The sequence below is a fragment of the Canis aureus genome, chromosome 1 (genome assembly GCF_053574225.1).
Source record: "Canis aureus isolate CA01 chromosome 1, VMU_Caureus_v.1.0, whole genome shotgun sequence".
In the NCBI taxonomy this organism is placed as follows: Eukaryota; Metazoa; Chordata; class Mammalia; order Carnivora; family Canidae; genus Canis; species Canis aureus.
The window spans coordinates 49,930,640-50,406,024 of NC_135611.1; the positions used below are offsets into that span (position 1 = coordinate 49,930,640).

Genomic DNA, 475,385 nt, shown 5'->3' on the forward strand with positions numbered 1-475,385 from the left:
AACAAGCTGAGGGTACAAAGCCTTTTTTGAGGATGGGGTGGGGTTCTGGGGAGAAGAGCTAGAGAAATTCTCAGAAGACACATGGCAAGATAAGAGACTAGGCCAGGGCAGGGAGACGGCTGACCGCAGAGCGGAGCGGCCCCGCCGCCAAAGGCTGCAGCCTGGGGGGTGGCCCGCAAGCTGGGGAAGCCCTAGCACGCAGCGGACACAGCAGCCCAAAGGAACCGGAGCAGAAGCCGGAACGCCAGAAGCCAGTGTGGACACAGCAATTCGGATCTCTGGGAGCGAATAAAGAAGTTAAAAACAACGTTCAAACAACTAAGCACCCTTTCCGGGTGATTTCAGGCCGAGAGAATAGGTCGGAGGGGCCTGGCTAAGGAAACGTGTGTCCGGCCTGAGGTCTAGTTCCACTTTAAACTTGAGGAATCTGAACAAGACGCTTCGACTCTGTAGATTGCCCAGACGCCTTTTTAAAAAAAGTTGGGCAATCCCTGAGATGTGACCAAAATCGAATCCTGCCTGGGTCCAGCCGGGCCATGGGGTAGCCAAGTGGCCTCCACGCACCGAGGGCAGGAGGGCTCGGGGGTCTCCCGGGGTCGAGGCGCGGGGCCCGGAGCGCAGGTCCCCCGCCCCCCCAGGGGACCCCTCCGCGGCCGCGGAGCCCAGAGCGCAGCGGGTGCCCCTGGCACTTCCCCCCCCCCCCCCCGCGGGGCGCGCCCCGGCCGAGCGCAGAGCAGGCTGCTGGCAGGGACCGAATGGAGCTGCGCGCCAGGCCGGAGGCTGTGCCCGTCACTCGCAGTCCGGGCCGGGTGGCCGGCGCTTGGTGGCGCTGAGCCAGGCCGCGCCGCCCACCCCGACCCCGCCGCCGGGTCCCCGGGGAGCGCGTCGCGGGGGGCGCGGGGGGCGCGGGGGGCGCGGGGGGCGCGCGGGGCGCGCGGGGCGCGGGGGCCCCGGGGCGGGGGGGCGGGAGGGCGGGCGGCGGCTGGCGCGGCGCCCAGGGGCGCGAGGCGGGAGCGCGGGGCCGGGGTGGCGGGGGCGGGGGCGGGGAGCGGCGGGGGAGGGGAGGGGAGGCGGCGGCCGGCGGGGCCCGCGCTCACTCGGAGTCGGGCCCGGCGGCGGCCGGCCGCGCGCACCATGCCCTCCTTCGACGAGGCGCTGCAGAGGGCCGGCGAGTTCGGGCGCTTCCAGCGGCGCGTGTTCCTGCTGCTGTGCCTGACGGGCGTCACCTTCGCCTTCCTCTTCGTCGGCGTGGTCTTCCTGGGCAGCCAGCCCGAGCGCTTCTGGTGCCGCGGGCCGAGCGCCGCCGCGCTGGCCGAGCGCTGCGGCTGGAGCCCCGAGGAGGAGTGGAACCGCACGGCGCCCCCCGAGCCCCGCGGCGCCCGCAGCTGCCGGCGCTACCTCCTGGAGGCGGCCAACGCCAGCGCCGCGGCGGGCGCGCTCAGCTGCGCGGACCCGCTCGCCGCCTTCCCCAACCGCTCGGCGCCGCTCGTGCCGTGCCGGGGCGGCTGGCGCTACGCCCAGGCCCGCTCCACCATCGTCAGCGAGGTGAGGGCGCCGCGGGCCGCGCGCGGGGGGCCCGGGGGCGGGGGCGGGGGCGGGGCGCGCCCGGGCGGGACGGGACGGGACGGGACGGGACGGGACGGGACGCGACGGGGCCCCGCTGCCCCCCGCGCTCCGACGGGCCCGTCGCGGATTCCCCTCCGCCGGCCCGCGAGGTGGCGGGACAGATGCTTCGGTGTCGGGGTGCACGAGAGCTGGGCGCCGACGCGGAGGTCGGGGATGCGGCGCGAGCATCCGCGGGACCCGAGCGCCCCGCCCCGCCCCGCCCCGTCCCGTCCCGCGCAGGTTGTCGCCGGGCCCGGTTCGTGCACAAAGTGGGAAATTATGGGCGGACTCGCGGAGGGGGGGCGGGGGGGAGGCGACCCGCAGCCTCTGGGGCCCGCCACTCGCTTGGGCCCGGCCGGACTGGCTTGTGGTGGTCAAGGGGATCAAGGAAGGGCGAACGGTCTGTCCTCTGGTTGCCCAAATGATGATCGGAAATGCACGGGGGACAGAGGTCGAGGCTGTCCGTGGGCACGATTTTGGTAAAAAAAACTGCGTTGGGGCAAAGAGCAACGCCTGAGAGACGTTGGGAACGCTGAGGTTTTCAATTAAGAGTTTTAATCTCCTCCCCCCCCCCCCCCGCCCCAGTAAACTATAGGAAGGTAGCAGAAGTGGCTAGGAGCCTTACAGGCAGACCCCCGCCCCCTTCCTGGGGGTGGCCGCCCCGCATCTCCTTGGGTGTGTTGGGGCAGGCAGTGGGCATTGGCGGTTAGGTGCCCCCATGCTGGGCTGCGATGACAGTTTGCATCTTCATCTTTGTAGCTCAACTGTGGGGACTGCCTCCCCACCGAGGCTGGGTGGCGGCAGGAATGAGCACTCTCCTTGAACTTGGTGGGCGACCATAGATCAGAGTAATTTCTAAAAACTGTCACTGTTAAAGGTGACCTCATGTCTCTGGTGCTGGGATTCTAGATCTTTGAGGTCTTGGAGGTTCTATGGTGCCCTGTGGGTATGGTCCAATGCTAAGTACTGTTGAGATATAACAACCCATGGCAGCCCATCCAGGCAACGTGTGTGTGGTGTTCTGGGTACTTTAATTTCTACTTAATCTGTGAGTAATGATGAGGACTGCCTCATGAACTAGGGCGATCGTGTCCTTAGGGATTTCATAGATGAAATGGCCCGAGGGTGGACTTCCATAGGACAGAGCATTATCACTGGTACTTCCCAAGAGCAACAACTGTTTGATGGCAGCCTGTATTCCATCTAGCGTAGCTGCTTAGCACTTACTTCCCAGGTAAACTGGAAGATAGGACTCTGGAGAGAAGGCACCTGGTTTTTGAGGGCATTTAAACCTCAAATGAAGAATAAAATGAGCCTTCAAAGCAAAATGCACACTCAAGTGGGGTTTCTGTGAGCAAACGTGATCCCTGCACATCGGAGAAGACAGACATAGAAATCTGTGGAGTTAATGCCCAAATACTTGAGAAACATTCTGGGGTTCTGGAGGTTATTTCAAGGAGGGCCAGGGGGTCTTATGAAGGTCATTGGCTCCCAAGAGGCAATGTGGAAAGTGGAAGGTCAGGAGACCTGCTGTGGCACCGTCTGCAGCTAGCTGTGTGCCTTGGGTACATCACTTAACTTCTCTGAGCTTAGCTTTCTCATCTGTAAAATTAGAGGTTGGATTAAGCCCTTTACAGTCCTGCAGTGTCATCAGTGTTATAGCTGGATGGCTGCTCAGGGGGCTCAGAGCAACGACAAAAATTTTCAAGGAAAAGTAGAATGATATTCAGCATGCACTCTCTAAGACAACCAGCAAATTGTTGCAGTATATTGGAGAGGGTTTTTTTTTTTTTTTTTTGGTCCCAAATTATTTGCTTCTTTTGGTTTGTTTTTAATGTTTTGATTCCTAAAAGGACCCATCCCCATCCCATTCAGGAAGTTCAGCCATTCAGAGCAACTCCTTTTCTCTCAGAGTTCTGCTTGGCTAATATTTTACCGTCTTTGGTTTTAAATATGATCCATTTAGTTTTGTTTTTCCACATTCTGTCAGGATTAAAGGGACTTTACTTCTGTCTTTGGTTAACACTGTTCCCAATGCACTTTTACAGACACAAAGTTTAACACACTAATCGTGGAAGGGGGGTGAATCGTGAGAGTTTTGAAGGTGGAAGGGCAGACCAGATTCCAGAATGTCTCCGTATGACTACTATGCTTCATCTTTGCACCACTGTGGGGAGATATCATGGTCCTGGTTTTGTAGAAGAGATACCTGAGTCAGGAGATGTGGAAGGATCTACCAGAGTCCCAGACCTTTTAAGTGGCCCAGTTGGGTAGAGATCTAAGGATCACAAGTGTAAATAATTCTCCTCTCCTCCATGCAGTGATCGAAGTCTTCCGGACAAGTCCACGCAACATAACCACTCACGCTTTAGAAGCTGCAGGGAATCCCATGGAACCTTCATATTTACTTCATTCCTCTGGCCAGCCTGCCATTATATTTCATTTTGTGGCAAATCAGGAACACAATCAGCCATAATCAGCCAGACCAGCGGATAGGAATGACTCCTCTTGATGTGAACATTGTAGGATAGGCACTTGAGCCTCACCCACTATCTTTCCATCTTACAAAGTGAAACAGCTCCAAGGAGTGAAATCAGAAATCAGTGCCAAGTGCAGGGCTGTTTCAATCCAGCCCCCTCACTTATTTCTCTTGCTCAAGGCAAGGCAGTAGAGTTTTCATCTATATGCAACTCCCTCAGGGCAGACTTTCTAACTTCTGAATCAGCCTTGTCTGCTTGTCAGATACTGGTCGCAATAAAGCATGATAGAATGAAGAAAAGTCTGAGCCCCCACCACTCGAATATTCCAGTTCATTGCCTAGGGAGTAAATTTCTGAAATTGATGCTAGGACTTTTCAATGTTTGCTTGTATGCTGTAAATGGAGGGAAAAAAGGAAAGAAAAAGAGATTCTCTTTAGTGTCTCACTGAACTGGGCTTCAGAGCACCTTTTAAAAATAGTTCAAATAACTCTTGTTTTTCCTTTTCCCCCACAATAAAAGGACAGTCCAGTTGAGGGAAGTAGGTGCCACGCTGGAGAGAGTGGTGGTTGCTTTGTGGGGCTTCACATGTCTCTGCTTTGCTTCTCACGCCTCTGTCCCACGACATAAGGCCAACCCCGTAGGTCATCCCACAGACATCAGTGCCACCAGCATCCTGTCCTCTGACTTTGTCAAGCATGGAATTGCACTGCTGTGGGTACTGGAGAAAGTCTCTCCAGGCCCAACTTTTAATCTGGGCTCAGTCTCTGATTTGCTCTGGTTGCTTTAGAAAGATCTTGTTTCTGCACAGTGGTGTTTCTATTATTTGGGCCTCCCTTGGTTCTTGCTGAATCAACATCACCCATAGGACATCTGTTTTATTATTATTTTGAAGACCCACATATGTCACTGTTCGTTTTTATTTCATTAATTTCTCCTCTTTATGATTTGTTCTTGTTTTCTGGATTGACTTTTGGTATGCTTCTCTCCACAGAAGTTCGAGGCATGCTTAGTTATTTTCAGCCTTTCTTCTTTCTTCGTATAAATATGTAAAGCTATAGATTTCCTTCTATGTTCTTTTTTGACCATATCCGACAAGTTTTGAAATGCAGGTTTTACTTTTTATTCCATTCTCAGCATTTGTAATTTTCATTATTATTTCATCTTGGCCCATGATGTTTTTATCTTTTTAATCGTTAACTTCCAATTTAAATTTGGTATGGTCAGAGAACATGGTCTGTGTGACACTGCTTCTTGGGACTTTACTGAAGTTTGCTTTTTGGCTTTTAAGAGGTCAATTTTTAATAGACGTTCCTTACATGCTCTGGAAGAATGTACAGTCTTTAGCGATCAGGGACAGGGTTTACAGATATCCCATATTTGAAGCTTGTCACATGTGCTGTTAAAATAGCTTAGATTCTAATTAACTTTCCATTTGCTTGGTCTGTCAAGATTAATTAACAAGTATTGAGATTTGCCATTATGTTGGTGGATTTGTCAGTTCCTCCCTGTATTTCCAGCAGACTTAAAAAGTTACATACATGGAGCAATTTTATTGGATGCGTGTATTTACAAATTTAGATTTTGCTTGTAACCTGCATAGTGAATTGAACCTTTTTCTAGTGTGTAGGGACTCTATCTAAAATCCATGATGTATATTGTCTTACTGTCTATTTTGTCTCAGCTTTCTTTTAGTTAATATTTGCCTGTTGTATCTTTTGTTATCTGTTACTTTCAAATTTCCCATGTTCTAAGAGTTTAGATGTATCTTATAAAATGCATATAGCTTGATTTTAACTGGTTTTTGGTTTTTAACTGGTATGCACAGTCTCTTTACATTTATTGTATTAATTGGTATGTTTGAGCTTGTTGTATCATATTATTTTTCTTTGTCTTGTTCTTTCTATGCTTCTTTTCCTCCCTTTAAAAAATGATTTTTCAATTTGTTTTTCTTACTCTATTTTGTTCCTTCCTTTATTTGTTTGGAATGTAATCCTTTATTGCAGTTCTTTTAGTGGCTACCCTTGACATTTTACTATGTTTACTTAACAGAGCCTGAATTTAATACTGCAACCTTCTCAACAATTTAGGAGCTTTCAACACTTTGACTCAGCCACTCACCCCTTGTATTACAGGCATTCTTAGGCAATATTCTAGGTCTTTCCTTTTTTATTCTTAATTTGTGGTCTTTGTGTAGAGCATATAAGCTTGGGTTTATATTGACACTTTATCTGCTTATCATTTCATACAGTATCTCCTTTCCCCCTTCCTTTGACACAAATCTTTAAAATTTTGGTGCGTATCTCTAGGTGGTACATGTTCTCGGTTTTTGTTTATATGGAAATGTCTTTGTTTCCTTGTTATTCTTTTTTTAAAAAAAAGATTTTATTTTTAAGAAATAACTCTACACTCTACATGGAACTCAAACCCACAACCCTGAGATCAAGATTCACATGCTCCACCGACCAAGTCAGCTGTTATTCCCCATTATTCTTGAAAGATGGTTTTGCTAGGAAAATAGTTCTATGTTGCCAATTATTTTCCCTGAGCCGCCTGAAGATGTTAGTTCTATCTTACAGCTTTCATTTTGCTTTGGAGAAATATGCTGTCAGTCTCAGCATCCTTTTTGTTCAGGTTGTATCTAAGTGGCTACTTCTTATATTGGCCCAGATTGATTGCACATTGCCTCTAAAAGGCATCTGGCATAAAAAAATAAAAAAAATAAAAAAATAAAAAATAAAAAAAAAGGCATCTGGCATATAAAGGGCACCTGAAAAATAGTCATTGAAAGAACCAATTATTGTATTTCTTTTAACTGAATTTTGGGGAATTCTCAGCCATTATCTCTTCCGTGTTTCATTTCCCTGTTCCGTTCTTTCCTTAATTCAACATAAGTTGGACCTTCTTTTGCTATCCTTCATGACCCTTAACATCTCCCTCATATTTTCCACTTCCATATCTATATGTATAGTTGAGATGTTTTTTCAGACCTACCTTCCAGAATATTGCCTCCGTACTCAGCATTATCAGCTCAGCTCTTTAATCCACCCATTGAACTTCGTATTTCAACAATTATCATTCTCATTTATCAAAGTTATATTTGTTATATATCAAATATGCCTGGCCATTTATTGGTAGTCTCTCATTATTGCTCATTTTTTAATCTCTTTAAGTATTTCACATATGATTACTCTTTATTTTGTTTCTTGGCCCTTACACTATCTGAAACCTTTGGTGTTATAAATCTCTCATTTGTTGCGTGTTTAGTGTTTGTGGATTGTAAGCTCCCCGGTGGTTGATCTCTTTGGGAAACGAGAGAGGATTTTCCTTTGCTTCCTCTGAGCTGGGGGACAGTACTGATTTGGACTCACTTTCTCCTTTCCAAACTTCCTGGGTGAATCAACAACAGCTGAATCTGTCATTGTTGTCTTTTTATTTTTATCAGAGGTATGTGGTTTTCCCTCACTTCCTGAAGCAGTAGTAATTCACCACAAATTATATTTTATGCTGAATCTTATTTTTCATCATATCTGAGGTGAGGTGTGATAGGTGTGGTGAAGTGGTGCCTTCTTCTGATTGAGGATAAATCAAAGCAGAATGGGTACTGACCTTGACCTCAGCCTTGGAAGACACGGAGGAATGGAAGACAAATATATGAGGAACAGGATGTTTCATTTTCTTACTCTCTCATCTTTGTTACCATTTTCTCTATAGCCATTTATTAAATGCCCTCTGGAGTACTTGTTGGTGTGCATTCCTGGGACCCACCCACAGAGAGTTGGAATCAAAAGATTGAGGTGGGGTTTGGGCATCTTTATTTTTCACAAGCATGTAAAGCCCATGCAGGCGGTCCGTGAGCAATACATGGGGACATGCTGGGTGTTTCTTTATGAGGAGCATGATGAGAATATCATGAGTGAAACTGTTTTATGTGTGGTTGAAGCAAGTGTCAGTTCCTCCAAACACATTCCTTGCAGACCTTGGATCAGAAGCATCACCCCTTTACCTGAAGGCAGGAGTCCCAGATTTTATCTGGTGAAATGCTGCTGTTTACCTACAGAAAGCTTGAAGCCATCCAGAGATGGGCAGCTGACCGTGAAATCCTGCAGTTGATTGGAGTTTGGTGCCCACAGCTAAACCACACTCCCTGTGAATTTTGGCAAACCGAGAGTGTAGCTCGGGGCAGAGGCAGGGTCACAACCGAGTGGGATATCCAACAGATATGACAGTGATATCTATACTTTTTGGTGTATCTTTGGGATTTGATGGATCTGGGCCTAAATGTCAACTCCTCTGTATTCCAACTTCACAGAACCTGCCTCAGCCTTGGTGTCCTCAGCTCTAGAACAGGAGTAATAACACCGACCACACTGATTGGTCAGACAGCTGCATCCAAGTGCCTGTCATTGTGCCTGGCCATAAGCGATGTGCAAAAATATTGGTTTCTGTTAACTTGTAAAGACTCCTGAGCTGGGTAGGGTTAGGGAAGGAGAGAGGGAATAAGTGGTGTACCAGATCTGACCTTGCTAGACTGAGCTCTAGTCTAGCAAAATACATCACTAATAAATTTGCCTTAAATATTAAAATCAAGCAAACACGTATCTTGGGCACTAATTTGCCCTTAGGGCAGAGAATGCCCTGCATTTTTCCTCCCTGAGCCAGAGCTAGGTCTATTTCCCAGCTTTCCTTGCAGCTGATAGGTCATCAGACAGAGTTCTGGTCCGTGAAGATGGGAGAAGTAATATATGACACTGCCAGGCCTGCAAGCCAGAATAACCTTCCTTCTGGCAATCCCACTCTCTTCCTTGCTTCCCTCACCTGCCAGCAGAGAAAGCTGAAGCCCTAAAATGTGGTGAAGTCTTTTATGGAGGAGGTCCATTCCTGAAAGCCTGTGGGGGGTTTGGGGGGGTGGTCGAGGAGTGCCCACCATCCTCCCCTCCAGCTCATCTGCATGAGAATGTGGAATTAAGGAGAAATAAACTTTCTTGTATGAAACCACTAAGATTCGGGGATTGTTTGTTGCAATTCAGAGTGAGTCTATCCTGACTAATAAAACATTTGAGTATATTTCCTATAAGTTGCCAGTACCTGGTTACGTGGTAAAGAAGCTTGTTCTTTCAAGATAATCCGCCACTTGATCTGCTCATAAGGCCACCCTGTCCCTGTTCATGGGTGTCTACAGCCCTACAGGCCCCTGGCCTCTACAGCACCCAGTGCACCAACCCCTCCAGGGCATGTCCAGCTGCCTTCCCCAGGCTCTGGAACATGCTGTTTCCTTTTCCCAAAATAACTTTCCTCTTTCTCCATATGGCCATCCCATCTTTAAAAAAAAACTGAACAAACATTTATTTATTTATTTATTTTTAGAGAGTGTGAGAATGCAAGCAGAGGGAGGGTTGGAGGGGGTGGAAGAGAATGGGTAAAGAATCTCAAACAGACTCTGCACTGAGTGCAGAGCCTGATGCAAGGCTTGATCTTATGATCCTGAGAGATCATGACGTGAACTGAAATCAAGAGTCAAATGCTTAACCAACTGAGCCACCCACGTGCCCATGGCCAGTCCATTTTTTATGCAGCTAGGAGTTACCTATTCGAGAAGTACCTTCCATAATTTCCACTCGCCCCCTACCCGCCAGCACACACCCTCTGATTGTGTTCATCACTGCCTCTCTTGTCAGACTGCAGGTTTCTTGAGGGCAGAGACCATGTTCAGTAAATATTTGTGATGAAATTACATGCTATGTAACAATTTTTGTGGATCAATTTAGTGAATCAGTAAGAAAAGAATTGAGTGACAAATTTGACCCCTTTTATGGTTTTGGTTAAGCCAACCCTGAAATTGACCTTCATAGATTAAAATAAGTTCTTCTTCCCAACAGGGCTCCTGCTCGTTCTTTCTCTTTTACATTCATTTTATGTTTCAATTTGGAGAAAATGGACATTTTAACAATTTTGGTATATTGAATGTGCTATATTGATATAATTTGAATTGATAATTATTATTATTATATATTATTAACTTTATATATTAGTGTATTTTATAAGTATATTATAATAATTATAATTTGAATTGATATACAGTGGGTTGATATATTGCTACATTTTTCTAGGCATAATTCAGCTTCTCTAAGCAGTGTTTTATTGTTTTCAGTAATGATTTTACATAAATTTCACTAGTTTTATTCCCTGGTGTTTGCTGTTTCATAGGTAGCATTGTATGGGGCTCCCCTTCACACCCATGAGGTCTGACAAATCCTCCGGTGGCCACAGCCCTGCAGAAACTGCCCTCTTCCCTGCAACCCCCACCGGAGCAGAGGAGTAACAGACTGCACCTCTGTCTCCTATTTGCACATGGGATCTGTAGTCCCCAGAATCCTAATCTGGCGGATATGACCAGGAACATGAAAAGAACCAGGGAATAGAACTGCTGGCTCGTTTAGGCCATAATTGTTATGTGCTGACGTTTACTGTGCAGAAAGGGCTATGTGTTCAGCTGTCCCGGCACTTTCTGGCACATCTGTGTCTTCAACCTAGCCACACTCCAGGAGCAGCTGGGCACGTGTGCGGGGCCTGGGTCAGCGAGGGGCACACGGGGGCCTGGCTCTCAACAGTTCAAAGACAAAGTGCTGAGCTCTCCAAAGCCACGGAGGGAGCAGACACTGCCTACCTTTCGGAACAAAGTAAAGCCATTCTAACACTCTTCCTTATTTTTTCCTTTCTTGAACCACAGCCAAGGAAGGAAGTTTGTTTCTTGTCTATGAGGAAGAGCAAAGTTTCTTAAGATTCCTGATACAACTTTTTAGAATGACAGATGATGGAAATGCCATGGTCTCTGGGTGAGAGATCCATCCTGGCTTTCCCAGGACTGCTGCATTCTAACTGTTCTGTGCTTTTACTCTTTAGGAGTAAAACAAAACAACGTTGAGGCTGGCACTTGCATAGTAACAGAGAAAAAAACAGGCGTGAACTTTAGGAGCCAAGAAGAAGGTGAATAATAAATGTAATTTTAACAAATTCTCGTATTTAAATTCTGTAGATAGTGTGGGCTCTGTGCAGCACATCATGCAAAGTGTAAGATTGATTCAGTAATTTAACTTCAAAAACAGTGTTTGGGGAAATTAAAAATGAAAGTCAGGGAATGAGCATCGTGATTATTGTTGAATATTTTCTAAAAGCTGGGACCGTAGTCTCTGATTCATCAGTGAAGCAGATGCTGCAGTGGACAGAGTGCTGATCCAAGACTCAGAGCCCGTTGTAGATCACTATGAGGGACTGGGGACAGTGGGTAACATCTGTGAATTTCTGTTTCTCTTTCAGAGTAAAGCAGTCAATTGTCAATGGATTTCCAAGATTCTTCTGTCATTCTACCACCAAATTCATTATCAGGTCCCTGATGTATTTAATTCCTGACCCTGAGATCAGGGTTGTCACATCCACACAAGAGTGGGAACATATCTTGGAATGAAGCTAATTTAAAGCCTAGAGGTGTTAGTTTCTGGGAATTAGGATGGATTCCTTCCCAGAGCAACTTTCTTCCTGGTGGGAATGCTGTGCTCTGAGTGTTGTACACAGGAGGAGAGGGGTGGGGAAGGGGATGGATGAGTGTCCCTGCACTCTGGAGCAATGACGCATCCTGCCTTCTTTAACATTGACTTTAGACCCTAGGGCCTCATGGAGCCTCTGAGGTGGGCCATGCCATAGGCCACCCGTGCAATGAAAACGCCCAGGGGGAGGCAGGGTGGATGCAAGCCTGGACTTCAGAAACAAAGGTGATTATTATGCTGTCAAATCCTGTCTTGGGAGGCAGGTGACTCTCTGTAGCATTGCTGTAGGGCAGGAGCAGGGGAGATGGCCAAGTGGCAGGTGGTGGGTCTCTGGATTTCCATTTTAACAATGATCACTGGGGCCAAAAGTAGAAACAGTGATATGGAAAAATGAGCCAGAGCTTCATCAGCCTGTCCATACTCACACCTTTTGGCCTCAATTATCTGATCATCAACACTCAATCATTGAACTTGACATTGAGCTTACACGTTTAAAACACTTAAGTATTTTAAAGTAATTCTGACAAGGTTGCATCTCTTTAGGGGTATATAACATTTCTTTTATGGGTTTTGTTAACTTGTGTTTATTTGTAACAAAACCTTAGAAAAGGTGTAGGAGACTTTGTTTTATAGAAAATAGTTCAGAGACAAACTTTGGAAGCTTCAAATAATGTGAGTAGTTAGATGCACTTCTTCCTGGGTGCAGATAACAGCAAACTAGCACTCTTGCTCTCCTCACACAAATGATTAGAGAGTTTTTTCTTGTTGGGATGCTGGCAGCTATTTTAGCAGTTGTATTTTGAGACAGAATTAAGTTTTCTTGACTTCATAATGCAGAAAAAAGAGTTTCACCTGTAAGACTTAAGTTAGTATCTCATCATATGGGATGCCATTTTATTTTATATGGAATGAAAGTTTATTTCATTACTGCATGCTTTATGAGGCACAGAGGCAGGCTTTGAAAATGGTGGTTTTCTAAGAAATGGTACACAATGGTGCCTGGAAGACTCAAGGAAGGTCTTTATAGAAATCAGATGAAGCTAGGGCCTTGGCAGGTAAGGAAACGAAACAGATTACCAGCCCTGATTCTCAGGCAGTGGGACCCGTGAGGCTCTTTGGTCTCAATGAAATCCGATGGCTTTGAAAGTTTTTGCTGGTAGTGTTGCTGAGTTTCTGGAAGGACGGCCCACCTGCTCATGAGCTAAGGAGGGAGGCTGAGGGTACTGCAGCCGTCCTGAGAGAAGTCAGAGTATCCATGACCTGGAGAGCGTATCCGGACAGTGCTTACCTAAAGCAGCCTGGGCCCCCTCCAAGAGTACAGCTCCTGTCTTAGATGCTCTCCTCATCCTCTCGGCTTGACAGTGTCTCATGTCTCAGGCGCCTTTTTCAGTTGTTGCTTATGTCCCATGTACGCACAGGGTGGCTCTGATTTCACGGGGCTCCTGCCAACTGGAAGCGTTGTGCGGCCCACGGCACAAGATGAAAGACAGCATGTGTGTCTCCAGCCCCTGGGGAGGGATGCCATAAGCTGATGCCCCGGAGACATAAACAGAAGGGGTAAGTGCCAGGACCTCCCCTTCTGAAGATTGATCGTAGCGCATTTATCGTAGCGCATTTATGGGAATTAAAAGAGTGTGGAGCAAAGAAGATGATTTTCTAAAAGCATTGTTTTGCAGACATCTACTGAGAAACTGGTTCCTTTTCATTGTTCTCCAGTGAATGTTTCAAAGCAAACACTCATATGGAAGTCACAGGGATAATTAAAAATACTAAATATCCAAGATAGGGGAGAAAATTAAGTTGAAGCTAATTAAAAGTAATGTGGCACCAATTTTTAAAAAGTCAAATAAAGGAAGAAATCTCAGAGTTCCTGTAGTGTAAAGGACATTGTTCCAAGATCTTTCCCCACAGAAGTTCTTGATCTCTGTGTGTCTCGGCAACTTGATAGTGATGTGATAGATTTATCTGAGGCCATCTTTTGTCAGCCACGCAGCATCCCTATGAGATTACTGTGATCCCATATCTGGGATGTATGTGTATAAGGCACATACAGAAGAATTTTGATTTTAAACGAAACCAAGTCAAATGTGTTACCAAACCACATAAGATTGCCTTTGTAGGTAAATAGACAATGACCATTTATGGTTGCAAAATTCTGTGAAGAAATGATCAAACTTCAGATCTGAACTGGCATAGTGAGGCCTATCTCCTAAGGCAAATAAGTGGATGAGAACATAGCAACATAATTAGTGGTGTGAAGATGGGCAAATTGCTTAGAGTTGTTTTCCAGCTCGGATTCTTAGAAATGGGAATACTAGCTGTTGTGTAGAGCTGATGGGAGGCTTATACACATGATGCATGCAGAGCACTTGTCACGTTGTCTGGCCCCTCACAAGCGCCGAGTGCCTGGTGCTGGTGGTATTGTTGATTATAGATATTTAGGACACTGGCACAGAGAACAGCTTGGGTTTGGAAATTAGAGGGGATGGCAAACACCGAGGTCCAAGGGAGGCTTTTGTTGGGCAGGCCACCAAGACTCGGCACTAAGGGATGTGGCAGGGATCCACTGTCTGCAGCTGGTATAGCTAGGGCTTAGTAATAAAGATCCAGGATACAAGGTCAGAGCCATAAGCTTTAGCAAAACTTCCCAAGGCACCTTGTTCTAGTGATGACCTGGAATTAACAGTCCCTAGCCCTGTCTAGGTGGCTCAGAGATCTACTCAAGACAGCATGCTTAGAGAGGTCGTAAGCCCACACTCATTCCCTCCTCTTGCTCTTTGTTACTAAATGTCGCCTCCAAGTCCTGAGTGTGCCTGGTCTGGTCTAGGGTTGCAGGACCCAGACTGACTCAGACTCCATGCGCTGCCACAGAGCAGAGGTAAGAACCACTGGGCTAGGTAGGGCTTTGAACTTCCCTAAGACAGGACATGGGCAGAAAACCTGACAGCATCTAGAAATGTGGGCAGCCCGGGGGGCTCAGCGGTTTAGTGCCACGTTTGGCCCAGGGCCTGATCCTGGAGACCTGGGATCGAGTCCCGCGTTGGGCTCTCTGCTGGAGCCTGCTTCTCCCTCTCCCTCTGCCTGTATCTCTGCAGAGATATCTCTGATATCTCTCCCCCCGTCTCTCTTTCTCTCTCTATCTCTCTCTCTGTGTCTCATGAATAAATAAATAAAATTTTAAAAAAATAAAAAAAATGCTTTTACTCGCATTTATGTAAAGGAGAGCTTTCCTGATTGAAGTTGTGACTGTTTTATTTGCTGTTATTTGGGAGTAGGAAGCACTGTTGGAGGTGACAGTTTGAGCGGTTGTCGTTGGAACTGGTGCGTTGCGTTCTGTGTCCCCAGAGAGCAGGCTGCTGCCCGGGAGAGTCATTGGTGAGTGAAGGACAGCCAGAGGTACACCCTGCAGCCCTCTAGCCCCAGTGTAGAATGTGCTTCTTCTCTGGCCAGTTGGGATGGCAGCCTGGCACCCATTCACAGCCACCACTTCCCTAGGTCCCATGTGGCTCTGCAGGGAGAGTGGTCACTATCCACGGTCGCTCAGAGCCATGCACATGGCTCTGCCCACTACTACCTCCCTGGCCCCCTTTTGAGTGAGGGATTTTGAGAAGAACTAAAGCATCATGGTAACATGAAGCCCTCTCTACCACGTGTTGCCTTTCACAAGCACCAGAAATCCTCCAATAAATCTGGACAGCAAAGCTTCTCTAAAGGTGCTGTGTTAGAATGCACTGGTGTGGCTTATGCCTACTTTCTGGTAGGGTCAATAAGACAAATTTGCCTCATATTTTTGGGCAGTTTTCAATGGCTATATCATGTCATAGTTTGATTGTCTTGTCATGAGAAAATGGCCTCAGAGAGAAAAGACCAAGAGTACCTCTCCAGCTATGAAATGAGCACACGACAGTGATGGAGGGGCCAGTAATCATGAGTATTGGGATTCAAGCTGGAGTGGAGGTGAATTTGGGCTAAATTGCTCTATGTGTTAAGCAACTCAGTCTCTTGACATTGAGTAGACACTAAAATTTAATCCATGAAAATAGCTTAATACCCAATAGGGACACAAAGCCATTCAGTAATATACTACATATAACCTTATAGTTACTAATGCACCTTCCTGCTTGGAATTATTTTTCTTATTTAATTACCAGAGAACATTAAAACATAGTAAATAGTCAACTCATTTAATCCTTATGCATCCTGTGAGGCATGTGCTGTTTTGTAGGAAAGAGAAGTAAGGTACAGAGATATTAAGTAACTTGTCTCATGTCTGGAGCAGTAGGAAGGAGAATTGGAAAAGATGTTTTTGATGTCTGAACCAACAAGAGATTAACTGATGTTTCTGGAATATAAAAGGGACTTCTGTAGATCAACAAGAAAAAGGTAACAAGTCTTGTAGAAGAACTGACAAAGGTATGGACAGTTTTCATGAAAGTAGATTCAAAAGGCCATTAAGCATAAGAGGCAATGCAGATTCATTCGTAATCAGAGAAACAAAAATGCAAACAAGAGAGCGTTTTACATGCATTAGGCTGGTTAGAAACTATAAAATCCAGCGATGCCAAGTGTTGGTAACTTGCCAGGTAACTACTGGAGGGGATTTGCAGCTATTCTCCAGAACAGTCTGGAACTATTGATGTCAATCAGGTGTCCACATACATGTACTATGACCCCTATGACCCAGCAATTCCACTCCTATGCATAAGTCCCATAGGAAATTCTCAAACCCATCCATCCATCAGGAGGCAGGTATTAGGGTGCCTCAACTCCAGAGAGTTGGAGGCAATCTGAAATGTAGTGGATATATCCCCATGCAGTAATCAGAAATGATGGATTAGATGTTCACATAGCATCATGGATGGCCCATAAAGCATAGGGCAGAATAAAAAATGAGAAACAGAGAGAGGTCTAGGGTACAAGACCATTTACATAAAATTAAAAGTATGTGCACACAAAACAATACCGACTCCACGTGTAGACGAACAAAAAGATACACCTTAACACATCCGGATGATTTCTTTGTGGGGATGGGATGAAATAGGAATAGCAATAAATTAAAATCAATCAGTAAAATAAGACAGGGATCCTGTGTAGCCAGTGACTAGAATCAACCGTCTTCCCTTAAGGCTCAAAACAGATGAAAACCCATTTATATCTCTTTGCCAAAGAAAGCCAGGGGTCTTATAAAATAGATGCCTTGGAAACCACCCCAGCCATTAGCCTGTTGAATGGATTGGCCTGGAACCTAGAAATCTAGATGGGCAATCTCCTGGGTTGTCACAAACTGTGTTTTGCTAGTCTTTGACTTTGCCATACCCACTCCTTTCAGCAGGGTAGTTCTACTTTTATCAGTTTTATTTTGGTGTTAAGATTGCTTTGTTTTCTAAGAGGGGATCTAGAGTTCTTCTAAAATAATGTTTGGAAAAACACAGGATAAATATTCCCCAGGATCCCTTTCAGATCTAAAATTTTACTTTTTAATCAAAACAACCAACCTAACTAAAAATGTCTTAAAACTCACTCAGAGTTTGAAATGTCAGCCCTGCATGTGATCGTATAGAAGACATTTTCTTGGGAAGGTGTTGGGCACTTGCTGTTCCTAATGCTTGTTCAGCTTCTCTCCATTAAATTTCAGTACACCACGGAGCATCATTTAAAGTAAATCTATGAGTACATTTGCACCTTAGAGATTAAATATGTCTCAAGTGTCCTGATACTGCAGGTGTCTTTATCTCCTATGACAGCTGGCCTGACATGTCCTCCAAAGCTGTCTACCTGTGGGGGTCAGAGGCAGCACTGCTGAAAGACAGAGATGATTCAGTGGTCACCTAGGGATGCTGTGTTCCCAGATGCAGACCACTGGGGCACAGATGGAAGGCCTTTCCTGGACACGTCACATAGAAGGTGTCTCTCAGTTTCCATCTCAAAAGTCTAATGTAATAGTTCAATACAACTAAAATGTAATAGATCGATCAAGTCCAGTAGTGCATTCCCAATGTTGCTTTTTAGTTAATCCACAGCTTTTATTATGCTTTTATGTGCTCTCAGATATAGAATTCCAGGTGTTGCTTTTGTCTTCCAACATCATATAATCTTCCTACTTAGGAAGACAGAAGGAACAGTTATTATTCAAGATCTTTGGGAGAACTAGGTTCTTGAAGTCCTATGAATGGGCAGATCTGCAGCTCTTCCAGAAACCAAATGCTTGGCCCGTCATTACTTTCCTGTTCAGTTTGTCCTCTTTCATTGTCTTTTGGTTCTTCATTGAGGTACTGTCTTCATCTGAGTTTCCCAGCAAGGGTTTGTATAAGTGCTACCTAATGCCTTAGGACAGCCAAGGAACATAAGTGGGGGATGTGGGGGGGGGGCGGAAGGAAGGGAGTATGCCACCTTACCATTGGGCCTTACCATTACATCCTTTAAGCCATGTGCCACATGCCCCCAAGAACCAGGCCAAGGAGGGAAAGACAGAGAGTAGGGAGGGAGAAAAGGGAAAGACGATCCAGTGGTTCCTGCCTCCAAGTATGCTGTTTCCCTCCCCAGGCATTAACTTGCTCACGCTTTAGGTTACCCAACAGAGGGAGCATGGTAGCTCTGTGGTGGAAGGCCAGGGGCGCAGGTCAAGGGCAGGAGGCCAAGAGCTGGGAGAGGAAGCCTCCATCAGGCAGTTGGAACTCCCACCGGGCTGGATTAGGAGGCAAGTGAGCCTTAGAGATTCAGAGGGGTTCAGAGAGAGTCCAATCCCGGGACCCATAGATCCTTAGGTCCTGAACAGACTCTGTCCTGAAGTCTTAGATGGGTCCTGCTCACTGGATTTTTGCCTGTCTGTTCCCAAACACCTGCATAAGGTGGGTGCCCTGCTGCCATATATTGCCCCGCTTCACGTTAGACTCCTTTGCCCCCTACTTCCTTGCAGAGAACTGCCTTCAATCCCCCACTTTTCCTGTGGAGTTTACCCTCATAATCTTGTGCTCTGCATTCCAGCCCTCACTTTCTTCTACTGCTTGCAGCTGGGCTTTCCTAGGGGGACCGGCTGTCCAGTTTTCCTGTCATTGAGGGGGTTTCCTGTGACCTAGGACTGTCAGTGTTGCATCTGGCAGAGTCCCTGGCAAGCTGGGACAGTTGGTCACCTGGACTACAAGCAGGAAAAGAAATTCACGAGATGTATAAAAAATGAAAAGTTGTGAACAACTTGGTCATGTAATAGAGGGGAATATGGTTAAATAAACACAGTGGATCCATTTGATACAGGATGACAGAGATGATAAAACTATGTTTACAAAGCAATAATGTGGAAATGCTTTAGATACAATATAGAGTTAAAAGGAGAGGCTAGGATATGAGTGTGTGCATATTGTGTGATTTCAATCATATATTTGTAAACCTTGCCTGGAGAGTCAGTTGTTGAAAAGCAGAGACTGCCTTATGCAGAGGCCTTGAAAGGAGAGACCTTCTAGGTCCTGCTGCTTACCTTTTTTCTTGACTAATTGAGATATTCTTTTGCCAAAGGCAGCACTAAAATAGAGGTAAAGCCAAGTTAACATTGTGATCACACTACATTTAAAATTGGTGAGCAGAATGCACATCGATCGTTCAAATTCACTGCTGTTGTTTTGTTCAACTTGATGGGATCACTGAGAAACAAGTCAAATCTGCCAACCTTAAAGCATACAAATGAGACTAGGTTTTCAGCAAAGGAAAAAGCACTAGATTCTTTCTCAGTAAGGCCCACTTATTAGAGGTTGTGAAATCCTATAGCTAGAGAAAGAACACTATTCATAATTTCTTAACCAAAACAATTACTTGGTTGCTTACATGAAAGCCTCCAGAAAAGAGGGGGTTGTTCAGAGAAAATAGCCTGGGGAGAATGAGCCTCTGGCATCAAGAAAACTCAGTCTGGAAACTGTCATAATGTGAGAAGAGGACTTTTCTTCACCCAACACAAAATCAGAAAACAAAGCTGGACCTTGCCTTGTTTGCTCTGAATAATCAAAAAGGTGATTGCTCCACTTAGCAGGAATTAAGGTTTGATTCTAACCTGATTTAATAGCTAATCTGTTTATATGTGTTAGAGACCATATTATAGTTTGCTTTGTCCTGTTTATATTGTTTCATAATAGAGTTTTTTTTTTTTCTTAACCATGTGATAGCCTCCCTTACTTGACTCATGAACCACCTAGGTGTTTGAGATTATGTACTATTTTGGGTTATTTTGATTACCAAATTTTAGTTTAGTCATAAAAACAGTAGCTAGCTATGTTCTGGGTGCTTTAAATATATTGTGTTAGCATCAAAATAGCCTTATGATGGAAGTAGTTATTTTTCTGTTCTCCAAAGCTTATGAAGATAGGCCAGTATGAGCTGGGTTCCTTCTGAGGTCAGCCTCACCCAAGCCAGTGACATGTCCTTACCCACCTATCTCCAGAACAGTGGTTCTCAAAGTCTAGAACCACCTGGAAGGTATGTGAGAACTGAGATTGCTGGGCCCCACCCCAGAGTTTCTGAGTCAGTCGGCCTGGGTTGGGCCTGAGAATTTGCATTTCCAATTCCCCATGTGTTGCTGATGCTGTGGGTCCCAAGACCACACTTTGAGAACTACTTGATCTAGAAAGAGGTTGGCTTTAGCTCATGTTTTTTTCATTAGTATTATGACTGGCTCACCTTACACTCGAAAGCATGACTCTTTTCAAGTTAAAGCTTCATATGAGGTTTAGTTCTTAAAAATGCAGCTTACAGGATGCCTGGGTGGCTCAGTGGTTGAGCTTCTGCCTTTGGCCCAGGGCGTGACCCCGGGATCCGGGATCAAGTCCCACTTCGGGCTCCTTGCAGGGATCCTCCTTCTCCCTCAGCCTGTGACTTTGCTTCTCTCTCTCTATGTCTCTCATGAATAAATAAATAAATCTTTATAAAAAATGCAGCGTACTGCTCCTTGATGTAGGTTCTTTCTCAATTGTTCTTTCTGCTTGGCCTCCCTCACTCTTGAGGCTCCTTCTCCACAATTGAGAAAGAGCTAGCCCAACGTGTATGACACCAGGTGGGTCTTATGCACACAGCATATTGGTCATGGCACAAATCTATTCACAGAGCAATTGGGGCTCTCTTTTGTCCATGAAATGAAGTTCAGGTACCTCAGTCTGACATTGACCTCACCTGCCTGTGAGCAGATTGTCGAATGTAATGGAACCTTCCTCTGCTCTACACAAGGACCCTGTCCAGGCCAGCTGCTTCACCCCCAAAGTTATGCTGGAAGCCCTGTCATCCTCTGCGATGCTGTTTTGGAGGAGGTATCTATGAAGTGGCCAGTGCGGACCAGACACGTCCTAGGCACTGGGGTGCCCTGTGAGCAGGATATGCGGACCTCTTCCCTGTGCCACTGTAGCCACAGGCTCCAACTTTCACCGGTTCTGAGGTCTCTGGTGCTGCCTGGCTTTCTCACTCTGGAGACCCCTTCTCCATGGTCTGTCTTCTCTACAAACTTCCAGCTGCCCTCCCCACACCCACTCTTGCCTTTCACTCCTAGCAAATCCCCTCACTCTCCACTTCCTGGACATAGAAGACTTGAAACAAGAAGCTTCTTGAGTGTCCTGCCAGTATAAGAATTTACCTGTATCCGCTCCCATCCTTTTGTCCTGACACCCCTCCCCCAGGAAGGCTGTCTCCCCCTGTGCTCTGGTCTCGCCCACTTCTCAGGCACTGGCTTCCTCCACCACCACCACCCTGTCTCCTTGTGTCCTTCACTGGCATTTTTTTGCCCACCACTTTTAAGGTTTCTCAAGTGTCTCTCATCTCTAGAACACCTTCCCATGTGTCTGAATCTCTCCACAGCTGAGTACCCATATTTCCCCGCTGGAAGCACATTTCCCGAAAGGACTGTTGCTCTAATTGCTCCCACGTCCTCACTCTCCTCTCAAACCAGTATACTGTCTCCATCCCTACAGTTCACAGCATCAGCTCTTACCAAGGTCTCCAGAGACCGTGGAGCTCAACCCTCATTCCTGGTCCTGTGTATCACACAAAGCATCATCTGTGTTTAGAGGAGGGACATGATTCATATTCTAGTGACCCTGCTATCATGATCGCCAGTTCATATTTCACTGTTCTGCTCATCCTGTCCCTTCCCAGTACCTCTGTCTCACCTCAGCCTGCTCAGCATACTGTCTACTGAGGCCAAGGACATCCAAACAGATGGGCACAGTGGGGCAGCCTATGTTCTGCTGGTTCCTGCATACTTCCAGGAACCACGATCCAAAATCTGGAGACAACTCTGCAGAAAATATTCAATCTACTTGATGTAATTAAGGTTAACTCTCATGGATCTCATTATCTCCACCATTGCTGATATTTCTAAGTGCCTGCTTAGAATGTGGATGCTCTTAGGAGACTTTCTTATTGATAATTTCATTTTCTCCATTGTTCTTTACTTTTTCATTAACACTCAGTTTGTAAACAGCCTGAACCTCAATGGCTGACTTAGTGAATTGGCGAATGATCCTCAAATGCTTGTGTTTACTTGTTTAACCTTCTCGACGAGGCCAAAATCCATTAGCATTTCAAAAAATCTTGTAAAAATGTTGCTGCAGCATGTTAACATTTTCCAGGCTATTATGGAATTCTTCCACTCAAGTATAAGGGGAACCATTATGGAAATACTACTGCTTGGAGCCATTATCCAAGCAATTCCAGCAACAGGTGCTCATGACTCTTATGGGCCACTTTACAGAAATCTTCATCTCCATCTTTGAATCCTTAAGAGCACAGAATAAGGTGGACCTGGGTGGCTCAGTGGTTGAGCATCTGCCTTCGGCTCAGGTCGTGATCCCAGGGTCCTGGGATCAAGTCACACATCGGGCTCCCTGCAGGAAGCCTGCTTCTCCCTCTGCCTATGTCTCTGCCTCTCTCTATGTGTCTCTTGTGAATAAATAAATAAAATATTTTTTAAAAAATCTTTAAAAAGAGCACAAAATAAAATACAAATAGGCTTATATATGAGTCTTTTGGAATTTCTTTGTTTTTTAACATCAGCACTTAGAAATTTACTGGAAATTTCAGCAATTTGTATTTTATGTTACAAATACAAACATATTTCATTAAAACTTTTCAGCTAAAAAATATAAAAGTTTTTGAAGAACAGCTTATTCATATACCACTGTCCTAAGTGAACAAATGTTAGCATTTTGTCATACTTACTTTGGATTTTTTAAAAGAAATAAACCACTATCGATGAACTTGAGATCCCACATAATATTGCCGTGTAACCAAATTATGCTAAAACATAGTGATGACAGCCACTGCCTCTTAATCACAGAATCTATGGGTCAGGGATTCAGAAGAGACCCAACAGGCAGTGCTTCTTTCTGTTCCGTGTTGTGTCACCTCAGGTAGGAAGGTTCACAGGCTGAGATGACCTGATGGCTGGCAGCAGGAACCACCTACCAGATGGTTCCTGCTGTCGGCTGGGACATCACCTGGGCCTGTCTGCACCTGACCACCTCATGTAGCTTGGGCTTCCTGCAGGCATGGCAGCCTCAGACTTTTCATGTAGCAGCACAAGGCTCCTTGCATGTTCCAGCTGTATCCCTACTGATGGCCTAGCTTGGGGGTCACATGGCATCACTTGTGCTGCATTCCGTTTGTTCCAGGAGAGTCCCAAGCCCTGCCTGGATTCCAGGAAGGGGGAGTTAGATCCTGCCTCCTAATGGCAGCATGGCAAGTTTGTGGGGTGAGAACTCTGGTTCAGCAATCCTTAGGTAGGCTGCAAGTTCTGCAGGGGCAGCCACTGTTGGGGTGGGCTTCTGGTCCATTTATAGTAGTTGTCCTACATAGGTGGGCATCCACATGAACTTCTTGTTATATCTCTGTCTTTCTAAAAACTAATCACTGAGAGCCCTGGATAGCCAATGTTAGAACCAGGAGTTGTTAGTGCTCTCATATTGTTATTTATCAAGCTCGGGCAGGGGGAACATGGCATTGATCAAGTAGTATATACACCTGATTGAATTATACTATACTCCCTACTTTTCACTTTCTAATCATTAGTAAAAGCATTCATATCTTACTTATTGTAGTATTGTATAGTGTTTAAACTTATTTCTTCAGTTGAGACCTCATGAAAACAAACGTAATTGGAATCTTAAGACTTAAGTCCATATTTTGTTTGAAACAAAATAATGGAGGATAAAATGCTTTGGGAAGTATATAGAGCTATGAAGATGCCCCTTGTTGTTCAGTCTCATGGCCACGCTTTCTGGTGAGCTAGTTCTATACTGCAGTCCTGCCCTACACTTCTCCTCCTGTGTCTCCTTGCTGGCCCTACTCGCTTCGCTCCCACGTCATCTCTGTGTGTACAGATGCAGCCAGCTCTTCAGAGGGTGCCTCAAATGCTGTCTCCTCCAAAATGCCTTTCCTGACATGTGTGTCCCAGCTGGAACTCGTCTCTGCTCTGTGCTTACATAGCATTCTGTGGGTCTTTTATGGCATTTAAACACATTCCACTTTGTATTCTCTTTCACATACAACTACATCACTAATGCTCAACTGGAAGCTTCTGGCAAACCAGAGCCCAGCCTTGATTCCCTCTCAGTGCCTGGCAACATACCTCACAGCCAGGAGCAGTCTGTAGACGTCTTTTGAATGAATGAGTGAAAGAATGAATGAATGAACTCTCTTTATACCATGCTGGGCTACCAGGTACCTCTCTCAGGCTTGGACAATACAAGGTCTGGGAGTATTCTAAATGTGGCAATATCTGGTGGGACAGAGGAATCTTCCCCGGCTTACCCCAGATCACCTAGCTTTAGTGAGAAGATGCTGGGTTTTCTGATGCAGGCCTTTCCCACGACTCATGCCTTCCTGGCACCAGGGTGCTCATCTCTGGGGGCTCTGCTTTCCAGCTTGGAGCAGATGTGGATTGGGAAAGGCTACCACAAAAAAAAAAAAAAAAAAAAAAAAAGACTTGGCAGCAGGGAGGTCACTTAGGCTTCCTCTAGGATGGGTGCCAATCTTGGATTTAAGCACTAAGTTATTAAAATAAATGAATCACAATAAATAAATAAATAAATAAATAAATAAATAAATAAATAAATAAATGTGTGTCTTGTCTCCTCATATGTATCAGCCACACAATGCAACAGGTGGAGCAGCTCTGCATCCCAGGTATAGCCAGAGTATAGACAGAAGGTGGGTGCTGAGTGGCTAGCTTTGGAAGTTCCACACCTAACACTTTCCCGAGCGGGTAGGTGGACAGCACCACAGGAAAGACCACATGGTCACCTTAAACCCTGGTGGCATTGTCTCTTTCCAGGAATTTCTCAGACCAGATCAGAGCCAGATCTGGCTTGCAAACCTCCAGATCCACCTCAGTGTACAAAACTAGCATGACTCCCTTTCTGAAATGCCTCGGTAAGTTTCAACATAATAAAGACAACCTTAGCAATGCTCTATTTTCTTGTTTTCTGAGCCAAGTAAAAGATATAAAGGGCCAAGGTAACACTCTACTCTAGAACCTTCTCTCCTTTTCAAAAGAAACATAATTTTAAGATGAAGATGCATGCATAACTCTTGTAGTCAAGAGCTTGCACCTTCCCCCCACCACCAAGCAATTGGTTCTAAGAGCAAGATGAAGCAGCAAGAGCATTTTTTCAAGACCATGAAAAACCAGACTGGTATGATACTGACTTTTTTTTTTTTTTTGGTATGATACCAGTTGCAGAAAACTTTTTTTTTTTTTAAAGATTTTATTTATTTATTCATGAGAGACACACACAGAGAGAGAGAGAGAGAGAGAGAGGCAGAGACACAGGCAGAGGGAGAAGCAGGCTCCATGCAGGGAGCCTGACGTGGGACTCAGTCCCAAGTCTCCAGGATCACACCCTGGGCTGAAGGCAGCGCCAAACCACTGAGCCATCCGGGCTGCCCATGCAGAAAATTTTAGAGCAAATATGAGGTAATCAATTGGTAAAAATATGATGGCAGTTGCTCACTTACTAAAAAGAGATAGTTTATTGAAGCCTATGTAATTATTAACATTTATTTAAAGGAAAATGACAAGAGTTTAAAAAATCTCCCAAACAAGAGAATTTTGGATATTTGCTGCACTATATATTGATCCAAGTAAAAGCAGCTTAAGAATGATCTGTGGCACCTGCTAAAATGAAGAATGGATAGTTCAGCAATTTTTAAAAACGGCATTTCTTTGTCCAAGCCTGCAAGGGTAGGCGGGTGGCTACAGATTGGGATGTACTAGGGCATGAAGGGATGGATATGATAATCGGCCTACTGATTCGTATGTCACTGCTAACTCCCTTCCGATCTATAATCTCAGTTTCCTTGTCCGTAAAATGATGATGATAATCACGTCCAGCTCACAGGGTTGCTGGAGGGCTTCGATGTGACAGTGTGTACAAAACAATCTAAGGTCTGGTGTGCAGTGAATGTTAGGTGGGGATGGCCTTCCAGATGTGAAGCCTGCCACAGGGTTAACAGTCGTCTGTGTCCTTTTTCACCGGCCACTTGGATGTGTAGAATCACATGGCCAGGTTGCTGATGCTACACTGTTGGGCATGGAGCGCATGTGTGTGCTAGAACACCATTCGGTTATATAGATTAGATAACAAAGTTGGGTCTGCGACTTTGTCAAATAATTATAAACTTTACAGTCACAACAAGGAAACGTTTGCAGAGCTGTGCTCTCCAGCAGGGGTTTAGTCAATGATCCATTGTCCCAGGGCTTCCCTGGAGCTCTCCTTGGCCAGAACTCTCCCAAGATTAAGCGTTTCTCAAATCTCTTTCCTGATTCTAAGCAATTGGAAATGTTATAAAAATAAATCTGTTGTCACGTCCCATTTATTCCTGCTTTCAAATACAAACCACCAAGAGAACAAAAAACAAAGTAGAAGTGAATACAAGACACAAAAGGAGGAGAGGCCATCTGCATAAGCTGCTAAGAAGCTCAGGTTTGGCTTAGAGATTTCTTTTTGTTTGTTTGAATCAATTTTAACCTCGTAGGACTTCATCGACTCACACTCACAATAGCTTCTGCTTTTCTTGCGGGTTTATTTAATGTGATGTTTCTCTTCTAAAACTTTTCATTGTCTGTTTGTTTGTCTCCTAATCAAATGGTTATTTTAAGGATGTGAGTAACCTGGTATTTCTATCCTGACACTCCACGTTCTCAGAATCAGAAAATATCAGAAGAGGAAAGCACAGAGCTTCAGGACTGTCTGTTCAGTGTCTCCAATTGTGAACAAAACTAAGGCCTAGATGATTCTAGAATGTTGTGATAGAGTCAGAGAGGTGGTGATAGGATATTCACACCAAAATCCAGTGATTTTTAGAAGCTGAAGAAACCCACATATTAAACTGGGAAAATGCCAGAGATTTCAAATCTGTGAGCTACTTTTCATATTCTGGGGAAGTCAATTTTTATGTGGCACTGTTGCTGCGTTTCATCAGCTTGGCTGACTGTGTCGTAAGACTGTGTTCTTAGAAAACATAGGCTTTGGCAGACTTTAAAATGTGTACATGTTACTCCATGTTCAGACTGGATTACGGAAATCTTTGGCAACTGTGGTTTCCAAGTGGGAAAAACGTGTTGACAATGATTTTGAAAGACAGAAACTAAAATCTAGTAAAATGTGATGGGTCTCCTTCTCCACCCTGGAATTCCTCTGCAAGGAACGTCTGATGGCCTGGGAGAGGCCCCATGTGTTAGCAGAACCCACACTACACCCTCATATGGGAGGTGGGGAAGGGGAGTCTATCTTTCTTTCCAAAGAACAGATAGAAAATGTGATGTTGTTTATATTTCTCGAAAGGGATGGTTAAGCTCATGGTGGCTTATTATTATTATTATTATTATTATTTAGTTTTCCTCTATCCATTTCACCCAGCCTACAATCAAATGGCTTTCTTCCTGTATATTCCATTGGCTCTTAAAGCCCAGAAAACTGCCTGAATATCACTTTGTCTGTATTTGAGAAAATTTCCAGTAACAAAATATTCCTTGGTTCTGTTTTTAAAATACCAAGTAGATGTGATAGAACTACTTTATATACCAGGTTAATTTGGTAACTTATTTTTCTCAAACCAAAGAATCATAAAAGGCAGTGAAACTTATATTTTTATGATTAGTTTTAAACCTTTTAATGTTTCTAAATATAAATCCTGTGTGTTTTTCCCCTTTATTATTCACACTTATTAAAGAATTGGCCTATTTCTGTGCTAATTGTTGTGAGATTTCAAATGCAAGTCAGCCCTCATGTATAACTGCAGTTAGTCTAGACAACAAGAAGCTGTGACTCATGCTCTGCACTTGCCATCGTTTCTGAGTTGATCTTATTTGTAACCTGTGCTCACAAATCATATGCAGATAAATGCATCAAAAATATATGTGCTGACCATGTCATCTGTTTTTATTTTTCCCATCATCTAGCCTTGTATAGCCTTGCTTCCAAAATCTGGAGTCATTTGATATATAGTGATCATGTCCTTTACATGTCTTCATATCTCTTAATTATTTTAGATAATTATTCTCAAGTAAGGGTTACAAAATCAGTTCCAGGAAGAACCTGTGATCACTTTCACTAACACTGAGGTTAATCTAGACAGAATTTAAATTTTTTGAAAAAAAAAAAAAACTGAGATTGAAAAACTTTTTGGGGAAAAATGGACTTCTGTAGAAGATCATGCATATTTTGTTTTAAGGAGACAGTGTAAGAGTTTTACTGAAGAATCTGTAATCTATACAAATTAGCAAGTTGCTTTGCATAATTTTTTTAAACTTGTAATAAGTTGGAATATGGGAACATTTTCTTTTCTCTAGCTTACTTTATTTTAAGAACATAGTATACATATATAATATATGTAACATACAAAATAGATGTGTTAACACTGAGTTATCAGTAGGGCTTCTAGTCAACAGTAGGCTGTTAGTTTTGTGGGAGTCAAAAGTTACACATGAATTTTCAACTGCACATGGGGGTGGTGGCCCTAACCCCTGCATTGTTTAGGGTTCAATTGTATATTCAGACTTTAGGGTTCATACTTTTCGTGGTTCTCCTGCTTCTGGGGAAGCTCACTTAATTTCTCGCTGCTTTACCAGTTGGAGACTCTGGTATCTTACATGTTTAGCCAATAGGGCTTTTGCTTTCTCTTACCCAAGCTGTACATAGGTTGAAGAATGCATTCAGTTAATAAACGAAAAAGTGAATCGGATTTTTATTTTCTTTTTCTAAGGCAAATTAAGTTGGATAAAATTGGGATTTAGCATACTTCAGCCTTGATAATGTAATACCTATGTGATAATATTGAATTTTCCATGTTTAAAGACCACATGAAATGAACTTTCAGACTATAAAATAATTGTAAAATGAATGTTTTATTTCATTAAGAAAGCTAGAGAGCTCCTACTGATATGAATATGTCCTTAAAATTTTTTGATTTTAAAAATAGTCTCCATTCTACTGGACTCATGGAAAATATAGTTGAATGAAGTGCTGCTGTCATTATATGCAACCTTGAAATCACAGAGTAAGAGATTTCTGACCACCAGAGGACCAGGCTGAAAGAGGCAGCTGCCAGCTATAAAATTGAGCTGTTATCAGGGGCTATATATCACAGGGGTGTCAGAGTTTGCAGTGTGAGCTCAGATAAGTTAACTACCTACCAGAATAAACTTCTACAATCCTTAGGAGAGTACAACAGAATTCAGAGAGACTGAAGCGACTATGATCTGCTAGGTTTAGGCCCTTGTCCTTTGACATCTCAAGCCAGTACGACATGCAAAAAAATAGGAAATGTGATCGTGCTGAGGATGGTAGTGGGTGCAGAAGAGCAGCCAATAAAGACTGACTCTGAGTAGTCCTGGGTGTTGGATTTAGTAGACAAGGACTGCAAAGTGGCTATTATCAATAAATACAATCAGCCAATTATAAGATGTTCAAAGAAATAAAGGAAATATGGTCTTAATGAATGAGTAGATAATCTCAACAGAGAAATGGAAATTATTAAATAAAGGGAATCCTAGAGCTGAAAAGTGCAATAACTGAGATGATAAATTCACTAAATGGGCTCAGTAGCAGATTGGAGATGGTAGAAGGAAGAATCGGGGATTTTGAAGGTAGATCAATGGAGATGACCTAGTCCTGAGAAGAGAAGGAAAAAAGACTGAAGAAAAACAGTACCCCAGATACTGGAAGGATAGTACCGAAGGATCCAAGACACAAAATCTCAGTTCTGCATGAGGCTTCAGATCAGGTAGGGATGGCAATGAGTGCAAGCTGCATTCTGCCGTAAGAACTCACAAGAAGTGGATTTGCCATGAGTAAGAATGGACTTGCTTTAGGCATATGGCTTAAGATGTACCTTGAGAGAGTTTCCAGATTTGTTGTTTTTGCATTTTTAATGGTTTTTTTTTTATATTTCATGTGAAAGTAAATATTATTAAGATACTTGTTTTTCCTAAGTGGGCTCCATGCCCAACATGAGGCTTGAACTCATGATCCCATGAACAAGAGTCACATACTCTATCACATGCTCTATCGCCAGCCAAGTGCCCCTATTGAGAGACTTTTAAGAAAATGATCTCCCCACCTGACCCCCCACTCATCTCTAATTCTATACTAGAAATTATCTCAAACATAATTGCCAGGAGAGCTCCTCACTTCACCCCATACCAGCCTTTGATAGCTGCATCTGACTCTGGAGGCCCCTTCTTTCTCCTTCCCCTTGTCATGCTTACATTATTTCCCTCAACCAATCCCTTCCTCACCCTTCTAATATATAACTTTGCATTCAGTATAGAATTTTTCCAAAGTGGACATAGTTTTATGCTTTTCTAACAAAACCTATAAAAATAGTACATACTGAATGCAAAAACAATTAAGAAAACGCACACAAAAGTATGAAAACAAAATTAGCTATCATCCAGCCACTCAAAAATTTTGATTAGTTTAATGAGTGCCCTGGCCTCTGACATTTTCTGTATATTTCCATAACTACAGATTATTTTGTGCACATTTTATATATCTTATTAGACAAGGAGGTTCAGAGAGACTTGTCGAAGCATGAGAAGGGCTTGATACACCATCGCTGGCTTCGAAGGTGGAGGAAGACACATGGAAAGGGCTTGATAGTAGCCACTGGTTGCTGAAAACAACCCTCGGCCTGCAACGAGCAAGAAAACAGGACCTCAATCCCACAACCACAAAGAATGAGATTTTCCCAACAGCCTGGGTGAACATGGAAGCAGATTCTTCCCTGAGCTTGTATATGGGAGCCCAGCCTGGCTGACACCGTATGTGTGAGGAGACTGAGCGGAGAGCACATGCACGCCTGCCCAGACTTCTGACCTACAGAGCTGTGAGATAATAAATGGGTGTTGACCTAAGCTGCTAGGTTTGTGGTAATGAGTCACACAGCAACTGAAGACCAGCACGCTAAGCAAAACGAATAAAAGGCCGGTGCATTCTTTCAAGAAGCCTGTAGCAATATTCCTTGGATTCCCTAAAGGTGGCCAACAGTACACGTCAGAGAGTCCCATTTAAAAAGTTACTAATGCAAACAGTGTGTTAGATTCTGTATTTCTCAGACTGGGATGTACAGCAGAATCCTCTGAAGGACTGAGGCAAACACAGATTTTTGGGCCCCTCTCCAGAGTTTCTGATTCAGTGGGTCCACAGTAGACCCTAAGAATTTGCATTTCTCACAAGTTTCCAGATGATGCAGTTGCTGTTGCTCCAAACACTTTGAGAGTCGCTGTGTTAGGCCACTAACACATTATGAAAAGAATGATTTACCAAGATATTGTATATTTATAAAGCTCTACTTTAATGGCTTATTTTCTAGTAAAAAAGAAATATTTCTAGTAAACTGTTCATAGGGATGTATTTCACTGTGAGCTTAATCCCCATTTGGCTGTTGCTCTCTATGTTATTATTCTGAACTTAGTCATCTTTCTTTTTGAGGACTATAATCCCTCTTATTCATTATTTTTATTTTCTTAGAAATCACCTTTATCAGAAAGTATAGGTATGTTATTTTGGAACATAGCTTGAGAAGTCAACAGCAATTATCTGCAATAGAATAAACATTATTAAAATATTTATCTGATTATAGTTATTTACTAAAGACCAAAGGTAAAAAGAAAGAATAAGTGCAAAGCCTCACTGTGTCTGAACAGTAAAGGTGTGAGACCTACATTAGAAAATATAAGAATCAAAAAAAAAAAAAAAGAAAAAGAAAATATAAGAATCCAACAAAGGGACACCTGCATGGCTCAATGGTTGAGTGTGTGCCTTTGACTCACACTGTGATCCCCAAGTCCTGGGATCAAGTCCCACCTTGGGCTCCCTGCAGGGAGTTTGTTTCTCCCTCTGTCTGTCCCTGCCTCTCTCTCTGTGTCTCTCCTAAATAAATAAATAAAATCTTAAGAAAGGAAGGAAGGAAGGAAGGAAGGAAGGAAGGAAGGAAGGAAGGAAGGAAGGAAGGAAGGAAGGAAGAAAAGAAAGAAAAGAAAGAAAAAAAAGAATCAATCCAGCAAAATGGAGCTATGGGCCACTGGCTGTCAGTCATCTCAAGTCAAGAAGCAACAGTCCCTAGCCCTTAGACTCCCACAAAAGTTAATATATTGGATATTCACTAACTAGTGCATTGTTATGTTCATCTTCCCAGAACATTCATTGTCAGGGGACATAATGAAGTATCTGCGATCTTAGGTAGACACTCACTTGATTAAGAAGTCACGTGACTTGGCTCTGTATGATTGATCTTCAGTCATGAGGCTTTTTAAGTCTTATACTAATATTGATCGCCTATACCATTTTCTTGGAATAACTGACTGAATCAGTCATTGAACAGATAGATATCCATTGAGTGTCTGTGAGTGTCAAGCAAGTAACTATCAGTGCTGCCATTTAATCCTGAGTTCAACACAACTGAGGCCAGGTGGTAGCTTTGGCGAGGGAGGGCAGAGCAGCTTGACTGACAGTCTCCACTGCTGTTTACAGTTTACTGGGGGGTAGTTCCCCAGAAGTCAGTCTGGCAGTGCTGCTATGGAGGCAACAGTGGATGCTGGGCAACCGAACTGCTAATGTGTCCTGCATGTGGGGTTCCAGGCACTTCTCAGAATTCCCAGGTGATTCTGCTAAGGGTCTCTAATATCCCATGGGTCTAGCAGGTCAGGTACATGTTCCTTTTTGACCAACTCTTGCTACCACTGTTGAAGGTGCTTGTACCCAGATGGTCAGAGTCAGGCTGGAGGCTCAGTTCCTAAATCAAGTTCTGGGGTAGCACAGGAACCCCTTTCTACAAAAGGGTGCAGCAGGTAATACTAGGTATGTGGCTGCAGGACCTGCTGGCGAGCCTAGAGTCTGAAGATATACTCCTAAATCTCCAGAATTGGCTCCAACATGGGAGGGGCAAGAGTCCAGAGAATGAGGTCTAAAATAGCTGCTCCTGGATGAGAGTTGGCATGAGTCTTTCCTTCTAGATGGACCTGCATTAAATCAAAGTTGCAATTAAAGACGGTTAATTCATGGAAAACAGGAGCTGTGATTGGCACTATTTGTGCCCTCAATAATTCAAAACTGATGACTCACCTATTAAAACGTATCATTTTGAATAGACTCCTCCACACACAGAATCATGAATTTAAAATAGAGTAGTGCTTGTTGAAAGGATCACGAGCTGCTTGTTAAGCATTCCTTTACCTGAGTTCCCTGAATAACAGAGCCTGGGACAAGAGCTTTGCATACTAATTCTTTATCAGAAGCTGCAACCCCAGGGAAGGGAGAATGAAGGAGGAAAGAGAAGAAGCAGGGATAGAGGTTGGACAAATTGAGGGAGTGGAGTCCCACGTGGCCACAGGTGCACAGCAAACACTGCCAGGTGCTCAGCCTTCAGGCGTCTCCCCTGGGCTGCTGTGGACCATTGGCATCTAGAGCAGCCACAGCAGGGTAGGACTCCCTCTTTTCTCCCATCTCCCACCTCCTGTTGGTCAGTCTGAACCACAAGGCTTCAGTTCCTTCCCACGTCTGGGTTGTCAGGCCCTCTCTGCCTGGGAAACCAGCACAATTGAGGGCCCAGGCTGGCTACTGGGCAAGTGTGCACGCTGTACACAAAAGGCCCTCACTCTGAATTGCTCAGCCCAGGCAACATGGTGGCTGGCTTTCCAGTAAGAGAAAGATCCACATTTTCTCCAGGATGCTGCACCAGGGAAGCCAGATGGACCACTGAGGGGAACAAACTGTGCAGATCTGAATCCAGTATGGAGCTCAATTCTGAGGGGCTAGACCAGGAAGAGAGAACTGTATTTTCTTCTTTTAAATAATGCATCATTTTATACAGAAACTTTGAAAATATCCTGATTGATATCCATTTTAGTTTCCTAGGGCTGGCAAAACAGATTATTATAAACCAGGATTGTGTTAACAGCAGAAATTCATTCTTTCATGATTCTGGAGGCCGTAAGTCTGAAGTTTGATTTCAGAGGCCTGCTCCCTCTGAAAATTCTGGGGAAGAATCTGCTCCTTGCCTCTCTATTACCTTCTGGTCCTGGCAGCTATTATGGGCTGCCATATATTCATCCCTTGACCCTCAATTCAGACTGTGACCTTATTTGGAGATAGACTTTTTAAGGAGAAAGTAAACTGAAATGAAGTCGTCAGGGTGGGCTCTAATCCAAATGGCCAGCGACCTTATTAGAAGAGGCCAGAACACAGACACATACATAGAAAGAGTCCATGCAAACACACGGGGAGAAGGTGGCTATCTACAAGCCAAGGTGAGAGGCCTCACCAACCCTCTGGACTCCTTGATCTCAGACTCTCAGCCTCCAGAATGTTGAACAAAATAAATTTCTGCTGTTTCAGCCGCAGCCTGACGTACTTTGTCATGGCAGCCCTGCTGATGAATACACATGAGACCCTTGGCATTCCTTAGTAGTCTCTGCCTACACCTTCCCATGCGGTTTTCCTTGTGTGTGTGTGTGTGTGTGTGTGTGTGTGTGTCTTTGTTTTCTCTCCCTTTCATGGGATTAGGGACCATCCTGATCCAGTATGACCCCATCCTAACTAATTACATCTGCAAAGACCCTATTTTCAGTTGAGGTCATTTGAAGATCCAGATAGACAAAAATTAGGATGGGACACTATTCAATCCAGTATAAAATGCAGAAATCAGCTATCCCCTGGTAGGTATTTATATAGCTGAGAACCTTTCACACCAGTGGGTTTCAACCTCAGCTCCTCATTAGACTAGATTCTGATTGAATTTTTTCAAGTATCCCCAGTAATTCTAATGAGTAGCCAGTATGGAAAACCACATTTTAAAACTATTAGTGATGTCATTTATTACTATCATTATCATTATACACTAATTCTAATGCAATTGGGAACATGTAGCAGACATTTAATATGCCTCAGGCATTGGGTGAAATACTCTACATATTTTATTTCAATGATATCATTAGTTCAGTCCTTCTCCTCATTTTATAGGTGGGGACAAAGAGGTTAAGGGTTAAAGGTTAAAGAGGTTAAAGAGGTTAAGGACACAGAGCACTGTGGCTTCTCTGCCCTTAGCTGTGAACAAATTCAGAGCCTCTCATCATCCTCTAGTCTGTAGATATACCCAGTTATGTAGAGAAATCATAAACATTTTTAAGAAGAGTAACTGCATGCCTTCTCTACAAAGAGATAAAATGGTTTGAGCTTCTAAGATTAGAGGGTGAGTTATGGAGCATAAGTTACTACAGGAATCATTACTATTGTAATAAATTCAGTTTTGTGTTTTTCCTAATTTCACAAGCCCAGACAAAAAGGCATGCACTTAAAGAACATCTTTCTGTTATATTTTCCACTTTATCTATTTAACCATACCTGAAGGCATGACTATCATCAACTTTGGAGGACAACTTAGTTGACAGCTTATATGAGCCTTTCCTCACATAGGGCGCCTCTTCATGCCGGGCGACATGTCACAACAGGTGTTCTAGGTGATGGTGGCAGATGGTAGGCTTCCTCTCCATCTCCTGGTCTTGCTCTCATCTCCCTGGAATCTTGTTCTATCTGGGGTCAGGACATCTGTTCTGGACCTTTCCATTCATGACCTTGTAGATTCTCCCTCTGTCCTCTAGAACTTCCTCCTCCCTCTGTTCTGAACTCTCTTGATGTCTCTGGTTTCCTGAGAAAGAAACTCACTGTCCCACCCCCTAGATGCATACTGCATTCCCTGTTGGGTGGAATAAAGACAAGCAGTTCTTCAGCTCCAAATGGGAGCTTGGCACCCCCATGTGCTGCAGACAGACCCGAACCTCACTGGCATTCATGCTTCTGTTTCTTGGGCTGTCCATCACTTTGCTCAAATACCTTTCTTTTCCTTGCTTTTTCCTTCTAAATCCAGCTCATTGTTGAAGGATCTGATCATGTCCCACCTTATTCATGTATCTGATTGCTTTGGACCCACCAGTCATTTCTTTCACTGAGGCATTCCCACATTTTACAGTCAATGCCTTTCAGTTCTGATCTCAATTGCTTCACATTTGCTTCACATATGCTTGCTAACCTTGGCTCAATAAACTATGTAATAAGCTCCTCACAGAGCAGAAACAAAGCATGCATGTCAGTGGTACTTCTCCCAGCCTCATCTGTATAATGCCGAGCACACCACTGGAATTTTCTGTAAATACTTAATGGTTAGTGCTTACAGCTGCAGTTTATTGTGATGATTTGTACACGTCAGAAAAGCATTAACTGTTTGATAAGGGCACCTCAGTGGCTCAGTTGACTAAGAATCTGATTCATGATTTCAGCTCAGGTCAAGATATCAGGGTTGTGAGATTGAGCCCCACGTCAGGCTACATACTCAGCATAGAGTCTGCTTAAGATTCTCTTTCTTTCCCCCTCCCCCTCCCTGTCCTGCTCACATACTCTCTCAATCTCTCAAAAAAAAAAAAAAAAAAAGAAAGAATGAAAAGAAAAGAGAAAAAAAGATGTCCGTACAAGTGATCAGATCATGTTAAAGAAATTTTCATTATGAATAGAATTACAAATGATATCCTTTCCTCTCATGGAAGCCCTGCCCACCTTACATTTTTATGATGACAATAATTTTTTTAAAGGTTTTATTTATTTATTCATGAGAGACACAGAGAGAAAGAGAGGCAGAGATACAGGAAGAGGGAGAAGCAGGCTCCATACAGGGAGCCCAACATGGGACTTGATTCCTGGTCTCCAGGATCATGCCCTGGGCTGCAGGCAGGTGCCAAACTGCTGAGCCACCTGGGCTGCCCGATGACAATAATTTTTAATCAATATTAGGCTCTGTTATGGTGGCTTGGTGTTGATTAGAAATGGAACCTGCCCATGGAATTCAATGCATGATTGGCCAATGCTAAAAATAGCCAGGGGCACCCCACACCCGATGTCAAACCAAAGGCATATATGCTGCTTTGAACACCAATGAAGAGTTTAATGGCCACTGATTTGGAGCAGAAAGCTGATTAAGAATGGTTTGAGGGGGATCCCTGGGTGGCGCAGCGGTTTGGCGCCTGCCTTTGGCCCAGGGCGCGATCCTGGAGACCCGGGATCGAATCCCACGTCGGGCTCCCTGCATGGAGCCTGCTTCTCCCTCTGCCTGTGTCTCTGCGCCTCTCTCTCTCTCTCTCTCTGTGACTATCATAAATAAATAAAAATTAAAAAATATTTAAAAAGAATGGTTTGAGGGATCCCTGGGTGGCGCAGTGGTTTGGCGCCTGCCTTTGGCCCAGGGCACGATCCTGGAGACTCAGGATCGAATCCCACGTCGGGCTCCCTGCGTGGAGCCTGCTTCTCCCTCTGCCTGTGTCTCTGCCTCTCTCTCCCTCTCTCTGTGTGACTATCATAAAAATAAATAAAAATTAAAAAAAAAAAGAATGGTTTGACTTATAAACCCATCCTTAGAAGATGGACACAAAGGCATAAATGTCTGGTTATTTCATGTCAAAGACTTCCCTTCTTCCCACAGCAGTCCAAACTAATCAGTACTATTCATCACCGACGTGACTGAGGTCAGATGACATGATGTGCTCTAACTTTAGACCCTCTTACCTGCCAGTTTATTTGAGAGACATCTGTGGAAAAGCCAGCTTCCGATCAGCTGGGTCCACTCTCTGTGGTAAGGAGCAGGCAAGTCTCCTCCTGAGTTTCTGTCTTTTGCATACATGCATTATTTTTACTATACTTTTTCACCTTTGACTTTTGTATACTGGAGATATTCTGTTGCTCTAGTCTTAAGGGTGATTTAGAAATCAAAACTTTTACATGGATCTAACAGTAAGTTGTCCCAGCATCTTATCATTGTAGCTCAAATTAACATCATGTCTCTTTGGAATAACAACTAGGAAAAGCTGAGATATGATATACGCCTGGTTAGAAGCCCTTCAAAAGTATCTAATTAGGCTGGAGTTGTGCTTTCTACACAATGAAGCAATGTAATCTTCCCAGCATTACATGAAGAGTTATTTGACTGTTTCATCAGATCAGCTTTCTACTCATGCCAAGGGGAGTAATTCTCTTTGTGTAAAAGTGATTTTGAAGATTAGTAATGAACAGAACGGGTACACATAGATTTATGAGTATTTAAAAATAATGTTTAAATGTCTGCATGTGTACACTTAAAAAATAAAAAGGAGATGTCTCACTTCTTCATAAATTGCCTTGGGAGAAAGATAGAAATGCTTGTGTCTTTGATTCAGACTTGGTAAGTTTGACAAGAGGTGGGTTTTAGGTCTCCCTGGGAACTACAACAGACTTTTAGTACTTTATTTCAGGAAAAAGTCCTTAGCCTATGAAGCTCTTGGGCTTCATTGCCTGCTAACCTCTCTTTAAACATGACCCAGAGCTGTTGCCGTAGCCGGCAGCGAGCCCAGAGCTGATTAGGAAGGGCCAGGTGCAGAAGGCAGGGGTGTGCCTCCCGGGTGTATGAGTAAGACTCAGAACCAAGCCCCAGAATCCTTGCATTTGCTTTGTTGTCCCTATACCAGAAACCCACGTGTGTGTGTGTGTGTGTGTGTGTGTGTGTTTGCATGCAGGCATGTGTGTGTGGGGGGTAGTTGTGTGCATTTCCTTAGGGGTACATAATTTAAGTTCATTTATTTTGTACTTTTGAAAGATAGCAAGCTCCCAGTCATAAAAGCAGAAACCAGGCGAGGTATTTCAAGCAGGAAGGGATTTGGATTTGAATTGTTTTGGATTTGAATTGCTTGAAAAGCACAGAGAGGGGGGGGGATCAGGGAGCAGGGTCCTTGTCTTGCTCCAAGACAGTATCCCTTTGCCCCCATGTGGACAGAGAGTGATTGGAAACGCTGAATGGCTTCTGCAACCACCAACCACTGTTGTCACTGCCGTCCTTAGAGCTGGAACTGCTGCCACATCCAGAAGCCGAATCCCCACTACCTCCTTCCTGTTTTCTTTTTCTTTTTTTAATATGACACTATGATTTATTTAAGATGTATTATGATTTTTTACAGTAAATATATTTTTCCAGAACTATGGGTCAAATTCAAGTAAAAAAATAAAGTTAGTTCATTCAAGGGGTTATTTACACAGGGCATGATTCATTATGTAGTGCACATAACTTATGAAACGGTCTGTGGAAGGATTGGGAATCTCAGTACCAGTACTTCTGCAAAGTAATAGAAATGTTTGAGCAGATGAGCTTTTTGATCATACTTGTTTTCTGATCGTGCCCTTACTCTCTCCTCCCCCACGGGCAGAGCCTAAACAGAACCTTGCTGCAAGGAATTCTGGGAAATGTAGTTTCCGCGCCTCCTGCTCCCGGGATGCAGGACAAAGCGCAAAGAGTTGATGATACGGAGCCCAGATAGCAGCATAATACTTGAGAAAATGTTATCACCGAATTTTAGCTACTTAGGGACGACTGGGTGGCTCCGCGGTCGGGCGTCTGCCTTTGGCTCAGGGTGTGATCCTGGGGTCCTGGGATCGAGTCCCACGTCGGGCTTCCAGCACGGAGCCTGCTTCTCCCTCTGCCTGAGTCTCTGCCTCTCTCTCTCTCTCTCTCTGTGTGTGTGTCTCTCTCATGAATAAATAAATAAATAAAATCTTAAAAAAAACTTTAACTACTTAGATGTTTATTTTCAGTTAAAAATATTTATTTTAATATGAAATATGAAAAAAATCCTTTATGACACTTTCTCTTATGGGAGTGTGAAAAAGACAATTATATTTATATTAAAGAATATTTTGTGGCTTTAAAGACTATGGGGGAGCATTTTATTCAAACAATTCAAAAGCAGCTGAACAAATTCATTGAAAGGATAGCTCTTACTGCGCTTTGCTATGTCATCTTTGAAAAGCTTGCCAGTATCCCCAGCTAATCCACTTACCTGAGGAACAGTTGGAGGATGCAAATTCTACTTTTTGGGAATTCCTATTTGACAGTGGCTGCTACCTTTCTGTAGCAAAATGTTTTCCCTAGCAGTTGAGTTGCCTGTTTGATTTCTGAGATTTGATACACTCTTATTCTTGTTGCATTTTTTAAAAAATTGTATTTATTTATTTGAGAGAGAGAGCATGAGCAGGCAGGAGAGGCAGAGGCAGAGGGAGAAGAAGACTCCCCACTGAGCAGGGAGCCCCACCCAGGTCTCACTCCCAGGACTGCGGGATCATGACCTGAGCTGAAGGCAGATATGCTTAACCAACTGAGCCACCCAGGCACCCCTATTCTTGTTGCAGTCTTTTGGGGTTTTTTGTTTTCATTAAGTTTTTATTTTAATTCTAGTGTAGTTAACATACAGTGTTATGTTAGTTTCAGGTGTACAGTATAGTGATTCACCAGTTCCATACATCACCCGGGGCTCATCACAAGTGCCCTCCTTCATCCCCATCACTTATTTCCCCCATCCCTCCTCCACCCACCTCCCCTCTGATAACTACCAGTCTATTCTCTATAGGTAAGAATTTGTTTTTTGGTTTTTCTCTCTTTTTTAAAAAAAAATCTGTTTCTTAAATTCCACATATGAGTAAAATCATATGGTATTTTACTGCTGACTCTGCTGACTTATTTTGCTTAGCATAATACTCTCTAGCTCCATCCATGTTGTTGCAAATGGCAAGATTTCATATTTTTTATAGCTGAATAATATTCCCTTCTGTATATATACTACATATTTATCCATTCATCTATCGATAGGTATTTGGGCAGCTTCTATAGTTTGGCTATTGCAAATAATGCTGCAATAACTTTTTTTGAATTTTTTTTTTGTATTTTTTAGGTAGATAGTGTGATAGTGTGATTACTGGATCACAAGGTAGTTCTATTTTTAACTTTTTGAGTAACCTCGATACTGTTTTCCACATCTGCATTCCTACCAACAGTGCAAGGTGGTTCGTTTTTTCCCATATCCTTGCCAACACTTGTTTCTTGTGTTTTTGATTTTAGCCATTCTGACAGGTGTGAGGTGATATCTCATTGTAGTTTTGATTTGCATTTCCCCAGTGATGAGTGATATTGAGCATCTTTTCCTATGTCTTTTGGCCATCCTGTATCTCTTCTTTAGGGAAATGTCTGTTCGGGATCCCTGGGTGGCTCAGTGGTTTAGCACCTGCCTTCAGCCCAGGGTATGATCCTGGAGTTCTGGGATTGGGTCCCATGTCCGGCTCCCTGCGCGGAGCCTGCTTCTCCTTCTGCCTGTGTCTCTGCCTCCCTATCTCTCTCTCTCTCTGTGTGTGTCTATCATGAATAAATAAATAAAATCTTTAAAAAAAAAAAAGAAATGTCTATTCATGTCTTCTGTTTATTTTTTAAAAAATTTATTTATTCGTGAAAGACACAAAAAGAGAGGCAGAAACATAGACAGAGGGAGAAGCAGGATCCCCCCAGGGAAGCCCAACCTGGGATTTGATCCTAGGACCCCAGGGCCATGACCTAAGCCAAAGGCAGACACTCAACCACTGAGCCACCGAGGTGCACCCCCTGCTCATTTTCTAAGTTGGATTATTTGGTTTTGGGTTTTGAGTTCTGTAAATTCTCTGTATATCTTGGATACTAACTCTTCATTGGATATGTCATTTGCAAATATCTTCTTGCATTCTGTAGGTTGCCTTTTAGTTTTGTTGATTGTTTCTTTTGCTGTGCAGAAGCTTTTTATTTTGATGTATACCAATAGTTTATTTTTGCATTTATTTCCCTTGCCTCAGGAAACATATCTAGAAAATTGTTGCTATAGCCAATGTCAGAGAAATTACTGCCTGTGTTTTCTTCTAAGATTTTTATGGTTTCATGTCTCACATTTAGGTCCTTAATTCATTTTGAGTTTATTTTTGTGCATGGTGTAAGAAAGCGGTCTAGTTTCATTCTTCTGTATGTGGCTATCCTCTAGTTGCATTCTCTACATGTTTAATTCCAATGGGAAATTATTTCAGATAGTTAGTCATCTGCAAGTTTACTTAAAACTGTTGTGCCTTGAAAAACCAGTATCTAAGTGGCTGTAAAACTCCTTTAACTCATCACAGTTACTACTACCATGTATATATGTCAATCTTTTTACTTTTTTAACCTCCATAAGTCTTCCCAGCAACTATATGAGGTGGACCAGCTACTCGTGCTCCTGTTTTTTTTTCCAGCTATATTAAGTGACAGATCACTAGCTGTAGAACCAAGCCAAATAAGTGCCACAGTTTGCTTATGAATGTGTATTTATGAATAATTTTCAAGCTGGGGTTGCTGTTTGGAAGTGTGCAAAGCCAATTACAGGGTAGAGGGCCTGGGTACTTTGAAGGGAATCCATTGTCAGGGCCTCAGTTCATGTGGTCTAAAATCCATCTTCTTGAGAATATGTGTGCAGGTCCTTTTTCCTAATGTCCTTCTCCCACTTTGCTAAAGGAATGCTACCTCTCTCCTGTCCCACTATGGTGGACTAACCTGAGGTTCAAAAACCTGTGGGGAACCAAACAATGGGACAGTTTGGACTATTGGTTTGGGTATTAAGAACATAATGAAGAAAGCAAGTAAATAGCCCTAATGATTTGATTAAACAACTTTTTATTAAGTGTGGCGGTCTCCTTTTCCATCCTGGCAGCAAGAGTGTAGGAGAACTTAAATGGCCTGTTGGTTAAAGGAAAGTAAAAGTAATTTTGATGATAGATCGCTGTGCAAGTCTCAGCACATAACTGAGAAGGAGCCAGAGGAATTGAGTAACGTTGCTCTAATGAAACTTTCTCCATTCTTATTAATTAACTTATACAAACAAGTTTTCCTGGCGCATAAATTTATAAAAATAAAAAAAATTGATGTTTACCCTTCACTGGTTCTAGTAATAAACAATCTTTCTCTGCAGATTACATGAACTAGCTGGAAAACCCCAGGCTTTCTTAACATTCTTCTAGAAATACAGAGGTGCATTTCCCACAAAATGTTACTCCCATGCAGTAAATCTTTTTCAAAATTCATCATATTTCCTGTTTTCATCCGTTGTGGTCTAGTGACTATAATTATAACCCAATGAGAAAAGATGCAAATATTTAGAGACATTGTCACGGGGAAAATTTTTTTAAATTAAATGTCCATTTATAAACTTAATTTTTATGCAGAGAAGTATTTATTAACCTCACCATTAATGCAATACACATTAACACAAAACACAAAACATTCTCTACTTAGAATATTAAGATGTAAGTATGTGGGAATGAAAAGAAAAATTCAAAAAGGAAAAAAGATTGACTTCGGATTGAGACTATTGAACAGTTTGTTTTTCCAGTGTGATGATAGGTTGTCAATGGCTCTGATAGACTGTTGGATACAGTGAATTACATCTTCGGCAGTCATTGAAACTGATGCAACGTTTATATATCTATATAAAAATATGTGATACATTTAAAAAATTTAAGGAATGTCTGGGCAAAAATGTTTAGTTATCACTGATCTGGACAGAAGATCAGGTGTCTTGAGGATAAGCACAGTCATGTGTCTCCCATGTATTTGCCTTGTTTTCCCAGTTTGACCTTGTGTGCGTCAATGCTTGGATGCTGGACCTCACGCAAGCCGTCCTAAATCTGGGCTTCTTGGCTGGAGCCTTCACCTTGGGCTATGCAGCAGACAGGTAGGCACGGATAGGACAGCCATTGAGAGCACGAGAACATGATGCAAACGTGTAGAGATGAAAATGTTTTATGTTAACCATTAGAAAACTATTTTTGCTAAACTTGAAAAAAATTTTTAATTTCTCTACTTGTGACATTCATGCTTATTTGGTTAGGCGAATTCTTGTTCAACTCTATCTCCTTACTCCTTGAACTGTATCAGTGGATGGAGCTGCTCCCAGTTGACCTGAAGGCATCTGAGTGGAAACACACACCAGCAAGGCAGTCACTTCATTGTGCAAATGGCTGGCTGGCTGAACGCTGCAGAGTCAATTGCATGTGCTCCCATAGCTCACTGGTTGTGTCTGATTTAGTCAGAGTCAGCCCTTTCCAAATATGTTTCATTTAAATGTTTAAATTTTTTAAAAAATAAATCATTGTATTTTATGTTACAAGTTAAAAACTCTGCAAAAAAAGTTTTTCCAAAGATCATTAAAAATTTTTTACCTACTATTTAACATCCATAAATATACCAGCTAATGGGAGACACAGTGAATATATATATTGAGGACAATCAGGCTTTCTATTCAAATATTCCTGTTTTAAACATTCTTGATGTTTGTTATTGTATTCATATTTAACTCTTCCTTTATACCAATTCTAACTATGAAAACACATGCCATAATTTAATTATTGCTTCTAGACCCCTTAGGACAGGGGTAGGCAAGCCTTGGCCACTGACCGTGTCTGGCTGACGATCAGACGATCACTCTGGTCACTCTAGCCCAGCCTAGGTGCGTCCTTGTGCCTGTGCTTGTGGTGCGCAGTGCAGAGGGTCCCACTTGGAGAATGGGCCACTGCAATTAATTAGCTCATTGGAGGCAATTAAATGCCCCAAATGCTTTAGCCAATAGACAGTCGGAGTGTGACCAGACTAGGATTTCAAAGTGAAATCCTTTGGTTTCTTTTTCTGCTCCTTCACCTATCTTAGTTTTCTCTTGCAGCCCCCTGCCACCCTCCTCTGCATGGGCCTTTCTCCTTAATCCTTGTGTCCGATGCTCTTTCCCTGTCTATTATCCATGTCTTTTTCTGTGGCTTCTTCTTATACCCTTTCCCATTTGTCTTTCTTTTCTTAATCTCCGCACACATCACTTTCTCTCCTAGCCGGCTACGACCCGCAAGGGAGCCATGTATTTTCAACATGTATTTCTGATTTAAACATCCTAGGTTTAGCTGCTTCTGCATGTTTCTCACAATCAGTAAACACATCTCCAAACAAAAGTAACTCAACTAAAGAAGGGAGGCTCTTCCTACCTGTGTCTAGCAGGGGACCGAGTGGCTGTCCTCCGAGATGACTCAATGCTCTAGAGAGGAAGACAGACCTATGAATGATCCTGCCTCACTGCCAGGCCAGCCACTGTCGGCTCCTTCTCTCCTTTAAGTCGTTGAAGGAAAAGACAAGAAATGAATTAATAGGCCATATATCTAGGAGAGGACAGTGTAGGAAGTATAGACAGTGAATTTTAAACCTAGATAAACTAGGACTACTTCTGTCTCCACTCCGCTGACCAGAGCAAGATGCTGCATGTGCGAATTTGGCAGGAATTTCTCTGAGAAAATGTTTTTGAATCACGACTCTTAAGGGTCATGGATGACAAACTTCCACCAGCCGATAATTTGGCACAGCTATTGTGAACCATTTAACACCAGAATCCCAGAATATCACACACAATAATGTGTGTCCTTTGCCTATGCTTTTAATAATAATCCTGTAAACAGTGAGGATAAAATGCAGAACTTAAGAACAGTTCACATTGATTGTGAACTTCATAGTTCGTAAGGAGCTTTCACATCAGCATCTCATTTGAGCCTCTACAACCTCATTGTAGAAAGAGGCGGGGGGAATAACCCACAACCGAACAAACAAAATATGAGTCTTAGATTAACGAAGAGAGGGACCTGAGATCGTAGGGCTGGCTCATGGTTCAGCCAAGATTGAAGCCTGGGTCTGGGGCTTTCTCCTTTTCTCCTTCCCACTCCACTTGCAAAGATGCTATCAGCTGTCAGAGCTGTGCCACCAAGGAAACTGTTTGTGATAGCATCATCTTTTTGAAAATCACATTTCCATTCTGTGCTTTACATTTTGACATGTCGTTTCAGAGGCATATGCTCTTATTTTCCCTGGTTTTGCTATAAAACAAAATGTAGAATTTCCAACAAACCTGTACCTGGTAGTAATGCAATCTTAAAAACAAAATTCGTATACTTAACCTCTCTTAACAATGCTTCTAATGATAGTCTTTCTCATTGTGTCAATGGAAGCGTTGAAGGTGACTTCTTCCTCTCTCTTTCTCAAAAAGGTATGGCCGACTAGTCATTTACCTAATATCCTGTTTCGGTGTTGGCGTCACCGGTGTTGTGGTGGCATTTGCACCAAATTTCCCTGTGTTTGTGGTCTTCCGCTTCCTACAAGGTGTGTTTGGAAAGGGGACATGGATGACCTGTTACGTGATTGGTAAGACATTGCTATGCCTTGTGTCTCTGTGATGCCAGGGGCAGGTGGTTGGGAGGGGCCAGCCAATCAGCCCTCCTCAGGCTCATATGTGGAGGCTTGGCGGCTGCCACAGTAAGGACCTCTGCAAATAGGAAGATGCAGGGGTGAAATTCTGACTCAGGAAATTAAAATGCCACTTTGTCAAATATGGAATATCACAAAGTACTTGGGTGAACCACTTTCTAGTACTGCTATACTGCTAGCACGTTATTGCTTTGCTTTATCAGAGATTTTTTTAAAGATTTTATTTATTTATTCAAGAGGGAGACACAGAGAGAGGCAGAGACATAAGTAGAGGGAGAAGCAGGCTCCCTGCGGGGAGCCTGATGCAGGACTCAATCCCAGGATGCTGGGATCAGGACCTGAGCCGAAGACAGATGCTCAACCACTGAGCCACCCAGGCATCCCTATCAGAGATTAATTTCTATAAAAATTTTAGCAGTTCCTTGTAACATTTTTAAAGTATTTTCTGTGTATTTCTGTGAAAAGGTTGAGATTACATTCCTGTGTTCTCAAATATTATTTCTTAATTCTCCTTTTGTTCAAATGGAGAACTTTTTACCATGAAGATCTGACCTACAAATGAGAAGTTCATTTGTGAACTTCTGCTCTCTTCCATAACTAGAAAGTTTGACCTTCTAGGTATAAAAGAAAGAAAATCTTGAGGTTGCGCTTTGCTAATTTTATTGGGAAAAGTCCTGGCTGCTACTTTGGTTCTGTTTCTAGTGATGTCCAGCTACCTATTCTAAGGGCCATGGTGGATTTGTGATCAGGGAGACACAAAAGCACCTTTTTGATTATTGCTCCAGATTGTTAGGCTTCTGGTCCCTTCCATTACTCCTAGACAATCCCTCTCCAAGCAGTGCCCACTTTGGGGACTCTTTGAAAAACCCTTTTATGGACAAGGAAGGAAAGAGTGCTGGAAGGTTGCCTGTCGCTGGCTGGCGCAGAAGGGATAACTTTAGAATATGAAGGAGATTTGAGTCTAGGTGAGTTTTCAAAGTTGTAATCTTAGGACACAACTAAGATAGCATATCCCAGGATGATCGGAATAGAATAGATGACAAATAGAAATGGATGAATTTGGGGGGGGGCGGTGGGAGAAGGGGAGGGATGCCAGCAGTAAAATTCCCCATGTGATTTTTAAAGAAATATCACATAAATGGAAAGCCCAGCACTGTGGAAAAAAGAATCATCATTTGATGAAAACTGTGTTGTGATCTTTAAAAAATTATTTGTAGAATTATAATGTTCATAAATGCTCATAAATAATCTCTTTTATAATATGCAAATCTTTAGAGATACCATGATAGAAAACTAGCCAGCTTATTTTATTTCTGTGTTGATAAAATAGTCATCATTTAAGCTTTCTTAAAACCAACACATATGTTCTTTGTATACTTAGGAGGGTATTGGGCTGGGTGTGTGGGATGAATGTGGCATGTGCTTGCCGATAACTGGCAGAGAAGAGAGTGAGCAGAAAGCACGGCTCCAGCACGTATGGAAGCCTTCGTACCTTTAAGAGTTCTGTAGCATCCTAGCAATGCTGATGGATATGACAGATGTAACATCTCTCTGTTTGTTTATTTTGGAGCTGATCTTGAGCTTCCCTAACTTCTGTTTGTTTTCCTTCAGTAACAGAAATAGTAGGTTCAAAGCAAAGGAGAATTGTGGGAATAGTGGTCCAAATGTTCTTCACTCTTGGAATCATCATTCTCCCTGGAATTGCCTACTTTATCCCAAATTGGCAAGGGATTCAGCTAGCCATAACGCTGCCCAGCTTTCTCTTCCTCCTTTATTACTGGTAAAGTGGTTTTGGTCATTATTGAATTTATTCTTATTCCACAGAAGTGTAGAATCTACGCTTTTAAACCACCATGAAAGTGAAAGCAACTACAGAGATTTCCTGACATCTCCAGAGTGACTATGGGCTTTGGGAATTTCTAGAGAATTTGAGAATTTATAGAGATTATTATTTGACTAATTGTCATAATTAAAATAATTTAATAAAGTACCCAAACATAAAATTCTAAATAGAGTATTAATTATGCTTTGTTATTTTATAATATCTTCATGAACCCTTTAAGGCAACAAACCATATCTGCCAATATTTCAGCTTGCAAATTAAATGCAATGAGATCTGTTTGCTTTTCTGTGTTTTCTATTAAGCAAGTTAATATTATTCAGGAGTCTTCTGAGGAATAAGAAAATGTTAAGAGCATGAGAAAATTAAGTTATCAGAAAGCTACAGGTTATATGCATTTGACTCATACTGAAGTCAATGTATTTTGATCATTTCTCTAATTTAATTTTAATATATGGGGAAATCAGCTTACATGAATTGAGTCTTCACTTCTTCCTAAATGCTCATTAAATCCCAGTTCTTTTCATATGTGTAATCAAGGACGCTATTCTCTAGGACAGCCTGGTCTTACAAGAGCAATGTACTATTGGTTATTTTTATTAGGACCAGTGACCTAGTTATCAAGTGAACATTTTTTCCTTCCATTATAAATTTTCTGAGATAATCTGTGTTTCAGAGAGCACATTCTAAACTCTCAGAATCCCCTAAACTTGTACCTACTCACAAGATCTATTTTGATAGAGAAACTCAAGTCATTAATTTTTAGCTTTTGAAATTACCAAACATAACTCAAAAAAGTCTTCTTCTTGCCAGGGTGGTTCCTGAGTCTCCCCGTTGGCTGATTACTCGGAAGAAAGGGGATAAAGCCTTAAAAATTCTGAGGAGCATTGCCAAATGCAATGGGAAATATCTGTCACCAAATTACTCGGAGGTAATCTTATTTATTACTAGTAACAAACATTGTTAAAGTGGATGAATTAATTTGTCTCTTATGCACATATTATTGAGCAGCTGACTTAATCATTTTAGTTTGGCTTTTAAAAAGGAAAAAAAGAAAAACCCTTGGGAAGAATCACAAGGTGTACTAAAGAAGACATGGTTGTGGAGCTGTGATAACAAGAGTTGAGGTCAACTGGTAGCTTGGTCCATGTGTCAATAGTTGTATCATGTTACTTGAATTATTATACTTACTATAATTCCATACTATAAAGTCATTCATTCATCTTAAGTTACACAAACTATAAATCTTCTCTTGACATTCAGTTTAGTCTGAAAATTTGTCTTTAAATGTAGTCTTGGAATACAAGACTTATTTAATTGAGAGTGAATGAGAGTGTGAGCAACAATGTAATATTCAGCCTTTAGACTTACAGGTCCTACCTTCCCCCTGTCCCTTATTTTCTTCCTCCATTTTTTTTTTTCTTTTTTCCAGCAAAGGCTTTTTGGGTGTTTCTGTATCATTACACTAAGATAAATGGTGGAGACTCATTCTTTGCTCTTTGGAGGATTTGCTATGCCTTTGAAAACATACAGATATATTTGAGGTAACAACCAAATAATTAGAAAAAAATATATAAAGGTATATGGCAATGCTTTACTGCAAAGACTAAGTGAAGGTGGAATGACAGAAGGCTTATTATAGAAGGAATATTAGAGAAGAATTTTCAGAAGATATGAATCTTTGATATAAACCTTGAGAATATTAGGTTGCTAACATCGATTTTTTTGTAGCCCTTAGTTGGTTTTGATAGAACGTTCTGATAAAAAAAAAAAAAGCTTTGTTAGTTTTAATGTCATGTCCCCAACCTCAGAGATACTTGGATTTCTACCTTTTCCTTCACGCTTACATTCAGCAGCAAGCAGTAGCCTCTGTGATCATAGAGGTTTCAACTGACCAATCAACATTGGATTATGATGATGTACCTAGGGGTGTACAGATCATACACTATGTGATAAAGATAAAACATGATCTATTTTAACCATGAAGATGAGTCAATCCTTGTTTTCCTTTGAGCACATTTGGGCTATGGATTCTTTTTAAGGAAAAAATACCCTGCTGCCCTCTCCCCTTGCTTTCATTACATTAACCTTTGTCTTTGCAAACTGGATCGAATGTATGATAATCTTCCCTCAGTTTTAATAGTCCAATAAATATATTTGTTCTTCGTTCAGCAGTATCCTGAAGATGTTGTATGTGTAGCTAAGCATATGGCAGATCTACATCAAAGTTTTAAAAATAGAGAAAAAAACAGTGTGTGCCAATGGCTTGTGAAGAAAAATGCCACTTAACTAGGCATGCGGTGTGTTATCGTGAGTACTGCTGAAAGGCCATGGGATGATTCCCAGAAGCAGCTGCTCTTACATGTCCTGTGGTGTCCAGTTCAGCGCTGCTCCTGTAGACCCACTGAGCCACTTCCAATTCATGAGCACTCTAGAGACATTTCAAAGGGGAAGTAGTTTAATGCTCTACATGGTAGTGCTTGTAAAGGATCATGGATGGTGGATCCAGTGGCTTCCAAGACATGTTAGCTCTGGTTTTAAGCAGTTAGATGATCCCCATTTGAAACTCAAGTTTGAAGTCAGACGTGAGTTTCTCTCAGGAGTTTAGCGCCCTCGCCACCACTGTCCAGTGATGATTGCACATTGTGATTGGCTGATGAGCTTTCTTCAGTCTTTAGTCTGTAAGTTCCTGTTCTTTTCTTTTTCTTGCAACCTTGGTAGTAAAGAATACTAAGGTTTCTTTCTGTCTTTTGTTTCTGTAGACTTTTCTGCAGTCTAACTTTGGTTGATTACATCCTTAGGATCCTTTTATTTTTATTTTTATTTATTTATTTTTTTTATTGGTGTTCAATTTACCAACATACAGAATAACCCCCAGTGCCCGTCACCCAATCACTCCCACCCCCCGCCCTCCTCCCCTCTACCACCCCTAGTTCGTTTCCCAGAGTTAGCAGTCTTTACGTTATGTCTCCCTTTCTGATATTTCCCACACATTTCTTCTCCCTTCCCTTATATTCCCTTTCACTATTATTTATATTCCCCACATGAATGAGAACATATAATGTTTGTCCTTCTCCGACTGACTTACTTCACTCAGCATAATACCCTCCAGTTCCATCCACGTTGAAGCAAATGGTGGGTATTTGTCATTTCTAATAGCTGAGTAATATTCCATTGTATACATAAACCACATCTTCTTTATCCATTCATCTTTCGTTGGACACCGAGGCTCCTTCCACAGTTTGGCTATCGTGGCCATTGCTGCTATAAACATCGGGGTGCAGGTGTCCCAGCGTTTCATTGCATCTGTATCTTTGGGGTAAATCCCCAACAGTGCAATTGCTGGGTCGTAGGGCAGGTCTATTTTTAACTCTTTGAGGAACCTCCACACAGTTTTCCAGAGTGACTGCACCAGTTCACATTCCCACCAACAGTGTAAGAGGGTTCCCTTTTCTCCACATCCTCTCCAACATTTGTTGTTTCCTGCCTTGTTAATTTTCCCCATTCTCACTGGTGTGAGGTGGTATCTCATTGTGGTTTTGATTTGTATTTCCCTGATGGCAAATGATGCAGAGCATTTTCTCATATGCATGTTGGCCATGTCTATGTGTTCCTCTGTGAGATTTCTGTTCATGTCTTTTGCCCATTTCATGATTGGATTGTTTGTTTCTTTGGTGTTGAGTTTAATAAGTTCTTTATAGATCTTGGAAACTAGTCCTTTATCTGATATGTCATTTGCAAATATCTTCTCCCATTCTGTAGGTTGTCTTTTAGTTTTGTTGACTGTATCCTTTGCTGTGCAAAAGCTTCTTATCTTGATGAAGTCCCCATAGTTCATTTTTGCTTTTGTTTTTCTTGCCTTCGTGGATGTATCTTGCAAGAAGTTACTGTGGCCGAGTTCAAAAAGGGTGTTGCCTGTGTTCTCCTCTAGGATTTTGATGGAATCTTGTCTCACATTTAGATCTTTCATCCATTTTGAGTTTATCTTTGTGTATGGTGCAAGAGAGTGGTCTAGTTTCATTCTTCTGCATGTGGATGTCCAATTTTCCCAGCACCATTTATTGAAGAGACTGTCTTTCTTCCAGTGGATAGTCTTTCCTCCTTTATCGAATATTAGTTGACCATAAAGTTCAGGGTCCACTTCTGGGTTCTCTATTCTGTTCCATTGATCTATGTGTCTGTTTTTGTGCCAGCAAGACACAAGACTCCAGGGCCAGATGGCTTCCGGGAATTTTATCAAATGTTTAAAGAAGAAACCATACCTATTCTCCTAAAGCTGTTTGGAAAGATAGAAAGAGATGGAGTACTTCCAAATTCATTCTATGAGGCCAGCATCACCTTAATTCCAAAACCAGACAAAGACCCCACCAAAAAGGAGAATTACAGACCAATATCCCTGATGAACATGGATGCAAAAATTCTCAACAAGATACTGGCCAATAGGATCCAACAGTACATTAAGAAAATTATTCACCATGACCAAGTAGGATTTATCCCCGGAACACAAGGCTGGTTCAACATCCGTAAAACAATCAATGTGATTCATCATATCAGTAAGAGAAAAACCAAGAACCATATGATCCTCTCATTAGATGCAGAGAAAGCATTTGACAAAATACAGCATCCATTTCTGATCAAAACTCTTCAGAGTGTAGGGATAGAGGGAACATTCCTCAACATCTTAAAAGCCATCTACGAAAAGCCCACAGCAAATATCATTCTCAATGGGGAAGCACTGGGAGCCTTCCCCCTAATATCAGGAACAAGACAGGGATGTCCACTCTCACCACTGCTATTCAACATAGTACTGGAAGTCCTAGCCTCAGCAATCAGATAACAAAAAGACATTAAAGGCATTCAGATTGGCAAAGAAGAAGTCAAACTCTCCCTCTTCGCTGATGACATGATACTCTACATAGAAAACCCAAAAGTCTCCACCCCAAGATTGCTGGAACTCATACAGCAATTCGGTAGCATGGCAGGATACAAAATCAATGCCCAGAAATCAGTGGCATTTCTATACACTAACAATGAGACTGAAGAAAGAGAAATTAAGGAGTCAATCCCATTTACAATTGCACCCAAAAGCGTAAGATACCTAGGAATAAACCTAACCAAAGATGTAAAGGATCTATACCCTCAAAACTATAGAACACTTCTGAAAGAAATTGAGGAAGACACAAAGAGATGGAAAAATATTCCATGCTCATGGATTGGCAGAATTAATATGGTGAAAATGTCAATGTTACCCAGGGCAATATACACGTTTAATGCAATCCCTATCAAAATACCATGGACTTTCTTCAGAGAGTTAGAACAAATTATTTTAAGATTTGTGTGGAATCAGAAAAGACCCCGAATAGCCAGGGGAATTTTAAAAAAGAAAACCATATCTGGGGGCATCACAATGCCAGATTTCAGGTTGTACTACAAAGCTTAGGATCCTTTAATATGAATGACCCTCTGTCTCTTCTATTATTCCCTATCAATTGGGAGGTAGATCTAGAGCTAAATCAGGCTTAGGATTGATACTTCTGGTGATTCTACTCCATAATTGACTTAGTACATTTCCATTGAGAGACACCTTGTGTCTGCCCGTCTCTTCCTTTGTAGTGTTAGCTGCCACAGATCACCGTTGCCTGTGTTTATTAATTCATCAGAGGCTGCAAATGACAATATTCCCATTTTATCATGATTTCTTCATTTATTAGTGGAATACTTCATAAAGACTTCTCCCATCAGTTGTTTGCTGACTCTGAGATACAGTTCTTATAGGCAAGGCAAGATACCTGTGTAATTCTTTCTTTCTTTCCAAAGTGATGAGTTGATTCCCTGCATTCTCCAAAAGCAATCAATGAATTCTATGCTGTGGGGGTTTTGAAGCCTCATTATGAACTCGTGGATTTAAACCTACCTCCTATGACTCAGTCCTTCACAGTTTTTGTAATTTCTTTGTTGGTATTCAAATTGCCCCATCTTTGGACCAACAAGGCTCATCTTTGCTGATTCCAGGGTCCCTCTGCCACATCCCAAGGAGTTCCAGAATGCTTCTTTGCTTATTAGCATGAGGAGATTTTCCAGGCTCATCTCACAGGATCCCACTCTTAGAATCATCTACTTCTCAAAGGGTGCTTTAAGTTTTTAAACACATGTCTTCAGACTGAACCTATCCATCTCCAACCTTTTAAAATGGTATGATGTAAGTAGAAAAGCAAACCTTATGTTTACATAGTCACTTTAAATCTTCTGAGTTCTTTTGCTGGCTTAGCTGGCACCCCCTCTTTCTGGGTATAACCCCAAGGACCCCCATGCCCAAGGCTGATTGCCCAGTGCTCTGCTTTCACTTTTCATAGAAGCCCTTTGCAGTAAATCCTGACTTTTGGAAGAAGTTATTATCATGTAAATTACTCCATCCTCCACGACTTGTCCAATTCCCACCTCACCCTAAGGGTTCACATCATAGATTGCAGTGAAGCTAGAATGAATTGGGAAGGATCTGCCTAACGCACAGCAGCCCTAAGAGGCCTGGCAGTGATGCTGTCTTCCTGTCTTCCTTAGCCACCTTCCAACCCCATCCTATTCCATCACTGTCATGAGAGATCCTGGTCTATTTTAGGAGGGTCAAAAGACCTAGCTTAAAATAATACTCTATATTATGGGAGATAGCCTAAATTCACCACAAACTAGGTTTATACCAATCCCCTGAACTTTGTGAATAGAAGGAGGATATGGGAAGAAATAGTTATGGTGGATTTAATTTGCAACATTCAACGAGGTAGATTATTCTGAGGATTGGTTGTCCAGTAAATAATCTCAGTTTTATTTCACATGGATGTTACTCGTTTCATGGGCAAATAAACTGTGGCTCTCTGTATTACTGGTCCCTAGGCTTCCCAGCTAGCTTCTGACTTTGTTGAAGCCACAGCTAGAAGCTAGAAATACAAGTGATGAGAATGTAAGGCTCTCTGAATATACCAATAGTCTATTATTCACTGTTAAGAAAAGTCCAAAAATATAAAACCAATACAAACGAGGCAAGTGAGTGGAACTTACAGGAAGTTGAAAAAATTTAGAAAATGGAAAGAATCTAAGTATATAGAAACTGGAGAGAATCAAGGATGGGCTGAGTGCGAAACACAAGGCAGTGACCCAATGCAGAAGGACAATTAGCTCAGACATATACACAGGTGCCTTCGCAAAGTTTAACGCACACTTGAAAAAATAAAATCAAACTATTGGCAAGTCTACAGTCATTACAGCCCAGGCACAACATAGCACAGTAATGTGTCCTGTTGTCTACAGAGCATCCACAGTTGTCCTCTGACCTGGAGAGTGTGTCAGTGATAGAACTGTTTCCTGCCCTGGCCATCCCCTTAGTTTTGTTCATAAGGCAAGGTTCTCAAATGTTGCAGTTAAATTTTTCTTTGGCATCAGCTTGACATTACTTCCTACCTGTTACTTGTAGTGTGCTATTTCTTGCCTTACACCTAATAAGTTACCAATCAATCCAACTCTCCATGCTCATCCAGTAGGTACATACTAGTACTGTGTGTATGATTACATGATGCACTGGGTGGCAATGCTGGTCCAAAGAGATGGCCATTGCCCTAAAAACTAAGTGTGTGTTTGTCAAAATAGATGAGAAAGTGGGCAAGTGTTTAAGAGTGCTTAGGCTTTTGATAGTAGTAGACTAGGTCTACTGGTAACTAGTGGAGAGCTGGGATTGTTGTTCAGTGACCATTTCTTATCACAAAGTGGTACCATCTGCGATAGATACCACTGCAATAAATAGATTTCCAGCTCCTCGCCCCTCTCTGTAAAAGGATTCCACATTCCCACGCGTGGCTGTAGGACTTGCAGCAGCGCGCCTCTGCAGGCAGATATATTTCCCCACTGAGTCAGGTTCGGCTATCTGATTTGATGGCTCAAGGTACCTGTTCAGAGCAGAAGTTGTAAAGGCATCATGCATTCCTGACAGCTCTCTTGCCTTTTCCATCTGCCACAAGAACAGCATATCCTAAATTGGTGTTGTTCCTTCAGCGTGGGTCTCAGAATGAGAAGAGCCACAACTTGGAACAGAGCTGCAGAAAGCTGTCCTGTAGCTGCCACATGGAATGTGGCCAAGAAATAACTATTTCCTTGGGAAACTATGGTCTGGTCTGCTAAGTGCGTCTCAGTGTGCTGCAGAGATTTGAGGGTGTTTGTTTTTGTGGCCAAAGTTAACCACTATAGCTGATCATAGTGGCATTGTTTCAATTGCCAGGGTAAGGTTTAGTGATTCAACATATATTTGGTTATTGAGGCGACAGAAGAATGTGGTAGTTTAGGTCATTGTTTGAAATATTCATGTCCTCCTCCTCTTTCCATTGGATGAAAATCCTTCCTGGGTCCATTGATATTAGACATACCAATGTAACTTGCTTTGGTCTCATGGTAGGTGGAATGTATATCCTGCCCTTTGACTTTGAACTTGACCATGTGAGTTGCTTTGGCCAATGGTAGGTAACCATCTGAGGTGATGCAGTAGAATCTTGAAATGTGTTTCTATGGTTGGGCTTGCTCTTTGCGCTTCAGCCATCACCATGAGAAGAATATTCCCTGGCTTGCCTCCTGGCCCCAGAGGAGGCTGAGAGGCATTTGGAGTAGAGCTTATTTAACAAAACTTCCCCAAACCTAAATCAGCAGCCTCTCAGCAAACCCATAAGCACATGAGTCAAATGAATACTTATTACTTTATGTCACTAAGATTGATAGTTGTTACACAGCATTATTTAACCAATATACTGGTTAAATAGCTTTTGTCACTTATTGACCAGGTTATAAACTACATAGGTAGTACCTTTAGCTGTGGTTTTGCTTTTATTTTTTTTCTAAAGGATTTTAAAAGCTCTCATCCTAAAGATCTCTCTCCTCTTCTATTCCTCTACTTTTGTCTTTGTGTGGGATATGTTCATGGAAAAGAGCATGTTGCAACCTTAGTTGACAGCCTCTAGCAGCATAGAACTGAGTATGTCTATATTTGTTATTGATTTTGTTGTTCTCTGTTGGCCCAACAAACCTTTAAGTCTTGACCATAATTTCCCTATTTTGATGATATGCCTATATAGTTCATTGTTGATAGCTAATCTACAACTTGTTAAAATGTAAGTACCAGGTGTTATACTGGTACCCATTAAGCATACACACGTTCGTGGGCAGTTTCCCTGGTGGCATGTTTATGTAACATCGAGAACCAACATTTGAGCTTTCTGATCCTGAAGCATCATCATCGATGATCCCACTTTTAGATGAATATATAAGAAATAGAAAATATTAAGAATATTAATATTCTTGATATTATTAAGAATTATTAATAATATTAAGAATATTAATATCATTATGTAGTGTTAGGCTAAGTTTTAGATTACCTCACTGTGCATCTCTTTATAGCTGCCATCTTTCTGTATTTTAACGAACTGTCACACAGATACCAATATTGCTACAGAGAGGGACTTTCCAGATTTGAGAATGTTTACAACATTCCCTTTCAAGGGACAATTTTTATAAACATGATTTTTGTAAACATAATTTTTGTTCTTCCAAAGAAGGAACCACACCATGATTTTGGCCATCCCCTTCTGGGGTGTGGTTTTCAATCCAATTAATTACACTCTTTGTTAATGCTATGTTTAATTACCATCTCAGGCTTGGGACTCAAACACTGTCTTCATCAAATTCATTTCAAAAGATTAAGAGAAAGTAACTCAGAACCAGGCACTGCCCAAGGGTTGCTCCAGTCCAGTTACTGTGTCAAGTGCCAGAAAGATGTGAGTCTAGAAACTAGTGAAGGATATTGGACAGAAAGTCACTGGAGACTCATACAGTGCTTTCCCTTTAATAGGATTAAATCTTCATTCTTTGACCTCACACAGAATTAATGGTGCCAATCCTACTGGTAAAACCATCGTCGTCAAAAATGACATATAGAAATTAGTACTGTCTCATTCATGCTACCACATTAGCTTTCATTTAGCTTTTCATTTTTATTCTTGAATGGATAAGAAATGGCAGGACATGGGGTACCTGGGTGGCTCAGTTGGGTAAGTGCCTGACTCTTGATTTTAGCTCAGGTCATGCATGAGCTTAGGGTTGTGAGATCAAGCCCCATGTCAGGCTCTGTACTCAGCATGGAGTGCTTGGGATTCTCTCTCTCCTTCTCTTCTCCTTCTGCCCCTCCCCCGACTCATGCCCTTGCTCACTTGCTTTCTTTCCTTCTTTTCTTTTTTTTAAAGATTCATTTATTAATTCATGAGAGAGAGAGAGAGAGGCAGAGACACAGGCAGAGAAAGAAGCAGACTCCATGCAGGGAGCCCAATGTGGGACTCGATCCCAGGATTCCAGGATCACATCCAGGGCCGAAGGCAGGCACCCAACCACTGAGCCACCCAGGTGTCCCTCTCCTTTTTTTCATAAATAAATAAACAAGTAGATAAATAAATAAAATCTTTAAGAAAAATGACAGGACACCTCATACAGCTAAAACAGACCTTTGGAGCTCAGAGTTAATTTAATAGTACTCTACCTAAATATATTTTCACAGATTGCCTGAGTTCTACAAGTAGCCTATGTTTAAATGGATTATCTATTTAGTTCCTATATCTTTTTTTTAATGATATAATATTGCATGGAAAGGAAAGATAGTGCTTGAAGAAAAATATTGCATGAAAAGGGAAATAATGCTACAACTAAAAAGCCATAAGAACAGTACTGATGGACCTTTGAATGCAGGGTGAGCTCCTTCCCCAAGCTGGTGATAAATAGTAAGTTCCTTCCACTAAAGGAAATTCCGCCTGAAATCTTCCAGGTCAGTGGACTCTCATTTAACCCATACAAATATTGAGGGGAGGATGTTCTGGAGCGTCATATGGCTTTAATTGAACTCAGAATCCAAGTGACCTATCTCTTGTGGAATGAGCTTACAGCCTTGGAGCGGGTGAGGCAGATTTTCAGGACACCTCTCCAAAGAGCAGCATCTTGAGTGAGGAACCCTGGAGAGACAGAGCCTTCCTCTTCTCCCAGACCCTCACAACCCACCTTCCAGAGCCCTTCTTAAAATAACTTGGCCATATACCTTTCATTGAAATACAAGTTAAAGCTTGAAAAACATCCATCAGAAGTGTGAGAGGAAAGCACGCAGCGTTACTATTACATGCACTCCAAGTGTTCCATCCCACCCGTCAGTCCTGGTGTCTGATGACCTGTCACTCACGGGTAATGAGATCTACAGAACCCAGGACATTGGACTCAGGCAGTGACCTACAGGGTGATCAGCTTCCCTCATTTGCCCAGAACTGGGGGGATTCTGAGGATGTAGGAGTTGCAGAGCTGAATTTCAGAAAGTCTCAGGCAAACTGGGACAAGCAGGTCAGTCTTCACTTTCCTGACCATGCTCAGAGGAAGACACAGAGGTTTACATTTGTGAACTCCACATTTGTCTGCCTGCCCGTGGATCCTGATACCTCTGAGGGATTCCTGGCCCCACTAGAAGTTGGGCTCTGTTTGCTTGCTGGATTGGTCCCAAAGTCTGAGGCAGGCTGCTGCACCCTGGGGCCTCTCTCTTCCTAGCCCCTTCTTCAGTCTTAACTTTTACAGCCTTTATTTGAAGTTCCAACATGAAATGGCATTCCTTTTTTTTTTTTAAAATAAGATTGACATTTGATAAGTATACAAAAAGCACACATTTGATTTATTCAACTGGCTCACTCCCCAGCTTTATTCCAGTTCTTAATCTGGTCTTGAATCCTAGCCTGTTTGACTGAGGCCCTGACCCCTGCTTCATTTCTGTCCTTCTTTCTCCTGAAAATAGGATCCCACTGCTTATACCTTCACTCATCTGCTGGCTGAAAGCTAGATGCTACGTTCTCTTGATGATTGGTACCTGCTCTTTCTACAGACTGCTGCTCCTAAGAACCCCTTCTCCAGATGCATCCCAGACCACAGACAGCGGTGCTGGCCTGTGGACAACCCACGAGCACCCTCCCCTGCACTGGCCTCTCCACCTGCAGGTCCTGGTCCCATTCGTGGCCAGGTGCAGAGCACCGGCCCCTTCCATTCACACTTGACCTGCTCTCCCTACTGCTGAGATTCCAGCAAACCTTCCAGACAAGGCTTTATGGATGATGACACTGAGGGAGAGCTCCAAGCTTTACCTAGTGACATTCAGAGTCATTTCAACTACTCATTCGTTAGTTACATAACCTAGGAATCATGGACTCCTTCCTTTTTCCTTCTCAAAGGCTGATCCTTGCCCTAAAGAGCAGTGGTCCTCCCCTTCCAGCCCCAGCACCCTGTGGGATGCAGGGCAGCATTTGCCTCTTTCTGCTTAGCCCAAGCCCTGGTGGCATTACAAACAAAATTAATTAAAATATAAAACAAAATGAATAACCCACACAGACTTGTCCTGTTCTGTTAATATTGGTAGCTCTCTTTTGTGGGCATTGTGAAAATGCCTAATTCAATTATTTTAATTCTAGGTCTCCCTCTAATAGAATAGGGGAGTGGGATTGCGTTTTCTTTTTCTTTTTCGAGCATTTGCCAAGGAAATGGCCCTCTAATACCGCCTTTGAAATGTTCATGCTCTATCTGTGTGAGAGAGAAAGATGGTTGGCTTTTCCAAGTGTTTTGTTCCTGTGCCATTTGGCCCATTCTTGTGTTTTTGGCAAAATCAGTTTCTGCAATCCAAATTGCTGTGCTTCCCTGCTGTGAATAAATGAGAAAATACTAGCTCTTTGTGAAAGCGTTCCCCGCTGCGGAGGCAATGATGGGTACAATGTCCAGAACCCTGCGTATCCAGCTCCCTGGCAGGAATTCCAGGGCGTTATTCCTAATCCAGAGCTGTTGTTACCATGACAATACTGCTTGGTAGATCTTCGTTTCGTCCCACTAGGAAAATTGCCCTGTTTATGAAATAATCCTAAGAAAAAGAGATGCAGTCTGGGGAGCAGGTGAAATCATTTAAATTTTATGGGGCCAACTTGATTGCTGGTGTACACAGATGTGCTTCTTTGCAGACACACAGCAGGAAATTGTGCTGAATAGTAAAGGAGAAAACACACTAAGATGCATTTGTTTGTGTCCTTCGAGGTCCCCATCCAGGAAGACAAAGATATCAGGTGCTAGATTTTTCAGGAATAAATCCTCCCTTTCCCGAGATGGCACCCAGATGGCCGGATGAAGAAGGCTGGTTGTGTTGCCATAGCAATACTTTTTCATGTGGGTGCAGATGCAAAGGGGCCTAGGTTCACACACAATCCAGAGATAGCTAGATTTCTTGTTTTGGAACAAATAACATAGACCTGTGCTGTTTTTTTTATTTTCTTTGAATTTGGTGCTGTTGACAGAGGACCTGAGGGAGAAGCAGCGGTCCTTCTCCACGTGGTGAATGCATCCTTCTTAAGGAGGCTGGATAAAGGAGGACTTAGAGAGTAGAGAAGCCTTTACGTCCTTCCCAGGAGAGGGATATGGGAATGCTGGGAGAAATGGCCAGAACCATTTTTCTGCTAGAGGAAACTTTTCTCTTAAAAGCAAAACTTTGTCACTTCCCTTGTAATGGGCAGAGAGGGTGACCAGATAGAAAACCTTGATGAGCAGCATTGCTAACCCACTCCTGTCATCCAGTAGCTGTAACTTCAGCCATACAGTTGATAGGATAATCCATATGACAGCCTGTCCCAATGGGCCACAGATCCTTACGAAAGTCCTCAAACCATTTGCAACCAAACCTTGTCTGTAGAGTGAATTAATACATCTTGGGTAAATAGGTACTATTTTTTTCAGAATGAAGGTAGATGCGATTGTTGTTAATAATAACTAATGAGTTGGGATGCCTGGGTGGTTCAGCAGTTGAGTGTCTGCCTTCAACTCAGGGCATGATCCTAGGTCCTGGGATCAAGTCCCACATGAGGCTCCCTGTGGGCAGTCTGCTCCTCCCTCTGCCTCTGTCTCTGCCTCTCTTTCTGTGTCTCTCATGAATAAATAGGAATCTTTTAAAAAAATAACTAATGAGTTGAAAGGTTTTACTAAGTTCATAGTAAATTTATATCATTACGTGGTCCCAATGAACAGAAATTAAAAGCTCAATTCCTATCATGTGAGCAACTGTTATATTCTTTGACATTAACCAGAAGCCCTCATACTTGAGAAGGATAAGAGTCACTGATCTGTCAGCACTTGTAGGGTTAGTCTCCATCTGTTGAACAACTATTGCCTGAGTTACCACAGCTACAGTTGTATGATGTTCTCAGGAAAAGCTGAAGGACCTCTTCACAAACAAACAATTCTTGACAACTTCCAAGATTCATTCATTTTTTTGATTCAATAAGGTGAACTCCCTTTCATTATATTTTGCTCTTTCACTGACATTATGGACAAGTTCTACATGTCAAGTAGGAAGAGTCAAGTGACTTAGTGTACAGTGGCCTTACTACTTCTTGAAGGTGAATTCTTGTTTTCTTTCCTGCTTACATTTCAGAACCAACATGCCACTAAGTTTAGATCTTGAGGAAGACTGGGGAAGGCTTATTGAGTGAATGCTTGCATGATTATTTTTATGGCACAGAGTGCAATAGAGTTTAAGTGCTTACCCTCATGTTTTGATCATTATGTGCATTCTTCAGGCTTAAGTAGTTGTCTTTGAGTCCTTAGACAAGTTTTACTAAAAATAATTGAAGTATTTACTCTGCCATTTATGACAGTTCACGTGCTGTATTTATTATGCAGGCTGCTCTAAAATTAGCAGGGGACGGACTTTGATGGTAGTTGAGTGAACTAGAGGATCTACTTCAGGTAGTTTGTTTGTTTGTTTGTTTGTTTGTTTGTTTGTTTGTTTTTTACCATATTCTTTCTTTCCGAGTTCTGTAAACTATTTTGTAGGCTTTGTTGACTAAAAATAACCAGCTTCTTAAATCACTGATCATTTCAGTGAAAATATTTTTCACATTACAAAATGAGTCACAGAATATTGTATTTGGTGGTCATATGTTTAGAAAAATCATTTAAGGTTAATTGAAAGGTGTTACTAAGCTGGCCCAGAAACAAAAGGGCATTGACTCACCTGTGTAGCAGGGGCTCATTTTCATTTGTAGATGCATTAGTTAGCAAATAGTTACTGAGTGCTGTGTTCAAAACATCTGCTTTTTAAACAACCTCTGTATTACATTCACTTTCAAAAATGTCTCTTGAAAGGAAGACAAACTATGAGAGACTCCTGACTCAGAAACAAAGGGTTTCTGAAGGGGAGGTGGTAGGGGGTTGAGGTAACTGGGTGACAGGCATTAAGGAGGGCACACGATGAGACGAGCACTGGGTGTTATACTATATGTTGGAAAATTGAATTTAAATAAAATTTTTTAAAAATTAAAAACTTTTAAAAATGTCTCTTGACATACATTTAAGATGCTTTGTATTTTTCTTTTGCTTTTTTGAGCTGTTTTCAGTTTTTTCTACTTGTTCCCTGACTGTTCAACTGTACTCACTTTCATCATATAGAAAATAACTAAATCTGGGTTCTTACCATTTAAAGTTGAAGAACAGCATAGATCTCATGTACATTGTTTGAAAACCATTTCAGTGTGTTTTTGTTTTCATTGCATTTGTTTATAAGTAGAAAGTTATTCTAATTGGGCCTCAATCAGTTCATATGTTAATGATGAAAACCTATATATTTGTTGGAATATAATAAAGCAGCCCATAGTTCAAAATTAGGGTAAATAGTGAACAAAATCTAACATTAATGCACATTATCATGGTCCAGAGTCAAGCCATGAGACTGAACATGCTTCACTATAAAACCTCCAGAAACAGAATTCCAGAGATGGTGTGTCCCCTGCTCATGGCTCGTACATAGAAACATCTCACCTCTCTCTAAGATTGTTCTGTATTGAACAATAAAGGACATACCAATGATCAATAAGTAACTGTTTGCAAAAATATTTTGCAGATCAAGAAGAGGGAGCAGCTTGCAAATTCTAGAATGCACCAAGGATTGTGATATTTATTGAGGTGCATTTCAACTAGTCTTTTAACTGTTGAGTTATACTTTCATCAGAGAAGTTCCTCAGCATTCCCCAATGCAAGCAGATAAACAGGAAACTAAGGGTTTTCTGAGATATAGAAGGAAGGCAAAATTTGGATATTTGGCAAATGTGGAAGCTCTGAAAATGGACAAAATTCTAAGATGGCCTCCACGTGACTCTGCTGGAGGTTGTTTTGGTTATTGTCATTTCTCTGAGTGCAGAGCTGACTTAACCACCACTCTGTGTCCATTGCACAGCCACAACTGGGTGGTGCAAGGCCCCTCTGGTGCTTCATTTTTCTCCCCCTTCCTCCTCTCTCCCCACATCCCCTCTCAACAGGTTCCCAACAGAGTGTGGTGGATTTATGCCCTTTGATATTTATGTGCCCTTATAAAATAAAGTTGTATGTGTGTGTTTGCGTAACATAAATGGAATTGTGCCGCTCTAGATTTTGCTTTATTACATTTTCATGCAGCAATATGTTTTAAAACATATGGATCCAATTAGATCCAATCAGAATACCTTTCTACCATCTTGCTCCCATGTGATTGCTGTGTGGTTTTCATCAGTGCCATCTGCTGTGTTTCATGTCTCCATCCTTCTAGTGACAAGCACCTGGATTATTTCCAATCATTGTCATATATGTCCCCTTGGAACCTTTGTGAGGTTCCTCATGGAGTCAAATACCTAGAAGTGAAACTTCTGGGTCCTGGGATGCATGCAGGCTAGTGCCCTGAATAATGGCAGGTTGCTTTCTGTGTACACCCACTGAGTATCCTGTTTGTCCACATACACATTTGGTATTTTCCAATCTTCTAATTGGGCCAGCCTCCTGAATGTTTTAAGTTGCATGCCTCTGATTACTAATGAGATTCAGCATATCTTCATGCATCTTACTTTGTTGTTTGGATACCTTCTCTGTGGATTGCCTTGCCATATCCGTGCCTGTGTGTATTTGATTTTCTGGTATTTGTTTCCTTCAATTTATAGAATCTCCTTTTATGTTTTGAATACCACCTCCTTATTGGTTGTAGACATTGCAAGTACATTCTCCTCAGCGTTTTAACTCCTCTTTGACTCTGCCTATTTTTTTCTTTATTGAACAAGAATTCTTAAAGCCTTAAACTTATTTGATACAGGCAAATCAGTGTATATTTTTGCCTATTGATCGTAATGTGGGTTTTGTTTAAGAAACATTTTCTACCTCCAAGGGCCACAAAGATATTTCCCTATTAGCTTAGGGCTTAGCTATCACAGTCATGACCAAATTCATTGGGAACCCACCACCATTCCAACTGGAAAGCAGGGATCCAACCTGATTTGTTTTAATGCTGAGTCAGTTATTTTTTTAAAGATTTTATTTATCTATTCATGAGAGACACATACACAGAGAGAGGCAGAGACACAGGCAGAAGGAGAGCAGACTCCATGCAGGGAGCCTGACATGCGACTTGATCCCAGGACTCCAGGATCACGCCCTGGGCTGCAGGCGGCGCTAAAACGCTGAGCCACCGGGGCTGCCCGCTGAGTCAGTTTTGTTTTGTTTTGTTTTGTTTTTGAGCTCCGGCTAATACGCAGATTCATCAATTATCAAGTTCTTGTTTCAGAGTCTGAATTAGTTTACAACATAAAAGCTGCCTACTGCTTTTAAGGAACCCAATAACTAGTAACTTAAATACAGGCTTCTGTGCTGCAGACCTGAGCTATGTAACCGGCAGGTTGCAAGTGTTATTAGTGACAGTAGCACTCTTGCAAAGCTCTGTATGGATGAAGAGATAAATGGGTAATAACAGCATTTAGATCCCAGATTCATATACGGCTACCAGTCATCTTCATATTCTTGTCACTTTGTGAGTAAATGTCTCAAAGATTTATCCTTCTCTAAAGCACATTTTATGATTCCATCCATCCCTGGCATGAGGTAGAAGTACTCTTCAAAACCCGAACACTAGTAATGCAGAGGCAGAAGTGTTGATTGTTCCTCCAAATACTTCTTATTTCTTTAAATAATGAGGTTTGCTCTCTGTGACAATAATGCCTGCCCTCTGTACCTCTTAAAAGGAGTGAAATGTATGAACACAGCTCATAAAAATGTAAAGACATCATGATTTTTAGACCCACCAACACCTCCATGAGCTCCACCTGGGGCTGAAATTTGATTTGTTAACTTTTTTCTTTACCTGGCTGGCTACATCAGCTCTTAGCCTTCCACAGGATGGTAAGTTCTACCCAGGGCTTGCTCTGCTTCAGTGTTGTTACACCTTTATGGTTTATTTCTGTGATAAATTGGTTAGCGCCTAGGAATTGAAAATGCAGAAGAAACAGTCCTCATTTCTTTTTAGGAGTTTTAGTGGTGTGATTTTGTCCAAAAGGAGTTATTGGTTATATGTAACAAAATCATAAAAAATGCAATTTTTCCAAATTTAAATTGAACGGTCTAAGTTTAATCACTTCAAAATAGAAATTTGGTTCTTAGAATAATAAATTCTGATCAAGAGGAGATGTGGACCAGAAGTTTTTTGGGTAAATTGGAGAAATCCACAGACTCTTTGTCACTCAGGATAAGCCAGGTGTGTGTGTGTGTGTGTGTGTAACAAATACTACCAAAATCTACTTGAAAGACACCTGTCGGGAGATGCCTGGGTGGCTCAGTGGTTGAGCATCTGCCTTTGGCTCAGGGTATGTTCCCAGAGTCCCGGGATCAAGTCCTGCATGGGGCTCCCTGCATGGAGCCTGCTTCTCCCTCTGCCTGTGTCTCTGCTCTCGCTCTGTGTGTCTCTCATGAATAAATAAAATCTTAAAGAAAAGAAAAGAAAAAAAAGAAAGACACCTGCCATAGGTCCACTGGGGGCTCCTCTCCTTGGAGCAGGGTCCTCGCCCTATAATCCAGGGTGTCCTAGCAGCCACTGCTAGGACCATCAGAGAAAAGAGAGAATTCTAGGGGGTCTTGCTCCAAAAATGAAATGCTCACAAGTCCTCAGCACATTTGGATAGTGGCCCCACCCAATCACAAGGGGCCAAGGAGTGCAGTCTTATCATGTCCCCAGAATGGGGTAGGGAGAGAGTTAGGGAAGTAAAAATATTTGGCAAACAATGCCAGTGAGTGCCACCCCATAGACCTCTTTTAAAAGAGGACAAAGGATTAAGAATACAGAATTCAATCTGAGAAACACCCAGTCAAGAAGGTAAATGCTTTTCAATTCAAATTAATTGTTATACAAAGTAGGTTTCACCTTTATCACTGGTAAAGAAAAAATAATTCGGTCAAAGCGTAAACACAATTTTGAAAGTTGTTGCGGAAAGTGGAAATTATGAAGACCCATTTCCTATCAGAGACAGCCCAGCTGTAGGGGAGCAAAAGGCCATGGAGGCAGTGGTAGGGTGGCCAGGCCCCTCCTCGGGCACAGCCAGTAGGCCGGGGGCCAGTTCAGGGCAGGGATTCAGACAAATGTCAGGTGGATGGGGAGCATCTGGGGGGCTAGGCAGGGACCCCACCCCAGCTTGGGGAGAGGCTGGGAAGGGTGGAAGGAGAGAGAAGAGGTGAAGGACAGAGTCCCCTGGCACAGATACAGGAGGCCACTGCCACCAACTTGCAGGCTGTCTGAGAACACTGCCCTGGACTTGCCCCATCACCATGGCTCTAGGTACTTGTGTGACGGAGCCTGATGTCACCTGGCTGTCCTTGGCCTGCACAGGAAGGACTGCCAACCCAGCAGAGGGGTGGGAGCGTGCCTTATGCTCACAAGCCCAGGCAGAAAGACACCTGGCAGCAATCCAACTGGGCAAAGTTGCCTTTTTACTGGAATCCTGCAAATACCTGAATGCCTGGGAAAGACAGCTGACATGGGCAACAGCTAACAGAACCTAGTGGCCAACATCCCCGAGCTGGTGAGGAGAAAGCCCATCTTGTGAGTTTATATCCTGATACTATCATGCTAAAGACTGTGTTATTAAAACCAGTTTTGAAGCATCCAGAAGACTAAAAAGCAATGATGATAAGAATACTAATGAGTGGAAGAAGCATGTGGTTTGGGCTTTTATTTGTGACATATCAGATGATTTGCTTTAATCCACTCATTATTTTGTCCCCCCCCCCCTTTTAAAAAAAATCCTTGGCTACCTACTGACTTACAGATAATTTGCATATTCACAGCATGAAAAATGTTGCGTATCTGAGCATGCTGCTGTAATGTAAGACTTCGGACGTCCTTTAAGATGAGATATTTGGAACTTTTCTTTTTCAGTAATGGTCGCTGACATTTATCAGTGCTGTTGGAGGGTTCTCTGACATGTGTTATTCAGTCCCCTCATGGCACATTTTGGTGTCCCCACTCCCGCCGCTGCCAAGTTCTGAGACTTTAGGGTTAGAGCTTTAGATCTGGAAGTGCTTTTTCTTCTTTCTGTCTCTTCCTCTTGCTTTAATGCCCCCCCCCAAAAAAACCACCTCTCTCAGTTTGTTTTTAAGAAATGAAGAAATGTTCCAACACGTGACCCACAGCTGCAACCCGTTAACCTTTGCTAATATTAAGTCTGCACTTTGGATCCCTCCTGGGACCTCGAGATAGATGCACTTTTGCTGTTCTAGGCAGCGTGCCCGCCTGGGGAGGGGCCGGGAGGGATGCTCTCCAGCCAGACTTGAACAAATGGAACAAATGTCTTCTCTGCAGAGCATCCTAACAGAATACCTGGCTGGGGCGAGGTGCTCTGGACCCACTCTGTCCAATGCAGTAGCCACTAGCCATGTGTGGCCATGGAGCCTTGAAATGTGCCTAGTCTGAACTGAAATGAGCTGTAAGAGCAGACTGCATATTGGATTCCAGAGAGCATGTAAAAGATCTCATGAACAGTTACATGTTAATTATTGTTGAAATAGTAATATTTTGGAGATTGGATTCAATGGAACATTTTATTAAAATTCATTTTGCCTGTTTATTTTTACCCTCTTCAATGTGGCTTCTGGAAAATTTAAACTGAACTGTGTAACTTACACTGTATTTTTATTGGACAGCACTGGTCTAGGTGACTGAGATTTGTTTTTAACTACTTTACTAAGCAGCAAATACCATAATTTTAATACGGACTTTTTTTTTTTAATATGAACTCCATATGGTAGATATTTAATCTACTCTTATTTCAAAGTATAATGAGGTTTTGAACAATTTCCAAAGCACTATGGGTTATTTGACAAATTCTCTTTTATGGATACCGAGTAGCGCTATTGCCACCGAGAAGCTGGCCTAGGCTTTATAATGTGAAACACTTACCCTTGGACCATCTGGTGCTGTTCCATATGGGGCATCTAGGATGTGGTGGGGTGGGGTCATGGGTACTGAGCAGCCACCAGGAGACTTCCTCCCTCCTATCCATGTCCTTCAGCCCCTAATGCTTGTATGAAAGACCTGCAGTTAATCAAACTTTGAGGATGGGCCTTGATCTTCCAAATCCATGAGCCCCAAGTCCGCAGGGAATATTTTATTCTCACTGGTTTCTGGAAGGTTAAAAACTTCTAGAGAACAGAGCTGTAGGGACCTGATGAAACTGACTACATCACAAGGTTGGACTCAAGAACAGCAATGTCCCTTTCCATCAATGGCTTTGCTTTTCCTTGTGAAATATATTAACAGATGAAAACTCCACCTCTTGAGAACAACCAGATGAAACTGCAAGGCTATAGATGCAGCCCCTTGCCTTCATCCCCCCTCTCCCCACTGCCCTGGCAGGCCCCATGGAATATAGTCTCTCTGAGGCCTGAGGGACTCATATTATGTCTCAGCTTGGGAAGAGCAAACACTAGGAGTCCACTTGAGGCAGGACAATTCATTGACCATCACTGCCCCTCACACTAGTCCCCTTGGATGTTGTAAAAAAAGGAAGGTTCTGATTCCCTAATCTGGGCTAGGGGCTATTTAACAAGTTCTTGGGTGATGGCCACACTGCTAATTCACGGACTTTGAGGAGCACGTTCACTAAGTGTCATTAGCTTGCATGTACATTCACAAAAAATCCAGCCCATGGCCCAGGAGATCAACAGTGCCAACTTGATGTTAAATATACCTGGTATACTTTAAAAAACCCAGTATAAAAAGAAATCCATGCCTTAAAACAAAACAAAACAAAAGGTACAATGAACATTCTTCTCTTTACAAAGGGGTTCATGTCAGGGTACCTTTAAAAGCATCTCCCCTTAGGCATGAGAACTTCAGCTACAGTTTACTAACTGGAAAGAAAAAAATGCCAAGTGAATCAGCATCTGGAAATAAAATATCTCTGAAATGATATAAAAAAGCAATAGTAATGCTGACTGCTTCCCTTACTGAACTTCTGTGTGTGTCAGGTGTGTGTGTGGACGCATAGGGGTTAGCCAGTGGAATCTTCGGAGTATGAGTGTCGCTATCCTCATGCTCCTGATGAGAGAAGTAGGGTTCACAGAGTTAGATCACATGCCAGTAAGAAAACATTCTGAGCAAAACCCAGTGACTCTGGCCTGATCCTGGCCACTTGTCCTTCTTGACCAAGAAACCAATCCCACATCAGGGGAGCCTTGGAACATCATATTTAGAACAGATTGTAATTTATAATGTCTTTCTCTTCCTTGGCAATTTAAGTTAAAATGTCAACTTGAAAAAAAAAGGGTTTCAGAAAGCCCCAGGACGAATGGCACATGTGGCTAGATTAATCACAGGAAGATGAACAAAGTATGCTTTCAACATAGGCTACATCACTGTTAGTGGAACATAAAAATCTTGGAAAAGCTATAAGACCATTAAGAGATAGTTAAAACAAATAGCAATCAGCTCAGTAGATAAACAAACACCAATGTGTGCAGCTTACCTGTGAGCAACACCTCTTCCTGCGAGTGACGTTACTAGGCAACAAAACTCCAAACACGCAGATGTTGCCATGAGCCTTTCTCAACTTCCTTTGCTCCAAATTGGAGCAGTCAGACACCATTTGGATGACATAAACATATGACAAAATATCATACCAGAGTAGATACAAAAGACTACATTCCATATGGTTCCATTTATATGATATTCTAGAAAAGGCAAAATTCTAATGAGAAAAAGCAGATGAGGGATTTCCAGGGGCTAATAGCAGGGGAGGGGATGATGGTAGAGTCAGGAGGAAACTTCATGAGGGTAGTGAAGACGATCCGTAACATGATGGTGGTGGTGGTGATTCAAAGACTCGAGACATCAGAAAAAGAAACAGAACATGAGAGACTCCTAACTCTGGGAAACGAACTAGGGGTGGTGGAAGGGGAGGTGGGCGGGGGGTGGGGGTGACTGGGTCGGGCACTGAGGGGGCACTTGACGGGATGAGCACTGGGTGTTATTCTGTATGTTGGCAAATTGAACACCAATAAAAAATAAATTTATTATTAAAAAAACAAAGACTCTAGACATTAGTCAGAATTCACTGAAGCATATATTTGAAATTGCTGAATTCTACTGTATGAAAGTTATATCACAGTAAAGCAAATTGAAGTATGTATATATAAGAACCTGCACAGCCTCTCTGCTTTTCTGTATCTGACTCAGAGTAAGCGAAATTTGGTAACCCTCTGGCAACAGAAAATAAACACAGCTTAATTTCAAAATACAGAGCTAGAAGTTGTTGTAAAAGAATAATAGCTTCAGCAGCCACTGCACGAGTTGCCAAGACTTTACTGGATGCATTCCATCTCAAGATATGGCGTTTAGTCTCTCAAGGTCTTTGGACACCCAGAAAGTGGGTCGTCTTTCAGAATATCTGCGTCACTGTGGAGAACATGTCACTAAATCAAGAAACCAGCTGGATTTATTCTTAAATTGGCAAAAATACATACTTACTGGGAAGTACTATTAATCCTTTCACTCACTGGACAGGGAAGATTGGTTTTAGGTGTTGATTACCTTTGGTTCTGTTGGTACTTTATATTCTTTTGGAGGAGGGGATGTATTCGGCATTAAACTTGTGCTTTGGGAAAGCAGAGATTATGTGACTGCTTGATTCTGAAGCTTAAAAGTATGAAAATAAGACTAATAGCAAATATTTTTACTGAGTAAGTTGGAACACTCAAGCAATTATTTTAATTAAAACAAAATTTTTTTGCCTAAAATATTCAATTATTAGTGCCAAAGCATTGTTCTGGATTGAATTCTCCAGATAATTCTGCTTTTGGCAACAAGTTATAGAAAACCAACTTAAAATGGGCTTATACAATAAGCCCATTTCCTGGCTCATGTATCTGGAATTCTAGAGTTCTAGCAGCAGTTGGGGTTGGCTAGACCTGAGTTTCAAGAATCCCATGGAGCCATGGTTTCCTCCATCTCTACTCTGCTGACAGGGTGGCTTCTGTTTCATATTGGTTCCCTCCTGGGTATAGGATAGCTGCTAAGTTCTACTTGAGCCCACCTTTTTTTCATTAATTCCCTGAGGGGAGAGAGAGATTCCTTCAGGAACCTCTGACTTAAGGTCAGTGAAGGACTTTTTCAAGACCATTTCTCATTGGCTCAAATTGGATCACATGCCCAGTCACTGGCAGGAGGTCTCCCCTACAACTGGAAGCAGAATCAGCGCCCATGAGAATGGGAATTGATGATGTGGGGGGAAGGGTGCGTCTCCGAAGGAGGGGGAGCAGTGGGGCCTCTATTAAGAATGAGAAAATGTGAATGACATGGAGCCAACACAAAAAAGGTACTGTAGGGTTGAATTTAAATCCATTACTTTAAAGGTAACCTGTATTTCTTCTTACTAAGAAAAATTCTCTAGGCTTAAATTTTAATTTTAAGAGAATACTTATAGCAAAAAGGAAGAAAGTAAAACCACTGTAATCCCACTACCCTATGAGAACTATTGATACAAGAATATTTTTAAACATTAAAATAAATATTATACTCTGCATACTGCAGGCACAGTAGAGCATAATGGTTAGCAATATACAGACTTAGGTGTTAGCCCCTCCATTCATCTACTTACTGTCTGTGTGTCCTCGATGGGTAAGCTACTTATCTTTCCTGTGCTTCAACTTCTCTTTGTGATGGATATAAGAATAATATTTATAAGGTCCAACAGCACTAACCCTCTAGTTCAGAGGTCAGCAATCTATAGCCTGCCGGCCAGACCTGCCTTACTGCCCTTTTTTATAGACAAAGTTTTATTGGAATCCAGCCATAGTCATCCATTTATGTATCCATCTATGGATGCTTTCAGACTATAATGGCAAAGTTAAATATCTCTAACAGAGACGATATTACCCACAAGACTAAATTACTTATAATCTGGCCTTTTGCAGAGAAAGTTTGCCAACCTCTGGTCAGACCAACAGACCTCTCTTGTCTTGTCAAAATCTAGCATGTCAAAAAATTAAAAAAAAAAAACTAACATGTCATATTTCTGTGGTTATGTGGTAACTTAACCAGTCTGGAGATATGATCAAGAAAAAATGACATCTGTAGAGCTAACATGAAAGCAAGAGATGCTCAGTTATTTTATCAGTTAGAGATAGTTAAGGACTGTGAGTAATTTAAAAATCTATACAGGTATTTAAATGTCAAATTTTCCTGAATTGACCAGAGATCTTGAAATATATGATACATGATCTCCCTTGAACTCTGAGGTGTTGACATTGGGACATGAATGAAAGCACCTTTGTACAGAGTCTTATCTAGCCGATAGAAGTCATAGCTATGGAGAGAAGATAAGACTGAAGAGGGAATGAAAGAGAAGCTATAACAAATTATTGCAAATATTGCTTTAGAAAAGAAAAGATTGTCACCATCTGTGTGCTCTGAGGGAGCAGTGGTACAGATGTGTGGATGGGAAGAGCAAACAGGGACTCCCCAGAGAAAAGGGAGTAGTCTGAATGAGCACAGCCAAGCTGATGCAAGTCTGAGCTGTGGAAGACCGCTAAGTATAAAGAAAAGAGTCATTGGAAAAAGTGATACATCCATGGAGGGCAACTGCCCTCATAGTATGGGGTAGTTTTGGTCTTGAGTATAAAGATATTCAAGCTCTAAATTATTTTAGTCAAACTAACTTTTCCATAAAATAGTATTTTAACTAAAGGTTAGATTTTTGGCCAAGTGTGTAATGTCCTTCCTTAAAAATGGAGCGACCATCAACTACAAAGTTTTCTAAAATAAAAATCCTTTGATACATTCAGTGGTGCAATGTGAGCATTAAAATAAAGGATCTCCATCAACTACCTGATTTCAAATCCTGGCTCAACCACTTTCCCTCTAATCCTTGAGGTCCAAAGCCTTGTTTTTCTTATTTATAAAACAGTATTGATAAAAGTAGTAACTTTAGAGTTTTGATGAGAATCAAATGAAATAGTAATATGTGTTTTGGTATAGAAGAAATACAGTATTAGAATGACATAGAAAGAGAAAGTCATCCAAAAACATTGATTTTGCAGTCTTCTTTTGCTTGTGTGTGACCTTCCTAGGAGCTGGCATAGACAGGAGACATCAAGCTTTGTTTGACTCATCAAGTGTAACGCTTAGCCTCTGTGACTGACAAAGTGCCTGCTGCTCGGTTTCCTTTGCAGTGCCTTATACATTGCAGGCAAACAGCAATATTTATTTCATATAATTAAAGAAAAGACCATCTTCTTGGATGGCCAAATGGAGATGAGCTGAATTTTCCTGGGTCAGAAAGATGCTAGACTCCAGTAAATGGAAGCAAACTGATACCTTGGGTGCTGTGCTTGTTCTTGAATTTAAGATACTCTCATTTGCTAACATAAGGTTGATAATTTAATTTTTAAAAATGTTCATTTGGATCCCACCTGCTTTTGCCCCTTTTACATTTATTTTCTCCAATTCAATAAATGCACAAATGTATTTGACTGTAAAACACACCTTTTTCTTGGTTCGTCAGAGCGAACTAGCACCAGGGCCAGGGGTACTCACCAGACAACAGCCTCTCAGAGCAGCAACCGCAGCTTTGTGAATTTGACCATTTATAACGGCTAGAGAATCAAACTCTTCATTCTCAGGTTTTGAGACATAGTCGTGAAAGACCCTGTCAGCTCAGTCAGATCGTTTGACTCGGTGGCTTTGAATCTGGTCAATGAAAATCTATAATATGCAGGTGTGTCTTGCTGTATTTGCTACTGAAATCTGCTTCTCTTGTATAGATCACTGTTACAGATGAGGAAGTTAGTAATCCATCCTTTTTAGATCTGGTGAGGACTCCCCAAATGAGGAAATGCACACTTATTCTTATGTTTGCTTGGTAAGTCTGACTTGTGATGGGCTCAAAAGCTTGTATCGAATTTACCACGCGTCCCTTCCTTCATATCAGGCTGAAGTTATGTCTCACTTGGTCTCCGTTGTCTTTCCGTGTTGCTCCAGGTTCACAAGTGCGGTGGTTTATCAGGGCCTCGTCATGCGCCTGGGAATTATCGGAGGCAACCTCTATATCGACTTTTTCATCTCGGGAGTTGTGGAGCTGCCCGCAGCCCTCTTGATCTTACTGACCATTGAGCGTTTTGGACGGCGCCTTCCGTTTGCGGGAAGCAACGTAGTGGCAGGAGTGGCCTGTCTTGTCACTGCGTTCTTACCCGAAGGTAATAAAACAGTCTTAAATCAAAATAATCAAGAATGGGGACCCTCTTGTCCTTAGAAAATTTACCTCCGCCTCAGAATCTGGGGACCAGACAAGCTGTAGTGATGTCACTCAATTTTCTACTTAAGCAGCGTAACGACTCTGATCGGTTCTACAGGTTTTCTGTTTCCTCCATTTTAGGTTCATTTATGGATGAAATAGATGTTGTGCAAAATCTGGCTTGTAGTCATATAGTTTATTCTTGATCACCTTTATTTAACTTACTTTCATGCCATCATTGATCATGCTTACCATATTTCCTGCTTACCGGCCCTGTCGCTGGCCCTGGGTGAAACACCAGGGGTACAAAAGGAAGAAAGGAAGATGCTTGTTGACTTCAAAAGGTTCACCTAGTAAGGGATATGGATACTTTTTTAAATTTGTTTTTCTTTCAAGTTTTTATTTAAAGTCTAGCTAGTTAACATATAGTATTAGTTGCAGGTATAGGATTTTGTGATTTATCACTTTCTTAAGACACCCAGTGCTCATTACAAGTACCCTCCTTAATGCCCATCAGCCATGTAGCCAATCCCCCCTCCACCCACCTCCCCTTCCAGCAACTCTCAGTTTGTTCTCTAGAAATAAGAGTTTGTTTTTCCTTCTTTCCCCGCCCTATGTTCATCTGTTACATTACTTAAATTCTACATATGAGTGAAATCATATGGTATTTGTCTTTCTCTGACTGACTTGATGTAGCATAATACTCTCTAGTCCTGCCCATGTTATTGCAAATGGCAAGACTTCATTCTTTTTTTTGTGGCTGAGTAGTATTCCATTATTTCCAACATCTTTATCCATTTATCAGTCAATGGACATTTGGACTTTTTCCATAATTTGGCTATTATTGATAATGTTGCTATAAACATTGAGGGGGATAGACATAGACACTTTAATGCTTTCACAACTCACTGTGATAAATGAAATAATTGAATTAGTTACAGTTGACCCTTGATGCAGGGGTGGGGATGCTGACTTCCTGCATGGTCAAAAACCTGCATATAACTTGTGACTCCCCAGAAACTTAACTAATAGCCTACTGGTGACCAGAAGCCTTGCCCATAACAAAAGAGTTGATGAACAGATATTTTGTATGTAATCTGTATTATATATGTGTTCTTATAATAAGGTAAGCTACAGAAAAGAAATTGTTATTAATAAAATTGTAAGGAAAATACATTTATAGTACTGTGTAAAAAATGTATGCATGTAAATGGACCTATGTAGTTTAAACATGTTGTTCAAGAGCCAATTGTACCAGATTTAGAAAAATAAAGCTCTTTGAAGGCTCTACATGATTAAAAAAATGTAGGTACAAGGAGTGAAATGCAAGGTGTAATTAGGAAAAGCTACACAGAGGTAAGAGCTAGGCACATATGAAGAAGGAAAAGAGATGTGCTGGACATGGGTGCCTGGCCGGCTCAGTCAGAAGAGCATGTGACTCTTGATCTCAGGATCATGAGTTCGAGCCCCATGTTGGGTGTAGACATTACCAAAAAATAATATTAATTAACTTCTTTAAAAAAGAAATGTAAAAAAAATAAAAATAAAAAAAAATAAAAAAAATAAAAAAGAAATGTACTAGACAGAAGGGAAGAAGGGAAGGAGAGATTTTTTCCACAGTAGAACCGGGTTCCTAGAAGTAGGAACCATCTTTGAGGGTTCCAGGAGTACATGTTCTCTGTTATCACTGGAATATCCACAAAAAGGGGGCTGAGGATCACTTGCCACCAGCGGTGACTGGCCTCACAGGCCATGCCAGGAGCTTGGGCACAGTCCTGAAAACTTCTTTCATAGCCGCATCACGTTGGATGGTGGCAGTGAGGAAGGAGAGATGCGGACAGCAGGAATTAAGGTCATGACAGTTGGCCTGGGTAGGAGAGAGAGAGGGTGATTTCGGGGAAGTGTCAGAGGTTGTGAGGGGGCTGGAGCTTGATGACCACCAGGGCATGTGGCAGAGTGGCAGATGACCCCAGATGCATGGTTAACACAACCTGCCTTATCTCTGCCACAGGACGGGGTCCTAGGGAATGTGCGAATTAGAACAAGTTCATTATTTCCGTGTTACAGGGTACGTGGGGTGGGGGGTCACTGAGAGAGCAGATTCTCTGGTAGTCCTTGTGTGAGCCCCAGAGAGGCTGTCTTTTCTTCTGAGAATCATCTGAAGATCAAGAAAGAAGGGATAATATTGTGGAAAAGTGTAAAAAATGATTGCCACCACCAAACTAGGTGTGGGAACAGGGCCTGAATGAGATAGATGTAACTCCGGTCCTTGCAAATAACGCACAATCTAAGTAGAAGGGTGACGAATCAGGAACATTGGAGAGTTCACTGTTGTTTCCATTTTACTCTGACATCGTATCATTTGGGGTTTAATTCCCTACAGCAAGGTCTTCTCTTCTCATGGCACGTGGAATTAAGTATCTGTTGCATAGGAAGTTAGGGAAGGGTGGAGAAATGAGTTACAGGTGACCCATCATTTCATGATGTAACATTCCCCTGGAAGATTCTCTGGACCCCAGACTGACTGGGGTGATTTTGATGTGTGCTGCATTCTGCGTGATGCCAGAGAGCATTCTAGGCCATACATCCACATCGGCGTTGGAGTAACTAGGTGTGTGGGAATCGAGCTGTTTTGTAGAGAGCACTTTCATATAGGGGAAAATATAAGGCAAAGAAAATTTGCCTTTCTGTTTGGTCCTATCAGTTTTATTTTGAGGACATAATTTCCCTATTACAGCCTTCGAATCGTTCTCAGCAATACTGAAAAATTATTGCTCTTATTCTGGACACCTCTTATTTGTATCTTCACAGACTCAGCTGCTGGTATAGTCATAGGTCGGGCATGATTGGCACGAATAAACCCACATCCCTAATGCTCCTCGGGAGTACCACATTTTAACAGCAGTTCCTCACTTGGGTTGGCAGCCCTTCTACTGAAGGGAGCTCTTGGACTTGGTTACTTGGGCTGTTGAATTAACATTAGAAAGATTTCTCTCAGTCACTCTTGGGGTCAGGAAGAGGAGGGCAGCCCCTGCAGAGAATGCTGATTAGCCTTTTAGTGGAATCAGCTCTAAAATTATCGAGAACAATTTAACAGGCTTTCCCTCCACTAAGCACAACTGTTTATGGTCTGAAGAATGGGATTCTGGAAAGAAGAAAGCTTTTCTGGGTGTATCTTCACTTAAGCCTCCCTGCTTTTGACCCAAATTTTTGAACTCTGATTAAAGTCTGAAAACGAGAAGGGTTTCTTTGTCCATAGCCATCTGCATCTTTCATTTAGGTTTGTTTAGGATGGCTACAAACCTAGCCGTTTGGGTAAGTATTCTTCATTTTGAAACAGGAAGGCTGCCTTTTACTTGTATTTCCCTTTAAGTGAAAAGTCAAAAAAAAAAAAAAAAAGAAAGAAAGAAAGAAGAAAGAAAGAAAGAAAGAAAGAAAGAAAGAAAGAAAGAAAGAAAGAAAAGAAAAGTCAGACAATGTACCTTAATTTACATAGCTCTATTACAAATTTTCTCTACGTTTTATTTCAGAAATCAAAGCAGGTGGTGTATCAGAGGAGATGTAAAATAGTGCTTCTTTAAAATCCTGTATCCTTTTTTCAAAAATTGAGGTATTATTCCCAGTAAACTCCGGCCCCTTGACCAAATCCCTATTCCGAGGCACCGTTGGTTCCGAGGCACCGTCTTTGTGCATAGTTCCAGCCTCAGTACTCATTTGTAAATTGTCTTGTGTTCTTTTGTCATTGCTACTGAAAGGTGTCTCCTGCCACTCCAAGAGGAACGCAGTATATTACTGGGATGGTCAGAAGTTTCTGCCTGCGGACGTCATACTCACACATCATTCACATCATTCACGCTGCCTAACAAATTGCTTTCATTTCACTCTCTAGTTAACGAACAGCGCGGTGCCTTTGGGACTTGTGTTTTATCACACGTTTCACCAAAACCTCTAGCTCAGTGTGGTTAGACAGTGGCCTCTGCTGCTCAGAATGAGTTGAGAGTCTTTCAGAGCAAAGTCAGCATGTAGGATAAACCACGTCTCCTCCAGGATGGCCACTTGACAGCATTTTCTGAACATTTTATTCACTTGACTGGTTATTTATCTGTATTCACTGAGTGAACCACATATTTTTTGGGTGTGAGTGTGTGTGTTCATTTGGTGTCTTAGTTTTTGTTTGATTCTTTCCAGCAAACAGTTCTGGCCTCAGTTGTAAACTAAAACTGTCATTGAAGTTACCAGCAGGACTCACAGAGTAGTCTTGATTCAGTAGAAAAAACCTATAACTTAAGAACTTAGGCTGGGGGGCACTTGGGGGGCTCAGATGGTTAAGCGTCTGCCTTTGGTTCAGGTCATGATCCTGGAGTCCTGGGATCGAGCCCCACATTGGCATTGGCATCGGTGGCATCGGCTTTCTGTTCAGCAGGGAGTCTGCTTCTCCCTCTACCTCTGCCCCTGCCCTCTGGTCCTGTGCTCTCTCTCGCTCACGCTCTCTCTCTCAAATGAATAAATAAAATATTTTTTTAAAAAAAGAACTTAACCTGGATAATCAAGTTATTTCCACAGTAGCAGGCGATATTCTTTGCAGCCCAAGAGCAGCGAAAGGTTGCCCAGTCGGGCTGGGACCCAGGGAATCTGGGCAAGAGCTCCCACTTTCTGTTCCCTGGCACCTGGCACTGTACCACCTGCTCATTGAAGGCTGGGGTGGAATGCATTTCCTGGTCCCCCTCCCTGGCCTTAATGAAAAGGCAAAGCCTAAATAAAACACAGTTTACAACTGTTCTGTGCCAGAGCAGATGGCAGCCCAGCACATCAGCGCAACTCTGACATCCCTCACCGTCTGATGTAACTGTGAATGTGAGAGCTACAGGTGTTCTCATCTGGGAAAAACGTCAAGTACACCAGGACGTCCTCGGCCAGTTTGCAATCAGAACGTAATTTTGTAGCCTCCCAGCTATGATCCAGACTCTCAAACTATCTTTTTTGTGTGTGTGTGTGCCTGCCCTCCTAGGCACTTGTATTATTTAGTGAGTATTAGCTCTTTTTTATTTGTTGACTAGTCTGTAGAGAATACACATAAACCTACTGAGCTTGATTCTCTTCTGTCCTCCTCCGCATTCATGTCTACTTTTCTATGAAAAAAAAATCATTTTGGGGGAATGGGCAGTAATTTTTCTAGGAAATAAGAGGACCATTTAGTGTGGGGTGAGCATGAATAAATAGGAGTGTAAAAGAGAAAGGTTTCATCTTCAAAGGTGGAAGTCAGAGCGTCCTTAGCTTTGCTTTGGAGGGCAGATAGGAGCTTACTCATGCATGCACCTGTGTCCACTGAGGGAGGATAGCATAAATTGCACGACTCAAGAAATTTAGAGCACTGGCTTTTTTTAAAAGATTTTATTTTATTATTTATTCATGAGAGACAGAGAGAGACAGAGACAGAGACACAGGCAGAGGGAGAAGCAGGCTCCACGCAGGGAGCCCGACATGGGACTCGATCCAGGGTCTCCAGGATCAGGCCCTGGGCTGAAGGCGGTGCTAAACCACTGAGCCACCTGGGCTGCCCGAGCACTGGCTTTTTAGGGCAAAAATGGTTTACTCCTTGCTTTAAAGTGTGAAAGAAAATATTTAATGAAGAATTTCGGCTTTTTCCACTAGTTGCTGTGGAGGAAAGGAGAATTTCCTCAGATAGCCAGTGCATCCCTAAAACAGTTCATTTTTAAATGAATTAACCAACTAATATTAAGAGTCTGGCTCCTGCTGGATGACTTTCTGGGGAAGTAGCAATATTGGGGACATATACCCTAGTGATAACACAAGGCATGGATGTCCCTTTCCAGAGGTCACAGTCCTCAAAGCCTGCCCTCCAGAAACCAAGATCAGCTTCATGTCCAGATTTTTCCTGGTCTGCTAGGAACAGCTATTCTGTGTGCTATCACAAGGAGTGGGAACAAAGAGGGGAGAAACAGGTACCAGGCTGCAGTAAATGGTTCTCAAGGGTCCAAGTGAAGACCACCTTCCAGACAAACAGCCGGCGTACTCAGGCCGTCTAGGAAAGCAGTGCCTGCACACTATTTTCACTGTAGTGACTGCTCAACAGATGGCTCCTGCGTCATATTCCCATCATCTAACCCTGCTCAGAAAAGCAACTAGCACACTAAATATTAGCTATTATCCTAGTGGTTGTTGTTGCTGTTAAAATTTGGCTACAATGTTTGGAGGTATCCATCATTCGTGCTTAAAATTAGCAAAGACTTGGGCCCAGGAGAACACGTAGCAAATGCCTTTTGTTGTTTTGGGATGGGGATGTATTATTGAAAGCAAACCCTTAACTCTTCCTTTCTAAATCTTCTATGTTCGCAGGAATACCCTGGTTGAGAACCACGGTTGCTACCCTGGGAAGACTAGGGATAACCATGGCCTTTGAAATTGTGTATTTGGTAAATTCAGAATTGTACCCAACAACATTACGGTAATTCCAACCTATATGTCATGGTTTGTCCTAAGTAATTCTGCAGCCAGACGTTTTGACTTAAAAACTACGAAATAGTTTCCTTAACTTGATTTATTAGCCTGGGCTGAATTCAGCCAATAAAGAAGATATGCTTTGAATTATGGGTGCTTTCCACATTTTTTTGATAGAAGTATTTCTCATAGCAGTATCTTGATACCCAGCTGTGGTTTTGTGGGATCAGAAAATCTTAGTTAGGGTACTTGCTTAGTGTGGGTTAAAGCCGTCTTCATCAGTATCACTCTGTTTAAAGGCTATCGCCTCTGTTCTGGCCACATTCCACCTCTTGCAGCTGTGAGCAGCTGATGAATGAAGGCCAAAGTTAAACAGTGTGCATGGGCTGCAAATTGGCCTCCTTTCCTGGGGGAATATTCGTGTGCACACCTTACTGTCAAGTGAGTGTGCCAAGGTGCCACATTAGCATCACAGCGTGGGCTGGGGGGTGAGCGGCAGGTGGAATGTTCCCCACCTCGCTGTCCTCACTGTGAGTCAGCATTTGCCCAGATGCAAAATGAGGCAGAATGGAAATGATTTGCTTAGAATAAGAGAGTAGTAGTTTTCAAAGTTAAAAACTATAGAAATGGTAAATACTACTAAAATGTCTTTGTTACTTATACATCTGAATATTCTACTTATCTTGAAGGTACTTTAATATTTTTTAAACAATTTTGTACTCTACAGAAACTTTGGAGTTTCTCTCTGCTCAGGTTTATGTGATTTTGGGGGAATCATAGCTCCGTTTCTTCTCTTCCGGCTAGCAGCCATTTGGCTAGAACTACCTCTTATCATCTTTGGTAAGAACTCATTTTATACACTATTCCTAAATGCCTTCATCTATATTCTTTGTATTAATAGAACTCTATAGCAATTATGCGGTGTGCTATTAATGAGATGATTTAATTTCTTTAATGACAACTGCTTGGGTTTTGAGTAGTCCGTCTGATGATAACGAAATGTGAAACCCTAAGTGATTTCTATTTATTTTATAATAAAGGGTTGTGACGAGTTGTATTCAATTTAGCTTTCTTTGTTTAGGTTCTGAGTTAAATTCCAATGCTGGGAAACTTATGATATTGGGGAACAGAGCCAGTAATTTTCAAGGGACCAATTTGGATCCTCAGTTTATTTCAAAATAAGCCTAAAAACCAATTCTGTTTTTAAATATTCTGTATCTGTTGAGATCATGTCTTCATTTGCTTTGATGTGGAGCATGCTGTGCAGAAAGAACGGAGGACACAGAACCCGTGTGCCCAGTAACCTCTGTGCTGTCCAAGTTCATGCCTTTAATCTCCTCAGGCTGTGGGAGGGGATAGGACCATGGCTTAGGGGCAAGGGGCTTAGGATAATTCAGCCCAGTGCCCCTCAAGTGCTCTTCCAACCTTTCTGCCTGGGTCTCATACCTGCCTCTGCCCTCCTCAGCAAGGAAGGACGCAAGTGGGCCCCTTTCTCCTGGACCTTCCCCCCACCTCTGTGTCCTTATTCCTGGTAGAGGATGTTTTTCTCATGTTGCCCAGCTATTTAAATTAGAATGAAAGTATCGAGTCCATGAGGACATAAACCCTGAGCAATGCAAAATTCCTCACAGTGCTAGCTAGCTAGGGACAGTAAGGCTTCTAAACACTTGACACCACCGAATTCAAGAAAAGATTATTTCAAATTATTTCATGGGATCTGATAAGCAAGCTTAGCGTTGAATCTGTGCCCAGCACGAAAAAGCAAAGAGAGCGCCGTTGTTCACCCAAGAGCAGGTGGTCAGGAAGCCCCGTGGTTCAAGGTCTCGGCCTGAACTGCGGGGAGTGCTGGGGAAGCCAGCCCTTCCTGCAGAGTCTGGCTGGGGAGAGAGCCACACTTCCAAACCATCAGCCACATCACAGTGTGGTAAATACTGAAAGCAGAAGGTGCCGGGGGAGCGCAGTACAGAGACACCTGACCTGCCTGAGTCAAGGAGGAAGGAAGAATGTCTAGTTGAGATCTGAGACGGTAGAAATTACCCACGTGGGAAGTGCCAGCTGGGGCTCCAAGCAGTGGGAAGGCCTAGCGTCCGAGGACAAAGCTGTTCTCCAGGAGCCAGGGTGTTAGAGGAAGGAGACAGTGTGTGCACTGGGCCAGGGAGGGAGGTGAACGTGGGAGGCAGACATAGGCCAGTTTGGGAAGGGTCTTCCCATCCTGCAAAGTTTTGCTCTTTACCCAAATAGCAGTGGGAGCCAAGAGCTCGAAGCTGGGATTGACAGGGTTAGGTTTGCACTTTAGAAGCCCGACTCTGATGGCACATATGCAGATGGGTCAGAAGGGACAGTGCTGATGGTGGACCAGTTTCATCAGGTAAGGGCTCATGACAGCCGGGGTTAAGGTGATGACATAGGGAGTGTTGGGCGTGGAGAGATTCCAGAAATGCTTAAAGCAAAGCTGGCAAGAGGGATGACTGAGTGGGCTTACTGCAAGCAGAGCAAGGTGGGAAAGCCGGGTTCCTGGCTGGGGAGAGGAGAGATCGCCAAGGCTTTGTTAAGGGCACGCCAGAGGAGCAGGTCTACAGAATGTGGGGGAGCCTGTTGGGGCATTGGTCCCATGAAGTGCCCGCAAGGAAGCCAGTAGGCTTTGGGGCCTAAGCTCCAGAGATAAGCGTGGAGCAGGGACAAGGATTTGGAAGCCATCTGTGTGTAGATAACCATGGGAAGAGACTGCGTGAGCGCAAAGAAGGTCCAGGCAGGACAGAGCATTGAGGAGTGACAAAGTATCAGGCATGACAATAGAACAGGAGCCCATCAAGGAGAGGAAGAGGGACAAGAGAGGGATGGTGGTGAGGGGAGGGGGGCAGAAAGAAGCAGGCAGGGAGGCCAGGGCACGGCAGCGTGTTCACCAGCAGCCGGTGCTGCTGTGGGGCCAGACAGCAGGGCCCGGAAGCACAGCCAGCGGGTCTGGAGCTGGCAGGAGTGGGGCCTGGAGCCCAGGAGGCGGAGCCAAGAGAGAGCAGGTGAAGGTGAGGCCTGACCGTGGTGGTGAGTGCTGGTGCTGGCGCCCACCTGCCGAGGCCAACAGTGACATTTTCAGGAATGTTTGAGCCCGGTTGTTAACATAGCCATTCTTAAAACACATATATCAAATATATTAAAAACAAAGGTAATAAATAATGGTGTGATATGACCCCTAAGGAAAGGGAGGGAGAGGTTGCAGTCAAGCTCTTGGTCAGTAAAAGGAGGCTGAGGGGATTCCTGTCTGGTGACTGCCATCTTCCCTGAGGAGCAGGAGGTGAGGTCTTCTCTGACTGGTCGGCACCTAGGCACCCATTAAATAATTGTTAAGGGAGTGATGGAGGAGTGGTGGCTGCGTGCAAGAGTACTGGGATGGTAGGGCTGCATAGCATCTGAGAAAGGCAGAGAACATTTCAAATATGGCAGAGGAAAACTGGAGAGCTGGTGAGGGTAAGCAGAGGGTTGCTGCTGGTAGGGGCTGGTTGAGGTGAGTGAGCACAGCTACTCCAGGGGGAGCAGGGAGCATGACCGGGGTGGGCTGGCTGTGCCTTCCTGGTGTGCTATTACCTTTCCCTATCCCCTAGGTATCCTGGCATCTGTCTGCGGTGGGCTCGTGATGCTTTTGCCCGAAACCAAGGGTATTGCCTTGCCAGAAACAGTGGATGATGTAGAAAAACTTGGCAGGTATTGTATGAAATTCAGCACATCTTTAATAAAAGCAGCATATCAAACAACAGAGGAAAAAGTACTGTGGAGAAAATTGAACACTCACAGGGGAAAATAATATTAATTCCCATATCACATCCTCGGGAGAAAATTTGAAGTTGATTTAGAAGGTTGATATAAAAAAAAGCAAAAGTATAAAAGAATGTATATTGTTTTTTAAACGTGGTTATGAAGAGGGAGACATTTCTAAGTAAGGTGTTAAAACTCAGAAACAATCTAAAGGAAAGGACAGGATGATTTAACAAAGTAGAAATACCTTAAATGTGCATCAGTAGGAAACTGATTATGAAAATGCTAATGTATTCTGGGTGTGGATTACCATAGGAGATCAAAAGAATTGACATTTATCTGTGTGGAACGACATGGTAAGATCCTCAAGATTGATCACAAAGGGAAAACTTGCTGAACAATGTGTTATAGTATTTATTAAAAAATAAAAGCATTAGTAACTCCTCTCTGTAGCTAGATGGGAAGATAGAGGACAGAGAGATATGGGTGGATAGATGGATAGATGGATGGATGGGTGGGTGGATGGGTAAGTGGGTAGGTGGATGGATGGATGGATAAAAGTAGAGAGATAGAAGGAGAGAGAGATTATGAGAGAAAGAGAAGAGCATCTAACCAGTATGCAAGGAAAGTTAATATCCAACCAATATATAAACATGGAGAGTTATAGCAACAAAAATCCACACTACCACGAATTCTTTCTAATTTCCTCTGCTTGAAATATTTCACAATAAAAAGAGAGAAAAAGGATATGAACAGAGAATGTGTAGCAAGAGGTCTACACATAGGGAAATGAATTGGGCAGAAGACATCACTTTTACATTCTGTAGACTTTTGTATTATTTTATTTTCTAATTACAACACATGGCCTTGTATTATCTGCATAATTAAAAAAAGTTTGTAACAGCAAGTTTTTAAAATAAAAGTAGTCTTCTAAATAAAGACCAGAAGTTAAGGATATGGAATCTCTAAACTTTAAAAAAAAATACATCAAACAATATTTATAAGAAGACTGAAATGTTATTAGCCTCATGGCTCTCTTCACTCGTAGATTGGGAAGAGAGTAGAAGTCGACATTTTTTAAGTGCCTATATGATCAGTGGTTTCACATATGTAATTTCATTTAATTCTCCAAGTGATTTTGGGCAATTGCAGTTCATAGCCTCACTCTTTTAGGTACTGGGAAATTTGCGTTTAGATAGATTCACAACTTTTCCATGCCAGGAATGGCATTGATGCTGTCCAGTGGGCACACGTGCCTTGGTTGTGTGTATGCTTTTCTTATTTTACGCTGCATACTACTTGATGTTTTCTCTTCAGATTCTCTTTTAATGAGATGTCATCCCTCCTCCCCAGCGGTAGGCAACAATTGCTAAAAGTCTCACGAATCTTGTTCCAAACCTTTAAAACTTACAAACTGATTTCATTGTCCTGTTTCTTGATGCTATTTCAAAAAGTATGATCGACTAATCATCCCAGAACTTTCCTAAGAAAAACTTATCAGTGTATTTAAAATAAAACCATCAGCTCATATCTCAGTAGCTGGCCTGGCCAGTCAGAGGACAGGGGAACATTTGCCCATGAAGTAATCCGAACAGATTTGTACGCTTGTTTGGAAATCAAGTGGTAAGTAATGGCTTATTTCTTACCCAGAGCTCTACCTATTTTTCACCCTAGAACAATGCTACCTGAAATTCGGAGTGAGATGGAAGATTCCCTTTAAGGTTTTGCCATTTTGTCAATCAAAATTATGAAATTTACGAAAGGGGTTAAAACCGTGTGAAATCCTCTTGAGCGTTAAACCATTGTAAAGTCCTGCCTCATCCAGAAAAGAGAAACATTTTGCTATCTGTGTCTTCCTAGGCAATTGCTTGGTTTGTATCCGAGCTTGGGGGCCACGCTAGGGTGGGTGGCGTCCAGTCCTGTCACATGAAGAACTTACATGCTGCAATGCTACTTAACCCATGCCTGGGGGCCGAAAATAGGCTTTAAAAAAATTTTTTTAAAAGCCTGGAGACCGTCATTTTCATTACCTTGGAATTGGGTTTTTATGAAAAGTTATGCATGAGTGTGTTTTTTTCAAAACCAACTGTAACGTTGAGTAGTAGCAAGAAGACTTTGTTGGGATTAGTTGTATAATATTTCCTAAGGACTTTCTCTTTTCTCCTTGTTTTGTTAGTCCATATTCGTATAAATGTGGCAGGAAAAAGAAAACTCAAGTTTCCAGCTCTCACCTTTGAGACTCCCTGCCAAAGAACAAAGGAAGGAACCGATGTGCCTTGCAGACACGTGTGTGTGTCCATTTCAGCTACCTTATGCTGTGTGCCTCCACGTGGGTGTCGTACTGTACAAAGACATTCAGACTATCCAGAGTATTTTTCTATAATGTGGGCTGAGTTAGGATTTATAATGCTATTGAAGTTTCTGGGAACACATAGTATGTGGCTGGTTTAGCAAAGGATCTGTTGTGTGGATAGCTCCCCCTGAGTGATTTCCTGAAGTTGGAGCAGTGTCTCTGACCCTTTGGGTTACTGAAGGACGAGAGAAGCCCTCCGCAGAGTCCCATGACCGCTCACTCCATCACAGATGCAGGATGTGCCACCTGGGGGTCTGGGAACAGGGTATAGAAATTCCTTCATCAAACCTGATCAAGGAACTCAAGCTTTGACCTGAGTGCTCCGAAGCAACCAGGGAAGATCAGGATCTGGAGACACTGAACCTAAGGACCTTGGGCCACGTGGTACTGAGCCTTCCCTTTCTCTCCTTGCTCTGACTCTGTACGCTCTGTAGCATCTGGGCTTGTTGGCACATTCAGGCCTCATTCCATGATTCAGAACAAATCCGCTGTCCAATTTGAGGATTTGGCTCTGTTATTTCATCAGTCAGTTTTGGGCCTGAGATGATTTGGAATAGCTTGGTCCCGGTTTAGTGGACATCTAGAGCCACACACTCTGTTCCTAATTGAACAAAACCCATGGATTATGATGTCATAGGTCTTCATTTTCATCGTAAAGGGATATTTATCTTATACCTGGGAGTTCAGTTCTGTGATGCTGCCTGTGGTCAAGAGTGAAAAACGCGGATTGGTCTTGTTCAATCTTGACACTTGTAACTTGTCTTGGGAGGAAGCTTACATTTTAATTTAAAAGAAAGGTCAGTTATATCCATGCTTAAAAGAATTAGCAAAAGCTTTATAACTGATGTCATAGACACTAATAAGGAATACGGTCCCTTTTTTGTTACGGAGACTTTTGAAATGTGGAGCTTACATGCAAACATGTTATCTTTTTCTGTTGTTTTGCTTTATGTGTTGTATTTGTTGTATTTTCAGATTCAGAGTAAATCTGATGTAGAGTTTTTTTTAATGAATTATTTTGCGTGGACAGACGAAATGGGCACCAAGGGAAATCTTGCCAATGAAGAAGAAAATTCTATGTGAGCACGTGACAATATGTACAGCGTATGTGTAAACAAGCTTTTTAATCCTTAAAGCACAACAGAGTTGAATATGAGTGTTTTCTTTTTCAACGAGGCAAACACTGCTCTTTGAGGACTTAATGCTGCAGTCACCCATTCACGCACACTTGGGTTTTCGCTCTCTCTGCATTTCTCCTTGCTGTAAGATGACTGTTCCTCCTTGAAACTCTCACCTTGCAATTGTATTTTGAGTTGATATTTTGGTTCTGGTAACAATAAAAAATTTTCCATTGTCAAGTAAAATTAGTGTTCATTTCCTTTCTTCCTTTTGACCATGTGTCACTGTCAAACACTATTCCCATGAGACCATGTGTACTTCCTATCTGCGCAGCCAATGAGCAATGGAAATTAAGTGGTCCACCTTCAGTGTATGTTCGTTGTTCCTTCACAGGCCCTTGGTACCATTCCTGGATTCAGATGTGACCCAGAATAGCATTCAGACTCTCTACTGGTCTTGTATTACACTTGCATTGCCCAGTCCCCTGCACAGTGTACAACTCTCTGCCCAGTATCTCCTGTGCTGGGGTAACGTCAAGTTGTCAGTAACACATTTCATTCCCAAGAATAGAATTTGTTCTCATGACTCCCCATATATCCTGAAGCTCTGAAAACATTCATCTCAGTGCCAGAAATAAAGACTTTAGAGATGTATGTCAAGCTGTCTCTTGCAGACAAGATAGATATCTGAGTGACTTACTGGGACCTCTCTGCTCCTTTCTCTATGATCTTACAGTCTTCTTAGTCCTTTTTGCAACTATACCTTATAAGGAAGCGAGAAATCACCTAAGTCTATTAGAGTTACACTACTTAAAATTGGTAGGATAAACAAAGAACACGAAACCAATGAAGTTCAAAAAAAACTTAAAGGAAGTACAGAGTTTATTTTCAATAAATGTTATAGATGTGTCACTTATTATTACAGAATCCAACAGTCCACGCACGGGAAACATTTATCCACAATAATACTAAAAAACGTTGAGGTTTGGCAGTAGATGGTATAAGTACAGTGTCTTGATTTGATTACTGTCAATTATTTCTGAGCATGCTAAATTCCCTACCCGTGTTCTGGCTTCTAGGTATGTTGATGAATCACTCTGTCTCCCATCCAACTAATTATTTCTCATTATTCCTTCAATCCAAGTAACAAACCTTGACACACGAACATAGACACCAGGCTTATTGGGACGGGCACAGCCAAGACCCCAAGAAGTGACTCCTTGTAAAATGTACTTGTCCTTCTCGAAGCAAACCAGAGGTCCTCCACTGTCACCCTATACAGAGAGAGAGAAAAAAAGTCCATGTGAGGATTAAACCACCATCCTTTTATTATGGGATGTCATCCTTCTATTATCCAAGTATAAGTTTCCCCAGCATTTGAACATTCTTTTCCAATTAGAAAGGAACTTACTAATATATTATTTGAATATCTGCTGTGCTTCAGCACCTAACAAAGCATATTTAACACAACCGCACCAGTTTGTGTTCCTGGGGAACAGCTCCCTTGTGAATATGGTACTCACCCCTTCCTGCCTTGGGGCTTCCCTTATGCAGAGTAAATCCAAGAGCAATTTCAAAGGGGGTGTAGTTGGTCTTTGTCTCACACTCTCCCTCACTTCTCTACCAGAAAGGCCATCCACCAGCATACTCTCCAGAAGATGTGGGGGCTGTGGCAGTGATGGTACTCACCTACTCCCTTACAACTGATCTAGAACTCACCAAGAAATCCCCTTAGGTGAGCTCAATCAGAATTCAGAGACAGACCTCAAATGTTTCTGGGTAGCATTTGGACTACGGCCTTCAGTTGACAAAGCCTTCCTGAATTTGCCATTTTGGGGGCTGAAAGATCTAAGAGGCCAAGACAGGACAGCAGAAGATTGACTTTGTTCTTACCTGACAACTGTCTGTGCCTCCAGCCAAATTCCCCGCGCAAAGCTCTGTCGATTTGACTCTTCCATTCAGATACTCATAGCGATTACACACTTTGTTCTCAATCACAGGCAGCTGGGCTTCCTTGAGGAGCCCCGCACCATACGTGCCTGTGTTTAAAAAGATTAAAGAAATGGTTACTGGATCCAAAACATGCCCACAAGGAAAATTCTAGAACAACAGAGCAGCAAGGACAGATCTCTTGGTTGTCCACGAGGTTGTATAAAGCAAGAAGTCAGTTCCTGATACTACCAGAATGTTTTTCATGTTAACCCTTGGAGGTATAGATATATAAAATTTCATGTTCCCAAGATCTGGATTTAATAACCTGAGTTTCTTTACAGTGTTTTGGGGTATCTGTTATTATTTTTCTTTTTTTTTTAACTATAAAGATACATTTTTCAATAGGAAAGAGACATTGAGAAATACAAGTGTTACCATAACATCTATTCACTTTCAGATGCTTTTTTTTCTTTACTACTTATATCATATAGCACAATTTTATATCCTGTTTTCACACAACAGTATATAATAAGGGCTTTTTTAGAACACTACAATCTTCATAATTAGTATTTTAATGGGCCGGGATCCCTGGGTGGCGCAGTGGTTTGGCGCCTGCCTTTGGCCCAGGGCGTGATCCTGGAGACCCGGGATCGAATCCCACGTCGGGCTCCCGGTGCATGGAGCCTGCTTCTCCCTCTGCCTGTGTCTCTGCCTCTCTCTCTCTCTCTCTCTCTCTCTCTGTGACTATCATAAATAAATAAAAAATTTTTAAAAAAAATGGGCAGTAACTGCTTCAGGGGTGTGGGGTTTCCTTTTGAAGGTCAGGGGAGTGTTCTGCAAACAGTGGTGGTGATTGCACAACATGGCGACTACTATAGGCCACTGACTTATACTCTTCAAACAATTAAAATAGCTAATTTTACATTATATACATACTTGACCACAACATAAAGAATGGCGATCATGTACTAGAATTAACCTTTTCAGGCACAAGTGTGTTAGGTGATGTATCTCATTTAACCCTTGCACAAAATGGACATTTCTGTCGTTCCTGTCGCACAGAGAAGGTCACCGAGACCGGGAGGGGCCGTGCACTTTGCCCAAGATCACCCAGCAACTAGTTGGAGGAGCTGGGATTTGAAACTAGGTCTGTGACGTCATTGTCCAAGTCTTCACTCCCCTGCTCCTGGGCTCCTACAGCAGCTTCCAACTTTCCACATCTTTGTTCATGCATTTTATTTATATTCCTTAGTATTTTCTTAACACTGTTTTCCCAGGAATTATATAGACATGTTTATGGCTCCCAGTCAACATTGCCTAATTTTTCCTAAAAGGGTATGACAATGTAAAATTTCACTAGAAAAAAAAAAAGGCCACTTTGCTCCATGCTTCTTGAGTATTTAACATTTTTTAAGTACCTGCTAATAAAATAGGTGGAAATTGTCCTAGTTCATGTCCTAATTTGCACTTCTTTTTCCAATCAGGAGGAGTAAACACTGTCTCGTGTGCTTGTTTTACTCGTTGTATTTCTTCTTTTGTGAAAAACTACTTTTTTTTTTTTCACGTTGGCAAATCAAAATGGAACACTTGCAAACCTGCCAGAGGAAATGCTGCTTTTCCAGATAGACACACCCGGGCACGTCTCCGTGTTTTCACAAATAAATCAGTTTTCCAATTCTGCAAGGCCAGTTTTAATGCATTTTGCAAAAAAAAAAAAAAAAAAATCTTTGCCAGCATGGAACAGCCAAGAGATGAGGTGCTATTTCTCTCCAAAGACTTTAAATACATTTGGATAACTGTCTTGAGTTTGGAAAACTCACACTGGATTCAGAGTTGACAGGAGCACATAAGAGGGAAGGAGAGGCTTGTCCCAGGCCTGGCTGGGTAGAGGCCTGGTGGAGGAAGTGACCAAGGAAACATTGGCTGGGGTGGGGGGGTGCACTACTCGAATTGAGTCTGTATGGAGGGACCAGCCTTCTCAGAATGTTTTGCTGAAAATTAATTTATCCAAACGTCTTGCTCTTGCATCTGCTTTCTGAGCCAGCTACATCCTGATGCTGGTGACAAAATCTACCCCCAGTTGACAGGAAATCGATGTGGTCTGTGTAGAAGTGCTGCCATCTGGTGGCCACAGAGGAGATGGCACTTCTGAGGGCGGGGAGGCTGAAGGTGACCCAAGGAGGAAGCCCTGATTTCAGGGAGAAGTAGGAGCCCTGAAAGCTGATGCGAGGTGAACCCGAATGAGCCCCTGGGCCTGAATGCTTTCCTTGCCTTGAAATATCAAAGTCAGGGAAAGCCTGGAGACCAAAGGGGAGAACAGGAGTGCTCCCACTGAGAAGCTTATTATTGACATCCAAGAAAATCCATTAACAGGCAGGACATCTGCTTGCTGACTCCTCCTGGTCCAGTGCATATACTGAGAAAGGTCTCCCAGGGCCGTGAGGGTGAGGCCAGCATAGATGGGGGAGCCTGGCACAGGGTGGTGGTGAGGAAAGCGTGGGTGGTGGGTGGAACAGATGGGCGGCAGGTGGGCTTCGAGGGGTCCAGCTCTCCACCAGCTGTGTGCAAGCGCTTCCCAGGGTGCACGGCCCTGCACCTCTTGGAGCCTCGGATCCCTCATTTGCAAAACGGGGGAGGAAATACCAAAGTGATAGAGGTTTGTGGTGTTTCATTTTTTTTTTTTAAGTGCAAAACACTGGAACAGCCAGTCACATCCATGGTGTCCACGGTGACCGCTTCGCTTCTGAAGTTTCCCTTCACATCTCAATGCTCACAGACCCCAAAATACAAAAAGGAGGCGAGCGTGCAAAATTCAGGAGATGGGGTTTTACAAATGCAGGAAAAATGCAGTAAGAAGGAAGACAAATTTGAAGTGATTTAGATCGATCGTTTTCACCTTTTTTTTTTTTTTTAAACCATAAAACCTTTCTGGAAGTGAAAGCGAGTGCAGAAGAATAACCTGTAAGGCACAACTTGAAAGCCAGGGTTTTACAGCTGAGGGCTTCCAGGCCACATGGCACAAAGAGATCAGGTGACTTGTCCCATTTGCCCAGCCAGTGGCAGAGCCAGATCTACTCTGTGGGGCTCCTGACTCCCATTCTGTGCCCTCTCCAACACATAGCAGAAAGTGAGGCAGAGATGGAAGACATCCTTACAATGTTTCGAGGCCCAAGTCTGATGGGTGTGGTTACTATCAGGGCATACTGCAAAGAGAAGACGGGGTCCCCAAAATGCAGTACGGGTGCTGATACAGGATCCAGCATAAGCGTTTCCCCTCTCGCGCACACCCCAGATGCCATCCTAGGACCAGGACCTTCTTTCTGTCCCCTAGCTGCCAGGCTGTCCCACCCCCAACAGTCCCTGCACACATACAACAGGAATGTGGGTATTTGGGGAGATGAGCCTCACTGTAATTTTTGGTGTTGTTGCATACCATGTTTGGGAGCTCAGTATAGCTAACTTCACATGGTAAATAATCAAACACCCTTAACTTGTAGGCTTGTTTCAAAACCCTACTTACCCAGGGATTTGATATTAACATTGAATTTGTGGGCCAAGAGACTCAGAGAAACACTACCCCATCCATTACCCATGTCCCTTAATGACTGAATATGGAGACTTAGGCAGGAACTCAGTCAAAGTCAAGAGAGGTGGACTTCATTCACCAGTAGAAATTTGCACAAATGGACATTCTCCCATGTAGGCTAGAGGTCTAAACCAATTCCTGTGTGAGTCATGGGACTTAGCTCACCTTGGGTTTCTCCCCAGCCAGTGATGTAACATAATGTCCGGTCAGCAACCACATAATTTGGGGGTGGCAGACAAGCTGGGATTACCTTTGAGGTGATGACAGCAGGGCTGAAAGAAAACCATCCAAAGTTACATGTACCCACCCCACTAGGCTACTTGTGCCATTCATCCACTGGACGTTCACAACTAGATGCCACGTGCCCAGAGCCCCAGAATCCTCCAAGCTGGTACTTCTTGTTTCACTGACACAGTGCGATGCAGAAAACAAGCCTCCCCCTGTGCTGGCCTGGCCCATCCTACCACTATCGACATCGTCCCACTGCCATCTGGAATCCACCAGATATGGCGCCTGTGTTCCTTGTGCTTTGTGGACTCGCCCAAATGTGCCTGTTCTCAAAATAGCTGTTCATTTAGTTTCCTTTGTTGGGACCTGTTTCCAAATATCACGAACTTTAAATAACATAAGCAAATTTGTCATCTTCTCAGACTTAATAAAATTCTATCTCAACATCTCAACAAGGAAAATAAAACCAAGGATAGGAAGAATTTGCATTTATAAATTGTGTGTGTATGGGTCTGTGTGTGTTTATATTGTAGCTTTTTTAAGTGCTTTGAAATACAAAATTTCATTGGATTTTCCCCCAACATATTATCTTGAAAGAACAGTCAACAAAGAAGAACTGAATAATTCTGTGAGTATGTTAGCTGACCGGCAAACATTGAGAGTTTCAGGAGGAACCATGTACTTCAAGTTTCAGCTTACTCTTTTTCCACATGAGCATGCTGAATCTTGATGTCTTTTTTCAAGGGCATAGCCTGTGTGTGGTAGAATGGGGCCAAGCTCAGATTTTCTCTGTCCCCCAAAGTCCTCACGCCTTTCGTGTCCTGGACGGTGCCCCTCCCTGCCTATCCCCCACAACCCTGTTACACCCATGAAACCCGGACATAAACTAATGTTTTCACTGCTCTTGGAGTAAAAACCGTGGGTGAGCTAGTACCTGCTCAGCTTCAACAAGGCGATGTCTGCACGTGTGGGCTCCAAGAACAGCTTGTACACCTCTATCTCCTGAACATCTGATTCAAGATTGAATTCTTTATGTGCACCCAGGATGACCTTATATGATGCAGGCCTCGAGGATCTAGGAAAGATGGTGACATCAGGAGCAAAACAATGTGCCAGCCCCTTTATCAGGTGCCCTTCTGAGTCATAAACATGGCTTCTTCTCCCTACTTGGCTACCTATAATCAGCAACCTCTGAGTGGCAAGAAACGAAGTTCACTATTTGCCTAAGTCTGGCCACTAAGGAATGCTCTTGGGGCTGCTTTTTGGTCTGACCACAGAGGAAGAATGAAATCAATAGTGAAATCAGCCCAAGAGCAGACACCCACGTCAGGACAACCGGGAGGACGAATGCCTGCCACAGTGAGCAGGTCTGCCATTGACCCAGGCCTGCAAACTTACCTTCCCTGGGTCTTCCTTCTTTGTTTCTCTCTAGAAATGCTCCCCTCCTCTCTCATCCAATGGCCCTAGAAATTCTGCTTCAGCCTTCACATCTGCTCCCTGGTCCCTAAGTGTCACTGCCATGGTCTTAGTGACACTGCCTAGTTTCACTGCCAAGGAAGGAAGGAAGGACAGAGACACTGAAAGAAAGGAGGGAGGAGAGCAAAAAAAGAGAGGGGCGAGGAAGAAGGCAAGGAGTCTTTAGGATAAGTCCTCATATCCATTGTCCCCTAGACATACCTCTCCAGGCAATGGGCTGCCGTCAGCACCCACTCTGGGGATATTAAAGTCCCTCCACAGAAGTGCTTTCCATATCTAGAAGGAAAACATGCCAAAATTATAGTTCAAATCTGATGATATGTTCTATAGGAAACTAGAAAGAAGAGTTCACTCAATTTTTATAATGTTGATGTTCTCAAAGAAAAAGACTACGAGCCCATCATCAGGATGGCAAGGTGTGCTTCAGTAGTGGGTTTTCTAGAAGGTCTCATCCTCACTACACTTGAAATGGGTGGGGCAGGCTGAAGCACAGCTTGTCCACAGGACAGCAAAGCTGCAAGGCTGCAATAGGAAGCCCGTGTGCATGGTTTAGACTTGTTGGCTCTGGACTCCAACAGAAGTGACCAGCCAATGATCATCCTGTTGAGGCCTCTTTTATTTCTTTATGACAAGATTTATGCAAGGCTTGATGAGTCATTCTTCAGAGAGCCAGACATGACTCTAAATAGCCATCATGACTCATGGGAATCTGCTCATTTTACCCTCTTGGTGTGAGCCACTCCGCGTGATGCCCATCATAAGTAAAGGGACAGAAATTCTAAGTTTCCAAGAGCAGGCATGATAATAATCAGTCAGGAGACAGACCACAGCACAGTTTGGGAAAGAAAGAATTTGAAGATGTAAAAGGTGAAGGTCTGTATAGCAAGGACTTAATAAATGAGAAGGCAAAGAGAAGAAAAGTCAACTCAACAAAAAAATGAAATGTACTGAAATCAAGTTTATCGATGGACTCTCACACGGTTAGGGGAGGAAGGCAATTGAGAATGGCAACTGAGCACATATGTGCGCCTTGGTGCAGAAATGAGATGACGAAGCAACATGAAAAGCACATTTCACACACGTGCTTTTTTTTTTTTTTGAGACATCCAGGAAAACCAAACTTATTAGAAGCTCATGCCACTGAAACAATCACCCAAACTTTCTGGGTTCCATAGAATTGGAACTGATCACTCTTAAATTATGGTGATCCTAAACTATCCTACACTGAAGGGGGTGTGCTTGTGAGTGAGTGGGCATCCTCTGATTAAATTCAATAATTCACAAAAGTATAAAAAAAAGAGAGAATCTTTTCAGTGAAAGATAATAGATAATTTTGTCCGTGCCTCTCCCAACATACCACATTTCTAAAAATATCCCATTCCCTTTGTCTTACATAGAGACAATGGACATTTCTAAAACCCTCCAGGCATCTTCAATACTTTTCCAGTAAGATTGGAGCTTGGTGTAAATTGCTACATCTGTAGATTTCAACAGTAGGAACAGTTATCTTTCAAGGAAATATTCCAATTTGGGTTATTTTCAAAGGAAAGAACCTAGAAAAATGTAACTTTTTTGAATTCATAGTTTTTCCTTCCTCCTGAGAAGAATATATAAGTATCAAGGCAAGTGCCGATACCTGAGCTGTGTGCACTGAGTGTGGATGTAGAAAGGTTTTGCAGGGCTTACACAGAAGAATGGAACTCAGTGTTTCTGGAAATGCTGTTACCTTGTTCTAAGACTGATTTGCCAGGGCCAGGAATGTGGGTTGGCCACGCACCCACCTACGACCCTTCCAGGACATTTCTTTGGCTCCACCTGGGGCTTTCCGCAATCGAATGAAGTGGACACTGTGTCGCAAAGTGAAGAAGAGAATCACATTTAAAGAAGCAAAAGCAATTCTGCATAAACAACTCAAGGTCATGGCCAAAGCACTGAGGTTGTGACATCTCAAAGCCCAAACTAAACAGCAAGGTCATAAGCACCTTTGGGGATATTTTTTCCTAGGTTTCAGAAGTGACAGTAGACAACACAGAACCTTCTCCTTTCAGGAAAATATAAGTACCTCTGTGTTATTTTGGGGCAAAGGGATTAAATAAATTGGTAGAGTTAGGTGTTAGAGTGAGAGCTTTGCCGAGAGGACCCTGACGGACACCAATTGTTATTCTGACTTGACGTGATATATCAAGGTTCCCATCTTCATCACCATCATCATCGTCTTTTCTTCGTCATCATCATTGTCATCTGAACTACATAGAGTTTACTGAAAACCATAGTTGTCATCCCCGTTGAAAGACACTATGGGTATTTCTTTCATGTGAAGCTCTACGTGCGCATATATGTGCACGTGTGTGTGTGTGTGTGTGTGTGTGTGTGTGTGTGATTGTATGGAACAAAGATAACTGTCCTGAACGTCTCTCAGCCAGATTCTAGATGGGACTTCCAGAAGCTTCCCAAGACTATGCCAGTGCACTGGGGATGACTTACATCCACTTGCCCGTATGCTCTATCTACCTCCTACCTTTCCACCTAGACAAACGGGGTCATGCCCCATCTTTGGTACCACTCACTAATGCCCAAACAGCTCCAGCCTCTAGAAGGCAAGAGCATCTGCTGGTGGCCAAGCTTTCTTTAAGTGATGTGGCCAAAGTACAGGTAATGAACTGTAATTTTAGAATAAAGGAGATTTGGGGCTTAGTAAAAATTGATATTACTTCTCATTGAATTCTCAGAATGACAATGTATAGGTTTACAATGTACATTAAATGTTTGTATAATTTTTTTACTTCTCAGCCACTGAAAGGGAGAGTTTCCTATCTGGGGACTGGACTTATATTTGTTTTTCAGGCATTCCAAGCGGGACATGGAGAGTTCAGTGAGAGCATCCTGAGGCTGATTAGATCACCTATTTGCTCTTTTTGAAGGACTGTGTATTTATTTAAGGTGTCAGGGAAGGGCGACTCCCTAACAAATGGGATCATAGGAGGACAGATTCAAGCAGCCTAGGATGAAGAGAGGGCAGCTCGCCTGAAGTGCTCAGCAAAAAGTCCTCCTTTTGCAAATCCATATCAGGGATGTGATGCTGCATTTATCTGAGAAGTCATTTCCTTACAAGAAGGACAGCAACCTACCACACTGAGGCACATCACAGTAGTCAAAAAGTTTTCTTTGATTCATTGTGTAGCACCAAGGACCATTGACATCACCATCAGGATTACGGCAGTACTAAAAAAAAAAAAAAAATAAGACAGGTGTATAGGGGACTAGGCCCAGGGGAACAGAGAAGGTGTTCTGACAGACATTTCCCTGAAAGTCCTTAGAAGATGAAAGGTAGTGCTCCTAGTTTTTTGTGGTGGGAGACAAAGTTATTCTTTAGGATGTTATAAGCTTCTGACTCAGCATATGCCATTGGTCACATCTCCCTTCTTCAAAGAAGCTCCTTCTGTGAGTGACTCTCCTGGAAGGAAGGTGGAGATCCTGAGGGGTCCTGAGGTAGAGATAACATCAAGGGGCCTCCCCTCCAGCAGCCTGTCTCAGCAGACCTCTGAGAGAGCAAGCAGTAGAGGACCATGAGACATGACGGACCCGTCTTGTCCCTGCTTCACATCAGCAGTTGACTACCCAATGACACCTGTTTGCTCTTGGCTCAGAAATTACTCCCAAGAACTGTGCACATTCTGTGGTTCAAGCCACAGGAAGACAATGTCTCCCTCTCCTCTACCTACCCGCAAGGTAAACCGGTCCCACAGAGTGTGTGACTAGAGGAAATCCTACTGTGTGGAGTCCTAGTGGCCCATCCACATTTTCTTCTAGGAGCTTGGCGCTCCTTCTCCAAGCCCATCCCTTGTCTTGACTAAAAGGTCATGAAAGCCATCCTTGACCACCAGAACATGGAAGACAAACACTAGAAACTAGACACAGCACATAATAAGAGCCACAAGCAGGGGATGTCACAAATGCAAACAAAAGGAGGAACCTGTGGACAGTGGTCACAAGCATAGAAGTCTGCTTGCCTGTGCAAACCATAGTGGCCGTGCTGGTGCCAGTCACATGGAGGTTTAGTTCCTGAGACTTCTCATAATCCTCCTGCCACCACCAAGGACCGGCCCAGGCTGACTTGCCGTAACATGGGACCAGTGCTGTTAGCAAAGATTGGTCAGCAAAAGGCAAAACCAAGTCCAAATCAAAGTGGCTTACGTTTTTTTCCAGACCAGCCTGTGGATTTGTCTCTGGAGTGAAAATACTGTGTCTGTGGGGCTCCTGGGCAGCCCACTCCTGGCATGGGATGCCCATCACAGTGGTTGCCTTCTTGCCCCGGTATCCTTTGCCGTTCCCAAACATGCAGTCTGTAAGGAAGAGGAAATGGGCGGTTATGTGTTACTGCCCAGACCCAGGATGGTAGGGAAGATAGGCCATCGTGCCAGGACTCTCTAATGACAGATTCTGTGGTCACATCACTAAGGCGCTGGAATGCTGACAATTACAGCGAACACTGCCTATTTTACCAGGTTACTAAAAACGCCTGGGAAATAATCAGAAGCCAAAATGTTAGCGTGGGAATTTTGGCCAGGACACTAAGAGAGTCAATTTTATAATAAGCTGAGTGGTGAGACAGCACCTGGAAGATTCGCATAAAGCAGATGCTGCGGTGAACTGTCAGATGACCCTCAAACACCTGGTTCTCAAGGCTGGGTTAAAAAAAAAAAAAAAAAAGAGTGCAAATTGGAAAGGATTTTTATCCAAGATACTATTTTGGCTAGAGCTGGGCTGTGAGTTCCCATCCTTTGGCATGAAGGGCTTTATCCGCAGACGGCTTGGGGCTCCTCCTCCAAGCCCATCCCTTGTCTCGAGCCTAGGGAAAAGAGGCTTCCACAAAAACCCTCGGAGATCATGATGCATGTCCCATAAGGGGACCCAGGGCACCAGTGTTCTGATGGCCACTTGAAAAACCCAAAATGCAGAATCTGGGCCAGCTAGCTTCTCTGCCCGTGGTCCGCAAGCCCGATGTTTGCCAGGACCGGGGTAAGGGAGTTACCCAAGCACCCGATGGGGGGAAGTCACCTGGGGGAACCATGGTAGACCATCTCAAGACTCACCCAAGAGGGACACCCAGGTGGGCATGGAGCCCGAAGCATCACCAAGAGAGAGGGAAGAGAGAGGTACCAGCCTGTTCAAGGAAGACTGGGCCAGGTTCTCCTCTGCAGAGCAGCCAAGCCCACTCAGGACAGAGAGGGGTGCCAACTTCAAACCAAAGTTCTCGTTTTAACCCCCACCGTCTGCAGGCTTTTGAATTATCTGAAAGCGACCAGGCAAGTCACGGAGCTGGAGTTTTCATGCTGGGGCCGGGGGTAAGACAAGCACGGAAGCAGGTGCTAAGCGCTCAGAGCGGCTCCCCGAGGGCCAGGGAAGCACAGAAGGCTGTGATTATGTCCTGCCTCCATCTCTGTGCTCAGTGACCCTGCAAGCCACGTATCCGCTTTGCCAGGTTCGTGCTGGAGAGCCGGGCTTGACTGTCCTGCGAGCACTCCCAGTTCAGTCTGTTCAAAACCAAGTTAATCGGGATCCCTGGGTGGCGCAGTGGTTTAGCCCCTGCCTTTGGCCCAGGGCCTGATCCTGGAGACCAGGGATCGAGCCCCACGTCAGGTTCCCTGCATGGAGCCTGCTTCTCCCTCTGCCTGTGTCTCTGCCTCTCTCTCTCTCTCTCTCTGTGTGTGTGTGTGTGTGTCTCTCTCTCTCTCTCTCTCTCTCTGTGTCTATCATGAATAAATAAGTAAAATCTTTAAAAAAATTTAATCATTTCCATGTCTCCATGGGGGAGGCAAGGATTTGGAGTTCTAGCAGGTACCATTGCAGCCGGCGCTGCCATCCTCCACCTCTCAATCCACGCAGGCTCGAATTTTATCCATCCCTCCAAACCACTTGGTTTTCAAGTCCTAAAAACACAGCCCGCCCACGTTACACCAGCAATAGCGGCTCTGGCCGCCCCGATCCCGGATGCCACGCCAGGCTGGCCTCCACTTAGCAGACCCTGGGCTGCGCTCGGTTCCCTGGAGCAATGAAGCGCTCTGCCTCCGTTAGACGGGCCTCCTCTTATCATCCCCGTGCCCAGGTGGCCAGGGGCCTGGGCACAGACATCCCACCTGATGCAGAAGGCTCCTGTCCACTGGGAACTTGGGGCACAGCGGGGGAGTTGGTGGCGCTCGCCTCTGGGTCTAAGCATTTTCTCAAGTTACAGAACTCCCAGCGCACAGAGGGGTCGGTGGTGTAACACCAAGGGCTTTTGTCAGCGTCGGGGTTCCTGCAGTAGTTCATTGTCAGGCCACTGTAAATTCCACAACACAGGTCAGGAGGGTGGAGAATCTTCCAGGACACCCCGCACCCTCAGCCTTTTGTCATAATAGAGTGCTAATCAGTGACTTTGAAACATTTCCATTAAAGATACTGCACGTACCAGTTATTATTATAATGCGACAAACAGTTGGCTCTCAACTTCCAAACAACTGGGCGCACTGAAAACATCGATTACAATTTTTATCTCAAAAATCAAATGTAATATGTGCTCCATATAAAAATTGAAATAGGGCAGCCTGGTGGCTCAGCAGTTTAGCGCCGCCTTTGGCCCAGGGCCTGATCCTGGAGACCCAGGATCGAGTCCCACGTCGGGCTCCCTGCACGGAGCCTGCTTCTCCCTCTGCCTGTGTCTCTGCCTCTCTCTCTCTCTCTCTGTGCTTCAGATTAATAAATAAATAAAATATTTTTTAAAAACTGAAATAATATATGTGTATAAATGAAAGTACTCAATCTTCCTTTCCACGGGCAGGGGTCGTACGTCTCCCAGAGATAACCAATACCGGATTTAAAGCTCACGTTATTAGGATGTTTTCCAACTGTGTCTGTATCCCTCTGTAGGAACACATAGAGCTGTATAAGTTGAAACTAAAACTTATTTCCCCGAGGGGTGACATGATGAGGACACTCTTTGGCCAGTCCCCTCTGTCCACTGACTCACAGTGTTGCTAAAACGCTGTGCACTGGGACACCTGGGTGGCTCAGGGCGTGATCCCGGGATCCGGGATCGAGTCCCACATTGGGCTCCCTGCTGGGAGGCTGCTTCTCCCTCTGCCTGTGTCTCTGCCTCTCTCTCTGGGTCTCTTATGAATGAATAAAATATTTTTTTAAAAAATAATTGTACATTTCATACTCCACACAGCACAGAGGAGGGGGGTGGTTGTTCTATGATCTTGGCATCACTTATCGTCTGTCGTTCTAATGGCAGGCACTGCCAATGGGCTATTGTGGTTATAACTTATCTCCTTGATGGCTAAGATATTGAGAATTTTTTTAGGTACTTAATGGCCACTTGTATATCTTCCCTGTGGAATGCCAGAGGAAGTTCTGTCCATTTTTATTAGGTAGGAAAAATATTTATATAATCTGGATGTAAGCCATGTCAAATATATGCATTGAGTATATTTTTCTCCCAGTCTGTGACATATCCATTTTTTTTAATAGTGACTTTTGGTGAGCAGGAGTATTCATTTTGTTAAATTCCAGATTAGACATGTTTTTCCTTTTATTCCATCTTTTAGGTCTTGTCTAAAAATTTTTGCCTTCCTGAAGGCTATGAAAATATTCTTTTATGTTTTTTGCCTGGAAGCTTCATATTTCAGCTTTGGTTTTAGCTTGTACCTTCAGGTTGAAGGACTTTATCTAATGTGAGATAAGAAGAGTCAAGGATTTGGTTGTTTTGTTTTGTTTTTCTGTATGGCTATCCATTTGTTCCAGAATCATTTTGGAAAAGATTTCCTATTCCTACTGCTTTGCTTTGCCATTCATATTGAAAATCAATTAACCGTATTTAAATACGGTAAATATATACAGGTCTGTTTCTGGAATGTTCGTTTCTCTATTTGTGTATATTTCCACCAGTACCATTGTGTCTTGATAATACACTTTTATCATAAGTCTTTAAATCAGGGTGGGTAAGTCCTCCAACTTTGGTCTTCTTCTATAGATTGTTTTGGTGATTCTAGGTCCATTGCATATAGATTTTGTCTTTTTCTCCCCCAAAAAGAAAAAAAAAGCCACAGGAATTTTGCTTGAATGTATGTTGAATCCAAAATCCAACTTGGTAAGAATTAATATTGATTCTTTGAATCCACAAACATAGTATATATTTATTTAGATCTTTTAAATTTTTCTCAATATTTTACAGTATGTAGCATATAGCTCTTATAAACATTTTCTTAAATTTATCATTAAATACTTCATTTTTTATACCATTGCCAGTGATTTGTTCTAAAATTTTTCTTTTCCAAGTGGTTATTTCTGGTATAGATATACAATAGATTGTTGTGTATTGAAATTGTATTACTTTTGTATCTTTTGATTTTGCAAAATTCACTTATTTTTGTCCTTAGGATTCTGAATCTATTAATCTAGTTTTCTGTGAATAAAGACAGATGTACTAATTCCTTTCTAAACTTTAGGCTCTTTATTTTTTTTTCTTCTTCTCAATTTTTCAGAGAAAGTATTAATCTTTCCTCATTAACATATTAGCTGGAAGATTTTTGTAGATTGTCTTGATCAAGTTGAGGAGTTTCCCTTCTATTCCTAGTTTGCTAAGACTTTTTACAATCATGGATAAGTGTTAAATATTGTCTAATGTTTTCCTATATCTATTTATACAATCATATGATTTATCACTTTTATTCTGTTAACATATTGGATTATGTTGATTGTTTGTAAATGTTAAACCAAACCTGCATTCATTTTACTAATTTTAGTTAAGTCTTTTTGTCTACGTTCACAACAGAAAATGTTCTGTAGTTTCTTGCAATATTCTTGTCTACTTTTTGTATCTCAGTTTTTTGGGCTTCACAAATTGAGTTGAGAAGTATTCCCTCCTTCTCTATTTTCTGTAAGCAATTATAAGGGATAAGTATTAACTCTCCTTGAATATTTAATAAAATTTGATAAATTTTAAAATTCTATTTACGGTTCATTGAGCTTCTTGAACCTATAAGTTTATAATTTTCTTCATATTTGGAAAATTTTTCAGCCATCTTTGCTTGAAGTATTTTTTTCTGTTTCAATATCTGTTTCCTCTCCTTCTGGGACTTGATTTAAATATATATTAGACTTTTTGAAGAGATCTTTGAAGTTCTGTTTATTTTCTTTCAGTTTTTGTTTTGAATTTGTACTGCAGGTTGTATAGCTTATACTGCATTATTTTCAAGTTAACTTTTTCTTCTGTAATGTCTAACCTGATGGTAAGGCCATCTAATGAATTTTTTATTTAAGATATATTTTTTAAGTCCTGTCTTTTCCATTTGGCTCTTTTATAGTTCTCTTTTCTCTTTAGAATGTCCACTTTTCTCTTTTATATTCCTATTTTCCTTCAAATCCTTGAACACAATCATAATATCTTTTTAAATTTCTGTCTGCTTATTCCATCATTTCTATCATTTCTGGGTCTGCTTGTTTTGACTGATTTTTCTCCTGGCACTGAATCACATTTAATGTTATCTTCGTATGTCTGGTATTTTTAAATTTGTGTCAGGCATTGTATATGCCACATGACTGACTGGATTTTGTTGTTTTCCTCTAAAGACAGTTGAATTTACATGTGGCAAACAGCTAATTTACTAATAGATTATTCTGATTCTCTTAGGGTTGCTTTTAAGCTTTGGTGGGGTGTTTCTAGAATAATCTTTATTTTAGGAATACTCTAATTCTACTCCTAACGTGTGACTCTTCTAGAGTCTCTACTGGATGCTTACAGTGTTCCATGAAGTCTCTCCTCTCTGGATAGTCAGAATTTCAAGCCTCTGAACATAGAATCTCCCAATGTTGTGTGGGTTCTATAATCCCCATTCATCTCACCACTCCCTGGTAGTTGTTTCTTCCTCATGGTTGTTCTTTGTCCCATGAACTTTGTGGAATCTCTCCCTGTGTGTGTGCACCTCTATATTCAGCCAAGATTTAAGGAGAGCTGTGCGTATTAGTTGAGCTCCTTCTCTACACTGATCTTTTCTTATTATTACCCAGCCTACAAAATCATAGCTGCCTCAGTAAGCCCAATTACTAATTTACTACTAATAATTTATTTCACTTTCTAAAGGTTCTCAGTCCTGTGATAACTGTTGTCCATCAGGTGCAAACAGTTTTTCCCTACATTTTGTAAATGTTTATGGTGGGAAAGCTGCTCTTTGCCCATCTACCTGTCCATTTTGCCTATCAGCATCTGTATACTTCCTAACACTCATCTGCCCTCCTGCTTTTGCTCTTTATGTCCTGGCAGCTCATACCACTGCAGACCACTTGTGCTCAGGACCCATATATTACTACAACTTAAGTGATATATACTGGATGATATATATATTCAAGTATATAGATATTTGTGATCCAATGACAAACACAAACTTCATTTCAGAGGTTGCAGGTTGGAATAATAAGATTCCATAGTTGAAAGATTGCATGGGTCTTTAGTAGGTCTGTGGAAGTGGAATAGTACTGTTTCTAAGTTTTTGGTCTTTTGGTCTCCTGAGCTTTCCACTAGCATGAACTCAACACCTCAATACATCTCCTCTTCCTTTCACAGAAGTACTCAGGAAAGATAACCAGTCTGTAACTTCTCCTTTTTCAGAGCTTTTGCTCAAAAGCAAGGTGCCCAAGACATTTGCCTCGTATTCTTGGAGCCAAGATAAATTTGATTCTAAGATGTTAGTTTAAAGCATGGATCTTCAAACAGAAATTTTCATTGGCTATTGTTCCCCTCATGGTAAAAATCAAAGACATACGCCTCCGGGAAGTGTTCTGGGGTCTTCTCATGTCGGTGTGGTGTCATAGATGACCAAGACTGACATTTTCTTCCTGTGATAGTAGTGGATGATGTGCCTCGATAACTCTGCCCATTGCCGTGGTAGCACTCCTGGACCACAGGAGTTTGTTCAGGTGGCACTGAAGCTGAAACAGAAGATAATCAACTAAGTAATCACTAGAACAGATATGTGAAGCAATTGATGGCACAAACAGAACTATAGTCTCTGGGAATTAATTTTGCTTTCTTTTCCATATTGGGAGGCAAATGGACTTGCAAAGAAAACAATATCTCCATCACACTGTAGAACTTTAATGACCTAATTTTTCTTGCAAATATTTAATTAAAGCTCAGGAAAAAAACACATGGGTCAGAGTGCTTTTAATTGGAAATTGCACTCATGTGCAATTCTTGTTTATGGATGTCTACTGAGTGTTCATGAGAACAATTGGGTATGAGCTCAGAGGTACATTCAGTAGTGCAGGCTGCATGTGGCAAGTGGTTTCCAGTGGGGGCAGAAATGATATCCTTGTATGGGTTTCCCCAGACCTTTTCTTTATACAAAGCCAAAGCCTTAAGCTGCTAGGAGATGGGGCAGAAAATAGTTCCGCATCCAAGCATGCAAGCAAAATATCCCTTGCCTCTCAGGGAGGGGCAGAGGCAAAAATATATTCTCCTCTAGGGGAGGCCTGGGAATTCTTTTGTGCCAAGGATCTTTCACTGATGTGGAGCAGAAGTCTGCTACTTTTCTACTTAAGAACCACCACAGATACAAGTTAGAATTTAGTTCCATGGAAAGAAGGGAGAAGAACATTAAGAAAACACTACCTTCAAAGCCTATGTGCATAGAGCCCATCTAAGACTGAGGGTAGATGAGGAAGGTAGAGAATGCCCACCCCCATCAAGAGCATAGCATTGAGAAACAAGTAATTTTATAGCAGTTTGTCACAAAAGTCTGGTTTGGAGCAAGACCCCTTCGTGGTGTAAACATGCAGTGACTGCTAAAAATTGAGACTGAATTAGGAATCCTAAGAAAACTCTTGAGCCCCACCCCCAAACTGTATTCTAAGGAATGTGAAGGAGTGAGAAGGGGATATGAGGAATGGGATGCTTGCTTAAAGTAAAAACAGCAATGGCTCAGACGCAGTTCATCTGACTAGTTCATCACTAGTTCATCACTGAGACTAGTTGACTCAGTCACCCACACAACATGCTTACGAAAGGAGGGGGTCCATTTCAAAGTGGAAGGAATATTTACTGCAATCTCTACTAGTCTGCTGCACAGCATGCCTAGCATTTGATAAAAGAATCACAAGATATACCAAAAAAGAAAGAGCAATCAAAAGAACCAGACTCAGAGATGACTAGAGCAGACTATGAGAGACTGTGAGGATTAACATGCTGAAGCATCTGAGTGTAGAGGTGAATGATACACACAAATTTAGGAGAATTTCAGCTGAGACGGAAACTATAAAAAAAGAATAAAATGCAAATGCTAGAAATAAAACCATGGTATTAGAGATGAAGAATTCCTTTGAGGGGCTGAGCAGCCAACTAGACACAACCGAAAAGGCAATCAGTGAACTTGAATGTAGGTTAAAAGAAATTATCTAACGTGACATGTAAAAAGACAAAAAAAAAAAAGTGGAGGGAAAAGTAGAACAAACATACAAGAGGTATGAGATAATATGAAAGGCTAATGGAGTCTAGAAAAGGAAAATAGAAAAAGAGAATGAGAGCAGGGAAAAAATATTTGCATAATAATGGTTGAGAATTTTACAAAAGTAATGAAAATCAACAATCCACAAATTCAAGAAGCTCAGAGAACCTCAAGCAGGATAAACATGAAAAAGTAAAGAAATAAACAACACATGAGGACACATCACAATCAGACTGCAGACAACCAAAGATAAGAGAAAGTCTTAAAGGCAGCCAGAGAGGAAAGAAGTATGAAATACATAGGAACAGAGACCAGATTTCTCGGCAGAAGCTGTTCAGAACAGAATATATGGAGTGACATGTTTAAAGTGGTAAAAGGAAAATATTTTCAGCCCAGAATTCTACAACCAACAAAATTATTTTTTTAAACTGAAGGCAAAATAAAGACTTTCAGACATACAAAAGCTGAAAGATGTCAGTAGCAGCAGATCAGTATTACAAAAAATGTTAAAGGCTGCGTTTTTTTTGCAGAAGGAATGTGATACCAGATAGAAATTTGAATCTCCAAAAGTAAATGAAGAGCGTCAGAAATGGGATAGATAGATAGATAGATAGATAGATAGATAGATAGATAGATGATAGATAGATATTTTAAGTTTATTATCACTTTGAAATGTGACTATTCAGGCAAAAATAATATCAACATATTGTGAGATTTATACCATAGTTGAAATAAGTTCTTTGAGAACAGTAGCACACCACTTTGGAAGGAAGAAATAGAAATACAATGTTTTCAGGTTCTTGCATTATACATCAAGTAAAGTAATATCATTCGAAGGTAGGATGCGGGTAAGCTAAAGATGTATATTCTAAATGTTAGAAAAAATACTAAAAACATCAAAATGGTTTAACTAATAAGCAAATAGTGGTGATAAAAGAGAATCAAAAAATATTGAGTGAACACAAACAAAGGCAGAAAAAGATTTTAAAAGGAATAAAGCTCAAACAGGACAAGTAGAAATAACTTAAATCCAACCATATTAACAATTACATTAAATGCAAATGCCAAGCATCTCATTAAAAAAGGCTGAGAAAAAAAGAGGTATCATGCAAACACCAGTGCAAATAGAGCTTCAAGGGCTGTATTCCTATCAGTGAAAGTAGACTAGAGCAGGCAATATTTCCAAAGATAAGGGAAGACATTACCTAATGATAAAGGGGTCATTTCTTCAGAAGACATAACAACCCTAAATGTATATATGCCTAACAGAGGGTTCCAGAATAGATAAAGCAAAGACCAAAAAGACGGATGAATCTGCAGCTGAAGTTGCAGATGTCACTGTTCATCTCTCAGTAATCAGTGGAACGGAGACTTTAAAAAAATTAGTATGGATTCAGAAGAGCGGAACCATACTAACCCACTTGTCCTAATTGGCCTTTACAGGACACTCTACCCAACAACAGCAAAGCTAACGCTCCTTTCAAGGACACAGGGCACATTCAGCAAGATGACCATATTCTGAGCCTTAAAACAAGCCTCAACAAATTAATAGAATTGAAATCACAGAGCATATCCTCTGACCAGATCAGAATTAAACTATAAGCAAAGCTAATGTGTATTGTGATCCCATTGGAGTGGAAAAAGAGGGCACACTGGGGCCCTCGATAAGCTTTCGTCCCCTTTTCTTACCTGGGGCATCCAAATATTCTGTGGTTATTGGAGAGGACTCACAGGACGGAATCTGGCAGTGTTCCCACCTCACCTCACTGTTGGTTGTGTAGCACCATGGAGCTGTTTCTCCATCAGGGTTGCGACAGTAGTTTTCATCCAAATTTCTGAAAAAAGAAGTGATTATGAGTTCGGCTTTCCAAAAAGGCTAAATAAATAATGATGCACCCATGCTTATTAATGGTGATATTGGGGATGTATCCAGCTAATTCTCCAGAATTACACAGACCAAATAATAGGTGGAAACTGAAGCAGAACTGGGATTCCACAGGGTCTGTAGAGTTATGGCACTGATGCTTCTCGCTGGTAAATGAAGGGAATATATGTCTCAACTGTGGATAGTCGAACAAAATTGATCTTTTGCTGGGTGCCAGGCCCTATGCACAATGCTGAAAATACAGTATTTTCTGCACTGTTCCTGCCTCAAGGATACCTCAGAGCCAGGGAATTCAAGTGTTACAGCAGCAGAATTTAACCGTTCTCAAATCTCACTATGCGTTTTAGTGGAGGGCTTGTCAGAGCATGTTGCTGGGACCCACTCCCAAGTTTCTGATTTAGTAGGTCTGGATAGGACCCAGGAATCTGCATTCCTAACAAATTCGCTGATGCCCATGCTGCTGGGCTGGTGAGCCGTACTTTGAGAAGGAGTCTTAGAACAAAATCAAGCGCAAAATTTCACTTCCTTTGCAGATGATTTGGCCAGTTTTCATTCCAGAATACTGTTAAAGTAGGTTCCTCCAGGAACAAAACCAAGGCCAAGTCAGTGGGGTTTCACATTCCAGAGGGGATTGAGACCAGAGGATTGAGACCAGAGGCGCACTTACTTGCAAGGGAAGTTTTCTGGGGTCCTGTTGTGCTTGTGAGGGGTCTGTTCACTCCAGTGCTGACATGTATGTCCAGAGACAGTGACGGACACCTTCCCTCGGTAGCTCTCCCCTCTGCCCTTCAGACACTGGTACGTTGGGCCCGAAGGGGGTGGTGGTGTTGCTTGAATGAGGTAATATGTTGCAATGAATATTTTTAAAATAAAGAATTCATGGATGTTGTAGAGGAATGGATGCAAAGAGTATCAGCCTGCCTTCTGCTCATCCTCTCTTAGAATCTGGCCCTTGAAAATTGCCTACCATTTTCAAAAGAAGTTGAGTTGCTAGAATCAGTGTTTATGAGATCATCTCACAAGGAACTCCTCCCAGGACAAGACCCTTGGTGTAGATGCTTCTTTCTATGTTTCCTCTGTTCAGTTCATCATACGTGATAAGTGTCACCTATACCAATGATACAACTTCCTTTATGATGAATAAATTATTCATTGAGTAAACATAACTGGGTGCCACCCAGCATTCCATAAAGTCAAACAACAGAGAGTCGATTGAAAGAAGGCAAAATTATCTCCACGGAAAATGTATAATACAGAAATCAAGAAATTCTTGAGAGAAAAAAAAAAGGTGACAAAAAGAGAAATTGATATTCATAAAGGAGAGCACCTGATAACCCTCAGAGTTCTAAAGGATGATTATCAGATCAAAGAACAGGAAGCCACCATCAGGATTTTCTGCATCTTTCTTTTAACTTCTGATGTCTGTCCTTATCTAAATATTTAGTCCTTTGCTACAAATTCTCCCAGAAGGAAAATATTATAAAATGATTCTTTCCAAGTCATTCCTTCCAAGTGTCTCCCTGAATGCTTTTCTGCTGGTCTTTCACAAGTCTGGCTCACTGAAAAACTGTACATCCGGAGAAATCTGCTTATAAAGCAACAGTTACAAGGAACTCTAACTGATAAGGAAATCCATGTACCAGAAAGCACAGGTCTATTGCCCTTTAGCACTAGAGAAAACTAGGATAATAGAGGTACTTCTCCAAAACCTACATTCAGCTGTACTCAGAAGAGGCAGGAAAAACAACAAAAACATAATCGGTGGAGGCTCTGATCAATTTTCTACAGTAACTAATAAATTGTTTTAGAAGATCAGTGACATCCTATTGGACCTGGAGGGCACTTCGTAGGCACAGCACTCAAGCACTGATACAAAGTTTTCATTTATTTGGTTTTTGGGGGTTTTTTGGTTGTTGTTTGTTTTTATTCCAAGGGCAGAACGGGGGAGGATCCCTGAGCACTGGGTATGAGCTATACTTACTACAGCGGGGAATGTCACAGAATTCCCAGCGTTTGTTGGGATCCATGGTGAAACACCATGGGCGGGGCTCCCCATCAGGGTTACGGCAGTAATTCATCTTCAAGTTCTTGCTTGGAAATCTGAATTGACAAGAAGGATTTTATTTTATTTTATTAAAGAATTTTTTATTTATTTATATTATTTATCATTTATATTATTATAAATAATATATTATATATTATATATTACATATTATTTATATTATTTATTATATTTATTTATAAAATAAAATAATTTATTTTATTTTATTAAATAGTTTATTGATTTATTCATCAGAGACCCAGAGAGAGAGGCAGAGACACAGGCAGAAGGAGAAGCAGACTCCGCACAGGGAGCCTGACGCAGGTTGATCCCAGGACCCCAGGATCACGCCCTGAGCTGAAGGCAGACGCTCAACCACTGAGCCACCCAAGTGCCTCAAGAAGGATTTGAATAGCACTGAACATTTTACAGTTATGGCCGAGAATGATTTCAAATGAGCAAATATTGAGCACCTGCTGTGTGCAAGGCACAGTCAGGTATCCAAAGAAATGACCGGATGCAGGCTTTTCTCAAAGACATAACAACTTCATTAGAAAGATCAGCTCAATATTCTAAGGGATCTTTTTCTAACAGTTTACATGGGCAAAAATCAGAGAACTTAATCATTTTGGCCACCCGGAAAGTTAATGTAAGCCAACTCCAGTTATTCAGCTGCTAATGATAGCTAATTTGCAACACAAAGTACTCCCTGATCATTAGATAGTCCTCTAATACACGGTATGGGCAAAAAATCAGCGTCCTCATAACTCAAAGGAATGGATGGCCCTTCCTGTCTGCCAGGTTCTGGCTCTGCTGGCCTTCAAGCTTAGAGAAACTGGAAGGGATAATTATGCTCCTGTAAGCACCTGGCCAAATAGAGCGGTAGGGACCTCAGCAGAGACCCAGTGACTAAGACTGTGACATACTCAGTGGGCCTCTCTGACGCTGTAAATATTCAGTCGGGACGCAGAGAGCAGCCAGCAGTGGCTTGAGCAAGCCTCTTGTCTGTGGGAAGTGAATGTACCCAGCCTGGGCCTTGAGGCTTTTGCCATATTTCTTTTTGGAAGGAGAATGGCAAAGCTGGGTTTTAAGCTAGCAATATGGAATGGGAGGTACCGAAATTCAGTGGGACTGTGTTCCACAGGGAAATCTGTGGCTGAGTCCCATTTCTTAGGAGTTTTAAAAGCCCCATTATGGTTCTACCGTTGTCATAGAATGAAGAGACAGAAGAAAAGCAGCTACAGAGAAGGAGGCATTTTCCAGTGCAAGTAACGTACAGCAGAAGACCCACAAGATCTTACTCTAGAAATCATCATTACTTTCTAGATCATGGATTCTTATTCCTCCTCTGAATTCAAGATCCTCTTTGAAACTTCGGAGGAAGTTAAGAATCCCACCCCAGAAAAATACACTGATATAAATACACATAAAATGTTGGATTTACCAAACCCCTAAAGCCCACCCATAGATCATACACCAGGAAGCCTTGAACCTCATCAGTGTAAAGGAAGAGGATAAAGAGAAGGAATAAAGAGAAAAGGGAAATATTTGGAAAATCAGAATGACACGTATCCGAATTTCTCAAAATCTAGTGTGCATACTAATCAGCCAGGAATCTGGTAATAATGGGAATTCAGATTCAGAGGTTCAGAGATTCTGCATTTCTAACAAACTCTCGGGTGATATCACTCCTCCATGGACCACATTGTGAGTAGCAAGAATGTATACCTCACTTGCAGTCAGGTGGGAAGGTACCAACTTTGAAATTCAAGACTTCAGATGCCTTTGCTTCCTGAGAAATGCTAAAATGTCCAAATAACCTTAAATGCCCCATAGAGCTGCGAAGTTGTAAACATGTAATTTGTTTCCCCATAAGACTTACTTGGAAGGAATATATCCATGAGCATGTGGGGTTTGAGAGTTCCAGGCTTGGCACTCGAGTCCAGACTTTGTCTTGGAAATTTTGCCCTCATAATTTTCCCCACTGCAATGCATACATTCCTCTGCACAGAATGGAGAAGGAAGAGAAGAAGGAAGAAAAACAGAAATGGGTGAATTGCAAAAGAGTCAACCTAGCAATGTCTCAAATACCACCTGCTAGCTATTCATTTGTCTTTTCCAACAATAGCCTGGCAACAAAATTGACTGTAAGGACTCTTCTAATACAATCTAAAATGTCCTCCTCTCTTCAAATGGTAAAATTAGTGTATCTTGTTCAACATCCCCTCAACTATTCTAGTCATGACCACATCCAGAAATTCCATAATGCCCTGTCCTCAAAGGTGCTGGCCCTTGGTGGGTAGGAGGGGGATGGGGAGAAGGTGCATGTAGTCTCAGAAATCCTTAAGTTCTCTGCTAGGATTTTTAAATACTTTTGTTTTCATTTCAACAATGATCTTTAAAAATGTCTATGAAATTATTCTGATCACGTGGATGACTGCCAAATCAGCTGGCACCTTCTCAAGATTTTAATGCTTGAGTTTTGGTTTATGCCCATGACCTCCCTGGGGACTGATATTCACCTACAGGGACAGTGTTTCTCTTTTTATATGACAATGGTCTCCGCTTATCCACAGGTTTGCTTTCTGGTTTTGAGCTACCTGAGATGAACCTCGGTCCGAAAGCAGGTGGCCTGACATATCGTCAGTAGGTTCACAGGGCCTACTGTCACATCCCAGTGCCTACGACATTCCCCTCCCTTCATCTCAACATGTAGGCATTTTATCATCTCATGTCATCACAAGAGGAAGAAGGGAGAACATAGTACAATAAGCCGTGGAGGTGGGGAGACCACATTCACATAAGCTCCATTATACTATATCGTCATAACCATTCTACTTGATTATCAGTTATTGCTGTTAATCCCTTTCTATGCCTAATTTGTAAATTAAACTTTATCGTATGCACATACGGGGAAAAGAAACCATAGTATCTAAAAAGTTGTGTGCTGTCTGCAGATTTTGGCATCAACTAGGGGTCTTGGAACGTGTCCTTTGAGTATAATAAGGGACTTCTGTACTGAGAAGACTGGCTGTTTTTTGCTTTCCTACATTATTTAAAAACTGAAACTTTGGTTTGGAATTATTGAAATACCATGGTGCAGCAGAGAAACACAATTTTAATTTTTTATGTACTGATACAGAAGACAGAGGCAGACTTGATACAAAACTGATGCTTTCGTGTGGATTAAGGGCCAGATGGCCTCATAACATTGCGCCAATAAAGCATCTCTATGGTTGAAACAAAGATGGGAGATCTGAGCTGTTGCACAGAGCAAACACTAGCCACACTGTAGCACAGATTCCACCCTCATCTGTTACCCTTTTCCATCAATAAATGTAGCAGAAAATATGAAATGAAGAGAATTTTTTTCAATAGGACGTTTTAAACTTTTTTGGCATTTACTCTCAAAGTACACTGTTACGGTCCATAAAGACAATGGTTTAAAAACTGCCGGTTTAAAAACTGGTTTGTTGCTTATCTTTGATGAAACAACAAAGTCTATCACATTAAATTAATACTTTTATTTGGATTTTATTGGTTTTGTCATTTCATTTTTAAAAAGAAGGATTTATTTATTTGAGAGAAAGAGAGAAAGTAAGCAAGGGAGGGGAGGGAAGGAGGGAGCGAAATTTGCAAGCAGACTCTCCACCGAACCAGGAGCCCATCGTGGGACTTGATCTCATGACCCTGAGATCATGACCTGAGCTGAAACCAAGAGTCACTCAACTGACTGGCGCCACCCAGGTGCCCTAATTTTGTAGTTTCATTTTTAACTATTTAATTACAAGTCTATTTTTGGCTCTATACTGTGTAAGAGCTTTAAGCATAAGAAATTACATCTAGAATATAAATTTAATTTTTAATTTAACAATTTATAATTTGACAGAAATATAAAATCAAAATCTAGTTTGATTATTTGTATGCATCAATGTAACATTTTAATAAAATAATTAAGTTCAATAAGGAGGGGTGTCTGAGCAAATTTTTGGTCTTTTCCAAGAGGTACATGCCTTACTCAATTTTGTCAAACATGCCACTAATTGGTTACCAATAACATCCCCGTAGGGAATCGCTTACACACATTACACATAAATCACATTACAGATAAATGGTAGACGTAAAAACACTTTCTAGAGCCGCTCCTGACCTTCACATTCTGGAATGTTGCAGTAGTCGAACCTCACGTCTGGGTTTGTGGTGTAGCACCAGGGCCCGTTCTCGTCGTTGTCAGGGTTCCTGCAATAGTTCTCCTCTAGCCCCTCCAAGGGGTGCTTCTCAGGCGTATAGCTGTGGAGGGTAGGAAAGACTCCCTGACTTTACAGTGAACCCTTGAACAGCATGGGTTGAAGCTGTGTGGCTCCACTTACACGTGGATTTTTTTCAATAAATACAGTACAGTGCTGTAACGTTTTTTCTCTTCCCTACAATTTTCTTAGGAACATTCTCTTTTCTTTAGCTTACTTTATTGGAATACATAATACGTGAAACACACAAAATATGTGTTCATTGACTGGTTATGCTCTCAGGAAGGCTTCCTGTCAACAGCAGGCTGTTGGTGGCTAAGCTTTTGGGGGAGGGTCAAAAATTATACATAGATTTTCAACTGCACAGGAGGTCAGTGGCCCTAATCCCATGTTATTCAAGGGTCAAATATATTTGAAAAATCAGTATGTTATTGGAAGGCAGAATGAGGTTCTATTCTTATGGGGTTCATGCATTCGAGCTCCGTGCTGCAGCATTTGTGCTGTCTGATTTCCAGTTCTTTACCCATAGGCTGCTTCAGTACAGTAGCTAATATTACCACTATTACCATATTGACAGCTAAGTCATAGAAGTAGAGTCAGTGTTTTTATGCACAGTCACTAGAAATACAAAGGCCTCAAACGCCTGCCAAATTCTTGATTCTTTCTAAACACCTGCTTTCATCAGTTGCCCTTCTCTCTGTAAAAATAGCAGCAGTTAATGCGATTCTGTCTGTGTAAACTATGCGGTAGACAATACTGAAATCCTTCTACACGTTCTCTCATTTAGCTTTAGTAAAACCACTATGGGGAAAGTGTTATTATCTCTATTTTATGGATGAGAACATTGAGGCACAATATCAGAATATATCTTGCCTCAGTGAGAACACCTAATAGGTAGCATCTCAAGTTAAAATCTGTCTGATTTCATATGTGGGGTGGGGTGGGGTGGGGGAGTAGAGTTATGCTCATTTCCAGTTCTAGAAATGAGTTGTGTAGAGATAAAAATTAGATTGAAAGCCCAAGACTTGAAGGGTCTAAGTGGCAGATATCCTTTCTGTGCCTCGATGCATGTGTTTTTGGCAAAGTGCGCCTCTCAGGGCCTCAGTGTCCTCATCTGCTGGGTTCAGAAGGCCTAAACTATCTCTAAAAAGCCCCTGACCCTTCATAATTTGGCCATTTGGTTTAATCATTTTTCCTCTATAAGTTGTATACCTTGGGAATATTATATCTGCCCATCTCATAGAGATATAATAAAGGCAATTTGTTGGAGAAGGGGATAGTAGACACTAAATTCCTAGTTGATACACATTGTCACTGAGAATAGATAAGAATTGTTACTGTTAAAGCCACCTAATACCATCCTGGGGAAAGCACAAAAAGAACGACACTAAAATAATTCATGGGCAAGTTGTGAGATCATTTGCTTTTCATTTACATTCTATTTGCTCCTTTGCTCTGCAATGTTGAGGTGAACAAGTGGTAAGGGTTCTGACTTGGAAGGCTTAATTGAGGCTAATGCAACCCTGAACATAATCGCCTTTGTTCTTTTCTCAGACTCCACCTGGAATCTGGGATTCCTGGTTTTATTGTTCTTTTTTATTAAGCATCCGTCCATGCTCTTGGTCTTCCCAAACAGTACACCCCCAAAAGCAAATGGAAAGCAACCACTTTCTGCTTTTGTGTTATAAATAGCTGAATCATCCTACCTCAACATCCATAAAGCTCTTTCCATACCTGCTTCTTAATCTAGTCCGGTTTGATTTGGAGCAAATGGCATCTGGTTTGATTTGGGGGTAATGGGATCATTCTAAGTATCAGAGATGAACATAGAGACAAAAGTCTTACTTAGGTTTGTGCGGAGAATTGTCACTCCATTTTTGACAGGCAACGTCATTCTTCGTTTTGGCCATGGTCCCCCTGTAGGTTTTCCCATTTCCAGTCTTGCACTCTGAAAGATATACTGAAGGGGGATCCACAAAAGGGTCAGACCCTCCATGAGAAATCCCATGAGGGAGCCCTTCACTGCCTAGTCTTGTTGGAAGGACTCACAGAGGAGACACCATTTTCCTACTCCCTGGAAAGAGAGTCTTTTACATCTTACATTTGTGTAAGAGTTGGAGTTCACTAAGCACTTTGGTGCTTTGATTTAGTCATTCAAAGCTACAGCCCCTCTGTGCACCAGGAACCATGCTGGGTGAGGGAGACATAGGGAAAGCAGAAGGAGGCCCTACCCTCATGGAGCTTATATGCTAGTGGTGTCAGAGAGGATAGGTACAGAAAGTAATCAAGGCCACACATTGTGAAATGAGCTAGTGGCAACATATGTAACAGAGAAAACAAATAGCACGAGGACAGAGTGAAGGGGAATGGGGACAGGTGCTTTTCAGGCATGGCAGGGGGATGCAGACTTTTCAGAGGTGGAAAAAGATCCAAGCCACTTCTATTCTTTGAGGCTCCCAGTATTTTAAATATGAAAAACTGCCAAACAGAGAGGTATGTGGACAGTAGACACTTCCCACTGGCCTCAACTCACTGGTTAGCCAACAGGTGCCAACTTGTTTTGAACACACACTGTCAGATGCCCACCTGTCTCCCACACGTGGGGAGGTGGGCCCCTATGGCTGGCAGGTCACTTTCCAGTGTGCCCATCCACTTCTCTTCCCACCAGTCAGGTTTTATGCTTCGCAAAAGTCAACTCTTGCATTGTCAGAAGTTTTTATACAGCTTTATTTGACTAAAGATTATGTAAACTGAGAAATGAATGTGAAAAAAATTTCTTAAAAAAAAACAAGATGAATGTTTTTAAGGACTTGAAAGACTTTGAATGATTTTTCTAAAGGCAATCAAACCCACTGAGGGTAATCTACTCATATGGTTGGCTATATCATTTTGGGTGGGAAATCCTAAAAATACAAAGATATTTTACAGTCGGATTGACTAATAAATGTCTCTAGACCTTGCACTACTTGAAAGAGTAGGAAACCAATTATCCTAAACAACGCACTTAGGGCATAGTTTATGCAAGGAAGGACCAGATAACTGCTGATGGTAGCCCCATATTTAGAGAAAAAAAGCTTCTACTCTACATCCAAAGGTACTAATGTAAATTGTGTTTTTCCATGATGATATAAAACACTTAAGATACATTTTATTTTTATACTAGAAAACATTTTATGATTTCCCACCTTAGTCAAGTTTTTAAATTAATTGATCAATTAGGAAAGTTCTTCTAACACACCTATAGCAAACAAATGCTTTTAACCTAAGACTATGTATAACGACAGCAAATGTATCCTCATTGAGAGTGATTATTACAGTAGACATATTACACCAATCAGAAGTGTAAACTCAAGATACTCTGGAGGCCCAGGGGCCAGAGGAGGCTTTGCAAAGCAGGTGATGCTTGAGTTGAGAGGTAGGAGGTGAAAACAGAAGAGGGGCCTCGGCCACGGGTTGTGTTTCTGCTTTGTGGGAGGAACAGACACAAGCCCAGTGTAGAAAAGCCTAGTGACTCAAGCAAATGTGGTAGCCTTCAAGAACACAGGCCCCAATAGTATCCAGTTAAGTATTTGGATTTTATTCTAAGGACACGAGGAGTTTCAGGCAGGGAAGTTATGGCCCATCCGCTGCCGTGGCCTGGCCAGTGATGGGACCACTTAGACCCATGTGGCGGAGGCAGTGGCCATGCTGGAAAGGGCAGATGAAAGTGTGATCTGACATTGAGTGTTCCCAGAATAACCCAGGCAGATAATTTAGCAGTGGGTCGATGTGCTACAGTAAAGAAACAAGCACCGCAAAATGACTGACTTTTGACTTTTTACCTCTCTTTTGTTTGTATGTACCCACCAGAGTTGATATAACCTTTTGCTCCTTTCCATCAGCTTGAAAACAAGCAACTATTCAACTATTCAAACTAAGCCTAGCGGTCACCCCCCCCCCCCCCCCCCGTTCTTTCTGGTTAACAATTTACAAATGATTTATTTAAATGTTAGCATTTTGCAGGGAAAATCGTACCAGGTGCCCACCCCACCCCCTTTTTTTTAATCTAGTAGGTAACCCTATATATCTCATCCTTTACTATTTGTAAAAACTAAGAACTTCAACAGATAAACTTTAGATTTTCTCAGCACTTTAATCTCAAGAATGAGAGATAAACAGTGTTAAGAAAAGGAGTATAGTAGACACACAGCTAACTAAACCTCAGAAGATGAACCGATGCGTAGAAATAATCCTAACCTAAAGAAATATTAAAAAAAAAAAAAAAAACCATAGTGTTTTGTGTCGAGACTAGAGAGAATGTTGCAGGTCATTGTCAGGAACTTGCGAAAGAGGATGTTTCCTTAACACCTGTGTTACAGAATATTTGGAGAGCTACATTGCTATTATAAATGGTCTTAATCCCAGCCAACAACAGGGTACAGAGTCATTTTTAAAGGGCTATATATTCACTTAAATCTTCAGACATACTTAATGGAACTTTGCATCTTGAAAAAGTCACGCAATTTCCATAGGAATCTAGGCCATCTGTTATCCTAAACAATGGAAATAGCAATCCAGAATTTTCAAGGAAACTATGGAAAAGGAACTGCAGGTCTTGCACATTTTCAAAAGATCACATTTCCCAGTCTGAGGGAAATTGAGACTATGACCAGAAAATATTGGAAATGTTAAAAAATGAAAGTAAGGATTTTGTCTGTATGCAACTGTTACTGAGGATTTAAGACACCTCAGTTTTTCTGTTTCCCCAGGCTTTGGTCCAGAAGCTAGGGCCCAAGGATCATGGTCCCTGCAGAACAAAAAGCCAAGATCATAAGGAATGTTTAGATTCCCTTTTCCTCAAAAATAAAAGAAAATATTGACTATCTTATTTTCTAGGTCATAGGTAGAAGTGATTGTCAATCTAATTTTTTCATTTTTAAATCAAGAAAAACTAAATCTCAAAGGTGAAGTCATATACTCAACAAATTGGATTAGTGCCCAAATCTTATCCTGAGTCTGAGAGCAATTTCACTACAATAGTGTCTTCATTCTCTGGTCTGATAAACTACAGATGTAAGGAGGTGGGGACAGAAGGAGGAAGGGTGGGGAGGAAAAGAAGAAGAAGAAGGAAACCGGGAGGAGGAGGAAGAAGAAGAAGAAAATATTGTACGCACTTCTCTTTTCGAATAAAAACACATCTCTCATCCTGAAGACTATAGAAGACTTGCTGTTTTCAGGCATGATCACACATTGTTGCTCTTTACTGTGATATTGGAATGACCTGCAGAAAAAAATCAGGAAACCCTCAAAATGTTTTCCCCTATTTAAAGGAAAGTAAGTTTTTGTTAATAATTAAAAGACTTAAAAGATAATTGTATCTCTTGATGGATCAAGGAGCTCAGAATGGATACTTTCCATTACCTTTGGCCCAGCATCAAGATGTGCTAAAAAAGGATGCGTCAACAGGTAGTTTCTCATGTTTCCTTCTATCTTTACCTTCTCCTCCTCCAAATTCTCTTTGTTTTAACCGCTTTGCTCTTTCTTCACTTAAGTACTAGAATATTTGCTTTTGGGTTGGAAAGAGTCGGGAATATTTGGTTTCTGGTTGCTCATTCCAAGATGGTCTATGTGACTTCTGGACCCCTATAATTTCCCCTTCCCAGAAAGTCCCCTTGATTTCAGCCTCCACATGTCATCTCCTCCCCCTTCACCTCACCCCACCTTGCCCATCCCTGTGGTCCTGTCGTGGACATTCAGTCTTGCCTTCAAGGCCATCCACAACCGTCTTTCCAGTACCATCTCCTCCATGAGCTCTTCTGTAGTGGTGTGGTCTGCTGGGTCCTGTTCACAGGGCCATGTGGCTCCCCTGTCCCAGTACATGTCACTTACCCTTTAGAGCCCCACTCAGTGTCTCCCTCCTCCCTAGACTTCCTCCAGCCCTCTCAAACCTTAGGAATTGTTCTTTCCTCATTGATGATGTCACTGACACCTAGCATTACCTGTATTTTTAAAAAATGTTTACATTTTATCCAGCTTCTGTGACTACACCATAAATACAAAAAGGCAAGCACTGGATCTTGCAACTATACAGAGATTTATCACATACTGATATAGATCATACAAATTGTGTATATCAGATCACTGTATCTCTGCTCCTTTGCTCTTTAGGGTCTGGGACACTTCCAGTCACACGATTCTCATTAAATATTTACTGATGATGATGTCAAAACCTAGAGCTAAGAGCAGCAGTAGCTGTGATGCCATGTCTCACTATAACATCCTTTGGGGCCATTTTTCTGACGGGGACGCGAATAAACTCTACCAAGGAACTGTTCGTATGGCTTCAGATCTAGGAAGCAAATACAGACCCCAAACTCCAATCTTATGAAATTTCTCTTGCCTCTTAAATCCTGTTTTTGTTAATAAATCCCAGAGCAAACTTCTCGTTATCAAAATAATAGTGTCTCAAATGGCAATATTTCCACATTCGAGTAACCACCAAGAGAATACCTGCAAATGAACCCTGTTTCCTCCTCACACTTGGCTGCACATTCTTCTATGCTTCCTACTGATAACTGCTTCTTAGTGAGGCTGAACACTGAAGCCCCCTGCGTGTTCACATAGTCATCCAGGAGGCTTCCATGACCTGCAAATAGAAGATGAAAGTGGGATAACTGGTAAGATTCATCAATGTCACCATTCAGTTATCATGACTTTGTAATCCTCTATTTGCTGTGCATCGGCCACATAAAACTTGCTGCTTTCTTGGAAAGCAGACCCAGTGTCATGAATAAAAATATTGAGTCAGGAAAGCAGTTCCATTAGTAGGCTGCATTATGTTAAAAGAGCTAGTGAATTGATAGATTCATAGATCAGGATTATTTAACAACTTCTGTACTATGTTAATGGGCATGAGACCTCAAATAAGAATAAATGTGATTTATTTGCTGTGGATTGCCATGCGGTGATAGAACCATAAGAGGCCACCAGTGGCCACTGTGTTCGCAATTACTGATAACGATTTGTCCATCCCTGGCTCTAAGCCCAACCTGGAGGCCATTGCTTGATTTCCAACACTCTAAGCTGTAGTTGTGACTCTCTTTCTTAAACCGATGTGATATTCTCTGTGTGGTTCCACCCTGAGATATAAAAATGTTGGTGAGCTGGTGATTTTAATAAATGAGACCTGAATTAAATGTCAACTACTTTACAAGATCATTTTTTATACAAGGTCATTTTTATATTGGGCTTACTACAGTGACATCTCACTGTTAATTAAAGAAAAATCATTTTCCCCCACAATGATGACAGGTATCTGGCATGTCTGAGGAAATGATTTAAAAAAAAAAAAAGCACAAACACTGGCTTTGATTTTTCTGGGAGATAAAATCTGAGCCAAAGAATCTCTCTGAGGGTTTCTCCATCCCTTCCAAGGGCAGAGAGTGTTCCCACAGGAGCTACAGGGAGAGTTCTCTGTTCTGAGGTCCCAGGCAGCGCCCAAGCTGGCTTTGACAGGTCTGCTCTGGGCCTGGAGATGTTGGCCTCCCTGCTTTTGATGTGGAACCTAAGTGATTTTCCCAGGGTGAGAGGCCAGAAGAGGTTAATGAAATGAAGACAGCAAGTTGCCTAAAGTTTGCCTAAATGGGATTAGGCAACATGGCGGCCTTGACCACCTCGAGGGGAGTGGTGAGGACCAAAGCCAGGCTGAGTGGGTCGAAGAGTGACCAGGAGAAGCTGTGGAGTGCGTCAGAAGACCAGTCTTCAGAAGCCCAGCAGTGAGAGGAGCTCTTTCCAGGGGGCATGTGCGCTCTCAGAATTTTCTCTTAAAGAAGAGACTTTCTAGAACATCTTTAGCTACTGGAGAAAATTATCCAGTAGGAAGGATCACTGAGGGTCAGCCCCTCATTCTCAGAAAGGCCCTCCCCGCCCAAACACATGGGGCACAGGGTAAATGTGCTCCAGCAGACAGAGGCAAGTCGTCTTCTGGAGGCCACCTTGCCCTGTCTCTGCTTTCTATCCTCCCCTGATTTACCATACTTCAAACTGGAAGGTGGCCCTTGCATAGGAATTGGGCTGCTGTAATTTACTTTCAATGTACCAGAAAGTGCTAGAAAAAATGTTTCAAATGATCATGGAAAAGTACTTGATGGGATGAGCACTGGGTGTTATTCTATATGTTGGCAAATTGAACACCAATAAAAAATAAATTAAAAAAAAAAAAAGAAAAGTAGAGGTTTCAGCTCCATACCCATGCCTTCATCCTGTATTTCCCCCAATTTGAGCTCTTATTTCCAAGGAGAGAGGTGTGCTTGGTAAATTCTATCGATCAGGATGTGATTTAGAAAACAAACACAGTGGCGGGGGTTGGGGTGGGGGGCACCTGGGTGGCTCAGTTGGTAAAGGATCTGCCTTCAGCTCAGGTCATGATCTCAGGCTCCTGGGTTCATTCGATCCCCGCATCAGGGACTTCACCCTCTCCCTTTGTCCCTCCCCCTGCTCATGTGTTCTCTCTCTCACTCTCTAGAATGAATAAGTAAAATCTTTAAAAAAAAAAGAAAAAAAACACAGCAAACACTAATTCTGGAAAGTGTACCCTATAATGACTTAAATCAAATTTTCTGGGATGCCTGGGTGGCTCAGCAGCTGAGCGTTTGCCTTTGGCTCAGGTCGTGATTCCGGGGTCCTAGGATCGGCTCCCACATTGGGCTCCCTGCGTGGAGCCTGCTTCTCCCTCTGCCTGTGTCTCTCCCTCTCTCTCTCTCTCCCTCTGTGTGTGTGTGTCTCTTGTGAATAAATAAATAAAATCTTAAATAAATAAATAAACAAACAACAAATAAACTTTCTGAAGAGTTCTTAGAAAGTTGAACAGGCTGGGGTATAAATGATACCAAGACAAGAAAATTTCCATATATACCTTTAACTAAGTTGCTTTTAATTTTCTTATTATGTACGAAACATAAAGCAAAAAGCTATGAAGCAAAAAGCTGCCGAGCCCACCTTAGGAGCTGATATCTTAAAGGGATATCCCAAAAGAGAATACATTTTTTTTTCTTTTGTGCTTGAAAAGCTGTCCCACACTATTTTCTTTTCTTCAACTCAAGAGCTCTGTGTTAGTGGGGTGTCGTACAGTGTATTGGTTGACCAAGAAATATTTAACATGTCTTTTTTAGTGAGAGAAGTATTTTTCTATTCTAGGCCAAATGTAGATGTATATTGCTACCAAAGCAAATGCATTACATAAATAATGTGGGTACATTTATTTTTTTTTATCACTGTGGTGTGTATATCTACACCCAGGCTCATATGTTTGAAAGGAAAAAAAAAAACTTAGTGGTTTATGAAACTACAGAGAACAGCTGTAAAAGGATATATTTTTCCTCCCCCTAGTCACGTCTGTGCCCTGGAAAGATGAAACATGTCCATGGAAACAGAGAGTAAATGCCTTCCTTTCAAAAAGAGCTTTTGAAAGTCTCCCCGCAAGGTTGGTGAAAATTGATGTTAATCCTGTTGCAGAAGAATTTGCTCTCGCATTCTGGTGGAAGCCACCGAATGGGTTCCTGGTATTTTGGATCCTGTCGTCCACGGGCTAACATGGAACGTGCATACCTGCACCCCACACACGGCCGTCTCCCACAGAAGTCTCTCAGGGCAATCTTCTGCTCTGTCTTCTTTGGCATTCCTTTAAAGGGCTCCACTGACTTCAAATATATTTAACTCTAATTTAAAGAATAGCTTACAAAATTTTATCTGGCAATTTATAAATTGACTTTCAAGTACCCATATCTTGTTTATGTAAAGAACCAGCATAATGTATGATTCCATTTGAATGAAATGCCCAAAGCAGGCAAATCAGAGACAGAGAGTAGATTGGCAATTGCCAGGAGCTAAGCAGGAAGGGATGTGATGAGAGGGGGTTGGGGGTGACAGCTAAGGGGTGTGGGTTTTCTTTCTGGGGTAACAGAAATGTTAAAAAATGTATTGTGGTGATGGTTGCACAACTCAGAGTATTCTAAAAACCACTGCATTGTATGCTTGAAATGGATGAATTATATATGAATTATATTTCAATAGAGCTGTCCAAGAAAACCTATAAGGACATTCTTAGGATATTTTAAAGGAAGCTTAAACAAAGTTGAAAAGTGAGAAGAGGCACCAAATTCCTACTGGAAAAAGCTTGGTTTAAGTTCTGGTTTCTTCACTTCCTGGGTTAAGGAGTTCGGTCAAAAGAGAAATAGCCTAATTTTCCTAAGTATGGATTCCTTCCTCAGTAAAATGGGGATGAATATACTACCCCACCTACCGCATCAGCTAAATGAGTGAGTGCACACACACACACACGTATGTATAAAAATGTGCCTGGCCTCCCTCAAGCACTACATGAGTATTTCTTGAATTCCTACATACATAAGACATTTGGCAAATTGACACATGTGATTTCTCCAGGCCCAAGGAGCAAACCTACACATACAAAAGGCCCACTTAAACCCTCAGTAGTCAGGGAACTGGTGACAACCACCACAGACAGGTCAAAGGACACAGACATATCTCACTGCTAACATCTGAAAGTGAAGAGAATATAACATACTACCGAAAACGATCTGATCTGAGTTAACGGACCTGAGAGCCAGGCAAAGGCACCCACGACCTTCTGGGTTGATGACGACCCACCATCATTGGCAAGCAATCTGCTAGGTTTAAAAAATCATTCCTTATTTCCTCTTGCCCATTAGTCCTTAGCATATTGAGGCAAATTAAGTTTAGTTCTTAAAGAATTTTTCAATTTTACATGTAGATTTTGATTTGGGACTCTGGTGAATCAAGCGCTGAATTAAGCTGCAGGGAAAGCCATCAGGTGACCTATTTTTAGGACATTGCTAGGAAAAGCATTTTAATTAAAGTAAAAACAAACAAACAAAAAAACCCCCTGTGCCTTACCTGATTTCAGGAATAAAAGAAGTAGAAGGACCACTTCCTTATGTTCCATTTTGGGACTGGCCAGCAGTGCCCAGAAAACTGGATGTCTCAATCCCGAGATATTATTGACTTACCTGAGAGGAAACACATCCACAAATAAGATAATCACAGGGAGTTAATTATTCTCTGGGACGCCCATTGCCACTGTGCTCCGAAGGGTTCAAACATTACCTTGGCTGGAGGATCTTACAAAATCTAAATCTGTAATAGATGCTGGGAAGTGGTGAAAGCAGCCCTGCCCCTTTCTGCCCCAGGCGGCTTCTTATCTTCTGATTCCTGCCCCCTAACCCCCAACCCCCCAGCCCACCTGCTTTCCTGCCTGATGGTTCCTTCCTCCTCTCCTTCCCCGGCTTTAGGTAAAAAAGAAAAAAAAGGAAGAAAAACAATCACACTGATAGCCAACCCTTGCTGAGAACTTGCCTACGCCAGACACTCTGCTGAGAGGTACACATGCATAGTTTCATTCAACTTTCAACACAAGCAATATTAATATCCCCACGTTAATGAGGGGACATGGGCTAAGGAAGTTTAACTTTCTCAGGGTTACTTAGCTACCAATGGACGAGACTAATAGAGACTGTGTAGGCCTTAGATTATAAACATAAGCTCAGGCCTTGTCATTCCCATCCCCCATCCTACCAAACAATGTAGAAATTACTACAAAAGTCAAAATATTTTATTATCAAAATGTCTTCTTGTCCAGTGGACTCACATGTTTCCCACAATTATAAGTCATGTCATCAAAATATGAGTCTTTTCCCCAAATTCACAGTGCACGTGACATTCTCATCCTCATGAAATAAAGCAAGGGGGTGGGGGGTAAAATGAAGTTTAAGGAGTCTGTCTCGATTTTAATTGTTGATGCTTTACTTTTCCTCTGACTGAAGGCCACAATCACCCGATACGTAGGTTAAAACGCCTATGTCAGTATTCAAAAATATTTAGGAGTAGTTCAGGGAGTTTTATTTTACTTGTGAAATACGAACAACACATGCTCCTGTCTCTAGGCTATGAAACTTCTTTCTATAAATTAACTAGCAAAGTGTAGAGGTTGGCCGCAAACCTTCTGCAGAATCCCCTGGAATCTAGGTACTCTGCAGAACTCTCAGGAACAGAATGTGTTGGAGAACAAGAAGGTGGACTGTTGTGAGCGGCAGAGATGAGTTCATCACATCTCCTGGTTTTCAACTTTATCCCAGCTTTCTTCTCTCCAACTCTTCAGCCTCCCTCATGCCTTCCGAGTAGCCTGGTGTCAGGATGGAAGCAAGTTGAGGTGTCAGATCTGGGAAAAGTCTTTTTCTTTCTTTCTTTCTTCCTTTTTTTTTTTTTTAAAAAAAAAAAAAAAGACTTTATTTATTGGGGATCCCTGGCTGGCTCAGCGGTTTAGTGCCTGCCTCCGGCCTGGAGCATTATCCTGGAGACCCGGGATCGAGTCTTGCGTCAGGCTCCCTGCATGGAGCCTGCGTCTCCCTCTGCCTGTGTCTCTGCCTCTCTCTTTCTTTGTGTGTGTGTGTCTCTCGTGAATTAATAAATAAAATCTTTAAAAAAGACTTTATTTATTTATTCATGAGAGGCAGAGACACAGGCAGAGGGAGATGCAGGCTCCCTATGGGGAGCCCAATGTGGGACTCGATCCCAGGACCCTGGGATCACTACCTGAGCTGAAGGCAGACTCTCAACCACTGAGCCACCCAGTGCCCCAATTCTTTTTCTTAAAATATTTCAAATGTCTTTTAGGGGGATGTGGTTGATATGTTTGAGAATGTTCTTTGGGGAAAAACAAAACAAAACAGATTTTACCAAGACACAAAATTTCCAATATGCATTTATTTCCACTCAAAATATTTTAGTATTGGGGCACCTGGGTGGCTCAGTTGGCTCAGCATTTGACTGTAGATCTCAGCTCAGGTCTTGATCTCAGGATCGTGGAGCCTCCTTAAAAAAAAAAAGGAAAAAAAAAATATTTTAGTCCTGCCTCATGGATAAAGCATCTCTGGAATGATATGATCAGAAATTCTATATCCACATAATCTTCCTGTTTCTTTTTTTTGGGGGGGCGGGGGGGTTGGTGGTATGCCTTTTGTCCCCTTTCTTCCTGGAAGCTTTTAGAATGATTTGATTCTACAAATGTTATCTTGTCAATCAGGTTGCCCTCCTCTGATCTTCTGACCGTACATTCTTGACCACTTTCATGATGTTTCAGCACTGTGAGAGCACAGATAAACACAAAGCAAAGTTTTGTGGTTGTGTGATCAGGTATTGTGGTGTGTAAAGGGGAGAGCAAATAGAAAGGTATCGCTCAGGTGTATCCTGGGGTGGGGGCATAGAGACTTCCTTTATGGCACGGCCCTCCATGATTTAACCCCAGAGGCTCAGGGTAGGCATTAAGCAAGGGACTATTCCAGAGAGTTCATAGGAATCCCACACGGGCACTCTTAGAAGGATGCTGGGTGGTGGTTTTGTCCAAACCTGTAAAGACAATTAATTCAAAGTAAGTCATTTTCCACTTAAAAGAGTGGCAAAAACCGAGGGAAGAAAGAGATCATCTCTGCACACTACTAGCAGGCTGAATAAAATCTGAGATGTGTATTCTTGTTGAGTTCAATTCATTAAGTATTTACTGACCACCTACTGTGTGCTGGATTCCTTTAAGATTACATAAAAGGCGGGATCCCTGGGTGGCGCAGAGGTTTGGCGCCTGCCTTTGGCCCAGGGCGCGATCCTGGAGACCCGGGATCGAATCCCACGTCGGGCTCCCGGTGCATGGAGCCTGCTTCTTCCTCTGCCTATGTCTCTGCCTCTCTCTCTCTCTCTCTCTCTCTCTCTCTGTGTGACTATCATAAATAAATAAAGAAAAAAATATTAAAACAAAAAAAGATTACATAAAAAGCAATTATCACAGTCTCTTCCCAAAGCAACTCCAGGAAACTTCTACATCTAAGATTTGTGAAGACTTCTGCTGCACCTATAGCCAACAACAAGGACGTCAAAGAACATGGAAGATGAGTCTAACTTCCTCAGCTCTGCCCAGCGTGGGGCCTGCAACTGATGACATGCGTTCACACTGCATGAACTTTGTGTTGCTGGCCTGACGTGCACCTGTCACCTTTCCCTGCTGACTTTCCCCCTTCCTCAGTAGAGTTCTTGCCAGCCCAGGCTCTTCCCTCCAAGACCTGTCATTCTAAAACAGTGCATTTCTTTACTGTGACCGTCTCTGAGTATCCACCATCTCAAAATGAAACTAGGCAAAAATCACTGAATCTGTGAAGGGTTCAAACAAAATATATCTCCATTGTTGCAAAGGCTCTATGCAAGTTTTTCTCTGCCCGTGATGTCAATCTGCAGGCTGCTTTTACTGTGCGAGTTTATGAGGGCATATCACCTCGGAAACGTGTCCTCCTTAATCGGAAGGTGGCTTTCATTTCTGTATCCGACCTTTCTTTCAAATTTGTTAGCCTTTGTTCCTTAGTCTCTGAGACTATGGAATGAGATACTTATCGGCTCTCAGCTCCCATAAAGAGATAGCAGAGCCACTCAGTTAGCACAGGAGTTAAAATGTAACCTGCCTGGGCGCACTTTCTAAGTAACACCTGACTAATTCAGTGTTCAGCAAGGTGATATTTTCCTAATTGAGTTGTGCTTGCAGAAATCAAGATGCTTATTCGTTTTTGGAAAACAAATTAGTCTTTATTGGATACCTCCTCCTTAGATTTGTTATCTGCTTAGGAAAAATATTAGCAGAGAAGAAGACCCTAACTCTCAGATAATTTACCAGCCCCACACCAGGGCAGCTCTAGGTCTCCCCAGAGATTCAGGCGAGTGTTCTTTCTGCTCTGAGGTTCAGATTCACTACAGATCAAACAAAGAGAAATCAAATTGGGCAGCCCTGATGGCTCAGTGGTTTAGTGCCCCCTTCAGCTTGGGGTGTGATCCTGGAGACCTGGGATCAAGTCCCATGTTGGGCTCCCTGCGTGCAGCCTGCTTCTTCCTCTGCCTGTGTCTCTGCCTCTGTGTATTTCATGAATAAATAAATAAAATCTTTAAAAAAAAAAGAGAGAGAGAAACCAAATCCTTTTTCCATCTTTAAAGTTCATTATTCTCTAACCTAATCCTCATAAAATCTTTTTTTTTCATACTACTTGGAAGGCATAAGACCTGTAAGAAACATTAAAATATTTTAAGAAAAAAAATGAGTATATATGAAAACTGGTGAAATCTGACCTAGGTCTGTGGACTAGTTCATTACACTATACCAACTACAATTTCCTGATATTGATAATGAACTTTAGTTATGGAAGTTTTTTGTTTTGTTTTGTTTTTTAGTTATGGAAGTTTTTACCTTTGGAGGAGCTGGGTGCTGGGTAATGGGTATACCAAACCTCTTAGCATTATTTTCATAACTTCTTATGTGTTTATAATCATTTCAAAGTAAAAATAAAAGTATCTATCTATATATGCATGTATATGTATATATTAGTATACATGTTGATATATTTGTATATGTATGTATATATTTGTATGTATGTGTATATATTTGGCTATATGTGTTCATATTTGGATGCGCTTGTATGCATTTCTGGGCATGTGTGTATATATTTGGCTATATGTGCACATATTTGGATATGTGTGTATACATATTTGGGTGTGTATGTGTATATTGGATATATATGTACATATTTGGATATACCTGCATATATTTAGATATATGTGTATGTATTTGAACATATGTGTATATATTTAAGAGAACCCAAGATGATGTAAATGCTTCCATGATATGAAAATGAAGTTTCTGTACTTTGGGTACAGAAACTTGTCCAAGTGGAGTCTAAAAGTATAGTTTCTAAATCAGAAAGCAGAACTCAGTCTTTGGCTGATGTCTGTGAGTGCAGGGGAAGTATGAGTGGGATGGGAGAGGCCCCTGCCACCACCTCCACCATCTCTTCCTTCAAGGCCAGAAAGTAATTCCGGCCTGGTTGAGCTACCAGGTGGCAACAGCCCTGGATGTGGCTTTGGAATCCAGAGGCTTGAGGAGTCTGGTCTCCCAGGTGCTCAAGGGACACCCACCATCTCTGTCCATTGGTAAAACACCACACAAACAGAGTGAACCCCACATAATGATGCCTCCCTCATCTCCCATTCAGCCATACTAACTCCACAGCCCAGCAGAGGCCTGGGAAGGTCCCCGAGTGAAGCATGAAGTTGGGGCGGAGGGCTTGGGTTTCAACGACAGGGAACACGTTGCTCTGTGCAGTCCTCCTGGTTAGAAGCCCTTCTGGCATCTGCAGTGTTTACCAGTGTGCTGAGAGCAGGGCAAATGAGGGAATAAGACACGATCCTCGTTCTCAGGGGCTTGTCCACCTGCAGTAGGACACAGGGCCAGTGTGGATCTGTAAGTTGGATCATAAAGCAGCATGGTGAGTTCTCAGACCTGCTGAGGTCCAGCTTCCCTGGGACAAGCAGGGCGACACCTCGCTTCGTCTTGCGGTGTGAGCACACACTTCCCAGAGGGAGTGACATCGAGGACAAATAGGAGGGATGAGAAGCAAGAAGGAATGAATGTGCCAAGTCCCAGAGGCAAGAGGTCCAGGCAACTGAAAATAATTTAGGTTGGAAGGGGGACCTGATGGCTGATTGAGGGGGGGGGTCCAATCCTGCCGGCCTCTCACACTGTGCAAGAGGTTCCTTAGCCAGCAGTAGGGCTTTAGATTGGAAGGACGAAATCCTCCTTCTGCCTGCAGGGTGATAGAGGATGGTAAGAAGCACAGGGGACCGAGGGGGCGACAGAGGGGTCTCAAAGACGGCAGCAGAGAAAGAGAAAAGTGACTGGATTAGGGAGATGATTAGAAAGCAGAATTGAAGGGATTTTGTGACTGATTGACTGACTGACTGGGTATGAAATCAAGGCTGGTGCCCACATTTCTGTCCCGGGTGTCTGGCAGACGGTAGTACCGTTCATTGACAAGACACGTGGAGTGGGGAATGAGACCAGTCTGTTTGGAGACATGTTGTGTTTGGGAACTTAGGAACGTCCAAGGGGAAATTTCCAGAAGTAACTGGATCGTTGAGTCTAGAGCAGGCGTTGTCAAACTACAGCTTGTGGGCTACTGTTTTTGTAAATAATGTGACTTTGGCAAAGAGCCAGCACATGAATTGAATTGACTATTGGCCGTGCGCTCATTTCAATGACAACACAGAATTGAGATGGACAGAGGCAGGTAAGAGTGTGGGCTGGAGATGTAGAATCTGGGGTTGCAGCAGGTGCATGGCATTGACATGAGGCAAGCGGGGTGAGAGCGCCCTGTAAGAAGAAAGCAGACCTGGACGGGCCCCTGATCCTCGTGAGTACCCAGAGATAGAGATGTCTCTCCAGGTTACCGGGACCAGTTAGACGGAGGGCAGAACTGACCAGAGGTTCAGAGAAGCCAAGGGAGGGGAGGGTTTTTGTAAATGAGAGTGGCCAACAGTGCTGATCTCAAGGGTCTGGCCCCTCACAAAGTTCACTCTGTTCACTGCTGCCACCAAATAATACATGAAACCCAGGAAAATGGCATATTTTTATTAAGTTCATGAGCCACCTCTGTAATACTCTTTGCCTGACATTTTGGGCTGTGTATCTTTTTGATTGGATCCTCATATAATAATGGTTTTATAACATCAGATTCTATGAGAGAAGAGAAAAATAATTCATTCTTCCCCTTACACTTTATTGATAGATTGTAAAAGCTTCGGCTTCTATAGCTTATTATTAATGATAAAAGATAAATTTTCAGGGTGATAGTCAAATTTAGGAAAGGCACTGTTAGCTATTTTTATGTATGAGCTGCAAGATTTGAAATAATTCCCACAGACTCTCTTCTAGCTTTGCGCATTTCAAATCCACATATCATAGAGCACATTGTCATGATACATGATCTACCGTCTTGCACATTCCTGTTGCACCACCAAACCAGCACAGTGGTTGTTAGGAATATTCTGGAAGCTATTAACACTGGAACAGCCAGTAGTAACTTACACAGAAGTGACTCCATAGCACACAAATGCACCACACTAAGCCCAAGTTAAATAAACCTCAACTAAGTTTGTCTTCAGGGGAATCCCAAAAATGCTCACAGCCACTCTAATGCCACTCAGCTTGAAGAGATGGAGGGGAAGTTAGGGTAGAAAGAGACAAAAATTTCAACCAACTGCAGCTAAAATATCTTATTTCTGCAAATTTTACAAAAGCATATGACCAATGTGAATACATTGCTAGGGTCCTTCCAGAGCCTCGAAGGGGCCTGCTATAATTCTTTATTGCTGTGCAGTGAATTACCCCCAAACATGGTGATTTACAATAAGAGCAATTATTTTATCATCTCTTACAATTATGTGTGTTGATTGGGCTTAGCTAGGTGGTTCTCTCACTTGGCATCTCTCCAATGTTGCAGTCAGATGGTGGCTAGGGCTGGAATCATCTCAAAGCTGTCCTCACTCCCATGTTTTGTATCGCATCCTGTCTGTCACTGGGACTTCAGCTGGGACGATGGGCCAGAACACCTGTAGCTTCTCCATGTATCCTGGGGCTCGGGACTGTGTGGCAGCTGGGTTCCAAGAGAAGCAGGCAGAAATTATATCTCCTTTATGACCTAGCCTGGGAAGTCACATGCATCACCACCACCATGGTCACAGGCCCACCCAGACTCAAGGGAAGAGCACATAGACCCTACCTGTCCATGGGAAAAGTGTCCACCTCACACTGTAAGAAGAGCATATGTGATGGGCAGTCCTGTTGTCACCATCTTGGAAAACACAGTTTGCTGCATTGGCCCACAGAAGTATGGGATCCTGCAGCTTCAGCTTTTCTGGTTTCACTGAATTCTGGTTTTATTTACTTGTGTTCCATAATTCAGCTCTTTCTATAGCTTATCAAAAGTACTTTACTAAAACTCTTCTCTCTCCCACCTAGACACAGACAAAATTCTTATTTTGCCCAAATAGCTTCAAGCACACCTGCTTGAGATTAATTCTCACCCACTCCCTGCTAAGTGTCAAAACATCCCAATATTACTATTTCTTTGTTAAGGTAAAGGGTCTTGTGTACTTATCCTGAGTGGCCTACAGGGAATAAACTCCCAGAAAGGGAGCTTTTTGCTCTTTGAGAAGAGAACAACCCTCCCATCCATTATGTTCATTCAGGAATATAGCAACACAAAGTTTCTTGGGGGATCCAAAGTGTTGCTGTATTTATTTGTCATAAACAGGAAAACCTTTCACAAAGCATACTGAATTATGTGTTTTTGGGCACTGGTCAGGGTTGGAATGGAGTTCTGGCATTAGCCCCTTACTCTGTCTTGAACCAAAAGTCCCTCCAACCTGACATTGTGGTATTGAGGTAGGCCTCAGTTTAGGGTCCTTTCCCCCTTTACAGTGCATTCTGTCTCAGGCAGCCTAGGTTGCCCACAGATTGGTTACCCCTTTATATCAACCAGCATCCTAAAGTGTAGACATCACAGTTCATCTCCTGGGTAGCTCCTCTGCCCCCAGGTCGACTGAAGATGCGAGGACAGGGTAGGAGGTTCTCTTAGCTCTCCATTCGTATTCAAGACCCAGTCGTAGATCAGTTAGAGGACACCCAAAATATTTTCCTCAGTGCTGCTGCTGCTCCAATTCCTAATCAACCTAAATGTCCCTTTACAAGGATAAGGACTAAAAAATGTTCATTGAGCTTGCCACAAGGGGGCTGGCAGAGTGGTGGGAGAAGAAGCCAGGCCGTAGCTGAAGCATTGGTAGCAGGTAAAATGGGAAGAATGTGCAGACAGCTCTTTCAAGAATTGAGGCCATGGTGAAGTAGGGGGAAGATGCGGAGTGGCCTAAACCGCTGAGCCACCCAGGGATCCTCTTTTTTCTTTCTTTTTTTTTTTTTAAGAATCCAGAAGTGGACCCTCAACCTTATGGTCAACTAATATTCAACAAAGCAGGAAAGACTATCCACTGGAAAAAAGACAGTCTCTTCAATAAATGGTGCTGGGAAAAATGGACATCCACATGCAGAAGAATGAAACTAGACCACTCTCTTGCACCATACACAAAGATAAACTCAAAATGGATGAAAGATCTAAATGTGAGACAAGATTCCATCAAAATCCTAGAGGAGAACACAGGCAACACCCTTTGTGAACTTGGCCACACCAACTTCTTGCAGATACATCCATGAAGGCAAGAAAAACAAAAGCAAAAATGAACTATTGGGACTTCATCAAGATAAGAAGCTTCTGCACAGCAAAAGAAACAGTCAACAAAACTAAAAGACAACCTACAGAATGGGAGAAGATATTTGCAAATGACGTATCAGATCAAGGGCTAGTTTCCAAGATCTATAAAGAACTTGTTAAACTCAACACCAAAGAAACAAACAATCCAATCATGAAATGGGCAAAAGACATGAACAGAAATCTCACAGAGGAAGACATAGACATGGCCAACAAGCACATGAGAAAATGCTCTGCATCACTGGCCATCAGGGAAATACAAATCAAAACCACAATGAGATCCCACCTCACACCAGTGAGAATGGGGAAAATTAACAAGACAGGAAACCACAAATGTTGGAGAGGATGTGGAGAAAGGGGAACCCTCTCGCACTGTTGGTGGGAATGTGAACTGGTGCAGCCACTCTGGAAAACTGTGTGGAGGTTCCTCAAAGAGTTAAAAATAGACCTGCCCTACGACCCAGCAATTGCACTGTTGGGGATTTACCCCAAAGATACAAATGCAATGAAACGCCGGGACACCTGCACCCCGATGTTTCTAGCAGCAATGTCCACAATAGCCAAACTGTGGAAGGAGCCTCGGTGTCCATCGAAAGATGAATGGATAAAGAAGATGTGGTCTATGTATACAATGGAATATTACTCAGCTATTAGAAACGACAAATACTCGCCATTTGCTTCAATGTGGATGGAACTGGAGGGTATTATGCTGAGTGAAATAAGTCAATCGGAGAAGGACAAACATTATATGGTCTCATTCATTTGGGGAATATAAAAATTAGTGAAAGGGAATAAAAGGAAAGGAGAGAAAATGAGGAAAATATCAGTGAGGGTGACAAAACATGAGAGACACCTAACTCTGGGAAATGAACAAGGGGTAGTGGAAAGGGACATGGACAGGGGGTTGGGGTGACTGGGTGATGGGCACTGAGGGGGGTACTTGGCAGGATGAGCACTGGGTGTTATGCTAAATGTTGGCAAATTGAACTCCAATAAAAATTTTTTTTTTAAAAAGATGTGGAGTGGCCATTGGAGGGAGCCTCATGGGGCGAAGCTCACATTGCAGGGCTGATGGGGATTGGGGGGGGGGTGGAGGGAGGCAGGGCACAGGGCAGTGATGGGAAGGGCCGAGCTCCAGCAGAGGAGGAGCTGTGATCTAGGGACAAGGAGCTTGCTGTCCCCACAGCAGGAAGCTGAGTGAGCCCCTTCAGGGTTCTAGATCCTTCCCAGAGGAGAAGGAGCATGAGGGGGCAGGCCCAGGCAAGGAATGAGAGGAGGTCAGGAAGTTTTGAGCCTGCCCACGAAGAGGTTCACAGAGGGACCGAGAGGAACCCCAGGGCTGGCCGCCCGGAGGTCTAGCCTCTGCAGCCCTCGGCCCCTCTCGCTTCTCAGCAGGATGTAGCATACCTAGCCTGCCTTGATCACATCTTCCTGGGTGCCCTAGCCCAGTGGGCAGGCCAATTACTTGGCTTCCAGCACCTTCATCCCTGCTGGAAACATCTCCTGGGCCTGAGCTGCTTTCATTGAATCTGGGTTCGGGAAGTGGAAGCAGCTCAGAGGAAAGAAGTGACAGGGAATTGGATTTTATGAGGCTGGCAGGAGTGACAATTATTTTGTTTGCTAATGACTATGCTTTTATAAGTTGTATTTGGCTCTCCTCAGGAGTCATTAGTTGGCCTGGCTCTCCAAGGCCCCGCTAGAGCAGGAGATGCAGATGAGGAACACAGAGGGAGGGACGATAGGAGTGGAAAATTACATTGGGGTCAGATGATTGGGGGGGCGGTGTTTGCTAAATACCATGAGTTTTAACCTAAAGGCTCTGACTTCAAGTGGGCTATAGATACTACAAATTTAGAGAGCTCCAAGTTCCTTAAAAAAAGAAAAGGTTTTCCTGTGTGCAGAAAAGGAGATAGGGTCCTTCCTTTTCGAGGATCCCCTGACCTTCATTTAAAAAAAAAAAAAAAAGTTTCTCTGGTGTTTAGCCTTAGAGCATGCATCAGAAAGTAGTTCCCTGGATTTCTAAAAATCATTTCCTCAGTCATTCCAACCTGGCTTCCTGAGTCCCTAAGGACAGCTGGAGAGAAAAATATATATATATATCTTCTACATTAGCATTCCAATTCAATAACTTGTATGGATATTGTCTTTAAAAAAAAGACTTTATCTATTAATTCATGAGAGACATAGAGAAATAGGCCGAGACATAAGGGGAGAAGCAGGCTCCCTGCAGGGAGCCTGATGTGGGACTTGAACCTAGGACCCCAGGATCACGACCTGAGCCAAAGGCAGATGCTTAACCATTGAGCCACTCAGGTGTCCCTAGATATTATCTTGGAAGGATATAAAGATGCTGAATGGCTAACTAGCGTCTCACCGCAGGCCTCCTGCCAGGCGTCTCCAGCTCAATTCCTTCAGAATCCTTCCCGGTCATTGAGGAGCACCAGACGGTTGCAAACATTGTTGGGTTTTATTTGACCAATTTTACAAAGCCAAGTGCTATATCTGAATAACTGTAAGTGCTAAAAGGTTACTGCATCTAGTTTCTCTGAGAAACCTTTCCACCTACCCAGGCCTTTATCAACGGTAATCACCATCAAAAGTCCTTGAGGCCCTTCTTAGGGAATGACTGTAGACTCAGAGCAGGTGCCATAGCCAGTCGCTGACCTTCACATCACAAAGTTCAGATGCTGGCAATTTGCTAAGAATTGGCCTTCTGCCAAGGAATTGGAGGGGAAAAGTGCAATAAGACCAAGAGGTTGATACTAATTCGGGGGACAATGAGGCATTGGTGACTGGTCTAAGCAAATCCTTTAAAAACATTTACTTTACTCCCAGCCACTACTTTCTGTGGGCTTGTCCACTCGGCACTGGGCGCAAACAACTATGTGAATTAGCTACAGAACAACCCCAGACCATGAAATAATCACCATATTCTTCTCTATTAGAATTTATTGCCATTTAAGAGATCAGGGCATGGAATCTCACTTGCCCAGCGTCATGTCAGTGGAAATTGGCAGAGCCAGGTCCTCAGGTGACTGCTTTTAACTAGTGCACAGCAACTGATGTGGGGAGGAGCGGGGGTCACAGCAGTGGTAACAAGGGTACTAGCCACACATGACTGAGTACCAGGCTTCATGCCGGCCTCGGTTCTGAACACTCTACAAAGGGTGTTTCATTTGCTCTTCATCCTGCCCCTCAAAGGGAGGTACTGTTATCATCACTTGCATTTTGCTGACAACGAAATGAGGAGAGGTTCGTAAGTGGGCCGGTGTCACACAGCTAGTGAGGCAGGAGAGAGCAGGGATCACATCCCTGCGGGCACTGAATGCCAGAGCCAGGCCCTTCAGACTCACTGCTGCAGAAAGCCTCCAGCTGCTCATCATCACCCGCCATCAAGCACAGCACCCAGAATAAGCATTTATGGAGCTCCTCCTGCATTCGTAGATTGCTATGACCGTCCTGGAAGCCCAGCGATGAGACAAAGCCAAGGATGGTAGACAGAAGAGAATCCAAACCGGTGTCCACTGTTGAAATTGCGCTGCCTAGACCGGCTCTCCCTTGAGCCACTGCCCAGGGACCACCTGCGGGGGGGGGGGGGGGGAGTGCACAGCTCCATCTCTTGTACCGAGTTTGCTGCTTGGTCGTGCAGAGTCGGGTTTGCTTCCCGTTTTTTAGGCCCCGCATCACTGAGCCAAGTCTCCCTGCTGGAGGACACACGCTGCTCACTTTATTTCTATTTTATATCCTCAAACCTGCAGAGGGCGCGTTGGCCCGCGAGGGAACACCCCAGGAGTTGAAGGGACCCTGCCGTTCCCCATCCCTTCCTTACTGACGGGTTCCTATCTACGAATGCCTTGAAGGGCATCAGTTCGACGCGGCCCACGACCCCTAGGCCGGGAATCAGCACACCTACGGTCTCCTCTAAGAAGACCTCGTTGTAAGCCTGACTGCAGAGGCTTGCTGCTTTGCAGAGCCGGTGAACCCCAGGAGGCAAAGTGGATTAGGTTGCATGCTCAGCGTGGAAAGCTGGCTTGGAGTTTCCGGAGACGCAGCCCTGGGACCCCCCCCCCCCTCCACCCCGCGGCTCCCCGCGCGGGGGGCAGCAGCTCGGGCGCGTGCAGACTTCACCGCAGCCCACGGAACCCGCAACGGGGCTCCCGGGCCGGCAGGGGGCAGCAGACCCCACCGCTCCCTGCCGCGGAGGCTGAGCATCGCGCCTCGGGGCCGAGTCTCCAGGTCCCCCAACCTGCAGCAGGTCCTCGGGGTCTCCCCCAGCAGGTGCGTGGGCTCCCTTCCGAGGCCGCAGACCCTGCGGACCGTCCCTGCTGGGGGTCCCGCCGGGAGCACTGGGGACGCGTTCTGGCGAGGTCACGCGGCAGCGGGGAGCCCAGGTAGGAGCCCCCCCCCCCCGCCCCCAGGAGGCCCGGGTGGGTGGTCTGCGCATCACCTACCCGCTGCCCGGCCCTCAAGGTGCCCCCCCCCGCCCCCGCTAAGTCCAAGAGGCGGCCCTCCCTCCGGGTGGGTCCGGGCCCAGTCTGCGTGGAGCAGGAGCAGGAACAGGGGATTTCCAGGGGAGGAGTGAGGTTTCCACTCTGCACGTGTGTTGATGCAGAGCCTTCATGCTCTAGACCCCGAAGCTTGCATTTAGAGACGGGCGAGCGCGTAGGAGATGTTTGCAGGAGGGCAGCGCTCTGCCTTTCTCTGCTTTAAGCATCCTTTTGATGAAGGCGTGTGCAAGAGGCTGGAGAGGCTAAGTTAGGAAGAAGGGGTCAGGGAGTGAGCACCTGTATGTTTGACTGGAGACATTCAAACACCAGAAAAGCCAGTTCCATCTCCTTAACACTTGGTAATCTTCCTTCTACATATTTACCTTGTTTTGTGTGATAGATGCATTCCTGAAAAGCCTACGCAGAACAATGTTTGTTATTGAATCTGATCGAAAAGGGAAGAAGTAGCTTACCATAAGGCATGTTGATCCCAGGTAGAAGGGGTTTATGTACCCTTAATTAAATTTGGATATTTATATGCTCTGTCTGCTTCATGTCATGTAGAACTACAGATGAGACGATTTTTTCTGAGTGATTTTCTGAGAATTGTGAGCTCGTTACTTCATGGTTATATGGGGGAGAGAGGTTTACTATTTTCTTTTTAAATCTCTCCTATTTATAGAAGAGGGAGTAAAGGAGAAACCATTTTACTTTGATCAGCTTTACAGGTATCCCTCACTATTCTGAAGTTTAAGCTTCAATAAATTAATATAAGTAGAGAAAAATTAGTACTCTAAAGCTAGCTGGTATGCTTAATTATCAGAAAACATCCCAATTTCTAAAAATTTTCATTCCATCTAGTAATTTGACTCATTTGATATACATGTGTATGTGTGTATAAGTACACAGATATCTTAAAAGGTGTGTTAACCATTGTACTAAATTTATACTTTTACTGCCCATCACCAAATCACTAAACCCTTTTGTTTGTTTCTTTGTTTGTTTATTTATTTATTTATTAAAGGTTTTATTTATTCATGAGAGACACACACACAGAGAGAGAGGCAGAGACAGGCAGAGGGAGAAGCAGGCTCCATGCGGGACTCGATCCCAGGTCTCTAGGATCGCACCCTGGGCCTAAGGCAGCGCTAAACCACTGAGCCACCTGGGCTGCACTATTTTTTTTTTAATTTTGTTTATTTATTCATGAGAGACACAGAAAGAGAGAGAGAGACATAGGCAGAGGGAGAAGCAGGCTCTCTGCAGGGAGCCCAATGCGGGACTTGATTCCAGGACCCCGAGATCACGCCCTGAGCCGAAGGTAGACACTTAACCCCTGAGCCACCCAGGTGCCCCACTAAACCCTTTTTAAATTAAAAAGGGATTATATTGATCTATGAAATAAGCAACAAGAACACAAAAAACATTGCATGTTCCTGTGATTACAAAAACCCACTAAAAAAGGTGAAAGCAATAATCTCTACTGGTGATCAAGCATTAAGTTGCCATTATCAGCAATCAGTGATTAAAATGCAGATAAATGCAGAAGACTGAATCCAATACCCTCAATGTCATACCTTGGAAATTGCTCTTTTGATCAGATTACTGGTTTTCTTTATTTGTCTTTCCTACAAAAGTAGAAAACAAGTGTAAAACATGGCATTTAAGAAAGTAGAATTTTAATGCAATCACAGAGTCCTACTCATAGAAGGTGATCAAAAAATGTTTTCAGTATAAGGACCACTTGTGCTGGGCCAGTCATCCCTCACTCCCTCTTATAGACGACAGTCTTCCAGGCATCTGCAGGCGGCTCCCAGACCAAGCATCCCTCAGGGCTACAGATCTCCCATGTCCCTCATCAACATCCCCTGAAAATGCACCACCTTAGAAAACACCACAGCCTCTAGGCATGGTCCGGAGAACTAAGAGCCACATGGATCTGTTATTAGGCATCCCTTGCTCGATTTCTATTAATTCCGCAGACATTTTTTAAAAGACCATTTATTTTAAATTCAGCTGTCCTGTGTGTAAACTGCCCTGAAGCTAGCTCTCCATCCTCAATTGTGTAACTAATTACAGAGTTCATTAGAATATCTTAATTTAAGAAATATTAGCTATACCGAAAATTACAGACTGAACAAATTCCAAAGCCATTTACCAACTTTCCCACAACCTAGAATTAATAATAGTGAACATTTCATCCTTTGAACATTATTTTTTAAAAAGCAAAAGACGAGATCCTCTCTATTCCAGGTCTCATCTTGTCCCTAACCAAGCCCCACTATGCCGTCATGACACTGTGCACCCAACCAATGTATTTTGATGTGAAAATTTTTCTTTTAATTTTATTTTTAAAAACTCAACTTTTATATGCGCACATGGTTTAGAGTCAAAAAGTTCTGAAAAGTGCCTGCATTTCCCTCTTCCCAAAAGCAACGCCTTTAACTCCTTAAACTGATTCTATTGACTTTCACCTTCAAATCTCTAAATAACATTACAATCCTGGTACTTCTAGATCTTTTTTCAGTTTTCTTTTTCAGTTTTAATCATTATCTATTGACTTCCCACGTTGCGACATTAGGATTCAACTCCCTTTAAGTCACTGATCAACATCACAACAACCATACACACACAGACACACACATGTTTCTCCTTTTCCCATATACTCCCAATATAGTTATTAATTATATTGTGATTTTGGTTCTATAAATCTTCAATGTTGCATCTTTAATGATGACAAAAATGCTATTGGTAACTGAGTCATCTAGTATTCTTTTACATTTCCCCCTAGAATTACTAATTGTCTTTTTGTAAGCTTTATACGTATTTTCACTAATTCCAACCCAAATTCTCTACCAGTTTTACATGTCTTCTCTGTGTACACCCAAGTCCATTAGGCAATCGAGTGATTTTCTCTTCCTAGAGATCTCTTCTCTGGACCTCCTATCTTGCTCCCATCTGGACTGGTGGTACATAGGGCCTGCTATACTCTTGTCCTGTGATCTCTATGTCTTGTCACCCAGCAGATCCCTTTGCCTCCTTGATTTGAGCCCCTGTTTCCTGGATCCCATATATTTCTCTTTTTTTTATTACTTCTTCATTTTATTGGAGCAAACCTTCCAGTATCATCCTTAGAAAAGATACATGTAATTATTTTTAATTGAGGTAAAATACATGTAACAAAATTGACCATCTCATGGTGAAAAATTCATTGTCATGTAGTGTATCTCCAGTGCTGTGCAACAACACCCTCTACCTAGTTGTAAAGTGTTTCTGCTATCCCAAAATAAACTTCAATACCCACTGAGTGTTTGCTCTCCATCTCCCTGTCCCCCAGCCTTAGCAATCAGCAACCACTTAGCATAATGTTTTCCAGGGTCAGCCGTCTTGGAGCACGTATTAGTACTTCATTCCTTTTTATGGCTTAATAATATTCTATTGTGTGTGTGTATATGCACCACAATTTGTTTATTCATTTATTCATTGACAAACATTTGGGTTGTTTGTACCTTTTGGCTATTGTAATAGTGTTGCTATGAACATCTGTGCACAAGTACCTGTGTGAGTACCTGTCATCATTTATTTGGGGTATATACCTAAGAGTTGAACTGCTGAGTCATATGGTAATTCTATTTAACATTTTGAGGAACTGCCAAGCTGTTTTTTGTATCAGCTGAACCATCTTTTTTTTTTTTTTTTTCAGCTGAACCATCTTACAGTCCTACCAGCAATAAACAAGAGTTCTAACTTTTCTATATTCTCACTAACAGATGTTAGCCACGGGAGTAGATGAGAGTGTCCCTGTGCAGGGTGAGAGAAAAGAGGAGCACCAGCATCAAAGGGAAGGGTGGGCCAGGTGAAGAGGCAGAGGCTTTAGGAAGAAAGTGAATAAAGCAGGATGCCATAGGCCCAAAGGTGAACAAAGGTATGCTTGCACACAGAAAACTGATTTTCTTTTTGAGACTCAAAAATGAGCCAAGTGGGTTTTGGTAAAGCTGCTCTGTGTCCAGCACCATGGATGAAGGCTTATCAGTAGCCCTGGCCTAAGAATTTAAAAATCTCTTTGGCAAAGTGAAACACAGAAATAGTAGTGCCAGTGATCAAAACAGTATTTTAATTGTAGTTGCCGAAAGTGCTAATAACTTAGTGTAACTTTTGGTCAAAGTATTTGGTTGCCCATGCTCATGAGAGAGGCCCAACAAAGGAGAGGTAGAGACTTAAAAGGCTTCACTTCACAAGGACCAGAGGAAGGGGTACCATGGGTGGGAGAGACCATGACAGAAACCAGAGGTGGCAGCCGATTTTACAGGCTGGAGGATGCCCACAGATGAGGGTGCTAAAGAAAGGGGAGCAGGAGTTCTGGGGAAGCTCTAGATGCAGGTGAGGCCAAAGAGGACCCAGGTCAGAAGTGGTGTTCCCCAAAGAGCAACACAGCTATGGGGAACACAGCTTCCTGGAGAATTTCCAGCCTCCCACCCCTGCCCCCTAGAGATCCGAGATTTATTTCAGGAGAGGGGAAGCCCCAGAGACAGACCTCTCTGCACTGGCATGTGGCTCACCCCAAGAAGAATGGAGCTCCCTACCAGATCAACTGAAGGGAAAAATCTGAATTGGCTTTGGGGGTGCGAGGCAAGCTTGGGGAGAGTGTTCCGTGTAATGGTTGGCTGATTGGGGCTGGGGTACTGAGTACTGGGTCCGAGGACGGTAAGAATCGGGGTACTTTGGGTTGTATGTCTGAGGCATGCCATTTGGTAGCGATCCTACTAGAAAAGCCATGAAATCATATGGTCTGAATTTGGGCAACCATGAAACCATTTAGTGAACTGCTTTATTTTTTTAAAAGTTATTTATTTATTTATTTATTTATTTATTTATTTATGAGAGGCAGAGAGAGGAGCGGGGAGGCAGAGACACAGGCAGAGGGAGAAGCAGGCTCCTATGCAGGGAGCCTGACGTGGGACTTGATCCTGGGTTTCCAGGATCAGGCCCTGGGCTGAAGCACTAAATGCTGAGCCACCCGGGCTACCCTAGTGAACTGCTTTATAACCAGATCTTGAAGTTGAACACAGAAATCAACCTAGACGGGCCAGTTCACCGGGTAGGTGTAGACTCTAACTTCGTTGACCTTTGCTTCTTTGGTTTTCCTTTGATTCGGGGTCTCATATGATTGTACGACCACGCTGCCCTGAACCCGTTCAAGGAGGGCTTCTGCAGGGTCGACTCAGGCTACCTCATCCTGATGATACCCTTTCGCCCTGATGGTACTTTGTCTCTCTGAAGCAGAAGTTACCATTTGTTCCATTAAAAGTAAGAGGTGTGACACATTATGGCAGTTTACTTCTGTGCAATTTTCTTCTTTGGAAAATCTCCCTGTTTATTTCCTTTGAAATGAGTTATGAGCAATCACTTTGTCCTGGCTCCCCTGGGACACCCTGGCTTCTTTATTCTATCCTTCTTTTATCAAAATACCTGGAGCTATTCCTCACACTGACTCCTTATTTAGGTGTGATTGATGCTTCTATCTTCCCCAGACTACTTTTCCATGTGACCTTTTGACAATCTTTCCAGAAAGATTTTCTTTCAAGATGTGCTTAATATGGCCTCGTGCTCCTTTGTAGATTTTTTTTTTTACTACCTCTATTTTGACACATCCCCCTCTGCCCCACTCCCATGCCACCATGCTATAGAAGGGAAGGTTTTGGTGATAAAAAGAGGCCTTAAAATAAAATCAATAAGAAATTGGTCTTCCGCATTTCAGTAAGAAAATTGACGGCAGTGGAGCACCTGGGAGGCTCAGTGTTTGAGCGTCTGCCTTTGGCTCAGGACATGATCTGGGGTCCTGGGATCAAGTCCCATATCAGACTCCCCATGGGGAGCCTGCTTCTCCCTCTGCCTATTGTCTCTGCCTCTCTCTGTGTGTCTCTCATGAATAAATAAATAAAATCTTTAAAAAAATTGAAGTCAGCAAATTCTCTGAAGGTATATAGGAAATGCTATGGGGGAACAGTTTATATACTTTAAAAAGACAGAGAGAAAGAGAGAGAGAGAGCATGTGGCGGGGACAGAGGGAGAGAGAGAGAAAGAGAATCAAGCAGTTTCCATGCCCACCAGGGCTCGATCTTACAACTGTGGGACCATGACCTGAACCAAAATCAAGCATCAGATGCTTAACCAACTGTGCAACTCAGTATATACCCCGTATATACTCTTGATTAAAGAGATTTGCGGCATTACTGCCATTAACTATTGACCGCTTTGCCTATTTGGGTCAATATAACTATCAGTATGTTTTGAATATCAGAATTTTCTGTGACCTTAACTATGCATTGGAACAAGTATTAAAACCACATGTAGTCTGAGTCGGTCAGAGAAAGACAAAAACCACATGATTTCACTCATACGTGGAATTTAAGAAACAAAACAAACAAGCAGAGAGAGAAAAAAAAAAGAGAGAGAGAGAGGGAGGCAAACCAGGAAATAGACTATTAACTTTAGAGGACACACTGATGGTGACAAGAAGGGAGGGGGATGGAGGGATGGGGGAAATAGGTGATGGGGATGAAGGAGGGCATGTGTGATGAGCCAGGGTGTTGTATGGAATTGATGAATCACTATATTGTATGCCTGAAACTCATATTACACTGTATGTTAACTATACTGGAATTAAAGCAAAATTTTTTTTAAAAAATCAAACTGGAAAAATAATGAAATTATTCTCAAACACTCCAAAAAAAAAAAAAACCCAAAAAATCCCCAACAGCAAGTCATATGTAATCTCTCAGATATATCACAAGTGCATTTCTCAAGGGAAAAGAAGAATTTTTATCACACTAGTCTATGTTCAGAAAGACTACAGATCGAAGATCACATATAATCATGTCAATGTGCCAATATCCAGGGGAGAGATAAAAATTTTTGTCAGTATCTCTAATACATGACTGTTATAGATCAAATAGTAGGATTTTTTTTCATTGATATATTTAATGAAACCACTTCCCCTTGCATTACCAAATTTGTTTCCAGTCAGAAAGAGAGGACACGACATCACTTGTCAAAACTCCCTCAAAAGTTAATTTACCTGATTTGCTTTTAGGAATCTACCACATGTAAAAATTTCAGATTATTCTCACTTTTTATTCTCATAGGTGGAATAGTTATTACCCAGTAGTTATGGGACAAATGAGTATAATTTCAATTTTTGTTCATTAGCCAGGCTGTGAAAATGATTAGTTAAATCTGAGAGACAGTTTTACAGCTGTTTTTGATGGTGGCCTTCTGGCTAATGTATTATTACTAAGTGGTATCTTAATTTGGGGAAGAATTTTAATTCACAAATATAGGACTAACTAAACTGGAAAAATACATTATGGATCGTCATGGTCTATTTTTGTTTGACATACAAATAAAGGTTTACATTACACTGTAATGTGGCATATCCCAAAAGCCCTCCATGGATAATTTTTTTTTTTTACCTCTAAGCTATTTTTGTATTTTGTTTAAAAGAAAATACTAATGAAATCACACAAAATATTTATTTCTGTTATTTAATGATCCTAGCCAAAGTAACAAACTCATTATAGCTAAAATTGTACTGCAAATATCTCTTCCCCTACTTATCAGATATTACTCCTACAACACATACGTGTATCTGGGTCCTCCCTCATCTCTTTCCTTAAGACAAAAGGACCATCCTCAGTTAATCTACAACAAAGGAGGCAAGAATATTCAATGAGGAAAAGAAGGTCTTTTCAATAAATGATGCTGGGAGAATTGGAGTTACATGCAAAAGAATGAAACTGGACCACTTTCTTATACCATACACCAAAATAAACTCAAAATGGATTACAGGCCTAAATGTGAAACCATAAAACCTGAAACCATAAAACTCCTAGACGAAAACATAGCCAGTAATCTCATTAGCTTTATCAACGTTTTTCTAGATAGGTCTCCTCAGGGAAGGGAAACAAAAGCAAAAATAAACTATTAGGACTACACCAAAATAAATAGCTTTTGCACAATGAAGGAAACCATCAACAAAATGAAAAGTCAACCTGCTGAATGGGAGAAGATATTTGTAAATGGCATATCCTATAGGGGTTAATATCCAAAATGTATAAAGAACTTCTATAGCTCAACACCAAAAAACCCCAAATAATCTGATTAAAAGTGGACAGAAGATCTGAATAGACATATTTCCAAAGATATACAAATAGCCAACAGAGATATGAAAATATGCTGAACATTACTGATAATCAGAGAAATACAAATCAAAGCCCCAATGACATATCACTTTATCCCTGTGAGAATGTCTACTTTCAAAAAGACAAGAAAGTACAAGTGTTGGCAAGGATGTGAAGAAAAAGGAACCCTTGTGCACTATTGGTGAGAGTATAAATTTGTACAGTTATTGTGGAAAACTGTATGGAGGGCAGTCTTGGTGGCTTAGTGGTTTGGCACCACCTTCGGCCCGGGGTGTGATCCTGGGGACCCGGGATTGAGTCCCACGTAGGGCTCCCTGCATGGAGCCTGCTTCTCCCTCTGCCTGTGTCTCTGCCTCTCTCTCTTTCTCTCTGTCTCAAATAAATAAAATCTTAAAAAAAAAAGAAAACTGTATGGAGTTTCCTTGAAAAATTAAAAATAGAAATACCATACCTCCCAGTAATTCCACTACTTGGTATTATACCCAAAGAAAATGAAAACGTTAATTCAGAAGGATATATGTAGCATTATTTACAGTAGCCAAGATGTGGAAGCTATTTAGTTGTTCATCAATAAGTGAATGGGCAAAGAAGATTATATATATAATGGAATATTACTCAGCCATAAAAAGGACGACATCTCGCCATTTGAGACAATATGGTTGGACCTAGAAGGTCTTATGCTAAGTGAAATAAGTCAGAGAAAGATAAATATCATGTGATTTCACTTATATGTGGGACCTAAAAAAACAAAAACAAAAAGGAGATACAGACCCAAAAATACAGAGAACAAACTGATGGTTGCCAGAGGGGAGAGATGGGGTAATGGGCAAAATGGGTGAAAGGAAGTAGGAGGTGCAGACTTCCAGTTTTGGAATGAATAAATCATGGAGATGAAAGGTAGAGGGAATTTAGTCAGTGGTATTAGAACAGCGTTGTATGGTGACAGACGGCAGCTACACTTGCAGTGAGCACAGCATAATTGTAGAGTTATCCAATCACTATGTTGTACATCTGAAGCTAATCAACTATACTTAATAAAACAAATACACAAAAAACAAAAAAGAAACATCCCAGGGCAAAGTAAAACCCTGGGCAGGTAGAAACAAAACAGCGAGGGAACATCTAGAAATCTAGACTTAGATTCCACAGAGCTCGAGATAATCCATAACTTAAAAAGCACACAGATCTAGGTTTCACAAAACATTTAAAAATACTTTTATTCTGGATATAAAAAATCAGATTCATTTTTCTTGATATTTTGTGTATTCTTTGAAGTTTTACTTTTATGTAACAAGATCATTATTTACAATGGTATACAATTTCTTGAAAGCATATCAAAGAAAACTGACATTCTAGTTTTTGTTGAAGAATTCACTAAAGACTTCTTTCTTTTTCTTTTCTTTCTTTCTTTCTTTCTTTCTTTCTTTCTTTCTTTCTTTTTTTTTTTTTTTTTGAGCCAAAGTCACCAGTTTCCAACCATATGATACAATACTTGTGCATGTGTGGGCAAGTACACACCAACACACAATGCACACGGCCTTTAAGGTAATGCACACGGTATTTAAGGGAAGAAAGCTTTTTTTTTTTTTTTTTTTTACCAAAGAACTATTTTTACATGAGTTATGCACCAGACTGTACTATTTCATTTTTTATAAGTCAAAAGCAATACTTTCTTTAAAAAAAAAAAAAACGTAAAAAAAAAAGTTTTTTAATATATGTTTGAGCCTTCTTGGGTATAATCCAACTGTTTTGCTGACTTCTCCCACCTCCTTTTTCCCCAAGGTTACAGAAGTATAAAGAGTAGATTCAATTTGTTACATAAAGGATGTACTTAGAGAAGACTGGAGTTACTTCTAGTGAGCAAGTTCTTTGCTATTCAGGTAACAATTTATCACAATTTGACAAGATACACTTTTTAAAATGGGGTGTGAGAAGGAAGGTAGAAATAGCTCTGGGCAGAAAGGAAAGGCTCCCATGGAAGCACCTCATGTGTTGCAATGTGATATTTTACTCCACACCCATATTATAAATAAACACCTCTAGAGTACAGTGTAAAAGTCCTCCAAACACCCTCTGTGCTGAAATTAAAATGTGTGCTATATTAAGAGAAACGGTATGTATGTTTGCATTTGTAGGGGTTGGCTGGCGATTTTTTCCATACTGATTGTATAGTTTGCAATTTGAAGTTCAAATTGCAAATGATGATATTTGGTTGGAGAATAGTCAGTTTTCATTTATAAAATTTGTAGATGATTGGTAGCGAGTTCACTCTCTTTGGTGATCATGTAAAAGTCTAGCTGGCCTCAGTTTTCTGTCTAAACACTTTCTGAGGTTTCTCTCCTTTCAGAGACCTCCTTAAATGTCCCAGAAGTGTTTGCAAAATAGCAACTAATTTTGAAGATGGGTAAACCTCCTCAGAGAAAGGAAAGTAAATGTGAGTCATGTTGGTTATCTGCTATTTTGCACAGTGACATCACCAGGCAGTGTGTCACTACGGAGCTCTGCTCAGGTGCCAGGCTGCTACCAGTTTGTTCACCTCCCACTACTCGAGAAGCAATTAGGTGGTGACCCGGAACTCGTGCCAGGCTAGTTTTTAGCGCTTAAAAGAATTCACCTGAGTATATGTTGATTTTATAGCTCTTTAGTAATGAAACTATTGTCTTTTGTTAATAGAGACAGCTTTCAGTATTATGATCTGTCTAACCCCAGCCAGTAACTTTGAGGAAACTTAATTATTCCATTTTTGGGAAACCAGACCCCATTATTTAACTTCTGCATACAATAATATCACTTCGGGCTACCATTGGGCTGAGCATTGCCCACACGTATTATCTGCAACAATCATTCTTGCATTAAAAAAACTTGTATTGAGATCCTGTTGCGTATCAGGACTATGCTAGGTGCTGAGCATACAAAGGTGAGTGAGGTGATCCTTGTCCTCCAGGAGGTCAAAAGCTAGAGAGGGAAACTGAGCCATAGACAAATGACCATAATTCCATGTGGAGTATGCCAGATATTATGTGACAGATGCATTCCTCACTCAGCTTTTGAGAAGGGGCAGCCAGGGAAGGTGTCCTGAGGAAAGATGCTTGAATTGAGCCAAAGAGGATGAACATCAGTGTGTCTCCCACCAGAATGGGAGGGAGTGTCAGTGATAACAGACAGCCCTGGTGAGGGACAACAACAATGCATTAAAGAGCAGGTCATACTCCGAGGAAGTCAGAGCAGTAGGGCACTGCTGGCATGTAGAGTGAAGGAGATGAAGACAGGGAGGAAGTTTAAAAGTAGGCCAGGCTGACTCCTGGATGCCTTGGGGCCATGTGAATGAGATCGGACTTCATCCTTAGCCATCCATCCAACAGGGAGCCATCAACAGGGAGCCATCAAAAGTTTTCAGCAGACAACCCACATGGTCAGAATTGCATTTCAAGCAGATTAATGGACAGAGGACAGAATTGAAGAAAGCAAGGCTAACTCTGGGGAGAGTGCTGTGAGACCCTGCTAGCAGTCAGGGTGAGACAAGGACTAGATGGTGTTAGGGATGGAGAGGAGACAGCCTCAAGAATGATAAGCATCAGATCCCCCAGAACATGACAATTTCCTGGATATGAAGGTGAAGAAACAAGAGAAGTCAAGGTGACTCCCAGTATTCTGGCTCAGAAGACTGGATGGATGGCAAGATCGAGAATAAAATAGGGTCTGTTTTGAGGGCAGGTAATTGGTGAAGAGACTAGAGCTACCAACCTCAGTGAGCCTGGGGTCCAGCCCCAGCCCTGCCCTTGGCAGCTTTGTGATACTGGGCAAGGGACTCTTCATGAAAATACTCAGGAATTTAGGTGTGACTGATGAAGTCCTGCCCAATCCTAATGTTTTACAAGAAAGGGAGACATTTTATTGGACTGGCTAAAAAGAGAAAAATAGTAATACATTAAACCTTTTAATGAGCAGAAAACAAAAAACAGGAAAACAGAAAGCCCACCCTGGGAATACACTTGCCATTAAATTGTCCACTCTTCCAATCTTTTTGATGCCTATGGACTTACTAAATCAAAGAGAAATCAGCTGTATGATATTTGTTTTGTGTTTCCATGTGTTGTGGTCATTGTCCCAAGGTCTTAGAGTTCCAGTGGTTGATCAGGTTAAGGAATAGTTCCAACAATGCCATCAATGTTCATGACGTGCCAGCATGTGCCTGACTTCCCCCACAGCCGCTCCGTGTGCGCTGCAAACCCTCTTTGTCACCAATGTCCCTCTGTCCCTAAGAAGCCTTGCATTGATTCCGCTTCTAAATGGTTTCCCATTTTGCAAGAAGGGTTTCCCCTTCTTGCAAAGCATCATTATACTCCGTAGGAAAGAATGCGAGCTCAGAGGCGTCTTTGTCCAAAAAAACTTTGAAGGCAAATTCCTTGAACTTTTGAGACATTCAGCAGACAGTAGCTCCTTTCCTCATGGATGCATGTGTTTGACTCTGGCAGGAACCTTTGACATATTTTTCCATGGTTTCATTTACTGGGACTTCCTAGGGACATTTGACTTTTGAAAATTTAACTAGATAAGGAAGTATGGCTTTAAACAAGCTTGAAAAACCCATTTGTTTCTACACTACATATTTGATGATAATCCTCATAAGGCAACCATGGCTATACCTTGCTTGCATAGAAACGTGTGCTGACATGATGTGCACGGTTTCTGTGAATGGAAACATACTAGGCAAGACGGTTAGTTGCAGGAGTTTGTCATGCTCTTTTCTAAAGTGAAAATCTACTTTAGGGGCACCTGGGTTAAGTTAGTTAAGCACCTGCCTTCGGCACAGGTCATGATCTCATGATACTGGGATCTGAGCACCAAGTAGGGTTCCCTGCTCAGTGAGGAGTCTACTTGTCCCTCTCCTTCTGCCCCTCCCCCTAGTCGTGTGTGCACATGCATGATCTCTCTCTCTCTCTCAAGTAAATAAAATTTTTAGAAAAATCTACTTTAAAGAGCAGTCTCCTAACTTACCTATTTGTTAATCCCATATAAGAGAATCACTGCTTCTCTTGACCTTGACTCTGAATCATGGCATCTCTATTTCTCCAAACGAACTATTGTTATGACCTCCTAACTGGCCCCTTACTTCTGTCCTGGTTCCTAATCCAGCAGCCAGAGTGATCTTTAGTTTGTCCCTACAATCCAGGAGCACTCAGATTTCTAAGCACACCAGGCTTACTTTTCTCTTGAGGTCTCTGTGCTGGTGGCTCCTTCCCCCTGGAGCCTCTTTCCAGACACTGGTGGCCTTCTGTCCTTTGAGATTTTCCTTCACTTTGACCAGCACAGTGAGGCCGACCAAGACCACTGAATTTAAAACCAAAGTCTTCACTCCCACTCTGTACACCTGATGCTCTTTCCCTGCTCTATTCTGGGCCTTACCGCCTTCTGACATAACCATGTATTTGCTTATTTATTATGTTTCTTGTTTTCATTAATAAAATGTAAGCTAGCAATGCCTGGGTGACTCAGCGGTTGAGAATCTGCCTTTGGCTCAGGGCGTGATCCCGGGGTCTTGGGATCGAGTCCCACATCGGGCTCCTTGCAGGGAGCCTGCTTCTCCCTTTGCCTATGTCTCTGCCTCTCTCTGTGTGTCTCCCATGAATAAATAAAATATTTAAAAAATAAAATAAAATGGAAGCTAAATGGAAGCAAAATATTTTTTTGCTTTTGTTAGATGCTGTATCTTCAGTGCCTGACATGGTGCCAGCACATAGTAGGGGCTCTAAATATTTGTGGAATGAACTAATTAATTAATTGGGTGTTTTTCATGTTTACTCTAAATGGAATCAAATTTTTATTTTCTGTAAAGTTTAAATCTATGTGGCAAGGGTAAAGTGCATCAACGTGTATATTTTAAAAATTATTTGTAACTAGCTAACAAGGACGTTCTTTTTGACATAAAGAATCATGAAGACTAGGTCCAAATTCAGGGAGCCATAGAAGATAGTAGAAGGAGAGCACAGACTTATGGCTTAGTGAGAGCATTTGCTCTCTGTTTGCCTCAGGAAAATGTGCATAATGATACTTGGTATTGTTGTAAGGATTAGAGATAATGCATATCGAGTGCCTGGTCCACAGTGATGATTACCACATAAGTGGAATAATCATAAGCTTTATGTCATTCTTTGGAGCCATCCTGGAGATTGCCTGAGCTATTCCAATGACTTAAGTCTTCTCAGAAATCAAACAAGCCCATCTCCCCACTGGAAGCCCTTAGCCCACCATACCCCTTGGGGGGCCCCTTTGGGACTGGCGCGGTGCACAGCACCAGATCCCTGCACCCAGATGCTCTCAAGAACAGAAAATGAGTGAGGCAACAGATGCTGGATAAAGCCCAGGATAAAGCAAAAGCTTTCTTTTGTCGACTTTATATGTCCAGCATTTTGCAAATGTGCAGTGCCTTTGCTGTTTGAGAGATGAAGCAGTGGCGGTCACTCTCAGTACCAAGTTCCCAATAGCTTGCCTGTGGGTACAAGGTGTCCTGAACTCCAGAGAAGCATTGTTTTTACCATTTATAGCTTTCATCCATTTATGCAATGAATATTTGACTGCTTATTACAAAACAGACACTGTTCCAGGTCCTGGGAATACAGTGGTGTCTCTGTCCTCGGGGAGCACATATTCTAGTGGAGGGAAAAAAAGACAATAAACAAACAGCAAATAACATGCAGCCTGCCAGGTAGAGATTGCTGCTCTGCAGAGGAATGAAGTAGGGTGAGAGGCATCGGGTGTTGGGGGACTGATGTCTGATGTTGAGCAAGCAGGTAAGGCCACGTGGAGAAGGTGGCATTTGGGCAGAGACTGTCTGCTGCGGACTTGCAGACTTCTAGAGAGTGTTGCAGGGAAGGAGGAGCAAGCGCAGAGCTCCTGAAGCCAGGCCAGATTCGGACACTGGGAATGTGGCAAGGAAGCAAGAGTGGTTGGAGCAGGTGGGAGAGTGGGCAGAGGGCCAGGCCGTCGTAGAACTTTCCAGGCTATCACAGAACTTTGACTTGTATTCCAGGTGAGATGCAAGCAGTGAGGGTTTTGAGGAGAGGGGTTCATGCTGTTGCTGTGTCCAGAAGACAGAAGAGGGGTAGCCAGGAGAACAGACCTCGCCACAGACACAGCTGGGAGGTGGTGGCAGCGGGGGCCCAGAGCTGTCGTGGTGGAGCTGTGGAGCATGGTTCATTCTGGATGGACCTTGCAGGTCGAACTGGAAACTTGCTGAAAGTTTGGAAGTGGGGTTTAGGTAAAAATGGAGACCTCCAAGTTTTGGCTCCAGCTGCTGGAAGAATGGTGTTGCTGGCTGCCCCAGAAGGGAGAGATTGCAGGTAGAGCAGGTTTTTCTCCATCTGAGGGATGCAGGTGAAATCAGGAGTTGGGGCATGTAAGGTTCATTAGATACCTGATCAGAGATGTGCGCTCAGACCTTGGTTGGTGTGAGCCAAGGGCCTGTCTGGGTGGGAGCTGTGCATTTGGCTATATCAGCACAGAGATGCAGTTTAAACCCATAAAAGTAGATGGAATTTTCTGGAACAGAGAAAGCAAGGGAGTGGCCAAGGTCAGAGACCCATAGCACTTCAACATTTGCCATTTAGGAGATAGCAAGGAACCAGCAAAGGAGGATGAACAAGTGTGATCTGTTGGGGGGGGGGGGTGAGGAGCAGGGCGGTGGGGAGAGTGGTCCAGGAAGCCAGAGGATGAAGTGAAGGGTGGGATCACCTCTGTCAGATGCGGCCAATGGTCAAGCGTCTGGAGGTCCAAGATGTGAATGATTTTAGCAACATGGAAGTAACTTCAGTAGGTGGGCAGTCTGTTCTTTCTCTTTATCAGCATAAAAAGTAATGTTAAAACACAGTAATAACAGCAGGAGTTTGGTCTTTTCATTTTTACATTGTACTTTTTTAAAAACTTGACTTCTGGAAATATATGCCCGATGTAAAAAAGGCAGAGGTATGAAAAGCAAAGAGAAACAAAAAATTGCCCATAATCCAACTATTCATAAACAGTTTTAAAATGCATTTTTCTCATATATTTGAGACCAGATCATGAATATATATTTGTGACTATGTGTACTTTTTTTTAATTTTTTTTAAATTTTTATTTATTTATGATAGCCACAGAGAGAGACAGAGAGAGAGAGGCAGAGACATAGGCAGAGGGAGAAGCAGGCTCCATGCAGGGAGCCCGACGTGGGATTCGATCCCGGGTCTCCAGGATCGCGCCCTGGGCCAAAGGCAGGCGCTAAACCGCTGCGCCACCCAGGGATCCCCTACTTTTCTTTTATAAGCTTAATATTACATCATATATTCCCAGGTCATTGGAAGTGCTGTGTAAACACTATTCACAGTGACTGGACTGCACAGTACTTTATTCTAGATCATAATTTATTTAAGTATTCCTCTACTTCTGGACATTTAAATTCCCAACAAGTTTCCAATGTTATTATAAATAACATTGAAAATAATGTCTTAGGGGCGCCTGGGTGGCTCAGTGGGTTAGGCGTCTGCCTTCAGCTCAGGTCATGATCTCAGGGTCCTGGGATCGAGTCCTAGTTGGGCTCCCTGCTCAGTGGTGAGCCTGCTTCTCCCTCTCCCTCTTCTCCTCCTGCTGCTGGTGCTCTCTCTCTTTCTCTCTCTCAAATAAATAAAATCTTTTTATTTATATTAAATAAAATATTAATATGTATTTTACTTAAAATATGTATTATAAATAAAATCAAACATATTTATCTCAAATAAATAAAATATTTTTAAAAAACGAAAATAACATCTTACTTTTCATTGGAGGCTAATTCTTAGAGTCACTATCCAGAAGTGATAGATCTCAAGGAGAGTCAAGGGCATGAGCATTTTAGAGTACTTGCTGTGTATTGCCAAGCTGCTTTTGAGAAAGTTTGTAGGAATATACACACACACCCAAAATGAATGACAGATGCTTTTTTTTTTTTTTTTTAATGATAGTCACAGAGAGAGAGAGAGAGAGGCAGAGACACAGGCAGAGGAAGAAGCAGGCTCCATGCACCGGAAGCCCGATGTGGGATTCGATCCCGGGTCTCCAGGATCGCGCCCTGGGCCAAAGGCAGGCACCAAACCGCTGCGCCACCCAGGGATCCCCAGATGCTTTTTTTTTTAACCACTCTCTTCTGTCAGTGAGTACTATTAATTGCAATTCGATTTTTTCCTAGTTATTAAAGCAATGTCTTTCACTGAAGAAAATTTGAATAATGAAAAGTGAACAGAGAATTGTAAAACAAACAAAACAATAAAGCATTAATACTTTTGGTGATATCTTTATGCTTACTCATTTTTCACAAAATGTGTGTGTATTTGTCTCCTCAACTTGATATTACTTCATGAAGCATTTTCCATCTCATTATCCCAAATTCTTATATGTGGCTTTAGTGACTGCTTAAGTATTTCATGTCAGGGGTGTGCTCTCATTTATTTCTTTTCCTCCAACTATTGGGTGTTTATATCAATTTTTCAGCATCATAAATAGTGCCTGTGTGGAAATTATTGTGTGCATCTTTTGATACTTCAGTATAAATTTCCAGAAATGGAGTTACAAGGCCAAAAGTGAATATGTATTATAAAAATCCCTCCAGAAAGATCCTACCATTTTTACTCCTCCTGGCTTTGTAAAAGAGTACACATTTTACTGTGGCTTCACCAATATTGTGTCTCAGTCATTTTTCTTTTCTTTTCTTTTTTTTTGAGAATAGAGGTAAAATTATCAATGATGTTTGCATTTTTTTTATGAGCTGATTATGGCTTCATACACCTTTTGCTCATGTCTTTTGTCAATTTACCTGTTAAAATGTAACATTTTTGTTATTAGTTACTTGATCAAGTCACCAGGACAGTAAGAACGTTGATATTTGTGGTAAATACTTTCCTCAGCTGTTTGCATTTGGTTTTATAATGGCATCATATGACCAACGAAGTTATAACATTTTATGCAAATTGATATTTTCCTTTTCTTTTCTTTTTATTTTTTTTAAAGATTTTATTTATTCATGAGACACACACACACACACACACACACACAGAAGCAGAGACACAGGCAGGGGGAGAAGCAGGCTCCATACAGGGAACCCGACGTGGGACTGGATCCTGGGTCTCCAGGATCAGGCCCTGGGCTGAAGGCGGCGCTAAACTGCTGAGCCACCCGGGCTGCCCTTCCTTTTCTTTTAAATTTAGAAAATTGCTTGCTATCTGAAAGTTATACCTTTCTGTAGATGTATACAGTTAACTCAAGATTTCTAATTTGAAATGTTTTAAAGCTATTTATTTTTATATATAGTTAAAGGTAAGGCCCTTAACTGCCTTCTTTCCCAGAAATAACCAAATCTATTCACCCAAGTTGGGAATTTCTACTATATGTTCAGCCTTTGTTTTTTTTTTTTTTTAAGAGTTTATTTATTTATTCATGAGAGACACAGAGAGAGGCAGAGACATAGGCAGAGGGAGAAGCAGGCTCCCTGCAAGGAGCCCAATGTGGGACTCAATCCCAGGACCCCGGGATCACAACCTGAGCCAAAGGCAGACGCTCAACCACTGAGTCACCCAGGCACCCCTCTCTTTGAACACTTCTAGAACAAAGCAGCATGAATAGCAAATAATCTGCTCAAACAGTTCTAATTGCTTAGGGTTTTTTTGGTCCCAAATCTCCTTCCATGTAATTTCTGTATCAGCTAGGATATGGTAGGATATGCTGTGGTAATAAACAGCCCCCGTCTCTTCTCTGCCTTGTCTAGAAATGATACCTGCCTCTACCACATTGACTAGAGCTGGTCACATGGTCCTAGCTCACTGCACAGGGGTAGAGAAGGCCCAGAAGCAGATGGAATGCTCGGGGGAACCCCTCCTTCTGTCTCAGCTCCCTGCCGCATGTTCTAGTGTTGACCTCAAGAACACAGCATAAGGCTTTCCCACACGTGCTTTCAAATATTTGAAAAGAGCAGTCACGTTACTCTACTCCACATATACATATCCCCATGAGCATATACCCTGTGCCCTTCACAGTTCTCTGTTTTTTGGGAAAACAAAACAATCTTTTGGTCATTATTTCTATGACTTAGTTTCTTGTCCTCTTTCAGCCCAGTTACCTTCTTCTGGATGTTTATAATGACTCATTAATATCCCAATTAATACCCCAAATGGTTTGTCCTTTAAAGAGATGTTTATAATATTTATCTTCTGTTTCATTAAATTTAGTCTTGTATTCTTGAAGGCAGAGCCTTTATCTTCCTCTCCTTCATATCCTCTACATATACCTTCCTTCCCAACTAGCACAAGGTGTCACACATAGTCACCCAGACTGCCGACTAGATTGTACACTAATAGTTCCTATGACTCAAGACCAATTTGAGAAGCTTTATCCTGGAGCCATAGCCATGATCAATAATCAATTCATCAAGATACTATAACTGTTTCATGATATAATTTGCATAAGCCATGCGATCACATCTCATCTCTGCTTCTCCTCTTTATTGCTTTCTGCTGCTACATGCTTTCTCATCAGGCTGGTGAACCACGGGCTGTAAAAAGTAGACCACCTAGGGAAACAGTGTCACTGAACTGATAATGGGTGTGGCAGTTTTCAGTTTCTGTAGACTTATAATGGGGACAGGAATAGGCTTCTGAAGGCTCTATTCTCCAACCCCTCATATAATTCTTAGGTAGAAGAAGTTGCTTTGATTGTGCTCTTTGACCTAGAAGCTTTCCTTTTGGCCACCCTGCCCCCACAACCTGGGGCTTCACTGTCCCACAGAGGCAGATGGTGACAGTGGGCCAGAGACAAGTGCTTCTGACAAGAAGATTAACTGTGGTGATGTTTGAGAAGGTTTACAGGACAATATACAGTGGACTTCTGCATTACCTATCATCTATGCTCTATTTGTGTTTACAACCTATTTAAAGTGCTACATGGAATTACCTATACCCAACCCATGAGTGCTGTGTTAAAAATCTGTGTGATTGGGACGCCTGGGTGGCTCAGCAGTTGAACATCTGTCTTCAGGTCAGGGTGTGATCCCGTGGTCCTGGGATTGAGTCCCACATTGGGCTCCCTGCATGGAGCCTGCTTCTCCCTCTACCTATGTCTCTGACTCTCTCTCTATGTCTCTCATGAATAAGTAAATAAAATCTTTAAAAAAGAAAATCTGTGTGACTGCTAATCATGCATGTGATTGCTTGTTATACATGAGATGGCTAGTCATGCATGTGATAGCTAGTCACGTATGTGATTGCTGGTCATATATGTGGCAGTCACACATTTGATGAGGAGTCATACACGTGGTGATGGCCAGCCATACATGTGATAATCACACATGTGATTGGTAGTCATACATGTGATGGCTAGTCATACCTGTATTATTGAAACTTTGTCTGGACCGAGAGACATGGTTTGTTCTCAGAGTCAGTCCAGATTCAGACTTCAGTCCAATTCAGGATATTGAATTCTAGCATCACATGTCCTTTAATGTACATAATAGTCCTAATACACATTCAGCCACTGCCATCTCCTGCCTCCCTTCACTATCACGATTGAATACTAAGACTCTATTTTTCTAGATTGAGGATGTTATGAAGCCTCTCTTAAAACCAGTAAAGTCAGACCCATGTCAAATTGCCACTCATTAAATGCATGATGAGAAAATCTTAAAAAGCCAACAATTCCATGTGCTACCCTAAAGGTATTTTCAAACATTATTTCCAAAACATGTTTTTATTCCAAGTAATGTGAGTAGGCCTCACAATTAACTAATTTCCAGCCAAGTCTGAAATATCAAAGGTTGCTCCCCAGAGATGGTAGCGTGTAAAAGAATGGGGGCTCTTGTTTTAAAATTCAGCTGTGTTGATTTTACAATTTTAGGACTGGAAAATAGCCAAAAGACTGGATTAACCTTCTTTTCAATCCTTCCTAAGAAGTCTCTTATTTCTAGGATGCCAACTAGACTCCAAGAACTCTTGCTAATTCTGTTGTGCCTGAGGGAGGCACGCTGCTATCAGTAGGGTTAACTGCATGGGTAGGGTTTAGGGATGGAAAGAGCAGAAGTCAACATTTTTACCCAAGGGTAAGGCATCTGTTTCACCTGGCATCACAGTCAGGTTTAGGACTACCCTGGGGCTTGTGTGAAGCCCAGAAAAGAGGAAGAAGTTCCAACACACATCTGTTGCTTGGGGCTTAGTCCCTGATTGCTTGGTTTTCAGCCCATTCTCTCTCACTCTCTTTTTTTCTTTGAGAGAGAGAGAAAGAGAGCATGCATGAACAGGGATGAGAGGCCAGAGGGAGAGGGAGAGAGAGAATCTTAAGCAGACTCTCTGCTAAGGGTGGAACCCAACATGGGGCTTGCTCCCATGACCCTGCGATTATGACCTGAGCCAAAATCAAGAGTCAGACACTCAACTGACTGAGCCATCCAGGCGCCCTTATATTCATGGGTTATTTTTAAGATAAAAGCTAAATATGAAACTAATTTCTTAATAAATCAAAACATTGTATCTGGTTGGCTATTTATTTGGGATATAAAATTAACCACACGTTAGAAGGTAATAAAAAATGATATACTTCCCCTACTCAAGAATTCCAGGTAACTTAGGTGTGTACCCCTCCCCCTAGGCAGGCTGCACATGGTGACTTCTGTCCAAAAAGCAGAGAATGCTAAGGGGAAAAGAGAAATTTCACCATGGGGAGACCTGGTGAACACTAGCCAGGTGGTCAAAGTCAACGCCAATAGTGATAAGGTCCCTTGATGCGATGTGATGAGAAGGGCACTTCAGCTCTGTGCTCTTCCTCCCCCAAACCCACAACTGTAGTCCAGTCATAGGAAAAATGTCAGATCCCAGTTGGTGGGTTTTCTGCAAAATACCTGACCACTTCTCAAAACTATCATCAAAAACAAGGGAAGACTGGGGATTGTTCCAACCATAAGATACCTAAGAACACATGAGGACCAAGAGTAATATGGTATCTGGGATGGGGACCCCAGAACAGAAAAAGACATTAGGAAATCTGAATAAAGCATTAACCTTCTTTAGTTAATAATAATGCATCAGCGTTCATTACTTGAGACAAATATACAATACGAATATAAGATGCTCATAAAGAGAGGGAAATGGGGAATCCAGGAACTCTCTGTGCTATCTTCACAACTTTTCTGTTAAGCCTGAAACTATTTTAAAATAAAAATTTATTTTTTAAATGGCCATTAACAGACCATCCAAATGGGCCAATATATGGCTTTCTTTACAATCAGTTGTGCCATTCAACAATCTGATTCCAAGCCACCCCTGCTTCAGAGTTCTAACTCAGACCCCCAACCTGGTGACCTTTCTCAGGACCTTCCTTGGGACCAAAACATCTAAAATACCTTTTATGTTGTCTCATATATCTGCTGCCAGGCCTGAAATTTCCTCGAGTCATTTGAATCAGTGTCTGCTCCAGAACAGAGTCCCATGTAGATGTCATAGGAGACATTTGTCTCCTTGATATCTGCCCAGTCTGTATCTTTCCTGGACCTTTTCACTACAGAGGTTGAAAATTGTAGACAGCAGCCCTACTTGTTAAACACAGCCACACCAGCCTTGGAGTCAGGAGGCAAGATGGTGAGGAAGCTTCACAGGAGGGCAGTACTCAGAGGAGGGAGGGCAGGAGGGCTTAGTGTGCCAGGCTACAGTCTACAGTTGGGTCGTCGAGCAGTGGCAGCATCACCCTCGACCAACCAGTTCCACAGGAGGATTTGTCCTCAGCTGTGAAGCCATGAACCTGGTTTTCCAGGCTTCCTAGCAATACCGAAGCCACATGGTATCATATAAAATTATATTGGAAAAGAACACACTCACATAAGACTGCACAAATCCTAAAAATATATATACTTTGATTTTCATTCAGGGGATCGATCTTACTAGGATTCATAACAATAAACAAAACCCCAGAAACCCTTTATTTCCCTTCACATACCTTGTCAGTCACTCCTGCCCCTAGAAGGAACTCACTGTCCTCCTGACTTCTCACACTCTTCATTCGTTTTGCCTGGGTTTTGAACTTTAAGAAGGTGGAATCATAGTGCTCTTTGGTGTTGGGCTCGTTCATTTTGTGGTTGCAAAGCCTCCATGGTCTGTGTCATCATTCATTCTCACTTAGGTGTTGTTTTCCACTGGAGAAAGGTACACATCACAAACGCCGTGTCCGTGCCACTGGGCGTAGCCATTTGGCGTGGGTCCAGGTGTGGCTTTTATGAATAGTGCTGTCATGAACATTGTCATACACATCTCGGAGGCTAATATTTAAAGGAAAATAAATTTTATTTTCTACTTATATCATTTAAAATTAGTTTTCATTGTTTTTAACTAAGAGCTCTGATACCCAGAAATGTTACTGATGTTATGTCTCCAGTTGATGTGACCATTTCAAAGCTGAAAACTAAAGACACTTTAAGCAGTGAAGGTGGAAGAGGTGATGGTGTTAAATGTGAGGATTCTTTTTGTGATGGCAATTCTAAAGTGTTATCTATTCTTTTTTGTATTTTAGGTTTTATTTGAATTCCAGTATAGCCAACATACAGGGTAATATCAGTGTCAGGTGTACAATATGGGGATTCAGCAGTTCCATACATCACCCAGTGGTCATTATGACAAGTGCCCTCCTTCATCCCCATCACCTATTTCCCTCATCCCTCCACCCACCTCCCCTCTGGTAACCACCAGTTTGTTCTCTTAAGAGTCTGTCTTGCTTTGTTTCTCTCTCTCTCTCTCTCTCTCTCTCTCTCTCTCCTTCTTATTTCCCTCCCCCGCTTTGCTCATTTATTTTGTCTAAAGTATTATCTATTCTTAGGCTTACACTTTCATATTGATTTTAAAAGTCATTTTGTATCTGCTCGTGCTTTTTCTTTTTTTAATCCCACAAAGGTATCAGGCCAAAAGTAATACATTTCTACCTTGATCTGACAATGCCAGTTTTTAACAAGGTAAAGAAAAGTTTTGAACAACCGTGTTTCTTCACCCATCTCTACCCAAGAAAAAGTGTTTCTGTTACAGTGTCCATCAGATCAACAGTGGGTATTGTACTACATTTTAGATTCGCTTTGTTTGAATCTTTAATGATTGGGTCTGAGTCTTAACAATATTTTATTTCTTGGGGTGCTTGGGTGGCTCATTTGGTTAACTATCTGACTTTGGCTCAGGTCATGATCGTAGGATCCTGGGATCGAACCCTGTGTCAGACTCTGTGCTCAGCGAGGAGTCTGCTTCTCCCTCTATCTTTTCCCCTGCTTTCTCTTTCTCAAATAAATACAATCTTTTTTAAAAAAAAAACACAGTATTTTATTTCTTGAAGAGCTTAACACAATGTCTTGTTGATATGACTAATTAAACTGATATTTACATTATGAAGAAATATAGAAATAAGCTGTGAGAGCACTCTTAGGACGGGGTATGATTGGGTCAGTACTTTCATTTCCTTCAGCTTGGCTTGGAAGACATAAGAGAGAGTTATAAGAGCAGACTGGCTCAGTGGGTTACCAGATTGCATTATTGTTGGTAGTGACAAGAATCGTTTATATGGCAGATTAAAATGAATTATTTTAAGGGTTTGGTCTTTTTCCAAGTAATAAGTGTTCACGTTGTTATAATTCAGCAATTTGTTAATTTTGCCATGCTGTCAAGTCGCCTCAGTTATTGTTTATTCTTATTAATATGGGTAAGGTCTGCAAGGAAACAACTGTACTTTATAATTTTTTAGCAGATAGATTAGAATGATGCTAATACTTAGCTCTTTTTCTGTGTTTTCTAGTGGAAAGAACTTTGGAATGAAGTATATATGGGTTCAAATCCTAACTCCACTTATTGGGTCTGTGACCTTGAGTCACATAGTGACACAGGCAATGTCTCCAAGCGTCAGTTCCTACCAATGAAAATGGGTTAGTGACATTTATTTCCAGGATATTTGGAAGGTTTAAGTGAAATAATGCATATAAAATGCCTACACAATGCTTCGAATAAAGTAGCTAACAAATACTAATTTCAGCAGCTAGTCCGGGTAGATTTAATTTATCTTCTATGTTCATCTTCTTTCCCCGCTTCAGACATGGAAGTGTTTAATTCCTAGATGCTTCTTAGTTGACTAGCATATTTTGTGATTTTACTTGTCTGTACTGGACAAGACAAACCTTCAAGTGTCATCCAGGACAACACCTCTTGTGGATACTGCGCACACATGGGTCCTTGTCAGCCAAACACACTTGTTGATGCCACATCCTTCCCATCCCACCCCATCCCCAAAACCGATTAGACCAGATTGGGCCAAAGTTGGGCATCCGACTCAAGGTAAACAAATCCGTGAACTGGCCTGTGACATACGGTCTTAAAAGTTGGATTGGGGCAAAACAGTGATTTCTGTAGGGAATGTAAATAGGTGAACGCTCGGGTAGTAGCTAGAAGGATGTCATGGGTGAAAGTCAGGGCCATGCAGTCTGAGACTGTAGGAGAGACAGGCTATGATTAGCAGAGGAAGCTGGCCAGGAGACAGAGTGGCTGGTGATAGAGAGGGGAACGGCCAAGCCTGCGTGGGGCTATGCATCACTCCCTAGACCTGCCTTCTACGTCAAGCTCCACTTCCATTTTCTTTGTGTCCTTCTGATAAGCCCCCCTTTCCCTGAGTCTATTAAAACATGCTTCTGTTCCTTGCAGCCAAAACAATCCGAATAGCAACTCTCTGCAAGGCATACAGAAAACATGCAACCCTCCAGTGAGAATGACTCACTCGTATCAGGTCCCATGGGAAGGAATTCCTTCAAAATCACTGGCTTTAAGGGGCAATTAAGGACACTATAGCATGAAGAATGAGGTGTCATTGAAAGGTTAGGCTTCAGACTCTGCTATTTTTAGAATCAGATATAATGTCAGAATAGGGAATGGGGAGGTTGGAGTGTCGCTGACACCCCACTGATTCTTGATGAATGAGCTTCAGTTAAGTCCCATCTTTGCTAACCTGCCTGTGTGGTCACAGGGACAGAGCATTAAGAACCTGGGCTGAGTGAAAGCATAATAATTTTATGGGACAGTGAGTCTTGTACATGAATTAGTTATTGGTCCAGCCCCTGATATTGGGGAGATGGGCAAATGAAGCACTGCACAAAACAACAGTGCCATTTGCTCGTGTGTTTGCCAACAGCCCGTGTGTCAAACCTGACAAAATGCATTGGCAAGGGCCTTGCCAAATATTAAAGAGAGCAGCTGTGAGTTCTCATCCTGTGAACTCTACCAGCCACCCAAGCAATTTAGCTGATGGTGCTGAGTATCAGCTTATGCTGAGACAGGGTGTGGGCTGTCTCCATTCGTGGGCATTGTGTCTTTTGGGCAGCTCACGGGAACACTCCTTGAGACACAGAGCGCATATAGGCCATTTCAGGAGACGCAGAAGGGTGGCAGTCAACGCTGACATATTCATGTGTCCACTCGAAGTACTCAGTGCTTTGAACAATTTTTTTCTCATTTATTTTACTCATTTCGTCTGAGCTAGATATGTTCATTTGCAAATATGTGCTGAGCACCTGTTATGCAAAACCCAGCAGAGAATTTCCTGTTGGTATTGGTAACATTCTACTTCACTCTGCCTCTCCTCCATTATGAACTCCATAAGGGTCAGAGCTTTTGTCTTTTCCATTTGTGAATCCCAGTGTTGGAGGGCAGGGAGGGCAGTGCCTGGCTCATTAAAGGGGCTCAAAATATAGCTGTTGAATGAATAACTCGGTGATGTGTTGTTCTTCAAAAGGGATTTGATCCTTTAAAGTTGGTTTTACATAATTGAAGCAAAGAGCATTTAGAAAGTGAATGGACTAAGAATCTAAGTGCAGATGCTGGCTCTTGTGTTTATTAGCTGTGCCTTGACTAGAGAGCTGAGCTCTGAGCCTCCATCCTAACCTGAACAATCGGACCAAGGTAACTGTCCCACAAGTTTCTTCTGAGGATTGAAGGATGCGGTGCATGTGATGTTCCTGGCACAGAGTAATGCTTGTGGTCATCATTATTATAAGCATTATGAGAGCTGAATAGTCAGGAGAGAGGGTGTTGGAACCATATCTCAGCTCTCATCTCAGCTCGACCATGGTCTTGCTGTGTGGCACATGTAAGTCATGTGGCACTCTGCCTAGCACACAGTGAGGGAGTGATAAATTGGTATTATTATGAACAAGAAAAGGCAATTATCATTATTGCTGTTAGTAGTATTAAATTACTTCTCTAAAAAGACATACAAAACACAGATATTCAGATCCATTTAGAAGGAAGAGAAATTTTAGAGGAACTCAGGATGAGAAAAATCTCTATAATTGAGCACCAAATTTAGCTTTGGGTTTCCTGGCAACTAACACAACAACAAAACAAAACCCACAACAGTTTATATAATTATTATTATCAGTTATAATTAGTTTACCAGTGCTGCATTATCTGATATGGTAACCAGTAGCCACATGTGGCTATGATTAAGTCTGAAGAGGGGCACATCTGAATTGAGATGTGCTATAAAAGTAAAATATACTGGATTTTGAGGACTTAGTATGAAAAAATAATATATCTTATTAATAAAGTTTTATATTGATTACATGTTGAGGTTATGGTATTTTGGTTATTTGGAATAAATAAAATATATCATTAAAATGAATTCCACCTGTTTCTTTTTATTTTCTTCATGTGGCTGATTAAAAATTTCATATATGGCTCACATTTGTGTGAGCCATATACTTTACTCTTACTCTTTCTATTTAAGAGAAACAGTGAACAGGTGGATTCTTTACTCTTACTATTTAAGTATAACTTATGTTAATCTATATTTTTATATTAATATAAAATAGAATTATATAACATTATATAATTATAACATATTCAATATATAGTGTAATGAAATATATAAAAATCAAGTACATAGAATTAATATATAAATAAATATAAGTATATAGTATTAATACATAAATATGTGATTATATACAATATAGTAAATAGTAATCTAAATATAAAATATGTGATATGGTAACATATTATATACTTTATATTATTTATATTTAATACACAGAAGCTTTAATATATAGGGTATCCCTGGGTGGCTCAGCGGTTTAGCGCCTGCCTTTGGCCCAAGGCGTGATCCTGGAGTCCTGGGATCGAGTCCCGGGATCGAGTCCTGCGTCGGGCTCCCTGCGTGGAGCCTGCTTCTCCCTCTGCCTGTGTCTCTGCCTCCCTCTCTCTCTCTCTGTCTATCTTAAATAAATAAATAAATATTTTAAAAAAAGAAGCTTTAATATATAGAAGCTTTTGATAATCAAATGGGTAATATCCTCACAATTTAAAAAATTTGATAAGCATCTTGATGAGAGAAAGATATAATGATAATTGCAACAGTTATTATTTATCAAATGCTTGCTTATGTGCTGGGCAGAGATCTAATTTCTTTACATATCTCAATTATATAGAAGTTCATTGAGTGGTATGATTGTTATTAACTAAACCAGAAACCCTTAGTAACTTGTGTTAAGATATAAAAATCTCTGTTTTCTCTTTTTTCTTCCTCCTTGATATCATTTGCAGCCTTCCAGACAGGTGGTGGGCACCAAATGCTGCTTAATAAATAGGTGTGTGAATGAATGAATGAAGCCTCAACTCTCCCTGTGTCATTCAGCTCATCTGTGAAACACAGCTCTCTTAAATCTCAGTAATAGCAGAACATATAAAAGTATAGGAAACTTAAGGTTACATTGTCACCTGAAATTGGTTCTGGTTTGAAGTCTGCAGGAAGAACTTGGTGGCAAGAATTGAAAAATCCTCTGTTCACCTAAGCCTGAGTGTGTTAAGGTAAGCAGAGTTAAAATAACTAAAGAATTGGCTATTTCCTGTGGGTAAAAGGCATCTCTTAATTCTTTGCATATTTCAAAGAAACATCTTATAGCTTGTTTTGAATCTGAGTACATTAAAGAAACAAGTATTCCAAAGAATGAATGTTTTTTTTTTTTTTTTTTACAAGAGGTAGAAGTGTAAAAGAGCAAATGAATCTGATCTCTTAGCTCCCATCTGATCTCTGCAGCCCACTGAGACCAGGAGAAAGAAACTGTGGAATTTAGGAAGATAAATTTTAAAATTTGACTACAAGTCAAAAATATAAAGGTTTATCCATGGCAAGAAGGGCCAAGAAAATGCTGCCTCTTTTTTAGGTTTCCCAAGGTGCAGAGAAAGAAAACAGAAATTGTTCGAAAGAGAGTTACAGAGATGATGACAGGTTTGGGAAATAGGTCTAATGAGCAAAGAATGGTGTTATGTTTTCTGAAGAGAAGAGAGGATGTTAGTAGTGCTTGAGGGTACGAGGATATTACTGTACCTAGTACATGGTAGGATTCCCTCTGCATGGATGCTGGGCAGAAGGCATGGTCCTAAGCATGGGTTTCTGTTTAAAGCTAAAAGAATTTCTTTACAGTCTGAGCTGTAAACCAATGGTCTAGGCAGCAGGGGAAGAGAAAGAATTTTCTGGAAGTCTTTCAGTGGGCGGATCTCTGCTACCTGTGATAGTTTGAGGGTGTTATGGGTTCGTGGATGGCAGAGCAGCAAGGCCATCATACTTGTTGTCACTAGAGTGATCTGTACCATATATATAGACAACAGCTTTCTAGAATTGGAACACTTCATTCATAGCTCATTCTCAAAACACTCATTGAGAAAAGTAGACATGAGGGTCAGGCACTGGGTCTTGGTTGCCCAGGTGGGTCTAGGGTCAGAAAGAAGACTCCTCACAGCAGCAGATCCAAGGCTTTTCCTCACAATCAGGAGGTAACATGCAGAAATACATTTTAGGTGTCAAGCTCTCTAAATTGCAGTGTTTATATTCAAATTCAAAACTCCTTGCACTTACTTAACTAGCTTAAAGTACCAGTAATGAGGCAGCATTTCAGATGTTCACAAGGCCACTTTTGAGCGGTTGAGGGAGGTGAAAGAATGGACTGTGTTGACTCATGAGGTCCACAGCCTAGAGGGCCCAGGGCTATCCACCGCTATGCCACTCATAATGTGAATCCTTCTGATCGCAGCAGCAAAACTGTAGAGCTTAAAAGCCACTGTGCTTGATTTCATTTCAACAAACTGTATTATCTTATTCTGATACAAAAATCTCAGTAAAACCACTGTTGCTCAGATTTTAAGAAGCATTTACCACTCAGACATTGGTGAGGACATTGGTGAGAGCACATATGCGGAGGCTTGGCAAAATTTGGAAATTCATTTCCAGTAGACAGAAAGAGCTTCTACTAACACCTTCATAGTCATGACTCACTTTGATTCATGAATGTAGAAGTGGCTCTTAGGTGCTTTAGCATGAGATAAAAATTGATTTTTTTTTTTTTGAATCAAGTTGAATTAAGGAAAGAACATTGTCAACATCAGAGCTTAGAACAAACAACAATTTGAGATAAGCGTTAGAGATCTGGCTTTATCATGATTATATTCATTGAGATGTTTTGAAACAAATATTAAAGATTTCAAAGATCCCTCATGTCTCTGTCTACATTGTTCCACTGGATAATCCGGAGGCCCTGGGGTTAGTCACTGAGGCGCTTTTTGTTTATTTGTCAGAAATTAGCTCTGAACACAAACAAGGCTGGTTATGCCTGGCTGTGCTGTGAAAATAGATAAGCTTCTGACTTTTGCCTTTGGAGACTCCAGCTCATAGCTAATCACAACTGTGGACACGGATTACTTGCAGGTTATTCTCTGTGAGAGGCCAGGGAGCTGACAGTTGCTCAGGAGCAGACCTCATGACATCTGAGCCCTATGTTTTATTACTTGAGTATTTATTGAGTCTTTTCCATGTGCTAGTTAATGAGGAGAGGGCAAAAGAAATGTAAATCTTGGTCTCCCAAAAGATCACCATCCAGCTCAGGGACAAATGTAGAACCTAGAAAGACAGTCAAGTCAAAAGTAAAGGCTGCGCACCAGGAAGTGATGGGATGAGCCATGAATACAGGAGCCCAGGCGAGGAGAGATGGGCCACCTGGAGAGGATGGGGATTTCGTCACAGAGGAGGTGGGGCTTGGGCTGGATCCCCAAGGATGGGCAGGGAGCAGAGCAGACCTTCCTGCCTGACATTGTTACTTAAATGTTACCTGCACTGGTTTGATCTCCCAATGAGATTGCACACTCCCAGGGGAGAGTGACCTTTCCCACCACAACCAAGGCAGAGCTATGCATACTGTAGGTGAGTAGCAATCTCCCCTGGAACGAGGTTGTCATGAAAGTGCTCAAAAATACATGGGGGAAGGTTAATTTGCAATGACTGAAATTGTTAATAGGGATAAGACATCTCTATAAAAATCTTTTAAAAAATGTTGTTATTCTCTTGTAAACATTTCGATGGCTATGACCATGACAAAGCCAGAGATTTCTTCCTAATGCTTATCTTGAATTATTATTTGTTTTATGCTCTTATGTTGACAATGTTCTTTCTAAAACTCCACATGAGCATTTTTTTTTTTTTTTTAAACAACTTTTATCCCAATCTCGAGTGCCTAAGAGCCACTTCTGGGAGACTGATTTGCAAGGCATGTCCTAGATAAACTGGCTAGAAAGGTTTTTTTAAATTTTTAATTTTTCAAAAGATTTTATTTATTTATTCATGAGAGACAGAGAGAGAAGCAGAGACACAGGAAGAGAGAGAAGCAGGCTCCCTATGGGTAGCTTGATCCCAGGATCCTGGGATCACAACCTGAGCCAAAGGCAGACGCTCAACCACTGAGCCACCCAGGCGCCCCTGAAGAGTTCTTTTTTTTTTTTTAATTATAATAATTAGGAGATGACATCACTGAATCTGGAAGCCTGAGAGCTGTGGACAGTAGATTCTGGACACCGAGTAGTAGGGGTGGCATGGGAGCATGTGGAGATGTGTACATGCTGTCCAGTGAAGCAGAGAGTAGGGAGGTGATGAGACTCCCTCTCCACCTACACTGCTGGACTCAGGGAACAGAGGACAGACGGGAAAGGGGACCAAGGATCTGAGGAAGCTGGTATTCGGAGGACAAGGGTCATCTTCACTCTAATGCCTTATTCCTAGGTTTTCACTTGAGCTAGCTGCTTTGATCTCATATTGCTAAGCACGTCAGTTCAGTGTTTTCCAAAGAGAAATTGGGAGCAAACCCAGCAGGCAGATAGAGTAACCAGAACACTCTCCCACACATCTGGCTGAGGTGTTGGGCCAGTTCGTAAACACGCCACAGTGATGACCTAATAATAACAGAGGCGTCACGACCTGGCAGGCAGCAGGGGACAGGAGGACATTTGGCCTGAAATCCTCTGACGTGTCCAAGCTCACACTTGGGTTCTGCTTTCACCGGTTCCCCAGCACCCAGCCGACTGGGACCTGGGAGTGCTCTGACTGGGGATCTGGGTTGAATGAATCACAGCAGAGACTGCCAACCAAGAGGGAGATTTACAGCCTCCAGCCTTCTGTTCTCAGCGTTGCAGACGCGGACAAGGCCTGCAACCCTCTCCTGACACAGTGCGGGCCGCAGGCCAGGCAGACATCGTCATTCTGCTGCTGCTAGGGAACCATGGCCACTTGGAAATGTGTCTTCATCTGTCCTCGTATTGTGATACTTTGTCTTGTACGAAGATTCTAAAATTGAAACTCTCAACTGAGAAGAGTCATTTCAGTGCTGGCTGCCGTGGTTTGCATGCAAAGTGCAGACTGACATTTGAAGTCCTTGACTTTCTAATCCCCACCAGGGGCACACTCTTACCACCATGTCATCTGGACGGTGTCTGTACCCCAACCTGTACTCACTTTGGCTCCCTGTCCTTCCCTCTCAGCACCCTCCACCCTTTCTACTTGTGGCATCCCATTGGTCTCAAGGCTCTACTCAAGTGCAACCCCTTGGCCCCATGTTGTTGCTCAGTAGCCTGCTTCCAGAGAGGCCTGTAGGTAGTGCTTTATGGCAGACACATGGCCAGACAGATGGATGCCTTGGGCGGTCTAGGTCTGCCATTGGTTGGTCAACACGATGTCTTAAACTCGCTTTGTGGCACCAGGGGGATTTGTTGAAAATATAGATAGATGCCCGGGTCCTACCCCATAGGTTCTGATTCACTGATACCTGGATGGGGCCCAGTGATTTGCATTTCTCTGTGGAGGTTCCAATGCTGGTGGTATAAGGATCCTGCTTGGAGGATCCTAAAATGTGCCCCTACCTCCCCTCCCCTGTTACCTTCTTTTTTTAACCCTCTCTTAGCACTAGATTTGATGAAATCCCTAAGTGATGGTTAATATCCCAACACGATGTCAACTTTACTGGGCTGCAGTACTCAGATATGTGGTCAACATGATTCTGGGTGTTTAAGTAATAGATGTTTATGCTGTCACAGTTCTGCGGGCCGAAGTCCAAAATCAAGGTGTCTGAGGGCCATACTCCCTCTTGGGGAGGGAGCCTTCTCTACCCCTTCCTAGCTTCTGGTATTTGCTAGCAATCACTGGCTTGTAGATATGTCACTCCAATCTCTGTTTCCCCTGCCATATTGCCTTCTCCCTGTGTGCCTATCTACCTCTACGTCTATTCTACTCTTACAAGGATGCCACTCACATTGAATTAAGGGCCAACTGTATTCTGGTATGACTTCTTTTTTTTTTTTTTAAGATTTTATTCATTTATTCATGAGAGACACACACAGAGAGGCAGAGACATAGGCAGAGGGAGAAGCAGGCTCCACGCAGGGAACCCGGTGTGGAACTTGATCTCAGGATCCTGGGATCATGAACTGAGTCAAAGGCAGATGCTCAACCGCTGAGTCACCCAGGTGTCCCTGGTATGATTTCCTCTTAATTTACATCTTAAATGCATCTGCTAAATCCCATTTCCAAATAAGGTCATATTCACATGTATCAGGGGTTAGGACTTTGACATATCTTTTTGAGAGACACAGTTCAACTCAGGATCCCAGGATCATGACATATTTACTGATTGCACCTGACCAGGGGGGCTTAGTTATCTTTCCTTGAAATTAACATCTCCATCTTTTCTTTTGGTCATTTCCTTTAAGCATAGTTCTCTGATTTATCCAAGCAGAATTCTATATCCTTGCAATTCGAAGTATGGTCCATCTTTGGGCAGCATCCATAGCACTTGGCAGCTTGTTAAAAATGCAGACCCTCTGGTTCCACTCTAAACCTACTGATTTGGGAACCAGCAGTTTAACAAACTCTCCTAGTGATGGATATATACTTTAAATTTTGAAAAGTGGTGGTCTAAATAACAAAAATCTTCCTTTTGGTTTACCTTCCTTTTATACTGGTGAATGATCCTGGTTGCTGTGAACACATTATGGACAAATGTCCTTTGTTTAAATAGGAGAATTAACCATTATGCATTCTTTTCTTAAACATCCTTTGATTATTCTTTGTAATGTACGTGAAGTAAAAATGTTCTGAAGTCATGAGTTCAAATTCTATGATTAGTTTAACCAAAACTATGCTAATCAAACCTGAATTGTCAAGTAAACCATTGTAAGAAAAATCTTCTAGTGTGGAATCATTTCTAGCCTATACTACCCAAGTCTGAGGTGGAAGGGAGAGGATGATTAATTTGGAAAAAAGTTTTTAGGGATTTTTTTTTTTTTTGGTTGCCATTTTTGGGGAGAACCACAAAATAGCTCTTCTCAAATGTTGAACATTTATTTTGTGTTATCTGGGAACATTGGGAAGACATGTTAAGAAGGCAAGTTTGGAATTATTACAAACATTGATTTCCAAAGATTAAGAGTTGTCAAGAAATGACTGTCTTATCTTATGAAACCAGGAAATTCAAGACTTGGATACTTCTGTGATTAGTGAAGAGAAAAATCTTGCTCTGAGAAGTTGGTTATATTAAATGGCTTTGAATTTTTTTTTTTTTTTTTTTTTTTTTTTGAGAAAGGGACAAAGGGGTGGAGCAGAGGGAGAGGGAGAGAGAGACTCTTAAGGAAGCTGTACACCCAGCATGGAGCCCAACAACATGGGGCTTGATCCCATGACTGTGAGAGCATGACCTGAGCTGAAATCAAGAGTTGGATACTTAACTGACTGAGCCACCCATCCAGGTGCCCCTGAAGAATGTTTTTAATTCAAAGAGTTCATGTTATTGCAAAACTACTCTGAAAATGTTAACTTCAGAAGGATAGGCCTTTGACTTTTTGAAACTTCTTTCTGGCCTTGTTTATAAGTCCATTGGCTCTAAATATTTTCGATGTACATCAGAATCATATTTCAATAAAAATTAGTGTCTTAGGGGATCCCTGGGTGGCGCAGCAGTTTAGGGCCTGCCTTTGGCCCAGGGCGTGATCCTGGAGACCCAGGATCGAATCCCACGTCGGGCTCCTGGTGCATGGAGCCTGCTTCTCCCTCTGCCTATGTCTCTGCCTCTCTCTCTCTCTCTCTCTGTGTGACTATCATAAATAAATAAAAATTAAAAAAAAATTAGTGTCTTAAATTCTATTTTAGTATTTATCAATGACTACTGTTCTTTTTCTTCAACTGGAATAAAGGAAGTGCCAGACAACCAAAGGGGTCATTAAAATTCTTCATCGTCAGTATAAGAATCCAGGTTATTTCTGTTCTAATTTTTTGTGACTTAAATCTTCACATAATATGAATTAACATTGCTTTTACCCCCATACTGAATGTCTATTTTTTTATATAACTTTTCTTCCTTACTTGTGTCCACTTTGTCTCTGACCCTTTAGAACATCTATTACATTTTTTAAAAATCTGCCTTATGATGCTTCTTAGGGTCATTGTGTACCTCAGTAATTTTTATCTTAGGCTTATTTCCCCAAATAGATCCATCCATCTATCCATCTGTCCATCTGTCCGTATATTCATTCTCTTTCCTGCTCCTTTTTTTTGAATAGACATTTTACTGAACATGTACTATATGCAGTATGTTATTCTAGGCACTGAAGAGACAGTGATAGTAAGAAATAATGCCTGCTCTCTCTAGAAGGTCATAGGTGAGGAAAGATACATGTAATCAACCAAATATATGGACACAGTTAGGGAGGCAGACAGTGCTAAAATAGGGGTTCACTCAAGATGTTACAGGGACATTGCAGGCAGCACCCAATTGTCATGTTAGGACAGACTGGTGGTGGGGCTCAGAAAAGTCTTTTGAGTGGTTTGGGAGAACCTTGAACTGCATTTGGAATGAGTGGCTTTGGCAGGAGAGAGTGAAGAACAGAAGCCTCTGGTGGAGCTCTTTGCTAGTCCAGTCATCCTTTCTGTGTGCCTGGTTCCATGTCATGTGTGAAGTACATGCTTATGGATTGGAGGGATCAGAGAATCATTTAGGAACTGTAGCTTGTGGTTTCATAGTTCTTAAAGCTTGCACCTGGACATCTGAAAGAGGAACGAAAGGGAGAGGATCAGGCAAGTTCTATAGCTGTGTTAGTGGGGCAATGAGAGACATTTTTGGCTAGCAAGAAGGGCTCTGTCAAGGATTTAACGGCTTACAGGACCCTGGAGAAGCGAATGGAAAAGTCAGAGCAGTGATGAAGTGTGGGCTCTCCTGACTTTTGCTGTCTACACTTCCAGAAGGAAATGCATTCTCTTCATGCTGTGGATCTCTGGAGCACCCATCCTCTTCTCTGGTCTAACTTTTCACATGTTGGAGGACAATGCCTTCCCCCCATGAGTCTTGTAACCATTGAAAAAGAGAGTGACTTTTTATCCTTTAGTGATTCAGAGCCCTTGGGGACTCATTTTAGACCTTTTGTTTGTGTAGGGGAGAATATCTGAAATAAGGGATGATTTGTGTCCTGATGGAGAAATCACAAAAACAGACTAATCGCTCATCAGGGGTGATTTTACCTGACTTCTCACTATCTACCAGAAAAGCGCAAAGCTTCAATGTTACAAGGACCATTTAAAAAGTATAGTAACTAATTATCTTTTGTATCCAAAATTTTTTGTGTTTTACTAGTGGGTAGAAATAGATGTCATTTTATTATTATTATGGAAAAAATATCTTTGTGTGTAATGCTCACTTTAGGTTTTCTTCCACAGGAGTTAAGTTTTTACTGCTGTATCTTGAGCTGGACTTTCTTGGTATGTGCTGGAGTGAAAATGAGTCGACCCTCTCTGGTCATGAGCATATTGGGGTTGTCCGAGCTCCTGTCTTTCTGCCTCTGCAGAGCTGGGCGGAGCTGCCAAGGAGCCAATGGCAGGAGAGGGACTGGCTGGGGATGTCTGTCCGAGCTTTGCACAGGAATCTAGGTAGAAAGCTCATGAATACCACAGGGAACAGAGGAACTTAGCTAAGTGTAGCCCCATGCTCGGAATAATTAAGAAAGGGTACAGCCTCAAAATCTGTTTTTTGTTTTTTATAACAGAGACATGGCTCTATTTATAGCATGGCTTGGCATTAAAATTCAGCTTGCAACAGCTTTTTGAAACAGCTTGCAACAAAACCTGTGATATTGACTTTCTGCTAATATACTAGCCCTGATAAGATGCTAAGGTATTAAAAGGGTGGTTTTTCAGATACTGAGGTACCATAGTGATCTCCTTTACATTGAATGTCTTTGTCATTTCTGTTATAAAAAACAAAACCAAAAACTCTAAATATATATATTTAGTGCATGTTATATATTAAATATATATCATATATGGAAAAACCTCTAAATAAATAAATAATAAATAACTAAGTAAATAAATAAACATGGCAGTTGGAGCAGACCATCACTGTACTTATACTGAAAAAATATATATATATTAGTTTGAGTCTTCATAATGGTAGTAATATGTATCAAATTGGCCTGAAACTTGTGGTAAGCAAAGTTAAGAGTGTTGTGTAGTTCAACCTAAACTGGATCCTTATTAAAACTTTCAACTCATGGGCAGCCTGGGTGGCTCAGCGGTTTAGCGCCGCCTTCAGCCCAGGGCCTGATCCTGGAGACCCGGGATGGAGTCCCATTTCGGGCTCCCTGCATGGAGCCTGCTTCTCCCTTTGCCTTTGTCTCTGCCTCCCTCTCTCATGAATACAACAAAAACAAAACCCACAAAAAAATCTTTCAACTCGTTTTTGTTACTCATTTTATTTTTATTTATTTATTTAATTATTTTATTTATTTATTCATAAAAGACAACAGAGAGAGAGGCAGAGATATAGGCAGAGGGAGAAGTAGGCTTCCCTTGGGGATCACGACCTGAGCCAAAGGCAGACACTCAACCACTGAGCCACCCAGGTGCCCCGTAACTCATTTTAAAGTAAGAAAATTTAATAAGGGCCGTGTGAAGTCAGTCTTGAGGACAGAAAGTGAGAGGCATTCCTCTGTAGCTGGTGTTGTCATTGTTTTTGAGAATGTGATTAAAGGCAAGGAGATCTGTCATGTGACAACAGTGATAACTTTAGAGACAAAATCTAATTGTAATAGTAGTTTATTAACGTTCAAAATAAAAACACCTGCATCCTGAATGCAACAGTATTTGCTAGTTTGGTATGTGTTGAACACTGTGCTGGGCACCAGATACAGCCAGACGAAACCTCCTTCCAGCACTGTCCACTTAGTGGTTAGGAGACAGAAAGGTGGATAAGAGAAGAAGGATCCTATGGTGAAGGAGCACACACTCTAGCGGAGAAGGCAGAAAAGGAATCTGAGGGCTGGAAGGGGTGGGTGTTGTGGGGGCCTGGGTTGAGGTAAGCCATCCCTGCACTTATATTGAATATTTAGCACCAGTTGCGTTAGGTTTCTATACAAGATGCCTTACATGATGCCTTACATGTTAATTTGTTTGGTTCCTGCTAAAATAGAGAGTACCCTTAGGTGGAAATTAAAATAACAAAAAGTCAATCCCTGATTTATATTTGTGGAGTATTTTTGTGTCTTGGGTGTACCTGTGTATATGGTGGCTCCACTAAAATCAGTTGTCACACTGGCTTGGAATACCAACATGGAAGAATAATATGGCATAGTGCTGTTTACAGGTGAGGGATGCATCTCATTACATAACATTTAATACTTGTAATATGCCTTCCAAGAAGGGTTCTGGCCCAGAAAATTATAAAGGAGAATTAAGAGAACCAGAATTACAGAAAGCTGGGAAATACTTTGTTCAGCTCTCTTCACACAACAGTGAATTAGTAAGTGATATAGATCCCTCTTGAACAAATATTTTTTAATTATCATTTGAATGGATGCCAATTCTAAGCCTGCCAGAGTGTGCAGCTCTCACTCCTGCCCTGGAAGAGAACGGGCCAGGTGGAAAGGGTGGTATGACAACATAGGAATTGCTTGGGTACAATCCTAGTCACGGTACAGACGATGGAATTTTGAAGAACCCAGAAAGGTTCTTTATGGACTTCATTCTGACAGCGGTGAATTAGGTAAGAGGGTGACATGTTTGCATTGAGATCTGGAAAGATTAGTGTGACTGCACGGTGAGGACAGACTGGATTGGGAGGTGCGTGCAGGAGCAGGGGCGGGGAGGCCTGGAGACTCACAGGGATCTAGGTGAGACAGGATGGTGGTCTGAGCTAGTGGATGGAGACAAGTGTGTGGATTCCACAGGGGAGGTAGAGTTTGCCAGGATTGGGGACCCACTAGTCAGGGGGCTGAGGGCGTGGCCATTCAGAACTCTGATGGAGCAGGGGTGCTGTAGTTCACCACCAAGTCAGAGGACATGGGCAGGTGCAGGTTTGAGGTGGGTGTGAGTAGGAAGGAAATCAACTCGTACCTGGGAATCTGGAATAGTGAATCGCTGACATGAAGTGGCACACAATAGGGAGGAGAACACAGTAATAAAAAAATGTGGATGCCTATCACCAAATTCCCTTAAGTGAAGGAAAACTTCACTGCACTTAAATTGAATATTTAGTACAAGTCTATTTACTAAGGTTTCTACACATGATGCCTTCTGTGACCAATCAAGTGTAAATTCGTTTAGCTCATGCTCAAATAGCATCCTCAAGGGGAAATTAAAACAGCAAACCACACATCTCTCAAATGTTGGTCTATGTATCAAATATAGATGTCCAAGTTTGGAGGGCCTGAAGATAGGCCCCAGGCTTAGATGGTCCTCAGGAATTATTTGTGAACTATGACTTATCCACAATATTAAAATGCTTAGATATGAATTAATGAGGATAAAGTTAACTGACTTGGTCATACAATTATTTTGAAAGAAAATCTGAAATTCAGTAAATAAGATTGGTTGTATAACCAAATCATTTAATCACCTTGATCAACCTTGGTAAAACATGATTTCCCCCTCCAACTCCTTTCCCAGCTGAGATCTGCAAGGCAGTTATCACTGGCTGATACGCTATATGTTCACTTACTTGTTTTTCTTCTCTTTCTGTTCTTACCTAGGATGTTGGCTCTGCCAGGAAAAGATTTAGTCTGTTCTGCTCACTGCTATAGCCTCAGCACCTAGTACAGTATCCTGGCACATATATGCATTTGCTAAGTATCTGTTGAAGGAATGCTGTTGAATAAATAAAATGAATGTCAATACAGACGACCCTGATAAAATAGATGGAAGCAGAAGTTTCTGCAAGGTACTCTGAGGGCAATATAGCTAATTTCACAACTGGCCTCTAAATATAGCCCTGTTTATAGCGTTTTCTGCCTGGACCGGTTTTCTTCCCAACATTTACTCAAAACGTGCATTTTTACAGATTCAAGCTCCACCGAATTAAGTTTTTAAAAACCAGCACATGTGAATGAACGGAGATATGCTTAACTTTAAACGATGCTACTTTTGAATTAACTCTGCACTCGGTGGGCAATTCTGTAAAGACGGGCAACTTGCAGCCGTGAAGCCCGGCGTCCCCTGTAAGGGCCCAGGATGCCCTGGAGTTGCAACAGGGTTGCTCGAGGTCCGACACGCTCTCTAGAACTCCTGCCTCCCGGGCTCCTGCAAATGCAAAAGCACCGAGTGGAACCGAGTCAGGTTAGATCCGCGTTCGCTCCCGCCCGCTGGAGGAGGAGGGTAGCCTCGGGGTCCTGTGTCTCCCGAGACTCGGTTTCTCTTCGGGACCCGAGACCCGAGGCTCGCGGGTGGGTGCCCAGGGCCCCCGGCAGGCCCGCGCGGGGAGCGGGGAGCGGGGAGCGAGCGCCTACTGCGGAGCCTGCTGCAGCCGCCGCCCGCCGCCCGGAGCACCGCGCGCACAGCTCCCCCCGCCCCCCGCCCCCAGCGAAACCAGCCGAGCGCGGCGGGGCGCGACCCCGGGGCGAGGGGCCCCGACGTGCGTCCCGGGCCGCCCCCTCGCTCGCCCACGCCGCCGGCCCCCGGGGCCCTTCCCCGCGCTCCTCCCTTCGCGGGCTCCCCGCCCGCCGCCGCCGCCGCCGCCGCGCCCGCCGCCGCCCTCCGAGGCTTGTCCCTCGCCGCCCGCCGTAGCCCGGCGCTGGCCGGTCGCCGTTTCCAAGATGGCCGCGGCGCGAGCGGCTCCTGCGGCGGGCTAGAGGCGGAGGCGGAGCCGAGTCACTCCCGCACTCCGGGGCTCCGGTGCCCCGCGCCAGGCTGCAGCTTGCCGCCCGCCGCGGCCATGCGAGGCCCCGTGCACGGATGAGAGAAGCCGCCGCCGCCGCCGAGCTGGTCCCCCCGCCCGCCTTCGCCGTCACGCCCGCCGCCGCCGCCATGGAGGAGCCGCCGCCGCCGCCGCCGGGACCCGAGCCCGAGCCCGAGCCCGAGCCCGAGCGCTGCCGGGCGGCGAGGTGAGTGGGGCTGCGGCGGCGGCCCGGCGCGAGGAGCGGGTGGCGCGCCGGCCGGAACTGGGTCGGGAGGCCGAGGGGGCGTGGGGGCCCGCGCTTCCCGCCAGGTGGCGAGGGCTGCGTCCCGGTGCCGGGCCGGGCCACGGAGGGGAGCGCAGGGGCGGGGCGGGGCGGGGTGCAGCTCCGGGACCCGGGGCACCGCGGCCGGCCCGCGACCTCCTCCGCGACCTGCGGGCGGGGGCCGCGCCGAAACCGCGTGCAGCGTGGCCGGAGGGAAGCGCGCCCTCCGCGCCGCCCCGCGTGCGAGCACCCGAGCGGACGCCTGCGGAGCCGACGCGCGCAGCCCGTGGCCCTGCGGCCCGCTGCCCTCCTTCTGCAACCCCCGCCCCCCCGCCCTCCGCTTCGCCTCGCCTCGCCTCGCCTCGCCTCGCCTGCCGTCTCTCCGGTGGGAACTGCGCTGGGTCTGTGCAGGCGGCCGGGCCGGCTTCTCCCCGCGGGCCCCTTACCGCCTCGGCTGGCGGCGTGCGAGCTGCACAGCGTCGCCCGCACGTGCCCGCACACAAAGTGCAGGGCTGCTTGCTCTGAAACTTTGCAACCGCCTGAAGCTCCTAAGATGGAACTTCGGTCCCCAGAGCATTTGTTGCATTCCGTTCCTGAGACACTCTTGCTCATGAATTTTATGTCGGTTTTTTTTTTTTTCCTTCTTTCTTTCTTTCTTCCTGATTGGGAAGTCAGACTCCCCATACCCAAGGATTTACCTCTTCTCATGTGCTTACGTTTGTTCTGTTCCACTGTCCTCTTAGCCCGTCCTTCGCATCCCAGAGTTAAACTTGCAAACTGCTGCCCCCTGTCCCTTATAATGGAAATACTTGCAGAGTTCCTCTTGAATCTTCCTGTCTTGCTCTGTACTTCCAGGAATACGGCAAAAAGAAGCGTCCTCTTTGTTTTTCCTGCTTAAAAAAAAAAATAAAAAATAAAAAAAGTTTAAATTTGGTTAGCCCCGAACACAGAAACCGTATTCTTGCTTGTCGACCCAGTCAGTTCAAACAGATTTTATTTTTATAAGCTGCGGAAAAAACTTCGTTCTTCGTTTTCCTAGAATTCTGAGATACTTCTGTGGACTTTTAAGGAACAGCTTCTCTAAATCATATTGCAGGGTGTAAAGAGAACACGTTTTGTTCCTTGCGAAATCCGTCTAACGTTTTTAGACGTGTTGCCAGAATACCTTATTGTATACAACATCCCTTAGTAGATTATCTTTGAGCGTTTTGACTTAAGTTTTTAAGAAGAATAAGAAGGACACTTATTGACTGCTTAAAATGTGCCATTTGCTTTGCTTCCTTAATTTTTACAGCCACCCCGTGAGGTAGGTCCTGTTATCTCTGTTTTACGAATGAGTAAACTGAGGCACAAAGGTTCTGCTGTGTTTTGTCTAAGCTTTCACAGCTAGTTGAACACAAGTCCGGCTGCACACCCGTAAACACCTTGAAGAAGAGGCGTGATTTTATTACCCAAACGGACAGATCAGAGGTTATAAATCAGTGTAACGGTACTTTGGAAATAGTAGACATGAACCTTCTTAGGTGAAAGTAAGAAGGGTGGAGTGGAGTGGAAATGTGCTGAACAATCACTTTCCCCAAGGATAAAAAGAAACCTTGGTGTTTTTTTTTTTTTTTTTTTTCCAAGTCAGGTTGCCTTTCTTTGTTATAATAAAAATAGGTCAGGATAAATGGGCTTCATCCAACTTTAAGTGAACAGCAGTGTACAGAACAAGAAGATCTTAGAAATATTTTTCTTAGCAACATTATAGTTAATTTTACAAAGCAAATCTGTAAAACAGATTACTTGGCCAAGCTGTGATTTTGTCTTTTATACTCACTCTCATTATCACCACCACCTCTTCCATACACAGAGCCGACCTCTGACAAACTTCATGTGGATCATCAGTAAAAGATGCTGCTCTAGGGGTTCTGCGACTGTTTATTTGAATTTCTCTTATTTGTGTTTGTAACTATTTTAAAGAAGCTCAGTATGCACGTTCAAAATGATAGATGCCGCATTTTAACACCGGAGACCAAAAGTGTGATTTATGCTACCAGATTAACTGGTTTTGGGAGAGACGGAATAAAACTCCTTCTGCCGTCTTTGTTCACGTACTGTATATTAACGTGTCATTGATTAGGAAGGCTGCTCTAAGGCACAGGTCTTTTGTAGGATGCAGGCCTACACATGTTGGCCAGTGCATCACTGTGGCAGGTGCCAGCCCAGCACATCTGTTTGGTGCATGCTGACGTGAGAGTTAGGCAATCACCGAGGAACACAAAACAGGTTGAGAGGTGGTAGTACTCTATTGTAGTTTTACTTCTGATTGTCCGTCGTGGCTACTTCTTGTCCTTATTTAAGATAAAGAATTGTAAGGGTAGCAGTTATTAGTGATATAACTTAGAAGTAAACATTTCTTATAATTTCTTTTTCAAGCTTCTGGGTCATTTGTAGGAGGATCCTGAGATTACAAGGAGAGCTATTAAAAATAATTTGGAACAATTTACTTCTGTGATTTCTTGAATCTGTACTTAAAAAAAAAACCAACAGAACTTGGATGTTAAGGCTGATAAAAGACTGCTCTTATCTGTGACTTTTCATTTAAAATGTTTATATTAAAATAGCCTCATTGTTCTCACTTACTGAATTTGAAAAATACATGTTACTTTAGCTTAAAAATACCTTTTTTTTTTTAAAATCAAGGTACTTTGATTTACTAATTATTTAAGAAGATGGTTCTTTTAAGTTCATTTGAAAAAAAAAATGGGCTTCACTGGTAAAAGTACTTGAATATCCTGTCATTCCTGGGCGATTTGATCTCTCTCTCAACTTGAATGTCTCCTTTGAGCCAACATATTTAAGTCTTGACATTGGATGTCACCTATTCTACCTAGCGAAATCCACCTTATGGTGCAGCTGCAGACTGCCTGGGCAGCATCAGTGCTGGGTGTGGCCTGAGACCATGACAACATTAGATCCCATTAGCGGGGGCGGCGTGGGGGCACAGAAGCAGTGACCATGCAGCCAGCGGTAACAAAGGGCTTCAGTGATGGCAGAAGCTTGCTCTTTCATGTTCTGAAATGGGGACAGCTTGTCTTCTCAAGAAGGACTTTGTGGTTCCCTTTAATCGTTATATTATTAGAAGTTGCTTCTGCTTCCTTCACAGGTCTTCTCTTGGTATCTTGTAAATCTTGTTCTGAGCTCTACCTGAAACTTGGGGATATAAGGTCTTGATTGCTTACTGGATACATTTGCTTTAATAACTTCCTGTTACTTAATAATTCCTCATTCCTCAATGATTGTCTTTTAGCTCATAGCATTCTGTTGTCTCAGCTTTCTTATTTGACCGGGTGGTATGTATGCTTTTTAAAGACACCTGCATGTTGCCAGTCAGTAGGCCATTGGAAATAATTTCTTTAATTTTTTTTTTAATTTTTATTTATTTATGATAGTCACAGAAAGAGAGAGAGAGAAAGAGAGGCAGAGACATAGGCAGAGGGAGAAGCAGGCTCCATGCATCATGGGACTCGATTCCGGGTCTCCAGGATCCCTGGGCCAAAGGCAGGCGCCAAACCGCTGCGCCACCCGGGGATCCCCGAAATAGTTTCTTTAAAGAGAAAATAGAAGAAATGTCAGAAAAGCAGTTTGGGCAATGACTGCTGTGGGTCTTTTTGAGCTGGCATTCCCTTGGCAGGATAAGATAAGCAAGGTCTAGGTGCTGTGCCTCGTCTCTGTCTCAGCTTTGTCTACATCTGGTGGGCTAGTGTATTATTCTCTTGACTATAGAAAGCTACAGTATAATTGAGAAATTGATTGGTGAACATGACATCAGCAAGGAAAATTCGCTGAATGATCTTAGCGACTAATGTTGCTAAGGAAGGTTGGCTTGCATCCCCATCAGATGCACCCTCTTCTAGTGTGAGAGGCATGTGACAAAGTCTTACTTCTTAGGCTTTCATTTCCTTAGATTTGAGAGGCTGCTTTTTTTCCCATCTTGTCATTAACTTCCCTCCATTAGTTGGGTGATAGTGTTTGTTTATAATCTTCAGTCTTACTTTAATCAGATTGTAACAGACCTTGCTCTTCTGGCTATACTTTGAAGCATATTGTATCTTTGTTCCTTAAAGACATTTCTTAATGTCTAGATTTTTACAAGTGCTAGATTTTTACTAGTGGTTAAGTCTCAGTGCTAGATTTTTACTAGTGTTAAGTCTCAGAAGGTCACAACTATCTCCACCCACCCCTTAATCCATCCCCCTGTCGGCACCCCCCAGAAAGAATCCTGTGGCATAGTTTCTGAGAAAGGTGTGGCAGAGATCAGTGGTTGGTGCTTTCATAAAATGCTTTTTGACTCTTGTATTATGTTCAAAAAAAGATCATGATGGTATGTGGTTTTTCTGGATTTAAATCATTAAATGAAAATAAATTAGAACCACATTAGAATTCTGTGCAGCTATTAAAAACCATGTTTTTAAGGACTATTCAGTGACATGAACAAATGCTCATGCCAGAAAACCTATAAAGAAAAGTTTTTATAGGTAAATGGGACCTGAGTATCCAGTTTTTAAAAGATTCTCAAGTAGTTCTGATGTGTACATACTCACCACTGTGTTCATTGAGAACAGATGATAAAAACAGTATTTGCAGAACGTGGTACCCAAGACTTGAGGTGGCTGCTCAGGTGGTCTATATTTCTCCACCGGTTACGTCCGTCTTCACCAATATCTCCTCCTTTGTCCTCCCTCTCCTCCATTGTCATCTTTCTTTCCCTGTCAGCTCTAGCTCCTTGGTTCACATTGGACATGGCCTCTTCCTACATGCTCTGGCCTATGTAAGGATGGACACTCGACCCAAGCCAAGTCATTAGGATTCTTTCCTGGGTTTTAGAATTGGCACTGGAGGAGAGCAATGCTCTTTTTAATAACTAAAATATATATAATGTAGAGTTCTGAGCTTGGAGCTAGCTCTCTGAAGCTGTAGTAAGGCTCATGGAGAAGTCGTTTGGCCTCAGACAATAACATCAGCCCCCAGAGAAAAGGCAGAGAGGCCAGAAGAGCACTTTGGCCAATTTCCTTTTATGCTAGATTCACTTCCATTTTTTTCTTGATTTGATATGTGAGTTAAATAGATTCTCTGTTTTTGCTTAAACTCTGAATGAGGTGAGTTAGGGTTCTTAATCCTAGCTAAGCTCAATATGATCCCATTTTAAAAAGTGTATATGTGCATAGAAAAGATAGAAAGGATACATACTAATTGTTTCCTAAAATATTTTATAGTTAATGTGTTACATGTTATTATTTTATAATCAAAAGCTAACTATAGAGCCCAAATTCTTAACTAGTATGTTTATACTTTTAAATGTCCTTACTTTGAATTGTTACTAAAGTTGAAATTGATGAGAGTCTACGTTTTATAGAAAGAGAATGTGGTCGCCAAATTTTGAATTATTTTAACTACTTAAATTTTCTTTTTTCAAATGTTTTTAATATCTATGAACTAACTGAGCTGACTATATTGAGATGGTTTGCTTTAATTATTTAATTCATCCTGGGTAACAGAATTTGTAGATTAGAAATAGTAACAGCAGCAGTGACAAAACAAAGGGCTTGCTTTATGATAGTCTTTCATATTTGTAGTGGTACTGTTTAGAATCTATGACTGTATCTTCATCATGTATGTTATATTAAAATGTTTCCCCCTCCTTAAGAGGCAAAATGCAAAACCACTGTATTTAAAAGGAATATTATTCCTTTGAAAAATAGGTGTGGTAGGTATATTCTTGTATTTCCCACAGACCTCAGACTCATGTGATGGAGTGCAATTTGCCTTTAGGTATTTATTCACTAACAGCCTAGGCAAAATGATATATATATTTTTTTAACCTATGAGAACATTCATTTGTCATAATTTGCAGACATCAGTAGAAGTATTAGTCTCATGGATCATTTGGATGCCAAACATTTATAAAGTAGCAGAGAAAGCTATTAAGAATATATTAGGCATTCTTTCAAAAGCATTTCATAAGTGGATTTCATTTCAGCATAATTTCAGAAGAAATAAGCCTTCTGTGGAGAAAAGTGGATACTAAGCTTTAAAGCTGATCAGATTTGATGTTTTCAGTGAAAGCTTTTTGTGCATGTGAGCAGGCTATTTGAGGATACTGCTGAAGTGTACAATGCTCTGAATAGGGCTTATTAGAGGATAGCTAGTTTAGAGATGTGAAATTAATAGAAATTGTCAACCTTTTTACTCTGTCAGTGAGAATATTTTGGAAGAAAATTTAATACATGCATTATTTTTATTGTACCATTAAAAATTCTAAAGCTTTTTTTACGTAGGAACATAAAAATGTAGGTTTTTCTCTAGCTGTTATTCAAAGAAGGAATTAAGTACTTACAGTGTAAGTCTTATGGGTCGTAGGACTGTTAATATTTATTTAGTCTAACCTCTCAGCAATTGCTTATAGAATTATAGTAATTGGAGCTGGAAGGGAATTTGGAACCCAGCTGTGTATTTTAGAGAAGAGTAAAGCAACCTAGAGAGGCTGCTGTTTCCCCAAGGTCTCCAGGCTTCTCCAAGTCTCCAGGCTCTTGCTTCCCTTTCTTTCATGTCACACCTTGCTACCCGGGTTAGGGTCAAAGCTAAAGGTACTTTCGGCCACCTGACTGCCTGTGCCTAGCCCAGCATCAGCTCACACCCACGTGACTAGTTACCTGGCAACTGTGGAATACTATATTTTCTGGATTAATTAGACTTTACAGGATACAGCAGTGATGAACGATTCATTTTCAGAAAAAAAATACAGTCTCCTCCCCCCCAGAAAAATTCCAACTCGTACAAACCTCTGCCCCTGCTGCCCTGTGAAAATTTTAAGTTCATAAAATAAAGAACCAATGCTGAGACCTTTTTATTTATCTTGCTATTCTTTTCTGTGCTCAGCCTTTAGATTAAGCAGACAGTAAGGTTGTAATTTCTCTTCTGGGGTGGCAATATTGAACTCTGGCTATGACTGTGATGTACAGTAAGAAATTTTACAATAGTATGTATATGCTATATAAGTGAAGTAAAAATTTATCAAATAATGTTTGGCCTTGTAATATATGATACACTCTGATAATTCTGTTCTGTCATATTTAAAAAATTGTTCACCATGATCCATTAAATTGATTTTAGTACCCACAAATAGGTTGTGACCCTCATTTTGAAAAACATGGCTCTACTAAAAATAAAAACATGTCCTATTGTACTTTGTCCCTTTAGATTGAATCAGGAGAATGGCACAGTACTTATCCACTAATTGATAATTTTGAAGAAGCTGGGCAAGGTTAGGATCTGAGTATTTCTTCTTGAAAACAGCATTATTTCCCAAAGGCAGGAATAAGAGTGCATTTCACCCTTGCTGCTCAGAGCTGTTCTCTCCATTGCTTATCCTTAAAACACAGGAACTGTAAAGGTTAGTTTAGAATTTAGAATTAATTTTAGAGTAAACTCGGGGTTGAAATACAAGAGTATCTTAGACTATTTTTCTCTAAAACACTAATTTGTATTTAAATTTAAAAAAATTTAATTTTAATTTAAAATTAAAAAATTAAAAAAAATTTAAATTTGTATTTAAATTTTTTTCAAGTAGAGTGGGCCCGAAAGGGAGAAAAAAACCCCGTTTTCCCTGCCGTGTGTGCACGTGTATGCATGCATGTGTGTACTTGTGTACACAGCAGTCTTCAGTGCTGTGAAGTATATTTTTGAGAGGAGATGACCTGGAGAGTTGTCTTTTGCTCTTCCCTCTTTATCTTGTTAATCATTCCTCTCACTCTCCGTCTTCTGTCAACCGTCACTTACTTGAGTCAAACTTTCCTGGACCGCCGCCTCCTCTCCCCTGGATTAAATGAGATCCTTCTGCTATAAGTCTGCATGGCCCTTGTACTTTGCCACCGAGAGTGTGAAGGTCTGTCTCTTGTGCCCTGGCAACAAGGAGACATTAAACTCCATGCAGGCAGGGACGTTGATTTGCTCATTTTTATAACCCGGTTCCTGGTACTGCATCTGACACTCAGTCGGCTTTCAGCTCATACCTATTGGATGTTGGAGGTGGTGACTGTATTGGATAGAGCGTGGGTTTGGTATTACACAGATGGACTTGGAATCTTACCTTTGATTTTTAGCTGTATGTTTTTGGGATGTATAGAGCCTTTCTCAGACTCCATTCCTCAATTGAGAAACAGAAGTAATAGTAACACCTACTTTCTAGGTTGTTCAGATTCAGGGAAATAATGGCCTTTTATATAAAGTTACCCAGTCAATAGTAGTTATCATGGTTACAGTTCTCTTTTCTTCCTTACTTTTTGGTTTAAGTTGAGAAAAGGGGAAGTCCATTGTAATTAATTTTCTTAAAAAGCCATCACATATGCTTAGAAACTACCTACTTTTAAAAATAGCTGCAATCATCTGCATTATTGAAGAAACGTTTGTTTTTTCTTTGTCTGCAGAAGTCATAGAAGGAAGAAAAAGGATTTGAGGACCTGATTTTTCCAAGTTCTTTCTTTTGCTTCAATTACTTGATTTATTTTTGCATATTATTCCTAAAGGTGTTTGGAATTCTGAATGGCCCTTGGTGGGACATAAACCATGCTCCTAGAATCAGAAGTGTGGCACTACTGATTGACTTGTTTGGGTTAGTGGGCACAGTTCAGTGTTTTTCTTTGGAAGTTCTTTTTAGTTGTTTATTTAACTGGACATGTCTTTATAACTTAGGTCAGTACTGTTCATTTTTTAAAAGGTTGCATGCTGTATTTAAGAGTAATGTTTTTCAGATTGATCTAGCAGCTGCCTCAGAAAAGCAAATAAAATTTGATTAATAAAACTAACTTAATCAACTAGAAACTTTCCAGATTATAAAAGCGGCACATGTCTATTACGGAAGAATCTGAAGAATCTGAAAAGTATAAAGAAAATAACCAACGATAATCTTACCACCTAAATATAGTTACCATTAACATTTTGATTAGGGGTTTGATTTCCTGGGTTTATGTGTGCGAAATACACACACACACACACACACGTATATACACACATGTATATATATACATTTTTTCTCCATACAGTTTAACTTGAAAAGCTACCATGTCATAAGCATCTTTCTATGGCATAAATATATTTAATGACAAACAGTATTCTGTTCATGTATATGCCATAATTGAACTAATTGTTCTTGAATTGTTTTATAATACATGTTTCCACTTCCCATGACGTGATAAAAAATCTTTATATAAACTTTTCAGTATTTTAGGTCATTTCTCTAAGGTAGATTACTAGGTCATAAGATATTTTAAGTTTTATTTTATTTTTTTATTTTTATTTTTTTATTTATTTATGATAGTCACACAGAGAGAGAGAGAGGCAGAGACATAGGCAGAGGGAGAAGCAGGCTCCATGCACCAGGAGCCCGATGTGGGATTCGATCCCGGGTCTCCAGGATCACGCCCTGGGCCAAAGGCAGGCGCTAAACCGCTGCGCCACCCAGGGATCCCGATATTTTAAGTTTTAAGATTCTTGAGACATTGCAGCATTTCTTTTTGGAAGGTACTAAGTTATTTTACTCATACTAATGTTAAAGATAAAATACAGTGGATAATCTCCATTACAAAAGCATAATCTACTAAATTGTTGTGAGTTAGAGATAGCTTAAGAGAAAAAGTTTCCTTATAGATTCAGAAAATAAGATGTTAGTACAGCAGGAGTATTCCAAATAAAACCCACAGTCACCCTTCATCAGTGCATTCTGTCCTAGGCAGTTCTGGCTCTGTTCGATGTTCAGTTAGCAGTTTTATGCATCCACCTTCTTGCCGAGATAGGATCACAAGTTGCTTTCAGGGAAACAACAGAGTAAAACAAAAACCTATCTGTAGGTAATGGAAGACTTAAAAATGACTGGTTAATTTATCGCTAATTTTCAGAAGTGTAAGATCCAGTTGGAAACCATGATAAGATTAAGGCATTTGACAAAATTTGATTGTTTCTGTGACATGCAAAACAAGATAAAGATCCAAAAATCTTTAGACAGAATATTTATAAACATAATGATTAACTCTACTGTCAAGAAAGAGTGGATATGTTGTCTAATTTATGAAAATGGAAACCACATAAACTTTACAGAGAGAAAAGATCTTCAGATAAGACCTATAATAGTTTTGACATAATACACCAACAATATACTAAATGTATAGTTAGAATATACCAAGAATATATCAAGAATATCAGGTAAAGAGATTCTGTAAATCTGGAATAGGTCTTAAACTTCTGTGTGTGTGTATAAAGCTGCATAGATAGGTGATAATCCATTTCTACTTGAGAACCACTGGCCTAGAAGATCCTAGATTCAAATTTAAGCAGTTGTGACTAAGTGAACAATATAGGAAACATAATGCAATTATGCCTGAGAATATAGCTGTTGTCTAATATCCAACAGGTTAACTCCAGCACCCTGATAAATGCAAGTGTGTAATGGACAGTGCAGGCATTGACAGTTCTGTAGGAACTTCTCGTACAGCAAACCATTTTTGAAATATTTATGACATCTTAGCCCAGACAGATTTAATCTAAGCATCTGCTCTGATTTGGTATCTCATCAATAGTAACACATCAAATAAACCAAATTATTTCTAGCACCTCTCCTTTTGCAACATGAGAAAACAAATCCTTTGTGATTTTCCAAGACCCCCATGGGAAATCTAAAAAAGACAGTTTTAGGTCTAAAAAAAAAAAAAAAAAACCATTTAAGGATTTAATTTTGGGAAGGCAAAATATCAAAATTGTCAGGAGTTTGAACACTTCAGTTAAGATAGGATTATGGAATATCCAAAAGTGATATTTGAAATATATATTTGACCAAAGTGACAGTAAAGATTTTAAAAGTAAATATTAGGAGTAGCATGATTGTGAAGGACCTTTCCTACACTGAGAAACTTTTGCTTTCTTAAATAACAAAGGACATAGTAATAAGGCAATTGAGGCAGTGTGGGAATGTTCATTAATGGAGAATGTCTCAGAGAGGAGGGAGAAAACTCATTTTATGAAACATGGGAGTCATGGAGGAAGATGGAGGTGGGTCTTATTTTCTCATATGTAAGGACATGGTGGCCCTTCAGGTTAGTCATTGCTTGGAGCACATAAGGGTGAGGGTTTCTTACTCTTTGCTCTCATCCAGGAGCACAGGGCTCAGATGAGATTGAACATTTATCACAAGAGATGTGTGTAAGTGCCCAGCTCACTGTGTGTTTTATTTATAATATTGCACTGAATAGTTTGCACCGAATAGTTTGAAGTAGTTTATTTAATTGTGAATATCTGGACATAATTTTTATAGACTCTTAAACACTAAAGAAAGTTTTTTCTCTTTTTAAAAAATTGCTCTGGTTCATACTTATTTTGGTGCTTTTGCTCCTGAATAGAGAGCTGCCATTTTTAGCTGCCTAATGTTTGTCTATTTAATTTCTTGAAATGAGCTTTTAAAGAGTAGTATTTCATCAAATATAAGATGCCCTTGATTGTAAGATGCAGTATAATTTTATATATCATGAAGGAAAAAATATTGCAATTATACTATGACACAGTGCATTTTGTATCAGTTGTAGGAAGCAGTGTAATATTAGAGATGTTAAAATGTGGAAAAATGTATGTTTTAAAGTCAGTGAAATATGGGGAGGTCTTGACTCTTGCTATTTTGTAAAAAATATTTTATTTGTATTTATTTGAAAGAGAGAGTCAGAGCTCAAGCAGGTGCCTGGGCAGATGGGGAGAACCTTAGGCAGACTCTACACTGAGCACAAAGCCTGACATGGGGCTGTATTCCACTATCCAGAGGATCATTGAAATCAAGAGTTGAACGCTTAACCAACTGACTCACCCAGGTGCCCAACTCTATTTTTTTTTTAAAGATTTTATTTTATTTATTCATAGAGACAGAGAGAGAGAGAGAGAGAGAGAGAGAGAGTGAGGCAGAGACACAGGCAGAGGGAGAAGCAGGCACCACACAGAGAGCCTGACGTGGGACTCGATCCCGGGTCTCCGGGATCACGCCCTGGGCTGCAGGCGGCGCTAAACCGCTGCGCCACCGGGGCTGCCCCCAACTCTTTCTATTTTTAAACTTAATGTGATATATATGGTAGTATATATACAGAAGAAGCTGCTGGCTTCCACAAGATCCTGATAAATTCACAAGGAATAAAAGGGAAGTAGGATGGGGTAGAAAAAAGTGGGGTGTGGTGATTTTTAATTACATAAAATTTAGCATAATTTCAGTCTACCAGTGGGAACCTTTGTTGCGTAGCAAGCTGGGTGCTGACTCCCGCTGATTGTTTTCTGATGTTTCTATTCCAGGAAGCCGTTTGTGATCTTAATTAATTTAACCAATCCTTTGTTGGACTTTCAGGGTGTTTCCATTTCTTTTGCTATTATAAAGTTATGAGCATTTTTTTTAGCTCAATCTTCATGTGCATCCAGGATGTTTTATTAGGATAAGATTCTGAAAATTTAATTGCTGTATCAAAGAGCATGTGTATATATTTTTTTAGTTATAGTCTACTGTTCTTTAAGTACAGAATTTTACATAGTGAATTTTTTTATAATGGGGAAGCAACTATATAGGCTGTTGGCAGAATTTGATAATACAGAAATGAAAGAGACTAGTTGACTAATTAGGCAGGACCTGGTAAGTTCCTCAGGTTGTTTTATTTTAAATTTTTATATAATATTTTTTGTTGTATAATGTAACACAGCTATTTGTGTGTATATGAAATGAATAGTCTGATAAATTGTCCAGAAGTGAAGGTGCCCTTGTAGAGATCACCTGTGTGAAGAAGCAGACCGTGAGCAGCATCCTGGAAATCCCCCACACCGCCACTTTTCTGCCTCTTCTTATTACCCAGACCCCCTGCTCATATTTTTCAGCTTTCATGCAGTGTGGTACTTGTAGATTCATGTGTTTTTTTTGTTTTGGGCAGTAGTGATGCTTTTATTCTTGTTGCTGTAAAATATTCTCTTGTATAGATGTATCAGTGTATTCAGTGTTTTTTAACCATAGTAATCATTTTTAAGTGTCCAGGTCAGTAGTGTTTTTTTTTTTTTAAAGATTTATTTATGTATTTATTCATGAGAGACAGAGAGAGAGAGAGAGAGAGAGAGGCAGAAACACAGGCAGAGGGAGAATCAGGCTCCATGCAGGGAGCCCGATGTGGGACTCGATCCCGGGTCTCCAGGATCAGGCCCTGGGCTGAAGGCGGTGCTAAACTGCTGACCCACCCGGGGTGCCCGGTACTGTTTTAAGTACATTCATTCACACTATTGGGCATCAGGTCTCTAGAACTCTTCATCTTGTACAAGTGACTTCCCCCTCCCCTCCAGCCCCTGGTGATGCCCATTCTACTTTCTAGTCTGTTTGCCTATTTTAGGCACCTCATGTAAGTAGGATCATACAGTATTTGTCTTTTTGTGACAGGCTGGCTTAGCAGAATGTCCTCAAGCTTCATCCACGTTGTCGCATGGCAGGATTTCCTTCTTACGGCCGAATAATATCCCATTGTATGAATATACCACATGTTGTGTATCCGTTCGTCTGTCCACTAACACCAGGGTTGCTTCCATCTTTTTGAAGTTTGTATAATTTTAGAGATCTTTGACTTAATATTGCCAAATGCTTTTCAGAAAATTTGTGTTAATTTTCTTGCCATTACAGTAATTTGTAGGTTTTCGCCAATGGTTTGGTTACTTGTGAGGTTGAACAATCTTTTTTTTAATTATTTTTAAAGATTTAATTTATTTTACAGAGAGAGCACATGCGTGAGTGGGGGAAAGGGCAGAGGAAGAGAAGAGGGACAAGCAGACTCTTTGCTGAGCATGGAGCCTGCCTGACACAGGACTCAATCCCACAATCCTGAGATCATGACCTGAGCAGAAACCAAGAGTCGGATGCTTAACTGAGCTGCCCAGGCGCCCCTGAACACTCTTATGTCAGTTACTTACTTACATTTCTTCCCATTGTATTTTAAAAATTGTTCATATATCTTTCTTCTTGTCTGTGAATTACTTGAGGGTAGTAGCTATCATCTTAGACCTTTTTATTCATGAAGTGTCTAGTACTAAGTCTACTACATGAGATGCCCGGAATGTGTTTGGTAAATGAATGAATACATTTGTATGTGGATGTATTGGGACCTCATAAGGCTATATCCTTGTAGTACTTTTTGGTATGTTATGACCTGTTACAAAAACATCTCTTTTTTTTTTTTTAAGATTTATTTATTTATGATAGACATAGAGAGAGAGGCAGAGACACAGGAGGAGGGAGAAGCAGGCTCCATGCCAGGAGCCTGACGTGGGACTCGATCCCGGGACTCCGGGATTGCGCCCTGGGCCAAAGGCAGGCGCCAAACCGCTGAGCCACCCAGGGATCCCCCTACAAAAACATTTCTTAAAGCAGTTGCATAGTAAATAGTCTCAAGTAGTATTTGATAACTAGACTCAAGTGATACTTGATTAGAAATTATCTTTATTTTAAGCTTTCTTTTTTTCACATTTCTTAGGTTAAATATGTATTTTTTTTTCAGATAGCTTTAAAATGTTTACTTTGGTTTTCTTTTAAGAGAGAAAGAGAAAGGGGTTGGGGAGAGGGAGAGAGAAAATCTCAAGCAAGCTCCATGCCCAGCATGGAACCTGAGGCAGAGCTTGATCTCATGACCCTGTGATCATGACCTGAGCTGAAATCAAGAGGCAGGCTGCTTAACTGACTAAGCCACCCAGGATGCCCCTAAATAGTTCACTTTAAATAAAAGTCATTTTGATCCGTTAAATTTCTTTTTCCTACTTAGTCCATAGCCCATCTAAGTTAATTGTGTAATTGCTTACCCCTTTATTTTGAGTAGATAAGTGTGACAGTACTATTGAATCTGGGCTTAGGATTGTATCACTAATCACTTTGCTGTATCTACTGTCATTAATCTTTGTTAAGTACTCAACCACTAACAGTTTATTTGGAAAGTTTAAAAAAAGATGAATGTATCTTGCCACATATAGGTGTCTGATAGAAAGCATTTTCTGAAACTTTGAATTCTCTGCTCTGGAACTTTTGAGATATTTGCATTGAAGGCTGTTGCACTGAGGTTCTTTTGTGTGGCTTTGATTATGCTTTTTGTGCCTCTTACTCCTTGTGCGTTTGGAGTGGATGATCCTTAGAGGATCCTAAGACAGCCACCTAAGTGAGAACTCTAACACTTTGATGCTTTTGCTTAGATACTTCATGGGTGTGTAATTCTAGGAGTGCTTGCAGGAGAGTGGGTAAATGAGGAGGACCCCAAAGAGGAGGGTGATAGTGTCAGCAGCGGGAGGTAGAGATGCAAAGAAGGGAGAAGAGGTGGGTAGAGACATGCTTCCCAACTCATAGTAGCAGTCATCGTCCTGATGGGCTTATAGAAGGAAAGTCTTATGAAGAATTATAAAGAAAAATGCTTTTCAGGAAAGTTTCTTTGGCAGCATACATCAAATAAACTCCTTTAATGAGAGGTTCCCAGACAGGTTCTCAAGTTATCAGCCTGCAGTAAATTGATAAAATAACAGAGTAGTGATTTAAAAAAAAATAAAATTAAACTTATTTTCCAGGGCTAAATTGTTTTTGAAGATGATGGTGGCAGTAGATTTTAAATATCTTCTATATCTTTCCTTGGCAAGGCAAAATGGTAACAGCCCCTTATTGGTTGCCTTTCAACACACCCTCCCCGCCACTAATCACACATTTAATTTTGGAAATCACATCTTGAACTAAAATAACTTAGAAATTGTTTGATTACATTCATGTATCTGATGAAGTAGGATGTCAGAATAACTTGGGGAAATACTTCTGGAAGCATCAGAAGTATTTGCCGTGAAGTTCAACCTCAAAGCTGACTTTTTACTTTGTAAAAAGCACTTGGCTCTTTGAATATCCAGGTGTTATTTAACAGAAAACCAAAAGGAGTATGTGTGTATTGAGGAATGATTACTAAAAAGGGAGATTCATTAGCTTGACTCTGTGAAAGAAATTTAAAAACTCCACCTTAACTGTGGTGACTGGTAGTCATAGTAGTGTGTGACTTCATCCCATCTTAGCTATTAAGTCTCTTGTACCATATATTCATTTCCAGTGAGACCAGCTTGTAACTGAAGTACCTACCAGGTGTCAGGCATGGGCAGGCCAGGCCATGGGGCTGCTGTGGTGGATAAAGTAAAGACATGACTTGGCTTAGTGACCAGGCCCAGAGAGCTTTCTGAGTTGGAGGTCTCCCCACCTTTAGATTTAGCAGAATTAGGAAGGCTACAAGTTTCAATTAAATCCAATTTGTGGGGGATCCCTGGGTGGTGCAGTGGTTTAGCGCCTGCCTTTGGCCCAGGGCGCGCGCGGTCCTGGAGACCCGGGATCGAATCCCACGTCGGGCTCCCGGTGCATGGAGCCAGCTTCTCCCTCTGCCTGTCTGTCTGTCTGTCTCTCTCTCTCTCTCTCTGTGCGACTATCATAAATAAAAAAGAAAAAAAAAAAAGAAAAAAAGAAAAATAAATAAATCCAATTTGTGAAGAGACCTCACACTGCATCCCCACACAAATTTGCCATTCATCAATAGCCAAATTTTAGGCCTAAGCTGGAGGTTTGGGCCAAATGGAGCTCCTGAGCCCCTTGCCTCTTAGAGTTTGGAATCTCCATTCACACTGACCATCTTCTTCCTCAGCTTCTTGTCGTTGCCAAGATTGGTTCCTCTCTGTCAGCTGTTTGTTCCTCCCTTTTCTAGTTGAGTCATTTCAGAAGGTACTCATCTTATGAATGTACCCATATTCCTCCAGGCAAGTAATACTTTTATTACACATAAGCATAACGTAATACTTGCCCTGTCTTTAAGGAATTTATAATCTAGTTAAGGAGAACAGATAAGGTAATGGAAATTTGATAATTCGTGGTCTGGTGGAGAAATGGTAATAGATTTGCATTTGTCATCTACTTGTGTGCCATCGTTCAAGTGGTGTAACATTTGTTTTATATAACAATTACAAGAAGCTTGTAAAATACATGTGCATTTTTTGGATGAGGAAAATGAGACTTTCATTTTCAGAACACCTGGAGCCAGAACCCATCCATATTTGTTGTATTTTAGAGTCTTTGGTTCTCTATGTTATGTAGTATGTCTGTAGGCATAGATGTGGAAAGGACATGGTGAAGGATCTTAATCATAGTTTGTAATAGCAATAAGAGATACAACAAGAATGATTAATTGCCAAGTAAATTATGCAGGAGTGGAAAGAGATCTCTTTAGGCTGAGATGGGCATGTTATAGTAGCTGAATGTATTGTGAACATTTGCCATTTCGGTAAAAATATTAAAATATCATTTTTTAATGGCTCTATTATTTTCCCTTTTATGGTTATACCATAAACTAAGTTATTACCACTTTCCTACTGTTTTAGATAATACTGCAGTGAACCATTTAGTACACAACTCTGCTCTTCTGGGTGCTCTTGTAAAATTATTTTCTGAATGTAGAATTCAAAAGGAGTTTGAACACTTAAGAATTTTAGTATCTATTGTTAAACATTTGCTTCTGGAAAGACTACAAATGTATGATGTGTAATAGGCCACAAGTAGTGCTTACAGTACTATACTCTTTGTAGCTTTGAGTATTAGAAAAAGTCTTGGCTAATTTAATAGGTCAGAAAAGGTTATCTTGTTTTGAGTGTCTGGTTATCAGCGTAGGTGGAACTGTTTTCATGTTTTATTGCTATTTAAATTTATTTTGTGAATTATCTTTTCTCATTCCTTGCTTATTTTCCTGTTTGGTGTGTTAGTGTTTTTCATGACAGATTTAGTGAGCTACTTACAAATTAAGGACAGTGGGTTTTTTCCTCCATTTGAGCTTTCAGTATGACTTAGTTTTTTTTAATATATTGAAGTTTTAAATGTTTACATAGTTAAATCTTTTTTTTTTTAAAGTTTTCTTTCATTAAAGCTAGAAAGTCCAACACATGTGATTAAGGGAATATAATTTCAGACCCATTTTCTGAAAAAATATCGTATAATATCATTTTCTATAATACTTTATGGAAAAACACAATAGTTTACATATACTGTAAACTGTAAGGGAGCTTATAATGATTTATGTATTTTTGTGTCATTGTAAATCTTATCCCAGTAGCTGTGCACATAGTACGTCCTGAGTAATTTTCATTTGGTAGAATGAATAAGAGTTAAATTCAATGAATTATCACTGACGTGACTTTAATGATTTCACTGGTTCTTGGCACCTTTTCCCCTGGATTCACTGTATGCTCTTATTTTCTGAGAATTAGTGAATAAAAGACAAAGGAGTGCCCTTTCTTTTAGGCTACTGCTTTTTGCATCACTAGTACTATATCTTACATATCTGGTAAGAGCTTTGTTCCTGGAAATGATATTTGAGTGAGAGTTAATTTAGAACCTGTCATAAGATCCCTATTTCCCCTTGTTTTAGGCAGACATAAGATTGCCTTCTTTTCAGATCCTGCTAGTTTGTTAGTGCTTTTTTATTTTTTTTGTTTTGTTTTAAAATTTGAATAATAGGTGACTAAAATGAGTTAATTTGGTCATTGGAGATCTGTATTGTACTGTTTTCTAAATTTATTGCTATTCACAATTTCTTTGAGAAATGAACAAGTAAGACAACTCTTTCTGCCCATGGGTCCTGTCCCTGGGCTTTAATAATAGCACTTAAAAAAAAAATGAATGAGATAACCTTTCTTTGTTTTAGGTGCTAAAACGTTGTACTAACCTTAAAGTATGTATTTGAATTCTGGACTATCAGAAGCATTGTATCTCCAAGTTATCAGAAAGGACTCTAACCGGAATTGGAATTTTCACGGAGCATAAGAGAACTATAGGAGTAAGAATCTTGCTTTTATTGTTTTCTTTTTAAATAGTTTTCTGCAAAATAAATAAACAAACAAACAAATAAATAAATAAAAGTTTTCTGCGCATCAGGAAGTCTCTGGCTCATGTCCAGGTGTCATCATCCCCACATTCCACCCTCACTCCCCAGCAAGAACAAAAAAAGCAGCAGCAGCAAAGATAAAGTAACTTTATTGAGATATAATTCATAGACCATATAATTCACCCATTTGAAGTGTCCAGATCAATTGGTTCAGATACATTCACAGTTTAATACATCTGTGAATATATATGTAACCACTGCTACAGTGAAATTTAGAGCATTATAATCACCTCAAAAAGAAACCTTACAGTCTTTAGCTATTGCAATCTTCAAATCCCCATGCCTCCCAGTCCTGAGTAACCATTGATCTGCCTTCTCTCTCTATATTTGCCTATTTTGAACATTGTATATAAATTGAATGGTATAATGTGGTTTTTAGTGACTGACTTTTTTCATGTAGCTAATGTTTTCAAGTTTCACCCATGTTGTACCATGTATCAGTCTTAATTTATATGGCTGAATAATATTCTCTTTAATGGAAGTACTACTGTTTGTTTATCTATTCATCATTCAATAGACATTGAGTTGTCTCTGCCTTTTGGCCATTATGAATCATGCTGCCATAAATATTTGTGCACAAATGTTTGTGTGGACACATGTTTTCGTTTTTCTTGGATATATACCTAGGGTTGCAAATGCTCCATTGTATGTTTTCCAGTGTGACTGCACCTTTTGACATTTCCACCAGCAGTGTGTGAGAGTTCTGATTTCTTCATATCTTTGCCCACAGTTGTAATTATTTTATTTGTTGATAACCATCCTAATGGGTGTCAAGTGCTATCTTATGGTTTTGATTTGCATTTTCCTAACAATGGTGAGCATTCTTTCAGATGCTTGTTAGCCATTTATATATCTTTGAAGAAGTGTCCAGTCAGATCCTTTCTCCTTTTTTAAATTGGGTTATCGGTCTTTTTTTTTTTTTTTTTTAAATTTATTTGAGACAGAGAGAGAGACAGAGCAAGCATGAAAAGGGGAGAGAGAGGGAGAATCAGGCTTCCTGCTGAGCAGGGGGCCCCATGTGGGGTTTTGATCCTAGGACCATCTGAGACACTTAACCATCTGAGCTACCCAGGTGCCCTTGGGTTATCCGTCTTTTTATTATTGGGTTATGAGAGTTCTTTGTGTATTCTTGATAGGTCCCTTATCCAGATACATGACTTGCAAATATTTCTCTCATTCTGTGGGTTGTCTTTTTCACATTCTTGATAGTATTCTTTGATGCACAAACATTTTAAATTTTGAGGAAGTCCAACTTTATTTTGTCCTTTGTTGCTCATATTTTTGGGTCATATCTAAGAATCCATTGCCAAATCTGAGGCCTTACAGATTTACTTCTGCTTTTGCTTAAGAGTTTTATAATTTTAGATCTTACGTTTAGGTCTTTGATCCATTTATTTTATTTTTTTGTATATATTTTTTTTTATTGGAGTTCGGTTTGCCAACATATAGTATAACACCCAGTGCTCATCCCATCAAGTTTTAAATTGATATTTGTATGTAGTGTGAGTTAAGGGTCCAACTTCATCCTTTCGTGTGTAGCTACCCGATTATCCCAGCTTCATTTGCTGAGAAGACTCTTCTTTTCCCATTGAATAGTCTAGGCACCTTGTCAAAAATCATTTGATCATAGGCGTAGGTTTATATCTGCACTCTCAGTTCTGTTCCATTGATTTATGTATCTGTTGTATGCGATAATCACAGTATCTTGATTGTTGTTAACTTTTATAATAATTGCAAGGGGAAGTCAGGAAGGCGAGTCCTTCAACTTTAGTCTTTTCTAGGATTGTTTTGGTTGTCTTTATTTTTTTAACTCCTTATATCCCTGTGTCTAGAATAGTGCTTAGGATATAGTAATTTTTAGTGAGCATTTATTTCAGGGATGGTTTAGAGTAAATAGTTCAATTTCAATTTGATTGGTAAATTGGTATCTCTAAATACTTTCCCAACTGTAGCTAACACATTTTCAGTATATTTTATACTCAGTTCCTTATTATTCCTGTCAATAAGTTTCTAGTAATGAAGTATATCATGGGAGTAGGTTGCTTTTTAAAGGTCGTGTATGCACTGAGGAAAGAATCATAGATAAGGAAAAAGGCATCAGCAAAGGTTTTAGTGATTAACCAACACAATATTAAGCTGTAAAGAAGTATTGAGACTCAATATAATTAAAATTATTCTTGCAGGAGAGGTATATATTTGTATACTTAAATGTAAGCTTTCAGAAATTGAGTGGCTTCTTGTATTAATATATTAGAACTTTTGTTTGGGTGATTTTAAGTAGTCACAAAAATTTAGTGGCATTTTGTTTCTGTTAATCATTTTTTTCTCCCTCGGCAGGAGAACTTAGAGTAATAAAACTATTTATAGTTTTTCTGATGAGCCCAATCAAGGACCTGTCAAAAATGCTACATATTTGTTTGGTATTCTGGTACCATCTATAGTTGAGAAGTATGTCATTTTTTGTATATTTGTATATTTAAGTGATAACCAGCTTTGTCTTTTAAGTCTGAAGGTTTAGATCTTCTGTATTCCTTTTTAAAAATTAGAGGTCTATGAAGAATCTTTCTGATCTTATATAAATTGTAGAAACTGGGAGCGTTTTAATTGCTACAAAATAAATTGGTTGGATTTGACTATTTGTAAATGTTTTAACCTTTAAGATGAGATGATGTTTGCCTTTCTGTATTATTTTTGTCTGTAAACAAAATTTTCCCTCTTCTTTGTTTCCTAAAGTAATTGCTATATGATTCTATCATAAAATACTTTAGCTAGACTGTGGAGTTAGTCACTTTGAAAGTCATTCATTGCTTCTCTTTATATATGTTATAGATAGATAGTGTATCATTTCATTATGACACTAAAAAAATCTAGAGCAATTTTTAAATTAAAAATTTATAAATATATTGTCTTTAGTGCTATATAATAAACCTGTCTATCTATCATTTTTTGCATAAGCTTAAATATGGAACAAGTGTTTTCAGACATTGGATGATAAGACTGTACCCGATTGTCATCACTGAGACAAGGGAAACAAAGTGCGCCCTATAATTACCTTGATTTTTCTGCCTATAAGGTGTTCCAGGCTGTGGTACAGTCTAAATCCCAGGCAAAGCAGAATGGTCTTCTTGAATTGAAGGAGCAGATTGGAATTCAGGGAGACTGAGGCAGTTGGAAGTTGAGGGCAGAATTCTAGAGAGGAAGGAATGATATTGAAAAGAGTACCAGAATCTACGCAGGCCCCCTTGAGTCTTTGAATGCAAGATGCACTTGTATAGAATAGAAGCTCTGCAAGGTTAGGCAAAGAGCCATTGGGGAATTGTGAGCTGAAAGGTTGCTATAGCTCACATGGGGCTTGAAGGGTCTTGAATTTCCACTGGTCAAAGTGGAAAGTTTTTGTTGTGTTGATCACTTGGGACATGTGATAAAGATTTGGAAGATTCATATCTTAGTAGTGGGGTAACTGTTCCTAGAGCAAAGGCATGTCTGAAATTACCCGAAGCAAGCTTGAAAACAAATCTTGAAAGGATAAAGTGGAATTGCAAATAATAATAGCTTGTTTAAAAAAAAAAATTCCTATACTTTTTAAAGAACAGCAAAATGTAGACATTCAGCCGCATAAAATTATAATGTCTAACATCCAACCAAAAATTACTAGACATGCCTGTAAGCCCTAAAAGATGACCTATAACCAGGAGAAGCTTTCAGCCAATAGAAACAATCCCAGAAATTTCAAAAATGACAGAAGTAGAAGAAAGAGTTGTTGATATAGTTATAATTATATTCAGGTATTTAAAGGGAAACATGAACATTGGAAAAAAAAAGATATAAAAAAGACCAAATGGAAATTTTGAAGATGAAAAAAATACAATATCTGAAATGACAAATACACCAGATGGGATTTTCCAAAGACTAGACATTGTAGAAAAAAAAATGACTGAACTTGTGAACATAGCAACAGAAACTATGCAAAATGTAGTACAGAGTAAGGCCAGGAAAAATGTACAGAACAATGATAACATGAGAACATATCAAGTCATCATCATATGTGTACTTGGAGTTCCTGAAAGAAGAAAGAAAGAGGGGAAACTGAAAAAAAAAATTAAGTAACTGTAAATGTTTCAAATTTGGGCACTATAAACTCATTGATTCAAAAAAATTTGGTAAGCCCCAGGAAAGATAAATACAAAGACAACCATCACTGGAAAAAAAATCACTGCTTGAATTTTGTTCTTCTATAGTTTCTACCCTTGTCAGTCTTATAAATAACTTTATTCTTGTGTGTCTTCTCTCACATTTCTAGTATTGTATTACATGAAATGTTTTCCATTTTTCTCATTTACCAAACCACTATATTCCATGCTTACTTAAAATCTTTTTTTCCCCAAAGGCTTTGCCTCTATTGTATTTAGTTATTGCTTTGATTATGAACCGTTTAAGAATTTATTTATTTATTTATTTGGATTTATTTATTCCTAAATTAACTGTTACTAAATTAAATGTAATTTATTTTAATTAACCACTTTTGCAGGGAGTATGGAGGATTGTGTTATCCTAAACGTACAACAAAAGTGTGTCAAAAAGATTGAAAATTATTTTATTAGTTGGTTCACTTCATGACATTCATGTGATTTTTAAGTGTGTTTTTTGTGAAGCCAGTATTTGTGGTTGGGAAGGGATTTGTCTCTCTTCTTGGCTACTGTGGAAGTGACCTTGTAGATTGAATATTGATTTTGAATTAGTTATGCATCTGAAACCTTTATCCTTTGAGTGTCTAATACATGTCAGGATGAGGGATTTTGAAGAGAACCCTGCTAGATGTGTGGTAAATATTGTCTAGGTCATTGCTTCTCTACCTTTTTTGGGTCATAGATTGCATTTGAGAATCTGATGAAAACTGTGAACTCTTGACTCCCCTGAAAAATGCACATAATAAAAATTTACATTCATTGTTCAGGGATTCATGGTCTGGTGGTTGAAGTATAAAGTAATATAGATTTGATGTGTTAACTTTTTTTTTTTGGCTTTTCCTATTTTTTTTTGTACATGTTGCATTTAATTGTATACTGTGAGACATTTCTTTCTGAAGCTGTAGGTGGTGTTTATTTTTGGCATACACAGGACTTTTAGGTCGCACATTTCCAGTAAATTTCACGTTGGCCTTATATATTCAACCACAGTTACCAATTATGTTCCCTTGAGTGAAGAAAGCTATATAATTAAAAATAGGAGCTTTTATTTTTTTGTCTCCTAAAATTGTTTTAGACTCATTTAATTTTTTTCCTAGTTTACATAGTTTTTAATTAGGAGAAAGTTATATTTTTCACGAGACAACTTTGTGTGTGTGTAAATCTTTAATTACATCTTTGGTGTTGGGTAGTGCTTTAATTGTTGTTAATGTGCCATTTCTAAGGATTTCATAATCCCTACAGGCATTGTTTCTCTCAGGTGAACAAGTTTTTTTTTTCTCTTTTGGCCCCTAACCAATGAGTTGATCTTGCTTATTAAAATAGTATAGACAGAAGAGTTGTTTCGATTGACTTTGAGACTGAGTAGTGTGTGAATAGCCTGTGTGTGAAAAAGTCTGCATGGCGTTAGAGAACCGTGCCTCTGTGTCTGCCTGTCCAGTAGCGGATGGTGATAGGGTAGACACCGAGAAGAGAAAGGTAGGTTCTCTCACGACTGTCCCCTACTTAGTGCCCATCCAGCGGCACTTTTCTGTCGGGACAAGGGGGCAGCGTGGTTGGCTGGCTGCCTGTTCCCGGGGGCGCACGTTTGCTCTGCTCACTCTGCTCTGGGCGTTGTAGTTTTCAGCAACTCCGCTGAGCTCTGCCCTCTTCTGTGTCACCTGTGTCTCCTCTCCTCCTTCCAGTCATGCCTTCAGAGCTCTCGAATCTCAGAGGCCGCCTTGTTCTCCTCCTCCCAGTTCTCAAGGCTCGGTCCTGTCTACCAGCATACTCTGTAATCTTTGATAGTCTTACTGAGCGCTACACTCTAAAGACTTGGGGGTCTATACTCGTGTGCTGTATATCTAGTTCTTTCTATAGACTGAAAGCTTGGAGGAGGCAAGAATGGTGACTTTCTCGTTCAGTGATGTATTTTTTGCCAGCTCCTAGCACAGCACTTTCCAGGAGGGTCATTGTTGAATGAGTGACGCAGTTATTGTCTTGGAGGAGCTAATTGTGTCATTGACACACCTACACACACAGTAAAGTACCAGTTAATGGGTATTTTTAACTCTAAATAAACCAATCACTAAAACAAAGACCTGAGAAACAAACAAAAACAAAGAATAAAATAATATACATTTAAATTTTTGTATTGTCCCCTGTCACATCTCTTATACAAAATCCTGTTCTGAATGAAAAAAGTTGCTAATTTCAAAATATTGTTCTCTGATTTAAAAGGCTTGTTTTTCTGTCCCTCTATGCTCTTTTTTAGACAAAAACACACACAGGTTTACACAAAGTGAATGAAAACACTAGCCTGATCTGAGGAATGCTCTGTTAGAGGACCAGTATATATTAGTGTTCCACGGGGGGACAGGGTGTAATTCTTAGACGTGGTAGAGAAGGTGAATAGCTACCTGAAAGAGAGGATTTGAGGTAGGCCTTTTATTTTATATGCAGAAATAAGGGCAAGAAAAACCCTCACTTTTTCTTTTTTTCATTTAAATTGTAGTCATACTGTGTCCCCAGGCTAATTGAGACTCAATATTTTAGCTAGGCTAACACCTTTATTTATAGGCGAGGAAATTTAGATGTGGAGTGGTTAAAAGACTTCAGCAAAGATGTGAGTCCTGCAGCTGAGCAGAGAGCTAGTCTCTGAGCTGTTCCCATGCTCTTTCTCCAGCTGGTAGGGACATCCTTCTATAGGGAGAGTAATTTTCCGTGTCTGCCACCAGGAAGGGGCCGACATCCCAGCAACCAAGCTTGGGGTGCGAGGGGTCTGTGCTGTGGAGGTAGACCAGGACTCCAGTTCTGGCCCAGGTCTTTTCCACCTGAGCACACAAGTTACCTTTGCAACTGTTTTTTCTATTATATACATTAGAGATATCCATAGTACCTTTGGGGGTCATCAGGAAGGTTAAATGAGTTAACATTTGTAAAGTGCCTAATTGACTACCTAGTGTATAATAGGTATTTGATGATGAATACCTCTCATCATCAATGAGAATTGGCCCTCTGGGCAAATAATCCTAAAATGGATTCATAAGGCTCTGTCAAAGATTAAGTGAAATTATGTAAGATAGTTAGCATAGTGCCTGGTAAATGGTCAGAACTCAGGATCCAGTGGTAGCATAAGTTACACTGTTAGAATGGAAATTGTTCATTGCTATGTAACAGATTATACAGCTGATTAAAAACAAATAGAAATATGATGCATATCCCCATTTTGGAAGTTACTAATTTAAGTGGCATTTCTTCACCTATTATTTGAAATTTTTTTACAACCACAGTCATCAGTTATATTGATAAAGAATTGCTTAAAATAATACTAAAAATTTCATTTAGTCCTGGTTCTTAGTCTTTTGTATCTGTACAGTAATGTCATTTATTCAGCATTATCATGTAACTGTCCCATACAACATTATTAAGGTAACTAATTAATTCTAAAATAATTTTTATTGTAGAATAGTTTAGAGACAATTGCAAAGATAGTGCCTCATTTCTTCTTTTGTTAAATCTCACTGTGTACATTTGTCACAACTAGTGAACCAGTATCGATGCGATATTCTTTACTAAATTCTGTGCTTTATTCAGATTTTGTTCATTTTCCCCTAATGTTCTTTTCCCAGTTCTAGACCCCATCCAGGATATCCCATCACATGTAGTCACGTCTTCTTAGCTCTTTCTCACCTTGTTTTTGAAGACTTTAATAGTTTTAAGGAGTGCCAATCAGGTGTTTTGTACACTAGTCTTCTATTTGGGTTTGTCTGCTGTTTTTATCATGGTTTGACTAGAGTTACGGGTTTTGGGAGGATGGCCACACAGATGAAGTGCCTTTCTCATCGTATCAGGGCCCATGTTCTCAGCATGACTTTTTACTGATGCTGTTAACCTTGATCACTTGGCTGAAGGCTGAGAATGTTTTGTCAGTTTTCTCTACTATACAGTTAACATTTTTACTCTACTTGTCCATGCTCTCTCTACTCCTTGGAAGTGAGTCACTAAAAGTGAAGTTCACACTTAAGTGGTGGGGAGTTAAACTCCACCTCCTTGAGAGGGGAGTTTCTACATAAATTATTTGGATTTTCTTCTGTACAAGAGACTTGTCCCATTTCCCATTTATTTATTTATTTTTTAGTAATTATATCACTATAGACTCATGGATTCATTGTTATAATTGGATATAATTCTGTATCTTTATTTTGTGGCTCAAATTTTTCCAGCTTTTGCCAGTGGGAGCTCTGCTTCTATGTCCTTCTAAAGTACTCTCATTGGTTTGTTTTTTGTTTTTTGAGCACTTCCTTCCTTGCTGGCACTACAAGGTGCTCCAAGCTCATATTACATCTTCCCCTCGCTCTGGTCCTGGACTCAGCCATTTCTCCAGTGAGTCCTGGTTCTTCAATTGGATCATGATGTTGGAAACCAAGATCTGATCTCAGATAAATGAGCTTTTTCTGTGCTGATGTCAAAGCAGAGGTAAGAGATTTTATGTCCCAGTTGTCTAATTGCTTTCCTCACTTTTCTTTGCATTTTATGCCACCGAAAACCTGGGCGAATAGATCTCATATGCTTGTATTTCCTAGATCTATCCCCCCAAACAGGTGGGGTTCATCTTTTGAATGTATGTGTGTGTCATAGGGCATATTTATAGTTAACTATTTAAAAAATCGAATTAGAAAGAAAGATAACTTGAGCTAAGGAGATTCAGACAGCTCATGTGCTTCCCACAGTAAGTAGCTCTTCCGTTACTTGATTTCTAAGAATGACAGGGAGTAATTCATGACGGGAAGTGTTTTATTTGTTTTCAACAAATAAATTCAATTTAGAACAAAGGAATTTAAAAAATGTTCTCGTTTGTGAGAGTAGGTAGAGGAACATCATAATTCTTTTGCCTACCTTTGAAGTTTTAAACATTTTTCTTGTTTCTCCCTAAATTCTGTAATGTTTTGTGTGCACTTGGCATGGTGGAAGACCATTTGCTTCTCCTCCCAGCTTTGATCCAGTTTTTCGTCTTCCAACTTTTCCTGCTTAAGCCCCACAGTTGTCTTTAGTTAAGCCTAAAACAACCTTTTGAATGAATTAGCATTCTTATTTTATGTTGCTTTCTTTAAATTTTTTTCCATTGGCATTTCATCATCAAATGCATTCACAGCAAGACTGACATGCTTATTTTCACTTCTTGTGTTGAAAGGACATCCTCCCACCTTGCTCCCTGAGCATTCCCCCTGTACAACTTGTTGTATGGCTGAAAGGCCTCAAGGAAGTGCATCTCAGAAGGGTTTTTGTTCCATTTTGATTGTCTCCTTGCTAATATGTATACATATGATCTAGTGTTGATTTGCAGAGTTTTGGAAAAATATATATATATACATATATATATATATGTATCTTTGAAGCCATTAGAACTGGTAAAAAATAAGAAAGTGCATCTGAAAATATCTTATTCTTTGCACTCTTGTTTTTAAGTCCTCAACTCTTTACAGCAAAATTGCAGAAATAACAGGAATAATCACATTTGTCTTGCAAGCTGTAACATGACTCCTATGTATTTAAATACCTAGAGCTTCTCTCTCTCTTTCTTTCCCTTTCTCTTTTGGTTCTAGTTCTTTTCAAGTAGTTTTCTACTTAAGCAGAAGTTAGAGATGATAATATGAAGTGTTTAAAGCATTTTGTTACATTTGTTTATGTGGTTTTATAAGACTTTATTTTCCAGAAGCCTTCATCTGAAAATATATTTTTTAAAGTATATAATTATTTTATTTCTTAATGATGAGCAGGATATATCCATGTGGAGTAACTGTTCTTTTTATATATATTTGTTTTTAGTCTTTGTGTTCTTTTTTGTTCTACTTAGTATAGGAGTGATAAAATCTACTTTGTGTAAATCTGTGACATAAAAGACTTTTGCCAGAAGATCTAAGGCAGGGCTTATCCATGCAACCACTTAACCCTTTCCAAGATGAGACCCTGTCCATTTCTTCTATAAAACATATCTGCTGATGCTCACAGCATCATGACTGCTTATGACTAATAGGCTACTATCTGGAATGCCCGTGCCATTCTTTTTCCACCAATTAAAATATATGCTTATCAAGAGTTCCTTGTTTGTTCCTAAATCTATATAGGTCTACTGTATGTTTTAATTGTTATTGCATAATTTAGCAAACTCTTATACAAATAGATGAAATGTGAATACAAGAGAGAATTATGATTTCCATATAACTGGAATTGCAGTGCTTTGGAAAGCCTCAAGATAGGTCACAAGAAGAAAATTGCTATCAAATAGACCTAGGAAAGAGTTGTTAACATTTAGAAAGAAAAATCATGAAAATCCAGAAAAATTGCTCCATGGAAGTCTTTAGATTCTTGTTCTATTTTAATGAAATAGTGTAGATTGTAGATACTACACTTGGTTGCAGTGTTTGTGACCCATGACTTCTCTCAGGGACCCATACTACAAAACAAGGCTGTGGCCCTCATCAAAGTGCTGTTGGATTTAATCTCATTCATGGGCTTACAGCAAAAGTAAATGTTTTAAATTTTATATTTGTGGTAGTTATCTATATAATTTAACAAGACACACCAAAGCTTAATGGCTTAAAATAAAAACCATTTACTATCTATTATGGTACTGAGTAGTTCTTTTGCCTCTCATGATGTTGGCTTGGGTTCAGGGACAGCTGGAAGGTCCAAAATAGCCTCACTCACAAGCTAGCAAGTTGGTGCTGGCTGTCAGCTGGAAGCTCAACAAGATTTTGACCTAGCTAGGTTCTCTTTCATGCAGCTTCTCCACCTGGCTAGGCTGGGCTTCGAAGATCGTGGCAGTCTTAGAGCAGTTGGACTTCTTACATGGTGGCTAGCCTCCCCTGAAGTACCCAGCTGTAACTGACCCAGTGTCACTTTTACTATGTATCATTAGTAAAGCAGGCACAGGGTCACCCCAGGTGAAGAGGAGGTGATTATAGAAAGGTGTGTGAATACTGGGAGGCCATCAAAGTAACCAGCCACCAGAGATGTTTCAGTTTAAGTGTGCATGTTTTATTTTTAATGCTTTTGACCTGTATTTTTAAAATTACCTGGCTAACCACAGGTCCCAGTAACATTTGATAAGAAGGCTTCTAATAAATGAAGGAGTTTGCAAGCAGACTTATTTATAGTAATTTGATAAAAACTTGTATTCTCGGGGATCCCTGGGTGGCTCAGCGGTTTAGCGTCTGCCTTTGGCCCAGGGTGTGATCCTGGAGACCCAGGATCCAGTCCCGTGTTGGGCTCCCTGCATGGAGCTTGCTTCTTCCTCTGCCTGTGTCTCTGCCTCTCTCTCTCTTTCCTTCTCTCTCTCTCTCTCTGTGTCTCTAATGAATAAATAAATAAAATCTTTTGAAAAAATAAATAAAACCTGTATTCTCACTAATAAGAGTGGGACATAAGAATTTCAGCCCATGTTAATCTGATTCCCAAACCATTATTCCTTATACCCCATTGCAGTTGTTTTGGATAGTAGATAGTTATCTTGGCACCTAGGTTACATAATTACAATAATATTAATGGCAGAAATCGACCATCATTTAGTTCTTGCAGCCTTTAAAAAAATCACATTCTTCAAATACTTGTGATTGTATTTTAATAGATTTTGGATAATGATTAAGTCTAAAGTATCAAAGATAACATTTTTGCCTCACAGATTCACTTGTTTAGTAGGTAGTTGTGGGTACGTAATCTGCACCAGGACAGACAATGGAGAAACAGTGGTAAAATGATAGATGGGGTCCCGGCCCTCATAGAGCTTTGAGTCTGATTGAGGGGTGAGGGGATAGTTCTTGTTTGTTTCCATGGGAGATACTTTTCTTTTCCTAATCTACTTTTGTTTGAAAAAGAAATAAAATTTAGTTAAAAAAGAAAGTCTGTCTTGAAAACGAATACTCAGTAGGTTTATAAAGATCTTGTACTCTGAATCAATGAAGAAGTAACTAGTGATAAGTATGAGTTTTCACAGCAGCTTCCTTGGAGGTTAGCTGGTAAATGTTCAACAATAGGCTGACAATATAGATCAATTGACTTATTAATTAAATGGCTCTTACAATACGAACCAACCATGCAGCCTCAAAATTAGCTTAGCTCCTTTTGATGTATACTGCTTGCCCAGTAAACTGTACAAGTTCTTAAAAAAGGAAACCTAGAAAATCTACCGTCTCTGCTTCCCTCCCCCTCCTTTCCTTTCCCTCAACAGCAGCAATCTCCTTTTAATTATTATTTAATAGAGAATAGGTTAATGAGGAGGTAGAGGTGGCAAAGAAGACCTCACACAGGTGAGCTTAAGTGACTAAAAGATCTTAATTCTAAGGATTTTGCTAAGGAACTAGTAGTGAAGTATTTTTTTTTTTTTAGGGCTTTTGCAAAACCACAGATGTTTTTGAACTCCTCTAATCCAACTTTATTATTTTATGGATGAGCTATTTCAGGCACCATGTGGTTTACCTACTGTGTCACAGCAAAACTATGTAACCTCAAGTTACTTGAATTTTTGTCTTGTCTTCCACACGTTTTCCATTGAAAAATGACCAAACTCCCTCAGATTGAGTTCAACACATACTTTTCTTAGACCAGATTTTATGTCAAGTGAATAGTACTTGGCAAAGTTTTATGTTAAAAGAGTGAGACATTGTTTAATGTGACTGTCAGAAGTTTAGCATCAGAAAGAAATTTCACATTTATGTGTTTTTCAACACAAATAAGGCCAGTGTTTCCGGGCAATTGATGTAGACCTTGTACTACTTTCCTTATCCAAAATAATTGGTATCCATGGAAACATTCTGAACTAGTCAACTGACCACATTAGCTCATCTCATATGAGCTAATACAAAATGAGGTTTTGAATGGTTTTGGTTAGTTAATTGAAATGATGCAAGTTCTTTTGAACTTACCACTAGTGTTTATATTCCTAGATTTTGTGTATAAGTTTTTTTTTTTTTTTTTTTTACAGAAAAATTTTGCTTAATGTCCCTTCACACTGCACTATTACATATTGCTTCTAAGTTAAGACTCCCAAACAAAGTTGTTTTTCCCTGGCTCCTTTTAAGATTTTTTCTCTTCATCATTGGTTTTTAGGAATTTGATTATGATATGCATAATCAAAACCAATAGTTTTTTTCAAATTGTTCTGCTTGGAGTTTGTAGAACTACTTGGATCTGTGAACTAAACAGTTTTCTTCAAATTTGGAAAATTTTCAGCTCTTAATTCTTTTTTTTTTTTTTTTTTTTTATTTATTCATGAGAGACACAGAGGCAGAGGCCTAGGCACAGAGACAGGCAGGCTCCCTATGAGGAGCCCGATGTGGAACTTGATCCCAGGACCCTAGAATCACGACCTGAGCCAAAGGCAGATAGATGCTCAACCACCGAATCACCCAGAGGTGTTCCTCAGCCCTTAATTCTTAAAATATTTTTTTCTGTGCCTCCCTTTTTCATTTTAGATTCTAGTAATACATGGGTTACACTGCTTGATATTGTCTCACAGATAACTGATGCTATGTTTTTTCTTTTTTTTCTGTAATCTTTTTCTAATTCATGTTGGGATAGTTTCTGTTGCTGTCTTGAAGTTCACGGATCATTTCTTCTGCTGTGTCTCATCTGCTTTTAAATTCTATACAGAGTATTTGTCATTTTAGGTACAATTTTCATTTTTGCAAGTTCTACTTGAGTAATTTCTGGTCTGCTTATTGATCTTTTTCCCCTTGTTTGGGTCATAGTTTCCTTTTGTTTGATAGCTCTTGATAGGATGGCAGACATTATGCATAGTATCTATTGAATGCTAGACTTTAATTCCTTTAAATATTTTTGGACTTTGTACTGACATGTGTTTTTTTGTTTGTTTGTTTGTTTGTTTTTAAGATTTTATGTATTCATGAGAGATACAGAGAGAGAGGCAGAGCCTGAAGCAGAGGAAGAAGCAGGCTCCCTGTGGGGAGCCTGATGTGGGACTCAATCCCAGGGTCCTGGGATCATGCCCTGAGCCAAAGGCAGATGTTCAACCACTGAGTGACCCAGGTGCCCTTGTACTGACATGTGTTAAGTTACTAAGTTACTTGGATGGAATATATTAACATATCCAATAAGTGTGTGAATACCATCTTGATGGAGTTAAGTAAATCCTAAGAAAGTATTAAATGTATAAATTCATCTTTATTATAATGTCTGTTCTAAAATTCATTTTAATTATGAGTTATATAGTGGCTGGCAGCACCACATGGTACGTTTTTCTACCTCATTTTCTGTGTGGCATAATGAATAAAGAGTGATGAAATACACTGTTTTTTCTTATTTTAATGCATCATTTATGACAGTATTCCTCTGCTTCCGTGTGATTCTGTATGTCTCCTGTTAGAAAATTAGATAATTCGGAAATACTTTGGAATAAGTAGTGTTTATTGTGTCTGTGAGGGTATAAAGACTGAGGTAGATGACTTTGTTTTATGATAGGTGTGGGTTTAAAAACAAGAGATCTTCATCTTCTGTGCAAGTATTACAGGGACTTAGTTTTCTGCTTTTATTTGGAGAGTGCAGCCAAATGAAATTTTCCATGGGTAGAGAATAACTTGTCCATAGTTGGATGACAGCACAACACAAATATTTTTTTCTGTTTCCCCAAATTAAATTTTTCATAAAAGTTAACATTTTTATTATATGTATTGTCTGATTCTTTTTATCTGCCAAAGCACCAGACTTGTTTCCATCATACATAGATTAGAGAAGGGTACTTATTTGAAAAATAAACTATTCTCTTCAGATCATGACTCTGTCCTTAGCTCTGGGGGTTTGCCATTGAACTTGGCTTACTGAAGTTTGGGTGTTTTCAGTCCTTCTTCAAAAAATCCTTTTCCACTTTTACTTGCATTTTATTAATTTATTCATCCACATGAGACTACAGGGTACCAGTAAAACATACCATTTTATATGCCTGTTTTATATTTTAGTGTTTCCCTAATAGCTATTTATTTCCATTGTTTTGATTATTTTGAATATTCACAACTGAATTTTCTGAAGTTTTTTTAGAATGTTGACTTTACAAATTATGTATTAGTCTTTTTTTTTTTTTAGTTTTAGGAAGATTTGTCAGGTATGCAGTCACCTATGTTCTAAGGCTGGGATGTAGCTTTAGATCTTCTGACTCCTGAGTTCATGTCTCTCCTCATTGCAGAGAGCATGTTGTAAACAAGGTCTTGTATGTTCCTTTATCTGACTCCATTTTTCTATTTACCCTGGCATTCCCTGCTGTCTGGCCTCGATGTATTTAACTGCCTAAATATTTGTGCTGTAGTTTTGTAGTGATTACCATTACCGTTCTAATATATGAAATATATTATTGTGCTGAGACACTGAATGGTTTTGAACACTATTCTAGAAACTTGGAGATACAAAAGTAATGCAATACATTGTCTTTACCATTGACTTTATCTTAGAGGGGAAGAAAAAAGTTACAGTATTGAATTTGAAAGGATTTAGAAGATGCTACAAATATTAAAATGATCTCCAGTCCTGTACCGTGGTGAACTCAAAGGTGGATTTTTCTTTCTTTCTTTCTTTCTTTCTTTCTTTCTTTCTTTCTTTCTTTCTTTCTTTCTTTCTTTCTTTCTTTCTTCTCTTCTCTCTCTCTCTCTCCTTCCTTCCTTCCTTCCTTCCTTCCTTCCTTCCTTCCTTCCTTCCTTCCTTCCTTTTTTCCTTTTCCTTTTCTTTTCTTTCTTCCCTTTCCTTTCCTTTCCTTTCCTTTCCTTTCCTTTCCTTTCCTTTCCTTTCCTTTCCTTTCCTTTCCTTTCCTTTCCTTTCCTTTCCTTTCCTTTCCTTTCCTTTCCTTTCCTTTCCTTTCCTTTCCTTTTCTTTCCTTTCTTTCCTTTCTTTCCTTTCTTTCCTTTCCTATTTTTATTTTTAAGGAGGCTCTGCACCCAATGACCCAGTGTGGGTCTCAAACTCACCACAAGGTCAAAAGTCACTTATCCTACTGATTAAGCCAGCCTGGCGCCCCTGTTCCTAATGTTAAGCAGATGAAGTAAGGAACTCAGGTTCCTTCAGTGGGTAACAAATGAGTCTGGGACTTCCAAGGCTTATAAAAGGAGTAGTAGCAATCATTGAGTGAACCCCCAGTCCATTATTACTCTTTTGTTAAGCATGCATTATTGGATTTAATCCTCACTGGAGTCTAAGTATTATCCTTATTTTGGAAATGTACAGTGTGGAGATTTTAGATAATTTGGGCAATCACCATAGCTAATCACCAGGGCAGTCAGGATTTGAACCAAAGTCCCTCAGAACACAAAGCCTGCAGAGTTAATCATTCCAAACCTATGCTAGTAATAGTAAGCACCACAATGCAGGGAGAGGAGATTAGTGGCCTTGTCATTGATGGACATATCTTCTTGTCAGCTGAATCAGCTATTTTGCAGTGAGTGTAGAAGTGGTTGTAGGAAATTTCAAGTTCATCTGGAAGTTGTATTATTTGTTGTATGACTGTGTGATACTTCAGTTATAGATGTAGTTAGCCTAAGGGAACACACCTATTTAAAACTTATTTCTAAATTTGCTCATGGTTTAATTTGTGGTCATTAGCTTTCAGGGTATTTCATTTGTATGTCTTAATGTGTGCACATATGTATGGGGGCACGTGTACTCACAATACCTAGAGTCATTTCATCTGATTAAATCAGTTTTGACCTGTTAGAGGGATTCTTTATGGATTTCAGTGCTATAAATTTATATAATTCTGCAGCATTTTTATTTTTTGAAAGTTCATTTTCTGAAGTTTTATTTGTTAGTATAATTCAGCAATAATGGTGTCATATATTTTAGAGTGGTTTTTCTTTTTCCACCTCAATTTTGTAATAGCTTTGATTTTATATCAAGATATAAATTGCCAGGAAGAACACTGGTTATATCTTGGATGTAGTTTGGAGTTTGATTTATAAAATATGAAGTTTATTTTAGAAAGAATATTCAGAATGAGATAGATGGTGCTGTATATTTGAAAGGAGCTATGTGATTGATTCCTTCTAGTTTGCTGTTTGGGGATTGTATTTGTTCTGTTTGTATCAGTAAGCTTTTTCATTTTTGTTAGCTTTGCAAAATAGAACTTTATCAAAATAGTGATGTTACTTGAGAAACTGGCTGGGGATAGAGGATTGGCAGGAAGCATTACCAGAGAATAAGGTGATGAGGAGTGTATTTTGAAGGTGAAGAGAACCTAATTCCTTTTTCTTCTTCCACAGCGTCCTTCTCCCCTACACCCTCCCACCCCCCCGCCCCCACCAGCTCTGTTCTGTAGTGGTTAGCAGAGGACATAGAAACATTGACCTGCTGCTCCCCGGATCACAGTAAAGTGTTCGTATGCTTCCTGTTCTGTGTGCTTCCAAAAGAGGAAGTACTTGCCCACTCGTGCACCGGGCCTCCAGTGGCTAGCACACAAGTACATGCTTCGTTCTCTTTCATTTGTATCTTCTAGTCCTTTGCTCTCTTGTTCCTCAGTCTGTGCGTTTTTAGGTTTAAGCTCCTGTGTGTCAGAATTCTGTAAACAACAGGAACCGCCCGCCAGTTTTGCCTGCACAGTACTCCTGCTGTTTGCGGTCAGAGCAGAAGCCACCGCAGACCTTACTCCCTTTGGGCGAAAGAGAAGTTCTCCTCTGAGTTCCACAACTAACGATAGAGGAGAAAGACCACGTTGCCGAGGAGGAGATGTAGCCATAGAAAAAAGTTTTACCAAGAGTTCTTAAAAGAAGCCACAAGTAGTTTAAATTTGAGTTCATTTACCACATTACTGAACATTTTCTCTGCTTTTTGTCTTTTGTAGGCAAGAGTGCACAGTGGGAGATTCAGCTTGCAAGAATTCTGAGTCTGATCCAGAGGATTTTTCAGATGAAATCAATACGGAGAACCTTTATGGCACCTCTCCCCCCAGCACACCTCGGCAGATGAAACGCATGTCCACCAAACACCAGAGGAATAACGTGGGGAAGCCTGCCAATCGATCTGGTTTGAAAGGTGAGTCTGGTACTTACAAAAATAGACAGGCTTGGCACTTTCAGTATGTAATCTGTATAACGCATAACTACTGATTGATCCTTTCTATGATCATGTTTTTCTTTTTATCTTGAATTTGATTTTAATGCTGCTTTTAAATTTCACTTAATTTTTGAATTATTACCAGTAGCAGTTTTGTTAATAAAGGAAAAAATAATTCTCCAGAGATAGAAAGATTTGTCCTGAGTAATTGTTAAAGCCAGCGGTGTGAGGCATTTGTATACCTGTTGGTATATAGAAGAGGTCACGTGTGCGGGAATCCATGCACTCATCCAAGATGGCTGTTGATACATGAGAGAGATGGCTTTTTTATGCTTTGAGTCACTAGCTTTTGTCTTCCAGACATGATGTACTGGGCAGTTTGGGAGAGGCGGATCCAGGCTTCCCTAGCCAGCCTGTGACGTGTGCTCTCTGTCAGTGACCGTGATGCTGTCCTACATATGCACAGCCCTCCTTCATGCTAAGCACAGTGCTTGGATGGTACCTCATCATGGACAGAACTTGCCTTCTACTTATCTCTCTGTTTGGAATCTCAGAGCCCTGATAATGTTCTGTTCCTAGAAGCTGGAAGTGTTTTCTGGTTTCATTTCATACTTCCTCCAGCATGTCACAGCTGTTCTTTTCTAAGGTAGATAAATCAAATCGTGCTGACTTGCTGCTTTCTTGTTCTCTACTTTCTGGCTCAGATCCTCAGATTGCTGAAGCCTTATGGGTTTAGAATTCTCCTATTAATTTCAGCAAGCCATTTGTCCTAAAACTGATCTCATAGCATTGTGGAATTCATTCGTCTCTTACTGCACAAAATATGGATTCTATTCTTTATCTTATCTGGGACATTTTCCTATCACATGGTCTCCCTTACTGATATCAAGTTCATACCCATTTCTCCCTTTCTCTGGCCAGGTTCCCCTTCCTGCAGATATCTTCCACATATTGACCTTTTGTGGTTGTAAGGGGACACATTCACTCTTTGTCTGCATTGTGGTCCTTTCTCAGGAAAGAAGGAAGGCAAGAGAAATGGATTTTGAGGTGTATATTTGCTTGGGTGAAATTTTGCCCAAGGAAGAATTCCTAAGCTTTAATAGTCTTTCTTTTCCACAGGGAAGGTGATTTCTTTTCTTTCCTTTTGCTTTTGCTTTTGCTTTTGCTTTTGCTTTTGCTTTTGCTTTTCCTTTTCCTTTTCCTTTTCCTTTTCCTTTTCCTTTTCCTTTTCCTTTTCCTTTTCTTTCTTTCTTTCTTTCTTTCTTTCTTTCTTTCTTTCTTTCTTTCTTTCTTTCTTTTTCTTTGTAAGGATTTTTGCATTCTCAAATTATTTATTTTTAAAGATTTTTTTTTATTTGAGAGAGAGAGCGAGCGAGCGAGAGAGAGCGAGCCCCTGTGAGTTGGAGGAGGAGCAGAAGGAGAGGATCAAGCAGATTCCATGCTGAGCATGGAGCCCGATGTGGGGCCTGATCCCATGATACTGAGATCATGACCTGAGCCGAAATCAAGAGTCAGATGCCTAACTGACTGAGCCACCCAGGCACCCCAGGATATTTTTATTTTTATGTAACCTCTATACTCCGTGTGGGGCTCAAATTTACAATCCCCAAATCAGGAGTCACATACTCTACTGGCTAAGTCAGCCAAGCTCCCCAATTTTTTACTTTCTTTTAAAAGTTTATTTGCACTAGGATATTAACCTGTGACCTGAACTTATTATCCCGTTTGGAAACTGATAGCTTTTCATTGCAATTTATTATCTTTAAAATCAATCTTTATTCATTTTCTCAAAGATAGCTATAGAAGTTCCTTATCTAATATTTTAGATATTATAAAGTAAAGTAGCATCTACTGAATCAATATTATTTAATACGTATTTGCTTCGAGCTGGTAAAACTGAGAAGATGCCAGTAGCACATCTGCTGATGTTGGTTCATGCTATTTTAGAATAGGAGTTAAGGGCATAATTCTCACATTTTATAGATTGAGAAACTGCAGTATAGGGTTATTAAAGTAACTTTGAGGCCAGAAGTCTTGAGATAGTGACAGGACTATTTTTATAAATAGTTCTCCTGGAAAAAAAAATAAAAGAAATAGTTCTCCTGGTTCTTGATTTGGACTTTTTCCTAGTACAAGCAGCAGATGTTAAACTTACCTGAATGCAGTACTTGAATTAAGTGTACTGTCTTCCACTAATCAGTCAGAAAACCAGTCACTAGATTTTTTTTTTTTTAAGATTTATTTATTTATTTGAGAGAGAGAGAGCGCGTGAGAGAGCATGTGCATGCATACCCACATGAGGGCAGGGAGGGGCAGAGGGTGAGGGAGAGAGAAACTTAAGCAGACCCTATGCTGAGTGCAGAGCCTGACATGGGGCTCGATCTCAAGACCCTGAGATTGTGACCTGAGCCAAAACCAAGAATCAGACACTTAAGCAACTGCACCGAGCAGCCCTGGTGGCTTAGCGGTTTAGCTCCTCCTTCCGCCCAGGGCGTGATCCTGGAGACCCGGGATCGAGTCCCACGTCGGGCTCCCTGCATGGAGCCTGCTTCTCCCTCTGCCTGTTTCTCAATCTCTCTCTCTCTCATAAATAAATAAATAAATAATCTTAAAAACAAAAACCCAGCATTACGAAACTGCACCGCCCAGGCACCCCAGTCACTAAGTATTTGTTGAACTCCTACTGTCCTTCTGGGATGTGTGGGAAATAGAAAATGGAAGGTTGTTTCTTTTCCTTCAACTTTTTTCAACTATTTATTTCGTAAAATTACAGAATTTTAGCTCTGGAAGGAGTCTTACAGACCACCTATTCCAGTTCCTGCCAGCCAGGTAGAGTCTTAGAGACCACCTATTCCAGTTCCTGCCAGGTAAAGAAATGTATGGCCATATATCTTTTGACCTGTACCTATATAACAGCAAACGTAAGAAACCAAAATCCTTAAAAACTTATTCTTTTTTCTTGTTGTCAAAGATTACAGTTTGTTATAGGAAATTTAGAAAATTAAAGCAAAAAGAAATAAAAATACATATAAAGCCAATACACAGAAGTAATAACTTTTACCATCTGTGGTGAAAGCCCTATCCCGCATAGGAATCATGCAGGTAAATAGGCAGTGCAGGCTCGTGTGGTGGAGCTAGAATGAAGGGTGGTGAGGTGAGGCTGCTGCAGTGTCCACAGGAGGGACTGGGAAGCCCTGGGGGTAGAAGACTTCTGGAACAAGTGACATTTGTGTTATGACCTCAGGGCTGAGGCCGGGAGGCCAATATTTCAAACTAGTGTGTGATTCATGATAATATATTGGTCTCTTAGTATTTTCAAGAGCTTTTAGAATTAATTAGGTTGGTCAGATTTATTTTAAAAGCTTTCCAAGGAAGTATGAACTGATGCATTCTTCCTTTCTCACTGCCACAAGCAAAGGCTCTCTGAATCATACTATTCACTTTAGAGCTGCAGTCCAAATTGGACTCATCTTTTTAATAAATGTCACCAATAATATTTGCATTTTTTCTGGTTATCTATTGCTGTATAACAAACCACCCCCAAAACTTGGTGGCGTGAAAGAACAACCATTTTATTTTGCTCATGATTCTTTGGGCCACATACTTAGGCAGATCATAGCTCATCTCAAACACATTATGTCTGGAGCTTTAACTGGAATGGCTCAGTTGGCTGAAGATGTTGTCATGGCCTGGATAGGGCCCTAAATGTGGGGTTTCACTTCTTCTCCACATGGTGTCAGCTGCGTCTCTGTGGTCCAGCATGGCTCCTTTACTCACATGTCTAGTGTGTGGACTGAGAGCTGGCTAGCATTGTTTTTTTCCCACATGACCTTCAACATGGTCATCCTGGGATTCTTCACAGCATACTTGTTCCTGGGTAATTGGAATTCTTACATGGCAGCTAGCTTCCCCTACAGCAAGTGTCATGAGAGAGATCAAGGTGAAAGTTGTAAGGGTTCTTAGCTTAGGAAGTCACATAACACCACTTCTGCTGCATGGTGGTGCCATGCTACACAGGGCTGCCAGAATTCAGTGTGGGAGGGGACCACACAGGGCATTTCAGAGGTAGATGTGGTTGCAGGCTGTAAGGCATTAGCACCTACCTGCATTTGATAGAAAGCTTTGGGGCATTAATGCCCAGTCAGTCTCTCCTCTGTAAAGGCAGACATCATAAGCATTTCTGAAGGACTATAAGGACACAAGAAGGTATCTGAGGGCACCCTGTTGTAAGGAGGGGAGAGTAACCATTAACAGTTTTTTTTTTTTTTTTTTTTTTTTTAGCAATGGTAGCTGTTGTCATGAACTGATTACATGGATATGATTCTTTAAATATTTTTATTATTATAGGCTCAGAGTAACTACTACCAATCTATAATAGCAATGAACTACTATAGATTTATTTTTTGTAATTGGAAATTCAGTCCCAGGCCACTTTCTAACCAACTGGCTATAATTGAGAGTTCCCTTGAGACCCTCTTCACGTTCCATCATTTGCTAGAACTGTTCACAGAACTCAAGAACACACTTTACTTGCGTTTATTATAAAGGACTCAGGAACAGTCAAATGGAAGAGATGCATAGAGCAAGGGATTGGGGAGTTGGGGTGGGGGGGGATGACCTGAGACTTCCCAGTCCCGCCAGCATTAGTGTCCCGTTCCCTGGATGTGTTAACCAGCCTGGAAGCTCATCACATTTCCTTGTTAAAGAGTTTTTATAGAGTTTAATCTCCAGACTGCCCCCTCCTAACTCCCTTCTGGGAGGTTAGGATGGTGGATGGGAGGTGCTAAAGGTTCCAGCCCACTAATTATTTGCTTCTTCTGTGCCCAGCTCTGTCCTGAGGCTATCTAGGAGCATTCCCTAAGTCACCTCATTAGCATAAATACAGATGTGATTGAAAGGGGCTCCTGTGAGTAATTAAAGATGCTCCTATCATTCAGGAAATCCAAAGGTTTTTGTTGTTGTTGTTGTTTTAGCAGTTCTGTGCCAGAAACCTGGACAAAATCCAAATATATTTCTTATCATATACCTCAGTGAGCAACTGCTAGCAAAGGTGTGGGGAGATGACAGCTTTCATACAATGCTAATGGGAGTGTAAATTGTCTCAATCCTTGTGGGAAAGTAATTTGTTAATATAGTTAAGGGATGGTTGGTTATGTCCTTGACCCCACATATCCACCACTGGGACTAGACTTTAGAGAAGTTCCTGAAAAAAGATTCACTGTGTCATTCATTGTGATTTCCAAGCATAGTATGCAATTGTGTAACCACCAAGCAGGGTAGTTCAAAACTAGTGTCTGTCATAGTGGTTGTCTGGGATGCTAGGGGACTGAGGAGAGGAGACCCTTGGTTGGGGACGAGGGCGGGGATGAAGGACAAAGGTGAGGTTGCCATTGCTAAGATGGTGTGGGGGTGTGAAGGATGAAAGTGAGGCCATCATTGTAGTATTTTATTTCTTGCTTTATGTTGGTGGACTCTGAAATGATTGCCAGTTTAGAAGTGTGCAAAATGATATTTTATCCAATTTTTGCATTTCCCTGGGAATTTAAAAACATTTTTGTTTTCAAAACATGAACTACGGGTTTTAGAAGCTGTGACAAATATGATAGCAATGTTATGATGTCTAGGTATGAATGGTTAGTTCCTTATTACCTAAAAAAAAAGTTAGCTATGTGACATCCTGACTGATGTAACCTACCGGTTAAGTTCTCGAATTAGCTCACCCACCAGGCTTGATTTCATACTTTGATGAGTAACAAGATTTAATTGTGGTATTATTTAAATTGTACTTTAGGATAATGGTAAATAACTGCCAAATTACAGCAATTAAGATTTTAATAAATTTTGGACAATAATTAGTCATATATAGCTGTTCTTAAGATTGGTTTAAGGGAAAGATAGTCAAAGTATCTCCACCTTAAATTTTTGTGCCTTTTAACATCGCAGAAAGAAGTAAATCTAGTTCACCTCATAGTTTAAATTAAGAATTAGGGCAGCCTGAGTGGCTGAGCGGTTTAGTGCAGCCTTCAGCCCAGGGTGTGATCCTGGAGACCTGGGATCGAGTCTCACATCGGGCTCCCTGCATGGAGCCTGCTTCTCCCTCTGCCTGTGTCTCTGCCTCTCTCTGTGTCTCTCATGAATAAATAAAATCTTTAAATAAATTAATTAATCAAGAATTAAAACACTCAAACCAAGTTCTTTTCAGAGTGAATCTGCCTTGTAATCAGTGTCAGCTTCATTTTGCCAGCAGTATTATAATATACTGCAATAGCCAAATTATAGAGATAGAACTAATACTTCAAGATATTTATATCAGAATTTGAACCTACATGTACATTCCTATATACGCATACTGATTTCCCTATCATAAATATCTCAAGGTATATGTATATATAAATGTGTGTATAGGGCAGCCCGGGTGGCTCAGCGGTTTAGTGCCACCTTCAGCCCAGGGCGTGATCCTGGGGACCCAGGATGGAGTCCCACGTCGGGCTTCCTGCATGGAGCCTGCTTCTCCCTCTGCCTGTGTCTCTGCCTCTCTCTCTCTCTGTGTGTGTGTGTGTGTGTGTGTGTCTCTCATGAATAAATAAAATCTTAAAAAAAATGTGTGTGTTAAAGTCTGTATTTGCTAACAGTAGTATGATTAGCTACTTGTTTTTGAAAGAGTATAATACTGCTGTAAATTTGAGTTGATAAAATGCTTACAAGTCTATAGAATTGACTCCTGAACAATGCCAGGGTGAGGGTTAGGGGTCAACTCCCTGCAGAGTCAAAAATTGGTATATGACTTTGACTTCCCAACAGCGTAACTTTTAATAGCTTACTGTCAATTACAAGTCTTACCATGATGTAAATAGTTGATTAACACATATTTTGTATATGTATTATGTACTGTATTCTTACAATGTAGTAAGCTAGAGAAAAGAAATTTTTATTATTATTGGGGATTTTTAAAGAGAGAGAGAGAGAGGGTGGAGAAGGGGCAGAGTGAGAGGGAGAGAATCTTAAGCAGGCTCCATGCCCAGTGTGAACCCAGTGTAAGGCTTGATCTCAAAACCCTGGGATCATGACCTGTGCCTAAATCAGGAGTTGAACACTTCTCTGACCAAGCAATCCAGGTGCCCTGAAAACATAATGTTTTTAAGAAAATCTAAGAGAAAATATATTTATAGTATTTATCAGAAAAAAAAAAAAAATCTGGATGTAAGTGGACCTGCATAGTTCAAGCTTCTGTTGTGCAAAGGTCAGCTGTATCGTCAGTCACCTGATTGCTCATTGTTAGCTAGAGTGGACTTAAATCTGTATTTCAGCTCTTTAAACTCAGCCTGGTAGTCAGAGTTCTGTTTCAGGCTACCCATATGCAGACTCACTGTCCAGCCAGAGTCTCTTTTTTTGCCTTTGTGTCTCTTCATTGGCTTAAAAGATACTCTCGACTTTCTTGCTACCCTTGTTTGAGCTCTAATTTCAAGGGCCCTGGTCAATTACATGGTCTTATTTAAAGCCTTTATAGATTAGTTACCCTCTATAATCTGTGGTTTATGACACTCTGTGTCTAACCTTTCCTTGGGCTGTTAGCACTGGCCTGTGAGCACCTGTGACAGGTGTAATTGTGATGTGATGGCACAAACATGGATTGGGATCCCGGTCATAATATTTACGTGTTGATGTTCCATGGTAGACTTCATCACAGTGTTGTGAAGATGATGACAGTCTCTGTATAGGTCCTACCTTGAAAATGAGGGAGTTGAAGAAAGCACTGTTTCCCAAAATTCTAGCCAGGTTGAATTGGAGACACTCGGAGTGGGCCCGGGAGTCTGCATTTTAGCAAGAACCCAAGTGATTTTTAATGTTGTCCGATATTTGAGAACCATGAATTGGATCTCTAAGCCCCTGCAGATTGCTGCCAGTGTTTGATAATCTAGGACATCATTGCTCTAATGACCATCTCACACTTAAAGGTAAAGGGTGGCCATCCGTTTATGCTTACTCATTTGAGAGCTTGAGGAAAGCTGCTGTGTAGAATTTGGACAGTACTCATATAGGAGAGCAGAAGTATTGTAAGGACTTGATAAAAAATACATTTTATACATATTCTAAGGAGCCAGTTCTAGATATGGATGATGGGAAAGTTCAGTTGAATGTCTCATATCTGTTTAAGCAAGTGAACCATATTGCTTGTCATTGGTTGCTTTTGGTTTCATTATAAATTTTTTTTCCTTTTCCTTTCTTGTTCTTCCAATTAGGCAGGAATTATTGGTAATTGGCCAAAGGAAAAAGTAACTACTCTGGAAGATTGTTGAAACTGCACTAACCAAATCACACCATTTAATTTATAGCCATTCAGGAGATCAGATGTTCCATTAATCTTGCTTAAGTTATGATGAACTAGTTTTAAAATACTATAATGAGAACTTCTCATGTAATATATTCTGTATACTTTTGATTTATTATTTTCAGAAGCTGTTTGTATTTGACTTTTTATTAATTGCAGAGGGATTTAATATTCAAAGGAAACTAGATAAACTTATTAATGGGCTTTCCATTATTAATGGGCTTTCAAGTTATTATTAAAAGTTTTATACTCATGTCAGATTGGGTAAAGATAATATAAAGTGCTTGGGAATAATAACTGTGTCTCAGCTTATAGGTTTATTTTCATCCCCAACATCCTAGTACTTCTCCATCTCCCTTAACTGACAGGTCTCTTAGAGTTTCATAGAGGATTGCCCGATCACTGATTGCTAGGAAATACTCTTGTGTTTCCTCTGTCCATCTCAAATCTATCATTTGAAAAGTATAGCAACTGATAAATACAGTTTTTTATAGTAGCTAGACTAGGGTTTAAGTCTATCTTAAGTTTAAATTAATATCATCTTAAAGCATGATGTATCAATTTCCATTTATGCTTTTTTTTCCAAAACCAACTTTGTTTTTTGTTTTGAAAAAAAAAAAAAATGTTCTTTATGTTCCATCTTGTGCCTTTCCCAATTTGCTTGTCTTTATGAACATTGTACATCCAAATAAGCCATTGCTTTATGTACATACAAAATTTTTTAAAAATAGTATAATACACCATTTTGTTTGCTATGAGGTAGGCCTAAGATGTGTACATAATCTGCAAAAATTAGTTTTTTAGGCTACTAAAATTGGATTCTTCTTATACAGGAAAGTGGGACTGTGGCATTTTTTTTCTCTCTTAAGTGTTTTTTTTTTTTTTTTTTAAAGATTTTATTTATTCATGAGAGACCCAGAGAGAGAGAGGCAAAGACACAGGCAGAGGGAGAAGCAGGCTCCGTGTGGGGAACCTAATGTGGGACTCAATCCCAGAACCCCAGGATCATGACCTGAACCAAAGGCAGATGCTCAACCACTGAGCCACCCAGGCGTCCCTTAAGTGTTTTTAATTACTGAAATAAAGATCAAGGCTGAGAAGTTTTATCTCTTAATATTTTTTTTTCATGCTTTGAATATTCGCTTCCTAGAAAATATGGCATAGATTTGGGCATAATGTTTATAGCCCAGTCTTCTGGAATAATGAAAAACCATCCCAGCCACTCTCAGTTAACACTTTTTTTTCCTTAGAATCTTTAAATCATGGATTTAAACATTTTAAAAACCATGGAAGAACATTTATGAGTTATGTAAGTAAAGTATTACATTTTCACTGTTCATTATTCTTTTCAAATTATAAACTGTATGCAAACATTCTCTGGCCATTATCAATAATGTTATCCTATATCATTTTATAAAGTTTTGTTAGGATCCTAAATCCTAAGCTAAAAGCATCATTTTTTGTTACATAAATATTTGATTTCTTTGATTCAAAACCAAGACAACATTCTCTTCTAGGTCTGCATTGCCTCTCTTCTGTACATGTTTCTTGGATATTCTTATGTACTCTCCTAGTATTAAATAACATATGTATACACTGATGACTTCCAAGTGTATCTTTGGATTTCTCTCCTAAACTCAAGATCCACATTATGTACCTATGGACATCGCCAATATGACTTCCTATAGGCTCCTCAAATTTAGTGTATTAAAACTAAACTCATTATTTTTACCTCTAGTCTTAAACAGTGATACCATGTATGTCATTATGTGTTTCATAGGACAAAGTATAGTATAAATTCGTATCTTGAAAAATGAAATATAGTGGAGTTAAATTTGGAAGCACTTGTTAGCTTTGCTTTCAAATAACCATTGTTTTACCAAGTAGAGATGAATAAATGGTATGTATGTGCTAAGTCAATAAAAGTATAAAGAATACAGTTACAGAAAAAAAAAGAACACAGTTAAAGAAAACATCAAAGAGGAGACAAAGGCCAAAATGAAAAAAAATTCATTTTTTTATAAATGAATAATGATAGGCATTTGTAGCTAGAAGCAGAATTGTGAAGAAATTTCTTGAATGGACTGCATAAAAGGTTTTAAGACCTTTAGAAGTAAGATAGATTAAAATAAGGATAAAAATTCCATCATTTAAAAAATATTGGTAATTAAAAAGTAATAGTTTTTATATTAAAATATAGCAAAAATTCCTATAGAGAAAATCTTTTTTGATGGACCATAAAGGAAATAAATATGTCAAGTTGGACTTAGGAATTCCTCTTAGGAATATTTGTTTTAATTTCTTTTTTTTTTTTTTTTTTTTGAGAGAGAGAGTGAGCTAGAACTAGTGTGCACTCATGCCTGTGTAAATAGGGGAAGGGCAGGGGCAGAGGAGGGAGAGGGAGAGAGAGAACCCTAAGCAAGTTCTATGCTCAGAGCAGACCCCAATGTGGGGGCTCAGTCTCATGACCCTGAGATCATGACCTGAGCAGAAATCAAGAATAAGATACTTAACTGACAGACCTAAAAATTCTTCTTTTAAAACTATTTTAATTTAAACTGATTAACCCTCTCAAATAAAAATCTTTAAAATGGGGGGAATGTATCTGGGTGGCTCAGTTGGTTACGTGTCTGTCTTTGGCTCAGATCATGATCCCACCATTCAAGGATTAAGTCCTGGCATTTGGTTCCTTGCTCAGTGGGGAGCCTGCTGCTCCATCTCCCTCTGCCCTCTACTCACACTCTCTCTGTCGCTTTCTCTAATAAATAAATAAAATCTAAAAAAATTTTTTTTTAAATTGATTAGAAGGTAAATTGGTTTTAAACAGGATTTCTGGGCAGCCTGGTGGCTCAGCAGTTTAGTGCCATCTTCAGTTCAGGGCCTGATCCTGGAGACCCAGCATCGCGTCCATGTCAGGCTCCCTGCATGGAGCCTGCTTCTTCCTCTGCGTGTGTCTCTGCCTCTCTCTCTCTCTCTCTCTCTCTCTCTCTCTCTCTCTTTCTGTCTCTCATGAATAAATAAATAAAATCTTAAAAAAAAAAAAAAACCAACAGGATTTCTTTAGTGAATTAATTTTGGATATATCAGTTTGTAACCCATATAAATATGCCCTATTTCACCAGATCTAAGGCATACTATGTTTTAAGAAGAAAAATGCTTACAATTGAAGACAGAATGTTTTTTTATACTTAGAATTTTTATTTTTTATTTACTAAAAGAACCCTTTTACACTTCTTGATATTTAGATACAGATTTTAAAGAACTACTTGTTACTTATGTATGTGTGTATAAAAGAAAATATAAATGAAACCTACTAGTGAATATATTCTTAAAGCTTATTCATATCAATTTTAAAATCTATTTTAATTTCAGAGTTCTTAAAATCCAGAACATGTGTCCTAGAGTCAGTGACATGAAGTATATCTTGGGTGTGGAGGGGAGACTGGGACAGTGTTTTAGGTTTGGGCATTATCCGTATATGAAGTGGAAGCAGAGATTATCCAGGGAGGGAGAGAGTAAGGCAGAAGAGATCAAAGAGCAGAACTCTAAGAAACAGCATTTTCTGGAGTGAGCCAAGTTCCAAGGAGGGAATTTGAAAAGGTGTGACTTGGGAAGCAGAAAAGAACCCAGACTGTTGTATCTAGAAAGTAACAGGATGAAGGGATTTCATTAAGGCAGAGGTCATTGATATTGGCCGAAATGCCAAACAGGAAGCAAGGGGTGTGTGTGTTCATTTGAAAGCTTGGGAATTAAATTAATAGAACCTTCTACAATTGTTTGACAAAATGTGATGTTTGCTTTCTTTGCATTAATTTTGAATGATTTTATATGCCAGTTGCAAATGATACTGAATTAGTCTCTATGTCTTCAGTTTTTTTAATGCTAAATTTAAAATATTATTGTTCATTTGTGAGAAAGAAGAAAACAAAGAATAGAATAAATAAACATTTTTGCCTATTACCTCTTTCATTTTTTTAAATGAGAATAATCTGAGAGTGCCTTAAAGAGTTTTTGCTCAATCTACTTAATTTTACAAATGAGAGAAGTGACCCAGGAAACTTCCGTGGTCTGCTCTGAGTTAGTACATTTAGTTCAGGGCAGAGGCAGGGATGGGATTTGTTTTCTAAACCATGTTTCTCAGATCTGTAATGTTTCTCCCTTCTTATGTCGGGGGTGGTAACTTGTGGCAATTTTGCTCACTGGGTAACTGCAACTTTAATGTAGAGAAACAACTTGTTTTAGATTGTAGTGGAGAATAGTAGAGAGCAGAGCAAGTATAATAAAGTGGGGGAATGGATAAAATCTTTTTAGAAATTTAGAGAGAAATGTTGTATGTATCTTGAATCTTTTAATTTTCAGCCTATGGTTATGATTTTTCCAGTAATAGCCTGAAGAATAAGTAAATGTGAATCAGTTTTAGTGAGGATACTGAGTAGCTTCATGTTTTAGAGCTAACCCAGTGTTCTGTTTATTTCTTTTTACTAGAAAAAATGAATGCACCAAACCAGCCTCCACACAAAGACACTGGAAAAACCATGGAGAATGTGGAAGAATATAGCTATAAGCAGGAGAAGAAGATCCGAGCTGCTCTTAGGACAACAGAGCGTGATCATAAGAAAAATGTGCAGTGCTCGTTCATGTTGGACTCAGTGGGTGGGTCTTTGCCCAAAAAATCAATTCCAGATGTGGATCTTAATAAGCCTTACCTCAGTCTTGGCTGCAGCAATGCTAAGCTTCCGGTATCTGTGCCCATGCCTATACCCAGAACTGCACGCCAGACTTCTAGGACTGACTGTCCAGCAGATCGCTTAAAGTTTTTTGAGACTTTACGACTTCTGCTAAAGCTTACCTCAGTCTCAAAGAAGAAGGACAGGGAGCAAAGAGGACAGGAAAATACATCTGCTTTCTGGTTTAACCGATCTAATGAACTGATCTGGTTAGAGCTACAAGCCTGGCACGCAGGACGGACCATTAATGACCAGGACCTCTTTTTATATACAGCCCGTCAAGCCATCCCTGATATTATTAATGAAATCCTTACTTTCAAAGTTAATTATGGGAGCTTTGCCTTTGTTAGAAATGGAGCTAGTTTTAATGGTACTTCAGTAGAAGGGCAGTGCAGAGCCCCTCATGGAACAAAAATTGTGTGTTACTCAACATATCATGAGCATCTCCAACGCCAGAGAGTGTCATTTGAGCAGGTAAAGCGGATAATGGAGCTGCTGGAGTACATGGAAGCACTTTATCCATCATTGCAGGCTCTTCAAAAGGACTATGAAAAATATGCTGCAAAAGACTTCCAGGACAGGGTGCAGGCACTCTGTTTGTGGTTAAACATCACAAAGGACTTAAATCAGAAGTTAAGGATTATGGGCACTGTTTTGGGCATCAAGAATTTATCAGACATTGGCTGGCCAGTGTTTGAAATCCCTTCTCCTCGATCGTCCAAAGGCAATGAGCCAGAAGATGAGGGTGATGACACAGAAGGGGACTTGAAAGAGTTGGATAGTAGTACGGATGAGAGTGAAGAAGAACAACTCTCAGGTCCAAGGGCACCAGAGCCCACACAGCCCATTGACACCAATTTCAGCATCCATTCACAGGATTGTGTACTGAAGAAGCTTGAGAGGCTTGAGTCTGAGGATGATTCTTTTGGCTGGGGAGCACCAGACTGCAGCACAGAGGCAGGCTTTAGTAGACATTGTCTGACTTCTATTTATAGGCCATTTGTAGACAAAGCCCTGAAGCAAATGGGGTTAAGAAAGTTAATTTTAAGACTTCACAAGCTGATGGACGGTTCCTTGCAAAGGGCACGTATAGCACTGGTAAAGAGTGACCATCCAGTGGAGGTAGGTTTCTGGTCGGCATTAGTATGGTTTTGTCCTCAGTTCCATTATTACAGTGTGTTGTGTTGATTATTATGTACTTTCGTAGTCTTGATATTTTTAAGATGTAAGTGATAGTTACTGTAACTTGCAGACTTAAACATTTCTATAAAGCACTGTAATAAATGGGGAAATGGTTCTTTGAAAACTGTATGAATTTAGTGTATTAAGTGTAAGGTGGTGTGTGGAGGAAAAAAAATCCAGCCATATAAATATAGGATGGAGAAGGACAGGCTAGGTATAAATAAAGAGGGAAGAAAACCACAATCATGGGTGACCACAGACTGAATATGAGTCAGTAAAAAAGTCAACATGATGCTGAAATATTTTTAAATGAATGTGGCATCCGAGGTCATGGATCTCCTTCTTTTCTCTATTCTTTGTAGTAGCTTATTTTTGAGTAGCATGTCCAGTTTTGGCCACTGTATTTTAAACTGATAAGAACAGATACTATGCATGATCTTAGCCACAGGCCAAGAGGCTATTTGGCCACTGTATTTTAAAGAGATGTGAGTTGTAGAGAATTGTAAGAATGATCAAAGGAAAAAAGAGTTTACATATTTAGCAAAGTTTATGATTAGTATAAATGATAGAAGTTTAAGGGAGGCCTTAATCATCAAATTCATGCCTCAATATGTGAAGATTTTTGTGAGAGGAGTATGCCTCCTAGAAAAAGCAGCTTGAAAACAGTACACATTTTATTTTGATTAGCTTGATGTCTCAGAAATTCTTGACTGTGAAGGGTGGTAAAACAAGAGAGGGCACACTGTTGGATACTGTTCTTCAGAGGAAGAAGAACAGTTTTTCTTTTGTGGTGAGTTTGCATGTTCATCTGGCTAAAAGCAAAAGCACCCACATCTTTGAGATCCTTTGTCCTGTTCTATGTCGCAATTCTAAATTTTAGTAGCTATCTACATACATATTTGTGCACCTTTCATTTTTATTTTTAAACTTTAGTTTACTACACAATCTGGCTTGCTTTGGAGTGAAAGGTGATAAAACAGAAGGCATTTTTTTTTTTTATAATGGATAACATTGGAAGAGAATCTGAGTATATAAGATTTTTATTTTTCATGAACTAGACCATGAACCCCTAGGAGAAGGGGTCAGACATTCACATAATATAGCAAGATGTTTGCAAAAGGAGTCTATACTTTGTAGCTATAGGAAGTTAGTTGACTGAGTATTATTTGAATTACAAGTCTTAATAGTGAGTTTATATATGAGTCTTCTTTGAACAGTATTTTAACTCTGAATGATTTTTTATGTGCATCTTTTTTTAGAGCAAATGACTCTTTTTCCCCTTTTAGTCCATAACAATTTCATGCAATTTTATTAGTGCAGGTTTCAAAATCAGTAGAACAAAACTAGACACAGATTGAGGATTTGCCATATACTTCAGATGGTGAATGACTGACTTTGATCTAGATTTTTGGCTGGAGTGTTCAGTTGCAATGAGGACACATGTGGACAAGACAGGGACAATGATTAATTTTTATTGTGAAGCACTATTTTTGAAGTAATATGAATGAAACAGCTCTGGCAGTATTAACCCCATCTCTGATTCAGTGAATCTCACGAGAGTAAGGGCCCTGGGAGGTATATGGGGGCTTCTTACAACTGCTTTAAACTCCCTCTCCCAAATTGTCTTCCTCTCGCCTGGGGACCTTCTGTGGCAATGAACCATTGCTACTAATGGTAGAGCTTTGCATGCCTGAAATGTATTGGAACAAGAAAAAGATTGGAAATGAATGCGCTACATTTTCTATTAGAAGTCAAGTTGAAAAAAAAAAAGTCAAGTTGAAAATAGATGGTAGTAGGTAGTCCATCGTTTTGAATTCCTGTCAAAGTTATATTCCCTTGTTTTGACCAGTTGTGATTTAAGTAAACAGGTTATCCTTATTATAGAAAAGAAAAGATATATAGATTCAGAGCTCATAAAGTATGTGAATTAAAGACTTGTAGAGAGAAAAAAAAAGACTTGTAGGATTTTTTTGTATAGAAAAATGAGGTACAGACGCCCCTGTTGCTTTTTGTTTTATAAAATGTCATGTTTGTCATATAACAAAAGAGTAACTGAGAGCTGAAATAGAAATTCAATCTAAATGAATACAAGATGAGGCTCCAACACTACAATTAACTCAGTGGGAAAGTTAGACTTATTTTTTCTTACCATTTCAGGGACATAACTTCTAGAAGGGGAGGTGTGTACGTGTATGTGTATGAACACATGTAGACTTTCCTTCTGGGTTTGTTTCAGTCTTTGAGTATGTTGGAGAAAGAGCCACAGTTTTGAAATCAAGTAACTGGATTCCATTCCTTGGTGTGGGTCTTTCTCACCACATGACTTTGTAAATGATTTAATCTTTCTGACCCTAAGTTATCACATCTGTAAAATGACTATATACTTTCCTACCTACCTCACAGGGTTGTTGTGAGGCCTGAAAGGTGTTTGTATAAATGGTAAAATGCTATAGAAGCCAAATATAAACTATTAATTTTTTAGAGGTTTTGTTAAACTTTTTTTTTTCTTTTGAAGCTAACTGTCAGTCAGTATGGGCTAGACTATTCTGTTTTTATTTTTAAAATGTGTTTAACCTTTTAATCTCTGCCAAATACTCCTACATTTGAAGGGCATACATTTTAAGCAGCGTATAGCCTTTTGGTTTAAGGACAATTTTATTTTCATTCTTGATAGAAGAATCTTGACCAGCTGGCACCACAGATTGTACTCAATACACATCTTTTTTTGCACTTTTTTTTAGGTTATGTGATAATAGTAATGAATATAGTTGAAGGATTTGTGGGAAGGAGGAAAAATACTCAGGACGTTTGAGTTTTCTTGTCTATGTCTTTGTATTTTTATTCTTTATAACTAAGTTACTTGTAATTAGTGCTTATAATAACATGGTCTTATATTTAATCCCCTTTGGCTTATAAACATGCTTTATAAAGCAATTTTTCTCTAAAATTTTATTATATTTCAAAATCTTTAAATTTAAAAACCTGTAATCTTGAGATAATTCTAGATTTATGGAAAACTTGCAAAGATAGTACAGAGTTTTCATACGTTCTTTATCCAGCTTCTTACTTAACTCTGCTGTATTTGTCAAAATTAATATATTAACATTGGTATAAAATACTGTTAACTAAACTGGAGCCGTTACTGGATTTCTGTTTTTGCGCTAATGTCCTCTTTCTGTTCCAGGACCCAGTCAAAGACACCACTTTGCGCTTAGTCATGTCTTCTCCGTCTCCTCTGATATGTGTAGTTGCTTAGTCTTCCCTTGGTTGTCATGGTTTGGATGGCTTGTAGAGTGTCCTGGAATTTGGATAGGTCTGGTGTCTTCTCAAGATTAGACTGAGGGCCTGGGCTTGTGCAGGAATGCCACAGAGTTGCAACGCCCTATGGCATCATATTGTCCCTGGTGGTGTTAACCTGGGTCACGCGTTGAAAGTGGTGTCTGCCAGGTTCCTCCATGAGTTAGCAGTTTTCCTTCCCATGCTTAGTTCTTTGAAGTGAGTCACTAAATGCAGCCCACATTCAAGGGGAGGCCAGTGTCTCTCTACTCCAGAGGAAGGGAATAGCTACATGAATTATTTAGAATTATTCTGTAGGAAAGATTTACCTCTTCTCTCCCATTTACTTACCTCACTGGAAAGTCATAAATACTTATTTTTTCTTTGGGTTGTAATCTAGTAGTATTGCTCCTTACTTTGTTGCTCACATTGTTCCTGCTTAGTCACTGGATCTCTTTCCTTCTGTGTCCTTTTGACATGCTTGCATTTTTTTTTTTGTATAGTGTTGCTTTTGAGCAGTTTCTTATTTGTGACATCATCCTCTATTTTTCCTGTTGCAGTCCTGAAATCAGCCATTTCCCTGAGGAGCTCCGGTTCCTTTTATGGGAGTATGGTATTTAGAGATGAAGATCTGGGCACTGGATGTTACTGTTGGGTATCATTGCTTCCAGGCCCACTCAGTCATAGAGTTAGAAAATAGAGGTATGTCCGTCACCCCATGTGTGTGTATGCACAGCTTGACAGTTGATCAGTTGATTAATTGATCATCTGTCTCCTTGCTTACCTGTCTGTGAAAATTAAACCTGTTTTCACACTGATGTCTCTGGCCTAATTTAGCATTACCAGGTTCATCCTAGCCTTCCTCCTCTGCTTATTTGTAATTTCTTCTCTTGCGATGAGAAACCTGGCTCCCATTACTACATTCATTCACATATTGGTGCAGCCAGAGTATACATGTAAAGTAGTTTCAGAACTGCTAACCAGGTCCCCTCTGAAGATAAATTTGTGAACTAGAGTACGGCATTTCAGTACAATTACTTTTGTCTTTGGTCTTAGAGAGTCCCCACAGAATTTTCCAGAGTTAGTTAGGTCAGCACCTCTTTCCTTCACCCTCCTCAGTGACATAATATCATATGTTTGTAATATACTTAGAGTTACTTCATCTCAGTCCTGAGATTCCACAGTGTCCTAGCTGATTTTTTTTTAAGTTTACATAGAGTTCACTCTTTATGTTGTACAGTCCTTTGGGTTTTGTGCATTTAAAATGTTAAATATCCATAAATATTTGAGCCACAGATTATGATATGGTTATTTTATGCTTCTTCCTTTTTGCTTTATCTTATGAAATTTACACATTTTCAGAAGAAAAGAAAGATAAAATATTTATTTAGTGTAGTGTATAAAAAGATCTAGTTGCCTCACTGCATGTTACCGTGCATATTACCTCAAATCCTAAGGAAGACTTTTGATTATTTTATGAATTACTTTCTTTTGAATTACAAATGATGATGTAATAATTATAAGTTTAGTGGCCAATAAAATATTATTTGTTTGATGATCCAGGAATAATTATGCTAATTTTTTCTGTATGCACAAGAAATCCTGAAGAGGTTGCCTTATATATTCAGAGTGGACAAAGCTTTTAGAAACTAGGGAATATGGTAACAACAGCTACTATTTATCAAGTCTTACCGTATACCAGGCATAACAAATGAGTGAAGTGGTAGTGTTAATTCTGTATTTTACAAATAAGGAGAGTAAATGACTTACCCCAGATCGTAGGAGCTATAGATTGTTGGAGGAATTCAAACCTAGGATTCTGGGATGCTACACTTTCAACTGTGCTAATGGTATCCAAACCTGGCTGCACACCCAGCACTACCCAGGGAGTTTCTGAAAATTCAGGGACCTGTGCCTTTTTGGGATATAGGGCAAATCAGAATCTCTTGAGGTAGGACATGAGTGCTGACATTAACAAACCTCCAACAAGCTGCCTGTGTAGCCAGACCAACACCAGTGCAATTCTGAGTGAGCCCCGTTGAAAACACTATGTAGGCAATAGTACTTGCCTAGCCCTGCCTTCCAGATCAGTGTTCATTAACACAATTATAGTAGTTAATTGTTTTATTTGCTTCAGTCATTACTTGTCTGATTTCATTAGTAAAGTTGCACAGACTTTTTAATTAAGTGGCAAGCTAATAAGTATATCCTTGCTCATTTGCCTATAGGTTTTCTGTTTTCTAAAAGAAGCATGCATACTTGAGGAGAAATAGGCAGTTGTTCTATGTTGTTTTTGACCACAGTGAGCCAATGGAGTAAAATCTGATGTAAGATGGAGAAGATCAGAGGACAGAATTCATCAGCTCACAGTGGAGAACTGCATCCCATGAAGACAACACAACAGTAGCAACAAGACTAGTAGCTAGCATTAACTGAATACTTGCTATATGGAAGTGGGTTGGTCAAGTGACTCGGTTCAGATCCTATATAAACCTGTAGGGCAGAGCCAGGATGTGACCCAGAACAGGCTGTAAAGTTGTGCTCTTAACCATTACAGTATACTGCCTTTTGAAGTTCTACTTTGTCCCACCTAGTATTTGAAGTAGTTTTTGGCTTAGTGGGTAGCATTTGAAAATAAGATTTCACGAGAAAATCTGGAATTTGTCCTTAAAGTGCTAGGAGGAGGTCTGTCAACACTGGGCTCACATTCCCACACAGTAGCGTCTGGCAGGCTCCAGTTAACCATAGTGCCTATCGTTTCCTATTCTCCACTGTCACCCTTCCCTATCCCCTGTTGATATCATCCACCTAGCCCTTGTAGGCATCTCAGTTTCTGCTTTGACCCCTGGTGTAGAAGCATAGAAACTTTTGAAGGGTTACATAAAGACTACAGTTGATCCTGGAACAACATGGGGGTTAGGCATGATGATCCCCTGTACGGTTGAAAAAAACACATAAAACTTTTCACTTCTCCAAAACTAGGAAGTGCCTCCTGTTGACTGGAAGTTTTACTGATAACCTTAACAGTTGGTTAACACGTATTTTGTGTGTTACCTGGGCTATATGTTGTATTTTTACAATAGGTAAGCAAGAGGAAATTTATTAAAATCAAAAGAGAAGATACATTCATTTACAGTACTGTACTGTATTTATCGAAAATAATCCACGTTTAAGTGGACCCATGCAGTTCAAACTCGTGCCATTCAGGGATCAACTATACTTTGACCTGTTCCTTTATTTTATAAAACAATGTACTTTCTTTTGTTTAATGTGTATATAAAGAAGCAAAGTTGCTGCTTATCTTGTACCCCTGCTCAGAGTAGTAATGCTTTGGTTTGCATCTTCTAGAGTTTTTTGTGCTTATATAAATATATATCTTTGTTATGTGATACAGGTAATTTTTAAAAGTTTTTATTTAAATTCTAGTTAGTTAACATGCAGTGTAATGTTAGTTTCAGGTGTATAGCACAGTGATTCAGAACTTCCATATAACATCCAAAAGCGCTCTCTTTTTTAAAAAGTGCTAATGCTATATTTATTCTATGATTGATAAGACTTATTCCCCCCTCCTTCGGATTTGTCCATATTGGTATATGTAACTCTACCTCAGTTGCAATTAACTACTACATGGTTGGTATTCCATTATAGGAACGAATCATTTTACTCTTTTATTTAAATCCCACCATCTACCTCTGGCAACCATCAATCTGTTCTCTGTATCTCTGAGCTCAGTTTTGTTTTATTTTGTTTTTAGATTCCACCTAGAAGTAGGATCATATGGTGCTTGTCTTTCTCTGTATGATTTATTTCACTTAGCAAAATGTCCTCAAGATCCATCCTTATCACAAATGGCAGGATACTTTTATTTATATATATATTTATATTTATATATTTATATATATAAATAAAAGTGAGTTGGTCAAGTGACTTGGTGTGTGTGTGTATATATATATATGGCATATATATAAAATTTCACACTTTCCTTATCCATTCACCCATTGGTAGACACTTAGGTTGTAGGTAGACACAACACTTAGGTTGTTTCCATATCTTGGCTATTGCACACAGTGGGTTCAGATTTCTTTTTGCTTAGTGTTTTTGTTTTCTTTAGATAAATACACAGAAGTGGAATTGCTAGATCTATGTTTAATCTTTGAGGAACATCTAAGGAACAGCCACTAAGGAACATCCCTTAGTGGCTCCATCAATTTACATTCCCAACAACAGTGCACAAGCATTCCCTTTTCTCCACATCTTTACCAACACATGTATCTTAACTGTTTGATAATAGCCATTCACTGTGAGGTGATATCTTATCGTGTTTGTGTGTGTGGTTTTTTAAAAGATGTATTTATTTATTTATTTGAGAGAGAGAGTGTGCATCCACATGAACTGAATGGGCAGAGTGAGAGGGGGAGTTTCTCAAGCAGACTCCACGCTGAGCCCAGAGCCAGACATGGGGCCCGATCTCACAACCATGACATCATGACCTGAGCAGAAACCAAGAGTCAGATGCTCAACTGACTGTGCCACCCAGGCGCCCATCTTACTATGGTTTTGATTTGCATTCCCCTGATGATTAATAAACCATTTCACTCTTAATGGACACTTAATTTTTTTTACTTTTATAAGCAGTGTAGCAATAAATATTATGTGTACATTCCCCTTTATGAACTTATGTTCTTGTAAGAATGGTTAATTGAAATGGAATTATGGGGTCATGGGGTATGCACAGTTTAATCTTTGATAGATACTGAAAAGTTGCTCTTTAAAACGGCTGTACTATTGTGTACTTTACCTGACAGTATAGGAGAAAGCCCATTTGTCCTTATTTTTGCAACCATGATCAGTAAAAACTATATAATTTTCTTTTTATCTTTAATTCTCTTCATTTTTAGTGACATTGAGCCTGTTGTCATGCTTATGGGCACATACATGTCTGAATTTTCTTTGATTCATTTTGTTCATTTTCTGTTGAGTTTTTTGTTACAATTTTGATCTGTTGGAGTTATCTTTATTTTATGAATATTCATTTTTATTATGGCTATAGACCATCTTTAACTTGTTTATGACATCTTTCACTAGGTAGAAATTTAGAATTTTTATTTTAGTCTTGATCACCTTCTTTTGTGTATAGTCAGAGATTATAAAGCTTTCTGTATTTTTTCCCTCATTTTTTACATGATTCAAAATTTTTCATTAGGGAAAATACTAAACCCATGCAAAAGTAGAGAGAATAATACTATGAATCCCTTTGAATCTGTATCCCCACACACTGATTATCAGCTCATGGCCAGTACCTATAAGTACTTGACACCTTCCTCTATCACTTTGAAGAAAACCTCAGATGTCATCATATTTTATCCTTAAATAGCTCAGTATGTTTCTCTGAAGGACAAGGCTTGTTCTAGAAATACACCACAGTACAATCATCAGACCTTAAACATAGTATTAACTCCCATAGCCATCACAGATCAAATTCGTGTTCATCTTTTGATTGTATCATAGTTATCTTGGTTTTCTTTAAAACATATTGTACAATTTAAGTTGATTTTCAAATAATCACACAAGGTAACAATTCATTATATATATATATTTTTTCAAAGCTTTTATTTATTAGAGAGTGAGTGAGTGGTGGGGAGGGGCAGAGACAGAGGGAAAGGGAATCTCAAGCAGACTCCATGCTCAGCACAGAGCCTAATGCAGGGCTTGATCCCACAACCTGAGATCATGACTGAGCCAAAATCATGAGTTGGACGTTCAACTGACTAAGCCACCCAGGTGTTCCCAGTTCATTATATTTCTTAAGTCTTTAAATCTGTAGCTCCGTCTCTTTTTTTTTGCCATATATTTATTGAAGAACCTGATCCTTTCATCCCATAGAGAGTCTTCTACAGTCTGAATTTTGGTGATTGTATTTACAGTTGTCCTTTCACGAGTTTCCTTTTTCTCTGTGTTTTGTGTAAACTGGCTATAAGAACTAGTCGCTTGATTAGATTCAGGATTTTTTGATTGGTTGATTGATGGTGTTATGGGGACACATAAAATATATGACTGTCTTTTTGAAACATTAGCAGTTAATGATCATTACCTAGATCCCTTACTTTGTTAAGGATTGAAAAGTGATATCCTAATTCTTTTTTCTTCTTAATTTATTAACTTAATTATCAGCTGCATTAAATAGATATTGCTGCAAAGAAAAACTTTCCTCAGTCATTATTTGGTCACTGAGTGGAATAGTTGAACAGAAATGGTGGAGTGAATATGCTTGAGTCTTTCCTTTTTTATTTAGTTAAATAAACTAGTTAGTGTCTTTTCTTTTTATTAATGTGATTTTGAACTCATGAATTTAACCCTGTTTGATATGTTTCAACCCATCAAAATCATTATTGTAATCCAATGAAGAAATTGTAATAATTGATGTTCACATTATCCCACTTTTGGACAATGGGAACATATTCAAGTTGGCTAAAGTCCTTTTATCACAGCCATTGTGAGTAATATTTAATAGCTTCTTTGATAGCTGATATAAGAATCTATTTTAAGCTCATATCGTACATCTGCTTCAGATTAGGAATCTGATTTATCTTCAGGGAATCCCTGTTCCTTTTATTGGGAAATGGTATGTCAGGACTACAGTACTGGCATTGTTCATTGAAATGGTCCATCATTGTTTTAGTTTTCTTTAGTAGACAAAACACACACAAATATACAAAAATACCTCACAATTTCATACTAACAATTCAAAATCAGGGTTTAAATTAAAAAAAAAAAAAGATTTTATTTATTCATGAGAGACACACAGAAAAAGAAGCAGAGACACAGAGGGAGAAACAGGCTCCATGCAAGGAGCCCGACGTGGGACTCGATCCTTGGTCTCCAGGATCACACCCTGGCTGAAGGTGGCACTAAACCGCTGAGCCACCCGGGCTGCCCAGGATTTTAAATTTTTTATGTACTCTCTTTTGACTTCTACACTGAAAATCTCAATTCCCAGTGATAACAGAAATGATGACATTAGAATATCAGAGTAGCAGAATATTAGGATACACTGACTATATTCCAAAATACATACATAGTAGTCTCAGAATAATACCATCAGCAGTATGATTACTGAAAAACAGTTTAAGTTTTTCCCCCCATCCTTAGGGATATACTATCAAATTACTGTGTTTTCAAGACGCTTGAATAATCCTTCTCATGATTATGCCACTAACTAGACATATAATTCGATTCTCTTCTTTTTTGGGTTGTGTATTTAAAATAACAGCTTTATTGTAACAGTTCACATACCATGAAATTCACCATTTTGAACTGTTCAGTTCAATGGTTCTTATTATATTGAGAGTTGTATAACCACCACTGTCTACTTTTAGAACATACTCCGCATTCCTAAAAGAAACCTTGTCCCCTTCCACCTCCATGGTATTTCTTCTCATCACTTCAGCCCTGAGCAGCCACTTACCTGCTTTCTGTCTCTATATTTGCCTGGTCTGGACATCTCATATAAATGGAATCCTATCTGTGGTCTTTTGTGACTGGCTTCTTTCACTCGGCATGATGTTTTCAACGTTCATCCATGCTTAGCGTCCATCAGTGCTTCATTCTTGTCTGCTGCATAATACTCCATATGTGGACCAGCCACATTCTACTTCTCCATTCATGGGTCTCTTATTTTTTATTTTTTGGTGTTGCTTCTTAAACTTAATTTTCAAGAATTATATAAAATACTTGGTTTTAAGAGAAAAATCTATGGAATAATATACTTTCAAGGGAATCTGGTTTCCCTGATCAAGAGAAGCTTTTTAAAAAATTGTATTCTTCCAGGCAGCCCTGGTGGTTTAGCACCACTGGCCTTAGCGGTTTAGCCCCCCTTTCGCCCCGGCCTTAGCGGTTTAGCACCACCTTCAGCCCAGGGCGTGATCCTGGAGACTCGGGATCGAGTCCCACGTCGGGCTCTCTGCATGGAGCCTGCTTCTTCCTCTGCCTGTGTCTCTGCCTCTCTCTCTCTCTGTGTCTCTCATGAATACATAAATAAAATCTTTAAAAAAAATTGTATTCTTCCATGTTTTAATGTAAGCTGTGTATGCAATTTACTTTTAATATATGACAAGTTTATTTTTACCCCTTAAGGTCATACTCCTATTAATATTAATCCCCTTATCGCTCTCCCTGGCCCCAAAATTTTTTGGTTGTTATTTGTTGGTTCTCAACCATGAGGATATTAGAATTTTCCTTTCCTTTTACCCAGGTTTTCATGTGAAGTTATTTTCTTCTACTTCCAGTGAAATGCTGTGACATTGCACGTGCTCTCCCCTTCCTCCTGGGGTTTGATAGTTGTGGTCTATCTGAGATATGGCCCTAATGGGCCCAACTTTCTCCCTATGTTCTCACCTCCTTTTAGCCTACAGGAGTATGTGCGTATGTCTCTATAGATGAACATAGAAATCTAGGTTTACATATGTAGTTTTTACTTGTTTTTAAGGCTCATGTTTTGATTTTGTAATAGCCTCCTGAGTCATTTTGTTCCGGAGTAGAGTCCTCTGTAAGGGCTCCTAAGACCAGCGTTTTCTGAGTTCTTGGATTTTCCTAAGTTTGCAGCATTGACTCTTGCAAGTCTATTTGGCCATAAAATCTTTGGCATATTCTTTCCTTGAATAAATTTAATATATATCATTCATTGTCTTTTGGCATGCAGCACTGAGGTTGCAAAGTCTCATGGTAATATAATTTTTTTGTTTTAACCCATAAGAACCTTTGTTCATTTAATTTATTTACTTAGAACCTGGATGCCCAAAGAATTGATTTTTTTCTTTTTCAACTCCACTAGTTTACCTAGTGTTGGTTTTTCCACATTGATATTTTTTGAATACGTGGTGCCCTTTTAGTATATGATTTCAGGTTTGTTTGCTTTTTATCTGCTTGTTTTTTTTTTTTAATTTCAAGTGAATTTCTTAACGTTTTAACTTTTTTCTGTTTCATTGATTTGGTTTTCTTCTCTGGGAACTGCTACTATATCTGTTTTGGATTTACTTTGCCTTTCTGTCACTTTATTTCAAATCCCTTCTTTCCTTTTGATTTATAAAATTTTCTTTATTTTTACCTCATATCTTTTTGAGGCCATTATCTGTTCTGCTTATTTGTGCTCATGTTCCTAATAGTCTGTTTTATGTTTTAAAAATGATTTTCTTTTCTTTTTTTTTTTTAAGATTTATGTATTTATTTTAGAGAAAACAGGAGCGGGGGGAGGGGCCAAGGGAGAAGGGAGGGAAGCAGACTCACTGCTAAACGGGAGCACTCCTAGGGGCTCAATCTCACAAACCTGGAATCATGACCTGAGCTGAAACTGAGAGTCAGATGCTTAATGGACTGAGCTAACCAAGTGCCCCTAAAATTATTTTCCATTAAAAAAATTATCTTTTGAGTACTATCACGTTGTTTGTGAGGCTTTCTAATTTATGTTGTTCTTTTATATTTTCTATGATTTTCTTAATTTCTTTTAACTTTTTTTTTGAAAATTGGGCTGCAGTCCTCTCTTTAGTGGTCATGTCTTTCTGGCATGCTTTCATTGTCTCTAGGGTTATTCTGCTCCTTCTTTCTCTACTTAATAACCCTGTATTGGATTCTAGCACAGTCCTTTTGTTGCTCATTTTAAAACATAATTGTTTTCATGAACTTTAAGGAGAGTTCAGAAGATGAGAGTTTGTAGCTTTGAACTCCTTCTTCTGAATTGCCAAAAAATGTCTCTTTTTTTGAGATCTCCTGTGTTCCCTTCCCACTTCTAGACCTTCTTGTTCTTTACCTCTCCTCTACTTTCTTGGTTGGTTGAATTTCAGTCTAGCAGGTTTGTCCTGGTAGGGGATTTTAGCTCAGAGTTTTAAGAGTTTGGGAAGCCTAAACAACTTCAGCCCCTTCACACCTGTCACAGCCTCTTGACCTCACTCGTGACTATTGTGTCCAAATCGCTTTCTGATTCACTCAAGTCCTCAAATAGAAGCACTGAGCATTCTATTGAATAGTCGTTAGTGATGGTGGAATTTGCCCCTGGGCCCATCAGACAGCCTAGGAATCCCCTGTGTTTCCCTTGCACATGTGTGAATACTGCAGGGCCTGGGTCAGTTCACTTCCCCCATCTCCTCTACTTTGGAGTTCGCAGAGATGTCGGGTCACCTAGTTTTACTGGATATATGTCTCAAGGAGTTTTGACTTTGTTGTCCTCATTCTTATGGGGGAACTAAGAGGAATCAAAATCCTGCTGCCACCTATGTCTTTCCAGAATTCCCGTTATGTTGACCTGTACTAAATTGCCAATATTTGGTCATTTTTGCCTGATGAAAATGACAGTTTTATGTGGCTTAACCTAATGTATAGCTCTGTGTTTAGGTTATTAAACCTGTATTAACATTTGGAGTCTTTCCATATGTATATATTTAAAACATTTTTTTAATTTATGTTAATACATACTCTAGTTTCTCCTATTAGGCAAGAACTTCTAAAATAGCCACATAATTAAAAAAAATATGACTATAGTTATAGGGGGAGGTAAGATGTAATTATTTTTCAATTTTCTTTAACATTGGGTTATCCATCTTCCAGCTTCTTCAACTACTGCATACTTTTTAAATGTATTTATTATAGATAATTTGATACATGTCTCTGCTGATTTTCTATTTTAAATAAAGTAGGTTTATTATTAAGGTTTGCCATCATGTAGGGCAGTTCTTCCCATTTATTCTTTTTAAAAATTTCTGGGCTGTTTTGACTTTTGCATATTACTTTCTTCCACATGAATTTTACTGAGTGAATTTATTAGCCCACTCAAAATGCCAATGGGGTTATGATTGTAATTACACTGCATTTTTATTGATGTCTCTGTACTATTGAGTTGGCCTGGTTTTCCTGAGTTGATCACAGATTTTATAGCATAGTTAATCCTGTATTTCTCACTAGAAGTAATAATAAACATGAAGTAATAGCAAAAAATGCCATTCTTGTACTTTATTGCCCCTTCTTCTCTTCTTGTGTTTTATTTTTTTTAAGATTTTATTTATTTATTCATGAGACACAGAGAGAGAGAGAGAGACAGGCAGAGACACAGGCAGAGGGAGAAGCAGGCTCTATGCAGGGAGCCCGATGTGGGACTCGATCCCAGGCCCCCAGGATCACACTCCGGGCTGAAGGTGGCACTAAAACACTGGGCCACCAGGGCTGCCCTCTTGTGTTTTATTGAAATAGTTGGGAATTTAAGCTCCAGGTTTTTTTTTTTTTTCTCATAGTATGCTTTTAAAAAAAAGAAATTCAAAACTCCTCTAGAACTTGATTATAGTCTCTAACCAGGTTATCGTCATGGGGTTGTATTTGCCTGTATAAGTTCAGCTAATTTCATGGCTTCTCACTTCTTGGGTATTTTTATCTTGGGATCTTTATTATGATTAAATTTTCATTTGACGAGACCCTACTGTGTTTCCTCATGTAATTTTTAGTGAGGGTAAATGAATTGTACTTTGAGTTCTTCCTTGTCTAAAGAGGGTTCTTTCTTCACATATTCGTGTTATCTTGACTGCTAAAACCTCTCCTCTCCTCCCGCTCCTGTTCTTTCCACACTTTTTTTTTTCTTTTTTCTTTCCACACTTCTGTTACTTGCACATTAAGCTCCCAGATCCGACTTCCACGTGTCTCTTTTTTGCCCAAAACTTCCATTTCTTTTTCTTTTGCTCTTTGTTGTAGTGATAATTTCTGTTAATGTCTAAGTTATTAATTTTACCACATTAATTTTATTTTCATGGGCTATATTGAATTTGTTTTAGAAATCTTGGTTTGTTAGATTTTTTCCAGAGGACTTCAATGTGATATTGCTGTGGAGTGTTTTATGGTTCTCTCTTATTTCCTATATTAAATGAGCATCAGCTGTTCTGATGCGTCACCTTAGTTTCTTCAGTTAAAACTGCTGTTTCCTCTTCAGTGCTAAGTAGGTTTTTAACTCCTGGTACTCATTGGACAGGAACTGACCCACTGCGCACCACCAGCAGGAATACGTTTCCTTAGCAGCTGTGTGGGTCTCCCAGGCAGTGTTGTCTTGCAGTGTGGACCAGAAGGGATTGTTCCTTTCCCAGTGAGCCCATAGTGCATGGATGAACGGGCTGGAACTCTAGAGAATGCCAGAATTCTTTAGAATTTTATCAGAGAATGTTTGCTGAGTTTTAGAGAGTTTTAAATAAACCTTTAATCTGAGATCGTTCTCTATACCAGAGGAAAACATGCATTTATATTGCCTAAAGCTTTTAAACAGACATGTTTTAACCTTAACCACATTGATCACATGTTAAAAATGGTGTGCTATTTTAAAAATTCTTGTGTTATGGGAAACTGAAGTATGTATTAATTTAAATGCAGAAATATGTGTTGAGCATAAGAGGATGTGAGTAGAGGAGACAAGTTAAGAGTTCACTAAATGACGGGGAACATAGATATGAATGACATGGATGCAGAATGGCTATAATTGGTGATGTTTTAAATTGAAGAGAACTTGAGGGGTACCTGGATGGCTCAGTTCGTTAAGCATCTGACTCTTGGTTTTGGCTCGGGTCATGATCTCAGATCTCAGGGTCCTGAGATCCAGCCCTTTGTCGGACTCCATGCTCCACGTGGAGTCTGCTTGTCCCTCCCCTGCTTGCGTGCATGCTCTCTCTCTCTCTCTCTTTCTTGCTCTCTTTCTCTTTCTCTCTCTGGAATGGATAACTCTTTGAAAAAAAATTAATTGATGAGAATTTGAGATTTTTGAATTTTGTTGGCCTCATTTTCTCAGTAAAGGGAGAGGGGAACGTCTTTGAATATGATTAGTCAGGATGATGTTGCCAGGGTTTAAGGATAGTGGGGAAAGCTCTAAATTCCTTACTTTATGAAGAAAAGCATAAGGAATTTGAGAAAGGGTGAGCAACACTGAGATTCCCAGGAATGTCGAATAACATTTGAGTGGGACCATCCGGGTCAATTTTATGAATATTTTTATTTCAGCATCTTTTGGTGTAGCTCAAGAGAGCAACGGACAGAAGAATTGGTTTTTATGTTTATGTAAATGGCTCCCTGGTTTTATAACCTTTCCTCAAATTTCAATAATTTCTTATTTTCTCAGTCTGGAGACAGTTGTGGATAATACTATATATAACTTTAAAAATAAAGTGTTCTAATCATTTCAAATATGATGATAAAATATATGATGCAAATGATGAACATGATTCTTTTTCTACTATGCTTTTTTTGATAAAAAATTATAATGTTCTTGTTATGATTTTCTATTACTTTTAGAACTTCTAAGTTATATGTTGAAAATGTTGAATCAGTCTAAAGATTATTGTACCTATAAAATTGTGATTTTGTAGATTACCAGTAAACTGTAGAGAATTATAGTTTATAACCACAACCTCGGGACATTGTTTTGTATGCTCTTTTAACCTTTGTTGAATTCTTGTTATAGTTTTCCGAATTTCCAGACCCCATGTGGGGTTCCGATTATGTGCAGTTATCCAGGACACCACCTTCCTCGGAGCAGAAGGGCAGCACTGTGTCGTGGGATGAGCTAAAGTCCATGGACTTACCCTCCTTCGAACCTGCCTTCCTGGTGCTCTGTCGAGTCCTTCTGAATGTGATACATGAGTGTCTGAAGTTAAGACTGGAGCAGAGGCCTGCTGGAGAACCATCTCTCTTAAGTATTAAGCAGGTCTGTTTCAGTGACCGTTTAAAAATATTTAGCAATTACTAAATGCTACTATTCTACAGGCTTGTTTTTATTTTGGATTGAGGATTTTAATTGTTGCAAATAATGAAAAATGAGTGTACCTGTTTTTAAGCTACTCTTTTTAGGGTAATTTAAAATATTCTTTGCATGTAGCCCTCAAAGATAGGATTGTGGTTCAGCCTTTTCGCCATTACTTCCTCATTCCAAAAGGATATAAAAGTACTATGAAGTGACATAGTCTATTAATATCAGTCTTTGGAGATTAGAAACATAAAATTCACTCATTAGAAATACTTTAAGTTCCTTAAATTTATTCTTTTTTGGTTCTATTTAAGTTACATGGAAATAGATAAATGTCTTTTGAGTATGCAGTGGGGAGATGTTTGGATTTTTTGCTTGCTTAGGCAGTTGCATGGTTTAAATAGTAATGACAGCTTCTGCTTTCTTGGATGGGATTCTCCAGGGAGTTTGATACTCCAGAGGTAACCGGAATGGCTGGAAGCAGTTGTATCTAGCACAGTCAATGCCAGAGATTGTTTGTATTGGTACATTATGATATTCCCATATTGACATCCACTATGCAAAATAAATATGTCAGATTTTGAAAAAAAGAAAGAAAGAAAAAGGTATGTTTTTGTCGACTGTGTGTGGCCGTCCTCTTGGGTTGGAAGGGCCAAGAGCTCATGGGCTCGGGGTAACCGATGGCACCTGGGGACAAGCGCAGGCCGTAGGATAGGCACAGAATAAGACTTGAATTTGTGGGTCTAGCTGGGAGGGGGGTGACTCATGGAACCCACTGTGCTCACTTCAGTTTCTGTCCAGTACTGACCAGAGAGCTCGCTCTGCTGCTCACCACCTTGCTCCTGGTTATTGTCCTGCCATCCACTGTGGCCATGCTTTCCACTTGTCCACCTTATTGCGGTGGTAATTTAGGAAGTTTAGGTAAAATACTGACTTCTCTTCTCACAAAATGAATACTTCAGGAATATAACCTAGTAAGAGAAAACAGAGTTTACTTTTTACTTTTTGCTAATGGAGCTATTGTGAGGATGAAACAATAAGTTTTGTTAAAATATTTTTAAAAATAGAAACAATACTTAGACAAATGTGGCATTACTACAATCAAAATAAAACATATTTTGGCTAAAACCATTCAGAGATTCAGTTGTAAGCACCTAAGTGACCTCTTTGCCAGAGAAATTTGCATCTGAACAGAACAGCTTTTAATAGATTTGACTCCAGCCATGGCTCTCTTATCGTAGGTTATTATTTTTAGAATACTTTAAAGAGGAAATTATGTTTATAAGAGCAATCCATATTTATTCTAGAATATTTGAAGAGTACAGAAAATGATACAGACAAAAATGAAAACTTTTCCTATTATGCTGCCACTCAGAGGTAACCACTGTAACTCTTTTAGTATATTTTTATCCATCTGTTTTTCCTACACATACAAGTAAAAGAAAAAATATGCGTATGGTTTTTACCCTTAAATATTTTTCAAAAATAAGATTTTAAATGGCCACAGTAGTGCTCTGCTATATAGGTACATCATAATTTATTTAATCCCCCCTCCCTTTTTTTTAAGATTTTGTTTATTTATTCATGAGAGACACAGGGAGAGAGAGAGAGAGAGAGAGAGAAGCAGAAACACAGGCAGAGGGAGAAGCAGGCTCCATGCAGGGAGCCTGATGTGGGAATCGATCCTGGGACTCCAGGACCAGGCCCTGGGCTGTAGGCAGGTGCTAAATCGCTGAGCCACCCAGGCTGCCCAATCCCCATTGTTTTAAATAATACTGTGATAGTATCTGATAAGTATTGTGATGAAAGGACTTTAAGGTCAGTCATCCCGTGTCAACCCTTCTCCTCCCCAGCATCACCTGCAGGGCGTGCACCTGGCGGTGGTGCTCAGCTTTTTGTTTACATTTGCTTTCCCTGGACTTCCATCTCATGTCATCAGATTGATCTCAGGATGATTTTTGTGATGATTAAAGGCTTTTGATGGTAAAGACCACAAATCACTGTAGTTGCTATGCTAAATTATTACAAAGATTGTCATGCTCTGTGGCATGTAAGTTTATGTGAATCAGTATTGTGTTTTTGGACAGAAATCATCAGTTTCATTAGAAGATTTTTCTCTCCTATCCCTTGTCTTATATAACTCAAACTAGTAGAGAAATAGATCTTTCTCCATGGGATTTATTTTCTATGTAAATGTATTTGTAGGGGAATATATTTTCACAAATCAGTATTTGCCTGGATGATGTATTCTGTGTGTATGTGTATTGCTGCTATAACGTTAGCTACTTTTATTTTCACTATTCTGTTCTTAATCAAGACTCCTAAGGTATTTATATAAACTGAACTGATGAAGAATTGGAAAATACTTGAGGACTTTCAGAGGTTTTGAGGATTAAGAGGAAGTTGTGTGAAACTGCCAGATGATGTGGTGAGGGTGTGTGGTGACTGAGCTTGTGCCCATCTCCTGCAGCTGGTGAGGGAGTGTAAAGAGGTGCTAAAGGGCGGCCTTCTGATGAAGCAGTACTACCAGTTCATGCTGCACGAGGTGCTGGCCGACCTGCAGAAGACTGACTGCAACATCGACGCCTTTGAGGAGGACCTGCACAAAATGCTGATGGTGAGACCCGTGGGGGTTGGCGATCCTTGTGTGTGCATGCATGAGAGAGAGAGAGAGAGAGCAAGAGAGATAGAGAGCCAGTGAGGGAGGAGGGCAACATTTCTTTAACCTGATTTTTTCATCTAGTATTGGATTAAATTTGTTTCTCCTAAATCCTCAGTGGTCTTTATATTAGAATTTTTGACAACTTACCCTAGTTCATTGTTTAACTGTAAGATTCTTCTTCTTACAGCATAATGGCCCAGAAATGGAGTCCTAGTGTGGTCCTAGTTTATTGAACTGTCTCTCGTCAGCCGTTTCTGTAAGGCCTACCTGAGCTGGGACTGGGAAGGCAGTAGTGAGCAGTAAGGGCTTCTTATTCTGCTGGGGTGCCATGGTGACTTGGAGACGGTCCTCTAAACTAGCCTTGGGGGCATCTGGGAGCTCTTACCCCGAGTCAGGACTTAGCTGAGGAACCACGTGCATTGGAGAGATTGTAAATACTGTGATCTGGCAGGAGCAGACTTACTTTGATCTCTTCCCTAGAGGAGCTCCCCAGGCTTCTCACACCACATGTTGTGCTTACTTGTGCTTGTTAACCTCTGTCCTTTTGCTCATATTACTCCCTCCTGGTAGACATGTCCCTTTTCCTTATCTACCCAGTTAAGACTTCCTTGCAACTTTTACTTTTCCCTGGAAAGCTCTATCTGACAACTTCAACCTAATGTGCACTTAGCTGTACCTCCCGTGTACTCTCAGGGCAGCTGTTCTCAGCTCTCCCCTACTGGCCTGGAAGCTTTGTAAGCCAGAGGCTGTAGCTTGAAGTTATCGTGTCTTTCATCATGCCTGGCAGAGTATTAGTATAGGCAAATATGGGTTGGATTCATTAGAGTATATGTGCAGATGATTGTGTCATGTGGCAGGTCAATGAAACAATGTAAGAATGACAATGCTCATGGGCATGTTGTTTTTGGAATGTTTTCAAGACATGTGTTGTGTGATACTTCGCTGTATTCTGCCTCGGGATGGCTGCAGCACCTCCAGAGAGCATCCCCACTTTTTAGGTTAGAAGGAAGGAAAAAGAGCAAAAGGGAAAAAGTATCCTTGCCAGCTCAGTGCAAAACAGGGAGAGCTTTCCTGGAAGCCATGCCCAACAGGTTTCCCCTGTGTTGTATTGGCCAGACCTGTTTGTATGCCTCTTGACTGTAGTGGAGACTAGAGATTCAAATATTTAGCTTTCTAGCCTCTATCATGGAAAGATAGAAAGAAGAACGAGGGTAGCATTGGGACTTGTAATATCTAACATATTAGAAATAATTTTGAGTTCGAAATGATTTCCTAATTGTTTGGGGAGAATGCATAAAAGACCAGAGAGTGTAAAATGTGGCCACATTTTGAAATACCATATATTTCTTATGTCAGAAGAGTCTTTATCATTGGAAAGTCATGGTAAAAAAACAAAAGCAGATTATTTTCTCTCTCTCTCAGTGGATGGTTAAAGCAGGAGTTTAAAAAGACAAAAAGTGCTTTGCTGTATTTGGTAGTTTTATAAAGGCATGCATGGCACCCTTTAGCATGCAGTCACTGAGGCAGGAAGAGAATCAGGCAGGTGAACTGTGCCCTCCAGGTCCTTCAACTTCAGTGTCTGTAGCATATCTATGGGCCATCTGAGGTGCAGGGTAAGTGAAGTACTCCTTAGAGCTACAATTAATCCCCATAATTTCACAGATGAAGAGCTAGAAATTACCAGTGATTTTAAAATTGTATGCTTGATGGCTAATGGCAGGGGCATGTTTTGAAAACTGGAGGAACCCAAACAAAATCAGTGATTTTGTTAGGAAGGGGGGAAAGAATGGCCTTTCAAAAGTCAATCACATTATGTATACCACAATACCCTTCTCTTGCAACTCGCCAAAAACAATGAAGAAAGAAATTCCATGTTCAGTAGAGGACGAAATTGGCTACAGTGCTCTCTTCTCCTTCCTGACCAAAACACTGTTATATTTGCCTTGAAATTTGGGCTGAAATGAGGGTGAGTACAAGCTCTGAATATCTCATAGCCCAGATAGGAATATCTGGGGGTGTGAACAGTCAGGAGAGAGGCAGGAGGAGTCCCCGTGGAGGACTTGTTGGTGGCAGATCTGCAAGACAGAGGAACATAAGTAGAGACACTTGTGCTGTCTCAATGTAGCCTGCTAACTGAGAAGGACTGCCGAATGAGAGCCTCATAGGGTAAGAGGAAGAGTGGTTAGCAGGTCGTGATGCAGAATGTGTGTGACTTTGGGGCTTTGCTCTGTGTTACATCATCATCCTTGGAAAACCTAAGCACGTATACGTGCAGGTCCAGGGCAAGTGTTTGAGGCAACAAACCACATTGAAGCTTATAAACGGTGTTATTAGCACATTTCTGTGGTGCTGGCCTTAGAAATAATCAAAACCTAAACACGATAGAGATGTAGGAACATGTGATAGACACAAGGAAACTACATAAAAAGAATGAAAATGTGAAAATGATGAACAAGATGATGATAGTTGTGGAAGAATTAGAAGGAGAGAGCCGAGATGTGTACAGCTGGTGTTCCCCGCAGAGGCTGGGCTTGGGCAGTGGGGTTAATAGGGAAGGCTATGGGTTTAGTGAGGTTTTTAAATTGAACTTACTAGAGATCATTTGAATGCCTTTGGGACTGTTTTTGTTCAGCAAAAGAGATGAATAGAATTCTATGCGTATCAGAGAGGAGGGAAATTGATAGTGTGAGCTTCCTTAGATGCCATGAGCAGGTGGGTCTCCAAACACAAGTATTGAGACTGGGAGGAAGCTCAGCTTGGCCACTGCTCAAAAGGGAAGATTGGCATGTCATATATGGGTGTGCATTTTTGGTATTGAGAAGATGAGGAATTTTATATCTAATGCCTTTTTTTCCTTTGTTAGAAGGGGTGAGATAAGTAAGGGTAGGCATTGGCCATTTGACAAAAATGGAGGTGTTTCAAACTGTGGCTGTAGGGAGAAAGAGAATGTGCTGAGTGGAGGTATAAATATTACCGGAAACATACACCATGTGGTTGGGATTACAATATGTAGAGCAGTGGCTCCTCCCTGTCCTGTGACACTCATCACCTTGAGTTGTGGGTGTGGTGAATGGGCTCTTTGGACTCATCATGCTTTGGGGTTTGGCAGGCAGTGAGCTGAAAAGGAAGGGAGAGGTGGGAGGGTGTGGGGTGGCAGCAGCAGTGAGTGGACAGGGTAACGGTGTGGGCTGTAAGCTGATTAAGGAGGAACAGGGGTGGAGGAAGGGGGATGACCTGGAGAGAGAAGAGAAACTCGGGGCCTGGAGTTCAGATAAGGTTTAAATGAGAGAGCAGTCACCATGGTGGTAGTTGAACAGAAAACTGGGAGCAGGAGATGAGGTTTTAGAATCAGTCTATTTGGATCGATGATTTGAGGCCTAGAGATTCTTCTGTAATGACAAGAACGGGGGCGAATCACCGTGTGTGGTGGCTGAGCCTGGGGCAGAGAGAAGACTATGTCAGATGTCAGAGTGTGACGGAGGAGGACAGGCAGCTGGAAATCAGTAGGTGACAGTGTGTGGAGAGGGTTCGATGGTATGTCTGATGACGTAAATCTTAAAGGGGCAGATATTTCTTTTGTTTTGGTTTTAACTAAGAACATAAGAGCAGTGGTTTGAAGAGAGCAGTGATGTACATGAGGATGGCAACTGCGTGCAGCCCTCGGGCTGTAAGAGAAAAGTGCAGTCCTCAGGAGACGGCCAGATTTAAGGAAGGCCAGGGAGAGGAAGTGGCACTCTGAGAAGCCAAAGGAAAGTCCTGGCCTCATATTTAAAGGATTTATTTCATTTGGCAAAGATGATGGTAGATCTGTAAGTTGTGGGTTCCACATATGCAGACCCCAGACTGCAGATTCCTACCACAAAGCCAGGCTGGCGGAGGCCCAGAAGCATCCAAAGACACAACAGAAGAGTTTTCTTGAAATAAAGATCTAAGGTTTGCATACTGAAAGTTAGTACTGGATTTCAGAAAGCATTCATTCCAGTGAACCCTGAGATGTAGCCTGGTGAGGTCACTGAGATCCAGGACTAGATCCAGAGTCCTGTGAACCTCCAAGGAGAGAAAAGGCAAGGCAGCTCAGGGTGTAAGGCGAGCAGGGACAGCGGGAGGTGAGGCCGGTGTCATGGTTCTTCGTTCAAACAACACACAACATTCAAAGGTGGAGTAATACCTTAAACGTCTCAGGGCAGAGAATCTAAACAAGAACTTAGGAATGGGAAGGCTGTTGTCGTAGGACTTACGGTAGATACAAACTGGGTATTTTGATTAGAAATCATAATTTATATGTCAGAAATCTTGAAAACAAAAAACAATGTCATAAAAATTTGGGTGTCAGGAAGGGATGGTGGGAAAAGTGTACTCATTTCTTCTCAAGGAAAATGCTGTCTAAAGTTAAAATAAGCAGTTACACAAGTAAAGATCCAAACCTCTTAAAAGAATAATGTTCACAGTATGTTAATAATGAACATTTCTGGGTGCTATTATTTTGATTTGTTTTATAAGTTTTATGTACATTGTGAACATTTTATTTTCTTGGTAACGTACAGAGATTGTAAATAATGGGTTAAATTGCCAAGGAGTTGAGTTGTGCAGTTGAAGAGAGATCTTCGATCAGACAGCAGTACTGTGACTCTTGCTTCTCTCCATGCTGCATGTCTCAGTGTCCGCCTACACCTGGCCCTTCTGATGTGTCGTTTCCGGGTTGACAGAGGTGAAGGTTGGGAGCTGCTGGCTTCCGTTGTCAGATATCTCCCATTATGTTTTTGTATTTTCAGGTGTATTTTGATTACATGAGAAGCTGGATCCAAATGCTGCAGCAGTTACCTCAAGCATCCCATAGTCTAAAAAACCTGTTAGAAGAAGAGTGGAATTTCACCAAAGAAATAACCCATTACATCCGGGGAGGAGAAGCCCAGGCTGGAAAACTTTTCTGGTAGGAGCCCTTGTGCGCCTGAGCCGCCTGCTTCCCATCGGCCTGTTTGGTTGTGTGAATGTGACAACCAGTTGTGTGCATGTGTGCATCTCTCAGGGCCCGGTTGCCACCTGGGGACATTTGGCAACGTCTGGAGACAGTTTTGACTGTGGTGAGGGGAGGCCCCACTGCTTTGAGCCCACTTGCATGGCTGCAGGCGCTCTCCAAGGAGTCTCTCTATTTGGCTCCTCTGTCCCTTTGGTCTGTTCTCAGGGCCACAGCCAGAGTGATCTTGTTAAAATGCACATCAGAGCATTTTCTCCTCTGTTCCAACTACTCCACGGCTTCCCTTCTTCCTCAGGAAGAGTGAGAGTGCCGGAATGTGGCCCATCAGGTGGGCATAGTCTGACTTGTCACTGCAGTTCTGTCCTCTTCTGCTAGGCTCTCCTGGGCTTACCGCACAGCCACAGGGGCTTCTCCATTGTGTTCCCAGGCTGAGCACACTTGTACTTGAGGTCCTTTGCATGTGCTGGTCGCTCTACTCTTCCCCAGTTACACTCCCCCCAATTACTTTGATGACCTGTTTTGTACTCCCTTTAGGTCTTTAAGTGTCACCTTCTTTAAAATGGAAATTCCTACTCATGGGGTCCATCTTCATTCCCTTTCCTGCTTTATTTCTCTCCATAGGACTTAACAATATCTGAATTATATCTTTTCCTTTTTTACTTTATTTTTTGTTTTTTCCTCTGTTCTTTGGAGGGATTTTTATCTATTCTGCTCACTGCTGCTTGGTACATAACATATACTCAGTATTTGTGGAGTAAACTCTTCGTGGATATCCTTGTATACTACTGTTCTTGAAGATGGGTTTGTGGGACACCTGGATGTCTGCCTTCGGCTCAGGTCCTGATCCCTCCTGGTCCTCGGGTCCTGCGTCAGGCTCCCTGCTCCCTCTGCCTCTCCCTCTGCTCCTGCTCTTTTTCTCTATCTCACTTACTTGCTCTCGCTTTTTCTCAAATAAAATCTTTAAAAAAAAGAGAGAGTATGCATTTGTAATCAGGTCACTTACCCGCTGGTTACTTTTGAAGCCTGGCCTCTTTGCCCACCAATCGAAGGTCAGGCAGTTAGCGCGACACACACGGCCTTCCTCATCATGGCCCCAGCTTGCTTTCTCAGTCTTACCCCACCACCCTCTATGCCTTTCAGATTGTGCAATTTCTTTTCACAACCAGGCCTCTTACTTAACTCTTTAGATCATATTCATTGTTCTTCCTCAACTGCCCTTCCTCTCCCAAGTGAGCCCCTCTTCCCACTACCATTCACCACTCACTGCTCTGCATAGCCTGGGGGCCCAGTGTAGCCAGGCCTTCTGCTGAGTTTGGTCTCTCCAGCCCTCTGACACTGTCTGTATGCATACCTGCTCTCTTTGACTAGATAGAAGCTCTTTTCCTTGAGCAAAGTGGTCAGTAAGCTGCTGTTGAATCTTGACTACACTCATTTGGATTTGTTGTACACACTTGGATTTACATTTTAAGCCCATAGTTAGATTGCATACTCAATGAGAAGCATCAGCTGTGTGAGACATGTCATGTTGATGGTATGAAAAGCTAATTGTGGGGGAAATTTGGAAAAACAGTTGTATTTAAGAAATTCACTTTGTTTTCTTATGCTATTGTTTAGTTTATTAAGCTTTTAAGAACATCTTGTAGATATATATTTGAGGCTATTTTATATTATTTTATACCATTTTGGACATTTAAGATGAAAATTACACTTATATAATAATTACATAGCTGCTTTGAATATAGTTTAAGTTTTTTTTTTTTTAAATTTTTATTTATTCATGATAGGCACATAGTGAGAGAGAGAGAGGCAGAGACACAGGCAGAGGGAGAAGCAGGCTCCATGCACCGGGAGCCTGATGTGGGATTCGATCCCGGATCTCCAGGATCGCGCCCTGGGCCAAAGGCAGGCACCAAACCGCTGCGCCACCCAGGGATCCCTAGTTTAAGATTTTAAAGTTTATGATAAAACTGTGGAAATAGAACAAAGATAGGTACCTACCCTTAATGGGAAAGTTCCTCTTTTTCACGTTTATCATGATTTTATAGTAAAAGAAAATTCTGTTACTGATTTTCAGACTATTAAAACAGTAGCTGACCCTTTCAGTGACTCTTTCAGTGTCCTATTCGAGAAGTAGAATGAGCGAGGACCATTTTTCTTCCCTGATTTACATTCCTGTTCTTGTTCTCTAGTGACATTGCAGGGATGCTGCTGAAGTCAACAGGGAGTTTTTTAGAGTTCGGCTTGCAGGAGAGCTGTGCAGAGTTCTGGACCAGCGCTGACGACTCCAATGCCTCAGACGAAATAAGGTGCAGCCTCACTCCTTCTCTTCTCCTTCCTTATTTCACTGACTTCTGCTCATGGCGATGAGCCTAGAATGGGCTCTGAACAGAAATTCAACCGTGTTAGGAATTTCCATAGTAGACCTGAAGACTTCTCTTTATTACTACCTTACATTTTTGTGTCTTACTTACTTAGGATTTTCTATGAAATTTTCTTTGAAGATGAACTTAGAATTTAGTTAGCCTAATGAAAATAGTGTCTTTAGAAAAAGGGAGGGAGAGTGTAAGTTAACTAAAAATGAGTATACAGAATTCGTCTCTGTGTCCTGAAATGTCTCTAATTAAATACTTATGTTTCTGCTACACACACCCCCCGACTCCTCATAGCATATGACATTTATGATACTTGGCATGTTGTTACTGTTTCTATGCGTGGCTTATTCCTTCTGTTAAACTTTAAGCTTGAGTACATGAATCTATGGCTTATGCATCTATTGCATTTCCTCCACTTCTGTGAGATAGTATTCAGCTTGGATCAGGTTAAATTGCTGTTTTTTGGCAATATCAGCCATATTTTGCGGCCAATTACTAGTGATATCATATGATTCAACCTTAGGAAATGTTCAGGGGGAACTGACTTCTCTGGAGCTGAAATGTTTTCTCTCACCATCCAAAATTTGATGAAAAACACATTTTGGGTTTCAGAACACCTGAGATGTTATCATGCCAGGGTTAAAGCAAGAAGCGTCCTCACAGATTCTTACCTGGGACAATGCTCAATAGCTGAGGATCAAAATGAGTCAGTTTGTAGAAGGTCCTGCAGTTTTGAGTGCTAACACAATGGATTCAGAATAAGCAGGGAAAATTGGAGATCTAAGATGGCGAACTAGAGAATAGTTCTGATGATGCTCTGATTGTTTACTAGAGATGGATCTAAAAAGTGGGCTCATGTGCAGTGGTGTGATGGGGCTGGCTCATCCTGGCTCCAGAGAGCAAAAGTGCTATTGCACACATCTTTTCAGTCATTGTTCAGTGCTGTCACACTGGTAACCTGCAGGCAGGAATGGTGGAGCCTATACACCCCCAAAAATCACCAAACACCACATACGATAGTTCTTTGAGGGGAGCCAGTTGTTAAGCATTTACCAGCCTGCCATTGTGTCTATATATATTCCTCCTTAGTAAGATTCTGAGCTGGTAGTCAACTTAAGAACTTTATTTCAAACTCCAAGAAGTTATTATAAGGAAATCTTTAGAAAATTAAGTTTACTGTTATTTGCATGTTATTGTATGTGCCTTACTTATTTGAACAATACAAATGGTTTCTAAAAACCACAAGAGAGCAAGCTTCTGAATATTTCAAGTACATTTTCAATAATTGCTTTTTCTCATTTTTTTCAGTCTTTATTAATATGATTTGGAATTTGCTTCATCCTTATTTCTATTTCTTGATATACTCTAACATACCCTAACTGGATTTCAATCATCTTTGCAGGAGATCCGTTATAGAGATCAGTCGAGCTCTGAAGGAGCTTTTTCACGAAGCTAGAGAAAGAGCCTCCAAGGCGCTTGGATTTGCTAAAATGTTGAGAAAGGTGAGTTCACAATCCTGATTGATTTTTACAATTTTTTTCTTTTATCTTATTATTTTTTTTAAAGTTAACCCTAAAGAAGTTTCTTTGTAACTGTGATTCTAGGACCTGGAAATAGCAGCAGAGTTCATACTTTCAGCCCCCATTAGAGACCTTCTGGATGTTCTGAAATCAAAACAGTATGTTAAGGTAAATATTAAAGATGGTGTAATTGGAATATTTTGCCTTTCCTGGAAAATTTTCTCTTAATGATCCAGATAGTAAATTTTGCAGGCTTTGCTGGTGATATATTGATTCCAGTGATAAGACTTTCTCATAATTTTTCAGTGAAATAATCAGAAAAACAAACTTTTTCAGACTTACTAACTTGCTTATAGAATGCAAATAAAGTAATCAAATATTTACTTGTACTAATATTAGTTATATGTATTTAAAATAATGTATCTAAAATAGTGCAAAATAATGAAATAATCATTGATTTTTTAAAAAAAGATTTTATTCATTTATTTGAGAGCGAGAGAGCACGATGGAGGGGGGTGGGGAGAGCAGCAGAGAGAGAATCAGCCTTCCTGCTAAGCAGGGAGCCTGACTTGGGGCTCGGTCCCAGGACCCCGGGGATCATGACCTGAGTTCAGATGCTTAACTGGCTGAGCCCCCCAGGTGCCTCTGATAATTGATTTTTAAGTAGTAGTTTTGTTTTTTACCTTTACATTTCCTGAAAGAGTTCAGACTTTTTACAGGACCTTCTGCCATCAGTGCCCTGCTCATCACTAGAGCTCCTTTTTGAGTCCTTATCTTTGCTCCACCATTAAAGTTATTTGAGTTTCAGTACTTGTAGATTCTCTGTATGATACTGTTACTGGAGATTTTATCCCACCTGTACTTATATGTGATTTGCACAATCCTTATTAAAATGATCTTTAAAAGGCTTCTTGTGATCCCCCACCAAGAATGATTAGCGAATCCATATTTGTCTTTTTACCAAGTCAGATGACTTTCCATAATTATTAGAAAGTAGCATCGATTGAGGTCGTTTCAGGCTGGCATTCCTCCTCTGAAGGGTATTTTCTTGCTTATTGACAATAAAATAGAGGATTGCCCAGTGGGTGGAGAAGCTCTACCAGGCCTCCAGCACAGCACCCCCGTGCTCTCCCTGACTTCAGTCACATTGGAGTGGGATTCTTGCAGTGCCCTCAACACCTTCTCACACCTGCTTGTCTTTTCCTGGTTTTGTTTATTTTAAATAACATTTTTATAGCATGTGACATTCCCTCATCTGAGATTCTGGATCATTTCTTCTGCAGGTACAGATTCCTGGCTTAGAAAACTTGCAAGTGTTTGTTCCAGACACTCTTGCTGAGGAGAAGAACATTATTTTGCAGTTACTCAATGCAGCCGCAGGAAAAGATTGCTCGAAAGAGTCCGATGATGTACTGATTGATGCCTATCTGTTGCTAACCAAGCAGAGTGATCGCGCTCGGGATTCAGAGGATAGTTGGGCCTCATGGGAAGTGCGACCTGTCAAAATTGTGCCTCAGGTCGAGACCGTCGACACCCTGAGAAGCATGCAGGTATGTGTCACTGCCAGTTCCTGTAGCCATTGCTCACATCCCTGTGTTGAAGTGGTATTAGTTACTAAAAAAAAAATTGTTAGCAGCCCCTGAGTGATTGGTTTAGCTGCCATAGTCATCTCAAGCGTGGGCTTCTTAAGAATAGGCCTCAATGTTTTAGTAATTTTGTATTACAACTTGTACTAAGATATTCCTTCAAATTCTATAAGTATATTAAATTATATTGGAATATTTGAAATACATCTGTACGTAGTTCAGCTGTAATCAGTATACTCATGATCTAAAAGGAATTATCACCCTCATTTAATTTGTAATTCAGAAATTCTCCTTCTTCGAGCACTGTGGTTTACCTGGTGTTAGTTAACACTGTGTAGTAAAGGCTGTTACCTGCCTACCCTACAGAGATCCCATGATGGTTTGTAGAGCTCGTTAATTAAAACCTTTAAGAAGTCTTCTCATTCTCTCTGTGCTCACTCCGGACGTTGGTGGTGAGTGCTCATATACACCTCAGACTCAGCTTGGCCAGAGCTGAACACCCTGGCTTCCTGTCCTTTTGGCTTCACATGACCCACTCCTCCACTTGTGCTCCCTGTCTCAGAGAATGGTGCTCTGTCCACTCAGTTCTTTAAGCCAGAATGTGACAATCAACAGAAATTCTTTTACCCTTCCAGGTCATCACCAGCCCTCACACACCCAAAGCATTTCCGGGAAATGACACTCTCTGCTGTCCAGAGCCACTGCCAGGGTCAGACTTTATCATCCTGTCCTGGCCTATTGCAGTGTCACACTTAGTTTCCCTGCTTCCAGCCTCACCTGCCCTCTCTCGAAGCCTGTGTGTGTGTGTGTGTGTGTGTGTGTGTGTGTGTGTGTGTCTTTGGATACTTGGAAAATGACGTTATAATATATAACTGATCACATCACACACTCTTCTATGCAGACTCCTACAGTGACTCACTGTCACTTAAAAGAAAAAAATAATAAAGTCTCGTTTTCTTCTGTTTCATGGAAGGCCACTCATCTCACCCTCTCTTATTCCTGCATTTTCCAGCTTCATAGGCTGCTCCGACACACGCGCACACACACGCACATACACATATACTGCTGCAGGAGTACTGAGCTACTGGTAGCCCTGATGAGGTTGGCATTGTTCTGGACTAAGGATTGAGCTAGAATGGGAAACAGTAAGTGGATCTGATTTTCAGTCCTGTGCTTAATTCTCCTCCCAGGTGGATAACCTTTTACTAGTTGTCATGCAGTCTGCACATCTCACCATCCAGAGAAAAGCTTTCCAGCAGTCCATCGAGGGACTCATGACTCTCCGCCAGGAGCAGACGTCCAGTCAGCCGGTCATCGCCAGAGCTTTACAGCAGTTAAAAGTATGTCGCTGCCACCTCCGCCTGAACCCCTTGGTTTTAGTGTGGAAGGGTCTGTGTGCTACAGTGTCATATCAACCAAGGAACCCAAAGTCTTACAAGGTCCTCACCATTCTTCCTCTTCCCAATAAACATTGTCCCATGTCTTCACTAAAGACTTCCCAGATCTGTCTTGGAACCATAAAGTGTTAGAATTGGAAGGGATAGAAATTGGACCAGTTATGTGACTTCTGAGTGGCCACATGGTTGGTTAGTAGCCTACCTAGAATTTAGATCTCTTTACTCCTCATCCAGGTTTCTTTCTTCTTTAGCAATGACAAGTATTTGCTAGAGGTACTTCCATATATATGTCAGTAATGTGTAATCTAAAAGAAAATTTATTTTTTTCTTTTATTTAACTGATAATTCAGTAAAATTAAATGTAGTAGAGACAGCCGGTTGTAGATAGGCACTAGCCCTTCGAAGTTCAGGGCAAGCCAGAGCCTCACCTTCTTTTCCCATTATCTCCTGTTTTCACTACCCCTACCTGGCCTTCTGCTCATTGGCTTTGGTCTGATCTGCACTTTTCTACAAGCCATCAGTTATGCCTTCATCACAGTAAGGCTTGATTTCTTGAAGAAGCAGCAGTTCTTGAAACTATAAGTAGTTTGATAAGCCTTGTTTCTTCTGTCAATCTGATTTGTCTCGTTTGCCTAGAAACTTGTTCTCTCGTCGGTTGCCATCCCACTCGAATACCAGTGCAGCAGACTGTTCTTTCAATTTAAATCAATGAACTCCAGGGAGTACAAAATTATATACGATATTGATTATTCTTGAGCTTAAGGAATTTACAGTGGATTGAGTATGACCTGAATTGTGACACTGAAGTACTGAGAAGGGAGATGCTAGATCCTCCTGGTCACATCTGGAAGCTGCCACCATGGGGGCATTTTAGCTTGGAGGATTTCAGAAGATACAAACCGGGAAGGAACATTTGGGCATTGGCATCCCTGGGTCAGGGTGCTGGGACTGGTCACTGAATATCAAATAGTCTGACTTGACTAGACCTTCGTATGTACAGTGGAAAGTCATGGGAGATAAGGCTAGTAAAATCAGGTGGGCAAAAATCAGGCTATTGAGAGATTTGGGATTTTATTTTTTCGAAGCCACATCAAATAGTTGAAGATCTAGGGAGAATAGTTTGGAAAGGTATTTAGGATATTACCAGTGGAGACCATGTGTACATACACGTGTGTGTGAGAGTGAGTGGAAGGGGGTCCAATTTGGAGTGATTGTCGTCCTGCTTAGGGAGACAACAGTGTGAACTAGGGCAGGGATTTCCAGCCTCTGCAGCATTGACATTTTCGGTCAATAATTCTTTGTTTTGGGGGGAGTTGTCCTATTTTGTAGGATGTTTAGCAGCATTTATGGGCTCTACACTGTAGATGCCAGTAGATTTCACCCCCATCTCCCTAGGTTTGGACAACCAAAATAGATATTGCCAATGTCCCCTTGGCAGAAGGGGGTAAAATCGACCCCAACTGAGAACCTCTGAACCTAGGGAGTGGCAGGGAGCTAAGAGGACAATACAGAGTCTTCCTGTTAGATTGAAATCATACTTTAGCAACCACCCAGGGCAAAAAAGCAGCTAGTGGTTGATACACAAAATATTGAATGAGAGCATCTATTTAAAGACCACATAGTCATTAGGCATTATTATTATAAATGGCTTTTTTCTCTTTTATTTCATAAGATGTTAAAGAATATCTAATACAAATAAAGATGAAAATAATGAATAAATAAATAATACATTTCCTTTATTTTTGAATAACCAAAATAAGTATGACCAAAATATATTGCAATGATTGTTAATGTCTGTGATGATGAGAGAAATCTTCCTCTATAATATAGTTAACTATTAAGTGATTTGCTTTTTTTGGATTAATTATGGTTTGGGACTCTTTAGAATGATGCACTAGAGCTTTGCAACAGAATAAGCGATGCCATTGACCGAGTGGACCACATGTTCACTTCAGAATTTGATGCGGAAGTTGATGAATCAGAGTCTGTCACATTGCAACAGTACTACCGAGAGGCAATGATTCAGGGCTACAACTTTGGGTTCGAGGTAGGTTCAAAATAAGAGGAAACGAATCGTGAACTTCGCAGTTGCTCTGAGGCTTACTTACCAAAAGTATTATGAACCTTGTACAGCAAATCAGATTACTGATTGTAATCACAGCTTAGTCAAGAATGTCATCTTACCCACTGCTGAGGATCAGAAATGTTGGTTTTCTTTGAAATTGTCAGAGTTGCCTAGTTTTTGTTTTGTGCTAACATTAGCTTTCTACTTATATTTGAAAACCTTCTTTAAGAGATACTTAATATCATGAAAGTACATTCATAATTTGAATTTAGTAAAACATTGGTGAAACTGCATTTTAAGACATAATATTATCTGTAAGTCTTTATCCTTTTGAAAATATGTCAATTTCAATTGGAGTTTGCTTTTTGTTTTTAGAAAAATGACATTTTAAACAGATGTAGCATTACTTAATTTTGATTTATGCAAAAATCTTCTTACAGTATCATAAAGAAGTTGTTCGTTTGATGTCTGGAGAATTTAGACAGAAGATAGGAGACAAATATATAAGCTTTGCCCGGAAATGGATGAACTATGTCCTAACTAAATGTGAGAGTGGTCGAGGTACAAGACCCAGGTAATGACCAAGTAGATGTTTCCTAGAGCTGCAAGTAACTCAGTACTCCTACTGCAGAGAGAGAGAGAGAAAGAGAGAGAGAAAGAGAGAGAGTTGGAGCAGACTGTGAAGCAGGAAAATGGAAGAATAAGTGAGGGATGTGGGATTGATAGTACTGCATTTGTATATTTTATGTGAGATTTCTGAGCAGATGACACAAAAAGGAGCATTTTGAACTCTTCAGTAAAAGGATTTTGCTTTGTTTTATTTTTAAATGAAACTATTAACCAAAAAACTCCATGATTCTTAGAAAACTTAAAAAAAAATTGTTCCATAATGAGTGAACTTTAAGGAAGTTCACATTCTCCCTGGACAGGTCTTCCTGATGGCTAATTTTTTTCCCTCCCTCATGAAACTTAAGCCTTTTATGAACATAAATGGAAACAAATTGGTAACCAGTTCCTTTATTAAGAAGCTGTTTGTCCTTTTTTTCTCAAAACACATTGTAAATTTACTCAACTGCAGGCATTTACATAAAGACAAAAAGTGTATTTTTTTTTAGATGATAATTTTCCAGATTACTTTTCAGTATTGTATAGACTAAAACTACTACAGCATTTTCTTGGTTTTGTGATTATTGAACTTTCTCATGTAACAGGTGGGCAACCCAAGGTTTTGACTTTCTACAAGCCATTGAACCTGCCTTTATTTCAGCTTTGCCAGAAGATGACTTCTTGGTATGAAATATTCTAGAATTTTTTTTTTATTAAAGAAATAAGTTGATCACTGTTTCTGATTGTGTATTTTTTAATAGTTGTTTTTAAATATTTTTTCATAACTGTAATGATAATGCTGAAAGTTAAAGCACTATTAGCAACATAGTAAGATATTCCACGTTCTGTTTTTGTTATAATAGTATTGTTCAACCGACTAAGTCAGTGGCTAGCTGTGAAGCCTGACACTTCTAAAATATTTGTCAGTTTCAGGTTTTATAAAGTGCTGACTTATTAGTTGCTGCTTTTTAACAGTTTAATGAAGAATAAGGATTAGCTGTTTTACTTCAGCATGTGTCATTTAAGAGCATGCCAAATGTTAAATATTATCACTGTTATTCCAGGACATTCCATCAGCTCAAAGAGACAATGTTCAACATGTGAATTCAATCATGTTAGCCCCTGAATAGTAGAGACGATTATAGAAGTCCCTTGCTTGTGCACATCATTGCATTATGGGGACTTGAATGCTAATTTGCTCTTATTTATAAAAATTTAATGGTATAAATTATTATTATTTTAAATTATGTGTTGTTTGTGTTTAATTTTATCTTTATACCTATTTTCTTTTCAATGAACTTTGAAAATATTCACTAAGGATAGCATAGCATATTTCTTTTAAATATAAAAGCTTAATTTGTGCTATAATTGAGAGAATGCACATTCTTTCCCTTGTCCTTTCCCATTTTCCTAGAGTCTTCAAGCCTTGATGAATGAGTGCATTGGCCATGTGATAGGAAAGCCACACAGTCCTGTTACAGGTTTGTACCTTGGTAAGATGGCAGTTAGAACGTTTCCCCTAGCACCTCCTTGGGCAAGCGCGTCATCTTACAGTTGCAGCCATTCATGCTTCACCTGTAGAGAGGTTCTTCTTTTTTTTTTTTACTTACGATAGTCACAGAGAGAGAGAGAGAGAGAGAGGCAGAGACACAGGCAGAGGGAGAAGCAGGCTGCATGCACCGGGAGCCCGAAGTGGGTCTCCAGGATCGCGCCCTGGGCCAAAGGCAGGCGCTAAACTGCTGTGCCACCCAGGGATCCCCTGTAGAGAGGTTCTTTAACAATATTCAGGGAGATGACAGTGACAGGAATGAGGTGTGTATATGGAGAACTCCAATACTCAGTTCACAGGAAGGTGAAAATGCCAGCACAGGGTATTTACTGCCTGCCAGCAAGTGTTAAACTACACGTTTTAATTAATTAATTATTTTTTTGCACGCCAACACTGATTCTGTCCACCCCCTTAAAGTCTCTTCTTCTGGGAAGGAAGGACTTGGAGAGATGGCTGGCTGTTAGGGAGCAAGGGCCTTCCTTTCCTGCAGGTGGATGAGTGTGGTCGTTCTGCCTCCTTCCTCACCTTTTGATGGAGAATAAGTTTGTTTTATTCTCTACAGCTAAGAATTTCCCAAACAACAGAGTGTATTCCTAGTTGATTTGACTTAAAAAACCGAACCAAACAAAAAACACAGGTTAACTTGTGTTGTGACATACTTTCATTATAGTTTTCAGTTACAGTTTAGTATACAGTTTTATGGAGTATGTTGAAACTTTAAGACAGAATGTATCAGAAAAAGACTGTGCTTTCCCCCATTCTTGAAATAGTAAATAAAAGTAAAAATGTATTTATATGCAATAAACATCCATAAATATAAACTTAGAAATTTTAAAACAGTTTAAATTACACAGAATAAAATAATTCATAAATGATAAATTTATTGAGCAGGAACTGTATCTTAAAGGTACTTGCTAGATACAGAAAATTCAGTAGACCAGGTTTTAATGCTTTCTCTGTTTTTAAAATTCATTCAGTTACTCAGTTTATACCTTTTCTCCCAGAGCTGTTACAAAATGAAAGCATTCACAAAACTCTTTGAACATTTTATATAATATTATAATTTTATAACATTCTCTATTCTTATGAAATTTTTTGAATAGTCATATTATCCTGAAAACTTTGATTTTCTTTTCTCCTAAAATATTTCACTAATAATACATGATCAATAATTCAGTAAAAATCACTTCTTTAAAATATTTTACTATATATGGAATTATTTTCATGGTAGCAAAATTAAAATATAGAGTATGCAGAGAAATGTAGAAAATGTACATGTAGAAAAAATTTCAAGGTAGAAAAATACTACGGAAGGAAGAAACAAAAAATAGTTGTACCTCCATGATTGATAGGTAGGTAATCACTGCTAACGTGGGGTCACTAATTATTCATGTGCCTGTCCCCAAACTGCTGGTAGGACAGCTGGTTAGCAGTGCTGTCTGCAGGCTGGAGGTGCTGTTTGTCTTCTGGGTGTGTGGTTTGGTGGAAACAGAGTGGCTGAGAATCTGATTGCCTGATAGCCCTATGACCTGGGGCTGCTTGTTTAACCTCACTGAACCTCCTCTGCAAGTGCTCAACATCAGATGCTAATGTGGATTCCCTAAGGTCATGACATTTTGTAAACTGTAGTGTTCTGTGCAAGGCAGCAGTCTGCATCTGGTTTCATGTTCTTTCCTTACAAGAACAGTAGTGAAAGGGGAGCATGGCAACCATCATTCCCGCTGTGTACCATCTTCCTTTCCCTCTGCTCTACGCTTGTGGCCACCGATAACAGCCTGGTGGAGAGCCTTCCCCAGGTTCTGTGTGCTCACGTAATTATACAGGTGCGTTCCGCTGTGCCTTCTTTATCCTCCTGTCATCACACAAGCACAGACGGGGCTGTTCGTTTTGCTGTATAAAAGCTGGATCACATTAGATGTTAATCTCTGGCTTCTCTTATCTGACAACTGTAGATATTCCTTCTGGTCATCAGGTAGGGATCCAGTTCATTCTCCTTAGTGGGCTGCATTGTGTCCATTATGGGCATAGTACAGTGCTTTGCACCATTTCCTTGTGGACATTTGTTTTGTTAGTTTTTGCCATGAAAAACATCTCTGTAGTAAATAACTGCCAGTGAAATTGGAGCATCTGTTTTATGTTTATTGACCTTTTGGCTTTTCTTTTCAATGAAATATCACAGTTTTGCAGCAGTTAGTTATATCAACTCTTAAAAGAAATGTTCATATGAAGAATGTGAAACTTGCATGCATGTGTTCTAGCAGCATGTCTTTCTTTTACACCTTGAAGGGGAAGTTTTCTAGTGATTTTTGACTCCGAAGTCCCCAGTATGTTTGCTGAATTAAAGACATCACCTTCCTTCCTGAAGCATTTTTATTGGTTTGTTTTTTTTTTTTTTTTTTTTTTTACCTTTGTTACTATTGGAGTTCTTTCATTTACTATTGTAACTGTTGAGATAATGAGCCAGAGACACAAATTGACTGTTTTCTTAAAAATTGCTTAATTTTTGCTTTGCAAGTTTTCCCTTCAGATCTCTCCATTTTGGGGACTCTGGTCTTTCCTGTGTAATATCATTGACAACAGACCAACCAGAACCATGAAGAAGAATGTATTTCCACTTAGGATAAAGCATACATAGATTAAATAAAATGTGGAGTAAAATTATTCACATGAGGAGAAAATATGTAGATTAAATAAAATGTGGAGTGAAATTCATATAAGGAGAAAATATGACCCCTAAAAAATTAAGGAGGGTTAAAACCAAGTCAAAAGGAAGAGGACACATGTCAGGGCAAAATAGACAAAATGTAACACATATGCTATGCTAGTTGTGTCTAGTTCAGAGGAGAGAATTATCAGCGTTTCTGTAATCACTAGGCAAGGGCTCTGTAAATTTTTATTTTAAATTTTATCTCATTTTTACCAGAATATTTAAGTAGAGAAGAAAATGTGTTCTGAAAAAAGAATAACCTGTTTAATCTGTGTCTGGTCCTCCTTGTTTGTTTAAAGGAATTAAATAAAACTCCATGTACTCAGGAAAATGACAGTGACCGTCCCTGACTCAGAATCTGTTCAAGTGTCAGCATGGTCCAGAATCTTTCTAAAAATGTAGCAAGCATAAAGAACTCTGTTTTATTACAGAGATGACACATCTCAGTCTCTAACTGGGTCACATTGTTTGTTTTGTGTACATCATGTACTTTATCTCCAGGATTTGGGAGATGCTTTTGATGCTAAAAGTTTGAATGTGTAATATACCTTTTATTAATTTTTAAAAAGTGCCATTTTCCACAATGTTTGTATATGTGATATGATTTTCTTATATAATGGGTTTATTTTGGTCACCAACAAAGTTAAGTGTTTAGTGGCCTGCTTCAGCATTTTCTTTTGACCCTTTTAACAAGTTGGATTTGTCGCCATTGTCACTGGCAGCTATTCATCGGAACAGTCCCCGCCCTGTGAAGGTACCACGATGCCATAGTGACCCTCCCAACCCACATCTAATTATCCCGACTCCAGAGGGATTCAGGTACTTGGTGCTCATCTAGCCATTTGATTCTTCTGTGTTGTGCATGCTCATGCTCTGACGCTACTGAGTGCTTGCTCTGATCACTAAGTATTTCTTCTTTGTTCTTGTTCATACTGTTTAAAAGCTCTTAATTGCATTATCTCAAAAATGTACCACAATGCCTTAATTGCAAGAGAAAAAGACATTTGACTTTAAAACAGACTTGTACCTTTCCAGATAACTTAGTTTCTCAGCTTATTTATAACCTCAACCTACTAAATGCTCACCAGCTTTGGAATAATTCTTTTTTCTTTGAAAATGACCTTACGAAAACAAATTTGAGTGTGCATAGCACAGTAAGCATTTGAAAAACAATCCTAAACATCATTTTAGAAATGGAGAAAAAATTGGAATGATCTTTCTAGTCTTGACTGTCATGTGTGTATGTAACCTTGAAGCAACTTAATACTGAACTGAGTTCTGAAACTTGTACAAAGTATTTTTCTTGAATGTGGTGGCATTTCTGCATCCTGAGGGAGTGAACATTTTCTCTTCCCTATTAGAATCACTTCTTAAAAGTTAAGTTTATTTGACAATATTTGCTAGGAAAAGACCACAGTTATTTTTCAGAATAATTAGTGTTTTTCTTTTTTATACCTAGACCTGAATCTCATTGAAAGGAAAATTTGCATTTTATATTTTTAAATATTTTTCACTTCCTCACCCTATTTTATTTTTAAAACCACTGGAGAGTCCAGTCCCTTTTCTCAATCTGTGTTCCTAAAGCTCTTCTTCTCATCTCAGCACTCGGAGCGTGCCTTCAGACGCACGGAGCCACGGCAGCCCTGCTGCTGCTCCTGTCCCTGCTGCCGCCGCCACCGCCGGTCGCCCCGGCCCCGCAGGCAGCGACTCTGCACCACCCAAACCCATCAGCAGTGCCCATGATACCAGGTAGTCACCCTTCCCCAGCATCCTGTCTCCTCGGCCCTCTCCTGTGCACTCCCGCAGGGACCTCAGCTTCGGGAGGCAGCCCATGGGGTGGCACAACCTGAAGGCTCTCGCACCCAGCAGCACCAGTAGATAATTTGCCTGATTAATATTTCTTTGGAGTGAATATTAACCAGAATGACTAGACTCCTGCCAGTAACAACTCTTTGGTGAGAGTAACAGACCAAAGAACCTGGTCCCTACCGAAGGGAACATGAAAAATTCAGCAAGTGGTGCCTTTCGGTCCCAAGGTAGTTCAGAGGTGGCTTCTAGTTAACACCGTTAGGTGGGAATTTGCATTTTAGGAGGATCCCTTTTCTAACCAGATTTTCTGATTTATAGAATTATTGATTAGAAGTAGTTTATGAAAGTGGAAAAGTGAGCTCGTGGGGTTTGTATCTTATATAGAGAATGTATCCTTACTAGAGAGAGCTATCAGATATTTGCCAAGCTCTGGAAAGTCTTTTGCATGAGTCATCTGTATAGGTAAGGAGTATTGTTACACTTCTTCCCACTCTCGTTAGTTTTGACAGAGGGCTTCATCAAGGCCTCATATACTCAGTGGACAAATGACATTGAGTCACTCTTAATTTTATCCTCATGTCTAGCAGAGGGCACACACAGTCACTATTCTCATCTCCTGGTAAAGATAGTGATAGAGTCAAATAAACTATATGAGTTGAGGGTAACCTGATCAAAAAAGATGAAACTGTGAAGGAACCCAGTGCTCTGTATCTTGCTCCACAGAAAAAATATTAGTATGTTGGCAGAAAGATGGCATGTGGCTTTAGAATTGAAAATGCACTCAAATGTTTTTAGACTTACTTTATAACAGTCTAAAATTTCTACAAACATTGCCATTCTTCCATTCATTAAAATAATAAATGTTCCAGTTTGTAGTGATAAACCTGTATAACCTAAAAAAGTCAATGTATTTTACAGCTTCAGCTGTCAACCAAAACAACTAACAGTTACCATTAAACAGATTCCCTTTACCTTCTTCATTTTTATGTTTAGAACATTTCATGGCAAATGTTCCCACATCTGCTTTCCTGTCCCTTAGGGAAGCACTGAAATTGTCTTTTTCATGAGAGTGACACAGGGCGAAGGGAAGCCATATGCCCTCATGAGCAGACTCAGTTGAGAACACTTCATGGCCTGCTGTGTCCATGTTTGCACACCATTCCTGCAAACTAGAAAAGTGAGGAATGCTCTTCTTTTTTTCGGGGTTCATGAACTGTGGCTTAAGGCATTTGCGAGTCAGGGGTGTGGTGCATGAAGCATGTGTTAGCGTAAAAGTGAAGTACATGTGGCCGGTCTTCTTGTGCATTTAGTCTCAGGCCTTGTGGAAGTTGTTTTCAGTCCGTTGTGAATAGCACTTCCTAAGTGTTCATCTTTGGGATGGCTTTTGACACACAGAAATTTTACCATCATCATAGTGTGCCATCTTGAAGGGCAGTTTTTACAAAAGAGTAAAGTTCTCTCTACTCTCTGGTTGTGTATATGTGACAGCAGGCATTGAGCAGCAAGGCCCGGTGGAGATGTGCGCCCCAATGGTGGTTTGCCTTGCTCCTGCGTTCAAGCCTGGCACATGTTCAGTTTAACTTTGGGCTTCAGCCCCTTTGTGGTGGCGAGCTTGCCCCCTGCCGATGGCTTGTACAGCCCAGGGTTTGTGAATGTGCTGCAGGGGAAGCAGAGTGATGCCCAGGACTTCCAGCCTCAGCAGGAAGGCCCCTGCCTCATAGTGTGCAGTCCTTCCTGTCCTAGAGACCCCTGAGCCCTGTGAAATCTTAACTGTGCCCCACAGCATCCTATAAATGCTTTGATTTGATTTTATTTGATTTGACTTAGGAAATAGTCTGGACTTCAGTTATCTTACCATTGTTGATAAGACTTTTTTATGGTGTTCTGTTTGTTGGAGCTGGCTCTTGCTGCTTTGTGAGACTGATTGTTAATTTTTCAGGAATTTTGCAAGCTGATTGTTACACCACTGAACTTGTGGAACTCTTCCACTAGTAGTTAAACATTCACTCGCACATTATTTCCTTTAAGTATATTTTTTGCCTTTTACCCTAGCAAAAGTCTCTGAGGATGTGGTCTGATTTGGTCTCTGAGAAATCAGGAATATAGTGGTGTCAGGTGACCTCCCCTTGGCACCACAGTCTTTGGTGTTGCTTTAGGAGTCACTTGTCTCTTCAACATCAGTGATTTTTTCCATGAAGCGGCTTCAAGACTTTTTGATGAACTACATGGCAATAGAGGATGTCCCCCTCTTTTCAGACTTAACAAGTATTATACTAGATTTAAGAGTTTAGGGAAATAAAAAAGCATTGCATACTTCATAATCTCTGAGCATCTGTTCAGTAGAACCATGTCCCCTTAAATCTATTCAGTGTATGTTGGAAAAGAGCATAAATGCTACCATACTTCATAATATCGCTCATACACACAGTACACACTGAATGTGTTAATAAACTCATGCCATATTTATCATGGATTACTCGAATCGTAATTTTAACACTTCCCTTATTTAATTCTGGGTTTTACTGTCTATGGATTCATTCTGGATTTCTAAACACACCTAACTTTATTCTGGAAAAGCAACAAATTAACTTTGTTCTTTACATGCTAAGCTTCCTGCTCTTCTGCATCTTTGCTTGGCTACTGCTTGGAAAATCATTAGGTATTCCCTTCCATTTTCTTAAGAGATTTGAAATCTTTTCAATCATGTGATAATTTTAACACTTTAAAAAATAGAATTAAGTACATTAATATATAGTATGATCAGAATTGTAAATGTTAGCTATATTTGGCTAATAATTTCTAATCCATCCGGGGTTAAATGGTGGAGCTTTCCACGCATGCCAGTAACACTTGAATAAATCCTATTTTGTTTCTGTTTTTGTTGTTTTTAACTTTAAACAGAGTGTTTTGCTGTCAGGTGTCAGCAAAAATCTGACCATTCCTTCCTCAGAGAAGGGTTTCTCAGTAGCAGCACTGTTCACTTTGGGTGCATAATTCTTTGGGGGCTATTGTTTGCATTATCCTGTGTTCACTAGATATTAGATGTCCCCAGTGGGCAGAATTACCCCTAGTTGAGAATTACCACTCTAGAAGAATCTCACAGATCTTTCATTTTTAATTCCATTGAATTGACAGCTCAATTTATTTAAAATCTCAAAACAGGGGTTCCAGTGTCCCTGAGAATGACCGGTTGGCTTCTATAGCCGCCGAGTTACAGTTTCGGTCCTTGAGCCGCCACTCAAGCCCCACGGAGGAGCGCGACGGTGAGTGTGTGAGGTGCTGAATCTCCTACTGCTTTTATGGTCTATGCCTTAGAAAGAAATGAAGAATGAGAAAACAATGACAGAGCTCCCAGAGAACACTTGTTGATCAACGTGTGTTGGCTTTTTAATATAGATGCCTTTTAGTTGTATTTGCATTTTCTAGATCTGCTAGTTTTGGTTTTTAAAAAATATATTATGTCTGCTACTTTAATTGCCAGGCACTCTTATTCTCTTTAAAAATATGAACCTGCACTAAGTTTGTTAATGATGCGCTGAGGTTTTATTATAATTCAGGGCCTCTTGAATGGGGTCCCTAGAGAATCTAATTTCTGCTCAGTATTCTGTTGTCTTGTCACGTGTGGAAAATTCATGTAGTCAAAATCATGTAACATCATTGACAACTTCTTAGTCTGGTATAGTTTTCTTGAATTAATTCTCAAGGTAGCTTCTCACACTCACATCGAATAGAAATTAATTACGAAAGGACAGATTGACGGGAACTAATCATTGCCACGCACCATTTCAGTCTTACTCTCGATTACATAGGCTTATCTGTTCCATAAATCTTAATTTTGTGAAAAACATACTTCCTGCAGAACCAGCGTATCCAAAAGGTGATTCAAGTGGGTCAGCTCGAAGAAGTTGGGAACTTCGGACACTTATCAGCCAGACTAAGGGTAAGAGAGAGAATGTTGAACTTCAAATATTGAAGCATAAAGTAAGCAGTTTCAGCTAAAATATGCTTTAGCTTTTGAATTATTAGTTTTTCATTAATATTTTTGATCTCTTTTATACCTGTGACATTACTTCCTATGTGTACTGTGTATACATTTCCTGTTTCTTATAATAAATTATAAGCTCCTTTGGATCTGGAACATGTTTTATTCATCTTATATTCTTTAAGCTATGGTGGTAGTTAATTCTTTATGTCACTTTGGGTGGGCCCTTCACATAATTCTTTGTACATAGTAGGAATATAATTAATATTTGTGAACTGAATAACTATTCATATCTTCTTCTGATGAAGTTTTTGAGAAGCCAAATAGTTGACCAAGGTGATAACTGACAGAGCTGGGGCAGGCGCACACTGCTTCTTTCTACAAGTCCAGTGCTCATACCAATGTTCGCCCCTTGGAAGTATATTGTCCACCAAAGTTGAAAATAGTTGGTGGGGGCGGGGGGGGGGGGTGTTATGGAAGGGTGAGGCTTGAGCTGACTCTTATATCAAAACAGATCTGCATCAAGCCAGGAGGAAAAGTACAGAGTAGGAAATACATCCAGAGGGAGGCCCAGTGACGAAAGGAGAAGCCAGCTGGATTGGGCAGTGTAGATATAAGTGGTGGTGAACACGAAGGGGCTGGGAGAAGTTAGACTGTGGCCAGTCTTCAGTGACAGCTAAGGGATGAAAGCCTCACCCTGAGATAGTCAGCAGCCCGGCAGCCTCTTGAGCACCTGGTGTGTTCTGGGTGTGGGGAGGAGGAGATAGGAGAGACGGTGGGAGCTGCTTGGAGTGGGGGGAAATAAGGTTGGTTAGCGTATCATTATGGTGGTGCCGTGCAAGACACCAGACACAGGTGGGATTTTAAAAAAAGGAACAAAAGGAACAAAGTGGAAGAAATGACTCTGATGCATTGTTTGCCAAGCCTGGGGCAGGTGAGGTGTATGTGGAGGGCTTAGGGCAGGGAAAGCCACGGGCTGGAGCTTGGGTCTCTCCAGCAGCTCTCACGTCAGCAGAAGTTCCCATACATGCCAGCTCTTTGTGATAATCTTCAAAACAAGTACTTTGTGGTCAGGAGAACTTGGGAACTCTTGGGATAGTTACAGTTCACAGTAACAAAGATGGAGAAATCTTGAGAAATATTTACTGTAAAACAAAACCAAAATGCCTTTCCCAGAAATATTTGACAGTGGAGTCCATGGGCTCATAGCTGTGAAATCTTGTTCGGTGCCCATGAGACCTGATGTGTCATATATTGAGGTAAAGAAAACAGCGATTCATGTTGTTAAGAAGTGGTTATAGTGTGAAACTGTAGTTAGAACACTATAAACCTTGGGGGAATTTCTCTTCTCAAATTAACCGTACAGCCATACTAGTCCTTAGTGATCTCTTTGTTGGCCAGAAAGTGAGGCTCTTAGCTAGTGAGGATGCAATATGAGGAGGGCTGTAATGGGGACACGTACCAAGCAGTGCTTTTCACATTATGGGTCATAACCCGTTTGTGGGTTGTAAAGTCAGCATTTGAAAACATAAGGTGGAGTCTGAATCACACGTGGTAACAGTAATACTGTTTTATGAAACTTCTTTAGATATCTATATGTGTAAAAGTTATTTTTTACTGTAAGTTATGACCAGATAATTTGGAGAACTAGAGATATAGAACCTGATGAGAAGGTAAGGAATAGTAGCAAAAGTAACTTAAATTTTACTGAGTATTGCTGTGTCCCAGGCATAGGGCTTAGCACCTTGAATGTATGATTTCCTTAAATACAGTAGTGCCATCTGTGCATGAGATATTATTACCCTCATTTCACAAATTAGGAGTTCAATATATGAAGAAGTCAGTTAACTTATCTACTTGGAAACTGATGAAGCCAGGACCTTATCCCAGGCATCCTGGTTCCAGAGCCTTTATTCTGGACTCTTCCCAGAGAAGGGACAACTTAATTCCCTTCTCATCAAGACAGCTTCCGAAAAGGGGTATGATATTTCAGCTGAGCTGTCATTGGTGAGACGTACACCCCAGACACCGTGGTGGGAAGACAGCTTTTTAGACCAGCAGGAAAGTGTGAACATAAGTGTCAGAAACGGCTTGGAGTGTTTATTCTACGAGTCTGTTTAGTTTGGTTCATCTGGGGCCTGTGGCAGGAGAAGAGAGGGAGAATACTGACAGGAGCAAACTGGGAAAGATAAACCAAGTCCAAAATCTGCATGGCCTACAATCCCAGATGAAGGGCTTGGATTTTTGGTAAACTGTTTGTTGAGAACCGTGAAATAAATCTAAGTAGGAAAGGAACATACCAGATTTTATGTGCCAGTAAGACAATACTGGCCAACGAGAGTGGACTGGAGATGGAGAGTCTGGTGGCAGGTAGGAAGTCACTCCAGGGTCTGAGCAGCAGTCTGGGGGGGCGAAGTCATCAGCTCTGCCTGACGAGCCTATATTTTATGTGTGTGTCTGTGCAGTGGGTGGCGCATCCTCTGGAGCTGTTGGATTGGAATGGACTTGAATGCACCTGCTGGGTATCTGACTAGAGAATGCTAAGCCTTGCTGTGCTCAAGTGCTCATGTGTATTGCTCTCTTTCTATTATTATTTGCTGGACGTTGACTTACTTCTAGTGACTGGGACTACTGAGCTTGTTTCTCCCTGCAGACAGTGCTTCCAAACAAGGACCCATAGAAGCTATCCAGAAATCAGTCCGACTGTTTGAAGAAAAGAGGTATCGAGAAATGAGGAGAAAGAATATCATTGGTCAAGTTTGTGATACCCCTAAATCATATGATAACGTTATGCATGTAGGTTTGAGGAAGGTGACCTTCAAGTGGCAAAGAGGAAACAAAATTGGTAAGGAAATGGAGCAATGTGACATAGAGTTCACCTCTGTTAGAAACAGCAACAGTCACACTTTTTTAGGTTAAGTTGTATAACTGATTCTTATCTCTGGTAGATGTAGCATATCTTTTGCAGAGGGTTCTGGTTTTTAGGTTGTGTAAATAATGTTTCAGTAAAATGTGTTTTAAGAACAGTACAAAGGAGATTTTAAATTTTTTTTGAAGATGTATATATGTATTTATTTGAGAGTGAGTGAGCAGGGGAAGGGGCAGAGGGAGAGGGAGAAGCAGACTCCCCACTGAGCAGGGAGCCCGATGTGGGGCTCCATCCCAGGATCCCAGAACTATGACCTAAGCCAAAGGCAGACGCTTAACCCACTGAGCCACCCAGGTGCCCCTAGAAAGATTTTTTTTAAATGGTTCATTAAAATGAGTAGTTTTTGCATGATAACTCCAGAAGTTGCCAATGGAAAACTATGTAAATTTTACCCATTTGTTCCTGTTGATGTTCTTATGACCTTATTCCCTCAAGAACATTACTGAAGAGAGACTGTCCTTCCTAAAGCATTGCCTGTTATTAATTTCCAAGTCAAGTGCCTCTTATAACTAGAGGTGGATCGTGTGACAGAAGCAGCCTGACCATGTTTCAGATCCTTCTGTCTTTTAAATACATCTCTCAATGGAGTGTTTGGTTCTGAAGAGGCTAACATGATTGTGATAATAGGACTCTGTGAGCCCCAGATACCCTTAAGGTTCTGTAGAGCTAGCAATTAAGGCAGAAGACACAGAAGAAACCAAGTGCTTTGTAAATGTTATCAGTTATGTTGTTGGTCTTTGCTATATGTTCCGTCCCCTTCGCTTAATGTCCCCAAAGATACGTTGGTAAAATATCCACTCCCACCCACCCCTGGACGTGCCACAACAAGGTACACTTAGACGGTGCCCCCACCCTGGGCCCTGACCTCCTCAAGGGCTGTAAGGGCTTAGAAGTGTGCACCTTTGTTCCTTTATGCTTCCTCTAGGGTTTGCCAAAGTTCCTTCTACCCTACAGATATTTACAGGTAAGGCTCAGTGAAGAGATTGCCTTCAGTTATTGGGGAACATTTTGGGTCTTGGAATAGTAGATAATTATAGATTATATAAATATAGATTCAGACTTGGGAAACATTACTACACATCTGAATGACTTCAAATGGCCTTCTTTGGTGACTGAGATGGTATGTTTGTTCTGTTCACAGGGGAGGGGCAGTATGGGAAGGTCTACACCTGTATCAGTGTCGACACTGGCGAATTGATGGCTATGAAGGAGGTAAGTGGTCTGGTCTTGTTGGGGGCCTTCTGCTTTGAAGCCTCTGCATGACAGAGATTTGGTAAAGAAGCTTATTTTCAAGGCTCTTCTTAGCTCCTAGAGCTAGCTCCTCTGTGTTGAGCTGTCTAGGCAGATGCCTGGAGATGATAGAGTAGTGCAGTGTCCAATTCCGGTGAGGATGCTAGTAAGAACTCTCAGACCAGATGCACAGGTACTTCTGCCACCACATAGGTGTGCTGAGCGCCTTACAGAAAGAGGCAAGCAAAGTTAGCTAAAGGCGGAGAGGATGGTGGTAACAGTAAAATCTTAGTGGGGAATTAGGTAAGAAGATAACATTTGTGATCAGCTTCAGGAATGAGCAGCATTTCAATAGCTAAAGGTAGGATGGGAGAGAGCCAGCCTCCTATCAGGGAAGCAAATACTGTTGTCGCTCCTGAGGAGACACTCGGGATGCAAAGAGTAAAAGGAGCCTGTGGCGGAAGAGGCTGGAGCTTCGATGGGTGGTAGGATTGGCAGGCAGCACACACGTGCAGTGCCCAGCCCTCCCTCTCTGAGCTCCTGTGGCATTTCTTGTCTTCCCACATGGCATTCACCCACACTGCTTCTACCACCTTGTTCCCACTTGGTTGTTAACTTTTTTATTTTTAAGATTGTATTTATTTGAGAGAGTGAACATGGGTTGGGGGAGAGAGAGAGGGAGAGGTTGTAGACTCCCCATTGAGCAGGGAGCCTGACTTGGGGCTCGATCCCAGGACCTTAGAATCATGACTTGAGCTGAAGACAGATGCTTTACAAACTAAGCCACCCAGGCACTCCGGTCGTAAACTACTTTTAAAAAAATTTTTTTTTAATTTAAATTCAATTAATTAACACTGTAATATATTAATTAGTTTCAGAGGTAGAGTTCAGTGATTCATCAGTCTTATACCCAGTGCTCATTACATCACGTGCCCTCCGTAATGCCCATTACCCAGGTACCCCATCCCTCCACACCCCCCCCTCCAGTGACCCTCTGTTTGTCTCCTATGATTAAGAGTCTCTTGTGGTTTGTCTTCCTGTCTGATTGTCCTCTTGTTTTATTTTTTCCTCTCTTCCCCTGTGATCCTCTGTTTTGTTTCTTAAATTCCACGTGAGTGAGATCATATTGGTAATTGTCTTTCTCTGACTGACTTATTTCACTTAGCATAATACCCTCTAGTACCATCTATGTCATTTCAAATGGCAAGATTTCTTTCTTTCTTTCTTTCTTTCTTTCTTTCTTTCTTTCTTTCTTTCTTTCTTCTTTTCTTTTCTTTTCTTTTCTTTTCTTTCTTTCTTTCTTTTTTCTTTCTTTCTTTCTTTCTTTCTTTCTCTCTCTCTCTCTCTCTCTTTTCTTTTCTTCTTTCTTTCTTTCTTTCTTTCTTTCTTTCTTTCTTTCTTTCTTTCTTTCTTTCTTTCTTTCTTTCTTTCTTTCAGGGCTGAGTAATGTCATTGTATATATATAGACCACATCTTTATCCATTCATTTGTTGACAAAATACTGGGCTCTTTCCATAGTTTGGCTGTTGTCGCCATTCCTGTTATGAAAATTGGGGTGCAGGTGCCCTTTCGTATACTTCTTAAGGGCACAATTATCTCTCACCTTTTTATCTTCCAGAACCTACATATTTATGATCACTTATCGAATGTTTAATGATTTTGTGAATTCAGTTTGCAGTTATGAAAATGATCCTGTTAGCTGTTCTCTCACCAAATATTCTAAAGCAGGCATGTTTAATTCACTTGGAATGACAAAGCAGAGAAAGACTCAAAGTCAAGTACAGACACACTGACCGTAGTCTGTGGGTCTGGATGATGCACATGCAGGAGGCAGCTTTACAGCTCTCGGGGATAAAGGTGTCTTGTTTCTGGTTTGTGACAGGACCAACACTGATCAACAGTTTTCTCTTTACAGATCCGATTTCAACCTAATGACCATAAAACTATCAAGGAAACTGCAGACGAATTGAAAATCTTTGAGGGCATCAAACACCCCAATCTGGTTCGGTATTTTGGTGTGGAGCTTCATAGAGTAAGCCAACTTTGATCACGCGGTTTTGTGTGAGGAATCAGTAAGGGCACAGTCGGAGTCCTGTTCTACATCGCAGGTCTTCTCATTTCAGAGCACAGTAACTTTGCCTAATTATCAGGAAATCTCCATGAGTTACATCATTTCTGCCTTCTCTCTGAAACTAGAGGAGTTCTTCCTAAAATGTAAGTTGTAGACTGTAGTCGTTAACCCGACATTATAAAGCACTGAAACCCATCCTGCCGATCAGAAGATTCTTCTAAAATGCCCCTTACACAGTGTGTTACTTTTTCCCCCCCATTTTTCACTGAACCACTGTTGGGTGCACTGTCAAGAAATGCTGGTTTTTCTCCTACATGTATTTAAGGAACCGTTGTGAAATGAGAACGTTAAAACTTCAAATTCATTTCCCCCCTGTGTTTGGAAGTAAACACTTGGAGGGAAAGAGGATAACTCGGATCATCTTGGTGGAGTCTGAACTTCCAAGGGAAGTTGAATAGTGGTGATTTTTAATGTTTTCACAAATAAATTCATATCTGAAAAGGATGTGTTTCAGTACTTAATAATACATTTATAGGGACAGCCCTGTTGGTCCCTGTCTGAGATTATATAGCAGACTTAATTTCAGAGGATAATAGACAACTTATCACCTGTGATTTGGAGAAGACACTCTTATCTCGACAAGCTGTATAATTCCAGACAGAGGAGGCAGGCAGACACCTCTGTGTAGGAGTGAGAAATGACTGTTACCAGACAAATTCAGTGTTGAGGATGACAAGTGTAGCATACCATTAGAAAGAAGGTTCCTTTGGGGCATGACCTGTGACATTTTCCAGGTTCTTCACTTAGTGTACATATAAACACAGGCTGCATTTTGTTCCTCCCGCAGGAAGAAATGTACATCTTCATGGAATACTGTGACGAGGGGACATTAGAAGAGGTGTCAAGGCTGGGACTTCAGGAGCATGTCATTAGGCTGTATTCAAAGCAGATCACCATCGCAATCAACGTCCTCCATGAGCATGGCATCGTTCACCGTGACATCAAAGGTAGTCCTCACACTCAACTGGCTGCCATGGATACCAGACTGTGTGCCCTACACATAGTAGGTGCTGCCAAGACACTAGATCCCTCTCCCACAAACCATTTCTCTAGAAAGAAGTGCCTTTACTGTGAATATGCTACCATTAAGAACCCAGTATTGAGAGACCATATAGCACATCCCCATCCATGAGCAGATAAGACTGCTTTATCTTTCTGCGTAACACTGTTTTTAGTGAGGTCTGTTTCCCCAAGAATGAAACTTGCTATTTTTATAGGCTGGTTTAGCCAACCTTGTATATTTACTAGACATTCACAATCTACACATCTTTTTCTCTGTTCAAGACTTTTGCGTATTTCCATGTGAACATCATGCATATGTAAAGTGACCGTGAATCTGAAATGCCAGTGTAAGCTGTGTTTTGGGAGACAAGATTTATTTACACCAACCTCCTCCAGTGTACAATTCTGCTAAAGACTGACTTAGTCATGCTGATTGATTTAAAGTGCTTTTCTCTTCTGGCATGAGGGGAATAGTCATGCTTGTCTCAGAACCTCTGGCATTTGTCCCTGACCTTTGTATTTGGGGAGTCAGGGATAATTAAAGTGACAAATTGTCTCTGGTGGGCCCTAGACTGAAGGATTCCACTCTGTCACACAATCCGAGGCCAGCATAAGCACGTTCTCTGTAGAATTGGCTGACTTCCGACCCAGCACTTGATCCAGCACGGGGCTGGATTACACCAGAACCTGCTTTGGTCTGAGTGTAAGGATTGTCCATCCTCCCTCCAGTAGCTCGCCCTGAATCCCCAGCATCCACCATTCTTATTGCCTCCCCGCCTGCCCGTGTCCCCCATTGCTTTGCTGCTTGGAATCATTCTGAGCATTTGCCTAATTGGCTCTTTATCAGCCATGACATTGCCTGTTTCCAGTTGTTCAGCCACATATACCAATACCCTGGCTCTGATCCCTGTCACGGAATGGTACCTTCCTTTCATGGGCCATGACCATAAAGAGAATTCCTCAGGGTTGTTGAATCAAATCTTTGTCCTTGTGATATTTTTTGTGATTCAGTATGGCTGATGTCCACGTGTGGAGTAGCTCCAGAGTTGTGAAGTTGGTAGTGTGTAGTCCTCTGTGGGGACTGTATATCCTGGGAGCACTCAGGTGCTCTGTTAGATGTCAGCTCATGGTGTGGCTCCCAACCTAATTTGAGTGGCTCTGTACTGCTTTTTGAGAAAAGTGCCATAGGACACACAGTGCCAGAGATATGTGGCTTGGTTAGGGCAACAATATCTCATAGCCTAGAGCTTCCTGCAGCTGTGAGCAGTCACCCCAGATTCCAGCTAGAGTATGAGCATGTGTGTTGCATTCAGAGATGTGAGGAGGCTCTATAGCATCTCTTCAGTCATAGTTCGAAGTTGTCTGTGCAGCCTCAGCCAGGACTCCAGAGAAGAGCGAGTGCGCCAGTCCAAACTCCACGTTGCGACCTGTTACAGGCGCTGCTACTTGTTCACGCCTCTGATTTTACAGGCAATGGTAGCTTCCATGTAATTCCTCTGTAAAGGGTCTCCCTGTATTTGCAGCATTAGATCTGTGCAAGTGTTTCAGTTCAGAGTCTGTTGGTCAAAGCTCTCTGTACTGATATGAACATTTCTTTGCTTTGTAGTAACATTTGTGTATAAGGCTTAAAATCCTTCCGTGATTATACTCTGTAAGTCAAATTTTATAAACCTTTACATTATTTAATTTGTGAATCAAGTTCCTGGGAATTTTGGTTGCCGTATAGCTGAAAATGCACTCTGTGTTCCCAAGCCCAACAAGTGCTTGTTTCTTGTTAGGTGCCAATATCTTCCTAACCTCCTCTGGACTCATCAAGCTGGGGGATTTTGGATGCTCAGTAAAGCTTAAAAACAACGCACAGACCATGCCGGGAGAAGTGAATAGCACACTGGGGACAGCAGGTGGGGACTGGCTTGATTTGTCTTTGCCACAATGACTCATTACAGTGTGCTTGGTAACTGGGCTTTCCCTTCATCTCTGCTGTCAGCACAGACCAGGGAGGAGGGGGGAGGGTTTCTGACCACAGACACCGCAGGCTTCTACCTGCCAGCACGTCTCAGATGCAGAAATTCGCCTTTCCCTCCAAAGTGAAAGGAGACAAGAAAGTCCTCTTTTTCTTCCCAGAAAAACTACCTTTGTTGTTCACAAGGGGTTTATTAAAACTATTCTAGTCAAAACACAACAGTATGTTAAATAGGGTAGTATGGATTTTTTTTTTTAAGAACATAACCTATTTATTGTCGAGCACCTGTGACAATTTCATGTCTGTCTAAAGGAGGCAGGAAGTTTGAAGCATTATTGGCTCTTTTAAATGAAAAGGAGTAGGTAGGCACACCCAGAAGTGGGTGAATATCTTAACACGTGGGAATGTGTTACTAGTGCAGCCAAGCCCACACCTGGTATGCTCCCCACCAGTCTGCTTCATTGTCCCTTTAAAAAGGGACATGTTTAATGGTAATTATTTGTTTTGATTATTCAGTGTCATAAAATTTTACAGCTTCTTTTGACCACTTAATTCATATTTTTAATGTGATACAGTTTATCTGAAGATTTGCCATTCAGAAATTGTCATTTAGATACTAATTCATCCCCTAAAATGTCAATTCAGAAAATTGATTTGAAATCTTTTGTTAGTTTCAATATTTCATATTATATAACTCCGAGAAAGTCCTTTCTGCACCCCCCTGCCATAAGTTAGTTTCTTTTTTTTTTTTTTTTTTTATTTATTTATGATAGTTACAGAGAGAGAGAGAGGCAGAGACACAGGCAGAGGGAGAAGCAGGCTCCATGCACCGGGAGCCCGATGTGGGATTCGATCCCGGGTCTCCAGGATCGCGCCCTGGGCCAAAGGCAGGCGCCAAACCGCTGCGCCACCCAGGGATCCCCAGTTAGTTTCATTTATGTGGAGTATTACACAATATTAATTTCTTGCTTAGCTCTATTATTGCATGGTGCTGTGTTTGTAATCCATTCCTATCACCATATCTGTGACTTTTAAAGCATACATGGCTCCAGAAGTCATCACTCGTGCAAAAGGAGAAGGCCATGGGCGTGCCGCCGATATCTGGAGTCTGGGCTGTGTCGTCATAGAGATGGTGACTGGCAAGGTGAGCAGAGCCCACACCAGGAGGAGAAACTCCCAGAGGGTGTTCACAGGAACAGAGCTGTAATTGTGTTTTATTAGGTATTACAAATACCAGGGACACATTTTCTGCTAACTAGAGAATGTGAGTAAACATAAAAAAAAGTGAACTCTAAAAAGATACAGTAACGTGAAGACAGGTGACCGTCTAGGAACCAAATATTTATAAGATTTATGACTTAAAGAACACTTACATGAGTGAATAAAAAAGTAGAAAGCTCAAGTTAAAACTTGGAGAAATGAGAAGCTGCAGAAAGAAATGAGAAACCAGAAACTTCTGTCCAAACACTAGCACTGGAGTGCAGCTTTACTCATGATTGCCAGATGTGGAGGCAACCAAGGTGTCCTTGAGTAAGTGAACAGGTGAGCAAACTGGTAATCTAGACAACGGGATATTATGCAGCAGTGAAAAGAAATGAGCCGTCTAGCCGAGAGGACGACAAGGAGGAGCTGTAAAAGCATACTGCCAACGAGAAAGAAGCTAATCTGGAAATGCTACATACATGTGTGATTCCACCCACATGACATTCTGCGGGGAAGGCAGGAGGCAGCAGTAAGAGGATCAGTTGTCAGTAGCTCTGGGAGAAGAAGGAAAGGATGATAAGATAGAGCACAAGGATGTTTAGGGCAGTGAGACTGTTCTGTATGATTATCTTAAAATTCTAAAAATTTACTTTTTTATGAAAATACTGCTAATGAACAGCAGATGTCTAGAGGGACCATTGTGTGTGTGTATTAGCATTATTTATAAAGCAGAAAAATGTTAGAAACCTCTCAAGTGTTATTAGTAGGAAAATGTATTGTACCTTGTGGCTGCTAAACGTTTTATTCTTATGTTTTATGATACATAAAATAACCAGAGCTTCGCACTATTAGAATTTGATGTTCATTATTCAACGGGGTAGCATAGTAATGTCCCTGTGAGAGAATTGTTGAGTTTTATATGTTTTGTTGACATTGTTATATCAGTTTATATATATCCTTTTTTATTTTCATGATAGTGGCTTCCAGGTAATGCTGGACTATCATAACATCCAAATGAGGTTGGCAGACTGTGCTGACCACCTGGCTTTGTAAATAAGGTTTTACTGGCACTCAGTCACACCCATTCATTTATGTATCTTCTATGGCTGCTGTCAGGTCACAGCGGGAGAATTGAGCACTGTGGCCCACAAGCCTAAACTACTTACTAATTGGCTCTGTAAGCAAAAAAACTAAACTACTTACTATTTGGCCCTGTAAGTAAAAGCTAGCTGGCCTCTGATATATATTAATATTGAGATGCCTGAAAGGATTGGGCCATCTCATTTTTTTATGGCCATGTAATATCATTAAACCTGATTTTCCCCCTTTCTTTAGAGGCCTTGGCATGAATATGAACACAACTTTCAGATTATGTATAAAGTGGGAATGGGGCACAAGCCACCCATCCCTGAGAGACTAAGCCCGGAAGGAAAGGACTTCCTTTCTCACTGCCTTGAAAGTGAGCCCAGGATGAGGTGGACGGCCAGCCAGCTCCTCGACCATTCCTTCGTCAAGGTTGGGCAGATCACCGTACAGTCTTTTTCATGTTTGGATGTTTGAGTTCTGTTTGTATCTGGCACTGAAGGAAATTTGGAAACTTAGACATAAAATACTTGTATTAGTACACACATGGTACATTTATAAACATAGTATTGCTGAGTCAAAGGTTATGCAATATTTGAACTTCAAGATGTATTTTCAAATTAGTTTCCAAAAATTTTTACCAATTAGCATTCCCTATTGCAGAAAATCAGAGCACTACTTTCTCCATACTCTTGCCAGCATTGTGTAGTATTATCTTCCCCCCCATATGATAGGCAAAATAGTTAGTGATATTAGTGTTGTTTCAATTTTCATTTCTTTAATAATTTACTTTTAGTAATAAAATGTATATATTTAAATATAAAAAAGAAAAAGAAAAAGAAAAGGAAGGGAGCTAAACGTATTATGCCAGGGAGTTTTAGATTTTTTCTCCCCCCCCAGAAAATGTTCATTGAGGTTCTCTGCTTGATCTACCCCGGTGTGTTTGTGGTATGCCTGGGACTGTCACATGGCATTTTATATGGGACTGGGCAAAAGACCAAGTTTCTACTCCTGAGAGTGTATGGTCTACTTGCATACAGGGCTAGCAGTGCTGCACTCTAAGAGAGGAGAGAGAGACAGGGCTAGCAGTGACTAAGCATTTTTTTCAGAGCTGGGGTGGGGTATGTATGCTACATTGTAGGGCCACTGGGAAGAGCAGGTTTTGTTTTTTTTTTTTTTTTTAAGATTTTATTCATTTATTCATGAGAGATACAGAGAGAGGGGCAGAGACACAGGCAGAGGCAGAGGGGCAAGCAGGCTCCATACAGGGAGCCTGATGTGGGACTTGATCCCAGGTCTCCAGTATCATGCCCTGGGCTGAAGGCAGACGCTTAACTGCTGAGCCACCCAGGCATCCTGGGAAGAGTGATTTCATCTAGCCAGGCCATTTCAGCTATCATTGCTTTCTCTGGAATGAGATGCCTGAGCTGTTTGGGAGGGTATAGGGAGGTCAGGCGGTGGGGACGACAGGCTAACAAGGGTAAAATAATCCAGGAACTGTGTACCGGTGGATCACAGGATGTGGAAAGTGGTAAAAGGTAAGGCTGCAGAAGTGAAAAGGAGCCCCCAGGAAGGAATTCCAGTTTTATTTTCAGTGTAACTTGATTAAATGGTGTTTCAGAATGATGCTTCTGGAGGCAGAGTAGTTAAGAAGTTGCTGATACAGCTAATGGGCTGGGCGTGGGAGGTCAGGGGCAAGTTACTGGTGCTATTTCGGGGTTAAAATGGCCACAATTGAATAGCTGATGGGATGAGAGACAAGTAAGGGGAGGGTCTGGGATGGCTCCCAGGCCCTGGTTTGGATCACCAGATGGGAGATCCTGTTGGCCAAGTAGGGATACAGAGGGTTGGGTCAGGGAGGCAGTGGGTTCCTCTGGCAGATGATGGTTAAGGCATGTTTGGAACATCTGCTTAGGGCTTTCAGATGGGTGTGAATGTGGGGAGAGAATGGGGCTCTGATGCAGGTCCCGGAGAGAAAATAGTGCTGAAAGGGCCCTACAGGGGAGCCCCTGTCGGAGGAAGGGAAGGTGCCAATGAGCAGGGTGAGTGGAAGTAAGGAACAAGGAGCTAGTTTTGCTGTGTAGAGATTAGGGATTTGTAATTTAAAACACACTCATTTCTTTGTTTAGATGGTTTGTATTGACTTGATATTGTCCAGGTACATTTTTTTTTAAAAGATTTATTTATTAATGAGAGACACATACAGATAGAGAGAGAGGCAGAGACACAGGCAGAGGGAGAAGCAGGCTCCATTCTATGCAGGGAACCTGACATGGAACTTGATCCCAGGTCTCCAGGACCACACCCTGGGCTGAAGGCAGCGCTAAACTGCTGAGCCACGCGGGCTGCCCCTGTCCAGGTACATTCTTAAAAATGCTTTCAGGGGCCAGTTGACAGAACCGTGACTTTAGTACCTACATCACTTACTGCACCATTGAGCCTCCCCTCTGTGCTGAGTCCTTGCTGGGGCTTCTCTGCCCTGGGGCTTCTCTGAGCTGGGCTTCTTGCTCAGGCTCCCCAGTGCGGGGATTGGGGAGGAGGCTGCAGCAGTGGTGGTGACTTACCTGTTAGTTGTGTGTCTATGGCAGATCTGGTTCAGCTCTCTCCTGCCTCCCTCCCAGGTCTGCACAGATGAAGAATGAAGCTAATCGGTCTGCGGCCTGGTAGTGTGTGTGCTCGGAGAATTCTCTTAATCACTACTGTATGTAATATTTACATAAAGACTGTGCTGAGAAGCAGTATAAGCCTTTTTAACCTTCCAAGACTGAAGACTGCACAGGTGACAAGCGTCACTTCTCCTGCTGCTCCTGTTTGTTTGACGTGGCACGGGGCCCTCTGAGTGACGGTGTCCACGAGGTAAAGAAGCTGCATGTTAAGTGCCATTACTACTGTACACGGACCATCACCTCTGTCACCTGTTTCTCGTGTGACTGAGAACCGTGACATCAGTGTAGTGTTTTGACCTTCCTGGGTTCAAAAGCAGTTGTAGTGTTATCAGGTGTCCTGGGCCTTGTTAAACTCTTGTTTGTCGAGTGCACTGACTGTGAAATCTTACCTTTTGTTGTTGTTGGCAAGCCACAGGTTTGTTATGCAAAGGCTGATTAATGAAATTTAAGAAAAAGGTTCTTTTTTCAATAAATGGTTTATTTTAGGAAAGCTCAGTTATATTGTGTTTTACTGGTTACCAGCTTCAGAAGCCAACACTTTATCTGAGCCAGAGGTCTGTCACTCTGATTCACACGTTCAGGTACAGAGGGGCACAGCCAGATGTGCTAGAGATGAGCACTGGGTTAGGAGCTCTGCGGTGCCTGGGATCGATCTCCTCACTAAAGGAAACACCACTGCAGATCCAGAGGCCCCTTTAAGTTCACTTACGTTCCCTACGCAGGGGAGGATGGGGGAAAGCAGAAGCCATCCTACCACATGTTGGAGGCTCTTGATCTTTAAATCAACATGTGCAAGTGCTCGATCAGTGTTAAGTCTGCTGAGTTATTTGACAAGAAAGCATCTTTTTCAGAAAGTAAACGTTTCAGTAGTTAATTTTCTAAAATAGCCCAAAGTATATGTCATTGATGATATTCTTTAGCTTCTTTTTGCTATTAGATTTTTAAAATATTGACCTTACAGCTTCCTGAAATCTCACAGACTCATTCCTGACGCATCACAGCTGACTCTGGGCAGTAATCTCTCAGGCATGATGTCCTTCCCTCCAGAGCACTAGATCCTCTCCAAGCAGCTAATGTCCAGAGAATGTTGGCATCACAGAAGGATTATATGGACACTCAGATTTTTTTTTTTAAGATTTCAGTTCTTTCAGACAGCTTTTTTGAGGTATAGTTCACATAGTCTTGAAGTGTACAGGTCCGCAGTTGTCAGCTGTACAGCATCTTTCCAGTCCGTCTTTAGAACATCCTTCCAGAAAGCAACCTCACACCCATCTGCACTCGGTCCCCACTCAGCGACCACCAACCACCTCTGTCTCTATAGAAATTTACTATACATGGTCTTTTTGTATCTGTCATCTTTCCCTCGCGTGCTACTTCTAAGGTCTGTCCATGTTAAGCACACGTTAGGACTTTATTCCTCTGTATTGCTGAATACTCCAGTGTGAGGAGGTGCCACACATTTTCTTCATTTACTGGTTCCATTTTTTTATTATAAATAATGCTGTTCTGAATATTCATAGGCAAGTCTGTGTGGACAGACGTTTCATCTCTCTTGGGAATGGGACTTCTGAGTCATATTGCAAATCCAGGTTCAATATTTTAAGAACCTACCAAATAGTTTCCAGTGGTAGCACTATCCTGCATTCCCAGCAGCCACATGTGAGGGTTCTAGCTTGCCTGAATTCTTCCCAGGACTTGTTACTTTTTGATGATGGCCACTCATGTGAAATGGTAGCTCCCTGTGTTGTTGATCTGCATGTCACTAATGATGGTGAGCATTTTTTCTTGTGTGCACTGGCAATTTATTTTTCTCTGATGTGATGTCTGTTCCACTCTTTTGCCCCGTCTTTTAATTGGGTTCTTTGTCTTCTTATTGAATTATGGGAGGTCTTTATATGTTTTGGATAAAAGTCCTTTACTGGGGATATGATCTACAATAGTTTTTTCTCCTGGTCTCTTGTCTTCTCACTTTCTTAATGGTGTCTTCAGAAACACAAAAGTTTTTAATTTTGAAGTCCGGCTTATTAACTCTTTATTGCATGTGCTCTTGATATCGTATCTGAGAAATCATTACCTGACCCAAGGTCATGAAGGTTTTACACTTATATTTTCTTGGAATTGTTTTATAGTTTCAGAACTTACATTGAGATTCGTCATCTATTTGTAGTTAATTTTTGTGTATGATATTGATAGGATTCTCTGTGCACTTCAGGTAACTGATGCCTTAACTTCAACTGTGGGCAAGACAAGAAAGCTCAGCCCAGCACTGCCCCTGTGGTGTGCAGGCGGCCCATGGAGCCTGGGCCATTTTGGCTCAGATGCACTCAGCTAGCTCACTGTAGATGCCAGCCCATCCTGGCAGGGTGTGGGCTTCTGTAGTTTTGTGATGTTACCTTGTAAACTTTCAAAGTCCAAACCACCCTGCACTAGTTCATCATTAACTTTGTTAATTTTCTTCACTGCTTTCCTTCCCCTTCATTTGCAAACATATAGATGGAATGGCACCCTGAAACTCCATTGGTGACTTTTCCTAACTTCCTAAAGTGTTTGGGAAAGATCTGGCTAAAGAGTGCAGACTTTAAGAAACAGTGTCATTGTGTCATTTAATTCATTGTTCAAAGGGATCATTATTCAGCAGCCCTAACTTTGTATTTGTACTGCTTCTTTCCTTAAAATTCAACAGAACCTAGATGCCAGAAATTTCAAAAATTTCCTTCAACATGTAAAACAATTTTCAAATTCAACAGAACCTAGATGCCAGAAATTTCAAAAATTTCCTTCAACATGTAAAACAATTTCAAAAATTTCCTTCAACATGTAAAACAAGACTGTACTTTTGTTTGAAAAAAAAAAGTTAACGGTAAAAATCCTGTGAGTCTTCCTCAGTGGAACACTTTACTAACATAGCCCTAGGAAATTTTTCTAGATGCTGAAAAGATCTGCGTAGGTGCTTAATAAATGTTTTTCAAACAATTCAGAACCTTAATATTAAAATAGGACAAGGCTGCAGGGGCTGAGGACTGCACAGTTTGGAATTGCTTATCTTTTACTGGGGAAAATCTTTTTTTCCTTTTTTATCTTTTGCTTTCTTCTACTAACTCTGAAATTTCAACATAGTGACCATGTATAATGTTCTGGGTTTTCTTTTCTTTTCTTTTCTTTTCTTTTCTTTTCTTTTCTTTTCTTTTTTCTTTTTTTTCTTTCTTTTCTTTTTGAAAAAAAAAAATTTTCACTTAAGGAAGGTTCTTATTTTTTACCTTAGGAAGGGGAATCAAAAAAAGACGGTGGCATTTCAATTATGACAGTGCCCACGTCAGCCTCCACTGAGTGCCAGTGGCTTGGCCCTGCTGGAGGGGGCCTGGGAGCCCAGCCTTACCCCAGGGAGGTGACACTCCAGGGAGGAGACACACACTAACCATTTAGAAGTTTCTTTTTTTTTTTTTTTTTTTTTAATTTTTTATTTATTTATGATAGGCACACAGTGAGAGAGAGAGAGGCAGAGACACAGGCAGAGGGAGAAGCAGGCTCCATGCACCGGGAGCCCGACGTGGGATTCGATCCTGGGTCTCCAGGATCGCGCCCTGGGCCAAAGGCAGGCGCTAAACCGCTGCGCCACCCAGGGATCCCCATTTAGAAATTTCTAATACTCTTTCTGATGTCAGAGGCTGTGAAGGGTATAGAATGTCATGGGCCAAGAGAGAAAGGAATTCATGCTTGGTCCTCTGCTGTCCTCTCAGGCTGTATGTCAGTGCTTGCAGTACCACTGTGTTAAGACAGAAAGCCTTGGAACATCTGAAGTGGTTGGTCTTCGTTGATATTTGTGGAAACTGAAAAAATAAGCCAAGCCAGGGTTGCAGGAGTGCGCTAAAGATTGGGATAGCCATTCACTCCTAGTTGATGGGTCAGACGCTGTGCAGTACTGGCCTAGCCTTCACCCAGGCTCCTTTTGGAGGGCAGAGGGGCGGGCCCTGAAAACGGACTTGCCCTTGCATGTTGATCAAGGAAGTGAGTTGAGCCTCGTTCATCCTGGCAAAACAAAAATTATTTTAAAAATATTTTTTGATTAAATGTCTGAAGATATTTTTAGGAAATCACCCAACTCCAATGGCAGCCAATTCTTTATCTGCACAGCCACAATATCTTTCTTTATGTAGGTGGGGAAGAATCCAAAATGAGGGAGTTTCAGCAGCTGGCATGACATTCCTAAGTAATTCCTTGGCAAAGACAGCAAATGACCATGAGTTTTGACCCAGTGGAACGGGCTGCTCCACAGGCCAGAGTGTCAACCCAAAGTCATTTGTCTTAAGAGCCATTGACTTGTCTCCCCATTTCACAAGGGCAGCAGCTACAAACCATCTCCTTGGGGCTGTCACAGGGCTGAGCACACAAGGGAGCCAGCTTTCTGCCCCAAACCTGGAAGTCCTTTCCCAGTTGAGGCAGTCCCCATGTCTCATTCCAGCAGGAGACTTTAGAACCTTTTTTGTTTGGAGGGAAGAGCATTGATTAAAACAAGAGGCAGAAATAGAAATAGCCTGCTGGCCCTGTTTGGTCGAGAAGTGGGCAGTGCCTGTGCATCATCAAGGTCGCACTTAACACTTTATTTCATTCTCTGCCAGCAGAGTATAAAAACTGCTTTCATTAAGGCTGTGAGACACACTTGCTGAAAGAGGGTGAACGCAAGTAACCTGATAGGATGGCCTGCGTGACCCAATGCACAATGAACTGGAGACTCATACTGCAGGCACCCTGCCCAGAGGCTCAGGGACCTCTGGCTCCTGTGGTCTTCTGAACACAGGTGGTGGGTAATTTGGCACTGCCATTGCCACTGTGGTCACTCAGGAAACTGGTGGCACTGGAGTATTTTTTCTTCTCCCTGGAGCCCAGCAAACATGCAAACAGTCTGCCCAGTGGGCAAGCTGGATTAAACCTCATTTTGAGCAGAGAACAGGTACCCTTGAGAGTTTTCACTTCCGTCCATATTTATGAGTAAGTTCTAAGGCCTCCGGAGCCAAATCTACCTTGTGTGGGGGTAGCCAGACCACAGTTTGGCTCCACCAGGAGAGAAACCAGGAGGTGCCAGGGCCCCTTTTGGTGACTGCCACATCCTCCCTTCCTACATCACCCTTTCTGGGTGATTACCATTGGATTTTACATCTAATTTACTGCCTTTCAGATCCACTTACAGATATATTAGGAAAAGATTAATGTTTTTAATTTTTAAACACCAGTAGCTACTTTTACAAGGTTTGGCATGCATTTATTTAGAGAATACAGCAGTCAAGAGATATTCCATACTAAGTGATCATCTGAGAAAGGTTTGTGTTCTCTCAAAAAAAGTAAACAAGGTGATAGAGTGTATTAGTTCCTCCTCCATGGTTACTCCTGTTGACTCAGCAGGCACAGAATAGGTCCACTTTTCCCAGGTGCTGCTACCTTATGGCTTATGTTTCTAGTAAAGAGTGTCGCTCTGTGGGCTTGGTTTCCTAGAAGTGCATCAGCTCCCTGCCTCAAAGCTGCAGGGAAGACTGGGGAGTGACCACTGTGCTCCAGAGTGCCGGAAAAGTGTATTTTTCTCTGTTATGTTGGATCTCAGAGCAGGCTCTGAGCAGCGTTCACCCTACCATGAGATAAAAATGTTAGAACATGAAGCTCTTCATCTGTGATGTGCCACCAGAGACCACCACTATAGGTGCCTTAACCTCCATGGGGTTTTATTTCTGGGAGAAAGCTATATCCTGAGAGACACAACAGCTCTCTGCTGAAGAGATTATGGCATCTGTGAGACCTGCACACAGGATAAGCGAACCAGGGATGGGTCTTTCCAGGGTACCCTGCTCATCCCTGTCCTAAACAGGAACAGGGCAGAAGGAAAACCAGCCCCCCATGCCTCCTAACAAGATGCTTCTTCACGGGAGGGCCAAACAGCTGAAAAGATGGCAGGATCTGTCCCCCGTCTACCACATTCTCTTGCTACACCTAAGGCAGTCGTGAAAAGGAGCACTGATGAGTTCTTTCCCAGGAGAGTATTTTCCCTGTCTTCCCTCGACCTAGATCCACAGCACTGGTGAGCAAAGGCAAGGTATATGTTATTGGCACTTAATCACTATATTAATGGGGGTAATGACAGAAAAATGACACATTTTTGGACACCTCAGGGTAGTTTCTGAGCATTTTGAGATGTAGCAACATGGAGGTAGCTTTTTAATCTCTCATCCCTTCTTTGTTTAGTGCTATAGGATTCTTAAAGTGTGTTTGCATGTTTGCATATATGGCCTCATTTTACCCTTGAAACAGCCCATGAGGCAGATGTTATCACCATCATTTTACAAATGGGGAAACTGAGACTCTAGAGATCTCCAGTACAGAAGGCTCACCCAAGGTCTTAGAGCAGGTGAGCTGCAGAGTGCCATGGGGGTGGGCCAGGCAGCTCAGAGCAGGATCCCCTGACTCCCTGACTTGGGTCTCCTGCAAAGCGAGGAGTCCTTGGCATAGAACAGCTGCCATGTCCAGGCAGGTTACAGGAGCATGAATACAGACACCTAAGCTGCTCCCAGGGCCTGTCCTGTGGTGGTCATCCCCACACTTCTCACAAATCTCTGCCTGCTCTGTGGGCAGACTGTGTTTGAAACCAGCACGTGGCCTTATGCAAATGCATGGGTGCATCTACCCCACTCTCAGGATGCTAACCAGTGGCCTCACCGAAACTCCCTTCCCACAGCTAAGCCAGAATTTGTTTCTCTCTTGGCTTCTGCAGTTCATACCAATGATACATTACCATCCCTTAAGCAGAGAGAGCTTCTCTAGGGCGTTCTTAGAGCTCCTTGGCTTACCTAGTTGAGTTGTGCTTGGTAAACACTTGGTGAGTGAAAGAGCAAACATCTCAAAACCTGATTCTGATTAGACTATGCCCAACTTTTGTAGGAAACATAAGTCTATCCCTTCTGTAAGCACAGCCAGAGGTGTGGCTGTGCATGGGAAGAAAGTCTTCTGCTCAACTCTTGTGCTCATAAATCGCCATCGGTCTAAGTGCCATCAGCATTTTGGCCTAAGAGGACATGGTGTCTAGTGTCTAAACATTCTGCACCAGAAATATTACTGCTTTTCTTTCTTTCACATTGTACCTTTGGCCTCTATGGACTGGCAGAAGTCCTGCGTGTGGTTGTCACTCCAAAGAACAGCTTGCATGTCAAGGAGCAGCCCTCTTATGAGGAGTGAAAATCAGGGCTTCCAGAAGGGAAGTGGAAGCCCAGGGAGGGTCCTTGTACCCTGGTGTTTGCTCCCATCTGACCCTGCTCAGAGTCGTACCTTCACTCCTACGTGGTGTCTTTACAGAGTGAGCCTGTATTGGTTTGGGGGGCCCAGTTCCTGCTTGCTGCTGAGATGAGCAGTGCGTATAAAGTCATTTCTCAAATAGCTGCAGAGTGCCTATGCTTGATGTTTCTGTTCAGGTTCTTCAGGGAATTGGCCAATCTCTTCAAGACTTGAGCCAGGGAGACTCCATTGCAGGCAGATTGGGAAAACCAAAGATCCCTTACAGGGCCTCTCGCTGTGTCCAACAGACAGGCTCGGCTCATCCCCCAGCACATGCCGTACCCCTTGAGCACACCCCGCCAGGCTCCTGCACCTGTGTCTGCTGCCAGGAGGGCCCCATCTGGCTGCCCCTGGCATACTGAGCCCACCCCACCCCCTCCTCACAGCGCTGCTGGGTCACTGCCATCCAGAACACTCCAACAACAGCAGAGGGCGGAATGGGAAGATGGAGCAGTCCGTGTAAACACATAGCACAGGGAGCCAAACACTTTAATTGTTTTTGGAGGCATAATTTAGTCATCTTACCTAAGCGCCTTTCAATCTCTTGCAATCCAGTACAGAAGACTCAGCACCAAAGAATGAAGGGGAATCCTCTGTTCCCCGTCCCTGCCCTCCCCCTGTGCCTCAGATCCCCTCTGAATGATCACAAAATAAGGCTGGCACTCAACTGCACGTTATTCTCACATAGGTATTCTTTCCCTGACACACACATACACACTCACACACACACTCACACGAAAAGAAAATCAAAACCCACTAAAGCATTATGGGGAAAAAAAGATTTAAGAACATCTTCCTCCCCATCTGGCATTGAGACCAAACTCCCTGCCTTCCCAGCAGGGGCTCACCCCGCTTGTCCCTGGGTCCCACTAAGGATGACAGGCAGCGTCCACCAGTCCCCAAGGTCTCCTCTGGGCGCTAATGTGTCGGGTCAGTCGCTCCGTTTCTGCTTGCTGTCGATGTTGCCGTAGGCAGAGCCTTTGTCGATTTCTGTCACGCCAATCATCCATCGAACTCCCATAGAAGCTGCAGAAATGGTAAGTGCAGGGAGTTAGGTAGAGCCCACGGGGGCTCCAGGGTGATTTTCCGGGGAGAATCCTGAGAGGTCAGCGGTCTGCAGACCTCAAGCATCAGCTGAGATCTCACTCGCCAACTTGGGGCCCATTGCATAATCCTGTCACAGTGATCCTTGAGCACGGGCATCAGACTCCGTGACATTAAAACACAGCAAGGTTGTCCTGCTGGTGGGTTTTAATCCTTCAACCCTTCAAATTTGCTAAGCCATGCTCTACTGTACATAAGGCTTACAGAATGCTTCCCATACTGGCCCCCACGGCAAAGACAAAACACCCTTGAGCAAAGCTTGGAGCCTGGAGAGTTCAAGAGCTCTAATGTCTATTTTGTGCCCAATTCTGCTCTTGGTACAAGTATTAGAGCAGTTGAATGAGAAAAATCTCTGCCTCCTCTGAAAGCCTTTTCTCCAAGTGGGATCGGCCTAAAGAGAGAACAGAAGGGACCCTCATGAGAGCCCAGCTGAGCCCCGAGGAAGCTGAAAATAGGGCCGAGTTCACATAGTGCAGCTGAAGCTGCTCTCTTGAAGAGAGCAGACTGGGTGAGCTCCTTCAGGGCAGAGAGAATGGCACCAAACACAGGGCCTGCACATAGTCTGTTTATAATGCACATTTCAGAATGGATAGATGGGTGATAATCTGAAGTCTCCAAGTCCCGACACACATGTTTAAAAGCATTATTAGCATCGTGCTCTGTGAACTGTCACTCACACACATGGAACTGCCTGACGTGGGGCCCGCGCAGCCCAGCCCCACGAGGCCTGTGTATCTCATGGGTCAGTTACAAATGGCCAGTTCTAAGGAGGACCTGCCCAATATTAGAACCACCATGCAGTGGGGATGATGATACTGCAGAGAGACATTGCTCACAGGCCTGGTAAGGGGAATAAGACACAAACAGAGAAATCCTGGACAGAGTGTAGTGAGGTCTGAGCTGGCAGCTGATGCACTGGTCTATGGGGCAAGGGGAGGGGGCTCAGAGCAGTCAGTTCCTCCAGAGCTCCTGGGGAGAGTGGTCAGCCCTTGTTTTGACACTCTACATATTCATCACCAAGGAGCCCTGTTCTCCCCAGGGCACTGGTCTGTATGTCTGCCTTCCTGCCTCTGAAGACAGACAGGCTTAGTCTGCCTCCCACCCTCTGAGCACCCTGATGACCACAGCTCCTGGACACCTGGCCAGCACAACTCAGCCAGGGTGGGGGTGGGGGTCCTCTGGCCTGTTTGGGGAGTTAAATCATTAGAAATGGGTTTTCTCCTTTACTCTCTTCTTTTTTTCTACACAAAGCAGGTATTATTTTAATTTTCAGCATTAAAATAAACCGTTCACTTTAAAAAGAGACTACAGTAGAGTCTATTCTAGGAACAATGGCCAGTTTGCCTATTGCAAACAGTCTAGAATTGGTTGGCTTGATCCAAAAGAAGGAGATAGGTTTTCTGTGTCATGACATGTGTAGGTGGCCACAATTTATTGTTTTGAGCATTCATTCAGCACCTATATCTTTTGTAGGGATAACTGAGCTATGTCCATTTGAAACAAGCACACAAATCACTGCATGCTTTGACTCCGTGCCATGTCTCCTTGGTCTCAGAAACGCAAGGTACACTCTGCCTGAGTTTTCCAAAGTCTCAAAGGAGGATGCCTTCCTCCTCAGACTCCAGGGGAGCTGGAAGTGAAATGGGGCTGCCTCTCCCAGGGAATCCTACCAAATTTCCCTCTGGCTCCCCTGTTCATAGAGCAAGATACAGATGTTGTGGCATCTGGCCGCCCCACTTCAGATACAGGTGGCAGTGTGCAGGGAACCTTGGTGCAATGACGAAATCACAGTCATTTGAAACTACTGGTCCATGAAGCCAGTATGGATTAATGAAAAACTCCCAAATCTCTCTATTCGATGTCAGCGCATGTGGCAACCAAGTTCAAGAAGCACACGCACTTCCCCAAAGGGTCCTGGACCTGCTTTGAATGGGCAAGAGCCTTTGTCAGATGCTGCTGGGCTCCAGGAAATGCTTTTCCTGGGGAGAAGGAGAAATAATTACAATGAACAGAGCTGTCTGCGGAGCTCCTGCTCTGGGAGGAGTTCCGGTGGCTGCTCCCTCGCCAGGCAGAAAGCAACCGTATGTGAATTCCTCCAGGCCTGGGATTCTGGGTGTATTTGAATGTGAGTCCTGGCGTCTAGTTTTCCCTGTCCATCCTGTGTCTTCTGTTCACAGATGCTGCAGCACCTGGGTTGAATTCACCCCCACTTCTGCCTCCACCTGTCCGCCTGTCAGATGCTCCTCACAGTAGCACGGGTAGGGCAGGCTTTCGCGCTTCTTGCTCTTTACTTACCCACAAAGAAGACAAGGACAAAGCTGGCCAGGGTTAGGGAAGACCCGCTGCTGATCATGTTGATGAGGAACCGGAAGAAAGGGTAGAGCAGTAGGGAGGCCCAGAACAACCAGTTGATGAGCGTCCAGGGCCGCCGGGGAGGTACCATGGGTGTCTCTGGGAAGGTGCCCGTCCTGTAGTACTCCTCCTGGAAGGCATCCTAGGGACAGAGAGGTGGCTCTGAAGTACTTTCCTCATGCATGACACCAAGCTCCTGCAGGCCCTTCCCAAGACTCTGCTTCTGAGGGTAGTTCAGAGCACCTGGGGTCCCTGTGAGCCCAGCAGAACTAGGGGAAAGGAGGGGAAGGGCTGCAGCATCACCCCAACAGGTATCTTGCAGGCACCTGATATGTCTTACCAATACTGAACTTGGCTGTCCCCTTCCCATAGAGGCAGGACCATCACAGCTCTGTCACTAGCCCAGGCATAGGAGCTTGAGCTTTGGTGCCAGGCCAGCCCAGGGTCCATCCTAGTCCTTAGTACTTACCTGCCTCTGGTCAGGCAGCCAGGCTCCTGGTTGGCAAGAAAGGCAGCACTGCCACCCAGAACAGGCCAGTGGAGAATGAACTGAGACAACACACATCTGACCTCAGTGAACGGAACAGACTAGAACCATGAGCCTCAGGCAGAGCCATGAGCTTGCCCTCTTGCGCCTAACCTATGACTGTCCCAATAGCATAAGGCCAGTGTACCGAAGTTGCACCAGGAGGAGGGGCTGTGGGGCTGCTCACAGGAAGTGAGGCACCTGCGGAGGACACCAGCAAAGGAGGGCTCACTGCCCAGCCCAGGCCAGCCTCCAGCTGCACTGCCCTTAGACCTTCTTCCTTCCTCAGGCTCTAGCAGCTCTGATAAGTGACTGTCGAGACAGCCAGATGGTCAAGAGTCTCCTGTCGGACAAGTAGGAGCAGATTCTCATCTGGTGCCCGACCCGAGACCACAGGCATCCATCCACCCTTTTCCGTGGGCTCCAGAGACCGCACCGGGCCCTCTATCTACCACCCTGTATCTACCCTGTACCTACACGCTTGTGATAGTCTCATTTTTAGACGAGGTACAGTAACGAAATAGAGCAATTACAACAAAATACTGTTATCCAGGTAATGCGAACATGCTGTCCCTCCTGGGGATGGGGTGAGATGAAGTGAGGGGAATGGTCTAGATGCTGTGTGGCTGCTACTGACCTGGCGGTGCGTCAGAAGGCTCCTGCTTCTGGACCGCCACTGGCCATGGCTGAGACCGCGGATAAAGGAGACTGCCTGTCCCCAATGTGTGTGTGTATCACTGAGGAGCCTGCAGGGGGTCTTGGGCACAGGAAGCACCAGGGAGCCCCCAGGGAGTGAGTGATGCTGCGGGGCCAGGAGACCCCCCCACACACACAGCAGGTGCCGGGTGGTGGGCTGGGTGACAGGCTATGAGGACAGAGAGACTGGCACCAGGACACCGACACCATCCCCCAGGAACCATATGGGCATCAGGGCTGGCAACTGGCAGACATGGGGTGGGGGGGGGCAGGTTTACCCATTTCTAAATATCAGCAACAAATTAGAATATTCTGAAAACATTCCGGGGCTGACAGTGTGTCTCTAGGTCCCTGTCTGAGGCTGGTAATGTCTCAGTTGTCTAAGGAGCCAAGTTTCCTGGAAAACGAGCTTCCATGTATCCATAACTTCCAGTTTAGGTGCTGAAATTCTCCTTTTAACAGCCTGAGAGAGAAATCTCTAAAATAGACCACACTTCTCTGTTTTCCCCAATCAGGATGGACTGAGTGATACGCTTTTTTGATCACTTAGGGTCACTTTTTTTTTAAGATTTCATTTAACCCCTTGAGGGAGAGAGAGCATGAGCAAGGGGAGGAGGAGAAGCAGGCTCTCCACTGAGCAGGGAGCCCGACTCGGGACTCGATTCCAGAACCCCGGGATCATGACCTGAGCTGAAGGCAGATGCTCCACCGACTGAGCCCCGCAGGCACCCCACTTAGGGTCATTATTAAGATGAGTCCACAAACAGGCCATTCTGGAAGGAGAGCCTTGGACCCCTTCCCCGGAGCCCCTTCCCTGGTCCAGATTCTCCTCCTGTGTCTCTGCTCTTGGACAAAATAAGCAATTTCAGGACAATCGATTCATGTGCCGAGTGCTCCCACCCTCCAGGGAGACAGAGCCTGCAGCAACCTCTGGGGAGGGGGGACAGTGACCTGTCTGGTGGCCAGCAAGAGGGCCCCTAAGTCTGCCAAGTCCTCCCATATTACCTCCCTGCCATTGGGTGATTTTCCCCATCCCAGGTGGGGGCCACCAGAGCCCAATAACTGGGCAAGGGGGTTGCTACAAACTGAATGTTTGTGCCCCACCTCCCACCCCCCCACGGAATCTCCACCTGGAAGCCTAATCCCAGTGTGGTGGTCTTAGGAGGTGGGGCCTTGTGGAGGATGGAGCCCTCATGCTTGGGAGAGTAGTACCCTTATCACAGGGATCCTAGAGAGCCTCCGTGCCCATCCACTACGTGAGACATGGCAGCCCCAGGGGGACCGTGGCCAGAATCCAGCCGCACTGGCCCTGCTCTCAGGCTCCTGGTCACTTGGCCTCCTGAGCTGTGAGAGGGACATGCCTGCTGGTTATAAGCCACCTGCTCCCTGGCACTTTGCTACAGAAGCCTGATTGGACTGAGACAGAAGGGGATACTTTAGTGCCTTAAAACAAACAAACAAAAAAAAACAAAAACAAAAAACAACAACAAAAAAAAACAGCTTTATTGGGTGTCATTTATAAACCATAAAACTCCCCCATTTTAAAAATGGGCAGTTTTTTTTTTTTTTTTTTTAATTCTTTGCCTTAATAGTCTTGTTAGTCCTTGTCTATTGCAAAGTTTCTGCAGGGAACTGATGCTGCTTTATCGTCTTGTGCCAGAAAGACACTCGCTAAGCCAAAAGCTATTTGTACTTCTAGCAAGAGGAAAAAGCACTCCCTTTTCTAAGGAACTAATTCTCTCCAGAGTTTTCTTTTTCTCTGTTTTGTTTAGAAGACTCAGTCTCTCCCCACAGCCCCTCACTGCACCCCCCCCCCTTTGCCTCCATGACATAGCTGCTGCAGTAACCCTTGCTGGGCTCCAAAGTGACATCGCTGTGGCTCTGTGACCCTGCAGGGTAGGACACAGGAGCACCTGGCTGGGGCCACATGTCAGCTCCAGCATCAGAATGGTCGTGGCCTCTCTTGGTTGTGCTACCTCTTGTAATCAAGTCCACCCCACAGGGAAACAGCCTTGGTTAATGATGCTTCCATTTTTTTGTTTCTGGGTGTTAGCGTCCCACGGCATAGGATAAGTTGGAATTGGGAAGTGTATTTAGTGAAAGGGGAGTTGGTTTGTTTCCAGAAAGAAATATCACCCCAAAAGTCTAAAGGAGGAGAAGATGCTCCCGACAAAGGGCAAATCCCGTGAGCGCACAACCAAAGCCTCGAGAGGTGGCACCGAAGGCCGGGCTGTCCACAAACAGCTGGACCGGCTGAGTTTTCACAACTTTTGGCTCAGCAAAATAAAATGTCTTGACACGCAGGCAGAACTCAGGCCAGGAGTGTGTTGTTTGCAAAGCACTGTAGCACGGGGCCAAGCCAGAGATCCTGCCGCCATCGCCGGCTTGGAAAACCCTTACTTCTCGGGCATGAAGAGTTTCCCGCGGGCCTCGGCACCGCACACAGAGCAGCCCCCAGTCGTGGCCCCGGGAACCCTACACACCCACGGGACGGCTCGAATGCTGCATCCTGCACCCGCTTTTCAATCTGCACCGTTACTGGCTAATCCCTCATCCCTTTAGCCGACTTCACACTGCAAGCCGGGGAAGGAAGTAATTTCTGTCAGAAGAGAAAAGTTAGAATTTGTTTCAAACTGTATGATGGAGTGGCCACGACAGCTCTGGGGAAAAGTGATTTGGGAGCTGCTATTGTCCCCAAAGAGATCACATGAGGCATGGATGGTTTCTCAAAGCCCATGCCCCACAGCCAGCAGCGGTACCAGATGCTGACACACAATAAACACTGTGCATTTATTTCCTAAATGCTAAATGTGTTCCCCTTAAATGAAGACCTCATTTCAAGACACAATGCCCTTCCTATTTGAGTGTTAAAATGACAGTGGTAGATAGTGGATTTCTCCTTACATCCCTTCTTGAACAGAAGGAAACATCAGCACCTGCCTGCTTGGCTGCCCACCACCCCCTCCCACGTTTTGCAGACACCACTCCGTGAAAGCAAAGCCAGAGAACTGCTGCCCAAAAGTCCCAGCTCAAAGTCAACAGAATTGACTTTCAACACCATAAACCTGACAGATGACCATTAAAACAGAAGCACTTGGGCAAGCTTGGCGGGGCAGCAGGATTTCTAGCACATGAAGCCCCAGACCCAGCCAAAGGACAGGATTCAGTGGTTCCTTCACACCTGTCCACACTGCCCCCTGGAGGCACCACTGACCTCTCCGGCCTACTGCTCAGTGTCCCCTCCAGGGACAAGGCCAGCCTCAAAGGTCTGCTCACAAACACCCTCGGGACAGAGAAAGGACCTGGCCCTCCGCCACCTGGCTGGAAGATGGGCACACGATGTCATTCTCTGGACCTGAGTTTCCTCATCACTAGCATAAGGGCTTTGAACTGGATGATGGTTTCGAGAACCTTTTCCAGACTGAACGCTATCATTTTAATACATATGGAGTTTAGAGAAAAACCTCCGGAGAGACTTCATCCAGAGGACAGGTGCAATTTAGGGGCAGCACTTGAGTGGCTAGGGCATCTGTCATGGGCTCAGGTCATGTTCCACGGGTCCTGGGATTGAGTCTTGCGTGGGGTTCCCTGCTCAGTGAGGAGCCTGCTTCTCCCTCTCTCTCTCTGCCTCTCCTCCTGCTTGTTCTCTCTCTCTCTCTCTCTCTCTCTCTCTCTTTCTCTCTCCCTGAAATAAATAAACAAAATCTTTTTAAAAAAGGAGGGGCGCCTGAGTGGCTCAGTGATTGAGCATCTGCCTTCCGCCCAGGGCATGATCCCAGGGTCTTGGGATCAAGTCCCGCATCAGTTTCCCTGCAGGGAGCATGCTTCTCCCTTTGCCTATGTCCCTGCCTCTCTCTGTGTCTCTCATAAATAAGTAAAATCTTTCTAAAAAATAAAATAAATTTTAAAAGAAGAAAAGGTGCCTCTTTGCTGAATGCCCAAGTGGTTCAGCTTATTTGATGGCCATCAGTGTCCTGCCGATGGAAAAAAATCTTCTTTGCTTTGCTGGGTTTCGGGGCCCGCACTGGTTAGATTTGTTTGTGTGGTTCTCTCTACAAAGGGATTCCTTTCTAAGGCCTTTTCTTAGCACATGTTTCTTCTTGCTAACAGTGACCTTTTTTATGCTGCCCAGATGATTAAACCAGAAAACAGCACAAGGAGAATGCTGCCTTGTGCATGAAACTGGAGGAAAGGAACATAGACTGTGTGTGTTTCTGTCAGGCCCATGCCTGCGGCGGCTCAGGAGCTGGTACCTGGGAGCCCTGCTTAAAAGCATCTGCAGTGCGTGTTTGAGCAGAGCCTGATGGCCACGTGTCAGAGGGGGCCTCCTAGAAATCGGAGTCTCTAGGGCCCCCTCCAACCTGCGGGGTGAATCTCTGAGGCCACTTGGTCCCCACTCTGGGACAGGTAGGCCTGAGTTCTGTTTAGAAGAGGAGACCAGATGCCTAACCCTATAGCCTGTTCTGAAAAGACCCCCAGGGCAGCCCCGGTGGCTCAGGGGTTTAGCACCGCCTTCGGCCCAGGGCGTGATCCTGGAGACCTGGGATCGAGTCCCATGTCGGGCTCCCTGCATAGAGCCTGCTTCTCCCTCTGCTTGTGTCTCTGCCTCTCTTTCTCTCACTCTCTCTCGCTCTTTCTCTGTATGTTTCTCATGAATAAATAAATAAAATCTTAAAAAAAAAAAAGGACCCCCAAATGGCAAATTCTGCGAATGGACTTGTAAAGGAAGCATCGCAAAGTCACTTCCTTGGGAACATAAAAGCGACTTCATGCTGAGAGTACCAGGCTCTTGATCCCCCAAACTGAGCATCTTTGGAAGACTCGACTTAATGGGATGGTGGTAATCTGGAAGTCTTTGGGGCCAAAACACATTCTCAAAGGAAGGATTAAAATTCTTATTCACCTGGAGTGGATGGCCCATAAAGTTCTGTGCGATTATCTTCTCTACGGGGATGAGGAGGAACAGAGGGCACGTGCCCCCAGTCTCTATTTAGGGAACCTGGCAACAGGTTCAATGAACTTTCCTACTTAACGTACTGGATTCTAGGTCACAGGCTGGTTATGTATGCTGAAGCAGAAATAAGTCTTCATGGGCGGTGAGACTGGGTCATACCAATGCCTTCACTGGGTGGAAGCCAACCTTCTCTCCTTTATGAGATCAAGCAGTTAGGGCAGGAATGATCTGATGCCCTCTGCCCCTAGCCTGTGTCTTGGAGGAGAGAAGCCAATGAAAAAGGCCCTGTTCAGAGGAAGGAAAGGAGGTGTATGTGGGGGAGGTGTATGTGGCAGGCGGAGGGGCGTGGGCGCAGCTCAGGAGCTGGGACACAGGCCAGATGTGGGGGGAATCCTACAAGGTGCCATCTTGCTCTTGCTTGTGGTGTTGAGGCCACACAGGCAGCCACAGTGTGGGGCCAGAAGCATCGTGATCAAACACGTTGCTGAAAGAACACTCCACCCCCATCTCCCCTGAAAGAACCAGAAGCAGCAAAGTAGACACAGCCCTTTGGGAGCCGTCACTCCCTGCCCACTGCACCCATCATGCTTCCTGTGAAGCCCCCTTAGAACATATTTTGCTACATTCTCTTCCCATTGCCAAGGAGAGTCAGCCCTGGGGTGGTCACTAACTGAGGCCTGGGGTCGCACACGGATGGAGATAAGCTTGTCACCACAATCAACTCCCAAGAGGCTCCCATGGTGCACCCAGAGCTACTCCTGGAAACCGGTCCTTGGGTCTTGCAGGACCACGTGTTGCACTGACCTTCTCCTGATAGAGCTTGTGGAGCCAAGCTGAACACTCGTCCTCATCTTCTGGGACTTCTTCTAGAGGGATCCGCCTGCAAAGCAGAGAGCAGCTAGCAGGGAGGGGGCCAGCGCCACATGCCCCAACCGTGCTTTCAAAGTAACAATGCTTGACATCTCTGGATTTCGTCCAGGGAGTCTAGGTCATGTGGATGTGCAAAGGGCAGCTCAACTGACAGGGATATTCACAGTCATAGTGGGGAGACCCCGGCCCAGATACCGTCCTGGTCCCCAAAGGAATGACCTATGGCAGGTTCAGTGACTCTGACACAGGCACCATCAGCAGGAGATGCCTGCCTCTCTGTCCTCCCTCCCTACCTCATGGAACCGGGTGTTGGCCTCTTCAAGAGAGAGCAGTCTTGACCCATTTTCCAACTGTTATAATCCAATATACACAGAATCTACATACAGGTAATACTATACTAGTGCTTCTCTCGCCCGGGTAATGACTTAACACAATGGGGTAGTGTCTCCCATCCAGTGACTCCTCTGGCCTCTTGGCCCAGGTGGAGGCAGACCTGCTGCAAAGGTTTCGACAAATAGAAGGATGTGTATTCTGGGGAACATGGAGAAAGCAGGGGACCTTGGCCAGGCCCCATGGCTCTTTGCTCACCAGAGGTGGGGGAAGTTCCAGGGTGGCCCTGGGGCTGGTGCAGGCACGTGCTGGAGGCTCAGCCCCTTGCACACAGCCTCCCTGAGCAGGCAGGAAGCCACTGGGCCACACCTTCTATTATTCTATTGTGTATCTAGTTCTGTTTGTTCTCAGGTTGCTGGGTTTTGTGACTTTGGGGCATATTTATTCGTATCCGGTTTTGTGCACGTGAAATTCTGCATCCCCCATGACTGCCACAGTGGCTTCACTCCCCTCTCTGGCTTAGGACTAGCTCAGTAACAAGGTACATTTTTAGAGCTTATCCGTCACACCATAGCCTGTTAAGAGAATGTGGGATTTCGTCTTCTAACAGAGGCGGCATTGTACAGGGTAAGTTTTCACACGATGGAAAAATTACCCTGTAAACTCCTACACTCGCTCCCACGAATACCCGACTCCTTCACGCATCCTGGCTTCCTCGGGTTTGGAAACCAGAGCTCCACGTGTGTTTCTTGAAAAAGGTTAGAAAGCCTGCATACTATTTATTTGGAGAGGAGGAATTGAGGCAGTTTTGCTCTTTTCAATAACTTACTTGACAGCCCTGCCCTTCCTGTCTTAATGCTTCGTATTGAGGTAAAACCCGAGACAGCCTGTCCCATTTAGAAGGTGCACCTGCACCGGGAGGAGAAGTGTGTGTGTGTTTGGGGGAGGGGGCTGGAGACACTGTCATGTACCTGCCTTGGGGGGCCCACCTGGTATGGTTTCAGCTCTTAACGCCCTCATTCCTCCACACGCTCCAGAGAGTTGCTGTTATCCGAGAGGCGACCCTAGTGGAGGTCCAATAATCTTGCACAGCTTGAGGTGTCCCCAAATACCTGGAGCCCAGCTGGCCACTCAGCAGAGCCCCTGCCAGGTGTCTATAGGGCCCAGGGGACGAAGCCTCCTTTACCTCTGGGAGAAGTCCTCCCTCGGGAAGGTTGGTGGTCCTGGCCTCATAAGCCTTAAACTGTGTAAGCAGGTAGACTGCTAACTGTGGCAGGAGCAAACAATAAATAGGATGCTTCTTTCTACTTATTAGGGGGGAGACAGAGTCATTTCCACCGAGAAAGCTGGTTAATTCAGGCTGTCAGGCCACCATAACATCTCTCCTGGAAGGTCTGAGCTTTTCTTGCAGCCTCGTGTGATGATCAGCCACTGAATTTACATCGTGTGTTAGACTTTGGCATCTGTGAGGTCTTTTCAAAAGTCATCAAAATGTTGTAGAACACTTAGCTAGTTCTCCAACAGCGGGCATGTCAGATCATCTGGGTTAGCCTTCTGGGAAGAATCCTAGTGCATAAGAACCCAGAGCCATCACTTACCCCTGTCACACTGGCTTCTATGTGTGAGTCCCTGCTGTATTTTGCTGTCTATGGCATCTTTCCATTTTTTTTCCCATTCATCTTGATGGCATTACAGAAGACCAGGGTGCAAGGTGATAAACGGGCCAAGAGAACTGCTTTGCCTAATATCTTGTGACATGTTTTCAATAAAATCGTTATAGCTTGGAATGTAACACATAAGTAAGATACTGCTAAAATGTTCTCCATTTGTTTCTAGATCTCCTTACAAATTATACGTGTTCTTCTCTGTGTGTATCTGTATGTAGCAGACACGTCCTCCAAGAAAAGGGGTCAGTAAAGTAATCTCTTCACACTCAGTCTCAAAATGACTCTAAAATACTCTTTTCCATCTGCCCAACCTGACTCTGTGATGAGTGTGAATTGTTCAGAGAGAATCAAAGCAGCTGAGAAGAAAGGAACCTTCTCCTGATCATCGACATTCGCGCTGTGTGTCTCAAGCTCCTAATATACAGACGATGAAGTTCGTTTCATTACAGGTTGCAGACAAGAAAATAGTAAAGACTGCCCTGGCATAAATGCCTTTAAGCCATTTTTGATCTATTTACTTTGATGGGCACACTCTCTTTTGGAAAGGAAATGATACCAACTTACCTGACATATAAATCTGCGTGATATTTCTTCCCATTTAGGACTCCCAACAGTGTTGGATTTTCATTATTTCTGAAATTGAGTGTACAGTCATATACAGCTGAAACTATAAAAAAAATAAAACAAATACAAAGCAGTATATAGCATGTGAACCCAATTTTGTTTTGTAGATACACACATTGGAAAACAATAATGAAATTTGCTGGCTGGTTATCTCGGGAGGGTGGGGTTACTTCATGCTTTTCTATATTGTCCAAATACCCTACCTGGAACATACATCACCTTTTGTAATTAGAAAAGCATTCTATGACTTAGTAACCGAGACGGAGTTATCACTGCGGTCAGGACAGCTTAAAGCAATACTGCAGTGTCCCATCGAGAAGTACTAAAATGAGTACCACTGTTTAGAAGACATCAGTAATAAGATCAGCCCGCCTAAATCCTAAGGATGTGTCTACATTTATGGCAGTATAACCATTTTACGAGCGTTTCTCCCCCTAGAAAATAAGATAGCTCCCAAACTAGAATAAGGTGCTGGAGACATCTTAGGGAATTGAACTAGAGTCAGTTGAAACATGGCTGAGGAGCAAAGAAGAATGTGTGATGTTAATGCATCTACCGAGCGGTGAGTTAACCTGTCAGCATGCTGCGTATGTATGTCAGCACCCACAGCTGCAGCCCCAGGGCCTGGCCCGGGTCCCACACCTGCTCAGTGGGTGGAGGTGGGGAGGGGTGCAGAGGGTGTCAACGGACAGTGGGTGAACAGGAATCCAGAGTGCGGACAGGTGCCATTCCTGCCGTGTCTGGATGATGGGACTTGGCAGGAGAAAGAACACGAGTTTTGAAGTCAGCCTGGTGACTGTGGGGCCTTCTTGGGGACATGCCACTCAGCCCCCCTAAACCTCGTTCCCCTGGAGAGGGGACCCACGAAGCCTTCCTCACATGCTGGCTCAGCTGGCCAGTCTGCACCTCCCGCAGGGCCTGGCACGCTGGGACAGGAGATGGTGAGCCTGCTACTTCACTGAGAGCTTGCCTATGGGCAATACTACTAATCAAGTGGGTGGGAGGATGACAGGAGGGTCATCTTGGTCTGGTAGGGAATATGAAGAACCAAGATTCAAAAATCAGTCAGAAAACCTCTGTGCATTTCCTTCTACCTGCTGCTGGACGGCCCTGTGGGGTCTGCAGGAGGCCCTCCGGCAGCTCCTGGGTCTTGGCTGAGAGAGGGTCTCTCCCGCTGGCTCGCAGGAGTGCCTGGGGGTAGCTCCCAACTCCCAGCCACCCAGACCACTGCCCCTTTCTGTCCTGGGACTGGAGGCTGGCTGTCCTCCCCGGTGGGAGCAGGTATCACTCTCCATGGCAGAGTGAGGCTGGTGGAGAGAGTCAAAGGCCTTCAGGCTGGAGGGGTGTGGCTGTGGGGGGGGTCATAGGGTCCGAGAGCAAGAAGGGGTCACGGAGCTCCTGTGCTTTAGTGGGTTTCCAACCTTCTTCAGACTGGCTTTTACACAGGAGCAGGGTTACTTTGGTTAATCAAGGAATGGGAGGCAGCCACGGGGGTTCCTCAGAGGGCAGCCTAAACACTAATGATTTGCACAATTCCCTCCTCTTCCATAGGAGCAACCCCCAAGAGAAGGGTCTTGAAGTGATAAAAGGGCCCAGCATACATCCATCTGCCTGCAAAGGCCTTGAGACCGGGGGGAGCCCCGACAGCCCCTGCCACCAGACAGCCTGGGTGTGAGCCCCCACCTCTGTGAGCTAGTGGAGCCACTTAGAATGAATTCCTTAGATTCTCTCCAAGCCCCAACCTCCTCATCCATAAGCTGGAAGTAAAAAAAAAAAATGTATCCTTGACTGGCAAGCACGCTCTGGCCATGCCGTGTGTAACGAGCTGGCACTGGGGGCAAATGAGAAGTGCCCTGTGCGTACTGGCACTTATCCCTGGGGAGGGGGGCACAGCCTGCCTGGCCGGTTCAGCCTGGCTCTCTCTCAGGGCCGGAACCCTTCTGGAAAGGGGGGCACCCCCACCAGGGGGTGAAGGTGAGGCGAGCAGGCTCAGCGGGCGGCTCCCAGCAACCTCCAACATTAGGTGCCAGGCCCAGGCTGAGTCCTCTGCAGATGTCCTCATTTAACCCTCCCTACCCCCGTGGAAGCTCTGCGAGGTGGCGCGCCCCGGGTCACAGGCCCGCGAAGGGAGCAGCCCGCGCTCAGGTCAGTCCCCGCTGCTCTGACCCTGCTGTGCTGTGCGGGATGCTAGATGCGGTCTGGGGGGGTCTGGGGGAGGAAGGAGGGACGGGCGACAGGTGGGCGACCTCCATCTCGTGCTGGGGTCAGGAGGGACAGGGGCCGCAGCGAGCTCGGGGACAGGCAGGTTCTAGCCTTGGGGGTGAGTCTCGAGGGCAACAGCTCTGCAGACGGACAGCTGGTGCCCCTCGGTGGTGTGGCTCCCATGGGAGGCCGAGGACTAGCGGGGTGATGCCTGGGCAGGAGGTGACCTGGGTCAGCCTGTGGGCGGTGGGGGGGGGGGGGGTGGGAAACGGGTGTGGGGCATAGAAGGCGGAGCTGGGCTCGGCACACCTGCTGCAGCACCTGCGGCCTGGGCCCCCCCTTGGGCGTGCTCCCCCCGCACCTGCGGCCTGGGCCCCCCCTCAGGCGTGCTCCCCCCGCACCTGCAGCCTGGGCCCCCCCTTGGGCGTGCTCCCCCCGCACCTGCAGCCTGGGCTCCCCCTTGGGCGTGCTCCCCCCGCACCTGCGGCCTGGGCTCCCCCTGCGGGCCTGCTACCCGGCGGGCTCACTTAGGGCCCTGCGGCCCAGGGGAGGCCCTGGCGGGTTTACACGTGGCCTGGGGGGCCAGCAGTGCCGCAGGAAACCCCCTCGCCCGCCCCTCAGATCCTTCGGCTCACAAGAGAGAGAGAAGACGTGTCCTGGGGGCCCCGAAGAAAGATAATCGCGTGCGGACAGAAGCTGTCTGACCTGCTGCCCGCCTCCCGCCAGGGCGGTGCCTGGCCGCTGGGGGACGTGGGGACATTGGTGTGACCTCGCTGCTGCCTCCTGCTCCGCCCCTCCCCGCCCACCGGAGCCCAGGGCCAGCCTCCTCCCAGCCTCCTTCAGGCCTCCACCTGGCCTCCTCTGGCCAGACGAAGAAAGCGGGCCTTTGGGAGGAGGGAGGCCTGCCTGGGGGGAAGGAGAGGCAAAGCCCGGGCTTCTGGACCGAAGGGCCGAGGATTAAGGCAGACAGAGTCCCTGACAAGAGACTTCATAAATGCAGCTGCTTTCCTGTTCTCACCCACCGAATGCAGGGCTCCTGACTCGGTCAGCTGGCACGGACGGCAAGGCCACAGGGTTCATCAGCTGCAGGCAGCTGGTGCCAACACATGGGCAAGAAGTGCCAAGCAAAGCAGAATGACCACAAGACCCTGGGCTGACGATTGTGGGCTCAGGCTGAACCCAGGAGAGGCCCCAGGTGGGAACCCAGGGATGCCTCAAGGTCAGCACAGCCTTGCTGTCCCGGGGCTGAGCAGCAGAGGGCAGTGTTTGCTCAGCGTGCGCGTGTGGGGAGAGTGTGTGTGTGTTTGTGTGTGTGTGTGTGTGAGAGAGAGAGAGAGAGAGAGAGAGAGAGAGCGCGAGCGCTGGCGGGCAGCGGCCTGGATCCTAGCTAACCAGCCTTTGTCCCCCGCTTGCCCCCCTGGCTACCGGCCACCAGCCTCGGTCAGCTGGGAGGCGCTGCCAGGGGAGAGCTATTCAGACCGGGGAGCCGGTGGGTCTCCTTGCCGCAGGGGGCAGGGGTACAGAGATCTTCCTTACCTACATTTCTCAAACTCCTCACGGTGATGGCGAAGCCTTTGGTGCGCGGCAGCAGGTGGTACTTGAGGCTGGGCAGCCCCTTGGCTTGGGCCACCTGCATGCTGATCTGGTGCTTCTTCTCCGTGAACCGAGTGCCCTCACAGTGAATCAGGAACTGGAAGGAACGGGGCAGCTGTCACGCACATGGCCCTTGGTCCCACTCCTTGAGTCGCATGCTGTCCGCCACCATACACCACGCTCACATAGGGCCCCAAGGAGCCCTGCTGGCCAGAGCAGGGATGGCCTGGCAGCTACACCTGCCCATGGCCTCAGAGCGGGGCCCAGAGGCTGGCCTTCCTCTCCGTGTCTATAGGGGCCTTGGAAGCAAGTTTACCATCTAAAGATAGTAGAGGAATGAGCGTCTGTGTGGCTCTGTATGTCTGTGTGTGAGTACGTGCATGTGAATGTGCCAAGAGCATCCCAAGTATGTATGTGAACATGAGAAGAGCATCTGAATGTGTGACAATAGACTGCATGTGTGTGTGACAAGAGCATCCTGAGTGTGTCTGTGACACAGTCATCCTGTGTGTGACAAGAGCACCCAGAGTGAGCGTGAGTGTGACAAGAGTGTTCTGAAGATTTATTTCTGGACCAGTCAGCTCAAAGGAAAGGATAGGGTAGCGTGTGACAGCAGGGCAGGCTGGCAGGGCAGGTTGGCAGGCCAGGCATGAGGCGTGCCAGGCTGCTCACGTGGGCGTGCACCAGGGCTGGGGAAGTGCAGGTAGGGGCGTGGCTGCGCAGGGTCTCACGTACGAAATACTTCTCAGGGTAATCCCGGAGGTGCAGCAAGCTCTTCGAGACGGTCTTGCGGTCTTGTTCCCACTTGCGTGTGCAGAAGACCATCTCGGTGAAGTACCACATCCAGCCGATGATGGGGACGTAGGCCAGCTCCTTCTTGGCCAGGACTTTGGAGCCCTGAAACAGAGGAGGGGGGCCCAGGGCGTCTGTGAAAAGGGTTTACTGGCCCTTTCTTATGGCTGTTGGAGATGTTACTAGAAAAAGAACAGATATGCTCTCCAAAGGCCTAAGGGGATGGTTCCAGAGCTCAGGGAAGCAAGAAGCCACTGACCCCAGGAGCCTCCAAAACCGGTCAACCGGAGGCCGAGGTTGTGCTAAGTCCGTGGGGCGAGGAGGAGGGGGGAGGCCCTCAGTGGGGGCGGGCAGGCATCTGGGCACGTGGGGACTGGGGGGCACATTTCAGCATCTCTGGGATGCCCGTGTCATTTTCCAAGCCAGTCACTCAGTTGTGACACCAAACTTTGTCCGTAGATCTCACTCAATGCTCGGCCACGCTTGGCTCTGCCAGTAGGGCAGACATAGTTCTCCTTCCCCAGCCTAGGAAATGGGGTCTGGAGGGTTCTCTGACTCGGAGGGTGGCAAAGTGGGGCCCACCGACAGGCCAGCCCCCAGGGCTGCTCCATGCAGGCCCCAAACCGCTGTGCCAGGCCGCCTGGCCTGCACCTGCCTGGAGAGGACCAGGGACCCAGGGCACTGCAAGGGGCAGGAGAGACACAAAACCTGCTTTTCATCTAGTGAGTTGGCCTCTCTCTTTTCCACCCTAATTTCGGAATTGGCCAAGGTACTTGTTGAGATAGCTGTCATTGATCGGCGGCATGGGTGATAGGGCCAGTGACCTGGACAGGCAGGCAGCCTCTGCAGGGCTCTTGGCAACAACTGTCTCGTTATGCCCTGAACCTAGGAGGCGTATCACATCGCCAACAACCACACAGCTGTAGCGGGGGGAAGAGCAGGGCCGCAGCACCTTACCCACCTGTGTAGACATGAACAGCCGCTTACTCCCTTTATGTTAAAAACAACACACTAAAGAGGGCACTTGATGGGATGAGCACTAAGTGTTACGCTATATGTCGGCAAACTGAAATTTAGATTAAAAGAAAGAAAGAAAGAAACAAACAAACACCAAAAGCCAAACAACAACAATAATAATCTTCCCCCACGGTGGGAAAGACAAAGCACAGACACCTTTTGGGCTTAACTGTCTCCATGTCCATGGGTTTTGTTTTTGTTATTCCCACAGACCCAACAAGCAATTCTCTTGAAGAAGAGAACCAAGCCATAAAAGCTGGGCCTGCTCCCCGGGGACCTACAGGCCAGTCCCCGTGGGTCCAAGAACTCGCTGTCCCTGGAGGGGAGGGCTTCGTGCAGGCCAGGCACAGGTTATGCATTTATAGAAATTCTCTTCAATTTGAAATCAAAAGGAATACCCCCACTTTATAGATGATCAAACTGAAGCACAGAGATATTAAGTAACTTCCTCAAAATCACCAGCTAATAGCTGGGGAAGCTGAGACTTTTGGCCAGGTTGCCTACTGCAGGACAAAGTCCATGATGAACGTGAATGCCCACTGAGGCATGGGGCCAGACACCGAGGGCTGCCTACCCAACAGCCATTGTCCCCTCCTCTTTCATTTACAGCCTCCACTCTTTTTCAAAGGCAACATGCTCAGGCCCTGGGAGGTAACCATGAGTGACGTCACCCCAGCCTGGTGTCTCCTGGACCCCCTTCACTTAGTGCAGGCATCTGACCCAGTTCTGCTCAGTGGCTCAGAGGTCTGCAATGGTGCATATGCATTCTGGGGCTTCTGGGAAATTCTGCTCCATGACAAGGAGAGAGATGGCCAGGAGGCCCAGCTACTTTTTCTGCCGTGAACATGGCTGCTGAGTGTGCCACGGCTTTGACATCACGTTGTGACCCTGAGACAATAACCTAGAACTGCTGAGGCCATTGGAGCCTCTGAGCCAACCCAGGAGACGTCTGGCTACAGACTTGCTATCATCTGAGGTAGCAGAATGCCTTCAAGGCCAAAGCCCCAGGATCAAAGTTTCTGTACATCTTGAGCTGACGAGAGCCTGTGACAGAGGGTGAGTCACTTTATGGGTAAAAATCTTTCCTAGAATCAGCTTTTTTCTTTTCAACATGGGGTTACTTTAAATCCTAAAAGCATGAACTAATTATCCTGACTCGTGCTTGCTCATGCTATCAATGAGAAGGAAGTGCCTGTCACTCAGAACACAAAACCAAATTGCCTTGGGAATCACCACTCTGCCCAGAGGAGCCATTTAAAAGCCATTCAGCGTGTGTCCACTGCCAGGTTTCAGGTTGTGAGAGGCCCTGTCTGCCTTCCCTCAGCCTCCACCTCGTCAGCAGGGATGTTCTCATGCTCTCTGCATCCGCACTTCAGTTAACTCGCTACTCATGGCCTGAGAGATGAAAACAAGATAGAAAATCCTCACCAATGAACTAAACTTATCTTCTCAGTAGGTTAGGACTATTGACAAAAACTAAATGTTCCTGAACTCATTCCAAAAATACTTTGTGGCAACACAGAGGGATTCTGAAAGATGATCTATTCTGTAACCAAGAAGAGGATCGTATACTGTAAGGTAGCAACCTGTTGGATCTAGGAAGGTGAGTGGCCCCATGCGGTCAATCCTGTATGTCTGGTGGGGAAAGTACTCTCTGGGGTATTTCCTATTAATAGCTCTATCCCACCAGACCCACTAAGTGGGTCTTAGTGGTTGACCTTTGATAACCTGCTGCTAAGAGGAAACGGAACTTTGTGTAGACCAAAGAGGTAAGCTCGAGAGTCTACATGTCCATCACTGTCCTACTGTGTTAGAGCACTGCAAATCACCTAATGCCCCATGGTAGAGAGCTCAATGAATTATGGTATATACGACAGACCTTACATACAGTGCATAATGTGATACTACAGAGCCGTGACTGTAGCCTGTGGGCCAAAGCAGCTCTACCACCTGTTTTTATAAATAAAGTTTTATTGGAACACAGCCACTCTCTTTCAGTTATACATTGCCTATGGCTGCTTTCATGCTGCACCAGCTGAGCTGAATAGTTGTGATGGAGGTGATATGGTCCACAAAGCCTAAAATATTCACTATCTCACCAGTTATAAAGTTTGTCACCCTTTGATTTAGAGCCACTAAAATTTGTTTCCTACAAATGTTTAATAGCTGGGGAAATGCTTATTATGTAATACTAAATTTTTAAATGGTCTGGAACCAAAGTTGAGTCTACAGGCTGATTATGACTACATGGAAAAAGTAAAACAGCTGAGTGGTTGAATCAGAAGTGATTTTTTATTTTATTTTATTTTATTAGATTTTCCTGTATTTTATCAACAAAATATTTTGCAGTGTTCCTCTAACAATGCCCCTTTTAAGAAGTAGTTGACATCAGCACATTTCAACCATTTGCTTCTGGAACATAAGTAAGACTGGATCAAAACAGCCTATTTGGTGATGACGATCAAAAGGAACAGAGGAGATATCTGCTTTTATGTTGAATTATTATATCTTTCAACTTTAAAGTTCTGGATGTTATCATTAGGCCTAGCCCTTGATGTTAACTGTGTTTATTTGATATAAGAAATGTTTTTAAATAATCAGGTAGAAACTTTTGCCTTCCAAATCAAAGATACTTTACTTGATTTCCTTTCCTTGGCAGGGATAATAGGATTTGAGAAGCTTTGAAATCAGTCCTGGTTTTGATCAGGCTCTACCACGGCCCAGCTGTGTGACTTTGGTCTAGATACTTAACCTTCCAAGCCTCAATTTTCCCAGCTGTATTATGAGGAAAGGAAGACTTATCTCAAAGTATTGCTCTAAAGATTTAGATAGCATCTGGAAATATATACAAAGGTGCTGAGATGAATATCTGACAACAGGTGTTCGATAACATTTAGCTATTATTACCACCACAGAGTAAACACAGGGGGTAAACATCCCTTTCAATTCAACATTTCCTAAGCCATGCTTTAGCATGTGGTAATAATGAAAGGTTTTGGGTCTTCCAGTGCTCCTCGATGGGCAGTGTGCTGAGATTTACAGGACTTCATTTAAGACCAAGAGACTAGGAACTTACTACTCAAAAATGCTTACAGTCCTCCAGGAAACTCAATATGCCATCAGTATCATGACTCTCCCAGGCCAAGCAAAGGTTTCCATGCTTGGGTGGTAACAGAAAGGAAATTCTTCAGGAAAGAATGTATAAAAACAATATCAATTTCGTTTATTCTGGATTTATTTTGAGGGTAGATCTGAAAGGATTTACTGATGAGTTAGATTTACCACAGGCCCATCTAGACATTAGTATGTCTGGAAAATCAAAAATGTTCATAGGAAATTCAACTTCCTGTGAGGAAGCAACAACTGCAAGGACCTGGCCATTTCTGGTAGTTGTAGGGAGTTGCTGACATAATATCACATTCTACAGTTAAAAGTTTATGAAACTTTTGAGTGTGTGTGTGTGAGGTGTGCGTGTAAGAGTGGGTATGTGTGTGAGAGATTTGCGAGAGAGAAAGTGAGTGTGTGAGACAGCTGTATATGTAGAGTGTGAGTATGTATGAGTGCATGTGAGAAAGAGGGAGTGTCTGTGAGAGAGACTCTGAGAGAAAGACTGTAGAAAGTGTATGTGAGAGTGTGTGTGTATGTGTGAGTGTAGGAGAGAGTGTGTATGAATGTTTATGAGAAGTGTATGTAAGAGAGACTGTGCAGAGTGTGTGTGAGACTGTGTGTGTAGAGACTGTGTATGAGGGAGAGTGAGAGACTTGTAGAGAGTGTGTGTGTGAGACTGTGTGTGTAGACTGTGTGAGGGAGAGTGTGTGTGTGAGTGAGACTGTCTAGAGAGACTGTGAGAGTGTGTGTGCAAGAATGAGTATATGTGAGACTGTGTGTGTAGAGTGTGCGTGTGAGAGTGAGTATGTGTGAGACTGTGTGGAAAGAGTATGTATGTGAGTCTGTGTGTATGTAGAGAGAGAATGTGTGTGTGGAGAGGAGTGTGTGTGTGTGTGTGTGTGAGAGAGAGAGAGAGAGAGAGAGTGAGGGAGAGAGCTGTCTTACCACAGCTGCCCAATCATCTAACTAAGCAGCCCATAACCACAGCGGGGACCACCAAGTTGCTCAGAGAGACATCCAATGTCATGAACCCTCCAACACCCCATGAACCCCTTCAGCACTTCCAGCCACCTGGAGGGGTCAGAAGACACAGGGGCGTCATGGGAAGGTGACTGAACAGGATGCCCTACCAGTTCCAACCATCCTACAAACCCAGCATCAACACTAAGCATTTTTATCTGATCAGTTGGCAGGTGGCCATGTTGGAGAAAAACCTAAGCTAGAAAGTCCTGATTCTGCTCATTTTTCATCACGGAGGCTGTGGAGCTGACACAAGTGAGACCACTGGAATGTACTGGATCTCAGTGCATCTTCAAAGCAGTTCTTTCTAGCACCACATGGTCTCTGCTTTGAAGATACACTGAGATTATGTGGCTCTCGCCTCTGACCACTCTGCAGGCACCGACAGAAAACACAATTAGGGACTAATATTAATCAGTAGGGACAGTCCCTGGTCAACACGTTGCTTGCACAAGTATCTCTTCCTGGCTTCCAAGCGCATGGCCGTTCCTGAAGGTTTACCAGTACGGTCACCAGTTGGTCATTGGGATTCACCCAAAATCATTTATTTCCACTAAATACATAAAATACCTGAATGATGTATCTTAAATGGAACTTGAAAGCAGACCACAACATTAGCCCTCTGAATTTTCCCCTGAGTGTGAGCTAGGCCCCATCACTGCAGAGGACTAGCAAGTCAGCCAACAGCTCAGCCTCTTTCTTGATGTGTGATACATGGACTTGAACCTCGGAGCCGTTCTGTCCATGCCACAAGTGTTTGTTAAGTACCTCTTGTGCCAGGCACTGAGCCACCAGGTGCTGGGGACAGCGAGGTGAAGATGATCACCCCTGGCCTCGAGATGCTCAAAGGCTAGCGGGGCGGGAGAAACAGGGAGCTCCCAATTTCTCCTTCCCTTCCGCCACTAAACTCTGCGAGTTGTTGAGCAGACATGCTCTCTGGCAAAGGAGGTAGGCCCGAGACTGGAAAAGATGGGGCTGGAATGTGTCTCTGAAATGGAAGTCTCTCACTGCAGTAAAAGGCAGGAGCTAAGACTGGAGCTCAAAATAAGGAGCCAGGCGTGTGGGTGTACGTGCACGCGTGTGCGTGTCTAAAGGTGAGATTCCATTTGCGCCAATGAAGGGAACATACATGTGGCCTAATTCTGCTTATACTCGTTGCTTTCTCTTGCTGTCTCCCTTCTCTGATGCTAAAAAAGAAAATGCTGGGGACTTACACTACCAGGAAAATCTCAAGAGAGTCTGAAAACAAAATGAACACTGCTCCGCAATTAGTCGCAGCCACGGGGGAAATGCATAAAACAAACATGAGACAAAAGCACTCTGTGCGAATTCATCTCTCTTCGACTGGAAATGAGCGTGGATCGTTTGTCCAGGTGGAGCACAAGGCTCACAGCGCTCGGGCCCTTGACGGCCTCTTCCCCCACCCAGGTCTACAGCCCTCCCCTCACCCAACCCGAAACTCTCCTGACTTTGCCCGGAGTGCAGACATGGAGTGGGGACGGAAGGGCACTTGGGGACAAAGGAAACTCTTGAACGCTGGCCCCTTAGCACACTTGACTCTGCTCCGCAGGATCAGGGCTCCTGATAAACGGACGAGAGAGAGGAGCCCCCTGTGCAAAGCCCTGCTCCCCCTTCCTGAGTGCAGATCCTTGCCCTACCCCACCCCCCAGCCTCTATCCTGAATGGCCAGGCCTTCCCAGGGTGGATGGAGAGACAGAGCAGAAGGACTTGCAGGGCCGGGGCTGGGAGAGCAGGGCCCTGCAAGGGCGGAAGATAACCGGAGCTCGGGCCGCACCTTGTGGCGGGTGTTTGGTTAGCAGGTGAGGGAAGCACAGGGAGATGGGGGCAGGGGAGGGCTCTGGGGACGTCAGCAGACTGGTGTGGCAAACAGGGAGCATCACTGGGCCCTGCAGGGTCACAGCTGCTTCCCAGGACGAACATCACAGGCTTTGAAGGGCTGCTGAGGGTTGGGCGAAGAGGAGGAGGAAGCCCAGTGGTACTTCTGCTTGGAGCAAGTATGGATTGACGATCTGTTGGTGTAATCCCACGCTGGCCTGGGAAAGACCTTGCCAGAGGAGCCTGTCTAATGAAAAAGAAGACTGGGCCACCTGGGTAGTTCCGTCGGTCCAACTCTTGATTTCAGTTCAGGTCATGATATCAGGGTCCTGAGATCCAGCCCCGGGTGGGAGGGAGTCTGCTTGTCCCTTTCCCTCTGCTCCTTCTAAGCTCTCTTTCTCTCTCTCAAATAAATAAATAAAATCTTTTTAAAAAATTAAAAAGACCCTGGGGGGTTCTAACAGCACTACACTTTTAAAAATAAAGTGCAAGGGGGATCCCTGGGTGGCTCCGCGGTTTAGCGCCTGCCTTTGGCCCAGGGCATGGTCCTGGAGTCCCGGGATCGAGTCCCACGTCAGGCTCCCGGCATGGAGTCTGCTTCTCCCTCTGCCTGTGTCTCTGCCTCTCTCTCTCTCTCTCTCTCTCTCTCTCATAAATAAATAAATCTTTTAAAAAATAAATAAATAAAGTGTAAGGCAGTCCGGGTGGTTCGGCGGTTTAGCTCCACCTTCAGACCAGGGCATGATCCTGGAGACCCAGGATTGAGTCCCACATCGGGCTCCCTGCATGGGGCCTGCTTCTCCCTCTGCCTGTGTCTCTGCCTCTCTCTCTCTCTCTGTCTCTCATGAATAAATAAATAAAATCTTTAAAAAAAATAAAAATAAACTGTGCACGAACATTCCCAGGGATGTATTCAGTGATGAACTCAAGGGACATCTGTACTTCCCCTGAGCTCCCGACCTTGGCTGGGGATGCGCCCGCTGCCCAAGTCCTAGGGGATCGCACCAGCTCACTGTTCTCTCGGCTTCCTCGTCTCTATAACGCCAGACCCCGCATGGGGCCCCACAGGAGAATACTTGGAGGCAGCCTGCCCACTCTGTGTGGTGGGTGCTCCCGGAGTGCAATATGGATGACGCTGATTAAGCCACTGAGGGTGGCGGGGGAGCGTGTTTCTCACACGTCCATGTGATAGTGGCCTTGAGGGTGATGCAAACCCACCCTAATGGAGCTGATAAACCAGGCCAGCAGGTGTCTCTAATGGAAAACATCAACCCTTCACATCTAGGGGCGCCTGGGTGCCTCAGTGAGTTAAGCTGATCTGCCTTCAGCTCAGGTCAGGATCCCAGGGTCCTGTGATCGAGCCCGGTATCTGGTTCCCTGCCTGTCCCTCTGCAGCTCCCCCCTCCCCACTCATGCTCCCTCTCTCTCTCAAATAAATAAAATCTTCAAAAAAGAAGAACACTTCTCCATATCTTAAAACTTCTCATCTCTCTGTAGCCAACAGGGACGTGACAAACATGTATGAAGAAACCACGATACACGGAATACAACCACACTTTGCCTTGCATAAACATGATGGGGGATGCTGGTCATGTGGGGATCTAGCTCTCGTTAAATCCCATTTTGTAAAATGTTTGCTCCCTCTTCTGTCTTCCATAACATATCCTATTTTTCACAATAAGAAAATATTCAGGGATTCCTGGGTGGTTCAGTGGTTGAGCTCCTGCCTTTGGCTCGTGATCCCAGGGTCCTGGGATCAAGTCCCACATCAGGTTCCCTGGGGGGAGCCTGCCTCTCCCTCTGCCTGTGTCTCTGCCTCTCTCTCTCTGTCTCTTATGAATAAATAAATAAAATCTTAAAAAAAGAGAAAATATTCAGTGAAGGGAAACTCATTAAGATCAAGGAAACTAAGAATCATTGCACACCTACTTCATGCATAGGACTTAGACTAGGTATTTTACTTATTATATTCATTAAACTGCTACATATATTCAGCAAGCCCTATATATTTATTAAGCCCTTATGACACCACGAAATGGGAATTATTAACTGAGGTTCAGAGAAGTCAGATAACCTCCCCAAGGTCACACAACTGGTCAATGCAGGAGCCACGTCTGTGGAGCTCGAAGACGTTGTCTGCCTACACATCCCTCTCTCCCCACCACCCTTAGGAGAGAACTTTCTGGAGTAAGCAGAGGGGAAAAGAAATAATTGCTCTTGATGTCTGAGCACCGAAGGCATAGGATCATCTTTCAAAGCATCTGCTTTTCTGCTAAGTTTTACACCTTGAAGACAAGAGAGAGGAAACCCACCATTTGGGGGGGGGGGGATGTTATAATTGATGGGGGTTTGTAGGAAATCACCTTGTAGCCTTTCTAAATGATTCCGCATTGACATTTTTCCTGCAGACAACCTTTAGGGAGAAAAGTGATCCTTTCATAATTAAACTTTAAGGCATGCTGGTTTTCAGGCACGTGTCACCTTTCACAGAAAGAACCGTATTTCACATTAAGGACCAGAAGCATCCTGGCAAAATCAAACTGGACCACCAGCAGTCAGGGTCCTGTTGTAGTTTCGACTCCTCAGTGCTTTTCTGGGGTTTTATGGCATCTGCCAGTCATTTTACCAAGGGCCGTACGGGCCACTACCCCTGCCCAGGCGAGCACCGCAAAGCAGCAGCAGCCCACACCTTCAGGGAGTCTGAATCAGCCCCCGGTGACCTTGACTGGTTTCCAGTGAAGTGAGTGGGAGGGCCAGCGAGCGCGCCTGGCCAGGCCAGGGGAAGAGCCAGTCAGCGCCACCCAGGAGCCGGGAGCCCGGCCGCTTGCTCACAGCAGGGAGGTATCACCCATGGTCTCCCTTGAGGGTGACACTCAGAAGGACAGGGGCCCCCAGGATGGTGCTGTAGGGCTGACTGGTCTGTGGTCAAATACGCTGGCTGTCGCCCCTGCCCACCACATGCTGCTGCCCTAAGCGAATGTGGTCAACCCTATGTCACTGGTCCTGTCAACCCCCTGGGTCCCGTGGTGAGGTATGTATGTCCCTTCTTTACCTCTCTTTTGTATACTATAAAGTCACTGAAGGCAAGGAGGGTATTTTCACACCCATCTTAGTATCTATCTCTATAGTGCCCAGCAGTGTCTTCTAGAAGATACACACAGTGCTCTTCTGTTGCGTAAGTGTTGCAAAGATGTGGGATGCCTGGGTGGCTCAGGGGTTGAGCATCTGCCTTCGGCTCAGGTCATGATCCTGGGGTCCTGGGATCGAGTCCTGCATCAGGCTCCCTGCAGGGAGCCTGCTTCTCCCTCTGCCTATGTCTCTGCCTCTCTCTGTGAGTCTCTCATGAATAAATAAAATCTTAAAAAAAAAAAAAGTATTGTAAGGATGCATACATGGCTATCATCACCATCCTAAGAGCTTTGTGAGCAACATCAGAGTGCCTCTGCTTAGGGTAATAATTCTACCACTCTCCTACTTCTCCCTGAATGAGGAAATGCAACAGAAATTCGATCGGTTTTCAGGCTGAGCTCTAATATGTATTAACTAAATAATATTTCCTAACAGCAAATGTGAGGTCCGAGAGCGGATGTCATGCTGTGGTGTGGTAGCAGGCTCTGTGCCCGCCTCAGTGGTCCTCACCTCCTGGGGTCTGAGCCCTCTTGTAGCCCACCTTGCTTCCTGGGGGAGGGCTGGACTCATGGACAGAATAATGACCAAGTGATGATACCACTTCCGAGTTCTGATCACAAAAAGGCTGTGGCTTTTTTTTCTTTTGCCTTGTGTGCTTTCTCCCCCTCTCTCTAGCACTGCATGCCCTGGGACAAGCCCATGGCCATGTCCAGGGTAAAGCTGAGAAGAGGCCCAAGGGAGGGCTCAGGCCTGGCAACACACACAGGGACTGGCGTGGAGGCAGGTCGCCCGCCGTGCAGCGAGCCTTCTGATGAGACCACCACCCTGGCTGGTGGCTTGACGGCGACCTCATGAAAGACCCTTGCCAGGACCTCAGTTAGCCTGGATTCCAGCCACCCAAACTAAGGTAACACGTGTTTGTTGTGTGAAGCGGCTATGTTTTGGGGCTTGTCACACTGCCATAGAACATACCTGGCCTCTTTAACAATCTGAAGAGAAATACCACAGTTGGGATGGAGGCCAACTTCCAGGCCACACCTCTCAGCAGGTAAACACAGCGGCTCCTGTGTGCAGGGTACTTATCAGGGGCCCTGGTGCTGCTAGAAGACCCAACAAACACGATCTTGGGCAACCTGCTGAGGCCACTGTGAAGTGGCATGTAGGTATCTTACTGGGACAGAAAGAGGTAAACAGGTACCGGAAGCTTTAGAAGCCCTGACCCTCTGCATTGCACACCGAAGTTTGTGGGGCACGTTACAGACACATACTCTTAACTGTCCACAGGCCATGCCCACCCCCAGGGAGGAGAGGGTGGGTGTACTCCTCGGAGGTCGCAACCAGAGCCTTTGCGCCCTGGCCCACGCCATGAAATGCCAAGTCCAAGGGGAACCAGCCCCCAGAATGACCGTGTGGGGCCTTGGGCGCCTGTAAAAAGTCCAAAGACTTTTTTCACCTTTTTCAGAAAATCTCATCACTTTCCCCCCAAAAACAATTCCACATTTAATTACCCCATTCTCAGGAATTTGGGCAAATCTCACTTGCTTCTATTTAAACTCATTTCCTCTTGGGCTGTTACCTGTGCCGGTGAGAACTGCCCATCAGGAATCTTCTCCTTGGCCCTTCCTCTCTGAGAGGCAAGCTCCCCAGGCTCCAGAAAGATCTCAAAGTCATGCGTTATTTTTAAAAAGAGATCAATCAGGTGCTTTTTTTTTGGAAGGTGATTTAAGACCACAGGTACTGCTGAGCAGTTCCTATAACACGAGGCTGCTCTGTATCCTCTCAAGAGTAGCGGGAACAAGCGTGCCACCTTGAAAGGGGCCAGGCAGCTCATATGGCCTCCTGGCCTCTCCCTGGACCTCAGTGGCTCGAGCAGCAAGCAGCAAGGACAAGGCATTCCCCTGGGACGAGAGTCTGGCAGCTTCCCCCTGAGTTGGCCCAACCCCCGACCCTGACAGAGGTCACCAACTGCCACCCCCCTCACCCTCTCCTGGGAGCCACTACTTGGCCAGCACGAGGCATCCTTCAAATGTGCAGCCATGGCTCGGGCTGGTGCTGGGTGCTTGGAAGAAACGGGAAGGTGGTCACCTCCTGTCCCTGTGTAGACCCTCCCTCCGGTCCTGCTGGGGACCCCAGGGCTCCAGGAAGCAGTTCAGCAAGAATCCAGAAAACCTGTGGCCCCAGTGAGTCGGGCTCCCCACAGCTTTTCCTCCCAACACCTCGGGGTAAAGAGCAGAGCTCTGAAATCAGACTTACTAATGAGTCTCCTGGAACCAATGACTTAGCCAAAACGAGGCTCTGGAAGTGTAAATAATCACAGTGTGCTAAGAATCAGGAATAGCATAAATACAGTGAACGGCCCCCAGAAAGAGCTGGTGGCCGTCAAGCTACCAAGGGTAGAGCGAGGACTGCACGGTGCCTGCGAGGCCGACACACTTGCTCGGCCCAGGGCCTCCCGCCCCCGGCTGTCTGTGCGCTCACATTTGAGCCTGAACGCCTCCCAAAGCCACATGGGAAGCCGGGAAAACCCTGACTGTCCCCCCAAACACATTTGGAGAACCCGGGTTGGGGGGACATCGGCACCCTGGGAAGTCTAGCTCTAAGGCAGGAGGACGGATGTCCCAGCAATCGGGGTGCAAAGACACCAGGGTGCCCAAGACAGAATCAGGACCTGTCACAATCATCCATATCCACAACAGGGTTCCGACTGTGATATTTTAGGGGGGTAGTCTCCTCTCGCAGGAAATAAAACCACAAAATTATACTTGAGATCTCTGCCCAGCGTCTCTAAAATAGAGAAAGGCAGATGCTAGAACGTTCGGTCTTGTTCCCGAAAATACATTGAACGCACATGCGTGCACGGACATCACATTGGAGCTAGAAGAATACACAGGAAAGCAAAGAGGAGAGCTGTTGGCAGGAGGGCCGGTTGCTTTCCTAGAAATCCTTTCAGTGATTCACACGCAATCCAGTTTTCCAGAAGTCTCAAGGTAGCAACAGTGACGAAACGCAGTGTTTCTATCCCTTGAAAAACGGCTAAAGATCTTACTTGCCTTTTGAAAGTTTAACTGCATAACGATGAGCATCATTTGTCCCCGAGAAGCACATTTCCTTGTCTCTCCTTTTGCCTCGAATTTAAAAGTGCATAAATGTATAAAAGCAGATGCAAAATGTGTCCCACGCTAGATAGTCCTCCTTCGCCAAGGGTCTTCCCAAATGGGCAAAGTCAAGGGGGCTCCCAGCGCTGCTGGCCACTCTGAGACTCCACAGGCGCATCTGGGACTGGATGCATGGCGCCTCCCCGCAGCGTCAGACCCGGGGACTCCCACATCCCAGCTACCCCCCTGATTTCAATCTCCTACACACTGAACGCTGCGATTTGGTCTACCTGGTCCACCAAAAATAACGTGATGGGAGCAGATACCCCGGTTGGCTGCGGGGGTTGCTCCCAGGTGCAACACAGGATCCCCCAGCTCTGGCACCAGCTGTTCTAGCCCTTTCCCATCCTGGCCCAGCACCTGTTGTAAATCCTGCTGGGACAGCTCAGCACCAAGAAGACTTTAATTCGGTTATCTGGTACAGGCGTGACCAATACACACCTCGATGTTTTCAAGGTGACAAAAGTCAACCAAGAAAGCCCAGTCCCAAAGGTGTGCAAGAAGTCAAACTAGTTGGAGGATAAAGAATTTCCTATTTATTCTGAATTCTGACAGTGACACTCTCTGGCTTGAGGATTCAACATTCTTGAGCCCACAAAGATGAAAATGTGGGGGTGAATGGTGCCCGTAGGCCAGGGGAGCAGTAGAGCATAGAGATGAAGGGCATGAAGTGGCCTCGGACCATAGGAGTCCAAATCCAAATCTACTTCATAGCTGTGTGACCTTGAGCAGATTATTTAAACCCTCTATAACTTAGTTTTTTTTTTAAAGGGAGGATATACATCGTCTATTCATTAATGTCTCTGTAAGGAGTAAACAAACTGTCTATAAAATATCTAGCACATAATTGTTGAATAGATACTATTATTGCGCATTAGAAGATGTTCATCTTGGTCGCAAGCAGGAATGAAAAGCAATTGGTTAAGAACATTTCATCACGCGGAAACTGTGAATGCCTCTGTCATCCTAAACGATGGAGAGCAAAAAGGCAAGTCATAGTGTCGAGCAGGGGAAATGTGGGAGGGGGTCAAGGTGAATCCAACTTACCCCTAACACCCCAAAGCGTTCGGCCAGGCTCCAACCACAGAGAAAGTCAATCTCAAACTTGTGGTTCAGAACCACAATGGCATTTTCCTTTCCATACTTGGGGTAGGCCTGGGGGTCTGTGTGGATGACGCACTCCGTGCCCGACCACCACTCCAGCAACATCACCAGCTCTGGAACAAACCACAACAACAGACAGACATTTATTTCACGCATCCTCGGTGACCAAGGCTTGGTTCTGCTGGGCCGGGCTGGCACAAGGCTCTACCCTCCCAGCTGGGACAGAAAGCAATTTCTAGGGGTCAAGTTCTGGATCATTTCGGCCCAGAGCACTGTCCTCAAAATGGTTTAGAAGCGGAAGAAAAACGAGAAAGACCCCGCAACAGCTTTCAGGGAAGGAGAGGAAGCTTTGAGAAGGCAAAATGACTTGCATTCCTTGATTAAGTGCCTTGGGGAGAGGTAAATCAGAAAGCCTGAATCCATCAAGAATGCCTGCGCTGGTGTTTACAGCGCTCTGAAAGGAAAGGCGGCATGAGGTGATGCACAGAATTCTTAAGATCCTGGGAAATGACTAATCGGGATACTTATTAACTCCATCAAAGAGCACTAAATACCTAATTCCTCTCTCCCATTCACGATGCTTGTGTGCAACCGAAATAATGAAGACCCATGGTGTGAGGAAGCGAGGTTACATCAGAGCCATTATACTGCGGGCCTAAGTGAAACTTAAAATATTCTTTGAAGGAGCTTGTGAAAAATAGAAGTCCTTTTTTCTCAGGCAATAATGACCCATTTGACTTGATTTTTCAGTGATGGCTTTAATTAAGGTGACCGATTCCCAACGTGGTTGCTTCGGGAAAAGCCTATCTATATGGTAGAAATTGTCCATTAAAAAAAAAAAAAAAGAGACAGAGAGAGAGAGAGAGTTGCATATTGGTGTAAAAACTGTATCTATGTAGCAGCTTTAAAGAGAATTTTGAAAGCTGAAGGTGTTCGGCAGGTGGGTGGATGTGCAAGGCCTCTGCCAAGGTAGCCCTGTTTATCACCGGTTAGTGGGGTACACATTTAGCAGAGGACTCACTCATCACCCTCCCCCTATGCACGCATGCACACACACACGCACACACATGCACATATGCGCACACACATACACACACAGAGGAGCAGGTGCAGTGTTGACTCCAGGGAAACCTGTTTTTTTTTTTTTTTTTTTTTGGAAACCTGTTTTTAAAGGCTTGAGTGTCTGCCCTTGGAAATCTTTCTCATTGAGGTCAGAGATGGATGCTTTCTAACAGGTGCGCTAGAACTCTCTAGAAGGCATTACAGGCTAGCTCCTAAGCAGTGAGCACTGTGGGACTTTGGACAAGTGACCCTCCTGGCGCCTCGGGGTCCTGATCTTTAGCATGGGCCGCTTCACTGCTCCTGGGAGGATCGGAGCATACGAGGCACCGCGGGCACTCTGGCGAGCCCGCAGGCAGGTCCCAACAAATCAGCTCCTCGGGACCCAGCGTTATCATTAAAACCAACCCCCTCCCCCTACTTGACAATGAAGAATGCCTATTCCTCGAAGAAAACACCAAAGCCCCAGCCGGTTGTCCCTCGGGCAGTGACATCAGTGGGACAGAAGGTGGCAGGTCAGGGAAGGAAGGTGTTTGGGGGCGGGCCGGGCAGGCAGCGCTGCCAGCCAGGACACAGGGACAGTTTGATGCCACTGGGTGCAAGGATGCTTACACTGCTGCACTGATTTCTTCTCGGCATGGATTTCTTCCAAGAGGCAGGATGGGCAGGACCCATCTATTATTCCATTTCTAGCCGCAGAGCCCAGATAAGCCCCAAAAGCAGAACTACACGGAGGCCAACCAGATAAGGCTGCCCGTTTCGGTGACTCACGTCCCACCGGCCCTCTGCAAACACTCCCTGGAGGCCTCTCTGGGCCCCACTCCCCGCCCGCCCCCGCCCGAGGCCAGGCGGGGCTGGTGCACACTTTCCCCAGGTGGCACTTGGAGCAGCCTGTGATACCGCGTGAGCTCGGCTCCCCTGTTACAGAGCACGGGCCCTGGGAGCAAGCGCCGCATTGTTTGGTTCTTCTAACTCTGGCCTTAATCCAGAACCCGGCGCGGCGCCGGCACACGTATGCCTTCAAGAGCACCAGTGACCTACTGTGTGCAAGCACCTTGCCAGGCCTGGAGGTCCTGGAGGTGTGGCTCAGGTGCTTACCCTCCCGGATTCGCCCGCCCAGGGGGAAGACGGTTCTCCATTCACAGGGCGCAGTGACAGGCAGGAAAGACTCGTGCACAGGACGGATGCTTGCTGAGTGTCGTGCTCACGCATATGGGGCTCAGACACTCTGGATCCTGCTGGTGCCACACACCATTCACTCATTTCTCAATGTCCCCTGAGTCTCCCTGTCCTTGTCTGTGGGTATGGAATCATAATGACATGGTCAAGGCACCTAGCGTAATGTGGCACGTAGTAGGTAATCAGTAAGCGACCAGCCTTTTATCACCGTGATCTGCGTGATGATTTTATAGCACGCAACGCTCTACACCACGAACCGCAAGAAGGAAGGGGTGGGGGGTGGAGGGGGAGAGCCAGACAGAGCCAGACCCAGAGAGGCAGGGGGAGAGTGTTACAGAGACTTCTGGACCAGAGTGGGGAAGCGATGATTTATGGCTTCATAATGAAGGCAATGAGAAGCCACTAGAGCATTTTTAAATAGGCACACAGCAGCATCTAATTTGCATTTTGAAAAGCTCACTCTGGCTGAAGTGGGAACAGACCGAGACTCGGGCAGAAGCAGTCAGGAGGTGGGTGCAGTAGCCTGGCGGTCGAGGAGGGGATGGTGGCCGAGGCCAGGCAGGTAACAGCAGACAAATAGGTTCCAGGACGCGATTAGCCATATAACCAAACACTAGATTTCCCTGGGATGAAGAAGATTCTCTCCTTTTTTTTTTTTAATACCAAAGGCTTTCGATTTCTTTTTTATTCACAATAAATACATTTATAGAGTCATATTGTAAAAGAATTTTAAAGTGCAGCAGTACGTAGAGGAAAGGGTGAAATTCCCCTGGATGGCTTTGTGATGTGTCAATTAGGCTAGGCTGGACTACATTTCCCAGACTCCTCTTCGGTTTGTTTGTTTCCAGTTACAGGGGGCAACAAGGGACAATCCTAGGAGGGTTTGGCAGGTGGAAGGAAAGCGCCACACACACACACACACACACACACACACACACACACCATCGCAGCTGATCTGCTGATCCACGTCCTCGGCACCAAGCAGCAACTGAGCTGAGCTGAGCCTGTAACTGCTCCTCCTCCACATCCCCTTCCTTCCTTCAGCTTCTCGGACTCCTGGGCCAGGTGTGTGTGTCTGCTGGCTCATGCAGGGCCCTCACACCATCAATACCAGACGCAGTAAGAACTGACATGGGACTCAGTCTGTCCTGGTAAAGGGCTTCAGATGGTGCTTGGGGGTTCCAACCTCTTGATCGCCCCATCTTAACCTCCATCATGCCTTCCTGCCTGCCTGCCCTGGACCTTCACGCTCCAACATGAGCTGCAGAGACCACACCCCCAGCTGCAGAGACAACCTGACCAGCCCCATGGTTGAACAAGGACCGGTCCCGGCCACCTGTCCCTACACACAGGTAAATGCGTAGCTCCCAGAAGCTCTGCCCCTGCTGGAACCCTGATGAGGCACGTCCTCCTCCCAGCCCCCAACCTACTCCTTTCTGCAGGGTTAGCCATTAGGAAAATTTGGAAGGAAGCCTTCTAGTCCTGTTCCTAGGCATTTACACAGACATGTGCGTGCACACACACTCATGTGTTTCCTGCCCACAAATGGTTCACACCCTATTGACCTTTGTAAAAATACACACAGTTGTTTTCTCCAAGTGGCATATTTTAGATCTTTCCATATGGACACATATTCAGAGTGACATTAGCAAATATTTGTTGGGCTCCGGCCATGTGCTGGAGACCATTCCAAGGGCTCTGCATGTGGTATCGTGTGAAATCCTCCCATTAACTCTGACACTGGAACATACGATTATTATCTCCATCTTAAAGATAAAGAAATACAAAGTATGGGATTTCTGTTCAATATGTGGAATTGTTGCTTTTTTAAGGTCAAAAATAGCCAGAATGACAATTTCATAAATGGTAACACAATGGCTGCACGCAAGGTCAGGCTACGCATATATCACTATTTATTTAGCCATTCTGCCATTGATTAGCATTTCCCCTCGCACTTTTACTGTCATAAATACGGCAATAACAGCCTTGAATAATGCACATTTCAGACACAAATATTAGTGAAAGTATTTCTCCTGCGTAGATATACACAAAAATAGAATTATGGGTTGAAGAGTATGCATACTTAAAAATTGTATGGATGTTTCCAAATTGCCCTCCAAGAAGATCCTGCCAATCTACACTTGAATCAACAACATGGGAGAAGGTCTGTGTCCCGCCACCTGGAACTGACACTGCAGCTCCTCGCAGGCCGGGAGCCATCCACATCCTTCAACATGTGTTCCCATGAGGCATGGACTAATTCCTTCAATACCTGTGGCATCCTCCAGGCAGCACCCGTGTCCCCTCATCTTTGTGTCTCCCACACCCTTGTCCCAATATTCAGCATGGAAGACACTTGGAAAGAGAGCTTTTGTCTTTAGTTGAATGACTTCCTGGCTGTGTTAGCTGGATGTGCTCACATGAATAACTACACGCAACTTACAGCTACCCTCATGAATTAAGGTTTCATTTACCCTGTGGCTATGGGTACTTCCCAACGCGATGGGCAAGGGCCTGGCTCAGCCTTTCCCTCCACAGTTCTGCCAACGGCCGGGCAGCCCCATCTTTCTAGCTGAAGGGCACCTGCCGCACGGAGCTGCTCCCATGTGAGGGGGGACATCTGTCACTCAAGCGAGACGCACTCTGCAGCAACACCCATGGAACATCAGGGCTTTATAGGGCTCAGGGCAGGCAGGGCCCCTTGATCCTCGTGCAGAGGGGTCCGTGAGGTCAGCCAGCGGCTCCCTCAACAGCCCGCCTGGCCTGCTCTCACGTCTGCCCGGGGCGGCAGCAGGTCCTGGGAGGGCTCTGACCCCCTCCCTCCATGGAAACTCTAGTGCCATTTCCCACAGCTGAGGCCCTGCCCAGGAAGGCCACTTGGGAAAGTGGCCGGGATTGGACTCCTGCACGGTGGTCAGGGGCCACCAGGTAAAGAACACATGCAAACGGATCTTCTGGAGACTTCCTGGCTCCAGGGGCCCGGGTTGGGCCCGGGTCTGGCCCCATGACTGGTGAGCCAAGGAGATCGCTGAGGCCGCATCATCCAGGGGCAATGAATGGCCATGAGACAGAAAAGGCAGAGGACAGCAGAAAACCCTAGCGCGTGGAGAAGCCACTATGTCCCTCAGTGATGTCCTCGCAGAGCACCTCCCTAACTAGAGCATCCGGGTGACTCCTCACGGTTCTCCTTGATCAGCCGGTTCCTGCTCCCTGGGGAAAGTGGGTGGTAAACGGGTCCACCTGGGATGGATGATGGCTGCAGGGGGGTCACGCATGGGCCACGCGCCATCCCCACCTGGTGTCCTCAGACCCCTGGAGCCACCTCTCTCCCAGCTCTTCCTGAGACTTGCTTGTTGGGCACATTTTGCTGGTTCCTTGGTGGCAATGAAAAAGCTTTGTTCCCTGACCTAAGAAGGGGCCTGGGTGTGTGTGTGGGGTGGGGGGTCCCTCCCTCTTCTTTACTGCCTCTCCCCCAACCAAGAGTCCTCTCCATTCTGTCCCAGAAAGCCTTCTATCCAGGGGCACTGCCTCTGGTTAGGGACTCAACATGCTTTCCTCCGGCCTCTGCAGTGGTGACAGCAGGCTCTGCACTCCTGGGGATGCTGGTGGCTCTGCGGTGGCCCCTCCATGAGCTCTGACCCCCTCCCCTGGGCCCTGAGCCCCCCCTCGGCTTCCTCACCTTGCTGGCTGGGTGGGGGTGACACCTGCAAAAGTCAGTGGGTGCAGACTCACATTCAGGCCTCACACCCCACCCAGGTTCTGTCCTTACTACAGGCTCATGTCTGTCTGGTCCTCGAGAACATTCGCATATTACCACAAATGCAGACAGGGCTGTCTGTTGGCCACCCAGCCCCGCAGCCCTAATCCTCAAGCCACTTTACTTTGAATTCAGAATAAATCTAAACGGAAAGATCAGTATTTGTCCAAAGATGGAGAAAATGCATGGGACCCAGCGGAAAGGCAGGCCCCTCAGACCGCGAAGGCTGGTTTCAAAAGGTAGGCAGAGGAGCAGCTTTCCTCTGGTCCCCCGGGCCTCCCCACCTAATCACCGAAACCCCCTGGTTCTGTCCCAGCCTCCCTCCCCACCCCTCCCTCCTCTCCCTGACCCTTCACTCCCCACCACCCCTCATCCCTGTCACAAGCTGATGCCTAGCTCATCACATGCCGGTGCCCCCACCCCTGCAGCTTCAGCCTGCAGCACATTCATCCCTGGCAGGAGGGGACGCCCCTCACCTGGTCCCGGCGTGAGCCAGCAGGGCCCTGGGGGCTGCCAGAAACTCTTAACACACAAGATTCACAACCAAGGTTTCTACAATAGGACACAGCAATTTTGAAACTCTTGTCCTATTTACAAATCTTCAGGGGCACCTGGGTAAGTTCATGGGTGAAGCATCTGCCTTGGGCTCAAGTCATGACCCCAGGGCCCTGGGATGGAGCCCCAGCTCCGAGGGGAGGCTGCTTCTCCCTCTGTTCCTCCCCACTGTTCCTGCTCTCTCTCTCTCTCTCTTCTCTCTCTCTCTCTCTCTCAAATAAATAAATAAAACCTTAATAAAAATCAAAATAAAAAATTTTCAGTTTGCCCAATTTTGCAGTCTTCGTTTTTACTGCTGGTGACTCCCTGAGGGAGGGGTGGGGGCTGGAGATGCCACGGCCTCTTCCAGCAACTCAGCACCCCCTGAACTTGGGGCTGTGGGGCACACCCCGTCCTGCCGGCTGCTGGGGCCTGTTTTGCGAACCCCACTTGGAGAAGGAGGGGCATGTGGCGCAAGGAGTGGCTCGCCCTGTGAAATCCCCATCTGTGGTTTTGATTTCAGGGACCCGGGGAAGGACCAAAGCCGGGTAGTGACCAAAGGGACATGTGATCTGGAGCACAGCTTTGTTTTTGTTGTATCTGCCGTTGTGCTGCCCCGCTTGATCACAGATGGGCAAGGAGAAGTAGATGGATGAAAGGAGAGGTGAGGAGGGAGGGGAGCACCTATGCTCCTGTTCATAAAGGACGAGGAAGAGGAGGGGATGGTGAGGACCGACATTTGCTGCTAGCTCGCAGCATCCCGGAGAGCTGCTGTCGCTGTCCCTATTTTGCAGATCAGGGCTTGGAAACCATGGGGTAGGCAGGTGGCCACACTCCCGGAGCTGGGAAGTGAGCACTCAGGGTATGGGACCCAGAGCTGCAGACCCTGGTGCCCAGGACACCTCTCCCAGGCTGCACACACTACAGGCCGTGATGCTATGGGCTGGGTGGGAGGTGAGAGAGAACATTCTGGAAGGGGGGCAGATAAGGTCACAGTGGAAGGATCACCTCTTGGCCTCAGACACACAGTGGTCAGTTCCTTATCTGTGAGACGCAGGAAGCTTGTGGTAAAATGAAATACCCTTAGTCTTCAAAGCATTTAACAGGTGCCTGGCACAGAGCTTGTCTTCTGCGTGTCACCATGACCAGTGACCCTACAGCAACGAGGACCACACCGGACTTTGTGCTCACCCACAGGTGGACAGGACTGTGGTTTTCTCTCCTCTCTGCCGCCCATCCTGGTGGAGGAGGAGGCTGATAAAACAGGGCAGGCAATGTCTCTGCGGGAAAGACTCTGGGGTTCAGACTGTGGACCAAAGTTCCTGTTCCGAATGTGCCAACAATACAGCACCTCCCACATCTGGATGTTCAGGGGAGATGCAACAAAGGAAAACAGTAGTTTTATAATTAACTTTATCTCATCTCAAAAGTGATATAATTACATCTCTAATGATGTGTAAACTGTCAACTGAGTATATATAATTATGTGTTTATAATAGTTATCATTTTAACTTCTAATAATAAGTAGGTTACAAATTAAACCTCTCATCCTCAAAAGCCCCCCAAATGCAAAAACAAAGCTCTAAAGTTTGTTATGCATGATGTGCTATTGTCCCCGTCCTGAACCAAAGGTGGGGGGACACAACTCTCCCCTTGGCTGCACGGCGCTGGGGCCTGGGAGGGGACCGGCGACAAGCTCCTCTGCACCTGTCCTGCATCCCTCACTGGAGGCCATTCATCGCAGCCCCCCCACTCCACCCCACCCCACTCTCTCTGGGAGGCAAAAACTGGAAGAAAAATATGAAACCCAACAGATTTGGGAGCTGAGGCAACAAGAAGGTCTGGTCTCAGCTGCAGGCCCAGCACGTCCACTGCAGGTGCCGAGCAGCACACACGGTGGCCAGGACCCGGGGAGTGATCCCGGACACGCTGCATGAGGGAACAGAGTTAAATAACCGAATGCACCTTGCGTGTCATGGGGCCTGATGCAGATGCAGGGATTTCTGATCTGAGAGCAGATCCACGTACCGGTCCCCGCTGGCCCACCCCCAGGCTCTCCTGCGCAGCCACCCGCTCCCCACGCCACCCCCTGCAGCTGCCCCTAATGCAGCCGCTTCCTCCTGCTTGGCATGTTCTCTGTCTTCCCATCTTCCCACCAGGCTCAGCACAGGCCCGTACTTCCGTGAAGCCTCAGATCCAAGGCCAAGACCTGGGTCTTCCTAATTTCCTGATGCTAAGGGTACTCCACTCATTTTATTTGTCTGCACCATTTCCGGCGGGTGCTCATGCCTTCGGGCCACATGCAGCTTGCAGCGCGGCGACACGGGACGGGGACCCCTAGTGCGCTCGCTACACTTCAGTCCTCACCCGGGAGGCATTCCAGCTTTTCCCACTTACGAGCCCGGACCATCAGATGAGGCCGAGGCAAGACGCCCCTCAACTGACACACAGTACACCTGTGCTGCTACCGTTCCATGGGGCAGGTTAGGAAAATAGCATCTCGGAAGGCTCCGTGGAGTAAGGGAGGAGGAGGGACAGTTTGAGAAGCCCTGCAGCCCGGCTCTGATGGTAACCCAACTGCTAGGAGTTGGCATCGTGTGAAGCCACTTGCTCTCGACGATACACCCCCCCATCACTGTCCCCCTCCTGGCCCCCATTCAGTGCCTGTTTCTAGGCAGGCTTTGCCCCTGGCAGGGTATGGAGGGAATGGACTTGACCTAATATGTTCTTGAAGCTCAAATCCTAAAAAGGTAATGTCACTACATAGTAACTTTCTCCTGAAGCCTTGAGCAGGTGCAATGAGGGGTCATGAAAACATGTGCCGGAATGGGGCGAGGGGCAGATGGGGTGCCGCAGCTTCCTTCCCCGCCACACCCACATCCTCCCAAGTGACGGAGAGGGGAACTGGGCAACGGATCTCGAACTACAGGCGGACTGAGAACGGGCAGTATTAATGCTCCGGGACCTGACAGTATGAACAATGAAGCGAATAATGTAAGGGGCGGATCATCAGCTTCCTATCAAGTGGAGTCAGCACTCGGCTTCCAATTATTGGGTCCATCTTTCAGAGAGGCAAAACGTCAAGAAATATGACAATCTTGAGTGATGGGTATTAAAGCTGCGGAGAAGCCCAATGCTTCCCACTGTCAATCAAAACCTTCAGCGGGAAGAGGAGCAAAAGAAAGAGTCTAGAACCCAAACCCAACCACACCACTCTGGTGCCCTGACATCTGACTTCTCAAAACTCCCTTCCAGGTAAGCAGCTCAGAGGCCCCAGAGCCGTGGCACCTGTGCCATCTGATTTTCCAGTCCCGGTTACGTGAAAGACCTTATCCAGTCACCAGCTCCTGAGCCGACCGGGTGCCCAGCAGAGCGGGAGGTGCCTGGCTATGGAGGTGAGCAAACCCGTTCCAGCAGCAGAGACACTAACCCGCGGGCACAGAAACACTTGGAAGATGCTGTCAGTGGTGTGGGGGTGGCAGGAGGGGAAGAGAGGGCAGGATGTTTCGGGAAGGCTCCGAGGAAGCCTCTCTGGCTGTCACAACCGTGTAGCACGATCTAATTGCCGTGATCTAATTGAATGTGACCTGCTATGGAACATAACCTCTGCCAGACTAGGGGCTGGTTTTGTACACGGGGATGTTTCCGGTGCCTGGACTTAAGAGGTGCCTGGTTGCCGTGGGGGGGAATACTGGTGGTTGGGGTCAGAGGATCAGGGTGGAGACCTGGCACCTGGGCTGCATGATTACCGGGGAGAGGGCGGAGGGCAGTGGGAATGCGGAGGGCAAGTTGGATTCCAGCAGGTGGAGCAGTCAGGGTCTGAGGTCGGCTGGATGGGGTGCAGGAGAAGAGAAGGTGAGAGAGGTATCCTCAGGTTTCTGCCCTGAGCTGCTGGGGTGGACGTCCTGGTGAGCGAGCTGGGAAACTGGGTCAAGGAGCAAGGGCAGGTGGCGGGGGCGCGGGTGAGGGAGCCTGCAGTCCTGGCTGGGCCTGGTGCGGTAGTAACGGGGCTACATCCCACCCGGGCCTTCCAGCCTCCCGCTTCCCTGGCACCGTACGCCCTCGGATCACTGTCCCCACTCCCTGCCTCACCTCTTCTCACACCCTGCCAGTGATTCTCCTTAACACACTTTCCCACTCGGTCACCGGGCTAGGTTCTGACCCCTTCCCGTGCTTGGTGAGATGAGAAATTGAACTTCACCAGCTCTGGAAGCAGCAATAGCTCGGGATTAGCACACCCCGTTAGCACCCAGATTTTGTTCTCTAAACCCTACTCCCCACTGTCAGGAGGCACACTGCCCACAGTGGGGACAAGCGGCACTGCCGTGTGATGTTCTCTTGGACAACACTGAATCTGGGATCTATGGAGCATTCATATCTAACTCCCAGTTCACCGGCGAGGGAGGAGCGCTCACACAGCCGGAATGTGGGACCTTCCACAGGACAGAGCAAGACGCGGGGGATGAGGTGGGGCGAGGAGGGGAAGGCGGGAGGGGTCTGTTCCAATAGCAAAATGACAGACATAACAAGTGGGAGGATCTGATTTAAATCCTGACTTGAACACTCCAAATATTAAAAATAAAACCCAAAGCAACAGAAACCGTTGGAGAAATCTGAATCTGGATGGTATAACATGATCCTAAGAGAATATCAATTTGGATAGTGGTTATGTTTTTAAGGTGTCCTCAGTCTTTATAAAACACACCTTGGGGTCATTCGGAGTGGTACTTCATGGCACGCAGGGTCTGGGATTCGTCTGAAAAACAGCCACCACCAAGATGAAAAAGTTAAGGCTGGGGGTCGTGAATGTGGGGAATCCTTCCACAATTCCCTCTGCTCATAGTTACTTCTATGTTCTGCAGTGACAAACCTAAAGGAAGCAAGTTCCCTCTTCCGCAGAATACGTCCAGGAAGCAATGAGTCCAGGGTCAAGGGCGTTCGTTCCCCCAAACACCCTAGTCCTGCCTCAAGCATTCACCGCCACTTGTCTTGGGGCAACGAGGAGAAAAAGACAAAAACAAAAATCTTAGGAAGATATCCACGTGTAAAATGTAGACCAAGCCCACACATGGATTTCCATTTTTTTTTAAATTTCTGAGACAGATGAAGATTAAAATATAATTTGAAAATACTTTGCATTTCAATGCCATTCTGGTAAGTGATTTAAAGGTCTGAAGTTCTCAGAGTGGGAAAGCCTCCCCCTCTCTGCTCTCTCTTCGCTCCTTCCATGGAGTCCTAACGAGCTCTCAAAACCTGCTGCTGCTCCACTGTTCACATTGTCACCATGTCGAGTTCCCAGGCCTGGTCCGGGCCACATGGGAGTCAGGCCACAGAGGCTGGAACCCCCGAGCCTCACCCCTTCTCAGCAGAGGGACTCTGGGGAGCTCCCTCCACCCCCCACCCCGTCGCAGTCTCCTGATGTCTATAACCTGGGGACACTGGCACCACTAGTCTGTGACGCAGCTCACGTGTCCGTGCTTTGTGAGCGGTAAATAAAAGCTAGGTGACTGCTCGGTAATAGTTATTGGCTGTGGACCAGGTTTCTGACCTTGATCGAATGAGCACTTGCTAAGTGCTTTCTCTGCCAGGTCTGGGCCTTACGGGGAGGGATGGGCAGAGATCTTCCAGGCGCTTAGAGCAGGGAGGTCAGTGACACCCAAGTGAAATGGGGATTTATCAACACTTTGCAAAAGGTCTGGCTGGCAGCAGACTCTCGGGGCAATAGACCCCTCCCCTCTCCTCCCTCCAACCCTTCATACACTGACACCTCCCAATTTATCTGATCTAAATCCTAGTGCCCCTTAAGACCGGATCAAATCACCCTGACCCCAAATTCTGAGGCGCCCTTGACTCGAGAACAGGTCTCTCTGCCTTCTGCCTTGTGATGGCAGGTTCGTGTGCTTCTGGTCTCTTACCTCCTTGAGCAATGACTAAACTGTGCTATTTAAATTCCCAGGGGTGCCTGGAAGCTTCTACTTCTACTACCTGCTTTTAAGGTCTGAGTCAGAATCAAGTGCTGAGTTTTTTAAGGAAAGAAAGTTTTCTTAAAGCCAAGAAGCATGAAGGCCATGGTCCTATTCTGAGGTGTTGACCTTCCCAAATGCATAAAGACATTATATACCCTTGGTAAGTAAGCCTCAGGTCCTTGAAGATAAGAGGGCCCGTCACCAGGTGGGTATACATGATCCCCCTGTGGGTAGAACCCACATTCCACCTTGCGTTTCTGCCAAGGAGCCTGGAAATGATGAGGCACGAGATGGTGCTCTCCAAGGCAAGGTGTAAAAACAAATGCCAGGGCACAGTGCAGAGATGTGCAGAGGTCACCCTCAAGAGAACAAGCGGTCTCCTGGCCAAGACTCAGCTTCATGCAAAGAATGTGGAAAGAGTGAATCAACCAGAAGGCACGATGGTCACACAGGGGCCGGCTCTCGGGGCCGATCCACCTCTGGCGTTGCATGTGCACCCCAGTCCCTCTGCTGAGATTGGCGATGCACCCAACTGCCCCCTGAGTGTCATCTGGGCATCAGCTTTCAGGGCAAAAACGTATCGGTCGGCAAATGGAGCATTCATTTCATGTTACTGTCTCCACTGAGAAATAGATTACTAACTGCATTCTTATTTTCATATGTAAGTGTATCGTAAGATTGCTTAATATTAGTTCATTGGAGCCTGATTAAAATAATAATAAATCAAATGTCACAGCTGCAAAAAACTGAGGATCGCATTGTGGAATGTGGTGACCTCCAAGTAAAACCAGCCAAGGGGGACGTCCATCCCTCGTCCTGCTATCCCTAGAGCTCCCCTACAAACAGCCATTTAGTTGGCCAGGAATTTTAACTCACAGCACTCATGGGTCATCTGTTCACCCTGAGACAGTCCCTGCCATCCACTGCCATCGCAGGCCTACCTTGTCTGCGTCTGTTGCTAGCCATCCTCTTTTCCACAATGACCTTCCATCTGGTCTGTCTGCCTCCAGAGTCACATGCTCTTCTCATCCAGCCTGTGCTCAATGCCCACTTAACCCTGTCAACACCCTAGTTGGGTCCCCACCATCCACAGAGGCAGTGAGACTCCTTAGCCGAGTCCCACTGCGTGGCCCACCCTGACTCTTCCACTTTGTCCTACCACTCACCTCGAGCCAAAGCTAAGTTGATCTGCATACATATTGTTCCTGGAACTACCTAGAACTACGTACCTACCCCACGGTCTGGCCTCTTGCGCGAGCTCTTCTCTCAGCCCAAAAGCCCTTGCTTTCCATAGCATGTCAAGACCTAATCTGTCTCCCAGTTCTCAGCTCAAACAAGATCTCCTTGGGAAGTTTTTCTTGATGCTCCCCCCGCCAGCCCCTCATTACAAATAGCTTGTCTCTCTTCTAAATCCCTCCCATTTAGGGACTCTGTACTGATAGTTCGTAGAAGTCAGACAGGCCTGATTTGAGAACTCATTCCATCGCTCACTAGCTTCATAACATCAGCATATGACATAGCCTCTCTGGCCTTCAGTTTTCTCTGCAAAAAAGGATTAATATCACATCCTTCACAAACTATTGTGAGCATTAAATAAAACTAGTATTGGCGTAACACCCTGCAGATGGCAGTGTAATGGCCAGCTTGATTCTCTCCTTTCCCCCATTCCGGAGGCTTCTCTGGTCGACATTCTCCCCTCAAAGAGCATGCGTGCCCTTGGTGGAAGGGTTGAGCCTTGCTCGTTTTGTTGCTTGCTGCCCATGGCAGAACAGAACAGGGCTTGCACGGACATCGACAATTATTTGTCATCCACCAGCCTGGGTAATGGTGTGAGTTTTGGATAAGAGGAAATTCACAAAGATCCAGATGATGTCAAAAATCAATTAAGGATGGTAGGGTCCTGTAGCTCAGTACTTTTTTTTTTTTTTTTAAAGCAACTTTATGAAATTACTAATCACTTTAAGAGCATTTAAAGCAAATTTTAGAATCTACTTCAGATAAATACCTGCTCTTAATTTTCATCTATTCGCTGTCTTCTTCTCTCACCTTCCCCTCATCGAAATATAATTAGGCTTATTTTCATAACTCAGATTCATTACCCATGGAGAAATACATAAATCGTTGTTTTGAAAAGGGTAAAAAAATTAAAATGCTAAAATATTCACAATTCCCAAAATAATTTATAGGGCCATGTGAAGAAGAAACCATTCTGGAATTGTTTTTGAAAACGCCTTTTCTTTGGGGCTGGCTCAGTTGGAAGAGCATGCGACTCTTGACCTTGGGGTTGTGAGCTCGAGCCCCACCTTTGGTGTAGAGATTACTAAAAAAATGAATAAACCTAAAAAAAAAAAAAAAAAAAACTTTTCTTCACATGAGTCACTCCTCTCAGCGTAGGAGGCTACGAGGTACTTAACTTTGCCTTTTCTCATACAGGATCAACTTCAGTGGAACAACTTTTAATTATTGAGAATAACATGTAAAACTGGTTATTTCTTCTCTCACAACTGATAAATGAGGCCACCAGATAGTTTGGAATCTGTCCTAACATCAGCCATTTCAAGTGAAACCTATTCACTAGTGTTTTCAACAAGGTAATATTCTGTTCCTGTCAAGGTTGTCAGATGGGGCACAAGGCGCCCAGCAAAACTGAATTTCTGATAAACTACAAATTATTGTTCAGCATAAGTATGTCTCATGCAGTTGTAAAGGGAAGATAGACCTATAATAAAGTATGAGCCATGGAGTATCTGGGGCGTACTCTTATTAAAAAATTATTCGTTGTTTATCTGAAATTCAAATTTCACTGGGCCACCTGAATTTTTATTTGCTCAGTCTGCGTCCTTATCAAGCCGCAGAAGCCATGGCAACGAGCACTGATGAGGCTGGAGGAAGACAGCTGTGGATGGACTCGAAGTTGTCAGGGCTGCCTGGCCTCCGTGGTCCCATGGACTCACTTGAACACCACCTCCTGGAACCCTGACAGTCATCTGGGAGATGGGCTTGACTCCCCCAGTCTACAGAGGACAAGATGGAAAGTACAGGGTTTTCCAAGGACACAGATCTAGAGGAGCAGGAGTCCTGCTGCCACCTGGGATTCCTGGCAGTTGCGGGCAGAGTTTTCTCACCTCGCTGGCCTCATGAATACACAGAACACATGTTTCTTAGAATCTTAGCAATTGTTAAATAATAAACCTATACTTCAATTACAACCCAGTCTTCCAAAGGTCCCTGAGAAATCATTGCATTGGGGTTTGCCTAAGCTCAATCGAATCAAATTTTAAAAAGAGTGGGCACAACGACCCGTTACTAAACCCTAATTGCTCAACAGCCCTGGTAACACCAAGGCCAAGACTTAAGAGGCTTTGCCATCTGTGAGCGGCCTAGGTAATCCCCACCAGCTCTGGTTGGCAAGGCTAAGTGCTGCAGCTGGCTGAGCCCAAGGAGGACGTGGGGTAGGGGTGGCCTCCAGCATCCAGGACTCAGGAGAACGGAGCTGAGGTAACCCAGCCTGACTGGGGGTGGTGGTGTGGGGGGTTGGAGGGTTAGCGGAAGGACACCAAAGAATGGAGCAGGAGGTAAGGGGGGATCTGGGAATGAGGGAGGAGGGGAGAGCACACTGTGTGCACAGGCAGAGAGCTAGGCTGGCCACATACCCTAACCCAGCACCTAGCCCCAGGGTCACCCGTCAGGATTAGTATTATCCACACAGATGCAGAGACTGAGGCTCACATGCCAGTAACCTGCCCAGGGGTTCTGGTTTGTGCCCTTCCAGGCCCAAGGCTGGGAAGGTGGGCACAGCCTAGAGCTCCCTCCCTCAACTTCCTTCTGCTCACTGTCTCCTTCACCCTAGCCTCACCTCTGACCTTCCCAACCCACTCATGCATGGTCCCCTCAGAAGAGGCCAAATAGCAACCTTGGTGCCCGCCTCTGGAGCCTTTGTACTTGTGTAGGCCTGAGCTCCATGTAACATTTTATCGTTTTATTGGCTCTGAGATGCAGATTTGTCCTCATCCCAGAGGCACGCCTGGAAGCAGTGCTTCTTACCCTGGAAGGTGAACCTCAGTATAACTGCAGCCTGTCTGTTTCTTTCTTAGAGATCTCCAAGTCATGATGCACCCCGCAATCTGTGGATCTTAGATTCTGCAAAAGACAGGAATTACAAGAACCAGAGTGACCTCAGCAAGCCGATGGCACTTAGCTAGGCTGATCTGAGATGCGGCCCATGTATCTGGGTAGTGCAGGGCACTGAGGTGGCAGGGAGGGGCACAGATGGAACACGGGACTTTTAAGGCAGTGAAACTGTTGTGTATGATATTGTCATGCACATACGTGATGTGATACATTCATTAAGACCAAAGAATGAACCCTGATGTAAACTATGGACTTCAGTGAGTATCAGTACCTCAGCCCCAGTTCATCAACTGGACCAAATGTACCACACTAATGCAAGATGCTAGTAGTAGGAGAAAGTGTGTATGTGTATGTGTGTGTGTGTGTGTGTGTGGCAGATGGTACAAGTGAGGGTTACAGAGGAACTAACTGTAATTTCTGTTTTCCTGTAAACCTAAAATCACTCTTAAAAAATAAAGTCTATTAATTTAAAAAATGACAGGATGAGTTGATTCTTTTATATTTCTTCCATAAAAAAGTGTTACAGAAAACACAAACTATTGTCTATGTTTCCACCCTTGGCGTGTTGTCTCCTGCCTTTCAGCTGTTGTCCATTCTCCATGGCCCATCAACAAAGAGTTGAGGAGATGCTTTGCGAGGAAGAAAGAAAACCAAGGTGCTGTCAAAGAGTTGAGGAGATGCTTTGCGAGGAAGAAAGAAAACCAAGGTGCTGTCAAAATCTTGGCCTTATGATGCTGACCAGTAAATAATCCCATCCCATCCTTACCTCCAAACACCTCAAATCTCACTCTGCAATTGTGGGAACGAGAACAGAAGATTGGTAGCTGCCAGGCCTCAGTAGGTCCAAAAGAAAAAGGAATGATACAAACATGACCTGAAATATCCATCTCTGGGGTAAAGGCAAGCAGAAAGGAATCAATTACTAGGAGAGTCAATGGCATTGGCTCTTGGGCCATAATTTGATCTATTTATCCAATAGACTATGATCTATGGCTAAAATCGTAGTCAAGGCTTGTTCTTTGCTCTTGACAAATATATTCAGAGGCAAACAGTCTTCCCAGTCTAGATTTCCTACGAATAGAAGTCGGTTGGAGTCACTACTATTCTTGGTGTTCAAATCTCCCCAGGATCACGAGATTGGTTTCCGAATCCTTAAAGAATATATGAACAAGGCTAATGGCTGGATTCCAGATATAAAAACGTGCTCATTATGGGCTCTGTATAGGGGCAATGTTTATAAATGTCATCTTATTTCATGAGGCAGTTACAGTATATCCTTTTTACACACAAAAACACCAAAGCATAGAGGACTTGAGTAGATACCCAGGATCACAAAGCCAGATTCAACCTAGGCCCACCGCACTCCAAACCCCACACCCTTAACCACTCTGCTAAATGCAAATTAAGAGTAAGAAATATGTAGAACAGTAAAGAAAAAACAAAAAAACTGGTACTTAGGAACTCAACAAAACTAAGACCATTGTACCATCACAATATAAACTCAAGTGTAGAAAAGCAAGTCCCTGATCAAGGAGGCCAACCCCCCAGACCACTGAAGTTAGGATGCCAAGCAGCAGGAAGAAGAAGAGGCAAAGATCTCAGATACGAGTGGAGAGGTTTTCCACTCTCAGCAGCTGTGATGGCTGGTGAAACTAGAACCAGACAAGATTGAAGATGTATATATACATTTGTCTACTTGTCACAGTCCTGGAGACATTGATTGAGGCATTAGGCTAAGGGCACAGTCAAGGTTAAATTGCAGCCACTTGACTTTTGTCGACTGACAGTTGAAACATCAATAACAGAGATTTTGTCAGATATAGGTGACATGAGCTGAGAGGGCATCTGCGTCATCTCAGTGGGTAAAGATGTCATCGCAGAAGAGAGTTTCAGCTCATGTGGACGCAATTAAGCTCCAAGGAGGTTACTGTTCCCTAAGTAAGTTCAAACTCTGGAATCAGCACAGGCTGGGTTAGATGACTGACTCTAACTTCTCCTAGGTAATGACTTTGGGAAGGTCATTTGTTTTTCTTCAATCTTGGAGGCAGAAATGATGCATTTGCCTCAATGCCCACAACCTATGACACCACTATGACCAGAGCTGCACAGCATACGGGGTGGTGCACTGCTCTCTGTCCTGACCTAGTGATGATCCTATTTTAGGCACTCTATTTGTCCCACATTTCCAATGTGTGTTTCTTCTTCTCTCCTCTCTTGCCTTCTTCAAAATTATCAGAACTCTTTTGGCTCCTTTCTTCCCTTAGAGTTTGCCTGGTATGTCCTTATTACCTTTATGGCATTTTGATACTTTGAAAAATATTTTTAAAAATAGTTTTTACTTAGTTTTTTTTTTTTAATTTTTATTTATTTATGATAGTCACAGAGAGAGAGAGAGAGAGAGAGGCAGAGACACAGGCAGAGGGAGAAGCAGGCTCCATGCACCGGGAGCCCGACGTGGGATTCGATCCCGGGTCTCCAGGGTCGCGCCCTGAGCCAAAGGCAGGAGCCAAACCGCTGCGCCACCCAGGGATCCCTTTACTCAGTTTTTATAGGTTGGTTTTAAAAGATTTTTATTTATTTATTCATGAGAGACACAGCGAGAGAGAAAGAGGCAGAGACATAAGCAGAGGGAGAAGTAGACTCCCTGTGGGGAGCCCAATGTGAGACTCAATCCTGGATCCCAGGATCATGCCCTGGGCCAAAGGCAGATGCTCAGCTGCTGAGCCACCCAGGCGTCCCTATAGGTTGGTTTTAATTTTTAGCTTAGGCTTTAGTTTTTAATCTTGCTTTTTGCAGAACAAGAGTGGGCAAAGTAACCTAGGCAGCCATGCTGAAAATGGGTCAATTCTCTTGGAGGTAGTAAACTTTTCTAAGCCTCAATGTCTCCATATGTAAAATGGGGTTAATAATCAGTGTCTATATTAGTGCTGTCCAGGGAGCTTTGAAACCCAGCTACACCAAAGCAAGATATTCTGTAGGTATAAAATGTGTGCTGGGGCTTGAAGACTTAGAACAGAGAATGTATAATATCTCATTAATAATTTTTTATGATGGTAGTATTTTAAAGGGATAATTTGAACATATTGTGGTAATAAGTTATATTATTAAAATGGATTTCACCTGTTTCTTTTAATTTTTTTAATATGGCTACCAGAAAATTAAAGACTGCATATGTGGTTTTCATTATACTACTAATGGAAAGCACTAACCCAAAAGATGAAGTTAGAGCTCTTTAGTATGTCATAAAGACCTTTCATGAGTGGTTCCCACATCCTTGATCAGCTTCACTAACAAACTTGGTTACCACTCCTGTGTGTGTGTGTATGTGTGTGTGTGTGCACGTGTATGTGGGTGTGTGAGTTCTCTACAAGATTGTTGTTTGAGGAAAGAAACATTCTTTCATCTTTATGTTAGCACACTTGGTGCCTATTACAAAGTAGCAGCCCAGCCAACATTTGGGTAATGAATGAATGAAACACTTTCCAAAGTAAGTGATCTGATACTCTTGCCTTTCAGGGGAGCACCTCTCCTCACTTCTGGTTTCTCTACACAAATACCTGCCCTCTCAACACTGCTTACCCCACCTGACCCAGGAGAGATGGGAATATGTGGCTGGTGAGTTCGGGAAGCTTAAATAGGAATTCTCAACTTGCCCCTGCACTCCCTCCTCGAGTGAGCATTCCAACACTCTCCAAGAACTGCTGTCTTTGTTTGACCTTAGGAGGCTGCCCTGGGCCAGCCCTGCCTACCCAGCTCTGGGGCTTGGTCGGCAGGCCCATTTGGGTTTTACAAAGTTATAGCTTGCAAGGCAGGTTCCATCAGAGACAGAGGGAATATTCTGGCCAACATCCTCCATGTCTTTGCTTAAGTTCTCAAGTTGTTTAGAAAAATAACTGAGAAGGGTCCTATAACCGGGGCCTCTTGGAGATCTCGGTATTGTCTATGTCCAAAATTATATATATTCTTTTTCTCCAAAAGAAAAAGAAGAAGAATCCTTTCACAAAAAGAAGGATTCTTTTCTCCAAAAGAATATAATACAACTTAACTTTGACCAGGCTGGAAACATTATTCAGAATTTGAAGCAAACTTCCCATTTAACTCAAAATCAAGTTGAAGACTAACTCAGGAAAAGAAGCTGGCTGCTATTTTCAGGGTAAGATTCTAGCTCTTTCCAATGGCAGTCTTCCCGAATAAAGGGGGAAAAGCAATTACCCAGAGAGGACAGCAAAACTGGAAGGCAAACTGGAATAAAGACTTTGCAAGCAAACATTCACTGTGTGGTGTGTCCTGCGACGAATACACAGTCATTGCTAGCTCTAGAGCCATCTAGAATTACAGGGATTTCATGATCATAAGAATTAGCATCTTGTTTAGTAACCAGTCATCTTTAAAAGGCCAAAGAAGCTTTGCAGGGTGCACTTAATGGCACAATTCCCTCCGCATGTTCACGGTGCGTGCATCAAGTAGTCAAAGACACAGAGGAAGCCAAAAACGCTGGGGTAGCTGATGCATCAGGCTGCACCATGCCTCAGTTATCTTCAACTATTGTGAATAGGAGAGAATTCTAGGAAAGCCACCCTCTATCCCTCAGATCCAAAGCTTCACGTGCTTTGAAACTTTAGACAAAGAGAGGGTTACCCCTCCCAACAGGTTCCTTCAACATCCACAGGTGCTCCCAGCTGCCTTCTCTTGGCAGGCGCAGTGGCCAGTGAGCCTGTCGCCTCGGTGCATTAAGGCAAGTCTTGAATGTGATGCTTCTCAAGGTTTATTCCAATCACACTTTCCCAGAAGCATTTTGATCATGTTAAGCCTCTGCCCAATCTTGCACGGTGACCCTGGCACCCCTTCTCTTACAAGATTTCATGATTTGTATGCTGCTCCATGTCCTAATACTCAAGAGTGCTTCCAGGGCTCAGCGCTTTAGGACTAGCACAGCTTAACAGACCGAAACAAGACCGCAGTCACAAAAAGGATAGTCCTGACATCTTTCCTGAATGATTGGGCTCACCATCTTCAAACACCCCTTTTTCTAGGAGATGAAGAAATGCCACAGGTAGGGACATGGTACGTTACACTGTGGACACCGAGTGCTGAATTTTTACTGACTTTTAAAGCAACATTAAGAAAAATCTAGTAACTGGTGAGTCTGGAGGGTTGGAGGGAAATGGGGAGAAATAAGAGAAGGGGAAGTTTGGGAGGATGGGAGAAATGGGTCTGTGCCAAGTACAGCAGAAAAAACACATCAGATGCCACGTGGTGATTGTGTGGGGGGCACTCACTCTGAGCAGTTGGCCCTGGAGAGGAGGACCCAGGTCCTTGGGTAGGCCTGAAGCAACAGGGTCTGGAGAAGACCAGAGTTAAGGGTCAGAGTTCAACCTCATGTGTTAAATCCTAGAAGCAAGGGGAAGAAAAACTGGAAGTTTTTCTTTGGGCTAGGAGAGTTACAGCAGGACAGTCACTGAGCAAACATTTGAGGAGCACTCAGTGGACGGCCAGCCCTGTTCCAGGCACTCAGGAATTGGGCCCTGAATGAGAAAAACAAATATCTGTCTTCTTAGAGCTTGCACATCCGGGAGGAAACACTAAGGGAGCAGGGAGTGGTGGGCACATTCCGGGAACATGGGGGCGGGGCTCGTACAGCAGGATGGGGCATCCTGGGAAGGCATCCAGGAGGCGGTACTCGAGAACGTATCATGCTGGTAGCTGGGGAAGGGTCTCCAGCAGAGACAGAGAAGGTGAGTCTTGTCCGGGGTGGGGAGGTGGGTGGAGGCGCGTACATGCAGGTCCCTGCAAGAGGGACAGTGACTGGAGCCCAAGGCATGAGCTCAGAGGGTAGGAAGTGAGTCAGCGGACATGGGCCAGGCCATGCCAGCCTCAGAAACCACAGGCAGAACTCTAGATTTTACTAGAAATGTGATGGGAAGCCACTGAAGGGTTCAGCCCTGAAAGGACGGAAGCTGACATGATTTTAAAGATTGTGTGAGGTTGGGAAGTGGGAAATGGAGAGGGCGAGCTTGGGATGAGACACAGTCAACGTTGGGGAGGGGTGTTTGTGGGCAGACCAGGCACCCAAGCCTCTTCCAGAAGAGCTAATCACAATGAGTCCCACGCATGCAGACTTCACCCACGCCCAAAAACATGTTCCCACACTGCTCCATGGAACCCCAATTTAGTGACCTGAACAAGTGGTTGGGGAGATTAGTCATTCAGAAAAAAAATGAGACATCAGTGTCTTCACCACCAGCTGGTCAGGACACACCTCACGTGCTAATGAGACTTTCCAGAGAGGGGTCTCGGCCCCTAACTCCCACCCTCACACTGCAGGGCTAAGGAGCTGGCGTGTTCCACGACCCCGTAATTCCTGATGAGGCACACTTGTTTGCCTTGATTTCTTTACATTTTATTTCATGTAATCTTGGTAAAAACTCTCCAAGAGTAACCCTAGTTGCCCTCTCCCCTGGAAAGCCTCCCAGAGCAGCAGGTCGGCTCCCTCCTGCCACAGCGGGCAGGCCTGGAGGGAGGGGTCCCCCCCCACCCCCCTGCTGCCTGACTGACAAGTGCTCCTGATTTTACCTCCGAAACCAGATCTGGAGTTTCCCGCCTGCTCTTGACCTAGAGCGGTCCTCTTGCAGAAGATGCAAGGGATGGTGACGGGCAAGGAGAGGCTCTGATGCCCCAGCCCTTCCTCCCAGTGACGTCCTGGCAGAGGGCACCGGCCAGACGGTTCAGTGCCTATGGGCATTCAGGTTCTGGGAGTACAGCTACTTACCTGGGCTTGAGGGGAAATGTCACCAGCAATCAATATTCACTAGTGATTGATTGAAATCTGGGCCTGGCCTCACTGTCCACAGAAGTGAAAACCCCGCATAGTCCACCCAAATTCAGGCTAGTGACAGGTTAGCTCCATTGTAATGTTTTCTCTGTTTGGGGCAGTGGGGAGATGTATTTTCTGCTTCTGTTTTTATTCCTGCTCTTCCTCGATACTTATATTTCTTTTCTTTTTTTTTTTTTTTTGACACATTTCTTTCTTCCTCACTCGCTGAGTATTTCGTATCTTTCCAATTTTCCCTTTCCGCCTCTGTGACAAAGACCTGAGTATATTTCCATTGCACTTACTGACACACTTACAGAAGACTTCTGTGTTTCTTATTCTTCGTTTTGAAAGTGGAGAAGGGGCGCCTGGGTGGCTCAGTTAGTTGAGCATCCAACCCTTGATCTGGGCTCAGCTTGTGATCTCTGGGTCGTCAGATCGAGCCCCACATCAAGCCCCACATCGGGCTCTGTACTCAGTGGGGGGTCTGTGTGACAGTCTCCACCTCTCCCTCTCCCTCTCCCTCTCCCTCTGCCCCTCCCCTGCTTGTGAGCATGCTCTCTCTCAAATAAATAAAAAGTCTTTTTAAAAATAAGATAAAAGTGGATAAGTACAATGATTTATATATTCTTTCCAAGATACAATAAAAGCCTGTAAATTACACAACTTGCTTTGAACCCCAGGGTAGCCTCCAAATAACTGCTCACTCTATGGCAGTGCTTCTCAGCTGAGACTGACATTTGACTGTGTCCGGAGACATTTTTGGTTGTCACGACTTGGTGGGGGGCCCCTACTGGCCTCAGGAGGTTGGGGCCAGGGGTGTAGCTAAACATCCTGCAATGCACAGAATAACCGTCAGGACAAAGAGCAATCCAGCCCCAGATGTCGGCAGTACGGAGGCTGAGAAACCTGCTGTATGGCCATTGATGGTGAAAAAGATGAGCCAGGTCAGCAACATGGTTTTAGGGATGGATTCAGATCCATAAACGCTTGGTCCAGTTCGAATTTTGACTCCATTGCTCACTACTGTGAGACCCTGGGCAAGTTGTTTGACCTCTCTGTGCCTCAGTTTTCTCTTCTATAGCAGTTGTTCTGAGTCTTAAGTACTGACACATGTGAAGGACTTGGAACAGGGCCTGGAACATTGGATCATTGTTGCTTTTTCCCTTTTCTTTGGCAGAGTGTGTGCATGTTCACAGGAGAAATGACCCAGAACTTCTATGTGTCTTCAAGTGAATATGGGATTACATAGCTTGTTAAGGGAAAGATACCTTATAGTATCCACGAATCTGTATTGTAAACTCTAGAAGATCCTCAAACCAGCATACACCAGAATTACTGCTAATATTAATTCATTCTCTGAAGTCCTTAAAGTTGCTTTTGAAATCCGCGGTGCAGAAGGGCTTTGGAACAGATTGTCTACATTCTCAACAGGGTTCACTGGCTTAGGACAGAACATCTGGATATGGCATGCTTAACAATGCAAGTTTTAAAAAGATTCTGGTTTGATAATTATAGAGAAATTTTAAAAAACACTAATTGGTGTCTCTTCTGCATAAATAACACGTTACAAGACTGTGAATCAGACTTGCATAATCATATAAAGCCCCTTCTATATGGCTGCAAACATTTTCAGCCAGCATTTGATTGCATTTCATTCACCCACCTTCTTGCCATGTTCACTCCTCCTACTCCCATACTGCTTGGAGCACAGGGCAACGGAGGCCAAAGTGAAGGTCCCTAACCCCACGTGGGCCCCATGACTTGGTTCCAGCCACAGCTGCTGTGATAGCAGGTTTATGTGTTAACTTGTTGTCCTGGCTATCATACCCAGTTCTTTAATCAAATCCTAATCTAAGTCTAGGTGTTGCTGTGAAGGTTCTTTGTAGATGTTGAGATTATACACATAATTTCTTTTTGAGGGAACCTGATAGAACACAGTGGCTGGCCAAGAGCAAGGCACCGATGGCCATGTCCACCACCACCACTGAAGATTGCTTAGGGTTAAGCCCCCCCTGCACCATGCAAATTCTTGAATAAAGAATATATGCCTCTTGGCCTCCGAGAACACCAGCTTGCCCCTTAAAATCTCAGAGAAACACCAGCCTCGAGCCCAGCACAGTGATATGGGGTCTGAGAAAAAGGCATAGGAAACGGTACTCAAGTGTGTTCCTGGGAAACTCAGGTTTGAATTGGGCTGTGTCTATGCATAACAGGAAAGGAAGAGATAAAGAAAGAAAAAGGAAAATCTTCAGCTCTGTAGTTAGATCCTGGCAAGGAAACTGTGAAAATGTGCATCACTTCTACGAGAAAACCACAGTAGAATAATGCTAATAATATTACTGTTAACATTTGTATATTTACTACTCCTATAGAGGGCATTCAATAACTGTTGTTAAATTTTTATTAAGCTCTGTATACCAAGTGCCATAGTAAAGGATTTATGGGCCAGTAAATAATGGAGTGGGCTGTCTGATTCAGGGAATCTTATCTTAAATAATATGACATTTCATCCCCAAATAACTATAGTAAAATGCTACTTATCTAAGAAGACTTGCATTCTCTTCCCCTCATCCCATCTCTGGCCAGTGTCTTACCACACTTGGACTAGAAAGTAGGGGGAAAAATGTGTCTTTGAGCATATGTCACAGTGCAGCACAATCCCATCCTTTGATTGCTCAAGAATACTCTGAATTTATCTGTGCCTCTCGTCCTCTTTGATAATCATGTTTATTATGCTGACTGGGTATACAAGAGGTCCTTCCTTTCTTAGCAAAGGATCAGGGACAAATTCTTCCCAAAAATACAAGAGGGAACTCTTCCAAAGTCATTTTATAAGGCCAGCATTACTCTGATAACAAAAACCAGACAAGAACACCACATGAAAAAAAAATTATAGGACAATATCCCTGATGAATACAGATGCAGAAATTCTCAAGAAAATATTAGCAAACTATATGCACCAATACATTGAAAAGATCGTACACCATGAATCAAGTGGGATTTTTTTCCAGGGATGTAAGCTTGGTTCAACATTTGCAAAGCTATCAATGTGATACACCACATTAACAGAATGAAGGCTAAAAATCATATGATCATCTCAATAGATGCAAGAGAAGCATTTGACATAATTCAATATCAATTTATGGTAAAAACTCTCAATAAAGTGGGCAAAACATACCTCAACATAATAAAGGCCATATATGACAAGCCCACAGTTAACATCATAATAAATGATGAAAAGCTAAAAGCTTTTCCTCTATGATCAGGAACAAGACACCCTTACCACTTTTATTCAATAGTATTAAAAGTCCTAGACAGAGGGACGCCTGGGTGATTCAGTCAGTTAAGTGTCTGCCCTCAGCTCAGGTCATGATCTCAGGGTCCTGGGATAGAGTCTTATGTTGGGTTCCCTGCTCAGTAGGGGGTCTGCTTCTCTCTCTCCCTCTGCTCTTCCCCCCTACTCCTGCTCTCTCTCTCTCTCTCTCAAATAAAAAAATAATCTTAAAAAAAAAAAAAAAGAAGTCCTCGGCAGAGCAACTAGGCAAGAAATAAAATGGATCCAATTGGAATGGAAGAAGTAAAGTTGTCAGTATTTGCCGGTGACGTGATACTATATTTAGAAAACCTTAAAGACTCCATCAAAAAACTGTTAGAACTAAGAAGTGAACTCAGTAAAGTTCCAGAATACAAGATCAATACACAGCTCTGTTGCATTTCTTTACACTAGCAGTGAACTATCATAAAGAGGAATTATGAAAACAATCTCATTTATAATTGCATCAATAAGAATAAAATACCTAGGAATAAATTTAACCAAGGAAGTGAAAGACCTACATATTGAAAACTACAGGTCATTAATGAGAGAAATTGAAGAACATACAAATAAATGGAAAGCTATTCAATGTTCATGGATTAAAAGAATTAATATTGATAAAATTTCCATACTACCCCCCAAATAATCTACAGATTCGATGCAACCCTTATCAAAATTCCAATAACATTATTTTCACAGAACTAGAACAAACAATCCTTTTTTTAAGATTTTTTTTAAAGATTTTTATTTTTATTTATTTTTTTATTCATAGAGACAGAGAGAGAGAGAGGCAGAGGGAGAAGCAGGCATCATACAGAGATGCTTGACGTGGGACTCGATCCAGGGTCCCCAGGATCACACCCTGGGCTGCAGGCGGCGCTAAACTGCTGCGCCACCAGGGCTGCCCTAGAACAAACAATCCTAAAATGTGTATGGAACTACAAAAGACCCCAAATAGCCAAAGCAATCTTGAAAAAGAAGAACAAAGCATCATGTTCCCTTTTTCGAACTATGTTACAAAGCTATAGTAACTAAAACAGTATAGTATTAGCATAAAAATGGACATAGGTCAACAGAACAGAATAGAGAGCCCAGAAATAAACCTACACATGTACAGTCAATTAATTTATGACAAAGAAGCCAAGACTATTCAATGGGGGAAAGGGAAGTTTCTTCAATAAATGGTGTTGGGAAAACTGGGCAGCCAGATGCAAAGAGATGAAACTGGACCATCTTCTTACACCATACGTAAGAATTAACTCAGAATGGATTAAAGACTTGAAAGTTTAAGACCTGAAACCATAAAAGCCCTAGAAGAAAACATAGGTGGTAAACTTCTTGACATAGGTTTTGGCAATGTTTTTTTTTAAATCTGACACTAAAAGTGAAAAAAAACGACAAAAGCAAAAACAGGCAAGCAGGACTATATCAAACTAAAAAGCTTCTGCCCAGCAAAGGAAATTGTCAACAAAATGAAAAGACCGCCTACCAAATGAGAGAAAATATTTGCAAATCATATCTCCAAAATATATAAAGAACTCCATCAATAGGTGAATGTTAAGAAGATGTGATATGTATATATGTATATATATGTGTGTGTATGTATATATGTGTGTATACACACATATGATATAATATTTCATAATATTCGTATACATATATTTACAATACATATTGTAAATATACTTTTTTACAATACAATTACATATACATATTTACAATACATATCAGGGGATCCCTGGGTGGCACAGCGGTTTAGCGCCTGCCTTTGGCCCAGGGCGCGATCCTGGAGACCCGGGATCGAATCCCACGTCGGGCTCCCGGTGCATGGAGCCTGCTTCTCCCTCTGCTTGTGTCTCTGCCTCTCTCTCTCTCTCTCTCTCTGTGTGACTATCATAAATAAATAAAAATTAAAAAAAAAAAGAAATATTCTATACAATACATATCATAAAATATTATTCACCAATAACAGGGAATGAAATCTTGCCATTTGCAACAACACAGATGGACCTCCAGGGCATTATGCTCAGTGAACTAAGACAGAGAAAGACAAATATCGTGTAGAATCTAAATAAACAAATAAATAAGCTCATAAATACAGAGAACAGACTGGTGGTGGCCAGAGGTGGAAGGATCAGAGGTGGGAAAAATGGGTAAACTGCTTGAGTTCACTTGTTTTTTTTAGCTTAAACATACTGAATTTTAAAAATGAGTAAAAAAAAAAAAAAAAAAAGAAGAAGAAGAAGAATCAGAGACAAATAAATGACATGTGTGAATTCAAAGGAGGATCCATCTGTTCCTGGGCCGTTTGGTGCACTGCCACCACATGGCTCTCATCTCTGAGAAGGCCATTCTATTTGGCCATGCTTTCTGCTCTACCCAAATTCATAAACACAGAGATCTCCTACCACCTCGTTTAAGAAGAATGAGTCTCTCTCACAGTTTGGGTTACTGCTCTCAGCTCAGACTACACATCTAGCCTGAGGACTGGTGAGCACAAGGCCGGACGAACCTTCCAGGGGCAGAGACCCTTCCAGGGGTAGAGATGGGAAAGCTATAGCTCCGTGCAGTGTGCCTCACTCTCCAGCCAGCCTCCAGGGTAGCAGCGGAGCCGAGGAAGTCATCATAAATCGAGCAGTGTTACAAAGGAAACCTCGTCTCATTGATCCACTCAGCTTCCTCCACAGTATCAATCTTCCTTCCAGGTCTTCCTGGAGAAAATCAGCTGGCAGGGAAGCGGGCTTTTCAAGGCAGACTTAATTCTACACCTAATCAGATAAGGCAAAGTTTGGGAAGTCATTAAGGAAAAATGACAATTTGCTTTGGGACTAGATTAATGAGCACGGCGGTCCTAAGGGAGATGTCCAAGTACCAAAAGAAGAGGAAATTACAGGAACTCATTTCCTTTTTTAAGTTTTATTTTTATTCAAAGAAGACCTCAGGTTAAAAATAGAACGTAGAAGTAAGAAAGTCGATTGTCACCACCATGCAAGATGGTTTTCTGATTCTTTTACAAGTCCCTGGTTTCTTTCTTTATTTTTCTTTTTTTTTTTAAGATTTTATTTATTTATTCATGAGAGACACAGGGAGGCAGAGACACAGGCAGAGGGAGAAGCAGTTTCCCTGTGGGGAGCCTAATGTGGGACTTGATCCCAGGACCCCGAGATCACAACCTGGGCCAAAAGTAGATGCTCAACCACTGAGCCACCCAGGTGCCCCGTTAGTCCCCGGGTTCCAAGGCTGCTGTCTACCTTTCCCCTGCCGAGAGCTGTTCCTATGAATCACCGGGGGCTCTGGAGCAAGGAGCCTGAGTCTGTCCTGTGCAGGGGGCTTCTCAAACTTTCACAGGCCATTTGTACAATCTACAGATGAGGCTGTGACATAAAGTCTTAGGTCTGGGGCAGGGGCAGGCCTTGGATCTGCCCCCCTAACCACTCCAGGGTGAACCTGAGGCTGACCTGGGGGAGAGGAATGGGTGAATTACTGCACCCCAGCTAAGGCCAGGTCCTCATCTCAGCTCTTGGAATACATTTGTTCCCCTCAGTTTCTAAGCAGTCCACAAGGAAGGCCCCATCTGACGACGATTAGTCGACTTGGGTCACAATTGACACATAATCCTTCCTCTGTTGCCATTGTTCTGATGTGGTATATCCAGGTTCCTATGCCTCAGCCTGCCATTCCCAGTCTGAATGAACCTTTGAAGACTCGGCACAAGTGTTTCCTCCTCCAGGAAGCCTTCCTGGCCTAACAAGCCTATACAAGGTGGCTCTCCTATATACACCAACTTGTACTCCTATATACTTGTACTAGAGGCACTGGTTATCTCCTGTTTTGTAACAAGTGTACCCCCAAACTTAATGGCTCAGAACAACAAGACACATTTATTATCTGACAGCTTCTGGGGTCAGGAATTTCGGGCTGACATGACTGAGTGCTTCAGACTTGGGTCTCTTGGGGGGTTGTAGGCAAGATGTCAGCTGCGGCTTGACTGGGGCCGGAGGATCTACCTCTAAGGTGGCTGCCCACGCCGCTGACTGCTGGCTGCAGATCCAGTTCTTTTCACGGGCCTCTCTCAGGGCAGCTTGCATGTCCTCATGATATTGCATCTGGCTTCCCCAGAACCATGAGTACGGGGGAAGGGTTAGAAAGGGCTGGGGGGGGGGGGGAAGGAGGGGAGCAGGAGGCATGGAGAGAGAGGGAGGGGGGCAGAAACTATACTTTTGGTGACTCAGAAGTCACGAAAGCATCATTTCCACCACTCAGTTTGCTAGAAAAGAGTCACTAAGCCCAGCCAACATTTGAGAGTTAGGAACTGGGTCCCACTTCCCGCAGAAAGGATTGTCAAAGACATTTAAAAACTACCATCCTGCAGCCAATTGAATTTTCCACAGATGGCTGTAACAATATCTCCTATGCCCCATGCTCTTCTAGAGGGGAATCATTCCCTCATCCATTGACAGGTAGAGTCAAATCCCAGCCCCCTTGCCGGCTCCCCGGGGGATCCTGAGAGGCCTACTAACGTGCTGGTAACCAACAGACTGTGGTGGAAGTAAGGTATGACTTTCAAAGATAGGTCATAAAAGGCAGGGTGCCTTTTGCCCTGTGTGCTAGGACACACATTTTGGAGACCAGCTCAGAAATCCTACTACCTTGAGGATGCCAGGCCACAAAGAAGGCCAGATAAGGTGGACGGAGTACTGGATTGACAGCCCCAGCTGAGATCCTGGCCAACAGCCAACGTAAACCGCTAGATCAGTGAGTAAGACACCTCCAGGTCAGTCTGGCCCCAGCTCTGGAGCCTTCCCACGGAGAGCCAGGCATCCTGGAGCAGAGTGTAGCCATTCCCACCGAGCGCTGTGCAGCTTCATGGTTCACAGCATTGGCAGGTGTGACTGAATGGTTGTTTTAAACCACTATGTTCTGGGTTCTGGGTTACACAGCGTTTTGTAACTGGAACATATTTTGCATTGTAGTTCTATGCTCTCTCTCCCTCTCCCCCGATTAGACTGTTAGCCTGACAGCTTTTCAACGGCACAGAGCTGTGTCTTACTCCTTCCTCTAAAGCACCTAGCGGAGTGCTTGGCTTGTAATAGACACTCAACAAATCTTTGTTCAATGAATAATGAATGGGTGCAAATTCATGGAATTGTGCTGGGGTAGTGGAATTCATGAGACCCATGGGACCCAAGGCCTGTAGTAGAATTGCCACTACCTGCCTGTCTAGCTCGGGTGCCCAGTTCCCTGCCCCCCTGGAGTTTGTGCTCCTTTGTTGTATTCTCATCCTGCCCTTCTTCTGACCTTCTAAATTCACCATAAAAGCATTTAATCAAGGCCTCCTTCTGTTGCTATGCAAAGGCTCGCATGCCATTAACATAAATAAACAGTAATAATGCTGGGAAAAGTGGTTGTGACCTCAAAGCCAAAAAATACCTCCATTTAATTTTGATTCTAGGTTCAGTGTTTGGAAAACAATTTTAGAACTCTTGAGTTGACTTCACCTTCTTAATTCCGAATAGATAGGCTGGAAGATGTGTTTTAAAATTAAATTTTGGAAAAAAATTAAATTTTGGGGACATCTGTGTGGCTCAGGAGATTGAGCGTCTGCCTTTGGCTCAGGGCGTGATCCTGGGGTCCCAGGATCAAGTCCGGCATTGGGCTCCCTTCAAGGAGCCTACTCTCTCTCTCTCTCTCTCTCTCTCTCTCTCTCTGTCTCTAATGAATACATAAATAACATCTTAAAAATAAAAAAGTAAAAAGTAAAATAAAATAAAATAAACAATTAAAATTTTCCTCAGTTGTGTTCAGGAGTTGAATGCATTTAATCCTCATATTAATAAATTATACAAAGGGGATGTGTGTTTATTAACATTTGTATATCTTTCTACATAAGTATAGAATATATACTTTTTAAGAATGTATTTATTTATTTAAGAGAGAGAGCATGTATGGGGGGCAGGGAGAGAGGGACAACCAGACTCCCGGGTGAGCACAGAGCCTGAGATGGGGCTCGATCCCAGGACCCAGCGATCATGACCTGAGCAGAAATCAAGAGTTGGAGGCCTAACCCCCTGATTCACCCAGGCACCCCTAGAATATATTTAACAGGGACGCCTGGGTGGCTCAGTGGTTGAGCATCTGCCTTTGGCTCAGGTCGTGATCCCGGGGTCCTGGGATCTAGTCCTGCATCAGGCTCCCTGCGAGGAACCTGCTTCTCCCTCTGCCTGTGTCTCTGCCTCTCTGTCTGTGTCTCTCATAAATAAATAAATAAAATCTTTAAAAAATATATGTATATTTTTAAAATGTCTGATATTTGAGAAAATGGTCTTTAAGTTGGTCTAGAGAGGTTTCAATTACTGTGTTCTCAAACTGCACTTCAGTTGATCCAATGCCTTTATTTATTGTTTTATTGGGTTTAATCACAATGAATGTCTTCAATTTAATATTCATATATCCAACTTTGTAACTGGATCCAGGCTGGAAGGCAAATACTTCAGCTACTACTTCATCCCCTACCAAAATTTCCTTTTCCTTCTATATTTACCCTGCAGTCATAGACAATTATCTAGGAACAGCACTTGGTTCTCATTATCCCATTATGTCATGATTAAGTTTAACTCTCCTAAATTTTACAAATGCTAATTAAATCTAAAAAAGCAAATAAAATGTCAATCAAAACTGATCTACAGTTGTTTGTCACTAGCAGCTGCTTAAAAAAAAGTTCCCTCAAATTCAAAGAATTTGTGTGCTATGGTGTCAAATAAAAATATAGATACACACACACACACACACACACACACACACACACACATTTATATATTTATATTCTGAAGTGGTTGATAAAAGAAGCAGGATTATCCCCCCAGCATTAAACACATACTTGCAGTGAAGTAAAGCTTCGAATGATTTTTTTCACTCCTTCCCTCTCCCCTGCAATTGTACAATGTTGTAATTACTACAGAATCAGCTTTAGAAATAAGTGAGTTGTAGTTAAAAGGGGGAAAAAAAAGAAAACAGGATCACTCCTTTACTTGACAGATTATCAAGTTTATTTATTTATTTTAAGATTTTAGTTCTTTATTTGACAGAGAGAAAGACTGAGGGGGAGGGCAAGCAAGCACAAGCAAGGGGAGCAGCAGAAAGAGAGGGAGATTGAGTCCCATGCAGGGCTCGATCCCAGGACCCCAGGATCATGACCTGAGCCAAAGGTAGACACTTACCCGACTGAGCCACCCAGATCAACAAGCTTAAAAGTATACCTAGTGGGACGCCTGGGTGGCTCAGCAATTGAGTGTCTGCCTTCGGCTCAGGGTGTGATCCTGGGTCTGGGGATCGAGTCCTGCATCAGGCTCCCTGTGAGGAGCCTGCTTCTCTCTCTGCCTGTGTCTCTGCCTCTCTCTGTGTCTCTTATGAATAAATAAATAAAATCTTTAGAAAAAATAAAATGAAGTAAAATAAAATAAAAGTATACCTGGTATAAGTGCCTACACAGCACTATTGATTAAAAAGTGCTGGAGGGAAGCCAAAGATGGCACCAGCCTCAATCTCACCACTGCTGACTGAGCAAGAAGAGTTTGACACGGGGGCAGGGAAAGGTTGACAGCCCTTCATGGAAGGTGCGTGCAGAACAGGCTCACCTATGGACGCTCTGCGCTGTAAGGGAAGTGTGAGAAGCAGTGCAGCTGACTTGCCCAGGGCCAAATGAGTAATGATCCACTGGCATGACTGTTCCTAAAACATACCTTCCACCTGCCTCCTTCCAGGCTGCCCCACCTCAGGCAGAGGGCATGTATGTCCCACTGACCTCCAGTTCCCCTGCCAAGCTGCTCTCCAGGTTCAGCCAGAGAAAGTGAGGCAGTGAAGCCACATGGCCAGAGCTGAAAGAGGAAGCCAGGACAGCCCTATGTCTCCTGGACAAGGGCAGTCTTAATAAGGAGCCTTGTGCCTCTGTTTCCTGATGCTGACGTTGGAGCCTTCTCTTCCTGCATCAACTTTGGTCAATAAGTTGAATGCTCACAAAAATGACCAAAAGGGACACCTCAAAGTCAAAAACTTGAAAGAGCAACATTCCTCAGAAAGAGGGAGAGGGAATAGAGTCTTTGAAACACATCTTTGCAGGCAACGAAACATGTCTCTTATTTCTACTAAAGACATGCAACTGACATAGAAGAGTATTTAGTTTCAGAAGCAAGAAGCAATAACACTCTTGGGGGAGGGGGGAAAGGGCAGCATGAACCATCCTACTGGCAGATCACAAAAAAATCGAAAGAGGAAATTAAGTCAATTTTGAGGATTAGATTAGAGGGGGAGAAACCATTGGAGCAGCTGAGATTTCAATAACAACAAGCGCTAACATGAAACTCTCTATTCTTTTTGGTCTCCTTCTCAAAGTTGTTTCTTCTAAGATTTTTTATTTATTTATTTATTCTTGAGAGACACAGAGAGAGGCAGAGACACAGGCAGAGGGAGAAGCAGGTTCCCTGCAGGGAGCCTGATGCGGGACTTGGTGCCAGGACCCCAAGATCATGACCTGAGCTGAAGGCAGACGCTCAACCACTGAGCCACCCAGGCGTCCCCACAAAGTAAAGTTGTTTCTTCTAAAATAGGGCATTAAAATAGTCCTTCCCGACTTCTAGTTCTGGGACAAGGTGGAATGGACACACTTCTTCCTGTTCAGCTAACTGCAGGGCATTTATATAGAGACTCTGAAAGGTGAAGAGAAGAAGGCCGGGGCCACTTCGGGATCAGAGGGACAACATGGCGGTGAACTCCCTGATACTCATGTATATGTTTTCATATATCCTAGACTGGGTGCTGTAGATGTTGGCAACCTGGAAATGCCAATGGGATGCAGATGGTAAAAGCCCTGCACCCCCATCCCCAAGCCTCCTCTTTCTAGCTAAAGGAAAAGGCAGTCTATAAGACAGAAAACATGTTGACATTAACTGCCCTACTCCAACCAAACATTATGGAAAACTAGCCCCACCCTGATTCATATCATTAAAGGCTCAGGGTAGGGAAGGGTGGGGACCACTTCCAGGCTCTAATGAAGCTTTTCCCCACAAGTCCTCCACCTGCTTGCTGGGTGGTGTCTGGGAAGGCTGATTGGAAAGTTGGGGCTCTCACCACACTCCTTTGGGAATGAGCCCCTAAGTCCTCCATGTGACAAGGCACTCCACCCCCTCCCAGCCCAAGGGCTGCCAGTGGAGGCCTGGTGGAAAATCTGAACTCCCAGCTTTGCTCTACACTAGCAAGGCATCCCTCCACCAACCAAGGTGTCAGTCGAGGTACAGTGAGGAACCTGCTCTTATCCTTGCTGGGGGGTAGCAAGTTGGCAGCCCTTCCCTCACTAACACAATGTCAGAGGAGACCTGTTAAAACAGGTCTAGAAGAGATCTAGAGTCTCAAAACACAATACCCCAAATGCCCAGGATATGAGTGGAAATCACTGTATATACCAAGGACCAAGAAAGTCTCAACTCTAATGAAGGACAATTGATGCTTGTCAACACTGAGATGTTCAGCTTATCTGACAAGAGTTTTATCTTTTTACTTTTTTAAAAAAGACGTTATTTATTTATTTATTTTAGAGCAGAAGAGTGAGAGAGAGCATGAGCAAGGGGTAGGGGCAGAGGGAGAGGGAGAAGCAGGCTCCCTCCTGAGTAGGGAGCTGGATGCAGGACTCCATCCCAGGACCCCAGGATCACGACCTGAACCGAAGGCAGATGCCCAACCGACTGAGCCACCCAGGTACCCCTTGACAAGAATTTGAAAATGGCCATCTTAAAAATCCTCAGACAGGTAATCGTGAACACACTTGAAGTAAATAAAAATAGAAAGTCTGGGCAAATACATAAGAGATGCAAAGAAGAATCAAATGGAAATTTTGTAATTAGAAAAGCAGCAACCAAGTAACGAAGCCAATGGATGGGCCCAACAGAACAGAAGCAGAGGTCAAAGACAGAACAATAGAAATTCCAATCAGAACAACAGAGAGAAAAACAGACTGCAAGGTAGTCCTTCCAGTTGCTCAGTGGAACATTCCAAGGAATTCCTGGGTCCCTAGAAAATATAAAGCAATTACCCAGACACTATTTCCACTGAAGACGTGAATTTTAAAAAGTCTCTAGTTTCCACAAAATCTACACTGGCTGAGTCAATCTGATCTCTCTTCTGCAAAGAAAGAGTGAGCAATCAATTAGTGATTCTAGAAATCTCCTGGAGGCAAAGTTGCTAAAATGTCTTTGGCTGCTTAAAAATGTCAATAGAATCAGTCACTGAAGAGATAAAAGCCCCTCTTGCTCCTGGTGCACTGGTTTATGCCCATCTGTTCTCCAGGGAGTACCAGGACCCTGCCCAACTCTAGGGCGAATCTGAGTGAAAACAAAACAAAACAGAACAGAACAGAAACCTCCTGGGTCATGTGATCAGCCCCCAGGCTGTTTTGGTACCAACTGTCACTCAAGGCACTCAGCTATGAAGATGCTGTAAAGCTGGGTAAGCACATTCATGGAGAAGATAAAACAAGTAAAAGGCAACAAAACCATTCTTTCAACAAATATTTATTAGTGCTGCAAGGTGCAAGGCACTGCCGTGTATATAGTTGGAACACCTACGTGAACTCTGGACGGAGGTCCCTGGAATGAGCTCAAATTCCAGTGAAGGGAGGGGTGGGCGGGTGCAGACAGATAGATGACCGTTAGCAGTCGACATAAAAAATAAATAATTAGTATTTAAGAAAATTATATTCCTCTGGTAGAAGAAAGAAGAAGAAGAAGGAGGAGGAGGAGGAAGAGGAGGAGGAAGAGCGGGAGGAGGAGGAGAGGGAGGAGAAGGAGAGGGAGGAGGAAGAGGAGAAATGGTAGACTAGAATAAGAGGGATGAAGAGGGAGTGGGCAATTCTGGAAAGTCACTGGAAGCAAAATGGTGGCCCACTGGTGAGCACCACACCGAGGTTGTGGTGGCCGCGGTGCTCCCAGCCAGGAGTGGGTGCTCCTACCGAGTCTGAGGCTCGAGGCTGAGACATGTGGATTTAGAATCAACCAAGGCATGTCCAGAGGTGTTTAATTTTATCTGTTCTAACAAGAGGTTGAAGAAGGAGAACCAAAAGCACCATCAGCCATCACTCCTTAGGCTTCTTTAAATTCCCCTGCCCCCAGTCCTGGTCACCTCGCTCCCAACCAGGAGGCCGAGGTCCCATTCTAATAAGGCAGAAATTGTCAGTTTGGAAAACAGATTTTCCAGAAAGCAAGCATACATTCTACCATTTCCATCTTTCTTGTTTTATATACAACATAGCTACCAAGAACAACACTACGGTACTAAAAAGGAAGCCGAAAAAAAAAAAAATAATAAATAAATAAATAAATAAATAGATAAATAAATAAATAGATAAATAAATAAACAAGTAAATGAAATAAAAAATAAATAAATAAAAAGGAAGCCGGTCGGTGTTGGGACAAATCGCTCAGGATGGTTCCTACGTGGAGCTACCCTCGCAGCGCACTCCTGTGCATTTATCATCTCTGTGGCTTTGGGGACGCTTCTCTGGCTTTCAACCTTGGAGTCCTTCTTTGTCAGCAGCTGGATGCAACACACGCACACGCACACACACACTCCTGTCTACAAATGTGCACACCCACACATGCCAGACGGCACTGACATCGCAGATCTGGGTTTTCTTTTTCACAACACGCACAAAATTGAAGACAAAATCCAACGCGGTGCACGGCGATGCCTATCCCTGCAGGCTGCATTCGAATTCACTTAGATCAACAAAGTGACCTAACAAAGATGCCTGCAATGAGCAACTTGGTGGAAAAAGTAACTATCCTTCATCACTCAGATTCTCAAAGGAGTCACAGCTACAGGAAAAAAAAAAAAAAGTGAAGAAATGGAAAATAATTATATGCACTCAAACGGAAACTCTTTGTGGCTGATTGGTTTAAATAGAGACTTCTTTTCTAAGTATTTACATCGGGTACCAAAGAAGTTAATTTGAATTCCATGAATTCATAATTTGTAGCAATCAAACTACAGCCAGGATGAAAGGTGTAGCTGCCCGACAGGAAAGAGCGGTTCATCATCAGACAGGACATGTGACTGGATCCACCACTGGGTACATCAGCAAAGTGGGCGAGCAGCCCTAGAAGGGATCCCTGCGGAGAGCACCACGGCCTCAGGTCGTGATCCCAGGGTTCTGGGATCGAATCCCGTATTGGGCTCCCTGCAGGGAGCCTGCTTCTCCCTCTGCCTATGTCTCTGCCTCTCTCTGTGTGTCTCTCATGAATAAATAAATAAAATCTTAAAAAAAAAAAAAAAAGAGCACCGCGGCCTCACTATCAATTATTGGGAGAGGACATGCATCCCACAGGGAAGGCTGGCTTCGTCAAGGAAACAGAAATTACAAGCCAAATGGAAAAAGTTGGGTTGTCCATAAATCAGCTTGAAGCCGGGTGATAGAGGTCTGAGGGTTGCTTTACTGAGACGCAACCCCCACGGGAGTGGAGATCTCAAGAGTGGACGGCCCTGCCTCCCTCCAGAGGACAGCTCAGCAGAAAGGCACACTCAGAGATCGCTAGCCACCCAGAGGTGATCTTCGGCCTCCCCCTCCTGCCGGCCTGCGCCTGAATTCATCCAAGGGCTCACACGGACTTCTCTAACAGCTGGTGATGCAGCACGTACCACGGGGCTGGATCAAAGGGCTCAAATACCCCTCATTTCTTTCTTTCTTTCTTTCTTTCTTTCTTTCTTTCTTTCTTTCTTTCTTTCTTTCTTCTTTTTCTTTCAAGATTTTACTTATTTATTTGAAAGAGTGGGGAGAGAGAGAAAGAGAGCACAAGCCTGGGGAAGAGGAGAGAGAGAGAGAGAGAGAGAGGGAGAAGCAGACTCCCCACTGAGCAGGGAGCCTGTGGGGCTTGAACCCAGGACCCTGGGATCATGACCTGAGCCGAAGGTCAGATGCCTAATCACGAAGCCACCCAGGCGCCCCAATACCGCTCTTTTCTGAGGAAAATGTTGCCTAGCCCCTAGAAAAAAGTTTTCACAAATTTAGCTATAAAATAGGTTAATGATTTTAACAGAGGCAGAAAGAGGAGGAAATTTATTTATTTATTACCGATCTTGAGAGTCCCGCACCCAGTCCCACAAGGGGAGTCTGAAAGCACAGGTTGGGGGACACCTAAAGCTGGCGCCTGCATGTGGACAAGGGGGAGTGGTGGGGGCGGGCAGAGGGCAGGGCCTAGGTTTAAGGGCCACTTAAGCAGCAAGACCCTCTGTCAAGGCTGGGTGACCCCTGAAGGGTCAGCAACCATGCCCACGGGGTTGGAAGCTCTAAGGGAGAGGGAAGGTGTCCTCAGTTGTCTTGCCCGGCTCCTAGGACCGCATGGGCAGGTGCTCAACAAATGTTTGTTGAGTGAATCAATGAGGTCAGTCAAGGCACAAATACAGATGAAAGGTTGGAGATCAGCCAGAAATGCCGGGACACAGAACAGGGCAAGTGGCATGTTCAAATCCCAAGGTGACAGCTGGGACGGAAGAGACCAGTGGAAGCCTGGACACTGCCAAGGCCAGGACTGTTGGGGGTCCGGGGTGATTCGACTCCCAGGACTTCTGAGCAGTCTCGTGGTGGCAGCAACTAAACCAGCCTGGCCGGCCTGGGCCCTGCGGGTTACCGGCTGCATCTGCCGGTGGGGAGCTGACTATGGGGGTCGTTACTTCTGTGGCCTCCTCTGTTTCCACATGCCTCAGACGGGCTGCCAGACTGTTCTCAGGCCAGCAGCGGCGTGGCTGGTGCCTGCCCTGGGCCATCAGAATCCTTGCTGGGAAGGGTCTGCAGAGGTACAATATTTCAGACTGGATTGGATTGGATTGCAAGTTGGAGTCTTTCAAACGTAGGCTTTTGTAGGCTCCCAAACCTGTTCTGCTAGCTTCCTCAGATAGGACTAAGGTAAAGGCGACAGAGCCAGCCAACTGCAACCTGGAAAAATCAATTTGCATCCAGTTGACGGGTGACAATTGTTCCTTTCGTGAGGCTACAACTATGGACTTTATATAGGCTTTTAAACATGGACTTAAATCCCCAAAAGGGAATATCCACACACACACTTCTCATTTCTACAGGCCTGAATACAATGTAATGCTAATATTAAAAGACTCTTCACAATTAGGCATGACCTGCTAATCCTATTTAACGGGGGAGCCCACCCCTACCTACCCCTGCATTTCTAATCTGTTGCTTAGTTTGTAAATGGCTTCCCAGACTTGAGTCTCCCTATGTCTAAGGGGTTGAAATGTCTGTCCGACCCAGCCGGCAGATTTGTGCTGGATCTCACACTCCTGGAGGTCAGAGCTCATTCCTTCTCTGCTGCTTTGCACACTCCTGAATCTGTCCAATGTACATCAATACCCAATGACTGTAGCTCAGCCCACATTCTGTGGGCTCCTGGGCAGCACACACAAATACCTTGGTTCCTTGGCATGATGCGGCTGTCAGGTCTGGCTTTCTGGCACAAAGAGATATAGACAAAAACCGTATTTTAACGGTTAGTTCTCTTTAAACCTTAAACCTCTTTTTTTTTTTTTTTTTTTTTTTGTCCTGGAGTCAAGCACACACATGAGATACAGAGACGTTTGCCAGAGAGAAGAGGCCCACTCACTTGAACCACCGAGTAGAATAATCCCTCCCACCTCAACAACAAACAAAAACTCCAAGGTTTCTCTTGGCGGCTCAACCTCTCCAAGTCTCAACATACAGTCACCAACCCACTCCGATGTCCCCTTTGTAGGTGTATGTACCCACTCCTTTACTATCGATACGGCATCACCACCGAATACACACATCAGACTGGACGGCGTAGACAAAATCCAGGTAATGTGTGTCCACAGGGAAAGCTGGGGCACGCACCCTTCCATGAGGGCTGTCAACCTTTCTCTGCCCCCAGAGCTGAGAAGCGGTTCCAGCTCAGACAAGCTCGCCTCTCTCTGCTGCCTGGCGCCCTGTTGACAGGGATTACAGAAAACAAACAGACAATGACATTCAACTAAAGCCAAATTCCAAATTTGTGAGGCTGCCAAGAGCTCGCTTGCCTCCCGATCTGATAAACCTCCTTTGCAAGCCCGACGGAGGGGGCTGTAACACCCTTATACCCAAGGACTGGATGGTGATGCCTGCTTTCAAAGAGTTCCCACCCCACGTTAGGGTCGTGGGCTTGCGTGAGAATAAACTGACAGACAAGAGCGATGCTCACAGGGTTCTTGGAAGCAGCTGTGAGGCGGAGGCCATGCTGTCCCCAGTCTCTGTCCTTGGGCAACCGTGTGACACACACAACCCCCTTGCACCAGGAGGACACTCGGCCTCTACCCCTGCCTCCAGGAGTTCTCCAGCTGTTCCACCGTGCAGTCAAATGGCTTTTGTGCAACCCCTCCTCTCCACGCACCCTCTTTGCCCCACTCTTGAAAGCTCCGAAAATGCTCAGCCAGCGTCTGGGACCCCAACTCTCTCATTGAAGGTAATTTGTTCAGCTCTTCTGCCTCCTGCCTTAACTCACTCAGGCTTCCCTTCTGCATTTGCTTGGCTTCATCTCCACCTGCGGATTCTGGCCTCGTGACGCACTTGTGCTTTGCTCCCCGGCTTTCCCATCAGCATGGCTCTGGCCTGACTCACAACATTTCTGAACGATGAGCGGACGGAACACAGAGGCATGCCAGGGGACAGAGCAGAGCAAGCACAGGTGCGGAGAGGGGCAAAGACAGGGGTGCCCAGAAAAACGTGGTCCTCCAAGGCATGGAGCTGAGAGTGGGTGATGCAGCAGATGACAGAGCTGGGGGTACTGGGCACCTCAGGCCAGGACCTCAGTCGCAGGCATCTCGGCGTGCCCGGCCCCTACAGCACGAAGCCTGGGACGTGCTCACGAGTAGGTACTCAATCAGTGTTTACTGAGTTGGATTGAAGGGCATTCCACTGTTGAGTGTGCTTTTCAAAAATGTATGGGGTGTCAGGGGGAGGGCTAGGGTGAGGCTTCTGTTCAGAGCTCACTGCCACGGTGCCGACAAAATCCCAGCCCAGGCTGAAGGCCCTTCCCACAGCTCCCTGAAGGGCCAAGCAAGCGTGTGCAAACCCAGTGTGTCGGTGTTTGACTTCAACTTACCTTTTCGCCCATGAATCTTGCCTCTAGCTGGAGAAATGGGGAATATAATCCATTCCCTTCTGCTTAAAGATGCACATTGTACGTGAATAATCACGTACTTATGATCATCCAAACTATCCTGGCAAAAACGAGGGCCTGGCAGGCACGTCTGCTCAGTATGGCACATGAAGATTTCCAGGGACAAACGGCCCACAGTCTCAGAAGAGAATGAAAGAGTCCAGCCAGCAGCCTCCCTTCCACCCCGCCCAGGGGGCTCCCCAGCCCCCCTCAACACAGCCCTCAGTGTCTGAGCTTGGCCAGGACTCCCTGTACCAGCCTGACCCTGCACCCCCCCACATGGCTCATCCCAGGGTCACTGGTGCACAGACCTCTTCCCCCACCCCCCATCCCTGAGGTTGTGGTTGGGTTTCGGGATGGGTCATTTTGGTTCCCCCTCTCTGCTCCCCCCAGGCCCTCTGAATGTCAACTCACCCACCACTAGATGCCCTCTGTGTTGGCTGGTGTCTTTGTCTGACCACCTGGGTCCTCCTGTCTTGGGGTAATAGAAGCACACACTCAGCGGTGGGCATGTGACCTGGACCAGGTCACTTCAGTACCTGTCAGTACTTCCCTGTCCAGACGGACCACGCAGACGGGGGTGTGCTGAGGAATGTTTAATAACCAGGTCACGGGGCGGGGGGTGGGGGGTGTGCAGAAAGCCTCAACATACAGCTTTGCCAACCTCAAGCTGTCAATTTGTACATTGGACGAGGAGTTATATTAAAGCATTTGTAACATACTCCTAAGGTCGACTAAATAACCTTCAGAAGAGATGTAATAATAAAAAAAAAGAAAAGAAGAGACGTAATACTAAAATGCAATAAACTAATAAGGGAGTGATGAGTTTTGAGTATTTATTACTTTTGTTTTGTAATATACTGTGAGTCTGTGGTGGCTGTGGTTAATAATTGCTTTGGAAAATTTTAGCAGCTGGCGCAGTGACTCTCGACCCTACTGGTTATAGAGATGGGCTGGTGACTGGGATTGGGCCAGGCCCAGGAGCTGGGGGTGGGGGACCCCTTTCCCCCTTGGTAGCAGAAGCAAATAGAATGAGAATTTGAAGCCTCTGGCAGCTGTGCTGGGTGAAGAAAACCCACCTGCAAAGAAAGGGCCACCAGCCCAGAGGAGCTAAGAGGGCTAAGTCTGCCAGCATCCTAGCTCCTGTGGCCGGTGGATGCTGGTACTAGCCACCCTCCCTAGTTCGGTGTCATGAGCTAATAAAGTCCGGTCTGGTGCTTCGGCTAGCTGGGCTTCAGCCCCACGCAGCTGAGAGTCCCCGCATGCATACCATCTGTCTCTCTGCTCATCCACGTTCTTGCTCTCTGACATTTGGCTGATGTCATCCTTTCTAGAGCCTTCCCCAGCTAGTCCAGACTAGAGTAACTGAAATCCTACAATACTTAGGTCTCTTGCATATATTACTTGGGAATGAATAACATGGTCTTTGTGTTAACACACATGGTCCCGTGTGTTAACACTTACTTTCATGGCTAAACGACATTAGTGCTCAATGGACAGGTTTGGGCTCATTCCAGAATTATGACTTCCAAACAGTGAAAAGCAATGAGTCCATCTGGGTCTTCTAATCACCCACGCCTGGATGTTACACAAATGTATCTCCAGGGCCAAGCGGGGTGGTGCTCCATGTGCGCTGTGGCTCACTCCAGGCCTGGGGTGCTCCCCTGACTTATCCACACGACCGTCACAGAGAGGACTCTTGCTCTGTGCCAGGAGGGTGTCGGCTGCTGGCCTCATGGGGATGATCCCCCAATCAGACACCACTGCCCCCAGGGAGTTCATGTTCCCAACAGCAATAAGGTAGGTCAAGAGAGGGAGACAAGTGCCAGGGAATCCCAGGGAAGAGAGTGACTCATCTTTCTAGGATTTGCAGGAAAGAGCCAGCATGGGCTTCACAAATGGCAGGAAGGAGACAGAGGTGCCAGATTAAGACGTCAGTTCCTTCGCACACGCTAACAGTTGGCCTGTACTGTGTACCTGGCCAGTGCCTTTGCTGGAAGGCACTGCCTAATTCTTTGAATGTGGTATTCCCCTCTTTTGTTCCAAGAAAGCAATCATAAACATCACACACATTATTTTGATGCAAAAGACATGAAAGATTGCTTTCCACTTGCACATCTCAGCCAGGAATTGTCCAATCCAGTCAAGCCTTCCTAAATGATTACGAGAATAGGATGAGGGATGCCTGGGTGGCTCAGTGGTTGAGCATCTATCTGCCTTCAGCTCAGGTCATGATCCCGGGGTCCTGGGGTCGAGTCCCACATCAGGTTCCCCGGAGGGAGCCTGCTTCTCCCTCTGCCTATGTCTCTGCCTCTCTCTCTGTGTGTCTCTCATGAATAAATAAAATCTTAAAAAAAAAAAAAAAAAAGAACACATGAAAATGACCTCCAAATGCAATGTCAGCCAGACACATTCACCCTGGAAACAAAAATCTCACACTAAAAAAAATTCTTGTTGAATTTACAGAGCTCCTTTATTTCCACTGAGAAAGGACTACTGGCTGAACCATACACACTGAAGGCCAGGTTTTGTGTTTACAAAACCCAGGACAATTGGCCGTGCTTTTTGCTCAGAGGACTTTCAAACTAAAATGTCACATTAGAGTGTCTGTTCAAAGATACTCCTTTTGAAATGAAAAGTGGCGAAATCACATGATAAAAGGCAGGTGAAGCAACAAATTAATGCCTGGGAGTGCACATAACCCTAATATTTCTTGCCCTTGGCCTAGGATCACCCACAAGGAGCAGACGGTGAATATGAGCTCATTTCTCAGTTCTGGGGATGGGTGAAGGCCTGGATGCCTCCACTTGGACCCAAATTAAGGAGGTTAACTTGTCAGTGTGCCTGGGGCCATCCTGACTGTGAAGCTGGAAGCCCTATCTCCCGGAGACCCTGCCAGTGGGAGGCAAACTTGACAGGCTGCTCACCCTCAACACCCTGGAGGCAGATCACACCTATGGGGGAGGAGGAGGCAGATGGGGGAGGGCCTTATCTCTGGGAGAAACCCTCCCCTCCCCATGCCCATCACCTCCCTCCCAGGAGCCATTATCAGGCAAAGCAGTCACCAAAGTCGGCCTCCTTTTTTAACCTTCTGGCCAGGTCAAAACATTACTTTTCTTAGCATAGTTTTTAATCCTGTTGTTTTAAACATAATTGGTTATGTTCTTCCATCCGTCCATCTAACTGATACGACGCCAGCCTCCCCCTCCCTCAGCGGGTAAACACGCCTTGGACCCCTGTCATCTCTTCATCTCTTCCACCCTTACTTTTTCTAACACAAGTCCTTAAATTCTTTTGTTAAACTCTGGAGGCCACCTCCTCAGAAAGCCTTCAACACTCTCTCCTCAGCACCCGGGCTGGGCAGGCCCCCTGTGGCCCTGTTTATGGGGTAAAAGCTCCGGACTCAGGTTCTTCATGCTGAAAGAGATTCTGAACAACTCCTCCATGCAGATAGGTGGTTTGCAGAATGCCCTGCAAAACACTCCCCTGAAAGGGAAGGTCTCCCAGGCTCCTCGGAGTTCACAGGAGGGGTTCCTGCACGGCCTGGCTGTTCCCAGACAGCTCCGTCACTACGGGTCTTTGCACCTGTTTGGGGTGGCTTTCTCCTCAAGCCCAACTCCTTCCTTGCTAGGCCATGGGCCACGTCTAGTTGCTCCTCCATGTAGGGCCCTGCTGGTACTGACACAGTGATGGCCCCGACCAGGCGGGTCTCTCCTAGCCCCATCTACCCCCACCCCCACCCCCCAGCCTTGTTTCTCCTCCATCCCACCCACATCCTCCTCCACCATTCTAGGTTATCAGAGCTCCCTGTAGGACACACTGAACTCCACTGGGCCCTCGCCTGCGGACTAAGTGCATAGTAACAGCAAGAGCATCTTCACCCTACATTTTTATAGCGTGTTACATTTTATTTCCTTCATTTTACAAGTGGAAAAACAAAGGCCTGGTCACCAAGGTGGTTACACTAGCGCACAGGAATCCAGGACACCTGGCTCCAAACATAGTTTCCTTCCGAGAACACCAGAGCAGGTCACCTCCCATCCCCCTGTTCCATGGCCTCAGACACAATACATGCAAATAAATAGACCCAAAAGCAGCTGCTCGGAGGCTGTGAAGGCAGCCTGAGCATGTGAGAGGAGATCCACTCTACTCAATGCTTTCCGCCGGATGGCCTATGTACACTGAGATGGACAGGGGCGTCCGGTGTACTTTAAAACATTAGGATAAAACACCAAGGCATTTTTAAGATTCTTTTTCTTCAAGACAAAATGTGGAAGTGGGGAAATACTTTTAATTCCTTTCTGAAGGAAATAAAGCCACCCACCTGGGTGGCTCAGTTGGTTAAGTCTGCCTTTGGCTCAGGTCGTGATCCCAGGATTCTGGGATGGAGCCCCGCATCGGGCTCCATGCTCAGCAGGGAATCTGCTTCTCCCTCTCCCTCTGCTCCATGTTCCCCCTGCTTGTGCTCGCTCACTCTCTCTCTCTCTCTCTCAGTTTGCCAATTAAAAAAAAAAAAATCTTAAAAAATATATAGTAATTCCTTTCTGAAACCCTAGGATAGACCCCGAGAAGGGATACCCAAACTGAAAATGCCTCACCTCCCATCTGAACCAAAGATAGACTGAAATAGCAGAAACTAGGGAATACTTCTTGTCATTAGTCTTCCCTTTGCTCTGGAACTTGTGTCTATGAAGCCCGTTTCTCCCTTGCTTCAAATGCTGTGCTACTTTAAATTCTATTTCCAGAGTGCTGGCACCCAAACCTATAGGCGAAGGCAGTGGTCTTCAAATGCTTTTGATTATTTAAGTAAAAGAAATTAAATATGCACCATTAGCACATGCAAATATTATGTTGCATATAATCCACAAAATATTTTAAGTATCTGTATCTTATCCATGTATAATGATAAAAGAAACATACATTAGAAACATAAACTTCTCTCTATTCCTTATAATTGTCTTGTCTTGGTTACCTCCTGGGGAGTACCCACTCCACTGTGGAGACCACACACCATCGTCTTACCAGGTTATGAGACACCAAGCCAAACTTATAACCTAGTTTGAAAGCTGTAACTTAAGTCACAAGTGAAATTTAATGCTTGCAAAAACAAATGGGAACCCTGGCTGAAGATTAATTTATTTATAAACCACATCGACAGCTAAGACACCTTGCTCCAAGGTGAGCATCTGCTTATACAATTCAGTATCACATGAATATTACTAAATTTGCGGTTTCTTTACTACCCCTATTTGAAATTTGCTCCCTATGTAAAATATAAAGTGATTTCTTGTACAAAAGATTGTATGCATATATAATTATATGTAATATATATATATAGGGACACCTGGGTGGCTCAGCAGTTGGGCATCTGCCTTCGGCTCAGGGTGTGATCCCAGTCTGGGGTCAAGTCCCGCATAAGGCTCACTTGCGGAGATCCTGCTTCTTTCTCCCTCTGTCTGTGTATCTGCTTCTCTCTCTGTGTCTCTCATAAATAAATAAATAAAATCTTTAAAAAATGTATATATATATATATATATATATATATATATATATATATATCCCTCTACTGTGCGTAAAACATACATGCACACACACATACCCAAACATATATTTAAGACATATATTTATAATATATGTTTAAATAAAACATATATTTACTCAAGTTAAACACAGCATGCTCTAACATAGCGACATTACTTTTAAAAACTTTTAAAAAGTCCAGTGTTGCCTATCAAACTCCTTTTACTGAATCTGTTACATAAGATAGGACCATCTGGATATTTGCGGTGCTTCCGATCACCAGGAGTATCAACCAGATAGTCGCAATATTTCTTGATGACTTGAGCTCATAACATACTGCTGTGGTCAGATCTCAACCCCAAGACTTCTTACTCCTAAATAAACAAAATGGTGCTGGTACAAAGAGCTAATTTTGTAACAAGGGGGAAAAGTCAACAAAGTAAAAGCCCCGTTGGAAATGAAATGGTTTCAAGATGCCTGGGTGGCTCAGCAGTTGAGGGCCTCCGTTCGGCCCAGGGTGTGATCCTGGAGTCCCGATATCGAGTCCTGGGTCGGGCTCCCTGCATGGAGTCTCCTTCTCCCTCTGCCTGTGTCTCTGCCTCTCTCTCTCTCTCTGTGTCTCTCATGAATAAATAAATAAAATATTTTTTAAAAAGGAAATGAGATAAAATGGTTTCATCACGAGCTGTGCAGAAGCCTAACACTGATTAGGAGGAGAAGACATTGTATCTGAACCAAGCTGGGCAGACACTGTCCTTGATACTTGAGAATACAAAAGCCAGGCATGTGGGGGAGCCAGAACAGACTGCCTCCCTGAGATTACTTCATTTGCGATGACTTCTTTATTCAAGGCCAATAGAAGGAAGAAAAGATTGATTGCTCCCTTTATGGCCAGAGAGGTTATTACTAAGACAGACCCAAGTATTGCCTCATGTGTAAGCAATTCCCTTTCGCTGACACTTCTGAGACCTTTCCCCAGGTTTGAGGACCATTTAATTCTATTTTTCTCAGGCAGATGGCTTTGGTGGTTAGCCAAAGCAGTTCTGGACTTGGATGGTGTACTTAAAGTGATAAAAATAAACGCCAGTTGGAAATACAAGACACACAGGATGAAAGAAAAGTGCAAGCCCCTATTACCTCCAGACTTTGGAATATCTGCACCCCGGTCATGGCTGGGCCCGAGCGGGGCCACCACCTCCAGGTGCGCTTGTCACTGTCCTCCTCGTCCCATGTGAACGGCCCACTTCACTCATCAGAGGTCCCTGACTTTAAGGGGTAAGGAAGAGGGATTCCTGAGATTGGTCCATGAATGGGAGCAAGGCAGTCCACCTGCATCATCTCTGTTTCCTGTGCTACCAGTAAGAACAAGCCCCAGTGAGTGAGTAGAAGCCAGGCGAGGAGGAGGAGGGCAAAAAAACACAAAATTCACACATACTGGCACCCCAGTTTCCTTCCATCATGACTGTGAAGCGTAAAATAAAGCCCAATTGGAGAGAGACTTAGAAAAGGAAAGTGTACGGATTTTCCTGGGCTGCTCTAACAAAGTATCCCAGACTGGGGTGCTTAAAACCAGAAATACTGTCTCCCAGTTCTGGAGGCCAGAAGCCAGAGATCACCGTGGAGGCAGGTTGGCCTAAGGCTGTCAGACAGGATCTGCTCCGGATCTTTCCAACCTCAGGTCCTCTTCCCATATCTTCACATCGTTTTGCTCTGTATGCATCTGTCGCTGTGTCCCATTGTCCCCTTTACAAGGACACAGTCTTAGTGGATTAGCGCCCACCCTACGGACCGCATCTTCAAAGACCCTGTTTCTAAGTAAAGCCACATTCATAGGCACTGGGCTTTAGGACTTCACAGCTTTTGGGAAGGCGGACCCAGCTCAACCCATAACCGGAGTACATGGCTCTGGGGTCATGCTTCCCTCTTGATTCCTTTCTACTGAGTCACTTTATTTGCAGTGGGGTTCATTATGCTGTATGTGGGTCCCAGGAAGGCAGACACCCCAGTCTCCGGGACTCCTGCCACACCCACCCTTTATTGCAAAGGGCTGACTTAATATTTACTCCCACTACTCCCTCCCATTGGTGATTCTCTATTTAGTTCTTTTGGGTGTTTGGGTTTTTCTTGTTTTTGTTCCTTTCACTTTATATGCTCATCGTATGAAATATAAGATATTCAGAAAATATAAAAGCGATTATAAAAATCATCTCAAATTAGGGAATCCCTGGGTGGCTCAGCAGTTTAGCCCCAGCCTTCGGCCCAGGGCGTGATACTGGAGCCCCAGGATCGAGTCCCACATCGGACTCCCTGCATGGAGGCTGCTTCTCCCTCTCCCTCTGCCTATGTCTCTTCTCTCTCTCTCTCTCTCTCTTTCTCTCTCTGTGTCTCTCATGAATAAATAAATAAAATAAAATAAAAAATCATCTCAAATTATAATTCCTAAAAATGGCACTCTGATAAATCTACTCCCAGTCTATTTATAAGGTTGGTATTATATTGTACAGTTTGGCATCATGCTATTTTTACTTAATATTATACCTAGGGTGTAACATGGTTCAGAGAAATAATGACCCAGCTGGGTATCTTTCTATAAAAAATTATGTGTGAACAGATTTTTCAAAAAGAACAAATTAACAATTTCTCAAGGCACATTTTGAACAATGCCGCTCGGAGCAAGACAAAAATAAATCCTGACGTAAACTGCTGTTCACAGTGCTTGGAATCCCCAAGGACGAATCCTTGGGAGTTCATCTGGGGTGCCAGGGGCTTCGAGCCTGCTCTGGTCGTCACTGCACACCTGTCCTCCTGTCCTCCCGGCCTGGTGAGACTGCTGCGGCCTCATCCAGTCAGGCTCCAGTCTGGGGACACAGGACGGTCTTGATGACATTTGGTAGGTCCCCTCTCCTTCTGATGCCTGACGACCTGAATAAACCAGTTTCCCCTAGGTGATGTTAAAATATGCTTTTTTCTCAGGCTAGACTAGACCACCTTTCGTCTTCCTGCCAATACACTGCAAATCCGCCTCCTCCCAGAACACATGGCCTGTGACAGTGTTTCAGTAGGACAGGGACCCTTTCAGGGGATGGACTGTCCTTTCCTCTGTGTTCCCCATATACCTCTATCCTAGCTTTTATCTCGTGCTCCACAATGGTTTGTGTTCCATGTCTTCTTCCCCCCTGAGACTGGATCCCTCTGAGGGCAGCTGCTGAACCCCCTTCATTCCTGGCGATGTGTCAGGCCCCCAGAATGAAGTCAAATGCTTATTTGTGGAAGAACACTGGCTGAGCATGACAGGCACCCTGCTGGGTCACCTGGGGCTGAGACAGTGAATTAACATGTCCAGGGTTGATCCCAGCAGATGCTTGCTTGACATTAGCCATGGGTGTTGAAATAAAAACTTTTATCACGTACTGTGTTTATTTGTTTCAAAATATGGTAGCGAAAACTCACTTGGGGACCTCAGCTCTCCTAATTACTAACTGTATGACCTTAGACAAATCACCTGATCTCTCTGAGCCTCAGTTAATTTGAGCCCCAATGTGGGGAATTGCCTGTTCAGAGTGATTATGGGCTTAAACAACATAATGGATATAAAATATTTAGCATGATGCCTAATATGTAGTAAACACCACAGACTGCAGTGATTGCGATGATTAGAAATGGGAATAAGGGGGCATTTATTAAGGGAATGGGTGGCTCAGCGGTTGAGCATCTGCCTTCGGCTCAGGTCATGATCCTAGGGTCCTGGGATCGAGTCCCACATCGGGCTCCCTACAGGGAGCCTGCTCCTCCCTCTGCCTATGTCTCTGCCTCTCTCTGTGTGTCTCTCTTGAATAAATAAAATCTTAAAAAAAAAAAAAAGAAGAAAAAGAAATGAAAATAACTTCCTATTAGGATTGTATTTCTCTCTTCCTTTCTCCATAGCCTTGGGGAATGTCACTTACTGTGGTCACCAGTCAGACAGTTGGCCTCAGCTCAGGAGACAGGTTCCTCAACCCCAAGGCCATGCCTGGTAGCCCTGCACTTAGTCCTCCTGGATTTCATCACAGCTCCTCCACCATCTGTGTTACCCGGGGCACATAGCTGAACCTCTCTGCCCTGCATATGGTAGGTGCAATATACTTGTTGAATACATTGCCAGGGGGGAAAAAAACTCCTTAGCATAGGACCTCTGTTGTTTGATCCTTCTCTCATGGATCCAGTCTGGATTCTGTTGTCATCGCCTGGGTTGACAAGGAGGTATGCTCCTTAGAAATAGAAATGAGGAGAGAGAAGTCTTTTGCCCATTCCTGAAAGCACTCACTAAACATCACTGTGGACATTGTGAAATCTCCCAGGTCAGGCCATCCAGAGGGTGACTCCAGGTGAACCCAGCAGCATTTCTTGTTAAAGCTGGGGGGATGGGGGCGACACACTTCAGGGGAAGCAAAAGGTGCCAGCAGGAGACAGTGAGGAGAGGAAGGGGTCCCAGTAGTGAAATTTGGGTGCCCCTGCTCTGTTTGGGGAGCTAGGCTTTGCCTTTGGGTTAGAATTATAACCCACAGGCAAAACTAGCCTTAGAGCAGTGCTGAGGTACTTGTCGTGAGTCTTCACAATCCTTCACCCTATTCATCAAAGCCACCATCTGATCACAAAGCTGTGACAAAGGAGAGAGCACCAACTTTAGGCTTCTCTGCTTATGTCAACTATAGCCAGTTACCTGTACCCTCCAGGGAGGCACTTGCCACCTGGCACCTGTTAAGGATGCAGTGAAAGACCTCTGATGACAACACCCAGATTTCGGGTCATGGCTCCCAGCAGAGGTATTGGCAGGTCCTCCCAGGACCCACATTTCAGCAGGAGCCAAGACAGCAGGAGAAGGGTCAGGACTAGGGGCTTTGGGATTATCTTACAAAGACCCTTCATGATGTCCTGGAGGAGAAACTTGTGGCAAGTGAAGGAGTCAAACCTATTTACAACTGAAGGGAGTGAAAAATCAGTTGGACTGAGATGAGAAAAGCAGCCCTGCCATTAATCAGGCTGGGAAGAGAGATGGATCAAGCCTGCTGCCAAGGTAACAGGATATTTTTTTCTCCCCAAGGTCACGTTGGAAAAGGTTACAGCGACCCCTTTTTTGATGGATCGTGGTCTTACACGTGCTGGCTGGGTGAAGAATCTGCTTTCTCTCAGGGGGATGGAGCTGCCTCCCTGTCAACATGGTCTTCAATTTCACCTTGTCCCTGGAATTCAATGCCTTGGGATGCACAGTTCCTTAGGCATCTCGGAGCTTCTATCCCACCTGCATGCATGTCCCTTCATTGAGGCTGTTCTGACAAGACACGGAGCCCTGATCCTTCCAGAGAGGAACACACACTGATTTCTGCCAAGCTCACCATACAGCTGAGCCCAGCTTCTCAGCTCACAACTCTAAAGTGACTTATATGTCCTGGAGTCCATTGCAAATGTGCATTATTATTATAGCAGGAAAACTAACATCTCTTTCAAGGTAGGACACATGTGTGGTGTTGTAGGTGGGGATCAAGAGTTTGCTTCTCTCTTCATGCTCAACTACTGCCTGCTACTAATAAAGTGGCTGATAACCAAGACCCCTGGAGCAGCAGGGGTGGTAAGGCAGGAGGAAACATCTCCCCATGTGTAAAAACAAAAAAAATCTAAAGCTGTTATTAGAAGAATCTTGGAATCTTGGACAATTCCCCTCTCCCATCTCCTTTATTCAAACTACTCCTTGATTTGAAGTTACCTATCCAAGTAGTTAACTGCCATAATGGGAAGAAAGAAGAGGTAGGTGGTAAGCAGGAAGCCAGGGTGTCTTCTTTTGCCGTTTGGGAGTCCAAATGCTGCCTGCCCCTGGCCCCCATGTGGCCTGGCCCCTGGAGCTGTGCATCGGACCGACATTGAGTATCACATGCCATGAGTATCATAGTCCGGTGGAATTAGATGGGGAGGCCCAACCAGACAGAACTAGTTAGCAGCAGCAGGGGATTTGGCAGCAAGGCACCAGGGCCGGAGGGGGGGCAAGGGGCAGGGAGGGGGAGGGGTGTCTCCATTTTGTTTCCTGCTACCAGCAGTCCTTGCCTTGCTAGATCATTCAGATCACCTGTAATCCTCCCCGACACCCCACCCCCTTCTAAAAAACTCTATCACTAATAGGTTCTTTTCATCTTTCTGGTTTTTTTGGGGTTTTTTAACCTGCAGTGTCAGAGGGGAAGAAAAACAAGCCAGCTAGCCTTGGCCACCTTTCCCTAGATATTAAAAGGCACATCCTGTGGGAAGGAAAGGTAATTTCAATTCCACTCCTTGGCCGCTTCCTGTTACTTTCTTCCTGCTCCACCCCTTGCAGAGCTGGCTCCACCCTCTCTGACCTCACTCATCCGTCCTCCTGTCTTGGCCTTTCCTGCCTACAAATCCAGGCAAAAGTAGAGTAAAACAATCATCCCAAACCCAGCCACCCAGATTAAATACGCTTTCCAATTGCTATTCCTGATGTGGGTCCTGGCCCCCAGAATGAAGCTCTCTGTGCCGTGCATCTTGGGGGCAACAGTGTGTTCTTGGTTGCATTTTGTCTCTACCTGTCATTCACCTGTAGCCTTTTGCACGTGGGCTTCACCACACCAGGGCTGCTGGCTCCTTTGGATCTACCTGATACAACACCGAGCTCTTAACAAACGTTTAAAGAGAAGGGGATGATGACAGAGCTCTATTAGTAAAAAAGTGAACAGGAGAGAGGGGGATCTGAATCTCCAGGAAATAACTTATTCTCCCTTTTTTCTTGAAGTATCAGCACCAAGTGATGGTTCTGGCTGATTTTCTAAACTTTACAGTGATTCATATGCCAGAAGACACAATTAAACCCCACACACAGTTTTCATCTCAACTGGGAGAGAAGAGGAGGAGGGTGAAGGCCACAGAAGGAGCCTGACCATCTCCTCCTCCAAGGTGCGGAGGAGCCCATGACCTGTCGCCTGTGACCATCAATGGCCAACAGTCTGTCTGTTTCAGGTCCTCTGCTGTTGCTGTGAGGCGCTCAGGGATGGGGAGGGGGTAAGAAAATCTACCAATTGTAGAGAGCAAGTGAAAGGAGAAAGAAGAGAGGGTGCCTGGGTGGCTCAGTCGGTGAAGCATCTGCCTTGGGCTCAGGTCATGATCTCAAGGTCTTGGGATCGAGTCCGGTACTGGGCTCCCTGCTCAGCGAGGAGTCTGCTTCTCCCTCTACCTCTCCCCCTTACTCATGCTCTCTCTCTCTGTCTCTCTCTTTCTCTCTGTCTCTCTCTCACCCTCTCTCTCAAATAAATAAATTAGAAAGAGAAGGAGAACAGTTTTGCTCTGCAGCACATGCTAGGGTACCAGGGATGGAGAACCTGGGAAAGGGAGGAGCCCCAAATTTATACCGGACTCACCACAATGAGGTGCCCACAAGCAGGGCCCAGGCTGCATCATGCTCCCCTGCCCCTGCTACCACAGGCTCTTTTCCTAGGAGCCAGGACTGCTCCTTCCCTTCTCTATGCACATGTATAAAACAGCTCTGTTTCTGCTCAGATGACAGCCCGTGGAAGCTCCCCTCTGGGACTGTAGGCCCAGAACAGTGTGCATGTACCTGACCGAGCTGCACACGGATGGATGCACTGCCTTTCCCTGAGCCCTCCCGTCCTTCTGTGTGCCCCGAGCGGGCAAATGCCAGTGGTCGTGGATGGTTAGTTCCTGAATTTCATTTGGAATTATTCTAGAATAACTTAATCGGTGTGTGACGGGTAAAAATCCATTTTGCTTTCCGAATTTGTTACCCATCTTAATTTCCCCCAGAAACAAGTAGGCTAAAGCACCCTCAGAAGAATTTGACATTTTCCTGCCATAACCTCGGTACGTCTTCATTTACCTACGACAAGCAAAATATGGTACTGTTAGGAACGCACATCTCAAATTCTACCTCTTACTTCTTGACTCCAAATGAGAAACCCAATTCTGAACCAGCTGCTTGAAACTCAGTTAAGGGTTATGACAGGGCAAACAGACATGATTTCAAATTGCAAACTGACAGGCTTTGGAATCTCATAGGTTTATGCGAATCATATAAATATGGGTTCCAATGAAAAGTGCAATCAGCATTGCTTTGTTTAATTTAGATTTTGTTTAAGTAGATACCTATTACTAGAGTACAAAAAGACATGTAAAATCATAAGGTAAATCTCTGACAATCAAGACCTTCCCTTGATTCTGCAAATTCTTCTCTCTTCAAACAGCTCCAATTCAGGCTCAGGCCATCTCCTACTAGCTCTGCCCTGCTCTGACAAGTCATCCCTTTTCTAGATGCCTAAGTACCACAGACCAGTGTGAGATTAAAATGTATGACAAGGAATCTTGCATTACCTACTATTGCATTGAATGGTACTGCATCCAATATGCTATAGACACATGAATGACAGATTTTTTTTTCAGTTATAAATTGGCTTTATGATCTTAGGAATATTTTCAAGATATATTTGGGTAAAACACACTAATATAAGACAGAGTAGAGGGGTGCCTGGTGGCTCAGATGGTTGGATGTCTGCCTTCAGCTCAGGTCATGATCTCAGGGTCCTGGGATCAAGCCCCATGTTAGGCTCTCTGCTCAGGGAGGTGTCCATTTCCCCCCCTCCCTCTGCCTCTCCCACTGCTTGTGCTCTCTCTGTCTCTCTCTCTCTCTCTCTCTCTCAAATTAATAAATACAAAATCTTAAAAAAAAAAGACATAGTTGGTGTAGCACTGACACCATATTAGAAATAGTATCGGACATATATGCAAGTCTTGAGCTGGGGAAAGAAATCATGAATAAAGATGTTTTTATCATTTTTTTTTCTCTCAAGTTAGTATTTTAGGGTTTAAAAAATAACTGATTAGATCAGTAGTAATCCATTTGGATAATTGTATGCAGCTTTATTGTTGTGATTCAAATTCAAATTTGATTGCTTCATTTAAAGGGTTTCAGAGAGATACCAATAATTTTGGACTCGGCATAATCTAACAGAGCTGAGATTTTTAAATTGCTTGATTTGGAAGAGCTCGTACTTTTAAATATATTCACACCCATATATATAATTGGTAATGATATACTGCATTCTCTACTGTTGAGAATAGGTACAGATTAAAGGTCAATCCACAATAAGACTCATCTCGAGGCATTCCCAATATTTTGATTTATCCCTTTTCATTTCAGTTTTGAAATTCAGGCCAGTGGAAATAGTCACGTTTAAAATAGTCTAGTATAATCAAACACACACACACAAACACACAAATCCGTGTATGTAAAACTGGAAAAATCTAAATAAACAAGACTGGTGGATTGTGTCAGCGTTGGTTTTCTTGTTGTGATATTACACTATACTAATACAAGAGGCTCCCTGCCACTGGGGAAAACTGGCTGAAGAGTATATGGGGGCTCTCTGCATTACTTCTTACAATCCCTACGTACATCTATAATATCTGAAAATAAAAAGCTAAAGAAAAGATGCAAGAAAGAGAGCAGCATATCATACTGTCATTTCATTTTAAAACATATGAGTATGTATTATGCATCTAGACATGTACACAGAGACTCACCTGCATTCATGTCCACACATAAGAGCCAAACATACAGATATATTCCCTCGCAGAAGCATCATACAGATACACACATATATATGCTATTTCCATAAGGGTAACTAAGAAATCATTAATGCTGATGGCTCCAGAGGAAGAAAACTGCAGAAACAGAGCCAGAATGCCCGTTTACTTTCCACGAGATACCCTACCATGCCTGTTGAAACGAATTGTGTGCTACTGACATTACCCATCCAAAAAATATTTTTTTTTTAAGAGTGTGGACAAAACAGCCATTTCAAACCTAAAACAAACCATGAAAGACTTCTAACTCTGGGAAACAAACAAAGGATTGCAGAAGGGGGTGGGTGGGTGGGGGATGGAGTAACTGGGTGATGGGCACTGAGGAGGGCACTTGATGGGATGAGCACTGGATGTTATACTGTATGTTGGCAAATTAACTTTAAACTTAAAAAATGTAAAAAAAAATTTTTTTAATCTGCTATAAACGAAAAAAAAAAACAAATTAAGAGAAAAGAACAAAAAGCAGCTAAGGACACAGTGCAAGCCCAGGGAGCCCCTTGAAGTCCTATTTCTCCCCCCCGCCCCGCACCAGTGAGGATGCAAATAGAGAGAATACGCAAAAACTCTTACGGCTGGAGACACAGTAAGATAGTCGGCAGTTGATCTTTCTGAAGAGCTGCTTGTTAATTGGCCAGAGAAGGAGAGTGAAGAGCTGAATGGTGTTTATTATTAGCCCCGAGGCGATAAACACGTAACAGAAGACGAGATGGCACAGGAATTGGGACTTCAGCAACCCGACGAGGTCCATGGTGTGTGGTTGCTTTTATTCAAACAAATAAATACTCGCAGGAGAATACTTCCAGAGGAGAAAACAGTCCGGCACCCAGGAAAGTGTCTAAAAACACAAACCAATGTTACGTGTTACCAAAGATCATATGTGCTTTTAGAATCAGGGAAAAAAAAAACACAACTCTTAAAAATATACTCTTAAGATTAAACACATTGTGCATGAGCTGATTTATTTTTATTCAGCATTTGCATAGTGCTGACTTATGGCACAGGTTCAACCCTTTAAAATTAATAGTTTCTTTCATGGTCCTAACTCCCTCCAAGGTAGGACTAGTATCACAGAGGAGGAGCCCAAGGTCCTGAGAGGTCAAGCAACTAGGCCGGGATTCCACAGCTTCTACAGCTCTGAGGTGGCTGAGCTGGCTCGAGTCCTCGTGCTCAGCCACTGTGCCAGCTCCCCTCTCTGGGGCTCACAGCAGAAGCTGTTTCTGGGCCTTCCCTCCTGCTCCCATCTCTGCCTGAACACTCAACCTCCCCACTCCACATCTCATCCTCTAGATCCTGCTCCGATGACCTCTCTTCTGGCAAGCCTGGCCTGCGTGAGATCAAGGACATCCCTGGCTTGGGCTCTACTTCCCAAAGCACCTGTACTCAGTGCCATGTAGTACCCTCTGCTGGTATTCGTTCAATCATTTGCCTTCCTCGACTACCCTGTCACTTCTTCCAAGTACACGACTACCTTGAAAATCATCATTTTCTCCCCGGCAATTGCACAGAGTTGGAGCTTGATTTAAAATATATATATTTATGGAACAATTCAATGAAAGTGGACAAGGGATGAGCTTTGGGATATAAGTAAATACGAATAAGCAACTATGAAGGCAAAAGAACCACCACCATCACACCCCTGGTGATGTGTGCACGCACACATGCACACACACACTCTCTAAAGTCATAAAGAAACTCAAAACATCCATAGCAACCAGACTCAAAGGCTGGTAGTCAGTCTTCAACCCCAAAATGGCATAATGATATGACTTAATGGTGGGGCAAATAAAGCCATGGAAGAAAAGTGTAAAGGCAGGAGGCTCAAATACTGTGATGGGAAAAATAAATTCAGCTGGGGCAGCCATGCACAGCAGACTGGTGCTCCTGGAGGCAGACTTTCACTGCAAGCTTCCTCTACCGGTGATAGCTGAGAAACCCAAGACTTCATTACAATCTTTATTCAGAACAGCAACGAATCTGTATAGTCATTTCATATCTATTATACCATTTTAGGCCTCTCATGAGTCTAATGAGATGAGTATTATTATTATCCCATTTTTCAGAATAAGAAACTGAGATGACTCACAGGCTGGGTGATTTGCTTACGGTCGTCACAGCTCATAACTAATCATAGCACTCAGTCTTATCCTAAGTTCTCTCTCACGCACCTGCTTGGGTTGCTTTGGTCCTGGGGTGTGAGCTGGGGGTGCCCTGTTGGGCTTGTGCAGAGCAGCCCAGAGATGACCCCAAACGCAAAAAACAGTGCAGCCTTCGGTGAAGTTCAGAATCACAAGCTATGCTCAGAGCAGAGAATGCCACCTAGATTGATTTTGAGGATAGTCTTGGGCAGAACAGACATGAGGTGTGTTTTCCAGAATGTTTACAGTTGTTTAGACAATCTGGAAGGTACCCCATACTTCCACATGGTTTCCATAAATTTCTGATGGGGGGAAACGAAAAGTAACCCTGAGCCTGCTTTCTCTGGAGTTAGCTGAGACACCCCACTCTCCCAGAAGCCCTGCTGTCTGGCACAAAGCCAGGACTCTGCAAAGACAGGTGCACCACATTCTGACCTTTCTCAGTCAGCATTTCCCACAGATGTCTCCATCTCCTTAGGACACACCCTGTTCCAACATAGTCTCTCTCTAATTAAGCTGGCACCCCACTCTCCATGCACTTGACTTCTGGGAGCCACATAAAGAGGAGTGATGTACATTGGTTTACAGTTTGGCAGCAGTTATAGGATGATGTTGAATATTCATGCGTTTTCTTCACTGTCCCTAGATTAGCCACTAAAAGCTTCCGTACAATCTGGCCAGAAGAAGGATGATTCTTCACTAGGATTCTGGGATCTAGTATTTGTGGAGTATTTGGCAAATCCTTTGCTATGCTGACTTAACACTAAGAAAAGGAAGTCAACTGACATTGGAAATGCAGAGGATGAAATGCTGCCTTCCTCACTTCCCAGTCAGTGGTAAGGCATTTCAAAAAAAATGTAGGATTCTTTTTCCTTGTAAAAGCCAAGGGACCACCATGTCCCTGAGTAAAACCCTCACTAGTACTGCATGGAGCAGGGGTCTAATGCAATACTGGTGGTGCATAAGGGGATCTCAGGCAGGCGGGCTTTGGGTGGTTTGGTTCTGCCCACATGTCCTCAAATTTCCTTCCTAGACTGGTGCGGTGGCTGAATGTGGGTTCGGCTGTCTGGGTGTGAAGTCCTGCTGCAACTCTTCGTGTCATGTATCTTCAGATAAATAACTCTTTGGAATCTCAGTTTCTTTATCTATAAAGAGGGATCAAAATTCCCAGAAGACTACTGCTTTTCTTTCTTTCTTTCTTTCTTTCTTTCTTTCTTTCTTTCTTTCTTTCTTTCTTTCTTTCACTTAAACTGAATTCTCAAATGTCTGGGCAAGAGCAAAATACAAGACTAGCCAAGGAATTGCCTGAAGATCAAGGTTAGCATTGCCATGATTCTGTTAAGCAATTTTACTGACCTAGTCTTAGGACTGATTAGTAAAAGAGAGACCCGAGGCTAAATTTTTTACAGAGGTGTCTAGTGGGTGAATATGTATCATGTGTCTTAAGTTTATTCCAGATGAAAGTCTGGGGGACCACCCTACCCATAATGAATAAAGAAGAGCTTTTTCTTGAATGTGGCAATCAGCAAATTTAGTGCCATACTGAGAAGACATGGTATAAAGATCTTTCTAGTGATGAAAGCAGGGAAAGTGAAAATATATTAAAATACTGCCTGTTTTCCTTTCAGATTTGTGACTACCTAGAATGTTAGGGAGGGAACCTTTCCAGCAAACTCACTCTAGTAGTTTATGTGAAGCAAGGAAATGGCAAAGAATTTTCTTTCTCAGGTGATGAGAGCAAATTTATGCAGTTTGTAAATCAACAAGTAATCGTGAAGCTGTTGCCCTGTCATATTTCTGTAACAAAAAAAAATTTTTAAGATTTTATTTATTTATGAGAGACACAGAGAGAGAGAGAGGCAGAGATATAAGTAGAGGGAGAAGCAGGCTCCATGCAGGGAGCCCAATGTGGGACTCGATCCCGGGACTCCAGGATCATGCCCTCGATCCCGGGACTCCAGGATCATGCCCTGAGCAGAACGAAGGCACACGCTCAACTGCTGAGCCACCCAGGCGTCCCACAAAAAATATTTCTTTATCATCAAGAGCAACAGTGAAGGACCTAGGTGTCTGAAAACCAAAAACTTCTATTGCCCATTGTCTGCTCCAGTCACTTACACAATGAGGAGTAGTGGCCTGTGCCTCGGGAGTTCCCAAGTGGCCGTTAACCCCCCTGCCTTCCCTTCCCAGCACCACTCACTCACAGGCCCAGAAAGCTGACTCCAGGCACGTGAGGAGCAGAATTCAAGCCAAATCTGGCTGGGCATTCCCTCAGCATGTTTACACAGTGAAATCCAGCTGCAAGTGACCAATACAGGTCATGTTTGAGGAGAGGACAGAGGGAAGAAGTGACATGACTGGGGCTGAAACACGAGCTGGCTGAGGATGAGAACAGACACAGGGGTCTTGGCAGATACCGAAGCCCAGACCAATCACAATCCACTGAACGAGAGTGACATATAAGGAAGAATTGCATGTATGAAGATGTTGTAAAGAGAAAGCATAGAGCACAGGAAAAATGCCAGAAAACCCAATCTGTACACATCATTTGAATTTTTCAGAAGGTCGAGTCTGACCCATGAGCTCAATATACATCACCTGAAAATTACTGAACCAGCATTTTAAATATAGACGAAAAGCTCCTGTCACCAGGAATTGTAATAGGTTCAAGGAGAATAGGTTACTCCAAATTACCTTTATTTCCCAGCTACTAATGTTGAGTAGATTTTGAATTTAGCTCATCATTTGACAAAGTCTCTGGCAGTCCTTGAGGACACATTATCGCCCGTGAGTCTGTTAAATTGGTTCACAGTTATTTGAAAAGCTGTCATTAATATTGGAAGGGGCTTCTTATTCAATGGGAAGAGTCTCCTTATGTACCACCAGAACCTAAAAGGTTGTCCATACAAGGATGGGAGAGACCTAGGGGTTACACACATAGAAGATGCCGAATGACCATGAACCAGCTGGATAACAGGGCCATTAAACCAGCTCGTACAGGCCTTTGAAGAATATTAGAACACACTGAGTGAAAAATGCTAGCAAAGAAGCAGGATTCCGATGTGTAAAATAATAATGTGCATATTTATATCACTCACATCTCCATCTATTTCTAGATCATCTAGTCATCTATTAATAGTGGCTAATTTTTGGTGGATGAAATATGGTGGTTTCTTTTTTCTCCCCTGTTCTATTATTCTTTTTCTATAATGAGAATGAGATCGCCCCCTTCCCGGGAAGAGGAGGGGATGCACGGTTCCTGGTGGGCCGTGCGGTTGGGTGCGGCCCCACGATGGAGGTGAGAAACCCCCAGGTGGCTGCTGGAGAACACGGATGCTGCTCGCAGGCTTGATGAGAAGGGACCGGAGGGCTGGCACCCCTTGTCAGGTGAGCACAAAGGGGATAATCCAGCCCCTGAGCAAGGGCCTAGAGAAATTCTGCAACGTGGAGGCCCCAGAGGCCGCCTTGCAGGCAAGCACCAGGGCTTTGGAGGGGTGATGCAGCACCAGAGTTAGAGACCAGGAAAGCCTAAGGGGACCTCTTGAGTCAGGCAGCTCTGGCTCCACGCTCAGCCACTTGACAGCTACGGAAGTCACTTCCTTGTCCGTGAAACCGGAGCAGCGCCTTCAACATGAGGTTGCTGTGCGGATCAAGTATGAAAAAGCATTTGAAACACTCAGCAGAATACCCGGAGCGCGGGGAGCACCCAGATCATGGGAGCACCCAGATAATGGGAGCACGTTTGTATCCTTGCAGGAAAATCAAGAGGCAAAGGGAAGCAGCTCAGCTCTCTGACTTTGGCATTTCTGGGGAAGCAGTGAGCCAGAAACCCACTCGGTTTGCCTTCTCGCCCCCCATCTAGAGCCTGACATTTCCTTTCATTTACCTTCAAGCCTGTTAAGACATTGCCTCCCCCATTTGTTTTCGTTCTAACCTCCCCTTTTCCACGAGTGACTCAGAAAGGGGAAACGATGTGGCCACAGAAGCTCACGTATTTTTTGCCTTCTAACCTATGGAATAATCGTTCCCAGCATGGGGATGAAGGGGTGGACCCCCGAGGAAGAGAGGGTGCCAGGCAGCAGAGGGCCACCCCCACGCCGCGTCTCTAGCCTGGGAGCCAGCGGACCCCAGGAGCAGCCGTGCACACAGCAGCCCGGCCCGGCTCCCGGGAGTCCTGAAGCGGGCTCTGTGTGGTCAAGCAGATGGCACCATATGCTGCCCAGCCTCCGCCAGTGGAAACATAAGCAAATAAAGAAAGCTCGGAATGTCCCCACGAGAGAATTCAAACGGCCTCCTCCTCTAAATAGACCCGGAGAGCTTCCACGTACAGCATTCAATTAGGCTAACAAACAGGAGAACCTTCGTTAATTAAGACTTACATATTCGGCCTTAGTCAATATTCTGGAACTATTAAACAAGCAGGAACTCCAGACACCCTCAGGAAAAGAGAAATGGGATTAGCTCCTTTGCTAGATTCTTTCTTTCTTTCTTTCTTTCTTTCTTTCTTTCTTTCTTTCTTTCTTTCTTTCTTTCTTTCTTTCTCTTTCTTTCTTTCTTCTTTCTTTCTTTCTTTCTTTCTTTCTTTCTTTCTTTCTTTCTTTCTTTCTTTCTTTCTTCTTTCAGATTTATAATTTATTTATTCATGAGAGACACAGAGAGAGAGGCAGAGGGAGAAGCAGGCTCCCTGGGGGAGGGGGGAACGCAATGTGGGATTTGATCCCAGGACCCCAGGATCACGACCTGAGCCGAAGGCAGACGCTCAACCACTGAGCCACCCAGGTACCCCACTAGCTTGTTTCTAAAGGCTTGGCTTGTTTGTTACGTTTACCTTTACAGCACTGAACCAGGTCAGGGTTTTAGAAGAAGCAAAACTTTCTCCCAAAGAAATCAGTCCAAGTGGGAACTGCTAAAAAAAATGCCCAGTACCAACTTAGTATCATCATCGAAATCAAAACAACCCCTTATTTGGGCTTATTTATTTATTTATTTATTTATTTATTTTTTATTTTTTTTTTAATTTATTTTTAAAGATTCCATTCATCCATTCATGAGAGATACAGAGAGACAGAGGCAGAGAGAGAAGCAGGCTCCATGCAGGGAGCCCGATTTGGGACTCGATCCCAAAACTTCAGGATTATGCTGTGGGCCGAAGGCAGGTGTGCAGGCACTAAACTGCTGAGCCACCCAGGGATCCCCTATTTGGGCTCTTTTAACTCCAAACACTAGAAGAGGTCACAACGCAGAAAGGAGAGAAAAGAAATGGAAATACTAAGCAAACAAACAAAATTCGATTTTTTTTTTAACCTTCCAAACTAAAATAATAAGACTCCATTATCAAAGAGATGAGGTCATGGGGGACTCCCAGCTTCAGTGTGAGAACAACCACTCAGGCTTTTTTGACGGACTTAAACATCTTCACACCACTCAATCTCGGAACCCAGCTTCTGAGAAAACTCTCTTAAGGACAAAATTAACTTTTAGAAAATTCTCTCTGCACGAAGATACTCAGCAAGCATTATTTCTAAGCACCTAAAATTAGAAACTGCTTACATTTCTAACATGAGGAAACAATGAAGTGAATTATGGGAAACCCACACGATTGAATAAGTATCACTCTAATAGGTTTGTAGTAAAATGAAGATATTTCCAAAACGATATTTATGAGCTAAAGGGCCCCAAATCACACATATCTATATACATACACACATATATAAATAATAATCACAACTTTAAAATCAAGTATAGAAAAAGTACTGGAAGCAAAGAAAGCCTTATGAAAACACTAGTAACAGTTGTCTTTATCTATACATACACACACACACACACACACACACACACACACACACAGTGCCCCACACACCTAGACAAGTCAGCCAACCTGGAGTCTGGGCTTGGCCTGACTTCTGCTTAGCATCTTCTTCCTTAGGAAGAAACAAGAGGTGAGCTTTAAGATCCCCTAAAAATCAATAAGTCTCTGATTCTAATACAGAAAACCGATGCCCTCACACACCAGTTTCCTGTTAATGCAGCGGGGGTCTCCTCGGGAGTGATTAAGGGGATCCAGCTCCTTCTCTCATCCTTAGCTCGCATGTACAGAGGGGGCTCTCAAAGGGGCACGGTTAACCAGATGAAAAGGAAAGGCAAACTCTAGGGATTGATTGGCAGAGAATAGTATGGACAAAGCGAACGTGGGGCTAGCTGGTGAAACTTTTTAAAAAAGATTTTATTTATTTATTCAGGAGACACACACAGAGAGAGGCAGAGACACAGGCAGAGGGAGAAGCAGGTGCTCCACAGGGAGCCCGATGTGGGACTCGATCCCAGGCCCCCAGGATCACGACTTGAGCCAAAGGCAGACCCTCAACCACTGAGCCATCCAGGTGTCCCTGGCTGGTGAATTTTGCCTCTGGACCAGTATTCTCAGTCAGCAGGGCAGAGAATGCCCTAGGGCCAGTGGTGGCCCCAGAGGAAAGGGGCAGGGATGCAGTCTCAGGGGAAATGAGCGAGGTGTGCTCTACTCTTAGAACATTCGGATTTTGGCTTCTTCATTGGATTGAATGAATTTAGCAGAAATCTCCAAGAGGGCAGCAGCTAACTCATGGAAGCCTGAGGCAGCCACTTAGCACGTTAGTCCTGACAAACGAGGATAAATTTAGTTTTTGGATTCCTGTGAGTTAGACTGGCCCAAGGCCCAAAAACAAAACAGGAAAGAAAGTGTTCTAGACCGAATTTAACGGTCTCTGGGACCATCTCTAACTAAAATAGTCCTCAATTAAAAAATCATCCTCACATAATGGCTTGGCAGAGGCCTCTTAAAATTAGCTTATGTTAAAATTTGATGGACCAGTCTTCTGTCCAATATCCCTGTACCGTACATGATGTCCATTGAAATGAACCAAGCTCCGAAGAAGTCATAAATCATACTCAACACTTTCATTACGCCCTCTGATAAGTAACCCTGAGCCTCTCCCTCCAAAGTCTAATTTTAGGATGATAAAAACCTAAGTCTATAGAAAATCGAGGCTTCTAAGTTTATATTTAATAGTTGGTTCCGAGTAGCTTATATGAGAAAAAGACATTCTGAAGAGCTTTTCTATCTAACCCAAGGAAACTAAGACTCAGAGGTAAGCACCGATGGATAACCTAGGTGACTTTTTCTGTCATGGGGAAAGAACAAAGATGGAAGGAAATTAAGGCCTTTTGTAGCTGTAACGTATACAAGACTGAAACGTCCAGAGTTACACGGGAGATTTTCTGAGTAGTAACGGGTGCAACAGGATCAGCACATGAATGTTTTACACACCGACATTCACTGTCACAAAAGCCCACCATGGAAGGTACTGTTACCCCCATTGTACAGATGGAGAAACGGGTTAATTAGACTAAGTAGCACGCAAAGGTCAAAGAGTGAATAAATGTCTAAAACCCAAGCTCATGCCCTGACTGCTGTTATGCTGCTTTTGACACAGGAAGCCCAACGTGGCTAGATTTCACATGAACTTGGGCCTTCAGAGCACCAGTCCATACTCCAGTTCATGGTCCCATTTCTGACATTGGGGTGATCATGAGTTTTGGGCTAGCGCCCTGCCAGTTGGTCCCACACAGTACTCTCACACAACATCTGCCATTTCTAAGCCCCAATCCAGCTCCCCACAGTCACAGGACACGGTGGGGGGCTGACCTCACAGCGTTTGTAGACTTGTGTGAACTATTTTGCTGGGTCCTCGGTGGAAAATGCGTTGTTCAATTATGTTCAATCTCTGGAAGTTTCCCCAAAAACCCAATATCATGAAACCAAAAACTGAAATGAAATGAGGAGAACTAATCTTCCAAATGGGAAAGTACTGACATTCCTGCTTTAAATAAGAATATTCCAATTAATAATGAAAGCTTTTCAAATATAGAAAGAAAGCAGGACAGATATTTGAATGGAAGATTGTTGGCTCTTCAACTATTGCCACTGTAGGGTGGTGGCCACCAGCCAGCGGTACACCTGTGATGGTAGAAGTGTGTGGAGATGCATCAAAGCCGGGGAATATTCGGGGCAGTTATCTCCTCGGGTCTCTCCAAGTGGGGAAATGGCCTGGGACCAGCTCTGGGCCTACAGAAGCAGGCGTGAGGCAGATGCAGCACCAGCTGGCACCAAAAACAAAAAAAGAGAGCTTTATTCAGTATACGAACCACCTCCTACTCTAGTCCTACCGTCACCAAGGCAACGTGGTCAGGCCTGCGGTCTTACGGTGCCCACTTCTCTCCTTCCCACACGGGCCGTGACAAGCCGCCTGGCCAAACCAGCCAAGGAGAAGCTCTGCGAGCAGACACTGGGTTTAAATCCCCATTTACTGACTGTGTGACCTTGGGCTCCTCATCTCGGCCTCAGTTTCTGTGTCTGTGTAATGGAGGCAATGATCCCCTCCTTCCAGGAACGGTGTGACGTTTACATGCGTGAATGCATGGAAAGCAAATGTCCGGCTCAGGCTTGCAGGGAGGAGCTCCTTGGGACAAGCCAGCCGGGGCTCCCAGGCTGCCTGGAGTGTCTCCTTCCCCTTCAGCTGCTTTGCCTACAACCCCAAACCATCTACCACCTTTTCTTACTAAAACCTCCAGTGTGGTTCTCACAATCAGTTTCTTCTGTTTGTGTTAAGCAACCTCTACACCCAACGTGGGGCTCGAACTTACGTATCCTGAGATCAAGAGTTGCATGCTCTAGGACTGAGCCATCCAGGCTCCCCTCTTCTGTTTGTTTTAAGAAGATTCCTTGTCTGGACATTTTTCTGACATCCACATGCTCCAGAATGACCCTGAGATGAAGTGATTTGTAAGACCCCCGAAGTCCACTCACGAGTTTTAATTGATTCTGTCCCCCTTCCTATCCTAAGGTAAGATTGTTCAAACTCATTGGTTCTGAGGCTCTCTTCAGTTAGTAATCTATATAAACTGCATGGATGAAATAAGTTGAACATACAATATGGGTTTTGCTTTTTACATTGCTAAAGAGATATCAAAAGTGGTATTGACAAGATCAAGTCTATGATCATCTTGGTGCCCTCTGAACACACCAGTATATCCTTGGAGCCTTGCGATGAGAAACTGAGGACACAACTCAGGTATATGGAATATGTTAAGAATAAACAGATAAAAAGTGTGTCTGCATCCACCAGGAAGCAGTTTGCAGGGGGCTGACTTCTGAGCAGAGTGAGGTTGGGACCCATTCTGCTGTGAAGAGACATTGTGCTTAGGTCACTAGCAAATCATGGTCCCTAAGTTTTTTCATAAAATCTGTTCTTTAGGGATGCCTGGGTGGCTCAGCAGTTTAGAGCCTGCCTTCGGCCCAGGGTGTGATCCTGGAGTCCCAGGATCGAGTCGTACCTCGGGCTCCCTGCATGGAGCCTGCTTCTCCCTCCTCCTGTGTCTCTGCCTGCCTTTCTCTCTCTCTGTCTTTCTGTGTCTCTCAGGAATAAATAAATAAATAAAATCTTTTTTTGAAAAATCTGGTCTTTAATATTTCAAAATATATCAAAAATAAATAATGAAAATCCTTTAAAATTAAGACTTACAGCAAAATTTAAAACTTCATTGGAAATTTCCTTAAGTGTATTTTATAATTTTCTTTAAAAGATTTTATTTACGGAGCACATGGGTAGTTCAGTGATTGAGTGTCTACCTTTGGCTCAGGTCACGGTCCTGGGGTCCTGGGATCGAGTCCCATATCGGGCACCCCACAAGGAGCCTGCTTCTCCCTCTTGCCTACGTCTCTGGCTTTCTCTCTGTGCCTCTCATGAATAAATAAAATCTTTAAAAAAAAGGTTTTAAAAAAAATTTATTCAAGAGATAGAGTGAAAGAAAGCACAAGCAGGGGGAGCAGCAGGCAGAGAGAGAGGGAGAAGCAGGTTTCCCATTGAGCAGGGAGCCTGATACCGGGCTCTAACCTTTAAGCAAGCCCCAGTTTGGCCAAACAATCCCACATGGCCTGGGAATGGCCAGACCAGGAAACCATGGGGATGAGTCGTGAACCACCAGAGATAGCTAAACACGTTCTCTGGTATTGAATTTCCAGTAAAGGTGATGAGATCGTATAACTCTCTTCACTCATTCTGGCCTAGCCCACCTAGTCTGTCTGGGTTCAACAATTCCATTAAGAGTGCTGACCCTTCGCCATTATGACAGGACAACACTATCTGTGGCCCTGTGAATGGGGCCTGTAGCCAACAAAAGTCACCAGCCTCAGACAAATGGCCAAACTGCCAGTCCTGGGGAAGCTCCAATCATTAGATATGAAGTGATAAAGCCAAGAAGATGTGAAGTGACAGTAGCCAAAGCTTGAAGGTTATGTAACAAACCACACGGCCATTGGATGCTCTTCTACACAACAGCTAACCTGGTGCAAATACAGACTAGGGGGTGCTATATTATAGATGGGGAACTTACCCTGCATTGTCTTGTAGCAACTGGATTGGAGACCTCATGATTCTAACAGTAGTCAAAGACATATGTACAGACAGGGAAGCACCAGCATTGACTCGGGTCTGGGTTTGACTCTTGACCATCCATGTGTCTGCATCAGCGTGGCCACTTGGCCTCCAGGGATGTCAGCTTCCTCTTCTGTCAATGGTCTCTGACAGACTCACTGACCACATAGAAGAGTGGTGGGAGAGTTCAGTGAGGTAAGGGATACACCGGGGCTCTTTCAAGCCCAATTTTATGGCTCAGAAAATGGGAAATGGCGCTGCTTCCCCACATGCCATCAACCTTGGTACTTCTGATTCATAGAAACTTCTATGGCATAAATACTCAGGTTTCTCCCCAGGGAGCAGAGCTCCAAGGAAGCACTCTGCTGGCTCTGTCCTTATCAGTGGGGCTCGTTGTGTGGGTTGGGAGATGGCTCAGTGAGGGTCCACTCAGGGGAACTAATTTTGGGTGAAATAAGCCAGTGGCCTTCCTTTCTGTGTCTGAGGCACCAGGATATGGGCTCTTTCCTCTGGTGGATCCCTCTCTGTCCTCCTCACTGTTCCTTAAGCGCCCTTGATTCTTGAGTTCTTGGAGGCTCTCCTGTTGCCAACTCTTCCTTTTCTGGTAAGGAGTGTGTGGAAGGTGGGAGATCAATAAAGCTAGATTTTAAATCTTTCATTTCTTTGATTTTCATAAAGGGATGCCAATGAACCCAGGCAATTTCCCTGACTTGATTCATGCATAATGGACCCGAAGAGAGACTTATTAGAAAAGAAATGCACTCAAATGCTTTCCTGACATGAATCATTTATTGAAGACAGAATTGGTGGCTGTAAGGGCCCAAAATAAGTTGACTTACAGTATCCTTGTTTCTAGATAGGTCTGAAATATGACCACAGAATATTGAAACACCCAGACAGGAACAATGCTTTCGGGGTCATTACAGACTGGCTATTCCTCGAAAAGTTTCATTAATAACAGCAGTGATAAACCATGAAGCAGGGCCTCCTCGCTCCCCCTTTCTTTTTCTCCTCTAGTCACAAAGCTCAGTAACGGGATCCTTGGTGAAAGCAGTGATGTTCTTTTCAACATCTGTTAAATAGAATCCAGGACAGGTATTCTTGGATCCATGCAAACATTCATTAATCCATCGATAGCTTTATTCATTCATTAGGTTGTCAGTAAAGCTAACTAACTCATTCATCCATTCAGTTAAAAATTCACTGATTCATATGTATCGTTATAACCTTATGCCCTTGCATTAGACTTCAGGGTAAGCACAGGGGATTCTTACCGGGCCCCTCTCTGTGTTTTTTTTTTTTTTTTTTTTTAAATAATTCTCCTTTTTTATTTATTTATTTATGATAGTCACAGAGAGAGAGAGAGAGGCAGAGACACAGGCAGAGGGAGAAGCAGGCTCCATGCACCAGGAGCCTGATGTGGGATTCGATCCCGGGTCTCCAGGATCGCGCCCTGGGCCAAAGGCAGGCGCCAAACCATTGCGCCACCCAGGGATCCCCCCCCTCTGTGTTTTATGTGGGTCGGTACTATGCTCAGTAAACTCCAGCAGTTATTGAGTAATATTTCCAGGCCTAGGATGAACCCCTCCCCCATCCACTTCTTACAGAATAAACAGATGCTCAATAAATGTTGATTCAATCTGAACCTGTAGATGACCTAATATAATTTGATCTTCATACCAATAACTCTGAATCAAAAGCGAAGTGCAAAAGCATGAACTGACAAAGCCCCAAGTTTCTTTCCCATTACAATAAGCAGAGGGCAGATGACCCAACAATTTATTCTCCCTGCAAAAGCCATGCAGATAAGCCTCCATGATTGCTCCCTAAGCCACCGCGTTGTGGAACAAGCACAGAATCCTCTTCTACAAATGCTAAAATTGCACGAGGCAATATATCAAACTGACATGAAAATAACTAAAATGAAAGCAAATTACCTATTTAAATCCCAGCAGGGGAGCTCAGATATTGGTTGGGGACCAGAGTGGACTGGTTTTTTTGGTTTGTTTGTTTGTTTTTAAACAAAGATTCTTCTATTAAAATACAAATCTAAAAAATAAAAATACAAAAATTAAATAAAATACAAATTTGATAAAAGTAAAGGAAATTGGGCAGCCCCCGTGGCTCAGCGGTTTAGCGCCGCCTGCAGCCTGGGGTGTGATCCTGGAGACCAGGGATCGAGTCCCACGTCAGGCTCCCAGCATGGAGCCTGCTTCTCCCTCTGCCTGTGTCTCTGCCTCTCTCTCTCTCTCTCTGTGTGTCTCTATGAATAAATAAATAAAATCTTAAAAAAAAAAAAAAAGTAAATTATATACTCTCTATGTAAGTCACTTAGCCATAGTCATGGAATATTTTTAAAGATAATTTCCCCCCTTTTTAATAATAATTCACATTCATTATATAAAATTTGTAAAGTTCTAAAATGTAGACATTTTAACATCCATAACTGTCATTGGCATTTTGGTTTATTCTTTTAGTCTTTGGTGAATTCAGACCTTTTTTTTTCTTTGCTAGGTACAACCATTGCAAAAGTCTTTTTTTTTATTTTTTATTTTTTTAAGTCTTTTTGTTTTTAAATATCGTTGAGCTCTTAGGTTAAATCAATTTTATATGCCCTTTCCTTAAGCTTTAGTGAGAGCATTTTCAATGTCACAAGATAACTCTTTTAGTACTTATACTGGGCATGTCATAATTATTATCTAGTTGCCTCATTGTTGTAAGCCTAGACATCTTTTTGCCTTTTTAATAATAAATAAAGCAATGATTAATAATTTGGGGAGTAACTTTTCTTCCGAATTTTTAGTTATTTCCTTAGAATGAATGGGATTTCTGGGTTAAAGGAGCAAATGGTTTAGGGTTTCTGGAAATATCGCCAAATCTGTTTTCAAAAGTTTTGTAGTTATTTAAATTCTTCCCAGCAAAATACAAAAATAACCCATTTCATCACCTGTCTATCAACAGTAAGAATTCTCACTTAAGAATAACAAAAACTCACTCTTCATACATTAAGTCTCTCATTGTTTTAATTTCCATTTTTCAGGGTGGCAACTAAAGTTGGATATTTTTTAACATTCATTAAACTATTGCTTTTTCTTCATGACTTGCCTTTTAATTTATTGCCCATTTATCTCTTGCCTATTGATTTTCAAGAGCTCTTCACATATTAAATAGAATAACATCTTTCCTATTCCATTTACAGTGAACAATTTTTCCAATTTGTTTGCTCTTATTTTTAGCTCGTTGGAGCTTTAAATCATTTTGAAGTAGTAACTATGATTTCTTTCATAAAGTTTGAGGTAGAAAGTCCATCCTTCTACTCTTACTTCTCATCCTGCAGAAAACATATGTTACTGTTTTTCCATAACTAATTTTTATTCTTAACTATTTGATCTGAAATTTATTTTTTGTCTATGATAATCTGTGAAGATCTAAGTGGATTTATTTCCAAATATTTAACCAGTTGTATCCAAGACATTTATAGAAAGATCTTTCCTATTCTATTAGTTCATAATACTACAATTCCATCCCTTAAATACCAATAGGGAAGAAATAAACTACGAAGATCAACACTCCAACTACTCATTTTATTGATGAGACATTGGCCAGCTAGAGAGTCAGATGACTGGCCCCATCACTCACGAGGGTAGGGACAAAGCTCTGAGCACTCTTTCTTCCTTTTGCCTATTCTCCTGGCACTCCCAAAGGATGCTGTTTCCTCCCTCAGAGGCAGCAAATCTTACTGTGTATTACAGACCAGTCTTTACCAATCACGAGTTAAGAGTCCATAGGAAACCAGGAGGCTAGACCTTGGAGCTACATCCATGCCAACAGAATCTCAGTTGGGAATGAGGGAAACCAAGGTGGATAGAGAAGCCACTGTCTGGGCCTTACTTTTCCCATTCAAAAAGATCCAAGAAGTACTCCCAATACTTGTAAGGGTCCTACTAGCTCTGACATGGTACTTATCTATCTATAGGATGGTTTCTGCAGAAGAAAAAAAAAAAGCAGAAATGAAGAGTTCAAATTGTAAAAGGACACATTATCAGGACACCTGGGTGGCTGAGCGGTTGAGCGCCTGCCTGCGGTTCAGGGCGTGATCCTGGGGTTCTGGGATAGAGTTCCGCATTGGGCTCCCTGCAGGGAGCCTGCTTCTCACTCTACCTATATCTCTGCCTCTGTGTCTCTCATGAATAAATAAATAAAATCTTGAAAAAAAATAAAAAGGACACATTATCAATTAGAGATTAGGGAATGGAAACCCTAGCACAGCAGGGAGCTTTAGTGTCTTAACTGGTGGATCTCAAGAACCCAGAACAGGGATGCATCCAAGGGTAAAGTGAACAGCAAGGCCTCACAAGGCCTCTGGGCCACTTTCTGCTGAAGGACCAACAGCCTTGGACACAGGAAACTCCAAAGGGAGTCCAAGGACAGAGAGAAACTGCAGGGCATTCTGGGAGTAACGGGCAGCAGCCAGTGATTGAGTTGAGGCCACCAGGTTGGGAAGATTTGCTTTCCAAACCAGACACTTCTTTGTTATTTTTGGGAATAATAAAGTTCCACATTGCGAATGCCTAAATTTGAGTTATTCCTTAAGAAACTCAATGGATTCTGGGACGCCTGGGTGGCTCAGCTATTGAGCGTCTGCCTCTGACTCAGGGCGTGATCTCAGAGTCCCGGGATCCAGTCCCACATCAGGCTCCATGCATGGAGCCTGCTTCTTCCTCTGCCTGTGTCTCTGCCTCTCTCTCTCTCTCTGTGTCTCTCATGACTAAACAAATAAAATCTTAAAAATAAAAAAAGAAAAAGAAAAAGAAACTCAAAGGATTCTTTGTGCCCTGATTAAACCAGACTTTAATTTTCCCTCTGCTTTTCGGTTAAGAGCTCCTTCAGTGTCAGAGACCAAATATATCATAAGTGAATTATAAATAATTTTGAATTACAAATGAGCAAAAAATAAATAAATGACAATAAATGACAAATAAATACAAAAATAAAATAAAATAAATATATTAAAAGGAAGCATCAACAGTTTTGTTTCTTCTAAAAATTCTTTGAGGAAATAATTAAATTATAACAAAAAGACTTAGGAGGGCCAAGAAAAATGACAATGAGAAAGTATATTTAGTGACAAAAAGATGTTAACAAGATGCATAATCAACAAAATCATTTAAGGCAGTCACCAAGTTGTATAAAACAAAAAAAGTGTATCTCATGCTTAGGAAAGAGTCTGGGGATGCCTGGGTGGCTCAACGATTAAGTGCCTGCCTTCAGCCCAGGGCATGATCCTGGGGTCCTGGGATCAAGTCCCACATTGGGATCCTTGCATGGAGCCTGTTTCTCCCTCTGCCTATATCTCTGCCTCTCTCTCTCTCTCTGTGTGTCTCTCATGAATAAATAAATAAAACCTTAAAAAAAAAAGGAAATAGTCTGGAGGATAAGCCATCAAACTTTTTTAAATGTCTGAAATACTTCAAATACACAAAAGATACAAAATGCTTTACCTCATTGATATTTAGTCCTGTCTACTTCGTGTTTTTTTAAAAAATAACCTATTAGAGATAATTGAAGCCACTTCCCCAATCTGAGGTTGAAATTCGTGTGTTTTCTTCTATGTGTCTACTCTTCTACTGTATGTATATATATTCACAGACCATATATAATGTTTTAGTTGTAAAGATGTACATAAATAATATTTGGATCCTTTTATGATTTTCTTTCTACCTTCACTATTTTTTGAAATTTTGTGCATCCAGTCTAGTTGATTTAAGTGTAGAAAAGTATTCTTTGGTATGACTACACCAAAAATTAATGTATTATCATATTAATGGGCATTTAGGGTATTTCCAGTTTTTTCCTTTATTAGAGACAATGCATTAATGACCAATGGAATTGGAACTACTACATTAGTTTGATAGCACACGTCCAGCTTTCCCAGATATTAACAAAGTGCTTTTCAAAATGGTTGGACAATTAACACTCCAGAAGGATGTTCTGAGTTAGAGATAATGGAAAATAGTCATTTTCTTCTTTATGCTGGTAAATACTACTGGTAGAAGAGTGATAGGGTAATACACTACCCAAGTAGGGCATATTAAAAAACATTGGGTAATGTATTTTAGTTTTTAAAAAAAAAGAGCTCACACTTTTCAGGTTACTTAAGTATGTCATACATTACTTGGTCTTGACAATGCTGTCTCATTTATCAGTTACCTATTTTACAGTTAAGGACATGGAGGCTCAGGGAAGTTCTATGACTTGCTTAGTTTGGGTCTTCAGTTTCCTTTTCTATCATTCCCAACAAATCACTCCCCAAGACTATTGGGGGTGAAAAATAAGACAATTGGTTTGAATTTCTACAAAATATTATAAGGCGATTTATAAATGTGTAAAATTCATTGGTTATCTTTTCTCATGGTTATGTCACTCCTCTGCACAGAGTAAGAAATAACTAAATATCAAGGAATATGGGGGGAAATATATTCTTACAAAACTTCAAGGTAAAAAAAAAAAACAGAACAAAAAACTTCAAGGTACCACTTCAACAAGTCCTTTCCACAGACGGAAGTATAGTTTAGCAATGGTTTATTGCTGGGAGACTTACTCCTTTAATCCTTGATCTCAGCTTTATTCAAACAGTAATTTAATTCTTAAAGATCAGTAAATACCGACTTAAACGAAAGAACAAAAAAATGAATTCAATACAGAAAGCAAGTGCTTTTTGGTTTCAGATAACGCTCTTTGCAAGACTTCCTAGTTTCTAAGAAAGCAAATCCTGGCAGAGTGGAGAGCTCTGGAAATATAAAGCCTGAACTCAAAAAAGCTAGTGTCCTAAAACTGTTCAGAAGAAGGCATACAAAAAAAAAAAACAAAAAGAAGAAGGCATACACTGAGGCACCTGGCTGGCTCACTCCATAGAGCACGTGACTCTTAATCTCAGGGTCATGAGTTCGTGCCCCATACTGGGCACGAAGCCTACTTGAAATCTAAAAAAAAAAAAGGAAATAAAAATAAAACAAACATTCTAAAAAAAAAAAGCACACACTGCTGAACAAACCATCTTTTCTATCCTGAGGGCAGTACACCGGTACATTAGGTTGGACAGGACACAGTCCTGGTTCTCCATCATAAAACCCCATGTAATCACCACTACAGGAGCTGAACCAACAGCCTTTCTGATAGTCGCTTCTTCATTCCTTCCCTGTGGTAGGTCATCCATAAAATTCTCCTGCATCAGTTCTCTGATAACATTTTGAGATAGACCTGAATAGCAAAGGGACTTGGATTTGAAGGCCTGAGACGTCTATGCAAAGTATCGTTGTTTCCTTAGCCTCCGAAAGATTTTAGGAAGTAAATGAAAAGCCCTGGGCTCTAGGTCCCCAGATGCTGAACAGAGTTACCATATGATCCCCAAATTCTAGTCCTAGATATGTGCCCCTAAAAGATGAAAACATGAAGTCCATCCAAAACCTGTGTGTGAATGTTCAGAGCAGTAACGCTCATAATAGCTAAAAGATGGAAACAGCCCTAATGTCCACCAACTGATGCAAAGACAAACAAAATGTTGTGTAACCACGTAATGAAATATTAGCCACAAAAACAAATGAATTACTGACACATGCAACAAACATGGGTGAACCTCAAAAACATTGCACCAAGTGAAGAAATCAGTCACAGAAGAACACATAAAGTGTGGTTCTGTATATGAAATATCCAGAATAGGCAAATTCATAAAGACAGAACATAGACTAGTGGTTGCTCAGGGCTGGAGGGGAGAGGAGTGGGGAGTCACTGCTGATGGGTATGGGTTTCTTTTTTTGAGGTGATGAAATGTCCTAAAAATAGATAGTGGTGATGATTGCACAACTCTGAGTATATCACAAACTACTGAGTTGTACACTTAAATGGGTGGGCTTCATGGTATGAATGCTATCCCATCAAGTTGTTTAAAAAAGTAAAACAAACCCCTTGCCCTACAGATGACAAAACATAAGCATAGTCAGCTTTTAATCTACATGTGATATAATCATACATGTCCTGACATTGTTTAAAAAAAAAGAAATGGGCAAGTCCTTATAGTGGAAGAAGGCACCCTCCCCTCACCCAGGGAACATAGTGAGATGGTGGTGCCCAGGTCTGCTGGCATGACATGAATGCCTACCAGAACACTGTATGGAGGTAAATTGTATCCTCCTAAGCTGGACGATGTCTGTGAGACTGGACTGTAAATAAACGTAGGGTGGGACCTCACCTTAGATCAGAAGCAAAGCCTGTAGGTAAAGGCTGTAAAGAATATTTACCACCTCTAAGTCTTCTAGTCAGCCTCAAAGAGCAAAGGGGAATCAACCCTAGGCATGCATGCCAACAGAAGCTATTGCCACCATACAGGAAAATAGGCTTCCTGCTTAAGATCCAGATAAAATCTTCAGTGGGTCAAAGGTTTTGAATACCTGAGTTTGAATACTCTGCTTATGTTCATTACTACCAATGCTACCCACTAAAGTACGTAATAGACGATATTTGCTATAGCAGATTCACCGTGAGGAAATTCAGGTAAAATTTCAGAGCTCAAATAGGCAAGCAAAAGAGATTTTACTAGAGCTATAAGGTCAGCTGCCTTTTAGCGACCAGAGCAGAAGCCAACAAAACTTCCCTGGAGCAGAGCTTGGTGAGGCATGGCTGGTATCTGATGCCTTACCCTGTCCCCCGGGAGCCAACACAGGGCCTGCAAGTAGCTGACACTTATGGAAAGAGTTTGTGAATGAAATTTGGTGAATTGCCAAAAGCTTCACTTAGTTAATGAAATCAGTGGGAAGATAAATAATTGAGTAGAAAAATGGGTTCATCAATCTGCAACATTGAAACCTCTACGTTTTTCGGCTGGAAGACAATTGAGCCAAGATAGAAATCGAGAATTTATGTTCCTTGTTGTCTGAGAGACTTGCTCTTTCTCCAGTCAGTTGTCAACCTGATCAATCCACAGCATCCAATTCAAAATACCTGCTGAGAGAGAGAGACACTGTGGCCAGGGCCTGGGGAGGGGTGGGTGGGGGTGGAGGCAGCTCCCCTCACTCTTCCTCCAAGCCCTTCCTATGGATGCTCGTGTCCCTCAAGGGGGATTGTGGGAAGAAGGATGAAGTAGCAAGGAAACCAGGATTTCTTTTTTTTGTAATTCAATTTGCCAACATATAGTACAACACCCAGTGCTCATCCCATCAAGTGCCCTCCTCAGCGCCCCGTCACCTAATTATCCCATCCCCCCACCTACCACCCCTTCCTCAACCCTTTGTTTGTTTCCCAAAGTTAGGAGTCTCTCATGGTTTGTCCTCCTCTCTAATTTTTCCCCTGGGACTTATTTCTAATCTGTACTTTGGATCAGGAATAAAAGCAATAAATTTAAAACTGGACAAATGCTGAAAATCATATATCCATCACCAGGTGAATTAATAAACAAGATACGGTTTATCTACACGATGGAATAATGCTCAGCAAAACAAAGGAACACACTACTGACCCAGGCAACACACGGACATAGGCCTCAAAAAAACTACGCTAAGTGAAAGAAGCCAGACACAAAACACTTTATATTGAACTATTCTGTTGATATGCAGCTCCCATAAAAGGTGAAACTACAGAAATAGAAAATGGATTGCTGATCACCTGGGGGCTACAGGTGCAACTGATAGGTTCTACACTGGATCTTGATGACCACTGCACAACGGTATAATCTTTACAACTCACTGAACTGTACACTTAAAATGAGTGAATTTTATGATATGTAAAATAGATCTAAAAAAGCCATCCAAAAATTAGATGAATGAATGGAAGAAAGAAATACAAAAAAATGGTTGAAATTCTCAACAATGAAAAAGAATGACAGGCTGATCCTTTGAATATGAGGAGCCAATTTAAATTAATTTTCTTCATGGAAATTGAAAAGGAATATGGGCAGGAATGAATGAGAAAGAGATGCAGAATAGAAAAAAGGAAAGACAGCATGAGTTCCATCTTCTATTTCATAGTGGAAATAAAAACAAGCCTGTTTTGTTGTCCCATTAGCTTTTGAGTCCAGCTGGTCTCCCAACCCCCAGCTTCACTATCATATACACAAAGATGTTAGGGTACATTCTGTTGCATTTTTACTTAAATAAAAATTCCACCTTTGCTCCACCGTTTTCTCAAGTGACTCACCCAATAATGGTACCAATGTAATAAGCTAAGTCAACTCAGCATAATTTAGCTTTAGTGGCTCACAGTGGCTCTATGTGATTATTTACTAGTTACTAATGAAATATTTGAGACAAGTCCTGCGTACCAGAATAAAGGCTGTACTTACATCTCCCAACTTTTGGAAACAGCGAATTTTACTTGTCTCCAGGCTTTTCCCATTTCCCCATGAGATCACCAAGATTGAGAATGACAATTCAGAGATGAAAACTGTAAATCCACTCCATTCCTTAAAAAGTTGATCTTTCTTGAAGGCGCCTGGGTGGCACAACTGACTCTTGGTTTCAGCTCAGGTCCTGATCTCAAGGTCGTGAGATCAAGTCTTAAATCAGGAGTCTGGTTAAATCTCTCTCTCTCTCTCTGTCCTCCCCACCCCCTACCGCCCCCGCTTTCAAATCAATCAATCAATCAAAAAAAAAAAAAAAAAGAGGCATCTGTCTTGGCTTGAATAACTGAAATAATTCAAAATGGCAACAATTCCACCTTTATGTTTTTCTATCCTTCCCCATTTGAATACAAATTTCCTACAAAAACAGGGTTAACAGAATCTCTAAATACATGAAAGTTGTCTATCAATTTTCGGAATCTTTTGTTTTTTTAAAAAGCTTTCTTCTACTGAATATAAAACTGATGTTTTCTGTACAAAACTTGAAACACAAATTTTTATTCAGCTCCTGAGTCAGAAAGGCAATCAAAATATAGAAAACGTATGCACAGACTTAAATGGACACAGAAGAGCAATAACCTGTCAATGATCACCAAAAATCATTTCTCATATTTGAGGCAACTTCAGTCTCGGACTTCCCCCTTCCTATACTGAGATGACGTAAGGTGGACTGGGTAGCAGTACCACCTATGCTCTAAGCAGCTGGTGGTCACCAATTTATTTTTATGTGGCCCTCTTTTGAAAAGCTGTCCAGAGTTAGGGCAAGACTGTAGTTTTACCACTACAGTTTTGCCGCTGGCATTCATGAATATCCAACAGACCTCTCTAGACTCAATGCCACATGGACTGGATAATTTGGGGGTCCCGGTGCCAAATGAGAATGTAAGGCCTCCTGGTTGAGAATGTAGTAAGAATTAAGACAGCGAATACAGAATCTCACACCAAGTACAAGTTCCTGTGTGTCCTTTCAGGTTCCACACCCACAGTGCCTCGCCCACTCGATGGCGCCCTGATCATCCCAATGGGCAGCTCCTCAAATCTGTCCAACTCAGACAGACATTTAACAATTTCCAGAAAGCAAACCAATGTCTTCAGGGAAAGAAGTTCGTTTGAAAGAAGATGTCAGTGGCTAAGTCCATAGCATTATCGTTGCAAGCTACCTGCCAGAGCGCAGCACCTGAGTTGGCCAAGCGGTGACACTTGATCCTCATGACCCTTCTTGGGCCACCATCGAAGGCATCCACATGTACATGTTCGGGACTGGTACTGAACTACATTTTAGGCTCACAAACGAAACATCTCCTGGAGAAGGAGGTTCAGTGTCTTCTTTTAACTAAAGCCCCACCGGCCTGGCCTGACCGCTTGTTGCTGGGATGCAGTTCAGGCTGTAGGGCAACAGCTGGCTAGCATTGGGGGGGCAGTCACTCCCCCTGCAAGGCCCCCTCCTTAGAGGATGCCTTTCATTCCTTCAACAAATATTTACTGAGGCACCACCCTGGGGAGTGGAGATACCAAGCTGCCTCAAGGAGCTTGCTACCCTGTAGGGAAGAACAAGGAGAGAATTTTAAATACTAAGAGCTACTCTCTCTCGGAAATGCAGGGTGTTTTTAGAATGAAAAATGAGGGCAGGCAGGGCGGTGAGGAGGGCAGAACAGTCTTCCTACAGGGCACCGTTCCGTGAGCTGCAGCCTGGCCCAGCTGTACCAGATCCCCCTGCGTCTGTGCCCCTGGTCATCTGTCCCCTACACCTGATGCCCACCCTCCCCCTTCCTCCTGTTGTTGACTTGCCCAGCCTGCGTTCATCCTTCCAAATCCTGTCCCTCTCCCTGACTGTACGACTCTGCTGCCTGCCCCCAGACTGTGAGATGCCTTTTCCTGTCTTCCACGATCTCTTTGGTCTTCACTGTGAAGTTCACCATCAAAGACCTTGACCGTTGTGTGGTAATCGTGACTTACTGCACAAGTAAGTGATGTAGAGGATTCAGCCCCTCACCAAGGCCATACAACATCAGTAAATGTTTTCCTCTGTACATCTGCCTTCCTAGAAGCCTCAATTCCTCAGGAGCCCAAGAGCTTCCATCTGGTGTCCAAGGCGTCCAGCGTGGGGACCTGGCCATGGCAGGTGGATGATGAGTACTCATAATAGGAATGACTTGAATGGCCAGTCACATCCACTGCACTATTCCAGACAAACAGCCAGCTTTGGCGTATTAATAACATGACCACAGTGTCAGTGGAACGTAGCTGCCATACTGCACCCAGGTCAGGGCCTCATCGCTAACAAAGCAGCATTCCTCTAGGCGGGTAGGATATTCTACTTGCCAAAAATCCAGCTAATCATGGAATGTTAGCAAGCTGGGTTTGATGTGGGACAACTCAATAATTTAACTCGACCTCTATTCTAGGAATATATGTTGGTCAGAGATAACAGAACCTTCCAGACTTTTTCTACTGTAGCTTTCCACCACATCCTTACCTAACTGGTTTTATCCTCTTTGATCCTTTTGTCTTTAGTTATGAAGTAAATCTTTAGCTCCTTGCTACACTCATCTAACATGGAACCTTGCACCCCAAGGATCTGAAGAGGCTATGTCCTGTTTCTTGTCTCAACCTGAACACCTGAGCAGGGACTCAAGAGCCAAAGGGCTGGTTTGCCTTTATGGGCTACATGACCCTGGACATGTTACTGAACCTCAGTCTTCTCATCTGAAAATGGAGATGATAGGTCCTACCTTCATGGGTCATGGTTAGGATGAGCTGTTTCTGGAATGCTGCCTGGCACATGATGACCTTAAATGTAGCATCCTCCTCCTTATGGCTCTGGTTTTGTTTGTCTGGAGTCACTGTCTTCCTAGCCACATTTTTTCTGTCACATGGTTCCAGTTTTCCCAGCCCATCAGAATCATGTAGAAAACTTTTTTTTTTTTTTTTTTAAATCGAGCAACCGGAGACTCAATCTGCTGGTCCAAGATGGGCAATTCTAACAGATGGGAAAAGCTGAGAACATGGGTGAGACTCTGTCCCTGAGACTCAGAATAATGTGAGGGAGACACAGCTCCTTGCTCACTGGCAGCCAGGTACTAGTCCCTCCACAGTATCTGTGGCTACATCCCCAACTCTGCACCCAAGACCAAGTGCGGGGGGGCTAGGTCAGCATACCCTTCCTCGTCCAGCTCCACTGAGGTTCACGCTCTGCCTTTGATTTACGTCCTCTTTCCTTCCACTGCAGTCTGGGGTAGGAACCAAACACGGAACAGAGGCTCCATGGCCCTCCATCTGGGGCTCGGAAGGCCAGCCCAGAGCCCAGCTTCCCCAAAGGAGGGCTGTTGCCAGGAGCAGGCAGCTGGCCACCTGGACTCTACCTGCAGCCATCTCCTTCCTCAACCATCTTAGCCAGGGGACAACTTGTTTCAGTGAAATAATTCTCTGGAGAGCTAAAATTCAGAACTAAATTGCCAAAAGATAAAATTGACAAAACCTTTCTTTGTTTTTGACGGCAACCTTTCCAGAGTCATCTGGATTTTCCTGCCTTAGTCAATGGATTATATCAGATGCCACCCCAAGGGCCGAGGACCACGGTTCTGCTGGATATGAGTGACTCTCAACCATGGACAGTTTTCTTAACTGACTGTTCTTTCTTTTTCTACCTTGCTATCAATTGTTCCTTTTTCACAATTTACCCAGGCAAACAGGTAACCACGTTTAAGCCAGTAATTTCAGGATTATACTTGCTCCTAGTAGGTTCAGGGTAAAATCAGAGTAAGCCTCACAAAGTACATAGGATTTTGACAATAATTTTTCCCACCAGATACTGCAGATTTGGGGCTGTCTTCCACATGGTTGAATCTGTCCTCAGTTAGTCTATTATCTCGTACATGGAATATGTTTTGCCAGACAGATGCCACAGCACCCTAATACTTTGACGGCATTATCTTCATTTTCAATGAAACGTTGAGACAGGTGATTCTGGATATCCATGCGTGATAACATGGTTTTATTTGTTTAAGTAATCTCTATACCCGACATGGGGTTTGAACTCCTGACCCAAGATCAAGAGTAGCGTGTTCTACTGATTGAGCCAGTCGGGCAGCCCAAAAACATGGTTTTGAAAAGAGCACGGACACACACACATACACACACACATACACGAGAGGCCTACCCTTCTTCCTTATTATTCTCAAATATATCTAATAAAACTTAGTTTGCTTGTGCCTGGACAAAGTCCACAGTTCAGATTTTTTTATTCCTCCACCACCATCTTACTGTAAAGGGGAAAAAAAAGTGGTTTATTAGAGTAGTTAGGTATTGAGTACCCTTCTTTCCCTCTATTACAACACGATCTGCCCAGGCTTCTTATATAATGTTTGGTTAGGTTATTCTTCCACCTCCTGGAGAGCGTGGGACCCTGAAAGTGGGGTACCTTTAGAACAGCTTGTTAGGATTTGAATTGGCAGATTTCACATGCCTGACTGTTTTGTTCAAATTTCCAAAGATAACCCCAGTTGAGAAAAATCTTTATGAGAACAGGAGGTAATGTATCGTAAACCAGTGATAAGATAAAAGATATCAGTACTCAGGAGGAGTTAAAGCAACTCCTCATTGGAGAGACAGTCAAGGCAATGGGAAAGGAAAAGAGATTAGAAAGAACAGAATGGGTGCTGGGCTGATCTAGAAAAGGGGTTATTCCAGTAGAAGGGAGTAAAGTCCAAAAAAGTAGGTGACCAGAGCCAAAAAGAGAGGGACTCAAGCAACCTTCCAACAATCATACCATCAGGAACAAAGAGACAAGGAAGAAAACAGAGTCAAGGCAGGCCAGTCCACGGGGATGACCCATCCCATCCCCAAGACTCACCATTTAGGGACAGTGGAAAAGAGGAAAGGTGGTGGGAGGGACAGCATGATAAATCGACTCTTCCTTCCCACAAAGTCACTCAGAGATCATCCAGCTCAGTTTTCCTCTAAAAACTTTCCACAGAGATGTTCCTCTCAGCAGAGGAAGCTAACTCTGAAGGGTCTGGAGCCACGGCCTAAAGCCATCAAAACAACCAAGCATGCTTTGTCCTAAAAGTTCATATAAATGCTGCATGTTCTATCCTGGCATATCTATGTTTGTTTTATTTTTTTCTATAAAATGAATCTTAGATCTTTCAGCAAACTGATGCTTGGGTGACCTGGGCCCAGTTTATCCTGCAGCCCTGCACACTTGCTGGCACACTTTTCCCAAAATGGCCCCACCATGTTGTTGGTTGGAGAAGTTGGCCTCTATCCTGGCCTCCTGCCCGACCGGGTCGGGAAACGAAGCCACGGGATGCACAAGGCTATCTCCCAGTGTGGGGCCACGGCAGACTTAGGGACAGGCAGCCCTGGTCTCAAGGAGCCCGAGGTCCATCCCACAGAAAGGAAGCAGGTGGCCAGGGATGGGGACCCAACCAGGCTTTGCCACCCTGCCCTGATCCTCCCTTATGCCATGCTGCTTCTTGTGGTCCCTAAAAGGCCCCCAGTCTCTGTGGCCCAGTCGAACGTGTCTAAAGAAGGAGGCCCAGCAGTCTCTAGATTCTAGCTAATGAAATGTTCCTGTGGACTCTGAAAAGGGCAGGACACCTTGCTCACCAGTCTGCTAATCCTCTCCCAGCCCAGAGAGACAGGCAGGGTTGTGTCACATGGTGCACCCATTCTTGGGATATTGCAACTCAATGCTTGCCCAACACCCACAGAACACAACTAGATCCCAGCCTGGCAAAGCACATGTTCAAGAAAGGTACATCTTCTCTGGGGAGCCAAGCCAGAGAGAAGCTGTTACGACCAGACTATCTTAAGGACAAATTACAGTTCAGCCATTTGAGAAGACAGAAGGAATAGGAAAAGGTGGGGGTAGGGGTGGGAGATGAAGTCCCAGTTTGGCTAAAATTGGACCCAATATAAATAATTAAAACAACCAGGCACATTTAAAATATCTCTGCGGTCCTCTCTCTCTGTTTCCCCTATTAAACTTTAACCCCCACCCTTCCACCAGAAATGGAGGTCAAATGAGGAATTTAGTGACACCACATGACTTCCATTATATCCTTTGGTCTTAAGTCACTTCTTAAAATTCCATGTGATTTGGGGGTTAAGATGTAGAATTTCTGCTCATTTTGAAGATACGGAAGGTCTTTTAACCCTCAAAGAAGATCCAGGAAGGTTATGGGAAAGAACACAGCATGCAAACATACGCAATGCTTTTATAGATGCTGTCCTTTCCTGCACGCAGACCCTGTGTGGCTCATCTTTGTACCCTCAGCGCTTGGCCGCTGGTAGACTGGTTACTAGGATTCAATAAGAAATGCCGCGAGGGGCTCTGGGATTGCATAGGAGTCTGGAAGGACAGACTCACCGAGCCACATGCCCATCCTTCCGGTCCTGGAAGGGAGAAGGGACACAAGGTGACTGAACACCTAATGTTACCAGGCAGTGGGCTGGGGAGCCGGGCCTTGCCTGAAGTAGGGGCTGGTCCTGGGACACCCAGTGTAAGTGGCCCTCTGGACTAAGCCAGAAGGCAGGAGAGGAGAGGCTTGAAATGCCTACGTGACTGGGAGGGGAGGGCGCTAAGAGGCAAATAAATAACCAGTGAGACCTGGGAGTGGAGCTCCCTGGGTTGGCCTAGAAACTGGGAATTAATCAGGAAATCCCAGCAAAGGCTCGAAGTCAGTTATCAAGCGCTCTCACAATTCTTTCTTTAGATACGTGAATCTATCCCGCCCAGGGGTTGTCCCCCAGAGAGTTCAGCAGGCTGAGGGGCAGGGGCCATTGAAGCAGAAACCTGTGGGTAATCCATATTTGAGGACTTAAGGGTTACAAGTCTGCTTTTCATTTATTTTATTATTTTTCACTTATCTATTTGTTCATTGAAATGAACAAATTGCCCCTTTGGTTTGAGCTGTCCCTTTTCAACCTGGTGAGTGCAAGTTAGTCCAGAGAGATGGGTTCCATGGCTCAGGGAGCCGGCTAACTGGATTTCTGGGTGTCGGATGTAAGATTTCCTGAAAGTTCTCAACTAAGGGAGACTCTTAGCATCTGGCAATATCTGGAATATTTTTGGCTGTCACTCGAGGGGTAGGGGAGGGGAATGACTGGTAGCCGCAGGGTTACTGCTAAACATTCTGCAATGCACAGCATAGCCCCACAACAAAGAATTATTTGGTCCAAGATGTCAACACCTTCCAGATTGAGAATTTGTTCTAAAGGAATGTCAGCCTGGGAAGACCGGGGTGGGGGGGCATCAGATGAGGCACATGTCACCCCTGACTCCCTGTGCCTACCTTTCACTGGGCTACAGTACTCATTCGTGCCAGATACTCTGCTTGGTGCTAGAAACAGTGCAATTGGAAAGGGCATGCCAGGGACGCCTGAGTGGCCCAGAGGTTGAGCGTCTGCCTTTGGCTCAGGTCATGATCCCGAGATCTGGGATTGAGTCCCACATCGGGCTCTTTGCATGGAGCCTGCTTCTCCCTCTGCCTATGTCTCTGCCTCCCCCAACCCTCTCTCTATCTCTCTCTCATGAATGAATGAATGAATGAATGAATAAATAAATAAATAAATAAAATCTTAAAAAAAAAAGAAGAAAGGGCATGCCATCAGCAAGCACTCAGGGCAGTCCTTAGACTAGAGGCGTAAAAGGCGAATTGCCATTTATTTTATTTTTTTAATTTTTATTTATTTATGATAGTCACACAGAGAGAGAGAGGCAGAGACACAGGCAGAGGGAGAGGGAGAAGCAGGCTCCATGCACTGGGAGCCCGATGTGGGATTCGATCCCGGGTCTCCAGGATCGCGCCCTGGGCCAAAGGCGGACGCCAAACCGCTGTGCCACCCAGGGATCCCCGAATTGCCATTTAATATAATGGCATCTAAAGTGACATTTTATGAAGGACGGATGGTGGGATGGAAGAAGAATGTCAGGAATATGGAGGCCAAGGTTCAGGAGATAGGCACAAGGGTGGGGCACGGCTGGAGAAGGAAGCTGCTCACCGTGTGTCCATGCAACCGGCCCTTCCCCACGGCAGAGGAGAGAAAAGAGGAGCAAAGTGCTGGGCCCACTAGGAAGGTTCAGAGATTGCATCGATGACAGGGTGATACTGGCAGCATCCTGGGAGAAAGCACTCGGTATGGCCAGGCTCTTTAAAATTTCATCAGCCTGGATTAACCTCTGTCCACAGAGAGGTGACAGCTCACGAGCGAGTTGACAGAGATGGGAAGGAGACCAAATCTCCCTCCCGGTCAATTCATTTCACTGGTTCTCCTTTGAAAGTTTGTCTGAGATAAGCACGGGCAGTGTCTTTCCAGAGAGTACTCTGCCTTTACGCTAGTGATAAACTTGTTGACAAGAGACAACAACAAAAAAAAGTCTGCCTCTCCACGCACAATCCTTGGAGCCATTCAAGCAGCCACCACCAGGGTCCTCAAGAGCAACTTCTCAGCAAAGTCAATCCTTGGTTAAAAATTAAGTTTTGAAGGGTTCCTGGGTGGTTCAGTGGGCTGAGTCAGGGCGTCTGACTCTTGGTTTCAGCTCAGGATGTGATCTCAGGGTCGTGAGATCGAGCCTTATACCGGGTTCCACACTCAGCACAGAGTCTGCTTGAGATTCTTTCTCCCTCCCTCCTTACCCTCCCCCCCTCGTCATGCTCTTTCTCTCTTTCAAATAAATAAATCTTTAAAAATTAGTTTTGAGAACAGTTGATATTTAATTTTCTTAAAGATTTTATCTATTCATGAGAGACACAGAGGGAGAGAGAGGCAGATACATAGGCAGGGGGGAAGCAGGCTCCCCACAGGAAGCCCAGTGCGGGACTCAATCCCGGGACTCCGGGATCAGGCCCTGAGCCGAAGGCAGACGCTCAGCCGCTGAGCCACCCAGGCGTCCCAGTTGATCTTTAATTTGATGTTATACCCCACACTGCTATTCAGCTATTCTAACCACAGGGCCCTTGTCCTTCCCTACCAGGTCACCTCTCTGGCTAAACCGGAACAAAGTTCCCAGAAAACCATGGAAGCTTGTCTTCTAGGCTCTGCTCCTAGCTGTACCCCAAGTTCAAGTGACCACTGTCACTTCCAATGTTTCTGCAGTTCCCAAAAACTAGGATGAAAGGGATACAGGGGAAGGTCTGCATGGTAGAGATCTGATCATCATGCCAGAAATGTTTACTGCACATCCGCTCAGTATGTGCTGCCGTGCCGGTCCTGGGCACAGAGGGATGAATACAGCACCAATGGTGTGGAGGGAGCGGTGGTACACAGCTGGGCCCTGGAAAGCAATAGCCTTGGTTCAAATCTCACCTCTGTTCCGTATTGTGAAACCAGGTGAATAACTCACTAATCTTTCTGTGTCTGTAAAATGGAAACTGATAATAGTTTTACCTGCGTGGTGTGTTATGAGGACAAAGTGAATTGATAGATGTGCGGTCTCTGTAATAGCCGGGCACGCAGGAAGTCCTCATTAAAGTGGGCCATTACCATTCTCAGGGAACTGACAGGCTGGCTGGTCACCTGGCATCTCTGATGGTGGCCGCAGGTGACCTGCCATCCCCCAGACTGAGGAATAATCTGCAGGAATTTTAGCAATCAGCTTCAGACAACTATGAAGTCCAAACTGTGCCTCTGTTCTCTTGTAGAGGCCTACATAGAAATAACCATGGAATAGCCACTATGTATAACTCAAATTCAAAAGGGAGAGATCTGTGGCAACTGGAGTTATCTGGAACTCTGGAACAGCTTCCCGCTGGAGGGAGAAGCTGACCTCATCTGAGATCAAAATAACAAAGAAGAGGAACTTGCTAAATGTTTTCTCTGAAGGTCAAACAAGCAGAGGGGGGTGGAGTTCAGATGAACTTCAGTATATCGCCCATATAATCTCCATGCCAAGGTAGAAATCAAGTGGGAGCAAAACAATTCTAAGAGAAGCTACATGACATCAGGAAATGCGAGCAGGAAGTACTCTGACGAGGTTTTAACATTCTTTAGTTTATATATTTAGATTTAAGATGTTCCTACTTGGTTTTGTCAGGAGACACTGACTTGAAATGCATTATGGGAAATCTAGCTCTAAAGGACAAGAGGCTCTCTAGTAAACCGATGGGCATATAATTTTGATGAGGGGGGGAGTTTCTCTTTTAAAAATGCTATACTTGGGGACGCTTGGGTGGCTCAGTGGTTGAGCATCTGCCTTTGGATCAGGGTGTGATCCTGGAGTCCCAGGATCGAGTCCCACACTGGGCTTCCTGCATGGAGCCTGCTTCTTCCTCTGTCTATGTCTACCTCTCTTTCTCTCTGTGTTTTAAATAAATAAATAAATAAATAAATAAATAAATAAATAAATAAATAAAAATGCTATACTTGGAGTCCATCTGGAGGGAGCCATAGTCCCATAGAAGTCTACAAGTAACTTGCAATGAGGGAACTTTGAGAGAAAGAGAAGATGTAAGTCTTCTGGACTGTATTCCTCTATGGCTCCAGGGTCAGAAATCCCACCTCTTCCCATTTCATTAATCAACAAATGTTTCCTGACACCAGCCATAAGCTCAACCAGTATGAAAGGTATAAGAAAATTCTAAGATGGATAATGGTCAAACAGCTAGCCACTCTTTCCTCCTCTGCTCAGCACAATCTATATATAAAATTGTTCAATGAAGGAAGCATGCAGTGCCATTAGCCAATAAATGCCTCTCTCAAAAATAACCCTCACTTGTTTAAGGGACTGGTTCCACAATTGTCTCTCTGTTCGTTCCTGAGCTTCTTTAGAAAAGAAATAGTTTCCTATTTATTGCTATATCCATAATTTATAGCGCTTGACACATGATAGTATCATTTGTTGAGTGAATGAATACATGGATGGATGATGGAAGCATCTATGTATGTATACATGAATGAATGAAGGGTGATGGAAAAGTAGGATTTAGGATCAAAGGAGGAAGTAGAACAAAATGAGGACAAAATCAAAGACAGGTAGGAAATCTTTGGTGGAGCCAGAGTTCCTCTTGAAAAACAGAGGAGACAGGTTAGATGGATCATTCCACGATAATGTTCAAAATTCAAAAAGCAAACGAAAATTGCTTTTAAGAGCTTTCTCCTTAGTCATTAGAAGAAAATGGAGATCAATCCGTCACAGTATCTCCCTGAAAAACCCCTCAGATATTTGAAAACTGTAGCTATTTACTCTGTATCCAGTTTTGCTCACAGTTGAGTTGGTAGCATTTGGCAGACAAAGATGCACAATGAATATTGTTGAAAGCACAAGCTCCTGATTTGAGCTTTCTCTTTCCCACAGCCTTAGCAGTGGTCCTCCCTGGTTCACACCATGAAGCCAAATTTCAGAGCACCAAAACTTCCTTTCCAAACTGAGTCTGTCTTAGGCAAAGACTATTGCAACTCTATGCCCCAGCTCTGGATAGTGTTGGGTGATTATGAAGCCAGGCTTGATCACCTATGTCTCTCAAAACCCTTAGGCATTCAAAAATCCTTCAGCACTGTGAATGCAGAGTCTTCACATACCCTTTAGACCACCTTTTGACAATAAATTGCACAAAATGCAGTTAAGTCAGCCACACACTTATCTGAACACCCCACAATCTACAGAGATGGCAATGGTAGGTATCATGAGGATGATGTTGTAGGGGCAGGGATGGGGCCCCCTTTTCCAAATTTCTCACTTGTTTAAAATCTGATTTAAGTCTGGTCTTTACTTTTTGGAGCTTCATCTCAAAAACAATTGGACTAGGCAGGATTTCACCACCTGCTCACATCATCTTTCTCCTACCAGTCTTTCTTCTTCTGGTTTAGACAAAATTCTGTCCCTGAATCTATATTCACCAGCATAGAGTACGCTTGCCCCATTTCCACACTAAAGACAGAACTCTCCCCACTTGGGACAAGAACCAAGAACCATGCTTCATTTCCTGACCCCAACCTCTATCAGCTGGGACAACTTTGCCTTCTTCCCCTTGAATTGTCGTCTCCTCTACTTCCAGCCTTGCGTCCCCATCCTGATCATGTTCTCCTCAAACTAACCAATCTACATCCGCTCTCTCTCATCTCCCTCCAGGAGTCCGCCAGGACTCCTGGTCTCCAGCTGTGTGCACATCGGCACTTGTTGTCACTCCCGTTTGGTGGATCTTTAACTTGGGAGCCCAGACTACAACTTCTCCGTCCTTCACAAACGTCACGGCACCCAATTCAGAGCCTTGCAGACATTGAGGTCTCAGCTCCATGGGCAAATAACTCCAACTCCGGAAGTCCTTTCTTTGGTGTCACCTCTACTCAGCCTCTTTCCTGGGACCCTGAATTTGCTCTGCATCTATAGCTCCGTTGACCTTCCTCAGGTCAGGTCAGGGCTGCTAATTATGTTTTTAACCTCCACTCAGGGTCCAATGATGGGACAGTATTTATTTATTCCTGGCTGTGCTTCCAAAGGATTCTTGCCCTTTGAACTCCATTCCATAAAGTTTCTTTTTGTTGGGACTCCTGGGTGGCTCAGAGGTTGCCTTCAGCTCAGGGCGTTATCCTGGAGTCCAGGGATCCAGTCCCACATTGGGCTCCCTGCATGGAGCCTGCTTCTACCTCTGCTTATGTCTCTGCCTCTCTCTCTCTGTGTCTCTCATGAATAAATAAATAAAATCTTTTTTTTAAAAAAAGGCTTTCTGTTGTGAAATGGTTAGGTCTGGAAACTCCAGAGTGCCCCCCTCACAGATTTGGACTTCCACACTGGGCAGCTGCTTTCCAGGGTCATGAGGGTGACTCTACATCCTTGAGGACCATTTTCAGGCTAGAAAAACAGTAACTTAGCACAACTGCTTTCCATGCTCTTTGCAAACATCGGAAGCTTACAATTCAACTGCCATGTGTACTAGCACGCATTTCCAAAGCGACAGTCATATGCTTTTCAATGACACTTCTCCCTGCTTTATGCCCTTTAACTAATTCTCTGGGCTTTAACTCCATTTGCTTCTAGTTAGTCTTGTGCCACGCTATGTAGTCCCCGTTTTCAGATAACTTTTGTATCTGAAACACTCGAGATCTCTTGCACTATAATAACTTTTGTAAGTCCTAGATAAAAGCATATATGTAGGTAAGAATTTCTGCAAACAGAACCTCATTCAAACCACCTCTTCTTCCTGTTTCCACACCGAAGGGTTACTCTGAGGTTTCTAAGTAATGCTTTTGGCTTCAATAGCAGGAAGGCACTGGGAGAGCTGAGCGACCTTCACAAATCTGTATTCAAACTTACAGGCAATCTTAAGAATTGAGGATGAGATGACTATTGATCTGTCTTATAAAGGCTGATTTGTAATTCGGAATGCCCGAATTAAGGGAATGGTGTCCATTATCAAATATTTCCTCAGATATACTGAATAAAAGCCTCAGTTTGATTCCTACCTGTTTATCGGCTCATTTGGACTATGCTTTTATAGCAGATGTGCAATTGATTCTAATTCTATTTAACTTTGCTTATTGGGTGCATAGTACCTTTCTCTCATACTTTATATTTTTCCTGAAAACCAATTCTTTTTCTCCCCATGGAGGAGGATAATCAGAAGACTCAATAGTTTTAACTTAGGACTTTGATTTGCCCCTGTTGTCCCTGTCCACCGCCCCCCACACACACACACACACTTCCATGCACACACTTTCTCCCTCTTGTCATGATAGTCTTTTCTAACTGCAGATGCTTGATTCATAATCACAGATGGGTTAACGCTTTCCCAACTTTGAAAAAGAGAAGATCTATGAACCCTACGGACCCTTAATGAGAGCCGTTGGCATGGAGATCCATCCAAGGACAATGTGCAAAACACTGAGAATCCTGCCGTTGGTTACCTTTTGTTACTCACTCCTACTTGTTGAACTTAGCTTTTTTTCTTTTTTCTGCATATGTTCAGGCTAGAGCAAAGAAGCCCTCTTTTGAACATTTAGACTAGGAGGCAACCCTGTGAGGCAGATGATACTATATCTATCGGTGCCCATTCTCAGACACCCTGTTAAACTTTTTTTCAAGGATCTCGCCTCCTCTCCAGAAGTGAGGGCTGGCCCCCTGCTTGGTCTGGTTAAGGCATTAACATCACATCTAGAGCCCTGGTTTTCTAAGACAGACCAGGGACCGGCGGACCTGCATCGACACCCAGTCATTCCTTCCACAATTCCTAGATAGGATGGAGAAATCCAGAGGCCAAAAATTAAGTAAATAAAGAGGTAATCACCAATGCCCGTTTCCTTGACAACACCCCTCCCCCAGCCCTCCTGTGATAGGGAAAAACCAAAATGAAAGTGACTGAGGGGTAGCCACAAAGCCACGCTGGATTTTAGCAAGCGGAGGCAACCGCCGGCCGGAAAGCAGCAGACTCCCCACGCCATACGAACAAATCAATTTATATCGGGGCGGCCTTTGGTGGAGTATTATTTTTGTGGTTGCCATAGAAACGCCAGGGACGGAAGAACGTGTTGCATGACACAGGAGACCGATCCGTAACAGGAACCTTCTCCCCAGCTTCATCTATTGCAGGGGAAACGCTCTCCACCGCCCCCCTCCTCCTCCCCACCAAGGGGAGGGGGCCGCAGAGGGGAAATGCAGCCCGGAGCAGCAGCTCGAAAGCCCACCCCGGCCGGGAGCGCTCCCCCGGCTGAGCACAAAGAAAGGGTCCTGCCCTGGCAGCAAAGCCCCTCTGCCTGGCAGGCTCTGTCCCTCCACGTCCCCACTGTCGCCTCACTTCCTCCTCCACCTTCCACTCTTCCTCGTCCTGTACCTACCCCTTCCAGAGGTTTTAGTGAGGTCCAGCCGAGGAGAGGACAGGGACAGAGAGAGACCCACACGCATCCGCCACGCCCAGGGGTGAAGTCGCCTGCAAACAGCACGAACGGCACATACCTCCTTTCTGGCGGCCCCTGGCACATGGACTTAGAAATCAGAAACTGAAAGGGAGCAGGCTGGGGGTGCAGAAATTGCCACTAGTTTATAGGAGCTGTAAGTCAGCCAACACTGGAAAGAAAAAGCGAGACTCCACCCATGGGGTGGACCCTTCGGGGGAAAAAAAAAAAAGTGGTCCTCAGCTGACGTCTCTCCCCACCCCATGTCACTTCCTTTTAAAGCTACAATTTAGCAGTTACGGGGAGGGAAGATACGAGCGGGTGTAACATGAGTCACTCCCTTCCCCTTCCAATTAGTGCGAGGAAGGGCTCCGCTCGGCTTCGCGACCGCAAATCTGGGGCTCGGGGACCTGCCCCGAATCGGGAACAAAGCCCGCTAGGTGGCCTCTCAGGTCCTGCCCGCGGCTCCCAAATCCTGTTGCATCCCCGAGCTGAAATGGCTCCTCCAGCCTCCAGCCTCCAGCCTCCAGCCTCCAGCCCGGAGCGACTCCGGCCCCGGCTGTGTGCCGACCTGGAAAGCCTCCTCCGGCGGCCCGGTCGGAATTGAGCAAGTCTGGATCGCTTTGTTTTGGAGGATGCGCGCCCTCTGCAACCCCCTCACCTCTCGCGGCTCCGCTGCGCTGGCCGGAGGTTGCCTTCCACCCCGGAGAGCCCCCAGAGCACCTTCAAGGAAGTAATGCCGAGAGCTCCAGTGATGGGAGACGTTAAGGAGCGGGGGGAAAGCAGCCCCGAGGTCGACGTAGCCTCTCCCTGCAGAGCGGCCACCAGGGTCGATCACCACTGCACACACGCGCGCACACACATGCACACACAGGCGTGCACGTGGCATTTGCATGTAGTGTGTTGGAGAGGGTCTGGGCGGACCTTTCTAATGAAACAGCGTCGTCACAACTTTGAAGGAGGGCGGGCCGTGGAAACTCCAGAAATGCCGGGTTTCTCACAGCCCTACAACATTACCTCACCCCCCTCCAAAGAGTTCAGATGCATGCCCTTCAAATGTTCACTGTTGGAACCACAGTCACAAAAAAGAATCCGAGTATTTAGACATGACTCCGCTGTTCACTCCTATTCTTGAGAAGTCTAGGATCCACAGGGAAAAAGAACATGCTCACGGATAACTAGACCACGTTGCAAAATTACTAAGACCCAACAAACTGCTGAAAAGCAAAACAAAACAGTGTGCCATGAGAACAGAGAAGATGGAAGGGATCTTTTCAGTGATAGTGGGAGGGTGGGAAAGAGGGCATTCGTAACTGAGGAAACAGGGTTTGGACTGGGTCCTGTAGGGTGTGTGGCATGTTGATGGTATGTGATGGGAGAGAGGGAGATGGGGCGTGGATGTGGAGGAGGATAAAAAACATCAAAGGCGCCAGGAAGGAATGTGAACAGAGATCTGAAGAGAAAACCCATTTGTGGCAACGGCTTATTTTAATATCCGTGAGAAAATTAATCTGACCATATAGAAATGCTTATAAAAGATACTTGTAAGACCTTTCGTACAGCCAATGCAATTTCTAAGAGTTGTCATAACTTTTCAAATTATGTTTTAAAGTCCATGTATTATTTCTGGGCAGCTGAGCGGTTCAGTCAGTTAAGCAGCCGACTCTTGATTTTAGCTCAGGTGTTGATCTCAAGGTGCTGTTTGTTGGCTATTTGTGTATCCTTTTTTTGGTGTGTTACAGTTTACGTCTTTTATGTCCATTCATTCATTCATTCATTCATTTTAAAATAGGCTCCACACCCAGAATGGAGCCCAATGCTGAGATAGAGACCTGAGCTGAGATCAAGAATCAAATGCTTAACTGACTTGAGCCACCCAGGCACCCCGATATATTTTATGTCTTTTCAAATTTCTCCACTGACCAGCATTAGTTTTTTACAGTCTTGCTGATTGAATATGTTGCTTGTTCTGACCCTTAACAGGTCACAATGCGCTAAGAATCCTCAAGGAGACTCCCCACTGAGCATGGAGCCCAACTTGAGGTGACAGTAAATTGGTACACTCTTTTTAGAATTCCATTAAACATGATGTATCATGAGCCTTTAAAATGGTCATACTCTTTATGCAACAATTCAACTCACGAGAATTTATGCTAAGGAAATAAGCAGTGATGACCTCAAAGATTTAGGCACAGGAAGATTCATTAAAGTCATTTATGATAGTGAAGATTAGAAATGATTTAAACGTCTGAAGTAGCAGGTTAGTTATATAAATGATGTGATATTAATATAACAGAACACACTCCATAAATTTAAAAAGCTGAATTTGAAAGACATGAGTAAACTTCCACAATATATTAAGTGAAGAGGAAACTAAGGTATATATCAAATGTAAACTCTTCTTTATAATTATACAAATATATATTACATTGCCTATAACGGATTGGAGAGCGCCCCCCCCCCCCAATTCATGTCCATCCAGAACTTCAGAAGGTGTTTTTATTGGAAACAGTGTCTTTAAGAAGGTTATTAGTTAAGATGAGGTCATGCTGGATTAGGAGGAGCCCTAAATCCGATGTCTCGTATTCTTGTAAGAAGAGGAGAGATTAGAGAGGAATATACACAGAGAATGAGGCCATGGGATGTTGGAGGCAAAGCTTGGAGCAGAGTGTCTACAAGCCAATGAATGTCAAAGCGTCTATTCTGGCAAGTGCCAGAAGCTAGGAGAAAGGCTTAGAACAGACTCTCCCTCAGAGCCTCAAGAAGGAACCGACCCTACTGACACCTTAATTTCCTGGCCTCCTGAATTGTGAGAGAACAAATTTCTGGGTTTTAAACCACTCAGTTTGTGGTCATTTGTCATGGAAGCCCTTGGAGACTCATACTGTGTGCAAAAAAGTCATTAAACTGTTAATGATTATTTCTAGGCTGTGAGGTTGAGGATGATTCTTATTTGTTTTGTTGTATTTTACTGCATTTAAAAAAAAATTCAACCAGGAACACTTACAACTTTAGTAAAAGAAAATGGTTATGAGTAAAACCCAAAGATTCAAAGTTTCCAAAGTCATAGTGTTCTAGGATGATTTAGAACACAAGTGAAGAATAATCAATGATGATTACAACATATTGTAGCTCAAAGATTAAAGTATTTTCAGGAGTCTCAGTTAAAGAGGGAATGCTATGTGTTTCAGAAAAATTTTTTAACCTAAATTTTGGTACTTAAAATGATGAATATCATTTGTCTAAAATGCTAACTTACATACCATGTATTTAACTGCCACGCTAGACGGTTAAGTTATTAATGAGTATTTCGAACAACCTGCTCTCTTAACACCTTGTTAGCTGCATGCTGATGCATTATTTTTTTTTGGCTTTATTTTGTTTGCCTGATGGTAGGATTACAAATATAAGTAAATCCATATAAATATATACACACTTTGAAAATTTCCTCAAATTATAAAATATAAACATATCATAGATTTGCAATTATAATTACCTCTCACTGTATGCTGAATTAGGAGTTGTGGCTGTGTCAAGTAGACAAAGAAAAGTGTATAAATATTTAGTAAAGTCAATTTGAGGTTTGGAATCTTTCATCTTATGTTTACGGGTTGTGTATTTCAATCAACTCTAATTGAGCCTTACAGATGTGTCATATATGATGTTTAATGACCAACAAGCTCATAAGGATATGTTGTCATCCCAATTATTTTAAGTACATTCAAATAGCTTTAATATGAACACTTAATGTTCAAATAACATTAACTATCATGGAGGAAAGTGTAGAGGAACAAAGCAAGATTACCTCCTCTATCTATCTAGATTTACCTCCTCTAAATGACTGTCCTAAGTCATTTCCCCAAATATTAATGTGGATGCAGGACCCCACGTCCATCAACTCTTAATGATCTTAACTCAGAATTGCATTTTAAGTGTCTTAAAAATCATTCTCAGGATTCACGTATCTCCTTTCTCTTCTGGATGTCTTCAGGTCCATTCAACCTGGCAGGGATGACTAGAAAGTCTTTCCCTCCTCCTGAATCCGGGCAACGAGCAGCTGGAAATCATAGGATACGGGAGCAAATCTACCATAAGGGGAGGAACTGAATTCAAATCAATGAACTCATGGGATACTTGGGTGGCTCAGCGGTTGAGCATTTGCCTTTGGCTCAGGGCATGATCCTGGGGTACCGGGATTGAGTCCCACATTGGGCTCCCTGCATGGAGCCTGCTTCTCCCTCTGCCTGTGTCTCTGCCTCTCTCTGTGTGTGTCTTTCATGAATAAATAAATAAAATCTTAAAAAAAAAATAAACGAACTCTTAGCTGATGGGCAGCAAATTGAAAGTTACCAGCTTCACGATCTGATTTTATTTTTTATTTTGTTAAATTTTTATTTATTTATAATAGTCACAGAGAGAGAGAGAGAGAAAGGCAGTAGGCAGAGGGAGAAGCAGGCTCCATGCACTGGGAGCCCAATGTGGGATTCGATCCCGGGTCTCCAGGATCGCGCCCTGGGCCAAAGGCAGGCGCTAAACCGCTGCACCACCCAGGGATCCCAATGATCTGATTTTAAGAGACAAGGTAATACAAAGGAATACTGGAACTTGGGACTTGTGTTCTTCGTGATCAAGTGAAAAGAAAGCACACTGTTTTGAGTGGTATTTAACCCTGGGTGATTTTCAACCATTGCACTTTATAATTTTGTGATTTAAAAAGAAATTGATAAGTGTGTATTATTTTTATAAACAGAAAACTAAAGCATTTTCATTTTTAAAAATAAATATTTATTGTTATTAACTGTGACATATGCCTTTCTTGATTTGGCAGCCATCTGAGCCTATAGCCCAATGACACCTTAAAGGGTAATCTGATTCACGTGTGGTTGTGGGGACCATTAGCATGGGCATCATCTGGGAACACATTAGAGATGCAGTCTCCAGCCCTACCCCAGACCTACTAAATCAGAAGCTCCATTTTAATGACATTTCCGGGACAGTCATATGCACAGTAACAATGGAGAAGTACTTGTTTTAATCCACATCTCTGATTTTACAGACGATCTCTCACATCAGAGTCCAGGAAGGCTGGGTCCGCTTGTCCTGGGTTACACAACGCACATAAATGAACAGGGAGCAGCGGAAACCAAGGCTCAGTTTTTAATGATTCCTACCTCAAAATTCTTTCCATTCTGTTCTCCAGGCTTCCAGATGAAAAGCAAGTCTGAAAGAAACTCCATTGGCATCAAAATGCTAAAAAGAGAATTTTTACTTAAACTCATGTTCGTTATACTAGGTGTAGTTATTAAAAGTCCATCTATATTCCATGCATTTGAGTTTAAACATAGTCAGTTTTACCCAAAGAAAGTTAGTTTTGGAATATTGGACCAAAATTGGTGAAAAGCATGTGACATCTTTTCTCCATGATCACTCATTTTATCTTGGTTGCAAGCCAAAACAATGTCTAGTCCAACAAAACTTAGCTTCATGACTGATTTCCAGGAGGCTGTAAAAAAGAAAATGGTCTCCATGGGCTTCCTTGTTTTGCTCTTGCCTTGCTCTTGCCACTTCCTAGTCTGCTTGCTCCTTACCAGGGAGCCTGTGCAAAATAAAAACAAAGCATATGATTTCCCCCCTCTCTCATCTCTGACTTTAGACACCACAAAAGTCCTGTCTATAATATGTTTCCTCCTTTAATCTAGCTTTGTTTCTTGCAACAAAGGGTCCTAATTCTTTTTTATTTTTTATTATTTTATTTATTTTTTGAGGGGGCAGAGAGAGGAAGGCAGAGGGAGAAGGAGAGAGAATCTGAAGCAGGCTTCATGGGCAGCGCAGAGCCTGCTGCAGGGTCTGTCTCATGACCCTGAGGTCACAACCTGAACTGAAATCAAGAGTTGGGAGCTTCACCAACTGAGCCACCCAAGTATTCCAAAGGGTCCTAATTCTTCATGTAGATTTTTAGAGTCTCAGCTTTCTCATTCCTAAAATTCGTGAAGTGGTGGTTTAAATGAGACAGTAGATGGGAGGCACCTGAAATAGTGTAGAACCTCAAAAAATGATCTTTCTTGTCTCTTCTCTCCTCAACCCATTCAAGATGACTTACAGACCTTTGCTTCCAGGTGGTATCTCTCTCCTAACCCCTAGACACATTTACCCGCTAACCTGATGAATGTCTTCATGGACGAATCCTAACTGCATCTCAAATTGAACAGGTCCCCTGACGGTCTCTGGCCCCAATTCTGCTAGAGCTCCCCGGCTCTATCTCATAGACAACTCTGTTTCCCTATGTTGGTGAATGGTGATCCCAAAGTTCCCTCTGAGTCTCCCTCTTGCTCTTGCATCTCATCCTCCCTATGGTATGCTGGTAATTCTCTTCTCGAAGATACCTGCCTGCAGGCTCTCCTCCACTGGCACTGCTGCTGGCAGAGGTCGCCCTGGCATCCTCCTCATGGTTGACTGCAAGAACCTCTTCCTCAACTGTTCAGTGCAGCATAAAACTCAAACTCCTCTGGGTAACACACAAGACCCTTCATGACCCGGCCTTCCTCTCTCCTGGATCCCATCTCTCACGTCTCCCCATATCTTTCCCAAGGCCACCTCTTGGCTGACTTGTGCCTCCCTCCCTGTAGGGCTTGCTTACCAAGTCCTCCTGGAGGACCCCAGCCCCTCAAAAGGAAGAGTAGCCTGAGCTTATCTCTACTAGTGCATTTCATCGGTTGCTTTTATATATTTAGTCCCTAATAGCTTGTGAGGGCAGGATGCGTGTTTTCAAAGCTCTGTCTGTCCCAGGGCTCCATTGATGGTAACTGAACGAATGAACATGATCACTTGTGCTTTCACTGCAGGCAAGTGGGATTCTCAGTTTCTACTCCTATAACTCAAAGAGGTTTCTTTTCAGGCATCCTTTTCATCCCGGGTCTTCCTATATTAAACATATTTAAGGAAAAGTTTTAACTCTCCAAGAAATCACCTCCTTCATTTTCATTTATACTGTGTCCTTTCCCCGTCTTTGCTCACATGGATGCATAGCTTATTTGTCTCTAATTATAGGAGTGTAGAAAATATCGTCATATTTTTATTTCACACATCCTACAGTTTTTCTCATCAGGATTTTCTTAATTATCTTCTTAATGGTTTCCAAATTGTCTACCTACTTAGGACACAGCAGTTTTCATAACTGTTCTCCTTTGGGGTAGAACAGCTTTTCCTTCCTGCTTCCACTTACTGGGCACTAAGCACTTTGTATCAGAGGCCCCCCCCCCCCCTTCCCTGTCATTTTGTAAATGAGGAAGCTGATGATGAGCTGGGTGGAGTCACTTCCTCAAGCAGAGGCAGGACTACCTCTCAAGTGCACCTAATCCCAAACACCAATATTCTTGACTACTGTAGCATACCACCATTACCACAAACGAGGTTCTCTCCTTTGGGGTGATGCCCTAAGAGAAAGTCTCGGAAGAGGAGGGCTTTGCCACTCGCCCATGCATCACTGAATGCACTAATATGTTGCTGCTCATCACCACCTCACTATCCTTTGCTAATTGCCTCACCACACTCTGCAAGTTTCACAGTTTTAAATAATACCAATTTTAATTTTTGTGCCTTGCATGTGAAGCTTTGTTTTACTGACTCTTACCATTTGCAGATATTTTTCTGTGAGATCTATTCTTTAGCATTGACTCTTTATGCCCTGGGCTTGGTATTTACTGTTTGCATGTAAACCGTGATTTGCCAATCTATTTCTTCTATGATGACCACTGCTCCAGCCCTTGTCCTGTCGTTCCATATTATCAGTTCTTATTTTGCGATCATCCTCTCTCTGTGTGTGGTGTAAACTGTTTAAGATGATTAGCAAATTGCCATCCTGTCCTGCCACTTATTAAATAAATCTTCCTTTTGTTGAGTGCACTGACATAGAAAGAGTGCTTTTGGAGAAAGAAGATGTGGGTTAGGAGCCTGGCTGAGGGAATCCATCCTGTTGTATTTAGGGACAGCTTTTCCCAAGGGGAAGTGCACATTCTCTTCTGCTCCTCCAGCAGGGCTCAGAGATGTGGGACACAGGGAGAAACTGAAGCACCCCATGCCTCATCCCACACACCCACCCATGTCCCACCCACAGGGCACCCCTGTCTTTGTTCACGTTGAAGCTGCAAGACACAGAAAAGTCAGCCAGCCATCTCCCAAAGGACCTCAGGTGGCCCAAGGCAATGAATATTGCTGGTCTTGAGAGGCAGACCTGGAGCAGTTGGCTGGATGTCTTAACAACCAATGTCTGGCTAAATTGTGAAATAAATGTTTCTAAGCCAATTCTATAGTTGGGCCTAGATGGAAAAAATGAATTAGGGGCTTCAAACATTCTATTGAGGAAAAAAATTTACCCTTCCTTTTCCCTACCTCCATTATTATCCACCACTCCCTCCCCCCATCTTTTCTTTGTGATCTTAGCTCTGTCCATGTCATTTTATAGGATATATTTCAAAATAGTTGTGTCAGGATTGAAGGGAGAGCAAACTTAACTATATGATAGAATCACCAATGGGACAAAGAAGAAACCAGTAACTGAGAAAGAAGTAAAAAGTGTAAAGATTGGGAAAAAAAGAAATAGAAGACCCATTATTTGCAATGACGTATTTGTACAAATAAAATTCCAAAAGAATCTATGGATAATTTTTTAGAATTTATAAGAGAGTTTGGTGGGTCACCATGCTGGCATCAGTGGCATCTACATATCACTGACAGATTGCATTTTCCAAAGAGCCCATGGCAATCTCTGCCATCCCATCACTCACCCTCTGCAGTGTGAGTAACCACTTCCTCATCAAGAGATGGGGTTCCCTCCTCCTCCCCTTTTACCTGGGTGGCCGACTTGACTGTAACTGATAGAATGTGATAGAAATGATGCTGTGGAAGTCCCAGGGCTTAGTCAGAAAAGGCCAGGCAGCTTCCTCCTGGCTCTTTGAATACTCCTGGGCTCTGCAAGGTTGCTCTCAGTGTCCCCTTTCTCAGAACCATGTGGCTAAGCTGTGAGAAGCACAAGCACACGAGAGGTCATATGAAGGACTTCTGTGGACAGTCCCAGAGGGAACCAGCCTGTGAGTCAATCCAGGCCCCATGCCCTCACAAGAACAAAGAAGCCTCCAGATGGTTCCTTAGCCATGTGAGTCACCCCCAGTTGTTCAAGTCTTCTCAGCTGAGGCCCCAAACATTTTGGAGCAGAAAGGAGTCCTTCTCACTTTGCCTTTTCTAGCTCATCCACAGACTCTATGAGCATAAAAGAATGGTGGCTATTTCACAACGCTGAGCTTGGGGTAGTTTGTCATAGAGCTTTGCAACATCAAAATATAACACCCATAGGCAGCCTGGGTGGCTCAGTGGTTTAGCGCCGCCTTCAGCCCAGGGCCTGATCCTGGAGACCCAGAATCGAGTCCCGTGTCAGGCTTCCTGCATGGAGCCTGCTTCTCCCTCTGCCTGTGTCTCTGCTGCTCTCTCTCTCTCTCTCTCTGTGTCTGTGTGTCTCTCATGAATAAAGAAATAAAATCTTTTTAAAAAAAATACACCCATAATGGGCAATTATAAAAAAAGAAATTTAAAAAAAGGCATATTTACAATAGTATTTAAAAAACTCAAATATCTAAGAAGGGCTCTGATGAGAGAAGGGTAAGACCTTTATATAAGAAACTATAAAGCTCTAATAAGAGAAATTAAAGATTTAAATCAATGGGAGAATACGGACACAAATTCAAATATTCAAGTGAAGATGTAAATTTTCCCTAAACTGATCTGTAATTTTAATGCAACTCATTCAAATCCAGCGGATGTGTAAGTTGATCCTAATATTTACATGGAAATGCAAAGAGCCAACAGAATAAGGAGGGAAGACCTGCCATTTCAGATCCAAGAGCTATGGGTGTGTATTATAAAGCTACATTGATTAGGACAGTGCAAGAATAAACAATAGACCAATGGAGCAGAATGGAAAGCCCAGAAATAGATCTATGTATTTAAGGGCACTTGATTTATGATGATAGTGGCACTACAGGACAGTTAGGAAGGAATAGTTAGTAAAATAAATATATATATTAATAAAGTGTTCCTGAGTCATTTGGATGGCCACAGTAAAAGCAGAACTTGACTGCTTCCTCAAGCCATATGTGGAAGTCATTCCCAGGTGCATTGTAGATTTCTATATGAAAGATAAAACAATAAAAAATCGTGAAGACAAAATGGAAACTATCGCCATGGCTTTGTGATGGAAAATAGGATTCAAAAGCATTAACCATATAGGAAAAGACTAGGAAATTGGATTGCTCCACAATGAAGCAGTTCTGCTCATCAAAATGCATTAAGAGTCAAAAGGCAAGCGATACAGAGTGAGAAGATCTTTGTTATGTGAATGACTAAGAGTCCTTAGCTAGAAGGTATTAAGAGTACCTTCAAATCAGTAAGAAAAAGTCAACCCCAATAGAAAATGTGAAAAATCTGAATAGAAACTTCACAAAAGAGAGTATCCAAGTCATCAACACACATTTGAAAAGATGACTAACCACATGCCCATCCGAATAGCTAATGTACAAAGGATGAAATGTACCAGCTGTTGAGGAGACTATGTGGTGCTTGGAACAAACACCCTAGAGGCAGGTCAAGAGATGGGGCACTTTGGACAGTCCTGTAATGTGTCTTGATAAGGTGGAAGATATGCATCCCCCCATGACCTAGCAATTCTACATTTAGGCATATGCCCAACAGAAATGCACTCACATGATTCAGCAGTCTTCACAGCAACATTATGTGAACCAGCAAGCAATTGCAATGACCTGATCCGCAGCTACAGGCATTGTGTAGAGAGCATATAAAGAAAACAGTGGTGTAGGTATGCTATATGATGCCGTTCAGCAATGGGAATAAATGGAACTCAACTAAATGCAGAAACATTTTTAAAAATGTCACAGGGGCTTCTAGGTGACTCAGTTAAGCATCCAACTCTTGGTTTCTGCTCATGATCTTAGGGTCTTGAGATTGAGCCCCGAGTCTGGCTCCATGCTAAGCAGGGTGTCTGCTTGAGATTCTTTCCCTTTCCCTCTGTGCCTCCATCTCTCTCTGAAATAAATCTTTCAAAAAAATGTCACAAATATAATTTTGATCCAAAGAAGCCAAACCCCAGAGACAACCTATTCTATGATCCACTGCTATGTTCAAAACCTGGAGAAGTAGCCCTTGTGTTAGAAGTTAAGTTACAAAAAAAAAAAGTTATGTTACAAGTCTATATGGTTACCTTTGGAGATGTGTGAGCGTAGCAAACAGGAAAGGATAAGGAGAGATACTGGTAATGTTCCATTTCTTGTTTTGGTAGTCAAGTAGTCATTATATGGGTGGATCCACTCTGAGGACGGTCCCTGATATGTATATGCCTAGGATGTGTGCGCTTTCTCCACAGGCATGTTATTTCCATAAAAAAAGTTAAAAGGAAGTTGAAACTATTCACTCCAATTTTTCTATTTGAAAAACAGATTTGAAGCTTTCTCAGCCCAATATTAAAATGGAAGTAAATTTCTCTTTGATTAGGTCACCCAGGAATGGTACTGAGCCTAGCTTTGGTTTATGAAAAGGGCTTTAGGAATATTGTAGGTAAGATGGTCTAATATAATCAGTATAAACTAAAATAGTTTGCATTTATTTAGAAATTCTTTGTGCAATTGTTTTGTGAGTCCCCTCCCCAGGGTTCTACTTTGATTTTCTCTTTATTATAAGGATGTATCTTATCTTATAGTTTAGTATTCTTTATAATAAACACTAATCTAGTGTATCATGCCTCTACTACTTAATACCAACTCTCTACAGACAGGATCGATAATATTGCCAGGAACCAATTACATGATCTAGTTTGATTCTGGGAAGATGTTGCACCTTGCAGGCATATAACTTGGACTAAGAAGTACCTCGACCAGAAAGTAGTTTTAAGATTATGAGCTTCCTATGTTATCATCATAGGAACAGCCAAAATGTTTGGCCAGGACAGAGAAGTAAACTCTTACCTGATTTTCAAATATCTATTGAAGCAAAACCACACCCTTAACAGAAATGAATTTCACTTTTCTTGGGAAAACCTGGTACTAGTTAAATTATTTTCTTGGGACCCAGAGGTCAGCATCTCTCACTTACTTCCCCCCAAATGGAAATAACTCTAGTTTATTGTGTACTCATTGCTAAGTAATTACGTTCATATTTCATTTGTGTTTTACAACACCTCTTTGGCATAGCATCCATATTTAAAAAAAAAAGAAAGAAAGAAAGAAACTGAGGCTCAGAGAAGCTGAGAGCATCCCACAAAGGAAGTACAGTTGGACCTTCATCCATGTCAGTTAGCCTGAAGCCTTTGCCCTCGACATCATGTCACCTTGCCCAGGATCATACACTGACCCAGTGCAGTGAGTCCTGAGGCTGCTGAGGAGAGAGGGGTCAGAGACTAGTCCCAACCTGGTTCCTTTGTGTCTTATTTATGTCAAGATGAGTAAGTCCCCTTTCAGCAAACAACTTTGATTCGTTCTTCTCTTATCTCACTCCTAGAACGTGACATCCCCAGGATCCTCCAGGACTGCAACTGACAACTTCACCCGTGAAAATAGCTATTGATAACCAAGTGATAGCACTTAGAGCCCCAATCACAGTGAATTTCATTCCTTCAGTGTCACGTGACTCCTTGTGGGTTCATTAGCTCTCAGGAGATGAATACGAAGCTACAGAGCCCAAGAACAAACAGCTCTTTCCTGGCCAGGAAGTTAATGATTGGCTCTGGGAAGGCTAATCTCTGGAAACTGCCTCGGTGGCTCCTGGCTCCGTGGTAAATTGACACATTTCCCTGGGACTCCACCCAACTGGAGAAACAGGGCACCCACTTCTTGCATTTAACCCGCCTGCATTTAATTTTGAGGGATAGAAAGGGGGTGGGAAGGAAGGAATCAAAGGATGATTAAAGCTCTTAAATGATTTCTTTTCTGTTCCACCCAGTGAACCATGCCCTGGAAGAGCATGAACCGACCTGAATCTGTTTCCTGCAATCCTCTCTGTTCGCCAAAGCCACACACATTCATTCACTTATTCATCCAACAAAAATGTATGCCAGCTGTGAGGCAGGCCCTCTTCTCGGTGCCTGGCACACATCAGGGAATCAAGCAAAGATTCCTGGAGATTGTGGGGCTTTCTGGTGGGAAGAGCCTGAAAACAAATGATAATTTAATGAGTATTTTTATAATACAGTAGAAGTTGATATCTCTGGAAAAATGACAAGAAGAGTCAGAAAAAGGGTGTCTGGAGTGTCCAGGGTGGTATGTAGGTTAGAATGTGAATAAGATGGTCAGTAGCCATGTTTGAGAAGGTGAGATTTGAGCAAGGATTTGGGCAGGGGCAGGACTTCTCCAGGTGGAGGGGTATCTGAGCACAGGGCATTCTGGGAAAGAGGAAGGGGTGCCAGAACCAAGCATCGAGAACATGCTGGCTTATTGGAGGAACAAGGAGGCTACAGAAGCATGTGACTGGAGGGGCAGCAGGAGCAGATATCACCTGAGGGGACCCAGGGTACTGGGTAATGAGGGTTTTGCAGGATGATATAAGGACTTTTGGCTTTTAGGCTGAGTGGCATGGGGAACCATGGTGGGCTGAAAAGTGGCAAGCATGACTGATCTTGCTGGTATATTAAGAAAAGACTGTATGGGATCCAGGATGAAGCAGAGGATGAGTAGGGGATGTTTGCAGGGATCCAGCAAGTGATGCAGGTAGCAGACCAGCTGGGACCAGAGCATGAGAAAAGCGAAGAATCATGAGCTTGAGGATTTGGCTGAGCAGGTAAGAACAAAATTACCTGTGAATAGAGCACTTATTTGAGGTAAAGATGAGGCTTGTTTTTGATATGTCGAGGTGGAGACATCCATTAATTATCCATGTGGCAATGGGGTGTAGGCAACAGGGGTGTGAGGTTCAGGGGAGGACGATCCAGGCTGGAGATAAACATTTTAGGAGGAGTCAGCATCTAGATGGCATAAAAGCCCTGAAACTGGATGAGATCATTTTCAGGTTGGCAGATAAAATGCAGGATGCCTGATTAAATTTGAATTTAGATAAAGAGTTTTTATCGTATGTATGTCTCATGCAATATTTACTTGTTAACCAAGTCAAGTAAATATTTGGCCCCATGGAATATTGGGGACATATTTATACTACAAAATTATTAGTTGTTTGTCTGAAACTCTCTTTAACAGGGACTTCTGTACTCCTGTTTTGAAAATGTGGCAATGCTGGGTTGAGAGAGAGTGCCGGCAAGGGGAAGGTCTGAAGACTGCAATGGAGATCTGAGCAGTGGGGGGTCAGGCAAAAGAGAGGGAAGGAGCATATGAAGGGGTCAGAGAGTCCATGAGGTGAGAGGAAGACAATCCAAGTGTATGGGGTCCTGGAACCCAGAGGGAGAAAGCAGTAATGAGGAGGAGGTGATTCACTGCTCTCCAGGAACACAAGAGGACTGAAGTTGACTATGGGATCTGGCTGCTGGTGGCCCTGACAGCGCAGCCACGGCCCAGTGCCTGGGCATCTTGCAATGCTGAGTGTGAGCCCAGAGCTTAGAGATTAGTGGTCTTCTTCCTCCTGGGGCCTGACATGCGGGTCCTTAGCTGGATTGATGGAAGGGGTCAGGATGACTTTCACCTTTGTGTTCAGGTAGACACTTTCCACCTCGAAGGTGGCCTAGAAGGAACACAATCAGTGGGGTTTTAAATAAGTTCACTGGACACCTCTGTCAGAAAAGACAATCCTGAGCATGGACACAGGATTGAAGTAGGTGAACGTGATGTGCATTGACGAAAACAGGGAGGCTGGCCGACAAGGGAAGAACTCAGGGTCGCCTGATGTGCTGAGCCTCATTTCTGAGAAGCATGGGAAGCAGGAAGTTCCCCCCGCTGGGAGCCATGATTGTTCCAGGGCTGGAAGGGCCCACATGCCACGGTATTCTTAGCTTTTTTTCCAATGGCAAGCACATTTTTTTTTTCCTAGAAAAAGAAACAGCAGTGGTACCATTTGAATCCTTCAATTTTTTAAAAAATGTGGTTGTTACCATTAAGTTCCTTAATTCAAGAAAAACACAACGTTCTTTCTTCACTTGAAAGCAATGAGATATAAACCCTGTCATGTCCCCTGAATAAGACTTGCTTCTTAGAAGTAAAAATGAAACAAAACTAATAAAAGCAAACATTCAACACATAGCTTGGCTTTTGCTGCAGTCCTGAATGTGGGAGGTGAGGTGATGTTTGCAAGGGTGTAATATCACCCCACACACAGGACATTCACTTACTTTGAGAACAAGCCAGGGCTGCGACTCAAAAGAACATTCTGCCTCACAGTTGATAACACAGAGCTCATCTTTGTCTCTCATCCAAATAATATCATGACTGGAGACCTTAGTCAGCCTTTTGTACCAGAAAACAAGCTGGAGAACACGACTGTACATAATTGCAAGTTGTTAGGGGTATTACATTTGTCTTTAAAAGAAAAAGTAAAAAATAAATAAATAAAAAGAAAAGAAAAGAAAAAGTAGTAATATTTACTGCTACAACATGGTGGCTATGTATATGATCTATCTACTTAAATCTAAATACGTTATGTTTTTACAAGTTATCCCCCTAAAAAACTCAATGACATGGCCTTTGAAAAATATTTCGCAAAGATCTGTGTAACCTAATTATTATATAACTTCATCTATCTGTGAAAGCTTTTTGCATATTGTACATTTAATTGGATAGAGATGTCTGGTTACCTATAACATTGTCCTTTTTTAAAAAAGAATCAAAAAAATTATTTAATTGAATTAAGATAAATGGAAGATAATACATATTTATAAATTGTGGAAATTTATTTATTTTGGTGCAACTTGGTTACCAAATTGAATGAATCTAATCTATTTCTTCTAACATCTAGTGATTCTTGAATAAGTGCTATTCACTGTTTGCCATCTTCCCAAGAGTAAGTGGTGAGGCCCTACTGCACACAGCCTGCCAACTCAGTCTCTTATCTATATCAGAGCTGTGGTTCTCAAACTTTGAGGCACTCCAGAATCATCTGTAGGGGTGGTTCAACCACAGAGCTCTGGGCCCCACCCCAGTGCCAGGGTTTCTCATTTAGTAGGTCTGGGTGGGGCCTGAAAAGTTGCCTATCTAACAAGTTCCCAGGTGAGGCAGATGCTGCCGGCTAGGGGACCACACCCCACCTGGAGAAGGGCAATCACAGAGCTTATCTACAGAGTTCTCCACACTGAACCATGCAGGGGCTACAAGAAGCGTCTGACCCCAGCTCCTCATTTTATAGATGAGAAACCACAATGCAGGTGAATAAATGTCAGTGTCCCTCCAGGACCTAGGCCCAGAGTCCATGTCCAGTCTCCCAGAATTCCAGAGTGGCTCATTGTCATTTCCATCCACTGACATTTCCCTCCTGTCTTTTCTAGACAGGGAGGGACTCATTCTTCTTTTCCTCTTTAAGTCAAAGGGAGCCTATTTTTATATTGCTTAAATTATGCACATTCTTTCCTCCTTTTGATGACAGGCAGAAAGGAGCTTGAATTAGAGCTAGAGGGATGACATAGCCACTGTGAACATCAAGAATGTTCATGTTTCTGGCTATACCTCTTTGAACTTGAACCTCAGTGTTGCTTCTCTATCTCAGTTGGAAAAAGCACACGTCATGATACCCATAGTCCTTTAGGAAGATCCTTCCCACCGGCTCCTGCTGAGCCCTGAGAGAATTCTCAGGTGGTATCACATGTGGCTGCTCGTATTCTGGTCCACATGACTCTATCCCTCTACAGGGCAAGAGACTCACTCCCGGTCACCGGGGAGGGCATTTAGCTGCTCCCGATGCCCTCTTCCCACTCTGCCCAGGCATCCCCCCTGTAAGGGCCCATGTTGCTATAGTTAGGGTAATTCTGGGAGGGCTCCCCACTCCCCAGAAGTGAGACTTGCTCTCATTTCCTCTACACTTGGATTTCCACATCTCTCTTGGGAGTTCAACTGTCTCCGGTCAGGGCTTGGCAGGTGGTTGATGCATTAGGCAGTAAACCCTGTCCCTCACTCCCTACTCCTGTCCCTAGACAGGGAAACAGGTTTTACACTATAACAAATTCACTAGACTCTTATTTGTGGCAACAGCTGGATAGATAAACAAAATGTGGTATATTCATGCAATGAAATGTTCTGACACATGATACAACATAAATGAACCTTGAAAACATTATGTTAAGTGAAGCAGGTTGGACACAAGAGGGTAAATATTGCATGAGGCAAATTCATAGCGATGGAAAGTAGAATGGTGTTGCCAGGGGTTAAGGGGCACAGAGAAATGAGGGGTTGTTTTTAATGAAGACAGACTTTCAGGTTTTCAAGATGAAAAGAGTTCAGGAGATTGGTTGCACAATAATATGAATATGCTTACCATGCTGAGCCGTATACATAAAATTAAGTAAAGTGACAAATTTTATGTTATGTGTATTTTACAATAGTTAAAAAAGTTTTAAAAAGAAAAAGAAAAAAAATAATGGAGAAAGGAATGACATCTGACACATGCTACAACATGGATGAACCTTGAAATCATAATGCTCAGTGAAATAAGCCAGACACAAAGGACACATGTTGTGTGATCCCGCTTATATGGGGCATCTGCAAACAGACAAGTTCACAGAGACGGTATAACAGAGGTTGCCAGGGGCTGGGAGGGGGGTAATGAGGAAATTTGGTTTAATGGGGACAGAGTTTCTGTTTGAGATGATGGGAAAGTCCTGGACATGGATGGTGGTCATGGCTGCATGTCATGAATGTACCTAATGCCATTACATTGTACACTGAAAAAGAGTGATGTGTACAATTTTATGTTGTGTCTTATCACAATAAAAAAAATGAAAAAAAAAAGTCAAGAGCTAAGCAGTGACTCTTTCTGTCTCTTGTTCTGTGGATGATCCGGGCTTCCTGGGGAGGAGAATCCCAGGCTAAGGGACGGAGACTAATGATTGTGCTGAAAAGAGCAGGCTGTGTCCTTGTGCAAAGGCTCTGGGCCCAGGGCAGTGGAAGTCACTAGCTGTGCAGGACTTGGTGGCGAGGGGTGGTCCTCCGCATTAGGAGCAGCATTGTGCTCTTCTCACCCACTCCTGGAGCCACAGCCTGCAGAAACAGAAGTCAACCCTAGCGTCTCAGCAGAACCTAGGTGATGGGATTCCGGTCCCGTCTGTCACTCACAATGCCATAACCTCCATGTTGGGCAAGTCACTTGGCTCAGAGTTTTGGTTTTCTGACTGCAAAATGAAGGCCTTGGTCTGGATTATTTTACAAATTCCTTGAAACTCCAACATGCTGCGAATCAACTGAAACCTCATAGGCCCCCTACAAACGTTTGTTGAATGAGTCAATGGAAGCATTTGTATTTGTGCTCTCCTGAGAGGACACTGAGGCAGAGTCACCGGGTCCTCTTCAGGGCAGGGAGGAGCCGGGCAATTCCGAGCATAGGCATCATCTCCTGTCAACAGGATGTCTGGGGACATCTTATTACTACAGGAAGTCACAGAGTGAAATCAGTGGTTCCAGTGTTCCAGACAATTGATACTGAGAGATTTATTCCTTTTCTTTAAAATGCTCATCTTAGAATGGAAACGAACCAGCCAAACATGTGGAAGAAGGACCTGGAGTCTAGAATAGCCCTGGCGTGGGAAGTGAAGGCAGGGGGTCCAGAGCAGAGAGGGGCTTTCCTCAGGCACTTCCCTCTATAGTCTGCCTCGAGCTCTGTGCATATGTCGAGCAGGCGGGCACCTGCTGGCGCTGCCAAGCTGTTCTTACCTATTTACCTTATTTACCCCTTGAGGGGTAAATAAACCAGAAGAAATGAATGCATCTTTACCTAAGAGCAAGGGAAAACCTTCATGTCCTTTCATGTTAATGTTGAAACCATTTCAATTTTCAAATAATTTAGAGACAGATAAGATTACCTACAGATTCACAATATTCAGAAACCACTGACGTCTTAGGAAGGAAGACTAACCACATTATAAATACCCAAGTTTTGCTTTCTTACCCAAGCTTCTGAAAGAAAGCTGGGATTGATTAGATATGATATGCCAACTCTCCACGCTGTTACATGAAATAACATGCTGTTTCAACCTGTGGAACTTCCTGACCTTGAAAATACACAATACGTAATCTTCCTGTGCCCGGAAGGTCCTGAAGAAGTAATGCTGCAGAGACACATACCATTTGTCCCCATTGGGCATTATAAGGAATAAGAGGTCCCACTAACATTCATGCCCATTGTCTGAACCTTACATCTGTAAACAACAAAGTGGTTCTCAAATTCCAATAACTCTGAGGGGAACGTTTCTACAATAGATCACATGTTTGCCTGTTTTCTTAACTAGAATAATCAGAACATAATTCAATCTTTTTTCTTGTTGACTCACTATGAATCATCATTATGAATCAAAAACCATAGGATTTTAGTACCAAAAGGACCCTTAGAAAGCAGCTAGCTCCATTTTTAGATGCACAAATGGAGGCATGACAGGAGTGGAAGGCAGGAGCATGCTGCTGGGTTCAAAGGGAGCTGGTCCAGAGACCACAGTTGCAGTTCTTGAACCAAGGTCCAGACCGCTGTAGCCTGGGCCCCCTGCCCTCCCAACTGGTGAGTAGGAAGGTGCTCTGAAGACACTGGACACCCTGCAAAGGCCCATTTCCCATTTGCACAGTGGGCCCAGATTCTCGACGCATTTTGCATCTGCTGTTATGGTTTTTCTAGCTGTGTTCTCACCTAGTGTTTGTAACTCTTTGGGTGCGTGGGGAGTAAAAGTGTTGTCTGCTTCTAAATGTAACCCTAGTTTCCTCAGTTGGGACTTCCATTCTGCTATCAAATGTCAGAGATGGGGTCCCACTGGGGTCTTCCTGCCGTGAGCCCCTGGGTCATTTTCCTGGGCATGGGGCTACTTTCTTTTCCTTTTGTGCTGCCTCTTGCATCTCCCCTTCTCTTATTGCTCCAAGGATGAGTAGAAAGTCTGTTTCACCTTTTTTGTTGTTGTTGTCTCTCCAGTTGGGGGTTTCGGCCCTGTATTCGTTTGCTAGGGCTGTCAGAATAAAGTACCACAAACTGGGAGGCTTCAACAAAAGAAAGTCATTGTCTCCCAGTCCTGGAGGCTGGAGCAAGGTGTCGGCAGGGTTGGCTTCTCCTTGGCTTGTAGATGGCAGTCTTCTCTCTGAGTCTTCTCATGACTGTCCTCCGTGCCTCTATCCTTATCCTCTCCCCTAATAAAGTCACCAATCATTGGATTAGGGACCACTCTAATGACTCCATTTTAATTAATCACCTCTTTTGAACACCCTGTCCCCAAATGCAGTTACATTCTGAGGGCCTGGGGGTTAGGACTTCGGCATATGAATTTGGAGAGGTGACACAATGCAGTCCATAACAGGTCTTTTTCACTTTTATAGTTACCATGAATCACTCTGGGGAACAAAGACAATTAAAATGGTTCCAGAATTTCATAAAATTCTTATAGTTAAGGTCTTTGAATAATAATTGGCAGACTTGCTCTAGGATGATAACTAGAATGAAGAATAATTGATAGATGCATTCATCCTGAAAGGATCTGTTCGCACATCATTCCAACAAAGGCAGTGATTGATACCACAAACTTGGGCCTGGAGACTCTTTTCTTGGCTTTGCAGGGGTGGGAAGAAAGGGGGACGCTAGCTGGCTGCCTCTGGGCTGCAGAACAGGGGGTACACGGAGACAGCTGCAGGGATATAGAGCCCAGACCACCCAGAAATGGTGGCCCTAGGAGCTAGGATGAAGCTTGGAATTTCTGGGGGCTGACAGTTATTGCCAAGGGATCAATCCCCTCTTAGTCCTGAGCCTTTCCCCTTCACTGACAATGGGCTAAGAAAAAGCATCAGTTAACTGATTGCTGGGAAGCAATTACAAACCAACTGGGTAAAAGATATAGTGAGAACAAAAAGTTCTTTGTAGGGATAGAGGGCTCAGAACTTGACATCTGGCCCCCAGAAGAGTCTGCTAACTGTTCAGTCCCCACAGCTGCTTCCTAAGTCTTGCCCAGAAACTTGAGTGTTGTCCTTCTACTTTCTGCCTTCATAGAGACCCTAACATTCAGTCTACCTGTTTGTCTGTGCTCTTTAATGTCAGAACTCTCCATGTCTCAGTGACTCTCTTGTCCTTGTGCCACCACAGGGCTGGCTGATGGAGGGAAGGATGCACGTACTCCTCCATCCAACACCCACCCAACATGCATCCACTCTACCCAACATCCATCCAACAAGTATCCATCCACTCTTCCACTCAACATCCACCCAACATCTATCCACTCCTCCAACATCCATCCTTTTACACAAGCAGAGCATCATGGGTCACTCTTTTTTCCTTAATTTTTTTCTTTTCTTTCTTTCTTTCTTTCTTTCTTTCTTTCTTTCTTTCTTTCTTTCTTTCTTTCTTTCTCTTTCTTTCTTTCTTTCTTTCTTTTTCTTTTTCTTTCTTTTTTTTTTTTTTTTACTAAAGATGAATACCTGAGAAGCCTGACAACTAAGACAGAGAATACTGAGGTCTAAAAGTGTTCAGCAAGCTCGGTGTAACTACCTGCCTGAATTTCAAAACTGGTCTAGGTGATTGTAATGGCTCCTCTATGATTTCCTTCTCTCTTGGGTCCTGTACAGGTGAAGTGTTTTTACCTAAGAAACATGTTACCTAAAAAGAGGGAAAAGCCATTTTGTGGGAGAGAATCAATTGATATCTTTTTAGAAATCACTCTAAAAGGGATACTCAGAGGCACCTGGGTGCCTGAGCACCTGAGCGTCTGCCTTTGGTTTAGGTCATGATCCTAGGGTTCTGGGATCGAATCCCACATTGGGCTCCCTGCTGGGAACCTGCTTCTTCCTCTGCCTATGTCTTTGCCTCTCTCTCTCTCTCTCTCTCTCTCTTTCTCTGTCTCTCATGAATAAATAAGTAAAATCTTAAAAGAAAAAAAAAGAAAGAGATACTGAGGAAAATGTGCATTCATTAAGAAATTTAAATGATCTCCTAGACAAAGCCCTGGTTATATATGGGTTAGAAGGAAGCTTTGCAATGCTAGAAAAATCTAGTTCAGGGAAAAAGCAAGGGTCTGTGAATTTGAGTTTTCACACTGGCCATTGTCTAGCAAATTGGCTCTTTGTTTCCACACCCGAAAACAAAGTATTGGCTGGGAATCAGCCATTAAAATTCCCCTGGGGAACAGGGAATCCTACACCAGTCTTCCTAAATTAATTTTACTCTTGTCTTGCAAATTTAATCTGCATAAAGACATCAGCTCTTGTTCATCTTCAGGCCAGAATCCCATTCAGAAGAACTACAGTAATTCAAAGTAACTTGAGCCTTCACTGCCATGTCTCTGAGCGAGTATGTTCCTAATACATTCCAACTTCTCCTAAAATCCTCTCTCCCCATTCCTTTTTGCTCTCAAAATCTCATACAGCTCATGTGGCAATTGTTTCCAACTCCTTGTCTTTCCCCAGACCCCCAAAGCCTAAGACTTCAGTTTTTCTGGTGCTCAGCCCTCTTCTAGATCTCTTTTTCTTTTTCCCATGAGAAGTTGTTCAGCCCTGAAGGTCAATCCAATTCAGTTTCAGTTTGCCTTTCCAGCTTTGCCATTTTTTCATCTGTCCCTGACCCTTGGATCCAACTGCTTTAGCCAACATCTAAACGCCCCCGTAGTAGCTGCTTAGCCAAGGGGGAAGAACGCTCATATGTTATTCAGTTTGTTCTTCTTATCACTTAATGTTGGTTGTCAACTCGGCATCCACTGTCTGGCAGGGGAAGGATAAAAGAAAACAATTTAAAATTGTTTTTGAAATAGTCTGGTAGCATTGCGCTTATCACTTTGGGAAAAACATTGTTGCTTCTAAATGTTGAAAAGGTCTAAATCATAAAAAGGCATTTAATTGCCTTAAGAAAGCCAGTACTCTTGGGTGAAAAATCAAGGAAAAAAAAGAAAAAGCCATTTACTTTATTTTCATCATTTAATATGATTACATATACATTAGAATTCTGTTCTGATCAATCTATCAAACACCGAAGAGATAACCTCCAGTAAAAGGTGTGAAGGATGAAAATGTGAAGATAGGTCTTACTGAACACAAGCCCTGGCTCTCAGCTCCCATTCTCAGAGGCATCTCTGACTCACTTATTCTCTCTGAACCCAACACCCGAATTCTGACCCCAGGGACATTTCTTTTCTTCCTTCCTTCCTTCCTTTCTTCCTTCCTTCCTTCCTTCCTTCCTTCCTTCCTTCCTTTCTTCTTTCTTTCTTTCTTTCTTTGTTTCTTTGTTTCTTTCTTCTTTCTTTCTTTCTTTCTTTCTTTCTTTCTTTCTTTCTTTTTTCTTTCTTTTGATTTTATTTATTTTTTCATGAGAGACACAGAGAGAGAGGCAGAGACACAGGCGGAGGGAGAAGCAGGCTCCCTGTGGGGGACACTGATGCGGGACGCGACCCCAGGACCCCGGGATCACGACCTGAGCCAAAGGTAGACGCTCAACCACTGAGCCACTCAGGTGCCCCTCCTCCACCTTTCTTGTAGGAACTCTGGGTTGTGTTTGCCAAGGGCTTTGATTTTTCCCATCTAGCTCCACAGGACAGAGAGCAGGTCGTTTTCTAGAACAGGGAAGGAGAGGTGCTTATCTGTAGCTCCAAAAGAAAGATTCTGCCTATGAAGACAGAAAGCGCATATGTAGCTGCCTGCTCTGACCCTGACCAAGAACCTCTAGCTTGGATGACCACACAGGATACCCTCCAATATCTTTAAAGTCATTCCATGAGCCAAAAATGATCATTGTGAGAACTCCTAACAGCAACAGCCTTTAAAGAATTTTATGGGCTAGGTTGGTGGGTCAGACAGTCTAGGTGGAAGCCTGGTGAGGTCAGACTGTCTAGGTGGAAGCCTGTGGCAGTGACAGTGAGAATGGGAAGGTGGTGACAAACTCAAGAGGCAGCACAGAAGTTGAGATGGGAGGGCAAGGAGCCCATTAGAGAGAAAGGGAGTGATGCAAGGCACTGTGGAGATAGGAAGTGGTGGTGCCATTAAAAGAAACTAAGAAATGAGAGGAGGCTGCTTTGGTCAAATACATGTTCTGAGCTCTAATCATGTGTTGAGGCATGACAAATCACCATGGCCTGTCTCGATCCAGACTCCCTGATAGCACTGCTCATGACATCCCACAGGAAGGGGTCCAGGAGCAAGAAAAAGGAAACAGCACACCTCAGATGATCTCAAGGAGTGGGGTGAGAAGCAAGGAAGCTATGGGAATCCAGCATGTTCTACCCTGGAATGTACAGCATGTTGGTGTAGAACTGGAAAACTGACCCATTCCAGTTCAGGACTCAACAGTTCAATGACCTTCTGCGGGTTGTGCTCGAGAGCCATGCTTCTGGAACAGGATCTGATCAGAGGACTTCTTAAGTGACTTAAGTCACAGGTTGGGTCTAGCTGCCTCATACACTGTTGGCTTCTCTGGTGTCCAGCTCTGCAGGACTTGCCCTTGGCTTGAACACCCATCCCTGGTACAGGCCATCATATCCAGAGTCCAGGCTGGCTTCCTTGGAAGCATGTGGTACAAGCCCTAGAATCTTTATGTCCCCAATACATTCTATGGCCACTCGCCTTGGTGGTGGGAAGTGCTTTGAGTTTCAAGGTCTATGAGGATTGTGGGAGAGAGACCACATTATGCTGTCTGGGAACAAGAGGCCCCAAAAGACAATGATCACAAATCTCAAAAAAATTAGAGGAAATCATTAAAACAAGATTCCAGAGGATGTAGGAAAGAGTCAAAAGCACAGATGGAGGAAGGTTAGCTTTTTCAGAGCAAAAAAATAGCTCTTTCTGAAAAACTGGAGCAAGTATGATGGACTCAGTTGACTTAAGGATTAAAGATTCAATAAAAGGTTCAGTCAAGTGATTTTTATAACTAAAAGAGACCCTGCGGGTCATCTGCACAGTAGCTGGGACTCGGAATGAATGAGAAGTTATTTCAAGTCAGAGCGAGGCCCCAGTTGGCATTTTAGAGCTGACGACCTTACAGTGGAACATCTAACAAAACGGAGAAATCTGGGCCTGGGACCCCAGATGGCAGACAGGGCTGGAGGTCAGGGCAGGGACCACGCATGGGGGCATTGTTAGCATCACTAGGTGAGGTAACCCCTAGATGAAAAGCATTACAAGGTCATGAACTATGAAACTGGGGCATTAGGAGGTCCACAAAGGGTGTTGACATCACTACCCAGGCCTGGGTAGAGATAAACCTTTGCTTCTGGGTCTGACAGTGAGGCAAGTGTCCTGTGGTTCCGGGAATTCATGGCCACACAGAAAGACTCGGGCTTGGTAATAGAACAGCTGAGGTCTGCACCCTGCATCTGTAGTTGACTAGTGGTGGGGAGAGAATCACAGCTCCTGCTGCTGAGGTGGAGAACATTCTCTCCTGGCTCATCTTTGCTCCCCACCACTCCTGAGAGTGCCTTCCCGACTTCGGATACTGTTACTCATGACACCTGGGGTACTTGCCAGCAGAAAATGGTGCCACCTCTCCGCAGCAGGAACAGAGTGGAGAAGGAAGGCTTTGCAGGTGAACCTTTGTCCCTGGGGAGAAGGCTTGGCCGTCATCCCATCCTGGGTGACTCAGGGGTTGCAGGGGGGCCTCAGCTTTCCTGGCCAAGTCTACACCGACCTGGCCATGAGGTCATCAGAGCCTCACCTGCGGCTTGCTCTAGGTCTGCAGCCCTCTTCCCCCTCCCAACAGGCCCTACTGCTGCTCTTCTCTCTTCCTCCTCTTGTGTGAACACCACCAGCAAAGAAGTTCTGGCCCCTAGTTTCCCAGCAGTGCCGAACCTTCCACAGCAGCAAGGAAGAGCCCCTCAGCCCTTGGTCCAGTCAGGTCTGGCTGGCCAGCTGCATGCCCACATCTGTTTCTATCACCTCTTGTGAAGTCCTTCTGAACAAACACAAAGCAGAGGCATTTGCTTCATCTTCTTTCTTTCTTTCTTCCAGACTTTCTTTCTTTCTTTCTTTCTTCTTTCTTTCTTTCTTTCTTTCTTTCTTTCTTTCTTTCTTTCTTTCTTTCTTTCTTTCTTTCTTTCTTTCTTTCCTTTCTCTTCTTTCTCTCTTTCTTTCTTCTTTCTCTCTTTCTTTCTTTCTTTTTCTTTCTTTCCTTTCTTTCTTTCTTTCTTTCTTTCTTTCTTTCTTTCTTTCTTTCTTTCTCCCTTTCTTCTCCCTTTCTCCCTTTCTTTCTTTTCTTTCTTTTCTTTCTCTTTCTTTTAGAGAGAGTGAGCACATGCACACAAGCAGGGGGAGGGGCAAAGGAGAAGAAGAGAATCTCAAGCAGGCTCTGACTCCCCGCTGAGTGTGGAGCCTGATGCAGGGTTTGATCTCACCAGCCTGAGATCATGACCCGAGCAGAAATCCAGAGCCAACTCCTTCACTGACTAAGCCACCCAGGAACCTTGTTCCATCTTCCTTTTGATTTATGTTCCTAAACATTCTCGCTACTTTCCCTGTTACACTATATCTATTGCAGTGTTATCTGGCCATCCCTCGGTGACTGGAGGCACCTGTAGTGTGAAGGTTGGGGCCTGGTCTCAGCCGGTGTGTGGTTATCATCATCTCTGAGGAACTGAGCCCAGAGCAGGAGACCATCTCCGGGACCTGGGGTGACAGGGAGGGTCTCTAGGAACCTTGTCGTGTTTGCTCCCTGAGAGCATCTGCTGTGGGCTCAGCTGGACCCAAGGACATCTGCTGTGAGCCTCTCTTGTTTATAGTTGAGTCTGTGTGTATGGCTGACATTGGCCATTGAGACCTCCTTGGCAAACATTTCCAGCTTGATTGAATACTTTCAACATCCTTCCAGGGACTTCTGATCCTGCATTTTGAAATTTAATCTTTCCCTCTCTTCCTTTTCATTAGAAAAAAAATTGATCTCTAGATAGTAAGCTCCTTGAAGTCAGAGATGATAAATTTTCCTCCAACTTCATACTGTGAAAAATTTAAAAACATAGGAAGCTGCAAGATAAATCTAATGGACACCCCTATTCTCTGGACCTAGATTCACCACTCATTGCTATTTTGTAACATTTAGTCTCTCCATATAGATACATATACACACATAATATATTTTCTACAGAAAAAATATCCTATATATACACATGTATACATGTAGTATATACACACACATGCATATATCCTTCTTGCCAAACTTTTAACACATCATGACACTTTGCCCCTAAATATATATCTCTTAAGAACAATGGTGTTTTTCTACATAGTAATATAATTATAATCTTCAGGGAATTATCATTGCTTCAATATTAAGATCTAACACAATGTTGCTTTTTCTTTTCTTTTTTTCTAAAGATTTTATTTACTCATGAGAGACACAGAGAGAGAAAGAGAGAGGGAGAGAGGCAGAGAAACAGGCAGAGGGAGAAGCAGACTCCCCGTAGGGAGACTGATGCAGGACTCGATCCCAGGACCTGGGGATCATGACCTAAGCCAAAGGCAGATGCTTAACCACTGAGCCACCCAGGTGCCCCTAATACAACATTTCTATAGCTCTGTTTTTTTCAGAGGTGATCTAATTTTCAACCTTGAATCCACACTTTTACCCCCTGCCTGCATCACCACCTCAACTCAGGAGCTGGCACAAGGTGACACACACAGAAGTCCCAAAATAAACTTTAGTGGAATGAATGGAGGGAGGCATGAGCGAATGAAAAATCCTTTTTGACGTGTCTTCAGATTTGAAAAGCCATGTGACTCCATACAGTTCATGAACTCCACGTGGGAATTACACAACCTTCAAGCTCTTCTCATTGATCTTGGCAGAAACCTTACACCTGACAGGATATATATTTTGCAACTGTGGCTTTTTGTCATTCGTGAGGTGATATTTATGATACTAGTGGTTAGGGGAACAGTCAAGAAGTTGGCAAACCTGTTCAAAGGGAAACAGATGGGAGTTACTATTAATTGTATCTCGTATCTTCTGAGCTCCCAGGTTACAGCACCACTTTAAACTACGGGGAATGCAAACCAGTATTACAAAAAAGAAAGCAGGAGGAGGACGGAGCTCTGCATTGTAGGATTTCACATCCATCAACAAAGAAGGGCACAGCTTCTGCTGTGATTGCATTCATTGTGTCAGATCTGTCACAAAGAGGCTTTTGTGGAAATTGACAGCACATTCATTGCCATCAGGGCACACTGTTCTGTAAGGCAGACTTTCCCCCCTCATATTTTAGAGGAAAATTTTCCTCTCATATTTGGTACCAAATAGTGCCAGCAGAAAATCTTCCTTAAAGCATCCCTTTTAAAGGAGAGCATGCGTACAGGGTGCCAGACTGTGCACACAGCAGGTTACTCACAGCTCTGGCTGCCCCTCTCCTGCCCTGTGTGTAGCCATGGGATCCTCCCTGTTCCACATCTGGATAGCAGAACATTTAAAAAGTTAGACCACAGGGGCACCTGGGTGGCTCCGGCGGTTAAGCATCCGCCTTTGGCTCAGGTCATGATCCTGGGGTCCTGGGATGGAGCCCCATGTCAGACTCCCTGCTCAGTGGGGAGCCTGCTTCTCCCTCTCCCTCTGCCTGCCATTCCCCCAGGTTGTGCTCTCTCTCTCTCTCAAATAAATAAATAAAATCTTTAAAAAATAAATAAAAAGTTAGACTACAGAAGAAATATATTTCATGATCATGATGACTTTTTAAAATTAGAACTTCAGGTGGCCATTCTTTTTCTTCATTCTGACAGTTGATTATTTTCCTCTCTTTTCTTCAACATTCCCTATGCTTCCTTTCAAGACTTCATGCATCCCAAGTTCTAGAATAAATATATCAACAGTGAGTTATTGTTAAGAAGTTCTATGGGCACATCAAACAATTATCCTAAATTGTCCAGGGAAACAAAGTTACTTTGTACTGACTGCATATAGATTTGAAATGAATAGCATTCTGCTTTAGAGACACAGAGTTGTGGAGAGTTTTCTTTCATTTTGGTCTCCTTCTCTCCTCACCTATTCATCTGAAAGACTGAAATTTGACTCCTGAGGTTGGAGGGTGAGTTTTGTAATCCTTCCCCAACTCCCAAGACCCCTTCCACCCTGCGCCCAGCTTTACCCTCCTTTGCGTTCTAGCTAACACTCTCTATGTGACATGTCCATCCACATCCTGATGAAAGCCTCACTGTTCCACATCTGGATCAATCTCTTGGTGCACGCCTGAGGGACCCAGTCCCCATGGTCCATTCTAGGAACCAGCTGGCCCCTAGCAGCTTGACAATGACCCATTGTGCCTGCAGAGGCTGCTTTCTTTTCCTGAAAAAGATGTTCCAGAGTACATTTGATGTGATGCAATCACTATTCATTAAATCAAGGGGAAGCAATTGGGCAGCTTTGGGCAGGTGTACTAGGATGTGCACCAAAATCTATTGGTTTTTCAAACTATAGATTCTCTTTACTCTGTGTTTCCTTTATCCCCGTGAATCCATATTTCCTCTTGCACAATGGTTCTTCAAATATTACCTCAAACGGAGAAGGGCAGGGCTTTTAATAACAAATAGTCCTATCTTGTTATATTTGTGACTAATTTCCTATAGGATATTAAAGACTCTGATTACAAGAATATCAAGATCTGTTGTTTATGTAGTAGTGTTACCTTTAAAAATAGTGGAATTAGGGATGTATTTCAGTTATTTTACAAGCTGCATTAATGGGACACCTGGGTGGCTCAGTGGTTGAGCATCTGCCTTTGGCTCAGGTTGTGATCCCAGGGTCCTGGGATCGAGTCCCGCATCCAGCTCCCTTTAGGGAGCCTGCTTCTTTCACTGCCTATGTCTCTGCCTCTTTCTGTGTGTCTCTCATGAATAAATAAATAAAATATTTAAAAAACCCTGCATTACCTTATCTTTTATCTTTTAAGGGCAATGATAGATTTCTTAAAGGAAGTGATGAAACATTAATTAGAACAACCACAATATTGGATAAATAAAAGAGCAACCAATAATACTGCCAACTGCTTGGATGAAAAAAAAGAGCATTGTGCTTTTCCCACTGTGAAGGGACAATACTGATCTTCGGTTAAAAACTAGGGAATTGAGATTGTTGACATGCTCAGCCAGTGTATTTATGAAATACAGTTTTCAATCACATTTCACTCAGTCACTAATATTTTCCAATGACACTGCATTGTCAGCTTTGGTGCATCCATGGGTAGTCAGAATGTGTAATTCTGATATGTCTTCAAAAATCTAAATGATAGGTGCCTGGATGGGTCAGTGGTTGAGCGGCTGCCTTCAGCTCAGGTCGTTGATCTTGGGGTTCTGGGATCGAGTCCCACATCAGGATCCCCACAGGAAGCCTGCTTCTCCCTCTGCCTGTGTCTCTGCCTCTCTCTGTGTCTTGCATGAATAAATAAAAAAAAATCTGTATTAGTCAATTGACCACACTTCATAGATTGGGTGAGTAAATAATCCCGCAACATCAACTGTTCTCCATGGATATGGTGCATTCATTTTGAGGATAAAGATGCAGGTGGGGGGGAACCTGAGTGGTTCAGTTGGTGAAGTATCTACCTTGGCTCGGGTCATGATCTCAGGGTAACTGGGATGGAGCCCCAAGTCTGGCTACCTGCTCAGTGGGGAGTCTGCTTCTCCCTTTGCCTCTACCCCTCCTCCCTGTGTGAGCTCTCTCTCTCTCTCTCTCATTATCTCTTTCTAATAAATAAGTAAAATCTTAAAAAAAATAATGATTCAGGTGGAACAGTCTCTGCACTGCTGACCCCTGTCCCTGAATGATGTGCTACACAGCAAGATGATTATTGAGACCCAGAGCTCAGTCTCCAAGGAAGCAGGTGAGGCCACTTCCTACTTGAGTGACCTTGAGCAAGTCAATGTCTTTGAGGGTCTCTCTCATCCTGGATCAGATGAAGTAAACTCTCTCAGAGGGCTCTAGAAGAGAAGGCAAAGTGAGATTGCATGTGTGGAATTCTTAGTACAGGGCCTGGCAAAAATGATTGTGATTTTGATGAACTCTAACAAGATAGTGTGTGTGTGTGTGTGTGTGTTAAACAACAGGTGCACTCACAAAGGTGTGTTTAGATCTTTCCATTAACAGCAATGACCAAAAAAGTACACAAGGAAAGGTTTTGACGCCTCTTTCCTCAGAGTGAAGCTACCACATTTTCTTGTTCTGTATCTGTCCTATAGTTTGGGAGCTGGGTCTTAGAGCCCATGCATTTTATTCTCTTTGTAGCCTGCCTAAGTTAGAATGAGCCTCAAGGATAGAAGGACAAGACTTAAGACACACATATATTTATTTTCATATTCAGGGTAAAATGTACTCATTTACCCTTCATTCGAGATTTGCTTTTTAAAAAAGATTTTATTTACTATATTGAGGGGAAGGAGAGGTAGGGCTGGAGGGAGAGAGGGAGAGAGAAACTTAAGCAGACTCCATGCTGAGTGCAGAGCCCGTCTCAGGGCTCGATCTCATGACCCTGAGATCACGATCTGAGCCAAAATCAAGAATTAGATGCTCAACTAACTGACCCCCTTAGGCAACCCTTCAAGATACATTTTTTAAAAATGTCTAGTAGGTGACAAGTTTGAGCATACAACTAAAGAGATAATTTTTCTCTCAGAAAGGATTTCTTGTATTTCTAAACAACAGATTTTCTTTTTCCTATTTATTTATTTATTTATTTATTTATTTATTAGAGAGAGAGAGAGAGAGAGAGAGGCAGAAACACAGGCAGAGGGAGAAGCAGGCTCCATGCAGGGAGTCCGATGTGGGACTGGATCTCGGGACTCCAGGATCACGCCCTGGGCTGAAGGCAGGTGCTATATCGCTGAGCCACCCAGGGATCCCCTCAACGGATTTTCTTTTAACATTTATTTGTGTCTTGCAAGTTTCCGTGATAGTTTCTGGCTGGAGCAAAATGCCTCTTATCAGGAAGAAAAGTCTATGTTAACTGCACTAAAGTAATGTTAAGTCAGAATTATGGAATACTCAATACTTGTCTTTTTAAAAATTTTTATTCATTCATGAGAGACACACAAAGAGAAAGAGAGGCAGAGATACAGGCAGAGGGAGAAGTAGGCTCCATGCAGAGAGCCTGATGTGAGACTCAATCCCAGGTCTCCAGGATCAGGCCCTGGGCTGAAGGTGGCGCTAAACTGCTGAGCTACCTGGCTGCCCAGAATACTCAATCCTTGTGAACATATTTAAAAGGTTTGTACAGTGGTGAATTTTATGGCAGCATCCATTCCATTTATTTGCAATTTTTTTTAACATGGGAAGTTCTAGAATGTCTATCTTTGACCTTGAGGAGTCTATGGATTTGTGCATCTTATGTCCTGTCCTTGGGCTTCAGGCTCTTCTTTGCATCCTCAGAACCTACAAAGTGCTTGGAGGGCAGCAGGCTAAAGTAAAGTTGAATTAAGGAAATAGAGAAGAGGGGAAAAATAAAAAGCAGAAGAGGAGAGGAAGAAAAGAGTGGCTGTTATAACAAGCTATTAGATTAGAGGAAATACAGAACATGGGTGTAGGGGTGACAGTTCTCCTTTTCATGGATTCCAGAGGAAGAAGAAGTCAAAATAAACACTTAGAGTATCCCAACACAGAAGAGGAATGGGGTGAAGACACATATGGTCCAGTAAGAAGCCTACTGGGCATCTCCTAAGGAGGCAGCCAAAGGTGACATCGTCTACCTGGGAATAGGGGAACAACTGAAGCATCATCACTTATACCTGGTTAAATTCCCAGGTCAGAGAAAGGTTGCAAAAAGCAGTGTAATCTCACAGAGGAAGACATAGACATGGCCAACACACACATGAGAAAATGCTCTGCATCACTTGCCTTCAGGGAAATACAAATCAAAACCACAATGAGATACCACCTCACACCAGTGAGAATGGGGAAAATTAACAAGGCAGGAAACCACAAATGTTGGAGAGGAGGCGGAGAAAAGGGAACCCTCTTACACTGTGGGTGGGAATGTGAACTGGTGCAGCCACTCTGGAAACTGTGTGGAGGTTCCTCAAAGAGTTAAAAATAGACCTGCCCTATGACCCAGCAATTGCACTGCTGGGGACTTACCTCAAAGGTACAGATGCAATGAAACGCCGGGACACCTGCACCCCGATATTTATAGCAGCAATGGCCACAATAGCCAAACTGTGGAAGGAGCCTCGGTGTCCATCGAAAGATGAATGGATAAAGAAGATGTGGTCTATGTATACAATGGAATATTACTCAGCTATTAGAAATGACAAATACCCACCATTTGCTTCAACGTGGATGGAACTGGAGGGTATTATGCTGAGTGAAATAAGTCAGTCGGAGAAGGACAAACATTATATGGTCTCATTCATTTGGGGAATATAAAAATTAGTGAAAGGGAATAAAGGGAAAGGAGAGAAAATGAGTGAAAATATCAGTGAGGGTGACAAAACATGAGAGACACCTAACTCTGGGAAATGAACAAGGGGTAGTGGAAAGGGACATGGACAGGGGGTTGGGGTGACTGGGTGATGGGCACTGAGGGGGGCACTTGGCGGGATGAGCACTGGGTGTTATGCTAAATGTTGGCAAATTGAACACCAATAAAAAATAAATTTATTTTTAAAAAAAGCAGTGTAACATCAATGTTACTCTTAAAAATCCCTCAGAAAGGGATGGTCATTTTGGAAACCAATATCTTTCTCAATAAATTCAACATAATTGCTTTTTCTTCCAGAGCTGAAACAAATGACTATTTCTCAGGCTGAGGACCAGCAGTAATAGCTGATTTGTGTTTTTAGGGCTGTGATGTATATAAATAATGAAACAATGGAATCCTATTCATGGAGGCCAGAAATAAGAATGACCAAAGGAATGGCAGATTCACAGCTGGTGCCTCAAGCTGGCTCCAGTATGTACGTACATCTTCTGAGAGAAGGGGCCGGTGGAACTGCCTGCACTGTGTGTGTGTGTGGTGTGTGTGTGTGTGTGTGTCTTTTCCTGTTTCATAGCCAAGGGTAGTTGATTTTGTTTCAGTTAAAAGGACAAATGGCAAAACTCCATTGTACTAATCATCTCCTGATTACCCACCAAAAGAATCTTTGGAAAGGAAGCATTGCTTACTCCAGCAAGCTGAGATTTTATTTCAACGTTTCAAATGGAAGAGAAGACACAGCTCTTTAAGAAGAGGTAGTGACAAGAGGAAATTAAATTCTGTAGGTATTTGCCGAGTATGTAAAATATGGTGCACTTTTTCAATAATGGAAACTGTAATGTAGCTGGTATTGTGAAAATAATGTAGGAAAAAGTCATGTGGAACCATCTTGTACTTGATACGTTATTTTGTACCTGGGAACATGATCTGCTATAGAAATACTTCAGTATCTGGTGGCATATTTTTAACTACACAAGTAATGGATCCCGTCATTTGCTCATTGCAGAAAATCTTCATAGCAATTAGAAGCTTCCTAGGGTTGAGAAACTGAGAAGTTTGGTGGGGAAAGCAGAAACCTAGATTTGGTTATTTCGCTTCTGAGAGATCGGGTTTTCATTTTAAGTGAATTCGAGCATTCTTGACAGGTATTAGAAAGGAATCGTGGCTACTCTAGTATGGTCCCTATTTATCCACAGGCAAAGTACAGCTTGTGGAGTTCAAGATTTTCCTGAATTGCCTTAATTGTATGTTTTACCTCTCTCAGAAGCCATTTCTCCTGCGGCTCAGAGCTGTTTACAATTTACTACCAGAATAACCTGGGACTGTCTCCAAACCCAGTCACTCCAAAGCACATCTTCCTATAGGAATCACACTGCTGCTACCAGGTAATTTTAGCCAGATGAGAAAACAGTTTGCAGACATGAATTTAGGTAAAAACTCTCTTGGTGTAGATACATGGGAGATTTGAAAGGAAGATTTTCTAACAAGAAAACATTATCTAAGCATACAATGCTGCAGAAACATGGGAGGATACTGGTTCTCCATGGGGAGTGACTTTGCTTCCCAGAGGACATTTGGCAAGATCTAGAGACATTTGGGGTTGTTACAACTGAGGGAGGCAGGGAGAGGCCCCCAGTAGAGGCCAGGGATGCCACCAAAGTCCTGCAATGCACAGGACAGCCCCCACAGCAGAGAATTATCCAGCTCCAAATATCAACAGTGCTGAGGGTGAGAAATTTCGTACCAGAGAAAGCAAAATAAATTTAAGTTCCTGGGATGGATGAGCCAACAGGGAGTTTGCATGGACATTTAAACATGATTGATTTGTGACTGGCATGTGGCTTTGAAGGAGCTGTTTGAGCCTGATCTTTTTGTAGAGAGGTCCTGCCACTTTTTCCTGAATCTGGGGTGCAAGTAAGTAAAGGGGGGCTGTCCCACATGAAGCACCAGCTGGGACAGGCACTGAGATCTTTCCAGGAGAAATCTGCAGTGGTGGTGGTGGGCGGGTGGAGCCCTCCTGGCTGCCGGCCCAGACGGGACCACCCTGGTGGCTCCAGTCCCTTGAACAGATCCTTGCTGTAGGCAAAGGAGCAGCACTAAGGCATGAGCTCTTCTCCCTGTAAACTTGTGGTTTCAGAATGTGTTCATCAGGGCGCTCCTTGCATTTTTTTTTTCCCCTGAGACTGTAGAACATACTCTTTTACACAACTGTCTTGAATATTTACAAAATCTAGTTGTGTTTTCTTCACATAAGGAAGATGTGGCAGTTGTCACTGTCCTTGTGTTATAGCTAAAAAGGCTCAGGCACAGAGGAGTTAATGACCTGCCTAAATTAAGACTGGCAAAAATCAGTCATGACTACTGCTGCTGCTGACTGTGACAATTTGCATGCTAGCACTTCCTGTGGGCAGACTTTGGGCTAAATATTCGTATATATGTTCTCGTTTTGTCCATTCATGGTCCCTGTAGATGGATACCATTATCATCCCCACAGGTTTCAGTAGAGGCGCTGGGGCCCAGACATGTTCTGGCTTTGCAGCCGGTGAAGGGCAAACCTGGGCAAGAGACCAGTCCAGCAACTTTCCAGTACTGGCCCCGTCTATCCCACCCTGACCCAACCCAACCCCAATGCAGAGTTCTTACACCGGTAACTAGGGAGGTTCCATCAAACATATGGAAGAGCTTTTTTGTTTCAATAAGATTACACACTTCAATAATGGAATGGAATAATCTCAATTCATATTTTCTTCAAAACATCCTTTCTCATTTATCTTTATTAAATGGTGTTGATATATAGCTGTCAGATGAGGGCATGGAACCTAATTCATGCATCTACACACAAACTCATGAAACATTAAGCACCTACTGCGTACCAGGGATAGTTCTAGGTTCTGAGTGGGGTGGGGATGGTAATCAAGATTATTAACTTTTAGTGCTTCTTCTTAGCTGTTCACTGCCTAGGGTGGGAGGTGAAGAGCCATATTACCAGACAGAATGTTGTGTGATTCAGAAGAGAAATGGGTGCTGGGACATTTCAGAGACGGGGAAGAAACCAAGCCTGGTTGAGGGGATGTGGCCAATTTGCCTAGGGCCCATGGTATGTGGGAATATTAGAAGGGGATTTACCTGGAAGAGGGGCTTCAGTGGATCTTCTAGAACTTGGATACACGATGGAGAAGTTTGGCTCATATTCGGTAACAGGTGAGGTGTTGTCTTGGCCTTCTCACCTTTCTGGGTTTGGTCAATGGCATCCATACGCATAACTCAGAAGTCATCTTTGTTGCTCATGTCTATCTGGTTACCAAGCTCTGCCATCTATTTTTTCCAAATGGTTTCCATATATGATGGCCTGGGATAAATTACCTATCTCTGTGAAGTCATTTCTCTTCATTTGTAGAATCAGAGTGCCATGTATGCATTGTTGAGAGGGTTAAATGGGAACACAGATGGAGGACGCAGATGGGTCCTCTGGCCTCTGTGGTCCTCTCTTTGTTTCCTCTCCACCCTCTCTCCCCCTTCTTCAGCCACTTAGTGTCACACTGCAACCTGGATGACCTCCTGGTTTATTCTTTCTCTCCTAATCCAATCCTTTCTGCCGTTACTCTGGACGAGCCCACTCTTTCATCCAGGGAGTTGGAGCAAGTGAGATTGTTGAATTAGAATTAATTTATTAACTTCATTACTTATGAACTCATTATTTTCCAACTCATTAAAAGTGGTTCAAAAACTCATTTCACTGATCTTAACATCTTGAATCAAGAGTTCAGGTGGGGAAGATCTTTTGTCTTTTGCCATTTGCATCCATCCATGCTTCATATGTGTGTAGGAAGAATAGTGATGTTGCCTTAGTAAAGTAGAAACTCCAGCCACCTGGCTGAATGATAGAACATTAACAAGTGTATGTAGGTCACGTTTTCCTTCTCAGACTAAGTTAATTAAAGTCAAGCTATATTTATCAAACCCCTACTGGGTAAAAAGACGTGCTGTTCTGACTGCATCCATCGGGTATCCCCAGTTTTAACCCTGAATTCCAACTGATTGCAGGAAAGAGTGTGAGGAGATTCTTGATTTCTGTTTCTTTTGCATGTGTATTATTGGAGTTAATTGTTAGGGAATTATTTTAAACCTAACTGCTTAAATACTGCAAAAATGAAAACTGTTTCAGTTTAGAGCAGAAATCCAGGCTCGTTTGATATTTCTACATGTTTGATGAAAGCAAAAACCCCACGTTTGGATAGTTACCCTTGAGACCAGAAACATATAAAATGCAATCGACTGATTTGCTAAGTGTTCTTCCTCATGTGAACATCTGCTTAGCGGCTACTACCTGTCACAGATACCCTACCGAACTGAACAAGAAATTGGGGCCAAAGCCCCGTTTTGTGTTTTCCTCCCTCTTGCCTGGTGAGGAGAATGGTGTGGGGAGGCTCCTGGGAGGATCTGAGGTTGCTCAGCTCAAAGGCACAGGCCTCATTCTCTGCCTTCCCTTGGATACTGGGGCACTATCTCTGGTTCTGTGTGGCCGCTTGCCTCATGCGGAGTGTCTCCTGAGCAGGGGCAGCCTCGGGCACAGACTCTGCCTGGGTCTGCCCTCACTTGGGCAGCAGGATCGGCCTCATTCCGAAGACACACTGCTTCTCTTAGAAGGAGGCAAGAGTGAGCAGGGCAATCTGAGGCCCCCTGCAGCCTTCTTGCTTGAGGCCAGTCTCCCTTATACAATCAGATCTTCTCTCTTCTAGAACATTCAGTCACAGTTCTGTACTTTCTTATTTATTTATTTATTTGAGACACACACACACACACACACACACACACAGAGGCAGAGACATAGGCAGAGGGAGAAGCAGGCTCCCCACAAGGACCCTGATGTGGGACTCGATCCCAGATTCCAGGATCAGGACGCGATCCGAAGGCAGATGCTCAATCGCTGAGCTATCCCTGTGTCTCAACAATTAATTTTGTACTTTCAACTCCTCTCTATGCATGGGTTCCTGCCCTGCAGTCATGATCCTATCTTAAATGTCTTACCTCAACCCTTTCTCTCTCCCTACCATTAAGTGAAGTCCCTCAAAAGACCAAGGTCATATATTTTTTTCTCAAGGTCATATTTGTTCTACTTCTCCTTCTTCCACTTATTCTTTTTTGGCAGCAAGCTTTGAGATTTAATCCACATATCAAGCTACTTACTCATTAAATCATATAATTCAACAACTTTTAGTAAATTCATAGAGTTGTGCATTTACCACCAAAATCAACTTTAGTTCATTTCCATCACCCCAATGAGAACGTCTGTGCCCATTGGCAGTGGCTCCCCATTCCACCCCCCTGCTCTTGGCAATCCTCACCCTACTTTCCATCTCTATGGAGTTGCTGATTCTGGACAGCTCATATCACAGGAATCCTACAATATGTGGGATCTCATGTTGGGCTTCTTTGACTCAGCATTGCTTTTAAGGTTCATCCATGTTGTAACACCTACTAGTACTTCATTCCTTTTTATGAACAGATAATCTTCCAGTCGATGGACACATAACATTTTATTTACCTATTTATCAGTTGATGGACATTGAATTGTTTCTACCTTTTTGCCCTTATGCATCAAACTTCTCTGAACATTCCTGTACAGGACTTTGTCTGGATATATGTTTTTATTTACCTGGGGTGGGGTTGGTCACCTTTCCTGTGGCATGTGGCTGGATAGGAGAGGAGTAGAAAACCGAACAAAATCCAGGTCCGTCATGCAGAGGGAGAAGAGGTGACTGCTGAGGACAATCATGGTTGCTATGATGTTTCTTAGTGTCACAAGGGTTAAATTTCATGAGCACAACTTTAGATTTCAGCAATGAGTCATTTTCTTTGACAAGCTTAGAAACATCCTTCAAGTCCTAGTTTTTTTATTTTTATTTTTTAAAAATATTTATTTATTTATTTATGATAGACATAGAGAGAGAGAGGCAGAGACACAGGCAGAGGGAGAAGCAGGCTCCATGCCAGAAGCCTGATGCAGGACTCGATCCCGGGACTCCAGGATCGCGCTTTGGGCCAAAGGCAGGCGCTAAACCGCTGAGCCACCCAGGGATCCCCAAGTCCTAGTTTTTAAAGTATCTGTTATTCAATAAGAATACATATTTACTTTTACCAAATGGCATTTTGCCATTAAATGACATTGTTTTGTTTGCCCATATTGTGAAATGCTATATTTATAGATTTTTAATATTAATATAACTTTAAATTTGTGGGACTTACTTGGTTGCAGTGGGCAGTTCTTTTAATATACTGTTGAAAATGTCTCTACAGTTCTTTATTCAAAATGCTTCTATTTATGTTGTAATAATATATAGGTAGGGATTCGGTCTTCTGGACCATAGGCAAACAATGTAGCACATGCAGTAGGATAAGCTGCTAATAAGAATAGTAAATGAGTGTTAATGCAGAGATGTAGTAAAACAGCTGAGAAAAATATTCAGCAGTTGAAGGAGATTTTGTGGCCTGAAAGTCCACAGAGAAAACTGATTGAAGAGGGCTCCCCAGAAAGCCCCCAGGTATCTAGTCTGCATGGCGCCATCCCACCTGCATCTGGGACAGAGGGCCTGGCAATAGTTAAACCACTGCTCAGACTGATTTGGACACATTCAGGCCAACAGCAGGACTTTCAACTTTAGTAGTACACCTTGAATATCCTGGAGCACTGTCAACCTCTCTACCTTAAGTCTCCTCCCATGTGGGGCACCATAGCTTGGCCATGTTCTCTTCACGAACCCCACAAAGAACCCCCAGCACACATTCATAAATAAGGCTGGTCTATACATTTCTGGTGGCCTTCTCTCTTTTAAGTAATGCATTGTATTTTTTTGATAATGATGTCTTTTTGTCATTAAAAATTCAAATACTACAGAAAAACATAAAGAAGATGGAAAAATCACCCCCAATCTCACCACCCCAAAAAGCCAGCACTACTTTTGGTAAGCTTCATTCCAACCATTAAATCTGTCGAGTGTATATATGGGAGAGTCAACGGACAGTGGATACAGGCACAAGTCAGTGTGATTTCATTTAAACAAGGGAATCATATTAGACATGAGTTCCGTCCTGTGAAACACTGATTTTCAGAAATGACTAGAAAGAAAAAATATGAAATGAAACAGAATGGACAGATAAACTTATACGAATATTTCTTTAGACACTATATTAGTTCCCAAAGTTGCCTCTAATATTAAGAAATTGCAAGACACCTGGGAAGCTCAGTGGTTGAGCATCTGCCTTCGGCTCAGGTTGTGATCCTGGGGTCCTGGGATCGAGTCCCACATCGGGTTCCCTGCAAGGAGCCTGCTTCTCCCTCTTTCTATGTCTCTGCCTCTCTCTCTGTGATTCTCATGAGGAAATAAATAGAAAGAAAGAAAGAAAGAAAGAAAGAAAGAAAGAAAGAAAGAAAGAAAGAAAGAAAGAAAAAGAAAGAAAGAAAGAAAGAAAGAAAGAAAGAAAGAAAGAAAGAAAGAAAGAAAGAAAGAAAGAAAGAAAGAAAAAGAAAGAAAGAAAGAAAGAACCACTGAGGGGTCAAGGTTGTATTCTTTTTGCCACGTTTTCCCGGTGTTGGATAATCTGGATTATCCAGGTGAGAAGCACTCATCCATCTTTTGACCTCCCTTCTTCAATCTCCCAATTTTTTTTTCCTTATGTGCTGCAAACATAATTCCCCTGGGAAGTTGCTTGTTTGCTTTTTTTCGTAATTCTGCCTTTGAATTGGCCCCATGGGAATCGACACTCACTGCTCAGCCTTGAGCTATGATTCTCCCTTATTACCTACATGACGCATTAGCTTCTGATCAAATTACTGATTTGGCAGGAGAAAGTTCAGTCTAAAATATTGTATCACAAACAGCCAGAGATGCGCCTCTAACTTTGGACACGTAGGTTATCATAGCTTAGATGACCTTTGCTCGTTTCTTTACCAGTTTAGGGTATCATGTAGAATTTTTATTTTGAAGAGACTATGTGTTTCAAATGACTTATTTGCAACACAAAGGAACAATAAAACATATTTCTAGGACATCTATTCTGAGGTTTAACTGGATGACCCACAGCAGGTTAGATTCAACCAGGAGTGTGAGGAGCCACTTCTCTTCTGCTACCCTGAGTCCCTCATGCAGACGTGGCCTCACCCAGCAGCCCCACAGACACCTGAGAAAAGCCCAACTTCACCCTAGGGTTTTTCTCTGTCTCACTCATTTGTCGCATCCAACTGATGACCAAATTCTATACTTTTAAAAACATTTTAGTCTTTCTATTTTGGATTAATTTTAGATTTACAGAAAAGTTGTGAGGATGTGGATAGCATCTCCCTTTATTTATGCAACTTCTCCTAATTTTAGCATCTTACATAACCACAGCACGATTTATTCAAGCTAAGAAATTAACGTTGGTACAGTGTTATTAACTGAACTTCAGACTTTATTGGATTTCTTCAGTTTTCCATTCACATCCTATTTCTGCTCCTGGATCCAATAGGCATTGATTTGGAGGCATAAATACATATTGAATGCTTCCTCTTTGTGGCTACTGCCCTGCTTCGGTTCTGGACCCAAGTTCCCCTCAACCCACTGTGGCGAAAGCCTTTAAGAGGTCTCTTTTCTCCAGTCCCAAGGCCCAATGGAATGATCTTTCTGAAACACTGACTGGATAAAGTCCCTTCCCTTCTTATCCCTCCATGGTGTCCCATCATCCTTTTCCTCACCAAATGTTGATCTGGTACAACATCTGTTAGAACATCAATCAAACTGCCTTGTAGTTTTGTATTTGCCTCCTCTGCTAGTTTGTTAGAATTTTGAGCACAGCCATCTTTTTTTTTTTTTTCTTAAGATTTTATTTATTTATTTGAGAGAGAGAGAGAGCATGAGAGAGCACAAGTAGGGGGAAGGGCAGAGGGCAAGGAGACTCTCTGCTGAGCAGGGAGCTCAATGTGGGGCTTGATCCAGGACCCTGAGATCATGACCTGAGTGAAGACAGACACTTAACCCACTGAGCCACCCAGGCACCCCAGTGGCAATGATTCTAAATAACAGTTTGTGCAATGGCACTTGGTGTTTCTGGCACTACTCCTCAAGGGGTTGTTTTAGTCAGTTGGCTGATGATTGTTGATGGCTATTTGTTAGTCATACGTTTACAAGCCAAGTTGCATCAATGAGCCGCTCTCATGGGACTAACATTTTAATAGGGGGACAGGTGGGGACCTGATAAACACGTAAAATGTGTGCTATGTTCAGGTACAGGTGAGCAATGTGAAGAAAAACAAGCCAGACTGGAAAACAGAGAGTGTGGAGGAGGGACTAGCAGGGAGGAAGGAGGGAGGGAGCAGGCCATGTGGGGAAGGAGGGAGCCCAGAATCAGACACCAGCTGGAGGTCAGTGCAGGGAGATGGGCTGCAGAGAGTGGGGACTCCACTGGGATAATGCACAGAATGTGTGTGAAATCATGAAATCTGAATGTCTCTGTAACCAATGGCCTGAAAATAAAGCCAGCTGCTGGTGCAGAAAGATAGTTCAGAGTTTCGGGATTCTCGAATACCACGCCCTGGTCCCTTGTGAGTATCAAGGGCTTGCTGTGGTGTCAGTAGACACTATTTTTAGAGGGATAAGCTCCTCTGGGAGGTATCAGTATCCAAGATGTTGGCTTCTTGATTGGTTTGGCTCATGGATGGATCAGGGGACCCTTTGCAGATGCAGGCTACACAGGGGGAGTGGCAGCTGCAGGGGGTCATGGCGGGGGGTGGGGGGGGTGGCGTGGGGGTGGGGGACTGTTAGCGCCTGCCCTTGGCCTGTGGCCTCTGCCCAACACTGTCTCAGTCTTCAAACTTTTTAAAAATAAATTAAAATGATTTCATTCAATTTATTCAGTTTCCTTCACAAAAGAGAAATAGGTTTATATCTCCCATCCCTATAAACCCAACAAGGTCATCACCCCTTGCGTGATGTTGTGTAATGTTGATTTCATCATTGCTCACCTCTCTCACACACTCTGTTAGCTGCCGCTGCATCAGTCTAGCTTCCTAAAATCGATTGAGTTTGCATGGGGAAAGATGCCTTTTGAGGGAGAAATCAGAAACATAAAACCATTTTTCTTTTACATTAATGAGACATGGACACCTGGGTGGCTCAGCAGTTGAGAGTCTGCCTTTGGCTCAGGGCATGATCCCGGGGTCCTGGGATTGAGTCTCACATTGGGCTCCCCACAGGGAGCCTGCTTCTCCCTCTGCCTATGTCTCTGCCCCTCTTTCTGTGTCTCTCATGAATAAATAAATAAAATCTTAAAAAAAAAATCTTTGCTATTAAAAAAATATTAATGAGACAGAAGTGGCCACTTAAATTGGTACATTAACCCTCTATTTTCTTGCCTTCTTAGGAAACAAGAGTTTTTCTGGGAGCTAGGAGCCCTCTCAGTGCTGGGCAAGGCAGGGGCAGAGTGAAGAGGGTGGGCATATCCACTCCCCACCCCACCCCCCACAGGTGCTTGAGAAACTCAGACATGCTGCATTCATGCTGGGCTGCAAGCAGGTTTGCGCCTTCCCCTTCTCAGAGTCACTCCTCTCCCAGCCCACCTCTCCCAAATTAGTGTCTCTACTATTTTGTTATTTTAAGAAAAGTTGTAATTCAAGAACAAAATTATTTGTTAAAAATTTTAAAAAAGATTTTATTTATTTGAGAGAGAGAGAGAGAGAGAGAGAGATCGTGTACACGAGCAGGGAGGAGAGCAGAGGGAGAAACAGACTCCCTACTGAGCAGGGAGCCCTGATGAGGGGGCTCTATCTCAGGCCCCCGGATCATGACCTGAGCTGAAGACAGATGATTAATCCACTGAGCCACCCAGGCGCCCCAAGAGCAGAATTATTGATGGGAAAAATCTTCACTCCTTGGCTGCATGTGATATGGCTGCTCTCACTGTCATATTAAAACTATTATTAAAAAATATTATTATTTTAAAAAACTGAAACTATTAGTCAAAAAACTATTAAAAATCTATTATTTTTATTTAAAGTGATATTTTCACACTGCAGAAAACCACAGAGAGTAGAGACATGTAAAAAAAAATCACGTATAATTACCATGGCAAACTGCATTTTATTTTCTTTTATTTTTAAAAGATTTTATTTATTTATTTGAGAGAATGAGAGAGCATGAGCAGGGGTAGGGGCAGAGAGAGAAGCAGACTCTTCTCTGAGTGAGGAGTCTGATGTGGGGTTAGAACCTGGAACTCCAGGATCATGACCAGAGCTGAAGGCAGACACTTCACTGACAGCTGCTCAGGTGCCCTGCAAACTACATTTTAATGTATATTCTTCAATCAATTTTTTCCAGGTTTCTTTTTTTTTAAGATTTTGTTTATTTACTCATGAGACACACACACACACACACACACACAGAGAGAGAGAGAGATTGAGAGAGAGAGAGGCAGAGACACAGGCAGAGGGAGAAGCAGGCTCCCTGCAGGGAGCCCGATGTGGGACTCGATCCCGGGTCTCCAGGATCATGCTCTGGGCTGAAGGTAGTGCTAAACCGCTGAGCCACTCAGGCTGCCCTTTTTCCAGGTTTTTAAAAATAGTTTCAGTTATAGTGCATGCACTATATATACATATATATATATAGTGCATGCACTATAATTTACCAAAATTGTAAATTCCTTTACACTTAACATTATACAGCAAACATTTTTTCAGGCTGCATAACACTTTTCATATCCAGACTGTTTAATGACTACATAAAAAAAAAAAACACTTTTGAATTAGATCTGAAAGCATAAAAGATACTCTGATTAACTTAATTAGCGTACAGGAGACCACGATGAGGTCCTACAAAATTGTCAGTGTAGAAATCTGTTGACATAAGAAGATGCTCATCATATATTTTAAATGGAAATATGTAAGATGCAAAATAATTATTTCTAGATGACGATTTTTCTTTCTTTTCTCCTTTGTTTTCTGTAACAAGCATGTAATAATGCAATTACTATATTACAATAAAAATAAAAACACAAGGAAAACTCTACAGGGAAAGCATACTGAGTGGAGATTTGATGCTAAAGTTCCTCTGAGTTGAAATTAAAAATCACAGAATCACGGACTAAACAAACCATCTATAGAAAGGAAAACAGTGCCATGAGCCTTTGCTTGTACAGCTGGAGAGTCTTCAAGAACATCCAATGGACAGGTGAGCTTATCCTGGACAGGTGAGCTCACCTGAGAAGGAGGAAGGCAATACAGTCATAATAGGGGCTTTAAAAGTAGAATCCTTCCACCATATAGCTCAGAAACTCTTTGAGGTAAAGTTACCTGATCTGAGACCAGGGGTTCCTGGCCTGTGTCAGATGTACATTTGTGATGGAAAATGACATACCTGTCCAGGGGTTCCTTGTTCACACATCGAGCAGCTAAGTCACTGAGCATTGAGTCTAGGCTCAGCAAGGAAGCTTTTTTTTTTTTTTTTAAGATTTTATTTATTTATTCATGAGACACAGAGAGAGGCAGAGACATAGGCAGAGGAGAAGCAGGCTCCCTGAAGGGAGCCCGATGTGGGAATTGATCCTGGGACCCTGGGATCACACCCTGAGCCAAAGGCAAACGTTCAACCACTGAGCCCCCCTGCC

General features: G+C 43.0%; 4 protein-coding genes, 3 long non-coding RNA genes and 1 pseudogene across 15 annotated transcripts; 4 read left to right on the top strand and 4 right to left on the bottom strand.

Annotated features, from left to right (window-relative positions):
- The first annotated feature begins 1,088 nt into the window (after positions 1-1,088).
- SLC22A3 (solute carrier family 22 member 3) lies at positions 1,089-89,686 on the top strand. 2 transcript variants are annotated; one of them, XM_077899202.1, is made up of 12 exons: positions 1,089-1,545; positions 43,612-43,715; positions 46,056-46,210; positions 47,885-48,053; positions 48,927-49,044; positions 75,291-75,388; positions 75,508-75,722; positions 82,118-82,226; positions 82,947-83,059; positions 85,819-85,918; positions 87,644-87,690; positions 88,146-89,686. In XM_077899202.1, exons 1-11 carry the CDS (start codon positions 1,135-1,137, stop codon positions 87,687-87,689), a joined length of 1,638 nt encoding a protein of 545 aa, XP_077755328.1. In that variant the 5' UTR covers positions 1,089-1,134; the 3' UTR covers position 87,690; positions 88,146-89,686. The 2 variants fall into 2 exon arrangements, with proteins under 2 accessions (XP_077755328.1, XP_077755322.1); XM_077899196.1 differs by lacking the exon at positions 87,644-87,690 and having other exon boundaries at positions 1,090-1,545.
- Positions 89,687-90,304: 618 nt separating this feature from the next.
- PLG (plasminogen) lies at positions 90,305-128,341 on the bottom strand. The gene is made up of 19 exons (XM_077899182.1): positions 128,229-128,341; positions 123,804-123,939; positions 122,468-122,574; positions 119,160-119,274; positions 117,218-117,357; positions 114,950-115,070; positions 113,008-113,126; positions 111,694-111,856; positions 110,831-110,976; positions 107,462-107,627; positions 102,800-102,981; positions 100,857-101,005; positions 99,791-99,884; positions 98,389-98,509; positions 96,864-96,938; positions 96,121-96,261; positions 95,124-95,230; positions 91,334-91,479; positions 90,305-90,714 (listed from the first exon to the last, which is right to left on the bottom strand). Exons 1-19 carry the CDS (start codon positions 128,275-128,277, stop codon positions 90,553-90,555), a joined length of 2,439 nt encoding a protein of 812 aa, XP_077755308.1. The 5' UTR covers positions 128,278-128,341; the 3' UTR covers positions 90,305-90,552.
- Positions 128,342-175,852: 47,511 nt separating this feature from the next.
- On the bottom strand, positions 175,853-183,111 carry LOC144314764 (uncharacterized). Its single transcript, XR_013380620.1, has 3 exons — positions 182,572-183,111; positions 179,252-179,476; positions 175,853-178,604 (listed from the first exon to the last, which is right to left on the bottom strand). It is a non-coding gene; the product is annotated as an uncharacterized LOC144314764 (long non-coding RNA).
- A 517-nt stretch (positions 183,112-183,628) lies between these two features.
- MAP3K4 (mitogen-activated protein kinase kinase kinase 4) lies at positions 183,629-294,401 on the top strand. 5 transcript variants are annotated; one of them, XM_077899239.1, is made up of 28 exons: positions 211,524-211,637; positions 220,993-221,183; positions 234,019-235,382; positions 252,193-252,435; positions 254,945-255,091; positions 259,909-260,066; positions 262,301-262,417; positions 263,886-263,985; positions 264,088-264,171; positions 265,287-265,553; positions 266,780-266,929; positions 268,872-269,033; positions 269,492-269,625; positions 270,263-270,341; positions 271,072-271,150; positions 274,636-274,732; positions 275,516-275,662; positions 278,885-278,985; positions 279,582-279,662; positions 282,358-282,549; positions 283,775-283,845; positions 285,779-285,895; positions 286,782-286,941; positions 288,775-288,897; positions 289,997-290,103; positions 291,498-291,677; positions 293,535-293,604; positions 293,867-294,401. In XM_077899239.1, the coding sequence occupies exons 1-28, from the start codon at positions 211,624-211,626 to the stop codon at positions 293,878-293,880; spliced, it is 4,749 nt and encodes a 1,582-aa protein (XP_077755365.1). In that variant the 5' UTR covers positions 211,524-211,623; the 3' UTR covers positions 293,881-294,401. The 5 variants fall into 5 exon arrangements, with proteins under 5 accessions (XP_077755354.1, XP_077755359.1, XP_077755373.1 ...); XM_077899228.1 differs by lacking the exons at positions 211,524-211,637; positions 293,535-293,604 and adding an exon at positions 183,629-183,922; XM_077899233.1 differs by lacking the exons at positions 211,524-211,637; positions 293,535-293,604 and adding an exon at positions 183,629-183,922 and having other exon boundaries at positions 271,072-271,138.
- Positions 235,799-235,903, bottom strand: LOC144289586 (U2 spliceosomal RNA; annotated as a pseudogene).
- A 7,292-nt stretch (positions 294,402-301,693) lies between the features above and the next one.
- AGPAT4 (1-acylglycerol-3-phosphate O-acyltransferase 4) lies at positions 301,694-429,456 on the bottom strand. 4 transcript variants are annotated; one of them, XM_077899284.1, is made up of 9 exons: positions 429,297-429,456; positions 391,983-392,247; positions 333,245-333,414; positions 318,876-319,037; positions 318,084-318,237; positions 314,286-314,388; positions 311,659-311,734; positions 304,622-304,820; positions 301,694-302,248 (listed from the first exon to the last, which is right to left on the bottom strand). In XM_077899284.1, exons 2-9 carry the CDS (start codon positions 392,158-392,160, stop codon positions 302,154-302,156), a joined length of 1,137 nt encoding a protein of 378 aa, XP_077755410.1. In that variant the 5' UTR covers positions 392,161-392,247; positions 429,297-429,456; the 3' UTR covers positions 301,694-302,153. The 4 variants fall into 4 exon arrangements, with proteins under 4 accessions (XP_077755410.1, XP_077755406.1, XP_077755430.1 ...); XM_077899280.1 differs by having other exon boundaries at positions 429,179-429,422; XM_077899304.1 differs by lacking the exon at positions 391,983-392,247 and having other exon boundaries at positions 429,297-429,433.
- LOC144314775 (uncharacterized) lies at positions 330,658-340,123 on the top strand. Its single transcript, XR_013380631.1, has 2 exons — positions 330,658-336,891; positions 337,661-340,123. It is a non-coding gene; the product is annotated as an uncharacterized LOC144314775 (long non-coding RNA).
- Positions 364,439-377,050, top strand: LOC144314736 (uncharacterized). The gene is made up of 3 exons (XR_013380591.1): positions 364,439-364,809; positions 374,654-375,560; positions 376,650-377,050. It is a non-coding gene; the product is annotated as an uncharacterized LOC144314736 (long non-coding RNA).
- Positions 429,457-475,385: the final 45,929 nt, after the last annotated feature.

Bases quoted from the DNA above. Each gene is read 5' to 3' on its own strand.
- AGPAT4 (XM_077899284.1), bottom strand. From the start codon at position 392,160: ATGGACCTCGTCGGGTTGCTGAAGTCCCAATTCCTGTGCCATCTCGTC. The intron at 333,415-391,982 runs GTAAGAGTTTTT...GGTTTGTTCCAG, and splicing joins ATCTTACTGTGTCTCCAGCC to AGCTGGTGATGTTGCTGGAG. The intron at 319,038-333,244 runs GTAAGTTGGATT...CCTCTGTTTCAG, and splicing joins AACGCTTTGGGGTGTTAGGG to GGCTCCAAAGTCCTGGCCAA.
- SLC22A3 (XM_077899196.1), top strand. From the start codon at position 1,135: ATGCCCTCCTTCGACGAGGCGCTGCAGAGGGCCGGCGAGTTCGGGCGC. The intron at 46,211-47,884 runs GTAAGACATTGC...GTTTTCCTTCAG, and splicing joins GATGACCTGTTACGTGATTG to TAACAGAAATAGTAGGTTCA. The intron at 75,723-82,117 runs GTAATAAAACAG...CTATGTTCGCAG, and splicing joins CACTGCGTTCTTACCCGAAG to GAATACCCTGGTTGAGAACC.
- MAP3K4 (XM_077899228.1), top strand. From the start codon at position 183,774: ATGAGAGAAGCCGCCGCCGCCGCCGAGCTGGTCCCCCCGCCCGCCTTC. The intron at 235,383-252,192 runs GTAGGTTTCTGG...TTCTTGTTATAG, and splicing joins AGAGTGACCATCCAGTGGAG to TTTTCCGAATTTCCAGACCC. The intron at 270,342-271,071 runs GTATGAAATATT...CCATTTTCCTAG, and splicing joins TGCCAGAAGATGACTTCTTG to AGTCTTCAAGCCTTGATGAA.
- PLG (XM_077899182.1), bottom strand. From the start codon at position 128,277: ATGGAACATAAGGAAGTGGTCCTTCTACTTCTTTTATTCCTGAAATCA. The intron at 115,071-117,217 runs GTCAGGAGCGGC...CATTCTGTGCAG, and splicing joins CAACATTCCAGAATGTGAAG to AGGAATGTATGCATTGCAGT. The intron at 96,939-98,388 runs GTAACAGCATTT...TTTTCCTTCTAG, and splicing joins CAAATCAGTCTTAGAACAAG to ATATGGAAAGCACTTCTGTG.